At 37.4% G+C, this 538375-nt stretch overlaps 3 protein-coding genes across 8 annotated transcripts; 1 reads left to right on the top strand and 2 right to left on the bottom strand.

Annotated features, from left to right (window-relative positions):
• Nucleotides 1-47768: 47768 nt before the first annotated feature.
• ncapg2 (non-SMC condensin II complex, subunit G2) lies at nucleotides 47769-129845 on the bottom strand. Its single transcript, XM_039753608.1, has 28 exons — nucleotides 129237-129845; nucleotides 125934-126040; nucleotides 122304-122495; nucleotides 119947-120061; nucleotides 119642-119799; nucleotides 118575-118709; nucleotides 117613-117707; nucleotides 117032-117101; nucleotides 116753-116839; nucleotides 116546-116638; nucleotides 115985-116110; nucleotides 107801-107980; nucleotides 95731-95883; nucleotides 92691-92913; nucleotides 87941-88044; nucleotides 82657-82830; nucleotides 77108-77178; nucleotides 76867-77020; nucleotides 74635-74808; nucleotides 73865-73981; nucleotides 72149-72295; nucleotides 68549-68648; nucleotides 68150-68340; nucleotides 67556-67699; nucleotides 65467-65570; nucleotides 63206-63306; nucleotides 49653-49755; nucleotides 47769-48438 (listed from the first exon to the last, which is right to left on the bottom strand). Exons 2-28 carry the CDS (start codon nucleotides 126009-126011, stop codon nucleotides 48387-48389), a joined length of 3441 nt encoding a protein of 1146 aa, XP_039609542.1. The 5' UTR covers nucleotides 126012-126040; nucleotides 129237-129845; the 3' UTR covers nucleotides 47769-48386.
• A 25499-nt stretch (nucleotides 129846-155344) lies between these two features.
• On the bottom strand, nucleotides 155345-423062 carry esyt2b (extended synaptotagmin-like protein 2b). Of its 5 annotated transcripts, none has more exons than XM_039753603.1 (23): nucleotides 422231-423059; nucleotides 321966-322007; nucleotides 320158-320292; nucleotides 303324-303400; nucleotides 296749-296821; nucleotides 291847-291936; nucleotides 255507-255562; nucleotides 217974-218094; nucleotides 210197-210373; nucleotides 209181-209263; nucleotides 204362-204410; nucleotides 202700-202789; nucleotides 199720-199815; nucleotides 197186-197287; nucleotides 183170-183244; nucleotides 180507-180593; nucleotides 175684-175833; nucleotides 174103-174524; nucleotides 171419-171517; nucleotides 168646-168777; nucleotides 165689-165794; nucleotides 158090-158139; nucleotides 155345-155592 (listed from the first exon to the last, which is right to left on the bottom strand). In XM_039753603.1, the coding sequence occupies exons 1-23, from the start codon at nucleotides 422615-422617 to the stop codon at nucleotides 155547-155549; spliced, it is 2745 nt and encodes a 914-aa protein (XP_039609537.1). In that variant the 5' UTR covers nucleotides 422618-423059; the 3' UTR covers nucleotides 155345-155546. The 5 variants fall into 5 exon arrangements, with proteins under 5 accessions (XP_039609537.1, XP_039609538.1, XP_039609540.1 ...); XM_039753604.1 differs by lacking the exon at nucleotides 197186-197287 and adding an exon at nucleotides 187660-187722 and having other exon boundaries at nucleotides 422231-423058; XM_039753606.1 differs by lacking the exon at nucleotides 197186-197287 and having other exon boundaries at nucleotides 422231-423057.
• A 5421-nt stretch (nucleotides 423063-428483) lies between these two features.
• dync2i1 (dynein 2 intermediate chain 1) lies at nucleotides 428484-497620 on the top strand. Of its 2 annotated transcripts, none has more exons than XM_039753600.1 (23): nucleotides 428484-428604; nucleotides 435084-435137; nucleotides 435418-436369; nucleotides 440641-440702; nucleotides 441808-441924; nucleotides 444614-444682; nucleotides 445243-445317; nucleotides 447284-447479; nucleotides 451139-451241; nucleotides 451766-451895; nucleotides 459683-459794; nucleotides 462868-462962; nucleotides 463505-463634; nucleotides 466336-466505; nucleotides 467373-467535; nucleotides 468820-468933; nucleotides 477479-477540; nucleotides 484805-484856; nucleotides 487730-487787; nucleotides 490436-490529; nucleotides 491848-491976; nucleotides 493806-494029; nucleotides 496889-497620. In XM_039753600.1, exons 1-23 carry the CDS (start codon nucleotides 428590-428592, stop codon nucleotides 497058-497060), a joined length of 3348 nt encoding a protein of 1115 aa, XP_039609534.1. In that variant the 5' UTR covers nucleotides 428484-428589; the 3' UTR covers nucleotides 497061-497620. The 2 variants fall into 2 exon arrangements, with proteins under 2 accessions (XP_039609534.1, XP_039609533.1); XM_039753599.1 differs by having other exon boundaries at nucleotides 440638-440702.
• Nucleotides 497621-538375: the final 40755 nt, after the last annotated feature.

The raw sequence follows: 538375 nt of genomic DNA, 5'->3' as shown, positions 1-538375 counted from the left end.
CACCTCAGAATTAATTTGGCTGCTTCTGTCCTGTGTCACATCATCAATAAACACTAGTGTCCCAGTGCCACTGGCAGCCATGCACGCCCAAGCCATCACACTGCCTCCACCGTGTTTTACAGATGATGTGGTATGCTTTGGATAATGAGCTATTCCACACCTTCTCCATACTTTTTTCTTGCCATCATTCTGGTAGAGGCTGATCTTGGTTTCGTCTGTCCAAAGAATGTTTTTCCAGAACTGTGCTGGCTTTTTTAGATGTTCTTTAGCAAAGTCCAATCTAGCCTTTCTATTCTTGAGGCTTATGAGTGGCTTGCACCTTGCAGTGCATCAGGGGCCTCATGTATAACGCCGTGCGTAGAACTCGCACTATAACATGGCGTAAGCACAAAAGCCGAAATGTGCTTACGCACAGAAAAATCCAGATGCAGAAATCTGTGCGTACTCCAACTTCCACGTCCTTCCATTACATAAATCCCGATCAGCGTGAAAACTAACGCTCGTGCACGCGCATTATGTAACGCCCCAAATCCTCCCAGAATTACGCCTATTTGAATATGCAAATCAATATAAATCGCCCTTAAGCGCAGCCTTTTGTGAAAAGACAATGGGAAAAGCACGGGGAAAATATAAGAATTTCAGCGAATACCAAGTGGAGGCAAAGGAAAAACATACTATTTGTTCAAATAAACCGTGGTATAATCAACAAAATGAAGTTGATCGAGTGACATAGCGTGTTGGAGAAACTTGAAAGCTCACATTCACAAAATCGCACAGTGCCGGAAATAAAGAAGTCACATATCAAAGTTGCCGTGAAAAGAAGAGTTGTAAGCTCACTGTCTGAGTGTCATATGAAAGTTTATTAGGGTACAGAGAAAAAAGGCACACGGTGGGAAAAAAGCACGAAATGTCAACTTTAATCTCGAATTTTCCACTTTAATCACGTAGTTTATTTTGTCATTTAGTAGAACATTATAAACTTCATATTAAAATCGTTTAATTAACCAGTTTCTCAAAATTACATCGTAATTAAAGTAGCGCGTTAAATGCTTTGTTTTGTATTTGATCTTCTACTCGTATGTGATCTATGTGTGTGAATCACTACTTGCTTCTTAAACTGGCTCTCTTCCTCCAACTGGACACAGAGTCCATTACATTTGTGATATTACAGCTCTCCGAATAACTAAAATACTGAGATGTATACGTGATGTCATTTTCATGATGATAGGAGCTAAAGCACATTATTTAACATGTGTATGAGCCTCGTGCTCATGACAAGCATTTATCTTTTGTCGAAATTTGTCGCTGCGTTTTTAGCTGTGTTGTTATTTTCTCTTTCTGTTTTATATTCAATATATATTGGCGTAGCCGTCACTGCAGTCAGTGCTTTTCTTTCCCCAAGTAACCGATCGCCATACAATCAGCTCTGTAATAGACGTTAAGCCATCTGTAAGCTTAGCGCCGATTCTTCAAAACGTTTAAAGAACATTGAAATATCTTCGTAGTACATGTTTAATTATTCTATCCTTCACGACACTCCCAGCTAAGAATATAGATTATTTAAATGAAGTTAAAGTTTTATGTGTATAATTTAACAAACATATTTTGCTGTATTTCACCTTTAAAATTTTGTTTGTTGTGAGATATTATAACTGTAGTGCAAGTTTACAGTGGGGTGATTGTACTTATAAGTAAAAACCGTTCTACAAGGAGCAATTGATTGAGTGCATTTAAAGTTCTTGGGATTAAACTGTTTCTGAACCGCGAGGTCCGTACAGGAAAGGCTTTAAAACATTTTGCAGTGGCAGAGACAGCGTGTGCTTAATGCCGTATACCGATAATTCTCTTTCCGATCAGCTGCTGCTGTGATTCACACTCAGATACAGTGATATAAATACTCCGAGTCGTGCAGTGAGAGAAATATGGAAAAAGATGATCCGCTGTGGCAACTCCTAACGGGAGGAGCTGAAAGAAGAAGAAGAAATAGAAGTGAGAGTAACAACGCTAAAGCAGTTATGGTATTTGGAATACTATGGCTGTTCCCTGGACCATTATATTGTTACGAGTTAATTACAATCAGATGCATTACACTAATAAACAATATGAGGTTAGTTTCTGTGTATTTATAAAGCCGCGTCATGAAAATAATGAGTAATCACACAAGAACAGTAGCACTGCTTTGACGCTGGGTACCGCCAGTCTGCAAAACCGAGCGGAAAACTTGCGTACGACAAGGCATGAGGTACCGTGGAAAAGTGCGTGGCTTTACGGCAAGTGTAGGTTTTATACATCGCGATTTGAACGTGAAAAAGTTCTTACGCAACATTTCTGTGCGTACGCACCGTTTATACATGAGGCCCCTGGATTTTTCTGTGCGTAAGCACATTTCGGCTTTTGTGCTTACGCCATGTTATAGTGCGAGTTCTACGCACGGCGTTATACATGAGCCCCCAGGTCTTTTTGCGTTGCTGAGTTTACCAGTGCTTGCTTTCTTTCTCAGGATGTACCAAACTGTAGATTCTGCCACACGTAATATTGTAGCAATTTTTTAGATGGATTTTTTCTGTTTTCACAGCTTAAGGATGGCTTCTTTCACCTGCATGGAGAGCTCCTTTGACTGCATGTTGTCTGTTCACAGCAAAATCATCCACATGCAAGTACCACACCTCAAATCAACTCCAGGCCTTTTATCTGCTTAACTGATAATGACATAACGACGGACTTGCCCACACCTGCTCATGAAATAGCCTTTGAGTCAATTGTCCAATTACTTTTGAGCCCCTGAAATGAAGGGATTGTGTTAAAAAATTCTTTAGTTGCCTCACATTTTTATGCAATCTTTTTGTTCAACCCACTGAATTAAAGCTGAAAGTCTGCACTTCAACTGCATCTGAGTTGTTTCATTTAAAATTCATTGTGGTAATGTACAGAACCAAAATTAGAAAAAAGTTGTCTCTGTCCAAATATTTATGGACCTAACTGTAACTATAGCTAAGACATTGCTACTGTTTCTAATGACTATTACTGCTTGAAATGACTGTTACTTCATTTATTTTCACATATGGCTGAAAACCCCCATTTTCAGTAGCCATTCCTTCAGTGTCCTAATGATCAAATCTCTTAGCTTATACTTAATTTGTCATGTTTAAATGTTAATTTGTTATACTGTAATTGCATTAGCACTTCTGATACCTGTTATTCTGTTCACTTGTAGTGAATAAATTCAATTCTGTGTTTTAATTAATAAAAGAAAAATGAGAAAAATTAAACCACACATACCCATCAATTTTGAAAGTTATTTGCCAATGGTCTACATCAGCAGGGTGGCTTTAAAGTCACAGCAGTGGCATAGCGTGGGTGTCAGCTGCCCGGGGCAGAGGAAAATTTCGCTGCCCCCTTATTTAGGTATTTCAATTTAAAAGACTAAAATATACAATAATTCTTTGCCGCACCCTAAAAGTGCCGCCCGCCCCGGCCACCCCCACTACGCTATGCCACTGGGTCACAGAGTGATGTAAATCTATTCTATTGGGAGGCTCACATTACAATTTCAGCAAATTTTAACATTGGTTTTAAAGTGTTAGTGGTCCTTACAACTCCATTAGAACAGATATACAAGCAGGCCAGTAACAGAAAGGAGTGTCCCTGCTTTCCCTGGTAGTGCAAAGCTATTTCCCAAGGTAATCTGGTTTTACTCCAACTACTTAAACATGTTGCAGGTTAGGTTTACTGAAATTAAATTCTCCCACCATGAATGCTTTTGTGTATGCAAGTATAATATGCGATGCTGTTTCCTGCTGTGTGCCCTGCACTGCTGGGATAGTTCCCTGCTCCCTACAATCCATAATTTAGTTTATGCTGGTTTAGTAAATGATGGATGGCTTTAGTGTCAACATGTAACATGAATCTATTTGAATGGTGTTGTAAACGTTTTTGAGGATTTAGTGTAGACACATCACATCCTAATTGGGCGATACTTGAGTCTTCACTCAAGTATCTTTCCATTTTATGTAGCAGACCTAAATTCTTACACCAGTACATGATGTTTTACAAAGCAAACAAGAATACATTATCCATGTACTGTAAATTTTTCATTTTTAGTCCAATCTCTCTACTATAATAAAAAAATCTTGGGACGAGAAGTAACTTTCTCAGAGAGACACTTTCATTTCCCGTGAAACAAGACTTTGTGCCAAAAGATTTAACCACGCCTGGGGCTGGAAATTAAAGACAGAGTAGATGACAAAGTAGAACGTCAAACCGAATTCAAAAATGTTGGTGCAATAGATAATGATAGTATGAAAATTCAAAAGTCTCAAAAAAAATGATAGTAAAGATCACATTAGCGCAAACAAACAGAAATTATTACTCGGTGAAATAACGGAACAGCGAAAAGAGATTGAATATATTGTTTGGATTTAAACTTTAAGTCGGAGACTTGTAGATCGTCTAATTAATGCTGCCATTAGGGAAAAGTAGTGTTTCTTCCCAAGGATGAGGCCTATCTGCAAGAATTTAAAGTTTTGTTGTTTGGTGAGCAAAACGAGCCCCCTAATTTTTCTAATTTTCTGCTTTCCATCCTCTGATATTAACTTGCTTCTTCTTGAAATCTTTCTCATATATGAGCTATCTGTGCTTAATCTCTCTTTAATCCAGCAGAGCTCATTTGCCTGAGGGACAATTGGTGCAATGGTAGCTCTAGCCACTTACTGGATATGTGCAGATTTTCTCTCTCTGTTTGGAAGTTTTCTGCTTTTAGTTTGACTCCACAGATGATTTCTGTGGAAAGGACCAATGGTATATATGGCTCCTGTGATGGAAAAAGGGACTAAACAGTATGGTTAATTTAGATTCATATGTCCTCTGGTCATTGCCACAATCTTATATCCTAACTGCTTTATCTATAGCAAGCTATAGTGGCTATAGTGTGGCTTCCCTTTTCACCAGGCTGTTCAGGTCTTTCCTTTGAAAATACAACCTTGCAATTAATGAATATACAGAGCTGGATTTATATTTGGGGGCAGGTGTGCCAGTTTGTGTCAATCGGGAGAGATGTTGTTTTACTTTTATGTTAAAATTGGTGAAAATGTCATTCCCCTCTGTTTTTTACCTTTATGTGATTTCAACATAAACTTGAATACAACAATTAGATGTGTTCAATGTAAAAAAAATAAAAAATAAATGAGAGCTACTTTTTTGAAGCCTAAGGTAATACACACAGATTATTAAGAAATACAATTTCTATTATGTCATTTTGTCCTGGAAAGGTAATTTTGTTGACAAAATGACAGGAAATGTGCAGAATCTAAACATTTTGACACCAAAACTATTTGATTTTTGTTTTTAAATTATTGAAGTATCCTGGTAAGTAAATTCTTTTGTAATACAGGTAGACTGATTTTGAAGCTATAATTAAAATAAATATTTACATTGGTTTACATGATATTTTTTCCTTCTTTAAGTTTGATGTTTAAGGATCTTTGGGCAAAATGGTAAACTTGTCAAGGAAATGTGCACTGCAAAGACAAAATTCTAATTGTGTGGACTAGATAACTATTTTTTGGGTAAAGTGTAAATTTTGTTTTGAAGTTTGCATTTTCCATAGAAACTGAGGATTACATGGAAAAACATGTTTCAAATGTTTTTGACATTGATGTTGCAATATCACATGGTTCTAGGTTTCACTCCACTTATTTTCTTCATATACTGTATACCATATGTATATACTGTATATTTAAGGAAACTATAGTGACAAAATTTCATCTTCAAGTTTACAATTGAGTTACCTAAAGTTGGCATCCCTGAGCACAACTGATCACGTTTGAATGAAACTTGGCACATTTATTAGTATAGCAAAATGCTAGAAGAATACTGATTTTAAACAAAATCACTATACTAGATTTTGCTCTACAGAAATCATGATTGTGATGTTTTTACTTACATTTAAATCTCCAGTACAGCAGAATTTGGAAAGACAATGTTAATTTCTTCAACAAACTATACAACATGCACTTCAGAAGTTGTCATCTGGGTGAGGCTAAGCATATTTGGGCCCAGCTAGTATTTGGATTTGAGACCATCTATGAAAAGCTTGGGTTTCTGCTGGAACAGTTGTTGGTGAGGCAAGCGGGGGTGCTTACTCTGTGGTCTGAATGTGGACTCCTATGCCCCAGTGCAGTGATGGGGACACCATGCTGTAATAATGGTGCCGTTCTTTGAATGAAACATAAAACCAAGGTCTTGACTTTTTGTGGTCATAAAAGATTCCTGGGCATCCTACATAAAGGGCAGTGTATTTTATGATATCCAGCCTAAATTGCCCTCCTTGGCCCTCCATTCTGGCTATCTCTGTCCCTCACCACTTTACCACCTTATAGCTAACTAGCCAACCCGCGGTGTACCATACGCCGCATAATCAGGCCGTTTTTTTAATGATTTTTAAGCACAGCGAGAAAATTAACATTTGAAAAATTGGTAATGTAATAAATCAGCAAGAAAAGCAACATTGTAACAATGCACGGAACAAACCAACACACAATCGTCCGTGCGGCGCTCAGGCGCGGAGGGTGGAACGCGAAGAGAGGAGAAGGACATCCACCCCGCTCCCTCCATCATGCTAGTCTGCTCATTTCTCGTCCAGTATGCACTGCCCGCTCATTGTCTTTGTACAGTCCAGATGCACCTGTGACTCACATAGACTTTTCATTGCTCTGTGCGGTTTTGGCTGCCTTTCTATATATAATCCACAAAGACACCCGACCATGGTAGTAGCGAGGTGGGAGGGGGGTGTGTACAAAGTGCAGGAGCATCTAAGAAGACGCGTGTTTGTCGTGGATACGAATTGCTGTATGTAGCGTGTAAAACAGTTTGCTATGGTCACACGCTCGTGCGCCGTAACCGGAAACTCGGTTTTTAAAGACTGCTTACTTCATTGTGTATACGACTGTAGGTGAATGAAAAGATATAACTCTGGAGACGGTAACATACAATACAGCGTTGTACATGCGGCACACAGCGATTCACATCCGTGACAAATGTGGTCATGTGCCCACTCGCAAGAGCAACTAACAGAGACTCGCCCACCAACTGTAAGACAATGGAATACCCCTCACAAACTGCTCTACACGAAGCATACAACGATTCACATCTGCGACAAAGTGTTTTACACACTGCATTCAGTGATTCACAGCTGCGACATGATTTTTCTTCGATGGGTCTAAGACCATGGGAAACCCCTCGGAAACTGTTTCACACGCTGCATACAACGATTCATATCCGCGACAAACATGCCTCTTCTTAGATAGTCCTGCCGCGTCGTGTGGTGCCTATGTGTGAACCGGTTGGGCACAGAGATGTTCAGCTGCTGAGAGAGCATCTCGACTGTTGCAGGGCCTGCATTGGTGAAGCAGGTGAGACGGTAATGAAACAGAGGCACAGGTAGCGAGGTGGGTGTGTACAAAGTGCAGGAGCATCTAAGAAGACGCATGTTTGTCGCGGATGCGAATTGTTGCATGTAGCGTGTAAAACACTTTTCTATGCTGCATGCGGTCGTGTGTCATAACCGAAAACTCGTTTTTTAAAGACTGGTCACTTCATTGTGTTTTAACATGAGTCGTAAAGGAATGTTTTAAGGATCCCATGGGATACCCCTCGCAAACAGTTTTACACGCTGCATATGGCGATTCACCTCCGCGAGAAACATGCCTCTATCAACAGTCAACGTGTGGGAGGGGGGTGTGTACAAAGGGTAGGGACAAAAACAGTGGGAGCGTATAAGTCACACTTAGTGGGAATTCCACAGTTTGCAGCCCGAATGGGGTTCAACGGCTTACCCACGCTCGATCTCATGCATAATTATTTATTGAATGGTAAACACTTCTGGAAAGACACGGTTGTCTAAAACGGGTTGGTGTGAGAATACAACAGTAAGTGAATGAAAAGATGGAACTCCGGAGAGAGCAAAATACAAGACAATAGTGAACCCGCGTCATAACAAACGCCGCATAATTATTTATTGATGGTTGAACACTTCTGGAAAGACACAGGGACACCCCTCGAAAACTGTTGTAGGCTACACGCCGCATACAGCGATTCTGCGACAAACAAACTGTTTTACACACTGCATACAGCGAATCACATCCGGAACATGATTTTTCCTAGATGGTCCTGTTGCGTCCACCCTCGCACTCGAAGCATACACACCGCCTGGTCATGTGCCCGCTCGCAAGAGAAACTCACGGAGAGCTGCCCACCAGCTGCCTGTGTGTGTGTGCCTCTGTCTGTCTCTGGCGCGGCTTTCTCTTGCGCTGCCGCTGTGTGAACCGGTCAGGCACAGCGAAGGTCAGCTGCTGACAGAGCGTATCGACTGTTGCAGGGCCTGTATTGGAGAAGTAGGTGAGACGGTAATGAAACAGAGGCACAGGGCGTATTGGTTTTTAAAGACTGATTCCTTCATTGTGCTTTAACCTCAGTTTTAAAGGATTGTTTTAAGGATCCCATAGGATACCCCTCGCAAACCGTTTCACACGCTGCATATGGCGATTCACCGCCGCGAGAAACATGCCTCTATGAACAGTCAACGTAGCTCGGAGGTACATGACATTAACCTGACCAGCACTGCATGTGGCGTCTACGACAGACGAACATAAATGACGCCATTTTTTCTGTGGCGTCGCATCCAAGTTGGTGGCCGTGGCCCTGCGAGTTGTCGTCGTATCCAATGGTCTTGGAGTTGGTGGGCGTGGCTCCTTCCTGCGTGCGCCATAGGTGTCTCACTTGTCGGCGGCTTAGTGAATCCACGCCCCTTCCGGCATGCTTTCCATGGTCGTCTTGCCTTAGTGAATTATATATATAGATGGGTGGTGAGAGTACTGGTGCAGAAATGGTTGCCATTGCATCATCCAGGTGGATGCTACACATTAGTGGTGGCTGAAGTGGCTCCCCACTCATTATGAAAAACACTTTGAGTAGTGAGAAAAGCGCTATATAAAGGCATGGGTTCAAGCAAGAATTTAGCCTGTCCAATACATCCTCAGAGATTTCTGCAGGAATACTCTGGGAAACTCTTAAGGCCTTCTTAAGAGGACAGATTATCTCATATCTTTCCCACAGAAATAAATTAGAAACCAAGAAAGTAGCAGAGCTAAAAAGCGGAATTACTAGATGAAGAACATTCCAGGCTTCCAAGCGAGGCTCTACATAGGAAAAGGCAGGCTCTGCATTCAGAACTAAACCTCTTGACAACTAAAGAAACTGAACAACTAATTTATAAATCCAGACATCATTACTATGAACACGGAGAGAAAGCTAATAAGCTTTTAGCTCAACAAATTCACAAGCAAGAAGTTTGCAACGCAATCCCAGTAATCACCAACATGAACGGAGACAAAATCATCGACCACAAAAATATAATGCACACATTTAGAGACTACTATAAATCCTTATATTCTACTGAGTTTAAAGAAGACAATACACAATCTAATGCATTTCTGGATACATTACAGATACCACAAATAGACACTTTTAGTGCGGAGGAACTCGATAAACCTCTGGCGTTATCAGAATTACTAGATGCTATAAAGTCACTTCAAGGCGAGAAAGCAGCAGGCCCTGATGGCTACCCTGCAGAATTTTATAAGAAATTCTCCGCTCAGCTAGCTCCCCTCCTATTAGCAACATTTACAGAAGCCAGAGACAATCAAACTCTTCCTCAAACTTTTCGCCAAGCATTAATCACCGTTTTTCCTAAACAAAATAAGGACTTATTACAATGTGCATCATACAGACCAATTTCACTTTTGAATAATGACGTTAAAATACTCTCAAAAATCATAGCTAGAAGGATGGAGAAAGTGCTCCTTCGGTAATATCACAAGATCAAACTGGATTTATCAAGGTCGACACTTATCTTCAAATCTTCACTGTTTAATGTAATATACTCACCAACTAAGTCAAACACCCCAGAAATATTATTATCATTGGATGCTGAAAAAGCATTTGACATGATTGAATGGAAATACCTTTTTACTACATTGGAGAAATTTGGGCTTGGCCCAAACATTTGTGCATGGATCAAACTACTGTATACCAATCCAGAAGCTTCAGTTTGTATCAACAACATTTGTTCAGACTACTTTAAACTAGAACGTGGTACCAGACAAGGATGCCCCTTGTCACCGCTACTGTTTGCAATCGCCATTGAACCACTGGCAATACACTGTCGAAATGCTGATCAGATAAAGAGGATTATCAGAGAAGGACTGGAACAGAAAAGTTCTCTAAATGCAGATGATATGGTACTGTATATATCAGGCCCTAAAATTCTGTGCCTGCAGTCTTAACAGCACTCACAGAATTTCAAAAGATCTCTGGTCTCAGAATTAATCTGAATAAAAGTGTACTCTTTCCAGTGAATTCTCAAGCATATAATATTAGATTAGACACCCTACCTTTTATCATTGCAGAACAGTTTAAATACCTAGGGTAAACATCACAAGTAAACATAAAGCTCTTTATCAACAAAATTTGCGCTGCATGGAAAAATTAAGCAAGACTTGCATAGATGGTCAACCCTTCATCTCACTCTAGCTGGAAGAATTAACACTGTTAAGATGAATATTCTTCCTAAGCTCCTTTTTATTTCAAAACATTCCAATATACATCAATAAATAATTTTTAAGCAATTAGATTCAACAATAACCTCATTTATTTGGAACTCAAAACATCCACGTATCAAAAGAGCGACCCTACAAAGACAAAAGGCAGAAGGTGGCATGGCTCTACCTAACTTCCAGTTTTATTACTGGGCAGCAAACATACAAGCTATAAAACCTGGACACAAATAGATGAACATACACAGGCTTGGTCTGCAATAGAAGTAAAATCCTGCAGTACTTCTTTATATTCCCTGCTCCGTGCCCCAATAAATGCAAGCTATCGGCAATATACTAATAACCCGATTGTGCTTCACTCACTCAGAATATGGAACCAATGTAGAAAGCATTTTAAGATGGAGAAGCTTTTATCTGTGGCACCTCTGCAAAAGAACCACCTCTTTCAACCTTCACAAGCATATGCAGTTTTTAATATTTGAAAAAAATTTGGGATTAATTTGCTTAGAGATCTTTATATAGACAACGTCTTTGCATCCTATGAACAACTACATTCCAAATTTAACATTCCAGCTACACATTTCTTTCACTATCTTCAAATTAGGAACTTTGTTAAACAGAACCTTCCCGATTTTCCTCATCTTGCACCCTCATCCATGCTGGAAAAGATATTGCTCAATTTCAAGGACTCAGACACCATCTCTGCAATATATAAAATTATTTTTTCTTATGCCAGTGTTTTCTAGTCTAATGCAAACGAGGAGGGGTTTGTAAGTAGGAGAGGATGCAATTGGAAAAGGGGAAGAGAAAGTCCAACAATACATTTTTGATTATGGATGTTATAACATCTTACTCAATTGTGTGGAATTAAACATGTTTAAACACAATACATGAAACTCTCTCAGACCACAGAACAGAGTAACCAATGTTAATATGCAAGAGACAAGAGAGATAATATATATTATGACACATTTTTATTGAATAAATAGGACATAGAGGTGAATGATCAAAAGGAACAGGATTTTGAAAAAAGATTTCCTTTAAGCTTGTATACTCTACAGGCTACTCAAATGAAGCATTTACCTTGGGCTATTGTAGCCTAATTTTTATTTGTGCCTCTTAGCACCCATTATTTTCTGTTCTGTAGATAAATTAAATGGGGTTTTCACCCAGTTGGTGTCCCAATATACTCCTACTTAGTGGTTTGTGTCCTCTGTTACACAATTATAAACTTTAAACTATGCTTTGTGCTCTTGCCTCTACTTGACAAAACTGAATTCATTTCCTGTTCACTTTACTTTCCATAATTATTGTATTGGAGGAGACAGATTTGCATTGTAGATGGATCAATTTTCTACTGTGTATTAAAGGTTTGTCTAGAAAATGTTGGCACTGTGGGAAGTTCCTCATATATTTCCTCATGTTCAAAGCAATCTGGCGCAGCAATTATGTGAATTGCAAAAAATTCATTCTGCACAAAAGGTGAATCATTATTGTGCTAAGGGGGATGTCTGCCGCACATCAGAAATGTATGAATAAAGTATTTCTGATACTTTTGGATTCTCTATCCATCCTCCTACAAACAATGTCATTAGTTAAAGCACCATGTGGACTCCTTAAAAGACCATCTGTATGCAAATTATGATTCCCAGCTATAAAAAATAGAAACAGCCAAAGTAGAAAGTACAGCTAACTTCCTATGACCATCAGTATCTAACCTTCCTGAAGTATAATTTTTGAGTTATTTCTATACATTAAACTTCATATTTTTTGCTCATGTTTACACCTCACTTAAGAATCAAATTTCACTCTTTGAAAATAATTGGTTAACATCTGCTTTCTTCCTAGTACAAGGCAGCTTCTCATCTGGAAGAATGTGCATGAATATTGATAATGAATATATACTGCTCAAACAAATTAAATGAATATTTTTTAATCAGAGTATAGCATCAAGTTAATGAAACTTCTGGGATATTGATATGGTCAGTTAAGTAGCAGAGGGGGTTGTTAATCAGTTTCAGCTGGTTTGGTGTTAATGAAATTAACAACAGATGCACTAGAGGGCAACAATGAGACGACCCCCAGAACAGAAATGGTTTTAACAGGTGGACGCCACTGACATTTTTCCCTCCTCATCTTTTCAGACTGTATTTTCACTAGTTTTGCATTTGGCAACAGTCAGTGTCACTACTAGTAGCATGAGGCGATACCTGGACCCTACAGAGGCTGCACAGGTAGTCCAACTTCTCCAAGATCGCACATCAATATGTGCCATTGCCAGAAGGATTGCTGTGTCTCCCAGCACAGTCTTAGGGGCATGGAGGAGATTCCGGAAGACAGGCAGTTACTCTAGGAGAGTTGGACAGGGCCGTAGAAGGTCCTTAACCTATCACCAGGACTGGTATCTGCTCCTTTGGGCATGGAAGAACAGGATGAGCACTGCCAGAGCCCTACAAAATGACCTCCAGCAGGCCACTGCTGTGAATGTCTCTGACCATACAATCAGAAACAGACTTCATGAGGGTGGCCTGAGGGTCCAATGTCCTCTAGTGGGCCTTGTGCTCACTGCCCGGCACCGTGGAGCTTGATTGGCATTTGCCATAAAATACCACAGTTGGCAGATCCACCACTGGCACCCTGGGCTTTTCACAGATGAGAGCAGGTTCACCCTGAGCACATGTGACAGACGTGAAAGGACGTAAATGGTGTTACTGCCAAATATCAAGTCCAACTACTAAAATTGTTAATTATAAAATGATGCGTTTGTTTTATAAATCCATCCACCTCAATCTGTTTCAGTGCATTACTTTTTATGTGATTTTTTTCTATAAATGTTTTTCAGAAAATTTTATAACATTTTCATTGATTCAGAATAAATTTTAAATAATTATGCAACTTTTCAACACTTTAGTAAATTACATTTAACAGGCATCCATTATAATTAAGTAGTTATGTGCACTCTTGTTAATTCAAGTACTGTGTTAGCATCCTGCCATTTCTTTTAAATCAAACCATTTTGTTTATTCAGACAGTCTCCTCCCTTTAAGTTAAGAAATTTATGCAAATAACAACTGTGCTACCTGAATATATTACACTTGTTAAAAAAATTACATGATAGACAAAATTGTGCCTAATATTGTTGGGCTATTATTAAAAGGATTTTTTTTTGATGAATCCATGTTTTTGTCACTCTTTTCAATCGCTTTGTTTGAATTATTTTAATTTGGTTTTGTAACTGTTCATATTTTTTATATTCACAACAAAGATTAACTTTTTGAGACCACCTTGAGGCCTTTATTCTTCCATGAACACTGTGATTTTATGTGGTTTACAGTTATGCTGCATTCATATGCTATCGGACAAATGATAAAAACAAGTCAGAAATTCCATGTGAATATTATACAGACTTGGAGCTATGAGTATGCCAGTTTAGAAAAAATAAAGCTACTCAAGTTCTCTAGGTTGTGATGACTGACCTTACACCTTAGTCAATTGTATAAAATTAAAAAGATTACCTGCTAAACCTGAAATGCATGTTTTGTAGTCAAAATGCATTTGGACAGAAATGATGCACATTTAGCAGATTTAGTTTGCTGTTTAATTTTTACAAAACAAATACAGTTTATCTTTAAATTACTTTTTTGCAGACCAAGTAACAAATCAAGAGTGACCTTGCATTTCTCTAAAAAGTCTCACAATAAATTCACATAAAAACACTGATGTGGAAAGTCAGAGCTCCGAAAACTCAGATAGCATGACATGTTTTGTGATTAGCCCCTGTAAGAAAATGGTGGCATACAACATCTGACTTTAGTGTATCGGATGTCATGTCATTTTCTAACTCACTTAATCCAGATCAAGTCAGATTTTGGGGATTCAGGGCTGGAGCCTATCTCAGCAGGCATAGGGAACAAGGCAGGAACAAAACCTGGTCAGGGTGCTTGTATAGGATATACTTTAAAAGTCAATATCTGTTTTAGAGGTAGTTGGGGAAATATAAGAGTTCTTTGACACATATACACACACCCACTTCAATTCTGGTTGACAGATGTGATTTGATTATTCAAATCTTTCTCCTATTGGCATTTGACCCATTTGCTTTTTGCCATATCCTATGTTGGTTCTTGATCGCTACCTTCCATTTGCTTCCACTCAATCTCACAACAATTTCACCATCAAAGCAGCCATTCAGTTTTCAGAATAACCAAACCAATATTTTACATTGTGCATAATAACTATGAAGACTTTTCTGGTCTTAAACAGTTGTGTGCTTGTCTTACTTTTATTCCTGAAAGGGAGTGATTGGTTGATTTTTATAAAGCACATATCATTGAATGCTTCCACCTGGTGACTTGAAGTAAATACAAAATAACAGATGCATTGACTGGTTTCTCAATTATGATTCTGATTTTATTTTATATAGTGCCTTTCATGCCACACCATCTGTAATCACTTTTAGAGCAAACAAGAGCTCATTGTGAACAGACACAACATATCAGATATGCCATCCTTTTAAAATGAGTTTGTCTTTTGTACAACAATTCACCATGCATTTTTTAAGACAGATGTAAAGATGTTTCTTTAACTGAACACAGCAAACACATGTTCCATGCTGCAATCATAGAATGTTTAAAATAATATTCAAGATTGCAAACACTTTTAGTCTTTGTACATTCCTTGGAGTTTTCGCCAAGCTTTACTTATAATTATTAAACTTACATCTTCCCAAGCAGCCTGGCCACGACTCTAAGCAAAGGTAATACATTAATACTTTAGGGACGAAACTGAGACATTCTGTGAACTTTTCTTATTTGAAATTTTCGAAAAGAAACCACAGGTTATTAAATAAAAATCAAGGAGTCCATATCTTGTGCATTTTTTTTTGCCTTTCAGCACTTTCCAAAAATATAAAGCAATACCACAAAATTTAGTTTCCCCATACTGAATTTTTGAAACACACCAATCTTTTTACAGATATTACAAACTGAACTCATCAATAACCACTTGAAAAAGATTTCTTGTTCTTTCACTCAGATGAGCTCTAGTTGGTTATTACAGACAATATTTAATTAATTTATAACAATATATTGCCAACATTTATAGATGTTAGTATCCCATGCCAATTAAACAAATAATATAATCAAGGTTCAGACATAATTTTGAAGTATGCTTTTTGTTGTCTTGAATTGATTTTGCACTTCATTTCTGTATCTCTTGCATCTTGGGCAAACAAACTCCTAGAGATTTGTTTCCAAAGGCTGAAAATTTCTATAGTGTTTGCCATTCTTAATTTTGTCACTTACATGTACAAACATGTTCTTACTTTCTGCTAGCATTACATCAATGCTGTCAGTTTCAGCTCAATTTATGAATTTGTAATGGTTTAAAATAATAGGTTTAACTCTTATCTGATTTACTTAATATGATTTACTCAATAGCTTTATTCTGTTTTTATAATTTGTTTTCATTCTTTGTTAATTTTTTATTATCTCTAAATTTGCCACAATTCTGTAGCTGCAACTCTTAAATTATTCTCATTTATTATTAAGTTCTGTTTTCCTATTTTATTAAGTACCCTGTTTACTGTAGCAGCTGAAATTTTACTTGTGCTGGTCATTGTCAACTTACTTTACTTATCTATGCCTTAATTTAAAACTTAGCCCTTCTATTTCATATCTACCTGTAAGTAGTGCATGCATGCCATTGGCCTGATTTGTCTACCATACATCTCTGCTTGCATGGACCTGAGGTCTCCTAGTTTTGTCTAAAGCCAACCACAGTTTTCAATATGAAGACTTGAGATCTGCATCACACTGCAGTGCCTTTCTCACTTTCTGGAATACCACTTTTCACTGACACCCGCATCAATGCTCTCACTAGGGTTGTTATCTGAATTATGGTGGAGTTGGTCACCTCTCAGCACCTTGTGCCGAGTGCCCTCTCAATTTGTGATTGACTCTTTTATGATTTCCAGTGTTTGGTAGGTTATAATGTAAAACATTTAGTCAGTCCCACAAACTGGAACTATACTAAGCAAAACAGTCACCCCCACTATAAATGTAGAAACTCTGCAAGGTAAAATACATAAATGCATGCAATCAACTGATGTTGGCATATTCACAACAAACCTTAGTGAGTGAATACTTTATTTCAATGGATACACACCTGGATAAAACATTAATGCAAAGCAGAACTAAAGACCCTATCACATAAGATCACATAAACAAATCAGTACAGCCTGATGTTTTTCTAAGGAAAGCAAAGACATTGCTGCAAATACTTTATTTAGTAATATATTTGTGAAATTCCTTAAAGAAAATATACACACACACAACCACACACTTCAGTGGTCTATGAAATTAGTAATACTATTGCAGTAATGGTAAAAGGTGAAAATTACATTATGGGAAATACAGCACAATTATTATGAATGCTGCACACTGGGGGAGCAGAAGAATAATCCCATTAAAGAAAATTACTTAAATATGCATTAAATCAAAATTAAGAATACTATGTTCAAGGCAATCAAATTTTATGCATGCATTTTTAAGAACCTCTATAAAATGTTGTGTTACAATAAGTATTGTGCTCCTTGAAATAATCTAGACTTTGTAATATTTAATTCACCTCAATTTAATCCTCTTTTACAAGCTGTACATCTGTACACTGCTTCAAACATATGAACATAAGATGTCTGACAAATGTGAACAGACCACTCAGTCCATTAAACTCAATTGGTTGGCTAATAGCAAAGTTCTCCAAATATCACTTCCATATATTTATTAAATTTTAAATGGTTTTATCTTAACTATTTGCAGTATTGTAGCTAAGTAAATATACTTAGTTACTGTACTTGAGCATACTTTGAAAATATATCTACTTTACTTGAGTATGCTGCCATGTTCAGATACAGTCCTGAAAGAAGTCTGCAGAATGGGGTGGGGCTGATCTTCAGTCTTCTTCAAAGTGTACTTCTCAGTTCACATACTGCGCTTCACTCATCCTATCACGTTCTGCTTACATGTTTTCTTACAATATCCTGGATGCATCCTCCCACAGGCACACTAACTCTGAGTACTTCCAGCCAACATATTGCTAGGGACATAAACTTACCTAAGTTTACCTAACATAACAGATACAGCAATTTACTTCAAAATGAATACTTACGAATGTTTTAACATGAACAAAACTCACATTTCCATTCGCAAGATTTCTTTACACAGTTCACAAAATGTTCCCTGGGGTGAACCTGACATTAGGATGGCACAGGAAAATGGAGGACCCTATACAAGACCGTTATAAAGTAAACTCCCCTGGCAATGATTTTATTTCAGTTTGCTAGTATGGAAAGAAGTGTGTTATGGGGGTAGTAAGCTCTGGACTTGAGTGCCCCTGAGGTAATATATCTAATGCCAACAGACAGTGGCTTTGAATGTAACAGCCGTAGTTGGCTCAATAAATAAACAAATGAAAGTATAAAAAAGTGCCATAGAGCATTACAAGATGTTAGTAAGAAGACAAAAGAAAAAAAAAAACACACACATTATGTAAAAAAAAATCTTCAAGCCTGAACCTCTGTCTCAGAATGATGAAACTGAAAATGTGGATCCACAAAGGCTTATTTTACCCACCTTATCCAAACCTTAGAGATCTGGAATAAGGTACCAAGTAGTATGTTAGACAGTAAAACTTTAAGGACCTAGACTTGATGTTTTTTATTACAATTAAGTGGATAGGACTGGCGAGCTTTGTTGGGCTGAATGGCCTGTTCTCGTCTAGATTGTTCTAATTTTCTAATAACATGTTTGACATGATTGCCTACCTTCATTTATAATGCTTAATGAGCACAAAAACATCAAAGTTCATAAGCAAAAGGAACAAATTATAGGCAATAATTGTCAAAACAGAAAAAGTACAAAGAAAGCAGGCTTTCAGCATTATAATAACAAAAAAATGTTAAAAATAATTGAGTGTGGCTGGTCCAAAGTGGACAATTGCAATATTTGAATCAGTTATCTTTTAACAGGGAAAATGAGTACCAAGATACAACATGCAGAGCCACTGTTGTGTGATACAACCATATCAGTTGTTTTATATCACAATGTTGTTGACATCTACGATTTGGGTAATAAAGGTAGATCTCCAAGCAAAGAAAACGTCAAGAAAAACAAAATAAAACCAAGTAAAATGTCTGCAAGCAAAGACAGAATACCCTTATGTGACAATGGAACCAGACAGTGAATGGTTGGGAGTGAGTCAGAGCACTTTCTGGTCAAAAAGAGGAAACAAAGTTGAGACAATGTTGTGAATTTAAGGACGAGATACAGAAACACTGTCCATTAGTGAGAAACATGGAAGCAGGTTGTCCATTTAAGATCATCAGGTGAGAAATGGCTTAACAGGCCTGATTCTTTAAGGGCTACATATGACTCAGGAGTGCCTTGCATCCCTGCCTCTTCAGAGGGCTACCCGACCTCAGAAGTCTATGGAATGAAGTTTAATATCACCAAAAGCCACAGATTATATTGAGTCTGGAATCAAGAGGAGAGCTTCAGACAAAGGCATATTCACTTGACTCAAAATCCATAGACTCTAGTCTGTTTAGGTAATCCCACTGCATATGTTTCCAAGGTTTTATATGTTTTCTTACCTTCTGTGTCTTATTTATATTATTTCATTTTAATAAATTTTTAACCTTTATTAGGAGAGATGTGACCCTCTTTTTCTGTTACGGCATACAGTAGACAACAGTTCCAAAATAATTTTTTTAGGAGTTACTTTGCAATTGGATACTGTGAATGCATATTCACTACCACTGGGGAACTCAGCTGAAGTCTGTTTTGTGAATAACACAAAATCAAATATATTTAATGCCTTCCTTTTTCATTTATTTATTTATTTACTTATTTATTTTAATTAAATGTGCTCTACCAAAGTCATAGCCAATCCCTGTTAGTTTTTAATCGGCATAGAGGTACATCTAACAATAGCTGATACGAAGATCTTAAATAGCTCGTAGTGGAGTGAGAACAAAGCAAGTAAACAATAAAAGGTGGGGTCAATCTATTCAAAGTTTTAAAAACAAAGAGCAATACTTTAAAATAAATCCTGCGATGACAGACAGCCAATGATGGTAAGCTAAAAGAGTAGTAATGCAACATCCTTTCTTAGCACCAGTCAATAATCTCACTGCAGCATTCTGTAGCAATTGCAGGTATAGCAAAGGCAATTGACTGATACCCATATACAAAGAATTTCAATAATCTAAATTAGATTAGATAAACTTTATTAATCACAATGAGAAATTTAGATGGATGGAGCAGCACAAACATAAAAAGGACAAATAGCCAATCAATGAAATAAATAAATGTGTGGAACACTCGCAGTAAATCAGTAAATGATAATATTGCCTTCATCTTAGAGATCATTCTGAGCTCAAAAAACCTACTCTTGACAAGTAAGTTGTCTTATTTATGAAATTTGAAGTCTGGATCAAAAATAACCCCTAGATTTATAACCTGTGATTTCACTTTAGTTGACAGGTGCTCTAGGCGTTCAGAGATTCTCACAGTACTTTTAGGCAGACCAGACAAGATCACCTCAGATTTACTTTCATTCAGTTGCAAGAAATTATTGTTCAACCAGCCTTTAATCTCCCCAAAGCAGTCATAAAAGACCTTCAAAGAACAGGCATTGTGAAGTTTCACAGACCATTAAAGCAGTATATCATCAGAATAAGTGAAAAGAAATATTGCATTTTCTAATCTACCCCAATAGTGGCATATAATTTGAAAAGAGAACAAGCCCAAATATAGAGCCCTCTGGAATTCCACAAGACAACAATAGATAAGAACTGTTCTCCAATATTGGCAGGTATGTGCAGTTACAAATCAACTTTTATTGTGCAAATAAAAAAAATAATAAAAACAATCCAAAGTGTACTTTGAATCAAAGTGAATAATAAAACGTGATGAGAAAACGTAATAAAGTGAAAAATAAACACATCAATAAAGAATGCACAGTTTCTCTCAAATATTATTGCATTCATGGGCCCTTAAAAAATGAGTGTAGCCCCACTTTAACAGGTCTCTCTGTCTCCATGATTATCTAGGCAGTGATTCCCAAACTCAGTCCTGGGGACCAATTGTGGTTTTTGTTACAACCAGAGTTACAATTAGTGGTAATAATTGATCTCATATATTTAGCTGGTCTTTCTTTCTCTTCTATTATTCTTCATTCAGAACTGGGCACAGCAATGTGATTTTTACATTTGTAAGACATTTAGAAACATTTCTGGTTTTGTTATAGTTTTACATTTTTATCTCTCTATTCCTAAGATTTTGCCTTTTTTTCTGTGTAGCGTTGCCCTTTCATTGTATCCTAATAATAAGAATTACAAACAAGCAAAACAGACACCTGAATGAAAAATCAGGGCGAAAGTATTGTTAAAAAGATCAGTTTCAGCCACCTGCAGAGCATACACAACTACAGTACATTATCCTCATGTGACTGCTTAGTACATTTTAATAAAACAGTTTTGTAATTTCGGTATTGACTCCAAAACACAGAAACTAGGAAATAACAGCATATTGACACTTAATTCGAATTGGATTCTAATTTAAAACAAAAATTGGCTGGAACAAAAAACCCACGGCCACACTGAGTCCCCATGACTCACAAACAGCTCACCTCAAACTATGAAGTCTTTGCAGCCCAAATGCTCATCGTTTACTAAGCAAAGGCATAAAACGGACCACCCGAGATCTGATTTGATTTAATTTAAGTGAATATACATTGCGCTCAAATAAAACTGCGAACTCCTTCACAGGCGCGCGTTGGTGGCTTCAGCGCCAAGAGGCCGAGTCACGTGCCCGCCCACTCCTTGAAAAAGGCGCGCGCGGCTGTGCACACACCGTCATTAGCGCCACTCAATGCGAAGGCAAACACATCGTAGGTACCTGCCACTGTCCAGTGCTTCTCACTAGTAGAGGCGGTCCCAAACATGCACCGGGAACCGACAAGAAGTTAATGCCAATTGCACATGATCTGCTTGTTTGCACGCTGCGTGCGTCCGAACCAGGTGCACCTGCCGATACCGACTTCCATCTCTTTGTTCGACACCGCATCCTCACCAGCGAGTCGGTGAGTAAAATCTGTTGTTTTTGAAATGATAAAGGAAAATAAGGAACTTAAAGAAGCAAATTATGGTGGATATTAACTATATAGCAGCATAACACTGACTCTGCCAAATTAGTGAATTTGAATGTCATACATTACCTCTTTGGCAAGAGTTAGAGAGTGGAAGGGAAAGAAAATGAAATTCAGTATAGGACCGACAAGTATGATGCCCCTTTTGCGTTTTTCTCCGATTATAATGTTGAGTCTACTAACACCATCTAACTTCAGTTATGGGATTTTAATGGGCTCTTTTAGTATTCCAAGCAGGCTAAATTAAACACTGTGCCGCAAAATTACGGAAGTGAATCCAAGTCTCTGTCAAATATTGAACTCTGTCAGTTCCTTGACATCTTATCGATCTCTTGGCTCACACTGCTTGTTGACATTTCATATAGTAGATTCAGCATTTTATACTCAAGTCTGCTTTAACAATACATGAAGCTACTCTAGAAGCTGAACCTTTCATTACATTTTAGATTTAATTCTACCTGTTAAGAAAATTTCACTTAGCATTCCTATATTTTCATGTGAGAGCACAACACCCTTGCTAGTCTAGAGAAAATGTTGGATTTTGACCTTGATTCGATCATTTTATTTTTTCCTACATTTTATTAGATTGTTTATAGTTTTAAGTAAAATATGGTTATTTGTGACCTTTGAAATCTCAGACCAGTCACTTCAGGCAAAAGTTGTGCTGAAATGTAATGAAAAAAAGAAAGACTTGTAGGTGAGGAGATTTTTAATAACAGTTCTTCAGTCCAGTTGTCGGCTTTGGTCACTATTGAAAAGGTGACTTTATGTTCACTAATAGTATGATAAATTCTCAACATGCTATTATTCAGTTTGAGTCATGTCAGACTAGGAGAAAAATTACAAAGGACCAAAATTATGTGGCCTCAAGTTGTTTGTTTTTTGCAATAGGAATCTTATGGAAATAATAGGAATTATCCTCCTGAAAAATAAGTCTGTTAATCATGACACCTGCATGAATAATATGTATTAAGTGATGTCAATGATATTTTTTGCTTTGATATATTTAAAAGATTGGAAATGTCTTCAGAAAGTTGAAGGGAATACTAGACAGCACCCATTTAGGCTGATCAAACCACATAGATCCTCATATCGGCGAAAATGTTATAGTAGCCAACTGGGTGCTGGTTCAGTGATGTGCCTTTACTAGATATATAATATGATATACTAACTAAAAGTAGTCACTCTTTACCCAGTATGCATCCAATAAACAATTCAATGCCAATTGTGCAACTCCCACTACTTATATTTTATTGAATCCAACAACAATAGCATTTAATGTAATTCTATAATACATTTTCATACAACACATGTCACTTAAATTGCTTTATACAATGCTAAAGAAATATACAATGCAAGTAAAAAGAAAATTAACAAATTAGAACTAGGTAAGTAGATGAACAAATAAATAAATAAATGCCAAAAATAATAAATAACAATACATCAATACATATTTACATAAAACAGATAAACAAGTAACAGATCAAATATAGTCCTTAATTATGGATTAAATTACTAAATTCATTTTTTAAATCTCTAACAATTATAACAATAAATCCGTGCTTATGGTCAGATGGCCAGTAAGGACAGAAAAATAAAAACTCCAGTTGGCAAGATGCTGGAGAAAAAAACCTGCAGGGTTGTGAGGTTGAATGGCAGCCCAGCTCTAACCAGACTGTCCGCCTAGCAAAAACATGCTTAAGCAAAATAATTTATTGTATTTATGCTTTGTTGTAGAAGATTCAATGTGGTGGGTCGCATTGACAGTTGGAGTAACAACATTCCTAACAACCTCACAGACAGCTTCAGAGTACTTTGATTGGATGGTGGAGCAAAAAAGCTGCTGCAAAATAATGGAAAAGAAAACAGAGAACGGAGGTTATTAATGTTTGAAAATCCAAGAAGTGTATGATATTCCAATAAACATATAGGGCCTCATGTATAAATGGTGCGTACACATAAAAATGTTGCATATGCCCGTTTCCACGCTCACATTGCAATATATAAAAACATTCTCACAGCAGCCTCCCCATTGCGTACGCACTTTTCTGCTCGGTTTTGTAAACTGGTGGTACCCAGTACTGTTTCTATGCGGTCTCAATCTTTTCAGATTCACATTAGTGACATGGGACTTAGCAAATACACCAAAATTAATTGCATATCGTTTACAAATTTCATTTAGTTGATTGTAATCATTCTGTAACAATATAATGGTGCACTGAATGAACAAACTATTCCAAATACCACAGCTGCTTTAGTGTTGAGACTCTCAGTGCACCACTGAGAGTTTTTTAGCCCATTGTATGTGTTTGTGGTATCATAGTTGCACAGCAGCTGATCAGAAAGCTCTGCAGCAGGTTGTGTAGAGAACAAAGAGGATTATTTGGATACAGTTTCCAGCCCTGGAAGATATTTATAGCACACACTGCCTAAGGAAAGCTACCAACACCTTCATGGATTCCACTCGGTCATGTCGCATTCTATTTGAACTTCTCCAATCCGGCAAACACTTCAGAGCCTTTCTTGCAACATACCTTGAGGCTCAGAAACAGTTTCATCCCAAGAGTTATAAATGCAGTTAATCACTCCATCAAGTGCGCCCAGTAGAACTGCTTGTACTTATAATTACAATTACCTCACTGTAAACTTGCACAACAACTGTGCAACATTGCACAACCTGAGGGACTTTATGAACCATTGGCACTATCTGCACCATATATACATGTTTATTATACTTATGATTTCATATTGTGTATTTTTAATTGTTTTTATTGTATTATTATTATTCCTCTTCTCATTATTATTGTTATTTTATCATTTTATTTGAAGATAAGTTTATGGAGGATTTGCATATTGAATCTCATTGTACCATACAATGACAATAAAGGAATTAAGTTCAATTCAATAGAAGAGAGTGCGTATTTACTGGCTTCTAAGTCGATTTAGATTTCCAAGAGCTATCTTCTTGGAGATGTGTGCTGTTAGAATACTAGGATGTATAATTGATATCCATTAAATTATGCATATTACATTTTACAGATAAATCATTAAGTTCATTTAAATAACGTATACTGTTAACAATGAAACATGAGGGCATGGTGGCTCAATGGTAGCGATGAGCTGGCGCCCCATCCAGGGATTGTTCCTGCCTCACACTTGATGCTTGATGGGATTGGTGTGACCCTGGATGGATGGAATAATTAAACATGTACAACAAAGATTTTGCAATGTTCCATAAACGTTGTGACAGCTCATTTTACATTTATTACGGAGCTCATTGTGTGAGGATTGGTTGTGTGGAGAAAGGAAATGGAAGGATAGGAACTGGGGGTTAGTACATTTGACAGAGACAGTACTGCTGTGTTAAATTATGCCATTCAGGGTCGCACATGTCCTAGCATGCATCTTGCGTTAGGTAAGAATAATCCCTGAACGAGGGTGCCAGCTCATCACTACCACTGCACCACCATGCCGCCACATATTTAATGCATTTAACCACGAAAATGATATCAAGTATACATATTACTATTCTAAAATGTTCAGAGAGCTGTAATATCATGAATGTAATGTATTCTGTGAACACTGCCTGCTCGCTCCTATTTACGAGAGAGAAAGCCTGTTTAAAAAGCATGTAGCAATTAATGACTGGGTTGGGGAACACATGCTACTTTAATTGTGTTTGGAGAAACTCTAGTAAATTAAACATAGATTTAAAGATGACATTTTCAACTTCTACTTTAATGGTAAAATAAACTATAAGATTAAAGTAGGAATTTTGAGATTAAAGTCTACATTTCAACCTTTTTTTCTTCACTGTGTCCCTAATTTTATTTTATGTCTTTTCTCTATGCTCTAATACATTTCCATATGACACTGTGATGGTGGGCTATGACTCACCTTTTCACCTCAACTTTGACATCTAACCACCACTTTTTTATTTCGAGTGCTTTGCGATTTTCTGAAGTTGAAATTTTTAGTGTCTCCACCACGTTGTATCACTCAGTCACTTTCCTTTTGTTGCTTATGACACTGCTTAAGCCAACAAGTAGCACGTTTTTCTTCTACTTTGCATTCGCTGATTTTTTTTTTTTTATTTCCATGCTTTTACCGTTGTCTTTTCACAAACCACTGAACTTAACAGGCTATTTATATTTGATTTGTTCTGTTCTGTGTATTGCATTATATTGACCTCCTTCATTTCCACACCCACTGCATGCCCAACCTACCTGGAAAGGGGTCTCTTTTTGAACTGCCTTTCCCAAGGTTTCCTCCATTTTTTCCCTACAAGGGTCTTCTTAGAGAGTCAAGGCTGAGGGTCTGTCAAGAGGCAGGTCCTGTTAAAGCCCATTGCGGCACTTTTTGTGTGATTTTGGGCTATAAAAAAATAAATTGTATTGTATTTCCATATTCAAAGGGGTGTAATTCTAGGAGTAGTCAGGGTGGGGCAGCATGCGTGTGCATGTGCTTTACTTTTCACACTGATTTATGCAGCTGAAGTGCATGGACGTTAGCTTACGCAAGGTTTTCTAAGTCTGAATTTTTTTGTTCATACACTGTGTTTTAGTGTGAATTCTACACACAGCGTTACATATGAGGCCCATATGGTTTTAGAAGTGACAGTAAAAAAACATATGAAAAGGCAAGTGGGTTTTTAGTGCTTTTTTTATTTTGTTCCAGCTATATTAGCCTGGCGTATCTCTCTTGGTAAGGCATTCCAGATTTTTGGGACATAATGGCAAAAATCACCTCATCATTTTTTTATGCTTAGCTCTAGGAATAAGCAAACCAGTGTTCAAGGATCTAAGAATATGGCTGGGAATAGATGGGGACTTATTCTAAGTTATCATAATAATACTACACCATCCTCATAACATACCCCACTTGGACACCATAATTTATAACATAAATTTAACCTAGAAAATTGAAATATTGCATATAACTTAATTCTTTCGCTTGCTTTCTCTTTCTATTTTTTCCTGGTCAGTGCACTGCAATACAGAAACTCATTTCTGTTTAAAAAACATTAACACATTTATATAATCTCTGAAAAACTTCATTCAAGTTAACTGCACACTGAAACCAACAAATAAAGATACATTTTGGCAGTTGAATCTTCTACCAGTTGTTGGCCTGGTGTGCAGTGTGCACAGAAGAGTTTAAAGGTGAAAATGGGGTGGTAAAAGCAATATGAAAAAAATAAATGGAAGAGAAAACATTGAAGGAAATTAAATGTGCTATAGTATGCTTACTGAGGTCATAACTCTCCCTATATAAGAGATTTTTCCCCATTTCCCTTTATATGTGGAGGATAAAGTGATTTAGTGATGTACTTGTATGTTACTGTTATTTTACATGTTCCACAAAGTGGTCTGTTTTATTTCTTTTATTTCATTCTTGCGCAGTGCGGTTAAGAATGTCTTTGGATGCCTCCATGTTGTTTATAGTTGCCAATCACATAACCAGAAGTCAAAGGATATATTTTGTCTTCAGGGGCCATGTAAAAAGATGGCACTGTGCTTCATCTTGTATTTCAAATATAAAAATAAATCTTTCCAGCAATTACTTTAATTATCAATAAGATTTCTAGTTATGTTAGGGACTCTTCTTTCATTATTTTGGCTTACCATTTGTGTATTTAATTTTTCAAGTTTTGACCATGGCACTGATTTATGGATTACTCTAAGGTGGCCTCCAAGGGTAAAACTCAAAAGCAAAAAATTTAATACAAAAACATGCAACCGTATCGTGCTGGCTCAATATATTTGACCCCACCTTCTCATGATATCGGCGCCATTAAAGGCTGATTCAACATGAATGCTTATTAAAACAAATATCTTCTACATCTAATTTGCTGCTGGTGCACTAATTCACTAATGAAATAAGTGAGTTCTGAAAATGGTTGGATGGAGACAGTCTCTACTCATCTTAAGCTTAAATGGTTTATATTTAGAATAGCTCATTGTTTGATTAATATAAACTTGAAGTGTAACATCTACAAGAGATCCTTATGAGGCTCTTTAAAGGTTTCTTAAATGAATAAAGTTGCAAAAATGATGGTATTTGAACATTAGAACATTAGAACACTTTAGACAAGAACAGGTCATTCAGCCCAAGAAAGATCGCCAGTCCTATCCACTTATTTCTTCCAAAAAAACATCAAGTCGAGTTTTGAAAGTCCCTAAAGTCTTACTGTCTACCACACTATTTGGTAATTTATTCCAAGTGTCTATTGTTCTTTGTGTAAAGAAAAACTTCCTAATGTTAGTGCGAAATTTACCCTTAACAAGTTTCCAACCGTGTCCCCTTGTTCTTGATGAACTCATTTAAAAATAACAGCTTCAATCCACTGTACTAATTCCCTTCATAATTTTAAACACCTCAATCATGTCACCTCTTAATCTTCTTTTGTTTAAACTATATAGGCTCAGTTCTTTTAATATTTCCTCATAATCCAACCCCAGTAGCCCTGGAATTAGCCTAGTTGCTCTTCACTGGACCTTTTCAAGCGCTGCTATGTCCTTTTTGTAGCCTGGAGACCAAAACTGCACACAGTACTCAAGATGAGGCCTCACCAGTGCATTGTAAAGATTGAGCCTCAACCTCCTTGGACTTGTACTCCACACATCGTGCTATATCCTGACATTCTGTTTGCCTTCTTAATGGCTCCTGAACACTGTCGGGAAGTCAATAGCTTACACATTTTTTAACTTCCTATGTGTAATACTTTACATTTACTGACATTAAATTTCATCTGCCACAAGTCTGCCCAAGCCTGTATGCTTTCTAAGTCTCTCTGTAATGATATAACGGATTCCAAATTATCTGCTAATCCACCTATCTTGGTATCATCTGCAGACTTAACCAGCTTGTTACTTATATTCCTATCTAAATCACCCCTGTCGAACACCACTCTTAACATTGGCCAATTCTGAAGAGGTTCCTCGCACCATCACCCTCTTCTTCCTGTGTCTGAGCCAATTCTGCACCCATCTAAAAACATCTCCCTGAACTCCCATCTTCTTTTTGGTTTGATGCCCAACCTCTCATGTGGCACCTTATCAAATGCTTTCTGAAAGTCAAGATAAATAATATCATAAGCTTCACTTTGATTGTATGCTTTTATTACCTCCTCATAGAATTTCAGCATGTTAGTAAAACACAACCTCCCTCTTCTGAACCCATGCTGACTGTTCAGAATAACTCCTGTCCTTGCCAGGTGTTCCTCAATCATATCCTTAACAATTCCTTCTATTAATTTACCTGTGGTGCATGTTAAGCTTACTGGGCTATACAGGTAGTTTCTTGGATCTGCCCTGTCACCCTTTTTACATAATGGAATAATATTTGCCATTTCCAGTCCTTCAGAATCTCTCCAATGCGCAGTGACTTCCTAAAAATATGCGTCAAGGGTTTATGTATGTGCTCACTAGCCTCCTTAAGAACTTGAAGGTAAATATTATCTAGTCCTGGTGATTTGTTTGATTTTTTACATTACATTACATTACAGTTTATTTTTGTATAGCCCAAAATCACACAGGAAGTGCCGCAATGGGCTTTCATCTTATTTAATCTGAGCAGCGCTTCTCCCACTACAATTTCCCAATCCATCATTACCTCCTTAGTAGTCGCGTTTACCTCTAGGAGGTTATCCACTTGCTCACATGTGAACACCTCAGAAAAATGTAAGTTTAGGGCATCTGCTATTTCACTGTCTGTATCTTTTAATTCCCCTTTACTATTTCTGATGCACTTTACCTCCTCCTTGACTGTTCTTTTACTACTAAAATACTGAAAGAATCTCTTAGGGTCTTCTTTCACCTTATCTGCTATATTCATCTCCAACTGTCTTTTAGCCTCCCTTATATCCTTCTTAATGGTTGCCCTCATGTTCTCATACGCTCTACGATTCACTTTGCAGTCATTAGTTTTATATGCCTTATAAACCAGCTTTTTCCTTTGCAGCTTCTTTTTTAAATCTTTATTAATCCACTATGGAGTTTTTTTTTAATTTCCTATTAATTCCAAATTTAAGTATGTATCTGTCCTGCATTACATTTAAAACATTTTAACCTGTTCCACTGCTCCTCCTTTGTTGCATCTGGTCAAAGTTAACCCTACCAAAGTTCAGCTTAACAATTTTAGTCTTTGCATCTACACTCTTACAAAATACTGAGAATTGTATTACATTATGGTCACTTGACCCTAGTGGTTCAATCACCTCTACACCCTCAATTCTATCCTGATTATTACAAAATACTAAATCCAGACAGACTTCACCCTGTGTTGGTGCTTTAACATGCATATTCTAGAGCTAGCACATAGTTCACTTGGGAGATAAAGAGATTCTTGCTAGAAATTTGGAATATAAAATAAGGAACAGAATATTGGGTTAATATTTTGCACAATGAAATTTGTTTTTTTCTTCTTTTTAAGTGGTTTAGGGGAAATTGTGACATTTAATACATCTTTGTGGTGGCTTCAATAGAATCAATTGGTTTCATTTTTAGAATTATTGTTTTTTTCATCACTGCTTATTAATTTTATCATTCTTATGATGATATTTTATGTTTTGTTTTTATATGGTCCCCTTCTTTTTCTGGCTATTGTTCCATGGGGACAGCCATTTCGTATAGGTGTGTGTCACATGACACAAAGATTACAAAATGCACTATGTCTTCATGCTCCACTTATAAAAGATAGCAGATCACAGTAGCTTGTTATATTAATGTTAGATCTTAGAAAAGTAAATATATATTGTTTGAGTTAGTGAGCGCTAAGGAATTCATGTTTGTGGTATTTTTATATTTGCAGGTTTAATTTTGACTATTCTTGGTTTTGACATTTGATTTCAGACTTTAGCTAGTTTAATTACATGAGCCACATCTGTTACTCTTCATCTCCTTATCACTCTGTCCTTTAAAATACAAATGCTAAGACATTTTTAGTCACTTAAATAGTATATTTCTATTTTGTTTTGTTCTTTTTCTTAAGCCATTCTATTTCTAAAGACATTTAGCAAATGTTTTAACTCTTGAAGTTTTTATTCACCTTTCTGTATTGGCTTAAGGGTTTTCTCTCTTACTGTTTATAATCTGTGGTATAAAATGAATCAACGCTGTGTGAAGGATCTTTTCTAAATCCATTCCAGTAATCCTCAACTGACTTCAAATCTAGATAAATGGTTTTGCCTGTTTCCTACAGGCTCTGCTACTGCGTGTCTACTCATAAATCATTTTTTAAATTTATAATAATGTTTTTTGTTCCATTATATTATAAAAATCTCAAACTTGTATAAAGGCCTAAAAACCCCATGCATCATACACATTTTGTTTTGATTATAATTGTGAGTCAGGAGAGGTTTTTCCTTCTGTAGATGGTCTAAAACTGCCAAAAAAAATTAAAAGTAAATAACCACATTAATATGCTGATCTATATAAAGTCCCATTGTTCTATTCTATATAAACTTTGTGAAGGGCAATGTACACATCCTTTTAAACTGGCTACACTAAACATGAATTGTGATAAGAAGGTCGAAAAGATGTATCATCTTGTCAACCTGCAGATCCAAAACAGAATATATTGGGGAACTGGTCAGCATGAAGCACAAGGCACCATTGCATTTTATATATTCAGCAAAATGAAGGATGTATGACTGTTCTCAGTGTATTGTTGTTTGACTTAGATCTACCATTATCATTGTTGTGAAAATGAGTTCTGGACAGGACAAAAGATTGTGAGACCCACACAAATCTCTACAAAGCAGGCCAGGAACTTTACTATCCGATCCAGAAGAGGCTTATGCCATGATAGCCAGCCCCCAGCTGCTACCTACAGACCATGGCCTACATGAGCCTAAAATGAGGAGCTGGTTTTAAAAGTTAAAAATACATAAAAATGCTTTATGAGAACAGGAAGCATTAAAACATCTTGCCCAATGAGACAAGTCGAGAAAGAAATCTTTATAAACAAACTAGCAGACCTGGCACGCTTCGCTGCACGTTTAACTGGCTAGTTTTGGCAGCGGATCGTGGTTTTTCCAATCTAGACGCCCTGTCTTTTTCAGATTCTTTTAACCGCCTGACTTCGGCAGCCAATCGTCCTTTTCCCAATCTAGAAATCCTGTCTTCTTTAGATTTGTTTAACCGCCTGATATTGGCAGCGAATCGTTTTTTTTCTAACGTAGAAGTCATTTCTTGTTGAGATTTGTTTAATCGCCTGGAAGACCTCTCTTGAGATCCGTTTAATGGGCCCGTTGATTGCATCTCTTCCAAGGTAGTTTCAATACCCATTTCTTGCACGGAGTCTTCTCCCTTTTATGAGTGACTGTGTAAGTACAGCGTGTACTAAACAGTAAATTAGTTAAGGAGAAAGGACTAAACACTAAGAAAAAAGAATGGCAAGACTGCGTCAGCTGCGGAGCACAGCTCGGAGCGAAATTAAGTGAATGAAATGACGTGAATGGGAGGGGAGATGACCACGTGACTCCCCCACCCGCCTTAACTCTCAATCCCTCCACAAACACAGTCTCTCGGATCCCAACTCTTCTTTATATATATACTAGCAAAATACCCGCAGCGGAGAAGTAGTGTGTTAAAGAAGCAATGAAAAAGAAAAGGAAACATTTTGAAAATAACGTAACATGATTGTCAATGTAATTGTTTTGTCACTGTTGTGAGTGATGAGTGTTGTTGTCATATATATATATATATATATATATATATTTACACACACACACATAAACATATATATATATGTACATATCTACACATATATACATACATACACACACATATACACACAAATACATATATATATACATACATACACACACACATATATAAACATATATATACATATACATACATATCTACATATATACACACACAGCTATTTCATTATCAGTGCAATACGCTGCTTGTTAAAACGGATGACTCCGCTCTTACGTGCAAGTCTGCGTGGATATTATGAACTATCGTATTTGTTCAAGTTCTATTTAAATTTTAAATAGAAGGAATTTTTATTTAGTCGACAGAAATATCTTTGGTAGGAATGGTAAAACAGACAGGAATATTATTAGTGAATAAATCAACTCAAACCTTAAACAACTTATAATATTTTGCTCTCCATAAAAATATATCCTGTCTAAATTATACAAGTTAGAAATAAAGTAAACGTTAAAAGAACAAACATTCAAATTTCTTTACTCTTATGTAATTTTATATGAAAAATAAACTTAGATTTTAAATATCCCAAAAGATTTTGCTCTCCATAAAAATATATCCTGTCAAAATTATACAAATTCAAATATGAACATGCTGCATAACAAAACCTGGAAATATAAATAAAATGTGTTCCTTTCAGCAATAACAAATCAAATCATTCAGTTGTCTTTGCTCATATGTCATTTTAGAGCTGGTCACCTGGCATCTTTTTTTGGCCACAGGTTCGTTTCTGTTTGGTGTGAGGTTCTGTGTTGTGGAGATTCTCAGGATGGAGTGCAGGTGCTCATCAGTGAGGCGACTCCTGTGTGCTGTTTTGTTAGTCTTTATCACTGAGAAGAGCTTCTCACACAGATATGTGCTACCAAACATGCACAAGGTTCGAGCCGCATGTAGACGGACTTTTTGCTCTTCAAAGTCACCAAAGCGCCGTGCAAACTCAGTGCGCAGTGCGCTCAGTTTATCAGCAAAGTGCGTATTTGGGAACACCGTAGTGACGACTTGGTTTAACATTACTTGGCAACAGGGAAAGTGGGGCAAGGTGAACTGGTGCATTTGTGTCTCCCATAAAAGCAGCTTCACTTGAAATCACTTTGTGATTGTGCACGGGTTAAAACGTCCGCTGAAGTGTCAGATTCTTATTTAATTATGCTGCTTTCTGTATCTTCTGCATTGCATTCAGGTTACCGTGATGTTTTGTCTCATAGTGCCGTCTTAGATTAAATTCTGTAATTACAGCCACATTAGCTCCACAAATGAGACACACGGGTTCAGTAAACATATACTCAGCCTCCCATCGGTTTTTAAAGGCTCTATTTTCAGAATCAACTTTTCTCTTCAGCATCGTGTGAGCTAGCTTCGCAATAACTTGCAGCATCATAAGGTAGACTTGATTAATGCGGTAAGTGTTCGGCAAGGCAGCTGAAGCGCTGCATTATGGGATCTGTAGTTTATTGTGTTACCAGCGCTTCATATACCCGGGCTTTAATAACAATAATACAGTATATAAAATGATCGCGGGCGGATATAATTACGCCGGGCGGATGTGGCCGCTGCCCTTGAGTTTGACACATATGAACTAAATAGAACTTGAAAAGATATATTTTTTCAAATGTGATCGCAATTCAGATAGAGTTGACGCGCACTACAGCCTGCATGCCTCAATAAGTCATCCTCCCCTCGCTCTTACTTTTTTACCGTTCATCTAATGAATACACTGAGTACTCGCTTCTTATTGTTTCGCTGCCTTCTCAATTATATAATGCATGTTTTCTTCAGCGCTTTTTTGAGGTCTTCCTGGTTTTCTATGTACTGCGTGATTACGTGGGAGGCGTGATGATGTCACACGAAACTCCGCCCCACGGCGTTCAAGCTCATCTCCATTACAGTAAATGGAGAAAAACTGCTTCCAGTTATGACCATTACGCTTAGAATTTCGATATAAAACCTGCCCAACTTTTGTAAGGAAGCTGTAAGGAATGAACCTGCCAAATTTCACCCTTCCACCCACACGGGAAGTTGGAGAATTAGTGATGAGTCAGTGAGTCAGTGAGTGAGTGAGTGAGTGAGTGAGGGCTTTGCCTTTTATTAGTATAGATATAGATATATTTACTATGTAAATGAAAAGAAAACAAAAAAATGACTGAAAGCTGAAAATGAGGCAAAAAGATGTGCCTCAAAAGGGAATTCGAGACAGCCAAGTCCAAATACATAATCTAGTAAAGCAGAATCCCCAAACAGTACGTAATAAATCCTAAAACTAGAATAAAACTAACAAGAAAGGCAATATCTACAGATTCCTACTATGATCCACTATGGGAATACCTCTCAAGTGGGTTATAAACATTGGTGATTCAAACTACCCTTGCTGTAATGATGTATAAAGTTTTCAGGTATTGTGTTCTGTTTTTGATGTCCCAGAGAAAAATTCATATCAACCGGTAGGCTATTGAACCTCAAACAGGGCAAAACATCAATAGGAAAATCTATACTAATAAAAGGCAAAGCCCTCACTCACTCACTCACTCACTCACTGACTCATTACTAATTCTCCAACTTCCCTTGTGGGTGGAAGGCTGAAATTTGGCAGGTTCATTCCTTACAGCTTCCTTACAAAAGTTGGGCAGGTTTTATATCGAAATTCTACGCGTAATGGTCATAACTGGAAGCTGTTTTTCTCCATTTACTGTAATGGAGATGAGCTTGAACGCCGTGGGGCGGAGTTTCGTGTGACATCATCACGCCTCCCGTAATCACGCAGTACATAAAAACCAGGAAGACCTCCAAAAAGCGCTGAAGAAAACATGCATTATATAATAGAGAAGGCAGCGAAACAATAAGAAGCGAGTGAGTGACATATACAACCATATTCATGAGTTCTGCTACTTCGGAAACAAAGCACGATGTAAACCTACACTTTAAATTAAGTTCATAGACAGGCTGCCGCTGGCGTTTGTAATTTAGTGCCTGCCCATATAAGGCTGTCCGTCAGCGGCAATCCAATAGCAAACTCCCACTAAATATTCACGGGTGAAGGACTGTGTTTATGGAGAGGAAGATGAGATGGTCAGGGTGGTGTTTGACACAAACTCAGCGAAACTGCGAGAGAAACTTTTAAGTGCCATGGCTAAGGTAACATTAAATACAGCCATGGACATAGCACGAGATGGCACCAGCACAGCTGGGAACCTTCGATGCATGTACACTGAGCGGCTCACGTGAACTGACGCAGTGCACAGACAAAAAGCAACAGTTCCAAAGAGCGCTGAACAAAAACCGAATTACACAATTGAAAAGGCAGCAAAAATATGAAGCGTCTAATACATACAAGCATATTCATAAATCCAGCTACTGCGGAAACAAAGCACACGTTGGAAAAAGTCAATGTCCCGCTAAAGGAAGACAGTGTAAAAAAAAAAAAAAAACCTGTGCATGCAGTGTGTCAGGTCTCAGATAAAGAAGAAGACGAGCTGTTTATTGATGTAGTAAGAAACGAATCAATGAAAGAAACCTGTCATCTTTTCAACGATTGACAAACACGGAATGTAACTTGAACACAACACATCCTACAAATACGAACCTGATTGAAAGAAATAATGATAATCAAATCCTTGATGACACCAACACTCAGTAAAATCACAAAACAATTACTGTATATTGACAGTCATGTTACGTTATTTTTAAAATGTTCCCTTTTCTTTTTCTAGCTTTTTTAACACACTACTTCTCCGCTGCGATACGGGTATATATATATGTATATATATATCCTGATCTACATACTCGAATAATGGATACTTTATTCGCCATCAATGATTGTTTTGGTAAAAACCATACTCAGTTCTATTTAGTTCATATGTGTCAAACTCAAGGGCAGCGGGCCACATCCGGCCCGGCGTGTAATTATATCCGGCCCGCGAGATCATTTTATATACTGTATTATTGTTATTAAAGCCCGGGTATATGAAGCGCTGGTAACACAATAAACTACAGATCCCATAATGCAGCGCTTCAGCTGCCTTGCCGAACACTTACCGCGTTAATCAAGTCTACCTTATGATGCTGCAAGTTATTGCGAAGCTAGCTCACACGATGCTGAAGAGAAAAGTTGATTCTGAAAATAGAGCCTTTAAAAACCGATGGGAGGCTGAGTATATGTTTACTGAACCCGTGTGTCTCATTTGTGGAGCTAATGTGGCTGTAATTACAGAATTTAATCTAAGACGGCACTATGAGACAAAACATCACGGTAACCTGAATGCAATGCAGAAGATACAGAAAGCAGCATAATTAAATAAGAATCCAACACTTCAGCGGACGTTTTAACCCGTGCACAATCACAAAGTGATTTCAAGTGAAGCTGCTTTTATGGGAGACACAAATGCACCAGTGCACCTTGCCAAGTAATGTTGAACCAAGTCGTTACTACGGTGTTCCCAAATACGCACTTTGCTGATAAACTGAGCGCAGTGCGCACTGAGTTTGCACGGCGCTTTGGTGACTTTGAAGAACAAAAAAAGTCTGTCTACATGCGGCTCGAACCTTGTGCATGTTTGGTAGCACATATCTGTGTGAGAAGCTCTTCTCAGTGATGAAAACTAACAAAACAGCACACAGGAGTCGCCTCACTGATGAGCACCTGCAGTCCATCCTGACAATCTCCACAACACAGAACCTCACACCAAATATAAACAAACTTCTTGCCAAAAAAAGATGCCAGGCGTCCAGCTCTGATAAAATGACATAAGAGCAAAGACAACTGAATGATTTGATTTGTTATTGCTGAAAAGAACAAATTTTATTTATATTTCCAGGTTTTGTTATGCAGCATGTTCATATTTGAATTTGTGTAATTTTGACAGGATATATTTTTATGGAGAGCAAAATCTTTTGGGATATTTAAAATCTAAGTTTATTTTTTATATAAAATTAGATAAGAGTAAAGAAATTTGAATGTTTGTTCTTTTAACGTTTACTTTATTTCTAACTTGTATAATTTAGACAGGATATATTTTTATGGAGAGCAAAATATTATAAGTTGTTTAAGGTTTGAGTTGATTTATTCACGAATAATATTCCTGTCTGTTTTTACCATTCCTACCAAAGATATTTCTGTCGACTAAATAAAAATTCCTTCTATTTAAAATTTAAATAGAACTTGAACAAATCGATAGTTCATAATATCACGCAGACTTGCGTAAGAGCGGGAGTCATCCGTTTTAACAAGCAGCGTATTGCACTGATACGAAATAGCTGTGTGTGTATATATGTAGATATGTATGTATATGTATATATATGTTTATATATGTGTGTGTGTATGTATGTATATATATATGTATTTGTGTGTATATGTGTGTGTATGTATGTATGTGTGTATGTATTTATGTGTGTGTGTATATGTATGTGTATATATGTAGATATATATGTATGTATATATGTGTATATGTATAGATATGTACATATATATATATATGTTTATGTGTGTGTGTGTAAATATATATATATATATATATATATATATGACAAAAACACTCATCACTCACAACAGTGACAAAACAATTACATTGACAATCATGTTATGTTATTTTCAAAATGTTTCCTTTTCTTTTTCATTGCTTCTTTAACACACTACTTCTCCGCTGCGAAGCGCGGGTATTTTGTTAGTATTTTATAAATTTCAACACATTAGTGACTGAAATGAACTTGAATGGCACCACGTTAATTTCAATCAGATCCATGCAAGGTTCAACACATGATGATTATAAGAACTTTATCATCAAGGAACTGGCACATAATTTTCACATTACAGATACTTCTGAATGCAAAATTCACCCATATGCAGCCTTAAAGACCTTTATATATTGAATAGCCTTGCTTTTATAAGTTGTGAAGCTACATCACTATTGGCCAAAATGGGTAGTTACCTGCCACTTGGTATGGGGAAGTATTAAAAAGACTTGTAGGCTTTATTTCCTCTATAAATTTGTATTTCATACATGGTTACTCACCTTCACAGAAACAAGTAAAAGCAGCTGGCCTACGTCTTCCAGTTATATTTATGTAGTAGGCTCTGTTTAATTTCATGTTTGTTCTAGCTGCATTACACAATTAAAAAAAAAGACTGCGGTTGACAGCTCAGACCTCCACATCCCCTGTTGGTCCTTCATTCTAAGATTTTGTCAATGGCACATAAGCTGTTGCACTTTTCACATTACTGTACAGATCAGAGTTAAGAATTGGCCCGTCAAATACAGAACTGTAAGTCAATATTACAATTTCATTAGGTAGTAAATACCCTCAACTTGTCAGAGGCCTTGTGATGAAGATGTCACAAAAATTTACTCCGGTGAGAGTACACTTTTTCAGAATTAAACATCTAACATAATATAACCTGCATAGTAAACAAATGTAATGGATATCAGCTCAGAACAAGCTCTTCTGCCATATAGAATTAAAGGTTTGGTGCTCAACTGGTTTCAACATTGTGAAAAGCGATGATTGATCTTATTAATTTAGGGAAAGTTTAGTCTAGGAGGGCTAGACATGATACTTGAATAAGAACACGTGTTTAGGACCAACTCCCTAAAAATGAATACAGTGATCCCCTGCTGTATCGCAGTTCAGCTATCATGACGCTGCAATATCGCAGAAAAATTCAATAAGTACATCCTACCTGCAGTGTACTTTGCAGCTAATTCATAACAAAGCATACGGTTTTCAGCAGTCACTACGATAGATAAAGAATTTTGCGTTGCAGTACCCAGATGATTTCTTACAAGGCTCGTTATTGGCTGAAAGAGGAGACAACCAATCAGAGCAGGATTTTCATTCTGTTGGGCTCTGATTAGCTGCTGCTAACGTGGTGTAATCTCGCAAGAACAGCGAGCATGGGTCCCCAACGCATATCAGTTCTCTGTGTATCACGCACCTTACTTGTGGTCCAATTGTTGTGAGTAAACTTTTTGTGAACATTTTGTTTTCTTTTAAGTCCTACGATGGCTCCCAAGCATCCTACTTCTTCTAAGAAGGGAAGGAAAGCGTTATGCGGACATTGCTCACCATTACGGCTTGAATGAATTGACAGTACACTACATTATTATTATTATGTTACTCATATCCTTAGCCCGACATTCACATATCACATATGTTAACAAAGTGTGTTTTAATAAGTTTACATGTGTTTAAAGCATGTGGGAGGGGTATTTTAAGGCTTAAACTATAAAAATGTTTATTTATATGGTCTTTCTATATCCCAGACTTTCACCTATCGCTGAAGGGCGATAAGCGGGAGATCACTGTAGTGGTGAAATCTGCTGCTGAAAAGGCTCCATCCACAGGGTTTCTTACTAAAAACCCACCCCAATTTCCTCCAATCTGTGCACTTTAAACGTTCAGGGTTGCCGTGTTCCATTTCTTCTCATATACAGTGAATATACTGTACACTACAGGTAGGATGTACTTATTGAATTTTTCCACGATATAGCGGGGGCACGATAGCTGAACAGTGGGGGATCAGTGTATTAGAAATATATGTAATTTTCGAACGCTGAGATGACACCACATATGTTGCCTCTAATTTTTTTTTTTTGCTGAGCAGATGTGACCTACATATATACAGATTCCAAAAGAATATATTAATTCTAAGTCTAGGTCTCCTGCTAGTGAGTGTGGGTTGTTATGGTTGTTCCCTATGAGGCACCATAAAGCTGGGACACACGATCGGCACCCAGAGTTGGGTTTCTCAGTTAAACAAGTGAGCACCACAAAGCACCATTTACCTGATCGGCTATCAGGAAGGGGTTGGGGGAGATTCAACTTTCAATATCTCATGCTTGTAGTGTGAAACAATTATTCCTGCATGGCAGAAAATTCTACAGCAGGAGGCTCATTTATAAAATTATAAAAAATGTAAAAATATATCTGTGCCAAAAAAAATGTGATTTATAAAACCTAGTGTATGCAAATTTCTACTCAACATAGCTTGATAAATCACAATTACATTGTAGATGTGAAAACGTGAACGCACTTCAAAATTAATATTGACATATACTGTACATTAAAGAAATGTTACTGCTTACAGTTAACAAAAGCAGCTTCACTCTCACTAGGTGCCCTTATTACAATATGAGAGCAGAAAATTACTTTGATTACGTTGGAAAAACTGGACACTGCTGCAAATTGCCTTTTAATGTTGGCAATAATGTTATTTTTTTATATATGTACATCCACACCATACGAAAACAATGTAGTGCCTCGTCAGTTGGTTAATAGCTTCCAGAACTGCAGATATAATGGAGGTATAGTTCCCTGAGAAGTGACAACAGGTAGACTGTGTAAACTAACAAAAAAGAACAAAAAAGTTCCTTAGTACAAATATACAGCATTGATCCTCTTAAAAATGAATTACAATAGTCTGTATATCACATTCATCACTTTTGAGGTTAAATATGTTTGTCATGTCAATGCACATAATAATGGCACAGTGATATGAATTATTATGTGTGAGTTGTCATTAAGAAGGTTTGGTTGCCTGTTTGATCACGTGTGTCCCCATGATATTTCATTATACATATGTAAACATTTCAAAATCTGAAAATATCCAAAATGCTTCTGATGCCAGGCATTTCGGATCAGGGATACTCAACCTGCTCTGATATTTATAGAGTCGTTAATCATAGTGATGACTAAAACAGTCAAATTTATATTTGTATAGAGTTTTGCGATACTGCCACTAAAATTAGTTTTGCATGTGATTTCTCAATTGTGAAAAGTGAATCCATTAATTTGCTTTTTGGAATTTTTAAAGTTTTATATTTTTGCCTCTTGTTTACATCATGTAGGAGTGAAGACAATTTTTTTTTTATGTGATGCAAATTTTCCACATGAATATTCACTAAAATACACCATCTTGCACACTACTGTGTTTTCTACACAGAAGAATTCATATGGAAAATCACAGCTGCCCATCCTACACCCTCTGCTCTTTTTCCTAGCAACCACCTTGTCCTTGTTGAGGATATGCATACTTACAGGGATTTTTTTGTTTTTAAACTAGAGGTCTTAATTTAAATAAGAAGTGACATGGCAGATGCATGCAGAGTTAATTGATAAAAAACACTTCCAGTCAGGCACTAAAGTAAAAGCTAAAATGCTAAAAGCAATTTTCTTTTGTGAATGGCATGAACTCCACTGGAAGCAAAACAATTTATTTTGTGTTTTTTTGTGAAACACTAATTTTGTTGCAAATTCAATTTTGTACAACTCATTTCATTTATCAGTTATTATAGGCTTATAAGGCTATTAATATATGTGCAGAGTACAGTGAAGTTCTTACTTACATATACTAATCAGCTGGCAATACATGACAGGGACCCTCTGGGAGCTGTAGTTGGACTTGATAGAAATTTAAATATATTTGATGAAAAATGATAAATTTAAGAATAACATTAGGTGTACAGCAATTCAATAAAGCTAATGAAAAAAGAATGACAAGGATAATTTTCAAAACGTTGCAACCTTTTGGAAAGTACTGTAAATATACTTCACTGTACTCCAAGCTATAAGACTATCCTGGACATTATATACGTAGTACAAGAATAGCCTCTGCACTCTGTACATCAGGCAGTTTTTATACAAATCCTATTAGCTTTACAAGTTGCTACTGTACACTAAGAATTTGCCTGAGAGTCCACTTCATCACATGGCAATTGTAAGTAACATATTTATATCCTTTGTATAAATTATTCAATAATAAACATTAAAAAGGGCACTTTTTACCTCATTGATGAATGTAATTCACAAGAAATTCCATTTACTATAAATTTAGATACTAAACAAGGAAACTAAGGAAGATGCGTATCTTTGATGATCTACTGAAAAAGTGTACATAAATATACCCTTCTTGTTTTAATGCTTAACTGTAAGAATAAAGGTGTTTGTCAGAAGGACCAAACATATGGTGGTTTGTTTATAGACAGAATACATTTTCAAATTATTGTGCCAGTTTATTAAAATATTAAATATTTTGTATGATTATCTTTTCAATTTGATCCTAGCTGTACAACCATGAGAAAAATACAACTTTCTGGTAGCAGTTTATAAATAAGAAAAAACCCACTTGAGGCCAATAACAATTTCAATGAATCAATTGTATGGTATTGCCTCCAGTAGATATCCTGTACTTATAAATAATTAAAAATAATGAAAATCTGGTAATTTCATGCTATCTTTATACAGAAGATGAAGTGGGTAACATAAAAGCAGAAATGTTTTGTATTTTAGATTGTGGCCCGAAGGCTCCTAATTCTGTCCCTAACAGACTTGTACTTGCCAGTTATGTAACTGTAGGACAGAATGGAGACAACTGTGCTTATAGATTTGTAAGTTGCTTTGGTTAAAAACCATCTTAATCAGAGCAAACATTTTTTATACATGATGATAATCTTTCCATATATATATAAAAGATAATAATGAGAAAAGGTATTTTCCATTTCCTGATTTCTCTATTATCACATGTCTTTGACACTGAATTTTTAGATATTCAAACAAAACCAGTATTAGATTAAAGGCATCAGTAACAAATACTTTTTTAAAATTATATATAATTTATCTTTAATGAAAAAAGGTATCCAACACCAATTGGCACTGAGAGAGAAAAGTATTAATCACCAACTTAACTCAAATAAAAAGACAGACTCAGCTGAGTGAATAAACCAGGCTTGATTACAGCCAGCCTTATTCATGACAGAATTTATTTTGGCCCTTAACATCCGAGTCAAATTATCTGCATAAAGAGTCAACAACCAGTAGAGGGGAAGCTGGTGCACGCATGTTGCTGCCGCTCCTACTATACCTGTAAATAACACTATTCTTTAAAATTCATGTTAACCTTGTACTTTTTGCACTTCTTTCACCTTCTCTTACTGTTTGTAATGGTTCATGGATGCAATTGATTAGTTTTTTAATTAAATTTATATATTTTTTTTGTGGACTTTGCCTTGATGGAGCTTCAGGGACAACAGAATCTTTTTGTGGTTCACTGGGCTTGATGCCTAATTTATGAAGATTATTTCTTTGCATCATGGAGGTCTAACAGCTGTGAATTTACCGTCCCCTTGATTATAACAGATGTGCCAGATTGCTGTCGATTACTTCTATATGTGCTTCAACTGGAGTAATGACATGCTATCTACCTGGCTTGCAGCACTGGGACAATCCCATAATATGTATGTGGTTGAATGTTGGAATCTGAATTCTTCTAGTTATCTCCCTGTGCATCTTATAATATCTCTCAGTATGTTTCTTCTGAACTTTTTGCTGCTTTATCTACGCTCATCTGTGCCACCCAATCCTGCAAGTCTCACCTACACTGCTGAAATGTGCTCCACTACTGTCAGATAAGTATTCGTTCTCTATTATGCTGATAAACTCCTGCATATTAAACAGTTTGTCCAGAGTAAAAGAGACTTGAATGTCCTAAAAGATACTGGTATTGTGTTGAGCCGATACATTTACATCACAGGTATGGTCACTACTACTGCTGGGCTGAGAATGGAAAGTTCACTAGCAGCATTTTCTGAGGAATATGCCGTCTTACTCATGGCTATGGAAATAAGAGTGTCAGTGTGCCAAATTTTCAATATGATAAAACAAAATCTGGTTATGGATCTGTGCACAACAAAGCCTCACTAGCTAATATAGCATTGTTTAACACAAGATCTTTTCATGGGAAAGAAATGGTGCATGTGAATTAATTACAGATTCCAACCTTGATATGCTATGCTTAACAGAAACTTGGCAAAGTGCCAAAAAATTTAAGACTGTAAGCAGAATTGACACCACCTGGATACATTTACTCCACAGAGCAAGACAAGGAGGTGGGGTCGCAGTAATTGCTATAACCAACTAACATCAAAAGAATCCCAATTGGCTGTCCACCATCTTTTAAGTATAAAACTAATAAGTAAATCTGGTCTCTAAATCATCTCCCAAAATACAATGGGTCTTTCCTATCTGATTTTACTGAATTATTAACCCTCTTAAGTTCCCTTTTCCAGATAGTCATTCTTTTTGGTGATTTCCACATCCATGTTTACATTCCTATATGTAAACCAAGAAATGAATTCCTGTCCTTGCTGGACTGCATTGACATGTTGATTTCCCTACCCATTCTGGAGGGTCATATATTAGACCTGATCTGCACTTCTGGCTTATCTGGCGACAACGCTTATAGCAGTAATTTGGAATATGGGAGAGACTGATCATAAAACAGCACTTTTTATCATCTCATTACCTCTCCCTCCTTTTACCTGTAAATTTAAAATTTCTAAAAATATCTGTCCCTCTATCCTTCCCAGATCCTTTTTGGATCTTTTTCAGTCTTTCCCTATTCCATCAACTCTAGATAGTCTTGTTGTCTACTATAACTCCGTGCCCTTCATTTAACACTAGATAAAACAGCTCCTTTAAAACATAAGGAGGTTTCCTTTAAGAGTTCAGATCCATAATACAATTTAGAATAACAGTCTATGAAAGCAGCTGGCCAACACTGCAAGAGAATATCGCATAAAACTGACCTTACCGTGCACACCCAGGCTTTCTCTAAGCATCAAAGGAATTACAGAGATGCACTGAATGCAACCAAGAACAATCATCATGGCAGAATAATAGAAAGTGGTCATGACAACCGAGGGTTTTGTTCTCTGTGGTTAATAAACTGTTTCAACCTGCATCTGGCTCAATTATCTCCTCTACTGAAGTTTGTGAAACATTCCTCCACCTTTTCCATAAAAAATTAATCTAATTAATTCAAATAACATAAATCCATCATCCATGTACATTTTTCCCTGTCTTTCCATTTCTGTTTTTAGGGTAAGTAATTATTTGCTTATGGCAGCAGACTGGACACCCAGCATATTAATTCTGTTAGACTTCAGTGCACCATTTGACACTGTCAAAAATTACATTCTATTGTCCATACTGGAGAACATGCTGGGAATCTCGTACAGTGCCCTTCAGTGGTATAAGACTGATAGGCAGGAGTTTGTTAGTCTTTACCACAGCAGATCCAACACAGCACCAGTCACACTAAGAGTTCCTCAGGGCTCTGTCCTCAGCCCTCTACTTTTCTGTATGTACATGCTTCTGCTTTGCTATATTATTCATAGCTTTGGACTGGGTTATCATTTTTATGCAGATGACATTCAACTCCATTTCAATTTAAAAGCGAAATTTCATCAGAGCTTTCTCAGCTCACAACTTGTTTCAGTGAACATAAAACCTGGATAGAGCATAATTCTTTAAAATTAAATTGCAACAAAACTAACGCTGAGAAACTCATCCATGTTTTTATCACATCCCACATTGATTACTGAAACTCACTACTGGCATCATAGCTCCAGTTGATTCAAAACTTCTGCAAGAATGCTTAACGAACCAGCAACATTGAGTATATTACACCTATCCTAGTTCACCATTACTGGCTCCTGATGTCTTACAGGATTGAATATAAAATTCTATTAATAACATACAAAGCTTTAAATGGCCTGGCCCCAGACTATATCAGTGACCTTCTTCATCACCATGCTCCTATTTGCCTCAGGTCCTCTGAGTCTGGCAAACTTGCTGTGCCCCATACTAACCTGCACTTTTTGGGTGACAGGGCCTTCAGCTATAGTGCACCCAGACTTTGGAATGACTTCCTGAAATTAAATAGATCAGCTGACTCAATCCATTCTTTAAAAAAAAAAAAATGTAAAAGGCTTTTAACTTAACATTCTGACCCTTCTTTCAGTTTACCTCTTTGCCTGTATATAGCAAACATGGTATTCTACAGTAAAACCACCTTGGCAAAAATCAAACTTGGTGGTTGTAGTGTGACATTAAGGTGATTCTTTGCTGCTTTAAGACTTAAAGTAGTCTGCTCTATATCAGATAATTCTTTACTGGATCATTTGGTCATCCATCTGAGAGCTGAAGCTTATTTAGGTTATTTAGTAAGGCAATAACCCAAAATATAAAAGCAATAGAAAAAAAGGTTTTAGATTCACCTAGTCAAAGTCCAGAACTAAAGCCTTTAGAGACGATGCAAAAGGATATGAAACAGGCTGTTCATAACTGAAAACCTACCAGGGATTCTGAAAATAAATCACTTCTACAAGAAAGAGTAAAATAAAATTCCTCCAAAGTGATGTGAAAGACCAATACTGAATTAAAGGAAGAATTTGGCTGCATTGGTGCAACCAGTTAAGTGTAGGGAGAAATACTTTTTCACACAGTACCAGTAATTTATTTACTCAACAGGGATTGTGGAAGAGGGGAGAAAAAGAGTGCAGGCAGTGTGGAATGGGTGGAGAAGAGTGTCAGGAGTAATTTGTGACAGACGGGTATCAACAAAAGTGAAAGGAAAGGTCTACAGGACGGGAATGAGACCAGCTATGTTATATGGGTTGGTGACAGTGGCACTGACCAAAAAACAGGAGACAGAGCTGGAGGTGGCAGAGTTAAAGATGTTAAGATTTGCATTGGGTGTGATGAGGATGGACAGGATTAGGAATAAGTACATTAGAGGGTCAACTCAGGTTGGACGGTTTGGAGACAAAGCCAGAGAGGCGAGATTGCGCTGGTTTAGACATGTGCAGGAGAGAGATGCTGGCTATATTGGGAAAAGGATGGTAAGGACAGAGCTGCCAGCCAAGTGGAAAGCTTAAGAGAAGGTTTGTGGATGTGGTGAGAGAGGACATGAAGATGATGGGTATAACAGAGCAAGATGCAGAGGACAGAAACATATGGAAGAATATTATCTGCTGTAGCAACCGCTAACTGGAACAGCCAAAAGAAGAAGATGACCAGTAATTTATTTATTCAGATGCCCTTTATCTAATATTAGAATGTTTTATTGAAGACCTGAAAAAAATTGCAAAGTGTCAAAAATTTGCAGGAACGGAGCAATTTAAGAAGTTGGCAAATACTTTTCTAACAGCACTGTTGTAATCAAAGAATAAGTGCAATAATGAAAACGCAAATCATAGTTTGTTTGTCATGTCCTCCTGCACATTGCCTGAGTGAATAATGTTTGGCCACTGGTGTTAACTTTCTTTTCCTTAAAAAGATTACTAAATGGGGCTACACAGTTTGTAACCCAATCCTTTGCATGTCTGTTCCTTATGTGAGAAGTGAAAGTGGCTTTATTGCTGGTTAAAATAAGTAAATACATAAATAAACACGATCAAACAAATACATTTAAAGACTTGCTTTTATTTAACTGTATATGTTGAAAAGACAGTTACAATTTCCAGCTGCATGCTATTGCTAACAATCCATTTTGGTTTCATGAACAAAAACTATGAAATGGCAATAGTTCATTGGTATTGGAAAGTTATCTTGAAGGGGGTGAAATAACACAAACAGCTGGTCTTGTATAATAAAAATATTTCAGATATAAAATATACAGAATAAATATATTTTTTTAAATTTTCCACCAACATTACAATCTCCTTCAAATTTTTCAGTAATTGAAGTAAAAAGCTTGTAGTACTTTACAATACTTTGCAACTGTTCATATTAATTACATGAAAAGTAATAAAGTGAAACACAAAACAGCAAATTTATAAATATCCTACATGTTATAACATTAAAAATGAAACAGTAACACTGTACATATACTTCACCAAAAAAAGGCAAGTAACACAGTTACATTTTTTTGTTGCTATCAACACAAGACCACCTTTTACTTCTACACTCGACCACCTTTTACTTCTACACTCTACTAAATGTGACATAATTACAATTATTTAAAAATATTTATTAGCTGTGGTCATGCACATACAAACAAAGCAAGAAAATAAGTAATATATCATAACTGCAGAATCTCATTCACCAGCTGGACAGATAGTTGATACACTTTCCTAAAAAAAAAACAAACAAAAAAAAAAAATATATATATATATATATTTTGTACACTTGAACAAAACATCAGGTATGGTCTTGCAAGTTAAAGAAAATGTTAATCAATTAGAATTATAATTGAAAGAGCCTAGTAAAATAAAAACACACAAAAATGGCATTCCACTGATAATAGCTTTAATTAACTTATTTTTTTTTAACCTAGAAAGCAGCCCTATGGTTTATTTAATATGTTTTCTAAATTCACAATAAGCATATGCTGCAAAACAACAAAACACACTTCTTCTCAATGAATATGAGATGTTTGTCTCACACAGGACTGAAAAAAACAATGTGTAAAAGTGTGCTCAACTAGTAAGAGGTTGCCAGAGGAGAGGCACCATAGGATGGCACTGGGCAAGACTAAGTTCTACAGGATACCAGCAGGTAAAAGAGAGAGGAGGAGAGGGGGGGAAAGAGAGACAAATGGCAGGCAAGTTCCTGGGGAAACTTGGGGCAGTGTGCCTTACTGTGTTCTGTTTATCCTATAAGACACAGGCACCAGATAGAGTGTCTATGTGATAGAAAAAGAAACAGTGCAAATGGAACATGCCATCTTTCAAAATGATGCTGCAGAGCATATCCTTTAACTAAAACAAGAGTGGGGCCTGGAAAAAAAATGCCAAAAGTAGTAACATTTTGTGATCAATGGAAGGGCGAATCATTCAAAGGAAAGAACGTATGAGACAGAGCAAGCAGTGGGCGAAATGCAATCAGACTTTAAGAGGAAAAGATGGCTTACAGTTCCACGACCAGGGTTCACAAGGAAGAGCTTGGAGTCCCTGTTGCAAAAAATGACTGAAAGTAATGTTTGAACTTGACTGGGAGTGACATTTTTTCATAGCTAAGTACAGAGGTCTGCATCTGGAGGCATTAAGAGGGGGACTGTAGTTGTGCAAAGGGGGACTTTACTTTAATGGTAGATGGTAGATGGTATGGTAGATACATGGCTCAGCACAACATTAGACAGACAGGGGTTCAATATCTGCTTAGAAAGACTCAGATGGCAGCAGGATTCTATTTATGTTCTGTTTATACATACTTTCAAGATATTATTTTGTGGTTGCCACAATTAACCATTTTTGTTTAATAAAACACTCTCTTACATCCTTTGGGTTATTTCTCATTGCCACAGGCTATGAGGGTCCCATTCTATTAAACCTGATTTTAAATTTACCTTTCGAAAGAAAGATCATCTTCATTTAAAAGTTCACAGTGTGACTGCAGTCTCCTTTGAACACAGGCAGTGGAAATCTTGATGCTAGTGTCTTTACATTTATCTGTTAAAAAATGAAAGCATTTTCATGATTTAATAAAATTTGGGATAGGAACAAACAATGGATTTCAATGTGAACAGAAAAGGTCTAAATCCTACTTTTCACAAGCAACTGCTGTTTAAATAAAATATCTGTCTTAAAAGATTAAAAAGATATAATCTTCCAATTATAGTATAAATAGTGCCAAACATTCTTTAAGAACCATCCATGGAAAACTCAACTGAGTCATTAAGAAAAAATTGCTCTACATTCAATTTTACTTGTTTGTTCATTATTCTTTACTAGAGAAGACAGCAGAGGAAAGCTTAACATTAGCACTAGCCATTAGAAGACAACATAAGCAGCTTAACTTATTTTTGTTTGGTTCACTGTTACAGTGAATCAACAGCAGAATGGTTTTAAAGGTTCAACGACATTTGGGAGTGCAAACCACCCTGTACTTTTCTTTGAGGTAAATGCCTCTGAGCAACACCCAGGTGCCAGGAGTTCAGCGAGTATACTAATTCACACATTTAATTTCCTAAAGCAGCCAAGTTTGAATTACTAGGAAATCAGAACTTTAGTGTATTACACAGAGTTATATTTCCAAAAAACTGAAATATGGGACAGTCTAAACAAAACAATGTAATTTTTTTCAAATTGGAGTTTAATTTCAGTCATTCCATCAGTCAGTCAGCCTGCTATATCCAAACACAGGGTCACAGGGGGGTCTGCTGGAGCCAATCCCAGACAACACAAAGCGCGAGGCATGAATAAATCCCAGGCTGGGTGCCAGCCCACCGCAGGGCGCACACACACACACGCCAAGCACACAATAGCATGTGAACAGAATTCCTCAACACATTTTAATCACATTATTTTATAGGAGTAGATGGAGCTCTGATGTACATTCTCCACAGAGCTTTTTACATCTGGACAAACCTGGCACTAAAGGCTTGTCAGCTCTTTAATTGCACCATTGTCCTTAACATGTTCCTGTGTATCAGCTAGGGGAATAGTTTAGGACAATGCAGATATATTATCCCAGTCATTAGACTGTAGAATATCTTACAGAAGAGAGACTGTTCGTGGTAAATTGTGGTCAGCAACAAAGGGGCACCCCAGGGAACTCTGCTGACTCCCTATTGTTCACCCTCTCCACCAATGATTTTATCTGCAAGTTAATTTTATGTCATTGAGGGAAGTTTGCAGCCATCATAGGCTGAATAGAAGGTATACAGAAAGGTGGTGGAAGACTTTGTGCTGAGAATCACTCGAAATTGACCACTGCAAAGACAAAAGTTGGTGGTAGACTTCCTGCATGCAAAGGAGTTTTAAAGATCTGTCACCATAAGGGTAGAAGAGGGAGAGCTATACATAAGTACCTGTAAATCTATCTGAATTATTGGACTGGATTGGGACGATAAAACAAACTTGCTGTAAAAAAATCAGCATTTTTTTCTGAAGGTAAACAGGTCGTTTCAAGTGTGTGACAAGCAGCTAGGATTGTTCTGCCTGACCACTGGGGTCAATGTTGTTTTATATGGAATAGTCTGCAAGAAATCAAATGAATTTATCAAGAAATCAAATGACTAAATAAACTGATCAGGTATGAGAGATGCATTAAAGAACAGATCCTGGACTCACTGGAGAAAATGGCAGAGTCTGGTTCATCTGCAGCCCGAAGCCTCCAAGTACCAGGTGTTCACTTAATGGACAATTGTTACTATCTGAGTCAGATAACTCTATTCACATCCAAAGCGGATGAAGCTCTAGAGGTCTGCAGCTAGACTCTATTGGCATCGACTTGAGTCAGCTGCACTTATTTGGAGCTACAGAGTGGATTCTCTGGGCTCGTATATACTTGGAAAAATGGCCAATGACGAAATTACAGACAGTCATGACTAATGCTATCAATGAAGCACCAATAACACACCATGGTGGACTAAAGCCCATGCTGCATTAGAGACTTTTCCTCAGATTTTCATAATCTTAGGTAGTTGGAGGCAAGTTTGCATGAAGTAGATTGCCTAATGCAACAAACATAACCACGGAGACCAACTAGTCTGCTACTGACTATAATATCAGAAAGGTTTGATTTTTTCATTAGTTGGAGGTGTAGTATAGCGGGTCCGTGCCTTAAAAAAAAAAATAAGTGCCAGGTTTTAAATCCGAATAGCTGTGTCATTCTCCGTGGGCGCAATTGCATGACTGTGGGGAGTTAATGAGGTAGTTGGAGCGAGTCGCACCTGCACGTGTGGGTGCGATCGTTCTTGATTGCTTCATTGGCTTTCTTCGGCGTGTGATTGAGGCGCTGTGCCCACGAAGGCACCGGCGGAAGTGTATATATACGGTTCAGCACCAGGAAGGGATGGATGGATAGATCGATTTAAGGTGAAGAAAAGGAAAAAGGTTAAATAAAGTGAAAGAAACGGAAAGGCAGTCTTAGCAGGAGGATCTGGCCACCTGAAAGGAGGAGACAGCATGACCCGGGGCCCCTCGAAGGAGCATTTGGTTGTGGCGCTCTTGGTGCTAGTTTGCCCCACTGAATGTTCAGTCAGAGTGGGGTGAGCAAAGCAGGTGTCCTCACGAGGGATCTGAGGAGCGACTACGTGAGCGCGAAAGAAGGGAGGAGAGCCGACCTCGGACAGTCTGGCAGTGATGTCTGTAAGGAAGCCAAGATGGAGGTCAGCCGAATGGAGCTCATTGTTGTTGGGGGTCTCCGCCGGTTACAAGAGTTATGGGTGAGCCAAAGAGAAAGAGAGAAGGAGGTGTGCTAATATCGTAGAAGACTGAGACTGCATTTTTAACCTCGGATTTTAAAGGATTTATTTATTGTTTTTATCCCCACTGAACACTTACATGGATTACTAGCAAAGTACCCCCGCTTCGCAGCGGCGAAGTACTGCCTTAAAATTTTTATTAAGAAAATTAAACCTTTTTAAACTGAGGGAAAATATACCAATAATTATTTGTTAAGGATCTCTTTGTATACCACATTGTGAGTTCGGCCCTCCGGTTGTAATATGACCAAGCTGTGCACTGAGCTTACTCTTGAGCATGCAATGTACAGTTGGCCATGTGAACAGCAATCTTGTTTCAAATCTCACAGCTTGGATTGCTGCTGTCATAATCGGTTTGAGTTTCATGGTTTGTTTCAATTACGCTGTATTTGTAGGACTTGTGTTGAAGAGACATTCGGCATCTGTCAAGCGTTGTAAAATCGTCACCCGTCAATCTAAGATGTTTAAGAGGCATTGGCAGTTGTCGAAAGGTGTAAAATATTTGGCCATTTCAGTACACTTGAAAGCAACAACCGAACAATTCATCGGCAGCTGCCATCAACTCACATGCAGATGCATAGCTAAAGGGCTTAAGCATTTCACTCTTCTAGTGCTCCTGTGTAGAATAATTATCTCCTGTACCGTCAAAAGTCCACACCTTGAACCTGTCCCAGTCATTCAATACATAAGACACAATGTTCCTCCGGATATCAAGAGTGAGCCTGATATGGCAGTGCAATATGTAACAAAGAGAATGGAAAAGGTAGGTGCCATCTCCGGGCATGGAAACCACTTGGTAAGTGACAGTTCTTTGATCGATGGTGATCACCTCGATAGACATGTTAATGGGGGTACGGTTGGAATGATAAAGAAAATAGGTACCTGAACAATGTAAAGTAAGTCTAAAATACCTACACAATAACTATAATCGGAATAAATGAACAATAAAACAGTGGAGAAGCCGTGGATTAAATAAAAAGGCTGTAGTTATCAGCAGGGAGACGTGAATCCCGTGGTGAAGCAAGGAAGGAAATGTAGAGACTGGAGCGACGGAAGGCCTTATATAGGTAGGCAGGCAGCCAGCAACGTGGGATGGGTTGGGATCGGGGTCCCAACGCCACCTCACATGGTGACCGAGCTGCAGGCTATGGACGTATATATGTACGTAAGTAGGATTCAGGTAGCGTTGGGAACCTGCGTACCAAATTTCTTGAAGATGGGCCCATAAGTAACAAAGACCGTTGAAAAGTTCAATATGGCGGCCGACAGTGGAATCATACCACCGAAATAAGTGCCAAATTTCAGCCTTCTACCTACACGGGAAGTTGGAGAATTAGTGACGTTGGAGTTGGGGCCATGAATAAGAAAGTTCAACATGGCGGACGTTGTTGACCGTTACGCATAGAATTTTGAAATGAAACCTGCTTAACCTTTGTAAGTAAGCTGTAAGGAATGAGCCTTCCAAATTTCAGCCTTCTACCTACACGGGAAGTTGGAGAATTAGTGATGTTGGAAAGTTCAATATGGCGGCTGACAGTGGCGTCATACCACTGAAATAAGTATGTACATCCGTTTCGGTTAGCGCAGGGAAGCCGCCTACCAAATTTCGTGAAGATGGGGTCAGCCTTCTACCTACATGGGAAGTTGGAAAATTAGTGACGTTGGAAAATTCAATATGGCGACCGACAGTGGCGTCATACCATCGAAATAAGTACGTACTGTACATCGGTTTCGGTTAGCGCAGGGAAGCCACCTACCAAATTTCGTGAAGATGGGGCCATAAATAAGAAAGTTCAACATGGCGGACGTCGTCGACCATTATGACCATTCATTTCGAAATGAAACCTGCTTACCTTTTGTAAGTAAGATGTAATGAATAAGCTTGCCAAATTTCAGCCTTCTACCTACACGGGAAGTTGGGAGAATTAGTGATGAGTGAGTGAGTCAGTGAGGGCTTTGCCTTTTATTAGTATAGATTTATGGAAACTGTGGAGCACTGCGCTTTGGACACGGTTTTGTTGGTTTTAAAATAAAAGCACTTTTGCACTATCCCCTGGCTTCATTAGAGAATTGTCTTCATTTGTCAGCTGATCTCGGTGACATACTGACTGTGTTGGGTTTTAGAGCTCCCAGCAGATGGATGGGAGCTTGAAGCAAACCCACATCGTCACAGGAGGGGCTGGTTGTGTGCCCAGGAAAACTTAAATGGACGTTTATTCCTAAGTAAAATGTTATAAGGCAGCAACAGGAAATAAGGAACAGGCATGTTTTGAACCTCGCAAAAAAAAAAAAAAATTTTCTGATGTCTCATGGTGTATATACTAAAACTGAATGGGAAAAAGAAAAAATGTTTGAGACTGCAGCTTAGCTCATCATAGCTGTGAACCCTTCACACAGAGCTAGCTAGCTTTTTTATGCAGGAACACAGGGCTTTGGACCTCACAAAAACAAGACAGGCTTAACTGTCTGATGTATCAGGATTTAACTACCATAACAATATGGAAAATAGAAAACAAATGGGCCGAAATTGCTGCTGCACTCCCTTTAGTCGTTAACCCTTCATACAGTGCTGTCTCTGTTAGGCAGCACACTGTCAGACAAAAAGGGCGAGCATATTGGTACTACAACATTGTTGTTTAGCTGGTAAATGTGACATTGGCTCTGATTTTCAGTTGTGTAAGCTGACATGGTGTAGTGAGGAGACCAGTGACTGTGGTCGACAAATGTGACATATCCCATAACAAAAAGTTGCATAATATGACAGAAGACAGTAGTACTTAAGGGCTCTACTGTGACTGTATATTTCAGCTGCCATTAAATTATGCAATACCTTCTTCCATCCCATCTGTCTACACTGAAGCCAGACATATTGGCATAGAAACAGTATTTCTTTATATTATTATAATATTGTGAGTATAGTTCTTGATCCTGCACTTATGTAATAGTTTATCCCTTGTACCATGTTTTATATTGGTGTTTTCAGCACTGGAATTTTTCTTTGGGAACATAGATAAACAGATTGACTTGCTGGTTGGCGACCCATCTATCTATATTTAAGCAAGACGAAAATAATAATTATTGTTCACATTAATCTTTCTTTGAATACATGGTGATTTTTTCAAATAGCATGTGTCTATGTTAAAATAGTGCATGGTGAAAACAAGCTTTTAGAGGCCTTCAAACATCAAAGGTGGCAGACTAGCTGAAAACAATTAGGGGGCTATTTAAACTGTATAGGTAATACAAGAAATGAATTCAGTGAATGGCTGAGTTTTTTTATTAATGGGATTACATTAAGACTACAACTTTCCAAGTCTCAAACAAGTAAATGACTAATTTTAAAGGAATTTTCTTCAAAGAGATTAATCCTCATTTAAAAAAATGCAGTGCTATTAGGTGTCATATTAAGGCATCTATAAACAAACCCTAAATAAATAAACATTATAATTTGTAACATACAGCAGAGAAGCAAGTCAGGGTGTTACAGGAATAAAGCAGCTGCCTGAAATATTTATCTGGAGGAGATTTTGAGCTGAGTGGAAATGGACCTGACAATACATGACTACTGTGTGGCCCTCTATCATATTTTGAATATTTGCCTAATGATGTGTTTCCATCCCTAAACTATACATTATATTTTATCTTTCAATATTAAAATAAAACTTATTACCCAACATTTAGTCTGTCTGTTAAACACCCACATTTCATAAATCTAGTTTCATTACATCTCTACAAAACCAAAATTAACCAATAGTGCTGATAGAAATGCTTTGTGGTTAACTAGCTAATTTTATAACTTTTGACTAATATACCAATAACCAAATAATTTCAAGGAAATTATGTACATGCTGTAAATGTAAGTGGTCACTACATTGTATTACTATGCATTATTTAAGAAACACATTCTTAGATTTTCTAAATGGCTTAAAAGACCTTAGAAAAACTGTCTCGTGTTTATTATCTGGTCATACAAGTAGTTTTGGATTTCACCCTGCTGTCATATATTCTTGCTTACAATATTGATGTGTTGTAGGCTGAATGGACAATAAGGATTTCATTGTACTCTGCACGCATGATACTACTGTACTACTACTACTGCTCATAGTTAATAACTTTCTTTCACTATAAAATATTCAGCTTTATATGACATCTCTAAAGTGGTATGGAAAGAGAGGTAATAAGTTAATAACCGATTTATGTTTTTAATAATGGCATTAGAACATGGAGACGTGTTGCATGTTGGTCAGACATGCAAGAAATAATTTACTGTACTCTGTACATGTAACAATACTACTCTGACTGTTTTGACATTTCTAAAAATATATATTGATTAGTCTTTCCATAGAAGCAACACATTTATCTTGAAGTTCTAGCTGGAGAGTAGTCTGTGTGGACACTAAACAACTCACTTTGTCTTAGAAATACAATAAACTCTCTTGACTCAATTCACTAATAATTGAAAACAGGTGTCCTTTACAGCAAATGTACAGTAATTTACAAAGATAAACTGTACGTTACTGTACTCTCACAGATGATACTTCTACAGCGTCCTGGAAGGGCTAAGGGGTATATGGAGTGTCCATCTGAGATTCTGGAAAACGGTTATATCTCTTTACTTTTAATGCAGTTTAACATATGTTTGGCACAACATTTACATAAACAAATCATGATAAAATAATAGTTATAATAATAACTGTGTTCATGTACATAAATGTTGTATGGATTAGCATTCAGATATTGTGGATTAAGTTGTGATTTGTGCAAATGCTCCAAATCTGTATGCAATGAAGATCACTGCACAAAAATAAACTGATGAAAAATGTGAATCAAAACAATAGTCGACTATTGAAAGGAATTTTAAATTCTCAATTACAGCATCTCACATGAGAATGCAGATAGTATTTTTTTTTTTTTACTATATTACCAATATATAGAAAAGAGTCACACTATGCACACTACTTGATTTAAACTGAATATCCATAGTATTTAATCGCTTAAATTATTTGTTAAAATTTAGCAGTTGTAGTTAGTTTTTTTTTTTTTCCTTTTACAAAGGTGGACCCAAAATTCATGGGAACTGCCATACTACTTACAGCAATTCCTTTTTAGTCACTGTCACAAAATCATGAGATGCGGTACAGTTCTCCCAGTGCTTCTATACCTTGAAAAATTTTCTTTACTCATCTTTTGTTATCATGTCAAAACCTTTTGTCCGATAACACAGTGTGTGCACTCATGGTGCAAAATCCAATTCTGGACATGCCACTGCTCCTGACATTTTTTTCCAGATGCTTTCCTTCAGGTGCCTCAGCAGTTTGGTATAATGTTGCGGCTTAACAGACTGTTTGCAATCAACAAACTCTTTTAAAAATATAAATAAATAAAATCGCTGGTTTCAATCACATAACTGTAGAATGTGTATCTCAACACACTGCTGCTCAGTGGACAAATGAAAAAAAAACTGTAGGCATATGTAGGGGTGTGCGATATTGGAAAAAAAAATCTCGATATTTTCTGGGACTTTGACAATAATGATAATTCCAAGATAATGTAATGTATTATTTGAAATTATATTGAATTATATTTTTGTCATTATTAGCTTTATTTATCAGGTCTTTTTTGTATTTTTAAATGTCATAATAAATAAGATCAATTTAAACTAAACTGCATTTTATAGAGGAACCCCAAATTACTCACCAATCGCAATATGAAGCCTATGCCCAAAACAAGGTAGCCTCTTCCAGTTATTAATCCGTAGTGCACTGACAACGTTAGCCCCGCTATCTGTTGTCATGCAAACCATGCTGTCCTTCTTGCAGTGACCATGATGCCAGCGCATCTTTCAGACCTTGCGCAATGATGTCGCCAGTGTGATCTTGTGGGAAATAGGATGTTTGCAAACAGAAGCTTTGCAGCTGCCAGTTTTTGTCAATGAAATGCATCGTCAAGGAGAGGTATGGCTCGAATGTTCGGCTTGACCGTAAATCCGTTGTTGTGGCAAAATGTGAAACCTTTTGCAGTTTATGTGTCAGGGTTTGGTGACACAAATCATACAACTTAGGCAGAGCTGTTTGACTGAAATATTTTAGGCAAGGCAGTGTGTACCTTGGGTCTAAAGTATTCAGAAGTTGTTTAAAACCATCTCTCTCAAACACTTGAATTGGCACCATATCTTTTGAGATGTAATTGGTGACGGCGTTTATGTCATGCCATCTGTTGCTTTTCTTGTCGTAAGGCACTTTTTTACAGAATGAGTCTGCTAAGGTTTGCTGAGTGTGTTTTTGTGCTTGTACCTTGGTTACTTTAGACTTGTGCTGGACAGTTGACTCCTTAAGCTTCTTGTATTCTTTGCGGTGGTTAGTTCGCAAATCGTGAAACAAGTTAGTTGTCGGGCTGTCTTTAACGGGAACTGATTTATCACATAACTAGCAAAATACCCGTGCTTCGCAGCGGAGAAGTAGTGTGTTAAAGAAGTAATGAAAAATTAAAGGAAACATTTTGAAAATAGCGTAACATGATTGTCAATGTAATTGTTTTGTCACTGTTATGAGTGTTGCTCTCATATATATATATATATATATATATATATATATATATATATATATATATATATATATATATATACACACACACACATACATACACAGTATATACATCTATATCTATATATATCTATATATATCTATATCTCTCTATATATATATATATATATATACACACACACACACACACATTATATTTATATCTACAGTGTATATATATATATATATATATATATATATATATATATACACATATACAAATATAGACATATATATATATATATATATACACAGTGGTGTGAAAAACTATTTGCCCCTTCCTGATTTCTTATTCTTTTGCATGTTTGTCACACAAAATGTTTCTGATCATCAAACACATTTAACCATTAGTCAAATATAACACAAGTAAACACAAAATGCAGTTTTTAAATGATGGTTTTATTATTTAGGGAGAAAAAATCCAAACCTACATGGCCCTGTGTGAAAAAGTAATTGCCCCTTGTTAAAAATAACCTAACTGTGGTATATCACACCTGAGTTCAATTTCGTAGCCACCCCAGGCCTGATTACTGCCACACCTGTTTCAATCAAGAAATCACTTAAATAGGAGCTGCCCGACACAGAGAAGTAGACCAAAAGCACCTCAAAAGCTAGACATCATGCCAAGATCCAAAGAAATTCAGGAACAAATGAGAACAGAAGTAATTGAGATCTATCAGTCTGGTAAAGGTTATAAAGCCATTTCTAAAGCTTTGGGACTCCAGCGAACCACAGTGAGAGCCATTATCCACAAATGGCAAAGACATGGAACAGTGGTGAACCTTCCCAGGAGTGGCCGGCCGACCAAAATTACCCCAAGAGTGCAGAGACGACTCATCCGAGAGGTCACAAAAGACCCCAGGACAACGTCTAAAAAACTGCAGGTCTCAGTTGCCTCAATTAAGGTCAGTGTTCACGACTCCACCATAAGAAAGAGACTGGGCAAAAACGGCCTGCATGGCAGATTTCCAAGACACAAACCACTGTTAAGTAAAAAGAACATTAGGGCTCCTCTCAATTTTGCTAAGAAACATCTCAATGATTGCCAAGACTTTTGGGAAAATACCTTGTGGACTGATGAGACAAAAGTTGAACTTTTGGAAGGCAAATGTCCGTTACATCTGGCGTAAAAGGAACACAGCATTTCAGAAAAAGAACATCCTACCAACAGTCAAATATGGTGGTGGTAGTGTGATGGTCTGGGGTTGTTTTGCTGCTTCAGGACCTGGAAGGCTTGCTGTGATAGATGGAACCATGAATTCTACTGTCTACCAAAAAATCCTGAAGGAGAATGTCCGCCTTCTGTTCGTCAACTCAAGCTGAAGCGATCTTGGGTGCTGCAACAGGACAATGACCCAAAACACACCAGCAAATCCACCTCTGAATGGCTGAAGAAAAACAAAATGAAGACTTTGGAGTGGCCTAGTCAAAGTCCTGACCTGAATCCAATTGAGATGCTATGGCATGACCTTAAAAAGGCGGTTCATGCTAGAAAACCCTCAAATAAAGCTGAATTACAACAATTCTGCAAAGATGAGTGGGCCAAAATTCCTCCAGAGTGCTGTAAAAGACTCATTGCAAGTTATCGCAAACGCTTGATTGCAGTTATTGCTGCTAAATTTGGCCCAACCTGTTATTAGGTTCAGGGGGCAATTACTTTTTCACACAGGGCCATGTAGGTTTGGATAATAAAAACCATCATTTAAAAACTGCATTTTGTGTTTACTTGTGTTATATTTGACTAATGGTTAAATGTGTTTGATGATCAGAAACATTTTGTGTGACAAACATGCAAAAGAATAAGAAATCAGGAAGGGGCAAATAGTTTTCACACCACTGTATATATATATATATATATATATATATATATATATATATATATATATATATATATATAAATACCAGCCATGGCAAGTACTGCCTTAAAAGTTTTATTAAGAAGAAAATTAAACCTTTTTAAACTGAGGGAAAATATACCAATAATTATTTGTTAAGGATCTCTTTGTATACCACATTGTGTGTTCGGCCCTCCGGTTGTAATATGATCAAGCTGTGCGCTGATCTTACTCTTAAGCATGCAATGTACAGTTGGCCATGTGAACAGTAATCTTGTTTCAAATCTCACAGCTTGGATTGCTGCTGTCATAATCGGTTTGAGTTTCATGGTTTGTTTCAATTACGACAGTATTTGTAGGACTTGTGTTTAAGTGACATTCGGCATCTGTCAAGCGTTGTAAGTATACAACCAGTTTCATCGATAACTTCACATCCAGCTTTTGAGAGTTTAAACATCCATAAACATCACAGTGTCCACTACTGAAATTGTCACCTGTGAATCTAAGATGTTTAAGAGGCATTGGCGGTTGTCCAAAGGTGTAAAATACTTGGCCATATCGGTACACTTGAAAGAGACAACCGAACAATTCAGCGGCAGCCATCAACTCACATGCAGAACCATAGGTGAAGGGCTTAAGCATTTTACTCTTCTAGTGCTCCTGTGTAGTATAATTATCTCCTGTACCGTCATCAGTCCAATCCTTGAACCTGTCCCAGTCATTCAGTACATAAGACACAATGTTTCTCCAGATATCAAGAGTGAGCCTGATATGGGCGTGCAAAATGTAACACAGAGAATGGAAAAGATAGGTGCCATCTCTGGGCATGGAAACCACTCGGTAAGTGACAGTTCTTTGATCGATGGTGATCACCTCGATAGACATGTTAATGCGGGTATGGTTGGAATGATAAAGGAAATGGGTACCTGAACAATGTAAAGTAAGTCGAAAATACCTACACAATAACTATAATTGTAATAAATGAACAATAAAACAGTGGAGAAGCGGTGGATTAAATAAAAAGGCTGTAGTTATCAGCAGGGAGACATGAATCCCGTGGCGAAGCAAGGAAGGGAATGAAGAGACTGCAGCGACGGACGGCCTTATATAGGCAGGCAGCCAACAATGTGGGAGGCGTTGGGATGGGGGACCCAACGCCACCTCACACGGTGACTGAACGGCAGGCTATGGACATATATATGTATGTAAGTAGGATTCAGTTAGTGTTGGGAACCCGCGTACCAAATTTCTTGAAGATGGGCCCATAAGTAACAAAGACTGTTGAAAAGTTCAATATGGCGGCCGGCAGTGGCATCATACCACCGAAATAAGTACCAAATTTCAGCCTTCTACCTACACGGGAATTTGGAGAATTAGTGACGTTGGAAAGTTCAATATGGCGGCTGACAGTGGCGTCATACCACCGAAATAAGTACGTACACTGGTTTCGGTTAGCGCAGGGAAGCCGCCTACCAAATTTCGTGAAGATGGAGCCATAAATAAGAAAGTTCAACATGGCGGACGTTGTTGACCGTTACGCGTAGAATTTCGAAATAAAACGTGCTTAACTTTTGTAAGTAAGCTGTAAGGAATAAGCCTGCCAAATTTCAGCCTTCTACCTACATGGGAAATTGGAGAATTAGTGATGAGTCAGTGAGTGAGTGAGTGAGTGAGCGAGTCAGTCAGTGAGGGCTTTGCCTTTTATTAGTATAGATTTGCAGATTGCCGCCTTTTGAGCAAAATCAGTCTTTTCAAAACCAAACCACTGCCATGCGAGTGAGAATGAACCACGTCTGGCAATTAACTCTGACGACGTAGATGGCGAGGCTGTTTTATCATCTGGCACTGTTTGTTCACTCATTTTGAGGCAGGGAGCGATGCTAACTTACGGCTTGCTGGACGTGCACGCCCACGTAACTCGCTTTGAGCACGCGCAGTGATCTATACTGTTGCATTAGTTAATGAACTCTGTTTCTTTTTTTCTTTGCAAAGCGAGTTACATACTCAATAATTTAATCTCGCACATCATTAAAACAGCAATTAAGATATAATCGTAAACGATGTATATCGCACACTCCTATACTCCTATGCTACTGACTGATTCAGTACCCTTCTACCTAAGACCAAATGAGTCTTTAAAAAAGTAATGCGTTATAAACCGAGTTATAGATGATGGAACACTCAAGTTTGTTTTTCAATCTACTAAAGAATACGGATACAAATTAACTGTCATTTTCAAGCATGATATTCAGATGTAACACATGAATAAACTTACTCAGCACGAGTACTTTTAATATGAAAAGGACAACAGCTAATGAATGAAGACCTTCAACTGCTTCAGATTCAACAGATTCAATCAACTCCATTAGAAGTGATCTGTAATGACAAAAAGGTATATTGAAACAATGACTAATACAAAAAGGACATGGTCAGTAATTCAATTTGTGTTTTTCACAATCGTGGCATACATTTATCTGTCCAGGAAATCTGAATTGTTAACATTAACATTAAATATAAATAAATACACCCAGTGTCCGATCCTTCTGTTTTATCTGGTAGCTCAAAATTCTTATCTATTCTTAAAATGATATGCAAAACTTATTTTACAGACTTTTATTCTTGATGATCATTACAGCTTGTATTTAAAAGGAGAAGAATGCATTAAATGCACAACAAATCTTGTGCTCTTGGTCCCTATCTTACAGATGAAACTAAACAGTATACTTGAGGCAGCTTTTGGCAATGCTTTGTAATGGTTTCAACTTTCTTCCTCTTGACACTGACAACAGTTTTAAAATGATAAGCTTGACCTTCAAGTTATTTAATTAGACTTGCTGCTACATGCTTTTTTGGCAATTATAAATTTGGAGCATATTCATACTGTTATTCTAATGGAGAGTGTGCAAGCAATAAAATTGTCCTGGACAAATAGCACTTTTTTATATACCCAATTAATCAAAATTGTCGTATTTTCATCTGTGTCATTAGCATAACCTTGTTGTTGCACTGCAGCGTTTGTTGCAGACAGGACTTTTGTAGTAAGGTGCGTGCAATCGGTGAAAAAGATTAAAAGTGCACGTATGCACCATCCAGTGGGTGTGGTTGAGTGTGAGCAGAGTGGACTGTTCCATACACACACGTCTTTCGTTTATATATTTCTAATGTTTAGCATGTGAACTAGGATAAGCAAGAGCTTGCCTGATTAAAATATTAATTGAAGTCAGGTGGCTTAGTGGTTTACGATTTTGCCTCACAGCTCCAGGAATCTAGTCCAGATGCTGGTGTAAAACACTCATTTTCAATTGAAAATATTTGACTACAACCCATTGAAACTTCTAATCAGTACAGAGTAATATAATATATACAGTACTTTACTGTACCTGCCTAACTCTGCATTATCTTGACATCAAAATGCCCAGATAGATAGATAGATAGATACTTTATATAATGTAGTTATACAAGAAGGATCAGTAACATCTACTTGTTCTAACAAAATTCTATTATCTTTCAGTACCCGTTGGATTAATGGATCTACTGTATATATTAACTGAGAGGAATTAGTATGGTTAAATCCACAATTATAACTAGTATTTTCAGTTCTCAGAATATATGACATTTCACCAAAGCAACTAAGTTTTTAATTGAAAACATTTTTATTCAATGTAAAAACAACACTTATATACTTGGACACAAGCAGTGCTTGTTATCAATTAGGTTCATACAAATTATGAACCATGAATATGTCCCTTCTGTCATACTAATAAATTTCTTTGATAAATAAAGAGTTACAAAGACTTTGCAAATTATGAAAGATACCAATTAGTAATACTTATTGATCTGACTCGGCATCTGTTGCTATACACAAAATGAATAGGTAAAAATATGCATTGCATAAAAATGAGTACAATTAACTTTTCTATTTATTTTTTAGATATATTTTTCTGGTTACCTTAAGCTTTAAGAAAACTGAAAAGTATTTGTCTTAACCCATCTATGCCATATACCCTATATACATGAATTAGTATTTTTTCAGGTATTTATGTCAGTAATTTATGCCCAGTAAAAGAAGCTTATATATTAATATTTCAATGTAAAGATGCATATGACTTTTAAGGTTCACTTGTAAAAAATATAATACTTTAATATCTTCAAGATAGACTTAAAGTACAGTTTAGATTACACTGTTAAATGTGAATTACAGAGCACTGTTCTTTACACTATTTACTTAGTGTCTCTTGTAATCCCTGGAATCAATTAAACCCCATTAACAGCTGGCTTGCAATGTGGAGAAAAGACAGGAAACCTACAACAATCTAAAACTGAGTACAACTAGTACACATTAGTAAAAATATATTGTGGTTTCAACTATGAAGGCAAGATTTGTTCATGCTTTTAAAAGGCATGCTTCCTGAAATATGTAGATTTTTCTGCCAACAATACAGGAAGCTTTAATGATACAAAAATGATTGCATAACCTAAAGTACACCTGTGCAATTACTGATTGTTCAATGAATCATTTTCAGCAGTAATTCTTACCTGATTAGTTTTGGCAATTTAAGAATGATTTTCAGCAACAAGCAGGATAAAGGAGGCAAGTCTTCAACAGAATTTGGAGGATTTAATTCTTCAGGACAGGAAATCTGAAATATTTGATCAATTTGTAAAACATTGTTTGATACATTTAAGCTCTTTAATTTTATAAAAAGAACACATCAAACAGTCAAGCAGAGCTCCTGATCCATTGCTGTTAACATGTGCAATAAACGCATTAAAAAGTTCTGCAATTACATTTTTGAATGCAGCTCCTAAATGAGTTAATTTAATTCAGTCAATTTGACTTTTTACACTTAATGAAACAGTGCGAAATGAATAAAAGTCCATTAATAGTGTTTCACTGTTTCCTGTGTTGTTTTTTGATAATGGTCTTCGACTAGACACACCAGTAGTGTTGCCACTTGTCCCATGAGGTATCGGATTGTCCCATATTGGAACACAGAATACAGCTTATCGTACTGAATCAGCACGGGACACAATTTAATCTGTATTTTCAAGCACATCATTTCATATATATGTTACCTCTTCAAAGTGGAGAGAATAACATGAGAACAATTAAAATCAAACCAGTTACACAAGTGTAGTGAATAAGTTTCATATTCGTATCTCGTTAATGTTGCAGTTGGACAGGAACTGTGTGCTTAATGAGACTGCCCAACAGCAACATCCTCACTATTATGCCGAGTTTATATACTGAAAAGTTGCATCACAAAGTATAGTGAAACATTGAGAAGACGACGCTACATGCAGTGATGTCTGCTAATGCTAGTTCGCTCTTGAAATGTAAGAGGCTGTCAAGGTTTAGGTCTAAGTGTGAGAGAGAATGTCAGTGGGACAGCCCTGTGCCTGGTGACAAATACGTTTGCCATGGAGCTTGCCCGGTTGCAAGGTTATCAGAACTGAAAAGGCACTATGCAGGTGCTACCCATGCTCGAGCACCTAAACAGGAGATGACACAGTGTTATTACTCAAATCCTTATACCTCACCCACTCCTTCCCCAACACAAACATGGTATGCTGTTAAATTGATTGTATTTTACCTACTCTATAGTCTACATTATAACCTACGGTGGCCAATATTATACTGGAATCAATAAAACTAAGCAATAATCAGTACTAATTGATTGTGGTAATATTTCCATCATTTTGGGCTGAAGGTTAAGAGAGTCAGACTTATTTTAAAACTCAAAAATTATGCAGTCTACGTTAATTTGCAACTTAAAACATTTAAATAAATAACCCTAACATTTACATATTTTTACATACTATTTATATATACAGTATTTTTTTCAGCCTATTTTTTTGCTATTTAAAGGCATAACTTATACTCATTTTAAATATAATTAATGACTTCTCCTCTCCAAGTAAAAGCTGAGGAGTTGACTCATGTGTATCATGCAGTTAATCACAACCCGAGCTATTGCAGTGCTAATTGTTCACTAATGCTGAACTAGGATTTTATGTTTCTGGTTTTTAAATTGTTTGTGCAACTGTCAGTGGTTTTGGTATGTTGTCTTTCAATACAGCAGTTCAAACCATATATACTGGTTTCCCGAAATATTATAGCAACACCTAGGTGGCAGGGGTAGGGTGTTTGATGGTCGTTGGGCATTGTTTGTTACACAAAACTGTTCAATAAACTAAATGAAACAATTTATTATGCATAGAAAGTGATTATTAAAACTGATTCTTATTAGAAATTAATTAGTTATTTTTACTTAATAGAAAATATTAATGTTTGAAGGAAATGTGATTAACTGCAATTAATTCCAGTCAAAAATTTTAATTATTTAATTAATCATGATTACATTTTTCAATCGAACATCATCCCTACAAACAAATAAAGGTTTAGCAAGACACTAGGTCATAACTCTGTGCTGCACATTCCTTGATTTATTACACACGTTAAGTTTTTTGTGCTTTTTTATTTCATAAAAGCAATCAGGATATTCCAATTTATTATGTTAAATCATTAAATTGATAAACACATGGTGAACTACAATGCATTTTCTGTCAGAGAATGAATGGATACAACTTCAACTGTATCATCTTAATTCTCATGTCAACTTGCCTTTTGCAAAGTACGGGCCATTTCCACCAACATTGCAGCTAGTATACTGGAGAGAACACCACGAAGAACAGAGGTATTCGGGTAATGCCAGTCTTGAGTTACACAAATTAATTCTCCGAGACCCATTTGAATAGAATTAAGCATCTGAAATATGCATAGGGTAAAAAAGAGACAAGTTAAGAAATGTAAAATGAATGCATTTTAAACCTAGACTGGCTAAAAATCCCCAGTGATCTAGAAAGAGATAACTGCTTAAAGAGTGGTTTCTGTATGAATATTTAAAAAACAATCTAATTTCTCATCATACTTCTTCATTGCTAGTATATACTGTATAGTGTTTATGCTGTGAACCCAATGAAGTATAATTAATGTTTTTTGTTTTAATCAGACCTAATTGGAACAACATATGATTTAATTGACAAGACTTTCTATACAAATTAGAAACTTGACTATTTATACAGAAAAAATAGTCAATCAGTCATTTAGTTTTTAATATTAAATTTCTGGATACTAGTAGTCATATCCAGACATCTTACACCGTGGGCAAAAATGTATTTTCTCATAAACACATTTTAAGGACACAGATCAACATACCAGCAATGCTTCTTCTCGATCTTTGCGCAGTCTGCTTGCGATACTTTCTAGAATTTTTTGGAAAACATTCTGGATAACCACTAAAAGTAATGAGAGCTCTTCGCTTTCACTATGGCGAGACTGTGCCAGAGCACTCAAAGTAATTTCTTTCAGAACAGGGATGATTACAGGTATGCACACATATCCTCCACCTGAAGAAGATCAAAGAAGTAAACATTAGATCCAAGCATGCTATTACATAAAAGAAATTATGTTTATTATCCTTTTTTGTGAATGTTATCTTTAACTATCACAGCAATTAAAGAAAATATTTTAAATAAAATGTCTGCCAACTTCAGAACAGATCTGTTTTGCATTTTGCCAAAAAACATTTTATCTGGTTAAGTAATATATACTTGCCAGTTTGAAGAACATCAAGGCAGAGTTGCAGGCTTTGTCCTTGTAAGTCAATGTCAGCAAAACCTATCATTATCACATCCTTCAATACTGAGAGGAATGCCTACGAAAAACACACATGCACGCACAAATAAATGAATGTTAATGAATAGATGGAGAAAAATTCCAACATTACATATAATAACCTCAAATCAGCAAGACGTACTCATGCAAAAACATCCTGATCAAAAGTTATTCATTATATCATACATAAAAAAATATTAGCTGTGCAAATAATGTGATTTTTGTAAAATATAACAAAAAGATACTATATTTGCCTTGTTGATAATGCATATCAGATATATCTATAGATTTGTAATTGTTTTATATTATTATACTATTGCTGAAGCCAGTGGTTCTGAACCTTAAGATTACAAGCAGCTTAGTGAATGTGGGGTCTGATGCTGGTAACTGTTCTGAGTCATTGTCAGCATGAACATGACCTAATAACAAATTTTATATGCTTAACTATTTAAAAAGATGAAAATACTAAAGTGACATCAAAAAGATGAGAAAGCAAATGACAGAGTGAGCCGAAAAGGCATGCTCTTCCACTTATTCAGAACCTGTTACAAGCATGCATCCCAACACATTGTTCATACATTTATTCAAGAGGCTGTACTCAAACTGTACATTGTGGCTTATATATATCAGTATATCAGTATATTTTGAACTTGTCCTTTTTTGAAAGTTTTGCTGTAGATATTATATCCGAGTATGTGTGCACAGGAGTGTTTGTGTGATATTATTTGTTAGAGATATTATTTCTACCAAGTTGAAAACTCTATACTATACTCCATATTGAAACTCTATACTACCATTTTTCTTTGTGTTCTTTTCTATTGAAATCACTTACGGGAAAGGAAAGCGAGGTTTTCACTATCAGTTGGGGTAATTTCATTATAAATGTTGAACCCCTCTGCTACCAGTTTGGATTACTTTTTTCACGGGTATGTTTCATTTTTAGCTTCATGGAATCCTTTTGGGAATCAAGTGTAGAATATAGCAAATATAGTATTGTTTTTCGTTTAAAAAGGGGTTACTTTTTTTCCCCCCCAAACACTGTAAAACAGTCTGAAAACCACTGGCACTGCAGTGTCCATCCTGGGAAGCACAGCATGCTAAGTGCACCAATGTTTTCATGTCATCATATTTTTTAGTTTTAAACTGTACTCTGTAATTACATTATATGTCTTGTAACTATTGAACAGGCAAGTAGTCTTTTCAGTTTTACTGATTTTTTAAAGTGTTTACAGTACTTACTAGTATGTTTATCAAACTGATTCAATAAAGACGGCCGTGTACATATATGCATTCTACAGTGAAGTATTTTTTTTTTTTAATACCAATCCTGTTTTTAAATGGAAGTCCTGGGGCAGGGTTCGACACATAATAACAAAAACCTTAAAAGTTACCGAATATGTCCACTTTGAAGTGGCAAGGGTTTCACGCTTCTGCGTATCTGAGGGATGTTTGTGACAATAAAGTAAACTGTAAGGAATGAATTTTATCACAGATTCTTGGTACTATTTTCTTGAGGCAAGGATACATTTTGTGTTCGCTTGTCTACTCACATCATGGATGGAGTTTTGATATTTTCAACTTATGCATAAACAATTGGCACTTTTGCTGTAACTTCAAGCAGTATATTTTCCTTCTTTAGCCTACACAGTTCTATTTCATCAACAGTTATATTCTGCCATGACTTGTAACAAATGATGCTCTGCACAAAAATGTGCTAAGTGTCTGATATAGCGGTAGAGGAGTCAGTATGCCATGAAAATGTCTGATGTGATTCAGATGTTTTGCCAGCCCCAATGGCACATGCATACTCAAATAACAGTTTGTTTCTTATGCCATGTGCAATCAAATAATTTTTTAATATGCAAGGCTATTACACATATTGAATCACGTATAGAAACGTAGTTTAATAGCAGATGCACAATTGAGTCATATGATTAATTTTTGTAACCAGCTACATCATTGGATCAATCTCAGATATGTGTCCACATCAAGCAAAGAATGGCGATTATTTATTGTCACATGTTCATGTTGTCAGTTCTGCTGTGTCTGTGAGTGTGCCACCTTGCAACATTGTACAATTAGCCTGTGGCTTGCTCCTTCAATTTGTGGTATATTCTCTTTTCTACAATAGATGCTACTGCAAGCTGTGTGCTAATTATTCCAAGCTGCATGAACAACACTGTAATGCAATTCTGTGACTTTATATATGACTATACCTAACTGAAATGATGAACCATGGCAAAGTTGATTTTTAACTTTACATTCTGTGTTACCCTATTTTACATAGCCTTCGGAGAGAATTTCATGTTGTATGAAACAGCAGTGGCTACCAGTCAAGCATGCATACAAGACTTCAATTGCTCTTCGTACACATGACAAATAACTAAAACTGAATACATTACATTTTTTTTTTTTTTAAATAAAAACCTTAGATTTTCAAAGTCACCTGCTTGCCAATACTAGGTTCACAATGCCAATCAGCACAAGTGTTATGTACTTTCTGTGACATGCTGTGCACACCATAACAGATATGTACTGGGGAAATAAAAAGGCAGGTTATATGACAGAACTAAATCACAATGAAACAAACTGAAGAGCCAGACACTAATTATTACATTTTATTGCGCATGCTGATTCTCTTTTGCTGATGATGCGGTAATAACATAACAGCTTAGGACATTTTTGAATTAGTAAAATTAATTTGCAACTTAGACAGTTTCTTTTCGGTAGACATTTATTCAAGCCCATATTTTTGTGGACCTTGACTGGGGAGGTGAAAAAAAAGGGAACTCCAGTAGGTTTTTCAGATTTGTCAACGATCTTCATCACGCATAGTCAAAGACAGTGTTGTTATTTAAAATGTGACACTTTGTTCTGTGATTATTGTCTACATGTTGACAGAACAGTAACAGCAGTATGCTCTGACAGCAGTACTCTTAATTTTAATCATAATAAAGGTGAAATGGATATGCTTGAGGAAACCACACCATTGGAAATAAAAGGAGAATGAGGAAGAAGACAAGCAGCGAGATGAAGCACACAACCAGTATGTTTGTATTTTTCCCCTCTTTCTTCCTAAAATGACAAGCATAAGCTAATTTACAAAATGTATTCAACAGTAAGATGTGATTCAATATTCAATAACACTTTTGGCTAGAAAAAACTGATAAATTACGTAACCTTTAAGGCATTTGTTTATAGGTTTGGATCCCAGCCCACAACTTAAATTTGGCAAATTAATACATACTATTATTGTGAAGAAATAAGCTGATGTAACAATTATTGAATTTATCGTTTAATAATCCCTTGTTTAATATGGACGTCATCATCTTTTAATTGGGAAGACTGAAATGTCACATAACAAAAACAATGTGTAACCCCCTTAATTATTCTAAAAATATTGCACTGTCAACAGTTAGTGAAAATCTAAACAGTTGTAGAAAGTTTATGCATTTACTATTCACATATAGTAAATTGTTCCTTAAGATCAACATGTAAATATCACTATTATTAAAACTTGCATTACTTTGATGTACTCACTTCAATAACCTCTTTTGCTATTGCAGTCTGGTTCTTTATGGACTGATCCTCACTTCCTGGCCCTCTCAAAAAAGGCAGGACTTTTTCAACTAGCTCCTCAGAAGTGTTCTCCAGAAATGACAGATAGTTTTTTTCACTTGTATTGAACTGAAAAGACAAACATAATCAGCAGTTTGTGCTTTAAGCAAGATTTTTGAGAATTTGTGAATCACATTCTTTTTAATTTATCTGTTAACTTACTGTGATATTCATGGGTACTTATGCTTAAATGATATAAAAGGATCAATAAAGTGATCCCTCTACTCATATTCACATTTTATACATTTATATTATTTTGCCAAATACAAGTGCCACCTGGCAGCATTTAGAACGAGAATCAAACTTGAGTTAGATGCTTGTAAATATATCTTGAATATCCTATGTACAGAACCAGACAATGAGCATAGGGGAGCAAGGAAACATATACGGTGGCATTTACTCACTATTTAAAGTGCCTTTCAGCCATTTAACTTTCTCCTTCCTTTTAATTCCCTAATGTTTTGTGTCTGTCTGCTTTGTTGTTGATGTGAGAAAAACAATCTCACTCCCATTAACAACCAAAAAACACCCATGCAACCGATACATTTTGAGACATTGAAGTCCTTTCAATTTTGTAGTATGTTAAAGGATGGAAAAATAAAATTTAAAGACCTATTTAGAAAAGCTTTACATGTAGCTTTGCACACATTTTTAATCAGAAAGACAGTTAAGGGTAGTTGGATTTTCCAGAAGCCAAATGTACACTTCTGATAGGGAAAATATTAATCAATTTTCTTACTCAAATTCATCCGAAGCAGGACTGAGGCAAGACCTAGCCTATTCTAGCTGCAGACAACCTTCACCAGAAATTAGTCACAAAACACTCATATACAGTTAAGTTCATAAGTATTTGGACATTGATGCAATTTTTGTAATTTTCTCTCTGTAGAGCACCAAAATGGATCTGAAATGAAGCAATCAAGTTGTGACAGAAATACAGATTTACGGTGTTTAACATTTATTGCATTAAGCTTTCAGAAATTATAGCCATTCTTCACAGAGTCCTTCCAGTTTCAAAAGTAACTGAACAAAGTAATATAATATAAAATATATGTATTGTTTTAATACTTAGAAAATCCCTTGTAGTCAATGGCTGCTTGAGGACTGGAACCTATGAACATAACCAAATGGAGAGTTTCCTCACTTGAGATGCTTTGCCAGGCCTTTAATGCTGCCACCTTCAGTTGCTGCTTGTTTGATAGTCTTTCTGCCTTCAATTTTGTCCTCAGTAACTGTACACATGTATGCAGGGCTGATTTAACAGCTACCAATTAAGTTAACATGCACCACTCTTGTATGTGAAAGATAAATGAAAGGGGGCTATGTGTTTGGGGTCTGGAGAAAACCAACAAGGACATGATGAGAGTGTAAAACTGCACACAGTGACCAGGCAAGGAGTCAAACCATTATCTGAGCTGATAGTTTTAATAAGTAATGTAGTATTTTTTACCTAATTCTGTTACAATTTGCAAATAATTTAGTTGCAGTCTGTAACACTATTTGACAACTGAAAATTGCGAAAACCACTGACTGACTGACATGTAATATGATGAATGTAGAAATAAGTAACATAATCCAACAATGTAAAGAAGAGTGAACAGAATATGGATATATGTTACAGAATAGATCTTCACAAACTTTGTGATGAAGATGGACACTTAGACGACAGTGAACCACAAATCCTCTGAGTGCAGTCTGTGTGTCAGACTCGCTGGTTTCAGCCTCAGATGAGCTTATACTTGAAAAGAGCATCTCCTAAAAGGAAACAACATTTGTTAATTTATAGCATATTCAACTAAAATGTTGATACATGCATCACTAATCTACATTAATATTTTTATTATAGAATTTTTGATTTATTTTTTTTTTCTAAATTCTAATTCTTGTCCTAAGTAACATTTTTGTGCATGAAGATTGTGGTTTACACAAAAATAAAATGCAAAGATACTTGCTAACAACAGAAACCATTTGCATCTCTTGACTGATGCTAAACATTTATCAGTATACTGCACGAAAAGATCAGCTCATCTAATTTTAAACAGAAGTAAACCTGGTATACAGTGATGTCTAAAGCCTTGTTTTGGAAGGCCTAGAATACAGTATTTACTGTATCTCCTCTAGTCTTTGGTTTCTCCTGAATATCTTGCCAACAGGCCATTTAATTTTTCATGGAGACTCTACTGACTTGTGTTGGGTTTATGTACATTTACAAACATAACCAAGACGTTTAGCAGACAGCCTAGCTGGATTACAAATCCAAATATTTAGCTGTACCCAGGAAAAGTTAAACATATTAAAATTAAACACAGAGAAATAAAGCCTTACGTTGTTAGTGTGACTTAAGAATATTTTGATCAATATATGCTAAGAGGAGTATTCTATAATACAAATACATAAAAATCACATACCTTTAATGACAAAAGTGATTTTAGAAGTTGATTTAATTTATTCTGAGGCATAGCCACCAAACATTCACGATTGATGGTGTGTGTCAATATGTACTCTAAATAGTCTATTGCCAGGTCTGGCTTGGATTCCATTACTTCCTGAATGCGGACTCTTCGCTGAGAATCTCTTTTACTCTAACAGTGGAAAACAACAAAACATTAAAGATATATAAAAACAAAAAGCAAAATTACTTGGATCATTCTCCCTTAAACGATTAATTTGATATTTTTCAAGCCAGTTATTTCTTCACAGTCACAGTATGTAGTAATTTGTCACATGAAATTACATTCCAGAGTAAAGCATATTTTATACATTTTCAGACATAACTAGCCTGCTCTTGCGTTTATAGTGGGAATGGGTACCAAGGTCCAAATGTGGAAAAAAGCAGTACCTTACTCCATTCACTCATTTTTCAAGCAAAAAATGTTATAGCACTATTCCACATCTTGATATTGTACACATATTGCAAAACACTGTATCCAGGTTGTTTTTAAAAGGCAAAATGAAAAACACTTTTTTGAGATTTAGCCATTTTAATAGGAAACTGGCTGTGCACTTCACTTCACTTCACTGGTTGTCTTCCTTCATTGGAACCTTTCAGAGTCTGGGGAATGGATTCAGCTCCTAAAACAATTACCAAGCACCATTTTTGACATTATTGAATGTTGTTGCACACATGTGAATTGCTATCTTGGTTCTGTAGGCAACTAGACAGTAATAACTAAAAAAGGTCACTTAGGATTGTACACATTCTTTCACTACAGAAGCTTACTTGTCACCAATATGATAATGCATGCATATACTTTAGTGGTCTAACAAGAGAAAGATTGAGCATTCATGTAGCAACCAATAAAGTGACACAAACTGAACTGAATTTATAGGTATATATTAAGTTTTAATCAGTTTGAAATTTAGTATAGATGTTTTAGCACAGACAGAGTGGCAGCACAATGCTGTCCTTAACACTAAACAGTGCCAGGTTCTGCCTGGAGGTTACACTTTTCCCCCTAAATATTTATGTATTGATTGGTATCAATGAGTGCAAGTGAGTTAACACACTCAATAATGTTACATGTAGGTCCTTTATTACCATGTCTTCAGCAAGAGCAACACATCACGCCTTTAAAAAAATGGATAACTATTTTGTGGAGCTTCAATCTTTTTTTATTGTGGTTGGGCTCTATCGCACTTTTCCCTTTTCATTTTCTGTGTATATTTTTTTTGTTATGTATGTACAGTACATTAAATACCATGGAATGTGCAACATCTAAGAGATTTAGCTCTTTCAAAAATCTAAGACTTACTTAAAAAAATGTATGCCAGTGTAATCAGTTAAGATGTACTGTTAGGTGTTTAAATTACAATAAAACTTTTGCATATGATGTTCACAACAGCATTGCCACTCATAGCGAATCTTGCTCATTTGGGCTGTGTGAAATAATAGCTTAGAATGCAATTAGTGAAAAGTGATTTGAGTGCAGATCTTGCTTTTTGTTACAAGCCATGGCAGAACATAACAGTGGATAAAACAGAATTACAGAAGTAAAAGCAAGATAATTAATTGTAGCATAAAGCTTGACAAATTGTTGGGAGATTATCATAACTCCACCCATGACGCCTGCTGCAAGCTGACAAGAAAGAAAGAAAAAAATTAACTTAAAACTCTAAAAAATAGCATCAAGAATCTGCAATAACATTTATTATTTCCTGTTTACTTCTGTTGTCACATGCATTCCTCAGAAACACAGAAGACATGTTTTCTTAAATCAAACTCTTTTCTACTTAAAAGTGAACATATTCAGTAAGTTTTAAGGCTTTTTTCACATTGGGATGCTGATATCCACTAGCTCTATTATAAAACACAAAAACAGGCTAGTTCATTTTTGGAATTAATAAAATATGGTTCACCTTAGAATGCAATTTCATGTTGCAAATGAATATATACAATGGCTGTGTAGAAAAAACTTTGACTTCAAAAATACCAGACCTGTCCTTTAAAAATAAAATCAACTATTACAATTATTTTAACACATCTAAAGTAATCCAGTCATTAATAAAAAATAATTTTAATATAGCCAAGAAATTGTTTTCACGGAAAAGAAACTGTCTACATTTTCTTTTTAAATCACAATTTAAATAAGATATATAAATTGTGTGGGATCTGAAAATACTAGCCTACAAACAAAATATACCTTTTTCTGGGACACTACTTCAGTAAGCCAATCTGTGATAAGCTCTGTAAGATGACCGACTTGACCCCACTGACAAAGACAATCAATAAGCGGAGAGTACTTGCTTTCTGGGGCACCTTTCTCCAGATTTCTCAGTTTTGACAGAACTCCACAACTGCAGTAGAAAAAATATATCTTAAAATCATACTTTAGTGTTAAAACTGAACAGAAAAAAAGAAAACAGAATAAAAGTAAACCCTACCTGAAGGTTGGAATAGTTGCAGGGGGCATAAATGAAGCTAGTATTATTAATGGAGCTATACATCGGTCATCCTGGGAAGGAAAAAAAGTAATTATGACCAAATTACTAAATTTTGCCTTTTGTTGACCTTAGTATCACTACTAAGTTTACAAATTGTTAACTATTGTGCCTCCTTTAGTAGAGGAGAGACAACATCAACCTTTATTTATTTTCAATTATTACATGATTTAACAAGAAAAACCATACTGAGGCACTTCACACACAACTATTAACATAGAGTGCGGCTTGAATGTTTGTGAACCAGTATTTGTGAAGGTGTTACATATATCTTATCAAATTCTTGTTTTATGCTAATGTATTATATAACCACATATCATGCGAATGCAAATGAGTGGAGTCCCCACCCTGCTTCCTCTGTTACCAACCATAGTCCCATTTCTTATATTATATATTGAGCCAATAAGATATGATTTCTGGTTTATAGTTTACCGTGATATGAATGTTCATGTATGTAAATATCGTAAGATTAAGAAAATTACACAAACAGCATTATATTGGTGAATTTATTTAAACACTCTTAGCCTGCACACAGCGGCTAAACATGCGCATTTATCAAACTGAATATTACTTAAATGAACTGATGAATGCAACAGATGACAATAGGTAAATCTCAATAAGGAAAAAAAAACAGGTAGCAACTTAAGCAACCAAAAAGGAAAATTTTCACAAACCCTTTATTATATAATAAGAAATCTAGTCATATTGGTCTCATCCACAGAGATCACGGAAACAAATTAGGTGATAATCTAAATGAACATCAGATGACTCGAACAGGAAAGCTGAAAATGCTTTTCACAACCAAATATTTAAAATATATTAGTCCACTGTAAAATAAACAGCTTAACCTTGGTGTGATCAGCTCTTATATTAACCCAAATAGCAACAAGAAAGATCATGTATGATCTCCAAAATACCTCAGGACAACATCCAGTGATCATCAGTGCAGCTGACACTTATGTTCCCAAGTCAGCAATACAAGCTAAACAAGAAATGACATTTTAAAGAGTATTAGCAGTTGCTTGAATAATCTTGAATTTATTTAGAAGAATGCTCTCTGGAAAAATTAGACTTATCCCCACTAACAAAAACAGTAGCAACCGTGTCTAATGTTTTTCTGCCTGGGAATCTTTATGACTTGCGATGATCAACAAAGAAAATATGAATACACTGTCATATCATCTTATTTGCACAGAAAAATAAGCTATCCATACAAGAATTAATGCTAAAAAGTAATCATAAATATTCAAGCAAAACTAAAAAAAGAATGGCTTTTCAAGAAGAAAACGTGCGTTTTAAAATGTCTGATTCAATATGCAGATCTCAACCCAATACAAATGTTGTTGAATCACCTGAAGTGGGCCATTTATCCAAGAGAGCCAACCAATTTTAAGTAGTTTAAACAGTTTTGAAATGAACAATGGTCAAATGCACTTACTACTTTATGTTTACAGAGGACCTTAATAAATAATGTAATGTAAATGTATGAAAAGTGGTAGAGATAGTAGAAATATTAGATTTAAATGTATAATGGGAGACCTATAACTTGAAAGTATACCATAGTAGAAGGAACTAGGATTCATACTGAACTCATCACTGTCTGCATCAAGATAGTGTACAGAAGCAATCAAGGAGGCTAAAAGGATTTTAGGTTATGTACTACATACATCATGATATAAGTTTAAGGGCATTACACTTAAGCTTATATAGTGCAATAGTGAGGCCTCACTTGGAGTACTGTGTACAGTTTTGGTCTCCTTATTGAAAGACATAGCAGCATTAGAAAACATCCAGAGAAGAATAATTAGGCTGATTCAGGGACTAAGAAGTATGAGCTATGAGGAGAGGTTGAAGGAGATTAAAAGATGACATGCTCTAAGTGTTTGAAATTAAGAAGGGAATTAGTACAGTGGATCTAAGCTGTTACTTTAAAATATATTCTGCAACAAGAACATAGACACATGGTTAGAAACTTAAGGCAGATTTTGCAATTTAATGGAAAGCTTTGCTACATTCAAAGAACTATAAACACATGGAATAAATTACCAAGTAGTGTGGTGAAGTGGAGGACTTTAGGGATCTTTCAATTCGTGACATATTTTTGAAACACCAAGTAAATAGAATGGACGTACCTGTCAGTCTGAATGACCCATTCTTAACACAATTGTCCTAATGTTCTAAGCACAGTATATTAACAGTTAGTCTCAGAATAAATTTTGTCTTAGAAGTCCTAATCACTTGTTAGACCACCAAGCTTATATATCCCTGGCAATAACCACAACCCATTTTACCAATGAAAATATTTTGGTCCGCTATTTCTACTAATTAGGCCTCTACACATAAATCTCCTTAGTATACCCACACAAAGGCTGCAATCCCATGTTGGTGTAATGTCACAGACCAGTTACAAGTGATGATTAATCACAAACCAGGTGCGGTGTGCAGAGATCTTCCAACTTGGCCATTATTGTTTTTGCCGGCAATTACAGAATGCTTGTAGAACACAAAAAATAAGCATGTTTTACAAGAAAAAAAAAAGGCAAAGAACAGAATTTATTAAGGGAAGCTTCACAATATTGTACTGTTAGTGGCTTCAAGAAACCGATGGCTGGATGCAGGGAATCTTAGTGAAAGAAAAAAAACTTTATGCACAACCCCCCTATCTGTGTTTCGGAATTCACAAGGCTTTTCATGATTTGGCAGTTACTGAATTAGTATATGAATCTTTAAATGGTTTTGTATGATTGTTTAAAGTATTGAATTTCAATTGCTTAGCCCGATTATTCACTGAGACACTAACAGATGTCAGACTGCCTTGAAATAAGGAAACTGGACAAAAAAATTGATTATTTTTTTCTTAATTGAAAATTATGGCTTGCTCATTTATCAAAACCCATTATACATACATACAAACATGCAGGTACAGTTTTACAGTTTTCTACAATGATGTTTAATGCCCTCAACATGAAAATCAATATACATGTGTACTTTCAGATACAGCTTATTAAGATTAATGTTGATAAAAGATGATAAATTTCGTTTATTTGGAAAATTAACAATATTTCTGAGCACGGCAAGGCAAACCTGGCTTTTTCCGTGGCAATACTGTGCTGTAGAGAGAGCAGGAAGCAACCACTGAGGGAAACGCGGTTTGGGATGGTGAAAATAGCCAATCCGAGAGCGTTATTCCTTTCTCCTTGCTGCTGATTGACTGCTGCCCTGTGACACGTCTTCAGCTGAGTGTCGTCGTGTTTTCCACTTTGTTATTGTATTCATTTTGTTATTCCTAAACGCACAAGATATTGCCGAAACGCCCTGCACCTTCTAAGGCTTCTGGCACTGAGCCTAAGCACCAGAAGAAGTTTAAAACACTTCAGGAGAAAGTTGAACTACTGGATTTGCTCCAGGAACTAAAAAGTTATGCTGTAGTAGCACACCACTATGGCATTAAAGAAAGCACCGTACGCTACATAAAGAAGAATGAAGCAGCGATCTGGAGTACTGTATCTGTAAGTTTCTGTGATAGTGCCAAAAAATTAAAGACCGTAAGGAATAAAAATATCATCAGGATGGAATCTTCCTTGGCATTGTGGATCACCGGCAGCAGGAAGAACAACATCCCCTTGGACGGTAACATCATCCGTGAGAAAACACGGAAATTGTACTAGCAATTCGCTTCAGGAGACAATGTAGCAACTTTCCATTACAACATTCTTAAAACCTATAAAGAAAAGCCAGCACGAAACCCCACCAGAAGACGACCCGTCCAAAGATACGACTCCTCCTGAAGCACCTGAAGAAGAGGCGCCACCCAAGAAGTTTTAAATCCTCTGCATTGTACTGCACAGCTACATCATCATCATCAGTATCATTCATCATTGGCGAGTACCCGTACATTTTACTGTATTTTAATTAATTGAAATTATTATGTATTTACTCTACTTATAACAAAGAAAAAGACAGCACATATCAAAGAAAACACGCTTGCATGAATTATAACATTGGTATTTTACATTCTAGCACCACGGGAGACATAGCAGTACAGTACTGTACAGTATATGGGTTTACCTTTACATTGTTTTTAGGAAATGTAATAAGGTAATTTTTTAAGGTAATGTATTAATGTATTAAGCTGAGTTTGCAACGAAATTAAAGTGCTTTGGGGGCATACTGTATTTAGGATTTAAACTATAAAAATAAGCATTTAAAAGGCATTTTTTAACCACATCCAAGTCGTAGTTTTTCACAATTCACGGGTGCTCTAGGAACATAACCCCTGTGAATTTTGGGGTTGTACTGTATATACATATACACTAGGGGGCTTCGCTCCCCCACCCCCAGGTTTTGTTTACCAGATATACAATTTAAAGAGATTGTTTTTATTCCATGGGAATTGTTACATATGCATTATTTTCACTTTTACCTTAAAACTTATGTAAAAACAATACTTGTCCTTTATTTCTGGCTCCGGGAGTGGTTAAACCACTTTCTCGCATGACGCATAATGCTGCTTGTATTGCGAACGGGGTTGTTGGGTGGGCGGTATGAACACACGCTAAGGAGAAGCAGTCGGATCATCTGCTGGCGCACTGAGCATTGATCATTTAAAAGCCTGTACAGCAGCTGTCCTTTTGCCACATCACGTTTCTCGGCCGCTCACACTGTGAAAGGGCAGTGGGTTTGTTCAACACATACTAAGGAGAAGCGGTCGGATCATCTGCAGGATTGCTAGCGAGCTGCATGTTCTGCTTGCCGCTTGTCATTGTTTTAACAGCTGGGAGCACATGAAGTGTGTCTGCCAAATGCATTACAACAACTGCTAGGTAAGATGTCCGTGAACTTGTTTTAAATGATGTCTCACTACCTTGTCTTCCGAGAAGATCACCTCTCGTCTCCCTCCCAAGATTTTTATAATAGATATATATATATATATATATATATATATATATATATATATATATATGTGTGTGTGTGTGTGTGTGTGTGTATATATGTGTGTGTGTGTGTGTAAGTAAATAAATAAAAAAATAAATACATAAAGAAGTAAAACTTCTAGCCGTGCTAAAACAAGGGGAGGGTTTGACTGTGTGAAAAGCTGTTTACCTTATTTTTTATTTTTTTTTAAACTTTCCACAGTCTACAGGATTATGAACTGCTGTTTAACTGTCATTTCTTATCTAAGCCTATATATTAAGCTTATTTAGAACTTTTTGCACATAGCCACTGATGGCTGTGTAGTTAATATAAAATATACACAGTACCCCCACACAATAAATCATATCCACCATCCTGAATGAAGAATAATTATTGCCAAAAAAAAAAAACAAAAACAAATGACAGCTCAAATGTGTATTTTCTCTCAAAGCTAATTTACATTATGCCACAATGTATTTGCAAAATAAATGTTCAAATTAAACTACATTGTATGATATTAGCATATTTAAACTTTGATAGTGAAAGTATCATAACTGATCAAACAATGAATAACATACCTGAAATAATTTCAAGTACTCCGGCATCACAGAAGCAAATTTAGCAACAGTAAAATTGAAAGCATCTTTGTTAATTTGTAAAGATTTGTGAATTGTTCTCCACAGAATAACAATTACTTCCAAAAGTCCAGCTACACTGGCAGTGTCATGAACAGACAAAACATCTTCCAAAACCTGAAATATTCAAGATAAAAATATTTGACTCTATAGATGTTAAAATAATCTTATTAGAATATCATTAATTACATTACTAACAAATGAGCAATCAAAAATATTAATCTAATTCAAATACACTTGGCTACATGGACAGTACACAAAACTAAATTCTGAAAGAGTAAAGACTCGTCAAATAAATAAATACTAAAAGTAATCAAAAAAATTGGAACACCTGTGCAAATTATTTGCTTCAACTTGCAAGTCTTAATTTACTTTAATTGCTACAGAACATCTGTAGGTTGTAACTTGTTAGTTGCTCCCTAAAGAAGGCCCATTTGCAACACGCCGAATTTTTTTTTCCAGTTTTTGCTAACCTAAAGTTTAAATTTAAAACTCTGGCAATTTACTGCTTATCTTGTCACCATTTTAGGCCATTTATTGCATTTCAACTGATTAAATGTGAAGTAAAACTGAGTTGTTCTAAAAATTTTGACTGGTAAAATGTGTGTGTGTGTACACTCACCTAAAGGATTATCAGGAACACCATACTAATACGGTGTTTGACCCCCTTTCGCCTTCAGAACTGCCTTAATTCTACGTGGCATTGATTCAACAAGGTGCTGAAAGCATTCTTTAGAAATGTTGGCCCATATTGACAGGATAGCATCTTGCAGTTGATGGAGATTTGTGGGATGCACATCCAGGGCACGAAGCTCCCGTTCCACCACATCCCAAAGATGCTCTATTGGGTTGAGATCTGGCGACTGTGGGGGCCATTTTAGTACAGTGAACTCATGGTCATGTTCAAGAAACCAATTTGAAATGATTCGAGCTTTGTGACATGGTGCATTATCCTGCTGGAAGTAGCCATCAGAGGATGGGTACATGGTGGTCGTGAAGGGATGGACATGGTCAGAAATAATGCTCTGGTAGCCCGTGGCATTTAAACGATGCCCAATTGGCACTAAGGGGCCTAAAGTATGCCAAGAAAACATCCCCCACACCATTACACCACCAGTCTGCACAGTGGTAACAAGGCATGATGGATCCATGTTCTCATTCTGTTTACACCAAATTCTGACTCTACCATTTGAATGTCTCAACAGAAATTGAGACTCATCAGACCAGGCAACATTATTCCAGTCTTCAACTGTCCAATTTTGGTGAGCTCGTGCAAATTGTAGCCTCTTTTTCCTATTTGTAGTGGAGATGAGTGGTACCCAGTGGGGTCTTCTGCTGTTGTAGCCCATCCGCCTCAAGGTTGTGCGTGTTGTGGCTTCACAAATGCTTTGCTGCATACCTCGGTTGTAACGAGTGGTTATTTCAGTCAAAGTTGCTCTTCTATCAGCTTGAATCACTCGGCCCATTCTCCTCTGACCTCTAGCATCAACAAGGCATTTTTGCCCACAGGACTGCCGCATACTGGAGGTTTTTCCCTTTTCTTGGTGCGAGTTAAAGAGAGATGTCCATGCTCGGAAGCCATCAAACCTGAATGAACTAGAGATGTTTTGTAAAGAGAAATGGTCCAAAATACCTTCAACCACAATCCAGACTCTCATTGGAACCTACAGGAAGCGTTTAGAGGCTGTAATTTCTGCAAAAGGCGGACCTACTAAATATTGATTTCATTTCTTTTTTGTGGTGCCCAAATTTATGCACCTGCCTGATTTTGTTTGAACAATTATTGCACACTTTCTGTAAATCCAATAAACTTCATTTCACTTCTCAAATATCACTGTGTGTGTCTCCTATATGATATAAAAACTGACATTTTTTATCGTAACAACCAACAATTTATACAGGAATATAATGACTATTAACAAGGTTGCCCAAACTTTTGCATCCCACTGTATATTTTGTCCTTGCGACTCCAAGATATTTGAACTGTTATGACACAATAAGAAAAACAGGAAAGCTGAAAATATTGGCAATAGGTTAAGTAAGATGGAAAGGGGGGAAAAAAGTGAGTGGACAAGCGCAAAAAAAAAACCAGAAAAAAGAAACATACACCTTAACATCTCTTAATGTAATTAATTTTGTTTTCTTGCTTCTTTTACCCAGTATTTTTTCTTGCAATTCAAAAAATCCATTCATATTTTCTATATTTGTGTAATTTATCAATTCCTTTGTCTTTAACTCCTTTCTTCCCTCCGTAACTGTTATAGATTGGTATGAAATAAAGCAGGCAGGGGTATCTAAATGACTTTGGGCATATCATGTCTATACAGAACCTAAAACAGCCTCTTTCTGTTTATCTGATGCGTCCAACCAATGCTTAATATTATCATAGGTAGTTCTATTTAAACCATAGTGTTAAATAAAATCCTAAACAAATCATGTTAAATCATTCTCATATAGACTTTCTATCTTTTCTCTTTACAGCAGTGCAATAAATTTCCTTTGTTCTAGAAACTTACAGATTTAACATCTAAGGCCTCAAATGAACTCCAACATTAACTTACTGGAAAAGACAGAATACATTTCACATTACTGAGCTGGGTACCACTCTCCTTCATTTTACATTACATATTGGTCTTTTCAGATTATTATACTCCATTGTGGCCATTCCTCTTTTTATGCATATATCTAAGCTTTTTTTCCACAGACAATAAAAGACAGTCCAACAATACTATCTCTTAGATCCTTTGATTTAAGAATATTCCACACTGTCACATTCAAAAATTTCAATTTTTTCCATAGCTGCTTAACACAGGTAAGCCACAGCACTTCAGTCAAATCATCTCTATTTTATTGTTATCACTCTCATCACCACAGAGAACTGCAGTGTTTTGTATTTCTTAAAATGTGATACTGCCTAATTTCCATAAAAAGATATAACAAAATGCACCATCGTGCACACCCCGTACATTAGGTTTTCCTGTAGTCCCTCAGTGAAATCTCTTCCCCTGGCTGCTACCTAGCAACTGTCTTTTCCCTTTACATGATTTCTTCAGATAAGGGTGAGAATATCCATATGTGTTATGAAGCTTTGAGTTTTGTTTCTGTAACAACACATCTTTAGGATTGGGATTGCCAAGATTGTCTTTAAACTATCAATGTGGACATCATACTAACAGAACCACAAAACACCTCAAAAATGTCTGCATGTGATAGGAAATGAGTGCTGTGACTATACAAACTGCTCAAAAAAATTAAAGGAACACTCTGAAAACACATCAGATCTCAATGGGAAAAACAAATTATGCTGGATATCTATACTGATTTGGACTGGGTAATGTGTTAGGAACGAAAGGATGCCAACATCATTTGATGGAAATGAAAATTATCAATCTACAGAGGGCTGAATTCAAAGACACCCTGAAAATCAAAGTGAAAAAATGATACAGCAGGCTAGTCCATTTTGCTGGAATTTCATTGCAGCAACTCCAAATCATACTCAGTAGTTTATATGGCCCCCAAGTGCTTGTGTGCATGTCTGTCAACATCAGGGCATGCTCCTAATGAGAAGACGGATGGTATCACTGAGCTCCTGGAGAGTCTGAGGTGCAACCTGGCGGTATCAGATGAACTAAAACAATGTTCCAGAGGTGTTCTATTGGATTTAGGTCAGGTGAGCCTGGGGGCGAGTCAATGTTATCAATTCCTTCATCCTCCAGGAACTCACTGCATATTCTTGCCACATGAGGTAGGGCATTGTTGTGCACCAGGAGGAACTCAGGATCGACTGCACCAGCATAGGGGCTCGCAAAATGGGTCCAAGGATTTCATCCCGAGAACTAATGGCAGTCAAGGTGTTATTGTCTAGCCTGTAGAGGTCTGTGTGTCCCTCCATGGATATGCCTCCCCAGATCATCAATGACCCACCACCAAACCGGTCATGCTGAACAATGTTACAGGCAGCATAACATTCCACACTTCTCCAGACCCTTTCACGTCTGTCACATGTGCTCAGGGTGAACCTGCTCTCAACTGTGAAGAGCACAGGGTTCTAGTGGTGGACCTGCCAATTCTGGTATTCTATGGCAAATGCCAATTGAGCTCCACGGTTCCAGGCAGTGAGTAATGGGCCCACTAGAGGATGCCGGGCCCTCAAGCCACCATCATGAAGTCTTCTGATTGTTTGGTCAGAAACATTCACACCACTGGCATGCTGGAGGTCATTTTGTAGGGCTCTGGCAGTGCTCATTCTGTTCCTCCTTGCCCAAACCAGCAGATACCGGTCCTGCTGATAAGTTAAGGACCTTCTACGGCCCTGATTAGCTCTCCTAGAGTAACTGCTTGTCTCCGGGAATCTCCTCCATGCCCTTGAGATTGTCCTGAGAGACAAAGCAAACCGTCAGGCAAAGGCAGAGCAGTTGGACTAGCTGTGCAACCTCTGTAGAGTCCAGTATCGCCTCATGCAACCAGTAGTGACACTGACCGCAGCCAAATGCAAAACTAGTAAAAAAAAAAAACAGATGAAGAGAGAAAAATGTCAGTGGCCTCCACCTGTTAAACCATTCCAGTTTTGGGGGTCGTCCCACTGTTCCCTCTCTAGTGCTCCTGTTGTTAATTTCACCAAAGCAGCTAAAACTGATTAACAACCCCCACTGTTACTTAACTGACCAGGTCAATATTTCAGACATTTTACTGACTTGTTGCTATACTCTGATTAAATAAATGTTCCTTTAATTTTTTTGAGCAGTATAGGTAAATATGTAGAAAGAAAGGTATCTGTATATTTTAATAGAGAACTTTATTTAAATACTAAATGACAGGTAGACACATGCATGAAATTTGGTGGTAGGAAAACACCATCTATTTTGCTTTTGAGCTTCACTGTGAATTAAAGTTGGTGTCAACTTCACTCATCGCTCTATGTAGAACAGTTACCCTGGTAGTGCAGCTGACAGCAGCATCTCACAGACTGTTTAATCTCAACATGGGTTTAAACAAAATAGACAAAAAGAAACCAATAAGGTATACTGGGCTAAAGGGCATGTTTTTAGATTTTATGGGAAAAAATGTCAATGATTTGTGCAGATTAAATTTGTGTCAGCTGTATAATAACAAAAACTGGTTCAAACAAAACAATTAAGAAAAAAAAACAGACAAAATGACTATATATTTAAAAAAAACAAAAAACAATACATTTACAGTGCTCTGAAAGGAAAATTATTTTACTTACACTTGAATTTTCCTTGTTGCTTTCCAAAGCTTCATCTTGTTCTTCATTCATTGATTTCTGAATTAGTGTATTTAAGCATCGACGAATAGTCAGCATAAGTTTTGCTGAAATAAGTTTAATAAACAAATTACATCACTACAATGAAGACAAAAAGACAAAATAATTTCTAAAAAATTTAAATATTTATGCAACAAAGATATAAAACAACAGTGCTCTTCATATAAACAAGGATAAAACTGCTATTGTTACCATGTGCTCAATAAATTTGAGGTAAAAAGTTGGGGCAAATATGGGGCAAAAATGTCCCATTTCTACCAAAATAAGCTGTTGCATTTGAGAGTACCATAATTTTTTGCTCCATCATCCCATTTTACGCAAAAATTTACACTATAGCAGTTAGCTGCTGTGTGCTCCTTTCCTTATTGATCAAGAATTTCCTGGTGCTTTAGTTGTACACCATTAAAAAGGTTTCAATAAGTAGCACTGGATTTAGTTTTACGTTTTCCAACATTAGAAATTAGTTCTCTCCCCAGTAATAAAATCAAACAGTTTGGGTTCTGACAGAAAACAAGAAGACATAACCATAACACATAATATGAGTACAGTAGACGCCCGCAAAGTCGCAGTTCAGAGTTCGTAGCCTCAGTCGTTCTCAGATTTTTCTTTAGAACCTAATTAATAATTGTTAGTGGAACCGTAAATATCATCCGCAATTTTTTATGGCTTTTTTCGTGGCAATACTGTACTGTAGAGATAACAGGAAGCAACCGTAGAGGAAAACGTGGCTTGGGATGGTGAAAGTAGCCAATCCGAGAGCGTTATTCATTTCTCCTTACTGCAATGTGATGCAGTTCAAGCTGAGTGTTCTCATGTTTTACGTTTTGTTCTTTTTAAAGCTGCAAAATGCCCAGCGCTTTCTAAGGCTTCTGGTAATCAGCCTAAGTGCTAGAAGAGGTTTAAGACACTTCAGGAGAAGGTAAAACTATTGGATTTGTTCCGGGAACTAAAAAGTATGCCGCAGTAGTGCGCCATTATGGCATCAATGAAAGTACTGTACACTACATAAAGAAGAACGAGGCAGCGATCAGGAGTACAGTATCAGTAAGTTTCTGTGATAGTGCCAAAAAGGTATCGATCGTAACAAATAAGAATATCATCAGGATGGAATCTGCCTTGGCATTGTGGATCACCGACTGCAGGAAGAAGAACATCTCCTTGGACAGTAACATCATCCATGAGATAGCACAGAAACTGTACCAGCAGTTCGCTACAGGAGACAATGTAGAAGATACCAAAGAACCGCAATCAGGACCATCAACAGCACCGTAGCCCAAAGAATTTCAAGCCAGTAAGAGATGGTTTGATCATTTTCAGAAACGATTCAATATTAAAAGTATTTCTCTACATGGAGAGGCACATCTGCTGACAAAGAAGCCGCAGAGAAGTACCCGAGACCTTTAGGAACATCATAGAAACAGAGGCATCACCTGAGCAGCTGTACATCCACTGCATCATACTGCACAGCTAATTCATCATCATGATCAATATCATTCATTATTAGCGAGTACCCGTACATTTTACTGTATACCAAAGAAAATGTGCTTGCATGAATTAAAGTACATATAGCGGTAACATCTGTATTTTACATTCTAGCACTGCGGGAGACATAGCAGTACAGTACTGTACAGTATATGGGTTTACCTTTACAATCTTTTTATAGGTAATGTATTAAGCCGAGTTTGATATGAAGTTTATGTGTTCTGGGGGCATATTTAGGGTTGAATGCACAAAAATAGGCATTTTTTTTTAACCACATCCAAAATTCACAGTTTTTCCACAATTCTCGGGCGTGCTAGGAACGTAACCCCCGCAAATTTCAGGTATGCCAGCCTCAATTTCCTAGAAATTTTGTGCTTATTTCAGCCAGTTTCATTTCCAAAGAGAAACAGGGTGAGTCACGCTCGGTCACCAAGGCAGCTAAGTGTCATTGTCTTAGTGGAGTGTTTTGAAATGACAGTACATGAAATTCCCATTTAAAGAGAAACAAAACCTCTGAACAGCTCCTGGTTTTTCTTTGTAGCATATCTAATGTTGCTGAATTCACATTTAAATTAATCTTACATATTCATTACAAAATGGTGAAACATTTAAAGAATTACATATATTAATAGCTTAAAATGCATACCTCAATAATTAAATGCATTTGACCTATTATTATTTTATAATGATCCATGTGTTTTTCCCCCACTAGTAAAATATTAAAAATACAAAATGTTCTATCCTTGGGGATATTCCAATAAAACACATACACTCATTATAAAGTTCGCCAAGTCTGGTCAATAAGTAAGCTCTGAACAGCACAGTGAAACAATTTATAGGGTAACCCTTATCTCGTATGCAAGTACGTGAAAGTATCTTGTACGAATGTGAAAAAATCTCGTATGTACATAGAGGTATCCTGTATTTACGTGAAAACATCTTGTATGCACGCAAAAGTATCCTTGCAAGTTCAGTGCGTTTTTTTTTTTTTGTTGTTGCTTTTGTCTTACGTTTCACATCTGGAATAAACTATATACATAAATACTTTTTCATACCGGCTTGTACATGGTATAATCTGCCCCCTCACTTTTCCCCAGTGACGCCACCTAAAGGATGGATAGAACCTTGCAAGCCTTTTTATCCCATTTCTTAACATGCTGCCTGAAGACTGCAGACCAACCACATGCGTTACCTGGTATGTAACTACCCATACAATCAGATCGAGACTCGGAGTATGGATGCTATGATCATATATATATATATATATATATATATATATATATATATATATATATATATATATAAAATACATATACTTATATATACACATATACATATATATATATATATATATATACACACACATATATATATATATATATATATATATATATATATATATATATAATTATAATATATTGTTTGCTATGATGAATGCTTATATAAATAAGCCAGCAAATCAGGGATCTTGCGTTTACAGGATCAGGAGCAAAGTTATGCATTTTGGGTAATAGAGAAATGTTTAAAAGCTGTTGTTAATATGCCCATTAACCAAAAGGCATAACACTGTGGTAGAAAAATTTCTCCACTTTATAACTGATAATGCAAACTAACAAATAAACTATCAAAATCCATGGAAGTGATGTGAAACAACAGAAGTATTGCAGCATAACGTGTCAGGAGTAAAAAGATACTGAAATTAGTGCAAGGTTTTAATTAAAAAAAAAAAAATCTTACAGTCGAATGTCCGTGTTTGCCTTCGAATAAGAATAATTTTAAAACAGATTATAATTCTATTTGAGTAGTAATATCCAGTGCGACAGCTCTAGTCCATATAGGTGTTCTTCTCAAATACACAAAATGTGTACGTACACTGAATTAAAGCGTTACTAAATCGCAAAATCTGTATAGTGCTATTGTGAATGACTGTTAAAAAGTTTAACTATAACTCGTATATATTGTGGCTTCTATTAAAGCAGCAATGTGGGATTAAATATAGGTGTTAGGGTGCGGAGGCAAGTGAAAAAGATGGCCGTCATGTGTGTGTGACTTGTGAACAGCTGCCTTTGTGAAATATTAGTTTAGTTGAAGTTAGTGTGCATTAATAAAAATATGACAAAATTAAAACATTTTATGTAGCTATACGAGGGTGAGTCAAAAATCATCTGCACTCCGGTTATATTAAAATTATTTATATTAAAAGGAATACGAAAGCTTGCTGGCAAATGGACAAAGTGTAATGAAAGCACGGAGATTATGTCAAAAAATGATTTTTTGATGTATTTGTCTTTTCTGAAAGTTGATTAAAATAAATTCTACAGCCCCAGTGCGGATAATTTTTGGCTCACCCTTGCAGTAAGCATCTTAAAGAGCTTCTTCATTTTTACAGTATGTCTCATACAGAATTGAATTCTGCAATGCTTTATGGTCAAGTTGCTCAAATCAAATCACTTCATATTCTACAGTTAACTCAAAGGCAAAATATAACATTACTGCTTAAATGTCTTCACTGCTTTCGGAGTGCAGTAAGTTAAGGGTCAATTTTAAAATTTTCTCTCTGACATATAAAGTCACAAGACGTTTTTCTCCACCAATTCAAAAAAGTCTTACATTATAATAAAAAGGCTTACAAAATTCTCATAGGGATCAACAATGTTAACATTGCAAAATTTTTGCAGCTAATTTTAAAAATTCATCTTTAACAGTACAATTGGAAAGTACGAATAATAAGCTGCATTGAAAACAGAATTCAGGACGAAGTTTTTCCAAACACAATTGAAACAAACTGTCAAATCATTTAGTCGTTGTTAGTCTTCCTTTGTTGTTTTAAGAACATAAAGAAATAAATTAATTCAATAATTTACCCAGCAAATGAAATAAACCAGACCTATACGGTGCTCTCTCTCTCTTTTATAAAACATCAATACTCTAATAGTTATAAAAATATAATAATTACAATACTACTGTTAAAAATGCTTGGAATTAATCCATTTTACTTTAAAAATGCATTCAAAAAGTAATTTATTTCCATTTAACAAAATTTTAAAAAAAAATCTTGATTGTTTGTTGCTATTTAAATACTGCATCATTTATAATTTCACAAAAAATAATACTGCAGTATTACAGACTGTTTATCATCATCATCATGTATAACTTCACCATGGTCTCATTAAGAATGCTTGTTTTTGATCACAATCTAATGAAATCTTACCTATATTTGTGGGGGCCGTATAAACATATGCATACTGATAGAACTTTCTTGCAGCCATTGGATTCATCTGAATTAGTGTAACACATCGCTCACACCAGACTATTTCAGATTCATTAACAGGGAAGAAGGAGTTAAAAAGAAGGTTCACAATTCGCTTGGAAACAGGTGGAGAGTCAATTTCAAGTCTGACCAAGAGATGTTCCATTGAGCACACTTTCCAAAACTAAAGCAAAATAATTAAACACATAGGTAACTAATTTAAAATAAATGATAATCTGAAAATTCTTTTTATTAAAGCATGAAGGACTACCACATATTCCATTTATCATAATGTACTTTGTTACATTTAGATCCTTAGAAAACTGAACAATAATTGAACAAACAATACAGAATCACATTTTGAAATGGTTACAACAGAATGAACTAAAACAAACTTTATGTTTATTTTCATTGACAGTAAGATAGAACAGATGAGAAGGACAATGATAATGACCACAAATATACTGATCAGAGATTTCAAATATTTAAATGAATGGTGTCTTCAAACAGCATTTGAAAGCTTCATCTATTCACTGTGCTGTTAATCCCATTACATTATAAAGGAAAGCTGTGACGGCCAACAGAAGGTTGCATAATTCAACCTAGTTTTTAATGTTTTTTCTGCTTATTTACTACTTAATTTATCTATTCAGATTTGCTTGTTTAGAAAATTCATAAAAGTACATAATGGTAAATAAGGAAACCATTACTATAAAGACATACATCTTTTCACGAACTTCAGTCACAAAACAATGCAAACATGTTTTTCACACGTTTGACATTAACCAGTTTTCCATCCAAGGAGTTTTTGCGAAAAAATATTTAGCGCTTCAAATTTTAGCTGATGGAAATGCTAATTATCGATAAAATGTTGTACATGTCAACATAATATTTTTCCGTTTAACTTTAGCACATAAATTCCAATTCGATACTTCAGATGTCGCAAAAACTACATTGGAAACACTTTTTGTCGGAAAAAAAGGGCTTTAACGCAAATAAATGTGTCACATGATACATTTTCATCACGTGCAATCAAATAGCGGAGCGGTTCACATGGTCTGATGAAGAGACTCGTTATTTCTCGTGATGAGCCAATGCAGTAGCGGATAGGCTGGGTCTCCTGCTACTAAAAGGGGTACCTGAACTCCCTCCACAACATCTGTAGCCTGGGGGTGTCTCTCAGGATGTCTAAATAATACAAAAACCGCAAAGGTAATTTACTGTGCCAGTCAAAATATTTAATAAACCATGTGTTTCATTATCTAAACATTTTTTTCTTATTATTAAATGGCAGATGTTTTAGCATATATGAGAAATTCTCTCATTAATATTAACTTTAGTTTTTTTTGATTAAACGTCGTTATTTTGTATTAATTCAAATTTCAGTTTTAATTAAAAACCTTAAGGGAAGCAGGTTACAGTACTAATTCAGTTGTTATTGCACTGAGAAGGGATGTTGAAAGGTAGGCTCACCTGTACAGATCCGATGCTGCAAACACAGCTGCATCATGGGCACTTCCAGGAGTGCCAACGCAAATGTCTCGTATCATGCACCTGTCATCAACAAGGGCCTGGAGAACAATAGATGGCCACCCTCTGCGATTAATGTAATCGCTGTAGCCTTCCGTCGGGGGAAGAATAGGCACATGCGTGCCATCTAGCGCACCGTAAATCTGTGGCACAAGATGCACCAAGGAATTGCGGTATGCAATTTCATTGGCCTCCGCTACAGTCGGAAGTCTGATATAAGGCCGCATTAATTTTTCTTTAATAGCGGTGCACACAGCATATACACATCAACGGATGGTAGTTTTACTAACCCCGAAAGTTTCTCCAACTACTCTATACTCAGCGCATTTTGCCAGCTTGTAAAGGGTGATGGCAATCCGCTTTTGGTTTGGAACCGGTGGTCGGTGGCAACCTGTGATGGGCGAAACATCAGGACTGATGAATCCACACAACATCTCAAACGTCGGCCGTGTCATTCTAAAATGTTGCAGCCAGAGATTTTCTGTAAAGTGTCTCTCCACCACCTCCTCCCAGAAGGTCTTATTCCGTCGTCTCTCCCATACCCGTGGGTTTTGTCGCACTGGGGTACTTTCTTCGAGCTCTAGGGCTATCGGACAAGCAACTGCTTCATTCTGCTGTCGTCTTCGGATATTATGTATAATTCTAATTATTTCTGAAACTGAAATAACAGTAAGCTGGCAAAAAAAAAAAACTGTCTGAATAATCTCTCCATTTCTTTGTTCCTTTCTTTAGTGGAGGGGGTGTAACGTGGAAAACAAAAGGTAGATAATTTGTGACATACACAAAATAATGTATGGAAACTGCTCAAGGGCAGATTTTTTTTCGCAATACAACAAAACTTATGCGACAGTTCGTTTTTGGGGGATGACGTCATCACGCACGCCATTTTATCGCTAAAAAGCCAGTTAGATGGAAACAGGCTGGAGACAGCAAATTTCGCAAATTTTTTTTTACGTATATTCTGTTTGTTGATAACAAAACGTCGCAAAAAACTGGATGGAAACTTGGCTATTGTTAATTCTTTTCCATTTTTCTCTTGTTGACTACAGTGAATTGGAGAAAAAACAACACACAAACTAAGCATGCTGTGAAAGAAGATTGTGAATAATAATTCATAAAAAAGTGAGATATTTTACAAGCCAGAACATAGAGCTTGTTTCAAACTAATTTGCTCATGTTTTCACATCTGGAAAGAACAAGAAATTGATGCATATTTTAAAAAATAAGAGACATGTATCTTCTACCACTTTAGTTAAAAAATAAATTTAAATTCACTTACTAACAGTATGTTGATCAACTTCTGTCCATTTCCTCAACTTTTTAATATTAGAGAACTGTTTTATCTTGCATTTAATGAAATATCCTATCAAACTTTTTTCAGGACTACCAGCACCAAACCATAATTATTTATTTCTACATTAACAAAAGGTATCCAATGTCTGCAGGTACTTAGATAGATAAAGATGCTTACCTTAGCTGCTTTGACAGCTTTAATTTTTTGCAAAAGATCCACAAAAGCCACTCTGACTTTCTCGGAATGATCGTGCAAGCTGTTTTTAAGAACTGGTAATAGCTGTTCAAGAAGAGGGTGGCTTAGTTTGTTGTCCAAAATTACTGTCATGCACTGAAGGGAAAAAAACACCTTTACTATGTTAATAAAATAAATTCAAGTTAAAATCCTTCATCAATCACATTGAAATTACTCTAAATGCACCCAAGGCAAGATCTAGCTTGCAAAGTTGTGATTTAACACTAGCATCCCTAAGCTGTATGATTTGGAAAGGCAGGAAATTAACAGGATTTTGGACAAAAATCGTTACATACTTATCGAATCACTTTGATGCCCCAATCACTCCTAATTCACTAACATATTTGCAATATTCTTTATATCCCCAGAGGGGATCAATGTGTGGTGGGAAAATTTGTCATAATATCCTATACAACACAAAAACCATACTTTGCTTAACTTGAAGAACCTGAATCCACCTTTTATAAAAGTTAGTGGTAAAGTGATATTAGGCATGCTGGGCATGTGGTTAAATCCCATATCCTATCATTTTTTGTATTATATATAAAAATCTATACATTATTTCTGCTCATGTTTTTCCCTTTTTTGTTTCTTTTCTCTTGGATAGGATTTAAATCTTGTTTTGTTATTTTGGTTTCTTTGCATTTTTAATTTCTGTGAATTGATTTTAACGTATATTGTTATTTGTGTTATATTATTGTTGAGTGAGTAGTATGCTGTTGTAATACTTTGATTTCTGTGTATATTAGTACAATTATGGGAGCTGCGACAAATATCTAAATAAATACACACACATATACATATATGTGAGGGATGGCAGAGTCTTTATCTGGCCACAATGACTCATTAAAGGAAGGACATGGGGAGATGGCTTTTGAAGGGCGCTATCTCCCCAGAACAACTACTTGGCAGCCCCACTGGGTTGTAATGGTCCCAAGAATTCCCACAGGGCTGTATGGGAATTGGTACTTGGCGGCTCAGCCCTGATGGGTTCTGTTCTGTGGATAACCCCCCTGGAGCTATGGAAGCTGCAGAGCCCAACTTTGGGTTTTCACCACACCTGACAAAGAGACTTGCTAACCAACCACCTGAAGCACTCCAAGGTGCAACATAAAGGTAGGGATAGACAACACTTTCCGGAAGAGGAGAGGAGGCAGAAAGGACAAAGAATAAGAAAGAGAAAAGACCAATTGCTGTATTGGGCTTATGGACTGTGGTTCTTGGTACGTTGGTGCAGGAAATGAGTAAAAAGCGTTTTCTACACAGAATAACTGTAGATGCTGGCATACGCAATTTTTTTTTTTGCCCTGACGGTTAATAGGACACTGGTGGTTAATTGATTGATGGAAATTTAAGTTTTTACTTTAAGTATATAATGCTGGATTAAGCTTTACCCAGGTAAGCTAGGTTCCCCAATTTCTGGCTTTACCCGTAACACACACACACACACACACACACAGAAACTCTTATGATTTTCTTTCATGAGTGGCTCTTTAGTCTTACGGCCGATAGATAGATATATATCTAACGGGTGTCCCAAAATCCACACAAGATTTGAATTTGGCGCCATTTGTGCGGTAAAGTGTTCCCAATGAAAAAAAAAAAAGACAGCGTGACAGCTCACAGTTCAGGGTTATTAAAAATGGAGCGCTACATGAAAGAACATGTTTTCATCGTTGAGGAATTTTAAAAATAATGAAGGTTTGGCAGCTACAGTTCGCAATTTTCAAACAAAATATGGTCGGAATAGTGATTTAACTTCATCAATTTTTTTTCTAACAAAATCATCTTCAGCGATGAGGCTCATTTTCATCTTGATGGCTTCGTTAATCGTCAAAATTGTCGCATTTGGGGTTCAGAAAATCCAAGAGTGATTATTGAGAAACAAATACATCCACAATGTGTCACTGTTTGGTGCGGATTTTGGGCTGGAGGCATCAATGGACCATTCTTCTTCGAAAATGTGGCTGGTCAGGCAATAACAGTTAATGGTGCTCGCTATCGTGACATGATAATCCAGCTTTTTGTGCCTAAATTGCAAGATATGGATGTGGACGACATGTGGTTTCAACAAGACAGTGCCACATACAATACAGCCTGAGAAACAATTCAATTACTGCATGAGTCATTTCCTGGTCGTGTAATTTCCCGTTTTGGTGATCAGAATTGGCCGTCCAGATCATGCGATTTAAAGCCATTGGACTTTTTTTCTTTGGGGTTTTATAAAAAGTCTAAGGTTTATGCCATCAAGCCCACGACCAACCACATTTTGAAGGAGGAAATTGAGCGCTGTATCAACGAAACTCAGCAACATTTATGCAAAATGGTCATGGAAAATTTGGACAAAAGAGTGCGTATGTACCAGCAAAGCCATGGAGGCCATTTACCCGATATGCTATTACGTACATAACCCTATACTGTATATTTTATGAATCAATTAAAAATTTACAATTTTTAATTAAAATCCTGTGTTGTCTATCAAAATTAATTCTTGCGTGAATTTTGGGACACCCTAATATATATATACTAGCAAAATACCCGCGCTTCCCAGCGGCGAAGTACTGCCTTAAAATTTTTATTAAGAAGAAAATTAAACCTTTTTAAACTGAGGGAAAATATACCAATAATTATTTGTTAAGGATCTCTTTGTATACCACATTGTGAGTTTGGCCCTCCGGTTATAATATGACCAAGCTGTGCGCTAAACTTACTCTTGAGCATGCAACGTACAGTTGGCCATGTGAAGAGTAATCTTGTTTCAAATCTCACAGCTTGGATTGCTGCTGTCATAATCAGTTTGAGTTTCATGGTTTGTTTCAATTCCGACAGTATTTGTAGGACTTGTGTTGAAGAGACATTCGGCATCTGTCAAGCATTGTAAGTATACAACCGGTTTCATCAATAACTTCACATCCAGCTTTTGAGAGTTTAAACATTTATAAACATCAAAGTGTCCACTACTGAAATCGTCACCTGTGAATCTAAAATGTTTAAGAGGCATTGGCGGTTGTCGAAAGGTGTAAAATATTTGGCCATTTCGGTACACTTGAAAGCGACAACTGAACAATTCAGCGGCAGCCATCAACTCACATGCAGAACCATAGGTGAAGGGCCTAAGCATTTCACTCTTATAGTGCTCCTGTGTAGTATAATTATCTCCTGTACCATCATCAGTCCACACCTTGAACCTGTCCCAGTCATTCAATACATAAGACACAATGTTCCTCCGGATATCAACAGTGAGCCTAATATGGCCGGGTAATATGTAACAAAGAGAATGGAAAAGGTAGGTGCCATCTCCAGGCATAGAAACCACTCGGTAAGTGACAGTTCTTTGATCGATGGTGATCACCTCGATAGACATGTTAATGGGGGTACGATTGGAATGATAAAGGAAATGGGTACCTGAACAATGTAAAGTAAGTCTAAAATACCTACACAATAACTATAATCGTAATAAATGAACAATAAAACAGTGGAGAAGCCGTGGATTAAATTAAAAGGCTGTAGTTATCAGCAGGGAGACGTGAATCCCGTGGCGTAGCAAGGAAGGGAATGTAGAGACTGGAGCGCCGGGCGACCTTATATAGGCAGGCAGCCAACAACGTGGGAGGCGTTGGGATGGGGCACCCAACGCCACCTCACACGGTAACCGAGCTGCAGACTATGGATGTATATATGTACGTAAGTAGGATTCAGTTAGCGTTGGGAACCCGCGTACCAAATTTCTTGAAGATGGGCCCATAAGTAACAAAGACCATTGAAAAGTTCAATATGGTGGCCGACAGTGGCGTCATACCATCGAAATAAGTACGTACATCGGTTTTGGTTAGCGCAGGGAAGCTGCCTACCAAATTTCCTGAAGATGGGGCCATAAATAAGAAAGTTCAACATGGCGGACGTTGTCGACCGTTATGACCGTTACGTGTAGAATTTCGAAAAGAAACCTACTTAACTCTTGTAAGTAAGCTGTAAGGAATGAACCTGGCAAATTTCAGTCTTCTACCTACACGGGAAGTTGGGGAATTAGTGATGAGTGAGGGCTTTGCCTTTTATTAGTACAGATTATACAAAGATTATATATATATATATATATATATATATATATATATAGATAGTGGAACCTCGAGATATGAGTTTAATTTGTTCCAGCACTGAGCTTGTATAGCTTAATTTCGTATCTAGAACAAACTTCCCCATTGAAAATAATGGAAATCCAGTTAATCCATTCCGCACCCCCAAAAATATCAACATAAAAATCAATTTTCCTAACAAATAACACTGATCTATACTAATAAAAGGCAAAGCCCTCACTCACTCACTCATCACTAATTCTCCAACTTCCCGTGTGGGTGGAAGGCTGAAATTTGGCAGGTTCATTCCTTACAGCTTCCTTACAAAAGTTGGGCAGGTTTTATATCGAAATTCTACGCGTAATGGTCATAACTGGAAGCAGTTTTCTCCATTTACTGTAATGGAGATGAGCTTCAACGCCGTGGGGGAGTTTAGTGTGACATCATCACGCCTCCCACGTAATCACGCAGTACATAGAAAACCAGGAAGACCTCAAAAAGCGCTGAAGAAAACATGCATTATATAATTGAGAAGGCAGCGAAACAATAAGAAGCGGCGAGTGACATATACAACCATATTCATGAGTTCTGCTACTTCGGAAACAAAGCACGATGTACATCTACACTTTGAATTAAGTTCATAGACAGGCTTCGCTGGCGTTTGTAATTTAGTGCCTGCCCATATAAGGCCGTCCGTCAGCGGCAATCCAATAGCAAACTGCCACGGGTGAAGGACTGTGCTTATGGAGAGGAAGATGAGATGGTCAGGGTGGTGTTTGACACAAACTCAGCGAAACTGCGAGAGAAAGTTTTAAGTGCCAGGACTAAGGTAACATTAAATACAGCCATGGACATAGCACGAGATGGCACCAGCACAGCTGGGAACCTTCGATGCATGTACACCGAGTGGCTCACGTGAACTGACGCAGTGCACAGATAAAAGCAACAGTTCCAAAGAGCTGAACAAAACCGAATTACACAATTGAAAAGGCAGCAAAAATATGAAGCGTCTCATACATACAAGCATATTCATAAATCCAACTACTGCGGAAACAAAGCACACGTTGGAAAAAGTCAATGTCCCGCTAAAGGAAGACAGTGTAAAAAAAACCCGTGCATGCAGTGTGTCAGGTCTCAGATAAAGAAGAAGACGAGCTGTTTATTGATGCAGTAAGAAACGAATCGATGAATGAAACCTGTCATCTTTACAGCGATTGACAAACACGGAATGTAACTTGAACACAACACATCCTACAAATACGAACCTGATTGAAAGAAATAATGATAATCAAATCCTTGATGACAGCAACACTCAGTAACACTCACAAAACAAATACTGTATATTGACAGTCATGTTACGTTATTTTTAAAATGTTCCCTTTTCTTTTCTAGCTTTTTAACACACTACTTCTCGCTGCGACGCTGGTATATATATATATATATATATATATATATCCCGATCTACATACTCGAATAATGGATACTTTATTTGCCATCAATGATTGTTTTGGTAAAGCCATACTCAGTGTATTCATTAGATGAGCGGTAAAAAGTAAGAGCGAGGGAGGATGACTTATTGAGGCATGCAGGCTGTAGTCTTGCGTCAACTCTATCTGAATTGCGCGATCACATTTGAAAAATATATCTTTTCAAGTTCTATTTAGTCCATATGTGTCAAACTCAAGGGCAGCGGGCCACATCCGGCCGGCATGTAATTATATCCGGCGAGATCATTTTATATACTGTATTATTGTTATTAAAGCCGGGTATATGAAGCGCTGGTAACACAATAAACTACAGATCCCATAATGCAGCGCTTCAGCTGCCTTGCGAACACTTACGCGTTAATCAAGTCTACCTTATGATGCTGCAAGTTATTGTGAAGCTAGCTCACACGATGCTGAAGAGAAAAGTTGATTCTGAAAATAGAGCCTTTAAAACCGATGGGAGGCTGAGTATATGTTTACTGAACCCGTGTGTCTCATTTGTGGAGCTAATGTGGCTGTAATTACAGAATTTAATCTAAGGCGGCACTATGAGACAAAACATCAGGGTAACCTGAATGCAATGCAGAAGATACAGAAAGCAGCATAATTAAATAAGAATCTGACACTTCAGCGGACGTTTTAACCCGTGCACAATCACAAAGTGATTTCAAGTGAAGCTGCTTTTATGGGAGACACAAATGCACCAGTTCACCTTGCCCCACTTTCCCTGTTGCCAAGTAATGTTAAACCAAGTCGTCACTACGGTGTTCCCAAATACGCACTTTGCTGATAAACTGAGCGCACTGAGTTTGCACGGCGCTTTGGTGACTTTGAAGAACAAAAAAGTCCGTCTACATGCGGCTCGAACCTTGTGCATGTTTGGTAGCACATATCTGTGTGAGAAGCTCTTCTCAGTGATAAAGACTAACAAAACAGCACACAGGAGTCGCCTCACTGATGAGCACCTGCAATCCATCCTGAGAATCTCCACAACACAGAACCTCACACCAAACAGAAACGAACCTGTGGCCAAAAAAAGATGCCAGGCGTCCAGCTCTAAAATGACATATGAGCAAAGACAACTGAATGATTTGATTTGTTATTGCTGAAAGGAACACATTTTATTTATATTTCTAGGTTTTGTTATGCAGCATGTTCATATTTGAATTTGTATAATTTTGACAGGATATATTTTTATGGAGAGCAAAATATTATAAGTTGTTTAAGGTTTGAGTTGATTTATTCACAAATAATATTCCTGTCTGTTTTTACCATTCCTACCAAAGATATTTCTGTCGACTAAATAAAAATTCCTTCTATTTAAAATTTAAATAGAACTTGAACAAATACGATAGTTCATAATATCCACGCAGACTTGCACGTAAGAGCAGGAGTCATCCGTTTTAACAAGCAGCGTATTGCACTGATACAAAATAGCTGTGTGTGTATATATGTAGATATGTATATATATGTTTATATATGTGTGTGTATATGTATGTATATATATATATGTATTTGTGTGTATATATGTGTGTGTATGTATTTATGTATGTGTGTATGTATTTATGTGTGTGTGTATATGTATGTGTATATATTTAGATATATATATATATGACAACACTCATCACTCACAACAGTGACAAAACAATTACATTGACAATCATGTTACGTTATTTTCAAAATGTTTCCTTTTCTTTTTCATTGCTTCTTTAACACACTACTTCTCCGCTGCGAAGCGCGGGTATTTTGCTAGTAAATAATATATACAAGTGGAACCTCGGTTTACGAGTGTTTTGCAAGACGAGCTAAATTTTTAAATTAATTTTGACTTGATAAAACGAGCGATGTCTTGCAATACAAGTAGTATGGATACACTTTGTCTGCTGAGCGTCATGTGAGCATAACTGAGCTGATGGTTCTTCTCTCTCTTGCTCGCAATCGTCTCCTATTCTCCGACTCCATGTCCACGATATTTTTGGATACGCTAATATAGCGAACTGCTACAGCGAAACAATGAAATCACAAGCGCACAAACGCGTAGATCCTCACGCTAAGGGAGAACAAGGAACACTGAGTGAGCTGACAGGCTGGCAGCGTCAGCTTGGGTGAATCCCCGAGTCAAGGCGGATCGGGAAACGTGTCACACATAACCACAGCCTGGCTCGTGGCTCGTTACTCGAGCCAATGCTCGTATGTTAGATACAAATTTTTCGCTCATACTTTCCTCTTATCTTCAATTTCTCGTATACAGAGGTGATCGTATCTAGAGGTTCCACTGTGTGTGTGGATATATATATATATACAGTGCATCCGGAAAGTATTCACAGCGCATCACTTTTTCCACATTTTGTTATGTTACAGCCTTATTCCAAAATCAATTAAATTCATTTTTTTCCTCAGAATTCTACACACAACACCCCATAATGACAACGTGAAAAAAGTTTACTTGAGGTTTTTGCAAATTTATTAAAAATTAAAAAACTGAGAAATCACATGTACATAAGTATTCACAGCCTTTGCTCAATACTTTGTCGATGCACCTTCAGCAGCAATTACAGCCTCAAGTCTTTTTGAATATGATGCCACAAGCTTTGCACACCTATCCTTGGCCAGTTTTGCCCATTCCTCTTTGCAGCACCTCTCAAGCTCCATCAGGTTGGATGGGAAGTGTCGGTGCACAGCCATTTTAAGATCTCTCCAGAGATGTTCAAAAGGATTCAAGTCTGGGATCTGGCTGGGCCACTCAAGGACATTCACAGAGTTGTCCTGAAACCACTCCTTTGAAACCTGTGCCGTGTGCTTAGGATCGTTGTCCTGCTGAAAGATGAACCGTCGCCCCAGTCTGAGGTCAAGAGCGCTCTGGAGCAGGTTTTCATCCAGGATGTCTCTGTACATTGCTGCAGTCATCTTTCCCTTTATGCTGACTAGTCTCCCAGTTCCTGCCACTGAAAAACATCCCCACATCATGATGCTGCCACCACCATGCTTCACTGTAGGGACGGTATTGTCCTGGTGACGAGTGGTGCCTGGTTTCCTCCAAACGTGACACCTGGCATTCACACCAAAGAGTTCAATCTTTGTCTCAACAGACCAGAGAATTTTGTTTCTCATGGTCTGAGAGTCCTTCAGGTGCCTTTTGGCAAACTCCAGGCGGGCTGCCATGTGCCTTTTACTAAGAAGTGGCTTCCGTCTGGTCACTTTACTATACAGGCCTGATTGGTGGATTGCTGCAGAGATGGTTGTCCTTCAGGAAGGTTCTTCTCTCTCCACAGAGGACCTCTGGAACTCTGAAAGAGTGACCATCGGGTTCTTGGTCGCCTCCTTGACGAAGGCCCTTCTCCCCGTATTGCTCAGTTTAGATGGCCGGCCAGCTGTAGGAAGAGTCCTGGTGGTTTCGAACTTCTTCCACTTATGGATGATGGAGGCCACTGTGCTCATTGGGTCCTTCAAAGCAGCAGAAATTTTTTGTAACCTTCCCCATATTTGTGACTTGAGAAAATCCTGTCTCGAAGGTCTACAGACAATTCCTTTGACTTCATGCTTGGTTTGTGCTCTGACATGAACTGTCAACTGTGGGACCTTATATAGACAGGTGTGTGCCTTTCCAAATCATGTTCAATCAACTGAATTTACCACAGGTGGACTCCAATTAAGCTGCAGAAATATCTCAAGGATGATCAGGGGAAACAGGATGCACCTGAGCTCAATTTTGAGCTTCATGGCTAAGGCTGTGAACATATGTACATGAGATTACTCAGTTTTTTTTATTTTTAATAAATTTGCAAAAACCTCATGTAAACTTTTTTGGGGTGTTGTGTGTAGAATTCTGAGGAAAAAAATGAATTTAATCCATTTTGGAATAAGGCTGTAACATAAAATGTGGAAAAAGTGATGCGCTGTGAATACTTTCTGGATGCACTATATATATATATATATATATATATATATATATGGTGAAACCTCAAGATACGAACAGCTCTGTATACGAGAAATTCAAGATACGAGGAAAGTATGAGCGAAAAATTCGGATCTAAATACGAGCCATGAGCTAGACTGTGGGTATGGGTGACGCGTTTCCCGATCCGCCTCGACTCGGGGATTCACCCAAGCTGACGCTGCCAGCCCATCAGCTCACTCAGTGTTCCTTGTTCTCCCGTAGCATGAGGATCTACGCGTTTGTGCGCTTGTGATTTCATTGTTTCGCTGTAGCAGTTCGCCTTATAAGCGTATCCAAAAATACTGAATAAAAGTGTACTTTTTCCAGTGAATTCTTAAGCATATAATATTAGATTAGAAACCCTACCCTTTATCATTGCAGAACAGTTTAAATACCTAGTGGTAAACATCAGAAGTAAACATAAAGCTCTTTATCAACAAAATTTTGTCGGCTGCATAGAAAAAATTAAGCAAGACTTGCATAGATGGTCAACCCTTTATCTCACTCTAGCTGGAAGAATCAACACTGTCAAGATGAATATTCTTCCTAAGCTCCATTTTTTATTTCAAAACATTCCAATATACATCAATAAATAATTTTATAAGCAATTAGATTCAACAATAACCTCATTTATTTGGAACTCAAAACATCCACGCATCCAAAGAGTGACCCTACAAAGACAAAAGGCAGAAGGTGGCATGGCTCTACCTAACTTCCAGTTTTATTACTGGGCAGCAAACATACAAGCTTTAAAAACCTGGGCACAAATAGAAGAACAAACACAGGCTTGGTCCGCAATAGAAGTAAAATCCTGCAGTACTTCTTTATATTCCCTGCTCTGTGCCCCAATAAATACAAGTTATCGGCAATATACTAATAACCCAATTGTGCTTTACTCACTTAGAATGTGGAACCAAAGTACAAAGCATTTTAAGATGGAGAAGGTTTTATCTGTGGCACCTCTGCAGGAGAACCACCTCTTTCAACCCTCGCGAACATATGCAGTTTTTAATATCTGGAAAAAACGGGATTAACTTGCATAGAGATCTTTATATAGACAACGTCTTTGCATCCTATGAACAATTACATTCCAACATTCCAGTTACACATTTCTTTCACTATCTTCAAATTAGGAACTTTGTTAAACAGAACCTTCCCGATTTTCCTCATCTTGTACACTCATCTATGCTGGAAAAAATATTGCTCAATCTCAAGGACTTAGACACCATCGCTGCAATATATAAAATCATTTACAGTCCCTCCCTTTCAAGGATCCAAGAGGACACTGGGAAAAAGATCTCTCAATTAATAGATCAGAAAAGGAGTGGAAAGTAGCAATGCAGAGAATTCACTCAAGCTCCATATGTGCAAAGCATACAAGTATACAACTCAAAATTATATATCGAGCACATTTGCCTCGTCTAAAACTCTTGAAAAATGTTTCCAGGGCATGATCCAACCTGCGAACGCTGCAATCAAGTCCCAGCCTCACTGGGTCACATGTTCTGGGCTTGCACCAAATTAACATCATTCTGGACCAAGATTTTTAATTACCTTTTAGACAGCCTTGGTCTCACAATCCCTCCCAACCAATTAACAGTTGTGTTTGGGGTTCTCCCAGATGGTTTTAAAGTGGAGAAAGACAAACAAATTGTGATTGAATTCACTAAACTTTTGGAACGCAGACTTATTCTGATAAACTGGAAGAACCCAAACTCTCCTCTTTTCAGTCAGTGGGAAACTGATGTGTTATACTATTTGAAATTGGAAAAAATCAAATACTCAGAGGATCTGTATAGACTTTTTTCAAAATATGGCAGGATCTAATCAGTAATATTTTAAAATAAGCTCTTAAAGCACAGAGGAAGCAACTATTTCCATATGTCTTTGTCTTCCGCATTCATCTCTATTGATTTATCAAACTTATTATTTTAGGTATGTTTACAAGCCTTAAATTTTACGCCGTCTGCCTTGCTCTCTCTCTCTTAGGGGTGGGGGTCGATTTGGTCTTAACTCAGTTTTACTTTTTGTAAAAACTGATTATTTGAATGGAATGACTGCAATAAAATTAATAGAAAAATAAATAAATAAATAATTCACCTTGGTGAAATGCTATATTAAATTTTTCTTTGGGCAGTTCCAGTCAACATATCTAGACAAGGTCTTTTGGTGCTGCCACTAAATCTTATTTATGAAAAGGTTAATTTCTTACTGCTCAGTAAGCATTGCAGATTTGAAACAAAACACTACCTTCAAAAAAAAAAAAAAATAAACACACACACACAGAGTATATCACAATATTGCATTTAGTCTCAAGTGTGAATACAACTAGTAGTCACATAGCTGCAATTTTATACTGAATGTTCTAATCAAAAGCATAGTTTAAAAGAAATACCCAAAATAAATTAAATGAGCAGCAATTAAAATGAGTGGTGGTAAGTTAATATACATCATATTCCAGTTACAAGTTAACTGCATTGAGGCATTTATCAAAAATAGTAAGAAAATAGAATTACCTTAAAAACGGAACAACGAACTTCAGCAGAACTCATATCTGCAGACAGATCCACTAAAAGCTTTTTTATTAGGTCTGTAATGATGGCAGGAGGTATCATTTCCCAGTACTTGGCAACTATTGTGCACACACCAAGTACACCTGATGAGCGGACAATTGGTTGAGGGTCTTCCAAGAGTTTCTGTAAAACAGAAACAAATGAAGATTAATAAAAGGTACAAAACAAAAAATAAATTATTTATTTAAACGGATGAGAGCTTTTAGACTAGGATATCAACAATTAATTTTAACCCATCTGCTGTTGTTTACGTTCTTAACTCTGAAACTTGCAATGGTAGGAAAGCAGTCAGTACAAAAAGCAGGTATTATTTAATACAATCTCAGTGTTACCTTTTAATAGTGCAGAAGAAAAACCTGGAACAAGGATGAGGTCTACCTGCGCCGACATTTTTGTGTACTGCGTACAAACATGTTTTCTTTGTTCCTACCCAATGTGGAAGAAAAATAACCCGCCACATTAACTGAACAAAGGGGTGGCATTTATTAATTACAAGGAAACAGCAACATTCCTTAATTCAACTGTTCAATAATATTTAGAATACAAACCATGAATTGAAAATTTAGGAGGTGACTCAAAGCCTACATTATAAACTTTCCATCTCTGAAAAAGGACAATAGCAGCTAAATACTGATTCAATGTAATATTTATACTGTATTCTATTTTCCACTTTGTTAAACAATAGATACCATTCAAGACTTCTCACTAGAACTAAGACAAGCAGACCGTTTTCCAGTTTTTCACATGAACTTTGTATTCTTAAAAATGTTCTTTAACAAAATTTCACCATTAGTACAAATAGCAATGTAAATGTTCATAAGACATTTCTATTCAACTAAGCTTTTATCTGCCCCATGCAAAACAGAAGTCAGCCTCAGGAATTCTTTAATTATTTTACCAGTTTCCATCCATCTTTCAGGCTCACAGCCAATATATCTGCCATAATTCCACTATTTCCCAACAGTACTCTCTGAGTCTATAAGATCAAACACCTTTCAAAGTCTATTGTTAAATACTCAGATCAAACACCTTTCAAAGTCTGTTGTTGAATATTTCTGCCATGCTATCCTCTGTTTGTGGTCTTTAATAGGGCTTCAGATATTTCACTCAAAGAAAAAAAACTGAAGCAGCTCAGCTCATGCTCAGACTTGGATCATACATTTCTTCTCCTCTAAATGGCCAACTAACGTTTTAAGCATGTGTTTCATGTTCTTGAACGGCTGATTCTTGCATACACTTTTGTCTTTCCCTCTCTCCATTTCTCCAAGCTTTGTTTCTGCCTACTGTATATATGTAACTAGGAATGTCACTAGAACCAATACTTCGGTATCAAGTCAATACCATAATTCCAAAAATGTAACAGTGTTAGCTTTTTTACATTTGTATTGATGAATGAAATTCGGCACTGCACTTTTGCATAACTGCAAGAAGACAAATTACTTCAGAAGGAACAACTGTCTGTCACACTAACAGCACTTTCAGCAAACAAATTATTCAGCAAAAGTGTGTCAAGAAACACTACTGGAGCTCCTGTATACCAAACAGCAATACACCTGTACAATACCTCACTATTACTGCCAAGTCAGAAGTTTACTTTTCTTTGTTTCTAATTTTTCTTTTTTTAGTAATTTTAGTACACAATTTTGCTTGTTACTACAAGTTCACATAGTTAAAAGAAGCACTTGTGCCTGATTTAAAAGTGCAATGATGAGAACTATCAGATGTGAGTTGTAATCGTTTAACTTGTATAGTCACAAATTTGTAAGAGGAGATGAAATAACACCGAGATTAATCACTTTTTAACACAGTGACCACACAGTCCCAGTAGAGGTACAGAGGCTTCGCTTTCATTCACCAATTGCAATGAGCATGTCTATAGTACTCATTCATTTTCTAACTGGTGTTTACAGTTAGGGTCATGAGTGAACCTCATATGCATTCACAATTATGACTGTATAATGTGGGAGGAAAACTGCACACTGGCTGTACTAACTATTGTTGTAGCACGTTTCAATCAAAGTGCTCATTTGGTTTGTTTATGCCAGCGATGAAATGGTCCACTACATTTGTTAATACTGTGGAAGATGAATGTTCTCTTCGTTCCCTTGTACTAATTCATGTCTGAGAAGTAAGCTTTACAAAACCATGTAATAGCATGCTTTGTTTTAGCAAACAGTAAAATGTTTGTGCAAAGGACTCAAGGTCTGAGCATTCAACACATGAGTCTGCCTTATCACGTTTTCCCTTAGCTTACATCTGAACGCCATAACAAAAGGAGCCAAGAAATCAAGTTGCACAAGGGGCGTTGAAGGGGCTAAAGGTTTGTGTATAATAAATGTGTTGACTGTTACATTTTATAATGATATTAAATTACGCATTCTAGGGTATAAAACTGGACGCCACCCAACAGACGGGGTTCAGAAGAGCCCTGACGCTGTCATGTATATTTGATTGTCTGCTTTTCTGAAACTCTTCTCACCGTGACTCTGAAAATAAAGCTGCTTTATAACCGCACCTGCTGTCGGGTCTGAGATTTCGTCCACAATACCAAAATAGAAATTACAGTAATTTAATGTTTCACTGCTGTAAAGCACATCTCTCTATTAACGAGAAGTGTACTGTGTTAAAAGAAATACATAATTAAATATTATTAAATATTACTCAAGTAGGTTTTTTAACCAGACAATGTAAATATAAACCTTACAATAGCAAATGTTATAAACCTAAGATTGGTTCTCTGACAAACCATATCTTAAAAGTATATTAGAAAAACAGCTGTAAAAAGTTTGTTTAAATGAAAATGGTCAGAATAATCTTAGACAATCTTAGACACTGCTTTCTTAGAAGGTGAGCAGAGAGCTGAGGAGACTTCGTGCCAGCAAAGCAGTGGGTCCAGATGGAGTATCACCACGACTGCTGAAGGCCTGTGCATTGGAACTGGGGAGTCCTCTACAGCGCATCTTCAACCTGAGCCTGGAACAGGGGAGAGTCCCGAGGCTTTGGAAAGCATCTTATCACCCCAGTCCCAAAGGTATCACGTCTTAGTGAGCTGAATGACTTCCGGCCTATTGCTCCGACATCACATGTGATGAAGACCATGGAGCGGCTGCTGGTCCACCACCTGAGGCCACAGGTCCGCCACGCCCTCGGCCCTCTGCAGTTCGCATACCAGGAGAAGGTGGGAGCAGAGGATGCCATCATCAATATGCTACACCGATCCCTCTCCCACTTGGACAGAGGCAGTGGTGCTGTTAGAATTATGTTTTTGTACTTCTCTAGCGCCTTCAACACCACCCAGCCTCTGCTCCTTAGGGACAAGCTAACAGAGATGGGAGTAGATTCACACCTGGTGGCATGGATCGTGGACTGTCTTACAGACAGACCTCAGTATGTGCGTCTCGGGAACTGCAGGTCTGACATTGTGGTCAGCAACACAGTAGCACCGCAAGGAACTGTACTTTCTCCGGTCCTGTTCAGCCTATATACATCAGACTTCCAATATGACTCGGAGTCCTGCCATGTGCAAAAGTTCGTTGATGACAATGCTATTGTGGGCTGCATCAGGAGTGGGCAGTAAGAGGAGTATAGGAAGCTAATCAAAGACTTTGTTAAATGGTGTGACTCAAACCACTTACACCTGAACACCAGCAAGACCAGGGAACTGGTAGTGGATTTTAGGAGGCCCAGGCCCCATGGGACCCCATGATCATCAGAGGAGACTGTGTGCAGAGGGTGCAAACCTATAAATACTTGGGAGTGCAGCTGGATAATAAATTGGACTGGACTGGACTGCCAATACTGATGCTCTGTGTAAGAAAGGTCAGAGCTGACTATAAGATAATAAGATGCTGCAGATGGTCTACCACATGGTTGTGGCGAGTGCCCTCTTCTAAGTGGTAGTGTGCTGGGAAGGCAGCATAAAGATAAAGGATGCCTCACACCTGGACAAAACTGTTAGGAAGGTAGGCTCTATTGTAGGAATGAAACTGGACAATTTAACATCTGTGGCAAAGTGACGGGCACTGAGCAGGCTTATGTCAATCATGGAGAATCCACTGCATCCACTGAACAGTGCCATCTCCAGGCAGAGGAGTAGCTTCAGTCACAGACTGCTGTCACTTTCCTGCTCCACTGACAGACAGAGGAGATCGTTCCTCCCTCACACTCCTCAATTCCACCCCCGGGCGGGGGTAAATGCTAACATTATTCAAAGTTATTGTCTGTTTTTACATGCATTTTTTTATAACTCTTTAATTAATTTTTTTTTTTTTTGTATCGGTATACTGCTGCTGGATTATGTGAATTTCCCCTTGGGATTAATAAAGTATCTATCTAGCTAAAATTGGCCAATTCAGCAGCACAAATAAAATAAAGATCAAATTTTTATTTCTAGCATTAATGTTAAGTATTTTTCAGTTACTGGAAAAACCCAGCCACAGGGGATGCACAAACCAGTGTGTTTCTTCATGCCGGTCCCAAGCCTGGATAAATGGGGAGGGTTACGTCAGTAGGGGCATCCGGTGTAAAATTTTGCCAAATCAATATGCGGACAACAATACAAATTTCTATAAAGGATCAGTCAAGCCCCGGGTTAACAACGACCGCCACCAGTACTGTTAGTCAACAGGATGCTCGCGGGAAATTGGGCTACTGTTGGCCGAAGAAGAAAAAGAAGGAGAAGAAGAGAGGGGAAGACATGTCCGGAGGCAGGAGGAGAGGAGGAAAGTAAAGAGAGTGGAACTGAGGGTAGGAACTTTGCATGTTGGCAGTATGACTGGTAAGGGGAGAGAGTTAGCAGATATGATGGAGAGAAGGAAGGTTGATATATTTTGTGTGCAAGAGACTACATGGAAGGAGAGTAAGGCCAGGTTGATCGGAGGTGGATTCAAATTGTTCTATCATGGTGTGGATGGGAGGAGAAATGGGGTAGGGGTTATTCTGAAGGAACAGTATGTCGAGTTTTTTGGACGGGAAAAAGAGTGTCAGACAGAGTAGTGATTATGAAGCTGGAAATTGGAGGTGTGATGATGAATGTTGTTAGTGCATATGCCCTGCATGTTGGGTGTACAATGGAGGAGAAAGAAGATTTCTGGAGTGAGTTGGATGAAGTGATGAACACTGTATCTAAGGGACAGAAAGTAGTAATTGGAGCGGATTTAAATGGACATGTTGGTGAAGGGAACAGAGGAGACGAGGAAGTGATGGGTAGGTATGGTGTCAAGGAGAGGAATGAAGGTCAGAGGATAGTGGATTTTGCCAAAAAGATGGAATTATTTTAAGAAGAGGGAGGACATAGTTATACGTACTAGAGAGAAGGAAGATCCACACAGGTAGATTACATCCTATGCAGAAGAGTCAATCTGAAGGAGACTGAAGACTGCAAAATGGTGGCAGGGGAAAGTGTAGTTAAGCAGCATAGGATGGTGGTCTGTAGGATGATGCTGGAGATTATGAATAGGAAGAGAGTGAGGGCAAAGCCAAGGATCAAATGGAATTTGAAAAAGGAAGACTGCAAGGTTGAGTTTAGGGAAAAGGTGAGACAGGCACTGGGTGGTAGTGAAGAGTTACCAGACAGTTGGGCAACTACAGCAGAAACAGTAAGGGTGACAGCAAGAAGAGTGCTTGGCATGACATCTAGACAAGATGAGAGAAAGGAGAAAAAGGAAATCTGGTGGTGGAATGGGGAGGTACAGGAGAGTATACAGAGGAAGAGGATGGTAAAGAAGAAGTGGGATAGTCAGAGAGATGCAGAAAGTAGACAAGAGTACAAGGAGATAAGGCACAAGGTGAAGAGAGAGGTGGCGAAGGCTAAAGAAAAGGCGTATGATGAGTTGTATGAGAAGTTGGACACTAAGGAGGGAGAAAAGGACCTGTACCGGTTGGCTAGACAGACGGACTGAGCTGGGAAAGATGTGCAGCAGATTAGGGTGATAAAGTATAAAGATGGAAACATACTCACAAGCGAGGAGAGTGTGTTAACCAGATGGAAAAAGTACTTTGAGAGGCTGATGAATTAAGAGACGAGAGAGAAAGAAGGTTGGATGATGTGGAAATAGTGAATCAGGAAGTGCAACGGATTAGCAAGGAGGAAGTAAAGACAGCTATGAAGAGGATGAAAAATGGAAGGGCCATTGGTCCAGATGACATACCTGTGGAAGCATGGAGGTGTTTAGGAGAGATGGCAGTGGAGTTATTAACCAGATTGTTTAATGGAATCTTGGAAAGTGAGATGCCTGAGGAGTGGAGAAGTGTACTGGTGCCGATATTTAAGAATAAGGGGGACGTGCAGGACTGTAATAGCTACAAGGGGATAAATTTGATGAGAACAGCATGAGGTTATGGGAAAGAGTAGTGGAGCTAGGTTAAGAAGTGGGGTGATTATTAGTGAGCAACAGTATGGTTTCATGTCAAGAAAGAGCACCACAGATGCGTTGTTTGCTTTGAGGATGTTGATGAAGAAGTATAGAAAAGGCCAGAAGGAGTTGCATTGCGTCTTTGTGGACCTGGAGAAAGCATACGACAGGGTGCCTCGAGAAGAGTTGTGGTATGAGGAAGTCGGGAGTGGCAGAGAAGTACGTATGAGTTGTACAGGATATGTACGAGGGGAGTATGACAGTGGCAAGGTCTGCAGTAGGAGTGACGGATGCATTCAATGCGGAGGTGGGATTACATCAGGGATTGGATCTGAGCCCTTTCTTATTTGCAGTGGTGATGGGCAGGTTGACAGACAAGATCAGACAGGAGTCCCCGTGGACTATGATGTTTGCTGATGACATTGTGATCTGTAGTGACAGTAGGGAGCAGGTTGAGGAGATCCTGGAGAGGTGGAGATATGCTCTAGAGAGGAGAGGAATGAAGGTCAGTAGTAACAAGACAGAATACATGTGTGCAAATGAGAGGGAGGTCAGTGGAATGGTGAGGATGCAAGGAGTAGAGTTGGCAGAGATGGAGGAGTTTAAATACTTGGGATCAAAAGTACAGAGTAACAGGGATTGTGGAATAGAGGTGAAAAAGAGAGTGCAGGCAGGGTGAAATGGGTGGAGAAGAGTGACAGGAGTAATTTGTGACAGACTGGAATCAGCAAGAGTGAAAGGGAAGGTCAACAGGACAGTAGTGAGACCAGCTATGTTATATGGGCTGGAGACAGTGGCACTAAACCAGAAAGCAGGAGACAGAGCTGGAGGTGGCAGAGTTAAAAGATGCTAAGATTTGCACTGGGTGTGACAAGGATGGATAGGATTAGAAATGAGTATTAAGGATAGAGCTGCCAGGTAAGAGGAAAAGTGAAAGGCCTAAAAGAAGGTTTATGGATGTGGTGAGAGGACATGCAGGTAGTGGGTGTAAAAGAACAAGATCCAGAGGACAGAAATATATGGAAGAAGATGATCTGCAGTGGCAACCCCTAGCGGGAGCAGCCGAAAGAAAATTTTTCAGTTACTGGAGAGAAAGTGTCAAAGAATAAACTTAGAAAAGGCTCATACTAAGATAAATCAGGTAGTTCATTTTGATATCATTTTTGATAAACTCTATGCTGAGATCACCCCCCAACCCAAAGATTGCAACCATCCCTTCTCCTTGTTGTTACACTAGTGGAATCCCCATGTCTATCACACATTAAAATTCAAGCCCTGTATTGCATTTTTATATTTATGAATGTCAATAGTAGTTTACTTGATGGGTATTTTAATATTTAAAAGCTTTACTTATCGTTGACTTTTACTTAAAATTGATTTGTTTTTGCCAGGTATTGAGTATAATAAAATTTAATTGGTACTGGCATAAGATATAAAATTTCTGGTATCATGTCTTCCCTATATGCTAACCATTTTGCTCTTCATTCATAAACCTGATGAAATGTATATAACAGAATGTTGAATCTGTAACCTTTTTGTTATTGTATGATTCAAATTTACCTATTCTGTTCCCTTAAATAAAAAATGTAAAATGTGCTGTTCACATATTACCAAATAAATGTAAAGACAAATGTTTAAAAAAAAAAAAAATGATGCTAATTTAGAACAGGTGCTAAACGGTGGAATTAAGTGTTAAACAGTTCAACATATTAAACTGAAAGTTAATATATAGAATAGCTCAAACTTAATAAAAAAAAAAAAAAAGATTACTTACAAACAAAGTTTCAAACTGCTTTTGAATTTCATTATCCATGGTCTCGTTGTTAAAACTGGGATCCCGAACTGGGAAGACCTCTGTAAACAGCAAAGCAGCATTTGCACGAACATCTGAATTTCTTGCCTGTGTGTTATGACAAAGTTATAGGTGTTAAGAAAACAAACAAAAACAAATAAATATTTAAATGTGAGTTAAGCATTATGAAGACAAACATTTTGATATAAATGTCTATCCTTCTGAATCCACTTTCCATTGCAGTGTCTTTGGAAGCTGTGTAAGTCATAATTACCTAATGAACTAGAGCTTTAACTAGACTGCTTATCTGTATAATGTTTAATAAATATGAAAGTCCAGATAACATTTTGCTTAAATAAGCTGTAAAAATCACTTTCACAAAAGTTATACTTAAAACTCTGCTTAAAAGGCAGCAGAAAAAAATATAACGAATTCCTGCAAGAGTTAAATAAGCCACTGGAGCAAATAAATATGAAACTTGTCAATGAAAGATAATGATACATATGATAAAATTAAACCAAGAACGGTTAGAATAATATTTACCTTCAAACCTCTCCAAAGAATAGGCTGATATAGTCTATAAAGCATTTCTTCTACGCCTTGCCGATGTTTCTGGTTGTGAAAGAATCTCAATACCTGCAAAAGAGAGTCAGTCTTTACAATGCAATATTAACTTTTATGTCACTGAAATCAATCAATGCTCAAGAAGCCACAAATATTAATCAACGTTTAAAAATATGCCAGTACTACCTGACGAACTTTGGAATGTACAGGAGAACTTCTATATAGATGAACACCATGGTGCATTAAATCCTGGATGCATACATTTTCAATTTCCTGAAATTTAAAGGAATAAATTAACTCACTAAGAGTATCACATCAATTTCTTACTTTTGCCTAAAGACATGCTCAAGACATGAACTTGACCCTCTACATTGGTTTGATGAAAATCAAAATGAATCTACACATGAATATGTCTGATATATATTTATACAACAAATCTCTGTCAGCACAAAGTTAAATGTCTACCTTTAAAAAATCTCCTGATGCTTTCTTCCAGGCTCTAAAGTATAACTCTGCAACATTTTCTACAACAGACCTGAAACACAAAGATGTCACAGTTGGAACCAAGCAAATACACTCCACATTTTAAAAATATCAATATAATGTGGACCCAGTACATCTGGATGAGTGCAGACAAGAACAAGGAAGAGAGAGGAGGAAGAAATGACAAAATGCCAAACCATAACCCTGCCATAAACCAGTGCCCTTTTCAGGGTAGTCAGTACAGGTTAACTGCAACCAAGACTGAATTATACAGGCTTGAGAATGTTAATTGTCATACTGTATTTGTTTCTTTTTTCAGTAAATGACAAAAGAGGAAAACAAGTGTAATTTGTTCACTCGGGTGCTGTTTATCTAAAATTAGATTTTGGTTTAGAGCCTTAAAACTTGCAATGTAGAAAATATGCAGTAACTGACAAAAATCAGGATGGGGCAAATACATACTGTATATAAAATGCCATAAAAAACATGCATACCGTATATATACACAGATGAGCATAATAGAAGAGGAAATATTTTGAAAGAAATACTTTTAAAGCACTTACTTTGGAAAATACTGCAGCTTACTTTTAATAGCTTCATGAATTAACTTGATAAAATTTGCATTCCAGCTAAAAACAAAACTCAGGAAACGCCGTCCCTGGATAACAAGAAAAAAAAATTAAACCTTGAAGATAAAATTAACTAATTCTGCAGGTGTACTAAACAACAACTACAAAGTGAAAACAAGTTTAATTAGGAGTCATAAAGATTAATATGACATAACGAATTAACATACGTTATTACAGTTAATATGAAAAATTACCCACAGTAAAACATTAATCTAAATCTGTGCATACATCTTAACTGTACAGTACATACAAAAGAAAAATAGCATTACAAATGTTACATTTAAGATTTAATACAAGTAATTCAGCATCTACTGCCAAAACCTCTGGGCAATGTTAGACTGGGGTAATAAGTATCTTTGAATAATATATAATAAAAAAAAGTCAGATTATAGGACTATTAATTCATGGCTCCCCTTACACAGATGATCACGTCTAAACAAAAAAAAAAAAACATGAAATGGAAAAGAATTGTCATACTTAAATAAATTGCCATTTATAAAATTAGCCTTAAAAGCTCGATTTTTAATCATGTTAGTTATGTATTAAATTCAAAGTGGTTCACATTACAGAATATTAAATTTTATTTTCTGATTTTCTCTCTCCTCACAGATCACCACCTAAACATTTTTTAAAAAGATCAAAATATATATTTCAACAAAGGGTGCATTTAACTCATTCATTACTAGATTCACTTTGAAGAAATAAACAGCTATTTTATACTTCTGTTTAAAGTCTACATTAAATTTGGCAGAATGAAGCATCGTAACAAATTATAGCTTTGATTCAAGTGTTAGCAGGAAACTGACAGCTCATTCAGAATTAATGATCAAATGTCAAATCACTTGACAATGTAAGGACAAAGCAACAATCACATACACTATAGAAAATCAATATACCTCTTCCCGCTTTATATGGTTAACACTTAAAAAACACTGCAACAGCATGTTCTTCAGCTCATCATTTTCATGAGAGTTGTAATCAAAGCTTAGAAGAACAGGGTGAAGCTTCCATAAGCGCTGTATGTCTCCAACCTTTTAAATTAAAAGGCAAAAAACTATTAAAAAATGTTTTAAAATACTAAAAAAAATCAACTGCTTATACAAATGATTATAGTTTAGCTCACAGATCTGTAATAAAAATGTGCAGTCTACAGCTGTGATTTACTTTTTATATTTTAATCATCCAGTTTGCATCTGTATGTCCAAAAGGCGTCTCAGCTCATTACAAAAACAGGCCATAAAAATTTGTGAACAACAAGTTTAAACTACAATTCACTTGAATGAAGAAGAGTTTTGCAAAGTCTAAATATCAACTACTGATAATCCATGCATAGCGAATTAAAAGACATAGGGTCACTAAAGTATTTATATTACTTTCATATTGCAGTTTAATAAAGTTATCATTCATGTTGATCTCAAACTGTAATTGGAATTCTTTGGGATAACTACTTATAATTTTAAATAAAATCAGAGCACATTTATGCTAGCACTGGTAACACAGTGGTGGCTATATTACACCACAAGTTTAGCAGTTTAAAAATCTATATTTATATTTTCTTTCAAAATATTTCGATATGCTGTCAGAATAAACAATTTTTATTTTAGCCCTAATATTTCTGATACAATTACAGAAAATTCTTAAAATGATGAATATTTGTTATTTAAATAAGAAATACTGTGGGTTTTAAATCAATATATAACTTGTATGATCTTGCTTGCGCCGTTTTTCCACAGTAGATTTCATTTTATAGCAAGTCACTGTTGCAACAGCTCCACTATGTGGACCTATTAGGTCTTGAAATATTGCAACAGTCAAAGCCCATAGTATAATGAACAATAAAGGAAAAATGCACCAACAGTATGTTTCACAGTATACATTATAAAGTCTAATTCAGTGGTGAAAAATACTTGTACATGACATATTGTAATAATATATAGATGTTTTAGATATAGAAATAAGATACCAAGTTATTTAAAAGCAAACTTTTCTCCAAAACCATAATGAATGCAGTTTTTCCAAGCTCATCTTTGCCATCAAGTCCACTTTTCCACCAAGCTTCACAAAGTTTCTGTATTGAATTTCTAATGATTATCTGTGATTGAGGTAAAGCATTCACAATGCCTGTAGAAAAAAGAAAAAGGAGTCAAATTGTACTTGGATAATCAGAATTTTCAACAAAAACATCTTTCAACTGAAAGCGTTTTTCCTTCATCAATTTGAGAATAAACAGTTCCAAATTTGCAAGAAGACAAGAACATTAAAACGTACCGTTTAATATAACTGCACATTCTGTAAGGGCTCCATAATCAATGTCCTTTTCTATTACAGGAATTGATGCCTCCGTTATCAGGATAATCCCATCAATTACATTAAAAGTATGTTTCTGGGGGGGGAAAAAGTAATTATCAAGCAAAATCTGAAAACAAAAAAGCCACAATTTTGCAAGGCCTTACAGGGTCCATATAAAACACTAAAACTTAAAACAGTGTCATACTGATGTCCAACTTCAATTTAATTCATGGCAACATTTTTTTACATGCAATTATTTAAATTTATCTTTATGCATATCATTTCTATTTTGTTGATAGCTTACTTGCCAGATCAACATACTGGGTAGAGAGAACATTGTGTTTCTTTCAGACAGCAGTGTCACACTCGGAAAATGAATCAACACTGTTTCCAAGCAAACACTTGAAAGCTAAAGTCAAGAAATTATTGCATCACCTTGAAACAACTCATATCCAGTAGCTCTACCAAGTTTTAATTTATGCAATCCCAGTCCCAAAACAAATAACTTACTCAGTCTTATACAGAGTGTGCCTATGTAAAGAAAAGATTTAAATGTGGTTCATTATATTTTTGAATAGCATTTCAAAAATAACAAAAAAAAAATATTAAACCAGCATAGATGTAAAAATTACATAATGTAGCAACATAAATAACTCTCTCTCTCTCTAAGGAAAGCTGATACCTTTTTTATTTGCTTTCACATAACAAGGGTCAATAAGACCATGAGATCTCACCGACACTGGAACCCTCGAGTCTGTCTTCTTCAGTTAACCAGGTACTTTTACGGGCAGTCAGGCTCACTCTAGTGTTGCACTATTTGGGTTCGTAAGAATCCACAGCAATATCTCGTGTCAACAACATAAGATATTGGTTGCACAATATACAACTTGCAGTTTCAAGATATTGCTTGTGCCCATAAAATCTTGTATGCACAAGACACTGCTTTTTGGAACTTCAGGGGGTCCATATAAGATAGCTTAATAAGAAAAAAATTACTTCAATATGCTTCTTTTAATTTGAAGGTGAATTCTTGAAAGCAGGTATTATTTTCAAACAAAATTTTGGGGAAACTGCACATTCAGTTCCCATGTCTCAACAGAAAGCAGGAAGTGTTGGAACAACTTACCAGATTAGCAGGGAAAGGTGCGCTATTATTTTTGAATAATATATGGCATTCTATTGGCTGTGTATGAGCAATGCTGAACTATAACCTAAGTAGACAACACCACTGATAGGTGTCTTTAATCAATTTTTAATAGTTTGGTCTGTGTGAAAAGTAAGGACGACTTGCTGGAAAAATGTAAGTATGCCATTTGACCTAAAATTTAGTAGTGTGTAAATGAAATTCATTTAAGTACAGACAGCTGAAAAATGCACTTAAGTAATAAAGTAGTACTTCATTTTTCATCTCTAGAAACCATCATTAAAAAAACACACTATCCATGCATTTTGATTAGTAAGTAGTAAGTAATGCATATGTTTTTGCTTAGAAGTCTACAGGAAATTTTTCTTATATGATAACAATAAGGTATAATCACCATGCTAATAATGTTCAAAGCTGGCTGTGTAGCCATTTTTTCCCCACTGGTGACCCCAAGTGTTCCTGTATTCATTTCCCTAAATTTACATAAAGGGACAGATTTTCTAGTCTCTGTATTAAGCAGCAAGGTTCCAGCAGTCCTTCTGCTGCCTTTTACCAGAAAACAGGACTACTCAATCATTATGGTACAATATTAGTACATACTTCTGAGAAATTTATTTAAACACATCACAACTTACAACAACACCTGCCTACCCACATTAAACACTTGGACTATCAGAGTGTCCATTTAAATTCCCTTCTAAAGTATCTTTGTCACTTGAAATACAGATTCATACAGATTTGTTCCTGTCTGCCATTTTCCAGCTGTGCAACACTGTACAATATTATATTTTTGTTACTTAATTAACTGATTTAAAACAATAACTTACCTGTACATAAGATCAACATTTTTTCTGCAGGAAAAAATGACACTTTTGTCATGTTATTTTATTATTACAGAATTTCGACAAAGGGTTGCTATAACATTTTTAGTATTTGTTTCATTGTCTAAAATCCTTTAATCTAATAAAACCATTGTGCACATCCATTCCAACGATAATGTATGGAAGTCACAGACAAAGCCTAGACAAGCTGCTAGTATGTCAGACAGCATGATCGATCATATAGCCTCATTCACTCACACATGACTCTAAACCCTTAGCTTAGAGTCTCCAGGTAATTTATCATACATAGAAACCAAGGTAGACACAGGAAGAAATGCAAAGCTCATTTCCTAGGGATGAAAGAACCTCACCAAGTCATCAGAGACCTCTACTTCCATTTCATCACCACTGTCCTGTTCTAGATCACAATTCCATCTTTCCATGGGATGCTCCGTTAGAATATCTACCAGGAGTTGTAATAATTTATTCCATAATTCCTCCTTCTGTTTTCTTGGCAGCTCTTGGAGCAGCTCATCCAGGTCAAACTGATCTGAGCTGTCCTTCTGTGAATAAGAGGACAATAAATAAATAGTTATCAAACACTTTCATAACATGCACATTTGTAATAAAATATTGTATCCATCAAATTAAAACCAAGAAAAATTAATCAGCCCAATTGAGGAAAAAAAAATGGACAAATTTGAATTCCACCAAACAAATTAATATTTTATAATCCTTTTGCTAGAACTGGCTTTAGTTATCTATAAAGATTATTCTTTACTGGAATGCAGAATAAAAATGTAATTTGCTCTCCTTAATTTATAGTAGCATACAGTAAACTTAACCCAGAAATGTCTTTTGAAGCAAAATGATAACGAGTGGAACTGCAACATTCCTTATTCCCCAAATCAGCAAATTCATGAATGTACCACTTTTGGACTGCTTTAGTAAATTCATAATCTGATGATAACTGAAGTCAATAAGATATTTACAATGTTGTTCAGTAATATATATTAAGAAATAATGAGAATAAAATGTCAACGCTGGGTACTACTGATAAAATTAATAAAGAAAAAAAACCATGAGAAACTGCTTTGAACTTTAATTTTTCTGGTTATTATCTATGCTTTGTTATTTTTTTTTTACATGAAAATCACATGCATTTCTTGTAATGAGACAAATTCTATAATAAATGGAAATACTTTCAACTGATCTTCCTTTACAGTACTTCCAATTATTGTATCTTAATTAATGAAAACCTCATTAAGTTTTACAATTTCAGTCTCTTGTATAAAGAATCAAAAAGGCATTAATTAAAAGTAATTTGATCTATGATTGATTCAGGAAAATACAAATCTGTTAATAAAGTACAGTACTAGAAGACAGAATAATGTACTGTATATAGGATAATTATCAGTCTGAGTCTTCAGGGTGGATGCAACATACTTTTAAATTAAAAAGTGTAGCAGAGGGCTGGGTAATACAGAAAAAAAATATATATCATGATAGTTTTTTTTCTTATCGGTCGATATCATGTTATAAATCAAACCACTATTTCTGTCAAGCTTAAAGGTTCCTTTTTACTCTTAAGTGAGATGTGAAGAGATCATAAGATTTCGTTTAAATTAAATATTATTTATTTGCCGTCAGAAGTTGAACTTGCCAAATGTACTGTAGAACATTATACAATTGTATCAGGGCGGCATGGTGGCACAGTGGTAGCGCTACTGCCTCGCAGTAAGGAGACCCGGGTTTGCATGTTCTGCCCGTAGCTGCGTGGGTTTCCAAAGACATGTAGATTAGGTGCATTGGCAATTTTGTTCCTAGTGTGTACTTGGTGTGTGTGTGCCCTGCGGTGGGCTGGCACCCTGCCCGGTGTTTTTTCCTGCCTTGCGCCCTGTGTTGGCTGGGATTGGCTCCAGAAGACCCCCGTGACCCTGTAGTTAGGATATAGCAGGTTGGATAATGGATGGATGGATGGATGGATTTCAAATAAATAAAATAGGTATTTATAATAAAATAAAATGTTAATTTTGTCCAATCAAAAGCTTCAAGTGTTAAAGGAGAACACACTAAATTTCTTGGTCAAATCCAAATAAAAAATAGTTAAATCTTAATTCTAAAATTCACTCAATTGTGGTCAACTTATGCTCCAAGGCAAAAAAACAAAGGCACACGAAATCCCCATTACTGCAGCACTGGCATGGGTCTGGGACTGTAAAGTCTTGCATTGTGTGTGCTCAGAAGGATGTCACTGCTCCAGATAGTTCAAAAGATGAATAGCATTACCTGTCTTTGTGGGAGCATGTTTTCTGACACAATTTCCAAAGCACACCACACCATGTTGGACTTTAAATAGCCAAAATATCTCCACACAACCAAATTCCTCTTTTCTTTTCAACAATGTCCTCGTCTTTTGAGCCTCGGGCTGTGCCTGTTGGGGTGTCTTCTTCAGTAACGCGGACTTTATTTTTTTTTTGAGTTTTCATTAACATCCCCCGTTATTTTCTTTTTTACCTCGCTCCCATTCCTGACGTGCTGGCATGTGTGGCTGTTGCAGCCCAAACATTAGCACGTGTGTTGTTGCCAGCTGTTACAGTCCATGCTGTGTGCATCAACCTAACTTGAAGTGGCTGTAACACTGTTTTATTATTTAGGGCATTTGTGTTATTTTTACCTTACATTATGTGTATTTTTGGCGTTTAAGTTTATCAAAATGAATATCGTTTAGGGTCTAGAAACAGACTGATTCACTTTCCATTATTTGTAATGGGGAAAACTGATTCAGACTTCGAACAATTCAGAGTTCAAATGGTCTCCTGAAACGAATTAAATTCAAAGTATGTGTCACCACTGTAATTTAAAACTTTTGTACACGTGTTATTGAGACAACTATTGCAAGTTCAAAGATGCTGGACAATTCATATAGTCATCACTTAAAAAGACTTTCTATTCAACTTTAAAAGGCTCCATTTCTAAACTAAACTAGGCTTTGTAATGAACATAAATAAAGCTTTGAGTTAAACTTTAAATATTGTGGGAACAGACTTCATGAGTCCTGTAGTTTAACAGTGTATTTAAGCTTAAAAAAATAAATAAAAATTGGTAATGGTTTAGGGGTGAAAACGAAAATCAAAGAATCAGGGATCAGTGTAAAGAAGAAAGCTTGAAACTGAGAATTAATGATGTGGGGCATGCATCACACATTTTCTCATAAAGCAAACAGTTTTGCCCTCGTCAGAGTGCAGTGGATGTACAGCCATACAGAGTAAAAACTGAGACAAATGTCAAATTAAATGGCTGTCTCCCTACCTATAGTTAATCTAAAATACTAATAAAATTAGCTCCTCTATTTATTTATTTATCCATTCTGTAACTGAATTCATAAGTCGTTGTTCCAAAACTCAAAACATCACCTTGGCCAGAAAATACAGCATCTAAAGTGTGTTGAAAGTAGAGAAAAAACATATTGTAGATATTTGAATATCATGTTAGTGACCAAGATGATGTCTTCAAATATAAGTAGTTTGATAAATGACTAGTTCATAACTCTCTTGTTCTATGGCAAATTCAGAATGAGTGCAGACATAAGCAGTAGCAAGTCTTTACCTCTTACATGAGATACTATGAAAACAAAATAAATTATTTTGAAATAATAATCTCTCAGCAGCAAATGACTGATAGCTGGCAATAAGACTTCTTGAAAAATCTTTTTAATATAAAACTATGTAAAGTCATGCTTTATATAAAAGTATTATTGATAATTTCAAATACTACGTGTTCATTTGTCATTGATATTGAGATGTTCATATTTTGGTTTACATAATTTGAATTAAACATTGTTTGTTTTTGATGTAACAAGTTTAGATAAATTAAGTAACTTATGATGATCATATAATACTCTTCCTAAAATAAACACTGAATAACATCCCATTCTATAACCTATTTTCATCAGGTTCTTTCCGTACTGAAAATATCTGAGATAAAACCTGAAAACTTACATTGCGCTTTGTGAAGTACAAAAAGGAATCCACATTCTTCTTGCTGATTGCCTGTAGAAAAGCTTCTCGCTTTGCCATTCTGGTAGAAATATTCTTCAATAGGTTTACTGAAAGAGACATTTTACATACAAATGGACTTTATATACAAGTAAAAAATGAACTTTTTTCATGAAATGTACTTAATATCACAGATAAATCTATTTCTTTAGCTTTCTAAACCTAGTAAAAGGTATACACTAACAGTAATGGATGGAAGACTGAAACCAACTCCAAACACAATGGCAATCCATTATAAGGCACATACAAACACCTGGGTATATATGATTCAATATTAGCTTAAATGTCTTTTGTTGGACCTTGACAGGCAATCAGAATCCATAAATGAAACACACACTGAAAAGTACAGTCTCCACAAAGGCAGCACTCATGAAAGAAGCCACAACAATGTCCATCTGCTGTGAACCAGTGCTACATTGTAAATATTTAAGAAATCAAGTCAAGCTTAAATATTAATTTCAATATACATTAATAAAGCAAACCACAAGATTATAACAGCCAGTCTTATATTATGGTGCATAACAGAAAAGATCATAGATGACTTGGGAATGCAGTAAAGTTAACCTGGAATGTTCTATTTAAAAGTACAATCAATATCTCAGATGTGCAGGTCTTAAACATAGCATTTAATAAATGGATTTGTTTAATGCAAAAATGAACTTTCCTAAATGATTTGCAGTCAATAATTTAATTCCTACAAACCAATTATTTTTGATAAAATTTAAGAAGCCATTTGTTGCACATACCTCATGTAAGATATACAGTATATACTCTACCATAACTCATGTTCTCACTATAATAAAAGTTAAATGTGAATAACACTTACATAATACGAAATTTATTGAGTTTACAGCATGCTTAACACAGTTTCCATAAGCAACAACAACACAAAAAAGTTAATCATTTTTACAATACAAGATCCTGATTATTAACTACAAGAAAAAACAAAGATTAGAGTACATGTGAGTGGCATACTCTTAACTGAAATGCATGATCTGCAGCATATGCGTACTTGCAGGAAAAATTAAGCCTTTATCTACACTATAAATTATTTGTTGTTATGTATACATTGTACAATTAAATTCTTACTTGGGTAAGTACAGTATATACTGTATGTATGTTATAATATTTGTTGTTATGATTGTCTGTTCAGTAACCTTAAATCCTCAAATGGAAAATGTTCCTGAATCTATTGTTGTGTGTGCCAATGGCTGTACTGTACTGTTTGCCAAAAGGAGTAAGAATAGTAACTGCAGATTTGCCCATGTAAAATTCTTTCCTAAAAAGGTATTTTTAACATGAAACATCTAAAAGCTTTGTGTTTTTTTTTTGTTTTTGTTTTTTTTTTAATTATTTAAATTGATTATGGCTAGTATGTAATTTGTGTTACTATTTCATGTGAATTTTGTAATCTTACTTTTTCAATTGTATCAGTATGCATTTCATTGTTCAAGGGGCATGTTTGACAATGACAATTTGACTCAGAAGTGCAGAGATTTTAGTAGCTGGTTTAAGTAAACACCTGGAACATTATTGGTTTTTTATCTTTAACTATGCAATTTTGAGAGCAAATATTCAACCGACTGCTTTTTTTAGGTTCTTTTAGTGTTGTCCCAGACCATATCCCACTAAAAAAGTAAGGCTGGTACATTTGTCTTTTGTAACCCTTCTTGCAAGGTGTCTCATTTTAAGATGCTGGAAGCAGGCAGCTCCACCCTCGCACATGCATTGGGCTAGGGACATAATACTCTTCGTTAAGCCAGAGAAAATAAAATGTTCTACTCTTGGCAAAGCGGATACATTTTATTCAACCTGGCAGCACTTTCAAGATCTTTTTTCAACAATTATTACTCCCTCATAATTTTTAGGTGTACTCCTCTGCAAATATTTTTTCTATCATTATATATACAGAAATGGATAATACTCAGCTGCACTTTCCCTCTGCCCTTTTTTCCTTTACACTTCTCTATAATGGGAGGTAACTCCTGCAGTCACTTCTATGTTGTGATTTATATTAATATTATTGTTCTCTCAGATATCACTTTACAATTTAGGTAGTAAAAATTTCCCCGTTATCCTCTTTTACTTTTTGAGCTGTGTTTTGGTAATGTGCAGAATGTATAAAATTGAAAAAAAAAAAAAGATTTAAAGTATACATCTTTCTATTTACTGGTGGCAACTATTGCAATATTTAAGCATATTCTATTTAAACAGGTCAACACGTGACAAAATAACATCTTTAAGTATCCAAGCACATACCATAATAAACAATAATATCACGTATGCAGTAATTGTATGAACTTCAAATAACTTCTTAAATAAAAGCTGTGGCAGTAGGTGCCTTCTACAAAAAAGTACACTTACTCTGTACCGGAACAAACGACAGTAAACATCACTGCATTTATTGTAATATTTTTATGTTGACATTCAGAATATGTCATGACGCCCTGTGACAGTCAGTTGGTTTGAAAAATAGATGGATAAATAAGTTGCATGCATTTTTAAAAATTAAAGTGAGGTCGGAAAATGCATCCTTTAGAAACGGAGGACTGAAAGCATACCGCTAACGCAAAAAAACTGTCCTTAAAGTAGTTTCACGTTGACACCCATGTACCATAGTTGCTGACATACAGTTGATATAATCTTTATTGCTGTTATTGAGGAAAATACATTGCAGTGTTTCACAGAATTGTGAATGGAAAAGGGTTCGTTAATTAAGCAGACCTCATTTTGCAGCATTCTTCTTAGCGGGGAGAAGAAAAGCCATACGAGAAACAAAATTCAGCTTCGTTTAACTTTCAGGAATGTTCTGAATGGGAGACAAGTATTTTCATTTAAGGCCGCATTTCTGATCGCTGTGTGCCACACTCTCAAAAAGCCTATTCCGATAAAGATAAACAAGGCAGTGTGTGCTGGGCGCCCCGAAAAGATAGATAGATTGATACTTTATTAATCCCAAGGGGCAATTCACATAAATATCAACACCAGTGACTTGAACCAAAATACAACCGTTATCAAAACGACTGCATGAACTCACCCTCTCCTGTGTAATAAGTGGCACATTAAGAAGCATTTGTTTACTCCAATGCTTAAAGCACACTGTTTATAGACAATACTAGAAATATAGATTCACACTCGCTAAATGATCGCTGTGGAACTAAAGAACCGAATAACATTTAACCCTCTTTTCAAATTACCTTCCAAATGTAAAAGAATAATTTAAATAAAACAGAAGCGTACACTTACAATATAAGAAACTTTATCCAACTGTCCCAACCCCGCCGTCGGTTTTTCTTCTTGCAGCGCGCGTAAATTTCAATTTACATTAAACTTCCGGGTACGAAGCCTACACCCGAGAGAAACTTCCGGTACACGCAACTTCTAAGTGCGCGCACGTAGAGTTAGCTCGGGATTATGAAATGGACATGCGCTCGGTGATTTTTGTTATTAGATAAGTAAGTTTTAAAAACTTGTGCTACCTACTTCAAATTTTGAGACCCTATCAATGCAGCGTACCGCTATAGGCAAAAAATCATCTGTGCATGGACACTAAGGTTAAAGTCGCCATGTGTGAGGAAACCCTACGTGACCGGAGAAGGATACTTTGTAATGACGGTTACACCGTGAAACTCCATAAAGAACGACTGCTGTTCGAACCTACTGTATATATGGAGAATTCCAAAGAAATATAAATGTGTGTTCTGAAATGTAGCCCGACAAGTGCATTTGTTATCACTGACGTTGTAAAAAAAATGTGTGTGTTTACCATGCGATGGACTGGTACCCTGTTACTGCAAGCACGGATATTGTGCTCTGCCATATGTGTTCCACCAGTCTAAACGGATAATAGGAACCTTCGTAAATCTGTGTCACAATTATTGACTTGTTCTTACTAAAATACAGTTTGGATGATTTTTTAGTGTGGTATTATTTGAACATTAGAACACTCTAGACAAGAACAGGCCTTTCAGCCAACAAAGCTCGCCAGTCCTATCTACTTATTTCTTCCTAAAAACCATCAAGTCGAGTTTTGAAAGTCCCTAAAGTGTTACTGCCTACCACACTACTTGGTAGCTTATTCCAAGTGTCTATGGTTCTCTGTGTAATGTTTGTGCGAAATTAACTTTAACAAATTTCCAACTGTGTCCCTGTGTTCTTGATGAACTAATTTTAAAATAACAGTCTGGATCCACTTTACTAATTCCCTTCTTAATTTTAAACACTTCAATCATGTCACCTCTTAATCTCCTTTTGCTTAAACTGTAAAGGCTCAACTCTTTTACTCTTTCCTTATAATTCAACCCCAGTAGCCCTGGAATCAGCCTAGTCGCTCTTCTCTGGACCTTTTCTAGCGCTGCTATGTCATTTTTGCAGCCTGGAGACCAAAACTGCACACAGTCCTCCAAGATGTGGCCTCACCAGTGCATTATAAGGGTTGAGCTTAACCTCCTTGGACTTGTACTCCACACATCGTGCTATATAACCTAACATTCTGTGAGCCTTCTTAATGGCTTCTGAACACTGTCTGGCAGTCGATAGCATAGAGTCCACTATGACTCCTAAATCCTTCTCATAAGGTGTATTCTCGATTTTCCGACCGCCTATTGTGTATTCAGACCTAACATTTTTACTTCCTATGTGTAATACATTTACTGACATTAAATCTCATCTGCTGCAAGTCTGCCCATGCCTATATGCTATACAAGTATCATGTGTTATGTACAGGCTCTTAATGCATGGCCATTGTAGCAACCAAATGCAATCCAACATGGGGGCACTTGCACCAAGAGAGGAGGTTGGGAGCATGCGCTGACAACGTGTTGCCGCACCCTACACACAACCTTGGATTAGGACCCGAGTGCAGCAGGTGACACCTCAGCACCACACTGAAACAGTGTGAATTTCTTTTTTTTTTTTTTTTTTTTTTTTTTTACAGAACATGGAGTGGCAATCCTGCCCCCAACCCCCAGGTTTTTCTTGTAAGCTTGAGGACCTGCTTGCAGGGCTGGAAGTAGATTAATGTCATACCCATGACAAAGCAATTACAGGTTAAGGGTCTTGCTCAAGGGCACAATGGAGAAAGGTTACTTCTGGCATTTACTGGATTCAAATGACAATCTTTCGATTGCTGCTGCATATCCCAGCCTCAGAGCCACCACTCTACCCCCTGTACCAAGATGAAGGTAAAAAAAAAAAGGAATGCAGTGCATAGGCTGTTTCTTCGAGTGCAATTGAAATAGGACAAAGTGAAAAAATTTGAAAATGAAATTCTCGGAATACAAAATGTGGATCAATTTCCACTCATGCTGTGTAATAAGTACTTCAACAATTTCCCAGTCATGTGTCAACCTTTTACGTGGTTCCGGCCTTCCTTTATACAGTATGCCTTCCTCCTCTACTACCCCCTGGGACTTCCAGATGATTCTCTTTGTGTCCCAAGCCCCTCCGCCTCTCACTGGACCTTAACTTTGATTGGTTTGTTCCTATTTATAGCAGCAGATTCTCTCAGAGAAAGAGAATGAGATTAGGAGCATGCACTGATACAGCACATTGCTGCACCCACCACTTGACAAACCACCTCAGGATCCCAGATTAGGACCCGAGTGCAGCCATATAATGGTTGACACCTCAGCACCACACTAGTTAAGATGGAATGGAAAAGTGTGAGGTTTTTTTTTATTGTGGCTGGAGTGCCAATCCTGCCACCAACACCCAAATTTCCACTGCAGGTTGGAGGGCCTATTTGCAGGGAATAGATAAATGGATAGCAATTTATTTGTCCCTAGAGGAAATCTGGCTTTATACAGAAGCTCAATAAATAAATATTATTTTGTTATGATAAATGCCAAACACATACCAGAATGACTTAAGAATGAAAACAAAAAAGAAAAAAATCCTGACTTGACTAAAGAACAGTCACAGTGATTTGTTGTATAGTTGTATTGCTATTGGTATTAAGGAGTCCCAAAATGCTTCTTGACACACTTCTGCTGAATAATTTGTTGACTGAAAGTACTTGGTTTTAGTGTTTTAGAGCGAGGATGTGCCGCGTTGTTAATATTCATAATGGCACTCAGTTTTGTTTCCAATCTCTACTGTACTTTGCTACTACCTCCAGGGGATTCAGAGTGCGTCCCATAAATGAGCCTCCTTGTTTAATCGGCATGTTGATTTGGTGGGCCTTTCTTGATGTGATGTTACTGGCCCAGCACACCACAGCATAGAAAACTGCACTGGCCATCACAGAGTTATAGAAGAAGTGAAGGACAGCACTACACACATTAAAGGAATGTAGTCTCCTAAGGAAAAAGAATCTGCTCTGCCTTTTCTTCTATAGTTCTTCTGTGTTACTAAACCAGTCCAGTTTGTCATTGATATGGACCCCCAAATACTTGCAGCAGTGCACAACTTCTACATCCTCTGTCTGAATAGTGATCAGACATAGAGGCTCTGTGTTCCCTTGATAGTCAATGACCACTTCCTTGGGTTTGATGATGTTAAGTTGCAAACAATTCTTTCTGCACAAAGATACAACATTCTTCACTTGACTCCTATACTCCGTCATATCTCCTTTGTTAATACGCCCCACTAGTGCAAAATTATCTGAAAATTTCTGTAAGTAACATAACCATATTTATAGTCTGATGTGTACACTACCGAGACACCTGTATGTTGCTGAGTCATTTAAGTTCCAGTACTTAAATCTGAAAAAAATATCTTAAGCTATAATATACTTGTGTTTGTAGAACTCCTTTTGATGGTTTTCTATACAAAAGTGTGCTAAAAGAAACAATTAAATTGTTGACCTAGTTTCCCAAAAACATCTCACAGCAAGCATGAATCTTGACTTTTAACACTGAACCTCTTGATAGATAGATAGATAGATAGATAGATAGATAGATAGATAGATAGATAGATAGATAGATAGATAGATATACTTTATTTGTCACCAGGGGAAAATTAGAACATTAAAGACGCTCGAGAGAGATAAAGAGAATTATATAAATAATAAAACAAACAGCAACTTCCTAAACACACATAAGATCGTCTGGCTTGGGTACTGGAGAACTGCTGCAATCAATAACAAGGGCTATAGGTAGCAATAAGATGGTCAGTACTGTCCAGATGTCATTTGAAGGTGTTAACATTTGAATAAAGTACATCCAGCTTGTTGTGTCCGAAAAAGGAACATTCTGTTAGACATTGGTTCAGAATTACTAATTGTTCTGTTGCCAAGTTTAAAAATAAACATCAACTGCTCCTAGGCAGTAATGTGGACAAATATAGCCAGCAGAGTAGCACTTTAATAATAGTAAAAATATGTAAATGAATAAAAATAGAATAGAAAAAGAGGGAGAGAATCCACTTCCTAAATTTAAAGGCTTATTCTAAAATGTTATTTTGTCAGATCTTGCCAGGTTTTGAAAACGTTTTGCACAGATGCTCTAAGTGAGTATTTAATTTTTTCCAATTTCAAATAATATATAACATCAGTTACCCACTGACTTAAAAGTGATGAGTTATGATTTTTCCAGCTGAGCAAGATAAGTCTGTGTGCCAGTAGTGTAGTAAAGGCAATTACAATTTGTCTGTCCTTCTCCACTTTAAGTCCATCTGGAAGTACACCAAACACAGCTGTTAGTGGATTAGGAGGGACTGTGATGCCCAGGATGTCTGAGAGGCATTTAAAAATCTTTGTCCAAAATGATGTTAATTTGGTGCACACCCAAAGCATATGGCCCAAAGAGGCTAGAATTTGATGAAATTCGCAGGTTGGATCTTGCCCAGGAAACATTTTGGACAATTTTAAATGAGACAGGAGCACTCGATATATTATTTTAAGTTGAATAATTGTATGGTTTGTGCATATGGAGCTGAAGTGAATTCTGTGCATTGCTGCCTTCCACTCCTTTTCTTATTTGTTGAGTGAAAGATCCTTTTCCCAATGTACTCTGGGATCTTTGAAATGTTTTTTTCATATATTACAGAAATGAGTCTTCAAGACTGATCAATATTTCTTCCAGTATAGAGGTAGGTGGGAGGTAAAGGAAGTTGAGTAGGTTTTGTTTAACAAAGTTTCTAATTTGAAGTTAGTGAAAGAAATGTGTTGCTGGAAAGTTACATTTGGAGTGTAACCGTTTGTAGGATGCGAAGACATTGTCTGTGTACAGATTTCTAAGTGATTTTAATCCTGGATGTTTTCCAGACATTAAAAACCGAGTATGTTTGAGAGGGTGGAAAAAGGTGGATCTCATGCAGAGGTGCCATACTTCCTACATTGGTTCCATATTCTGAGTGAGTGAAGCACTATTGGGTTGTTAATATATTGGTGTTGACTTGTACTTATTGGGGTACAAAGCAAGGAATATAAAGAAGTAATGTAGGATTTTATTTTTTATTGCGGACCAAGCCTGTGTCTGCTCACCTATTTGTGTCAATGTCCAGGTTTTTATAGCTTGTACAGTATATTTGCCACCCAGTAATAAAATTGAAAGTTAGGTAGATCCATCCCACCTTCCTCTGGTCTTTGTAGGGTCGCCTTTTGGATATGTGAATGTTTTGATTTCCAAATAAATGAGGTTATGGTTAAATCTAATTTCTTAAAAAAAATGATTTATTGACGTATATTGGAATGTTTTGAAATAGAAAGAGAAGCTTAGGTAGGATATTCATCTTGACAATGTTAATTCTTTCAGCTAAAGTTAGATGAAGAGTAGACGATCTATGCAAGTTTTGTTTAATTTTCTCCATGCAGTGAAATTTTGTTGGTTTTAATTGTAATGTGCTTGCATTTCCATTATAAGTCTCCAGACCTTGTCCTGCTTTTACAACTCTGTCTGATCATATCAAATGAAAACTGTCCTGCATTAACTGGCATCCGAAATACACTGAAGCTGCTTCTCATCAATAAACGAATATACAATTGCTACAGTAACAGAAACATTCTGTGACTTGCCATAACACATTAAATTTCATCCCACTCTACATTTATGTAGACAGACCAGTTCTGAATATTTTCCACTTTTATCTTTGCTCTGTATTTTTTCCATCTTTGGATGAGCTGCTGCTGTCATAAGGTGCAACAGTCATCAGTGATCACAGAGATACCAACTAATTAGGGGAACATTTGATATTTTCCTCTTTACGTGCTCAGAGTTTCCTATATTCTCCAATGTTGCAGACATAACCATCAGATTCTTTGAAACCTGTTTGTTCTCACTGTGGTATCTTTCAAGTTCCCAGCTTGTCCAAAAAGCAGTTGAAACGAACTGACCACTCAGGTCTGGATGCAAAAATGCTCCATGTTATTTTTGTTGTCTGAGTATTTCTACATTGGCAGGCTGCATGCTGCTGGGACTAATTTTAATCCCACTCCCTACAAGGGCTGAACCTGTACACCTTGACAATGGCTAAGACCAAAGTTGTTCTCAGTTTCCCCCACTACAAGGATGAACACATCTAGCAGGGGATGGCTACCCTGAAAGGATTGCACTAAATACACTAACAAAAAACAGGAGTCAGCTCCTGCAGGGATTACAGACCACCATTTGCTCCCAGTTTGCTTCCTTCCAAAGGATTTAACCTGTACTAGCATAACTTGTTATACTGCTGAACCTCTCAACCTAGGTTAATATCCTTCAGAAACTGGATTAGTATCTCAGTCACTCATCCTATAGAACCACTGACCCTCTGGTGATTGCTGGCATCAGTAAACAACAAGGAAGATTAAGGCCTAGTGTACTTTTCCCTTGTTTTGCTCAATTTTGGGAATCTACTCTTATAACATTTGTTTCAAAACAGACACCTAACTAATGTTTGCTTGATAATGTTGGCCCCATGTTCAAGTCAGTTTGAACAAAAGCATCTGCTTAAAGAATAAAGGGATGAGTGTAAATGTAAATATAACAACACCGTGGGTTTTGTGAGATATTTTAACCAGTTGTGTAATAGTATACTCCCAATTACCAATGGTATGCTGGTAGAGTGCAATATTAACCAATCTTCTGCAAGCTGCTGTCTGTGAGTTGCGGTGAGTACATTGTGAGAACGATTCAAAGTGAATGTTTAAGATGGAATCAAAATTGGTTAAGGCTGGAGAAGACACAAAGGTAACAGATTGAGGTGTTTAACATTTGGGATTAAACATTTATCAGATTTGAAAATGAAAACCACTTAGGAAATTACAAAACTGTTAGCTCCTAAGCCCCTCCCCATATCATAATGCACTTTACAAAGGAAACAAGATTTTGATATAGCCTCCTTGTCAAATTGCATACTGATAACATAAATCAAAATTGTGTAACTGAACCAAGTCAAGTATTATAAATAGCAAAGATATTTAGCATTAGCATTGCAACTTCTCCTCAACCTCCTTGACTGTTGATGATTTTGCAACCTTTTTTCAGGAAATGGTGGCTGTCATCAGTATTCAATTAACATCACTCCCTCTGGCCAGTCTGCTCCATCCTGAGCACACCACAACATTCTTATCTTTCTCTCCTGTTTCGACTACTGATGTTTCCAACCTCCTCTCTAGTCGATCCACCCAGGCGCTCTCTCTCACTCATTTCAGCAATTACACACGTTGTCAACACCTAACTTAGCACAGGCACTTTTGCTACATTGTTCAAACAGGCCCTAATAGCTCCTCTTCTTAAGAAGCCCACTCTTGACCAGTCTCAAATAAGTAAGTACAGTGCACTCCTCTCCTTTCTATTCAAAACACTGAAACATATGTCTTTAACACTAGAATTACCAGAGCCTACAAGAAAAAAAGAAAGAGACAAATATATGGGACATTGGGTATAAATTTATGGTACTTGTAAAAGTTAACTTTTTTCAGTTTTATTCTCTCAATCACGATCATGCTCTAACACCAAATTCCCCCCCCCGATGTAACTCTAAGTAACAGTGCCAGCATAAATTCACACCCGATCTGACAATGTCCGTTTTCAAATAATATTGCATTAGTGCAATGATGTTTTCTGATAGGTACTATTCAGGTCATAAAATGATTTCTTTAAAACGTCACATATATTGTCTCTTTCCTTCAGGTGTGTAATAGAAACCACAGCATAGAGAGAAGTGTGCGGATTGCAACAGGTACACTAGTCGTAAATGTAGGAAAGACGGTCCTTGCGTGTCTGTAAACTGTTAACATTTGAATTTGATGATTGCATATAGTGTTGAACTGACCTCATAAAATGTCATAAAATGAATAATTTCAAATATCATATATACCTACGTCTCTGTTTTGTTTTGTTTTGACATCATAAACCATAAGGCGAATACTAATTCTGCATGAGCAGAAACACTCAATAAAACTGAATAAATAAAAGATAAAGTGACGGTGAGATACAAAGAAGGCAGATTCACCAGTGTTTTTGTGTCAGCTTTTATCCCTCCAGATCAGAGAATGTCCAGTTTCATTGCCTCAAAACACCACTCACATCTACAGTTACTCCCAGTTTCAAATAAAAACTAACAGAGTCAGATCCCTAGGGCGGTAGTATGTATCGTGATTGTGAAGTGAAGTGAAAAAAAAAAGGTAACTTTTACAAGTACAGTACTATAAATGTACACAGTCTGTCACAGTACTGTATAATACTGTATAATATTAACAATAAGAGCAGCTCACTACTGAAAACGGCAAATTTTGGAGGCAGTGGGGGTCAAACCAGGGACTCTTGATTACAAGTCAGCAAATCTTACCACTACACCACAGAAGCTGTTGTATCATCCTTGAACCTTTTGTGAATGTGTTTATTTGATCTTTGGACTTCAGGCTTCACACATTCTATAGTTTATGCCTACATTTTGTAACATTTATTACTAAAATATATAAAAGTTTCTGTTTTAACAAAGTGTTTACAGAGATTACTGTAGAAACGGAACACACATGAAATGCATGTGTTCCAAATAACAATCTATTATTTCCACTCTAAAACTCCAGCAGTTCACTCCCAGATAATCAAACAAGGCATGAGCTGGGAGAACTTTGTGAACTTTCTGTGATGGTGGGGGGATGGAATAGCAGGCTGCTTGCTGCTTGTCTTAATCTGCACATTTATAGGACAAAAGACACTGACGGAGAGGTGCGAACAGATTTAAATTGGGCCGGATTTACGAGTTTTCTCGTAGGCTCTGGTAATTCTAGTGTTAACCAAGTTTCCTCCTTATATCTACAGAACAGACTGCATGATCCTCATCAATCAGGCTTCAAGAAGGGCCATTCCACCAATACGGCCCTACTGACCGTTGTCAACATGTTACAGTAGGTTTAGTGTGTAAGCGTTTAGCAAATGGTCCCCCTTATTTACAGTTCCCTTTTCATTGTGATATTTTTTTACATATGAAATAAGCAAATCTTGCATTTGGGGACTGTAAATTCTTTCTACCTGTGCAATAGCCTTGAAGTGTTAAATATTTTTAAGAGTAGCTCTAGCACATGTGTCTAGAGTGGAAAGCAGTGCACTCTGTATTGCATAAATTAGCCTTATCTAGGTAAATAACACTTACCCTAAACCATCATTCAAGCTTCTTTCTACCTGATTCCCTTTTTGATTTTTTTAAAACTTTTACTGAATTTATTTAAAGCATGTAACATTCCATACAATCAAGTCAAACTTAATAAAACTAAATTCAATTCGACCTCCACCTATGAGAAAGAGAGGTAGGCCAACAGCCAGAGTAAAACTTCTGAGAGTAGTATAGAGGGAAAGGAGTCTTTCACCCCAATATAAGTAATTATTCTAAAATATTATCAATTAGATCCTGCCAGGTTATAAAAATGTTTTGAACAGATCCTCTAAGAGAGAATTCGATTTTTTTCCAATTTCATATAGTATATAACATCAGTTACCTACTGATTTAACAGAGGCGGGTTAGGATTCTTCCAGATGAGCAAGAGAAGTCTATATGCTAATAGTGAAGTAAAGGCAATTACAGTTTGTTTGTCCTTCTCCACTTTATGTCCATCTGGGAGTACACCAAACACAGCTGTTAATGGATTAGATGTGATTGTGACACCAAGGCTGTCTGATAGGCATTTTAAAATCTTTGTCCAGGATGGTGTTAATTTGGTACACACCCAAAACATGTGACCTAGTGAAGCTGGAGCTTGATAGCAACATTCACAGGTTGGATCTTTCCCTGGAAAACTTGAAATTCTTTTTAACAACCAGAAACCGGAATAATCTGCTAGTAAGGCACAAGCTGCCCCCTTTGTGCTTACTGTGCTACCATCTTTTGACACAGAGTGAGAAAGTAAGACAGAGATCAGGAATAGTAAAAAGAGAAAGACACCCTAAAAACAAAGAAGAGAACGCAGGTGGCACATCTGAAATCCCACCTCCCAACTTATAAGCATCAACCAGCTGCATACACATAAAGCCCAAAATAACAAGCAAAGCCCTCCAGTGCTCTAGTATAATACACAAAACCATGCTGAAAATGAAACATTTTTTTAAGAATTTTGTGTAAACATTTTCACATTTCTGATTCTTTATATTAAATGTTTACCACATTTCTTGGTAACTCTTTTATTTTGGGCAGATGCACAGATAGCCAGTTGTGTACTGCCTCACTGGAGCTGTACAGCGTGTGATGATTCTTCCTACCCATACACATGAGGATTCCATTACATTTCAAAAGCACTTCAACTGAATTTTATACAATTCTCTTCTTTAAAGAATCTACATTCTGAGTGAGTTCAGATTTTCTGGAAGTAGTGGGGTATAGCAGTTGTATTAAGGCCTTTCTTGCTATTTAACCCTGAACTTTATTTGATTTAAAAATGTTTTAAAGAGTGATACAATTACTAATCTATAGTGGTGGTTGCTAACACTGGGAAGTATAAAGCAGTGTATGAAGACTAAGTTAAACCAAGCTCCATTTCCATCTGATGGGGATATCAGCACAGGAATCCATACTATGCTTCACTCATTTACTAGGTCTTGGCCACATGTGATGGAAAGCAGAAACGAAAACAAGAGGAAAGCTGTGGCATGACTGGGAACAAGATGGCTTATTCACAAATAAGCAGAAACATCCTCACAAGAAAAAAGGAAAATTATTCTTGGTAAAAGAGAACAGAAAAACAAACTGAAAAAATTGCAGGCCCTAGAAATTAATTCATTGTTAGAGAATGCCCTTGAATAGCTTCTTAGCAAGACATGATATGCATGTAAAAGTAGGATAATAACATGTTACCAAGTAACCAAGCAAGCTGCCTGCTTAATTATAGTAAAAGTTTTCAGGACAATAAGCTTGAACTCTGGGGCCAAAAACCTCCTAATTATAAATGAGACAAACATTTCCATATTGGCAATGTTTCCAATTAGACATTGTTGCATAAACAGCTCTGAAAATACATAGCACATTCTTCACTAAGAACAGAATCGTATAGGGCAGCATTTATCCCATCTGTATGTGTATATAGTTTTAGGACGTGCACCATTAGAAACCTTCTGAACAAATGTAAATGGCCATTCTTTTTAGTAGAAAATCACAAATATTTTTGACAAATTCATACATTAGCAAAATAAAACTGAACCAAAAATATTTTTAGAATGTATTCTGAATAGTTACACGAGTAAGGCTAATTAAGGAAGGAATTCATTTAAGTGCAGAAATTTTAACTGCATCTGTTTTAATTCATTAATCCAAAAAATGCAAAACACTTGGAAATTTTCTGTGATTTATTTAAATAAGTTGGAATTGAAACCTAGCAACACTGTAGGAATCTATACTAATAAAAGGCAAAGCCCTCACTGACTCACTCACTCACTCACTCACTGACTGATCACTAATTCTCCAAGTTCCCGTGTAGGTAGAAGGCTGAAATTTGGCAGGCTCATTTCTTACAGCTTCCTTACAAAAGTTGGGCAGGTTTCATTTCGAAATTCTACGTGTAATGGTCATAACTGGAAGCTATTTTTCTCCACATACTGTAATGGAGTTGTGCTCGAAAGCCGTGGGGGCGGAGTTTCGTGTGACATCATCACGTGAACTGACTGTCAACGCAGTACGTAGAAAACCAGGAAGAGATCCAAAAAGCGCTGAAGAAAACATACATTATATAATTGAGAAGGCAGCAAAACAATAAGAAGCGAGCGAGTGACATATACAACCATATTCATGAGTGCTGCTACTTCGGAAACAAAACACGGTGTAAACCTAACGTTTAAATTAAGTTCATAGACAGGCTGCCGCTGGCGTTTGTCATGCCCACGGGTAATCACGGGATACAAGTTTAATGAGAGGACGAGGATATAAGCGAGTTTTGATCACTTTGTAACTAAGTTAAAATTGCAGGTGAAGGGCTGTGCTTATGCAAATTCTGAGAGACTGTGTTTGTGGGGGATTGACAGTTAAGGCGGGTGGGGGAGTCACGTCATCATCTCCCCTCCCATTTACCTCATTTCGCTCTTAGCTGAGCTCCACAGCTAATGCAGTATTACTGAAGCGACTTTGTGACGCTGCCACCAAATACTCACAGAAAAATCCACAAGTTAATACACACGCTGTCTCTACAGTTTCTCCACACTGAATCCTCCAGGCACTACTTACAAAAGGTTACGTTGACAATTGTGTTACGTTATTTTTAAAATGTTTCCTTTACTTAGCACAAGCACAGCTGAGAAGCTTCGATTCATGTGCTCCATAACGCGTTAAAAAATCCCGCATTTAATCACACTTTGCATTACAAGCAAATGGGAACTTCTGTCAATGCATGATTTCCTGGTACACCGATTACATTGATCAGCGCTTCCCGATTCATTTTACCCTCCCATCCCCTTGGTTTGAGAAGAAGTATGAAAAAAATATGAGGTTAACACAGAAAAACAGATCACCAATTGAAGCTTTATGAATAATCGATTCGCCATCAATAATTATTTTGGTAAAGCCATACTCAGTGTAATCCTCCTTCCATTTTATAATTTTTCTGCCACTAGCCATGATTAAATGAACGGTAAAAAAGTAAGAGAACGAGTGTGACTTATTCAGGCAGGCAGGCGACAGCTCAATAGCTTGAATTTGGATATAAGTAGGTTCTATTTAGTCGCCAGAAATATCTTTGTTAGGAATGGAAGTTGAATTTAGTCTTTAAATTTCTATGGTAAAGAAAAAGGTATGCAATGATGACTAAATTTAACTATATAAAGTCAAAACTTGAATATATAAAGTCAGCGTCAGAATATACAAAGTCAGCGCTGGAATATCCATCCATTTCCCAACCCGTTGAATCCAACCACAGGGTCACGGGGGTCTGCTGGAGCCAATCCCAGCCAACACTGGGAGCATGGCAGGAACCAATCCTGGGCAGGGCACATGCATCATTTTCAAAACATTAACCGAACAGTGTTTTTTTAATCTATTTTTCTGAATACGTTTTTGTTAACTTAGTTCAGTTCAGAGTCGTTTCAATCAATAGATTTTGACTTTCACTTTATATATTCAGGAGTGAGTTTATATACTCCGATGTTGACTTTATATAACAGAAAAAAGTTTTGACTTTATGTATACCGATGCTGACTTTATATATTCCGACAGTGACTTTATATATTCAAGTTTTGACGTTATATATTCCGACAGTGACTTTATATATTCAAGCTTTGACTTTATATATTCTGACGCCGATTTTATATATTCACAAAATCAATGTATTTGCCTGTTTGGCACACAAAAGTATATATGTGTGTGTATATATGTACACATGTATGTATATATATATATATGCCAACAACACTCATGACAATGACAAAACAATTACATTGTCAATCATGTTACGTTATTATTAAAATGTTTTCTTTTCTTTTTATTTCTCCGCTGCCAAGCGCGGGTATTTTGAGATATATATATATATATATATATATATATATATATATATATATATATAGATATAGATATAGATATAGATATGACAACAACACTCATATCAATGACAAAACAATTACATTAACAATCATGTTACGTTATTTTTAAAAATTTTCATTTTCTTTTTCATAACTTCTTTAACACACTACTTCTCCGCTGCGAAGCGCGGGTATTCTGCTAGTGGTATATAAAATATTAAACTAATAAAGTGAATAGAGTCAGATATCTCATAGCAAAAAAAGAAATCAAATAAATTCACTGCTATTCACTATTGGTTTACATACAAAACACCTTTAAAACTATCATCAATATGCTTTGTCTTCAGAATTCTACTTTATAGGCCCACAGAGGTATCATTGGCATATCCCGAGACTTCTAACAGCTTAGAAAATAATCACCCTTTTTGCTAAGAATAATTAGGGTTACTTCTTTGCTGCCAATTTACTCTTTTCCAAGACTGCAGCAATGTCAGGACACCTTGTTGCCTAAGGTGACAGGAGTGCTTATATGGTTGCCATGACTTGTGTAGAATTCACACTAAAACATGGCATACGGGCAGAAACAGAAATGTGTTTATGCACAAAAAAATTCAGATGCATAAAATTGTGCATAAGCAAATTTCCAGACACTTTGCCTGTATAAATCCCAATCATCATGAATTTTAACACACATTTCTACAGCCCCACCATGCCTCCTCCCAGAATTTTGGTTATCTGAATATGCAAATCAATATAAATCATCTGTTCCGTTCAGTGTTTTGTTAAAAGACAATGGTAAGAGCATGTGAAAAAAAGAAAAATTTCACCGAATGCAAAGTGGAGGTCCTATTCAGTGAAGTGGAGGCATGGAAAAACATACAATTTGACGGCTTAGGCAATGGCATGGGAAACAGATCGAAACTGATGAAGTAGTACTCAAAAGTTCAAGTTCAGAAAGTCACAGAGTGCCCAAAATATAAAAGAAGAGGTCAGAAGTCAAAGCTCATGTGAAAAGGTGAGTGTCTGAGTGTTATACAGAAGTGTATTAGGGCCACTGAGAAGAAAAGAAAAAGACACAGTGAAAGAAAAAAGGTTTATGTCAAGATTAAAGTCGAAATGTCAACTTTAATCCCGAAATTAACACTTTAATCTCGTAGTTTAGTTTGTCATTCAAGTAAAACGTCAAAAACTTCATCTTAAAATTGATGTTTAATTTACTAGAGTTTCTCAAATCCCATCATAACTAAAGTAGCACATTAAATGCTTCGTATTCCATGTGTTCCCTGACTCAGTAATTAATCGCTACGTGCTTCTTCTCTTATACCGACAGGAGTGTGCCGGCAGTGATCACCACACAGAATAAATTACATTCATGATATTACAGCTGTCTGAACATTTTAGAATACTAAGACGTATACTTGATATCATTTTCATGATGAAATGTATTAAAGCATGCATTAAACAAGTGGGGGCACAGTGGTGCAGCGGTAGTGATGAGCAACTAGGGATAATGGAATAATTTATTGCAGCAGTACTGTCTCTGTCAAACATACCAACCCCCAATTCCTTACTCCACGTAACCTATTGCCACACAATAAGCGTCTGTAATAAATGTAAAACCAGCTGTATGCTTAGAATACTGATTCTTCAAAACTTTTAAGGAACACTGAAAAATCTTCATTTTACATATTTCATTATTCCATCCATCCATCCGTCTAGGGTCATGCCAGTCCCAGCAGGAACAAAGCGTGAGGCAGAAACAATCCTTGGACAGGGCACCAGGTAATTGCTATTGCTGCGCCACTGTGCCCCCACCTGTTTAATTATTAAGAGTATACATTATTTAAATGATGTTAACAATTTATATGTAAAATGTAATTATACATACTTTAATGCATTTCATCATAAAAATGATATCAAGCATACATCCTAGTATTGTAACAGCACACAGCTCCAACAGGATAGGTCTTGCAAATCTAAAATGACTTACAAGCTAATCATCATCACTGTAAATACACACTCTCTTCTAAATCTTCCATTTGCGCTGCCTTCTAACAACACTAAAGCTGCTATGGTATTTGGAATAGTTTGGCCATTCCATGCACCATTATATTGTTACAGAGTGATTACAATCAAGTGCCTTAAATTTGTAAACAATATGCAATTATTTTAAAGTATTCGATAAAGCCAGTGTCAAGGTTGTGAATCTAAAAAGAAAGGGAGACCACACAGAAACAGTAGCACTGCTTTGACGCTTTGTACCACCAGTTTGCAAAGCCGAGCAGAAACGTGTGTACGCATGATGTGAGGCTGCCGTGAAAACATGCGTGGATTTATGGCAAGTTTAATTTTTATACATCTCAAAGTGAATGTGGAAACAGGCATACACAACATATTTGTGCATATGCACTGTTTATACATGAGCCCATGGTCTGAGGGAACTATTTTCCTCCTTCTATTTGAAGAAGCCCTGATACAATTTTAAGATCACCAGTTCTTTGGATACATGTTGAACATTTAAAGATTATGTCCTTTAACGTCAAGTTATCTACTGTATATACTCACGTATAAGTTGAGTCTTGAAACCCAAAAAATCGATCATAAAATCAGACCCTGACTTGTACACCCTTTCAAAAATAAAACACTTAATTTTTTTTACATCTTCTTGCTTCCTCCAATCTCGCAGCAATTTCTCAGACACATCGAATTTTGTTGCTACAGCGCAGTTACTAATTTCTTTCGCCACTTCAACGACTTTTAATTTAAAACCAGCTTCCTGTTTTCTTCTGGTCGAATGCTCCATCATAGATAAGGGATGCTCTTACGATACAGGTGTATGAGGGTGTGAGACACACAAAACAGTGCAAACATTGCTTCGGAATAGTTTGGGTATTACTGTGTGGTTATGTAGGTGGGCATTAGCATATCATAATCTTTTGGAGCAATAGTGTGAGTTTTCCATATTCGATTTATACGACTGATGTTATAAAATACCAGAAATTATACAGTAAAATCAAGTTCCGACTTATCCGCAGGAGAAGTTAAATGCAAGCATATACAGTACATTTTTAGCACTTTATTCGTGTGTGCCAGTGGATTTTGTATTTTTATTTATTTTCTTTTTTATGATTTTTTGTGTTTGTTGGCTTAGCTTTGTTTGCCGTTATACCGTCCTCTCTTTATTGCTTTTTTATTTTGCCATCTGGTAACTATACTTGTAAGCATTCAGGCCTTAGAATAAATCAGCTCCTTGTAGAATCATCTATAAGGTCTTCTTGCTTAGATTGTAACTTTATGTTTATTAATGGGGTGTCAGGCATATGATTTTTATTTATTTATTTTTCCAACTGCTCCTTGGCTTTAAAAAATGATTTATGTATAGTTCAGAGGGTCAAAGAATCTGTTAGTAATATTTATTTTTTGTTCTTGAGTGTATTTACCAGTATTAAATATGATTCATATTCTGCCATGATACTATTTTGTTTCTTATGGGTGACAATATTCTGGGATTTTTTTGCTGATGGTTGCTATGGTGTTACTAGGCTCGATGACCATGAGTGTGTGATGCACAACATCATTACAAAGATGACATACAGGTCAGTATATTTCTGTCATAACTGGTTATTTTACAGTGTTATTTTATCATGAGTTCTTAAAAATTACTTTTCTGTATACATTTTTAGGACGCTTAAGCCCATTCTGATAACAGTTTATTTTTATAAGCCTTTTGAAAATATTTAATATTTATTCACATTCTTCCAGGGTGCCATTTTGCTTTGGTGTGGCAGTTACCTTTTTTTTTTGACTATTGCCAAGTAGTTGCCATGTGCCGAGTGACACAGAGGTCACAGGGTATAAAGGTCAGCCCCTGGGGTGACCGCCTTATCCAAGATTGCGGATATTTCAAAGAAGTTCAAAAAGTGTGTTCATATGTTTAAAAACTTACAGGTTTTTGTTGATGGCTGTCTACAGGACATAGATATTTACTTGTCTTGCAAAAAAATCACCTACTTTGAAGATCAGACTGCTTTGATTGGTATCTCGTCAATGTACAATATTGTAATACAGAAACGCCTACTTCCTTTGAAAAATGGTATGTGTACTTCTTGATAGCTAACAGCAATGCTATTGTTTAATCAAAGAAAACATATTTACACAGTTGCTTGATTGATCATCATTTGATGTAGGCAGAGATGGACGCAGTTATATTACCTCTGGGTAAATCAGAATGAAGTATGGTGAGAGATTCCTGACTGCTGACTGCTGCCTGCTTCTTTTATGCTTTTGCACCACATCGCTGTGGCTACACCCTGTAACCAACAGTGGTTTGTACCTGCCCCAGGTTACACTATCCCTGACTCTGAACAGAGTCCCCTTTTCTACAGGGAAGGCAGTGCGCTAGGGAACAACATCTGGTGATGCAACCTCTGCATTGTATCAAGTCTCAGTCCAGACTCTTCTACTGTGTAGCTCCTAGTTGGTGGAACAAGCTGCTCAACTCCATCTGAACTGCTGACTCCCTCAATGTATTCCAGAAGCACATTGAAAACCCACCTGTTCTGTGAATATCTGTCCAACTGAAGAAAAAAAAAACAACACTCTGCTATTTTATACTGTTGGTCAATTTGTTAGATTAAGTTGTGGCAATAAACTTTTGTTACCTGGCTTACTGCACTTTCTGAACAAACAGGCCCTAGCCTAATGTTACTTGATAATGTTACCTCTTTTATAAGTTGCTTTGGATAAAAGCGTCTGCCAAACAAATAAATGTAAATGCTATTTTTTTCTCCAAAATTATGTCAATAGAGGCCTAGCCCACACTAATATGTTTTCATTTAAAAACACAGACATTTGTCTACATTTTTGCCTTTTGTCCACATCACTCCAGGGTTTTTAACACCGAAAGCAAACACTTCCAAAAACGCTCTGTGGCGAGTGGCTGAGGGTGGTTCCTAGCCAGGAAGCCCAGGAGGACTGGAAGAGGGCTTATACTTCCTCCAGACCATGAGGGGGCGACTGCCCTGGTGGCTTTGAGGACCACGGGAATAGAGCTTAGAAGCTCAATCCTATATGGGCCTGTGGTCACCGCCAGGGGGCACCCCAATGCCTATGGAGCCCTTGCCCTCAGCACTTCTGCCACACCCGGAAGTGCTGGGGGAAGAAGACCAGGGACACCCGGAGTGCTTCCAGGTGCGCAATCAGTACGTCCGCCACACCAGGAAGGGGCGGCGGAGGCTCATCAGGAAGCACCTGGAGCACGTACAGGCGACGATAAAAGGGGCTGCCTCCCTCCATTTGATGGCTGGAGTCGGGAGAGGAGAAGGACAGAGCTTGGTGGAGAGGAGTGGAGGCGGTGAAGAAGGCAGTGTGAGAAAGGCCTGGATTTTGGGGGAGTGTGCACCTTGTAAATAGTAATATATTGTAAATAAATGTGTGTTGGGTGATTTAAAACCATGTCTGCCTGTCTGTGTCCGGGCCGAGCTCCACAGCTCCCAAGAGCCATAAACTTCAGAAAACAAACAGGGTGGATAGAGAAAAACCAAAGAGTTTTGTAAACACTGGCCCCATCATGCTCTAGTTGGTTCATGTTTATTGGATGGCCCTTCCTTGACTGAGTCCTGCTCATTACGACGTCTCATTCCCCGACTGGTCACCCTTCATGAAGGAAAAATGTACTCCTGAACATAGCGGGCATAGAAGAGTTGCATAAATTGAATGCTGCTTACATGAGCAAAAGGCTAATAATTAACTGGTCACTACAGTCTTGTGATAATTCTTGTTGTCATTCAATAAGGAGGGACACTTTCAGCTACAAAATGAATAACAAGTCGCTTAACAAACTGGGTTTAAATGCAGCTAAGCTCACAATATTACAGGACAGAGAGGGGCACAAAAGTACAATGCAGTAAAGAAAAGAAATAGACACACGCAGGTATGCATTTATTTTTTTTATCACAGTATCACGGGACACTTTTAATGCTGTGAACACGCTATCAGAGTCATCCACATGCTGACACCTTTGAAAGTACAGAAAGCAAAAGGGAATCAGAGCTGCATGGGGCAAAGGTTTTCACTGTACAGTCCTTTCTCAGAGTTTGCTGCTGAAGTGTCTGTATGCCCACTGTATGCGAAGGTCTATGTCATATACCTGTTTAAGGTGTTTCAGTATGGAAATGGATACTTTTGTAAATGATGTGAAAACTCCAGTGTGGACAGAGATTGTTTTTATTAAAAACTCAGTTTTTGTTTTTAAATCAAAATGTAGTAGTGTGGACATAGCCTCAGTCTGTGCCTCACCCCCGGCAGCACAGAGTGCCCATGCTAGCATTTGTCCAGAATAAAAAAAAAAATCACAACATTGAATGTATGTCCACCAAATTGTGCACAACTGTCTCATTTGTACAGTAGAAAACCATTTTCTTTAATTCATTCTGAAGTTTAGTTGATGCCCCCAATCCAGACATTACCGGATGGTGCAAAACAAAAAAAAAAAAAACTTGGTTAGTGGCATACTGCAGGATCAACAAGTTTGAACAAGCAGATCACAACCTTTACCTGTCTATAGTATGGCAGCTTCTCTTGCCAAACTGAAAGTCTCTTCTTTGCAATTGGTTACATGACATTTCGTCCTTCTAGGTTGGGGAGCATGAACTGCTGCACCCACCACAAAACGAAACAGCTCAGACCCCTGGTTGGCATTATCCCCCAAAAAAAAGAATCTTACGAGCCCCATCACTCTTGGGCAGTTGCACCACATGGCTGTAGTGTCTTAACTGACGCTCCCTCACAATGCAGGTAATGTGCTCAATTCAGGACTCCATGAGCAACCGCTCATTCAACACAAAGTCAAACCAGCGGTACCCAAGGATTCTCGGAAGACACACAGTTCCGAAGGAGTCAAGTATTCATCTCAGGTCACTGGATAGCATCCATGTCTCACAATCATATAGTAAAACAAAAAGCACCAGGACTTTAAAGACCTGGACCTTTGTCCATTTGCATAGATATTGGGAGTGCCACACACTCGTTTCCAGTAACATCATGACTCCCCGTGCTCTCCCAATCCATCTACTGACTTCATAGGAAGTGACTTCATGTATGTCACTGCTGAGGTAAGTAAACCTCTCAACAAGGTCGACATTATCTTTGCAGATAGACACACTGCAGATGGCTTTGCCCAACAGGTCATTAAAGGCCTGGATCTTGGTTTTTATTCAGGACTCTCACAAAACCAGGCACTCAGACTCCTCGCTCAGTCTCTCGAGAACCCCAATCGGAGCCTCCATTGCTCCGTGAAGACCACAGCATCATCAGCAAAGTCAAGATCAGTGAATCTTTCTTCACCAATAGATGCCAAACAGCTCCTGGACCCAAGACCTTGCCAAACTCCCAGTCCATTGCAAGCATTGAACATATTAGGGGCAAGAACACACCCCTGATGAACCCCAGAATTAAATGGGAAAAACGCAGGGGTTCTGTCTCCACTCTGCACGGCACTCACAGTACCAGTGTACAGGCTGGCCATGATATCCAGCAACCTTGAGGAGATCCCACGAAGTTTCACAATGTCAGGGCAGCGCGATAAACTGAGTCGAACGCTTTATAAAAACCAAAAAAAGGCTGCAAAGAAACTCTGCCAATATTGATGTTTGCGCTCCATGAGAACCCTCAGTGCCAGGACACAGTCGAGGGTAGACTTCTTAGACATAAAACCAGACTGCTCCAGTCGCTGGTAGGTGAGCAAGTGAGCATGGATCTGTTGAGGGTGACCTTAGCAAGGACCTTACCTAACACCGAGAGCAGTGTTATCCCCCTGTAGATGCCGCAGTCCAGGCGATCACCCTTCCCTTTCCAGATAGAGACGACAAGTCCCGTTTTCCAGTAAGTTGGGATGACGCCCATCTCACAAATGGAAGCAAAGATTCCTTGCACTGTCAGGAGGAGAGGCTTACCACCAGCCTGGAGAAGTTCCTGGATACCACAGATCCCTGCAGCCTTTCGTTCCCCTCAGTTGGTACACCACATGTGCAATCTTAGTGAGACTGGATGGTTCACAGCAAACTGGAAGATCAGCCTTAAGAACCGTGAACCCAGAGAAATCCATCATCCTAGCTGGAGCATCAGCTTCAAAAAGCTGCTCAAAGTAGCCATCCCAGCAGGTCACAACTGTAGTGTTATCCGTAAGGACCGTTCCATTAGCTGTCCTGACTGCGACTCTCTGAGGAACAGATTCGGATGTGTGTAATGCTTCGGTTCCTCTGTAAGCATGACGTGGGTCACTAGACCACAGATGATGTGTCACTTGCTCACAGATTCCTCTAACAAATGCCTCCATATCTGCCCTCACATCCCCTCACAGCTGTCCTTCTCAGTTCCCAGTACAGACTGGAGTTGCCATTAAGCTGTGTGCTGCGACTTCTCTTGATGATATCCAGAGTGCCCAGGAAGATGAAACACCTCCTTCTGGGAACACTGGCAACACCAACACAACCCTCAGCAACCTTCTGGGTTCTTGTCACGGAAGGTGTCCCACATCACATTAGGATAGGCAGTTGCACCCAAGTCCTTAAGTTCTTCACAGGAACTGCGTGCAGACTCGTCAGAAACAGCCTGATCTTGGAGCCTAGCCAGGTCCACCCTCATTTTCCTAGTAGGTGGTAACCTACTGGACCTAAGCTGGATCTTCAGAGTAGCAACAAGTCTGTGGTCAGAATTTGCAAACTGGGCATCGATGTCCTTCACTGCACCACCACTGTTGAAATACCAAGTCCAATGATGCAGCTCAAGGCACTGGAAGTAGGATCTAGCGATCCGCAGGCCCTGACCTTTTGAAAGTCAAGGAACATGGAGCCACTTTCAACATGGTAAAAATATTACAATGTTGTAGCACCTCTGGAAAGCTGACACACCACTGAACTTTTCATTTCTTTGTCAGTGCTTCAGTTTAAAGCAATCCATTCATTCAAAAGCAAATTTTTTTTATTGAAAGAATTTTTAAGGGACAAGGGTACTTATTCAATTGTGATTCTTCAGTTTTAGAATACATCAACCATAATTCTTTACATTTAGGTTGTAATGTTTCATTTAATTTTTTATCACAGTTCAAGTAGGACTCAGGGAAGTTCAAACTGTATAGTTCTTGTTACTTTAGCTGTCACACATGGGAGCATGATAAGTTTATTATGGGGACCATGTACAAGGTTACCCTGGGGAAGCATTAAAGGGGCAACACCATCAATAATTTATTGTCCACATAATCTCTAATCCCTGAATAGTCCTCAAAGGGTCTTTACAAAGTCAGTGACGTCACCCTCAACCCACTTTCAATTTCTCTCCTGCCAGTGTCAGCGTCGATGATAAACAGGAATCGGTTGGCAGTTCCAAACAGTGACACTGAAAACTTTATGTGCTCTTTTTTGTCCCTGGATTTATTCACTAATTTACTTAGTAATTTATTGCCAGATGTACAGTTTGACTCATAAAAGCCTTTCAAAGCTTCCAATTGTAGTCTATTTTGATTGGACAACCCCTTGCCTGGTCATGCACCTTGGAAGGCAGGCCAGACATAAACTAAACAACATACTTAAGAAGATACTTCTTTAAGCATTAAGTTGCTTGTTGTAGCTTAACTTGCATTTCTGAGGTAATCTACCATGCATCTTGTCAATCTGGGGCTTGCTAGATAGCATGAAGCATGTTGCTTTATTTCTGTTAACAGTGTAGACTAGTGGAAATGGAACATGCCCGAAAAGCAGAAATCTAATATACCAGTGCCCACCACAAATTCAAATTGAACCACGTGGAACCCCCTTAAACAGCCACCTGTGTAGCTGTAGAAATACATAATCAGTTGCACTATGCTCCTGCATTAGATGTTTGCCTTGAATAAAACAACCAGCTAAGTAAGCAAATGCATTGTTTTCTGAGATGCACATTCACTGCTTTCAGAGGAATGAGATCAATTACGAAATCAGCTATTAATGTGTGTGACAGGAAACACAGAAGGACATCACTGCCTTTATGTTTTTGCATCACTTTAATCAGATACATGGCACTGTACTTTATTTTCTTGTTTTTTTGAAAGACGAAATGATACAGTTTATAACACATACAGGTAACAGAAAGGGTTACCAGACCAGACCAGTATTTGCCGGCCAATTTTAGTGTCCAAATTATTATTATTTTTTTTATTATCCTTATTTGCTCCATATTTTAAACATAATTCAGTTCATCGACAGAGCAGTATGTAAGCTGTGGTAGAAAGGGAACTTTTGAGTTTTCATTCTTGAAAGCACTAAAAACCAGCAGTCATAGCAACTCTTTTCAAAACATGTGATATCAGACCAATCAGATTTTCTGTACTTACAAAGCGAAACTTATGAACTGGGAACTGCGTAAGTATGATATCAAAGTGATTCGTTCTGAGACGGTTTGCTTTAACCTCGCTCTTAATCTGTCACTGTGTCTGCACGTTTGTTTAACAAAGAACTTCGGAGAGAATTTAAATTTCTAAATTCCAAGAACAGCAAACTGATATGCCAAACATATGGGGGTAGATGATCTATTTCCCGAGGAGGAGGTAGAGATATTAATAAGTCTATCCATACCAAAAAAAACAGAAAGATGCTGAAAAGAGTAAGTACAGCAGATAGGCCAGATACAATTTATGCAAGCAAGGGGCTCTTCACATATCATTCAGTGTAAATAAAACAAGATCCGAGTGGCTGTATCGGTAATTTAATTCAATTTGAATATCGTATGTTCTACCAGTGTCAAAGTGGTTGTATATAGCAGTGAATAAGGTGTTGTTTAAAGTATACAGGTAATAAGCTGACTTACTATACAAGTAGTATTGAAGGCTGTATTTGTTTGGTTTCTTTCTTTAGCGTTGCCCTGTATATGAACAGAGTAAAAGTGTTTGTATGCAGCATTGTAAAACTGCCGTACCCACATTCCCCACTCCCCAATAATCCTCTAGCTTCCCCAGAGGGACCATCCTGTGTTCTTTCAGGAAGAATCTGGTGCTTGTAGTAACAGGTACGTCATTTGTGAAGTCTGGATATTTATGCAAATCCAAAGGCACTCAAATTTATGCACAGAACAACAGAAGACAGGTAAACGTTAAAAACTTCTTTATGCCAAGAGGGATGATTTTTTTAAATATATATGATCCCTACGTTACATACTTTTTTATTAAGGCACATGATACATACAGAAGGGAAGTGTGGTGTATTTAGCATACATGAAAACTGACATTTTGAAGCTAAAAGTTTATTGTATGGTTCTTATGGGTTTTATGTTCAATATACAGCACAGCAATCTACTGAAATTTTGGAATTCAGCAGTATAAAAATAAATATTGCAAGATACAAAAAAGTAAAATACAAAAAAGTACTCCTTTTGTTACATTCATGGAAAATAAAACCATCGTCTTTCCATCCCTCCTCACATATTTTAAAAAATACTCTGAGATTAATTCCTCAAATTACAGTGCCAGTCCGATTTCTGTTTGTTGAAGTGAATTAAATACTACTTTGAAATATTAAATATTGATTGGTAAACATTGATTGGCACACTGCACAGATTTCTGGGATATTAAACATGTGTGTGTATGTATATATATATTCCTAGTGATAAAAAAAAACTATAGACATAACCGTTGTTTTTTAAATGAAGTTTAAAATAACTTGTGCACAAACATATATTATCAGTTGAATAATGACACAAGTACACGTCATTTACTGAACAGGACCAGCTTGTAAAACGAGTCGTTCTGTCTGCTCACAATAAAGTGGAGTGCACTTGCCTCAAGAGCAGATCCATGGAAAGTTAACCAAACCAGGTGTCTTTAGTTCAGACTGCTCGCTGCTTTGTCTGAAAGTTTCGATTTGATAGCTAGGCGACTCTAGAATCTGGACAGCAACTGGAATGCAAAAGACATACTGTGAGTGTTGAGAAAACCCGGCACTGCATTTTAAGTTATTTGTTGCTAGAACCCATAAGGACCAAATCTTCAAGGCTTAGAAACAGTAACAAAAGACCAAATTATCAGTGACTTTATCCAATAAAGATTCAATTAGTGTTTTTCATTAAAAAAAAATCAAGTACATTAAAACAAACAAAATGTAAATAATATGCACACGTTTGTGATTTGGCCTGGAAACCCAAAAGGACCAACAATAAATTCTTTTGTCTCCAGCAGCAACTTTTCTTTTCAATCAAAAAAATAAACCTGCCAGTGCTGTGCTGAGTATGTGCTTAGCAATTAATCACTGACAAAGCAACTGCCACACTTAACAACTGTCTGTTAAAAATAAAGAATCCTCCTCCTCCCTTTGCATCCTTCACTTTTTCTTAACAGTGTTATGTCAATGAACATATTTACATATAATGGAGGAGTAATGTACAAAATAAGGCAAAAAACACATTGACATAAAATGTAATATGACACATATTTGTTTGCCCTGTTGGGTAAAATAATCATAAAAGGAAAAAATAAAAGTAAAACTGGCATTAAAATACATTTACAAATGTATTGTGGACATCTTAAAAAAAAAAATAAAACAAACACCTATATGATGTGGACATTGGCTTAAATATAAAGCTATAAAAACAATGCTGGTAATGTGTCAGGTGAATTATTATAGAGTTCATGATAAAAGCAGGTAAAAAGGTGCTATTTATGCTTTTCACGTGAGGGCTAGGCGTGTGCATTTTGCTGTGAACCATCTTCTGTCATGTCATACCTGAAAACAGAGAAAGAAAACAAAATGCATATCAGATTTAAAAAATGAGCTAAAATATTTATCTTTAGCAATAACGACACAATCTTTTTACACAAAAGGTAAAATTAAAGGAACAGGAGTGCATTCTGTTTTTTTAACTTATTTGGCCTTGGGTCACAGGTTTATCTGTTGTGGATCATATTCAGCATATAAATACATTGTACAAAATAGAACAAAATATCAGCGGTACTCATCCAAAAACAACTCGACGCATGCGTGTTTAATACTTGATCAAATTTAGTGTGCATTTGTCTTTTTAACAGGGAACCTGGCCTTATCGGATTTTTACAAGTTTGTCAAAATCAGGTTTACTGTAAGTGAAGTTAGTCCAGAGAAGAATATGTTTTAGGATGCTGACGGCTGACTCGTCCAGAATTTCTGTGTACTTACCTTCTGTACAAGGTAAGATGAGATGCCCTGCAACTGTCTTAACTTTCTTCCAAATCAATTTAAATACAATTTTTCATATACAAATTACACACATATCTGGCAACTCAATGTGCAATGACACAACACCCGAGTGTCTTCTGATGTTGTGCAAACACGCTAGAATGTTTTTAGTGAAGCCTCAAGATTTTCATTTTGAAAAGTTAAGCTACTTATTTTTGTAAGTAGTATACTTTGTTTCCAAATGTCTCTATGGCTAAATGGTTTATGATTTCATTTGGTAGCACCACAATGCAGATAAAATGCACAACAGCCATTGTAAATCTGGCCTGTGTGTTCTTTTACCATTCCTGTTCAATTCCGGTTTATGGGATCAATCTTATGAAGACTGAAAAGGAATTGGATGAGTATGGAGTAGGTGATGCATTTGAGGAACATGTCCTTGTTCACTGGCTTTCTTAATGAAGTATTTGGTGCATAACAGGTTGTCATCTGTTCATAAATGGACTTGCGTCACTTGTTTCAATTCCTCAGTATGCCAGAGTAAAATGTCTCTTTGGCAGGGTAAAGAACTGAAATCTGCAGACAGTACCCTTCTAAAGCATTAAAGTGAGGGCTGATTTATTTATTTTGTCTTTTAAACTTAAACTGAAAACTCATTTACGGGTATGCAGCGACTCACACTGCCCTGGCCAATAGGAAGCAATGAGTTATCTAACTTGAATCTCATGGCAACTGGAGTGACTTCTGTCCACTCAATATGAACACAGAAAGAACATAATACATCTCTGCTTTGAACTAATAGCACACTCACTCTGTGTATCATTATTATTATAATTATAAGTAGTGGTAGTATTTTATTCAGTAAAAAAACATACAATATATTAAAACCTAAGATATCTAGAAATATTAGGATTGAGCAGGTTCCAAATGTCAAAATCAGATGGACGTCATTCCTGTCTATGATATTATTTAGTCTGCACAACTTAATACATTGGATCTGACTTATGCAAGCAGGCAAGGACATATTGGCAATGATGGCAAACAGTAAAAAGGCAGGCCATGTGCTCTAGAAAAACAATACCACTCTCAGAAAAGCTCTTGCTCGTAGAACCTACTGTACTAGTATGCATTTTCAGAAATGTTGCTTTTAAAAGTGAAAGGCCCTTTCAAGCACAGATTAAAGATACAAGTGGTGTAGGTACTGTATCTGGCAGCTAAGCAAAAGCCACAAGTATAGTGCAGATTAGCATGAGTCAGTGGACGAAGGAGCAAATGAAACAAGCTGTAAAGTCAAAACAAAAATGACATATTAAAAAAGTTAGCAACAAGTCAAAAACAAAGGAAATAGAACAAGAGATCAGAATAAACACTGCGAACAAGTTCTAAAACCAAAAGGCATTCAGATTAAATAAGACAACAGCCTGAGATGTTGGTAGCCTAAACAAAATACCAAATATACTGTATGCAAGTCACATTACAATATCAGCATGTAAATATCTGACTAACATTAACATCAGTTAATGAATCTTGCCATTTTTATTATGTGTCTGATATTAGAGAAAAAGAGAATGAAACAGACATTGAAGTGTTCTAATTATCAAAATGTCAAGTTATTAATAATGCTTATCAATTGTTAGAAATTACCTATGTACTGTAATGGTTAGATGAACCCCATTTAAGTTTTATATATTTCTTCCAAGCAACCACCTGTCAACTTCTTGAACCCGACTGATAGAAACTGAGGAAGCCAAAGGCTATCCCAACATGACTGGCTGCAATGCCTAAATCAGCCCTGCCTCGTGTGCCCGTCAATCACAAGGCACACTCACTCGTGTGAACACACAGCCAGTTCAGAGTTACCAGTTAATGTAACACAGATCTAGGAGATGTGGGATAAAAACTAGAGTAGCCACAGAAAAACTAAACAAAACCACTTGCATCATTTTTGTACTGTGGGTTAGCTCAAATTTCAGAAACCAATTTTATCATTTTCTTTAAATAGCCAAGACATTAATTACAGCTAAAGAAAAACTTAAATTAATGAATATTAACTTTTTTGTGTTCTTACCACAGAGTCCAGCCTTTGCTTACATCTTCAGAAGACAAACTCACAAGTACCTGCAATAATTAAGAAGATTCAAGACAGGAAACATCACATTAAACAGCAACTCAATGAGCACAATTTATGAAAAATCAACACACAAAATTACAACTGTTTAACTGCAGCAGGAAAGCATATAATAAAATATATTGTAAACGTTGGCCCGGACACAGACAGACGGACATTGTAAGTTCACCCAACACACTTTTATTCACACTATTTACAATTGCCGTGCTCTCAAAACCCCAGTGCCTCTTGCACCAATTCCCCAAAGTCCAGGGCTCACAGTCTCTATGCCTTTCTTTCCTGGCCGCCTCCAGTCCTCTCTCCAGCTCTGTCTTGCTTCCTCCCGACATCCACCAATGACTGGAGGGAGGCTGCCCCTTTTATGGTAACCCGGATGGGCTCCAGCTGCTTCCCGGCAATTAGTCCTGGCCACACCCCAGTGTGGCGGAAGTGCCGGCTGCGCACCCGGAAGCCGTCTGGGTGTCCCTTGTCGTCTTCCCCCCGGCACTTCCTGGTGTGGCGGAAGAGCCGGGCTCCCGGGATAATAAGGCACTGGGGCGCTGCCTGGCGGTGGCCCCGGGTCCCTACAGGGCTGGGCTTCCAAGCCCTCTACCCGAGGCCTCCAGCATAACCAGGACGGACGCCCCCTCTCGGTCTGGAGGAGACACAAGCCCTCCTCTGGTCCTCCTGGGCGCGGGGACCACACGGGATATACCGGCATCGGGGCGCCGCCTGGCGGTGGCCACGGGTCCCTACAGGGCTGGGCTTCCAAGCCCTTTACCCGAGGCCCCTAACATAACCAGGACGGACGCCCTCGCGGTCTGAAGGAGGCACAAGCCCTCCTCTCGTCCTCCTGGGCGTCCCGGCCGGGGACCACAATATATATATATACACATATATAAAAACACACACACACACGTATATATATATATATATATATATATATATATATATATATATACACACACACATATATAAATATATAAATATTAATATAAATAGACACATACATATATATAAATACACACACATACATATATATATATATAAATATAAATACACACACAGACATATTATATATATATATATATATATATATATATATATATATATACTAGCAAAATACCCGCGCTTCACAGCGGAGAAGTAGCGCGTTAAAGAAGTAATGAAAAAGAAAAGGAAACATTTTAAAAATAACGTAACATGATTGACAATGTAATTGTTTTGTCATATATATAACCAGGCACTGCTCATCACTTGTCCAATACAGTCCCCAGAGTGAAGCATGGCGGTGGCAGCATCATGCTGTGGGGGTGTTTTTCAGCTGCAGGGACAGGACGACTGGTTGCAATCGAGGGAAAGATGAATGCGGCCAAGTACAGGGATATCCTGGACAAAAACCTTCTCCAGAGTGCTAAGGACCTCAGACTGGGCCGAAGGTTTACCTTCTAACAAGACAATGACCCTAAGCACACATCTAAAATAACGAAGGAGTGGCTTCACAACAACTCCGTGACTGTTCTTGAATGGCCCAGCCAGAGCCCTGACTTAAACCCAATTGAGCATTTCTGGAGAGACTTAAAATGGCTGTCCACCAACGTTTACCATCCAACCTGACAGAACTGGAGAGGATCTGCAAGGAGAAATGGCAGAGGATCCCCAAATCCAGGTGTGAAAAACTTGTTGCATCTTTCCCAAGAAGACTCATGGCTGTATTAACTCAAAAGGGTGCTTCTACTAAATACTGAGCAAAGGGTCTGAATACTTAGGACCATCAATATGGGGTGCTGTGTGTACATTAATAAGGAAAAAAATTAACTTAAATGATTTTAGCAAATGGCTGCAATATAACAAAGAGTGAAAAATTGAAGGGGGTCTGAATACTTTCCGTACCCACTGTATATACACGTATATATATTTGTTTTTTGAGACCCCAACAACCCCCCAGCTGCATTGTGTGTCAAAACTCTGTTAACACACACAGTGATTACCGTAGTTGTTTGCCACGGTGCGACTACAAGTATGCAGGTTCACTGCATCAAACGTCTGTTGCTTGATGGTTCATGTGGGGAACATTTAAAACTGGCCACTGTCCCAGCCTTGTGCTTTTTGTTCTGTCTTTTATCTTGCAGAATGAGCTGGACCTACCTGATGAGGGAGGTTATCTGTTCCTAAACTGAAGTAGGGCACTAGTGTAGGGCTATCGATAAAGTCACTGTGTGATTTTTGCGTTTGGCAGCTCCCATTTAAATAAATGCCAAGACTGTTCCTGTTTTCACTGATTTTCTCAGAAACCTTAACTCACCTACTTCTATCTTGTGCAAGTTGGTGACTCATACATCACTATATATATATATATATATATATATATATATATATATATATGTATATACAGTACAGGCCAAAAGTTTGGACACACCTCCTCATTCAATGTGTTTTCTTTATTTTCATGACCATTTACAGCACTCCATCACTCTCCTTCTTGGTCAAATAGCCCTTTAACAGCCTGGAGGTGTGTTTGAGGTCATTGTCCTGTTGAAAAATAAATGATCGTCCAACTAACCTGACTTCTGCACAACACAACTGCTGGTCCCAACCCCATTGATAAAGCAAGAAATTCCACTAAATAACCTTGATAAGGCATACCTGTGAAGTGAAAACCATTTCAGGTGACTACCTGTTGAAGCTCATCGAGAGAATGCCAAGAGTGTGCAAGACAGTAATCAGAGCAAAGGGTGGCTATTTTGAAGAAACTGGAATATAAAACATGTTTTCAGTTATTTCACCGTTTTTTGTTAAGTACATAACTCCACATGTGTTCATTCATAGTTTTGATGCCTTCAGTGAGAATCTACCAATGTAAATGGTCATGAATATAAAGAAAACACATTGAATGAGGTGGTGTGTCCAAACTTTTGGCCTGTACTGTATATATAGTCGTATTAGTCCCAAAGCAAGACGGTTCGGTTGGGTTCTGTATCGATTTCAGACGCTTGAATAAGGTCTCTAAATTCGATGCTTATCCCATGCCCCGTGTCGATGAACTGTTGGAAAAACTGGGTCTGGCGAGCTATATCTCCACGCTAGATCTCACGAAAGGCTATTGGCAGGTGCCTTTAGAGGCTAGCAGTTGTGAGAAAACGGCATTTGCGACTCCTGACGGACTCTATGAATTTACAAGACTCCCGTTTGGTCTTCACGAGGCACCTCTAACTTTTCAGCGTATGATGGATCAGATCCTACGTCTTCATTCTGAATATTCCGGGGCATACCTTGACGATGTTGTGATTTTTAGCAATGATTGGAAAACACACTTAGAGCGGCTTCAAGCTGTTCTTGAAAGCTTGAGACAGGCTGGCCTTACTGCTAACCCTAAGAAATGTAAACTAGGCATGTCCGAGACTCATTACTTAGGCTATTCTATGGGCAAGGGTTTACTTAGACCACAGTTAAGGAAAATAGAAGAAATGCTTGTTTACACGAGACCTGAGACACAGAAACATGTACGCGCTTTTCTGGGGCTCGCTGGTTACTACAGAAAATTTATTCCAAATTTTGCACATAGAGCTGCTCCTCTTACAGAACTCACTAGAGGCAGAAAAAACCGTCCTATCTTGTGGACAGAAAATTGCGAACTTTCTTTCAACGATTTAAAAAAAGCATTGTCTTCTTACCCAGTTCTAAGGAACCCAGATTTCACAAAAGATTTTATCTTGCAAACAGACGCAAGTGCATTTGGTGTGGGCACAGTCCTGTCACAAATTTTTGATGGAGAAGAACATCCAATCACATATTTGAGTAGGAAATTACTTCCTAGGGAACACAATTATTCTACAATTGAGAAAGAATGCTTGGCAATTAGGTGGGCTGTGGAAGCGCTTCGCTATTACTTGTGGGGACGAAACTTCACTTGGGTAACTGATCATGCTCCACTTCAGTGGTTGTACCGACAGAAAGATACAAACTCTCGTCTAATGAGATGGTTTCTGGGTTTACAACCTTACAGTTTCACAGTAAAGCACCGACCAGGTTCTGAACACGTCAACGCAGACGTATTATCCTGACTACATGAACTTGGTACAGAAAGTCGCTTGATTCACAGGAATGTGAATAAAGCTGAGGGGGAGGGTGTGAGCTGGAGGGCTGATCGCACCCCAAATAGATACAGACGCCCCTGGGAAAACCACAAACCCTGAAACACTGACTACCCTCACATTGCTCCTTATCCTTGCACTATAACGCGTAATACAAGCCTCGTGCGGTTCTCCGCCGACTTATAAGCCTTGCGCAACGCCTGTCAGTTTTGGAATTGATTGTTTTGCTTTTATCTCTCTCTGCTCCTAGCGGAACTGTCATCTCTGACTTGTCATGGAGCACGTTTAAGCTCATGTGTTTGCAGTGTTTGAATAAAAATCCTTCTTGTTTCTACGACCTCCTGTGTCTCTGTGCAAATCTGTGTCCCAAGCGTGACATATATATATATATATATATATATATATATATATATATACTGTCAGGGATGCCGGGGCGACGACCAGGCCGGGACGCCTTGAGGGACCGGAAGAGGGCGTGCGCCCATCTGGGATCACGTGGGGGCTGCCACCCTGGTTGCTTTTGGGACCACGGGTTGGGGGTTTGGAAGCCCAACCCTGTAGGGGCCCATGGTCACTGCCAGGGGGCGCCCCGATGCCTTGTGAACCCTGGACTTCAATACTTCCGCCACACCAGGAAGCGCTGGGGGAAGAGGAGCAGGGACACCCGAAATGCTTCCGGGAGTACAGCCGGCACTTCCGCCACAGAGGGGCATGTCGGCGGGTGATTGCTGGGGAGCACCTGGAGCATATCCGGGTGAGGATAAAAGGGGCCGCCTCCCTTCATTCGAAGCTGGAGTCGGGTGGAAGGAGGACTTAAGCAGAGGAGAGTGGAGGCGCCTGAAGAGTGAAGGCATTGAGTGTTCACCAGGACTTTGTGGGGTTTGTGTGTGCACTGATTTTGACTTTGTATATATTGTAAATAAACGTGTGGTGGTGGAAAAAAAACATGTCTGCCTGTCTGTGCCCGGGTAACGTTCACTATATATATATATATATATAGTGATAGATGGCCAGCCATTCATTCCGGCCAATACCCCCACACCGCCAGGTGGAGCCCTCCCTGCAGCATGGAGGTGCCCCGAATGCCAGCCGGGAATCCTGGACATTGGAGTTTTTATACATAGCCCTGCTGGATACCATGGGAGCCACTAGGAGACGCTGCAGGGAGGAAAGATGGTTATTTGCCTTACGCCCCGGAAGTATGTCCGAGTCACATGGACAAGGGGAATGACGTGCTTCCGTGGTGAAGAAAAGGACTTTTTATCTGACCCGGAAGTGATAGGTGATCACATGGACTGGGAATTGGAACACTTCCGGTCAGGGAATATAAAAGTACTATGGGAGCTCCCAGACGGCGAGCTGAGCTTGGTGGAAGGGTGGCAACGCATCTGGGAGTGTGGAGAATTGTTTATTGTAGTGTATTGAGTATTTGTATGAGTATTGTGGAGAGGAGGGTGCATTGGGCGCTGTTGTTTAATGAAAAGTCAACTATTTGGACTTGGACAAGGGTTCAAGGGAGAGATAGCGCCCCCTATCTGTCACTATATATATATATATATATATATATATATATATACACACAGACACACCCAAACACACAAGGGGGTTCTCAGAATGGTTTAAAAAAAACTTTCATTATAAAACTTACAGCAATTCCATTTAAGTCACCTTAAAAATACTCTCCTTGAGATGCAACACACTTGTCTGAGTGTTTCTCACATTCCTGGAAACATTCCCTATACTTATCTTTTGTTATGGTGTCTACAACCTCTGACATATATTTCCTGAATTTCTTCCACAGTAGCAAATTTTCTTTACTTCACTCTCAATTTTAATTTCAAGAGCAAAAAGAAGTCATAGACGGTGAGATTGGAGAATATGGGACTGCAAAGCAATGACAATGTTGTGTTTATCTAAAATCTTTGACTGATAATGTGGTGTGTACAGGTGTAAAATCCAAATTTGTGTGTGTCATTGCTCCGGATGTTCTTTATCCTGATGCTTTCCCATAAGTGCATCACCAGTTCACTGTAATGTCAGTGCTGAAAAATGCAATCATCGTTGTCTCTTGAAAACCTGCCCTGCTGACTTGGAGAAAAAAAGCGGCAATGTCACCTGCGCAATTGTAGCATAAACTTCACAAATATACACTTTATTGACTAACCACAAACACATTTGTGAAATGATTAACCACACTTGTAGGCACATGATACCTAGCAGCACACTCTACTCCTGTTTTTTTGGTTGATTTTTTGATCCCGCCACATGTGTCTGTATAAGGCATGTATGTATGTATTTATGGACATAGGGAAACTGGCGCAAAACAGGGGACAATAAACCAATTAGCAGTCAAGAAGAAAATCAACATACAAGTCTAGAAGTAAGGGCACCACCAGGAAGCGATAAACCATTAGTGAGAACGACAATGAGCAGAGACAGTGTTACAACAGAAAGAAAGACGGAAAGATGGAAAGACCTGTAACCTTTGAAGACACATAAATCCACAAGGTGGCTAACAGCAGGCAACCCAGGGAGCCAGGGCTTGCCTGAATGCCCATGTAAAGATAAGGAAAAGCCCCAGACGTTTGACAGGAGGACAAAATGTCTGGAGTTGTGACTTTGGGGCTAAGGATGGTAGCTGGTTGGCTGTGGGTTCTAATTCCATTACTACCAGAAGAGATCCTACTCCATTGGTCCCTTGAGCAAAGCTCTTAACTTGACAATTACTCCAGAGGCACTGTACAATGGCTGGCCCCGCACTCTGTGAAAAGACAATTTTCCCTTGGGAATTAATGAGGTATATAAATCAAAAAATTAAATCAAAACACCCTTCTGATTACTAAAGGGGGCACATTGTCCTGACCCAATTGTTGAAGCATGTTGTCATAATAAAAGTAGGGGCGGAAAGACTGAACAAAAGAAGTGTGACTGAGTGTTCCTTTAAACAAAAATCAGAAGTGCAGCAGTTCTAGCAGCTGCCAAACGGACCAGTGAATTGCTGGCACACTCACTTTAAAGACCCAGCACTCCTCCTGGAAGTAGTTCTTGGTCTGGCAGAAAGTAAGTTGGAAGGAAGTTAAATACAGCCTCAAGACTGAAACTCCATGAATCTACACCCAGTAAGTGAGCTGGGACAAAGGATATGGTAAGAGAGGCCTGGGTAGAAAGATGGGAAGTGAACAGAGAAATATTAAAAGTTGGCAAAATGGGTGAGTCTCTTCACTATGTAGACTATGTAGGTTCACGTTAGTTTATGTTTACACTCTGTGTTCTTCCCATTGTTCATTCTTCACCTGTGTGTTTTCAATAAATGTTCAATTCTTTAGAAATCTGGCCTCATTGATGTTATTCTGGAATCATCATTTAACCTAACAAATACACATACAACTTTGGTATGAGGAAGAAGTTGTTTCAGATGTAGGGATAATGTATAAAATCCATACTAACAGTGTTCAGGCTTAAATACCTTTCCAAGGAGCCCTTTGTCTTTGGACAGGAATCCTCCACTATTTTTGACAGCAACATCCAGAGTTCTCCGTTGTATGTCACTCAAAGGAACACTAAATTCAAAACTGCAAAGAGAAAGACATACAGTGTTCAATAGTTGCCAAGACAGATACACCAGATCTTACAAAGCTTTGACAAGTGAATGAAATGCCAAGGACAAAGGTTCATTTAATCTCATTCTCAAACACATATAAATCTAATTCTGGTTTGCGGGTGGCTGGAGCCAATCTGGTAGCTGCTGGGCGTAAGGCAGGAAACAGCTATGGACAGGGCAGCAGTACAGTGCAGGGCCCACTGACACAAGGGTCAATTTTGATACTGATAATTAAACTAATCTGCACATGTTGGGGGATGTGAGTGGAAAATTTGGATACTGTACTTGGACAATTCCCACACAAACAGGATGGTGGATCTGTGACCCGACTCTGCGTGAAACTATCACATGGCCTGTAGTGGCTGTTATCAATAAACATGTTATGCAAATTAACACTTTCAAAGTTGTTAAGATACATTTTTATAGTTACACGAAAACACTAATCGCATTTGCTACTTAACAGGTATTTGTTGGCAGAATACTGAAAATGTTTGACCAACATCCACATTTCCTACCAGCAATTTACAACAAGGTGAATGCTTTTGAAATTGCGTAACTTAAAAGGAGAAAACTGCGAATAAACAGACTTTCTTTCAAAAATTCAACTCTGAAGTATATAAATGATTGAATTTATATATACCAATACAGCTTGCAAATGTAATTTACTTCTGATTAACACTTGCAGCAATCTACCATGTGTACCTACACACCTAGTCAAGTCTTATAAAACAGATATTGTAAATCTTCTGTTTATTTGTATAAATTACTTCAATGTTTTTAGTCACATTATAAGAATTAAGCTGTATAAGGGCTGCCCACCTCCATCCATATTGCTGACTCCCTCAATTTATTTAAGAAGCAATTGAGAACCCACCTGTTCTGTGAATATCTAATTGATTGAAAAAAAAAACTTTGCTCTGTGATCTTTCATATTTTTGAATGATTTCTTCTTGATTGATTGATAATCTATGATTTTAAATTTATTAGTTATTACATTTTTTCTCTTGTGGCAAACATCTTTTGTTAACTGTCTTACTACTCTTGCTGAACAAACAGCGCCTAGCCTAGTTTTATTTGATTATGTTTATTTCTTTTTTAAGTTACTTTGGATAAAAGCGTCTGCCAAGCAAATAAATGTAAATCTAAATAAATATACACAGCCCTTAGTTCCTATAGTTCAATGAAATCCTTATTTGCCATTCATTCGTTTATTCATTATTTGTTTTCCAGCCTGCTTATCTCTGCAGAGGATCACATGGAGTGACAGCCCACCCCAGCCAGTCCATCGCAGAGCACAATTATGCACACATTAACCAATGAGTTAATGAGTCCAACTAACATCTTTGGGATATAGAAGGAAAATGAAGTGCCTGTTAGAAAAAAAACTGGAAGGATGTGGAAACCCCCCACAGGCAAATGACAAGACCATCATTTTTGTGTTTCATGCTTTCAGATTCAGTGTAGTTTTAATAGTTAAACTTCAAAAAGCTACTGGAAGATGTGCTTTATTTTATGTGGATTGACATGGTAGTGCAGAAGATGATGCTTTTCATCTCAATGGACACACCAGCCTATTCACTTTTTGTGCTGCTTTTGATGTCATTTTTGACATCAACTTACCTGCCACTTCTCAAGTAAGTAATGAGAAATCCTTTTTGAAAATGAAATCCTTCTCTACACTTTACACACCTGAGCAAAATATTGCTGTTGCTAAACCCCAAACTGGGCCTTGTACAGTTACTCAGATGGCCTATTTCTATATACTGAACAAAATGCCATGTTTACAGGTAGATGGACAAAAGTGCCCAGAGTAAAACCTAATGATGTAGTTTAAATTTTATTTTATAAATTTATTTTTTTATCTATTTTTTCCTTTTCTTAGCATATTTTTTCTTAGTTTTACCTCAACAGCTAAAAATACCTGATATTGTGAAAATAACTAAGGGCCAAAATAATGTTTTGAAATACTTGTCATGCCTGTCTCCTTCTCCAACTCTCTCTCTCTAAATATAGATATTAAACGGATCAGACTATGTTTGTTTTTAATATTTGGTATGGTGTGCTGTTCAGATGGTAAATCGAAATTGTTGTGTCAGAATTACAACTTAGATAAACTTCAGACAAAACAAAGCTAACCAAATTGTCTATGTTGTGATGTAACACTGACCTTTCACCTTGTCAATTGTTTAAATTAAAATGTATAATCTGATCAGCCCAAAATGACATTTTTTGATTGAAATGCATTTGGAGCAAAGTGTTACATATTCAAAATGTTTATTTTGCTTTTTATTTCCACAAAAAAATGTAATTTATCTTTAATTGCTTTTATTTTGGAAACCAAGTAAAAATCCAAAAGGGATACTGCATTTTTCTGAATAGTCCGACCAGAAGCCCACATGAACACACTGAAGTGGGAAGGTGAAACGTCACAACTCGGGGCTGTACAAAGTTCAAGAGCACGTGAATGCAGCATTAGACCAGAATTAGATTTACATATGTTTGAGAATAAGATGAAATGAGTCAAACTCCTGAGTATACCAGCTTTAAAAATCAACACTTTTAAGACATCTCAGAATTGTTGTACATTATTAGCATATTCCCTTGTAGTCCAATTCCAAACTTTTGCCAAGTAGTTGTTTAGGTCATTAAAAAACTGGCATGTATTACATATATGTATGTATTTAAATGCTCCACCATGCAGTTGTTTAATGGATTAACTACATCAAATTATTTATTTAGCAAGTACTCAGGTACATCAATCATTACCCATCTATGTAGTTTTCATTAATATAATGAGCTTTTCAATATCAGAAAACACTGACGTTTCATCATAAACTGGATTCTGTGTCCTCTTCACTACTTGCGTTTTCCTTCTTCCAGATCTCCTTTTGTCGGGTAATAAATACATTCGTACGTAGGGGTCTGAACCGTCTTCATTAAATGCTATTAGATTGCTGGAAGAGAAATACAAAATGGCATTACTAGTGGGCAAAATTAAGGCACATACTGTAAGTGGGATCTGGCTGTACATAACACTGAGAACTAATGTCCCCAGAATAAGAAATCTGGGTTCAAATAATGGCTGAATCATTCATTTCCTACACAATGTCATCATGTCTATTTTTATGTTTTTGACCACTCTGAATTGGACTAGGTGGGTCTGAAAATGAATGGATGGAGCAGACAAACATAAACTGAGACCAGAAAGAACTGCTCATGCAACAACAAGAACAGTAACTAATTAAACCTAATAGACTATGCAATTATTTTTATAATAACATTTTATAATAATTTATTTTTCAGTACAAAAAAAAATTGACTTTGTGAAATGTTATCAATTTTTAAACTCAACATTTAGTTATTTTCAGTCATGTCTTAGACACAGCCTTTTAATTTATGATGACTTCTAAATTAATGAACAAATGTATCTACAAACTACAAAACAATGAAAATGTCAAAAGTTTTTACCAGTCTAAGACATAAAGTAAATATTGTTTATTACTTTAAATAAGCTTTTCCTTCTTCCAAGAAGTCAGACTTTGGCATACATTTAGTCATAATCAGTCTTACTTTGTGACCCACGCACATCACATGGTTACTTAAGTACAAGTTACTTAATCCACCTGGGTCCCTACTATGGAAATGTGTTCGCTTCTATAACGCATGTAAGCATCTCTTGTCAGTGATGGCTACACTTCAGAGCTGTTCTAACACAAAATTAATTTTTCACTCTCCTTCCTCAACTGTATTGTCAGAAAGTCTTGTCATATTGAGTTTGATGCACCTGTGCAACACTATAAAAAAGCAAAATAATGTGCATCCCATATCAAACCCACTTAATTCTTTTGAGGGTAGTATGATAAGGGCCTGTCCCTCCTGCATTTTGCACGAGGTGGGAAGCAAAGTTGATTAACTGGGAGAAGACAAAGAATGCAGATAAGAGGTGAATGAAGCGAGGTCATCAGTGGAGTCTCTCAGGGGTCTGTTCTGGGACCATTACTTTTTCTGATGTACCATATATACCCACGTTTAAGTTCTCCCATGGATAATTCAGGGCTTGATTTTACCATATAATTTCTGGTATTTTATGGTGGTCGTATAAGTCGAATGCAGAAAACTCGCGCTATTGTTCCAATAGATTATGATATGCTAACATCCACCTGAGAGAGTAACCATGGAGCACACTGCCTTTTTTTTCTGTGTATTGTGCCTACGTGACCACACGGTAATACCCAAACTATTCCAAAGCGACGTTTACACTTATTTGTGTTTTTTGTATCTCACACCCTCATACACCTTTATCGTAACAGCATCCCTTATCTGCGATGAAACGTTCAATTGGAAGAAAATATGAAGCTGGTTTTAAATTAAAAGTAGTTGAAGTGGTGAAAGAATTTGGCAACTGCACTGCTGCAACAAAATTCAATGTGTCAGAGATACTGGTGCAAGATTGGAGAAAGCAAAAATATTTTATTATTGATTATTTGGGTTTCAAGACCCCGACTTTTATGCAAGTATATACAGTATATTAATGATATGGATTACAATGAAGTTACTAAATTTGCAAATAAGCAAATAATACTAAAATTGGAGGAACAGCAGACACTGAAGAAGCAGCAAAAACAATTCAAGAAGACTTGGAATAGCTTCAGAACTTGGCAAACAATTGGAAAATACAATTTAACATAGAAAAGTGTGAAGTGCTGCACATGGGTACAAGGAACATCAATTATAAATACAAAATGGGAAGCAAAGTCCTAAAGAAAGCAACCTCTGAAAAGGATTTAGGGGTTTATGTTGACAGAACATTTTCATCATCTAAACAATGCACAGAAATTATTAAAAAGGCAAGTAAAATATTAGGTAATATCATAAGAACTGTTGAATATATATTAAGGGACATTATGGTCAGATGATATAATATACTAGTGAGACTGTAGATGTGCAGAGGAGAGTAACCAGATGTATCTCAGGACTAAAGGACGCGTCATACTCTGACAGACTCTTAGGATTAAACCTGTTTAGTCTTGAGCAGAGGAGACTGCATGGGAACCTAATACTGCTCTTCAAAAATTCTCAAAGGCACTGATAAAGTAGATCAACTTAACAGTGAATCACGTACTTGAGGACACCAGTGGGGAAAAGGGGAAAGGGCAGTTAGGTCTGAAGTCAGAAAGTACTTCTTTATTCAAAGGGTAGGAATCTGGGACAAACTACAGAGACATGCAGCTGACGCAGAAACCTTGGCAACCTTTAAGAAGAATCTGGATTTGATATTGGGACAGCTTAGCTACTAACTAAACAAACAAGCCTGATGGATTCAATCGTAGATGAGGCACCTGTCTAAATAAGACCACACTTATGATGAAACACATATTAATACACATACTGGTAATTTCAGAATTGCTAATTAACCTACAATACACGCCTTTGGATTGTGGGAGAAAAAGGGAATACCCTGAGAAAAAGCAACAAAGAGACAAGAAAAACATGCAAAATCCACTAAGACTGCTTCTATGAAGGAATATAATCAGACAGCTTTGCTCCTCAGCTCAACAGAATTCAAAGAAAAGCAGGAAAATGAGTTTTACTCACCGACAAGCATGTACCACCACAATGAGCTTATTTCTTTGGGAACTATGTCGAATGGTCAGCTGGATTTGGCCCAGAGGAAACTGGCTGGAAGCTGCTCCACTGTAAATATACATAAGTTGTGTGAGATAACAAAATACACATTTCATGTTTTTAATTTTACTTCTTTCATAAATAGTGTCAATATTGCAAGTAAAAAATAAAGAAAATAATAAAGGCAAAAGCATCTTCCAGTCAAGACAAGAAAAACTCATATCACTCACAATATTTTTTCACATCACCAGCTTTCCAACCAACCACTAAAAGCACACCAATAATTCGAAATGAAGACTTTCACTATCTAAAATTGATCTGCGGGAAAAATAATTACCAAAAGGCTTCAGACACAATGGAATTTTCTATTGAATGGTCACCAAAACAGAGCATAAATTACTGACACTGGACACATTTTTTTTCCTTTCATCTTGTTTAATTATCTCTGACTGTGCTGTATTTGAGAAGGGGGGAAGAAATAAAGCAAAACAAAAAAAAAAAACTGTCTTATTCCCTGAATGCTGGCTCTTTACAATTTTCAATTAAGCAGAAATCTCTGAACATTGGACTCCTGCTAGCAAAAACGTTTGTTGTAAATAACCCCCATTTGAGAATACTGAGAAGAAAATATTTGTTTATAGTTTAATCAGAATTCCCTAAAGCTGTGACGTTCATTCTGTTAACTTTAATCAAAGTATTTATTCTTGCCCAGAACAAGAAGTACTTGGTTGAAATACCTATTAGGTTTAAGTTTACCTAATATGAACTGCAGTTTTGAATGCACTGTTTGTATAATTATACTATCAGTCAAAAGTATGGACACAACCAGAAATGCTCATGTTTTTTTTTTATAGAAAAAGACACTTTTTTTTATCAAGATACTATTAAATTCATTTAAAAATACAGCCAAGACATTACTAGTGTTACTAAGGGCTATCAGTGCTTGAAGTGACTGAATTTTAATCTATTACTTGCATATGAATGCAAAGCCCCATTTTCGGCAGCCATTCCTTCAGTATCCTAATGGTCAACTTTATTAGCTAATCCGTAATAGTCATTTTAAAAACTAATGCATTATTAGAAATATTGGGTAACTACATCCAAGAATTTAAGAAAAAAAAAACACATTACAGGTCCTCAGTTGTCATCATTTCATTTCTTTGTTGCAGATGACACTGGTATTTGGCATGTATCTGAGGAAAAAGCCAGTTGAGGACCTGAAGGGCACTTGCTAAATTCATTACTGGATGCATAAATAGATGATAACAGATTTGTGAAATGGCAACGAGTTCCTGATTTTTTTAATGACTCTTGCTGTATACAATAACCGGCTAAGTTAAATTTTTCATACTATGTGAGTATCCTGCTAAGTAGTCTACAGCACATTAAAGATTTTTATTTTATCCACATACCTGTATTAGGAACCTTTCCAAAGCACAAAGAACCAATTGCATATGTGAAGAACCCTTTATGGAATGAAATGGTTCCTTATTAAGCAATAGTTCTACATGGAACCAAACAGACTAGTACAAAAGTATTTTAAGAGCATCATATATTACTTATAAAGTAATGCGGAAAATATCTGATTCAAGCGTTCACAGATGTCTCATTATAAGGACCTTAACTGAGATCTCAATATGAATGAGAATTACCAACTCTGTTTCAATCTTTCTCATATAACAAAGTCTGAAAACTGATGACTCTTAAATCTCCTAGCTTACCTTCTGTTCAAAAGAAATGCTTTACAATTACTTGAAACTAATAGATTCTTTGTAGTTTTTGTGCATTTCTGATTGAACCATTTAAGTAATTCCTTATCATTTCTAAACATTTATGAATTATTGGGAACATCTTTGTGTTTTTCAAAGATATTGATAAAAACAAATGCTGTAATAGTATAGCAGACATTGATCTTATTAATAGCCAACAGGACAGTTCAAGTCCCTGGTTTAATCAAGGCAGAGAGGAACTCCTGTTAGTATGTAAGGAATTCCCCAAGTTGATAGTGGACAGAGTCTTATTCCACTTCAGTGTGTCTGGGTTTCCATATGTCATTCAAGGAATACATCTTGTCTGCGCCCCATCTGTTGCCATCAAAAGCCATTTATGAAAGTGTGTCTGCTAGAGAGAACTCTGAGTATGCTCCAAGGGCTATATAGCATGTGGGACTTCAGATGGAAAATCCCAGTTACTGTCCCTTACAACCAGTAAGATTAAGCTTGCTGCCAGAAGATGAGTTAATGGCATGGACTCAGATGGTAGAAAAGGCAGGTCAGTATGCTGAGGAGCAGTGCAGTTGAGAGGTAAACAGTGACTGTAATTTTGTAATTGTGGGAAGTGAATCAGTCTCTCAATATGGTAGTCAGAGACTAACACACGCACACTGAGGCCTGTCCAGTGGGGCATTAGACCTTACTCATTCTTTTCTTTTGTTTGTTACTCTTTTACCTTTTCCCTGCGATATAAACAAGCCCTGTTTTGTAATAAATCAACTTTTGTTTTTTATTATGGACTTACTGACCTTCATTTGGCTTTAAGGATAGCCTGAGAGTGAGAGTATTGCAACAGGCCACAGTATCTCTATGAAATTTATATAGATATATTGTTTGTAATAGTCTGGCTAGTTTGTTTATTAAAAAAAGAAACAGGTTTACTTCTGTAGTTGTCGCATCCTGTGACGAAGTTCCTGAGTAGCAAAAGGAAGGGAGACGTCGGATGCAATGCTAGGAGTAGGCTCCTTTGCCAACAGATGGGTGGGGGAGCCAGCAAAGCTAGAGGTGGTCAGGTTTGAGGAACTTCTGTTGACATCTGTCAGCTTCTGAGGTGTTACAGGGGAGGCACTGGGTTTTTGATCCAGAACTGTCTTTTCAGGTTTTGCATTTGAGTCTGCAGTCAAAGATATTTGTGGGACCGGCTGAGTGGAGCTTTCAGCTACTTGGGTAGGCAGCGGAGATTTCTGAGGCTGGGGTTTTTTGACATCCTGGGGTTTTTTGACATCCTTGCTGTAGCTGACAGGCTTCTTCACCTGAACGGATGAGGGGTGATCAGACTTCTGCAGCTTCTCAAGACAAAGAATCTGAAGGAATAAAGCAAAAAACAAAGCTTACTTTAAGAAAAGTTATTTCCCTTCAATCCTCTGGTAAAGCCAAATAAGTGAGGATCAGAATCACATTTATGTACTTGGAAATTATTGTGTATGCTTAAAAGAATAACCCAACCAAAAATGATATTTTTTTTATACAGTAAATTACTTACCCCATGTAGTTTTTAGAGATAGCTGAGAAAAAATTGTAATTTCATGGTTTCATGTAGAGTGAGAGAAAAAAAGTTTACGATATAAGAGACCCTGATAGTGACCCCTGTTGTACAACTGCAATTGATGTGAAAAATGCCCGCAGAAAAGACAAACAATTCTCACAATAATTGTAATTTTTTGCTAAAATATTATTAACACTTACTTCTGGGAAAGGCAGCGTTCATAGTAAACAGGAAAGACACATTCCCATAATACTGTCTTTCAGAATTGAAGACCTGCCTCTACCCCTAATTCATGCCTGCCACCATTACAATGAATTTGCTTGCATTTTTACTTAAAACCTTTGACTGCTTCTGGCCTGAAGCAAAGGAACAATCAGAATGATTCAAAATAACCAGGTACTTTGACAATTTGGATTAGTGCTTTACAAGCTTTGAAGTTTTATTTTTCTTGTTCACACATTAACCAAAAGTCTGCATACAAACACCAGTTTTTAGTTCGTGCTGTATTAGTGTACTATTGGAGCAGGCTTTTAGACCACAACAATATTTTTGATTACCGTATATAAACTAAGCTGTACCCAGTATTTGTAAAGCTTTTAACATTTAAACTGCTAAGGCAGTATAATAAACCACTGCCAGGGACTCACCTGTAATTCTTTAAACTGATTTTGCTTTTGGTAATAACAAACTAGCATTACCGTTAATCATGTGAAGCTCCACTGACATGTATCATCAAACACTTTACCTGTCCGCCTTTAGCTTTAGGCACCTGCTGGAGACTAGCTTGGAAAAAAAATGTGTTTGAGATGGACAAAATTGATAGATTAAATAAACTACTCTGTATGCTTCGATTTTATCAATTATTCTAGTTGCTTATTTATCATTGTTAATAAAAAGGCATATGTGCAATTTGTGCCCTTAGTATGACAGACAGACGAATGTGTTTGTTCAGACATAAACCACTGTCTTTTCCTTACCCTTAGTGCAATTTTCATCTTGAGAGTGCTGCTTGGACCTGAGTTTTGCAGCTGGAAACGCTGGTTCAGAGTCATCTCTTCTGCTGCTAGCAATTTACTCAGAGGAAGTTTCACGTTCCCTAGAGAGCACTGGTGTTTATCATCTTTTACCTATAGAAATGCACCACACATTTACATTTAAAAAAACGAAAATAAGAAAAATCAGAGAAAAAACATGTTCATTCAAGAATAGGCAGATGAGGAAAATCATGGGATGCGTATACGATGATGCAGGGTCATGGAGTCAACATTCAACTGCTGGATGAATTGTCTATGTAATGGCTCTGGCATTCATCTAGTCACCACCAATTCATTATTTTTCACTTTTCATAAAATTTCTATTAAGTAAGGTCAGGTCCTGTATAGAGTAAAAGTGTCTTCTTAACAAATTGATTTACTTTCTGTATATACTACAAAATTCTTACTTTCCCTCAGTTAAAATGAGTAACAAATCAATAAAAAATAAAACAAAAAAGAAACATAATACACACCGTGTTCAGAATGCATTGTTTGTATACAATAATGAGGGAAATTTACATTATACAGTCAGTATACTCATTATGTGTAAAAGGTACATAAGCGTTAGAGAAATTACTGATTGGTCGATTTATAGTGTCCCTAAAGAAATACTGTCACTATGCCATTGTGTGTCATAATATATACAATATAATGAACTGTACAGTATAATCAATTATAATAGACACCGACATGATAGGAGGAGGCATTATATATTGGTTGCTAGTAACAAAGTGCCCCAGTAGAACCACTTACTGTATAAAAAAGGAAGCGGTTGGTCAGTTGTTGGCAGTTGTAATCTTATATTACTGCAGATCATTTAAAGAAGGTGCCAAAAGTAGACAGCCATCTCTGTCAATGTAGGCCATTCTACAAGTCAAGAGGATTTGGTAGAATGTACACACTAACTGCCAAAGCAATATAATGGGTCACATCTCAAGAAATAGAGCAATTGAGGCTGCGGGGCAATAAAGACAGGTAGACATGAAGCTAGTGAGACTTAAGAGACAAACAGCACATGTCCTGGGTGGCTCCACTATACCAAAAACAACCCACACCCTGGGAAGGGATGCAACATCATCTCGTTTAGCTCATTTGTTGCTGTATAAACAATTGCCTATAAATGCAATAAAGGACCATTGCATGAAAATGACAAAAAAAAAAAAAAAAAACTGACTGTCTAGTGATGTGAAAATATTTTATACTGCAAACGAAGGTTTTCCATAATAGAATACTGTTGCAGTGATAACTTTATGGGACGTGACTTCCACTGGGGAAATCCCAGGGAAACAGCAAGAACTATTCCATTCTATAGAAAGGGTGATTGGGCAGATTCAAGTAACTATAGAACAGTAAGGTTGATGTGAAAATTAATAGAAGTAATTATTAAAGAGAAGACTGAGCAGAACATGGCAGGTACAGGCGTTTTAAGGGAATAGTCAGCATGGGTTGAGGTGAGGAGGTCATGTTTTATTATGCAGGAGTTCTCTAAGAAAGTAACAAAAAGATATAATCAGAATTAGATTAGATATACTTTATTTGTCCCCAGTAGGAAAATAAAAAAAATGTATATATACTGCTCAAAAGAATTAAAGGAACACTTTTTAATCAGAGTATAGCATCAAGTCAATGAAACTTATGGGATATTAATCTGGTCAGTTAAGTAGCAGAAAGGGTTGTTAATCAGTTTCAGCTGCTGTGGTGTTAATGAAATTAACAACAGATGCACTAGAGGGGCAACAATGAGATGACCCCAAAACAGGAATGGTTTAACAGGTGGAGGCCACTGACATTTTCCCCTCCTCATCTTTTCTGACTGTTTCTTCACTAGTTTTGCATTTGGCTACAATAAGTGTCACTACTGATAGCATGAGGCGATACCTGGACCCTACAGAGGTTGCACAGGTAGTCCAACTTCTCCAGGATGGCACATCAATACGTGTCATTGCCAGAAGGTTTGCTGTGTCTCCCTGCACAGTCTCAAGGGCATGGAGGAGATTCTAGGAGACAAGCAGATACTCTAGGAGAGCTGGAGAGGGCCATAGAAGGTCCATAACCCATCAGCAGGACCAGTATCTGCTCCTTTGGGCAAGGAGGAACAGGATGAGCACTGCCAGAGCCCTACAAAATGACCTCCAGCAGGCCACTGGTGTGAATGTCTCTGACCAAACAACCAGAAAGAGTTCATGAGGGTGACCCAAGGGCCCCATGTCCTCTAATGGGCCCTGAGCTCACTGCCCATCAGCATGCAGCTCGATTGGCATTCGCCATAGAATACCAGAATTGGCAGATGCACCACTGGTGCCCTGTGCTTTTTACAGATGAGAGCAGGTTCACCCTGAGCACGTGACAGAAGTGAAAGGGTCTGGAGAAGCCATGGAGAACATTATGCTGCCTGTAACATCATTCAGCATGAGCAGTTTGGTGGTGGGTTAATGATTGTCTGGGGAGGCATATCCATGGAGGGTCACACAGACCGCTACAGGCTTGACAAAGGCACCTTGGCTGCCATTAGGTATCAAGATGAAATCCTTGGACCCATTGTCAGACCCTATGCTGGTACAGTGGCTCCTGGTGCACGACAATTCCTGGCCTCATGTGGTGAGAGTATGCAGGCAGTTCCTGGAGGATGAAGGAATTGATACCATTGACTGGCCACCACACTTTCCTGACCTAAATCCAATAGAACACCTCTGGGACATTATGTTTTGGTCCATCCAATGCCACCAGGTTGCACCTCAGACTGTCCAGGAGCTCAGTGATGCCCTGGTCCAGATCTGGGAGGAGATCCCCACAACACCATCTGTCATCTCATTAGAAGCATGCACCGATGTTGTCAGGCATGTATACAAGAACACAGGGGCCATACAAAGTGCTGCGTACAATTTTGAGTTGCTGCAATTAAATGTTGGCAAAATGGACTAGCCTGCCACATAGGTTTTTCACTCTGATTTTTGGGGCGACAGGGCTCTGTAGGTTGATCATTTTCATTTCCATCAAACGATGTGGCATCCTTTCGTTCCTAACACATTACCCAGTCTATATCAGTATAGATATCCAGGAGGATTTCTTTTTCCCATTGAGATCTGATGTGTTTTCAAAGTGTTCCTTTAATTTTTTTGAGCAGTTTATATATGACCTTTCCCAAATGTACCACAAGTTAACATTTGAATACAGCAGGTCCAGCTTAATATACATACATGATTGGGATAGGAATAAAAGTAACAAGCTGGTTAAATCTGCAGATGATACCACGTCAGGTGGTTTCGCAGATAAGCTAGAATCTGTTGAATCATTACAGTGGGACTTGGGACAGCATCCAGGCTTAGGCAGATTTGTGCGGAATTAAATGTAATCTAAGTAAATGTAAGGTATTACACATAGGAAGTAAAAATGTTAGCTTTGAATGGGAGGTCTGAAACTTGAACGTAGCACTTATGAGTAAAGCCTAGGAGTCATTGTGGACTCATCACTATTTACAAGGTAATGACGCAGAAGCATTATAACACACTGGTGAGGCCTCACCTGGAGTACTGTGTACAATTTTGGTTTTCAGGCTACAAAAAAGACATTGAAGTGCTGGACTAAAAAGTCCAGAAAAGCATGACTAGGCTGATTCCAGGATTGCAGGGGATGAGTTATGAGAAAAGTTTGAAGGAGTTGGTCCTTTTTAGTTTAAGCAAATGGAGATTAAGATGTGACTTGATTAAAGTTTTTTTTTTAAATTATGAATGGGGTTAATACAGTGGATCAAGACTGTTAGATTAAAATTAATTCAACAGGAATACAGGGACACAGTTAGAAACTTGTTAAGAGTGAATTTCGCACAAAGTTAGTAAGTTTTTCTTTACATAATGAACTCTAGACACATGGAATAAGTTACAAATATTCAAAATTGAAGTTGATGTTGTTTTTGGGGAATTTTGTAGATATTAATTGGACAGCTTAGATGGGCTGAATGGCCTGCTCGCATCAAGCCTGTCTAATGCTTTTAATGTTTCAATTATCACAAGGTGGCGACAGAACACTGCTGTCAACAACAACATGGGGAAGAAAAAAATAAATAAATAACACACACACAGACCAGTGGCTAACAAAACACAAAAACAACAAACATAATTGGTGTGACATCAATAAAAATAAGAACATAAGTAAAATGAAGATAATATTACAAAATAAGTGCAGAAATTAATTCTTTGACAGTCAAAAACCTCTAATTTACAGTGATACAACTGTTCATTTTAACCGTATAAAAAGTTAGAATTTTAGAAATATGCATTTCATATTTATGGGTAAAATTTATTGAGAAGTTAATTTGCCAATTATGCTTTATTTTTCACTTTAGGTTAATTTAAAACTGGATTGATCAGCTATCTGCTAATGCAGATCTCTAAACATTTCAAGGCTATTATTTATAACAGATGAACGTTAATTTTTTTCTTTGTTTCAGAAATCTAATACTGATGACAGTTCATAATATATAATTCATTCAATGAGTCATACTCATTTATATGCTTCAATCTGCCTAAATGAAAATCAGATATGAGGAGATAAATTCTGGATTGTACAAATACACCAGAGACTTTTATTTGTTAAATTAGCATCCCCTCTCTGTGGCAACACTAAAGATGTCTATAAGCCTGTCTCTCAGGGCTGCAACAATAGAGGAACCACAGCAGGCTAATCCATATGCATATTTCAAAGATGCATGCATACAGCCATTTTTATATTGGCTTTCATCAAAAGAAATGTAAAGTTAAAGTGCATACCTCAATGTCGAGATCCTGTCTCTTTGGATTGTGGATGAGAAAAGTAAAAGCTTCCTCCCAAACTGGCTCATTTGTCTTAAACCGAACCTATTTAAACAATAGATACAATGAAACATTTTTAGCTGATTTGTAAAAGTACAAGAGGAAATACATGTCTGGTTCAATAAAACACTGCAGTAATAACAATACATACATTGTAAAACAATTCTGCCTGTCTTATATTATCAACATTATACATTAAGAAAATATCAATTACATTCCTATAATGTTAGTGATTTACAAAAAGGTGTTGTGTGTCCTTATTAAAATACACAATATAAAGCACAGGTAAGAGAGAAAACTGCTATTTTTAAAATTGAACACAGTTTTGACAGTTTTATTTGTATTTACCATTTTGTGGAAATAGCTTGTAGTGTTATTTTATATGCACACCACAGTCCAACAAAAAAAACTTTTGGATATAACTGCATTTTCTCACCTGTGCAGCAGTTGCTATCAATATCTGAGTAAGTACTAGTATGTGTTACTATGATTATTTAATAAAAACAAAAAAAGTACATTTCTTCTTTACTTTATCTTAGTTGGCAAATGCAGAGGTTAAGCCAAGGCCAATGATCATTTTAAGGTGCACTTTTCTCTAGTTACTTATTTATTTGACTATGTTTCCTTACATATCACCTGACAACTGCACTCGCAATGAGTGCGTTCACATGCACACACACACAAGTGAAGTAAGGTGAATAACCTGATTTCTTAAAAATCTGCACTGTCAAACTGCTCCTATGTCATTAAACTGCATAAAAAAAAGAGTTAAATGCCATCATCGGACTCTGTGAATCAAAAAACAAGCATGAAGCCAGTGATCATTTTTTTGTTTTATAAATATGTTTAGTCCTTAATGGACTGTGAAGTAAACAGAAAGAATAATGCAATTGCTCAAACATTTTCTTAGGAAATATATCCTGTGGGCACTTCTAACTGTGGCTGCTTAAAACGTGTGCGAAGGTTACACATGCACAGGCAACCACAGTACAACAGACATGCACAGACTACTTCAACATCCTTAACTGTAACCTGGTTAAAGGTTTACTGTGCAAAAAAAAAAATTTAACATCATCATTGGTCACCATGAATCTGAAAATAAGTGTGATGCCTGTGATAATTTTTATTGTGTTTTATAAATATTTTTAGTCAAATTGACATTTTATTTACAGGTTTCTATTACTAGGCTTCTTGGAGGCCATTAAACTGATTCCTCTAACCAGAATAAGGGTTTACATGGCTTTTTAGAAATTAGGTTTCTGTAAATAACCGGGTTATTGAAGCATATGTAAGCACACTGAATACCTTGATAAATACTGGAGTAGTTTTAAGCAAAAACTAAAGAACATTTTGAACACTTTCAAGGCAGTTTAAAAATAGTATTTAAGATTGGAATTATTATTTTTTTTTAAGAACTTCAACCTCACCAGTACTGCTATAGCCACCAATTTGACAACCACCAAGCTAATGCACTGATGGGGAAACCTGGCAGTCTGTAGGACAGTCTCTCTAGCTCAATGCACTCTAAGGTTGCACTTGAAAAAGGGACTTCAAATTTTGACACAGAGAGGCATCCATTTTTGCTAATGATACTTTATCACCACTCAGCCTCAGCCACCTACCATGTCAGACAACAATAAACATGAGCGCAGATTAGTGGAATTTTAAAACAATGGAAAGACAAGAAAGATTCCAAAGAGACGGACGGCTACATTCACACTGCTACTTTAAGACCTTAGGCTGGGTTTATACTTTACGTGATGTGATGCGTGCTATTACAGACGCTACTGCTATACAAGCAGTGTACTGTTTATACTTGTGCATATATTTTAAATAAATCAGAACAATTCCATCAGGTGGCAGTGCGAGATACCATCACGGTGAGAAAACAACGTTCTGCTTTGTTGTGTCATGAGTTGCCCAAAACATCCATTAAATTCCCTGGACACCTTGGCACAATATCTCTGAAAAGGATGAATGTTTAATGATTATATCCATATATCCAGGGAGCTCGTTATTGACTGTGCTGGAAAGTTGGCATGTAGTCGTTAAATCAGATACACCTTGTGATTTTTAGTCATTTAAACTGACATGGTTCGGGGATGAGATCAGCAACTGCAATTTGCAAGTCTGACATGCCCCATGACTAAAATTTGTGCAATATGACATTGACTTTAGGGGAAATAATCAAGATTGTTGACAATATATATTAGCCAGATTAAATGTAAAAACATCTACTGTAATATGAGGAAATGCAACTGAACTGCAGATGAATTTCCTTTTTTTTCTATTATGGCCTGGTTGTGTTTGTGGTGAAAATGATGCCAGTCTATTTATAAGTGCTAAAAATATTTACTTAAAGTACGAGTATAAAAAATAGCTTTTAGGACTAACAAAAACAGTGTTTGTACATTATTTTATTTCAAGACAGTGACATTATTATTTTTGATTAGCAAGAGTGATGTCAGTGGTATGTCTGCCATCACCTAATAATGCACAGCCACCAAGGTCTCCATAATGCACTCTGCTGGTCTGATTGTACCCACTTACCTGATAAAAATACTTTCCAACAGACAAAAACATAGAAGTTCAGTATAGGCAAAAAATACATTTTAACTCACCTTGCTGTCCTTTGTAATGTAACCAACAGTCAATTGAACAAACGGATTAGGGTCACTGTTTGTTTTCTTCCCTGACTAAAAACAAAGCAAATAAAAAATAATCAAAAAATGCAATTAGGGTTTATATACTGTAATCCTGATTAGTTTACCTGGTCACTACCTAAACTGTTGCAAGCCCCTGACGACCCCAAGATTTTTACATATGCCTCCCTGAAATGCCTGTCCTTAGTAAAATGTATTAGAAATGACAAAGATTGGCACATTAACATATTAGAAAGGCAAACATGTGAATATGTTCTGCCCTATTATTTAAAATCATATATTAGCATACAGTCAAAGGCAAACGCTAAGAAGCACTCTGGGTACACAGATACAACAGGTTCACTTTGGTATTGGTGGCAGAAAGGGTTACACCAAGTGATAAAGTACTCAATTCTGTCCCAAGTAACAACTACCATGAATGCATGCAAATCAAATAGTGGGGTTTACAGACAGAGGTGCGTTTTGATAGATGCAGATTTTGTAAGGGCAATAGGGGCCTTTCCATTTCTTTAAAACCCGTCTATAGTCAAAACATCTAAACCATATTAGATGGTCAGCAGGGTGCAGTAATGACATCCAGCCAGGGTACAGCTTATTTACTACTAAGGTTTGTGGTGCTCAGTATTTTCAGATAATTCTGGGTTTTTATGAAAGACCATGCTATGACAATCCAAAGGGTACTGAATGGTCTGTTGTTTCATAAGTTTATAGGGTCATTACTGTCACGTGTACAGAGTACATTGAAATTCTTACTTGCATGTGTTAATCAACATGCAACATGTCACCATTCTCCAATGCCATGATTATGAAGTCAAACTACCATACCTCAAAACTACTTAAATGATTAAAATGTGCATTCCTTCTACGCTCAAAACAAATACAGCAAAATATTTCTACAACATCAAGGGTTGATTTTGTGTTCGAACGTTTAACTTGTTCCAATGGTGTTTAGCATTTTCATTATTATTTTAATTGCAAAAACCTTGCAGAGATATCCATATGACCTGGGGTTAAAATACGGTAACGATGTGTCATAAAATGCAACTAAAGAAAGTTGGTGTCAGGAAGGGCATCCAGCCATAAAACCATCTGCTATAATCTCCAAAATTTGGGGGTCAACGGGCCAAATGGGTGAACACTGAAAATGGCTGTTAAACATGGAGAGACAGAGAGAGAATCTTGTTATAGCTGATGTTGAGGTAGTGCATATTACTTTTTTTTTTTTAACAATGGCTTATAATGCTTTTCCTCTTTCTTCTTGGTGTATGCAGTGGTATTTTATGTGTCTTATTGTGGATGTGTCAACAAAAATGATGGACTTGTTTCTAGATTGCACTCAAATTAAATTGTTGATGTTGCAATGCAAAATTATCAAAATTAAGCCTTAGATGTATACTGTATTGATATTTTTAATATATATATTGCACAGTGCATCTCCATTTATGTTTAACATTAGGTGTTGAGTTTCTGCTGCATTTCTTTTTTCTCACTCTATCTGTGATTAGCTTTAGTGTTTTGGACTCATAAGTGGAGATCCGGCATCTTGTAATTCTACAGCTGGTTTTTGTCTGTGTAGAGCTGGCACATTCACTCGCTGGTTGTATGGATTGTCCTTCTTGTACTCCAGTTTTTCTCTACAATTCCCAGATGTGCAGGTTAAGTGACCTGACAATTCCAAATTGACCACGTGCGTGTCTGAGTGGCTCTGGCAGTAGAATGGCTCTCAGCCCAGGGCTGTTGTGCTCAGTGCTCCTGGGTTAGGCTACAGCCCCTCACAACCCAGAACTGAATTAAGTGAAACTGAAAATGTCATGTCACTGTGTGTTATCAGTGATGTTCAATTTCAAATTTGAAATGGCTCCACGCAACAATGTCTTTTCTTTAAAGGAACACTCCACCCCAAAAAAGATGTTTTTTTGAAAATGTTATTTATTATTTTGTATTTTCTTCATTTTAACAGTAAAGTTGAAATGTAGACGACTAGGCAGTTAAACAAAATAACATCAAGTTTATTTATTTGCTTTACTTTACACAAAAGTTACACTTCCATGAAAGCACAAAAATGGTGATTGTGTTGTTCAGCTTTATGGCAAATGAACAATTATTTAAAAGTCTGTGATACTATAAGCACTGGGTATGCTGAACTACAAATAAGCCCAACTCTGCAGAACAAGATAATTTTGAAACATGTTTTTTTTTAACTTTCTGGCTAAAATAATCAAGAAAAAACAGCCACCAGTCTAAGCATCCTTGGTGGATGGATTTCTTATTAAAGTAAGCTATGATGATGGACATTGATGAAACAGAGGTACTTCAGGCGGGCAATGGTGGGTTTCCAGACAGACCCAGTACAGCATGTGCAATTAGAATCAAAGGAGTAAACTGATATTTGGTTAGGGGATTTATGGTTAAACGTATGTTCTTTTTGGGGGATTAGCTGATCCCACTTAACAGATCTTTAGGCCTCTCCAGCCTATCATCTTAGCTAAGACACTTGAAAAACACAGAGCTGCTGTGTCAGCTGTTGCCTTGGGCTCATACAGCCTATGGTCAGCCACTGCTCTTCCTCAGATAACCCAATTCTAAACATATGGCTTTCTTTAAATTCCTCCAACGAGAGCAGAAGATCATATTTATTGGGTGTTAACAGAAGAGTGCAGTAAAATGATTAGAAGCTTAAAAGAATACCTTGTAATTTTCAAATTAAAAAAAGAAATGATAAATAATGTGTAACGTATTTTACAGTAATGTGTTCACAACTTGAACATGTTTAAAAAAAATCTCACTTTATTTATTTTTACACTTAATAATGTATTCATTATAAGAACCCTTTTCAGTTCACATACTTACATTGATACTAAGAACTTCCATGAGGGCGCGGATGATGAAGGGATGCCTTGCTACATTTTTCTGAACTCAAGAAATTCCTTCTGCTGATGTGACAGCCTAGTGCTATAGTGTTTATTATGATTTTATTTTATAATTCCACAGTATTTGTTCAAGTGAAAATCTAAACAAGTGGTATATTATAAAGTACTGTAAACTATTTTCATGTAACATCTGGTGTGGTGTGGTGAAGTGCCTAAGGCACTGGACTTTATTTCACAAGGTTGTTGATTCAATTTCCACCACTGGCCCACTGTGTGAACCTGAACATGTCCTTTATCCTGTTTGTGCTTCAATGGTAAGAAATGGATGTTAGTAATTAGATTTTATCCTGCATCTTCAATTAAAATAACCAAATATGCAATAAAATAGTAACAGTCTATGTGGTGTTGCTTCGGTAATATCAGTTGATGTCTAAACTTGTGTAAAATCCTTCAAAGGCCGTAAAATAATACGATTAATTGATAATGTTACAAGTGAGCAAACAATAGCTTTTGTGTAATGAACGTCAGTTGTTTTTCATCTATGCTGTTATGTGCTGGGCTGGTAACATCACTCCAAAAGCGGTCCAGTGAATCAACATGATAATTAAAAGAGTAGAGTCAGCTATAGGACACGCTCTGGACCCCCTGGGGGTAGTAGCAAAGAAGGAAATTAAAACAAAACTGAGTGCCATTATGAACAATTCTGCACATCCTCTTTCTGACAGACTAACATTGACGACTTTCAGCCAACGAATTATTCAGCAGAAATGTGTCAGGAAACAACTGGGGGTCCTTTATACCCACAGCCTGCATTGATGGCAGGCACAGTCACAGTGAGGCAAGTCAGATGTTTTCTTTCTTTTTAGTTATTCTGATGTGTGTTCAGACTATAATGTGTGTGTATATATATTTATCTATCTATGTACATATAGATTTATTTATTAATTCTGTAAAAAAGCCATATTTCACCTGTGGGGACAAATAACATTTGCTTGTTTGTTCATTCCTTCATTCATTCTTTGTGCTGGTAACTTGAGTGGTGCCCATTGCTGACAGCATCGGCTCTGGCCCAATGTGATCCTTAACTGGATTAAGTATGTTTGAGAATATTATTTTATCTTATGATTTTTGTAGTATTTTATTACAGACCAGAGGTTACCCCAGCAGCACTGGGTGAAAAACAGAAAATAGCCTTGTATACAATGATCATTACAATATTATTCACTTTCTGTTAAGATAAAACTGATGAATGAGAAAATTGCAGGAAAAAATAAAAATCCACAACTGGAATGGGATGTGCATGGGATGTGTGTGATGAGGAAGAGCTACATGCGGTATTATGAATGTTCTAGCACAGAGGCTTCTTCTTAAAACCAAACATTCTGGGGCCCTAACATTTATTATAAATGAAAGTTCTACAATAATCATTCATGTCTTTCTTTGAGAAATTTTTAATAATGTGAAATTAAAAATTCTTATATTAATAACAAAGAGAGAGTGAACAGGAAATCCCCACAAACACAAGAACATAAAGACTGGCACACAGGACCCTCCGGTCTCTCTCCCCTGTTACTTTACCTTCAATGCCTTATGCACAGCAGCTTTCTTCAAGCCATCACGGTAAAACTCTAATGGATTGTGCTTTTGAGGCAGGAGAGAATGAATACAAAGTGGGTTAATACATCATGCAGCGATGAGTTTGGTTAATTTATGGTAAGTTGGTAAGCAAGACAGGAAACAAATGACAAAGATGCTGCCACAAATGAAGAAATGTTCATACTAAATAGTAAACTGCAGTTGACACTTTTTTCCTATGCAAGCAGAATGAAATGAATTTTGCAAAATAAATAAATAGACAGATAAATAAGTAGCTAAGATAGAGGCAATCAACACAAAGCTTGATACGCAGCCACATGACATTTTGAAATGATCCCATTAATCCCAAATGCATGAATTGTTAAAGGTTAATAAAAAAAGATACCTGGTTAACAAACAAATGTTATTTCAATTATATAAAGCAACTGCAAAGGTTTCAAGAATCAGAGTAATAAAACATAAAATAAGTACTGCAGATTAGGTAAACATTTTAAATAAAACAGCAACATTATTTACTGATTTTGTGCTTTTTTTTTGAAGAAAACTGCCTGTGGCAAATGGTGAAGACTGATTTAAGTGAGGCAATCAGTTTCCAGAAGGTCCTGTGGAGAAATCAAGGAGTGTCCTCAAAGATTGTGGGCCAGGTGATGGTATCAATTTATTCAACTCGGGAGGAGAAATTGCCACGCCATTCATAACTAAAAACTCTGTCATAAGCACTTGTTGAAGATGCAGGTTAGAATGTTTTAATCTCATTAATTATTTCAAATGCTGCACATTTTAATGGACTGAGGAAATGAAGGTTGTATTTACTGTGTTCTGGTCAAGATGTTTGCTTGAAATCCATTGTAACAGTTAAAGTTATTGTGACCACAAAGACCTCTGTGCACCAACATTGCTGGAACAAAATGCTAAAAGAAACCTCTTTATCAAAATCAATAGGTCTGTTCTTCAAATTAACCACAGGTAAAGGATAAGCAATTGTCAAATCTAAAAAATCAAAACAACAGACAGAGAAAAACAGCTGCTGCCTCTCTGGGCCTCACTATGCAGGCATTTTAATCCCCATGTACCCAGTGAAATTTCTAGTCCACTTGTCTACTGACAAATTCTAGTGCCTTGAGGAGATAGTCAAAGTAACTAGCAAATATTAGAACAATCAGCCCAAAATCTAACCATCCATGATAACCATTTGTATACCCATTTAATCCAATTCAATGTCATGGAGATGTCCTTCTTGAGCCTATCATAGCAACATCAGCAATAATGCATAAAACGACTCTGTACCCACAAAAGGGCACACCAGCCCACAAAGTCACATGGACTCAACTTACAGACACATACATCTTTGTAAATCTGTGGAAAACCCCACATATCAGTATTTAGGGAGTACATGCTAACAGTCACTGAGCACAGGATCCAAACCCAGAAAGCTGAGGCTGTGTGCAGCACTATCAACTCTGCCACCTAAATCAACTCCAAAAGTAATGTCTTCAGTTCATCCTTCCATCCATATTGCCCCCTTCTTGTCCTGTCCAGTCCACTGTCATGGTATCACTAGGCAATGCATGAATCAGCCCATGGTGGACTGCCAGTTCATACCAAGCTATAAAACAAGAGATGCTGAAAGGGTATCTTGGCACAAAAAAGGGTAAAAGAAGTGTCAGAAATTTGGAATGCTGGCCTTACAAAAATCAAGAGAAATGGCATATATAGTATTATCAGCTCTTTACACCATTCATCAGTGTTAAATGTACGCCTTCAAGTCTGAAATAAATAAATCAGAGATATTATTGGTGTGCCAAGCTAAAATTCTTGGTTGTACAGTATTAGCATTTTCTTCCATTGGCTGTAAGAAGTAAACCTTTTTAAAAAATATTTGAATAGGCACAAAATGCTTAAAATCTACTGGATCTCCCCAACCTTTTAAATACAGCATGTTGTGAGTGAAATAGTGCACAGGTGGACCTCGGGTTATGGCAGTTGTGACTTAAGGCAATGCCATAGACACAAATGAGCACATTAAGTGCAATAATTTTTCCACTAGTAAATTAAATTTTTTTACGTATGAACAAAGCAAACAAGTTTTGATAGAATGTATATGTATTAGTCATCAGAAACACTAAGGCACAGTATAGTACCATATGTACTTTTTGTCTGCTTTTTCAGTCATTTTGTGCTTTTGACCACATATGTCACCACACTTAACTGGCACATGTAACTGACAGCGTGTACAGCCACGTAGTAAATCAGTAAACACAGGTAAACATCAGGATCTGCAGCTGGCCGCTTAACTGAGCAGCAGACTCTGCTAGTTGTAACTTCAGGCATCCTATGAATGTGCCCTGGCCATGCAGCCTCAGCGAGTATAGCCGCTAGCCGCTGGGAATAGGAAGAACACTCTGAACAAATCCTCAACCGAAACAGCACACGTCTCCCAATTGTCAACTAGTTGTGGATTTTTGTGCCATCATTATTCTTTGTCCAAATCCACAAGGTACTGTATCATTGTCAGAAATGGTGGGGATGTTAAGTTATAATGTTAACATGCATATACCTGTGGTTCCATTTACTCTATAAATTCATTTAAAAAATTATTTGTGTTTTAGGATTTAAGTACAATAAAATTGCTTTCTTCTCAGTTTACTGATAAAATTCAAATTTTCATTGGGTCATAAATGCCTGTATGAACAGAACTTGTTTAAGACCTTCGATGGAACCATAAATCATTTAGCCCTTGACTGAATAGAAAATACAAAATGGCATGGGACTACAATACTGAACCAGTCTTAGAAAACAGTGCAACTTTATACAATATACGAAACTGTTAAATTATTCCAGAGTTATGATTAGATAACTGCACATAGGCAGTAATAAGCAGTTGGAACAACAGAGGCAAAACCCCTGCCAATCATGTTCATCCAAAAGTGAAGAATGCAGTAAGCAGTGTTTAGCTTTACACGTATAAAATTACTGTAGCCAGGCCTCATTTCACTAATATTATTTTAAATAGAAACTGAAGGTGCAAACAGAATCCATCAGATGGCAGCAGAGTGCCAAAAATAGATAAGACAGCTGCAGGATAGTAGAATCCTAAAGTACACACAAATTCAGAATACGCTACCTTGCCCAAGTCAACTTGCCTCTTCTTTTCTCAGTGCCTTAGAAGTGGGCCTAACTACAATGTATATGCTTTGAACAAGATTTTGTATTTATCATTTAAAAGCAGCACCCTACGGAACACAACTGACCTGGGAAATCTTTGCCATCATGTAGTCTCACACTGTATTCCCACAAGAAGTCTCCTCAAACATGGATCTAAACATAACCTGTTTCTATAAATACAATGTATAATATTTACAGTTTATAAAACTGTACCCAAATGCAATAATTCCTTATAAAAATGACAATGATTTATATTGATTGCAAGAATGGATTACGAAATTCTAGATTTCTCTCTGTGAGGATGACGTGAGCTTTTTACTCTGGATCCTGCTTCTCCTATCTGTCTAAAAAGGGGTCATCATGGCCAAGTCTGGAGGAAGGTGAAGGTTCTGAATGTTTCTTGAAAAATGATATAATGCCCAGGTGGATCCTCTGACATAAAAATCATGGAAAAATTTGATTAAGTTACAGGATTAAAATGTTTAACAACAACAGGGTTAAACTTAAGTTGTATGTTAGATTTTGCACATTAAGTCTCAGCACACAGCCACCAATGTCAGGGACATGCAAGGGCAATGACATAACAATGGCATAATTAAAACATAATTATTTTTACAGAACTTATCTCTGTCAAGTTATCACAAGTATGCATAAAACATATTACCTATAATCCTATTGGAACAAATGTTTCTATTACTTTGAGAGCTATTTATTTGGATTGTAATGATATTAGAATCAAGTAACTACTAGGAGTTTTCATGTGGTGTTGCTCAAACCTTATAACTCACGAAGGTTCCTAAGTGATGCTGATCATCTTTAATGTCAATGTCAATTTATTTATATAGCACATTTAAAACAACATAGGAATGTTGCGGCCAAAGTGCTTTACAATAATTTAAAAAAAAAAAACCCATACAATTAACAAAACAGAAATAAAATAAATGAACATAAATAAAATTAATAAATAGAAGTAAGATTACATAATCACAATGAGGAAATCATCAGTATTACTGAAGGTCATGGAATGCAAGTGAATAGCAATGAGTCTTTAATCTTGTTTTGAACAGTTCGATTGTAGACGACTCCTTTATGTGATGAGGTATTCAGTTCCACAGGTGAGGGGCAGCAGCTGCAAAAGCCCTGTTCCCCGTAGTTTTACACTTGGTACGAGGGACAACAAGAGACAACTGACCAGAAGATCCAAGCACTCTAGATGGCTGATGTAAAACACACAGTTCAGATAAATAGGCAGGAGCAAGCCCATGTTAAGATTTAAAAACTAGCAACAAGATTTTAAAATCAATTCGAAAACTGACAGGCAGCCAGTGTAAAGAAGCTAAATTAGGAGAAACAGAGTCATACTTTCTTTCCCCAATCAGGAAGCGAGCGGCAGCATTCTGGACCGACTGTAACCTGCGTATCAGGGATGTGCTAACCGAGGAATACAGTGAGTTGCAGTAATCGAGGCGAGAAAAGATAAAAGCATGAGTAGCTTTCTCAAGATCCCTAGAAAATAAAAAAGGCTTGATCTTACCTAATAGACGAAGCTGGAAAAAGCAACTCTTGACTACAGAATTAATCTGTTTCTTAAAAGAGAAGTTACTGTCAAAGATAACACCAGGATTGCGGACTTGATGAGGTTTGCAAGAGACAGAGAAAGAGCCGAGAAGTCCAAGACCAATTTGGGCTTTAGCTGATGGACCCACTATAAGCACCTCCGTTTTATTTTGATTCAGATCAAGACAATTATTAGCCATCCAGGATCTTAGTTCTAAAAGACAGTTGTGCAGTTGATTCATTGCAGAGTTGCAGATGGGAATATAAACCTGTGTATCATCAGCATAGCAGTGAAAAGAAATGTTAAATTTCCTGAAAATAGGTGAAGGTATATAGAGAATAAAATAGGACCCAAAATGGATCCTTAAGGAACCCCACATTTAAGAGGAGCAGCAGACGAAAAAGAGGAATTTAAAGTCACTGAAAAGTGTCTACCAATTAGATATGACCTGAACCAGTTAAAAGCAGCCCCTTTAAGCACAACAAGATGTTCAAGCCGCAACAGCAATGTCTCATGGTCAATAGTGTCAAAGGCAACGGACAGATCAAGTAGGACAAGGGCTGCAGCGCCACCTGAGTCAGTAATAAGAGAGATGTCATTGAATACTTTTACACCATGGTAACGCCTAAAGCCAGATTGGTAGATCTCAAATAAATTATTGGAGTTAAGGTGATCAACCAATTGATTATAAATAATTCTTTCTTTCGTCTCCAACTGCAATTTTTGTTTTCTTCACAGCTATTATAGAAAATAATTCCTTGGGTTGGGATTAATTAATTCACTTTTTAAATCTGATCTTTCATTTTTTTAAATGGAAAACGAGCAAAATAATTCTAGTGAACCCTTGTCATATTAAATTGTATTTTGCACAATAAAATAAAATTTTCTTTTGACTCATATAGTAAAGGACTAGGCAAGTGTCTGAATATACTGACACTTTTAACTCCGCAATCCATCTAAGTATAGATAATGAAAGAATATTTTTTTTTTATCTTTTTGAGCACAATTAAAAGACACATTCAGTACTTTTCAAGTCCAGGTTATTTGTTCACCATCATGGCATATATTAATAGTTTAACATGAAGATGTCTTCTAAAGTGAAGTTTTTTTTTTATTATTACAGATTTAAAACAACATCATGCCTGTTTTTGGACTTTAAAATGGGTTTCAAGGAGCATGAACTACAGCTATGGACAACTGACCATAGGTGGTACAATTGTGGAAAACGTAAAAATTTTGCACATGAATGCCTCTTTGATCAAATAAGTGAACAGGAAACATACCGTTAAATTATGAAAACTCCCAAGAATCAGTGATAAAATGTATTACTTCCAGATTAATTTTGTTGTTACAAGCATTCTTCAGAAATGCAGAATGCACATTTACTTCAATAAAAACTTTTGCAGCCTCAAAGTATTTGGTAAGTTGTAAGGATTTTGTTTTCATATTTTGATGCATGCCCCTGCAGCTCTACTTTAAAATTTATATATATATAATGTGGCAAATTAATCTAAACCATAACTTGGACTTGAAAAATATTAAACTATCATTTATTTCCAAATAAACACAGGCTTCATGTTTCGTCACATGGGTCTGAATAGATTAAAATTTATTTCCATCCATTTTCCAGAAATGGCTTTTACTTTAGAGGGTCACAAGCCAGTGTAGCCTATCCTGACACCACTAAAAGGCAGGAAAAACCCTGGAAGGAATGTCAATTCATAACTGGGCAATCTCATACAGAGGCATTTTATAATTACTTTAAAGTGAATTAAATAGATAATTCAGTTAATCCTAAATATGACACACTAATGATGCATTTTTCTTAGGCAGGACTTTCCTCCTTCAGTGTAATGTACTGGAACTGTCATTTTTCCAATTAGTTTCCTAAATGTTGAAAGTTAAGTGAATGAATATCTACTTCACATTCTGGATGTGTCTATACAAGTACTTGTATTTAGAATTCCTGAATTGAAGTGACACATAGGATTTACTAGGAAAATGTAAGTTGCCACTTTATAAGGGCTGGCACATAGTGACCATTAGGAGAAACAGGCTTTAATCAGTAAAGAACAAAATAAAAGCAGGCCAGAGCTATTTACACCAAGTATGTTTAGAACAATCAACAAGACAGCAGCAGAAATGGGCAAGGGAAGACATGTAAAGATAGGCTGGGCATAAATTAGCCAGGATAAATTTCTAGTCTCAGTCACACTAATTGGTATCTCACGCCAGAATTACTGGAGTCGAAGAATCAGAAAGGTGTAAAATAAAAAGACAGTTTAAATGTAACAAACTGCATTAGATCTCCTGTACACAGTTGATAAGAATTCTATAGAATAGCATATTTGGTAAACCATAAACTATCCAATCCTCTTCTTTACCCACTTATTAAAATGCATGTCACTAGGGGCTGCTGCCTGTAGGCGTAAACAAGTGCTTTTAAAAGCATAAAGGTGGACTTTCCTTTGTATAATTTAAGAAACCAATGTACATTAAGAGACAGCGTTACTGTATTGTAAATAAAATGAATGAGAAGAACTGATAAAGAAGAAAACAAGTAGGGATTTCAGAGAATGCAGACTACATTATACTGTATTTTAATTCTGTTTTAAATTTCTTTCAGAATAGAAAGGAATTTATATGAATTAGTATTAATTTAAAGGCTATACTGTTAGCATGCAATGACAGGCCGTCTTTGCCAAACCAGTTAGTGCAGAATACAATTTCAAATACAATAAAGGAGAGATTGGCGTCAAGTGGAAGAAGACAGGAATGTATGAAGTGGTACAAAGAATAAAAAGAAACTATCAGCCCTCAAGTAATCTAAGAAAGCTACTGTACACAATCATTTTAATATCAAAACTCTCATTACATTTGCTAGGCTTTACTATTACAGTAACAGAATGTGTGAAAAACAATTGAAATTTAAAACTGTGTAAGGCTGATGCCATGTCTATATTTTTTGAATATTCTATTGTGTCATAATCTTGATATTTTGAGATCTAAATGTCTGAGTAAAAATAACAAATATCTCAAAACTGGCCAGATCTGTTATGGTTTGGCCACAGTTTCCTTCCTGTGATTTTTTTTTCTTTTTATTGATTTATTTCAGCTCTGTGACCCTTCTCAAAATAAAGTAGGTTTGGATGATGAACATTTGTTGCTTTTGTGACTTATATTATTAAAAATGTTTTTATTTTCTCTATTTTTAATTTGTATCATTCTTTAATTATTTTTGACTCTTTCAATTATTATTTTGTAATCTATGTTAATCCTGTTATTTATTATCCTTGCTACCTGTTTATTAAGCCTAAGGGGGCGGGGCCAGGGGCTCGCAGATCGCCCTCATCCTTTTATAAGGCCTGTTTTATCTAAGTATCTTGGCTGAGGCATTAATGTTCCACGACTTTAACATTGGCTCCCTTAGTGTTCCCTTTCTTTTAAGTTATTTTGAATTTCCTGGCTTATTACCACTTGCTTTTGTTTCAGGGATTACATTTTATGGTTTATGGACATACAGTCTTTTCGAAGATAATGACAATTTTGCTCTTTGTCTCAACTTATCGCTTTGCTTTTTCCTTTTTGGACATTTATTTTGTATTCTTGATATTTATAGGATATTTTTGATTCCTTTTTTTAGATTTAACTTTATAAATTTAAAAATACAGTATCTTTTCAAGGCTTTTCTTATTTTGGGCATCAAGCTTTATGGTTCCTGACAGTTTGGTGGGCCTCATGCCTTTCTTGAAATATTTAGACTACAGTTGTTTTTTAGCCCTAAATCATAACAGGATAACAGTTTTTATTTTTACTCTAGCAGAAAAAATGAATCTCAATTAATTGGCTGCTAAAGTAGAAAAACTGAGTATGATATGATTGTGAATGTTTATTTTTAAAGATAAGCACTTTTGAAAATTATTTTATACAATTGTAAGGGGGGCACGGTGGCGCAATGGGTAGCGCTGCTGCCTCACAGTTAGGAGACCCGGGTTCATTTTCCGGGTCCTCCCTGCGTGGAGTTTGCATGTTCTCCCTGTGTCTGCATGGGTTTCCTCCTACAGTCCAGAGACATGCAGGTTAGGTGCATTGGCAATCCTAAAATTGTCCCTAGTGTGTGCTTGGTGTATGGGTGTTTGTGTGCGCCCTGCGGCTAACCAAGGTAGCATAATACAACACACTGCAGTATTTAATTCCAGGATGTGCTTGTAGGACTTGTTACATGCCTGTCAAGGTAGCTGCACCGTTATGTTCTAGTGAGAGTCATGTCCTTGCCAGTTCTCTATGTACAGTAGCTTATTATGGGTTATGTCTGAATGCCTGGTGGCATTTCAATATCTGCCACTCCATGTTTGTTCTCATCACAAGTCACATTTTGTCCTATACAGGTTTTAGTGCCAACCAAGTTACTTAACAGTTTGTTTCTAAGTTCAAAATCTTCTGGGCTACATGATTACAAGCAATACTTGGCTAACATCATTCTTCATCTGTTATGACTCTGCAGAAATCATTTTAACATTTTTTGAAAAATTCTCTGCATTTTTATTTGACACAAATAAAAAATTAAAAGCACACAAGTTTAAAGGTACTAAAAAAAAAAAAAAAAACCTGCTGCACTCTTTGGGTTAAAATGGAGAAAACATCAGGAAGAGATAAACTGCAACCATGCATTTTAAAACAACCAGCATGCTTTCTTGCATACAAGTGGCGCCTTCAGCTGCTCAAGTGCAGCAAGACCCGATTATACAGCAACGGCACTTGAATGCAGAACTCTGTAGGACTCACATATAATGCTCTATAGAGAGAGGAAGTATTTTCACAAAAGACTAGGCCCGAAGCTCTCCGTTCTTTTAAGTATCCACACCCAAAGTTTCCTTCGAAGATGCTCTTAAGAAAGAAAGAAAGAAAGAAAAAAGCCAAATGGAGAGAAGAAAGCAGAGAATGGTGGGAAACAAAGCTTTATTCAAAGAGGAAAGAAAGGAGGCCCCCTCATGTATTGGTATACTATATTGTAGTTTTCAGATGCTATACAACAAGGCCATTGCATTTTTAATATTATTATCCTCTTTTATACCTTAAATACAAACTGAAAGGCTTTATTTCTATAGAAAATAAATCCTTGTTGTTTTTACTTACTCTCTGTGGATGAAAGCAGAATGAAAGGCAGAGCAGAGTCAGAAATGATTGAAATTGTCAACCTGCTCAAACATTTTTTTTCTATTCATCCACCCTAGATGTGGATAAAAGCTTCCTGTAAGTGGACATTTATGGTGGCCTGGGCCTTCTCAATCATGCTAGACATCTTACAGTAGCACAACAAAATCACACATGAGGTGACAACACTGATGCTTGCAGGCTCCATTTTGTACTGCAGTCATCCCTGGCTTTTCACTCACTGGCTTTCTAGAATTTTACAAATGACATATTTACATTTTAGGGATTTGGTTAAAATGAAGATGCCGTTGAATTTGTGCTTAAGAATGAAAGAGAACTGAAGTTGCTGCCTGAAGGGTGATCTGATTTTATCTTTATTATATCTGTTTTAATGCAGCCTCATGAATGACTTAATGACTATCAGTTACAGAAAATGTTAAAGTTGTCATCAATATATATTTGTGTTCTACAACTGACACATAATACTGTACACAGAAAGGAAGGGGGGCTCACATGAGACCTCACAAGGTGCTTCTTGATAGTGCTGGCTAATCCTACTTCAGTTTCAATTTCAAATTATCACATAATGAAGGCAACACAGTTGAAACATTATGTCTTTCACCGACTTTGTTCAGCAAGGAAATAACATTTAAACCTCTTTTTTTCCTTTGCAGATGCATGCTGACACAGCCCTTCACTATCTGTTCTACATATCGTGAGGGTTCTTCCTAAGTACTGTATCAACTATTTATCCATCCTCTTTATTCCAGGTCAGGATCACGTGGGGTTTCAGCCTATCCTGAGAAAAACAGTCCTGGACAGGGCAACAGTTATATGTGAACAATTAGTTTAGTGATGGAGTCAGGTTCTCCATCACTAGACATGCAGGTTCTGAGGCAGAGCCATGCAAAAGCCAAATTACTCCTTTTGGATCTAGGAAAAGGGTTTTAATATTTAACTTTAAAATGTCACATTCTGGATTATCCCCATGACCCTGCTTAGGATAAAGCCCATTTAGAAAATGGATGGATGAAAGTATGGCACTCCGGAGGATCACTAATGTACAGGTACACAGGGCTTGCAAGGACTAACTGTCTAATGTTTTCATTTTTGGTAACCATGAGATGAAGCAGCAAACATAAACTTTTCATTCTCAGATTGTCTTTTGAGTTTCGTTTTTAGCAGTCACTCTTCCTTTCATCTTAAAAATGATCCTAGATACTCCTCCATTTCTACTGTCACCCTTCACAGTACACAAATTGAGATCTAGCTGAAAATGTTAAGGTTGTGACTTGTGAGACAAAGCATTGTGTGAGATTAATGAGAAAAATCGAGTTCCTATGTAAATTATGAAAATTCTGTAGAACAGCAGCTCTGCAAAAGTTTTGAGTGCAGCAAAATGAACAAACACATTCAGACTGATACAAAAGTAGACTGGAGGTGTTCAGAAACTTTTGGCTGGCTCCCCCATGAAAAACTGAACAAAACTGGCAATTCCATGCTTGATAGCTACTCTGTTCTTTAAAGAATTATAGAATTAAACTAATACAATCTTAAATAGGAGATTGGAAAAAAAATCCATCCTTCACATAAATGTTGCATGCTACTAAGGAATATCCAAGAAGCAGTGAAGATGTGAAAATAAACTAAGCGACTCAAACAAGGAATATAACATTAAACAAATGGTTTAACTACAAGAAAACCTAAGATAATGACAAAGTCTTTAAATTAAGAGAGAAAGCTTCATATAAAAATTATGATGGTTACTGTATTTCATCTGGATTGAGGCCACTATACTAGACAAGATGTTCACTGTTGAACAAACCAGAACAGAAGAGGATTCCCTGAAAATGAAAGCTTTATAAGCAAGTTGGTTGGGTGGCTCAGAAGAGGCTAAGCACTTAAACTAATAGTGGGGGTAAAGCAACCAGCTATAAAACACTGAAAAAAAATGGACACAAGTATCACACCCCTAAGGAAGGACAGGTTAACATTTACTGTTTTATATTCAGCCTGGTAAAATGTATTAAAGTTTGAGTTTTCAAAAATAGGCGAATTTGTCAAAGAAAATAATGTAATAAATAAAACAGAAATCATATAAGATATATTTAAACTGAAGACTAAAACAATTGCACCCAGATGTCATTGACTGCAGTTTTACTTACCGGGAGCTGTCTGGCAGAATCAAGGTAGACCACAAGCAGTGCAGATGAAAGGCCGTCATTGGCCTGGCCTTTATCTGCTCGAATTCCTGCCAGGACCTAGAATGGGGGCATATACACAAACGTTATCCTTGTATTAGTAATTTATTCAATTGCTAATGAGTCATCTTTGCATTCACAAGTTCAAAATCCATTCCTGGCTTACTATATGACCTGACACAGGTTAGTCTCTTAATTGTAACAGCATATAACTTGTGTTGAGATGTATCTGAGGCATAACTATGGAAGAAAAGCAATATAATTGAGAAACTTTCTACAACATCAAAAATCGCTAAATCACTATAATCACTATATAAAGCATAAGTTTGTCTGGGTTCTGTTTCTGTTACCAATCCATTTTGTAACCATAAGCAACAGAGAGAAAGCAGAAAGAAACCGATAGGGAGCAGTGTTCACCGTAAAAGAAAAATACAAGATGAAAGTTTTGAGACAAACAGGCCACTTTGCACAACGTAGCTAATCAATTTCTATTTGTCCAGGTTTTACAAAATAGCATCATGTTGATATTTCCAGATACCCTTAGTTTGCCAAATTATTTTATGAAGTTATGGTCCTCTGTGTGCTGGAAAATGATCTAATGTTCGCATGGAATTTACCCTTAAATGGCTTCCATACAAGCCTCAATGAAGAACTCAGCTCACCCAACTAATTCCCTTCACTATTAAGACTAGAATTACCAGAGCCAACGAAAAAACTCGTAAATCCGGGCCACCTTAAGCTCCTTCGCACCTCTCCGTCAGCGTCTTTTGTCTTCTAAATGTATCAATAAGCTCAAGCAGCAAGCAGCCTGCTCATCCCCCTCCCACCGCCTCGTGTCATTCCACCTTAGGTATTAACATTAACCAGGGTGGTCTTGACTCTTTGGGAAGGGCTGTCAGAACGTGCATAAGGTGTAGGCAAAGATGTATCTATACATAAATAAATTAATCCAGATTATTAGGGTATGCTTCCAGTTTTTAGTGCGCTTCAGGAAAATGTAGACAGACTTAACTTCCTCAGACAGGTTTCATGCACTATTGGAATGTAATGGTTATGAAAGGGAAAGAATTCAAACTATAGGAATTAAATGTGTCAGACTGGACAATTTGGTTAGGTATGGCCAAAGATCTCAAAGGAATTGAAAAAGGATTTCAAAATATTTGAAACCTATTGGGCTATATAAAGCAATTTAATTTAGAAGGGCTGGGTGGTATACTTAATTATGTTGGTTGTGTGTGTGTTTAAATTTTAGGTACTGGATTCAATATCCTGATTCCTCTTCACAATGCAGTTCAGCAGGTAGTGGCAATGCACCTTCACAGTTGGTTTCACCTGCTGCCAATAAAAAAAGTCATCCTATTTGGTTCTTTTGGATCTACTTGTTGTAGATGTGCGATTATTGCAGTTTTTTTTTTTTTGGCTATGTTTCTGATCTTTTGCTTCAGTTTATAGCATTATTCTTCTGAATTTTGTATTGGGACTTGTTGGTTTTGGATTGCCTTTTAGACAACTTTTCTCCATTTTTTGAGCCTTTTGAAATTTTTTTTCAATAAATATCTTTATCTTTTAAAGATTCCTTATGGGACTTGTTTCTTCATGCCAAAGTTTTAAGGTTCTCTCTCCACGAGTCAAATGTGCAGATATATACATTTTCATATTCTTGATATATTTTGGGATATTACTGTTTTATTTGCTGGTTCTCCTTGTCTGGGGCCTTCTAGGCCAAAGCCTCACAGTTTCCTAAGTTCGGGCTCCCCTGGGGTGAGACCTATTTTTAGGCAGGCCAATATGGATTCAGCCATGTTTTTTTGTGGATTATTTTTTAGTGTTAGAATACAGTAATTGCTGTGTATGTTTGATTATTTGAACCTTTAAAACCCTGAGCTTGATTTTGAGCCTGTGTACATAAGGCTGTATGGGGTGAAGCCTGTTTCTACGGCAGAACATTGGAGCCATGGTCTGGTTTTGCTTATTTTGAGGCCTGTTCTCCTTTTGATCATTTTGTGCTGCAGTATCACAAAAGAATGAAGGACTTCTAGCAATGAAAGGGATTTTTGCTTTGAGCCCCTCCCCCCACCATAACCTATCGTCTATGGGGGAGGAGCAAAAGCTTCAGAATCGTCCAATATTTCTATCTCTGGTTTTCGACAGATCTTGATGTGTTAGGGTCTCCTGATACTGAAAACACATATCTCAATGATGGGTGTGTGTCTGTCTGTGTGTCACAGTTTCTTGTGGACGGACCACAGACAAAAACTGCTGGACAGAAAAATACCAAACTTGAAACTTAATCCGGTTATGAGATGACGATGTGCTAATTAGTTTTCGAGCCAAATCGTGGAAGAGAAAGAACAACACAAAGGAACCCTCAAATACCTTAATTCTGCAATGAATTATGAATTCCCCTCATCAATTGCTATTGTAATTACCTATTTCATGATCAGAAAGATCAGCATCAGAGTGGTAAATAATTACTGAAATGTTATAAAATAGTTTGGGTAACTTGGTTCCTAGGGAACAAAGCCTACTAACACTCACTTCCAAATTCTTTTCTTAAAATTCTGAATCTAAACAAAGGGACTAAAAAATCTGTACAAGGAGTTTAAAATGTGCATTCTTAACTCAGCACTAATTCAGTCATTTCCACTAACAACAAAAGCATGCTTTAGTGAAATTCACTGACATTGTTAGCAGCTATTGCTCTTATTGAAGGAGACATGAAAAAAATAAAAGTTGACACTACTCATTTGTTTTAGAAGACAAATGCAATGATCTGATCGTAGATGAAAACTCAAGGGACACCAGATGAATTCTTATTCCTGCCAACTGATTTAAACAGCCAGGCAGTATTGCCTGCCAATAATAATCACTTAAAGCTGGAATCTGTTTTTTAGAGCTAAACATAAAAGCTGTAATGCACTTTGAAATATTCGCTTTTTCATACCTGATCAAGTTTTTCAGGAGTTGGCAGTAGTGTCAGCCACTCTAGCTTCAAGTGCAATTTTCCTGAGGCCACTTCCTCCAGAGGGAACCACTGCAAGCAATGACAGGAATAGTTTACAAGTGCTGAAGGAAACTTCATGCCTTATCTGCATAACTGGCACAATTAAAACGTAAAGAAATGTAAGAAGTGTTGATCAAAAAAAAAAAAAAAAAAGAGCAATATGGAGAATGCCTGAATACTAAACGAAAAGCTTTACAGCATAGTATAGATACTGCAGCATAATTATTTAATTTAGCTCATTTTAATAATAGATGTCTTTGGTGGTACAGAGTATTGGTGCAGACTCCAGAACTACACCTATACTCTGTGAAGGCAGTATATTTTTGCTATGTCTACTTAAACGCTTTTTCTTTCAACTTTATGACATGCAGATTAGGATTAACTGGCAAGTATACTGTAAAACCACCCTTTATAAAGGACTGTGTGTGCCTCGCAATGGACCAGCATCCAGCCTAGGGCTGGTTACTGGTTTGCACCCAATGCTGTGTGATCTGTTCCTGGCACCCCACAACTTGTGTCAAGTTCTACTGCCAGCAGAACACATTTTGTCAGGTTATTACCTTTTATCATTTACTTCATTTTTTTTTTTTTATTTGTAACACTTGGCTGGAAATCTTATTATTCTATTATCCAAAATGTCTGGTATGCAATGACATTATGTGGCCGTGACCCTGTGTGCCAGATGGTGATGTAATTTTCCCTCACTATAAAGGTGGATCTTCACAATAGTAAGACTGTCAATTCTTCTGAATTGTCCTTTAACATTAAATTCTGCTACTATTTTGAAGTGTGCTCACTTGCATTACCTGTTTTCTGCACAATACATTTTTTGAAAGCTTGTTGTTTTTTTGTGCTCATATTACATTATTTTGTTCCAGTATATTTTGCAATTCCCTGTTTCTGTTGTTTGTAGTTTTTTTTTTGCTCTTCAGGAGCTAGTTAGTTATGTCTATTCATATAAAGAAAGGCGAGTGAAACAGTAAATTTCTAGTTTGACCACAAGTGTCTACATATTTAAAGCTTTAGTAGAGTCAGTACACAGCATTTGCCATTAATCTTATTTCATATTATTAGGATGAAAACACTGACGAAACAGGAGTCAAAACTAGAAAGCCCTTCAGTAAATGACTGTTTTTGTATTGATTGCCATTTACTCAAAAAGTCTTTCCTTTAGACACGTTTGTCTTTTTTTAGTGCAATCGCATCAATGGTATGTACCATACAAGAGTATGCCATCCTTATTGGTCATAGCCACAAATGTGTGATACCCATTGTAAAACACAGAGAACGGCAAAAAATCAAAGCAATAAGAAAATGGGTATATGAAAAAATAATTATTAACAACGATATAAGTATAATATCAATAAAAAATAACAAAATTGAAATTTAAAAATTAGACATTGTCACAAATGTAAACAAAATAACTTTCATGTAAAGTGAAAGAAAAAGATCACCATAAAAAACATTTCATATAAAGTTTGGCTTTCATTTTCACATTTTCTCATGTTTTCTGAAAGGAGGACATGTAATATGTGAATTCCTTGCTTGTAAAGGTTAAAATAACAAATGAAGGCAAAGTAAATAGAAATTTAAAGCATTTACCTCATCAACTTTTTGCTCTTTATAAACTTCATCCAAATCAATAATTAAGCTAAAAACAAAAAAAAAAAAACAAATTTTAAAGGAAGTCACTATTTTCACAACTTTGTTCAATTAGTCTATTCAAAAAAGGCACAGAACAATAATTGTAAAATTACAAATGATTTGGACCATCTCCAGTTTGCTTTCTGTCACAACTGATGGGCAGTGTATGCCATATCCCTTGCACCTCATACAGTCTTTGGCACATGTGGATAATATGATCTCTTATGCCAGCAATTCAGCATTTAACATCTTTTTACCATCAAAGCTGATCTCCAAGATCCCACACTTGGGACTTAGTCCCAACCTCTGCACCTAGACTTTAGACACTCAAATTGGTAGACCACTTCCTCCTACGTCACAGGATAATTTGGGGGATTTCTGCTGTACTTGTTTTTTGACACTGAAAATTTCAACATACAAATCTCCCTTGATGACAGAAAAAATATGGAGCTTTCATAGACTTTAGGAAGCTGACTCCACTCCAGTTTTAAGTCAAAGGTACACTGTAGAGGGGGGTCGGCAGCTTTATATTTCTTTTTGTGAGTCACTGATGCCCATACATAGCCACAATGCCATTCAGCTATAGTCAGAAAGGCTTATAATGTTTTTACTTTGAAGAATGTCTAAATCTAAGCCCACCAACTTCTATAGCTGCAGATTCTGACTGGCAGCATATCATCTTGGTACAGCTCAGGACTGCAAAGCACTGCACGTGACGATGAGATCAGATAAAGCATTGTTAGCACACAACTGCAGTCTTCTAAGCAGCACATAAACAGCATAAGCTACTTTCAGACCAGGTCACATTTGACAACTTTTTCACCGATCTTAGTGTGTTCGAGGCAGTGAAGACTATGAAGGCCAGTCGCATAGTCTGATATATCCAGCCATTCACTCCAACTAGTCCAAACTCGCACCGGTTTTATCTTTAGTCATAGGGGTGGGCTCTGTGTGTATGACAGCTGACAACCAATGAATACTCATCCGGAAGTACAATGCATATAATGCAGTGAAGAGGGAAAAGGATCACAGGTGTTACAGAACTCACACATACAAAAGAATCCTGTCTGTCTGATGATTTGTGTTTTAGGTAACATGACAGATTGGAAACAAGGAAAAAAAAGGGCAGAGATTGCAGCTGAAGTCACCATACCTGTTAACCCTTAGTAGAGCACCAGCTCCCTAAGGCAGGAGACTATTGACTGTCGCAACATGACCGGAAAGTAGTCACACAGTCGCTAAATTTGACATGCCCAGTGATATTCAGTTGTAAATTGTAAGATGTAAAGTGGAAACAGACATAGTCCAGAGAAGAGATCAGCAACTGCAAATGCCAAATTTGACATGTGGTACAATTAGAAGCTGTATAATGTGACATTGGCTTTACAAAGTTAAACCATATTATGATAGGCCTAGAATGATGCACTGAGCTGCTTTACAGTTATGTGTGTACAATGAAATTCCTACTTCCATGTCTCCTCAGAACAGTAGACAATAATACAATACAAACAAAAAACAACATTCTAATTGTTGAAATAATCTGTCTTGATATTTCAGTAATCGTTACATTTATGTTGATGAGCTGAACGCACAATCTCCAGAGCAGTCTTGGGGGTCGGGGGTCACACATTAAAAGTAATCTGCATTAAGTAGTCTGATTACTTTTTAAAGTAACAAGTAACCTAATGCACTACTTATTTTATTAACCTCCTCAGTGCGACATTTTTTCTCAAAAAAAAAAACATGTAAAAAGAGTTGCATTTTGTGGCTTGAAAAATTACATTTTTATTAAATCTCCTCTTTCTACTGTAAAATGTGCAAAACACTAAAAGCACAAAATCAGAAGTGTCGGGAGCATAATAATAAAACAAATAGTAATAATGATGCTGAAGATAGTAATAATAACATTATAAACAGCATACTTCACATGTGCGAGTGACACAAGCGTCACTTTCAGATTCCCAGAACCACTTTTGGTTTCACTGACCTTTTCAAATTCACTCCCTGAAGACACATTCACCTCGTCATCACTGCTGATGAGAGGTGTTTCTTGTGAGACACAATTATGAGGCTAGGATACGACGCATTTACATCATTGCTCTGTTAATGAGTTTCAGAGTGTGAAGAGAGGGATGGTGTATTCTGAGGAAAGAATCATTCACATAAACAACAGACATTAAGCAGCTGAAAATAGTCCACTGAGACAACGTCATTGTGCATTATGTTTAGAGGGCTTGGAGCATGCCATAACAGCATATAAACCTCAAACAGTCACATCAGAGAGGGGAGAGAGAGGGGAAAAAGAATACCTGGATGAATGTACAGTAATTTTACAAGTTTAAGAGCTGATGTAAAAAGGGAATATCTTACCAGTTTTACAGATATATAATGTAAAGCAGACCACTGTGATTTTACAAAGATAACAGAAGTATTTTCTGTTTTAGCTCTTTGCTGGAGACTTTCTCATTTTAATAACTTGTTCTCAATAATAATTGTTTTCCATGCATTTTTCAGTTGTAAACTCTGGTTTCTGTCATACACCTTATATGCTTGTATAGATAGTTTGATTAGAAATGTTAGCCTTTAAAATTAAAATGACCACTTGTGCAGCAGGGGTGGTGCAGTGCTCACTGCATAATCGGTTTGAATTCTGTACCTAGTTATTATCTGTGTAGAGTTTGTTAACATGCATACATTCTCTAACCCACTTATGACAATTCAGGGGGCTGGAGACTATCAAGGCAGAATACAGCCATGGATTGGGGTTATAATACCATCACAGGGCAACTATGCTCTGTTCCACTTGTTTGAAAATTAATAAAATAAGTCCATATTTCTTTCGTAGTTTGCTCTTCATCCCAAACATTACAAATGAACTGATGCAAACAGACAACCTTTCGTCTTCTAGCCAAGTCTGCTTTGGGCTGCCTGCCAACCTTTTAGTCAGTGTACAGAGCAAAATACGCCTTTCCTTCACCCCAGGCAGGTTCAGTTTCAGCAGAAGTGACTGAAGGATGATACCGGTGTAGTTCATTATAGCAAATCAAAGAGAAGAGAAAGAGATTAATGAACTTTTAAATCATGTTTTTTTTCAGGACTAGATAAGCATATATACCATTATTTAATGTATGTTTGAGATGTATTGCTAATTTGACAACACTGAAATTTGACTGCACTTAATCCATCAAGGTGAATGGCAGCCTTGGCTAGTAAGCACAGCTTCGTGTGTAGGGCTAAAAGCAGAGTGAAATTTCAGAACACAGAGGAACAGCTAATCTAAGAAGACTGTGTGCTCATCAGTAGAATAAAGACAACATGGTGGAGCACAGGGAGACATGCATTAGTCTAACTATCCAACTATGTGCAATTACAACTGAGGGCAGGGTGACTACTGAATTAAGAACTGCACAGGGTTACTCAGGCTCTGTAGTTCTAGTGTTTTTTTGGCACAGCCATCCATATAAAATGCACTGCAATTCTACTGGTGTTTTAATAGTTAAAGCAGAGTTAAAATTATATCCCAGTTTGGCCGGTATTCTTGCCACATTTGGAACGTGTCAAGGCACGATGTCAGAAGGCTGGTGAACTTTAGCTGGTACAGTACGTGAGTGAAGCTATCCACTGACAGAGAAGATAATGCCAAACTCAAGTGCACGTTGCTATGTTTCAGCCAGGGTTTATTCCCTGGCTCCGGTGTATTTTCTGTTTTATTATCGCTTTTGTTGTTTTTGAATGATTGTTTTTCAAGACTTGATGGATAATTTATCATTTCTTACTTGTTAATTGTGTACTATGTCTTAAAATGCTCCAGTAGTACTAGGGTGTTGTACCGTGTTAGCCATTATGAATGTAGAGATAAGACAAGCAAAATGACACCTTTTATTGGCTAACTAAAAAGATTACAATATGGAAGCTTTCGAGGCAACTCAGGCCCCTTCTTCGGGCAAGATGTATGTTCCATAATTCCTTGTGTTTTATGGGTGGAACCCCAGGAGGCAGGGCCACCCTGACATTACTGCTGCTGGGTGCTCCCACAGCCTTTATATTGAGATCAGGGAGATGGTCCTAGCAGTGGATCATCATGAACTGTTTGGAGATTACTGTAAACATTGTTTTTCTAAAAGATTTCTTTTTTTTATGGGTTACTGCTTATGTTTCTGGATTCTTCTATTTAGATTATGTTTTGGGATTTGACTGCCCTTTTTTGGTGATTCTAAATTGGCCCTCGTGTGTGCTTGGTGTGTGTGTGTGTGTCCTGCGGTGGGTTGGCACCCTGCCCAGGATTGGTTCCTGCCTTGTGCCCTGTGTTGGCTGGGATTGGCTCCAGCAGACCCCCGTGACCCTGTGTTCGGATTCAGCGGGTTGGAAAATGGATGGATGGACTGTCCTTTTGCTGTTTTTTCCTTTTTTATTTATTCGATACATTTTAAATTTATAAAGATACTTTGTTTTTTGGTCTGTCTCAACAAGCCAGGGATTTATGGTTATCCTCTCCTTTGTAAAGCTTTTTTTTGGAGTATAAAGCCAGCTTGTCATTTTGGGCTTGGGCAGTCCAAAGCCTGTTGGTAGTAGTTGGTTGGCAGCATGGGATAAGGGCATTTCTGGGCAGGTCTATGAAGATCTGGGCCTGCCTTTGGAGCTTTTAGAGACCTCAAATCACTTTTGTCATATTCGAATGCCCAGTTTACAACACTGGCCTTATGTGTAAGCAATAAAATGATTCAAGCCATCTATTACAAAGGACCTGTAGAGTTTCCAAGTTATTTGCTTTAGTTACCTTCCAAGAAAATCATCCTTATCTGGGTCTTCATCAAACAGTTCAATTTCCAGCTGCTGCCCTGGGTTTTCATAAATCAAAGCCTTAAAATGAAACACAGGAAAAAAAACAAGATAAGTAAAAGCAATCTGCTGTAAATTTGAAGAAAGAAGAGGCCTGTTATGACCCATCAGATACAAATCATAATCGATCTCAGTTTGAAAGTCAAGGTATTTTAGTTTAGCTACAGTTTAAAAGAAATATTTCTGGATGACAGTACAATAATTATCATTAAATCATCAACATCTATGTACATGAGAGGCCGATAAGCAATGTTCTTCCACATAAAATGAATTGCTAATGAAGAAAACAGATACGATGTTAGTAAATTCGTGTTTCTAACAGTTCTCATCAGAACACAAAAGCTGCCACTGTGATCAAGCAAGTTCTTTTAGGCTTGGGTTTTGGGTTCACTATTATTCTGTTTATTTGACATAGCCAAGACTTCCCTCAAACAATATAATACAACATTATAAGAACAAATGTCACATATTGCATTTATTCTATGGTGCCTTCAGACTTTGGGAACAATACAGTGGCATCAATAAACTGAATCATCCTCCCTGGTTCAGTCTTTGGCTCACTGGATGTTATTGTGGTGGTCTATACAAAGACCACAGTGTAGTAAACTATGAGAGTTTAGTTTTGCAGACTACAGGGGATGCAGAACATAAGAAAAAAGGAAATAAAAAATCAAGTTAAAAAAAATTGAAGTTTTAGTCATCAGGCATAACATAGCTGGATTAGAGACTTGGTGCAATGAGGACTGTGTGAAGTGTATCTAGATACTGCCTGTCAGCTCTAAAGTGTCCTTGTATGAGTGAATGTACATGAGTGAGCAGTTGTGCCTTGCAATGAACTAGCAACCCGTCCAGAGTTGGATTCTGTCTTGTTCCAATTGCTGCTAGGATGGTCACCAGCTCCCTGTAGCCATGAACTGAATGTGCAGGTTAGTAAAAGAAAGGATGACTGCTTACCTCATATACTTCTCCCCACTTGGGATTCAGGTTTTCCTTAATGGTTTTACTCTGAAACATCTGGTTGCCAAGCTGTATGACTCCATATGGGTCTGATTTCCCTTTGATTATCCCTTTCATAAATGAATCTTTGCCAATCAGATCTTGTGCTTCTGTGAAATGTATTCGGAGAACTCCCTGCAAACCAAAAATAAGAGATCAGGGATGAGATCAAGAGAGTCAATAGGCAATTCAGATTTGCAGGTGTAGTAGATTGTGATGATCCAATGCTCTGCCCTTGATGCTGATAGGATATGCTCTGTCCCAATACTGAATCAGATGAAACAGATTTGATAGTGTTATGTTATGCAGTTGTTGTAGTACACAGTAGCTTGGGTCCTTGGCCAGATTATGCACTACACTCACTGAACACAAGTCCCAGTTTGCCTGACTCCAGGGACTCAGAGGTTTTCAGAGTTCCTCATCCAAGTACAATCCATCCATCCATTAACCAACCCGCTATATCCTAACTACAGGGTCACGGGGGTCCGCTGGAGTCAATCCCAGCCAACACAGGCGCAAGGCAGGAAACAAATCCTGGGCAGGGCGCCAGCTCACTGCAGGGCACACTCACACACACACCCACACACCAAGCACACACTGGGGACAATTTAGGATCGCCAATGCATCTAACCTACATGTCTTTGGACTGTGGGAGGAATCCGGAGCACCCAGAGGAAACCCACACAGACATGGGGAGAACATGCAAACTCCATGCAGGGAGGACACGGGAAGCAAACCTGGGTCTCCTAACTGCGAGGCAGAAGCGCTACCCACTGTGCCGCCCTCCAAGTACAATGTTAACACTAATTTAAGTGATGGTCTAAAGGAATGTCTGTCTTTTAGGATCTACTGTCCATTAAGTAAAGTACTGTAAGTAAACACAAATAATTTAATGCCATAGGGAAAAATAAAAGCTTTTGGCAACACTTTTGAGATGATTGGCAGCAGCATTTAGACAATTGTGCCAAGAGGCCCTTAGGGGACATGATTATGATGCACAGCAATTTTCCAAACAAGAAGATGACTTTGTCATCTTATTTACACATCCCTTGGCTATCCACCATATAAGGAGGAAGATATCAGTTTAGTTTGCTTCCAGGTCTATGAATAAAAAGTAAAGCCCTGTTCTACTGTGGCATTTCTCAGATGCATGGGTTTGCACTATGTTTAGTAACATTCATAGTCGAACCACGACTCCAGTCATACTGCACTGCTTAAATGATCCTGATAAATATTCATCCGCAGTCCAAACACTGCCTCCATTGTGAAGCTATTTTTGGGAGGGAGAACATCAGCTACTTGAGCTAAAGCTTACTGTCCACACAAACACAACCTAACATTATTTTCTCTGCTTGCATTATAGTCCCTAAATTTGCTTACTTATAATCATTTCATCTTCACTACTCCAAGTCTTTATATTTAGACCCCTTCACTAATAGCCTAATGCTAAACAACACTCAATACCCCTAAATGATGAAGCAAAAATAGGAGTTTAGGAATTTTTGCAAATGTATTAAAATAAAAATCGGGAGTGGACTCCCCTAGATTTTCTCGTATACTCAGATATAGGGATGGATATTTGAGGAACAAACCGTAAGTCAATGATTATTTTTTTTATATTATGTACATCAACAACAAATCAAAGAATTAAGACTCTGCAACCAAAATGAAGAAAAGGAAAAGTACCACTTCTGGTTAACGGAAATAGCCCAACAGTTGATAGAAATCAATGTTTTGTACCCAATACTTGTATGCAAAATTTGGTTGACATAAGTGAAAGTGTACTCAAGTTACCATGTTTATATATATATATATATATATATAGATTCATCAAAAGCTCGACATTGAATCTTTGGATGATTACAATGCTTTCCAATACTTTGTATACGAGAAAGTAAAAACATGAACTATCACATTGACACAAGGATTCAGACCATTTACTCAGTACTTAGTTGAAGCACCTTTAGCAGCAATTACAGCCTCCAGTGTTCTTGGGTATGACACCACAAGCCCTGCACACCTGGATCAGCGGACAGCTATTTTCAGGTCTCTTCAGTGATGTTCAAATGGGTTCAAGTCCAGGCTCTCACTGGCAACTCAAGACCATTCACAGAGTTGACCTCAGGCCACTCCCGTGTTGTCTTTGATTTGTGCTTAGGGTCACTGCCATGTTGGAACGTGAACCTTTGGCCCTGTGGAGCAGATTTTAATTAAGGGTATCTCTGTACTTTGCAGAGGAAGCTCTAGGAAGAGTCATGGTTTTTCCAAACTTCTTCCGTTTAAGAATTATGACAGCCACTGCGCTCTTGGGATCCCTCAATGCTGCAGATTTTCTTTGGTGCCTTTCCTTGATCTGTACCCTAACACAATCCTGTCTCTAAGCTCTGCAGGCAAATCCTTCGACCTCATGGTTTGGTTGTTGCTCTGATACAAATTGTCACCTGTGGGACTGTTCAAAGACAAGTGTTTGCCTTTCCTAATCATATCCAGTACATTGAATTGTCCACAGTTGGACTCTAAAGAAGGTATAGAAACATCTCCATGATGATAAACAGGATGGGATGCACCTGAGCCAAATTTTTAGTCTCATAGCAAAGGGTCTGAATACTTGTGTCAATGTGATATTTCAGATTTTGTTTTATAACACAGTTTTAAAAATTCCGAAAATCCTGTTTTCACCTAATTAATTTAAATGATTTTAGCATAAGGCTGCAACATAACCAAATGTGTCAAAAGTGAAGAAGTTTGAAGACTTTCTGAAGCCACTGTATATATATTGCTATTAAGGAGGTTATGTGGAAGAACCAGACTTGACTTTGGGCTACCTCCATTCTAGCTGTGTTCTTACCCTGAGATTGACTTTACAACTGCTGCTGAGATAAACTGGTCTGTGCCGAGAATTCATTCCACTTTCTTAGGATGGATATGTTTAGCAGACTGCACAAAGAGACTGACCATATGTTTACACTAATCAAAAGTGTCTACGTGATGCTTTTAAAAAGATGGTGAGGAGATGTCCACGATGTCCCTAAAGTTAACTGCAGGTATAACTGGGACTGGCAATTGCAGCCTACAGTGTCCTACACTAATATTGGAACTCTTGGTAAATAAAAGGAAAATGGACTGTGAAAAAATGTCTTTGTCTTTCATCCTCTTGATCTTTCATTTAAGATATTAACAAAAATCAAATCTTTAACTAAAGAAAAATATTTGAATGGAAAAAAATTCACCATAAAAGAGCCATTTTGCTTTTATCTATATTAGTGGAGACACTATAAATGATTAAGTGACAATGTGGGTTCATAGACAATTTGTGCTTTGCCTTTACTAGCTGAAATGTCAACGTTTGCATTTAAAGCTGTACTTCTGCACCATATTTCCTTTGTGTGACTATTAATCAATACATCTAGCCATTAGGTCAGTGCTTTCTGAAGTTTCGTCCACTTTAATGTTACTGTCTTTGATTTGACATTCAAATTTTCTTTGATCTGAACTGTGCTTTATTCACAGACATCCTCAAGTTTACCAGCATACTGTATTTTATTGGTAACATTTTAGTTTATGTATTACAGAGATGTGCCTATTACTCATTTACTCGTATGTAATGAGATCTTAGAAAAGGCCTCTTTTGGCGTTCGTAATACTTATAAAGCATCAGTAAAGTGGTTATTCAGCTGTGCAATGTGGACTAGTAAAATAACTTCACTTTAGAAGAAGTGGCTTAACTGAGACGCTTTTCTCTTAATATTGTAAATTTCAACAGGAGAGCTGTGAATCCCTCATATTTTTCCAGTGTATCAAAGACTCCTAATATGCCAAACTGCACAGAGATGAATAACCTTATTTATGCTTTATAAGTGCAATCAAGATCAAAAGAAGCCTCTGTTAAGGTCTTATTACGTAAGAATAAATGAGCAATTGGCATTTTTTTGTAGTACCTAAAGTGTTGCCATTTTATTTTTAAGCAATGATTGCAGCTTTTTGTTTTTCTTAGTGATCTTCACAAAAGTGCTGGTCATGGTTAAATGAATATTTTTCTGTGTCAGTAAATATTCCGACTATACCAGGGAAGAATACATATTTGTGTTGGGCATATGCCAATTACAAAGGGCATGAGAATTTGAATGTTACAAATTATGTGGGTAGCAGGCAATAACTCTTCTGTATGAAAAGAACATGGCATGTTTGTCAAGGTCAGAAAACCAATGTTTACTCAAGAGGAAAAGTCCCATGAGAGTTTGACATAACAGCCTAAGAAAATGTCCTAGATGAAAGTAGGGAGTTACATAGTATGACTGGTATGGATATAACAATTTGTTTGAGCTATGATTCATTGGCCACAATCAAAATAATAAAAAGATGCATGTACTTAATAGTGGGGAGCCTTTCTCATGCTCACATGGTCTCATAAATACACACCTATATTACAGCTGTGTATTTTTTACTGCCGGTGCAGCAGCAGGTTGGGTGACTTGCTCAGGGTCACTCAGGGAGTCACAGGTCACAGGGACTGAATCAGCAGTCCTGCAGTTTAGGAACGGGGGCACTGTGGTCAAGGATTATTTTTAGACCAAGAGAAAGAAAAAGCACACAGGTTTTATGATGGTGAATTCTGCTCTTGGTAAACACATAGGTCACGTAGGCACGACTCAGCCTTTTTGCATTGCATGCTCTATTCTAAATTTAAGAAGAATTTTCACAAATGTGTCTCATTTTTTGGTATGTCTCAGCCTGGATTCCTCTACCAGTTGCGGTTCAAATTCATGTTTTATGTCTCTTCTGTTAATTTTTGATTCATTTATGTCGATTAGATGCATTTTTCTTTATTTTTAGTTTTGTCTATGTATATGGGCTGTCTTTGTTATGTTCCATGTGTTTTGTGGGATGTCCCACAAGAGGTGGAGCTACCTGCCAATCACTGCCCTCCGTCCTATAAATCTGAGGGTCTTCCACAGTTCCGGGTGGTTCTTTGTGAATGCGCTGTGGAGTTGGTGATTTAACTGTGTTTTTGCTGTTCCTTTGGGATATTTTGGATTTCTGACCTTCATGCTCTGTGTTTGACAACATTTCTGGATTACTGTATTGGGATGTTGTTTGCATTGAATTGTCTTAATTGTTTTTCGGCAATTCCTTTGGCTTCTTGTGCTCCTCGGCGCTTCGCTGCTATTAAAGAGCATCTTGTGAGAATAAACCTTTTATTTTAAGAAGATTTGGTGCTGTCACTTATTACTAGCCGGGGTTTGATGGTGATACTCTCCTAGTAAGCATTTTTTGGATGTGTTTATTGGGACTCCTAGACCATGACAGTTTTGTTATTCTTACATTACTGCATGCTATGCCTATCCTCTTTTAGAATTTCACAGTCACCCAACTACTGGCTTGATAGCCAATCTCACATTCTAAGGACAACAAGTATGGGAGATGAACAGCTACTGTAATGTTACTTGAAAATGGACGGAGAAGGCATAGCAGAATAAACAAAGGTCAAGATAATAATTTAGTATAACTGGAAGTAAAATACAAAATAGGCGAGCAGATATTCAACTGGCCAAAAAAACAAAACAAAAAAAAAAAAAACAACAAGTTACAAAAGTAAAAAGTACAAATTGAAAAAAAACATTGTGGAGGACCCCAGAGAGAGCTAGGATTCCAAGGGACTCTAGTTATTCTAGTTGCCACAGGACAGAAGTCAGGTCGAAAGATGTCCTGTTAAAGATTATACTGGAAACAGACATTCAGGCAGTCATGTGCATTGCACTGATTTTATTACAGGACAGTACAGTAAGTAGCAGCACAGAGACACCCACTATCCATTATGTACAGGCAGCTATGGGGGTGCCATGTTGTTTTGGTACTTTAAGGCCAAGGTCAGATCTGGTGTTGCAGCATTGCCTTGCACCACTAAGTGGAGCTCTAACCTGGTGTCCACGATCCAAATGGGCACCAGCCACTGACTCCGCTTTTTGTAGGAGAATAGAGTTTAACTCTGCTGTTACATTAGAAATTAAATCAAATCAAATAGCCTTTTATTGTCAATTCACTATATGTACAGAACATACAGAAGAATCAAAATACTGTTTCTCTCTTAACTAGTACAATAAAATATAAAATATAAAAAGTATATAAGTATAACATATAAGATAAATAAAATGAGAACTTGCAAAGTAAACCTAAGTACAATGTGCAATAATCAGTAGTGTAAAAGCCACTTATAGTTAAAAATAAGAAGGTGCATTATAGAGTAGCTTATGAGATGTACAAAAGACAGACAGTTAGCAGCAGATGTAACATTGAGTCTTTATATAACACCAGCTGAAATAGGGTACTTGGTAGATAATGACTCTTGTTACGGTCCAAGGGCAGGGAGTAAGATAGTGGACAGAGTTCAGCATCCTGACAGCTTGGTGGATGAAGATGTTTGACAGTCTTGTGGAGCAGGCCCGGAGGCTCCGGTACCTTTTCCCTGAGGTGAGGGGGCTGAACAGGGAATGTAAGGGGTGGGACGAGTCCCCAGCAATGCTAATGGCTCTACAGGTGAGGCGGGTGTGGAAAATGTCCTTGAGGGAGGGCAGTGGGGCACCAATGATCTTACTGGCCGCATCCACTATGCGTTGCAGGGACTTCCTACAGGAGGCAGTGCAGCCTCCATGCCACACAGGGATGCAGCTAATGAGGATGCTCTCTCCCAGTAGAAAGAGCACATGATGGAGGGAAGAACTTGTGCTCTCTTCAGTTTGCGTAGGAAGTAGAGGCGGGTTTGAGCTTTCCTGGTCAGTGATTTGGAGTTATCTGACCAGAAGAGGTCCTCGGAGATGTACGTCCCCAGGAACTTGGTGCTACTCACCCTTTCCACATCTACACCATCGATGGTCAGTCGGGGGTGCTGTGAATGACCTCTTCTGAAATCGGCCGCAATCTCTTTGGTCTTACCCATGTTCAGAAAGAGATTGTTGTCTTAACACCACTGGACCAATTGGCTCAGCTCGTTTCTATAGTTGGCTTCGTCATTATTGGTGAAGAGTCATAATCAGGATTAAACATGTAGGGACGGGCATTCTCCAAAGCAGTGAGCTGAGATTCCAAGTCACAAATTTTTTGTCTGTGGGACCTTGCCAGTCCAGAAGCATAGCTAATAGTAAAACCATATTTCCCCTTTAACTGCTAGCCAGGCATAGGCAGGGTCTTACACAGAGCCAGAGTTAATACTGATGAACTCTTCAAAAGTACTTGATAACTTCTGACAGTAAATATGATCACAGAACAGTGATGAGTTAAACCGCCAACAGGTTGCATAGGACGGGGCTGTTGAAAAATAAAACTGAAAAAGAACAGACTTATGGTCAGAGAGTGATGCTGATGCAAGCCAGACGTTTGAAAGAGATGGTGTGAGCGAATGCAAGATAAAACTATAATCAACTCTAGATTGGGAATAGTGTCTGCCAGGGCAAAAAGAAAACTTCTTTGCAGAGGGGTTGAGCAGTTGGAAAAAAGTCAATTAAATGTATGCCAGCCACAAATTCGATGGGAACATTTTGAAAGTGAAAAGAACTATTATGTAAGCATGTTTCAGGGTAAGGGGGAACAACTTCATTTAAGTTATCAATTTACTAAAACCTGGAAAATCTAAGGTTTGGGTGTTTAATGTATACATTAGCTGGCAAGATGAATGGTCACATCTACTTGTTGCTCATCACAATTTAAGGAATGGGTGCAAATTTTCAGATTTTTCACCTACCTTGGGCATAGGGAAGCGAAGCTGTGAGAGCTGAAGGTCATCCACCAGAGGTACAGTTATACGATTGGGAAGGACCAAATAGTTACAAATGATATCTAAGATCATGCCGTCAGACAGGCCACTGTAAAGAAGAAAAATAAAAAGCATCACATTAGTTTTTTAATTGTAAAGAGTGATTTGATAAGTTGCCGCTTTGTGCCAGAGTTTCCCAGGACTGGCTTTGTCGTTTTGTGGCCCTGTATAGGAATAAGAGAGTGAATGAATTATTATTATTATTATAATTTTGAGAGGTACAGAGGCAAAATAGTTCATATGCTAGTGCTTTGCAGTAAATTCCAGTTTAGTCCTTTAAATTTATGATTTGCACATTTTAAATTTAATCCAAATAAAATTACGCATTCTGCTAAACATACTCTGGCTATTTGCTAAATGGTTTAACTGTCTTGTAGAAAAAAATAAGAACTAAGACCATCCAAGAACCGGTTTAAAAGGCCAGGAGAGGACAGTAGAGATGCAGTCAGAGAACAGGCAAGAGGTGTAAATACCAGAAAGACATAAAGAAAAACAACATGTTAAATAACAATCATAGTCAAAATAACTAGGCAGACATTCAAGAACTATTTAAGCAGTCTACATCAATAAGTACCGAGTTTAAGAGTTGGGATTTAAAGAGACGTATCTATAAATATGGACATCAATGATACTGAGCTGCCATCTTAAATACTGAGAGAGCGATGACGCAACATGCAGCGACACTGTGATCACACAACTAGCTATGGACCTGAAATTGGAGACAACACGGAAGTGGCCATTAAATAATTCTAAATGGTGGCTTGCACCTAATGCTGCCAGGATAGGTTTTGGCCTCTATAACTTTGATCTGGACAAACAGGATACAGACAATGGAGAGATTAATAAAATGATGTAATCATAAACTTAGTATATAGTATGGCAAGCCTTGTATTTACTGTATACCCAAAAGCAATGCTTCTTATCAAGACCATGCAGCACAACTCCTGGTCCAGGCTTTAGTCTTGTCACGTCAGGACTTCTGCAACTCTCTGCTGTTAGGATCACTAGTATGTGACACCAAAACGCTGCAGATGATTCAAAATGCAGTGGCACGTCTGGTGTTCAACCAGCCAAGGAGGGCACATGTCACTCCTCTTTTCAGATCAGTGAGCAATGTCAGTCCTAGGGGGCCATAGTTTCTTTTTGCTGATAAAGCACTATTTGCTCAAGTGAAATTTTTCTGCTTCATTTTAACCATCTCGCTTGCCAAGACTTCAAACTCTTAATTGCTTACTTTAGTCATAAACAGCTGCATTCACAGTTTTTACTTGCTCCTTATTAGTGATAAGATGCACATGACAAAGGAACTGTCAGTTATCATTTAGCCCGTTTCCATTCACACCTGTGTGTATTCATTCTGCACTGTAAAACTGAAGAGAATTACTCATCTATTACTAAAACGTATAAGGGTGATATCCTTAGAGAGAGAAAGAGAGAGGTTGGGAGGTTTTACTGATGACAGGGTGTTGCCGCACCCACCACACGACGAACTGCCTGGATTAGGACCACAGTGCAGTTGCAGTGGGTGACACCTCAGCACCACACTGGTACAGTGTGAGGGTTTTTACGGTGGCTAGAGTGCCAATCCTGCCACCAGCCCACAGGTTTTCCCTGTAATTTGGAGGGAGGACCTGCTTGCAGGGCTGGATGCAGATTAACGTCCTACCCAGGAGGAAGCAATTTCAGCTTAAGGGTTTTGCTCAAGGGCCCACCAGAGTACAGTCACTTCTGACATTTTATGGGATTCGAACTGGCCGGCACAGGTCCTTAGCCTCAGAGCCACCACTCCACCCATATACTCAGAAAGGGTGTGGGGAGAGAAAGAAAAAAAAAATAATATACAGTAAGAATAAAATAACATTGCACAGTTGAAACACTAATAAGCCATGAAACTAAATATGATCTGTTACACGTGAGGACTGGTTTCTAATTAAACAATTGGATTGGAACAAAAATCTGCATCCAATGCGGCCCTCCAGGACCAAGGATGCCCACACCTGCTACTGATCACTACATTAGTTCCCTGTAGCAGCATGTATAAAGTTCATATTTGGAGACACTTTTAAGGTCCTATGCTCCTTTTCAACCACTCAGGACCACTCTTATGATCATTTACTTCAAAACTGATACACAGAAAACAAAAGAAACAGAAATAAAGAGGAAAAAACAAACAAAACAAGATTCAACCTCCACCCCCAGGAGAAAGAGAACAAGGAGGTGAAATAGAAAAACGACATAAGCAAAAAAAAAAAAAAACCCACCATCTAACTTTTTAAATATCACAGAACAATTAATAGCATGACAGAGTCAAGCACAGGCACAGCATGCTGATTACAACAAATTATTAATGAGTTCTTGCTATGTTTTAAAAAAAATAGCTTTGGACATGCTCTCTAAGAGAGAATCTGATCACATTGAACATTGCTTTTCTACTGAGTAATAGAAGGTGGGTTGTGATTATTCCCGTTAAACAAGATAAGGTTGCATGCTAGTAGTGTGGCACAGGATATTACAATCGATTTCTCACTATGCATTTTAACCCCATCCGAGAGTACACCAAATATCACCATTAATGGATTTGGAGTGATTGTGACACGAAAGCTAGCTGAGAAGTATGTAAAGATTTTTCTACAAAATGATGTTAAATTAGCGCATTCCCAAAAGATATAGCCTACTGATACTGGAACTGGGTTACAACACTCGCAGACTGGCTCTTGCCCTTGGTACATTTTGGACAACTTTAAATGAGATAAATGTGACTGATGGAAGACCTTTAGTTGAAATAGAGAATGCCTGGCACATATCGAACTAGAGTGTATTCTGTGTGTCACCGAGTTCCAAAGGATCATTGAAGGGTAGATTATTGAATTATTTTGTTATGTTATTGAAATGCTGTCTGAGTCTTCATCAAGGTTAACCAGTATGGCCTCCTGGATTGATTTGGTGAGAAGTGGAAAATTGGATAGGTGTCTTTAAACAAAATATCTAATTTGTATATAGGAAACAGTCACATACAACTTAAACATTCAGGCTGGTTTCAGAATCAAATGATGATTCTATAAAAATTTAAATTTCAATGCTCTAGAATAGTCCATTTTTGTGATCGATGAGTTTATAGCAAGAAATGATTAATAATCAGTATGTGATACGACTCTAAACACTAGATGGCAGCAGTGACTAGAAAAACAGAAATCCTCCAGTTGACAGAATACACTAAGGCACTAACAGCCGGCTGATTTTTCTTACAGCTTGCTGAGTTTATGCTTGTAATTCAAGGTTGGCGCATAATAGTGACAAGATATCTTCAATGTGAACACCAAAAAGTGTAAGAATGTCTCTGCTGCTAAGCAGTAGTCAGCAACACCATTGTCAGAAGATTGGGCCTCAACACGCAATATGGATTGCTGTGCCTTCTGCCTCATTCACTAAGTAGACTCCGACATCAAGTAGCATCCAGTTCTTTTTCACATTCGGTAAATAGCACAAATGTGTCTGCTGGAAGGATTGAAAGATAATGATGTTACATACAGTAGTGCCTTTGATGATAAAGACCATCACCAAAAACATCACATGTACTTTGTAGAAATGGACAACATTTTACATAAATACATATTTTAACCATCTTATTTCATCATTAAGTTGGTCAGGGTCACACCGTGAGCAGGGCTGGGACTTGAGTGAGTGTGGCCTTGTCACCAAATTAAAATAAAATCCGTATGTCCTCACTGAATGGCCCTTATTACACCTGGGCACCTAACAGCCATCGTTTGCACTTTTTTCTGTGTTCTCATCACCTCTCATGATTTTCTTCTGTGCTCTTTGTATACAGGAGGACTCACATGTCATAAAGTGACAGTAACCTCCAGTTGGGCAGAGTCAAATGCTGGGTAAGGCTGCTCTCACAGTCTACAACTCCAGGCCAGAGTATCTTAAACTGCCTTTGCTACATGTGAATAAGCAAGCAAACACCCGCACTCAAAACAGGGTGTTCACTTATACACAGGGCAATTTCAAATTAAATATTTGCTTGTTTAGCAGTCTGCCTCAAAGCGCCAGAGACTAAGTCCTGTCCTGGGACTGTCTACCCTCAGTGCAGTTTAATAATCCTCTACATGTTTGTTTTTTTTCTTCCGGGTACCCCACTTTCTTCCCATATCTCAATGAGTACAGACTGGAGTCCTGTGCAGGGCTGCCTCCCACCACCTCACAAAGGAAAACATTAAAAATGAAAAAATGCATGTTTATTGATTTTAATGAGAGAAATTGTATCACCTTTTGCTGCCTCTTTAGAACTTCTAGTAGCACTAGTCTCTATCCAGTACTATCTAAATACAAATTAGATGGACTCTTCCTAATGACACACCGCCCATCTCTCTTCTGCTAACTAACTAAAGAGTGTCATCATTCATTTTCTGTCACTAAGCACCTCCTAACACATCTGGACTACTGCAGCCCTCTGCTAGCAGGAGCACCGGCGTGTGTCACCATGCCTCCACAGATGATTCAAAAAGCAGCGGCATGTCTGGCACATGTCACTCCTCTATTCAGATCATTACCGTATGTTGGCTCCCTGTAGTGGCTCGTATTAAGTTCAAACCTTTGATGCTTTCCTGTAGAGTGGTCAATGGGTCAGCACCTTCTGTATATACAACATGGAGACACTTCTAAGGCCCTGCGCTCTTTCTTGACCACCCGTCAGCTGATGACCAGTGTCTGGTGATCAAATCCTAGTCCAGACTCTTTTCATATGTAGCTCCTAGATGGTGGGTCAAGCTGCCAACCCCCACTTGAAATTCTGACCCCGTCAATGAGTTTCAGAAGTCTTGATGAATTTCTGTCTAACTGAGCTGCTAGCTTTTGTAACCTTGGAATTGTAACTCACTTGAATTTTGTTCTGAGCTTATTACTGGGAGTCATCAATTTGGTACGCTTGTCCTGTAAGCTCCCATAGTAATGTTTACTTGATGATGTTGACCTATTGTGTAAGTCACTTTGGATAAAAGTGTCTGCTAATCAAATAAATATAAATGTAACACTGCTAGAAGTTCAGTGAAATGTTCAGCTTGCTTGCTCCCTAGCATAGCATCACTTGCTCAGACACACTTAATCCAATTCAGGGTTGTGGGGGTACCAGAGCCAATCCGGGAAGCACTGGGTGAAAGGCAGGATAAAACCCTGAACTGGACACCAGTCCACTGAAGTCTGGAGATGTCCATTAACGTAAAATGTGTTTTTGAGATGTGGGAGGAAAACCTGAGCATCCACAACATGTCAACTCTACACAGACAATGGCTGGGCAGGGGCTTTGTACCATGGACATTAAATCCTTGAGGCAGCTGAACTAACTACTGCTCCAGACTGCTGCCCTACTGTATCCCCAGCCTTTGCCAATTTCAATATTCAAGCACTGCCTGCTAGTGCTGTTTGAAAACTTTAGCATTAGCGCGTCATTTTTTGTTTGGCGTTGATGTATTTTGCTTTAGGGAAGCACAGTGGCACAGCAGTTAGTAACACTGCCTCATTGATCTAGCAGCCTGTGATTGAATATCCTTCAATTTCAATGCAAGCCAATGCAGGTTCTCCTCCCACACACCCAATGATGTGTGTATTATATTAATAGGCTCATTCCAAATCAGTGTGCAGAGTGGGGGTATGTGCCGCACCCCCAATACCCAGAAACAACCTCACTGATGCATGTCCCAGTTTAAATATCTTTCAAACAGGCTTCAAAAGTGGCATAAGCACAACACGATTCTTTGTCCATCCTCCAGTCCCAACTCCAGCTCGCCTCAAAGGTCAAGTGGTTTCTTTTATCTTGGACCCAAGAGTACTTCCAGTGCTAGGGCATAGCCCATTAGAATCACTTCCAGGTCAGATGGAAGACCCACAAAGTAGGGATCATGTACCCCTGCACCACCTACTGCATTACGGGAGCATGTGGCCTTAGCAGGTTGTCTCCCACTGTCCTTGTAGCCTTGAAAGGGATCAGAACCCATCCTGATGGTGACGTCAGCCTATGCGTGTCATTCATCACAGCGTTTAGAAAAAAAAAAAATGTGATTACCAAGATAATTGTCTAGAGTGGAGCTAAAAAACATTAAAACAAAATGCCACTTACAACCACCAAGAGGTGCAGTCAGGCTACCCTACGTAAGATGTTTATTTGATTGGAATGAACCTCAGTGGCTTTTAATCTGACAGGGTACCAATCAAATTTATGAAGCAATTATGTTTGAATAAGTGTTTTTATTCACTTGTTACATTTCTTAAAAAAATAACCTTTAATAGGCCATTAAAACTTGAACAGCATTTGTCAAAATATTAAATCTTATTAGTAAGCTTGAATACAACAATCACCTGTCAAACAAAATGACGGTCTTGCTTCAGCCTAATACAATGGCAAGTCAGATTTGGGTTAGATGGACAGGCCATGTATCTGAGCCTACATTAAGTGTTCTTACATAGAAAAGGAGCAGATCTACCATTTATAGCTTCAAAGTATAAGTTTGGTATTTTTCAAAGTTACTTTTTCACAAACATGGTATACTATATATGTAAAATTATCTAAAGTCTAATGTTTTCAATAAATTTAAAAAAATATTTTGCCCTCACTGGTACTTTACAATGGAGGCAATGGGGCATGGACGATCCAGGAAGGTAAAAGCCTAAAGCTAACTGAATATTTCAAGTCAGATCAATTTATAAAGCACATTTAAGACACCATATAAAATAAACACAATGCAAACAACAGTGTAAGAAGAGATTACTAAAACAATCGATTAACACAATCACCCACACCCTTACACATGGTGAAAGGCAGAAGAGAAGAAGCGGGTCTGAAGCAGAGTTTTAAAACCTTTGATAGAGGAAGAAGAGCCGATGTGAAGAGGCAGATCATTACAAAGCCTAGGAGCAACAACTAAGAAAGCTCTGTATCCCCTGGACTTCAGCCGAGATCTAGGAACTATGAGGTATGGTTGTCCAGATGACCTCAAGCCCTTGGTGCTGAGTGGGGATGAAGGAGATCGCAGATGTATTTTGGGGTGAGACCATGCAAGGTTTTAAAAACAAACAAAAACATTTTAAAATCAATATGAAATCTCACTGGTAGCCAGTGGAGACAGGCTAGTACAGGAGAGATATGATCCTCTTTTCTAGTACTAGTTAAACTTTTAGCTACTGTTATGAATCAGTTGAAGAAACAACAGAGCAGATTTGGGCAATCCCACATATAAGGAGATACAATAGTCAAGCCGAGATGTGATAAAAGCATGAATGACTGGTTCCAAGTCCTTCTGTGGGACAAAAGATTTTAGTTTCGAGATTTGTCTCAGTTGATAAAAAAATGGACTTTACTACCATGGAAATTTGTTTATCAAAACCTAGAGACAACTCGGAGGTGATACCCATCATTGACCTCTGCTTTTGATAAAAGAAAAGACGGTTTAGATAAAAGACAGCATGCCTTCTGTGTTTACGACACATGTTTGTGACAGCAAAGGGGATCTGGAAATAATCATTTTATTGCATATACAGTACCTGGTACTATTTATCTTGCAGTAAGTACATGTTTTCTTTTCACTTGTGTGAGTTTGCACATAAATACTGAAGTAAATCAAAACAAAACCAACCAACATGGCACAAAACATTTACTGTGGTTTCATCATCCAAAGGAGTCCACTCCTTGAAAGGTTATTGTGGAAGACTACACACACACACATAGCTGTTTTTTGTTTAAAATGACCAAATTTCATAATATTGGTGTTTTTTATTTTGCTCAGAAATAACATGTATAAGCTACTTTACAATGTGTGTGTAATCATGAGATGTGGATCAGTACTTGACTATCTTGACTTGAAAAATGGACAGACCAAGTAAATTCTGAGGCTTTTGTTTTTCAGTTATATTCGTGCCCTGTTAACTCCAATGTAAAATGCCAATGTGGGCAAGATATTTTTGAAGTGCTGGACTTTGGCACACAATTTTGCATTGGAAATAAATATTACCATCTTTGTGAAGAAATTACTTTGACATGAAAAATACTGAAGTTATCCTTTAAAAGAGATCAATAGGGGGTTACAATGTTACCTGCTGTACTGAATGGTCTTTCAGATGCAATGCCAGTAACACTCGCTCAGGTATTTCTGCACAAGTTTAGCCATAAAAAGGAAACGCCTCTCGTGTGTTTTCCTCCAAAGGACTGGATTGACCGCCTAGTCAGTGGTAGTTTTGTGCATGTAGTATTCTAAATTCTGCCATGATTTTCTCCTTGATTTTCCTGTCATTGCTCTGGCACAGCACATAGAGTCATAATGAGGTTGTGCCAGATGGGCTACATCATTTTTTAGATAAAAGGGGCAAACACTGTTCTGTAACATAATCAGAGGCATTGTGCTTGGACAAAATCATCTCCAGATGTTAAAATCAACACATTGAACACGACTAATGAGTAGGCCCTGCGACTGACTTGCTCCTTGTCCAGTGCTGGTTCTCTCCGTGCACCCAGTGCTGTTGTGAGAGGCACTAGCACCCTGAACTGGATAAGGCAGATTTGAGAATGTTACTGGGATTGGCTCCAGCAGACCACCGTGACCCTGTGTTAGGATATAGCAGGTTGGAAAATGGCTGACTGACTGACTTATTTTTCCTTTGTCCATTTAATAAACATTTAGCCACCATATGTATAAAGTGAGACTAATAATAAACAGGGCTTTGTTCAGTTTTTAGGACCGTCAGAGGCACTGGTTTAAGTCTGAAAAGCACAAAGAGAAGCTGGCCAACAGCTGTGGCAGCAGAGTGGATGACAAGCTGGTTGATACACACTTCAAGGTTAACCACTAAGTTGTGCTTCCTGCACACTTGCCAAACCAGAGCAACTACATTTCTGATGTTAGGCGTGCTGAACTTTTTTTTTTTTTTCTTTTTTAAAAAAAAGGGCGTTGGCAGCTGAAGCAATGATTAAAAAAACTGAGGAAATGGCAGGCAGGTCAGTTGTCTGAGGGAGCAGAGCTATTTAGAAAGCGGTCCCCATGCTGCTGATTTCAGTACAAGGTATGTTAAGTCTCCTACCACTAGCAAGCGGATTCATAACTACTGTAAGTTCTCTACACACAAACACGTGCACCAGCTAACAAAGAACAGTCAACTGAGGCTTGGCTTATGGCACCTCTATTCATTTTCCTGCAAGGATTGATTTGACACCAATGTCAAAGGTGACAGAATTTCCCCTTTCTTGGATTGCAGAGTGACATGTATCCCATTCATTCATGTCCAAACCCATTTACTCCAGTTCAGAGGCATGACAAGCGAGAGCCTATCACAGCAACATCAAGCCCTAGGCAGAATCCAAATCTAGACATTGCCAGAGCTGGACAAGGTTCACTCATGCCCCCTTTAAAATTGCCACTTAATTTAATGTGCACAATTTGCAACTTTGGATGAAAGCCAAAGTGCCAGGCAGACATGGCCAGCGACAAGGGTGCCAGTAATACAGATGGAGGATTTTTTTTTGTTTTTGAGATTTGCCCTGTAATTCACACTAACTATAGATATTAGAATGTCTTCATTAAAGTGTTCACAAATCTGTTTAAATTTATTAGACTATACATACGGTGCCCTCCATAATGCTCAACACAATTACACATTTTTCCTTGATTTCCCACTCTGCTCCACAATTTAAAATTACAAATCAAACCACTCAGACGTGATTAAAGGGCACGTCACAGACTTTCATCTAAGGGTATTTGCATACATTTCGGTCACACTGTGTTTCTCCCCCCCATTTCAGGGCACCATAATGTTTGGGACACAGTAATGGCAGGTCTATTAAAGCGTCAAATTTAGATCTTTGTTGCATAACCCTGTTTGAAGTCTGCAATTCACAGACACCACCAGGTGCCGAGTATCTTCTCTGGTGATGCTCCACCGAGCCACTAATGCAACCAACCATCTTCAGCTCCTGCTTGTCCCCTTAAGTTCTCTCTTCTGCATGTTGAAGGCCTGCTCAAATGGATTTCAATTGGGTGACTGGCTTTGCCATTTGAGAGTTTTCTGTTTTTTGACACTGAAGAACTAACTCCTGTGTTGCCTAAGCTGTATAATCAGATCATTATCTTATTGTTAGGATGTTGTGCCGTGTAATGAGTTTGCAAGCATTTACTGAACCTTGAGCAGATCAAAGGTTTTCATTAATGAGGATGTGGGTGCCAGTACCTGAGGTGGCCATACATGCCCAAGCCATCGCACCCCTAACTCTGTGTTTAACAGATGAGGTGGTCTGCTTTGGGCCTTTTCTTTTAGTCTCGACATTTCAACCTTCACTCTGATGCAGGCTCATCTTTGTCTCTTCTGTCCACAAAACGTTTTTCCAGAGTTCTGCAAGCTCTTTTAAGTCCTTTTTTCACAAACTGGCCATCCTGTTTTTGTGGCTAACGAGTGGTTTGCATCTTGTAGTGTGGCTGTTCATGAGGTCTTGTGCGGATAGTCATTTCTGTCACACACACATCGGTCTGCCTCTTGACGACTGTTTCTGATCTGTCGGACTGGTGTTTGGGGCTTTTTCTTTACCAGAGCGAGGATTCTTCTGTCATCTGCCCAGTCAGACCAGTCCCTTTGTGATTACTGAGCTCACCAGTTTTGTTTTTTCTTCTTAATGATATTCCAGACTGGTGATTTAGGTAATCCTAAGGCTTTACCGATGTCTCTAATGGTTTTGTTCTTGTTTTCTGGCCTTCTAGTGGCTTCTTCGACTTTCACTGATTCAGGTTTTCTCCTCATGTTGAACAATAACCACTATGGGCTCCAATGGGTAGAAGCACAGCCAGGTACCTTATGGCCGCACTAATGAAGCAATAAAAACACCTGTGACCCCCAAACATTACGGTGCCCTGACATGTGGGGTGTGTGTGGGGTGTGTCAGGGTGGGTTTGGGGCGGGTGGTCTGTGTATGAAATTGAATTGAATTGTTTGATTTGTAATTCTAAAGGGTGGGGCAGAGGGGTAAATCAAGGAAAAACGTGTCTCTGCCTCAACAGTCATGGCGGGCGCTATACATACATGATGAATAAAATACACAGCCACAAACATTCTATTTATTCTCTTACTTGACTACAAGGTGATGACTGCATCAGGCGCATGGCAGGAAACCAACTCATCACAGGACACACATCCAGTTAATTCACAGTTGCCACTCAGCCCTGAAACACAACTGTTTATAATGTGAAAGGAAAGCCAGCTGTCTGCAGGAAACTCACATCAGGAAAACATGCAGATTCCACACACTGAGCTGTGAGGCAGTGATGCGAAGTGCTACGAACATCATGTGGCTGCTCATTTTAAAATGATGATGGAGTCACCAGCTGATTAAAATACAGCGGAAAACATTAACACTTCTGAGCAGTGACAAAATAGTGGAACAATATAAAAATATCACGGAAGGATGCAAAAACTTTACCAACAGCAGTTGCATGGAGTCTGATTTAGCAACACTCATGCAAATAATATATTAACAGAGACAACATTAGATCAATAGCAACCATCATTTCCCAGAGCAGGAATTTAACAAAAGCCCCCACTTAGAAGTTGGTCAAATTTTAAGGCTGAGGTAGTAACTTTATCTCTTGATGGAGTGTGGATAAGCACCATCGTGACATCGCCAAGTCCTGGTCTTCATTGACCCAAGTCATTTACCAGCCCAAGGAGAGTGAATAGAGGGTGAGTGGAGAGCGACAAGTTGGAAAAGATTTTAGTGACTTTAATATGTTAGCTTGCAGCAGCAGAGTAACATACAGTGGGGAAGTGACAACCAGTGGTTTTAGAAGTGGTGCACGCCATTCTCTCCAGCTACATCCTGGGCATGGCAGAGGGAGTGCTATATCAAGAAGATTAAAACACTTCAAATAACGGTAAGTGCGTCCTCTGGCACTCTGAAATTCATTAACTGTCTCACAAAGAACAGCCTCTGCTCGGCTTGCTTGACCATAACAGCTTTGTTGGCTGGCCATGTTTGAGTGCTGGAGGTGGTCGGTCTATATGTGTTATTGTACACCATATCCATTTTTTGATTAATACCATGCATAATTAGTAAAAAAAAAAGTATTCAACATAACACTTCTTATTACATTTTGCTGATTCCAAGTCTGAACAGGGAATGGATGAATTAGAAAATAAGATAGGCAGGTGTTGCGGGATTTTTATTCTCAGCCACATACAAAGCCTTATGTGCAAGTTTGTCAAAAAACATTCTGTTTATTCATAAAGTAGGTGTGTGTGTGAGTAAAAAAGCACTGTTGCAAGCACATGGCAGTGATCTGTTGTTATGCTGACATAAAAAGCCCAAAGGTGTGACTCCATGACAGTTAAAAAAAAGAACAATGTACAGTTACAGTACACAAAATAACTTATTAACAAGGTGTGGGCTGCTGTTCAAAATGTCAGGTCGATATTGACCTCCATCAAATTCACTGGCGCCTTTAAGGATGCAGTCATCTTGCTGCTAAGGCATAAAGCCAAAAAAACTTTGTTCCAATCTCGAGATTGCAGTGAGTAAAGAGGAATATGATATGATATGATTTAACAATAACGGAGAGGGGTGAGTGCAGGCAGCTGCCGGCTGGACACCAGTTGACAAGAATGCCATGTTAGGATTGTTCCGCAAACACAAGGCAAATGGGAATGGTTGACTGATAAAGACAGCTGAGAAGTCACATGGGATTACGGCACGCAGCACAGCCATAGAAAGAGTGCATGCTGGACGCAAGCCAAATTAAACAGGGAAAAAGCAACTATCAAATATATCCCAGCAGTTCATAACCCAGCACACTTCTGGTAGATGACAGCGATTCCCCATACTGTATCGTGTGACTTGGATTAAGAAGACATGCTAGCAAAATGGGAGTAGAACACTGCCATTTTTATGTGTCTCAGAACACTCTACAGGTCCATTTGGTACCAAGGTTTTAAAATAAAATCCACAATATTACATTGGCTTTGATTCACAGGCGGCTATGGGGGAATCCCTTTTTACTGAATGTTAAGGTGTTCTTGTCATTTAATTTGTACTGCTCTGGGCAGCAGGATGGTGTAACAGTTAGCTCTATTATCTGACAACTCCGGAGTCCAGGCATGGTCATTTTAATGGGGAAGCATGGGACTAGATTTGGGGTTCATTTCCATCTTGCTCCTCTGTTCCTTGTATTGTAAGAGGCTCGAGTTACGCCTCAGCTCTCTTCCACACTTGAGTCTCTTGTGCTCAGAATGCAGCGCAGCATTAACCCAACTCAGCACTCCTACAACAATAGTAATAATATTAGTAATTCAGTTAGCTATGTCCTGGGTACAATCTAAACACAAAACAATCTTCAGTCCCTGCCTTTTAAACCCCAGTTACTCCATTGCACAGCTCCAGGAGCCTATTTCCACAGTACTGAGTTCACAGCCAATCCAGAATGGGATGCCATTTCATCATAGGAGTGACTTAAGTTATCATGGGGTTTAGAACACATTTAGACCCATTCACTTTGTGTACACTTTACAGGTATTGTGTTGTAGAAACTTAGCAGCAACCCCACAACATGCGACTGCCACCATCATGTATCACCGTAGGAAGGGTAGTAGGCAGGTGATGAGCAGTGCCTTGTCTTCACCAGATATACTGCTTGAAGATCTGCCCAAAGAGTTACATTTTTGTCTCATCTACCAAAGAATCCTTATGTTCTGTAGCCACTTCAGCATTATAATTAACTCTAGAAAACAAATCAAAAAATAAATGTAAATACTAGGTTAATGTGTTAATGTTTGCGATTAATGTGGCCAGTTTAATGTGTTAAAAATATTGTCGCATCCTGGGCTGGCAACGAGGCAAACGCGTCAGGCAGTGTTTTGGTCAGAGTGACATTTTCATCTCATTTTTTTTTTTAACATTACGAAACAATAATACAAAAAAGTAAGTGTGTACCTAAGAAATTACATACACATCCAGTACTGTATGTATATACTACCTTTAAAAATTGTATAAAATAAAATTTTCATTTAAAGTTTTACAATTTTGTATCACGCCATTTACAATGATATGTCACATGGCAGTACACAGCACTGGTGTACACTTTCTTGATTTATACATACTGACAAAGGTGCAGGGGGGTGGGAGGAAAGGGGGTCGGGAGGTGGATTTATGGCAGTGCTGGCACAATGAGAGAAACGTTGCGAAGATAAAAATTACGCTCCTTTTTTTCATTTCATGTTTCTGTAAGAAGATCGATTCAATGTCATATCACATAAGTGCTAAATAAGTCATCTTTGAGTGGCACTAAAACCAAAATAAGTCTCTAGTACCTCTGTGCTTAACTCACCGGTCTGCTAGCTAGCTTACAGTGTTGACTGCCCTAATATAATGATAGAATTCTACAAAATAGAAGTGCAATAATTATCCCTACCCATTATTTCACTTCGCAGTATTTTTGCTAATTTATGCGAAGAATGCAACAAAATCCAAGTAATGCACGGTGTCAGTTTTTGAGCAAGATATCAGCAATATAACGTGTCAAGAGCAAAGGTATATGTAGAACAGTGCTTTCCAGCCGTTTTCTCAACCCAAAAAATCCCCAGGCACACCACAATTCTGCCAACCACAAAATCATTAAATCTCTTAGATGTAAAACTGTCCAATGGAGTGGGACAGGGGGCAGCAAGAAAGCAGCTTGGAGATTGCCATTCGTAGACAACAGCACTTGTGTAGAGTATAATTTTTCAATCGTTGATGGTGATGAACAATTGAGGGTAGTATTTGTGGAGTTTTAACAGAAGTTTTAATATATGTCCACTTAATACTTAAGATACTTATTCTTTCAATTAAATCGGTCTTAGCAGTGTATTCAAAGTCAACAGTTGTTTTTACTTTCACCAATCTGTGTCTCATATGCTATGCCAATTTGAGACTTAATACATTGGCCTCATTTTCTGATTGCCTTCTTTTCAACATGCCTTTCCTTGGTGCTGATTCTACATTAAATTTCTGACTCAGCATGTATTTACTTCATGACATATATTAATTTTATAATAACATCTTTTAATGTTAGATATGATTAATCAACATTAATTTCAAACATTGATGTGATTAATTAGTTAATTTTTTAAATAGATTCCCAACCCCAATCAATACTAAAATGTCAGCATAAACACAGCAAGCATGTCTAGTGTCAACTGTTGTACTGATGCAGATTTAGTACAGTACATGTCCTATGTGTGACATATTTTGAAATGGTCACCAACACACAGCCTGACGTTGCAATGAGGACAGTAGAAGTGTGTTTCTTTGCACGCTTTTCTTAGGATCATTTTTCTGTTGCTTGAGAGGGTAGAATGTCATTGTCTGATCCGTACTCCTTGTGTTATTGTAGCCTGCCACCTCACAAGACTTCCACATTTCCCCTATACAAACCTTTTCAGTTGCTGCATTGTGAACAGTGATTGAGGGCAAACTGCTCTCTTGTCCTTCTACTTGATGACAATCATTTTTGCCACATAGATATTTCAGCTCGCTGCAAGTTTATGTGACTTCAGTCACCAGTCATACCATGGCCTTTCAGTCGTACAGTGCTGCATGCATCATTTTTACTGTCTGTGTCAATGACTGATGATCAATTCACATAGTTATCACTGTCGCTTGATTCAACTAATGGTTGTTTCAGTTTGTTATAAAACTGACTTTATAGTCTCTCATTTACGCACCATTGTGTTTTGGTTAAAGGCCCCACCCCACTCATGAATATTGATGAGTTAACTTAGAGTGGCTTCTTTTCATGTTTTTGACATGATGCTATTTTATCCAGTAGAACGTCCTGAGTGGTTGGGTTCAAAAATGTAAAGCAGATCATTAAACATCACCCTGTGTCTGTAGAACTCCAAGCGTAAGTCACACTCAGGGTTAACATCAAGGAGGTTAAATGCCATTTGGCAAAGGTGGCTTCCATCTAGCCTCTCTACCATAACTGCTTGATTGATTGGACATCCTTCCGGCAGGTTCTCCCTTGCTCTGTTAGAGTGACCACTTGACCTTGCTTGCCTGGTTACACAGTTTGGCCAGATGGTCAAATCTATGAAGAGTTCTGGTGATTCCAAACTTCCTCCATTTCACAATTATAAAGGCCAACATGCTCCTGGGAACACCAAATACTTTAGAAATGCTTGCATCCCCATGCCCTGATCTATACCGCAGCACAAGTTGATCACGAAGGTCTGCAGAAAGATCCTTATACTGTACCTCATGGCTTGGTTTTTGTCCTGACAAGAAGTGTTAAATGTCCAATCAATTCAACTTGCCCCCGGTGGGCAGGGGCAATTAAAGCAAACAGGATACACCTGACTACAATCTGGAGTGTTGCGGCACATTTATAAATGGGAATTTTCAGTTTTTGATTTTTAATAAATTTGCAAAACTTTTTCAAAACATGTTTTTACTTTGTCATTCTCAATTATCATGTGTACACTAATGGGCAAAAAAGGCCAATTTTTCAATTTAAAATTAAAGCTACAACTGAACAGAGTAAGCAGAAAGTTGGTGGAAGATATCTGAATACTTTCTGAATCAACTATACACCATCGATTCTGAAGCTGTGACACAGCAAAGGTAACCATTTTGCCACCATTGCTTCTCCTCCAGGAATAAAATACAAAACATGAAAAGTAAGAAAATTCAGGTTCCCTTGAGGACTTTAACTGCTTTGAAAGTTGGATCATTTTTAACTTTTGTTTAGTTACTGCATCAGTCAATTATCACACTTTTGTTCATTGAATATTTTTGTAAAATGTATAATACCAAAAAATAACAGTGATCACACAATGTAACTACATATCATGGTAGAGAACATAAAATACATATTTTTCATAGATTTTTACAATATCATGCAGTAAAACTGTGCCCAAATTGGTTTTTGGTAGCTGAAACAGCATTCAGAGGTAGTAGATTACAATTCAATGAAGTTAAAATTGCCTCGATTGATGTCCTAAAGTTAACTGTTGGTTGTGGCGTGAGTCAAATATCGAATTGAGGGGCTTGTTTCTTCTTCCATTTATTTCTAGAAAAGTTAAATTTACTTGCATTTTTTTTACTTTGACAGTTACAGTCATCATGTATGCTTCCTCGTGACATTTCAACCATCCTAAGAAGTGAGCTGGTGTGACTGAGGTTCACGAAAGGTGCTGGCACCACTTCCACAGGCAGCTTCAAGAACAGACTGCTGCAGATATTTTACTGGTTGGTCGTAAGGAGCAGCATTTGGGTGAGTAAAAAAGGAAAAATACGGAAGTTGAAGTAACTTCTCTCAGGATAAACTTGAAACAGTAAATTAATCCGTACTTGAAGTCAAACAGAATGCTTCTCTGTTTAAGAAGTCTGACAGTGAACCAGTGCAACTCCATGGATGTTTTTGAAATTTCAAAAAGGCATACAGTGTACTTTATTTAAGATTTCTTAGTGAGAATTTAACTTTCAAAACAATATTCTCTAAATGAAAATGTCTGTGAAATTACAACAATATCAGACCACCCAAAATTTAGTTGTTTAATGCAGAAAGAAAAAAATAATGACAACAGTAGCTGTTTTTTATATTACATGTGAATGACCCTAAAAAGCAGTATTTGTGAGGACCTTTGACATTAAACTGTCGCTGGTTGCAAGCTATACTGTAAAATAAATTCGATAGGTGAAAGAGTACCAATAAAAATGAAGACCATGCTAGCTGCTTTTTTCACCCCGTCTATATTGCACCAGATCCTGACCTATAGAATCACACAGTGCACTTTTCATGGAAGTGTTTACTTCAATGAGCAGAGTGAAGGAAAAAAAGAAAAGGCCACTGAGACCTTCACCTGCCCATGCAGTGACAGCTGATAAAGCTTTGCTGGATGAGCAGCAAGATAAGATCAAAAGTGGAGCGGTTGGTGCACGTCACATGCTTACTTTGTACTGCTATTTAATGAGTTCTGGGCTTAGCTACTTCATGTAATACTTTAACAAGAAAGATATTATATAAAGTCAACTTATAGATATGCGTACATTACTCCATCAAATAGCATGTAATTCCTCTAAATCGTCTAACAATCATTTCCCAGCAGGTACTGCAGAGGCCCTAGAGGACCTCATTTTGATTTATTTTACTTGTGGGGTGGACTGCTGAGCAAGTCAGCATTTTCTTTTCAATCACTGCAATGAGGGCAGTGGAAGGGAACATCTTTCTTATCCTAGTTAAAATGATTTAATAGCAGGTTTATAAATGTAATGTTCCTCCTTGTTTTATTTCTTAGGTAGAGTGTGCTGATTTTTTATTATATCTTGTCCAATGTGTTTTTTTTTGTGCATGTTCTGGTAATTAATGCCTCAGTTTGTACCAATGAAATGTAAAAATACCAGTTTATTGAGTTCTTCTCTGGGTATGGCGGCATTACTCTCACATTCCAAAGACCTGCAGGTCAAGCTAACTGACAACTCTAAATTGTCTGTACATTCAGGGATGGTTTCTGCATAATTTTGCTGGGTTGAGCTCCAGGGATCTTAAAAGTGGATAAAGTACGTTTTAATAAATTGATGCAGTAAATGAAAACAGATTGCATTAATTTATTTTAAACTAAAAGATTCATTTTGAAAATATGAGCAGCTTGCCATGTTGTTTCATTGCACATTTCTAAATACATACTAAGCATAGAAGACCCTTAAAATTAATGATTTCATTTTAAAAGAGCAGAACACTACTAAGAGTGATACAACAGTCAGCACTTCCTCACAACTCCAGAGTTGAGGGTTCAAATCCTGGATTTTTTCCAGGTTGTCCGATGTATTCCTGCATCTTACAGATGCACTGGTTAGTTTGGCTGAAGACTCTAAATCAGCTTTGAGTGAGTGAATATGTAAGAGAGTGTGACCTGCAATAAACTGGCTCCCTGTCCACTTATGGTTCCTGGTTTGTACCTGATGTCTTTTGTGTTTTACATGCTGCTTGAGGGACTCTGGTGTACTCCATTTAATTATGGATTTGTTTGTGGTGAAAGTGGACATAGAGGACTTTGCTTTTGTAGGTCAGCCTTAAATTGCAGTTCCATATAAGAACAGCCTACTTCTAAAGATCAGGGACCTCATGTATAAACGGTGCGTATGCACAAAAATGTTGCGTAAGAACGTTTCCATGTTCAAATCGCGATGTAAAAAACCTAAACTTGGCATAAAGCCACACACATTTCCAAGGTAGCTCATACCCTGTCGTACGCAAGTCCCGCGGCTTTATAAATACACTGAAATTAACCGCATATTGTTTATTAGTTTAATGCATCTGATTGTAATTATCCTGTAACAATATAATGGTCCACAGAATGGTCAAACTATTCCAAATACCATAACTGTTTTAGCGTTGTTACTCTCGCTGCACCTTCTTCTTCTTCTTCTTCTTTCAGCTGCTCCCGTCAGGGGTTGCCACAGAAGATCATATTTTTCCATATTACTCTTACTGCACCACTCAGAGTATTTATATCACTGTATCTGAGTGGGGAATCACAGCTGTACAGCAGCTGATCGGAAAGAGAATTATCGGTATACAGCATCAAGCACATGCTGCCTCAGCCATGCTGTCTATTGAACTGCTCTCACATGGCAAACGCTTCAGAGCCTTTCCTGTACTGACCTCGCGGTTCAGAAACAGTTTCATCCCAAGAACTCTAAACACACTCAATCAGTCCAAAATGTGCTCCTTGTAGAATGCTTTGTACTTATTAGTACAATCACCTCACTGTAAACTTGAGATACAGTTATAATATTGCACAACCTGAGCCACTTTATAAAGTGCGTATTTACATATGACAATATCATTTCTAAGATGAAATGCAGCAAAAATGTTTATTATATTATACAGATAAAACTTTAACTTCATTTAAATAATCTATATTGTTAATAATTAAACATGTGAGGACACGGTGCCACAGTGCTAGCGAGGCGCTGGCGCTCCATTCACGGATTGTTCCTGCCTCGCGCTGTATTCTTGCTGGTGTGTCACTGGAAGGATACATGGATAGAATAATTAAACTCGTACTTTGAAGATATTTCACTGTTTCTTAAAGGTTTTGAAGAATTTGCATTCTAAGCTTACAGGTGGCTTAATGTCTATTACAGAACTGATTGTGTGGCGATAGGGTATTTGGAGAAAGAAAAGTAAGGACAGGAATTGGGACTCTGCGGAGATAGGACATCGCAACGCTCTTTGGCGTGTCATCCAATTAGGGGAGGTCCCAAGGGAGTTTACAAACCTCACATTTTCTTGAATGAGTGCCACATTAATAGGAATGTTTCTTGAACAAGCATCTCTGAACTACATAAAACTGCTTTTCGATGTCTTCAAACGCAGCAGTTCACATACGTTTGCAACCCAAGATTTGTTTTCTTTATTTACTCAGTCTTTAAAGAAAATTGACAGTGTCGATGGCGAAATTCCGAATTCACTGGCAACGTCTTTTTTTTAACCACAATCGAGAGCTACAAAAATGTAAAGTTTTTTTTTCTAATATGAACTGATGATTTTTTCGTGTCTGCCATTTCTATAGGAGGGTGAGAATGAGTTAAATTCCAATGGATGTTTTTTAAATGTTGATGTGCAATAAGCAAAAGGTATCACTGAAAACTGCAGGAAACAAAAAGGGCAAAAGAAAAGAAAAAAAAAAACGGTACGAGGAAAGGAAAAAAATGACAATGTTTCTGTTTGGGGATCATTGTGCACAACTGTGCTGCAGCCACAGAACTAGCTGCTCTGCGGATAATTCATTCAGGCATTTCAAGGTGTTTTGGGTACTTCGTTATAATGAAAGTATCTGCTGAATGTACTTCATAATAATGAGATTTCTATATACTTGCGTCAAATGGGGAAACAGTCGGGATCATAAAAATACTTTGTTGTAATGAAAATTTCGTTATAAAGATATTCGTTATAACGGAATTTGACCTGTATATAGTGTCTGGGAAGGGCAAATTTAAAATGTGATCTAGTCTTTAGCGTCACTGGTCTGCAATTTAGAGGACAAGTAGGAGTATTTTACCTGGATTTGCAGGGGTCTTGATTTTGGTGATCAGGGAATGGCACTGAGTAATGGGTGCATCTGTTGCTTATCCTGACACCCAATGGCTCACATCTACATAGCACATTTAATGAACCTAAAAGTCATTAAGACAGAGTGGGAGAGATATTATATAATGAGGCCAAGCAGCATTGAGAATTAGCGCATTAATATTTGGCTGTTTAAATATTTATGTACATTAAATCTGTACAATATGAGAAAACAGTGGTTTCTTGCTGTTCTGACAGAGAGACTAAAATACAAATAGTCACACATTTTATGATATAGCATTATTTTTAATGCATTGTTAAAAAAAATTCCAACATGTTCAGATTTAATGTCTTAAATAAAACATTGATGCATTTCATCCACAGCCCCTTTGGAGTCGTATATTTCAGGAGCCGAGGTTTAAAACCCTAGCAGCATCTCCCTAATGTGTACTTCTGTGCCTGTGAAAGAAACATGCTTTTGAAATTTGCTAACTACTTTCTGGTGTGTGCTGTGTGCGTTTCGCGTCTTGTCAGCAGCGAAGAGTGACTGTAGACAGAGACAACTGGTCAGGCATTCTGGACACAAGGCATGGTTTAAAACACTTTCAATTAAACCAATATTGGATGCCTGTGATCTTTGGCCCCTCAGGTGACTCTGCATTAAAAACAGGCATGACTTTGTTATGGAAATCACAGCATGGGCACAGGAACACTTCCAGAGATCGTTGTCTGTGAACACAGTTCGCCGTGCCATCCACAAATGCAGGTTGAAGCTCTATTGTGCAAAAAAGAAGCCATATGTTAACATATGGGCCAAACCTCATTTAAAATGGAATGAGGCAAAGTGGAAAACTGTTCTGAGGTTAGACAAATTGAAATTTGAAATTCTTTTTGGACACCACATCCTCTGGACTAAAGGGCAGAGGGGCCATCCAGTTTGTAATCAGCGCTCAGTTCAAAAGCTGTCATTTCTGATGGTAGGGGAGTGCATTAGTGCCTACAGAAATGGTATTTTGCACATCTGGAAAGGCACCATCAATGATGAAAGGTATATACAGTTTTTAGAGCTCCCATAAAGACGACGTCTTTTTCAGGGAAGGCTTTGCATATTTCAGCAAGACGATGATAAACCACATACTGCATCTATTACAACAGCATGTCTTCACATTAGAAGATTCCAAGTGCTGAACTGGCGTGCCTGCTGTCCAAACCTTTCACCAATTGAAAACATTTGGTACATCATGAAATGAAAAATATGACAAAGGCGGCCCAGGACTGTTGAGCAGTTAGAATCCGATATCAGACGAGAATGGGACAACGTTCCTCTCCCAAAAGTTCATCGACTGGTCTCCTCAGTTCCCAGACATTTACGGACTATTATTAAAAGAAGAGAGGATGCTACACAGTGTTCAACATGGCCCTGTCCCAACTGTTTTGAGGCATGTTGCTGCCATCAAATTCAAAATGACCTTACTCTGTTCTTAAATGGTACATTTCTCAGTTTAAATATTTGATATACAGTATGCTCTATTGTGAATTAAATATGGGTTTATGAGATTTGCAAATGATTGCATTCTGTTTTTGTTTACATTTTACACAACGTCCCAACTTTTTTGGAACTGGGGTTGTAAATAATGCACTAGTGAGACTGCATCTGAAGTATTATGTGCAGTTCTGGTTACCACACTACTAAAAAGACACAGCAGCACTTGAAGCCATGCAGAGGACAACAACCAGGTGTATTCCAGGAGTTAAGGACACGTCATACGCTGACAGACTCTGAGAATTAAACCTGCTTAGTCTCAAGTTGGGGAGACTGTGAGTGGACCTACTCCAGGTCTTCAAAATTCTCAGGGGATGAGAAAGTAGATCCAGCTGAATTCTTTCAACTTAACGGTGAATCACGTACTCGAGGACACCAGTGGACATTAAGGAGAAGTGTATTGTGGACTGTGCCCGGCAGTTTATCCTGGCCAAGTCCCCCAAGCCGCCAGATGGAGCCCTCCCTGCAGTATGGAGGTGCCCCTAAGACCAGCAGGGAGTCATGGACTATGTAGTTTTTATCCTCAGCCCTGCTGGATACCACAGGGGCCGCAAGAGGGAGCTGCAGGGAGGACCAAAGACTTATTTGTGCACTATGACACGGAAGTTCGTCATAGGAAGAGCGATGAACTTCTGGGATGAAGAAAAGTACTTTTTACCTGACCCGGAAGTGATACAAGATCACATGGACTGGGGAATGGGAGTGGAGGATTGTTGATTGTTGATTTATTATTGTGGTTTATGAATAGTGTGGAGTGGAGGGTGCTTAGTGCACATTGTTATAATAAAAAGAATAATTGTAGCACTTTTACCAGGTGTTTGGCGTGGTACCTGAGGGTTCAAGGGAGCACTACTGCCCCCTACTGTGACAGTATTTATAACCGAAGGCAGGAAGCACTTCTTTACTAAAGGTGTTGTGGGAATCTGAAACAAACTATCGAGAAATTCAGTTTAAACAATAGTCAGGACAAACTTTAAGAAGTATCTGGATGAGATACTGGAACAGTTTAGCTATTAGCTAAACAACCAAGTCTGATGGACTAAATGGCTCCTCTTGTTTGTCAAATTTCTAGTGTTCTTATATGCCATTAACAAGACAGAAATACCTGGAAGAATTAATCGGGTTATTTTATTTTACAGAAATTATAATAAGCAAGACACTAAGATTACTAAATTGTAACAACAATATTTGATTGCTTATTGCAAATTTATAAAAAATTATTGAATTTGCTTTGCTTGACACTACATGCTATTAAATCCACTGACTGGGTCTTAAGAGAAAGCAGCAATGAAATCTTTACATTTCAAGAGCTGCCAATCATATGAAGAAGAAGGAGCATGAGCAATTTGTTTGAGTTAGTGGGCTGCATTTTCGCACAAGCTGGATAGAACACCATATAACGGACATGTTTGTAAAACAAGCAGGGCCTGATTACACAACAGGCAAGGTGTGCAGTGGGCATTAAACAGGGATGTTGACGGCCCGCATGTGCTTATTACAGGTGCTATATACAGAATACTGTATCAACCATTTTACAGTATAACCTAACAAAACACCAAATAATTTAATGAGTACCTATTTTCATAAAGTCAGTGAATCTGCTGCCAACTAGGATATTAAACATGCAGTGTGCACAAATTACAGCCAACTCTGATAGCTCCACTTTATAAAGTGAACATTCTGTTTTCGTAGACAGATTTTGGAGCAGAGATTCACTTGTATGAAGCTGAAACCCTCACTGGTGAATAGCAGCGTTCATAAATGAGGAATATAACTGATAAGTGTCCTTTTTCAGTCAACTAAGTACTTAAACTAAAGCAACAATTTATTTCCAATTTGTAGAAAAACATTCTAATTTCCTTATGACCTGAGCAAAGAAAAAGAGACTTCTGGGTTACTTTATATTTTTATAGAGAGAGAAGTCTGCATAGTAATATGCTCCTGTTATTGACATGTGCTTTGTTTGTTTGCCTGATAGTTTCTATATCAGTAAAGCTTTTGTTTCAGCCTTTGTAATTTATTATAACATTCTCAAAAACACTTAATTCAATTCTGGGACATGAAAGTTGGAGTTTATCTCAGCATCATGAGTAAGGCAGGAACCAAACATACATGGGATGGCAGTACTTCACAGGGGGCCTGCTTTAAGTGCACAAACCGACACAGTGCTGATTTAGAGCTGACAAGACAGACAACCTGTATGTCTTTAAGGAGGTGGGAGGACAGCCATACCACCACAGACAGAAGAACATGCAGACTCCACACAGAAAACAAGCAGATGTGGGATTCAGTTCCGGCACACTGGACCGTGAAGCAATACCATTTACTGTGTCAACATTCAGCCGTTACGGCCACACCCACAATACCATGTTTTCATTTAAAAAAGGCATTTTTAAATGAAATCTATCTCCGTTCATACAAGTGTTTCCACATTGTTTACAAGTGCACCTACATCAACACTAAAACAACTGAAAACGCATATGAAATAGATATTTGCTTAAACTGGGCATGCATGCATTAGCAGAAAAATTCTTGAAAGTGTGGTAAAGCCACTGGTCACAGGATTTATCATAAAACTTTGGTGACCAGTACATTTTTTTCCTTTTGCAAATGTATGTAGCATTCAAACTGTAAAAAACTAATTTAGGTGGATGGAAACACAATGGAAACAACTCTCTATACCTCTCTATGGGGGCGGAGTGGTGGCTCTGAGGCTAAGGATCTGTGCAGGAATCCAGAAGGTTCGAATCCCCGTCACTGCCAAAAGAGATCCTACTCTGCTGGGCCGTTGAGCAAGACCCTTAACCTGTAATTAACCTGAACAATGGCTGATCCTGCGCTCTGACCTTAAGGGGTATGCGAAAATTAACAAATTCCTAATATAAAAAATTGTATAAAAAAAAAAAAAGTTGGAATATGGTTTCATCCATGAAGGGAGATCAATTAGGGAACGAGGCATTGTAATGAGCAGGATTCAATCAGGGAAGGGCCATATAATAAGCATAAACCTATCAGTGCGATTAGAGTCTCTGTTTTCAAAAATCTGTGTTTTGCCTTTCCACATTACAACGCTGAGGTTGCATTTGCAGAAATATTTGGCTCCGGAGAACATTTCCAAATGTTTCAGTTTTCAGGGATTGAAAATGCTAGGGAAGTGTGAAAGGCAAAAATGGAGACTAATGTCTGCATTTTTAAATGAAAATGTAGCAGTGTGGACGGGACCTAACAGATCCAGGAATAAATAAAGCTATTGTGGGGGCCCCCGACACTGTTGGATGATCTGTCTGCTCGAGTATGAGATGCTCTATCAGTCTCAACATTTAAATGCAGGCCAAAAATGTATTACTTTAGTCTAGCAAACCCCGACTGAGCTACTAGTTATCTTGTTCATATTCTAATTATGTTTGTGAATTATTTGTTCAAAAACAAAAGCCTGACAATCTTTATGAACTGTTACTGATGTTCTTCTATTCGATTTCTTTTCTGAGTATCCTGCTGTGGAACGTGATACAACTGCTCCTTTGCCAAGTGCTGTATCTCTAGCTCATGAGATGTCAGAGTGAGCAGAACATTGAGGTTTAATAGTAACTGATATAGCTGCATATTTATTTTCTTCAGTTTATACACTCAGAAATTTTAGAACAAGCTTATAATATTGTACAATGCTTAGAAAGGGAGGGGAGCCAAAATGCCCTGGGTCAACAAAATTGTTTTACATGGCCACAGAGCCTTGTCACGCTTCCCAGTCACCACTCAAGTGAAGCAGGTACACTTTTTCAAACCTGGATTAGTTCTTTAAGAGTCAGGAGTAGCTCTCACTAATGGCGTTTTCTGACAGACCAATCACACAAACATGCCTTCTATGTGACAAGTTGGTGGTAGAACAAGAAACCATAGGGGTTACATGATAGGTGGCATGTTGAATCTTGTCAAAAAGAAACCTGCAGTTTTTTGTATTTTTGTGAACTTTGCTCAGATGTATTTGTCTAAAGCCAAGAATTCTAGGCAGCTTTTCCTGGCACACCAAATTATAGTTTCTAAAAAGGTGCACATTCTTGCCCATTGTTGAGAAGTTCCGCCTAAGGGAGGCACTGTCATGTGATGACGGCCACAGAATAAGCACTTTTATAGATTGGTGGTCCACTGCCCAACTAAAAATAAGTAATAAACTATACAAAAATACATAACTGGCACAACAGAGAGAACTGGCACTCAACTCTGCATGAAGGCAAATCCAGCTGGGGTCAAAATCACTATCTGATATCATTGCACTGATGGCTTCTAACTTTCAAATGCTGAACGGTAAGAAACCGAAACTGGTTCGATTATTCAGGCATTACAAAATCATCTCAAATATTGTGCTACTGACTTAGAAAACGGTAAATTCAAATACCCCAGAATACCTGCTGTCCCTGCGAGCCACCTGACATTTTCTGTGTCTGGCCCTTTTGTGAGGCCTTCTTTTGCAACTTGGCGAATGTTCATTTATCTATGAGGCTGCTGTTATTTGAAAGACTCTCCTTACTACTATGGTGAGGCTGCCTTAGTTACAAAGTTGATGTTTTAACTAAAAAGATCCACCTTTCCTAACCCTGAAATCCTTATATTGATTTCTTGGAACAGAATTTGATGTTGTCTCTGCTCAGCAGTTTATCAGTTTCCTTTGTCTGTTCCGCCATTGTTTTCAGGGCATATGTAGGGATTCCCTATGTTTTTGAGTTTCTATTTATTTTCTTTATTTGAATTACTACTATGCTGTTTTTTTTCTATTCTGTCGTACTTTTGTGGGGTCTATAAAGGACCATGTGGCAGTATACTTGGTGAAAAGTGATCCAGTATATGCATTTTTTTATTTTGAATTGATTTGATATGCAGTATTAATCCCCTTGAGGACATTGTCTTTTCTCATGACAATATAAGTGCAGGGTCGAATAAATAGGTTGTTGATGATTTTGTATCATATCTGATCCATTTTAAGTTAGGTATTCAGGACTGGTGTTGTAAAAGTTCAAGTTAAAATTGACACAGGCTAATTCTGCTCTTTACTACTGGATTTTCTCCAAACCTGAGCTTCATTTACTGTACTGCCTAATCAGCAGAATACATGAAGTGTATTGTGAAAATAGTACAGTATTTGATCATATGTGTGTATAATTTGTATATTTAAGCAAGCAAGCACAAATAACTTAGGAGACTATATTTCCACCAGTGTCTGCAGCTTGGCATGCTGTCCTTTGTATTCATTTGGCACCCGTCTGAGAATGAATATTTGCATCCTTAAGAGGTCTGTGCTATTATAACATTTATCACGGTCGTAAAATACTTTACTTTTAAATTTAAACTATAAATGATATATTTATATAATCAGGTTTATTCAAAAGAAAACTGTAACAGAGATTTGAAGTACTGCAAATTGCTGGTAGGCAGTGGTAAAAAGCTTGGTTTTATACTCATCTACTGATGGACTGGAATCCAGATCTTGCTTTTTTCCTCATAAATTACATGGGAAGGTAGCAGCCATGTGTTGTTTCATGTTGTGCGATTGAAAAACATCATGAAATTGTTGCTCGACTAAAGGTTACATGACATAAGCCTGTTTATTATTTTGATTTGGTGCTGGTGGTTTTGTCCTTTGGTATTTTGGCCTCCAATCTGTCTAGTTCATTCTGTTTTTTGCTCTAAAGTACCTCCATCTCAATAATTTATAATAACCTTTAAAGAGTCTAACCTTTAAGGGAGAATGAAACTGTTATGACAGCTCCATTTTTATACATGCATTTCAGTTGGTGGACTTCCTTTGTTCTGTACAATACTAACAAATGTACTGGGCTGAACACAAAGTGCCAGTATTATCTAAAAGCATTAAAAGCAACAAGAAAATTTTGATCCACAATTGAGCACCACATTTAGGCAAACATCAGAAGGCTGGAAAAAATGGATTCCCTCAAAAAAAAAAACAAACTCATAAAAGAGCATAAAATACAACCAAAATAAACAATCATTTTGTCTGTGTCTACTATATGGGTAAGTACATGTTAACACAATCAATGCACAACCTCATTTTTGCAATTCTAGCTCTGGTGCATATCAATTTTCAAAAAAAAAAAAAAAGCCCAAAACTGTCAATGGTGACCCAGCTGATACCAAAATGTGACCAACACACTCTTTAATGGATGATTAATCTGGCTGGCAAATCACATAGTAAGCAGTCAGGTGTTTTTGTTGTTATTTAAAAATATTGGAATATTTTCTTTTGGAAAGTTTTATCAACTGTGGTGGGTTGGCGCCCTGCCCGAGACTGGTTCCTGCCTTGCGCCCTGTGTTGGCTGGGATTGGCTCCAGCAGACCCCTGTAACCCTGTGTTCGGATTCAGTGGGTTGGAACATGGATGGATGGAAGTTTTATGAAGATTTCCCATCTTCGAATAAAAAAACCTACCCATTCCCAAACAAACGTTTCAAAGGACACTAAATGTTAGGTAGGACACTGCCCATGGTTATGTCTGTACATTGCTTTGTCACAGGAAGATAGAAAGATCAGCCAGATTTGTGAGATTTGTACTGGACACATACAGTGGAAACCAGAACAAAGCCATTAATGGACATGTGAGAATAATTCACGAAACCACTTTATTATTTAAGCGTTAACCTTGGATACCAAAAAAGATTTACTGCATGTGTTCAAAACTCCACGAACAATTTGTTGAACTTTAGTTATGCATGAATTTAAAGAAACACCACAGACACAATGACAGTCATATCAATATACTTTACAATGGTTTATAAGATACAAAGTCATGGTATTCTATTGCAAATTTCATGTAATAATTTGTGTTAAATGGTGAAATTTGACAAATCTTTCCTGCAAATAGCAGAAGTATTTGCTAGTCACCTTGTTTGCGGAATATTTTTCTGGAAATTCACAGGGCAGCTAGCTTAGATATATTTTTCCAGCACCCAACAATGCTTGGCAAAGCCAGTGTGACATCACAGAGCTGTAGCCGTCATACACTGAAGTTTCACGACTGTATATTGTAAGTGTACTCTACCTCAGATTTTATGTTGCTGCCTGATCTGCGTCATGCATGCATAATGTTGCTATCCAATCAGTCCCCACACAGATTTGTACCAAAACCACATGCACAAAAAAAAAGTAGTATTTTCATTTGAGGAGTAAATTAGCTGATCACACTGAGAAAATTAGGAGTTCTGCTGTCGAATATATAATACTGATATCATTGTGCCACATGACTAATTTTGTATACCAGCTGAATGTATGCACAATTAGCCACAAGGTGCAGTGATGAGTCAAAAATAAAAAGCTTAAAGAAGTGAGTAAGAAAATACTTGAGACCCTATGAAATAATAATAATGAAAGATTTATTATCATTCACAAGGGGTTTCTATCTTCTTAATGGAAGAAAAAGCGTGAAGCATCTGAACAGATAGAATGGAAACAAAAAAGATGTTCCAGCTGCATGCAGCCATTGACTTCAAACAATGGAACAAGCCTATCCCATGCTGTTGCTTCTTGGCACGGCCAATTGGTGCCCAGAAGATTGGAACTCTGTGAGTGCAAATATATATATATTGTCACGCACACGCAATTAGGAGACAGTCAACAAAACCCGCGGCAAGTAGATGGTCGAAAAATGGAGAGTTAAAAAAGAGTACTGACCTTTCTCTTTCTTTCTCCGCAGAAGTAAGAGGAAAAGTAAACCCGACGTATCGCAGAGCCAAAATGGCCGAAGTGTATTTCCGGCCCTCATTGATGATGCAACAAAGAAGTTTGAATCAAGACGTCACTTCCCCTCTTTAATTTCCTGTAGCCATTTCTGTTTGTCTATAAATACCCCCCGTTTTACCTTATTTACCTTATTATACTTATTGTTTGCTTGTGGCCATGTATGGTTTATTGTTCCATCTGCTTTTTTTGTTGTTTGAGACAAAAACAGGATTCTATCAAATGAATTATAATACAAACTGTAAAGGCTTCAAGTGACATCTGCAGCAGATGAAGTCATAAATTGTCCAAAGAAGATTGAAAATGAAGGCACTGAACATACTGTAGGTTGTGACCTGCAGTCAGGCTTACGTGAACCCATACAGTACCCTTTATTGGTACTAGGATAGTGAAGCCAAATACTTATTTTAAAACATGAAATGAAATATGTACAGAAATACCCATAAACTATACTTTTCATCTGCAAGCCAAACTTCTGGCGTATTATACCAAAAATAGAAACTTTGACTTCACTTGACCAGTACTGATGAAGGACATTGTAGGTTATGAAAGATTCTTCCTGAAACAGAACCAAAAGTAGAAAATAAACTTCCAAAGAACAATAGGTTTCCTATGTGCTGTTTTTGGAAGCTATTAGAACAACTCAAGGTCGACTGGCAGCTGGACAGATTGAGTGTCTTTTTTAAAACGCAACTCCAGTGCTTATATGAGGGTTTTTCTCTCATAGTCCAAAGATAATGCTGATGGGCTAATGTCAATTTTTTATTATTTTGGAAAAGAACACACAACAGCATTACTTTGTGTTAGGAAAGAGAAAGAAATGAAGAACAAAAGCATCAAAAGCCCTTTCCCTCAACCCATCCCAACCCAACTCTGAGTTAACAACAAAATACAAAAACATAGCATGAGCAACATTGCACTGGACAGAGGACTAGGAAAAGAATGACTCAAAATTGAATAAAAGAGGCAAAGAGAAACACTAAAAGAAAGATTTAATGGAACTTCTGTGCTAATGACCAGCAGCCACCTGGTCAGTAGCAAGTTCAGTTACATTTACTTACATTCACTTACTTGGCCGACTCCTTTATCCAAGGCAACTTACAACATTTATGATACAACTAGGCCGACCCGCCTTTTAAGGCGACCAACTTTTAAGTTGACCACTTCTTAAGGCAATGCAATATGTAGATCAATTTGATATTTTATACAAACTCATTAATTTGGTTATATTGCATTTGAGCGGTATTACTTTAATACTCGTAGTTTCTGTTATTTTTGTGATGAAATTTAAACTTTTTTCTATATTGAGGTCGCCTTTTGAACCCCCCTGATATTTACTATGCGGTGAGGCATTTGTACTCCATCAACATTAATTATTTCCAGAGACATAATTTTGTCTATTTTTCCAGCGCATCGCGCACAAAAGCAAGGGAACGACGGGAGCACCAGAACTCTGCTCACATCATGTCGCTTCGTACTGCAAGCTGCAAGTAGTAAGTCTGTGATAAGCGGAATACCGCTACGCCTTCCACTCATGGGACGGAAGGACAATCTCGACCGCTTTTATATAGAAGGATTGGTTACATTTCTTTTTGGTTTTCCAATTGGAGCACATGCAGGTCAAGTGACTTGCTCATGGTCACACAGTGTCAGTAGTGGGATTTGAACCCACAACCTCAGGGTTTGCAGTCCAAAGACTTAACACCACACTACCTACAAGGCCACACCAGCCTCCAGGTCACCTATTCGAGGTGAGTTATCAGCACAAAAACTTTACATTATAAACAGAGACTGTCACATAAGTACCAAGTGGTACCTGGTTGGATTAGGCCATGTGGGAATTTTGGCACTGGATGCTCTACTGAGTCGCAGCACAGACAGTTCCAGTAGGAGGATGTCAGAAAATGTAGTCCTCCAATGAGTAGGAGAGACTTCCCCCAGGGAGGCCAACAGAAGTTTAACTGGCCAGGAAAGCCACAAAGCAGGTGGAAATGTCTTATCCTTAGTTGTAAGATTACTTAGACCTCTTCTGTCTTTATCAGGCAAATTGCTCACCATATTCTCCTTCCATAAAACATCTCATGGGTTAATCATCTATATCTATCTATCTATATAAATATAAAATTAAATGTATGTATGTATGTATGTTCCAGTATCACGTCCGAACGGCTGGAGCGATTTTCATGAAACTTGGTACACATGTTCCTCATTGGTCGACTAAAAATACTGTAGGGTGAAATCAGCCATAATCCACCCCCTTCTGGGTAGGGTGGGGGTGATCTTGCAGTCTTGTATGCATGTTATCATCCAGTTGACACTCGGAATGACCACCAGAGGGCGAACTGGAGGTGACTGCCAGCATTCTTTATGTTTGAGAGCCACGACGCCCCTGTTGCTTTTGAAATTGAGTTCTACGCGTGGAAGTGTGTGTGTCTGTCCAGCCCGGAAGTGAGACGTAGAGTTGGGGTGAGGGCTCCAGCTCTGAGGATACGCAAGCGAGGCCAGCACACCGGCAAAAGGAAACCTCCTAGGAAAGACAGTCACTTAGCTGCTAATGCACAAACGATGTGAGCACTTCGGCAACATGAGTCCTTCTAGCAGAGAGATGCCCAGAGTAGTTCTGACAATTTAAATACTTTCTAGGATCCCATGCTTTTAACAGCACAGGCTTACATAGTTAGTATATTCCAGGTGACTGCTAGCATTCTTTATTCTTGAGTAGCACTGCGCTAGTTGAGTTGGCCGGTTCCGAGCGTCAACTAGATAATAACATACATACAATACTGCAAGACAAGGACATTAGTGAGTCTTTGTTTCTTAATTTATTTTTATTTTTAACGTTGTGTTTTTTTAATTATGTTTTTCTTGGACAATTAAAAAAAACACAAGGGCGAACTGGACGTGACTGCCAACATTCTTTATGTTTGAGCACCACCGCGCCTCTGTTGCTTTTCAAATTACATACAGTTTGCCAGTTCCGAGCGTCAACTGGATGATAACTAACATACATACAACAACACAAGACAAACACATTAGTGAGTCTTTATCCATCCATCCATCCATTATCCAACCCGCTATATCCTAACTACAGGGTCACGGGGGTCTGCTGGAGCCAATCCAAGCCAACACAGGGCGCAAGGCAGGAAACAAACCCCGGGCAGGGCGCCAGCCCACTGCAGAAAACCCACACAGATATGGGGAGAACATGGAAACTCCACGAAGGGAGGACCAGGGAAGTGAGCCCAGGTTTATTGTTCGTCAATTTATTTATTTATTTTTTTTTTATTTATTTAAGATGTGCTTTTTTAATTATGTTTTTCTCGAACAATTAAAAAAAAACAAAAAACTTTATTTTCCTCCTGGGCAACACTGAGTATTTCAGCTAGTTGACTATAAATTTGCCCAGGGTGAATGAGAGAGTGTGGTTGTATGTGAGAGTTTGTCCTCCTATTTCCTGGTATCTTATTATAGACTTGTTGTTCACCCTTAAGACCTTTACCACCACAATAAGATCCATGTCACCTTATACTGGAAAAAAGCAGGTACTTAAAACTGATGATTTACCGGATGGACAAACCAAAACGTTTTGGAATGACCAGGACTGTTAGTTGGGCCACTGCTTTTTTTGTTCTCATTAGGGTAGTAAAATTTGCGATTATCATGTTAATCTCTCCCGTTCTGTTTAATTGCATCACCTGACCTCAACTGTTCTTAAACACGCCATCCTAGACAGAAATATACACAAATCTCACTTCCTTCAAACCACTAGCAAGAGTGAATTTAAAAGCTATCTATAATCATGTCCATTTATCTGTCCTTGGATGATCTAAACTTACTATTGTAGCACAGGATCATGGAAAACTGGAGCTGAATAAAGCAGGAACCAAGTCTAGATGGGATGCATTCACAAGATATATACATCTTCATCCATTCACACTAGGCCACATCAGAATAAATATGTAGCCTAAAAACATGTCTATGGACTGTTAGAGGAAACGTGAAGAACATATAAACCAATCCAGTCAAATCAAGCACTACCTGACAACAATAAAAACAAAGTCCATTGATCCAAGTTATTAGCATAACTACAATTTTCCTGCTTAGTTTACAAGGTAGTTAAGCTAAGCCTGGAAGCAATGGGCACAAGCCACACCGTCACCGTACATACTTAAAAGAAAAACATAAAAATGACACTGGATTAAACTGAACACCAGTTATTTAAGTCCTGCACAGTTCAGTAATCAATGAATTTATTTTAATTTCACTGGGAGGGGAAATCAGACTAGCTGCTTCTCTGTGCTCACAAAAAATCTGTCACCGCCACATCCTCCTTTCCTATAGAGGCTCCCCTAATAGGGATCTCCATCATTCATTTCCATCTCACTCAAAGTTCATCTATCCCTGGCACAGTGTGCCCTTTTCAACCCTCTACTCACATTACATTTGTTAGGTCTTTACTTCCAAAGCTCCAGTTTCCTCCTAGCTGTGCTACCATCTGATGTCCCGTACTGAGGATTATTCCTAGGCTGTCTGCCCTTGCATACATTTAGCAGAGTCTCTACAGTCACTTTACAAGCCCCTCATTTGTTACAGATCAAGAAAAACACTGAGTAGTGACTCCTCTGAAAGTTTCAGGAATTCTTCCCATACTAATAGACTCATAGTGAAAAAGATGAGAGAGTTGCACCATTAACCCTGCACTTTCAACCATACATCAGCCACCTGTGCATGTTTCGAAGTCTTACTGCATTCCTAAAATGTGTTGCAGAGTTCTTTCTGTATATATGCCGGATACTGCAACCACCTCTCTAGTTTAAGATATTCCATCAAAATGCACAACACCATACTATCTGAGCACATTCCTGGCTCCAAGTGTAGAAATCTAAGAACTTCCCTTCTGCGCCTCAGCTGTGTGCTTCCTTTTTTTTTTTTTTAAAAAAAAGTTAGGGCAATAGCACGGGACAGGATACTCTACAATGCTGGAAACTTTAACATGGAACACAAATTCAGTACCTCGCAGTTGCAGGTGTTAAAAAAAAACAAAAACAAAAAAAAAACCCACAAACCTTGGGGCAGAGATTCACTGCCAGTCAACAGCTTAAAAATAACCCCATCATTTTCAGTTCTTTATTGAAATGTATGCAATTCAAGTCCAGTGAACAACCTTAAATAGGGCAAATGTAAAAGGTAAACTGCCATAGATTAAAAAAAAGAAAAATAATGTAATTTTCATTCATGTAAAAAGACCATTTTCTTTGAACGTTTTCTTTCTGTAGCAGTGGAAGTTAAAAAGCCTTGAAAGTTGATGCAAACAATTCCTACAGGTGTCCCAACTTTGTTGATTACTTACAAACCGTCTGTCTGTATAAAAGCCGTGCTGAAACAAATTGTGTTGCTACGGCCTCTGAAGCATTAGTTGGACAAGCTGCACTGTATATGGCTATAATAAGAGGGAGAAAAAGACAATTAACAAACGCCATAATACAAGATTGGCATTGCAGCACTTGAGGCTGTACAAGGGAGAGCAATAGGACTTAAGGACATGTCATACTCTGACAGGCTCAGGGAATTAAATCTATTTAGTCTCACGTAGAGGAGACTGTGTGAGGACCTGATCCAGGTTTTAAAAGGCATTGCTGAAGTGTATCTAGGATAATTGTGGGAATCAGGAACAAACTACCGAGGCATGTAGTTGAAGCAGAAACCTTGACAACCCTCAAGAAGCAACTAAATGAAATAAATGGGCAGCTTGGCAATTACCTAAACAAAAAACCTGATGGACTGAATGGTCTCTTCTTGTTTGTCAGATTTCTTATGTTCCAAGGAAGACAGACAGGCCATTATAATCCTTAAAAGTGTAGGTTATTCCTTTAGTGAAATTACAATGAAAGCCAAGGTGTCAGTGAGTACAGATTCCTATACAATCAAAAGAAATTTAGGAACTGGAGGAATCTCTGAAAAGAACAGGTCTGGCAAAGCCAATGCCACCACAGACTAAGAGGACAAGTTTCTGAGAGTCAACAGCTGTGCAGTATTCACATTTCTAAATGTTTACTTGTCCTATGTGTTAATATCAGACTACATTGACACTAAAAGTGGTTCCTGACCTAGGCAAACCTCTTTTTCCTATTTTACAATTTTAACAATGTTTTTCTTACCACCACTTGTCATGTCAAACCTGCAATTGAAAATCTTCACTTCACAGCTGACAAATGACACTTGCCTACTGTGACCACTGTCCTGTGAGGCTCCTGTCCCCCAAGCTGTTGACTCTCAGATACTTGTCTTCAGATTCTGTTGTGGCTTTGGGTCTTCCAGACCTGTTCCTGTCAGAGTTTCCTCTTGATGGTGTAGGACAATGTACTGACTAACACCTTGGCTTTCTTTGGTATTTCTCTTAAGGAAGGACCTAAACTTTTAAGGGTTAAATACCCATCTGGTTTCCTTTGTTTATTGGCTTATCATTATGACAGCAATATACAGTGCAATATGGTCCAACTAATGTTTTGGACGGCGTGGAAACACAGTTTGTTCCAGCACTATGTTTATACAGACAGAGGGTTTATAAGTAATCAACAAAGTTGGGACACCTGTAGGAACTGTTTGCATCAACTTTAAGGGCTTGATTAACACCCATTGCTACATTAAAGCTATATGTTGTTAACTTATTACTTACTCCCTGAAATGGAGTTTTTTATATAACACTAAAAAAACCTAAACTGTTTTAATCTCTGACATTTTATTGCCCACTTTTGTACCATTTCAGGTTATTCACTGGGCTTGGAATGCTTGAAATTTCAATGAAAATTGAAAAAATGGCGTTTTTCTAAAACATTTCACAAGTAGTGTGTGTTTTGTGTTTTTTGTATTTTTAGAGCATCATTCTCAATTCAAATTGTACTATACTTTGGTTTTATTGTGTTGAACATGTCTTTCCATGTTATTTGGCAGTTACATTTTCAAAATAACAAGGAAACCTTATGGAATTTAACAAGCAGTACTATTTAATCTGATATAACCCTCGATCATCTCTTGCAAGTGATCCTTTAATCTTGGACAGTAAGAATTCAACATTTTTGTTTTATTGTTAATACTTACTTAAGTCCTGGAATGTCCAAAATATTTGTAAGGCCTGTCCAGTTTATGTCCAGCAACTGCAAAAAACCAAAACAAAAACACATGTCATTTTACCTTATTATTTTACCTTTTTATGAATGATGAGTGAAGATAACATATCTTATATATTTTAATCAAAACCAATACAACAAGCAAGAACTTAAAAGTCAAAACAAAAATGTTCTTAATTAAATACTCTTTAGTGACCATGCAGCATAATAGTGACAAGACAGACAAAATGGGGGCTCTCATTAAAACAACCACACAAAATGGTGCAAACCATAGGAAAACAAAAAGAAAAAATGGTGATACCATGATGCCCGATAGTGGTAAGACTATTTAAAGAAAGAAAACAAAAAAATGCATAACGTTTCAAAAATGAGACAAAAATAGTCAGGCCACTGTTCGATGCAAACCTTAAAAGAATTAGTGTTAGAAAATGTAATTTCCTTGCTGGAAGGAAATGCCTGAAAAAAAAATGCATAACTGAACAGATTGTTTAATTAAATAGACAGATAAGGGTGGTATTTAATCTACAAGTCAGATCAATTTACATGAAGAAGCAGAATAGACATGCTAAGCCTTGCTCAGTTTGGGATCATTTTGGAGAAAGAGGTGACAAGGTTTGCTGTAATGCTGATGCTCAAATGCATTACAACATACAAAAAAAGCCCATTTGCAAAGCAGGACTGCAGCAACCCACCACATCATACCATAAAATGAACATCATGTTACGTGGCATGCATGTACAACTTTACAGAACAAGACATGCTACTAATGTGCTTGGTGGAAAAGGCTCTTCTGCAGCTAATAAATTAACAGCTAGAGTTTCACATGTCACCTCAAAGACATGTGCCCACCATATGGATAAAGATTTTACAGTGAAGATGCAGGTATTGAAAACCAGGCTTCAGTCAATGCTCAAGTACTTACAACGGACTTTTGCACTGGGCTAACAACTAAATATTATGCTGATTATATATCACTAAAAAGATGAAGACAGGAAGGATACATCAGCTTTGTTACTGATAACAACATTTTCCAGAAAGACTTAAAGCTGATGGCCTTGATAAAAATCTAACTGGTGCTGTTTGAGGCATGGGGGACTTGCAGGCAAAGTGGCTGTATGTGTTCAAGGTAAAGCATGAAATGTGGCTCCTAATCCTCCCACCCATAACAGCAGGGCCTCGGTGGCATGCTTCACTCGTCCACTACAATTCACAGTGAAATAAGGCAAGTGCAAAATGTACACTCTTAAAAATAATGCTTCTTTAATGACACTTTATGGTTCTTTCTTCTTCTTCTTCTTCTTCTTTCAGCTTCTCCTGTTAGGGGTTGCCACAGCGGATCATATTATTCCATATCTTTCTGTTCTCTGCATCTTGTTCTGTTAACACCCACCACCTGCATGTCCTCTCTCACCACATCCATGAACCTTCTCTTAGGCCTTCCTCTTTTTCTCTTCCCTGACAGCTCTATCTTTAACATCCTTCTCCCGATATACTCCACATCTCTCCTCTGCACATGTCTAAACCAACACAATCTCGCCTCTCTGACTTTGTCTCCCAACCGTCCAACTTGAGCTGACCCTCCAATGTCCACATTTCTAATCCTGTCCATCCTCGTCACACCCGACGCAAATCTTACCATCTTTAACTCTGCCACACCCAGCTCTGTCTCCTGCTTTCTGGTCAGTGCCACCGTCTACAACCCATATAATAAAGCAGGTCTCACTACCATCCTGTAGACTTTCCCTTTCACTCTTGCTGATACCAGCCTGTCTCAAATCACTCTTGATGCTCTTCTCTATCCATTCCACCCTGCCTGCACTCTCTTCTTCACCTCTCTTCCACAATCCCCGTTAATCTGAATTGTTGATCCCAAGTACTTCAACTCATCCACCTTCGCCAACTCTACTTTATGGTTCTTTACTGGGTTATATGGTTCTGCATTGAGCCACTACTTGACCAAGCACCATTTAATTCTGGGAAGGGTACTTTGTGCTTTGAAAAATGTACTAATATGTAGGGAAAGTAAAACTTTCATGCATAGTATGGTGTAGAATACTAACAGGTTTAGAACACCTGGACTTAGCCTGTGTTATTAGACATATTTAGGAAGAGTCCTTTTTAAATTATGAGCCACTGGGATTTCACACATCTGTTGCCATCTATTCATAGTTGTTCACTGTATGAAGCCTGTTACAGATCAAAAGAAATAAGTGACTCTTTCTGGAACCATCATATGGATGGTTGTTTTGGGAGCCAAAAACGGTTCCCCTATGACATTGCCTTTATTTTTTAAGAGTTGGAAAGCTGTGAAACACTGGAAGAAGTGAACATCTTCCCTTGGTTACAGCTACTGGCAATCATGGATGTCAGTAACTTCCCATAGTAGCATGACTACCAAGCTTTTTTATCAATGGACCTCACCGTTTTCAGGGCACAGAAGCATTTTCTATTTTACTCTTAGCTGAGGTCCTACTTGATACTCGGGTACTTCCAAAATGACATGGAATGTTTGTAAATGCAGGGTTTAAATATACTCTAAAACTCTTTCATAAGAACTTTTTATAATATATTTTATTTGCCAACATTAAAAAGCATAACCAACTTTCTGTTACATACATCAATTTTACATGTATCAAGGATAAAAAAATTATTTTAAAGGTTAAACTCAGCAAAGATCACATGATATAATGAGAAATGACAGCCAAGAAACATTTTACAGCCAAGACATGTGATTAGCAAACTGCTGCAGAACAACCAGATGGGGGGAAAATGCATGTAGTGCAACATTTTTTTTCCAATTTACAGAAAACATTCCAATGTCCTTATGATATGAGTGAAGAAAATGAGAATTCTGGGTTATATTTTAATAAAGACAGAAGCCTGCATAGTAATGCGCCCCTGTTATTGAGATGAGCTGTGTTTGTTTGCTTGCCAGTTTCTCTATCTATAAAGCTTTTGTTTCAGCCTTTGTAATATATCCATCCATCCATTTTCCAACCCGCTATATCCTAACACAGGGTTACGGGGGTCTGCTGGAGCCAATCCCTGCCAACACATGGCGCAAGGCAGGAACCAATCCCGGGCAGGAAGCCAACCCACTGCAGCCTTTGTAATATAACATTCTCAATTCTGCTTAATTCAGTTCTGGGCCATGCAGGATGGAGACTACGCCAGCATTATCTGTAAGGCAGGAACAAACCCTACAAGGGTCGCCAGTACATCTGAAGGCCTGCTCAGATTTTACACACCTACACTAACACTGTGCCGATTTAGAGTCGCCAATTAAGACAACCTGTATGTCTTCAGGGATGTGGGAGGACAGCAATACCAACACAGGTAGGACATGCAAACTCCACACAGAAAACAACCAGATGTGGAATTCAATCCCTGCACACTGGATCTGTAAAGCAACACGAGTTACTGTGTCAACACACAGCCTTGGTTTCAATCTTCTTACTATAGCAAGTGGTGGCTGGAGACCATTTTTAACTGCTACCTCCTGTTTTATTTAGTTTGGCACCTTATAGGAAATGGGCATTTTCTTGTTATGTCGGTTACATGTATTTAGACAACACTGAAACGCCATCACGATTAAATGAACTGCTTCCAACCATCACTTTCAGTAACCTTGTTTATCCAGAACAGTGCTGATGGTTTATGTCATTTTAACACGAATATATTTACATTCAGTAGAAAACTGATTAATGAGCCCCTTTCACTTTGCCAGTCATTTAATACTTCCACTCAGGAAGCGTACTTCTACTTGTTTCATATCGTCTTTAACCAAGACCACTGGACAAGACAGCAAAGAAACACATGACTTTTAAGATTCTATTTAACAATGCTGGAAAATAACTGAAAGAAGTGCATCACCATCTACAGAAAAGCAGTGAAATTAAACAAAGCCCATACATTCATTACATGTAGCCTCCAAGCAGAACTAAAAGATAAATAATTTAAGATAATAAGAATACAGTGGGCTTCTACTGCATGCTTTATTCTTCTACCAGAGGCAGTGGTGTCACCAGCAGAATGCGGACTGCTCCAGGTGACGCCCAAATGACTGTCTAGAAACTTTTTGTGCAGTGTTTTGGGCTGAAATCACCAAGGGCCCCCAACAACCTCCCTCGGTGTCAATGAAATGATCATGTTAACAATGGGAATCATCACACGGTATTAAAGGGCCAGGTGTCCGCACGCTGCATTGTTTAAAGTATAATCAACTCGCTGTTAAGGAGCTCTATTCATCAAGTCACCCAGGGGCCAAGTGGGGGACTTAACCTGGCCTTGGTTAAAGCACGGGGTGACACCAAGCCTAGTGATGCCACTGACCAGATGTTAAGCATGTACGTTCTTCTCTTTTAAAGGAGCTATACTTGAGAAGAAAAATCAGGATCACTTCTGGGCAGCACGGTGGCACAGTGGTAGCACTGCTGCCTCGCAGTAAGGAGTCCTGGATTCGCTTCCCGGGTCCTCCCTGCATGGAGTTTGCATGTTCTCCCCGTGTCTGCGTGGGTTTCCTCCCACAGTCCAAAGACATGCAGGTTAGGTGGATTGGCGATTCTAAATTGGCCCTAGTGTGTGGTGGGTGTGTTTGTGTGTGTCCTGCGGTGGGTTGGCACCCTGCCTGGGATTGGTTCCTGCCTTATGCCCTGTGTTGGCTGGGATTGGCTCCAGCAGACCCCCGTGACCCTGTGTTTGGATTCAGCGGGTTGTAAAATGGATGGATGGATGGATGGATCACTTCTTTCAATGCATGGTGATGTAAATAAATTTAAAAAAAGGAAACTATATTACTGTGATTACATTTTCACCTAGACACACTAAAGTGAGGAGATTTGGGCCTCAATAATCTGTTAGAAAATGGACAGCTAAAGGTTTAGAAGCAATACTCTGGGCAATTAATTTCTCATTTGTCAGATCCTAATACAGTATTTTTTATATCTGCAGACGTGAAGACTCCAGAAAGTGCTATGACGTTAACAAGCTCAACTAGTCACTCTCGACCTTGAGCCATAAGCAAAATCATCAGCGGCTGTGACCAGTCTATTTAAAAACTTCTGGACACTATATTCTGTATTTTAGGCCTAATGGTAGTTAAATGTCATTAACATAGCTGTCTGTTTATACAGGTGCATTAAATGCTATAACAAACACATACTGTATAACAGTGTTTCTCAACCTGTGGGTCACAGCCCACTGGTAGACCATGGCAGCATTGCAGGTGGGCAATGGCCAACCCCAGACAAATAATCTCACCAATCCGACGACTGCACTTAACTCACAGAGGTAGCATTACAGGATGATCGCGGGCAACCTCAGATGAAACCCCATCCACTGGTTTGATGATCGCTCTTAATTCACAGCGGCAGCATCGTAGGTGGATTGCGGCTGGTCCTGGATGACCTCTGCAACCCCCAAGTCTGACGATTGTGCTCATTTCACCAACGCGGAAAGGCACTGACAACCGTGCTAATGTTCTGAGGCTCTGGTAATCACACTCGACTCTCCGAGGGGCGTCTCAGTAAAAATCACTGGTGGGTCACAAACACACTGGCATATGAAAAAGTGGTTCATGACACCAGAAAGGTTGTTGGGGAACACTGCTGTACAACAATGGCTCAATGTTTGAAGAAGGAAAGATATGGTGATGTTCACAAAGATGTCAATCTCAGCTTTACACTGATGGTCCAAGGATCTTGGCCATAAAAGCCTTTCTTTGTAGGACACATTTCTTTTTTGTTTCTAAAAATGCCTTGAGCTCCAAAAACTCTATTACTAGAGACAAATGTTTTTAACTTGTGTAGAAGATGTATTTGATGTGCTCCACAATCAATTTGTCATAATACTGTCAAGTTTCTCCGTGATGATATTTGAAAAGGCAGTCAGATTTGTTTGGACTCAGCATTTCAAGCTAATTTCAAAAGACACTGAAATATTTAGTTTTATGATGCACTGCTGTATTCCACAATAAACTGGGAGAAATGCACAGTTAGAGGTCAAGCCTCCAAATCTGATACAAATTCAGTAACTAAACAGTGGATACTTGCCTTGCCAAATATAGCTATGGTGCACAAGAGAAAAAGGCTTTGCTCTTCAAGATAGGCTGCTCATGAGGCTGACCTTTAACATCATTCACGCCATTAATCAGACACCCACACTAACAAATCAAGGACACCAACACTCCAGTACACAAATATTAGATTGTGATCTTTGAGCAGTGCCGAGTTTTCTTCACATGTTAGTTTTAAAATCCATTTATTTTATATGGAAAGAAAACATTATAAAAAAAACACAACTCAGTCCAACAAATGAAAAACAGCATGGCGGGTAGAATAGTATGCTTTGGAAGCAATCCATGAAATTCAGCATTCAGTCCTAACCCGAACAAGACAGCTTTGTAACTAGAGAGTCCCATCTAAAATGGTTCTTTATACTGGAAAAAGCAGCAAGTAACATAAAACATTGGAGCACTGGCTCATCAGGCTTACTTTAAAATTATAGTATAAGAGGATCTGAACAGATCCTTGTAAAAAAAAATGCGGCAGAGTTTTTTAAATTTGAGATAAGATGAAGCATCACTTTTCCACTAAGTCAGCAATGGCTGATTTGGATTTTTCCAGTTGGGCAAAATATTGTGTGGTATTGGATATTATAATTTTCTAAACGCAAGTTATACATTTTGGAAATTAGTATGACATATCAACAGAAAAACAACTGAGTAACAGCAGAAAAAGGGAATCTGTAAAAGTAAAAATTCAAGAATTATCTCTGAACAAACACTAATATATACAGTAATTAAATCATAAAAAAGTGATGATACTGAGTTAAAAAGCAGCAGAAAGAAGAAAATGGGCAAAAGGGAGCACATTATAAGAGTAGAAAAATGTTTAGAGAAGACAGTCATAAATTTACAGGATAAAATGGGAGTGAGGAAGGTTGGATTGCTGGAAAATAATCCAGAAATGGCTGCCCGGTGGATTAAAATGCATCAGTTCAGAGAAGAGTAGAAAATCGGGCCTTCTCAGGCTTAAGCAGTACATCCCAGGTCCAATGGAAGAGCGAAGATGGAGCAGCTTGATTCCAACACTTCTCACGAGAAGGGTTGCAAAACTTTACGCACCAGCCTGCCAAGTGTTTAGTGGGACATAATCTTGGAAAATGCCTGAAAGAAGTTGGTTCATTACTTATTTGCAAAATAGCAGATAGTGAGTTAAAAGTAAAAGACCAGAATGTGGTCATGCTAGGGGAGAGCCAAAATAAATTCTTTCCCTGGGTACATTTTAGGAGAGATATGCATAACTGATGAACTGTTATTTGAATTAGGATGTGACTGGCATAGACATAATGCAGAATGTATCTTTATGAAGGCTAAACTCATACTTTTTCTAAAATGTTAATTGAGAGATCCATTTCCCACTGTTCCCTAAAATCATTAATGATTACTGTTCCAGTAGACATGACAAGAGACCTTTATAATGGAAGGTCAGGAATGAATAGGCTGTCTGGTCAGGTTGGAAGGACAGAAGGGAAGAGTCCTCTGTGGACAGATAACCTCATCGGTTTTCCATTAAGTTATTTTTGTTAATTATAGTAAATGATCACGGGGACCAACTCTTTTTTGCACAAATATGTGAGGCATCATAGGATGTTGTCAATCCTGTCTACAAGTGATTTGTTGATTTATGACGGCATACCCCATGCTGCCCCTACAAGAGCATGAGAAGCTTAAGCTGCAGCTGCTTGTGGCATTCGGTCCTTGTATAGGAAAAGTGAGAGTTGTGTTTGCATACTTTGCAGGTACATTCAAAATAGGCACGAGACACCATTAAGGGGGCAATCTTGTCCTCTACTGTTCAGGATTTTTATTGACAGGTTATCAAGGTGCAGCATCCTAACGGTTACACTTCTACATTCTCTTGGCGTCACCAGATTGTGATCTCCGGTGTGTACCAGAGTGGTGTGCGGCTGAGTATGATGCAGTCAGGAGGAGAAACAGCACCTCTAAATCTGAGACTAATTCACTGCTTATTAATTAGTCTCTCTCGAGTTCCCTCTCCTCCATGTGCATTGAAGTACAAACGTAAGACAAAGAAGCATTTTATGAATTTTACTCTACTTATGATATTCTTGTGGGGTTTTTTTTTTTGGTGTTATCATAACACACTCCAAGCATACCATACAGTATGTACAGAATCAATGATGGGCACATACAAATACGGAGGTGCTGGACATGCCATTTTAATACTAAATGTTCTGGCAGGTGCTAGTTTGAGATTTGTTTTTTCTTCTGCAAACCTTTGTGCACAATCCAAAGACAGCAACTGTGGTAGATGACCTTCCAGAGGTCAGTCTTTGCAGTATGAGGCAACAGGAAATATAATACACGGGCCAACATTATAACAAAACTGTCATTTACTCTGGGATCCCTGCCTTTCAAAGTTTCTTTTGTTAAGCTAGTGGGGGGTCTTCAATCTTTAAAACAAAAATAAGGACACCACAATTTTTTAAAACATATTCAATCACTTTCAAAGTATCAGTAGTATGCACTGAAATACTTTGAAATGTAAGCAAATACGATTATTGGTTTAATAAGTACAATTATAGGTTTCATTTATTATACAGTACATACTTTCAAGTTTCTCTTCCACAGCAAAAGGCAAGAGAAAAAGGAAAAAAGAAGGATAAAGAAGAGAAAGGTAAAGAGAAGACAAACATCTCAAGCTTAAAAAAAAGGCTGTTAAAATGGTTGGAAAGTCTTCAATGCTTTTGTGTGGTAAACAGTTAAAAATGTGCAGGTTCAGGAGGATTTTAACAAAGAACTGCCATGTGTCACAACATTTCTGAAGTGTTCTTCAGTAAGTGAAGTTATTGGATGTGATATGACATATTTCTTTTCTATTTTACTGGTATTAGCCAATCAGGATATATACAAATAAAAAAGAGATGGCAAGCTGGGAGTGTAGTAAAGGTGACCATAATAAATCCCCCAATAAACTGAAGTACCCTCTTAAAAATAAAAGGTGCCAGAGTAGTTCTTCAGAGTGATGCCGTAGGGGAACCATTTTTAGTTCCCAAATGACCCATCCACATGAAGGGTCCAGGAATAACCATTTATTTATTGAGGTCCATAACAGGGTCCATGCAGTAAATAGTAACCTTGAATAGATGGTAACAGATTTGTGAAGTACTAGGGGATCATGATTTTACAAGGACCTTTACTACATTCAATAACATAGGCTATATTCATGTATTCTTAGCCTGTTAATGTCACACCAGGTAGCCTACCAAACATTAAAAATTTCTTTTTTGTGCCACATATTAGGAAATTTTTCAGAGCGCAACGAACCAACTTCATATGCAAAGTACCTGTCCCAGAATGAAATGGTGCTTTGTCAAGTAATAGTTCTACAAGGTACCATACCACCCAGTAAAGAACCACATAATGCCATTAAAGAATCATTTTTAAGAAAGTACCCTATCTGGTATTTCTCCAAAAAGTGTAAACATCTGTAGAGATTCCAAAACAGCTTGAAAAGTAAGCAAAACCTTGTAGGTCAATAGAAAACGGGTAAAAACATAAGGAAGAACATGTGGCCAGAGGGAGTACACTCTACAGTATCTCTGAAGGAAAGTCAGTTCCAGGGTATATGACAACATAAGACATTCGACAAACGAGATGAGACCATTCAGTCCATCAAGCTCATTGTTTAGCTAATAGCTAAACTGTCCCAATATCTCATCCAGATTCTTTTTAGAAACTGTCAAGGTCAAAAGAGAGAGATGAATGTTATGTACAGTTACGAAAGGAGTTAGTTCATGCTTTAAGGAAGAATGTATTTAATCTAAGGGTGACTAAAAGTCATATTATGTCACAGACTGAAATGGTAAGGCACAGGAGCTAATGTAAATAAACAACCAGGTGATAAAATCTTAAAAGCAAAAGCAGGGGTCAAGACCAGGAATCAGACGATCAAGCAACAAAGCCCAAAACACACACCAAAATCAGAGACTCAAAGAACTATGGCAAAATTCAAAAGTTGGACAGAGAGAGACACGTAGTACTGACTTAAATATCGTTCTGCAAAAATGATCACATTGTGTGAATTGCAGGCCCGTTACATTGTGTCATGGCAATAACATAAAGATAAAATAAAATAACACATCTAAAATCAAAATGTGGAAAGTGAGAGTGGAACTGAATTCAATACATTTTGAAGCCCCAGTAAAAAAGTGAGCTGGTCTCAAAAAAAAAAAAAAATTATATACATACAAAATATATATATATATATATATATATATATATATATACATACTATATATCCATCCATCATCCATCCATCCTCTTCCACTTATCCGTCGGGTCGCGGGGGCAGCAGCTTAAGCAGAGAGGCCCAGACTTCCCTCTCCCCAGCCACTTCTTCCAGCTCTTCCGGGAGAATCCCAAGGCGTTCCCAGGCCAGCCGAGAGACATAGTCCCTCCAGCGTGTCCTGGGTCTTCCCGGGGACTCCTCCCGGTTGGGACGTGCCCAGAACACCTCACCAGGGAGGCGTCCAGGAGGCATCCTGATCAGATGCCCGAGCCACCTCATCTGACTCCTCTCAATGCGGAGGAGCAGCGGATCTACTCTGAGCCCCTCCTGGATAACTGAGCTTCTCACCCTATCTTTAAGGGAAAGCCCAGACACCCTGCGGAGGAAACTCATTTCAGCCGCTTGTATTCGCGATCTCGTTCTTTCGGTCACTACCCATAGCTCATGACCATAGGTGAGGGTAGGAACGAAGATCCACTGGTAAAGTGAGAGCTTTGCCTTACGGCTCAGCTCCTTTTTCACCACGACAGACCGATGCAGAGCCCGCATCATATATATATATATATATGCCAAATAGTGTACAAAAAATTTACTGTTTAAGAATCCTATTGCAGTGGTCTGTTTCTATTGCTGTCTTGGCTTGTTTAAGGTGTGTTGTTTCAAAATCACTGACACTGTGCGGACGCTTGGGGTCGCTGTTGCCGCGGTGAACCCTTCAGACAGACAGACATCCCAGACACACATATAAAAACACCAAGAAGATTTTATTAATATTTTCTTCAATAATAGTGCCCAAAGCACCACACTCTCCACAATTCTCAATAATAAACAATAATAATCCAATTCTTCACTCCCAGCAGCTCTATCACACAACCTCCAAACTCCGGCTCGGTCTGCTGGGGTTTCCCATAGTCCTTTTATACTTCATGACCCGGAAGTATTTCTTCTCCAGGTCAACATCACATCTTCCTTCATCAACCGTCCTGGAAGTACTGCGGGCTTCCGTCCTCATGACCCCTAAGTACTTCCAGGTTGACGTCATCATAATATCCCCCTGGTTCTTGGTGAGCTCATCCTGGTGGCACCCATGGCACCCAACAGGGCTGAGGATACGGACTCCATGTCCCATGCTGCCCTGTGGGAATCCGAGAAGCCATTTCCATCCAGGGGAGCTGCCATCTAGTGTTCCGGGGAATGTAGTGCCCTGAAAAGGCTGTTTTCTTCCTTGGAGGAACGTCCCGACTGGACTGAAATGCGGGCCGTTCACCACAACTGTTATAGCACATTTGGCGATTATTGTAGTGATGTTTTGTAACAAAGTCAGCAAAGGGGAGAAAATGTAGCTATGTTGCTAATATCAAAGCTTAGGACATGAATGTGCTGAAATGAATATTTTTATGAGGGGTTGGCATTTGATTAAAGTTGCTCAGAAAACATACTGTATATGTTTTTAAATGTTCACCAGTCTTGAACAAGATTAAATGGGTTTGAAAACTGACAGATGGATGGGTGAATACGTCTAAAGGTCTTGATGCTTTATGTGTATTAACAGACATACATTTTCTGCTAAGACAAAACAACCCCTGCAGATTCAGACATGCTGACCAGACATGCTAAACCCGTGTTCAGTTTGTGCTTCAGGCATGTCTTTGCTTTCTAGTTTCAAAAGAAAGATGAGAAAAAAAGGCTGAAATGTTATGGTTAAGTGATAAAAACTTTAAATTAGCAGCACCTTGGGGTCAAGAGCCAATACAAGTTTGTATTGAAAAGGTTTAATAAACATAGACAGTTCTGAAACACTGAAGTGCTTTTAAAAAGGTCTGGCTTCAGTAGGATGTTGGTGCGGTTCCAACTCCAAACAAATATCCTGAATAGGAAGATCAAGGAGCAAATTGAAAGAAAGAAAAAAAAAACATCAGTTTGAGAGAAAAGAAAGGCTGCTTCTTTGTAAAACAGCAATAACTCACAACTTAAGTCTAAAATAAAAACCATCATGACCAAGATTGGACCTTACCTAGATCAGCTTCATTCACCAGCATAAAAACAGGAAAAAGTATCAACTGTCAATTCATTTATAGGAGCTAGAATACTACAACTGTAAGGAACATAAATCCCTTTTGCAAAATATTCAACTCCGCTCTTTGAACGTTTCTTTCATGAAATACATAACCAATCCATCTACTGCTTTCCTATCCCATTTATACCAATGTCACATTTTACAACTTCTACTTGTGCAGTATGTCAAACTTGCTGAGTTTAGTTGCTGGACGATGTCAGTTTGCATGACTGACAAAACGCTGGGCACATCAAATTTAGCGACTGTGCCTTTTTCTGCTGCCTGATGAACCCAGTGCTGTATAAAGGGTTAACAGCAACAATCTCACTCCCTTTTTTTTTCTTTTTTCCATTCTGTCGTGGTATATAAAAAAACGAGACATCAAACAAACAAGCTTCCTTCTGTTTGTCCAAAGCACCTTCGTTCCTTACTTTTTTTTGTGCATTATAAACAATGTACTTCCACATGAGCATTCATTGGTTGTCAGCTCTCAAACACGCAGAAACCATCCCTACAACTAAAAACAAACTGATTTTGTAGAATTGAGTTGTGGACTAGTTGGAGTGAGTCACTAAGTATGTCAGACTCGGTGGCTGCCATTCACGGGAGTGCATCTCAGACTCACTAAGATTAAGTAAATCACTGGAAAAGCTGTCTAATGTGGCATGGCCTTTATCAAGAGTCTCAGGATGATGGTGCCTGTCCTGCCAGTAATGGGTGCAAATCATGATGGTGGTGCAGTCCATTGCAAGGCACACACACTTATACTTCTATAGGGCCAATTTAGAGGTGCCACTTAATTTAACACACACACACAACTATGAGATTTTGGGGGAAAACTGGAACATCAGGAGAGACACAATGTGAATATGCAAACCCCACACAGGAGAAAGCAATAAAGGATGGAAAAAACATTCTTCTGTTTATAAAAAATTTGATTTGCAAAAAAATGTTTACTTCTAGGCTGGTGTGACTACTGTATTGGCTTTGCTTGTTCTTTCATTTTCTCATGGGTATCATGTGATTTCTTTCATTAAGTCAGAAAAATACCATTAAGCAGACTCCATACTGGCCTGGTGTGTGGTAGGTGTGCATATCAGTGTGTGTAATGGTGCCCTGGCACCCTCATTACAGTTTATTTCTGTTTTGCACTTATTGCTACAAGTTCTATAAGATTTCCCATACCCTTGATCACCTATACGCTTTAACAATATTTTCCTTAGTTACAGGCACATCATCTAAAGACATATCTCTTACAGCAGATATCAGCTAGAGGTCTATTGGAAAATTGTGCAAGAGTATATAACAATTTGATGGAATCCTGAGACATCCTCGAAGATCAAGTCAGGAGTTACCAGTTTCAATCACCACACAATATGTCTGTCATGAAATGGAGTCTCTATGAAAACAAAAATGTCAGAAGCCTCAATAAAGATCCTCAAGAACTTCACATGGCAAGACCAGGCCTTCACTGCCTAACTGGAAAAAAACTCACTCTGCTGCACCCATCCCTACTCAAGTGGCCTGTGTAAAGGATGTACAACTGTAATAATAATGTTTTTAAATATCTTAAAAAGCCCCACAAGAGAAGGGCAACTGTAAACCTTGGCTTGTGCACAGATATGCTAACAAAAGAATATTTATAAAAAGAAAAATTATTTGAAAAATACAAAAAATGCAACAAAAGCCCCACAAAGCAAACAGAAACAGGACTTGCCAAAAAAGGTAATTCTCAGCTATCAAGTCCCAATTCAGGTATCTAAAGCAAAGCACGATAATATCAAAAAAGGTACAGTAAATCCAGAAACAATACTCACAATTCAAATAGACTTCACAATAATGAATGATTCCAACTGAACTGCCTGTCTCCACAGTCTTTATAGGAATGGAGGCAATTCTTAGCTGGTGATTGACAATGACCCCGCCTCTTGACATTCCATCCACAAAGAACATGGAACATGCTCACATTTAAAAAGACAGTACATCAATACGTAATTAAATATGAAACCAACAATAATAACATAAAGACATGAAACCTAATAACTCGAACAAAAACAATAAAACACATAAAATACAAAACACTTCATCTCAGAACATAACAATGTCACATGTCTGTCCACTTGCTGTTTTTGCCAAGTCAGTCAAATGTCATAATTTTGTAAACTTTTATGTCTATAATCTATGCGGACAGGAGAAACAAGCACTTACTGAACATTTTCATCAGCTACAGAGGAATCATTATGCTACGGCACCGCAGCTCTTATGTTAGCTATATACGTTCAGCTGGACATTCTGAAATGGCTATGCTAGTTCATATGTCAGTTTTCCAATTTTAATAATAGTATTAGACCTGCTGAACAGTCCATATTATAGGGGTTATAGAAAGAAGCCACCCTGGGCTGACCCAATAACAAAAAAAAAAAATCTTCACCATAATAATTTTAACCTCCGTGAAAAGGACATGGGGCATGTACGCTTTGGGCTCACAAATTAATGAATGTGCAGAGTCTTTTCTTTTGGGGATTTGGGCGGTGGCTCTCCTGTTTAGAGCAATGATTTGGTTCACTTCACGGTCATCTAAAATTTAAAGTTATTAAAGTGATCTTTCCCTCTTCCTGTTTTAATTTTTCTTAAACATCTTTAAACAATATAAAAGATCCAGAGTTATTCATGGAGCAGTTGACAAAGGATCTTTGCTTAAAAGACAAAAACCAAATTTGTTATGCTATATAGTGAATTTATTAAGTACACTTGCACTTTCTACGCACTCATATGTGCAGACAATGCAATTGAAACCGAGACTGACAGCTACCAAAACATTGTGTTAGTGTGCAAGTTAGAGAAACAACGAGCAAACCGAGAGATTTAAGTAGCACTGAATGTGGTATGGAAAGGCCGTTCATCAACAGCAACAAATCCTGAACATGTTGTGAAGGTATAATCAAAGGGTTTTCACACGGACTGTGTGCTCCCTGTGTAATACAGCTATCACCCCAAATATCATCCAGCCAGTAGTAGTCTTGTGGTTACAAACCAAAAGTTGCTGATCAAAGGGGCTGATGAAGTGAAAGTGACAATTTGCAGTTATCCAGCTACAACCGGAGTGTTAAGAGAGTCAAGTTATGTCATACAAATTCAACCTTGTCATGACCAACTATGGTGCTTGATGACCCCAAAAAATAAAAAGTTGTTAATTGCTATGGGCAAAGGAAGACAAACACTACACTCAAGAGAAAGAATTCCAGTGTGATGTAATGCTTGTGAAAAGAGCAATCAATGCATGAATGTCATGTGGCATCAGGACATCACTGTCAAACAGGAGCAATCCATCAACAGAATAACACTTCATGCCACATGGCCAGCCTAGTCAGCTCTTCACAGTCTAATCAATCTTCTTTGGTATGACATTGAAAAGGCTATTTGCAGTAGAAATCAACCACCAGCTAATCAGCAATAATTATGGGACACACAATATAGGCCAGCATTCCTGTCTGCATGTTTGACATCTTGTTGAATCCACGTATTGATGAATTCAACTGTTCAGAAACCACATAAGTGACCAATCTACTGTTAGGTAGTGTTTATAAATCAAATAAAATAAATGAATGAATGAAAGCCAAATAAAACTCAAAATAAAAAATTAGTCAACATTTTCTTGTATTTTATAATTCTTGTATGGTTTTGAGGGGGTTGTTGTTTTTTGTTATAAAATTGTTGCACTTCTGTAAAAAGCTAAAATTCTCCTTGGAATAATTAAAGGTTGTTAGTTCATGTGTGTTAACTGTGAATCTTCATCATAATGCAATTGTCTATCTGCATCACAAGGTTTCTTGATTTCTCCAATACCTTCAATACCAGCTAGTCATCTCAGTTAAGGGGTAAGCTCAGAGACATACACCTGGATGAGCCTATAGTGCCTTGGATAATGGACTATCTGTTGGGCAGACCACAATGTGTGAGGTTCAGGTATTGTATTTCTGACATGGATGTGGACTGGAGCACCAAAAGGAACAGTTCTTTTATTTTTGGGCAACAAATATAACACCAGGTAATGTCACTTCCAGGCATTTTCTGACGATTCTGAACTTACTGGGTGTATTGATGAGGGGGATCGGGGATTTCTTGGTGCAGACATAACTGTCTGCAACTTAACATTAGCAACACTAAAGAACTCATTATTCATATTCATCATACCAAAGAGGCTCAATGCCAGGTCATTATTTAGAAGACAGGCACAGTTATGGGATGCACTCTGGAACCCCTGTAGGTAGTAAGGTAGTAAGGAGAAACAGAAGACAAAACTGAGTGCCATCATGAACAATGCTGCACATCCTCTGTCTAATACACTAGACAAAATTGTTGATTTGAGCAGAACAGAAATTTTTCATGAAAAATGTATTAGTATTCACAGGTTGAACATTAAAACATGTCTGGCTTTACTGGTGTTCCTGTTAACAGGTTAAGTTTAAAACTTTTCAATCATACCTCATATATAATAGGACATACCAAAACAGCAATAAATAGAAGTAACATTTGAAGTACACATGGTAACTTGCTCCTCAATGTCATTATCAAGTCTATTCTTTAAAGGGCTTTGGTGATCCAAACCCTACATGGCAAACGGACTGCAAAATAATGCACTGCACTTTAGAACAAATGCCTGGGATCCACTGTAAGCGTTGGCTTTTCACCATCTACATTCACTAAACTTTGCAAACATAATGAACAATTGCTCCTCCTGGCTTTTCTCTCTTAAGTCTGTACCTACGCAATTTGTAAGTAAGCAGTCTGAATTGTTTTTTTCCTTGGGCAAAAATGAAATACAGTACTATTAAACTTTTTAAATATTATTTGTTTGTTTTGCATGTTTTTCCTTACAAATGTTATTGTTTATTAATTTTATACTGTCTTATACTGACTATATACTGTATATATGTTTGTCACGAGCCTCCTAATTTAAGATGAGCTTGCGTGTTAGAAGCTGGGGCGTCTATCACTGCAGCTGTTAAATAACCCCAGGATATATAATCCCACAAAAGCCACAGGGCTAATGCTGTAGGATTAGTTCCGACCTCTGCATTTCGGCTCCAATTTGCGTTTTTCTTGGCCTTTGTAACCATCTTGTTCTGGTTTTCTAGTTTTTGGAGTTTGGTTTATTTTAGGATTATGATTAGGATTTGTGGACTGGTTTTGTTCTCTTTGTTTTGCCTCATTTAGACATACCTTTTTTAACTTATTTTTGTTCTTGTTTTGTTCTGTTAAAAGTTATATAAATGTAATGAATAATTGGTATTGTTAATGAGGGCCAGGGGTTTTAACAAGTCCTCTCAAGATCTTGTCTCAAGATTTTGGGGTAAGGCTCACCTTTCAGGCATAACCTACTGAAGACTTGATGTTATAATGTTATCCATCCATCCATTTTCTAACCCGCTGAATCCGAATACAGGGTCACGGGGGTCTGCTGGAGCCAATCCCAGCCAACACAGGGCACAAGGCAGGAACCAATCCTGGGCAGGGTGCCAACCCACCGCAGGACACACACAAACACACTCACACACCAAGCACACACTAGGGCCAATTTAGAATCGCCAATCCACCTAACCTGCATGTCTTTGGATTGTGGGAGGAAACCGGAGCGCCCGGAGGAAACCCACGCAGACACGGGAGAACATGCAAACTCCACGAGGGAGGACCCGGGAAGCGAACCCGGGTCTCCTAACTGCGAGGCAGCAGCACTACCACTGCGCCACCGTGCTGCCCTTATAATGTTATATTTTATGTAATTTTTCGTGCATGTCACGCATGAAACATGTGGTTTTAGACCCCAAAGATTATACATTTTAAATCAATTTCTTTCATTATGTAATATTTACAATGTTTAATTTTCAAAACGTCTTATTGCAATGCCACACTGTCTTTAGTAACTTGTCGACTATTTTCACAGTGATCTATCCCAGTTTTCCTGGGAGTATGTGATGTCATTCAGTGTGCCAGCATAAAGACCAACATTTTCTGCTCCAGAGTGTTAGATATTAGAATTCCTGTGTTGGAGTGCATTGTGTTATTTTGATTTGGAAATTCCTATTTACGAATTATTTTGTGGTTAAAACACGTTAATTATTTGCTTAGCTATTTACACTTGACAATGAGTTAAGATATCTTTTCATTCTGACTGCCTGTTTTCTTGACCATGTCTCATCTTCCGATTCTTTTTCATTAAAATCATTTATTGTCTTGTCTTGAGTCAGTACACATGAGGCTTGTATTTGTGAGATAAGCCTTGGTTTTGATTTTGTCAACCTCATCATATCATGACAGCTATGTTCCTACTTATAGGATCTGATAAAATGATCTGGCAAACAGCTAATACCTGGCCCATAGCAACTGGGAATATTTTTTAATTGGTTAATTACATGAAAAAAGTGTAACCATAACAAGATTTTAATTTACATTTCTCAACTATTTGCAGGGTTCAGTTTTGCCATATAAAGTCACTAAACAGACAGTTGTTGGTTTTGGCCATCATATTGCTTTTAGGCCAGTTGCCCTGGCAATAAACTACTTTAAGGAAAACATCGCACACTGATGATATAAACATTCAGATAAAAATTCACATCTAACATTATCAGAGATGACTCAAACAGAAGATATTATCAATTTTAAACGCAACAAGTGTGTTGGACTCTTTGAATGCATGCTGACAAGAGCTGTAAAAAGTACTCAGAAGTGATATTTGAGTAAAAGTAGAAGTACTACATGAAATTTTTACTCAGTTACTAATATTTCACTGGAACAAACTAGATACCTGTTTTCAAAAACACTTAAATGCCAAAATCGTAAAATTATGTAATAATGAGAAGATGCAAGGCTTTGTCTAGAGAACATGTCACATTTATTTTACTTTTGAACAACACTCAAACAATATTTTTGCTACAGAACTACAATATAGACAAATGCATCAGACAAATTGATCAGAACATAACTGCAGTCAGTATGAAGGTGATGATCTGAAGTGTGCTATTAGTGAGTGGGGATTTGATGTACACCGTGCCTCCCTTATTGGGATACCCGGAGGCAGTAGATGAGGCGCCCTTTCCCAAGAGAGAAGAAGAAGAAGAAATTAAAATACAAAAATAAGAATAAGTATGTGAACAGCTTGCAACCTTACAACTTGAATTGGTGTGAAAATCAACACAGATTGGGTTTGCCATACTTCACTGAAGTAGATGGCTTTTAGAAGGGCAAACATTCCATTAAATAGTAATTCAACAATTTTAGAATTGTAGCTTATCTTTTACAAGAACACTCTTAAGAATGCTGCAGTTTCCTTTGCTCAATTTGCCACCAAATTTTACCTTTGAATTACTTGCTCGAGCATTCCTGTAAACCATAAAAGGAATATTGTTAACTCTCTGACATAACCAGATGTATAGCAGTTGTCTCATAATATGTGTATTTTTAATGCATTCCAATAGGCAAATTCTACACAGTGATATTTTCCCACAAATATAGGCATTTACCAAACTTGCATTAACATTATCTATACTAATAAAAGGCAAAGGACGGACGGACGGACTGACTGACTGACTCACTCACTAATTCTCCAACTTCCCGTGTAGGTAGAAGGCTGAAATTTGGCAGGCTCATTCTTTACAGCTTACGTACAAAAGTTAAGCAGGTTTCGTTTCGAAATTCTACGCGTAACGGTCATAACTGGAACCTACTTACGTACATATATACGGCCATAGCCTGCAGCTCGGTCGCCGTGAGAGGCAGAGTTGCGTCACCCGTCATCACACCTCCCACGTAATTGAGTGCCTGCCCATATAAGTCTGTCCATCAGCGGCAATCCAATAGACACGCTGCCGCTAAATATTCGCGGGTGAAGGACTGTGCTTATGCAAACGAAGATGAGATGGTCAGGGATAGACTAGTGTTTGGCACAAACTCAGCGAAAGTGTGAGAGAAACTTTTAAGTGCCAGGTCTTAGCTAACATTAAATAAAGCCGTGGACATCGCAAAATCGCACGAGAGAACACAAGCACAGCTGAGAACCTTCGATGCATGTACCCCGAGTGGCCCAAATGAACTGACTGTGAATGCAGTACGCAGAGAACAAGCAAGAGCTCCAAAGAGCGCTGAACAAAAAACGCAATACACAATTGAGAAGGCAGCAAAAGAATATGAAGCGAGTAATGCATACAAGCATATTCATAAGTGCAGCTACTGCGGAAACAAAGCATGGTGTAAACCTTAAGTTTAAATTAAGTTCATAGACAGGCTGCCGCTGGAATTTGTCATGCCTACAACGAATACGACATTCGCGAGATACAAGTTTAATGAGAAGATGAAGGGAATAAACGAGACTTTTGATCACTTTGTAACGGAGTTAAAATTGCTGGTGAAGGACTGTGCTTATACAAACGAAGATGAGATGGTCAGGGGTAGAATAGTGTTTGGCACAAACTCAGCAAAAGTGCGAGATAAACTTTTAAGTGCCGGGGCTGAGCTAACATTAAATAAAGCTGTGGACATCGCAAGATCGCACGAGATAGCACAAGCATAGCTGAGAACCTTCTATACATGTACTCTGAGCGGCTCACGTGAACTGACTTTGCAGGACTGGGAATGGTAAACCTGTGCATGCAGTGTGTGATGTCTCAGATAAAGAGGAAGACGAGCTGCTTATTGATGCAGTAGGAAAGGAACATCCCTCTGACACTGAACAAGCCTTTGTAGACATATCAATAGGAAAGCAAGGTGTAAAGCTGAAGTTTAAAATACGTTCATAGACATGCTGCCACTAAATATTCGCAGGCAAATCCACAACTTAATACCGGGAATGCCTGTTAAACATCTTAGATTCACGAGTACCGATTTGGGTAGTGATCACTTCGATGAATGAAACCTGTTATCTTTACAATGGTTGACAACGAAGATGAGATGGTCAGGGATAGACTAGACAAACATGGAATGTAACTTGAACACAACACATCGTACAAATACGACCCTGATTGAAAGAAATAATGATAATCAAATACTTGATGACAGCAACACTCAAAACAGTCACAAAACAATTACATTGACAATCATGTTACGTTATTTTTAAAATGTTTCCTTTTCTTTTTCATAACTTCTTTAATACACTACTTCTCCTCTGTGAAGCATGGGTATTTTGCTAGTACTTCAATAATTCATCTTTAATACATCATATTAAAATGGCAATTACACACCTGAGAGTCAATGTTCTATTTAAAAATGCTCTGGACATGGGTCCAGTTTGTTAAATGTAAGCGTTCTCTCCTGAATCATGTATAAAACTAATAATTAGAGCTTGCACATGGTATAAGACACACACTTAGTGGAAGATAGAATGCAGTAAGTCTCCAGTAATTTACCAAGACAACACATACCGCTTCTCAAAGTTCACCTTAGCACACAAAACTATAATTTATTAAGCCATCTGTACTTTCCTTAGTTATTGCAGCTCCAGGGTATATACAGTGTTTTCCGTAAGCTTTCCTAGAGGAAACATTCCATAAGATAGCATAAAAAATACTTATCTATGCTTGAAGGAAAGCTGACACTCCTTTAATTAGCAAATACATAACAAGGGAAAGTAAGACCTTGACGTCACTTTCTTCGGCCTTCCAGGCATATGAGCTCTCCATTTACCAGCTTCGAGATCTCGACTGAACCCTGAGTCTACCTTCTTGTATGGTTCACTCCAGCATTTTAGTAATTGGGCTCATAAGAATCCACTGCAATACCTTGTGCATGCTAACATACTACATAACCTATGGTCTTGAATGATATATGGCATTCTATTGGCTGTATCTGAACAACGCTGAATTATAACTTAAGTTGCCAACACACCTGATAGGACTCTTTTATGAATTTATATTAGTTTGGTCTGTGTAACGCCTAACAAGAACTATTGCAAAATGTAGTGAAGTAAAAAGTATGCTATTTGAAAGTAAATGTAGCCCTGAATAAAAATTACTCAAGTGAAGTACAAAAAACTTAAACTGATACTTTATTAATTTAAACCTCTGCAAACAGGTAACCAGTTGAACACACTGCTCCTAATGGCAAAATGTTGTCTCAGAGTGACTTTATAGCATTTATTTTATAATTTTGCATCTGTTACAGAGAACTGCACCATAGACTTCTGGACATCTCTCTAATAACAGAAAGAAGTGTGTGTGATTCCAAGGATATTGTCAGTGAAAATGTTCTTGAAACTGTCTGCCTGTTTAACTAGGACTTGACTTAATATGTACCAGTGCATTCAGATTTGAAAATTAGTTCATATATACCATTGTGATGGATGTCCGGCAAGAGTTGCCGGCCCTCACCCCCAGGCCGCCAGGAGGAGCTCTCCCGACAGCATGGACGTGCCCCGAGTTCCAGCAGGGCCTCATGGACTTTGTAGTTTGTATACACAGCCCTGCTGGATACCTTGTGGACCACAAGGAGTCGCTGTAGCGAGGCTCGGAGACTCATATGTGCCCTATAACCTGGAAGTGCGTCCTGGTCACGTGAACGGGAGGAATGACGTACTTCCAGGTTGAAGAAAAGAAGTTTTTACCTGACCCGGAAGTGATAGAAAGTCACATGGACTGAGGGACACACAATTCCAGGTCAAGGACTATAAAGGACTGTGGGAAATCCCAGACGGACGAGCTAAGTTGGGAGGCAGGGTGGCTAAGCGTCTGGGATTGGAGGATTGGTTTATTGATTATTGTGTATTTGTTTATTGAGTATTGTGGAGAGGAGCGTGCTTTGTGCACATTATTATTATAATAAATAATAATTGGACCTTTTATCTGGTGTCTGACGTGTGGTCTGAGGGTACGGGGGTGCGAGGAAACCCTAAACTGTCACAAACATTTAATATTTTGTTCACTGATAACACTTTATATTTTATATATTTTATTTTTTTTTTACTCAAGTATTACCCATGATTCTTAATGATTAACTATTTTGGGACCTTACATAATACTTAATAGCAAAGGTGTTTTTCTGGATTGTACCATTTATCTGTATGCTGATTGGTGTGTTTGAAATAGTTCATAGTCAATATATAAACTGTAAATTAACCTAGTTGATTAAATGAAGCTTTCCATTAAGATTTATTTGGTCTGCCATGCTGTATTAACAAAAGTATATGGGACTCCAGCAGCTGTAAGAAAGGACATCCATGTTTGGAGTTTGTATATAATAATGGCTCAAGACCTTTTTTATTGGTTTGAGACATCATGCTGAATGTATTGCCAGCTTGAGACTCTTTAAAAATGGCAGAGGCACAGCCACCATGCTCACAATGGAGTTACCTCTACAGTAGCTACAATTCAGGTAATTGTGTGCCTTCTACTGCCCCCCTGGGTAAATGACTCAAAGTTAATAAGACAGTCCAAAAGTAGTAAAGAGGGGACACAAAAGGATCAAGAGAAAGCAAACAAATAATGCCTGCAAGAGGAAGAAGTGAATAAATAGTAATCCATAATAAATATAAAAAAACAAAAATGACAGATGTTAAATATACCAAACTCACATACATACTGTGAATGACAGCACCCATGGGCTGGCACTGACCCCTGCTGATCACCACTCTTAACATCGGCCAATTCTGAAGAGGTTCCTTGCACCTCATTCAAGATGGGGGCTGGTGCGATATCTGGTCAGGAGGCCAGGATGAAGTAGGATGAAGATGCCAACAATATAAAGAGTGTTTTGGCATCCTGGCTGATAGAGACCAGGGACATTTACGCGGCCAGGAGGCCAGTAGAATACAAAGACAGAAGGAGACAAAGGGATGTGGCTATGGTCTACCCCGATACACTAGATGACAGCATTTCTGGGTTAGCATTTCCACACAGACACGCACAATCCTAATGCCGGGACCTGGAGTCCCATGTGGCATGCCCTGTTGGGTTCCATGTGGGTTGCCAGAATGGCAACTACATGGATTTCAAGTCCTACTTTTGGGACGTCCAATGAAGGGACCAGACCCTGGGTGTTGTCCACCGCAATACAAACAGCAGGTGCTAGCATTAGTTGGAAATTCAATGTTAAAAATGCATAAAATCAGGCTTAATTTTTGAATCCAGCCCAAAGTCATGATGCAACAAGTCACAGATTTGTGTTATTCATGTCAATCTTCCAAGAAATCATTCTCCTCTTAAATTTTAGCCCATGGCTTCTTACTTGACACTAGATAAATGGAGTGGTAAATAAGTGACAACATGTGCTAAGACACACCTCTGTTCAGCAGGTAGTAGGTGTGGAAAGGTTGACAATTATTTGTAATATTATCTCCTGGATTGAATAATAATACATGAAACAAAATAAATACTTAAATAACATCTTATATAATACCAAAAAATATTGTGACTCAAATTGAAGTGACACCCAGCACCTTTCTACACCTTTCTACCATTGATTGAACCCTGACTGGAGACCAGAAAGAAAAGCTTAAAAGATGGGCAGCTAGCATGTGTTAGTACACTAACTGTAAATGAGATTGTGAAGATTTTTAAAGAACAGCATCAGGAGATGCAACATAGTCAAAAGAGTAAGCTAAGGTCGCTCCCAAAAATCTGCCATCTAGTTCAAAACACTAGTCAACGGTCAAAGTTACTGCTTCAAAAGCAAGCTTGTTTATCTAGAAAGGTTTTATTCAGATAAAAGCACAATCCAAAATGGTTTTGCTCCTAATCTCAGTTACTTAAGGGTTGCAAGCGTCAGCTTTTATATGGTCACTCCACTGCACTCTGGGTAAGACTGGAAATCATGAGACTGCAATGCAGAAATTGTCAGCACCCCAAATAATACCAAATAGTGTCATGATATAACGATTAAAAATTACAACTTTTTCCAGCATCCTCCTGATATCAAAAATGAACTATTTAGATGAAAAAATTAATATATTCCTCTGAATTCATTTGAAATAAGAAAAGACAACTGATTTCACAAGTTTTCATTACACTGGTGTCTGTCTAAGGCCGATGTAGGTAGTATTTATCTGAAAATCAGGATGACCCTTATTTATTATTACACTCCAAAGTTACAGAGAAGACTCGGGCAGGAGTCAGAGCACATGAACTAAAAATCTTGCAATGCGATTAAGTAGGGAAACACTAAATTCAAAGCTTTAATTCATTTTTAGTTGGATACCTGTAATTTTTAGACACATTTTCTTTGGAAAACACAAAAGTCATCAATTTTCTAAGCAAATTTGACATTAACACTGCTTGTGAAGTCACCTTTTTGAAAAGGTATGATGTCCCAGCAGGAATCTGTGCCTCCTCCACTGTAACAGCAACTGATACCCTCACAGTCAACAATACATAATAAACAAACAGTACTAAAAAATTAACAACTAAATAAGAATTAAATGCACATTAACAACAGCCACAGGAAAACACTGCTATATATCTGCAAGACCTGACTGGCTGATCTGAAATGAGACAGTGACGTTTTTAATGAAAGGGATCAAGACTGAGACATAATCAAAGTTGAGCCAAGGTCATTACCAAATATCTAAATCTAGTCTGTCGAGAAGTATAAAACGTAGACAAAAATCGTAGAAACAAAAACAAGTTTATATAACAGAAAAGATATAATCAAAAACAGAATCACACATCAACACTGTTTTCATCCTAATCTCAGGGAAGTATGCGCTGACCTAGAAATGGCAGTTATATCACACACCAAGTGTAAGAAACAGTGGCACTCGCAATAATCCAAAATAGTGTCATGAAATAACAATTAGGGCCTTGCACCCTGTGTTGGCTGGGATTGGCTCCAGCAGACCCCGTGACCCTGTGTTCGGATTCAACGGGTTGGAAAATGGATGGATGGATGGAAATAACATTTAAAAAATGATACCTCTTTCCAGACACGTTCTTTGAAAAAAATGTAAAATGAAAAATTAATTCTCTGAGTGGAAAAACCCCAAATGAATTCATTAAACACAAAAAACATCAAAAAGGGCTTTAGAATGTCTACAAAAAAATGAAAGTAAATCCCAGATCATAACACTGTCCAAGTCAGGAAAAGGTCTGACGAGGCTATTATTCCTCATAACATTTTGTTGTCTCCACCATACTTCTCTGTAAGTGCTGTGCTGATGACCTACTGGCTGGCGTTGTGGCACTGGATGAGGAGGCCATGAACGCACCACACATTCTCCATCCACTTGATCTCAGCCTCTCCAACATGCACTCAAGGATGCTGCAGACTTATTTTAAGGACTTCACTTGCCTTTCCCTATAAAGTTCAGATTAATAAATACTCTAGTAATTGTTATACCTATGCTGAGTGAGGGAATTTACTGGACTATTTATTTTCCTATTTTTCCATTTCCACATTAAGTAATTGTTTTCTTTTAGACAGACTGTCTGCTTGCAGAGTTTTTATTACAATCTGAACAAAATTCATGACTCTCTCTGTTACGGATAACATAACAGATAACTGCTAATGTGTGTAACATTAAGGGCACATAAAAGTTTCTGTCACTTTGGAGGATGTAAATCTATTTAAGTGCACTGAGCCTGTCTTCAGTAAAGATCAACGCATAACGGTAAGCCAAACTGAATTTGCGTATCTTCTATGATTTTACTTAGAATTTGTACTTAAGTTTGTAGTTCCTTACAGGCTGCCAGTGGTTTTCTGACTGCTGTCCTTCTTCTTCCTGATAGTTATGTTTTGGAGAATATACAGGTAAACAGAAATACCATATTTTCTTCAAAATTGTCCTGGGGTGGAATAAGCAACACTCTTCCCTAACTGGTGGCTCTGAATAATCTCAGGTTTGTACTTGTGAACTCTAGGAAATCCCAGAGATGCTGTATGTGTTATGTATGTTCATCGCAGAACTCCATATCAGAGCACACTTTACTTGCCTGTTAATGTGTGTCACAGGAAAACTACTTATGGAAACAGGCATTTCAATCCATTTATTCACAGAACCCGCTTATTTCAATAGAAGCATCGCAGAATGGTTGAGCCCATTGTTTTAGCACTAGGCATAAAACAGACAGATTTCTAGAGGGGCACCAAATCCATGTACTCCTAGGGAGAGCCAGTTAATACCTTTTATAGTCCATTTTCTCTTGTCCAGACTTTTTCTTATAAGAGGTTAGAAGGACAGTAACCAGATCCTATTTTCACGTCAACATTAATCAGGCCTGTTTACTCAGAAATGTAAGATCAAGATGACTTTGTCAAGTTTTCAGAAGATGGCATGGTGAGTCTTTCCAGATAAGATGTTGCAAGTGGAAGCCGTGCGTCAATGGATTCTCTTGGCTCTCAGTGCTAAAAGAAGAGAGTCTGAATTAGCATTAGCCCCCCTAATTCATGGACTTCATAAATGTTATATCTTAGCCTGGGTTACTACCCTGACTGGAGTTTGGGTTCAAGCTCACGTTTTACATCTCTTTTGTTCATTCTTGATTCTTATACTTATGTTAATTATGTGCATCACTCTTTATCTTTTTTTTTATTTTGTCTAGGTATATACGCTGCCTTTGTTATGTTCCATGTGTTTTGTCGGCCCTCACTCAAGAGGCGTGGTCACCTGTCAATCACCCCCAGGAGCCGCCCACTGCCATGTAAATAGAGTGGGCCTCCCACAGTTCTTGGCAGTTCATTTCGAATGCACTTGGGACGTTTGTGAGTTTTTGAGTTTCTTCTGTGCTTATTGTTAACTATTTACTTTTCAACCTGTTTACTCTGTCTTTTAATCACTCTTTGGATTCTAGTTTTGGGACTTTGTTTACAATGGATTTTCTTATTATTTTAGGCAACTCTATTTTGCATCTTTGAACTCAACCTGGTATTGAAGAGCTTTTTTTTGTAAAGAATAAATGTTTTATTTTGTAAAGGTTCTACAAAGCAGGTGTTTTTGACGGAGTTTCCTCTTTTAGTGGCCATTTTCAGAAGTGATTTTACAAGCTTTGGAACTACTAGTCATAACAATATGAAATGTAATGATTTACTTCACGAAGTAGAAGTATATAATAAACAAGAATAGCCTTGTTAAATATTTAGAATATTCAAATTTGTGCTTCAATTTAAACTTTTAAAGTCTAAATATTCTCAATTGTATCAGAACTTTGTCATTTTTAACCTTCTGGGTGTGGCTTTTAGAATAGCTAGGACTACCAGTTAATAAAAAATATGATGGCAGTTGTGACCAGAAACCTTCAAATAGCAAAAAATGACACTCCAGATGCCTTTATTACCAATTTCCATTTTTATAAAGTTCTGGGAAAAGGAGTGACTTTGACCCTTCGTGTCCAATTAAGAGGTGAACCCCTGGGGTCAGCTGATGTGGTCTGCACAACTTCAAGTCCTGTTGATCGTTTTTGTTGAGGACACCCATTGGTTTACTCTTTATCATATGGGGATAAATTTACTTCACAAACACGATCCAAAAACTGCCTAAAAGTATTTTTTTCATCTCTATATGGTCTAAGATATTTGATATCTTGCATGACTAGACACCAGGATGAGTCAAACAGGATATCATAGGTGGGATTGTCCTCATACTGGTGAGTCAGGAGGCACTGGACAAAAAAAAAGTGATTTCAAAGTGGTCATAATGAACACAAAAATCTATGAAGTGCAAATAAAGAGTAACAAAGTGTGCAGAGTTGACATTTACTGAAGAGTGAAAAATCCATTTAATTCTCAGAATTAAAACAAAGTTAAAATATTTACAAAGGCAGTACAATACATTTAGCAGCACGCAGCCTAGCAGTTTCAGAAGCATGAGAATTATCAGGAGTGCTCACCAGAGAGCAAAGCCCTAAATAACTGGGTCAAGTACAGCCATTCAATTCTTAAATTAAAAGAAATAATAAGTAAAAGGATGCCGAACAACCCATTCCACTTAAAACTAAAATGTTCACTGGCAGGAAACACACATTTTACTTTAGGCCCAGTTTCCGCTGAGTGTTACCCAACTTGATGACCAGCATCACAATTCCTTTGTGGTTTTTACAGTGTATGTATGTATTTTTAGACTTCAGCAGTTTGAAAGTAGAGCAGCACATTTCAGGGGATTTTATTTTTGATGCATGACCAATGGGTCTTGCCTCATTTGTTCAAGCCAATACTCTCAGATATGGCACTGTGTCAGATGGTTGAAAATACTGACAACACTGAAACAATAAGCTGACAAAATATTTAAACAAGAGCACAAGCTTATAAAACAAAATCTTTTTACAAGCACTTTAATGAATCCCCAGTTGTAAATATGGGTTGTTAAAGGTCACCATGGTTGATAATCACTACTATTTTCCTTTCTATTTTATCAATAAAATCACGGGAAGCCCTACCATAAAGAACAGATGTGGACAGAAGATTGCCGCTTTGGCATACAGTGAGGCCAAGTCCCTATGGATAGTCTATTTAATATGCAGTAACAGTTGTGGCCCAGGAGGACCGGAGGAGGGCCTGTACCTCCACCAGACCACAAGGGGGTGTTCACCCTGGTTATGTTGGTGGCCTCGAGAAAGGGGCATGGAAGCCCAGCCCTGTAGGGGCCCGTGGCCACCGCCAGGCGGCGCCCCGCTGCCTGAACAGCCCTGGAGCCCAGCACTTCTGCCACACCAGGAAGTGCTGGGGGGAAGATGACAGGGGACACCCGGACGGCTTCCGGGTGCGCAGCCGGCACTTCCGCCACACAAGGGCGTGTCTGCAGAGGAGTGCCGGGAAGCAGCTGGAGCCCATCCGGGTTCCCATAAAAGGGGCCGCCTCCCAGCAGTTGAGGCGAGAGTCGGGAGGAAGGAAGACGGAGCTAGAGCGAGGACGGGAGGCGGCCAGGAGAAAGGCACAAAGACTGGAAGAGTGTGACCTGGACATTGGGGAATCGGTGCTGGAAGCACTGGGGTGTGTGATTGCACGGTAGAGACTTGTAAATACTGTAAATAAACGGTGTGTTGGGTGATGAACAAGATGTCCGTCTGTCTGTGTCCGGGCCAGCGTTCACACAGTTTACCCATCAATCCATCAAACTTGCTTATGCCAGTTCAGGGTCACACGTATAGAAGTCAATCCCAGCAGCACCGGGCATGAGGCAGAAATCTAAGCCTGAAACAGAGGTCAGGAGCACGCTCACACACCCATACTGCATCAGGGCAAGTTTAAAGTCACTGAAAACTGAAGCATTTAGGAAAAGGAAGGAAAAAATCAACCCCGTTCAGATAGACAATGACCAGACTGGGATTTGAATGCATGCCTCTGTTTCAACATGCCACTTTAAAATGTTCAGTATTTTCTGTAAATCATTGTACTTAACAGATCGATAAGAAACAGTATCAAAACATGCATTGGTATATTATGAAAACTGATTAACTGTAAACAGTGAAGAATGGGACTTGAGACAAGGCCTTGCATAAAGAAATGAAAGCGTCGATAACATAATAGTATGGCCTTTACTTTACATTTTACTTTACAATGTTTATACAGAGATGACACACAAATGAAATGAATGCCATCATCCAGAGACTGCATCTTTTCTACAAGTCTCTAAGACTTAATGCTTGCTTTCATGAAATTGAATCTCTCATCTCTTTCTTCTTCTTCTTCTTCCTGCCTTGCCAGCTGAACCTTTTCTTTACTCACATCCTAAATTAAAGTGGCACAGTAACAGAAAAAAAGCAGTTGTGACCAAAAGGGTAAGAAATCTCTCTGCTGGCATGGCGTGGGCTTTAATCTGCTTGAATATTAAATGTTAAAACAAGAACATTTTTATCTTTGTGAAGACGCGACTGTATGTGGTGCAGGCCGACACACTAATCTACCCGCCTTGGTCACCTTGGGTAGCTGCAGCATTCCACCCTGTTTAATCTGAAAGACTCGCCTCCCACATCCTGCTCTGCCTGTAACCAAGCTGGCTGCTAAAGAATTAACTAATCATAGCTTTGAGTTGCATGTTAATTAGACTATGCAAGGAAGAATTTCATTGCACTCTATAAATCCAAGCCCTCACATTATAAATGTAGTTTAGAATGGTCTGTCGAAGTCTTAAAACTTCTGCTTTCTTTATTTACTCTGTATACAGTGTTGTGAAAAAGTATTTGTCTGCTACATGAAATCCTCTATTTTGGTTTGTCACAATAAACGGTTTCAGAGCTTTTCAAAATGTAATATTACATGAAGGGATCCAGAATAAACGTACAACACCATTTCTGTAATTCTATATTTAAGTAATAAAGGTATCCAACACCTGAATTGTGAAAAGGTAATTGCCCCCTTAAGGCCCTGTCACATTAGATGACTTTCCAACAGTTTTCAGTAGTAGTCTTCATTTACTTAATCTTAGCAAGTTGTAGTAAGTTGCCGGGGCACACCAGTGAAGCTAGTCGTATAATATTACATACCCAGTGCAAATGGGGTAACAGGTCGGGATGGACTGGCATCCTGACTGGGATGGAGAGCAATACCTAACCTGGCCTGAACACAGCCAGCCCTGTGGAATTTAAACCGCATCTTATATTGTCCCTTACTATGACAGCAAATTAGTCATCATACCGCTTCTTAGAAGAAAACTATGTCTCAATCAAAGGAAACTCCAGAAGGGAATAGCGGGAAAAAATGCTGAAATGTACCAATCAGGAAAGGTTAGACAAAATCATTTCTAAGCTTCTGAGACTCAGTACATCACAGTGAGAGCAATTACCTCCAAATGGAGAGCTTCTGGGACAATTGTAAATCTTCCTATTTAAGGCCAGCCTGTGAAAAATTACTCCAAGGGTACAGTGTTACTGAACTGCAGGTCTCTCTAGCCTCTGCTAACATCAGTTTTCATAACTTCATGATAAGAAAGAGATGGATTAAAAATTGGATTCATGTGAGACTAGCAAGGCACAAACATCTGCTAACAAAAAGTATCAATAGTGCTTGTCTTGCATTTGAAAACAAAACACCTGGATGATCCCCACGCATGTTGGAATAATGGTCCATAGACGGATAAGTCAAAAGTAGAACTCTGTGAACGACATAAGTCCAATTATGTCTGGCATAAAGGTAATACAGCATTCAACGTTAAGAACATCATACCTACAATAAAACACGGGGTTGGTAGCTTTATGATGAGGGGATGCTTTGCTGCCTTGGGATCTGGAAGACTGGCCATTATTGAAGGAACCATAAATTCTGCATGAATATTTTTAAGAGGAACGTCCAGTCATCTACCTGTGACCTGAAGCTGAAACGTAACTGGGCTGTGCAGCAGTACAATAACCCAACACACACAAGCAAGTCTACAACTGAATGGTTCATAAGTAACGAAATATGTTTTGGTGGGAGCCTAGTCAAAGTCCTAACTTGAACTCAGAAGAGATGCTCTAGTAGCACCTCAAACAAAAATGTTAGGGTTAAAGCAGTTCTGCATAGAACAGTGGGACAAAATTCCTGAACAAAAATGTGAAAGACTAAAATCAAATTATAGGAATCACTAGCTGTGATTATTGTTACTAAAAGTGCTACAAGCAATATTTGAACTATGGGGAACTTTGTTCCTTAAATAATTTCAAAGCTGTACTATGTGTTCTGCCAGGTTTTCCTTCTATATAATACTGCATTTTGTTCAAGGTCAGAGGTCATTCATTAGGAAGGGGGCAAATATTTTTTCACAAACCTATACCTGACAATTTATGTCATTATTAAGGAAAATAAATCAGGCAATATTAGATTGTTCTTACTTTATAGCAAGAGAAGAATACCCACTCACTTGAGAAAGCAGAAATGAATGACTCCATGAAATAATACACTCCGTCTCAATCATTCTTACTCTGTCACCTAATAACAACATATCACCAACTTCCCAGCTACCCATGGACTTAAACATTCAGTCTGTAAAACTGTACATTTCTATTAAAGTTCAGCCTTTCATTGATAACCGTACAACAGCCAAGTCCCTAGACAATTGCCTAAAATTAAAACAAACAAATCAAATGACAGAAGTAATGGTTTAATGATTTTATACACATTAAAAATATATTTACATGCATAAATATGCATGTCTACCTAAATCCACCAATTTAAAATAAGTTATATATTCTGTGTACCCAGTGACAGAGAGCCAGGAGGGGACCACAGGTACAAGTTATTTAATACTAGCCAACCCGCGGCATACCATACGCCGCATAATCAGGCCGATTTTTTAATAATTTTTAAGCACAGGGAGAAAATTTAATATTTGCAAAATCGGTAATGTAATAAATCAGCAAGAAAAGCAACATTGTAACAATGCACGGAACGAACCAACACACAATCGTCCATGAAGCGTAGTGAGGTGGGAGGTGGGTGTGTACAAAGTGCAGGAGCATCTAAGAAGACGCATGTTTGTCGTGGATGCGAATTGCTGTATGTAGCGTGTACAACACTTTGCTAGGCTGCACGCGGTTGTGCGTCGTAACCGAAAACTCGTTTTTTAAAGACTGCTCACTTCATTGTGTTTTAACCTCAGTTGTAAAGGAATGTTTTAATGATCCCATGGGATACCCCTCGCAAACAGTTTTACACGCTGCATATGGCGATTCACCTCCGCGAGAAACATGCCTCTATTAACAGTCAACGTGTGGGAGGGGGGTGTGTACAAAGGGTAGGGACGAAAACAGTGGGAGCGTATGAGTCGCACTTAGTGGCAAGTCCACGGTTTGCAGACCGAATGGGGTTAAACGGCTTACCCACGCTCAATCTCATGCATAATTATTTATTGAATGGTAAACACTTCTGGAAAGACACGGTTGTCTAAAACAGGTTAGTGTGAGAATACAACAGTAAGTGAATGAAAAGATGGACTCTGGAGAGAGCAAAATACAACACAATAGTGAACCTGCGGCATAACAAACGCCGCATAATTATTTATTGATGGTTGAACACTTCTGGAAAGACACAGGGACACCCCTCAAACTGTTCTACACGCCGCATACAGCGATTCACATCTGTGACAAACAAACTGTTTTACACACTGCATACAGCGAATCACATCCGCGACATGACTTTTCCTAGATGGTCCTGTCGCGTCCACCCTCGCACTCGAAGCATACATACTGCCTGCTCATGTGCCCGGTCGCAAGCTGCGTCCAGCCTCGTTCTCGAAGCATACACACCGCCTGGTAGGGTTGCCACCCGTCCTTTAAAATACGGAATCGTCCCATATTTGAGAATGAAATTGCGCGTCCCGTTTTGAATCAATACGGGACGGGTTTTGTCCCGTATTTTTTGTTATCATTTTTTTTAAAGCAGCGTCTCATGCAAATCATCCCACACGCATTTTATGAAAATGCCTCCTTTTGATTGGGTAATACTTGATGTCATCGTTAGTTTGATTGGTCTTTTTAACTGTCCAGTGAGGAGGGCGGGTCTTTTAAGTAGAGTCTGCAAAGTGTTGGCAGAGAGTAATATTAAAAAAATGGCAGATGCTTCTCCAGGTAACCCCCTGCGTCTTAAAGTTTCAGAGCTTAAACGCAAGCGGCTGCAAAAATACCGCAGAGAGTGGGAGGAAACAAATACTTGGCTGCAGAGTGTTAGCGGAAATTGTTATCAAGCCAACTGCACAATTTGTCGGAGAGCGTTCTGTAGGGTTGCCACCTTTAAAATACGGAATCGTCCCGTATTTGAGAACGAGATTGCACGTCCCTTATTTTTTTGTATTAAAAGTGGTAACCCTACCGCCTGGTCATGTGTCCACTTGCGAGAGAAACTAACGGAGAGCCGCCCACCAGCTGCCTGTGTGTGTGCCTCTGTCTGTCTCTGGCGCGGCTTTCTCTTGCGCTGCCTCTGTGTGAACCGGTCAGGCACAGAGAAGGTCAGCTGCTGACAGAGCGTCTCGACTGTTGCAGGGCCTGCACTGGTGAAGCAGGTGAGACGGTAATGAAACAGAGGCACAGGGCTTATTGGTTTTTAAAGACTGATTCCTTCATTGTGCTTTAACCTCAGTTGTAAAGGATTGTTTTAAGGATCCCATGGGATACCCCTTGCAAACCGTTTCACACGCTGCATATGGCGATTCACCTCCGCGAGAAACATGCCTCTATGACCAGTCAACATAGCTCGGAGGTACATGACATTAACCTGACCTGCACTGCATGTGGCCTCTACGACAGACGAACATAAATGACGCCATTTTTTCTGTGTCATTGCGTCCAAGTTGGTGGGCGTGGCCCTGCGAGTTGTCGTCGTATCCAATGGTCTTGGAGTTGGTGGGCGTGGCTCCTTCCTGTGTGCGCCATGTGAATTCACGCCCCTTCCGGCGTGCTTTTCATGGTTGTCTTGCCTTAGTGAATTATATATATAGATGGTGCAGAACAGGGCATTAGATGCCTTAGTGGGTTGTGCACCGAGAGAAACACAATTACCATTGTCATCACTGAATTTATTGCATTTGAATTACCCCATAGGATTAGCAAACTTTATCTAATTTAACCAGAGCACTGACAACAAGAAGTGGCATGCACCAGCATAACTAATGCTGTCCTGGAGTTAACTACTCTTGGCGTATAAATGTGGATGAAAGCAAGCAAGGAATGACAGGAATTAGATTAGGAGTCTCCCAGGCTGACAAGCCTCTATGTGGCTTCCTGCTCCTCCTTTTAATGGTCAGATGACCTGAGGTTGGCCTGGCTCTTTCAAAAATAATTAAAGTCTAGGATTGCTTGGATTAGCTCTAAGATGGCATCCGCAGGCCTCTTTCAGAAGCAGTTCCTGGCCGGGATGTTAAAGCCCCCTCTGGTCCCCAGGCCAGTAAGCTTAGAGCTGGGAGAAGAGATGTTGGCAAGAGCTTGATCAGTGGGAAGAAAACATAAGCAGAGGTAGTGGGAAACATATGGAATGTGTGAGAAAGCTAAAATATGAAAAGTAGAAGTTAAAACCTCCTAGTCAAGCTAGTGCTGAAATGAGGTAAATTCACATTCTTTACTCACAGGTTTTCTTAGGAAAGAAATGGTCAATGCTCCAACCAAGGGGACATTTCCAATCAGAGGTTCCAGGATGACACGCATGGTACCATGGAGCTGTAAAAAAAAAAAAAAGGTTTAAAATGGTTGCTATTTCCAAACACCTTTAAGTAAACTTGCTGAAATGTAATCAAATATACATTGCCAGATTTACTATACACCTTCCAGTTCTTAATGCTCAACTGTTCCTTGTAATGCAATATACTTTGTACATTTATATGTCATATTCTCATCTTCATTTGTCAATGTCATCAAGTTTGCCAGTCCGATCGGACAATTATTAAGAGAGGCTATTTAATCCAATATGACACTTGTGACTTTCTGAGCCCTAATTTCACTGCCCTCTCTGGTAATTTGGCTTCTTCTTTCTCTACAACTTCTCTCCTGAACTGATGATGCATTCATTCTAAATCTGGGAGATTCTTCTTTGTTATTGTCACCTTTGTTTACTGCTATCATAATTCCAGGTATCCATTTTCTGAACGTGTGCAATCTGAATTCAAAGTAGGAACCAATCCTGAATGTGGTAGAAATTCACAGCAGAACACACTTGGCCCGATGTAAAGTTGTGACTTCTAGTCATTGGGCATGTCAGACTTTCTGACTGCAGTTGCTAATCTTATTGTTGGATCATGTCAATACATGAATGAAATCGTTGGGTATGTCACTCTTAGCAAATGTTTGCTGACTTTTGAGCACAATCATAGTTGCCCCTTTTTGTGACAGAAAATAACATGCTATCCGACAGAGCTGGCTCTGAACGAAGAGTTAACAGGTTCAGCTTCAGTCTTGCCTTTTTTCCATTGTGTTGTGGTATATAGAACACAAGAAATCAAACTGATGGGCTTCTCTTCTATTTATGAAGTCCTACAAATCCATTCCTGATTTCTCATCACTATGAGCTGTAGTTCCAGATGAGCATCCATTGGTTGTCAGCTGTCATGCATGTCAAGTCTGCCCCTTTGACTAAAGAGACAAATCAAACCTGTTTCATTCATTGCACAATCTATTTATCCTTTTCCTTATCTTTGCATTCAATTCAGGATTGTGGTGGATGAAATCTGTCATAACAACCAATACTGAACACAGTGCTGGGGCAAACTCAAATACACACAAGCAAGCTCTCCCATGGGACTCATTTAGATTCACCAATTAGTTTAACAGTGTGTCTTTTGAGTGGGTGAAGAAAACTGAAATACATAGATGAACATCCACAAAGACACAGGAACTCCACAGAAGAAGTGCTCAGATGTAGGACTTTGGAGGCATCTAAGTAGCCAACATTACATGCTATTCCTTGTAAAATTATACTTACTGCTTTTTCACTAGTCTAGCATGGTGAGGATTCATCTATAGCTTCCATTGAGTCAGGTAACTATATAATGTAGCTGAGAGTATTTTTCTTGAGATATGACTGAAGTGGTCTAATTAGTGCTGGGAACAGGAATCTCTGGGGAATAACTGACCAGCATGAACTTCATTTGGGTCTTTTATTTTCTTTTTACAACTGTCTCTGCCCAAGGCACAGCTTTGAGTATGGCTACTCTGGCAGAAGAGGAGATTATTTTCTGAAGAATTATTTTTTCTTCATTATTGTTATAATGTTAAACAAGTTGTTAAGATAGTATAAAGGCGTTTCTTGCTTCTTTCTACTACTATAAATAAGCTGCTGATAGTGTAATAATAAATAATAATAATTTTTATTATTATTATTATATTTATTATTATTATAATAAATATACATAAATAATACACATACTGTATACAATACATATACACAAATATATAATCATCTCTCCTTTAAGAACATTTTTTTTGCTTTACTAACTAAAATTAGCATGCCTTAAAAATGGGCAGCAAAAAATAGTATTGAACTCAGCTGATTAGACAAATGCAGCAAATCTGGTAAGGACGCTGGAACATGAAGAGCATTCGAAAGGCATCGGGTGTGCAGACATTCCCTCCAGCTCCATAGTTTTGATTCCACTGACTTAAAATGTAAAGCATCCGCTGCCCTCGGCTTTTACAGTTAGAAGGACAAATGCGCTGTATGAAAATGAGTATTTCTAATGTAATGAAAAAATGGAAACCTTGTTTTTTACTTGTACTGAATTACAACTGATCACTTCACCACTTCTACTGGGGAAACATTCTCAACTAAGCCCCAAGCTAGTAAGGGTGACAAAAGTAGACACGTCAATTTTTTTTTCATTGGACAGAAAATGGTGCCAAACAAAATCTCAAGGCCAGCTATAAATGAAAACAGTCACTATGTATTATATATTTTTCAAAAGGTAACAAACACATTTCATATTCCTTGAATTTATAAAGTGTTTTAGACACTTGGGTGGGAGTACCCAACCATATTGTTAAAAGGTTATCCATTAACAATCAAAAGATATATCGTATTCCATGTTGTCTGTAGTGATGGCTGAGAAAAATGTAATCTCACATTTTCAGGAGGAAGACAGGTAACAAAATTTCTGATATAATAGGCATCTATAATGATCAATGGTGAACAGCAGCAAAAAATATCAAAATCATCTACAGAAAAATCTCACATTCCTTGTGCTGCATAATCCACATGTTAAGTCATCCAGTCATATACTCATAGTTAATCTGACACTATATTTGTGTTCAGCTATCATAATCATCAAAAACTTTCAGGAAACAAATTGTGGTGCAGTGTTACCTGACAGCCATTTTGAAGACACCTCCTCTATCACAGCTACTCTGCTGTGACACTTGCTAGCCCTAGATTTGTGCTCACGTGGCATTTTTGCTTTTGAATTACTAGGCTTTTTCACTTCTAATTTTAATTTCTTGATTATTACTGAATTTATATCTTTTTTAATTTTATTGATTTTATTGTAATCATTCCATATAAACAGATCAATTTCTACAAAAAATAGGATTGAAAACAAATCATCCCCCACCCCTGAGAATGAGAGCATGGCCAACGGAATAAAACTTAAAGCTAGTAGAAATAAATAAATTGATGAATTTAATAGGCGGATAAAGATAAATGGAGAAGAAAAAGAAATGGGAAGAGTGCTTTAAGAGCTTATTCTAAAATATTACTGATTAGATCCTGCCAGGTTTTGAAAAAGTTCTGCACAGATCCTCTAACTGAATTTATATCTCGCTTGTTTGTTAATCTTGGTTCTTTTGCTCTTTTGTTTGGTGTTTAAAATTGTTTTGTATATTTTGTTTAATTTTTAAAGTTTGCTTTTGAAATATTTAGTTGTTTGTATTGTGATTTTTGTGAACTTTGGATTCTTTAATTATTAATTAATTTAAGGAAATAATTGAATTTTGTGTGGCTAGGTTTCTTTGACAGCTTGGCCACCCTGTCATTGAGAAAAACACAGAATCTATCTATTGACTCATATAGCGACCTTTGTAAAAGTCCACAACTCTCCTTCTGTAAGGCCTCTCAAGACAGACCTAAATTGATCACTTGTATTTTAAACTATCTAACAGGACATACTGTTTGTCCTATTTCACCATGACAAATATGCCCTCACGGGGAATGCTTAACTGACCTCAGTTCATCCATATACTCACTTAGCAGCCATTAAAATACTTACAGAATGTGAAAGAAACAACTGAGCAAAATGTGAACACTACAGTTAGGAAATGAATCATGTCCTGTGAGTAAAACAGAAAAATCTTATCTGAACTCCACAGAAAAGTAAAATAAACTCAGCAGGGACGTTCTGTCTGACCAACATAAATGTAGAAATAAAAAAAATAACAACAGTCAATTCAATTGGAAGTCTATTGAACTGGCCAGCATTAATCCAATGGTGGGTAGTACAGTGACGCAGTAGTTAGTGCTACTGCCTCACAGTATCCGAGCACTGGGTTTAAATCCCAGCTCAATCAATCATGAAGTTTACAGATTCTCTCCACTGACTATATGGCTTTTTCTTTGTGTACTCCATTTTCCTCTCTCTCCACATCTGACAGACTTTTTGTTAGTTTTAGTTCATTTTTGACATAAAACTGGCCTTGCAACAGACTGCCATCTTATCTAGGGACTGTTTCTGTATTTTTGACTGATGTTCCAGTAATAGGCTTTGTGACAGATTGGGTCCACTATCGCTCCCTTGAACCCTTGTCCAAGACGCCAGACATGTGCTAAAAGTCCAGTAATTGATTTTATTAATACAGCACAGTGCACAAAGCACCCTCCTATCCACAATACTCATTCACAATACAATTCTCAATAATCAATAATAATTCCTCCACTCCCAGACGCGTTGCCACCGTTCCACCCAGCTCAGCTTGCCGCCTGGGGATTTCTCATAGTCCTTTATAGTCCCTGACCTGGAAGTGTTTCCAATCCCCAGTCCATGTGATCTCCTATCACTTTTGGGTCAGATCAAAAGTCCTTTTCTTCACCCCGGAAGCACGTCATTCCCCTTGTCCATGCAACTCGGACGTACTTCCAGGGCGTAAGGCAAATAATCATTGTTCCTCCCTGCAGCGTCTCCTAGCGGCCTCCATGGTATCCAGCACGGCTGTGAATTAAGACTCCAATGTCCATGATGCCCTGCTGGCCTTCGGGGCACTTCCCTGCTGTAGGGAGGGCTCCACCTGGCGGCGTGGGGGTATTGGCCGGGATGAACGGCCGGTCATATATCACAGCTTCTACTTCCTGGAATCTCAGTTTTATTATGTGTGTGTGTATAATGAAGGATGAATAATAAACTACTGTATTTGGAGCAAAGAGATGGCACATTGGTACTCCATGAAATGCTGCTGGAAGTCACAGCACGTATGAAATGGACAGAGTGCATCATTCTGCCAACTTATACTAGTAATTTTTTTAGATATAAAGTAAAATAAAATAAAAGTGCTTACCTGTACACTCTTAACGCCAGCTCTGCAAAAGTATCTCTTTACTTCAATGTCTATTTCACAATTGGCTACATAGCTGTTAATAAGATAAAAATGAAAACAGCACATCAGTATTTAAAATACCGTGCCACTGAAGGAAGTGTGGCCTATCTGCTAAAACACTGGACTGTATATCACAACAATACAGATTGAAAATTCACTACAAGCTCAATACAAAACTAAGTTAAACACTCAACATACACAGCCTTAGCTAAGTAAATAAAAGCAATGTACAATGTAGGTAAATATAATGTTAAGTGCAAACCCTAAAAAACAAAACATGTGGGATCAAAATAAATCAAGGGAAAGGAAAACTGTACATGCTACTGACTAACATTGAAGAGTTAGTAAAAATGATTTCAAGGCTTCCAAAATGAAAAGTTCAATTTATCACTTTTTAGAAAATCCTACAAGTGAATGTCATACCTTCATAGGTCTTGATATGACTATCATTGTAGTTATACAAATGGCAGCAAAGTAAGATACATCTTGAGGAAAGCAGAACACGTGGTTGGCGGAGGACTCGACTGGTCTGCCTACAATCTTTCTGGTGTATTCTCTGGTAATTTTTAATGTACCAAAGTTTCTTCGATGAGCAAAAGAATCACATCAGCATTTTGTAGATAATATCAATATGTGTGTGCAAATCATGACGCTCTCCAAGGCATTGCCTCAATTGGGACACTTTTATATTGTGTTAATACAAATATTGGTATTAATATACTAACAACTGAAATCCCAGAATTCTTATTCTTATAATTAGCCTAATAAAGAACAAAGCTAAGGAAAAAATCTGGTAACACTAGACTGAACTGAAAGAGGTTTTGATTGTCAGAAGATCTATTCCTCTTTTCTTATAAGCTGAACATTGAATGCATCCTGATTCAGCATCCTTGTACTTATTTTGTCTATTAAAATAAAGAAAGTTATTCTGCATATCTGAAAGCTGAAGTAATTAAGGGAAAGCAGCAGATCAAAGATCCTTTAGATTATAATTAATTATATATATTAGCTATTAGAAAGATGGCTCCTGTTGGTGGATAACTTCAAAAGCCATGAGGTTTCTAGTTGTGCTTGACGGTAAATGAGATTAAATATCACCACTGCTACTGATAACAAGTGTGCAGTCCATGGACAGTTTTTATTTGAACCGCAAATTCTCTGTAGTTAAAAGTTGTGAAAAGGGTGATTCATGTTTTTCTCTATAGGGTCACTTTGTAAGATGAAAGCTAATTCAAGACATGGACTTGAGCTGAAGTGAACTGCTGAAGAAAATAGCTTCTAGCCTACTGGCAAGACAAAAGTCATGACATCAGCAGGGAAAGCATTTTTATAGAAATAGGTGATAGACTAAATCAGAAAAAATGTTGTTCTGCCTCAACCAAAATGGAGAGTTAGTGATCTAGCAGTGCTAGAAAAGGTCCAGAGAAGAGCGACTAGGCTGATTCCAGGGCTGCAGGGGTTGAGTTATGAGGAACGATTTAAAGAGCTGAGCCTTTACAGTTTAAACAAAAGAAGATTAAGAGGTGACATGTTTGAAGTGTTTAAAATTCTGAAGGGAATTAGTACAGCGGATCGAGACTTATATTTTAAAATGAGTTCATCAAGAACACGGGGACACAGTTGGAAACTTAAGGGTAAATTTCGCACAAACATTAGGAAGTTTTTCCTTACACAAAGAACGATAGACACTTGGAATAAGCTACCAAGTAGTGTGGTAGACAGTAAAACGTTAGGGACTTTCAAAACTCGACTTGATGTTTTTTGGAAGAAATAAATGGATAGGACTGGCAATCTTTGTTGGGCTGAATGGCCTGTCCTCGTCTAGAGTGTTCTAATGTTTTAAAGAAACATGCAGGTTTTGATTTGCTTACGGTTTTCTGAAACTGACACTAAAATTAGTTTTGCAAGCTATGTTGGAATTGCAAAATTTGGGATTTTAAAGGATTTTCTGGGAGTAGAAAACAAACAATATTGCTTCCTGAAGACTTGTTCACTCTTCCACGTTTAATAGTGTTCTTTTCTGCAGTGATGTAACACGTAATTCTCTTTATGCTTCTCGTTCACATCACAGTGGTAGAGTGCAGCACACTTTTTAGATTTGATATACTGGGTATTTTCTACACCAAAACACACCATCATACACATTGCTGTGTTTTCTTCGACAGCAAAATGTTACTACATGGAAAGCCACCCTGCTGTTACCCAGCAAATAATTATCCTAGTTGAGGATATGCACATTTTGGTGACTTTTCTTCCATTAGAAAACGATAAATAAATGATAAATAACAAGCAGATTTAATGAATGAAACCGCTTCCAGACAGGAGCTTAAATTAATTTTGTTGGATGTGAAACACAATTTATTTAGCAATTTTTTTTTTGCACCGAGTTTTGTTGTGAATTGAATTTTTCCAAGCAGAGAAATGCAATCCCAGATATTCAAACAAAACAGAGACACAAAACATTAAGTGTACTTTTGAATTTTCAACAGGATTTGATTCTGAAACCCGTATTTTAATTTGTAAAAAATACAAGAAATATAACACACTGTACTGTTAATCTGCTCTATTTTTGGACCAATCATTACTGCTGTTGTCCATGATGAACTTTAAGCTGTCTCCATTTCCACTAACCCCCCTTTACAGATGCAGTGCTGGGGTGGGATGTCATGCACAGTGGTTACAATTCTTTTCTGAAAGACACCAACAAATGGCTTCCAGGGAAGGAATATAATTCCATTTATTATTATACAAGCTACTTCCAACAAACACGTGTAAACTGTTGTACTCTTTAACAATATTAGTAAAATAATGTTTAAAATAACACAAAAGACTATGTGATAACATACACAACAAACATTTTAATTGGACTATTAGGACTCATAACACTGATTATATAAGTAACTGGTAATGTATAGTAAATTAAAGTGAAGCCAGATAGCAAAAGATGAAGCTAGCAAATTTAACAATTTCTTAATAAAATTATTTTCTGCACGAGATCGGGTGAGCAGCAGCAGCAGCACAATTCTGTTGTTTTCCTTGCAGTAAATGATCACGGGGAGCACAGTGCTAAGCACACACTCAGTAACCAAGTTATGTCACAGATCAGACGGGAATACAATAATGTCAAGGAGGCCTGCAGCCATTCAAGAGAGACCCAAACCACCTGCTGCTACATGAGCAGTGAACAAAGCTTAAATTGTACAGATCTTTATGAATTCACCCTGCAAACACTACTGTAAAAACTGTATGTGAAAGTTCAAATATAAAAGTCAATTTAAAATTAGCTAGAAAAAAATGAGAAAGAGCTAAAAAATCAGCACCATTCCATGTTTTTGAGAGGAAGGTGCCTGAAGAAGCCTATTCCATAGCATTTTCTGCACTTCACAGAACTTAATAACAATAATGAGGTATACTGCACTTTACATTTGCCATATTCTTTGGACCAGCACAAATATTAAACTTCAAAACATAACTTTGTCTCCTTTTTTAAAATTTGAATGTAAGTAAATTATATTTTGCAACTTTAACAAATTTGCAATATACCTACTGGTATATTTCTCGATAACATTTAGGCTAAAACTAAATCCACCCATCCCATGACATTTCAGTACAGGATCATCTGGTGTTGGTGCCTATTCTGTTGGCACTGGGCACAAGGTGGGAACCAACTCTGGGCAGGAGACCATTTAAACAGTAAACCCTACATTAGTATCTTTTTAAAAAAAATAGTTTATTCATAATAATCATCATAATTCCACATGTAATTCCTATTCCTTTGACACGTACACACATACCTAACTATGTCTTGTCAGGTTTTTATATTCTAAGTTCTGGGGTATGTTGCTTTGAACTCCTCACAGTTAATAACGGATTTGCTTTTTGGCCTGTTCTACAAGTTGCTAAACACAAGATTTCAATTTTATCATAGCCTGGATCAAACATTTTTAAATGGCGTGTTAAGTCCTGACAAGAACAAGCACAATTGTTTGTGTGATGTGACAGTATATCATTGAGAAGTCTTGACAATTATCTCACATTGTTATGAGTAATTAATTGAAAATCTAGATAATCATAAAGAGTTTACAAACCTTTCCATGCAAAAATGGTCAAGAAATTTAGTTTTTGTTCAATCAAACATTAGAATGACCAGGATACATGATCTGAATTATGTTGACTGTGGTATGAGGCAGATGTGCTGTTTAAGCCATCTTAGAAACAGATGCTATTCTTGGATTTTCAAACACTTGAGTTTCCAGAGTTTACAAAGAATGGTGTGATGAACAAAACTTCCAGTGAAATTCTGTGGAATTTTAATGAGTTCAGAAGAGAATGGCCAGACTTGTTCAAGCTAAAAGGAAACCAACAAGTTCTAAAATAGCATCTCTTTAAATTTGTTGTGTGCGGTATGACTGAAGTAGGCCATCAAGCAGATGAGCCACAGCAGCAGAAGATCATGCCTGTCCTGCTCCTTTCAGATATGGCAACAGTGAAAGAAATCGCAAAAACTGGACAATTGCAGATTGGGAAAATGTTGACTGGTGTTAACTAATCTGATTTCTTTTAAGAAATGCACATAAGCAGGATATCATAATTTGACGTAAACTGCATGAATCCATAAATCACTCCTGTGTGAACAGCAAAGGTCTGTTGTAGTAGTAGTAGTGTAATGGCATGGAAGTTGTTTTCCTGGCATACATTACGTCATTTAATCCTACAGGAGTGTCAGTTGAAAGCACTGCTGCCTACAATTAGCATGCATTTAAAGCCACATTCAAACTTTTTTTTCTTTTTTTAATGAATACTTTTAGCACAGGGCAGCACAGTGACGCAGTGGTAGCGCTGCTGCCTTGCAATAAGGAGACCTGGGTTCGCTGTCCGGATCCTTCCTGCGTGGAGTTTGCATGTTCTCCCCATGTCTGCGTGGGTTTCCTCCGGGTGCTCCGGTTTCCTCCAACAGACCACAGACGTGCAGTTTAGGTGGATTGGCAATTCTAAATTGTCCTTAGTGTGTAATTGGTGTGTGTGTGTGTGTGTGTGCCCTGTGGTGAGCTAGAACCCTGCCCGGGATTTGTTCCTGCCTTGCGCCCTGTGCTGGCTGGGATTGGCTCCAGCAGACCCCCGTGACGCTGTGTTAGGATATAGCGGGTTGGACAATGACTGACTGATGACTGACTTTTAACACAATAGTTATCAAGCAGAATGAACATGTGGCTGAAAAATCTGCAGAAACTATGTGATGCTTTCTAATCCATGTGGACTTAGGAACATACATTTCCATCACTTTGTTGAATCCGTTCTGGACTCAAATGGTGTTACTTGCCAAATATCAAGTCCAACTAATATTGTGATACCTGTGCATTCTGGCAACACAAATATTAGAAGACACCACTAATACATTAAATGTCCAGTTTGTCAGGAAGGTGCTGTTGATTAACTTGTTAATTAAGTTATTAGGTTTATATCTCCATTTCGTTATCACTTTTCAAAACAGTGATATAGACTTAATTAGCATTTGATTTCTGATATATTTCTAAGCTTTCTTTTAGTACTTTGATTTTTATTGTTCAGTGTGTTTTTCCAATGGGCCGTACTGTTTTGTGGTCACAAACATGGCACTTTACACCATACAAGAATGAACAGCGAAGTGCCGAAACATTGACTCAATAAAACAAAGACCAGCACTCAAACAAATGAAACAGAAAAAGGGTTTAAGGTTTTCGCTCAGGTTTCATTCCATAGCTTTGGTTCTGGTTTCATACTAGGGCTGTGAAGACACGTTAACAACAAATCTGAAGTACAGACCCAACTCTGCTAATGTTCTCATTTATTCAAATCATTTTCAAATCTCTGCCATAACGTCTTTCCTTCGGACATTCAGCTCACCCTGCCAAACAATGCTATAGGTGTGTTAGGATGTTGTACATTAATGAAATTCCTGATATAATTAGAAGGCAAGTAGCTAACCTATCCTAAAAGATTTATTCTTAGTCAACTTTTGAACAATTCTTATCCTTGTGGGTTACTAAATGAAATGTCCATTGATTACAATCGCCTCAGCAACAGGTCTTAGTCAACACAAGCACTTTGCTGCCCGTTTAAAGAAAGTGCAGTTATTTTCCTTTTTAAATGACTCATTGCTACTGTAGTGTGAGAAAAAACAAAATGACAGTAGAAAGAAACTCACTTGATTATGTGACTTTATTGCTTTGACCGATTTCTGTGTTTTTGGGTAAGGGGGAAGTTGCTATTTTCTAATAATAGTACAGTATTGCTTTCTAAGTATAGTTTCAAGAAGTTTATTAACTGAAAAAAAATCGTTTAAATTATCATGTAGCTGTCTTAATGTGAATAGAAAAAGTAAAAAACGTAAAGAAACAATTAACGGCTGAAGCTCACATTTATAAAATCCCTAGGTATGCCAAAGGAAGTCTGGACTACTGAGTACATTTTTTCCTAATATTGGGCCAAGAACAACGTACTTGCTGTTAGACAATAAGAGCTTTCTTTGGCCAAAGAAAGTTTTACCAATTATTTACCTGATTTGGAGGTCCAGAATGATCTGCCTTTTGTCCACATTTTCAGTGTATACTTTCACGCCATCTATTCTGAGTGGCTAAAATCATAAAAAGAGATACAAAAATAATTAAGAAAAAAATTAAACACAAAAATAAAGCAAATAAAACAATCAAATGCATTATGTTGACCCTATAGCAAATAGTGTTAGGGTAACTTCCAACACTCCTCCCTTTAAGCTCCATCAGTGCTCAAAACCAAACCAGAACCCTTCAATTGTCCAACTTTATGTTGGTCAGATGATCAGAATTGAAAGACACACCTTACGTGATCGACCACAAGTCAGGCTAAAACAGGACATTATTTTACTTTCTTTTACTAAATCCAGAAATCAAAAATCTGAAAATACTCAGAAGGATGGACAAGTGAACAGGTGAAGATATGCAACTGAAATTAATTCAGCTGTCTCACATTCACGCCCTGATCTCATGAAGACATATTCTGTGCAGTTTCAGCATGTGTGTTTCATATCATGAAGGGAAAAAGCTGACAATTCTGGGAGGATCATCACTCCTGTAAAAGTCATCTGGGTTTGTTCCTCCCTCTCTCTCTTACTGGATGATGTTTTCAGATGTATACACTGGCTGTTTTAATCCAATAATAATAATAATAATAATAATGTACAGAATGGGAACAGTCAAACATTGAAAAGACAACAGCATTTGTCAGGTTTGTAACTGTGATGTTTACTCCATTAGACAGTTATAGCTCTCAAAGTGTAAGGTGTTTTGTACTTTTGATTTATTGGTTTTGTCAATCTTGTCATTTCTGCCTCCCCACCCAGCTCCATCTGTTCTGCATTTACATTTTGTATGTTGTTGGTAGTTATACTCAAGTCCCTTTCCACCCTTCAGCTCTGGCCTTACTAGTGTTTTACTGTACATTCCACCTGACTGCCTCAGCTCCTTACTGATGCGTGGCGTTGCCCCGTTTTTGTTGTTTGGCTCTCCTTTATGGGCTCCCCTTGTTTGTCATGTTGGGGTCCTTGAGTGGCTCTATTCCCCTAAAAAAATCCTCAAAAACGACTGTTAGCTTCATTCAGTTTATATCGGTAACCCAAGAGAAACGTTACACATTTATTAATGTAGTATAGATGATATTTTAAATCTTCAAATATTGTAACTAGTGCTATAAACAAAAAAACAAACAGAATGTGACTTTGTGAACTATAAAAACTGACAGTGCTAGTTTCAGACAGTGCATAAACTTGTATTTACACTCGATTCTCTTCTTTGTCAGCTCATCGTCTGCATTGGGTCAGACAGACATTTGGTCACCAAGACAGACTTGGTCTTATCCTCCATAGATGGAGAAATGTCAAAGAGAGAAAATGCCTTTGCAAGCCACTTATTATTGTACTCTGATGCCCCAGACTCGCCCATTTAACAGCTCAAACACGCCACCATCCCTCAAGTCCAGTTCTGATTTTTTCCCATAGAATCAATGCTGGAGTACCTGTGATTTCCATATCCGTGGGGTTTTTCAGGAATGTAACCCCAGTGGATAATGAAATCTAATTGTGGATACTTAGACAATTGTTTTAACATTTACATTGTGGGAAAAGAATATTAAAAATATTGCCCAGAGGGGACTGGGCGGTCTCATGGTCTGGAATCCCTGCAGATTGTATTTTTTTCTCCAGCCGTCTGGAGTTTTTTTTTTTGTTTTTTCTGTCTTCCCTGGCCATCGGACCTTACATATTCTATGTTAACTAATGTTGACTTATTTTATTTTCTTACTGTGTCTCACTTTGAGCTACATTTTTTTGTATGAAAATGTGCTATATAAATAAATGTTGTTGTTGTTGTAAAAACAATGTTATCAACATATATCCTAAATATTATTGCCTGACACACCCTGTCCTCTCTTTAAGTTTCTTGGTATTTTTTTGGTTTTGGATGCTTTGGTCTTCTTGGACTTTGGCTATTGCCTTTTGGCTTAGACGTTTGGTAGGTGTATTTGGTTTAGTCATTTTGGATTCCCTTTTGCTTTTTTTGTATTTAACATTTTAATTATTTACTTTTGTTACTACTGTATTTTTATTTAATGTTTGTTTTGCAGTTTTTGTGTATTTTTGAATTTGTTTAGAAATTGTGGGGTTCCTCTAGTTTTGTAACATATTTTTGAATTCTAGAAAATGTTCTGGTTACTTTTGAACACTGTACTTTTTTGATTTAATAAAGTAAATGAAATAATTTAAATATATCATTCAAGTTGATGTAATTTTAAGAGTTTTTAATACTTTCTTGTAAGTATTCAGTCCTTTTTGAATTTCTTAGGTCAAAATCATAACAAAGCATTTCATGAGATCTATAAAGACAACAAGAACGTTCAATATGCTCAATTCTCTATACACGGTTACGTTGTGGGCTCTGAGTTGAGCAAAATAAATTAATAAATAGCTCTTTACAAAAGCATGCTTTATTCTTAAAGTATCAGAAAGATTTAGAGTCTTTGAGCAAAAAATATAACAAAAGTAATATAACTTGATTTCTCTCAGACTTCACAAACTTCAAAGGCATCTTCTTAGATTCTATGTTCAGGACAAATGCCCCATAGCCGAGGAAAGTCGATTGCATTAGTGAGACAAGCACATTTAAAGATTTTTATTACAGTAAAATCTGAGAGTTGTCAAGGCAATTAGCAAGCAGAAAGGTTCTGTATCTCTCTGAGTAGTGTTTAAACTAAATCCTGCCTACAAAGGAAAAGCACAGCATTTTCCACCCTATACAGTATGTATTTATATAAAATTGAAAGGTGAATCTTACAGTAAATCCAATCCTAAACATCCGGTAGACCTGAGAGGTTCTTATGTATTAATAAAGGATTGTCAAGAAAAAAACCTGACAATATTTTTTAAAAAGTTACTTAGATAACATTTAGAATATGTAAAATGTAAAACTATAGCTTAACAGTTCCGGGTAACTTGCTTGTTTTCTTTATAAACCGTTACATTACTACCTGCATTTTTGTGGGGTGTGAAAGACATGTCAAGCAGCACAGCCCTAAACAAGCAAAAAGCCCTCCAGAAATCACATAAATCCAAAGCACAACAGGGATGTTCACAAGCTACATGATATTGTAATTGCCAAAAAAATAATCAATGAGAGATCAGTTCACCTCTCTACCCAGCCATGGCACAGAGTCATCCAAATTCACACCTATTTAAAATGCCACAGACAATAGAAAGAAAAAAGTGGGGTGGGTGCACATTGACTGTTGGCAGAGCCAAGGGTCAAATGGTGGAAGTTGAAAAAGGAAGACTGCAAGGTTGAGTTTATGGAGGAGGTGAGACAGGCACTGAGTGGCAGTGAAGAGTTACCAGACAACTGGGAAACTACAGCAGATGTAGTAAGGGTAACAGCAAGAAGGGTGCTTGGTGTGACATCTGGAAAGAGGAAGGAGGAAAAGGAAACCTGGTGGTGGAATGAGGAAATACAGGAGAGTATACAGAGGAAGAGGATGGCAAAGAAGAAGTGGGATAGTCAGAGTGATGCAGAAAGTAGACAAGAGTACAAGGAGATAAGGTGGAAAATGAAGAGAGAGGTGGTGAAGGCTAAAGAAAAGTTGTATGATGAGTTGTATGAAAGGTTGGACATTAAGAAGGGAGAAAAGGACATGTACCGATTGGCTAGACAGAATGACCAAGCTGGGAAAGATGTGCAGCAGGTTAGGGTGATAAAGGATAAAGATGGGAACATACTCACAAGCGAGGAGAGTGTGTTGAGCAGATGGAAAGAGTACTTTGAGTGGCTGATGAATGAAGAGAACGAGAGAGAGAGAAGACGTTGGATGATGTGGAGATAGTGAACCAGGAAGTGCAACGGATTACCAAGGAGGAAGTAAGGACAGCTATGAAGAGGATAAAAAATGGAAAGGCCGTTGGTTCAGATGACATACCTATGGAATCATGACGGTGTTTAGGAGAGATGGCAGTGGAGTTTTTAACCACATTGTTCAATGAAATCTTGGAAATTGACAGGATGCCTGAGGACTGAAGGAGAAGTGTACTGGTGCCGATATTTAAGAATAAGGGGGATGTGCAGGACTGTAATAACTACAGGAGGATAAAATTGATGAGCCACAGCATGAAGGTATGGGAAAGAGTAGTGGAAGTTAGGTTAAGAAGTGAGGTGATGATTAGTGAGCAGCAGTATGGTTTCATGCCAAGAAAGAGCACCACAGATGCAATGTTTGCTCTAAGGATGTTGATGGAGAAGTTTAGAGAAGGCCAGAAGGAGTTGCATTGCGTCTTTGTGGACCTGGAGAAAGCATATGACAGGGTGCCTCGAGTGGAGCTGTGGCATTGTATGAGGAAGTCGGGAGTGGCAGATAAGTACGTAAAAGTTTACAGGATATTTACAAGGGAAGTGTGACCATGGCGAGGTCTGTGGTAGGAGCGACAGATGCATTCAACGTAGAGGTGGAATTACATCAGAGATCAGCTCTGAGCCCTTTCTTATTTTCAATGGTGATGGACAGGTTGACAGATGAGATTAGACAGGAGTCCCCGTGGACTATGATGTTTGCTGATGACACTGATCTGTAGTGATAGTAGGGAGCAGGTCGAGGAAACCCTGGAGAGGTGGAGATATGCTCTAGAGAGGAGAAGAATGAAGGTCAGTAGGAACAAGACAGAATACATGTGTGTAAATGAGGGGGAGGTCAGTGGAATGGTGAGGATGCAGGGAGTAGAGTTGGCGAAGATCGATGGGTGTAAATACTTGGGATCAACAGTACAGAGTAATGGGGATTGTGGAAGAGAGGTGAAAAAGAGAGTGCAGGCAGGGTGGAATGGGTGGAGAAGAGTGTCAGGAGTAATTTGTGACAGACGGTTATCAGCAAGAGTAATAGGAAAGGTCTACACGATGGTAGTGAAACCAGCTATGTTATATGGGTTGGAGACAGTGGCACTGACCAGAAAGCAGGAGACAGAGCTGGAGGTGGCAGAGTTAAAGATGCTAAGATTTGCATTGGGTTTGACAAGGATGGATAGGATTAGAAATTAGTACATTAAAGGGTCAGCTCAAGTTGGACGGTTGGGAGACAAAGTCAGAGAAACGAGATTGTGTTGGTTTGGACACGTGCAGAGAAGAGATGCTGGATATATTGGGAGAAGGATGCTAAGGATAGAGCTGCCAGGCAAGAGAAAAAGAGGAAGGCTTAAGCAAAGGTTTATGGATGTGGTGAGAGAGGCCATGCAGGTGATGGGTGTAACAGAACAAGATGCAGAGGGACAGGAAGATATGGAAGAAGATGATCCGCTGTGGCAACCCCTAACGGGACCAGCCGAAAAAAGAAGAAGTGATTACAAAAGAGTGCATTGGCAGCATGAACGGATAATACAGCAGAGTCAGGATCACTGGAGGATTAAAAATAAAATCTAATTACAGGTATAGCCAATAAAAACTGTAATCTGAATGTGACTGATGATGGAGCTTCATTAACTGACCCAGGGAATATTCCAGATGGTAGGGTAGCACAGCTATTCTAAAATCTGAGTAAACATTTGTTTTGTTTTGTATTTAAATTCTGGACATATTTTTACGTAGCAAAGTACATAACAATATAAAGAGTTTAAGGTAATATTTCAGTCACACTTAAAAACAGTGCCGTGAAAAAGTGATTGCCCCTTCATGATTTCTTCTATTTTTGCTTATTCATAACACATGGCTGTATGACTGCCAAACAAATTTAGTATAATACAAAGACAACTCAAGTATACACAATAGAGTTTTTAAATGATTATTTGATTTAATGAAGGAAAAAACTTCATCAACACCCATATCACCCATGTGAAAAAATAACTGCCTCCATAGTCACTCAATCAACCAATAAACCAAATTTAAATGATAACAGGCTCAATTAGACTAGACACACCCAAAGCTTGATTGTTGAATCTCACCAACACTTAAATAAGACCTTTCCAGTAATGTGAAGTTGACTCAAAGGTCTTAACAAGCAGCACTGCATGCCTTGATTAAAAGAAAACCTGACAAAAGAAAGTTACTGAAATATATCAGGGTTACAAAGCAATCTCAAAAATGTCGGGACTCCAGTGAACCAACATAAGCGTCATCATCTCAAAATGCAGAAAACTTGTTACAGAGGTAAATGTGTGCAGGAGTGGCCATCCTAGCCCAATTACTCCAAGAGCTTTGAAAACTCTTTTGGGAAGTCATGGAAGAACCCAGATGAATATCTAAGGAACTGTAGGCTTTTTTCATTCAGGAATCCACTATTAGAAAGACACTAATGGTTTCCTTGGGAGAGTTGCAAGGTAAAAAACACTGCTAACCAGTGGCTCCCGTTACATCTGACATAAAGGTAACATAAGCTTTTCCATTTTCTGTCAGAAATGTCAAACAAGGTGGTGGCAGTGTGATGGTGTGAGGATGCTTTGCTGCTTCAAAGTCTGGGTGACTCGCTGTAACTGAAGGAACTATGAATGCAGCTCTCAACCAGAAAATGATATACGATTGATATATTTAAGTAACTTTCTTTCTGCGGTCTTCTGGAATTTCTTTTGATTGAGGGATGTTGTGCTGTTTGTTGAGACCTTTTAGCCAATTCACATTGATGGAAAGGTTCTATTTAAGTAATGTTCAGGTAGGTTCAGTTAAGCAGGTAGCAACCAAGCATGGGCACGTCTAATCTAATTTAACTGATTATTTAAATATGGTTCACTGACTCACTGAATGACTAAGGGTAAAATTCCCTTTTCATATGATTGATGTACTCTAAGTTAATGAACATTTTTCCTTTAATAAATCAAATTATAATTTAGAAACTGTGCATTGTTGTTACTCAAGATTGTCATTTATATTACACTAAGATTGTTTGGGAATCAGAATCAATCAGGTCTAATGAAAAGCAAAAAAAGAGGAAATAAGGAAGGGGTCAAATACATTTTCATGGTAGTGTATCACTCAATGGTAGTCAGATCTTCGTCTGGTTGTTTATGTGACCCCTCTGTGGTTATCACCGTAATAAATAAGGTTAATGTTAAGCAAAACACATGAGCACTGCAGCCCTGAACCTTGCTGCTCCTTGACATGAGTACTCATATACTAGTGAACCAAATGCTTCTAACAAAAGATAATTAGACAAATTCAGATTTGCCTTACAAACCTGGCTCCACGGTAAACAGATTTCATGCTGGTGTTCTACTTGATTACATCTAAAAACAAAAAATACTGTACTTGATGCTTGAAACCCTGCCCTACAAATCTCAAACACAGGGAGAAAATATTAAAAATGTATAATGGAAAACTCAACCATTTAAAATAACTGCACATAGGCATCTTGTAATATATATATATATATATATATATATATATATATATATATATATATATATATATATATATATATATATATACAGTGGAACCTCGGTTTACGAGTGTTTTGCAAGACGAGCAAAAATTTTTAATAAATTTTGACTTGATAAACGAGCGATGTCTTACAATACAAGTAGTATGGATACACTTTGTCTGCTGAGCGTCATGTGATCACAACTGAGCTGATGGTTCTTCTCTCTCTCGCCCAGCGCGTCTCTCTCTCTCTCTCCTTATCTCGCTTGCTCGCTTGCCCAGCCCGTCTCTCTCTCTCTCTCCTTATCTCGCTCGCCCAGCGCGTCTTTCTCTCTCTCTCTGGCAATCGTCTCCTATTCTCCGTCTGAATCTGTGTGCCTCACTCATATAGTCAACATCCATACGAGTGTATACTGTTTACTACAGCATTGTGACTGTGTGTGTGTGCGCTGTGAAGTGCGTGTCCCCATCTTGCTCCCCAAAACACGAAGCTGAGTCTCAGTACTTTAACACCAGCTTTATTCAGCTTGAAACAGCAACAGCGCTGTTATTTATTGTAGCGGGATCTTTATAATGTTCCTTGTATGACCCATTGACGACAGGCGCTTATAGCATGTCTGCGACCTTTTTGGATGCTCTTATACGGCGAACTGCTACAGCGCTGGGAAACTGCGATTGCTTTGGGACGCTCTTCTGCGTGTCGTCCCGTTGGGTGGAATCCCACATGAGTTTAGAAACTCACCCCAGCCATGATTCTTTTTAAAGGTAAAGTGAAGGTTAATTTGTATTATGTATTTTACTTTTACTTTATATTTTGTATTAATCATTTTTATATGAATAGTTTTAGGTTGTGGAACGAATCATCTGAGTTTCCATTATTTCTTATGGGGAAATTCGCTTTGATATACGAGTGCTTTGGATTGCCAGTACGTTTCTGGAACGAATTATGCTCGCAAACCGAGGTTCCACTGTATATATATATATATATATATATATATATATATATAAAATGCTAATGTCTCAGTTCAGTTCTACTTTATTAGTACCATGGGTAAAACTGTGTTGCAGTACAAGAGATTGGCTGTCCAATTAACAACAAATGAAAAACACACACACACACATTGAATTCCATTGAAATACAATTAAAACACATGTTAAAATAAAAGGTTTCATGAAAAACACAAAATAATAAAAAAAATATATATATAAATATATATAAATCCTGAATCCAAGATTTATTGAGATGTATGATTGGTGCTGGAACAAAGCTATTTTTATATATTTTTGTTCTGCTTTTGGAAACAGTAAACCTTTTTCCAGAGGGAAGTAACTTAAAAGATGGGAGACATTACTTAAGATAGAACTTGTCATGCACTTTAACTGCCTAGAGTACAGAAATGAGGAGCTGAGTTGTGATTCCCCAATGAGCCTACTTGACCATTTAACAATTTGATCCATTTTACTTCTACGTATGTTTAAAACAAAGACTTCCAAACCCAGATACCAGAGAAAAAGATAAAACAGATTCAATAAAAGCATGGTAAAATAGTCTTAATAGGGTTTTATCAATCTGGAAACATAACAATTTCCTTAAACAGAATAAATGCTGATATGCCTTTTTGCATACAGCTTCACAATTTGCCTCAAAATTTAGTTTAGAATCAATTATCGTCCTCAAATTTTTGTACGATGTCACAAGCTCTACAATTTGACCATAAATGCTTACATCTTTATGATTACTACTATTTTTTTCCTAAAATCAATGATTACATCCTAACACATAATCATCTGCAATCTTTAAAATAATTCTGTTCTCCCATTTCCATTTTTGTACAGGATAAAGTAATAGGGTGTTGTACCGTGTTAGCCATTATGAATGTAGAGAAAACCAAGCAAAATGACACCTTTTATTGGCTAACTAAAAAGATTACAATATGCAAGCTTTCGAGGCAACTCAGGCCCCTTCTTCAGGCAAAGATTTAATCAATAAAAGGTGTCATTTTGCTTGGCTTTTCTGTACAGGATAAATGAATGAAAGAAAGCACACATCCTTGATAAGTGCCAGCTGAAGAGCAGACTTGGTTGGACAAAATGCCATTTCCCCTACTTTCTATGTCTTGTTTGTCAAAAAATAAAAAACAGCATTCAGCCCATAATGTTATCCCCCAAGTTAAGTTGTCCTAAGAGCCTTCTAATTAAAAGGTGTGGTTCAATTCTATTAAAATCAAGTGAAAAGGCCACAAATAAAAGTCTAGTGTGTAACCCTTTACCGTCAAAATGTTTGAGAACAGAATTTAGCAATGTAACAGTGGCATCTTCAACTCCTCTATTTGGCCTGTAAGCAAAGTACATAAGATGCAGTGCATGTTCAGTTTTCTTTAAAATGTATCAGCTTTTCAAATGATGTCATTAAGGATTGATGTAAGAGAAACTGACCTAAAATCATTAAGAGTTTTGGGGAGCTGAGTTTGGGAACAGGGAGCACCATAGCATTCTTCCAGACCTTTGGTACATGTTATTCATATAAAGACTGATTAAAAAGGTAATGAAATGTAGGGCTTACTTCTTTTGTGCAAAATGTAATGCAATTTTTTTTGTACAAAAAGCGCAGCTGCAAATGTTGTCAGGAACCTAACTCTTTCTTAACCTTAAACCCTTGCCACATTTTTTTGTTCTATTTTAAAATGCTGACCATCTACCAGCTTCACACTCAATTCTTGAATATCATTACTAAAAATCATGATATTAAAACTGTTGTAAAAGCAATTTAGAGCATTAGCAAGTTCTCTATCTGAATTAAAACCCTCCAATGTAATATGGGAATTATTTTTGTTCCTTGATCCTGCTATGGTTCACATAGTGTCCCAAGCTGATCTAAGTTTATTTGCAGCCATCATATTCTCTAGCTTAGATTTATAGCTTTGTTTTCTACTTTTAGCTCTTTTGTAGCTATTTGCAGATCAGGTGTTTTACCTTGTTTAAAAGCATGTTTCTTTTTCTGTAAACTGAATTTAACAGATTTGGTCACCCATGGTTTGTTATTTGGATATATTCTGACTTGCTTACAAGGAATGATCATGCCTCTACAAAAAAGCAACGTATGAACATGTTACATCGGCAGGATCATCACAATTGTCCCCACAAGATTCTTTAAAAATGTCCCAATCAGTGCAATCATAGCATTCCCGAAGGCATGCCACAGATTCATCTGACCAGATATTGATGTTTCTTAATTGTACCTTTTTTCATTTTAAAACAGTTTCATATGTGCCATGGGTCTGATGAGCCCAATGGAAGCAGAGGAAGGGCCTGGTATGCATACTTTACTGACCCATAGCAGAAATCCAGTGTCTTATCCTGTCTGGTTGGAGAGAATACGTACTGGTAAAAGTTTTATGATATCTTTTTAAGTGAAACATGATTGAAATCCCCCAATACAAACACTGGTGCGTTAGGTGAAACTGATCGAAGTTTCTATACTTTGTTACAAATAATGTTATAAGTAGAAACAACATTGTCGTGGAATTACTCATAAAATATTGCAGTTAGAACTTTGGTCTTGGTCTTAATCCAAAAACCGTAACCTGATACATTCTAGAAATGCCATAAATTTGAGGTAGCATCAAAGAGACTTGTACTTGTGTGTTTCTTACAACAAAGTGATTGAGAAAGTAATATGGCAGAAAGAAAATTAATAGCAGCAAAATCTGCTAAGCATAAAGCAAATCTAAGAAGGCAATTAACTGATGAAGCCCAAGAAAGAATATGCAGACAAGACAATGACACACATAATTAAGCAAGACGTAATTCTGAATATAGTCTGATATGTTTTGGAAATTCAAAAAACTTTAGGTCACTGCAATCTGGTTGTCACTTTACTGGTGGGCAGAAACGTTTATTATAATAAAAGCATGGTCATCATAAGCCTATTTATTGATAATCCCCCAGAACACAGTACTTATATATATATAGAATTCTAAATAAAGTGAAAGTATTGTATTTATTGATCAGCATTTGTGACAAATAACTTCATAATAGGAAGAAGGAAAAAGACAAGTGGTGACATCTCCTGAGCGTCAAAGTACATCACAGAACGCGCTTTAGACTGAGCAACTGAACAGTAGACAGACAAAAAGGCTTACAGTTATGCAAGATAAAACCCAGAACACAAATTAAAAGAATGAGAAAGAGAGAGAAATACATGTTGACAAACAAAGACTACTTATGAAAGTTACCTCACCAATGTGATCACTGCGAAGCTGTATTTTTTCATGGTCAAAACAAAAAGGTATTGCCAAATGGAAAAGTTCAGCTTGCTCTGTATAAACTACCTTTATATTAGAACTGTAGACAGACAGCTGCTTACAGACCTACATACTTGGCTTTTCACAGAAGCTCTTTAAATAAATAAATACATACATAGGTATGTGCATGTGTTTTACTAATATAGAAAAGTATCAGAAGGAGAGTTGAAAAAAACAAAAATTTCAAATGGGAAAAAAAACAAATTAATCCAAAGAATTGCCAACCAAAAACAGTATTTTCCTTAAGGAAGTAAAAAAAAAATATTAAAAAGTTCAAAATCAGGAATTGAAATAGAAAATGAGAAATACAGCTTTGCTTGCAATACCTGCTGTAGCCAGAATCCTAAATGCATAATTAGGTGGCTGCATTCTTAGGCTCTATATTAAGGAGACAGGGCAGGGAACACATAAAACTACTTCAGATTTTTCTCTTGCAAAATAATCCATAAACACAATACAAATAATAATACTGCATAGATACAAAAAAGACAAAACAAAACCAAGTAACAATGTATAATATAATATGATAAATATTAGTTGAAAAACAACACAAAGATATTATTTATGCTAGGGAAAAGATCTTACCTGAAACATAACACACTTCACATCTGAGCAAACACACTCTAATGCTTTACTACATCTCACCTCCTCTCCCAGCAGTATACAGATTATCTTCTGTTGGCAGTCTGCCATCAGATGTTAGGAATAGATTACTGTCATCCAACTTGCCAAGCTGCCATTTTACTTAGTCAACAGGTGGCATTGCTGCAACAGAGCTCTACATCCATTATAAGCCAGGAACTGCAGCAAAGAACACAGGTGATTTCCAATCTGTCTCAGGGGAAGGAGAAGAGTGGGAGCAGTCCATCTTGAATGCCACAGCATATTCAATTCAAAGGTGAGGTGAAGGGTGGACAGACTGTGCAGCCTTTCAACTAAGTGTTGTCATGATTTTACTACTTTGGACATTAAAGAATACTTTTGCATGCACAATTTTCATATAAATTTCATTTTAATATAATGATTTTTTTTTTTATTTTGCTTATAACAATATCTTATCACCATTGCTGTCATGCGTTTGCAGCACACAAGAAAGCTTTGATATAATTTACTGACAATATGTAGAACTGTGGCTGCAATCATTGTCCAAATTTCATGATTCTAACAATTAAACAAGTGATTTGATAAGAATGTAATTTTGGTCACTCAGGATTCTTGCTTTGCCCAACAGATTCAAAAGTTTTTTATCTGATTACTCAGTTCTGTCACTGTGGTTTCTGGTCTTTCTGGTTTTGTCAGTTTATTTGACTGCTCTCTTGTCCTGTCCTCAGGGTGCTTTCATTTCCTGAACTTTCTGTTTGCACTTTCCAGTGAGTAGTTAATCACAACAAGGGTAGAGTCAGGAGTAGTAACTACTGCCACCACACTGAGAGCAGACAACTGCATCTGTCCAGACAAACGCACAACACATCCAGAATCAATCCCAATACCAGCTGCAAGGCAGAAGACATCCCTGAGTTGAGCACTACTCCACTGCAAGAGATCTCTCTCTCTCTATTATATATATATATCCAACATCTGTCTGTCTGTCCACTTTTCACAAGAGAAGTACTTAACAGATTTAGATTGGGTTCTTTTCTTTAATTTGCTTGAACATTCCGGTTGGTTTTGCGACTTCTGACATCGCCCCAAATATCATAGTTCCCTTGCAGGAGTGATAAATTCGCACTAATTCAAGAGAGAGGCTGCGGGCCAAGGGTAGGGGGAAGTGCGACGTCAGGAGTAGGGAGCCGGGCAGGGCCCTCCTCACTTACTCGGCAGGCTCTGTTTGCATCAGTCTTCCTCTGGCCACATTTTGGAGTGTATCTTGCCTCTGCTTAGCGAGCAATAACTGTTTGTTTATTGATTTTTAAAGTCTGTCCGGTTTCATTACTACACAGGCAGAGTCGCAGGGGACAGCTAGTAGTATATATTATACACACACACACAAGTAGAAGTTGAGATTTTAAATTTACTTATTATAACACTCCTTATAAATATTAAAGACTAATTTTGCCTAAGTGATTGCATTCCAGTGATTTGAAACTAGGATCTTAATATTAATAAAAATAATATATTACTATTATTATTATATTTGCACACCCAATACTGATCAAATATGCAGCTACATAACATGTACATCACTGCCAGGCACACAAGTCATATGTTGACCTTCAACCTCTCTAATTATTCATTCATTCATTCATTTTTCACCACTTATCCAAACCCAAGTCACGGGACCAACAGTTTTAGCACAGAGGTCCATGCATTCTTTTCTCCAGGCACACTTGGCAGTTCATACTGTGAAATCAAAAGGTGTTCCCAGGGCAATGGGGAGATATAATCCTTTCAGCGAGCCCTGGGTCTCCTTGTTGCTGGTCGTGCCCAAAAAGTCTCCACAGGATGGTCAGGCTACATATTTAACTTGTAGGTGTACACAATAAACTTGCCATAGAGTTTATACAGTACATTAACAGAAAAAGTAAATAAATAGCTTAAGCATTGAAAGTGTTCTAACTACTGTATACATTTTCAGCAACTACACAAAGAATAACAATGTGTGTTAAACATTTGTTTAAATAATATAATAACAACCAGTACGATTTCTCCTCTGGTGTTGCTAAGCACTGCCTCAGAAACTGAGGTTGTGCATCACAAACTTGATAATCACTTAAATACTCATTAAAATTATATTTGCACAAGCCATTAACAGTTCTTGGGGCTTCATTTTCAGTATTATTTCAGTAGACTTTCAGCCTGTCTGAATGCACAGGGGAATTCTAATTTTCAAATCATGCCTAAATTAATTAATTTCATTTTTATCTCTGTCCTAATTTGTGTTGTTAATGATCTCCGCACATACCAATCACAGTCCACTCACTTGCATCTTTTTTAAACTTGTTTTCCATCTCCTAATAGTGGCTTATATTTTGAAATCAAACCACTGTTTTCTCTAATTGATCCTCTTATTTAATTTAAAAATGACTCATTAGACTGTCCCCAAGAATCAACCAACAGTATCTTATGGATGCACTTAGTAGAAAAATCCATCTCCAGAGGAGTCTACCGCGATTCCTAATCTTCGTAACATTGATAAACTAGATGCAGACTGCTTATTGTAATATTACTTCTTCATTTCCAATAATGGCACTTTACAGTTTGTATTATGCGAACGCCTCTGGTGTATCAAAGTCACGACACCTCTCCTGCTGTTCTTCTTTTTTCTGTTTATTTAACCTTTTTGTTGTTTTTCAACTATTTTGAATATTTTGTTTTTAATTCTTCTTTTGGAATCATTTCATCTTTATTTTGTTTATGTAATATTGTGATATTTATTATTTACTGTGTAATTGTGTATTTTAATGATGTTGTTATCTGCCCTGTCTTCTTTATCTAGAGCCATAGAAGGCGAGGTCACCCGATTCCTGACTTGTGAGATTGTGTTTTTCTTCTTGGATTTCTGGTTTTGACCCCCTGCTTTGGCGTGAAGGTACTGTTTCTAGTTTTTGTAATTCTTGGGTAGGTTTTCATTAGGTTTTGTCCTTTTTAACCTGCCTTTTGTGTTATCTTTTACATTCTTTAAATATTAAGATACTTTTTTTTTTATTTGTCCTTTGGATCAGAGGTTTTTTTTTATACTTTTACCTCTCTCTTTAAAAGGGCATTTCTGAACTTTAAAAGCCTTAGCCTCAATTGAATATGGGATCAGGTTTCCTGAGATGGTTAGACCTACTTTTCTGATATAGACCTGTACTGAGAACAGTTTGTTTTTTGAAGCCTACATCTATTTTTGGGCTTTTTAAGTTGCAGGATGATAACATCTGCAGCATCATTGGTGGTAAGAGAGACACAAAAATACCAGGAGATGGTATCAAAGTCGGAGGCAAAAAACGGGTCAAAACCACAAGATCAAAAAAATAAGGAAAAGACTTTACTCACAAGTTGTAGTAAAAAATACCAAAAAAAAAACCTACTGCTAGAACCTATTTGAAAAACAAACGAACTATGCTACATAAAACAAGACAGTGTTTATTTAATAAGGCATAATGAAAACTGACACTCATGCATATTAATAGTGTAAAATCATGATGTCACAAATGCGACTATGAGGTCACATGACACGAGTCAACAGCATCACTTAACCTCGGAGTCACAAGTGGCTGTCAATAGGTTACTATCTAGAAAAAAAAAGTTTCTGTGCCGAGTAGCTTATGCATTCAATCCCACCTCACTCCCACTGCTGTATTAGCATGTTGCTAACATTATAATATACACTTGTCACTGCGCTTGTTAGACCAAGGGGTGGCAGCCCACCCAGCTCCTTGATGTTATATTAAATTTGTCACTGCGAATGTTACACCAATGTAGAAATGCTCTTAAAAGTGTTATTCATTTTCCAATGTGCTTGTTACAGCCCATTCTTTGATATTATATTTTATTTATGATCTCACTTGTTATACCAACTAGGAAGATCTTAAACAATTAAAACTAAAAAGGTTACTAAATTTAACATTTAAAAATGTGATCAAAATGAAAATTAGAAATCAAAACCAAAATCTACATGCCAAAAATACACCAATTTGTACAAAATGAGTCTATTATTATAAGTTGCAGGAGATTTGCAGACATTTCTTCACCCACCCATGACACATATCCCCGGCCTTCCTCCATCCCTCAAACAAGGACAATTTGGAATTTCCAAGTAACCTGAAGTACTAGGGTGTTGTACTGTGTTAGCCATTATGAATGCAGAGAAAAGCCAAGCAAAATGACACCTTTTATTGGCTAACTAAAAATATTACAATATGCAAGCTTTCGAGGCAACTCAGGCCCCTTCTTCAGGCAAAGATTTAATTACATCTTGCCTGAAGAAGGGGCCTGAGTGGCCTCTAGAGCTTGTATGTTGTAATCTTTTTAGTTAACAAATAAAAGGTGTCATTTTGCTTGGGTTTTCTCTACAAGTAACCTGAAATCGACAAAACCCTACAGAGACATCTGGAGAACATACTACCAGGATCTGAATCAAGGCCTTTGAAGCTTTACACCAGCAACCCTATCCAATGCACCTCCATGCTTCTCCAAGTTATTTTCATCATTCATTCATAAAATGACAGGGAGGCTTTGTTGTTACAAATTCTTACCTGGTTACCCATGTCAATCTTCGTGAAGCTGAAGGTATTCAAGTGTTGGTGTGCTCCTTTCACAGCAGGTTCAATGGTCTCACGGAAGAGCTTGTCGATAAACTGACAGATATAAGGCCACATGTGCCTTACAGTCTACAAGTGGAAAAGCAGAGAAAAAGGAGATTCAAATTTTACTTCGGTTTCCTCAAAAAGGAAAACAAATTAAACAATCCTACAATTTTAAATTTAATTTTCTTAGTGATAATTTGTTATTTAAAGTAAAAAAATATTTTCTATTTAAGAGAACTCTCTGTTCTTATTTCACCATAAAAGATTCCAACATATTTTCTTCAAGTACAAAACTATGCAATTCTTTCATTATGGTTATATTCATATGAAATATATAAAACAATAGATTTTCTAAGATACTGCATTGCCCCATGGTCTCTTACAATATCTCCTTTGTTCTGTGATCTTGTGATACTGTCATATTCAGCATGGATAAAAAACACCGTAAAGAATCAATATTATGGAAAAGAGAAAATCGTAATGGCCGTGTTAACTAGACAGCTGTGGTTTGATGTAATTCTGGAAAGAGCAAGGAGTGAAACGAAAGGAAATATCTGCAGATATGTGAAATGTGCATACTGTGGTGTCTGCAACAAAACCAGCAGCAAGAGTACCAAAAATGGTCTCTTATGTGTTTAAAAACCCAATGTGTCCCTTAACAGAAAGAATGCTCAACTGTTTGGTCACGTCAATTTGCACATTCAATTAGCTCTTTCTTTTATCCTCATACACTTTAGTCTTGCACTTTCCATCTGTTTTATTTGGATGTTAAACTATTTTATTTTAGTATTCTGGTCGCTAAAGGCTACTGGATCACTTTTAGTGAGCTGCATAATTGTATTCTTTTGAGGTGCTTTGCAATTTGATATTTAATCATTTAATCTGCATTATCTTCCTTGTTTTCAGACTATATTAATTGGAGCTGCTGTATATTTCAACAATGTAACAAAACTAGCGCTTTATTTTGTAGTCACTAATAATATGTCAGGAAATGGAGACACTCACTCCTGAAATGTTAAAGCTGGAATTAGGAAGGGCACAACACCATGGGGTGGCACAATAACAAATTGGCAGAAAATGCAAAATTACCTCATAAACATTGTGCCTCCCTAAATGTACCACTCCAAACTGTCCCTGGTGATGGTTACTACTGTGACATCATGTGAAATTACTTCTTACTGCCATCAGCAACGAATCAAGAAAGGCAAAGCCGTACATATTGTAGTGGTCATCGATACAATAATTAAGGGCAGATTTAGTTAGTCACTTTCTGCTATTAAAAAAGGTATAAAGATAGAGGCATCTATTAAATAAATAAATAATAATACCTTCATAATTAGTTTTATTACCATCCTGATCTTCCCTATAATCTTCATTATGATAGAGCTGTTTACATATTACATATTTACTTCATTATTTGATATTTTTTTTATTGTATAGTTATATAGTACAACACAGTACTGTTTGAAAATATTAATAAAGCACCTAATGTGAATATTACGATTCTTCTGTTATTTTCATATCTTTTCACTATACACACAACTTCAATTAAATTTATACTCAGTGCATAAAGAAAAGCTCAAAGGACTTTACTACAGCAAACATGTACCGGGTTAAAGAACAGAGGAAGGACTCTTCATCAACCAACACCCACTGATCAATATCGTACAGATTTTTACAGCCAACAAAATAGGATAACAAAAATATGTAGAAAAAATGTATTATTTAGCTCATATAAGATAATGCGTTTGATTTACCTTGTTTAACCATTCTGCTCTTTCAACATCAGGAAAATGAATCTGAAAAAAAAATAATAAATAAATAAATAATGCTTATTCCCATCCTATCATCACACATGTTTTGGCTTACTCCATTTTAAGGCACGAAATGTAATTATCTAATGCACATCTCCTTTTTGTTTTTTTTTTCTTGTTTTAACTCTTTAGTTTTCCTTTGCATGATTACATACAAGCTGCTTGTGCTGCATCCTTTAAACATAGAGCCATGGCTAGGCTATTACCAAAATAAAATGCTCAGTGAAATGCTTTATGTTCTGTGGACTCTGTATATTACCATTTTAGCCCATGATCTTGTAATGCAGGTATGCATTGCACTGCATAAGGATCACGCTATGCAATTTAAGCTTTTTAGTATTTCAAAAACTGCCAAGTAAGCTAAGCGAAAGGTTTTTACAAATTAGAAGATGATTTGAATAGCCTCTGCTCGTCTTTGACATGCATTATGTATGTCATTATATAGCACTACTAAAACACTGAAAGTAGTTTAATGAAGTACATCTATTTGTTACCTTAGCCCTAATTGGTTAGTATAGTGTAAGATACTGCTTGATGCCAGAGACAATCTGTATGTAGACTGCAGTATACAGCTGTGTTAGATTGCAGGTAGTGTCACACAGCTACATTTAGCTAGGGTTTGTCATTTATAATCTATGGCATTACAGTTTACATGTTAGTTGTAAGTGGCATCCGGTCCAGGATGGGTATGGGACCCAAACCTGAAGGACAATGAAGACAAAAGAGCAGTTGTAGAAGATTCCTATTTTGGAATAATATTACCATGTGGACACCAGCAGGTCATAATGGGAGTTATAGTGCCAGGAGTCAGCCCAGGGGGAGCTGCTAGGATTCATGATCCCTACTTTTTGGGACTTTGGTTTAACCTGGAAATGCTCCCATCGGGCTATGTCCTGACACTGAAAGTACTACTGGGTCCAACATGAAAGGAAGCCATCCAGCCTCCCCCAGAAGAGTCAGAGTCAGGAGGTAGGAATGAGAGGGAAGAGAAGGGAAGAAGAATTATTTGATTGGAGTTGTGTTTGTGCAACCTTTCAAGAAATCTTTGTGAGGTACTGGTATAATAAAAACCTCTGTTTTCAACCAGTGACTGCACTTGTGTTGTTTGTGTCCAGGGTTTGGGGCTTGGTGGCACCACTTCTATTTACTATAATCCTGGCATAAACAAAGCAGTATACTATAACCATGCTTTTATTTTACCATAAACTAGCTACATCGCATACTTGTATTCTTTCTTTTATCCTCCACATCACAGACCTTGCTACTTAGTAAATGGGAGGAAATTAAATTCCTTGATAAGATCTAGTAGATGGTCTTTGGCCACTCAATCCTGAATCTGTACTCCCTGTGATGGGCAGGTGTTTCATTCTGGGATGATTGTTTTATGCTCACTGCTGTCAGGAAAGTCCTGACTTCCCAAAACATAGTACTAGAAAGAAATCATGATTAAATATCTTATTTTAAACCAAGGTTTCTAATATTTTACCCCCTTTACTGAAACTATATTAAAATTAAATGAGTTTAAAATTCCAGCTTGCATCATTTTGACTATTTTGTTTAAAAAAACAATTGAGGCTGAAACAAGAGTTGCTGGAATTAAAACAGGAATGGCAGCAAGCAAACGAAACACAACGGCTGATGCTGCAACAGGCAAATGAAAGGCTGCGACAAGAAATGCAAGTGGAAATGCGACAGGTGCTCGGTAAAATTGAAACGCTTCTGATCAATTGGAGGATCTCAAGGAGACATTCACGACTAGGATTGAATTAGCCGAAAATTTAGCTACCAGTGCTGAAGAAAAAGCAGATAATGTCAGCTCCGAATGCAAAAAACTCGGAGACAGACTGGCTGCTTTGGAAGATGGAAGTAGAAGATATAACGTCAGAATCAAGAAAGTTCAAACCCGGTGAAATTCGCTGCTGAACTTTTTTCTAAAATAATCGGGGACGACTTTAAAGCAGAATCTGAGATAGCAGCAGCTTACCGCGTACGTGGATCAAACACCGTTAGACCCTGACCAAGGTCTTTTATAGTTCGTTCTGAACGATTATTATTTAAGCTAGAGGTGATGGCACTCCTCAGAAACAAGGAAGATATTATATATGAAAATAACCATATTCGTATCTTCCTTGACTTCTCTCCAGCAACAGCTACTAAACGCGCAGCCTTCTACAACATCAAGCGGTGGTTACGGCAAGCCAGCGTCAAATACAGCCTCTTATATCCGGCAAAACTTAAAGTGGAACAGCAAGGTCATTTCTATGTCTTCGCTAGCAAGGAAGAAGCAGAAAAGGAATTAAGAAAGCTGATCCCGGGACTATTCTGATACATAATAGTGAGTCATGGCGGTAAATGTTAAAGCAAGGATTAATAATCTACTGACTGATCTATTCGTTTTAAAATACGGGTTTTTTATCAGCATATATTCTCATTATTACTTAGTATTACTAGGGCGCTATCTGTTTATGTTTTATTGTGCTTAATTACTTTTTCTTTCCTTTTTTTTTTCTTTCTAATTACTTCATCTCTACCCTAAACGAGACTGTTCAGTATCATACCCTTGGTTTATTGTTATTGCTATTACTGCATTAAGACTTGTTCTGCTTATTTTGGACACATCTTTAACACCATCACCCGGGTTTATTATCTGGGTGTATCATCTTAATGCACTAAAATTGCTGAAGCCTAAATATATATTTTAAGTGCAAAATTCTTTTTTTTTTCTTTTTTTTTTAAAGACTATATTGGTAACAGATATTTCTATCTTTTAACCCTAAAGCGCCGCTGCATTGGGGCTTGATTTGCTTTGGATGTGCTCTGTCTCTGGGTATGTCAGAGGACTGGGACTGCGTGAAGTGGGTTTTAGCCTCACTTGGGGAGGCACAACAACAAATTGGCAGAAAATGCAAAAGTACCTCATAAACATTGTGTCTCCCTAAATGTACCACTGCAAGGTATCGCTGCACTCATGTTTACCACTCCAAACTGTCCCTGGTGATGGTTACTACTGTGACATCATGTGAAATTACTTCTTACTGCCATCAGCAATGAATCAAGAAAGGCAAAGCCGTACATATTGTAGTGGTCATCAATACAATAATTAAGGGCAGATTTAGTTAGTCACTTTCTGCTATTAAAAAAGGTATAAAGATAGAGGCATCTATTAAATAAATAAATAATAATACCTTCATAATTAGTTTTACTACCATCCTGATCTTCCCTATAATCTTCATTATGATACAGCTGTTTACATATTACATATTTACTTCATTATTTGATATTTTTTTTATTGTATAGTTAAAATATAAAATGACTTCAAAAGCTCAGAATCAGTGTCTCCATGTTGGGATAGTTAACTTCGTAAGCTGGAATGTTAAAGGCCTGAATCACAAATTAAAGAGAAAGAAAGTACTTTCTCACCTAACAGGTCTAAATGCTAAAATAGTATTTTTACAGGAAACCCACTTACTAAGTAAGGATCAGTTCCGGCTGCAAAAAGACTGGACTGGCCAAATGTTCCATTCTAGTTTTACGAAGAAAACTAGAGGTGTGGGAATTCTCATACATAGAACAGTACCATTTGTAGCATCAGATGTAGTATTGGATCCTGAAGGGAGATATGTAATGGTCATGGGAGACTTATCTAACTGTAAAATGATTTTGATAAATGTTTATGCACCTAATGTTGATGATAAGGAATTTATACAAAATTTATTTGCATCCATTCCCATTCTGAACACTCAAAGTTATAATGGCTGGGGACTTTAATTGTGTTTTAAATCCACTTTTAGATAGGACTTCCTCCACAGGGGAACGGCATCTAACACTGCAAAGATAATTACAAAGTTTATAACTGATCACAACTTATCAGATCCCTGGAGGTTTTTAAACCCAAATTCAAGAACATATTCTTTCTACTCACCAGTACATCATTGCTACTCAAGGATTGATTACTTCTTTATAGACAATAACTTCTTGCCTAAGATTAAATCTTGTAAATACGATGCTATTGTTATTTCAGACCATGCACCTATGATCTTGGAGCTGAAATTACTAAGCCCCATACACTCACCCGCAGATGGCTCAACCGCTTCTATTAGCTGACGAGAATTGTACTGAATTTATATCCAAACAAATCAAATTCTTTCTAGAGACAAATACATCCCCTGAGATCTCTGCAGGAATACTCTGGGAAACTCTTAAGGCCTTCTTAAGAGGACAGATTATCTCATATCTTTCCCACAGAAATAAATCCGAAGCGAAGAAAGTAGCAGAGATAAAAAGAGAAATTACTAAAATAGATGAAGAACACGCCAGACTACCAAGCGAGACTCTACATAGAGGAGGCAGGCTCTACATTCAGAATTAAACCTCTTGACAACTAAAGAAACTGAACAACTAATTTACAAATCCAGACATCATTATTATGAACATGGAGAGAAAGCTAATAAGCTTTTAGCTCAACAAATTCACAAGCAAGAAGTGCAACGCAATCTCTGTAATCACTAACACGAATGGAGATAAAATCATTGAACACAAAAATATAATGCACACTTTCAGAGACTACTATAAATCCCTATATACTACTGAGTTTAAAGAAGACAATATACAATCTAATGCATTTCTGGATACATTACAGATACCACAAATAGACGCTTTTAGTGTGGAGGAACTTGATAAAACTCTGCATTATCAGAATTACTAGATGCTATAAAGTCACTCCAAGGTGGAAAAGCAGCAGGCCCTGATGGCTACCCTGCAGAGTTTTACAAGAAATTCTCCGCTCAGCTAGCTCCCTCCTATTAGCAACATTTACAGAAGCCAGAGATAACCAATCTCTTCCACAAACCTTTCGCCAAGCACTAATCACTGTCTTTCCAAAACAAAATAAGGACTTATTACAATGTGCATCATACAGACCAATTTCACTTCTGAATAACGACGTTAAAATACTCTCTAAAATCATAGCTAGAAGGATGGAGAAAGTGCTCCCTCGTAATATCACAAGACCAAACTGGATTTATTAGGGGCCGACACTTATCTTCAAATCTTCGAGCCTGTTTAATGTAATATACTCACCAACTAAATCAAACACCCCAGAAATATTATTATCATTGGATGCAGAAAAGCATTCACATGATTGAATGGAAATACCTTTTACTACATTGGAGAAGTTTGGGTTTGGCCCAACATTTGTGCATGGATTAAATTACTGTATACTAACCCAGAAGCTTCAGTTTGCATCAATAACATTTGCTCAGACTACTTTAAACTAGAACGTGGCACTAGACAAGGATGCCCCTTGTCACCACTGCTGTTTGCATTGCCATTGAACCACTGGCAATACATTGTCGAAATACTGATCAGATAAAGGGGATTAGCAGAGAAGGACTGGAACAGAAAATCTCATTATATGCAGATGACATGGTACTGTATATATCGGACCCAGAAAATTCTGTGCCTGCAGTCTTAGCAGCACTCACAGAATTTCAAAAGCTCTCTGGTCTCAGAATTAATCTGAATAAAAGTGTACTCTTTCCAGTGAATTCTCAAGCATATAATATTAGATTAGACACCCTACCTTTTATCATTGCAGAACAGTTTAAATACCTCGGGGTAAACATCACAAGTAAACATAAAGCTCTTATCAACAAAATTTAGCGCCTGCATGGAAAAAATTAAACAAGACTTGCATAGATGGTCAACCCTTCATCTCACACTAGCTGGAAGAATTAACACTGTTAAGATGAATATTCTTCCTAAGCTCCTTTTTATTTCAAAACATCCAATATACATTAATAAATCATTCTTTAAGCAATTAGATTCAACAATAACCTCATTTATTTGGAATTCAAAACATCCACGCATCAAAAGAGCGACCCTACAAAGACAAAAGGCAGAAGGTGGCATGGCTCTACCTAACTTCCAGTTTTATTACTGGGCAGCAAATATACAGGCGATAAGAACCTGGACACAAATAGAAGAACATACACAGGCTTGGACCGCAATAGAAGTAAAATCCTGCAGTACTTCTTTGTATTCCTTGCTCTGTGCTCCAATAAACACACGTTATCGGCAATACACTAATAACCCAATTGTGCTCCACTCACTTAGAATCTGGAACCAATGTAGAAAGCATTTTAAGACGGAGAAGCTTCTATCTGTGGCACCCTGCAAGAGAACCACCTCTTTCAACCTTCACAAACATATGCAGTTTTAATATCTGGAAAAATTTGGAATTAACTTGCTTAGAGATCTTTATATAGACAACGTCTTTGCATCCTATGAACAATTACATTCCAAATTTAACATTCCAGCTACACATTTCTTTCACTATCTTCAAATCAGGAACTTTGTTAAACAGAACCTTCCAGATTTTCCTCATCTTGCACCCTCATCCATGCTGGAAAAAATATTGCTCAATCTCAAGGACTTAGACTCCATCTCTACAATATATAAAATCATTTTACAATCCCTTCCTTTCAAAGATCCAAGAGGACACTGGGAAAAGATCTCTCAATTAATATATCAGAAAAGGAGTGGAAAGTAGCAATGCAGAGAATTCACTCGAGCTCCATATGCGCAAAGCATACAATTATACAACTCAAAATTATATATCGAGCACATCTGTCTCGACTAAAACTCTCCAAAATGTTTCCAGGGCATGATCCAACCTGCGAGCGTTGCAACCAAGCCCCAGCCTCACTGGGTCACATGTTCTGGGCCTGCACCAAATTAACATTATTCTGGACAAACATTTTTAATTACCTCTCAGACAGCCTTGGACTCACAATCCCTCCTAACCCATTAACACCTGTGTTTGGTGTTCTTCCAGATGGGCTTAAAGTGGAGAAAGACAAACAAATTGTGATGGCATTCACTACACTGTTGGCACGCAGACTCATTCTGATAAACTGGAAGAACCCAAACTCTCCTCTTTTAAGTCAGTGGGAAACTGATGTGTTATATTATTTGAAATTGGAAAAATCAAATACTCAGTTAGAGGATCGTACAGACTTTTTCAAAACATGGCAGGATCTAATCAGTAATATTTTAAAATAAGTTCATAAAGCACAGAGAATTTATTAATTTAGGTATGTTTACCTAAATTAGTGGCACCTTGAGCCCCTACATTTTGAACAACACAAAATAAACTTCTCTCTCACACCTTCTGTACCTTTCTTAGCACAACTTTGGGCTCTCTTCCTCTGACCAGTTGAACTTTTGCCCTACTTAACGCACAACTTCAAGTACATGGGCTTAATGGCAGGTCTCATTGGCTGGCCTTACTATCTAATAAATGGCCACTGGCACAACTACACAAAAGAATATTGTCAATGTAATCAAGAACTTATTACGGCACAATGTTTGTTCTGTGCTGACTGAAATTTCTTTTGCAATCCCAGCCCAGACTAGGGCCTCTGCCAATGTCTTTTATTGTGTTCCTAAGAACTGACGCTTTGAAATCTCTTCAGTTTTTTTTGGTCTGGCACCTTCTGATTCACCAGTATGAGAAAACCCCCACAAATGATATACAGTTTGATTCATTTTAAATTTTAGTTATGCAAGACATCAAGCATTTAGGGGCTCATCCCTATTTGTGGCCAAAAGGACACAAAAATCCCTCATTTTTAGGCTATTTTTGGAACATATTTTGTGCACAAGATTACAGCCTTATGATCAAGAGTATATTAATAGGTGTCTTCAGCAAAAACAATCAGAAGGACTTGGAGTTGTGCATGGCACATCAACCAACCCCAGGGGTTAATCACTCAATGTAAACAGATTTAACTTCCTTTGTCTCCAGGGGGAAATTTGGCTTTTTCGACAGCCAGTCTTTGAATAAATAATTATAGAAACATGTTAATAGACAGAGAGATACATAAATAAATAAACACACAGACTTTGGTCTGAACATACACCAGAATGGATATAAAGCAAGAAAATTAAAAAGAAAGAAAAGTTCTGACTTGGCTGTCAGAGACAATGGTGAGGCACTATACAGATAAATTGCTGTTGGTATAAAGGAGCCTCAGATGCGTTTCTTAACACACTTCTGCTGATTAACTTGTTTGCTACAAGTTCTCCTTGTAAGTGTGTCAGAGAGAGGATGTGCAGCATTGTTCATAATTGTAGCCATTTTTATTTTAATTCTTGCCTTTGCTAATACTGCCAGGGGCTCCAGAGTGTGTCCTATAACTGAGCCTTCCCTTCTAATTAACCTGTTGGTGCAGTGGGCCTCTCTTGAAGTGATGCCATCATAACAGCACACCACAGCCTAGAAAATCACACTGGCAATCACAGAGTTATAGAAGATGTGAAGGATGTCATTACTCAGATAAAGGAGCACAGTCCTTAAAGGACTCTGTTCTGTCTGATATACAGTAGGTCACCTGTGTTCTGAGATCAATCCAACCCATCATTAATGTGGACCCTTAAGTCCTTGTAGGAGTGGACCACCTATACATCTACTTCTTGAACAGTGACCAGACATACAGGCTATTTGGTGCAGTGAAAGTGCATAACCAGTAACTTGGTTTTGAGAAGAAGTTAAGGTGCAGACAATTCTCTTTGCACTAAGATACCAACTTCTCCACCTGACTACTATACTCCGTCTCATCTCCTATATCAATACACCCCCCATAAGTGCTGATTCATCTGAGAATTTCTGTAAGTGACACGAAAAAGTGAACAAAAAGGGAGACAGGGCTGTTCCTAGTGGTACTCCGAGTGGTCAAACTTGCTCCTTTTTAACAAACTTCAAAAAAATGGAGATAGGTAATATAGGCATGTGGAGTGTCGTTTTATATTATTTTGAGACTTCCAATAACAAATACAATATTTTTGATATATGATTCCTCCTAGAAAGTTAAAAATGACTAATTTCAAGCATAGGCCTGTAGGGTATGTTTTTAGACGATTTGAAGGTCACTGATTATGAATATGAGGTTATTTTTATTTTTGGATCCTTTACTGGGGAATTAGCTCTCCGTTATCCTCTATCACAGAGTGAAAAATGACAACTTTCGATTGCAATCAAGAATATTTAGACTTTAAATGTTTAAATTGGAACACACATTTTAATATTTCAAACATTTAGCACAATTATTCTTGATTATTGAGTACTTCTGCCTCAATAATTAAATCATTAAATTTCTTATAAACTCCTTGAATGAAGGTGACTTACACTAATTCAGTCTTTGATATTTATTGAATTTTTACCAGAGTTATGTTATTTTTTAAAGAAATAATTAATCAAAACATAGCAAACAAAAAAAAAAATTGTACAATGGTGAAAAAAACTTTGTTATGGATGTAAGAAATCTTTAAATGACACAAGATCCTTCAGTCTTGCTAGCTGTACTGGCAGGCAGATAGCTAAGCTGTGCCCATATTGTCTTGTGCCTGTTTTGAGCTGAGTGTGCTTGTACTTCATTTAAGGATGGTTGTGACAGAGAGAGGGCAGAAATACATCAAAATGCAGTGACTTGAAACACAGACACTACTTTTAAGCAAGGCAACATGAGTTGTGAGCGGTGGAGCAGAAATGGAAGGCCAGTTGTACTTCTAAATATGGAAGGCCCTTTGAAAACTGCTTCCATATAAATTCACTCCTTCAGCTATGTCACATTAGAATAAACTACCCATCTATATTAAGGTACAACATTTATGAAAATGTTTCATGAATAATAGTGACCATTTTGACAAGTCAAAGGTTAGAATGCTGTAAGAACATAAAGAATGAAAATAAAAATATTTGACTTATCCTCTTGATATAGTAGTGACAAACAAGTTACAAAAATAGCTAAAAGCCCATGATGTGTAAAACTGTACAAATTCTATTGTACTACACTATTTTTAATTGAGGTAACTTATTTTAACGCACAATGGTAACACTTCCTGTTAAATGACTGAACAAGTTATTTATTCTGGCTGTACTCAAATTGTGAAAAGTATACAAGTTTAAAAAAAAACAACACTTGCACCCTGATTTCACCAAGAGCTTTGAGGCTGCATTAATCTAGTAACCGGAAGTGACAGATCAGGTAAGAAATAAAACTGATACTGAGGTGTCACGCATTGCATGGCTGCACTCGGGTCCTAACTTGGGATCCTGAGTTGCTTTGTCATATGGTGTGTGCGGCAATGCGCTGTATCAGCGTGTGCTCCTAACCTCTCTCTCTAGTCACTTTAGAGAAGTTCTTTTGTTGCCATATGTCACAGCAGGAAACAAAATTTCTAGTTATTCACTCTAATCACCAATAAAGAAAGCAAGCTATAACAGCCTCTTCATCAAAAGCATTGTTTTTTACAACAAAGCAACAACATAAGTGATTTTGTACAATAATGAGTACAGAGGTTCTTGTGATGCTCCATACCCACCACATACCCTGCAACAGATTGACCTTTGGGCATCTAGTAGTCGCACTGAGGATAAATCAGGGTGAGTAAGAGAGACACAGACAAGGTGGTGCAAAAATAGACAGTTCTTGGTTAAAAGCAAGGTGATATCAAAAATATATAGATATCAAAAGCTCAATAAAATGTAAAAAACTCACAAGTCATTCTCAAAAATCATAGTTCAAGAGTATAAGAATAAAGATGATGAAATAAAGAAACCATTTCAAAAATAGACAAAAAGACAATGATCCCAGTTCTTTTCCTTTTTCTCCGGCTGCACAAAGGGAACCAAGGACTTTCTAAATCAAAAAAAATAAAACAATCATTTCAATCCTTTACCTTCCTCCCATTTCGCAGGTTATTCAATGGAACAAAAACGTTCTTACCAAAAAGAAAAATAACACAAATGAAGCTTAATATCCCAGCTTACCACATTATCCCCACTTCTCATGGTAAAACAGACACTCCTCCTATCCTTGTTCAGGTAGATCAGGAATACTGCAGTGTACCTTTTACTAAGGTGAAACTCAGTGTCGACAATTAGGACAATCTCCGACGTCCATCTTCCCATTTTATACACCCTTGGGATCTCTTCCTCCAATTCCAACAGACGCATCACCCAGCCACTTTCAATTACCTAGCGTGCCTTTAAGTAGGTTGCTCTACGTGCCATAACCCAGAAGGAAATCTTCAAATCCATTGCTTGTGCTTGCTCACACAGCCAAACACTACAACCTCAACAAAGTAAGCAAGTATGTAAGTAAGTAATCCTATTTCTCTCTGTTGGGCCCTTTACTAATACTGAAACGGCTTTACTACCTTTTATTCTCTACCTTGCGGCTCAGTACCTCACACCAGGATGCCTCTTTACGTCCAAGCCTGGAAGACTCTTGTGGCTCTGCACGAACTACACTACACTGCCTTGGGAGTGCGCACACCAGTGCAAATGCCCTGTCGCTTCTTCCTCCATGAAGTTCTCATCAGCACCACCTTCCAACATTCAAGATAAGCACCCTTCATAGCTATTTACACAAAAAGAAAATGTCTATAAATAGTTACATCTTGCCTGAAGAAGGGGCCTGAGTTGCCTTGAAAGCTTGCATATTGTAATCTTTTTAGTTAGCCAATAAAAGGTGTCATTTTGCTTGGCCTTTCTCTATAAATAGTTAAAAACACAAAATCTGAAGCAAAGCCGACACCATAACGCAAGTTGCCACAGTCGTCCTGCTTTGAGCAAAAGTAACAAGGCATATCTGAGTGCAGGTTGTTGAGTTTTTCATGAGGATCAGAGAGAGGTTATGCAGCCTGTGTAAAGTAAACTCCTTAAGTGAATCTAATTGCACCTAACCTGCATGTCTTTGGATTGTAGGGGCAAAATAAAATGGAAAATACAGGCCACAACAGTTAAACACAACTGGAGCACAGTTGTCATCATTTAGACACTGCAACTCTGAATTGTTCACGTATGTTTCTGGTCACGTGAAGAAGCCAATGCGTGATTAAAACGCAAATATAAGCTAGATGGTGTGCAAGCACCATAGATGAGTCAAATTTTAAGGACAAAGAATGGATGCCAACAGTTAGAGAGCCAGAGGAAGAGTGTGTATAAGAGGTGGTAGAGGAGGAAGAAGAGTAAGACGAAGAAGGAAAAAGATGAAATATGGGCAACAGTTTTACACTGTGTTCTTCTTCATGGAATAAATATGAGGGAAGCAGAACAAAGAGTTCAACCCAATTTGAGCAGATACTCAGTGACCTAAAATCAGCACAACATTTGAAGAAAAATATACACAATTGTCTTTTTGGTGGTTGAAAGATTAGGATGTTTCAGCCTTATCAGCATGTTAATGGAAAACAGACAGTAAAAAAATCAAGACTTAAAATGCAGAAAAGTTGACTGATTATACTGTAAACAAAATCTTCCTTTTTAGAATTGGAAGATGGCCATCTGCAGGTTAAAGGCGCTGTATGTTCTCCCAACTGCCACTGTAGATATGGTTCATCAAAACAATGTGATTTGACTGTGCGAGAGACAGACAGACAGAAAGAAGTCACTATAAGATAGGCAGATAGGCAGATAGATAGGCAGATAGATAGACAGACAGATAGATAGATAGATAGATAGATAGATAGATAGATAGATAGATAGATAGATAGATAGATAGATAGATAGATAGATAGATAGATAGATAGATAGATAGATAGATAGATAGATAGATAGATAGATATTCTAGGTATATAGGTTTTATGTTTAGAGTTTTGAGAAAAGGTTTAAAAAGTTTTGAGAAATATGTATTAGCAATTGTGAAGTACTTCAAAATTTGGATAATAAAAATAAAAAATTAGTAATTCCACTCCAAACCATAGGTTGGCTCTATCACTGTTTCTGCCCCTCCTGTCCTCAGGTCTGAAGACAGAAGACCTAAGCAAAACATTAAAGACACAAAGAAATTAAATATGTTAATAATAATTGCAAAGAAGCTCTTTTTTGCTGGTTTATTTTGAAGAGCTCATCTTGTTATTGGAAGAATTAAAAGACAGAAAATATCACTGGCAAAATTTGAATTCATTACAGAATCTGGCAAAATAGAGAAAAGGCCACTTTGTCTTGTGTTAAAGCTCATCTGGTGTTAGTAACTTAACATCATTCACTAGATAACAGTTTTCATCTGGATTCATGATCCCCTGGGCATGCTCACTCACATGTCTAGGGTTTTTCACTTTGCTCTTCTTATATCTATTAAGCGGCTGACAGGTGGGAGATGCTGCATTACAAAGCTGAATTGTTTAGACTGCCTGAAGGAAGGCTGTGTCCAAATTTTGACACCTGTTTTATGTTTAATAAGAAATTCATTAAACATTTAAAAACAGAGAGAGAAGTGCGTCACTGTAAGGCATAGAACAAAGCAGTACCACTTATTCCACTAAACACATATTCCTCTGAGAACCAAAACATCAAATACTGTACATTACGCTTAAGACTCTACTGACTCACTCATGAATTTCACATTCAGTTTAAAGGTCTATATTCAAGATCCCCTACAAGTCACTGCTTTCAGCTTTTACTTTTACTCTACCACTTTTTTCATATTAAATACTAGAAACAATTATATCATGTTGAACCTTGATCAAAACTTACAAAATCACAAACAATGGTGTTTAAACTATAACCTAATTCACACACACACCCTGCTCAACCTAATGATCTGACATATGCACTGTTATACAGTCACTGCATATTTGGGAAAGGAGCCTGGGCAGGGCAGGGCAGGGCAGGGCAGTTCAAAGAATGTAAAAATGACCCTGCAGGGCCTGAACCTGACATAAGCTCAAGATGTGTAAACAGAATAAATCCTGATGATTTCTAATTGTACATTAATTAAAAAAAATTAAGTTGCTGCCATGCCAGGTTTCAAATTTGCGTGTTTATTTTTGACTGTTTTGAATGTACAAACCCCAAACAATAAAGAGTTATTTATTTTACAAAATCTACTTCAGAGGGTAAAAGTTGGTCCAGCACCGTATAATATTCAAAATAGCAGCTTTGTCTCTTTCTACTTCTTTTCTGCAAATGTTGCTCACCGACTCCAAACTCTGACTCAGCTGCAGAGGAGTCAGCATCTTTAATGTCAGACCCAGAAGTACACAGCACTGCACTTCTGGACAAGATGGAAGCCCACCAAAGCAGTGGTAGTGTTTCAGTTCCCTCTGACAGACCCAAGTATCCCAACAAGGCTGTCCATCAGGACTACAGCTCCTAATGTGCCCAGCGGGTGTACAAAAGGGAGTTCCGCCAGAGGGATGCTGTCACCCTATGTACTGGGGGACAAAATGGCCAAGGGATGCAGTCTCCCACTGCTCTTACATAATGGCCTCCCAAATGGGAAAATTACCAATAACCAACCATGGCTGAAAAGAGGTTCCTTTCACATCCTTCCATTATGGAATTCAATCCAGGCAAGGAATCACCATCGATCTGCATTGGGATGCCAGCCCTCCATTATGGTATTCACAATACATAGTTTGTAATTTCATTTTTACTTTGGCCAAGTCATTATTCTTTATCATTAATTTGTTATTATTTTTAGTTCACCATTTTGCATCATATTTTTATTGCAGTCACCACTATTCTGTATATTTTCAAGCAGCTGAACCCATGTTGTGGATAGCAATTGACGACGATTATTGCTATCACTTCAACACCAATAAGTAATGTCAATAACCCAAAAATATTTAATATGACATCATGCTATTGGTAACATCCAAGATTTTGGGTTTTTGAAAAATAAATGTGTGATTAGTTCATGTTTTAATCCGTACAGCAGGCTAGAACCTTGAGTGCTTTTATGACTTTGATTTTAGGTATTTGTTTCAGAATTTGGTACAATTAACTTTCTGACTTTTTCAACATGGCATTGCCCATGTGGCCAGCCAATTTCCAGCACTGGTAGACCAGCAGGTTTTATTTTGCACAGCTGGGAAATCTGGCTCAGATTGCCTCCCTCCAGCTTCCAAAATTGGGCCAGTCCCTATGCCTACAAAAATGTGTCCATTTGTAACAGAATAACAAGAAACACAAGCTAAAAAAGATAGCAAATAAGAAGACTAACCGGATATAGCAAACGAGGAGTTATGTGATTGATCCACATAAGAAAGTTCAACTTAATATATCTATTCAGAAGAGAATAGAAGAGGAACATGGCTTTCATACTCAAATAAAAACACTTGTGGGAAGCCAGTGGAACAGCACAATGTCACAGTGGGAGATTCTGGCATTCACCTGTGTCATTCTTACAAGAGTAGGATTCAATATGCTAATGAATAAGTTTTTGTTTTAAATAGATACATAATATAGGGTGGTCCAGATATAATTATGCAACTTTTAATGCAATGCAGAAAAACAATGCAAGACAAAAGAATTGTTCGAAATATCTTGTAATAAACAAAAATGGACTTGCATTGAATTAATTCACTGATTTTCCATGTAATGTCCCAGTTGTCCTCCATTCAGTTGTGACTTCTCTATGTAATAAACTTATGTAATAAAAGTTATAGCGTAATGAAAATTGCATAACTAGATCCGGACCACCCTGTACTTTTGTTAATAACAGCTGACTGGAAAACAGGACTTACAGTCACTATCTGGAAAGGGATGGGTAATTACCTAGATTGCAGCAACTACAGGGGGATAACACTACCTTTGGTGCCAGGTAAGGTCCTTGCTAGGGTCAACCTCAATAGGATCCGTGATCACCTGCTTACCTACCAGCGACCTAAGCAGTCTGGTTTTACGCCTAAGAAGTCTACCATCGACTGCATCATGGCACTAAGGGTTCTCAAGTTTCTTTGTAGCTTTTGTCGATTTTCATAAACGGTTCGAATCAGCTGATGGAGCAGCCCTGTGGGGCATCCTGAGACTTCGCGGGATACCCTCAAAGTTGCTGGATATCATGGCCGGCCTGTACACTGGTACTGTGAATACTGTGCAGAGTGGAAGGAGAACCTCTGTGTTTTTCCTAGTTGAATCTGGGGTTTGTAAGGGGTGTTTTCTTGCTCCTACTCTGTTCAATACTTGCATGGATTGGACTGGGTGTTGGGCAAGGTCGTGGGCTCCAGAGGCTGTGGGCCATCTGTTGGTGAAGAAAGATTCACTGATCTTGACTTTGCTGACAATGCTGTGATCTTCACAGAATCAATGGAGGCTCTGACTGAGGCACTCAATAGACTGAGCAAAGAGTCTGAGTGTCTGGGCTTATGAGAGTCCTGGATAAAAAGCCAAGACTGAGGTCTTCAGCACTGTGTCTGTCTACAGAGGGAGTGTCGACCTTGTCGAGAGGTTTACTTACCACAGGAGCGACGTTAATGTCTCTGGTAACTCTTTTGAGATGAGGTCTGGACTTCTTCGGTACTGTGTCTCTTCGGAGAATCCTCGGGTACCGCTGGTTTAACTTTGTGTCGAATGAGCAGCTGCTCATAGAGTCCCAAATGAGGCACATTACCTGCATTGTGAGGAAGCGGCAGCTATGGCACTATGGCCATGAGATGTGATTCCCCGAGGGTGACCTGGCTCACAGGATCCTCACTGTTGAGGACCCGAGTGGCTGGACCAGGCCAGGGGGACACCCACATAACGCCTAGCTGTGGCAGACAGATGGTCATTTCCAGAGGGTGGGACTGGACCATGTGTCTGCCGGGGCGTTGCCAGCCGGGATCCCGACCAGTGCATGCTTCCAAGCTGACCTTACCTGATTATTGTTTTTGTTGTTGAATCATTATTTCCTATTATGTCTATGTGTCATCATTTTTTTTTAGTTTTTCTGTAGGTGTCCAAATTTTAGGAATTGGTTACTTAAACATTGTCATATTGTTTGTAATAATGACCCCTTGTTGCTAATCATGTGGTATGTGACCTGTGATGTTATCACACTTCTCCTATTTAAAAAAAAACAGAAATTGCAGAGCGCTCAAGAATTTCTCTAAACTTTAACAAAAACCTAGGAAAAGACAGTTACACGGCTAGCCAATTCAGCATTTCAAACATTTAAGAATAATTATAGTTTTGCTTGGCAATGACTACATATTAGTCTTCTGACTATGGGTTTTGGTTTAATGATGACTCTTGATTGATGCGTTTTTATCCTTGTCTGTATTTCTGATGATCATTTTGAATTGTTCCTTTCAAACAATGCATATCCTCTGAGGCTCAAGTCTATATAAAGGCTGTTGGAATAAAAATTTGTTTACCACCTCTATAAACTTTGCATGCCGAGACATTTTAGTGCCTGTGTTTCTGGAACGTCTCTGCTTCCTTGTTTTAGGTTTAACCACATTGTGCCTTCATTGTGTGTGGTGTTTGGTACTAACTGATAGATTTTTATTTCAACAGCAGGATAAATCTATACATCCGTACGTCACACATACTGTATGTGTATATAAAGCAACTGGGTTCACGGGTGACAGTGATGAACTGGTTATTGATTAAGTCTTCGTCACTTAAAACCACAAGTCAATTAATTCTCAAAAAATTAGGTTTCTTTCCAAAAATCACTAGCATGTATACATACTGCAGCAAATTCAATGAAGTACTACTGCAGTGGATATTTTTATGTTTTAATGAAGAAACACATGGAAGCTCTGGGAGTTTACTGGGTGTGTTGGACCAGGATTATGCTGTCTTTGCTACATTACATTTCAACATAGCTCTCTGAAATAAAACATTTCCAAACAATTCACTAATACATCTCAAGTCATTTAAGAAAAGATCTTGGATGTTTCATCTAAATGCCCTTTGTACATATCTCACATATACTGCTCTCTCACTTTTCTATGTACAAACAAATAGAGTGGTCACTTTTTTGATGGAAGATTTACAAGGAGGTAGCCAGGTGAATACAAGTCATTTGTACTAATAACAGAAAGAAGGGGCAAGATTTATGTGATGTGTAAAATGATATGGTAGAAGGAATCAGATGCATCAGTGGAAGGGTATGAGGAATAGTGTGTCGAGGTCATGTCTGTATATAATTGACCACCTCTCAATATGTTCGCCAACAGTAGTGTCCCATTGACTAAAGGAGATGGAAGTTTGCACGAGATCCTAGTACAATAAGGATGACCAAAGAAGCATATCTGAATATAGCACTCATCTTACATTATTAAACATTTTCCTTGTGGCAGTGGCACAACCAATTCTCTGTTCTGACAGCAAATGCCATATCTGGTAAAAACTCAATGAGCCATGGACCACCATATGTACAAAATGAAGACTGGTATTGATATAAAGGAATGGGCTACATTTTTGTGGCACATTCAGGGTTTCCTGATACATATAGATTGCTAGTAATTTAGACAGCCGAAACTAATTCTGTTACATGTCTTATGTAGAGTACAAACTGAACACCAAGTTTACTTTGCTTTTGTGGAACAGGTAGCTTAGGTGGCTATTTGAGAGACACAAAGTAACTAAACCTGCTAAATTTAAAGCTGAGTGCATTAGCCATTCTCTGCGTCAATTTAAAACACAGATCATCTTAAACATAAATTACACTCCTCACATTGATAAAAAAAATGTTACTGAATGTCTAGCATAAACTTTGTAGCAAAGGTCGCTGGCACAGTAAGTTTTTACTTACTTACTTACTTACTTAAATTGAAGGATGCCATTTGTGCTTCACATTTACAAATACTGGGCTAGCCTCTGGAATATTAGTAATGATTGTTAATGGTGGAGACTCACGCCTCTATGAGGCACTTCTTTAACAATCATTACTAATATTCCAGAGGCTAGCCCAGTATTTGTAAATGTGAAGCACAAATGGCATCCTTCAATTTAAATATTGATAATGAGCACATGCCATCAATGTGTATTTATTTTTTAATGAACTTGGAAACCCAAACTACTACTGTGTCGAATGCCACCTGTCGTTGGAGGCATTAGGCAACAGCAACTGTCAGCTAGAAGGTTTGACATAGCTTTGCATCACAAATTTCACAAAATACCCGCTCAGCACTTTCGGCAACAGGACATCAGCAAAATGTGGAAACATGCAGTATAACAAAGAGACTCTAAGGTTCCACCCAATGACAGGATTCCCAATTTGTATTTTTGCTTTTGAGAACACTGACAATGGCACCATTCTTAAATCAAAAATGGTGAAAAACGGGATGAGAAAATAGAGGATTTCTGACACAAATGACCTTCTTAAAAAGCATTATGGTAATTGAAATCATTTAAATAAATAAATATTCAAACAAAATGAGGTACAGTGATTTTCTGTTTAAAACTCAGGCCACGGTTTGTGAGACTCAAGTACTGTGTTTTTGATATGGAAGTGAGCAACACTGGAGCACCACAAGTAAAAATTGCCGTCTCCTTTTCACTTCACTCTGTACAACTTCCACTATAAATATAACGTAAGCTCATGTCACTTGCAGAAATTCTCAGATGATGCTGCACTTATGGGGTGTATTTATGGGGAAAGGGGGGTGAGACAGAGTAGAGGTTTCAAGTGAAGAACTTTGTTTCTTGGTCCAGAAAGAATTATCTGCACCTTAACATTAGCAAACCCAAGGAATTAGAGCCTCTGTTGCCTGTAACTATTCACAAAGTGGATACAGAGGTAGTCCACTACTACAAGTACTCGAGGGTCCACAACAATGACAAATTGGACTGGTCTCAGAACACAGAGGAACTATATAAGAATGGGGAACACAGATGAGTTTTCTTTTGGAAGACTGACTTCCTCTAATGTGAGTAGTGACACCCTTCATATCTTCTATATGATGGCCAGTGCAATTTTCTATGCTGTGGTGTGCTGGACAGGTGACATCAGTTCAACAGAAGTCCACTGAATCAGCAAGCTAACTAAAAGGGCAAGCTCAGCTATGGGAAACAGACTGGCCACAATGGAGGACATGGTGAAGGAGAGAATTAATACAAAAATGAATGCCATTATGAACAATGTGGCACATCCACTCTCTGACATACTAACACGGAGGACTTTCAGACAAAAAGTTAATCAGCAGAAGTATGTCAAGAATGCTACTGGGGCTCCTTTAGACCAACACCAGTATGTCTGCATAATGCCTCACTGTGACTGCCAAGCCAGAAATATCTGGTGCTTCTGTCCGGACCATTGTGTGTGTGCGTGTGTGTGTATGTTAATGTATTTATTTAAAGAGCTGCTCCCAAAAAGCCAAATTTCTCCCTGGGGACAAATAAAGTTTGTTTGTGCATTTGTTCTATATATTTTGAACAATGTTTTCATTTACTGTGAGAAAAAAAAACATTTTCATTCAGTACCACATACATGTAACATATTGTTCTCTAATTATACAATTCTTTCAAAAAACTCATCAGATTTGTAGGTCCCCAAATTGTTACAGTCTACTGCACCACGTGGAAATTTACATGTTTACAAAGAACATAGGAAAATATTTGACAAGAATGGGTGATCGTTTTCTTGCATTGCCTTTCACGTATTTGTGTCCACTTTGTAAAAAGATGGTACTAAACCTAAAAAGGCTCTATATAAAGACTGCATTTGCAGCATATAAGAGCAGATCTTTACGGAATTTGAGGTAGTATGAACATAAGAGACTCATCTATACTATCTGAACATTTGGCATATTGTATGCATACATACGTCACAATGCATGTGAGCCAACATCTGAAATGGGGGACCCTAACAGCATGGATATATTAGAACAATGGTGCACTGCACACTAATAAGAATCAATTTACTGTAAAGCTGGACTGTCATGACCTTTTTCTTTTATAACATAAAGTACTGTATGTAATTCAACTGCTAAGGACAGTTGCACCTGAACTCCACTACACCATGAAGCACTGCTTTTATGCATTCTCAGTGATGTAATGAGTCCAGAATGTCACTAGCTAATGTCTACTGTATTAGTAATCGCCCCATGCTCATTTACACATTCTTGGCAACCTAAGGCGTATGAAGAGAGAACAAACACAGAAAACACTAAGCAGCACATGAAGCGCAAATAAGGGGCACAGTGACTTGACGGGCTTTGACTCTCAAGACTGCAAGTTACTAAGTTGGATGCAATATAAGGAACTAAAAGAAAATGATTAGAGAAGAGTCTTCTCCCAGTTTTTTGAAGAAAACTGAGTAAATCCACGATTTGCACATTCTGCTGCCATCATTTGGTCATAGATTCCTTTGATGTAAAAGTATTTGATGTCTCTGAAAATGTTATTTCATCTCTACTTTTAGAACAGAAAGGCTTTCCTCTGGTTTGTGCAGGAAGGCAGCCAACTATGAGTCATATTTAACTTCCTGCCACCAACAGTCTTCAGAAGGGCTGTTCTGTGTCATGATACGGCAGGCTGCACCTGGCACATGGTGTCAGATCTTCCACTATTCCACAAAAATACTTTATTTACCTAATAGGAACAAGTTTGCCTTATGTATTTTGAACTCGGCCATGGACTGAACTTCTGAGTACTGCATACAGCTGATGACTTGCAGAAACACAAACAGCTTAATTGAAATGATCCATTTCTCTGCATATTGTCGATGCCCACTTCTTCCAATTCAAAGGTACAAGAGAGGAGCAGCCAACACTAAGCACAGCACAGTTCAGCTCTGCTGTAGATGAGAGGCAAGTCTAACACAGAGAATACTGATGCATATACAATCAATTTTGACTCGCCTTAAACCTGGCAGGCTAATCTTTGATATGTGGGACTCAATTAGCTTACACTGTGGTGGACTGGCGCCCTGCCCAGGATTTGTTCCTGCCTTGTGTCCTGTGTTGGCTGGGATTGGCTCCAGCAGACCCCCCGTGACCCTGTGTTAGGATATAGCAGGTTGTAAAATGACTGACTGACTGAATTAGCTTACAACCTATGTAGTCGCATCTTTTTAGTTTAATTAGCTGCTTAACCACAGCTTTCACAAAACGGCAATAGAAGAGTGCAGAATTAAAGAGGAGGAACCTGGAACAAATGCAGGCAAAGATAAAAAGTCACATATCATATCAGATCTAAACTGACTGCAAACTGCTTCCATTTATAGTCCGAACTCTATTTATTTTTACCAGACCCTCCCTTTCTTTGTGACTCATGGGGCTGAAATTTGCAGTATAACCATACTAAGCAAAAGGCCCAGAAATGAGCACTTCTTTAAGGACTTGTATGGATGTAGACAACAAGGAGGTAATGAGCAGATGTGAACTTGCCCTTCAAAACAGATATGTGTAGAGTAGCATTTAAATAGCAGTTCCTTTAAAAATTGACTGGGGGGTTAAATGTAAAAATCACTGGACACAAAATGAATTTAAATAGGGTTTAATTCTTTCATCCATCTTATGAACTTCTATAATGCAATGCAGGGTTTTGACCAGCTGTAGGTTAACCCAGTAGCACTGAAAACACACTCCAGACTGGATGCCAGTACATCACAGTGTTATGACTGAGCCAAACTAGTGGAAGAGGCTCTGAGGCGAGGGATCTCCACTGGCAATCAGAAGGTTGCCGGTTCAAATCCCGTAAATACCAAAAGGGACTCTGTTCTGTTGGGCCCTTGAGCAAGGCCCTTAACCTGCAAATGCTGAGCACTTTGAGTAGTGGGAAAAGTGCTATATAAATGCAAAGAATTATTATTATTAAAGAGGAAAGTATGTAGGACCAGGAAATGAAAGCAGGTCAGAAAACACTTGAAAAGCCAAAAACGGTAGAGCACAGAGAAATCAGAAGACAAAAAGGACATGCCTACTCTCTCTTCTGTTTCTGTTTCCGGTTTCTTTGTGGTGGTGGCCTCCGCCACCTCCACCTACTTAAAGCATCATGATGCTCCAACAATGATGGATGGATTAAAAGGCAGAAGTCTACATGACCATCATTATCAAGTCCTTCCGTGAGAACCATAAATCCAAGAAGGACTGTTTCATTTATGTTAGGTAGAATGCCCAGAGGGGACTGGGCGGTCTCATGGTCTGGAATCCCTACAGATTTTATTTTTCTCCAGCCGTCTGGAGTTTTTTTGTTTTTTCTGTCCCCCCTGGCCATTGGACCTTACTCTTATTCTATGTTAATTAATGTTGACTTATTTTCTTTTCTTATTGTGTCTTTTATTTTTCTATTCTTTATTACGTAAAGCACTTTGAACTACTGTTTGTATGAAAATGTGCTATATAAATAAATGTTGTTGTTGTTGTTGAAAGCAGAGAATCAGAGTAAAGAAGCACCATATAAATACAGCAAGGTTAGTTTTTTGCTAATCCAAACATGGACAGCAAGCTGGGCATAATGTCATGTTTATGACGTCACCCGCTGCAGTACATGAAGGCCCAAACCCCTGCAACCGACAGTATCTTAACGACCATCAAATAATGGTGTGACATGTTACTTAACTAAACCGCAGTGCAAACCAACCAACAAAAAAAATAAAAAAATGGCAATGCTAAAAATAAGGCCAATTCACAGCACACAGAATATACTCACATTCAGTAACTGATTTTCTAACGTGGTAAATCCAGCTCAGAGTAGCTGGGGGATACAACCTCTGCTGGCAATATTTTAAGCTAGGAAAAATCCCTGGACAAGACGTCAGTCCATCTCACAACATACTCATGTAGACACTCACACTCACTTTCCGGTTTAGAGTTGCTAATGAACCAAACACACATGTTTAGGATGTGGAAATAAAACTGGAATAGCCCGAAAAAATAAAAACTGTGCTTTTTTATGTCCAATCCAGAATTCAGACTCAAGACTCTGAAGCTGTTAAAAACAGTGTTTACCACCAGGCTGCAACAAATATTAGAAAAGTCCATTTTGATTTTGCTGTATTCTCAAATAAGAGTAACATAGCAAATTGCCAAACACACTCATGCCCATACAATTCATCATTCTGGGCCAATTTGAAGATACCAATGAACCTGATTAACATGTTTGCCACATGCATCTGGAAAAGGCCTAGTAACTTAGACTAACTTAACTTAGAAAAAAACAACACAAATCCAATAATATTTCACCTTCTGAAATAAAAATAAGAGGAATAAGAATTCACATTACTTTCCAGCTGTGCACTGAGTTCTTATAACTAATGCACTAATGTCAGGATGGATGGATTCCAGCTGGACTGTTTCATGAGCATGGGCAACAATATGGATACTTGAAGACACCACCTACACCTCTGTAACAAATTCCATTTAACATCTCCCTTAATCCTGCTACAGTTTTATAATTAGTCTCAAACATCTCAATAAATTATAAGCAAAACTGCCCGCTGCTGGTCTTTAATAAGTAATTTAGGTCGAACAACCATGTTGTTCTAACTACCACTGATGAAAGTCATCTGAATGAACAAGGCTAAATATGGTCCAACAACACATTATAACTGTATGCTAATTAACCAGATAATCCAGCTGCAAACAAAGATATGAATATGTAGCCAGTGTTTCTTTGTTGTAAAATCCAGCTAAAGTGAAGCAGTAAAATGGAAGGCAGAAAAGGTGAGACCAGCCTTGCTTCAGGTCTGTGCCCACGCCACATGTAGTCAAGCTCCAAATACAATACTGAGTCTCCAGGCCTGTCTAGCCTGGAGCTATAATAGTCTCCAAATGTTGACAAAAATTGAGAAAGGGAAGAGGCATGAAATATCTGAAAAAACATAAAACAAAGTAAGATCTTTATATTTAAAGATTGCTTCAAAAAAATAATTCTACAGTTTAAACAAGAAAAGTACGACAGGAACAAACAGGGGCAAACACAGATTTTACATAAAAGACAAAGCCTAAAAGCAGACTACAGTATTTAAAAAAAAAACATCAAGCACAAACAGTATAAATGCAAGGGTCAGAAGCCAGAGAATCCATCTCAAGCGGACCAAAAACAAACCACAATAATTAGTACAATTATACGAAAGCAGCCTACACATCCTAAAACTTCAGCTAAGTACTGCTGGTGCCAGAACTCCAGCTGTATGATTAGGTGGACCCACCTCCTTAGGCTCAACATACAGGCTATCTACAGACAAGTAGTGTGGCTTGAGGACTATGTTCAATGTTAAGAAACAGATTCATAATTAGAAAAATTAATAAAAGTAGAATCTGTTTTCAGATGTCCTTGCATGCATAATTTTCATGGCATGATTTTTGAAAAGTGCTAAGCAGCAGGTGCCATTAAATTTTCTATGTGTGGAAAACATTAGTTAAGCTTATAAAAGAAACATTTTTTGGTTCCAGCCATCTACTGTCATGCACGAGCACTTAGGAAGAGGCCATCAAGCCTAAAGGTAAGTGATACTACAAGGGATACAGGGTCGATTGTGGTTACTAATGCCTCTCTTTCTCTAGCAGCAGAACGAAACAAGACAAATAATAATCCACCTCCTGTATTTTCGTTTATTCACAACAACGATACTGAATCACTCCTGGCTCCAAGACGACATCAATCCCGACGCTCCAAGATGACGTCACCACCAGTCCTCGTTTGATGACGTCTCTTCCGTACTTCCGCAGCTGTTGTCATTTACCACCTATCTCATTTCCTGCCTTCATTTTTTTCTATAAAGATGCCATGTTTGCCACAATCAGTTGTCAAATGCCTTATTTTTGATCACTTTATAATTCTCTTTGTCCCAAACGCACTGACATTATACGGGGCTCGTCCCCAAACCTTCATCGAGTATTTTTGATTCATTTATATATCACACTACAGAAATATTTCTGAAGGTTTCATAAAATGAGTGTCTCTTGTTCTTTATAGCAGTATCTATCTGTTCAAGAAACAGGCGGATTAGTTTTTAATCTTCAAATCAAATACTTAATAGCACCTTATTAAGGCAAGTAATTCACAAAATCAGCTAGACCGTCCTAATTCAAAAAAAAGTTGTACTTATGCACTCTTTTAGAATTTGATCAACTGAGGTGATATGGCAGGAAACCTCTGTAGATATGAAGTAAATGATTTCTGACCACAGCTATTAACTTTAGTTTCTTTGATTGATTTATTTTTTCCAGTATGTCATGGTCCTCAACCTTTTTGTAAACATCTTAGTGATGTTTAGTGAAGTACATTTAAAGCACTTTAAATGTATTTTTAAATGTATTGCCTTCTTGCATATCAGGAGCTGACACACCCTTACTGAAATTTTGCTGAAGAGTATATAAAATTAAAACAAAATAAATCGTGTCAGACCTCTTTTCACCTTTTAAAGAATCTTGTCACAAACAACATTGATGAAAAAAGTGGATGAAGCGGAGTTTTTGGCATCTAAAGGTCCTGCTACATCAGAGGTAGAGGTGACATGCTCCTGTGAGTGTCACTTGTGTCATGCTATCACGACCACCCGTTGTGTAGTCTGACATTCACTGACTCGGTCCAAATAGTCTGCTTCTCAGCCTCACAAACTTGTTTGATTTTGTCTTAAGTCATATTGGTGGGCTCCGTGTGTGCCAGAGTTGAGAACCAATGCATAATGCAGCTATGAGGATTAAGGAGCATGGATATCTTGGAGCTCACAAACAGAAGACAGGCTTGTCTATGTGATTTTTCATGATTTTCATCATGGCAGAATGGAAAAAAGAAAAAAGAGCAAAGAATGCTGCTGATCTCCCTGTACAGTACCTGGAAAGCAAATGTACAGTCACAGGGAGGTCAAACACATATTATTGGCTATCAGAAAAGGGGGTTAGCTTGCTATTTTATGGAAATGTGAAAAGTGTGCTTGAAAGTCACCATGGAGTCATGCAGTTTGTCATGTCCTGAAGTTTCTAGTCATATAACCCGACATCCTCAGGTGATAAGGTCTGCAACTGTATATATATCAAGTTTGACATCCTCTTCGACTAGAAGTCATGGCATTTCATTTCTGTACTTTAACAATTTGTTTTTCATGCTAATATTTTTTTGCTATTACTTTGGTGACACCGTTGTTTCCATGCCTTGGTGTGGTTGCTAATATTCTACGTTGCTCCTTCCATGCAATATTAACGTATGGCCATACTGTTTATGGTTGCTATGCTTGTTGCTGGTCATGTATGTATGATGTCAAAGAGTCATGCCTATATAAGATGACGGCAAACATCTGACATCACTAGCATTGGATTATTTTCTTAAAACAAACAATGCAAACGATAAACATTAGAGTCAGTTACTTAGGAACAATTAAGAAATGTGAGACCTTCACAGCAAATTATTTTTGACTACAAATTTTTGGTTTAATATATTGACTATCACTTTTGATGATATGTATATTTTTATGACTCTGTTTGTACCTAGACAATAATTCTACTGGTTCCCATTTCTTTCTTCCATCTTCTGGTTGTTTTTTTTAAGCCTACATTTGCCATAATTCCTTGAATGTGACTCATAAATTATATAATATACACACATATAAATATTACACACTGTATAAATATTTAATATATAGTATATCTACTTCTTAAATAATAATAAAAAAGCATGGCCGTAAAAGCAAGCAGACTGGGACACATCTAATATTATATGACTAAACAGGTATTTACACTATTGTACCAGGTATTTGCATCAAAGGTAAAATTAGATTGGAAGTTGAAATAATATGGGCAAACAGGTAGAATGTAGTGGGACGAAGTCTTTGTTAACTAAAACGTGAGCAGTTAAAAGCTGGATATTTTTGGGGTATACTGTATGTATATAATGTTACCAACCCCCCCATTCATTTCTTTATCCTCTCACTTAACCTACTTGATTCAATGGTTGTACACCCTATCTGTGCAGCATCAGACACAATGCAGGAAACAACCCTTGGGTAGTCAGTGCAGCATGCAGATGTTATTAGGTGCACTCGTTTTTCTTTCAATAGGAACAGTTAAATCTCTACCACTGCGGTGGGCTGGCGCTCTGCCTGGGGTTTGTTTCCTGCCTTGCGCCCTGTGTTGGCTGGGATTGGCTCCAGCAGACCCTCATGACCCTGTAGCTAGGATATAGCGGGTTGGATAATGGATGGATAGATATCTCTACCATATGTCAGCTATACTATAAAAGTATGTAAAGCTAAGCCAGATCATAACAGCAGTGTTTGAGATTTTCAAACCTGATTTAACTCATTTTACAACTAGCTCAGTCAACTTAAGAATGCCAGCAAACAAAAGCATTACTTAAAAACTATTGAAACTGGGCGCAGACTCACCACGGATTGGACATCAGCAGTCAGCAGAACACACTGGGGTAAATGAAGCTCAAACAAGGCTAAGCAATTTCGACATATGTCACCAACTGTCCGATTTTATTTAAGGATAACACAGGGAAGTCAGCAGTTGCATGCTCAGATTAATATTTGGAGGGAGCACCACCTAAGAAAACAAGAGTTTTTCCTATGATCACTCTCGGTACACTTCGATACCCCAAAGACATTGAAATCAACAACATGAATCATGCATAGAAACACTATCATACATTCAAGCAAGTCATATCTACAGTAACCCATCACCTGCATGTCCTCTCTCATCACATCCATAATCTTCTCTTAGGCCTTCCTCTTTTCCTCTTGCCTGACAGCTCTATATTTAACATCCTTTTCCCAATACTGTATACCCAGTATCTCTCCTCTGCACATGTCCAAACCAATGCAATCTGACCTCTCTGACTTTGTCTCCGAACCATCCAACTTGAGTTGAACCTCTAAAGTACTCATTTCTAATCCTATCCATCCTCGTCACACCCAATGCAAATCTTAGCATCTTTAACTCTGCTACCTCCAACTCTGTCTCCTGCTTTCTGGTCAGTGCCACCGTCTCTAACCCATACACATAGCTGGTCTCGCTACCGTCCTGTAGATCTTCCTTTTCACTCTTGCTGAAAACCGTCTGTCACAAATCACTCCTGACACTCTTCTCCACCCATTCCACCATACTTGCACTCTCTTTTTCACCTCTCTTCCACAATCTCTGTTACTCTGTACTATTGATCCTAAGTATTTAAACTCATCCACCTTTGCCAACTCTGCTGTCTGCATCCTCACCATTCCACTGACCTCCCTCTCATTTACACACATGTATTCTGTCTTGTTCCTACTGACCTTCATTTCTCTCCTCTCTTGAGCATTTCTCCGCCTCTCCAGTGTCTCCTCAAACTACTCCCTACTCTCGATACAGATCACAATGTCATCAGCAAACATCATAGTCCAAGGGGACTCCTGTCTAATCTCGTCTGTCAACCTGTCCATCACCATTGCAAATAAAAAAGGGCCCAGAGCCGATCCCTGGTGTAATCTCACCTCCATGTTGACTGCATCCATCTCTCCTTCCGCATACCTCACCACTGTCACACTTCCCTCATACATATCCTGTACAACTGTTACGTACTTCTCTACCACTCCCAACTTCTTCATACAATACCACAACTCTTCTCGAGGCACCCTGCCATATGCTTTCTCCAGGTCCACAAAGGTGCAATGCAACTCCTTCTGGCCTTCTCTATACTTCTCCATCAACACCCTCAGAGCAAATATTGCATCTGTTGTGCTCTTTCTTGGCATGAAACCATACTGCTGCTCACTAATCATCAATAAATAGGAATACAAAGATGTGGCATCAAAATCTTAGCTTCAATGAAATATCAAGCATGTGACCCAAAAGAAAGAAAACACTGAATTTCAATGTTATTACTCCAAAGTACAAGATAAACCTCATATGCCGAAGCATTAAATTATTGATAATTGTAAGATGTACTTAATTAGCCAGTATTTAGCCATTTTTTTTAAATCCACTTATTGCCATATAGTATAAAGGGTTACTGAAGCCTATCCCAGCAGCACTGGGTCAAAAGTAGCAGCCAGTAGTCACTTTGTGCCTGAGAATAGTGGAAAGGAATGGGAAAAGGATGGAAATTACAAGACATGAATGAATGCTTACAGAGGAAACTGCATGCGTTTAAAGATAAGTGGGTACTTGTGCCACACTGTGATGTCAAGAATCATGAGCTAAGTCATGCAAGAATCGAAGCCAGAATTTCTGTAAACTAGTCTCTTCTTTCGAAAGCTTAGATATTTGATAATGCCGCCAGATTGGTTTAAATACCAACGCATTTGCTGACATCATGTGGACACTACTTCCTATCAGGACCCATGGTGCCAACATTCAAAATGGTGGTGTGAATATCACAATAAACATGGCATTGCAGCAACCGATTAATGCTAATGACAATTCTAAATGTGATACATAATCTATTACTTCAACAAAGGTAAACAAATAGACATTGTAATGCAAAAAATACATAAAAAATTAAAATATCCATGAGACAATTTATTGCCTGGGAAGCAAATTTAATTAATAAACCAGATAATGGCAGTGCCAATTAAAAGTTCATGATTAATGTAAAACACATGTATTTGTGATGTGGTCGCAGCACTGAAGATAAAATTAATGCAGACACTGGAAGAACACGCTCTGTCCACACAGACAGTAACTAGAGCACAATTTGACAGCAGGCTGATGGATTAGTGAAGTAAAAGTGCAAACCAGACCACCTCTCATCTTTAGTTAATAACACATGTATTGCTTTGTTTCTGGCCTGTCTGTGTGAATTTGTATACTAACAAGAAAAATAAAACATCCTTTGCTATTAAATCCAATAAACAATCTTTGCCCATATTTTATAATTTTCTTTTTTTATTTTCTTTTTTTTTACATTTTGTTGTATTTGATACCATTGACCATCTTTTTTTTTTTTTTTACACAGACTGAAAAATTACTTTAGGCTCACAGGCACCGTGTTCGCCTTGTTTAGTTCAATTTTATCAAATTGATTCCAAAAATGTGTAGACAGCACTCAAAAATTAAACATGGTGTCCAGCAGGGCTTAGTACATGGACCATTATTGTTTTTGTTCTACATGCTTCCAATGGATGCTGTCATTAGAAAACATAACATTAATTTTGACACCTATGCAGATTAACACCCACTTATACCTTTCTTTTAGAACAAATAACATTTCTCCAATGCCGTCCTTATTTAGTTGCATCATTAAAGTAGCCTCCTTAGTGATATGTTTATCCCCGGTAAAACAAGCCAAAAGTGATTATTGTTTTTCAACATTATTAAACTATTATTATGTGTAACAGAAAAATGTAAATAGCAAAATATCAGCACATGTAAATACAGTAGAAAAGGTATGTCTATTGTACAATGTTGGACTGATACAGATTTCAGACACATTCTTTATGTGATATGTTTTGAAACAGTCGCCAACACAGAGCCCAGCATTGCAATCAGGATATTAAAACTGTGTTTCTTTGCGCACTTTACTTAAAATATTTTTGTTGCTTGTGCATATGATGGTAGAACACCAGGTGACTGATCCACATGATCATCGTACCCATTGTATTATTACAGGCTACCATAGTGCAAGAATTAGTGACTTTCACATTTCCCCTGATATGAACATTGACAATTGCTGTATTGTGAACCATGCTTGGGGGACTAATGTCTTGCTTGTCCTTGTACTTGATCAAAAATTATTTTGCCTTTTTACCACACAGCTACTGTCTTATATAGTAAAGCTTAATGTGACCAACGTCACCAGATATATCATGGCGGTTCACACCATCATCACTATCTCTCAATCTGAGCAATGATTCAGTTTCAGGTTGCACTAAAACTGGCTTCATGTCTTTTGCCATTGTTTTTGGTTGAAGGCTCCTCCTCACTCATAAATATTGATGAGTTACCACAAAGTGGGAGAAAGCAAAGAAATACTGATATATTTCACACCATGATGTTAGTATCTGCTAAACTGTAGCAAAATACTGTCCTGAGTTTCAACCGGGCTTAACACTGTAAATCATTACACTCAACCCCAGGTCTGACTCGGACTTTACCGTAACAACAAAGAATTCCAAGCCTGAGTCATGCTTGGGTTTAATACTAAAGAGGTTAAAGGAGTGGATGAATGAGAACTACGTGTACCTGAATACAGAATAAAACATTATCATTATCTTTGAAACTAGCATGTCATTTAACAGACACTTTACAAAACTATCCACAATATGTTTTTTCAGTCTTAAAACTGTTGGAACATTAAGACGTATTCTAAATATGCAGGATACTGACAAATTATGTGAAGCACTTATTTCTAGTAAGATTATTTACTGCAATGTGGCTGTTCAGATCATTCTTTATGCATCTTTTAGTTAATTCAAAATGTTTCTGGAAAAATTATTATGAGAGCTACCTGTAGAACGCATGAGCATGGAACTCCGAGTCTCAAGTCTTGGCACTGGCTTCCAGTTAAGCTTGGGGCCGATTTCAAAGTCCTCGTTTAAACTTATTAAGCCTTAAATGGCCAAGGCCCTGTTTACTCTTCTGGACCTAACATTACTAAAAAACCACAGGGCATATTGAGATCAAAAGATGCAAGATACCAGCCTTTTTAAAATTCCAAGGATTAATAATATAACAGTGGAAGGTTAAGCTTTTAGTTACAGGGCCCTGAAACTGTGGAATGATCTGCCTGCTACTATAAGAGATGCCTCTTAAGTATCAGCTTTTAAATCCAAGGTGAAAACTCACTACTTTAGTCTAGCATACCCTGAGTAGAGCTCCTGATTAGCTGTGCATACTGCATCACTGTTTGCTAGTTATCTGTACAGAAATATATGTAATAAAATATTTACAAACATTACTAATCCTTCTCTGTATGTTGATGTGGTACTTGGTGCAGCTGCTCTATTGCCTGTCCTGACTCGGCTGGAAAAACAGATAACTAGTTTCTTGAGTAATCCAGGAGAGGCGAGCAAAAGGCAAAACAAATGAAAACAAAATAAACCGAAACACCCAAAACCCAGATGAAAGGCAAAATTCAAAGTCAAATAACACGCAATAAGTTGAAACCAAACAATACAAGAAAAGTAATCGCATGAAAGGTCAGAAATGTAAATAAGGATTTTATCCACAGATCGAATAAGGATCAGAGCAAATGTCTGACATTGTATGTCATTTGCTGATTAAGTTAAGGTCACGACCGCTGAAACCATGCCCCAAGAAACACAGGATGTGACCATGACAACGGTACACAATATGGCTTCTCTAAAAGGGAAAGACTACAAAATATCAGTCTGCAGCCTAATTCATTCCACTGCCAGGCTGCTCTCCTGCATATAAAGATGTCATCTCAGATAAAAGAGCATTGGAATCATCGGATGGAAAGATTCTCTTATTAGACTGGACGGTCAGCATCGATTCCACTACAGAAAGACCAAGAGAGGGTAATGTGGCTAGTTGGCAGAGAGCTCCAGGACTGTGACTGTGTCTGACTTTGTCTTTTAGTTTCTCTTTTTAATTTTCATCTCCTCAGTTGTCAAATGATCATAGTTAATCAACAGATATTGTTGGCTTCAATTTACATTAATCAGTTTCTACATTGTTTCCTGGGTGTTGAATTTCTTCACAGTAATCTTCGCCTTCACTCAGTGAAAAGCAGTATACAAAAATAAGTTGTACTGTATTGTACGTTTCAAAAACACAATTACTCTGTCGACAAAGGAAGAATAAGCAAATCCCACAAATGCATTTGAACCCAGGACTTTGGAACTGTGAGGCAGCCACACTAATGACTAAACCACAATACAACTCAAAATGAACTATGGGTTAGAAGGAATTCTAATTTTAAGATTATGACATGAGACAGGGAGAAAATTTTGCATAACCTGCTTGTAACTGGAAGGCATACTGCAGCACAAGAAAAAGGATGCCATTAATCTGAACTGAATTATGTATCAATGAAAAAAACTTAAGCACAGAATAAGTAACAAGTATAATTTATGTATCGTTTATACAAACTGGAACATACGCAATAGGAAGAAAAATATTATAATGATGATAGCAACTGGAAGATACATGATAGTGGAGCAAATATATTTTCATGTTGAGATCATTATTCTCACTTTTAACGTTCTGTCATATCTCCTAACATGGATAATCTCATCTTTTTTATCTTCCAGTGACAACAGGCCATATGTTATTTAGCCTATTGTAAATCTTAAATTGTGTTTTTTGCCCTCAGCAATAATTTCCCAAGTTGCTAGATCACAATCAGCCAGCCATGGCTCTGACTGGGTCCACACTGTCTGCAGACTTTTATTAAAACAAATGTCTTAATCACAGACTAGTGGTTTAATTACCTGAGTTCCTTTGTAGAGTGAATTATTGTTTTCAAATTTCTGCAAGCTATTCTTCAGGTTTAAAAAAAGATCCTGCAGATTATGCTTGGTTTTTCTAAGCATGTCACACATTAGGTGACTTTTCCAGAAGAATTTGGTTGCAGCCTCCTTCATTTACAGTACATAAGACAGTCAGTGGCACACTCCCTTGAAGCCAGTCACAATATCCAGTGACTCAATTCAACTAGTCCACAACTCACCCCATTCTGTCTTTAGTCATTGGGTTTCACTGACAACTGATGAATGCTAATCTGGAAGTATAACTCACATAAAGCAGCAACAAGGTATAGAAAACACAAGTGTTTTCAATCTGTTTGATGTCTTGTGTTTTATGTACCATGGCAGAATGGAAAAAACAAAAACAAATATTGGCCAAGGTTGCAGTTGAACTCACCATGTTAACACGTTGTACAGTATCAGCTCTGTCAGGAAGCACGATATTGGCAGCCACAAAAAGAGGCAAGCACAACTATTATGGAAGGGCAGCACACATTTGTTAAATTTCATGTGCCCAGCGGTTTTCATTCTTGTACTGACATGGGCCAGCAATGAGATCAGCTACTGTAGTCAGTAAGTCCGACATGCCCAATTAATAAAAGTCATGTAAAATGACATTGGCTTAAGGCATTTGACATCTGAGTGAAGTTCACCTTTAGTCTAAAGAAGTGGATGCATCTTTAGTGTTTTTATTAAGATTTTTCATATGGTGTTAGTATTCACCTAGCACAGATCAGGATGGAGAGGATGCCAGTCTGCCACTGTGCTTATTCAAACACTGACACAGGGCTAATTTAGAATTGCCATTTAACTAAACAGGCACATCTTTTTAATGTGAGAGGAAAAGAAGAGTGCCTAGACAAAACCCCATGTAGACACAAGGAGAACACAGAAACTACAAACATGCATGGGATCTGAATTTAGGACAATGGTACCAATGAAACACAAATTTGTCTCTTGTAGACATCCACATGTACCTACCTCTCTGCCAGTTTAAGAACCGGATTAGCTCAGATGTTTTATACAAGTATGCTTTCTAGATAATGTACAGAGCAAGAACTGTCACAGTTATTGAACATTAATATGTAGCACAACAGGGAAAAACATACCTCAAATTTAGAACTGTGAATCAGAAGAGCCTGCAATAGTCCTGTATGATTGTCAAGCTGATTACATGTACTATAGAATCAGGGCAGTATAATACTGTAGATGTACACCCATGTGGTAGTAAAGCAGGACAGCCAGCAAATACATATATGAAGTACAGACCTTAACAACTTCTCAAAGTCATATCACTATTATCACCATCATTCCTATTCAGAGATTTAAGAACCAAATACAATTATATGCATACTGCACTGTAAATGTAGATATTTATTTGCTAGAAAGTGAAGGTTGTAAGATAACTTAAACTCCCACATGCAAAGTACTAGATGAACCAGAGACTATAGCATCTAAAAATCTGGATACAAAAGAGCTGCTGCTGGACTTCTAGCATTCCAATGAGTCTCTGAGACCAGTCACCATTCAGGAGGAGGATGTGGAAGTGGTTCAGAGCTCCATGTACCTGGAGGTCCACATAATCAACAAACTGGACTGGTCTGACAACACAATTTCCCTGTACAAGAAGTACCAGAGGAAACTATTCTTTCTAAGGAGGCTGACGTCTTTTGATATATGCAGTGAGCCGCTCAAAATGTTCTATCAGTCCGTAGCAGCCAGTGCATTGTTCTACGCTGTTATCTCTTGGGGAAGCAACTTGAGCTCAGAAGAAGCACAATGTCGGAACAAATCCTGGACCTGCTGGAAGCTGGAAGCTGTTGTGGAAAAGAAGATGGTGGCAAAATTGGATGCCAGCATGTAAAATTCCCTCCCCCCCCACCAGGAGGTGCTCTCTTGGAGCACTTTTAACCACAGGCTTATTCCACCAGTCTTTTCTGCCCACTTCTATCAGGCAATTTACATGTATTGATTGATTGACTGGATGTATTATTTGTAATGTGAGTCTGCATCCTTGTTTTTATGTTTCTGCTGCTGTATACATCTGAATTTCCCCATTGGATTAATAAAGTTTATCTAATGTAATATAATACGAGGATGCATTTAAAAGACATTCCTTATTAATTTAAGAAGCATATGTTTAAAGCTATACACTACAAACTGTAGCAAATTTATTCTAAGATTGCTACAACGTCATAATAATTGTAATGATTCTATATCTTACTATGTCAATTACAGAGTTGTATGTAATCACCATTTTGATCAATAAAATGCATACCACATTCTCTGACAATTACTGTACACAGAAACAGCTCTGCCAAGTAAATGTACCATCCTTATAGTAATAGACAAACAGAAAGAAAAAGGCTCTCTGATTGAAAGAAATAAATTGCACAGTGACCAGTTTGTTGAGCTTGCAAAAATGTGTAAGCATTTTGCCTTTAACAATTTCCTTTCAATGCACATGTTACAGATCAATAAAGCCAACAGTGTAAAAACTTAACATGTGTCTTATACTTTGGGGCAAATAGATCCTGCCATTAATACTGCATAATTTTCACCTATAATATGCTTACATGGGTGAGGACAACTTCATAATCTCCTACTGTGTCTACTTTTAAATACACCACCCAGCACACTGTAATATATTATTAATGGGGCAGGTCTTGGAGGATTATGCTCTTCTGGGATCCATTTTGCATTTTTTTGTAATCAAATTTATATTACTACAATCAAAGAATAAACAACAATTGTATACCTACATAATAAACAGCAAACTCACACAGCACCTGGCACCCAATTCTCATTCTCCTCTGCCCCCAAGTTCTGTGCCATACCACCTTCTGACAGTTTAGCTTTCTGTAACATCTGGCTGAGCTATGAATCACACTATTAAAAGCCTGAGTCATGTGATCAGGACGTTACAAAACAGAGGAAAAAAAGGTTAAAAGAAGCTGTGAAGGGTGAGGTTAAGTAGTGTTAGGCGTCATCTACAACTCATTTCTGCATTTAACAATAATTTGATACACTAACTAAAGCGAGCATGTGACAGTGGGTTAGCTGATAGTCTTGCTTTTCAAACAGATGTCATGTCATCCTTCTGAGACAGAGATGAAGGACGGATGGCTCTAAGGATTCAAAAAGGCACTCCTGAATCTAGAAGTTAATGTTGCTGTATTCCCAGAAGTAGCATCTGACTGGGACTTACAGGCTCCTGGTTTTATTTCAGGTGACTATCTGTTGAAGCACATTGAGAGAATGCCAAGAGTGTGCAAAGCAGTAATCAGAGCAAAGGGTGGCTATTTTGAAGAAACTGGAATATAAAACATGTTTTCAGTTATTTCACCTTTTTTTGTTAAGTACATAACTCCACATGTGTTCATTCATAGTTTTGATGCCTTCAGTGAGAATCTACCAATGTAAATGGTCATGAAAATAAAGAAAACACATTGAATGAGGAGGTGTGTCCAAACTTTTGGCCTGTACTGTATATTAGTTAATTATTTTAGCAATATTACTGTGCATTTGGCTAACCCATTTATCCGAGGTGACTTATAAGATTCAGATACAGTACAACTGATTATCAACAATTATTTTTTTAAATATTTTTCAGCACAGGCTGGTTCAGTGTCACACAGTGAGGCAGATTTGCGAACTGATCCTGCAATCATGCTATACACCTAAATGTTCAGGTTGGTATCTTTGTTATTCTCTGCAACCAAGCATGCACAAATCCACTATGCCCGGAAGCTATCTTTGTGGTAAAATTGAACCCAAATTCGATCCATACTGTAACCAGATGAACTACACAGACGAAGTAAAACAAGTGTTTAAATTGAAGAACTGAGCCAGCAAACATCTTAACCCTTGTCCAATAAATACACTTCTACATGCTGATGGCTGCTTAAAATAACAGATACATAACAGAGAACCAGATGATAATGCATTTGATAAGGTGCACACAAATATTTTTTACAATCACTCCTGGAATATATCTAGCCTATGTATTCCTGAATTTGGAATAAAACTGCCCTCTTTTGTAAAAATACAATGACAGTGTGCTTAAAGGGTATATTTCTCTATACAACGGGAAAAGGATTTCCATTACAAAATGAATAGGCAGCCCCTGTGAGAGGCGTATGAAAGACAGAAACAAAATGACTACATTTGTTAGCATTGGTAGCATGCAGCAGATGGCTTCCAAACAAAATGAGTGTTATTTCAGACACCTCCCATACGTTTTACTGTTAGGTAACACACAGAAATACTCAATTTGTACATTAAAATGTATACACATGCATCAGTTTAGAATTTAATTTTAAAATTCAGCTCCTGGAACTCAGATTCTATTTCTTGGCATGTACAAAGTATGCAGTTTCATATTATGTCTGTGTCTATGTGAGCTTTCTCTGGTCTGTGCCAACATCTTAAATATATGCACATTAGATCAAGGTGGGGCTCAAAACTTGCCCAATGTAGGTTTCAGCATACCTGTGTGCTTCAGTGAGCCAAATTAGGGACTGGCACGCTGTACAAGGTGTGCGCCTGTCTTATGACTGATGCTTCCTAGAATCCCACTGCTGACACTGTCTAACCATAAGCAAGTCATTTCATCTGCCTGTGTTCCAGTTGGAAAAAAAAAATTAAATGTAACCAATTGTATCTCAAATGTTTTAAGTTAGGGCGTCCCGGGTCCTCCCTGCACCCACAGTCAAAGACATGCCGGTTAGGTGGATTGGTGATTCTAAATTGGCTGTAGTGTGTGCTTGGTGTGTTTGTGTGTGTCCTGCGGTGGGTTGGCACCCTGCCCTGGATTGGTTCCTGTGTTGGCTGGGATTGGCTCCAGCATACCCTCGTGACCCTGTGTTCGGATTCAGCGGGTTGGAAAATGGATGGATGGATGTTTTAAGTTGCCTTGGATAAAGCCGTCAGCCAAATAAGTAAATGCAATGTAAAATATATTCTGGTGATGTTGTGAAAGAGGCAGGTTGCGATAAAGCACTGATAAATGCATTTCAACCGTGTTTTTTTATTTTATATACCAATTTTTTTTTTTCTTTCTAAGGTTTCAAAGTAGTTAAGGTCAGGCATTCAAAACTACTCCCTACTTCAGAATAAGAATATTATCACTATAGTTTATTATTTTAAAAATCATCAAAAACTGATGCAGTTGAACAGGTAATACAGAGAAAAGGACAAAAGAATCAGAAGCATAGCAGTAAATATCTTTGGTTAGTCTGTTAATATCACGTGTCACACAAAAATCAGCTGTAAGCTTAAAACGCGGATTCTAATCATTTTTAAGGAACATTGAAAAGTTTTCATTATACATGTTTAATTATTCCATCCAGAGTCACGCCAGATCCAGCAAGCATACAGCGTTAGGCAGTAACAATCACTGGACAGGCCGCCAGTTTATTGATACCACTGCGCCACCATGCCCCCACGTTTAATTATTAAGAGTATACATTATTTAAATGAAGTTAACAATTTACATGTAAAATGTAATATTCATATGTGTATTTCATCATAACAATGATATCAAGTATACATCCTAGTACTGTTAGGCGGGGTTTATATTTCACGCAACGCGATGCATGCTGCAGCGGACGCTCCTCCTACGCAAGTGCTTTACTGTTTATACTTGCACACATACTTTACATAAATCTGGAAGAATCCACCAGGTGGCAGTGTGAGATATTATCAAGGTGAGAACAGGTTCGGCTTCTCTGTGTTATGAATTGTCTGGAACACCCATTAAATTCTGATGACACCTTACCGCAATATCTCTGAAAAGGATGTTTAATGATTAAATCCATCAATCCAGGGAGGTGCCCATTCCAGCTAGCATTGGGCACGAAGCAGAAACAATCCCTAGACATGGCATCAGCTCATCGCAAGGTGAACACAAGCACTCACATACACTCACGTCATTTTAATGTCACCAAATCTGCATATCTTTGGAAGGAAACCGAAGCACAGTGCGGAAACCCACCAGGAAAACATGTAAACTCCAGGCAGGGAATACCAGCGACGTGACTCCCTGCAAGAAAGCAGCGTTACCTCTCCACCACCATGTCACCCCCATGTGTGTAACCATTAGCAGTATTCATTATTTAAACAAAATTAACGATTTATCTGTAAAATATAACATACATACTTTAATGCATTTCATCATGAAAATAATATCAAATATAAATCTAAGGATTCTAAATGTGCAGAGAGTTGGAATATCATACGTTTAATGTGTTCTGTGTGGTGATCTATTGCTGTTTGCCGTTGCTGTCAGGTCAGGAGGAAGTCCCAGAAGCTCTTAGCAATTAATAACTGGGATGACGTTTACGACTGTCTGCTTTAATGATAATGTAAACTACGAGGTTAAAGTGGACATTTCGAGATTAAAGCCAAAATTTCCACTTTAATCACAAAATACACCTTTTCACCACGTCTGGAATTTTTTTTTCTGTATGGCTGTACATTATTTTGCAAAAAAAAAAAAAAGACGGCACAAAAGATGGTATGTGAGACTTTTAAAATATATCATGTCATTACAATGGAGAATATGCGACACTTAAATATAAAAGCACCACGAATGCATCTGTATGTCGGCATTTTGCTTCACCACATTGAACCATTCATCAAACATCGAAGTGCGCACATCAATCCTGTAGGATCCTCATACCAACTTTCTGTCACATGTAGATAGTAAACAGAGACTCTGACGTCTGAGGACCTGCTCATAGGATGCTTCAAATAAACGCTGGAAACGCATGGCAGCCATGATGCGTGCGCGTACGTGTTCTGAGTGTGAAGTATAAACGAGCCCTAACAGTGCACAGCTCCAAGAGAATAACTCTTGGAAAGCTAAGTCAATTTCGAAGCCAGCCATCATCATCTGTAAACACACCCTCTCTTCTATTGAATTGAAATTAATTTCTTTATTGTCATTGTATGGTACAATGAGATTCAATATGCAACTCCTCCATAAAGTAATTTTCCTATAAAATTATAAATAATAATAATACAATAAAAAAACAATGAAAAATGTACACTATGAAAGCATATGTACAATATACACTTACATATAGTGCAGATAGTACAAATGGTTCATAAAGTGGCTCAGGCTTTGCAATATCATGGTTGTAGTGCAAGAGTCTTCTTCTTTTTCCTCTTTCAGCTGCTCCTGTTAGGGGTTGCCACAGCGGATCATCTTCTACCATATTGTCCTGTCTTCTGCATCCCGCTCTGTCACACCCATCACCTGCATGTCGTCTCTCACCATATCATGAACTTTCTCTTAGGCCTTCCTCCTTTTCTCATGCCTGGCAGTTCCATATTTAACATTCTTCTCCTAATATACCCAGCATCTTTCCTCTGCACATGTCCAAACCAATGCAATCTCGTCTCTCTGACTTTGTTTCCCAACCATCCAAACTGAGTCGACCCACTAATGTAACTCATTTCTAAATCTGTCCATCCTCGTCACACCCAGTGCAAACCTTAACATCTTTAACTCTGCCACCTCCAGCTCTGTCACCTAAATTCTCGTCAGGTTGTAGTGCAAGAGTACAGTGTGGTAACTGTAAGTTTAAGTACAAATAGTTCTACCGGGAGCACTTGATAAACTGATTGAGTGCATTTATAGCTCTTGGGATGAAACTGTTCCTGAGCCTCTGAAGCATTTGCCAAATGGGAGAAGTTCAAATAGACGGTGGCATTGGTGAGTGGAATCCATGCAGATGCTGGTAGCTTTCCTGAGGCAGCGTGTGCTATAAATGTTCCAGGGCTGGAAACCATTTTTCGATAATCCTCTGAGCTCTCGACACAACCTGCTGTAGGGCTTTCAGATCACCTGTTGTGCAACTGTGATACCACAAACAGATACAGATGGATTAAAATAATCTCAGTACTGCACTGAGAGTAACAACGCTAAAGCATCTATAGTATTCAGAATAGTTTGGCCATTCCGCGCACCATTATACTGTTACAGAATGAGTACAATCATGTGCCTTAAATTTGTAAACAAAATGCAATTAATTTCAGTGTATCTGATAAAGCCCATATCATGGATGTGAATCTAAAAAAGAAAGGGATCACACAGAAATAGCAGCACTGCTTTGACGCTGGGTGCCACCTGTTGCAAAACCAAGCAGAAAAGTTTCGTTTTTATAAATCCCGAAGTGAGCATAGAAATGGGCATATGCAACATTTTCCTGCTTACACACCATTTATAGATGAGGCCCCCTGTTTTCTCCTTTAAGAATGGCTTCCCCTACTGCCACTCGCCCAGTCAAACCTGCAGCACAAACTGAGACTTGTTTTTTTTCGACCACTGTTAAGCTGTACTTGAAGCTGTTATGCTGTGTGATGCCTATCACGCAAGCTGGTGTTTCTTCCAGTTTCCAATTGCTTTTGGACTGTGCAGGACACACTTACTGACACTTTGATTTTGTTTTGCTATTTCTCTGAATGAATGGTCTACACTTCTAAAAGTAATAATGATTCCTCTCATTTCATTTGTTAGTCTCCATTTTCTTGCCATTATCACTGAAATTGACAACTTTCTACAAGGTAATATGCCTCAGTCGCCATGACCAGTACACTTTGTGACTGACATACGGCCAATCAGATGGCTCCAAATGCAACTGTACGTCTGCGCGTGACTCTGTGTGTGTATATTTATTTATTTATTTGTTTTATATATATATATAAAAACCAATCTGACTTGTTGTATATGGACAGACACTGCTTAGAATGTATGTACATATATCACTTTGAAAAGAAAGACATGGTAAAATTTTAACTTTGCATTTGTCACTGCACTTTGTGAAAATGAACCATGGTTGTTGTTCAGAGTAAAGAAAGATTCTACAAGTTGGTGAATGATTAAGAATTGAGGAAATATTATGGAAAACTGAATTTTTCAGTTCCAAAAATAAATTAATTTTAATTTACAACTGACGTATTGAAAAAAAATAATAACTTACTTTTTAAAAATGTAATACATATGTGCCTGTTTTAATTGACCTTAGACTTGGCAGACAGACAAACTGAATAATAAAAAATTTGAAAAACCTGCAAAAATTAAAAACAAACAAGGGAACATAATGATTTGTATTTTAACCACAACCTTTTGATTTGTTTGCATGTCAATTGTACTTTTTCCTAGGCCTCCAGTCACTGGCACTTATTATAAACTGTAGCTATGGCAAATCATCCAGTTGACTGATGACCTGGCTGAGGTTACGTAGTCAGGGACAGACATGGTTAAAAATGTAAAAATGTGTATGTCAATTCGATTGAGACACCCTGAAACAACATACCAACGGCACATAGTGTACCATAGGATTCATGTTGCTAACCATGCAAGTTGCATTTAGAGCACATGCAGAGGATTACAGGTTTTTATGCTTATAAATTTGAGATAGATATATAAAAGGACATGGAGGCAAAAAACTAAAGGTAAAGAGTAATTACACAATGTTCTATTTTGAGTCACTAATCAGTGTAATTAATCCTTTTGAAATAGTATGGCCAATCGTTACTTTTCTTTAAAAGTCATTTGATAAACGGAAGTGCAAATCCTTCATTGTTTCATTGCAGCAAGAACTATTCACTTCATACTGCTGACTTAACATAAAAAGAAATTGATGAAGTGATCCAAACACCTGGCAGCAAGTCTGTTAACATTGACATTTTATTTGTCTTGCAAGGACAACCAATTATGGGTCATTTAACAGACTTTCTAGCAGGCAATTCAAGATTCATCGATTTTCATTTATGACTTGTAGACAGTAAGCGCAAGCTCAGCAACTGTTAGTAATTTCATAGAAACTTGGTAAGGAAAAAGATGCGATTTCAGAAATAAATACATATTTGAAAATGTATAGACAATTTACCAAAATTAATGCAATGGAAGAATTGGAGAAAGATATCAGGAATATTGTGTGATAAAATAATTAAGGTGAGGGTTAAACGTAAGGATTTTAAGACAGTGGTAAGACCAGAATGGTGTACAGAACTGAGACATGAGCAGTAAAGGAAGCACAGCAGAAGAAGTTAGGTATGGCAGGAATGATAATGTTTCCATGGATTTGAGGAGTTACAAAAAGGGACAGAGCAAAGTGGGAGAAAGCAAACATTCACCAAAAAAACCTGCAAGCTGGTATGGACAGAGATATCCGTATGTACTTGTTCAAATACAAAAGTCATCTCATGTCCTCATGGTTGATTTGTGGATTTGTTGCATAAGACAAAATGTCAATTAATCAGATATATCCAAATCTGACACTTCATTGTTTTTTTTGTTTTTTTTTCTATCTTTTACTAAAGCTAGCACGGCAATTCAGTGTCAGAGGGCATCTGGAATGTCACACGTAGCCTGGGTATGGGCTAAACAAGCAAACGGTAAATTACTTCCACTTCTTAAATCTGATGTAATGAAGTACCTCCCACCTTAGCATTGCAAGAGAAGTATAATTCAGATGTACTGGAAAAAAGTATCTTTCCATAGTAAAAGGGAAAACAAGCAAAACAAATTAAGGGAGTTTGATTATCAGTTGGCTAACTTAAGATGCAGTTCCACTATTATAGAAATTGTCAAACTTAACATGATCAAAAGTGAGATACCACATTTTGTGACGTTTCCTTTTGTGTTTTCTTGGGTATTTCTTTTTCTACCACATCCTGAAGACATAGAGGTTAGGTTATTTGGTTTTGAGTTTATATAGACGTGTAAGTAAATGCATTCACTTGTGCCCTGTTCAGGGTTGGTTCCTAACTGATGTTGTCAGCAGGCTCTGGCATCTCACATCTCATATCCCAGTATTTAAATAACAGGTTTGTATAACAAATGAATGAACAAATTATAGAAGTCTTTTGTCTTTCCTCCTTCAATTTAGTAGATGTCATATGTCATGTTATAAGCTTAACAATTTCAACTTTTTTTGGACATAAACTTTGTTAGTAGTGGTGGCGATTATTTGGCATGAATATTTTGTGTATTTCATATAGGCCGGCCATCCCATCTGGACTTTAAGATTAAAACTGCACACTGGATAGCTTATTGGATAAATCCTAAAGGAAATAATCCCTTGCACTGTAAAAATCATGCAAAGCTGGCTGCAGCATGGTAAGATTTAAAGAACTCAGCAAGCAAATGTTACACATGAAATGGTCAAAAAGTCTTAAATAATTCATTACACCAGCAGACACCGTAAAGAGAAAAGTATGATCTGAAACAGAAGGCCACTTGTTTTAACAGCACTGACATGAGGAATGGTTTCTTTACACAATCGGAGAGTGTAAGTCAAGCCATACAGGCCCGGGGGGTCTGGGGGTGGATGCAAATGACATGCTGCAGATCCAAATACCTCTGAGGTCAATATTCTCTCCTTTGGAGCCCTTTTGCAGAAAATCTGTGCCACAGGAACAGCAGCTCCCTTCTAAAAAATGGGCTATCATATTTCTAATCCTGCAAGAGGGATAACTAATTTGGCTAAAATATACTCTGCAAGTTTTATTGTTTTCTCTGTAATGTACAAAATTCAGCCTTCATCCTATTGGTTAATAACTAACTCTATTGTGATTACTAGTGAATGTCAAATTTGAATTCTAAAAAGACTTGAAGCTGAATCTGGATCAATATTTTCTTGTGGTATATTGTCAAACTCTATTTTACTTTTTAAACTCAAGATTTAAGACCAGTTTTTAAATAATTCATCATAAACAAATACATAACTGCGGACAGATCAGAATCTGAAATAGGGTGTGTTTGTGAGTTTTCACTATGAAGAATGCATGGATAAAACATTCTTCCAGCTTGTTTAATTGTGCAGGTTGATCACTGTCTGGGGAAAAATAAAGATCTATCCCTCCAAAGGGAACATGACAAACTGCAACATATTATCCAGCACAAACCTCGCTAATGTAATCTGATGAATTTTAAGTAGGAAGTATTAATATATGGTGTCCTCAATTAGTTCTGGGTCACTGAAGGCATATTTGCATTTTTTTTATAAATATAAATAAGAAGTAATGCAGATTTAAGATGAAGAGATAAGCATGAAGGAGAATTACAGAATTTTGCTTTTTATTTCTGTGCTTTTATTCTCTTAAATGTTTCAATATTTTAAAATAATACCACTCTCTATATACTCTCCCAAACATATGAGCAGAAGTAATTTACAGTCGTATAAACTATTAGAATTTAGGTTTAATCTTTTGTACCCTGCCGGTGACCTAATGCTATCATCAATCTTGCTCTGCTCTTTTGATAAGATTTGGCAAGCTTTTGTTACATGCACGCACACAGAGGCGAACACTCACATACCTTTTTAGATGCTGATTATACTGGAGAGGACTTTACCTTCCTAGTCAGGATATGTACTGCATATACTGTAAAAGGGGTCAAGGGATGGAATGCAATTGCAACAATACTGCTATAGTGCATGCCACAAATCAGGGCATCAGATGCCTAGGTGTCAGGTACCGTCATTGTAAATGACATGGGCCACCATCAATGGGGAGCATTATTCCCCAATATTGTGTTTGGAGTATGGGAGCAACTGAATGTACTAATGTTAGTTTAGGATATAAGGAGAGGACAGGAAGCATTTCTGAACTCCCCCATATCATAAATACATGTCTCCCTGCTCCCTAGTATGATGGCCAAGAGTCTGGAGGGTGGCTTATCCCTTTACTGGAAGGCCGAGGCCCCAGAAATGCAACAACATTATGGCCTCTGTGGGAATTCACTCAGTCGCATAAACTTAAAAAGCCCTCCTGGCCATTAGTTGGACCCATGATCAGGGGCACCATAGTGGTGGGAGAATTAGGATTCCAAGGGGCCTTACAAAAATTTGGAAGTTAATTTTTTCAGATTTTATTAGCCAATAATTGAAAATACATTTAAAAGAAGAACTTTTGCCAGAATACAAACAAGCAATCCACACTCCGAGTACATTGTATTTAACCTCCCTCTTTTACCCAGAATGGCTCAGGCCATTCCTCACAAACTTGAATTGGAGCGCCATTCCACACACTTGATAGCCGACATTAGATATGTGTCTTTTTGCTTAATTGAAATGTTTAATTTAAATTCTGGGTTAGAGAAAAGAAAAGAATGGCAAGGAAAGCTTGAAAGAGAGAAGGAAGGGTGACAGTTGGTCACTCCATTTTTTCTCAAAGAAAGGTCAGTTTATTATCTAACATTAGTCCATTCTCCGTAAGTGATACAAATGAAATGGTACACGGGATTGTCCAAACAAAACCCAGGAATGAAAAGATGAAAAACCAACTAGAAGCCAATTCGAATAAGCCATGCAGCCTTATGCTTATTATTAAGTAATCCACAAGGAATATGCTGTTTCTGTTGCAAATGATTTTAATGCTAGGCAGCTTTTTAATAAGAGTATTTGTGAGCTGTTCACCCACCTCAATAAATTGGTTCTACCCTTATATTGGATAGTAAGGATTGGGGTTGTCAGATCAAATTCCAGTATTCAAATTATTTGAAACAGGATTTGAAGGCAAAGGCTGATGTTCGATTACAAAAGAACAGATGTGTGTTTTACTTCGCACTAATTTTAGCATTGTGTTTTTACAGGCATGCTATTTAATGCTGCAGTATTTTGTTGATTTGGCTTTGCGCTTTACTTCCACTTTCAGCCTTGTTTATTGAGTGATTAGATTATTATCTTTATTAGCTAAACCCGATTCTGTTCAGATACACTCCTATACCTGTGATTCTTACTGTTTTATGGTAAGACATTCTTGTTAATGCAAATGGCAAATAACTGGCATAATTTTGATTTTTGTTTTATTTTTGTCAATATTTAAAATTCCCTCTTTAAAGAGCCTCTTCAGTGTCAGTAATAGATATTTAGTTTAGCTACCTTCACCAACATGCAGTGTCACAGATTTAGTCTCTGCCTTATATGACTGCTGGCTTAACACATAATGTCTAAAACAGTGAAGCATAAATAAAATATTCATAATACCTTTATTAAAATTTTGCTGCATTTGTAAAGGAGAAAAAAAAAAAGACTCTATTTAATTCCATCCATCCATTATCCAACCTGCTATATCCTAACTACAGGGTCACAGAGGTCTGCTGGAGCCAATCCCAGCCAACACAAGGCACAAGGCAGGAAACAAACCCCCGGCAGGGTACACACACTAGGGACAAATTAGGATCACCAATGCACCTAACCTGCATGTCTTTGGACTGTGGGAGGAAACCCACGCAGACACGGGGAGAACATCCAAACTCCACGCAGGGAGGACCCGGGAAGCGAACCCAGGGCTCCTTGCTGCGAGGCAGCAGCGCTACCACTGCGCCACCACTATTTAATTACAGCTGTTCTTTATAACCACTGGCTCTACCTGCAGCTCCCAACTGTTTCTGCAAACTTATCAAGTTGTTATTCGCACAGCATGTCAACTTTGCACCAGCTACATTTTTATAGCTAACTACAACCTACACAACTTGAGATTTTCTTCAAAATTTTGCTCCATATTCCTTGTTAACTTACACTTTTCTCATTGCGCAGTATTTAACTTGATTTGAAAACGCCAGCTAAATAAAAAAAGAAAGATGATTAAACATTTAAAAATCATTACCATGCAACATTTAAGTTGGATCTCTGGCTGGGCCACTGAGGTTTATTCACCTTCCTGTTTTTCAGCCATTGTACAGCACATTTGATGGTGTGTATTGGGTGATCATCACTACTGAAGGCACCAAGTTTTCTTTAAAAATATGCCTCGACTGTGTATCTTTCCCTATAACCGGAGAGGTGCTTCAGTTCCAATGGAAGACAACGACTGCCACAACAAGATGTCTTAACCATTCCCAATTACTGCAGGAAAACTAAATGTGAATGTACCTGAAAATTCAAGTATATCAATTAATAAACTTAAACTACCCCATCAAGAGAAGTAAATGTTCATAGGAAACTGTTCTGCATGACTGAATGGATTGTAATAGTTCTTGTTTCTCTTCTTTTTATTGTGGCTCATTGGTGATAATAAAAAACAACATTAGACATGTAAAAATAGTCTAAAGATTTTATTAATTAGTTAATTAGCCACAGAAATGTAAACAACCAAAATTAAACAAAAGGATGAAAAGAAAAGAAATAAACTTGCACCAACAACCTCAAAATGCTTTTCAAACTAATATACTACATTAATACATAAAGAAGGAAGAACGCCAGACACCAAGTACCTTCTCCCTTTTTCTCTTTGACTACAATTGCTCTGTCTGATTTTAAATTTTGTATTTTAGTTTTGTTGATAATGTTTGTTTTATCTATTGTTCAGTGTCCTTGAGTGTTTAGAAAGGCACCTACGAATAAATAAATGTATTATTAAATCCAGATCCTCATACTGGGCAAAACTTCTTTAAACAAACAGAACTTAAAATTCATGCATAAGATGGGGAACTTCTATATAAAAAAAAAAAAAGAGCAAGAATCAAATCATCACAATGAAAAAATATGATGCATAACTTAAACAGAGAAACTGAAACTATAACAAGTTCTAATGATATACTGTACTTACATCCAGTCCAGGAGAACCACAGGCAAATAGAATGGGACCTAATGGCTGAGGGATTAGGCTTGGACTGGAGAAGTCCTAAACCAGGTGCACAAGGTGGCTGCCCTGACAGAAGCACACCTGCATGATCGGGTCACCCTGCTGCTACTTTTGAAACATAGGAAAGCAAACATGATACAAAATAACATAAGAATAAATAAACCATAATTAACTAGTAAATAAATATACAAAACAGATAATTATATTGAACAAATGGTGATGCCAACACTTTGATAATTACAAAATGAGGAGTAGTAAAAACAAAACTAAACAAAGGACAGGAATGAAGCCCCAGTAAAGTCCTGACACTTGTATTCGGTGCTGTTAATACTGGGCTTGTCTCCCAGTAGCTCAATACTTGATAAAGGAGGTTTGAAAAATGGAAAGGTGGATAATTACTTTTGTAATCACTTGGGTGTCTTTAACAATATTTAAATACAAATATTTTATCCCCTGCAGTGTTCATTATGAACACATTATACATTAGGAAATAATTGCATTTATAATTGGTTGCATGAGGTTTAATTTTCAGCAAACCTTCAGACATTTAGTCAAATCATTCAAATAAACTAGTCACATTTCTCACCTTCTCAAATATCCAAAACTTAAAATTCATTCTAAATTTTACTGACAGTAGCTTCTGTTTATTGGCCTATAAAGAGTCAAACTTTTTTTTTTTTAATAAGCAAAGGGTCAATGAATTGGCTTTTCGTTTTATTTTAAATGGAAGCACTCAAAAGCTATAGACAAACACATCAAGGCAGCAAAAAAGGCTGCGGGGAAAAGAGCAACTGAGTAGGAACACAAAACTAATTCAATTAAATAATGAGTTTATACTCAGAGTCAAGGTGGAAATGATCATTAAGTGCATCCAAGAAGAAATCCAGGACACAGTTCTTTACACAAAGGGTCATGGAAATCTGAAACAACCACTGAGTCATGTTGTTTAAGTAGAAACTGTGACAATGTCTCTATATATGGGGATAACTTAGTTAATGGCAAATCAAACAGTTCCATTCCTGCCTGCTATATATATGTTAATAAATAGTTATGATTTATTTGATGAATTGAAAAAATGTCAAAAAAGAAAAGGAAAGGAGCACCATTTGAAGAAATTAACACCTTGGCAAATGTAAGGATGGGAAAAGGTTTATTATGCTTTGGAGTCATGTGCAGGATAGTGGAACCAGGAAACACTGAGAAAGTACATGGAAGAATCGATTCCCCTAAATATCAAAAAAGTCTTGGGGAGAACGTCAGACACTAAGTTGGGAAACTGAATCTGAGAAAAGGATGGCTTCTATAAGAAGCTAACGATCCATAACAAACGTTAAAATCTACTATGAAATTACTCAGTTTTGGAATGGATCTCGCAAGCCCCAGACTTGAATATCATTGAAAATCTGTGGGTAGATCTTAAAAATGCTGTGCATGCAAGACAGCCTGAGGAATATCTCACAGCAAGAAGTGATCTGCAAGGATGAATCACAACAAAATTCCAAAACACAAATTCAAAGACTCAAAGCAGACTACAAATAATAACTGCAAGCTGTGATTTTTGCCAAAGAGGGTGGTACTCAGTACTGTCTTAGTAGGGTGACTAAACTTTTGCAAATGATATTTTACTCTTTTATCTTTTTACATGTGTTTAGTTCATGAAATACAAACTGTAACTGTACATTAACATCTTAATACAAATGGCACTGTTTCTATTTATTTGTTGTTGGAGTTGTATTTTGTATTTGTCAACACATTGTAAGTTGGTCAGAGGAGTTCAAATATATACTGTATATACACACACACACCAACACACAGATATACACAATATAGTTTTCATTATATGATAAAATTTAGTAAGCATGCTATTTGTGTTTGTTTTCCTCTTTATTCACAGACATGGAGCAAGCCTAAACTATGCTTAGCATTTTTGGCATTGAAAGAAATGATTATCAGCTCAGTTATTTGTAATATACAAAGGAAACAACCCATTTAGTATTACATGTATATCAAATTAGCTTAGTCACACAATGAAGGAATTTCAGTTCTCCTGTTGTTTCACATAAGGCACTAAATAGATTACTGATGAGAGATGATTAATGCTAAAAGGTTGAAATCTTTAAGATTAAATTCCAAATTTAATATTTAGCTGGGAATATTTAGATTAAAGTGGCTAATACACAAGCTCCACTGAATGAATTGTACCACTGTAGTTTGTTTCCTCAAACTGAATACATTTTTGTGAATTAATATTCCTGCTAATTTTTGCTAAAAATTTATTTTGCATTCTACTAACATGGGCTCATGGATGTCAAAATTAACTTAAAATGAGAAAATGATCACTCCTCTAGGGGACCACACCCAAGCAAAAGGAAGCTTTGAGAGGAACAGAAGTTGTAAGGTGCATCGACTCAAAACCCACCTAAATGAAACATTCATTTTGATTTGAAATACTTCAAGTGAAAGTTCTTGGGTGAATAAGTCTATAGACATGTGCCTTGTGATGGACTAGAGCCTCAAGTGTAGGGGGGTTTAATCTTGCACTTGGATAGGTTCTGGTCCCTGAAGCCCCCTGCAACCAAGATCCTGAACTGACTTAAACAGGTCTGAAAATGGATAGTTAGAAACTGGATTAGTTCAACATGTGCACAGTGAGTCTAATAAACGTCCATCTATTTCTTTTTTTGTTATCCTGGCAATAACAGCTACCAGGCAGCATCACCACCCACTATCAACATAGAAAATGAAACATTTTGTTAATTTTTACTTTTTGAGATTATATACAAAAAGGTATATATATATATATATATATATATATATATATATATATATATATATATATATATATATATATATATATATATATATATATATAATATCTAAACAGAAAATTGTGTGCAACAGGAAGACATTGGTGTTATTTCAGGAAAATGAAAGTAAGATCATTAGACAAAATTGTGCCAAACAGGAAACTATTCCACTCTTGAGTTATTGTTGTTATGAAAAGGCCACCACCTGTACTGTTTAGTAGCTTATAATCTGAGCAGGACAATGCTAATTTTCTTTTTTTTTTTCATTTGAGTTACAAATAAATAGATCAGTGGGTGGACAAGGAAAAAGCGACATTATGAGAGGTCACAACAGGCAACTAAGTAGATACTTTTCCATGTGTTTCAGTAAAAATGCCAGTCTACATATTTCCCACACCTAAACTGTGCATTTGAATAATCCTTCCTAAATTCTCTTAAGATGATGATAATGATGATGATGATGATAACCTGTACAATAAAGTAATAAAAAAGTCAAATAAAATACATCTTGTAAAACTAGTACAGTAATAAAAACAAATAAGGAGGATATAACCTAAGACAATGAAAAGGCAACTCTGAAAAGGTGAGTTTTAAGATGCTTTTTTTAAAAAAGAAACAGAATCAAGAGTTCAAATATAGTGAGAGAGGGAGGGAGTTCCAGAGCTGAGTTGCAGCTCAATTAAAAGCCCAACCTCCCATGAAAGACAAGTGGCCTGAAGGGAAATCTTGAACTGAGGATGAGAATATTAAAGTCAATACAGTACTTAACTGGGAGACAATAAAATTTATATGGAATAGGGGAAAAGTCGCCTTTTTTGTGCAAAAGATGGTAAAAAAGAGAACAAATGAGGATTCCATGTTTGAGTGAGTACAAGTAATTAGTAACTATATTGTACTCTCAAAGCATGAATATATTGCATATTTGTATTTCTAATTTTATAATGGCATACAGTAAAAGGGGCAATAATGACAGCCATTTTTTGGCTTGGAAGAATAAGAAGTTAAACCGTGTGGGATTTTTAAGTAATAGACACTTGCAATCTCACGCTGAAACTGAAATCCTGGATGCCCTTCTTGGCATGTAACTGCAGCCAAGACAACTTCTCCCTCTTTCTTTTGCACAGTGGGCATCTCTCGCTCTGCTGCTTTAGACATTTTTGTTCTGCTTCCTCCCGTACCACCCAGCAATTCTTCACCTACCACCATTGGCATGTATACTATAGGCTGGGAACTACTGTACTAAAGTGTTCTTTTGTAAAATAATCTTTACTGGTTTTCTAATTTGTAATACAATGAATAACAAATTTGTTAGACATACTGTACAATATTATGTCTTACTTCAAATCTAAAATCCTTGCAGCGTATTCCAGTATGCCACCTGTCTTTCAGCTGAAGTTGAAATAAAAGATCAAGTATTAGGACAACAATCCAAAACACATAAGAAAGTCTGTATCAGAATGGCCAAGTTAAAGTTCTGGCCTAATTCCCCAGAGTGGTGTGAGACCTAAAGAGAGCCATGCAAACCTGTAAAATTTATGTAAGGCTGTTACTGATAAAGATGGAAATTAGAACTTAGAGGTTGCAATTAATTTCTAAATTGTCGCTAGTGTGTGCTTGGTGTGTGGGTGTGTGTGCCCTACGGTGGGCTGGCACTCTGCCGGGGTTTGTTTACTGCCTTGCGGCCTGTGATGGCTGAGATTGGCTCCAGCAGACCCCCGTGACCTTGTAGTTAGATATAGCGGATGGATGGATATAGGTAAAGGGTAAGGGTCATGATGAGTCGATTATAAAATGGTCTGCAGTCTGTTGCTGCTCCGGTTATTCCTTCAGCATAAAAAAATGCATATAAATTTAATCATTAGGTCTGCCATCTCTGTGGGTGTAATGAAAGCAACTTCACCCTCAGCTTGTACCATCCACAATGTGCAACCTCATGTATTGTCCTTTTCTCATGTCAGATTTATGCTGGTGGTATATTTTGTATTCCAAGTAGTGTGCAAAAACATTTCAATGCAATTTCAGGTGAGTTTATATGTTTTTTTTATCCAACTGAAATAACCGGAACACAGATTAGCCTTTGATGGTTTATTACAGGTACCTCAAAATATAAGTGATATTTTTTCTTTGATTTTGTTGTCTGAAGGGGAGATAGATAGCAATTCATATTTGTGCAGCAACTTTCAATAACTTCAATAAAGGTGCCTTGACTGGAATTCTCCACGTGAAAAAATATGTAAATGCAGTCATGTGTGCGCCAGAGGAGAGAGTAAGTGATTCACATCTGGGTACCAATGTTCAACAGTGTTACTTGTGATGGTAATAGAGAGTCCTTTGTGGGAGGAAAAAATATCACATCATCAATCATGTTTTCTGAATAGAATTTCAGAGATACTAAAACATAGGCACTGCTGGGCAGCACATTTGAAAAATGTTAAGGAGGAACAGCATAGCACACATATTCAGTAAATAAAGATTTTAAAACACGATAACACAATGTGAGTTGTCATTGGCCATGGGACTAGTGTTAAATGAGTGGCTATGGAAGGTAAAAAATATACTGGCTGATTTTGACCATTTTAACTTCCTGTGTATTTTCTAAAAAGATTTACTTTTCTAATGACTGAAAAGTTTGCACTGCATAACTAAGAAGACACTGTCTTCAGATCTACTACTTATAGAAGATGATCTTCTCTTCCTCCTCCTCCTATAAATACCAAGGATAGGTATTGCAAAGAAATAGTCCAAAAGGGAAAAATATTAAATAAGAAAGCATTGTGTGCAAGACACAAACACACCATCTGGGTGCAGTTCGACACACAGTATGTTCATACACACACCACACTCAATCATACAAGGCCAATTTACAGCCTCATAACAACCCTAAAAAGAATGTGATTGGGATATGTATAAATAAAAGAGGGAAAGCAGGTATGGCACGGAAGACGTGTATCACTGAAAAGAGTAAAATGGTCTACAAATTGTGACAAGAATTGAAGTAAATTTAACTCCAAGCCTTTCAGGTTGCCAGTGATTGCTCTGATGATCAGAATGTACATTGACAACAAAACAAAGTGAAAAGGTTTTAAGGCATTTTGCAATGGTACAGTCAGTGTCTGCAGCACTCTCAGGTTGTGGCTCCCACTGCTTTTTTTTAAGCATTATGTTTCTCAGCTGTGTTTTAAGTGTCCCCAGGGGAATGTGCTGTAACCACAGTGAACTGTGCTGAAAGCTAATAGAATTTATCTAAGTTTCTTTTTATAAATATGCTCCAGGGGATAATACAGCAGAATTAATCTAAAGTAGCCAATGATTTCATCACAAAAAATAAGCAGGAATGGCACATAAGACATTAGGTTTCTATAACTAAAATCAAGAAGCATGAGCCATGCTGCTTTAAAAGTAATGACATTTTGATGACTCATGGATGCTGTTTAAGGGGTGAAAGTACATTAAAAACAGAATTCACCAAAAACACAATTAGTACACCCTTTTGAGTTTATAAAACCTCATGTTAGACAAAGTGTTAGGTTATCTGTGCTTAAAAAAAAAAAAAAGTCATAATAACACTAGCAGTACCCCTCACCATTTTTTTGACATACAGATCCCAAAACAAGGCTACTGGCACCTTCCACCAACAGTGGGGATCTACTAGTCAAAGCCCCCCAGGTAAGGAACTACATCCAGGAAACAAACTGGGAAGATTATATCTCTTCTTTCTGATCTGGGAAGATCTGTAAATTCCCCCCAAAATACTTGTTTTGGTCTGTCTAGCTGAGCATGCTGTCACCCTGATCTTCACCAGGACAAGCAGATATAGACTGAGAGCAAGTTAGTGTCATGTGTCAACCTGGGTGTGTTAAGTGGATTATACTTTTTTTTTTTTGCATGTGTCTTTTTTTGTCTTTTTTCTTATTGTAAAACATAATTTTCAACTTTTGTTGTTTGTTTCTGTTTCTTATTATTTACTATCCATGTACTTAATGGTATTCTCATACATTCATTATATGCTACAGGAGCATATTGACACCTTAGCTATATGGGTTTGCTGTTGAGATTATTAACACTCAGACAGGAAATGTTAAAGTGACTTCTAGATCAGCATATTGTTCAACATCATGTTGACATGATCTACCCTTATGTCACTGCTAAGGGATGACCTCCTTCCTAAAAGGCAGAGAAGGAAGTGAGTCTGTTTGTGGTTCATTGATGTTTTCCCTACGTTTAAACATAAGTATCTCATTTTTTTGTTGGTTTCTGATTTTTGCTTCTGTTCTTGTGGGTTTTGATATTTCAATTGCATTTTGTAACTTGGTTGCTCTGGTTAAATTTTGAGCATATCCTTTTTGCCTTTTCATGCATTTTTTTTTTAATATTTCTGCACTTGTTAGTACTTTACTCTCATTATAAAAATTTTGCTTGATCTTTAGCCAAAAAATTTATGGTTCTTTTCATTAAAAGTGAATTCTGCTGTATTTTGGGACATTTTAGAGAACTTTTTTTTTAAATATTAACAACTCGGACCATTTAGGTCTGTGTAGGCCGAATCCAATTATTTGAATTCAGGAATCAGGCTGAATTATTTTTTGAGATTTTTGTGAGGCCTATACCAATTTCACTGTAGAGGACACTCAAGTTCACAACATCATGAGCCACCCACTAGGAAAAGGAAAAAAAAAAAACTTAAATAAATGTAGCTGCATATTCTACGGAAGGTTCTGGTGGATACAGAAGCGATTTTTTTTAGCAATATTATGCATCTCTGAATAAGAAGTTACATTGAGAAGTTCTTTTTTGACACATTCAACTATTTGAAGGATGTGGTGAAAAAATGTCTGCAGCATCATCTTTTTAGGCAGTCTTCTTGATCTAAATGTAGATGATAATTTATATTATGTTGATGATGTTAGACAAGTCAAAATTCAGAAACTTTTGGACCACTGAGAACCATTGTTCAAGTCAATTCACATTGCCCACAAAATACAAAGAATGCAGGAGAACATTAATAAGAACATGAACAATAAAAAAAATGGAACAATGAAAACAAATACTACATAAATAATTGGTAAGTTACACTTTACAATGAACAAAAACGGCAGATAAAAGTTAGCTTTCTCCAAAATAATGAAACTTGTCTTTCAGTGTTATCCCATCCAAAGAGGACCCTTGATTGTAAACTCTGAAGTGTCTCAGTGTATGAGTATAAGTGTGTGACCAGTTTTCACCTTGGGTATGACTCATGTCTTGTATCCACTGCAGCCAACTTCAACAAGTTCAAGTTTGTTGTCATGTGTACATAGGACAATAAAATTCTTACCTCCATGCCTGAGGTGACATACACATACACACACGTAATATGTGATGGGATGCAAAATTAGTTATGACTGGTTGTTCAATTACCTTTGGGTGTGTGAAAAGAAACTGTCCCTGAATCTACTGGTGTGAGTGTTAATTGTTCTTTATTATTTGCCAGAAGGAACAAATGAGAAAAGTGACGGTGCAAGATATCTAGTGAAGATAGACTTCACTGTGTAGCTGTACAACAGTTGGAAAAATCTGAGGTTTGCTCAGACATTTGAAGAAGCAAAGCCATTGGTGACCCTTCTTCACAATTTCTGAAAAGAACCGTGCTCCCTTTAGTTTACTGATGACAGTTTTTGTCCTGGGAGCACTGAGTCAGAAGGTCCACCTCTGCTCTGAAAGCTGTCTCATCATTGTCTGTGGTCAGACCTATGCTGGTACTGTCACTTGCAAATTTAATGACTGAGTTGGATCTGTATCTGTTTACACAGTCCAGTTGATTAAGTGGACTCAGCACACTACCCTGTGGAGCACTTCTGTCATAGGTCGATGTGACGACTATGATGCTGCTAATCCACACATGTCGAAGTCTGTTGATAACGAAGGCCAATATCTAAGCCCTAAATTCAAGGGTTTCATAGTACAACAGTTTTAAATGCTGTGCTGTAGCCAATAAACAGGACTCTGTCATAATAGGTTTTATCATCCTGATGTGCCAGGATGTTATGAAGTGCAAGGGAAGTGGCACCTCTGTAGACTGGGTGTGATGTTATGCTTATGTATATGTAGGACAAATGGATGATAGTTTAGGTTTCACAAATTTAAATGTCAAAAAGCTATAAAGCTATACAATATCTGAAAACTAATGCAGTGTGCAACATGCAGAAATACTATTATGATACCCGATACCCATTATGATACTCATCCAGATCTGATTACGAATGTCTAAACACTTCCAAGTTCACACAATTAAAACAGCTTTTCAGCTTTTTTAGGCTCTGCTTCAGTAGGACTCTGACCAGGACAACAATAAAATACATGTGAGCAACCAAACTTAAGTTATTCCTAGACGGTGCAGTAGACACAAATGTCATCTCATTAGCCTTAACAAGTTCAGCCATCAGAACATGCACATACCAACCAACAAGGATCTTCATTTCAGCATCATGAAGTGAGAAGTCAAGCGAAACTACACCTTTTATTGACTAACTGAAAAGATTACAATATGCAAGCTTTTGAGGCAACTCAGGCCCCTTTCTTCATTCAATAATAACACTAATTGACATCTTGTACCCATTCAGCACCAGTCAATTTTTGACCAATCAGCCGATTGCAGAGACTTCATCAAAACACCTTAAAAAAGTTGAATGTCATAGATCGTGCTGCCCTTTGTTCCTTCATGGAGTTGTGAGTGACCACAATCATCGAGTGTCAAAGCAAAAAAACAGCAGTCAGGTATTTGCAAACCAATTTAACCTGAAGTATAATGCTGTGCAAATATAGAAATATACTGAATGGGTGACGAGGTTTCTCACACTGTGATGTGAAAATAAAAACTTTACATACAAATATCTCTCTGCAGCACCTTCAAATTTGACCTCTGTAGTAGTGAGGAAAATGGTTCCAATAATGTGGAAAAATTAGACATATCCAGCCAAAACTGCCAGTTCAGACAAAAGAGGAAATTTAAATTGATGTGAATGGAGTGTAGAAGACCCAAATTCCAGTCAGCACTTAAGCAAATTTGTCACAAAGTAGAACATTATTCTGTAAGTCTGCTACTGTCATAACATTTTACCATAAATGTGATTATTAGAACACTTAGCAGAAGCTGATGTGGCAAAAACTACAACAGAGGTGCCAGCATTATCAATATTCTTATATAATGATTATACTGTCTTCATAATATCATTAAAAGCCTTTTTTATTAAGCCTGCTTTAAAAATGACATACAACGTCTTGTGGAGAAGAACAAAGGAGAACTCTATACTATAAAAAAAAAAGAAAAACACTCCATTGACTTTACTCCAGGAATAAATGATTACCAGTCCTGAAATTAGGTAAATGTGGCATATTTAAGAGTTAAGCATACTTGGAAAGTACAGTCTCATTATAAATTATTCTTTTACAGTTTAAAAAGAATTTCTTGTTTCCAGAGCTCAGCACCAAGAGAATAGCCAGACTGTGTTGTCATTAGTTAGTGATCTGAAACAGATCTTTACAAACAACTGAGGAAGGAAGAAAGACAAAGAAAAAAGCTGCAGAGCTGAATCATTCATTAGTATGGCTTAGACAGTAGTGAAAATGTGGATCCTTAAAGACGTGTGGGGCTAATGTCTGATGGCACTGACCACTACTTTCCATTACAGTGTCCCTTGCTAAATCAAAAGGGTAGAATTTCTTCATGCCAACAACATTTTCCTTTTGTCAAGCAAAACACAGAAAACCAGCAGTGATAAAGTGGAGGTGGAAAATAAAGACACTTTTCAAATTATTAAACTAAAGTAAAAATATCTGACTTCACAGGTAACCTACTAAGATGTCATATATGAAATGGCATAAATATGTAAGTCAATAATAGATTTTACTGCTACAAATAATTTATTTTTTCCAAAATTAAGGCTTATGTGTGATCTTCTATTTAAGATAACCCTTTCTACACACATAAGGATAAACATAGCTTTCATTCCCTGCAATATATCCTATGATTAAAAACTTATGTTTGAATGGATTTTCCCCTGCAAAAGAAAGATGGATGCCAAAAGGCATCTGCTTTGTTCATCAATTCACACTTACTATATATTCCATCTTTGAAAATTGTACTTTAAGCAGTCCCTAAAAGAAGCTTAAATCAATTCTTTCAGAAACAAGAGAAACTGCATTTAGATCTCATAGACATGGAGCAATACGGTCCCTTGGGCACAAAAGAAAAGCAAATTAAAGCACCTTTTTCATCTAGTAGCTGCAAAATATTTAATGGATCTGACTGTTACTTTTTTGTTTATGAAATCTATAACAAAACTTTTGAGATGCTGAACAAACTTATGTTAATGGCTAAACTATAGGTCAACTATACAGTAGATCAATTCTATTTTCTGTATCAACATGAAAAAAGAAAAAAAAAATATATATATATATATATATATATATATATACAAACCAGATTCCAAAAAGTTGGGACACTAAACAAATTGTGAATAAAAACTGAATGCAATGATGTGGAGATGGCAAATGTCAATATTTTATTTGTAACAGAACGTAGATGACAGATCAAGCGTTTAATCCGAGTAAATGTATCATTTTAAAGGAAAAATATGTTGATTCAAAATTTCACGGTGTCAACAAATCCCAAAAAGTTGGGACAAGTAGCAATAAGAGGCTGGAAAAAGTAAATTTGAGCATAACGAAGAGCTGGAAGACCAATAAACACTAATTAGGTCAATTGGCAACATGATTGGGTATAAAAAGAGCTTCTCAGAGTGGCAGTGTCTCTCAGAAGCCAAGATGGGTTGAGGATCACCAATTCCCACAATGTTGCGCAGAAAGATAGTGGAGCAATATCAGAAAGGTGTTACCCAGCGAAAAATTGCAAAGACTTTGCATCTATCATCATCAACTGTGCATAACATCATCCAAAGATTCAGAGAATCTGGAACAATCTCTGTCGCGTAAGGGTCAAGGCGTAAAACCATACTGGATGCCCGTGATCTCCGGGCCCTTAGACGACACTGCACCACAAACGGAATGCTACTGTAAAGGAAATCACAGAATGGGCTCAGGAATACTTCCAGAAACCATTGTCAGTGAACACAATCCACTGTGCCATCCGCCGTTGCCAGCTGAAACTCTACAGTGCAAAGAAGTAATTTCTAAGCAAGATCCACAAGCTCGGGCGTTGTCACTGGGCCAGGGATCATTTAAAATGGAGTGTGGCAAAATGGAAGACTGTTCTGTGGTCAGACGAGTCACGATTCGAAGTTCTTTTTGGAAATCTGGGACGCCATGTTATCTGGACCAAAGAGGACAAGGACAACCCAAGTTGTTATCAACGCTCAGTTCAGAAGCCTGCATCTCTGATGGTATAGGGTTGCATGAGTGTGTGTGGCATGGGCAGCTTGCATGTCTGGAAAGGCACCATCAATGCAGAAAAATATATTCAGGTTCTAGAACAACATATGCTCCCATCCAGACGTCATCTCTTTCAGGGAAGAACCTGCATTTTTTAACAAGATAATGCCAGACCACATTCTGCATCAATCACAACATCATGGCTGCGTAGGAGAAGGATCCGGGTACTGAAATGGCCAGTCTGCAGTCCAGATCTTTCACCTATAGAGAACATTTGGCGCATCATAAAGAGGAAGGTGCGACAAAGAAGGCCCAAGACGATTGAACAGTTAGAGGCCTGTATTAGACAAGAATGGGATGCCACACAGTGGTGAAAATGGCCTTGTCCCAACTTTTTTGGGATTTGTTGACACCATGAAATTCTGAATCAACATATTTTTCCCTTAAAATGATACATTTTCTCAGTTTCAACTTTTGTTCCGTGATTTAAGTTTTATTCTGAATAAAATATTAGAAGTTGGCACCTCCACATCATTGCATTCAGTTTTTATTCACGATTTGTATAGTGTCCCAACTTTTTTGGAATCTGGTTTGTGTATATATATATATATATAACTAAACTGCTCAAAAAAATTAAAGGAACACTTTGAAAACACATCAGATCTCAATGGGAAAAAGAAATCCTCCTGGATATCTATACTGATATAGACTGGGTAATGTGTTAGGAACGAAAGGATGCCACATCGTTTGATGGAAATGAAAATGATCAACCTACAGAGCCCTGAATTCAAAGACGCCCCAAAAATCAGAGTGAAAAAATTATGTGGCAGGCTAGTCCATTTTGCCAAAATTTAATTGCAGCAACTCAAAATTGCACGCAGCACTTTGTATGGCCCCTGTGTTCTTGTATACATGCCTGACAACATCGGTGCATGCTTCTAATGAGATGACAGATGGTGTTGTGGGGGATCACCTCCCAGATCTAGACCAGGGCATCACTGAGCTCCTGGACAGTCTGAGGTGCAACCTGGTGGCATTGGATGGACCAAAACATAATGTCCCAGAGGTGTTCTATTGGATTTAGGTCAGGAAAGTGTGGTGGCCAGTCAATGGTATCAATTCCTTCATCCTCCAGGAACTGCCTGCATACTCTCACCACATGAGGCCAGGAATTGTCGTGCACCAGGAGCCACTGTACCAGCATAGGGTCTGACAATGGGTCCAAGGATTTCATCCTGATACCTAATGGCAGCCAAGGTGCCTTTGTCAAGCCTGTAGCGGTCTGTGTGACCCTCCATGGATATGCCTCCCAGACAATCATTAACCCACCACCAAACTGCTCATGCTGAATGATGTTACAGGCAGCATAATGTTCTCCATGGCTTCTCCAGACCCTTTCACTTCTGTCACGTGCTCAGGGTGAACCTGCTCTCATCTGTAAAAGCACAGGGCACCAGTGGTGCATCTGCCAATTCTGGTATTCTATGGCGAATGCCAATCGAGCTGCATGCTGCTGGGCAGTGAGCTCAGGGCCCATTAGAGGACATGGGGCCCTTGGGTCACCCTCATGAAGTCTTTCTGGTTGTTTGGTCAGAGACATTCACACCAGTGGCCTGCTGGAGGTCATTTTGTAGGGCTCTGGCAGTGCTCATCCTGTTCCTCCTTGCCCAAAGGAGCAGATACTGGTCCTGCTGATGGGTTATGGACCTTCTATGGCCCTCTCCAGCTCTCCTAGAGTAACTGCTTGTCTCCTAGAATCTCCTCCATGCCCTTGAGACTGTGCAGGAGACACAGCAAACCTTCTGGCAATGACACGTGTTGATGTGCCATCCTGGAGAAGTTGGACTACCTGTGCAACCTCTGTAGGGTCCAGGTATCGCCTCATGCTACCAGTAGTGACACTGACTGTAGCCAAATGCAAAACTAGTGAAGAAACAGTCAGAAAAGATGAGGAGGGAAAAATGTCAGTGGCCTCCACCTGTTAAACCATTCCTGTTTTGGGGGTCATCTCATTGTTGCCCCTCTAGTGCATCTGTTGTTAATTTCATTAACACCACAGCAGCTGAAACTGATTAACAACCCCGTCTGCTACTTAACTGACCAGATTAATATCCCATAAGTTTCATTGACTTTATGCTATAATCTGATTAAAAGTGTTCCTTTAATTCTTTTGAGCAGTATATATATATATATATATATATATATATATATATATATATATATATATATATATATTAGTATAAATATATATCAGTATATACAGGTATATATATATATACAGTGTATATATATACAGTATATACAGTGGTGTGAAAAACTATTTGCCCCCTTCCTGATTTCTTATTCTTTTGCATGTTTGTCACACAAAATGTTTCTGATCATCAAACACATTTAACCATTAGTCAAATATAACACAAGTAAACACAAAATGCAGTTTTTAAATGATGTTTTTTATTATTTAGGGAGAAAAAAAATCCAAACCTACATGGCCCTGTGTGAAAAAGTAAAAGTAGTATATACACACACACAGTGGATCCACGGGTCACGACCGTAATTCGTTCCAAAACTCTGGTCGTAACCCGATTTGGTCGTGACCCGAAGTAATTTCCCCCCATAGGATTGTATTTGAATACAATTAATCCATTCCAGACCCTACAAACTGTATTTAAATATATCTTTTTAAAGATTTTTAAGCACAAAAAAAGTTAATTATACCACAGAATGCACAGCGTAATAGTAAACTAAATGTAAAAACATTGAATAACACTGAGAAAACCTTGAACAGAGAAAAGTAACACTGCAAGAATTCACGATATAGCCTTATGAACCGCTCGCTGTAAACACTTTTTTTAAATAAGTTTTAAACACAGGAAAAAAAAAATAGCATTTGAAAAATCTGTAATTTAATAAACAACCAAGAAAAGTAACATTGCAACAATTCACTCTACGAACTGAAAAATGAACATTTGAAAAATCCGTAATACAAAAACTAACTATAAACTAACCTTGCATGAGTCGAGTTCTGGAATGAAGGAAGTGAGGAGGAACTGGGTGGAGAGGAAATTACAGTTTTGAGGTAAAGTCTGTGACGATGCGGGTTCGCTGCATGCTCCTATCTCACTTTCGGGAGCCTTTAAACCCGTCACCGTCGGTAATGTTACCGATGAGCATGACAGTGAGGCACTACAATGGAGCAATCGGATGGCGCAAAAAGAGCCAAGTGCTTCTATTAAAATCAACAAAACAACAATCAAAAACAATGTCCAAATTAAATAAAGTGCAGTGCTTTCAGAATCCTTCAATAAATAACAATCCCATAAAAATAGAAGTGAAGTGGAGGTTAAAATCCAATAGAAAAAAAGTCTTCATTTAATACAACGAGGTCAAAACAATGCTCGAAGCAGTCTCTTTAAAAACAATCCCGGTGCATTCTTTAACTGCCTTATGTGGCCAGCCGTCCTTCCTCTGGTTAAATAAAGCTTCTCAGCCACCCGGCAATAGTGTCCATTGTATGAAATCAACTGGGCAAACCAACTGAGGAAGCATGTACCAGAAGTAAAAAGACCCACTGTCCAAGCAGAAACCCGCGAAGCAGCAACAAATCTGTGTTATATATTTAGATATGCTTACTTTTAAAATCCGCAATAGAGTGAAGCCGCGAAAGTGGAAGCGTGATATAGCGAGGGATTACTGTATTCCAGAGTAACAGAGAGAGGGAAGGGACTCTGGGTGACATCCAGAACTCTCCATAATGTTTCCAGGTGTCTCTATAGTCCTGAGCTCTAGCCCACATTTAAAGGCGCTGGCAACCTCACAAGGGGCTGGTAGCCTAAATACCATAATTCATAGCAGGGGTGTCAATCACAATGCAATGTAAAGCCTCCCTGTTGCCAGCTAATGAAATAGGGTTCTTCCCACAACAAATCAGAATTTCTCAAGAGTTTTGTTCCCTCCTCTGTAACTCTACAGTAACAGGCAATTCGGCCCAACAAGCTTGTCCATCCTATTCAACTAGAGTGCTCAAAATAACATGAAGTTGAGATCTGAAGGTCCCTAACGTCAGTCAGTTACATTCAGAGGCACTCTAGTTCACAAATTATGAATGAATGACTACACAGTAATGTAACGTATTAAGCTAAAGAAACATTTTAAAAAAATTAAAACTGAAACACCTAATCTTTCAAGTTAACATTAACCCAGTTGGTCACATATTTAAGCTTTAAAATATGAAAGAAAAACTTTAGGCATGAGTCAATGGTTCTTAAATTAGATGCTTGTGTCTTTCGAGCAGAGCTATTTAGATGTGGCTTACCCTTGTGGCACTGCTGTAGACAGCTGTACAAAAGGCCACCATTTGTTCATCATGCATGCTGATCCAGAGAACCGAAGAGGGCAAGACGGCTTTTCAGTTTCTGATAATAGCAGTAGCATGAGGTGCATGGTACGTCTTCTGAGAAATAGGGTTATGTGCTACACCTTTTTATAATACACTTCTTTTAATTCCCACCTGCCAAGCTCATTCACTAAGCAGGGATGCCCTCTTCCCATGTTCTGTTATGCCAAGCCTTTAAAACAGAAATAACCAGAGTGGAAAGATTAGACATTCCTTGGCAAAATATCAGAGAGCAACTGTCAGATTAACACAATGCCAAAAAAAAATTTCCACATTCTCCACATGAAAATTCAAACCACAATAACTAAAAGTGTACATCCTCAGAAACATGACAGAACACTTGTAGAAGGTCACACCAATCATTTTCTTAAACTAATCCGCTTCTTTGTATGCTTTCACCTGACACTGAATGTACTACTTTATCTTTAATAGCTGAAGAGCCTTTCATTGACAGCATTCTGTATTAACATACATATATTTTTAGAATGATTTAAAGTATTCCTGAGAAAACATTACACAGGAATTAAAAAAAAAAATGTTGAATATACAATGCATTGTCACATGTACTGTATAGTATGTAAAATAAATAGGTTCCATTTGCCTTCCAAACAGCATAAATTCTTCAGGACACAAACTCTGTAACAAAGTGTTGACAGACAACTGCATTAAGCTGAGTTCACTGTGGAATATTTTAAGACTTTGCTAGCCTTATGGCACGGAGCCTAATCCTTCTGATGAAGCACATTTTCAAATGGCTACACTGTTGCCATGAAGGGATGTAAATTATCACATATGATGTTAAAGTATCCTGTGTCTTCAAAAGGTTGCTCTAATTGTATCAATGGAACCAATGCATACCACAAACATGCACCATACACGATTAAAGCATCACCAATACTATTAAAACCAAACAGAATGGATGCTTTATTGATCAGGCACTTTTGTCATTTCCTGGTTTTGCTATTTGACGGATTCAACAGAAAACCAGAATTCATCATAGAAACTGTTTTTTCCAGGGCTGCAGTGTTAAGTGTTCAGAAAATGTAGTATTATTATTATTATGTTTGTCAACCCACTGCCACCTGCCCGTTTTATGTTTCACTGACAGGAGTGGGACTTGGTTGGTCATTTGCTGTTGTGCCCATTCAGCACCACAAGTTGTGAGTTCTAATATAAACATTTTTTTTTGGAAAATGACTCCTTATTAATTTACCAATCTAGGTGGAAGAGTAGATAATGTAGAATCAACTAAACTGCTTGATTAGGACTTGAACAGCGTACAGACTTGGGCAGATTTGTAGGAGAGGAAGTTTAAGTAAATGTAAAAGGACCTAGGAGTCATAGTGGACATGTCACTGTCTACATCCACAAAGTGTACAAAAGGAATCAAGAAGGCTACAAGGATGTCATGAAGTGTGCACTACAAGTCATAAACTAAGACATTGTCATATTATGTGTCTTTTGGTTGTAGAATATATAATATTTTCCAGCATTTAGTTGTTGATCTCATTGCCCAAACCAAGTCAATTTACACAACTAAAAATCACTGGGCATGTTAAAATTTGCAGCTATGTACTGACTTTCCAGCATAGTTATGCTCTCCATTTTTTGACACCCAATAGCATGCTGTCTGACAGAGCTGGTGTTGTAAGAAGGGTGAAACGGTAAGGCATGTTCAGCCATAATCGCTGCCCTTTTTTCCATAAAACATGAGACATCAGACAGATAGGCTTTGTTTGTGAGGTCCAAAACACTTGCATTCCTTATTCCGTATTACTGCATTATATGCTTTGTAGTTCCAGATGATCATTCATTGGTTATCAGCTCTCATGCACAATGAACCCACTCTAATGACTAAAGAAAAAAAAAAAATCAAACCTTTATGATTCTGTCGAGTGAAGTCGCAAACTAGCTAGAGTGAGTCACTGGGTATGCCAGGCTATGTAACAGGCCTTCATGGAAGAATGACATCAAATGCCTTTGACTGGCTAAGATTATATAAACAAAGGCTATAACTGAAAATTGCTGGAAAAATAATCTAATGTAATTTAGCTGTAGTAATATGTACAGTTCTGGGGCCTCATGTATAAACGGTGCATACGCACAGAAATGTTGCGTAAGAACTTTTCCACGTTCAAATCGCGATGTATAAAACCTACACTTGGCGTAAAGCCACGCACTTTTCCACGGTACCTCATGCCTTGTCGTACGCAAGTTGTCCGCTTGGTTTTGCAAACTGGCGGCACCCAGCGTCAAAGCAATGGTACTGTTCTTGTGTGATTACTCATTATTTTCATGACGCGGCTTTATAAATACACAGAAACTAACCGCATATTGTTTATTAGTGTAATGCATCTGATTGTAATTAACTCGTAACAATATAATGGTCCAGGGAACAGCCATAGTATTCCAAATACCATAACTGCTTTAGCGTTGCTACTCTCACTTCTCCTTCTTCTTCTTCTTCTTCTTTCAGCTCCTCCCGTTAGGAGTTGCCACAGCGGATCATCTTTTTCCATATTACTCTCACTGCACCACTCGGAGTATTTATATCACTGTATCTGAGTGTGAATCACAGCAGCAGCTGATCGGAAAGAGAATTATCGGTATACAGCTTTAAGGACACGCTGTCTCAGCCACTGCAAAACGTTTTAAAGCCTTTCCTGTACAGACCTCGCGGTTCAGAAACAGTTTAATCCCAAGAACTTTAAATGCACTCAATCAATTGCTCCTTGTAGAACTGTTTGTACTTATAAGTACAATCACCCCACTGTAAACTTGCACTACAGTTATAATATCTCACAACCTGAGCCACTTTATAAAGCGTATTTACATATGATGACGATATCATTTTAAGGTGAAATGCAGCAAAATATGTTTGTTAAATTATACACATAAAACTTTAACTTCATTTAAATAATCTATATTCTTCACTGGGAGTGTCGTGAAGGATAGAATAATTAAACATGTACTACGAAGATATTTCAATGTTCTTTAAACGTTTTGAAGAATCGGCGCTAAGCTTACAGATGGCTTAACGTCTATTACAGAGCTGATTGTGTGGCGATCGGTTACTTGGGGAAAGAAAAGCACTGACTGCAGTGACGGCTACGCCAATATATATTGAATATAAAACAGAAAGAGAAAATAACAACACAGCTAAAAACGCAGCAACAAATTTCGACAAAAGATAAATGCTTGTGTCATGAGCACGAGGCTGCTATGCAGTGTCCGCAACGGACGTGGCCATCCACCGTGATAAGATACCTTACTGACATTGGCGCGAAGGAGCCACCGATTCTTCCTCTGCCCAGTGCCACCACAAGCCTAGAGAGCCCCCGAGTACTGCTGCAATAAATTATTTCATCGAAGTGAAACACATGTTTAATAATGTGCTTTAACTCCTATCATCATGAAAATGATCTCACATATACATTCTCAGTATTTTAGTTATTCAGAGAGCTGTAATATCACGAATGTAATGGACTCTGTGTCCAGTTGGAGGAAGAGAGCCAGTTTAAGAAGCAAGTAGTGATTCACACACATAGAGCACATAGTAGAAGATCAAATACAAAACAAAGCATTTAATGTGCTACTTTAATTACGATGTGATTTGAGAAACTGGTTAATTAAACGATTTTAAGATGAAGTTTATAATGTTCTACTAAATGACAAAATAAACTACGTGATTAAAGTGGAAATGTCGAGATTGAAGTTGACATTTTGTGCTTTTTCCCACCGTGTGCCTTTTTTCTCTGTACCCTAATAAACTTTCATATGACACTCAGACAGTGGGCTTACAACTCTTCTTTTCACGGCAACTTTGATATGTGACTTCTTTTTTATTTCCGGCACTGTGCGATTTTGTGAATGTGAGCTTTCAAGTTTCTCCAACACGCTATGTCACTCGATCAACTTCATTTTGTTGATTATACCACGGTTTATTTGAACAAATAGTATGTTTTTCCTTTGCCTCCACTTGGTATTCGCTGAAATTCTTATATTTTCCCCGTGCTTTTCCCTTTGTCTTTTCACAGGCTGCGCTTAAGGGCGATTTATATTGATTTGCATATTCAAATAGGCGTAATTCTGGGAGGATTTGGGGCGTTACATAATGCGCGTGCACGAGCGTTAGTTTTCATGCTGATCGGGATTTATGTAACGGTAGAATGTGGAAGTTGGAATACGCACAGATTCCTGCATCTGGATTTTTCTGTGCGTAAGCACATTTCGGCTTTTGTGCTTACGCCATGTTATAGTGCGAGTTCTACGCACGGCGTTATACATGAGGCCCCTGGTCTCCATATTATAAAAAAACAGCAGTATAAAAAGTCCAGAGGAAGGCAACAAGGCTAATTTTGTGACTGAGAGATATTAAGAGAGATTAAAGGAGCTGAACCTTTTCATTTAAGCAAACAAAGTTTAAGAGGTAAAATAATTGAAGCTTTTAATGAAATAAATTACTATGGTGGATCCCAGCTGTTACTTTAAAATAAATTCTTTAACAAGAACACAGGGACACGGTTGAAAACTTTTTAATGGCAGATTTCAATCAAATATCACAAAGTTTTTCTTTCCACAAAGAACCACAGACACACAGAATTAATTAACAAGCAGTGAGGTGGAGAGTTGGACTTTGGGTAAATTAGGTGGGTCACCTTTGTCCCAGTGGTCTATTAATATTACATATAATGTAGTTCACTTGCAGAGGTACAACAAACATGAAACAAAGCCAGGTTTTGTACTCTCTGTCCATGCATTCAAAATAAAAAGAATATGACCTCTTGTACTTGTTCAATGCCAAAGCCTGCCATGACTGAGTTACACTTGATAATGTCTAAAGTAAGGTAACAACAAACAACAAAACCATAAGAATAATTGAAAATACTTGATAAATTGAATGGAAATGACGCTATTTACTAATGCTAGAGTCTAAACAGGGCCGTTTTTTCTCATTATTAAAATGACGCTAAAAGGGACATTACTTTATTCACCAAAATAAAAAGTGGCTAATATTTGCATATTTATGATATGAATGAACTCTGCATAGTGTTACTTGTTCATTTTGCTGTTTTATTATACCTTTGTTTCAGATTTTTCTTCTCAGTTCAGTTTTGCAGTTTACTGGGGATGCACAGAATGAAGACACCACATAAAAAGGAATTAAATTTAAAGTAACTAAAGCATAATTACAAATGAAATTGTAAAGGTGAGTTATTTTAGGCTGATTGCCAATTGCCAGTATGTGTTCGGTTTATGACAGGTCAGAAAATTAGCACTTGCATAAGTGAGTTTTCAAAACAACATCAGGCTAACAGAGACCCAAAAGCCCCATATGGTCGGTATTCAAGTTGGAGGTGCATCAGTCACATAAAAGATTTTATACATGAGAACGATGATAAAGATCTAAAGGAGTCTTGTACAGAGTCCAAGAAATGATGTACTCATTGTAATGGACTGACAGAGAGGTAGTCGATTTGGCATGGGCAGTATTATATAGAGAGCCTGAGAGGATCAATTTGTTTAGCAATCACTGTGTGCCTGTATATTATTGCTTTGCCAATTACATATTGCTCTTGAAGCATTTTCAAAATCCTTTATGGCAGTGTTCATGATGAAAAGTGCTGTAAAATAATTATTGATTTATCTTAGCATTAAAAGTTAATGAGCAATGATGAACAGAATTTGAGCTGAAGAAACAGCCTGCAATAAACAAAGCTGTCTGATGGTGCGGCTGATCAATATTTCAGAGAGTGAGTTCAGTATTTTCCCTCTCTACTGCTGAAAGTAGTAAAAGTTCTTGCCTTAGAGCTTTACTTAGTAGAACTGGAGTTATCTGATGTACGGTTATGAAAAATAAGGAATATATCAGGTATTCTTAACTACCAAACTACAGCCTCTTCACATCTGTCGAATAACAATTATTAATCCCTTTATGAAAGGGACAGCCATCACCTGCCCTCTATGGCCGAAGGGTACATAGTAACAGCATCCACCCTGCTTTGTTTGGGGTTATCAACTTACTCATTGAAAGCTTTAGGTCTTAACTAGGCAAAGCCCTTCAAAGCATTCACACAAACATTAACCAGATTGTGGGATTCAGAAAACAAAATTACACATTTTAAACACTGTAATAATAATAAACTTTTTGGCATGGCTGGGTGAGGTTAAGAGCCTCAAGGCGTGACCTGAAATTGCAACACAGATTTCTCAATGTTAACTCTCATATCATTAATTATTTCTTTAGATTACATATATGGATCTCAGTTCAGTGACTTCATTTCTGCACTGAAATTACCCTTCATCTTGCCTCATATTCATCCATTTATTTAAAAGGCTTGGTCTATTATAGTGTTGCAGGATGGGTTTATCCAATCCCAGTGGCACAACATCAGAAAGAAAACACAAGTCTCAAAGAGGAAGTCACTTTATCACAGCGCACACTCTTTATCACAGGGCACACTCTTTGGGACTTTCTCAACCTGCTAGCTATCCTAACCTAAACATTTCTGAGATATTCGAAGAAACTGGCATATCCAAAAATAGCCCAAGTGGACATGGAGAGAAAGTGTCAAATGGAGTTCCTAGGGCTGTGACACAGGACTAACCAGTATGCCACAATGGCAGCCCGCTACTCATTTGTAACAGGGGTTTGCTTCCCAAATTGAAAGAAAATATTTTTTACTGTTTCAATATTTAAGAGTTTCATATATACATGAGCAAATTTCCAACCAAAATCTCAAAACAATTGTGGAAATTACAAAATTTTATAAAGCAAAAAAGAGGAAAAGCAACAGGAAAACAATATTACAAATGTCTATCTCTCTTACAAAGCAAGAGTTTCAAATGTGGGTTGGCTCATCCACTTGTACACTTTCAAAAACAAAGACACAGGTTGAGATAAATGCCCCAATGGTGACCACCAAGCTTTCATGATGCCTTTTTGATAATCAAAACTTTTGAAAATGCAGCTTTGCTATCACCTCATACTGAATCAAAGTAACATAAAATTCAAGAAATCAAAATGTGGGTTTATACTATGCTATTCAATTGTTAGAAAATAAATAGTTAACGAAAAAGCAATTTTTAATATTATGGCTGCATGTCTAAAAAACAAAAATTCAATTTCTGAGAATTAAAAAAGTAAAGTGTATGGTAATAGTGCATGGTGCAGCAATGGTTACACTGCTACATTCAAAATCCAAAGACAGTCACTGTTTGAGAGGTATCTGTATATTCTCTCCATACCTGTGTGGGTTTTCTTTGTCTATGTCCTCTCAAATTCTACACAAGTACACAACCTTTCCAACAATGTTTAGTCATACACTTCATAATCTTTGGAAAACTGCAGTGAATTGTTGTAAGTAGCAGCATGGTTGTATAATGTGACACACCCAGCATCTCCGTCAAGGCTCTCTGCAGCTCGCTATACAATACAGGTAAGTCCCCAGGTTACGGACACATACGAACCTGACCGCAGCTGCGACGCATGCGCCTCAGTAACTGCCTCTCCGTCATCTTCAGCCTAGGGACGCTGCAACCGGTGGCTGGATGGAGGCTGGAGGGGGGCGATTTCGCTGCTCACGCAGTGTAGCGTCATCCCGGGTGGCTCCCGGCGGCAAGCAGTTTCACTGCCGACCTACCACACAAGGCTGCCTGTTCATTCCAGGTGGGCGGCTGGTAATGCTGCAAGCGGTGACCTGGTTGTGGCTGAACGGAGGCCATTGAGGGTGAACGGGGTGGTGGGGGGTAGCATTGTAGTGTGCCTCGGATGGCTGCGTGTTGAATGGGGGCTGTGGTGCAGCGGACATTTCTAGCACCATACTATAGTTGAGGTGACTGTGAGGTGGGCTGGTGAACCGCCCCTCGCTGCCCCCATTCATTCTCAATAGCAAGCCTGCTTGTACTGTTACGCAAATAGCAGGAAGTTGTCTCTTGTCAGTATAGGGTGGCCCAGATCTAACTTTGCGGATCCAGGTCGTCTGGATGACTTTGATTTATGCACGGACAATTCCAGTTCGGCACGAAGATGATTCTTCATGTTGTCAGTTCGTACAGTTCTCGATGGTACGGGATTATTTCGGGTGATTTTCTATGTAATTCCCCTTGGGATTAATAAAGTATCTATCTATCTATCTAATAAACCGAATAAGTTATAGCGTAATGAAAATTGTATAATTAGATCTGGACCACCCTATACATCAGACGTGTTGACGTCTGGTGCCTTCCTGCTGTGATAACGTGTACAGTGCTGTGCAGAAGAGCTCATCTTAACCTTTTGTCTTCACCCTTCAAGAATGTCTCTGAAACACAATTCTGATGATACAGTAAAGAAGAGAAAAACCATCACCATTGAAAATAATTTAGAAATAATAAAATGGTCAGGGAGAGGTGAAACTCCATCATTCATTGGCAGAGCACTTGGTTACAGTTGGTCAACAATAGCATTTATTAAAATAATCTACCTGTTCCGACTTACATACAAATTCAACTTAAGTACAAACCTACAGTCCCTATCTCATGCGTAACCTGGGGACTGCCTGTATAACAAAATCAAACTGGTTTGTTTTTATAGTGCAGAGTCACTAGTTATGGATTTGGAATATTGTTTATGTTAGGTTTACAGACCCTCGAGTGTTCCGCTGGAAGTATAAAGCAGACAATGCCCACAAACAGTGAGCATTAGTGGCTGCAGGAAAAGAAGAAAGTCAGTGTTTTGGAATTATTCAATGTCAATGTCAGTTTATTTATATAGCACATTTAAAACAACATAGGAATGCTGTGACCAAAGTGCTTTACAATAATAGAATAGAAGAAAACAAACAACATAAATACTGTAACATAAATAGAAATAAAATATATGAACATAAAATAAAATACATAGTAAACAAAAGTAATGTTATATAATCACAAAGAGGAAAACATCAGTATTACTGAAGGTCATGGAATGCAAGTGAATAGATATGAATCTTTAATCTTGTTTTGAACAGTTCAATTTTAGACGACTCCTTTATGTGATGAGGTAAAGAGTTCCACAGGTGAGGGGCAGCAGCTGCAAAAGCCCTGTTCCCCATAGTTTTACACTTGGTACGAGGGACAACAAGAGACAACTGACCAGAAGATCAAGCACTCTAGATGGCTGGTGTAAAACACACAATTCAGATAAATAGGCAGGAGCAAGCCCATGTAAAAATTTAAAGACTAGCAACAAGATTTTAAAATCAATTCGAAAACTGACAGGCAGCCAGTGTAAAGAAGCTAAAATAGGAGAAACAGAGTCATACTTTCTTGCCCCAACCAGAAAGCGAGCAGCAGCATTCTGGACCAACTGTAACATGTGTATCCGGGATTTGTTAATCCCAGAATACAGCGAGTTGCAGTAATCGAGGCGGGAAAAAATAAAAGCACGAGTAGCTTTCTCAAGATCCCTAGAAGATAAAAAAAGACGATCTTACCTAACAGACAAAGCTGGAAAAAGCAGCTCTTGACTACAGAATTTACTTGTTTCTCAAAAGAGAGGTTTGCTGAACTTCAGAGCTAGCACAGATGTCTACAAAATGTTTCATGTTAGCAACACCACAACAGACTTGAAAAAGAAATACAGTGGGCTGTGACTGTGGCTTATTCCTGTGTGCTATCCACTTTGTCAGCCAAAAGGATGTAACACTGCAAAACTTTCATGATGCAACACTATCTTTGGAATTGTGATGAAAAGTCATGAGGGAATTGTAAAATTATGAAACCCCTTCGATTCTTAGTCATATAATTTTACATGCTCACAGGCAGCAAACCTCAGCAACTACAGTTATAAAATTTGAAATGCTCTCCAAATTGAAGTTATATCGAGAATGTAGTTTGACTCCAGCCTTACACAGATGCATTTCTGATGCGAGAGGAAAACCAGAGTACCTGAAGAAAAACTCAAAGCGACACAGTAAAAATGTGCAAATGCCACATGGACAATGACTAGACATTGAATCAAAGATGCTGGTTTTATGAAGCAGCAGTGTTAACCAGTAACTGACTGTAAGTTATGAAAATAAACTGAACTGAGAAGATATGGACTAGTGTAATCAGAATTTTAAAAGTTGGCATTTTCAAGGTGCCACTACAAGCTCATTAAAATTAACACAGCTCCACAAATGAGGTAAAACAAACAAACACACTTTATTTTACACACCATCTTTTCATAATGAACACCATCTCAAGAAACTTAACAACAAGTATATAGCCATGTTGCAACTGATTACTTTCATCTGTTACTGTTGGGAAAATGGCAAGTTCAGAAATCTTCTCAAGAGTGCACAGCCTGTCAGTGGCAGGGTATAGTCCGGCGGCCTGGTACTGCAACTTCTTACCTACTAAACCACTCTATCCTGTTAGAGACTACCTGTATGAAACATACTAATTGTTACGTAGGCACACACACACACACAAATAAAAACATGACCATGAATGAATTAATTTACTGAGTAGTCAAGGGGTCACAAACTATGGATACGAGGGCTCTTATGAGGTCCTATTCTCCTTTTCGCACACTCTGCTCTGCCAATGAATGGCATCTAGTGATACTACCTCTACATGGCATCAACTCTCAATCCAGACTCTTTTCTCATGTAGCTGGTGGAACAAGCTGCTCATCTTTATCCAAACTGTGTTAAGAAGTGTTTGAAGACTCTCTTATTCCATGAATATCTGTAAATTATAATAGTTTTGATGCTAAGTTAATGGTTGTTAACTAGTCTTGTGTTGTTCTGTTTGGTTTAGAGCTCTTTACTTTTAACTGTCAATTGCATCACCGTGTTCTGTAACATTTGTTTCAAAACAGTCCCCAGACTGTTATTTACTCATTTATGTTGAACTCATTTTGTATAAAAATGTCCAATGAGTAAACAAAAATATAAACTTTGTTACTTGATTCACTTAAAAAAAAAAACTAAGATATATTATGTTGTATGTGTCGTTGCATATTTCAGAGACTCACTAGAGACAATTTCCAAATAGGATGTGTATAATACTGAATACTTACATATCATTCACATGAAAAGTTGCCGTAATACATTATTTTTAATCAAAACAAAACAGGCATTTGGCATAAGTCACTTTATAAGTTCTTAAAATAAAATATGAGAGAATCACACCCAAAGGGTCAAAGCAGAGCAGTATTTTTGAATGGCCTGTTACCTCTTGGACAAAGTAAAATTAACATTTTTCATTGGTAGTTATATACTCAAAAATTTTAACATGTAGTTTATAATATTTATCATCATTATTTTCTGTATTATTTTATGTTTTGCTCTTCTAGTATTGCTCCATCATTTCAGATTTTTGGTGTCAAGTGGCCACATACTATATATATCATAATTAGGTACAAGCCATGTGCTGCCCTGTTGTTGTCTGAACTGTATTTCAAAGGAAGATGTCTGGTTTAGCTTGATAAAAGTAGTACTTAACTTTTTATTTTTACTCTTACTTGTGCTGACTATAAACTGGTGTTTTCTCATTATTTTAGTCACTTATTTCTTAGACCTTTATGTATTGCTCCCTAGTCCGTACTGACTTCTCATTTGCTTTGCCCATTGAAGACGTCCCACCTTACTCTAAGAAAAAGAAAAAAATTTATGGTTCACTTTTATAAAAGATCAAATCAGTCACAATAGACATCCTTCATTATTTTTAGTTTACATGGTTTTTCTCAAGCCATTCAAAATAATGCAGTCAATGTGACTTACACCATGAGGGTGCCCTGGTGAGCCATGTTACAGACCGGCATTGTAATGTGAGCCGACTGACACTTCTAAATGCTCCCATTGCTATGTAAAAAGCCTCAAACTCCTGTACAACCTAGCCTAAGGCAAAACATAAAATTAATGGCTGAATGTGAATAAAGCGAAAATAACTACATGTATATGACATTTTCTATGAACATGCCGTACTGCACATAGAGTAACCGCCAACACTCATCACTGCTTCTAATCACAAGCTTAATTTAAAAGTCTATCAATCATTTCTAAAACCGTCTGTCTGATTCTGGATTGCAGGGAGTTTCAGACTACAGCTACACCAAGCAGTAACCAGTCCTTCATCTCCTTTCCTAATATCAAACATGGAGACCTACTTTTATTCCCAGATATGAAAGCTTCAAAGTGCTGCTTAACGTTTTATGAAAGAAACTAAGACAATTATGCAAAAAAAAAAAAACGTCATCTCTCATATCAAATGTACTATATAAAGGGAAGAAACCTAAAAGAATGATGTAGAAAAGCATGAAGTGGTTTTTTTTTGTCCTTTAAAACCTGTTAGTTGAATTCAGTTCACCCTGAAACATCATAAAATCAGCAAGACATACCTGGAGTAGGTACTCTTAAAGGCCTAAATAATAACACCAGCCAGAGAATCTAAATTTGGTTTAATTTGGGGAAAAAAGGATGTGTGTTATAATTGACATTAAAAAAATAATGGGACTCACAAACTTCTAATTTTTGTCTTAAGAATACTCTGGTTTCCTACCTCCACCAAGACATCGTCAGAACAGCTTAATTCAGTTCAGGGCAGCAGGGATCCAATTCTGTCCATGTCATGGGCAGGGTAGGAACCAACTTCCAGCAAACTTCATGGCACACCCATTTATAGTGGGCGAATTTAGAGTTACCAACAAAACTAACATGAACATCTTTGAGATGTGAGAGAAAACTGTGAGAAAAAATATGTGGTTAAGGGGAACAATGTGCAAGGATTAAAATCTAGGACTCTGGGGGTAACTACAACACTACATCATGTAACTCTATTAGCTCAGTCGGGGGGATGATATGTGCATCCTGCCTGATACCTAATGCTGCAAAGATCAAGATACAGTTTTGACACCCCTATCACGTAATGGAATGAGCACAATGAGAATAATGGATGGATGGATGGGAATACAACATAAGAATAGGTAGCTGTGTAAATACATAACAGAATTGCAATCTGTTACAGTGACATCTACACATTAATAAAGTGTGAGTGCATCTCACTTTTAACATGTCCTTGGACTTTTTCACATCATTTGCTGTTGTAAAGCATTGGTCACCATTGGCTTGTGTTATATCATAACCTTTTAATTTCTGATGTTCATTAACACAAAGATTTAATTTTTTGTAAGCCACCACTACAGTAAGTAACATTAAAAAATATATAATTTTTGTTATTTCTACGTAGTCAAATCACAACATACATGGATAATATATTTTAGAAACAAAATGGTGCCTTGTACCTACTCCAAAATCCCACTTTTCATGAGCCAAGCACATTTTTTTTTTGAAATTTTATTAATTTTATTGCAATCATTCCATATAAATCAATCAATTTTTACAAAAAGTAGGACTGAGAACAAGTCGACCCCCACCCCTGAGAGAGAGAGCAAGGCCAACGGAGTAAAACTTAAGGCTTGTAAACATACCGAAATTGATAAGATTGATAAGCCAATAAAGATGAATGGAGAAGAAAAAGAAATACAGAAATAATTGCTTCCTCTGTGTTTTAAGAGCTTATTCTAAAATATTACTGATTAGATCCTGCCATGTTTTGAAAAAAATCTGTACAGATCCTCTGAGTATTTGATTTTTTCCAATTTCAAATAGTATAAAACATTGGTTTCCCACTGACTTAAAAGAGGAGAGTTAGGATTCTTAAAGTTTAGCAAAATAAGTCTGCATGCCAAAATTGTAGAGAATGCAATCACAGTTTGTTTGTCCTTCTCCACTTTAAGCCCTTCTGGAAGAACCCCAAACACAGCTGTTAATGGGTTAGGAGGGATTGTGAGTTCAAGGCTGTCTGAGAGGTAATTAAAAATGTTTGTCCAGAATAAAGTTAATTTGGTGCAGGCCCAAAACATGTGACCCAGTGAGGCTAGGACTTGATTGCAGCGTTCGCAGGTTGCATCTTGACCTGGAAACATTTTGGAGAGTTTTAGGCGAGACAGGCGAGCTCGATATATAATTTTGAGTTGAATAATTGTATGCTTTGCGCATATGGAGCTCGAGTGAATTCTCTGCATTGCTATTTTCCACTCCTTTTCTGATATATTGATTGAGAGATCTTTTTCCCAGTATCCTCTTGGATCTTTGAAAGGGAGGGACTGTAAAATAATTTAATATATTGCAGAGATGGTGTCCGAGTCCTTGAAATTGAGCAATATTTTTTCCAGCATGGATCAGGGTGCAAGATGAGGAAAATCAGGAAGGTTCTGTTTAACAAAGTTCCAAATTTGAAGATAGTGAAAAAAATGTGTAGCTGGAATGTTAAATTTGGAATGTAATTGTTCATAGGAAGCAAAGGCGTTATCTATATAAAGATCTCTAAGCAAGTTAATCCCAAATTTTTTTCCAGATATTAAAAACTGCATATGTTTGCAAAGGTTGAAAGAGGTGGTTCTCTTGCAGAGGTGCCACAGATAAAAGCTTCTCCATCTTAAAATGCTTTCTACATTGGTTCCATATTCTAAGTGAGTGAAGCACAATTGGGTTATTTGTATATTGCCGATAACTTGCATTTATTGGGGCACAGAGCAGGGAATATAAAGAAGAACTGCAGGATTTTACTTCTATTGCGGACCAAGCCTGTGTATGTTCTTCTATTTGTGTCCAGGTTCTTATCGCCTGTATGTTTGCTGCCCAGTAATAAAACTGGAAGTTAGGCAGAGCCATGCCACCTTCTGCCTTTTGTCTTTGTAAGGTCGCTCTTTAGAAACGTGGATGCTTTGAGTTCCAAACAAATGAGGTTATTGTTGAATCTAATTGCTTAAAAATTATTTATTGATGTATATTGGCATGTTTTGAAATAAAAAGGAGCTTAGGAAGAATATTCATCTTAACAGTGTTAATTCTTTCAACTAGAGTGAGATGAAGGGTTGACCATCTATGTAAGCCTTGCTTAATTTTTTCCATGCAGACGGCAAACTTTTGTTGATAAAGAGCTTTATGTTTACTTGTGATGTTTACGCCGAGGTATTTAAACTGTTCTGCAATGATAAATGGTAGGGTATCTAATCTAATAAGCGCATTTAAGATGCTGTGCGTGAAATGCTAAAATGGTAATTTCATTTGATGGATTGATTAAGGTAACTGCTTATTTGCCACCCCAGTATGATTCAGCATTTGTATTTTTTTTTCTTGGACTTAATGAATTTACTTTATATTTTTTATTTAGAGTTATGAAGCATGTAGTGTAGTGTTTCATTTTGAATTTTCAAACTTAATTTTGACTAGTTTCATTTGTTTTATCATCTGGATTTACTTAACAGCAACGTCATTTTGTGCACTGCTGTTCTGAATAACTTTGCTATTCCTTGGTGGCTATCACATGTTCACAATCATTACATTAGTGACATAATCACACCTTCCAGCAAAAATATGGCAGCAATAGACATGATCAGTATCCCACTGTGGATAAATCTCTGTCAAAATACTTAACAATAGTTAGAATTTCAAAAGCAGCACAAAAAGTTTAGTATTAAGATTTATTTCTGTTTTGACTTTCCTTTCATCCACGACTTGCTTTCTTTTGCTTTGTGCTCCTCTGACTATCTTTCTGCCTCACCTTTTGTTTACCATCTCCTGATCATTTTAACCTTGTGCTCACAATAACCTTTAGGCATTTCATTTGTGGCCATAAAACAGACCATCTCCTCAGCTCAGGTAAGTTAAAGGCATAGAAGTCAGATGCAGGTTATTTTTTAGGGTAAATCAATGATCCACTGCAACACGAACACTGTTAGGATCACTGTATTAGCAATCTTTATCACTTTCTGCTCTCCACTATCACAGTCTCCAGCACCACTGACACCAAAACAAGTTTTTCATCCTTTTTTCTCAAATCCTCTACATGCTTGTCAAAGATGAGCTCCACTTCGTTGATGCTAATGCATCTTGCCCTGTTCAGCCTATAACAGGTTTGTAGACTGCTGCCTTCCTACCTAACTGTGACGAGCTGTCTGCCAGCTGCTATAATACTTTCTCACAATCCTGTAATTGGGCACGGAGTCATTTATAACATAATGTGTTCTGTAAATTTATTTTCAGGGATACTCTTATTTTTGACATTAAGGGATCCAAAGGGTTCATTGAAAGATTTTGAACCTTGATTAAGATCCAATGCATATTAATTCTCTTTAAAATATTTTTGATTGTGTTTGAAATATTATATAGTGATCTTTACAGTGGAGTGTATGTCTGACTGTTCTGTTTTATTTAACTCAGTGTAGTAGTGTAACTAGGTATAGGAAGCAGAATATTGAAATGCAGCTTATAAAGCCAACAAAATATAACTTTCATTATTAAAAAAAATCAGATGTCCTATATACCATAAAACAAACCTTTTCTTACCTCACTCTCCTGCAAATAACAACTTAAGGTGAATTTGTATATCCCCAACACACTAAAGTTTTGCCAGTATACCTAACATGCACAATACAAGCGACTCTGATGTGTTCTGTGATGCACTCGTTCCTCAACCAGGATGGGCTACTACCACATTTCGGGTGCTGCTGTGATAAGCACCAGTTCTTGGTGAGTCTGCACTAGAAAAATAAGTTCAAGAAGTGGATAGATTGATAATATTATGTAACTGGACCAGGAAGCACAGAGCTTGTTGAGAGTTTGCACTGTTTTGTCTTCAATGTGGTAAGACATGATATTAGGGAATCTCAGATTAATGGCTCAAATTCTGATTATGGCTGTACATGCATGACATCAATGGGAATGAGAAAATAAGTAGATTAGATTAAACCAACAAATTTTTGTTTTAGATTTAAATAACCTGACCATATTAGGATACACTGAAGGAAAATAATTTTAATGGGTCCAATCAAGCAGACACTATTTTTTAGAGTAATAGCTGTAAGGAATAACCTACATTCCCTTCGTCAGCTGCTAACTCTGAGACACAAGCTTACAGAAGACCACATATGGTCAGTCTGAGGGCTGACTTATATATTTGAGAAGCTGGCATATTAGGTCATCCCCCAGCAATGATAAAACCATGTTAAAAAATGAATCAATGAGTTTATAATTCCTTTATATTTTTACTTTTACATCTTTTTGCTGTGTCCATCATTTTGCTTTAGAAAGTATAAAAGACACAAAGTGAACAGTAAGTGGACAAGTTGTGAGAATATTAAAAAAGTGCACAAAGCTGGGATCTCTTTATACAGTTGTGCTTGAAAGTTTGTGAACCTTTTAGAATTTTCTATATTTCTGCATAAATATGACCTAAAACACCATCAGATTTTCACTCAAGTCCTAAAAGTAGATAAATAGAAACCAGTTAAACAAGTGAGATAAAATTATTATACTTGGTCATTTATTTATTGAGGAAAATGATCGAATATTAGATATTTGTGAGTGGCAAAAGTATGTGAACCTCTAGGATTAGCAGTTAGTTTGAAGGCGAAATTCGAGTCAGGTGTTTTCAATCAATGGGATGACAATCAGGTGTGAGTAGGCACCATGTGTTATTTAAAGAACAGGGATCTACCAAAGTCTGCTCTTCACAACACATGTTTGTGGAAGTGTATCATGGCACGAACAAAGGAGGTTTCTGAGGACCTCAGAAAAAGAGTTGCTGATGCTCATCAGGCTGGAAAAGGTTACAAAGCCATCTCTAAAGAGTTTGGACTCCACCAATCCACAGTCAGACAGACTGTGTACAAATGGAGGAAATTCAAGACCACTGTTACCCTCCCTAGGAGTGGTCGACCAACAAAGATCACTCCAAGAGCAAGGCGTGTAATAGTCGGCAAGGTCACAAAGGACCCCAGGGTAATTTCTAAGCAACAGAAGGCCTCTCTCACATTGGCTAATGTTCATGTTCATGAGTCCACCATCAGAAGAACAATGAACAACAATGGTGTGCATGGCAGGGTTGCAAGGAGAAAGCCACTGCTCTCCAAAAAAAACATTGCTACTGATCTGCAGTTTGCTAAAGAATGTTTTGTGGACGGATGAGACCAAAATAGAACTTTTTGGTTTAAATGAAAAGCGTTATGTTTGGAGAAAGGAAAACACTACATTTCAGCATAAGAACCTTATCCCATCTGTGAAACATGGTGGTGGTAGTATCATGGTTTGGGCCTGTGTTGCTGCATCTGGGCCAGGACGGCTTGCCTTCATTGATGAAACAATAAATTCTGAATTATATCAGAGAATTCTAAAAGAAACTGTCAAGACATCTGTCCATGAACTGAATCTCAAGAGATGGTGGGTCATGCAGCAAGACAACGACCCTAAGCACACAAGTCGTTCTACCTAAGAATGGTTAAAGAAGAATAAAGTTAATGTTTTGGAATGGCCAAGTCAAAGTCCTGACCTTAATCCAATCGAAACGTTGTGGAAGGACCTGAAGTGAGCAGTTAATGTGAGGAAACCCACCAACATCCCAGAGTTGAAGCTGTTCTGTAAGGAGGAATGGGCTAAAATTCCTTCAAGCTGGTGTGCAGGAATGATCAAAAGTTACCGGAAACGTTTAGTTGCAATTATTTGGGGGTTTGGGGGAAGTTGGGGGTTTCACACCAGATACTGAAAGCAAAGGTTCACATACTTTTGCCACTCATAAACATGTAATATTCTATCATTTTTCCTTAATAAATAAATGACCAAGTATAATATTTTTGTCTTATTTGTTAAACTGGTTTCTCTTTATCTACTTTTAGGACTTGAGTGACAATCTGATGATGTTTTAGGTCATATTTATTCAGAAATATAGAACATTCTAAAGGGTTCACAAACTTTCAAGCACAACTGTACAGTATGTGGTCTTCTGTCAGAAGACTCATAAATATTCTAAACATACAACCCATAAGTCATTAAATGGCAAACAGCCAGCAATATTTTACAAAATAAAACACATAAATCACAGTTGGTTGGAAAAAGCGATCAAGGCATGTTATGGGAACAACATTTGATTTACTTTTTTCTTTAAACATTTCTACTATTCATAGCACAGATCAAGTTGTGGGAAGCACTGCTGTGCACTCACGAATGACACAAATTTCGTAGCAACTGCCGTGCATACGTAAACACTTTTTTATCTTTTGGTTGTAATTACATGCTCTGCAATTGGGTTTGTTATTTCATATTGTACATTCTGAGGCGTGATGCTATAGAATATGTAAACTGAAATGAAGGCTGCATTCTCACTTTAGCAGACAGGGCCTTTAACAATGATGAAGTCACATAAATTAAAAAACAGTAATATTCCATAAGCAAATGATTTAAAAAGTGCTGGCACATAAAAATTCTAAAAAACAGGACCAATAAAAGCCTTAAGAGAAGCACACAAAATTGGTCTTCAATCAACTTTTACTTTATGTGGTGCCACTAGAAGCATATAGGAGATAACACTCAGAAACAAAACAATAATTTTCATTTGTACACGGATGACACTTGTTGGTATTTATCATTAAACCAAAAATACTTTTTCAATTACATCATTAATTAATTACTTTATTTATATAATACAATGTATAAATTATAATTATCTGTGCTTATTAAAAAACCACAGACATTCTTTTAGCAGACTAGGGGGCTTCGCCCCCTGCTCACTTCGCTCGCCAACCCCTGTGTTTGGTTAATCGGATATACAACTTTAATTTTTTTTTCTTTGCAATTGTTTCAATTTCATTACTTGCACTTTTACTTTAAAGCTTCATTAAAAATAATATTTTTTGGAGACACATTGTGACAACGCAACGTATAACTGCCCGTTAGTGAATATTGTTTCTGTTTCTCTATAAATAATCCGACTTTTTCTAATGTCTGTCCCTGTGATTTATTTATTGTCATAGCAAAAGCTATTCTCACAGTAAATTGTATACATTTTAATACGAACAGCATATCACGATCTCCTATGATGTGTAATGTTATTCCCAGAATATATACTGTACATTACCTTTCTTTTTGCCTGTTAAAATTTGCATCACTTCTCCGTGATCATAAATATACACCTGACCGAATTGTGTATTCTTTAAAATTCAACTTGTCGTTGCTTTAACTGTTGCGGGACCACAGATTCTCATAGCGTATGGTCTATTATTGTGTAAATCCACGTTTTGTGCATAAGAATGATGCGAATGCGAAAAGACTTTGTTGTCTACTCTTTGCCTTTTAATTCTGACCTTGATTTGTCCTGTTCTTTTTTCAATTACACCTGGTTTTGATGATTAATCACCTTTTGTTTTGCGGTAATGCGATCTTTTCGATCTTTTCTTTGATACTGTAGCGACTGACATGATAAAGTGTAACAAAAGTATTACTTAAACAATTGCTGACTTCGTAACCCCAAACACAACCCCCCCCCCTTTACTGCATCAATTAATACCCCGCTATCAGTCTTCCGTGCTGTACTCCACCCTCCCTCAATCGAACCGAACAGTCACTTAAAACCAAAAAGGCCGCAACCTGGCTGGGACGCTACAATACTTTCAAATTTTACTGGTTTCATAATCTCTTATCTGCCTTTTGTTCTCTCCATCGCCTTTGGGTGTCTATTCTCCGTATTGTCCTTACACACTTTATATGTGTTGAGAGCACAGGATCTGTGTGCACTACGTGTTTTTACACGACTGACTATTTTTTGATGGATGTGCTCTTATATGATATCTGTTGTAAGTAGGGCCTGTCTTGCAAGAATCTCATGTTCCACGTCCCCGCGATACGGCCCTGGGACAGTCTCTTGGCACCAAGTCTCATGTTTACAGTCCCCGCGAGACGCTCCGTGGCAAGTCTCTTTTGTCTTGTGGGTCTTTTAAATGTCTTTCGAGAACTTCCGAGAAGATCCTGCTTTTGCTTTTCAGGATTTCTTTTTATAATAGAGAGATGATAACTTAAACTGATTGAATCAAAATGAAGGCGTTACTTCTGACATGAATTATTCTTCAGTTGTCACATTGCTGCACTTTCCAAGGCCTGCTTTCCCCAGTTCAGAAATACTGCAAAAGTTCATTTGAGCTAAAGGAAAACTGACTGTTGTAATGCTTTATGGCAAGTCTGTTCCAATTGATCACTTACTACTCTACTGTACAGACAACTCAAAACACGGCAGGAAGGATCCTTGTTAGAATTATGAAGTATGACTACATGACTGCAATTCTTTAATCACTTCACTGGTTTCAAATGAAGCTTGGAGCAGAATTTAAAATCCATCCCATATTTAAAGTTGTAAATGTTTTAGCTCTCCCCTTAAAACAGAGAACATTGTGATGTCAATATGCAGGCCTTCTTAAAATTTTGAAAATAAATAAAACTAGTGTAGGAAGCACAGTGTTTATCTATAGGGCACCCTACCAAAGGTCTCGGCATTTAAATCAAGCCGAAAATTCATTAGATTAGTATTGCTTACTAATTAAGTGTTAAGAGTTGAGACTGAATTTGTTTCAAATTTTTCTCACAGCAATACACAAACACTTACACAATTACATACACTGTGCATACTGTGATGGACGAACTGCAGTCCCAGCCAATATGGACACCACTCCGTTACCTGGGTAGGAGGCTTTGATAACGGATGGTCAGAGAGGGAGTGATAATACCTCCTTTTTCAAGCCAGTACCCAAAGGTGGAAAGATGTTACAGTGGCTGCAGCAGGAGTTGCGTCCTAACAACCACCGAGCCCCAGGACAGACTCAGGAACTGGGAAGGTCAGCACTATTGAGTTAAAACAGAGCCCTCCATTCGACTCAGGGCAGTTGGAGCCTGGTGTGTAGGAAGGACAAAGCGTGCCTAAGAACAGTGGAGGTGGAGTAAAAGAAAAGGAAGAAAAAAGAAGAGAAAGAATTCTGCTGTATTTTGATCAAAAGGAGCCTGCATGATGGTACTGTTTAAACTAAAAGCATTTCAGTTGAAATGGTGACTATAGTAGTGCAATTGTATCTGAGGGTTTATGGCTCAGTGGCACCCAAGACAGGCCACAATGCATACAATCATATATATATATATATATATATATATATATATATACACATATACATATACACACATAGATACTGTATATATATATATATATATATATATATATATATATACAGTGGTGTGAAAAACTATTTGCCCCTTCCTGATTTCTTATTCTTTTGCATGTTTGTCACACAAAATGTTTCTGATCATCAAACACATTTAACCATTAGTCAAATATAACACAAGTAAACACAAAATGCAGTTTTAAATGATGGTTTTATTATTTAGGGAGAAAAAATCCAAACCTACATGGCCCTGTGTGAAAAAGTAATTGCCCCTGAACCTAATAACTGGTTGGCCCACCCTTAGCAGCAATACCTGCAATCAAGCGTTTGATAACTTGCAATGAGTCTTTACAGCTCTGGAGGAATTTTGGCCAACTCATCTTTGCAGAATTGTTGTAATTCAGCTTTATTTGAGGGTTTTCTAGCATGAACCGCCTTTTAAGGTCATGCCATAGCATCTCAATTGGATTCAGGTCAGGACTTTGACTAGGCCACTCCAAAGTCTTCATTTTGTTTTCTTCAGCCATTCAGAGGTGGACTTGCTGGTGTGTTTTGGGTCATTGTCCTGTTGCAGCACCCAAGATCGCTTCAGCTTGAGTTGACAAACAGATGGCGGACATTCTCCTTCAGGATTTTTGGTAGACAGTAGAATTCATGGTTCCATCTATCACAGCAAGCCTTCCAGGTCCTGAAGCAGCAAAACAACCCCAGACCATCACACTACCACCACCATATTTTACTGTTGGTATGATGTTCTTTTCTGAAATGCTGTGTTCCTTTTATGCCAGATGTAATGGGACATTTGCCTTCCAAAAAGTTCAACTTTTGTCTCATCAGTCCACAAGGCATTTTCCCAAAAGTCTTGGCAATCATTGAGATGTTTCTTAGAAAAATTGAGACGAGCCCTAATGTTCTTTTGCTTAACAGTGGTTTGCGTCTTGGAAATCTGCCATGCAGGCGGTTTTGCCCAGTCTCTTTCTTATGGTGGAGTCGTGAACACTGACCTTAATTGAGGCAAGTGAGGCCTGCAGTTCTTTAGACGTTGTCCTGGGGTCTTTGTGACCTCTCAGATGAGTCGTCTCTGCGCTTTGGGGTAATTTTGGTCGACCGCCACTCCTGGGAAGGTTCACCACTGTTCCATGTTTTTGCCATTTGTGGATAATGGCTCTCACTGTGGTTCGCTGGAGTCCCAAAGCTTTAGAAACGGCTTTATAACCTTTACCAGACTGATAGATCTCAATTACTTCTGTTCTCATTTGTTCCTGAATTTCTTTGGATCTTGGCATGATGTCTAGCTTTTGAGGTGCTTTTGGTCTACTTCTCTGTGTCAGGCAGCTCCTATTGAAGTGATTTCTTGATTGAAACAGGTGTGGCAGTAATCAGGCCTGGGGTGGCTACGGAAATTGAACTCAGGTGTGATACACCACAGTTAGGTTCTTTTTTAACAAGGGGGCAATTACTTTTTCACACAGGGCCATGTAGGTTTGGATTTTTTTTCTCCCTAAATAATAAAACCATCATTTAAAAACTGCATTTTGTGTTTACTTGTGTTATATTTGACTAATGGTTAAATGTGTTTGATGATCAGAAACATTTTGTGTGACAAACATGCAAAAGAATAAGAAATCAGGAAGGGGGCAAATAGTTTTTCACACCACTGTATATATATATATATATATATATATATCAGAATTTGTGTTTATGATGAACCCTATGTTTCATGCTATATTTGTAATTATTGCATAGCATGCTTGTTTTTTTAAGTGGAAACACAACTCTAATTGGATATGTCATCACAAGGTGGATTATAAGATGAACAAGTTAATAATCCTGTATATAATAATAAACGCAGATGCTTCTACTCTCTGGTTTTGAATGTTCAGCCTGAAGGAGCTTGTTTTCAGCAAGAGGTGCACAGTTCCTTATAAATGTGTCCAATTATGTTGGTAAATTCAGCAAAGCCAGAATCTTTATCCAGATACCCACAGAAAAGCAAGCATATGGCACTAAAAAATGTGCTTACTTTACTCATTATTTTAATGCTGGTATCATTCACAAATACAAACAGGTGAAGAAAGCCTAGCAAAACCATGTCATGTCATAGCAAGGCTCATGTGTACTAGCTGTTCCTGTTTAGCAAATAATGGGGTAGCAAGGCAGACGGGCAAGAATGACATGTCAATAAGGAGGCTGTTCTTTTTGTATCTGCTGGCAAGCTCAACAACCTTGACTTTACAGGGTGTGGCAGTTATTGTTTATCTGTGCAGTTCTTTGCTTTCAATAGTCCTTTCAATCAAGTAAAAACTATTTTTTATAGAAATTACATGGTACTAGGGTGTTGTACTGTGTTAGCCAATATGAATGTAGAGAAAAGCCAAGCAAAATGACACCTTTTATTGGCTAACTAAAAACGTTACAATATTCAAGCTTTCGAGGTAACTCAGGCCCCTTCTTCAGGCAAGATGTAATACAGAAACTGAAGTTCCCTGTTTATATCCACACACTAGGACAAGAAACAACATTTGTAAATCTTTAAATGAAAAATCTTAAATGTAAAAAATGAATAGGTTAATTCAGGCTAAGATTAATTTAACAAGAGGGAGAAGAAGAGAAGCCTTTGATGTGTTGGGCCCATCTTTACTAGCCATTATAAATGATTTTATTAGTTCGGGGGTTGTGCCCTCATTTTTTAAACATGCTGCAGTCCGTCCCCATCTAAAAAAGGCAGGATTAGATCCTGGAGTTTTAACTAACTTTCGTCCAATTTCCCAGCTGCCATTTCTGGCTAAAATTCTAGAAAAAATTATTTATCATCAATTGGTCAATCACCTTAACTCCAATAATTTATTTGAGATCTACCAATCTGGTTTTAGGCGTTATCATGGTGTTGAAACAGCATTCCTGAAAGTGTTCAACGACATCTCTCTTATTACTGACTCAGGTGATGTGGCAGTCCTTGTCCTCCTTGACCTGTCCGCTGCCTTTGACACCACTGACCATGAAATATTGTTGATGTGGCTCAAACATCTTGTTGGGCTTAAAGGGGCTGCTCTTAACTGGTTCAGGTCATATTTAACCGGAAGACACTTTTCAGTGACTTTAAAATCCTTTTTTTCATCTACTGCTCCTCTCAAATATGGCGTTCCTCAGGGATCCATTTTGGGACCTACTTTATTCTCTATATACGTTCACCCTATTGGAGCGATTTTTAGGAAATTTAACATTTCTTTTCACTGCTATGCTGATGATACTCAGGTTTATATTTCCCGTCTGCAACTCTGCAACAAATCAACTCCACAACTGTCTGTCTGAACTAAGATCCTGGATGGCTAATAATTTTCTTGATCTAAATCAAAATAAAACAGAGGTGCTTATAGTGGGTCCACCAATTGGTCTTGGACTTCTCGGCTCTCTCTGTCTTTTCCAAACCTCAAGTCCGCAATCTTGGTGTTACCTTTGATAGTAACGTCTCTTTTGAGAAACAAGTAAATTCTGTAGTCAAGAGTTGTTTTTTCCAACTTCGTCTATTAGGTAAGATAAAGCCTTTTTTATCTTCAAAAGATCTTGAGAAAGATACTCATGCCTTTATTTTTTCTCACCTCGCTTAGTGCAATTCGCTGTATTCTGGGATTAACAAATCTCTGATACACAGGTTACAGCTGGTCCAAAATGCTGCCACTCGCTTCCTGATTGGGGCAAGGAAGTATGACTCTGTTTCTCCTGTTTTAGCTTCTTTACACTGGCTGCCTGTCAGTTTTCGAATTGATTTTAAAATCTTGCTGCTAGTTTTTATATCTTTACATGGGCTTGCTCCTGCCTATTTATCTGAACTGTGTGTTTTACACCAGCCATCTAAAGTGCTTAGATCTTCTGGTCAGTTGTCTCTTGTTGCCCCTCGTACCAAATGTAAAACCAGGGGGGACAGGGCCTTTGCAGCTGCTGCCCCTCGCCTGTGGAACTCTTTACCTCATCACATAAAGGAGTCATCTACAATTGAACTGTTCAAAACAAGATTAAAAACTCACTTCTTTTCACTTGCTTTCAGTGACCTTCAGTAATACTGATGGTTTCCATCTTTGTGATCTTATTTTATGTTCATATATTTTATTACTATTAATGTTTTATTGGTTTTGTTTTTTCTTTTATTCTATTATTGTAAAGCACTTTGGCCGCAGCATTACTATGTTGTTTTAAATGTGCTATATAAATAAATTGACATTGACTTTGACAAGAACAATGTATGGTCAAGATCTTTGGATAAGATAACTGTCCAACAAAGTCCTTTGAAGTTTGTGATGAGTTTTTCAAAACAATATGGGTCTGTAGACAGGTTATCTGTGTCAGTCCGAGAGATGCAAACAGTCCTCATACCTGGCTATAAAACTCTTGTCTCTATTCAAGCCATTTTGTAATGTAATAAATTTTAACATGAGTTTAACTTTCCATTCTTTTCTCTCTTGCTGTGTTTTGAAGTTGCCCATAAGCACTGTGACTTTAAAGTCTCTCTTACAGTGTCCATGGCTGTTGAAGTGGGCCGCTACAGGAACATCTGTGTTGCCATGTTTAATGTGGAATCTGTGTAAATTCATTCTCTGGCTGAGTGTCTGTCCAGTTTCTCCCACATAGAGTGCAGTGTCAGGACATTTTGCTTGGCTTTTCTCTAGAAATTACATACAAATCTAATGAGACACTTCTTTTATTTTCTCTACTTTCTTACCTGTTACCAGCAGACATATGTCAGGTCTGCCTTTTTGCATATGTAGCACCTGTTATAACTAACTGTCTGCCCACAGCATTTCTGTAAAGGTCCCTACCTTGTCACTTTCCTATTGTTGAACTGCTTTATCTATAGCATCTAGATTAAAAACCCAAACCTATTTCTAAAGTAAGCTAAATGAATATGTATATGAGCATAAGGCAGTTATGTTCACAGATCACAACAAAATTGTTTATTACTTATGATTGACTATTCACACCTCTACATACCTGGCATACAACAAAATGTATATAAAAAGTCTGCTCATAGCCTAAAGAACATGGATAAAGTGAATGTGCAGGAGAAGGATTCCTCTTCGAGAGGTGGACCTTATAAAAGAATCAAACTATAGTACCAATTAAAAAATGAAATACTGTCTTAAATAGCAATAAACAATTAAATAATGAACAAAAAAGTCACACTTATTCACTCTAAATTGAATCACATTCACAAATGGCACGGTATGTTACTATTTTTATATAAATAAATTCTTGCATTGAAGGTGTAAAGATTACTAGTTGGAATTGTCTTATCAAGCCAGAGGTTTATAGTTCCTCTCCCTTGTAAGGTCTTTCTTGTAGTTATTTGGACTGTCAGTCAGTCATTTTCCAACAAACTTAGTCCTGACCAGTAACTCTGAAACATTAAAAGCCAGGGCTCATGATGGTTAGGGGCTGGGGCAAGTGAAGGCCCTGGCTTTATACCCCTTCAACATGTTTTTGTTTTCCTTCCAATGTATTTAAACTATCATGGTAATATTATCTTGTTTTTCTCGACTATAGTATAAATACTATATATTAAATAAATATAATTAATTAATGGTGGGCACTTTCAATGATTACAATGAAGTCCTCTATCCACTATACAGGTATATAGATGCTTCATTCAATTCAGAGTTGCAACAATCAGGGCCTATTCCAACAGCACTGATCACATATCAGAAAACAACCCTGGATGGACTGACTGCTCATCACAGGTTAAAATGTTATAAACACCATTACTAGTGCACAGCAGGACAATTTTGAGTCACTGACTACCCTAAACACCCATTTTTCAGTATGAGTAAAGCAGAAGAGAAATTCAATCAAACACGAAGAAAACATGCAGATTTCACACAGACAATGACCAAACTGAGAATCAACAACAACATCTATTTATATAGCACATTTTCATACAAATAATGTAGCTCAAAGTGCTTTACATGATGAAGAAAGAGAAAAAAAGACAAAGTAAGAATTGATATGACAACATTAATTAACATAGAATAAGAGTAAGGTCCGATGGTCAGGGAGGACAGAAAAAACAAAATCTGCAGGGGTTCCAGACTATGAGACTGCCCAGCCACCTCTGGGCATTCTACCCAACATAAATCAAACCCAAGACTCTGGAACGTTAAGGCAGCAGAATTAACCATTGTGCCACTCTAATGAAAACAACCCAAAACATAATTAAATTCCTAACTGTGAACAGATCAGGGCCCATTTCATCTTACCAGTTCCAATGTAAGATGTAATGTAAGTTGTAATAGAACATTCTTCAACATTACCCATAACACACAGATCTGCATAACTCTTTACTTTTGATATAAATACAGCTTTAAGCACACATACGTAATCATTCCTTAAACCATTGCTAAGCATACCATTAAAAGTGTTCAATTGCCTCTGAAAAAATCTAATCAGAATTAGGAAACAGAATTAGCACAATGCATTTTTCCCCAGTTCTGATTTATAGTAGCATTAAAATAGAAATAGCTTTAAATGTAGCAGATTGATACTACTTTACTTCTCAGCTCTCCAAATTGTGCTTTTCCCATAAAAATAAAATGGATCCAATTAGTTTTGGTAGACACTAGAACATCCTTAGGTGGAGATGGGTGCTTTTTAGCAGACTAAACTATAGAACATGTAGCATTAAGTTAAAAGAAACACGAAATATACCATGACAATGCCAAGGAAGTAATAAAAGTTAGTAAGAAAAGTTCCACATAATACTTTTAGCAGCAGTATTATAAAACAAATAAATTAACTAATTGATGGAGTACTATGGTGAACTGTTAGGTGGGCAGATTGGTTTATAATGAAAAAAAGGGAATCTAGGGGGTACATCATAAAGGGAAGCTACTTTCATAATAACACTAACACGTGGTAGGTGGGATGCACTGTGGTCAAGTGATTTTAAAACAAAGTGATACATGTGTTACTACAGCTAATAATTTGGGAGTAGGCAAAAGACAATCAAAAGAAAGTAGACAATTGACTTTGCCCTGAAAAGAAGTATTAGGGATTGGGTTGTTTGGTCTGTAAAGAACTGTTTTGATTCAGGAAAAAGGCAAATAGAAAAACAGCTTGAATCAGAGCACACACCCTTAAATAGTTCTTGATGGAAACACCTATTACTTAAATTACAGCTATTAATTCTGTTGGTACATGTCTACATTATTCCTTTATTCAGCAGACAACTTTACCAATGGCAACTTGGGAGTTTTTTTGACAAAGTAACTACAGTATATCATTCCTATATAGTAGAGCTCTTAATGCTTTTTACCTTAACTTTCAAAACTCTTTGTGAGTTACATAGTGAACGGCTAATAATCAAACTATAAAAAAGCAAGGACTCATGATACATAAAAACATCCACTGCAGGCAATCACAAAATATGCAGTGGACCATCAGAGGACATAATGGGAGTATATTCCATCCATCCCTCCACATACAAATCTCCTTTAAAAAATAATCTGAGGTCAAATGAAAGGCAGGAACCAACCCAGCACAAGTCACCAGTCCAACGCAGGATATATTTGTAGATAAATCCACATTTACACATATAGGGTCAGTTAACCTAGCCTGCATGTTCTTGGGATGTGTGGGTAGAAACAAAGCATGTAGAGAAAATTCAGGGATAATGTAATGTCTCTGCATGCTCTGCACAGACAGTGACTAGGCTGGGATTTAAATTCAGTTTCCTGGAGCTTTGAGGCAGCAGTACTAACACTGCAGCACTCTAGTACCCTGCCAGAAAATTGTTTGAATCTGGCTTAATCGTGTTTGATAATGTTATGATAATAACAGTTATACAACCTGAAATTATGTAGTAAGAGTATCTATTCTCCCAGAGCAAGTGAATTGGCTCATTGCATAAAAAACAATTACGGATTGCACTCCATAAAGGAGAGATTAGTAGCTGGATTCAAGAACAGATATACTAGCACTGTTTTGAAACACTCATCAGTAAGTGCGCTTTTCAGGTTCTAAGTTGATCCAAGAGTTACACAATCACATTGTTTCTTTCTGAACAGTCAAGGTGAGGGTGAAAAATAACAACAACAACAACATTTATTTATATAGCACATTTTCATACAAACAGTAGCTCAAAGTGCTTTACATAATAAAGAATAGAAAAATAAAAGACACAATAAGAAAACAAAATAAATCAACATTAATTAACATCGAATAAGAGTAAGGTTCAATGGCCAGGGGGGACAGAAACAAACAAATAAGACACAAAAGTTTTCTTAACAGTTACTGATAATCGATATCAAAGTAAAAATTGTGATAACTGAGAACAGATTTGTAATTAGCACACGGAAAGGCTATCCTAAGCAATCCTAAGCTGTCATGCACAAAGATCCATCACATAGTGAACACACAATTGATAAGATCGACTAAAGAAGAAAATGTGTTTAGCCTTGGTAGCAAGAATCATAACTGCACCATGAAGAGATTCATACTTTGAACAAACTTATTAAAGTATACTGTAGGATTACTAGTGGAAATGGATTCAAAGCTCTGTGAGGATGCTACCATTCAGAAACAAAGCCATGCATGTGATAGAAATTTCTAACTTTTTATTATCTTAAATACTGTGCCTTATAATATGTAAAATAAAAGCAAAATGAAACAGATTCATTAACTTCTAATGTGAGAATTTAAAAAGGGAATGTAAATTTAAATAGGCAATGTTCATAGTATTTTATTATTCTTCCTTATTTGCTTTCCAGGTATAAGGTAGCCGTGACCTATAAAAGGACTGTAATTTTAAAACCAGCACAAGGTATGCCTACAACAAAATATGTGAAGGTGAAATGACTGCCTTTAAGTTTTATTGTGTATTTAAACTGCCACTTTCTATCAGCCAAAGCAGCCACTAACCTTAAGAGAAGGTTCTCTACACCATGATACCTGTTGTAGTGACAATGTTCAGTTCAAGAATGCTTTCTTCTTTATACCAAAATATAACACCCATCTGTATCAAGGGAGCAAAGAAGGCTTCATTTGCTACTGATGACTAGATGTTTGTCTACAGCACTGCTGGTTGCTTGAGTCCAACTCTTGTGCAGACACAGTCAGAAAAGATGACAAATTGTCAATAGCAGACATTACTTTTTTGGTCCCGTCAAGGTCAACACATTACTTGGACAGTCTAACATGTTTGTAGATTGTGTAAAGCATCAATGTAGGAAGTACTACAGTCTGATTTATGATTTGAGGGTCGTGAGATAGTGTTGTTTCTCTGGGCTTCCAACATCCTTCCCACCATGTGTAAGAGCTTCCCTGCAAAAAAACAATGCCTCACCCTTAAAAATTCATTACCCTGTCTCTCTAAAATTAGCAGTTTGGTCCTCTCACTTGGTAACACAAGTGGAGAATACACTGTCAAGGAATTCTTGGTGAGTTGGAGATTGAGCACCAGCATTCCAAGGTGAGCGTGACCTGACCCTGTCCAGTTGCTGCCTTTTTATGGGAAACCTAATGAATGGTTTTCTTTAAAAGGTTATAAGTGTAATGAACAGGAGAACCTAATAATTTGCAAAATTGACCAGGCTGATGCACAATACTGATTTTCATGTAAACTAGACCAATGATTGTGTGTGCAAGTATTTTTTCAGAGCATGTTAAGAAAAACGTTTTAAGTAACATTAATGATTATCTATATTAACTTGAATTTTATTACTTTATTTCTCAAGTTTAGTATGCCAATGTAGATACATCTATGTATGAAAATACTATACCGAACATTACTAACATTAATATAAAAAGTAATGTGAGGCATTCAATGCAATATTTTCCCTAAGGATTCACAGTACAAAAAACATCTGCCAAGGCATTGCTGGGATTCAGGTACTTCTTTCAAGGTATCTACACAGAAGTGTTAAGTGGTGCAAAGGAATTGCCAAAGTGAATTATTTATTGTAAGACTAGCCAGGGTACCTGAATCATAGTAGTAGAAAAATTAAACAATATTTGCAAGCTCTTGTTCTCCCTGTAGTTTCAGTGCCTTTGCTCCTCTGTATTTGTATGTGTAAACATCTCTTTACCAGAGCTCCCCCTCTCAAGCATGTTCCCATAAAGACTACTTCTCAGACACTCATTATGTTAGAGGTGCCTTTGTTGCCTCTTATCCAGTTTTACATTTTTAGTCTTTGAAAGTGACACTGTCAGAGTGCATCTAAATGCCTTTACTAACGTCTCTTCACCAGCACTCCCTCTCTCGAGTGTGTTGCTGTAAAGCCTACTGCAGTCTCTCATTATTTTCGATTTCCCTTTCTTACCTCCTGTCTGGATTTATACTTGACCGTCTTTGAAGACCGACACTCTCAGTGTACTTTGTACTCCTTTATTCCTCCTCAAGCATCTCATACTCGCCAAAGTCAAACTGACCAATCAGATTCATCAGAGGGACTGGAAACACAGACCTTAGTGTTTTATTATATAGTAGATAGATTGTTCAGTCATTGTAAATGTAAAATTGACAGCTTATTTAACATATTTTGTAAACTTGTTTGGGTTTTATAACAGTCAGAAACCTACCCTAAATGGCATGCCAACCCATCCCTGTGCACACTAAATCACACAAAACTAATTAGGAGTTATCAGTAAACTTAACCCAGCTTTAGGATGTCAGAGAATGTTGGATTACTCACAGAAAACCAACTTGGTCATAGAGAGATTGTGCAAACTTATTGACAACATCCCAATCATGATCTAAACCCAAGTTAGTTTATTGCCTTGTTTTTTTTTTTTGTTTTTTTTTTTTACTAAGGGGCAATGAGTGAAGTAACCCTGCAAGATTACTCATATTTCAACATTTCTGTATCCAAAAACTAATATCTCCAGAAATTTGGTATAGTTGTTGATTGAAAGGATCTGTCCAAAGTTATAACTTTATAGGGGATTTCAACAACAGACAAAGGGCATTCTACTTATGTCATCTTCCACCACTTCTTGAAAGGCAGCCCTTCTTTGCATCAAATATCCCATCACGATCACTCAGCAATATTTTTTCCTTTTCAATGTGTTTAAAGCACCTCAACCTATTTTTCTTCAAATAGATAGATAGATAGATAGAATTTTATTTGTCCCCAAGGGAAATGAGGCTTTTGACAGCAGATCAATAAATAAATATTATTATGACAAACAACAGCCCACCTCTCACATTAACACCAGAATGGCTAAAAAGAAATAGAACAAGCAAGAAAGAAAACTTCTGACTTGTCTAAAGATAAGAGAGCAATCACAGTCACACTCTAAACATGTATCTCAAATCTTTATTACTCTTCCTCAGTGGAATTTTCGGTCGTCATCCTCCAACTTTGACCTACTCAACTATCAATAATCTTTTTCTTCGATACCGCAAGCGTTCTGAATATGAAAACTCAACACCACATAGAAAGTGCTTTGATGTTATCTTCCACATAAAGCATTCAATACAAAACAAATTAACAATACTGTAAAATGCTGTGTCGTCGAGTTACTTTGACAATTATCCATATATATATGCCCAGCCTTTTTTTCCAGAAGCTGCTGATTCACTTTCAGACTTTGATTGTCATCTCCTCGGGTCCGTATGAAGATGTTTTAAATCTGATTACGAAGGCATAACGACAAGCGGTGCAACATAATTCACTACAGGGCTCGGTTTTAAAGAAGAGTGAAATAAGAGGGCGGAACGACGCCTTGCGCCTGTGAACTCCCACTAAGTTCCGCCCGGCCAACCGTCCTTTGACAATCCTAAACGACAGCGGAACCTGTAAGTCACCCAGCCGCTTATCGTTCTCTGTTGGAATATTATTATATCAGAAAGGGGTGTGTCCCCATGAAAGGGCGTACCGTACAGTAACAAAGTGACTGCACTGCTTTGACACGCCCATCTCTCGTTCACTCCGGCGGTTTCTTTTTTCTTTGCTTTTACTTTTCAACACTCCGCTACGGTCGATTTTACTTACCCAAGCTGGGAGGTCTGCAAGGCACACAGCCTGACGCACGCTTCGCTCTTCTTGATCCAAAAACGCAAGGGCCCGGTACAGCCGAAAGCTCTTGTTGCCCCGGTTCCTTCTCCACCAGAAAAACAGCACCAGTCCGATGAGCACCCAACTGAAACTCAACCCAAAGTAGCCCAAAGCGTAGACGGGAAAGATGATCACGAAGGTTTTGGCAAACTGAACCAACGCAGCAGTCACCTCCGCCGCTCGACTTGGTTGCTCCTCTCCGTCACTAGCGATCGGTTCCTCTGGATGGGGTGCGGATATGCTTTTGCCTTTCGGGTCGACACCATCCTTTGCGTTTACTCTTGAGTCTGTCTCCTGTTTTGAGGGTTTCCCGTCTGAATTCATAGCCTTAGAACTCTACTGAAAAGTTGCTAAAAATAAACTGAATGTGTGTATGGCAACATTAAAAACATCCAGAGGTACGCTTTCTCCTTCAGTTTGCAGTCTACGTCATTCCACTTTTTTCTATTAAATCAACATGAACATTCCCATAGTTGCGAGTTTAGGAGATAAACTTCCTATGAACCGTACCTCTCGTCAGTCTTTCTTACTTTCCCAGGAGCCAAGGTCTTGCGTGTGCCGTGCTCTCTTCTTCAGGCAGCTGACTGGCTGCAAGCCCCGTCTTACTACTTTGCGGCTGCACACAAGAGCGTCAGACGCTGTTACGTACCATTAAAAATCGCGGCGTACTGTCGCTCCTTCACAGCGCCGCTCGGCCAAGCCAGAAGAAAACAGACCCTGCCTCCGTGCCTTGCCACATCCTGATCGCGCAAAACACACATATCCTGCAGGTTCAGGGTTCACCCTGCCCTTCAGGAAACTGCCACTGACGAAACGGGTCATAGTGCCCTCTGTAAAGAACGCGGCGCCACCTGGCGGACCTGGCACTGCACAGAGTGCCCGAACCTGGCAGAGGGCAAGGTTGGAGCAGACCCAGTCAGCTTGAAACCGATCCACAAGGGGGCTTTTACTAAGTACAAAAAATAGTGGCTGGATTTTGGATCTCTTTTCAGACTGAAACTCTTATTTTAACGTAGATACGTTTTCTGACTTACTTCTTGAATATACTGCCTGTTGAATTTGATTGATTTTTTACTGCATCTTCTATGTACTATCCTTTCTCCTTTTGTACAATGAAATGTACAATATTACTTTGAACAACGCTATGATAATGTAAAGTATATAGACTAATGATTAAACTAAGTAGACTTGTCTTCTCTATGATTATTATACCTTTCAGTTGTATCCTTGTGTGATCTGTAAACACTATGAGATAGGTCATGGTATGAAATATCCATCCATTTACATGCATTATCCAGTCAAGTGTGTTGGGGTTCTAAAACTATTATTGTATCATCTGGAAAAGTCCACACAGATAATAGGAGGATATATAAAGTCTATAAAGAAGGTGACAGTGCCAGGTGGAATTCAAATACAGTCTCGCACACCTTGGAGAGATCAGTGTGAACCTGTATATTTCATACCACCTGCAATTCAGAACATGTTTGAGCCCAGCCACTGCTTAGTCTGGTTTGCTGTTGGAAGAGGTGTTGGTGGTCTGTGTGTGGACTCCAAAGCCCCAGTGCAGTGATGGGGACAATCTTTTAGATGAGATATAAATCCGAGGTTCTCAGCTTGTGGCATCTTTTGAAAAGAATACAAGATACCCCAATGTCCTGGCTAAATTGTCAATGATGGACTTGTACATTCCCTAAGTTTGTCTCTAATTAGCTTTCTCTCTCACCCCTTCACCACCTAATGGCTAATGTGTGATGAGTGTACAGGTGCAAAATGGCTGTTGTCAGATCATTCTGTTGAATGCTACACATTAGTGGTGGATGAAGTGCCTCCCCTACCGTCTATGTAAAGCACTTTAAGCAGCTAGAAAAGTGTTATTTAAATGTAATTAACTAACTAAATATGTTAAATGAAGATTTATTAACAGATTGAAAAAAACATAAATGTATGTGTAAAATATTTAATTGAAAGGGTATTTGAAATATCAGTTTTTACTCATACAACAAAGTTCACACACAGTGCTTTTATAGAGTGCTTTAAAGATCAAATAAGGTACAGTACATTATCAAACTGACAAACTCACAAGTAGAATAAAAGTCAAATAGCATTAGCAGAAACAAACATAGGAGCCTGAAAATAACTACATGTCAGGAACAGAACAGTTGGAACTGTTTAAACAGTGTGAACGTTACCCAGGCACAGACAGGCAGACATGTTGCAATTCCACCACCACACGTTTTATTTACAATATTTACAGTTCCAAAAGTGCACACAAACCCCAACAAGTTCCCCAAAGTCCAGGCCTCTCACACTCTCTGCCTCTCTTCAGGCCGCCTCCACTCTCGCTTCTCCTGCTTAGTCCTTCTTCCACCCGACTCCAACCTCGAATGAAGGGAGGCGGCCCCTTTTATCCTCACCCGGATATGCTCCAGGTGCTCCCTGGCAATCACCCGCCGACACACCCCTGTGTGGCGGAAGTGCTGGCTGTACTCAGGGTTGGGCTTCCATGCCCTCAACCAGTGGCCCCCAAAGCAACCAGGGTGGTGGCCCCTACGTGATCCAAGGCGGGCGCACGTCCTCTTCCGGTCCTTCATGGCGTCCCGGCCGGGTCGTCGCCCCTGGCATCCCTGACAACAGACAAATCAATTGATAGTAGCCATAGCACAGAATATTATCATTTAGTCCCTTTCAAAAATTTACTGTGAGAAGGACCGTTAAACTAGAAAGCAAAAAGATAAGTGGGGTTTTAGCTTCAGTATAAATCTTTAATAATGAATGAATTAATGAATCCATACAAAGGCACTGCAGTATACATACATTATAATTAATCTGTAATTATCTAACTAATTACAAGGTAACCATGCATTGTTTTAATTATAAATATTGTGCAACTGGAGTAACCATATAGATATACTGTATGCATTGTCTCATCATTCTTAGATACCTGATTGTGTACGTGCTGTACCTATACTTACAACTGCTCTATAACAACACATGTAAGTCAAACCTATTAACAGATTAGCTACTATGTGATTACTCTTTCATTATGGCTGCCACAACTAAACTGTAATTGGAAATATTTTGCACATATTAGTTACCTTTACCCGATCAAAGTACTGTGCAGCCACCTGTGATGATGAAACCTAAGCAGACACTTCAACTGTTGACGAGGTCCACTGCATGAAATCTCCTAGGACAAAGCTTAAAAAACAATAAGGAACTACTTAAGTACATTTATGTTATGCCCAGTGGGAGCTGATTGGTCTTTTAGTATTGGAACCCCTGCAGATTTTCTTATTTTCTCCAGCATTGTGCCCCTGAATTTTTTAATTTTTATTTTTTCTGTTGTACATTGGCCATCCAACCATACCATAAGATTTTAATCTATAGAGCAATAAATATATATATATATGTACGCTACTTTTTCTATTGATTGTATATCTATGCTGTGTAAGTATGTATTGGTTTATTCCTATGTATTGTTTTTGGTATTTATTCACTCATATTTGCGTCTATTTCTAATTTGTTTTTCCTTTCTTGTAACTTTTTCTTTGATATCTTGTAATGAAGTTTCTACCAACATCCTATATATATATATATATATATATATATATATATATATATATGTGTGTGGTAGAGAAATAAATGTTGTTGTTATCTGTAACTCTAATCCAAGAATTCAAAGAAGACTGAACATATGTTGAAATTCTCTATTTAATACCATACTATGGTGTATATAAAAGGTACTCAACTATTGCAACTGTAGCTGTGAAACACTTTACAGTTTGTGGCCACCAGGAGGCACTCAAGCTCCCTAAACTCAACACAGATTGACACAGGCACAAGTCCAACAACACACAAGTCTTTTGTTAAAGCCTGGGAAAAGCATTTATTTCATACCCCACCAATGCACAGTATACTGCATAGTATTGAGCACTGAGATATGTTTTCTTCTTCTCTTCTCCTTCCTTCTGGCTCCACTCCTCCTCAGGTAAGCATCCTCCTCTCCCTGCTGACTATGGCTCTAGGAATGAAGGCAGCCAGCTCCTTTTAAATGATCCCTGGAAGTATTTCCAGTGTAATGAAAGCTTGGTCCGGGAGTACTTCCAGGTAAGGCTGGAGCCCAAGTAAGTAGGGTTCCCCAGTTCCTGCAGCACTCCCTGGCAGCACCCATAGCATCCAAAAGGGCTGAGTCACCAAACTCCAATTCCCATGAAGCCCTGTGGGAAACCATGGCACTGCTGCAACCCTGGTGGACTGCCATCTATTGCTCTGGGGGAGAAAATCACCTATAAGGAGAAAATCACCTATAAATATTCTCTCTCCCAGCCCTTCCAGTGTGGAGGCATCCCAGCCAGGTAACTGCCACGGCCATCTGCCACAAGTCTTTATTATTACTTTTAAAATTGTAAGACAAGTTCTTGAAAACTTCATTTAAGAAGGGAGGAAAGACATCAACGTGTGACTTGGAGATAACAAACTAACAATGAAAACAGGCTTTGCAAAAATAAATAAATAAATAAATATAGAAAATTTATTTGATTTTTTTTCAGAATATAATACCTTTCAATTTGTTTGATAAGAAAAAATGTTAATATAATTTACTAGTCATTCAACTAACCGCTAAACATGTTAAGCATTCAATACATTTTTACTGAAGAGGATCTATCTATCTATTGTAAAAGATAGCCCGACCACAGACAGACATGGCAACGCAGTGTCCACCACGCACACGTTTATTTACAGAAATATTTACAAATTTTATTTACCGTATGCAGTCCTTGGTTCTTCTGGCTGCCTCCACTCCTGTCTCTGGAACTTCGTCCTGCTCCAGCTCCCAACTAGCGCTCTGATTGGAGTGAGGCAGCCCCTTTTATATTGTCCCAGATGTGTTCCAGGTGCCTGATGATGTACTTCCGGCAGCACTTCCCAGTGTGTGCTCAGTGCTGCCCTTGCACCCGGAAGCACTCCAGGCATAAGCCATCCTTGGTCTGTCAGCAGTTCCTGGCATCCCAGAAGTGCTGTCCACCAGGGATCAAGGACCGGCTGAGTGCCCAGGGAAAACTGCCACTCTCCTGGCTTCTTCTTCCTCCAGGCATCCCAGCGGGGCAGGGTTCCTGGCTATCTATCTATCTATCTATCTATCTATCTATCTATCTATCTATCATTAATTTGTTTGTGCTGGTAACTCTAAATTGGCACCTTTTAGTGGGCCCAGTGAATGAATGGTGCCTATTGCTGATAGCAACAGCTTTGGCCCCTTAATCCTGGATTAAGATTCTTGGTGTTCTCTATAGAAAGGCACTATAAAAACAAGACAAAGTACTAAATCCTGCTCTGTAAAGTCACTTTATTTTTTAAATACTGGAATAATATGTTCAAATGTAAACAAATTATATTTTTACTTTTAGAAGTGTAGGAAAATTCTGAATAACTAAGTGGAAACAAAAGTAGAGAAAGTACAGTACAGTATATCTGAACATAATATCTCAGTTAAGTTTTTTGTTTAATTAGAGGAATGAATTAAACAATAATTGTGTTAAGTCAGTGAAAGATTTTCTTTTATTTACTATGGTATCTTCTGGTTTATATATTAAGATATTTTAACAAATTAAAAAACATGAAACAAAAATTTAAATACCCAGTTTACATTCTGAGAGTACTTTGAAACATAAAAAATCTCTCTTTGTAATATTTGTTGAATTCCTATTAATATAGTATATACTCCAATCTAAAGGATATTTTCTTAAAGAAAAATGAATGTAATCACTGTTCATTTTAGAATTATTTTTATGATGATGGCTATGATGATGATGATGACATAATATCATATAAATATCTTAGTAAAACAGTTGGGAAAATGGTAAATCTGATTAAAGCTGTAGGAAATTCACAGAATAAAAACTTATTTTCTGTAAAACCGGACTGATTCAGGTGTCCATAAAATACTGAGAAGTAGTTGAAATAAGGAGGCGAAAAAAAGTTAAAAATATAACTTTATTTACGAAAGGATATAGTATAAAGAATACCCAAAAGTTGTATGCAGTAATTTAAACAGGAGCTGTTCCTCAGCAATGTATATCTGGTATTGATTAAGTTTTGCTTGCGATCACTGTTCCGTGTCATTCTGTACTCGACTATTTCTTCCTGGTCGTTAAGATAACATGGTACTATTGCCATGGTTTTTGGAAGCGTGGCGCATGCGCATTAGTATGTTTTCTGTCTATTATGGCCGTCGTGTAATGAAACAGAGCTTAGCCAAAAGCTGGACTTGGTTTTGAAAGACACGACATTCAGTTATGCAAACGGAAAAGGTAAAATAATTGGCTTTTGTTGCATAAAGTTTATAATACGGTGGCATTTAAGTTGCAGTTTTGAAACATTACACTTTGATGTCCAGGGAGCCATCCATTTCTTATACGGCATATTACATAAACTGCTGAGGCAGAATATGAAAGATAATTACTGTCATACAGAGCTCACTTGAAAAAGTTTCTGCTTAACAGCGTTTACTTTGCGAGGTCTCTTTATATCATTGCGAAGCACAGATCGTAGACTGAACGAAGGCAGTTCCGTGCATTTTTAAGATCAATGAAGTTGAACAATATATTATACGATGTGTTTTACTCATTTTTATATTTTAGAAATGTATTCAGACGGGTTTTCTTTTTCATAAACACGTTACGTTAGTATGTTCATAAAGAAAAATATATTTTAGTTAAAACTAAACCTTTCAGCCGATATTTTCCTGTACTTGCTTTATTTTTGAAAAGCTTGTCTATGCCAGCAATAATGGGCGCAAAACTGGAACCTACTCTGAGAATATGTGTGCACATTTGTCCAATTTAGGTTTTCCAGACTATTCAAAATGTGTTCTGAGAATAGGAAAATGCCCACATGAATTGTGAATAAGCATGCTCCATGCCAGTGGCACTCCAGTTTAGAATCAAGCCAGGTTTAATTTTTGCGAGGTGGCACACTTCTCCCCACTGATACAATGTTGTCCGTTTAACTAAAAGCCATCTAATTTCAGACCTTGATCTGTAAAGAAAGGAATTGTCTCTTCAGCAGTGGGCTCAAGGCAGTTTTCCTGAAAGCTTACTCACACACATGAACAACCTCTGTTATTGCCAGTCAAACAAAAAGGATGCCTTCAGGCTGTGAAAGGAAACCATCATCTGTGAATGCAGTAGTCTGCCTCTGTTCTATCCCAGCTTTTTGTTAGTCATGGCTATGGGTAGGTGAAGCTTTACTGAGCAGCATAGGCTGTAAGACAGAAAGTAGAATACGCACCTACACATATTCACAGTTCCTCACAGTTATTTAAATTTAAAGATGCCAAACAACCACAGAACATTCTTTTTATGACCATGTTTTTCTGTTCATACGTTTAGAAACTGACCAGCTTCCTCATACTTGAATGTAGACTAGAGATTGACAGACTTTGAAGGGTATGTTCAGAGTCATTCCACTAACTGGGTTCATTTATTTGATTCACTAGCAAAGCTACCTGTCTAAGATGGGTTTGAAATCTGAGTAATCAACATTGACCTCAGTGTTAATGTTTGCAGTGGGCCATGCAATACATATGTCTCAGTTATATGGCATTTGGTATGGTATTCATAAAAGAAGTGTTAATGTTTGTGCTGCGCTGTCTATTGAAATGACAAATACAACGCATTTTATTACTAAAAAACTATTTGTGATGTGACACCTTTTGGAATGACAGAAACATAGCGACCGGATGGTTACTTAGACAGACAGACACACAGACACTTATTCTTTTATTAAGGTGGATAATTATGGCTTGAATAAAACCTAATTCCATTAGTGGGTCTGCAATTTTTGGTCAAATATGTAGTGATAACAGGGAATCCTGGAATCATTTATTCGACTGCAGTCTTGGGACTCAAGGCAACTGGTATACAGTATGTCTCTTTACTTGATGGTAAACCATTGAAATATTTTGGTAGTTTATGTTGCTGAACATGTTAGATTTTTCCAGTGTACTCACTCTGTTGTTATTCTTATGTAAACTAGATTATTTTGATTTTAACTGCATTTTTAAATATTTTATATTTCTCTTGCATGGTGCTCAGTATTTCAAAGTCAAATCTGGGTTTTTAGAATTGTGAGTGCTCTGAATAAATTGAATAATTTCAACTGTGAAGAATGACTAAAGCAGAAAGCATGCACTAAACACATGAGGGATTGTTAAACACAATAAACTATTTGTCAAAAACAAATACTGTATAGTAATTGTGTGTATGTATAATTTTTTCTCTTCTTTGTTTTTGACATCTTATCTTGCAACTTGTGTTTAAAGAAAGCTTAATCAAATTAAAAAATAATAATTTCAATGCTCATGTGAGTGAATGAGGTTTTTTTCTGTGGCCTAAATTTTGTTTTTCACTCTCTCTGGTAGATTTTGTCATTTACTTTATTATTATCAAGGATGCAAAACACAAAAGGTTAAAGCACAATTCAGTGAATGACACAACCAGTACATTAAGGAAGCCAGTTTAGGAAGCTATATGTCATGACAGCCCAGTCTTAGCAAGGACCTCATTAAGGGTACATTAAAAAATGGTTTATCAGAGACCAGGCTTGCTAATTTTATTAGAACAGTTTAATGAATTTTTGGCAAATTGAAAAAAGAAAACAATCTCAAATTGTCCCTTACAAACAGAATACATTTTCTTCCAATTTTCTGTATAAGGTTATCTCATCAGTTGCAATATTGCTGTTAGAGAATAGGGGGAGGCAGTTATTTTAGGTCCAAAATTGTCTGAGAGGTAGGCAGATATTTTAACTTGCTGAGCGTTGAGAATTCCCAAAACACATGGCATAACAAGGCATGGTCATTTACTGCTATTTAACATCATCAAACAAAGCCAGGGCAAATGAAAAGAGAAAAGGTGAAAATAGGTGTGAAAACAGTAGCATTAGAGAAGGTAAAGGGAGAGACTACAAAGTTAGTCCAATTTTCTGGAGATGTTCATGACATAAGCTAGCTTTAGTAAAAATTGGACCAATTTTAAAATATAGGTTTTTTTCGCTATTCAATGTTTAATATTATAATCACATGGTAATTTTTCACTTTGGAGATAGCATAGCATTTATGCAAAATATAGATTTGGAAAGTAGCTTTATAACAAAACATTGACCTTTTTTTGTGCAATTTATATTTAGAGAGATATAGCCAGTCAAACTCATCACCAAAAAAAAACAAGTTCAAACTTTGATAGCTTAAATCTCCCCTTAATATTGATTCAAGACACATGCAATTTCAGTTCTATGGGTTACTCATATGACCAAATCAGTATGCCAAGTTTCATTAAAATCTGTGATGAAAAGGCCCAAAAGTGTGATAATTTGACATGGCATTACTCTCATTCAGTGCGTTTACATGCGCTTTAATAATCCAGTTATTTACAGAAGCCCGTTTTTTAAAATGCCATGTAAAGCGTTAGAAAAACAGGGGTATTGGTCTCTGAAAAAACAGTTTAACACACATAGATTTCTTTGTGAGAAATTGGGTCACAGTTAAGGATTTTGTTGTCTGTGTATGTTCGTAGTCACCAGTATTTGCTTCACCTATGTATTCAGCAGCCATAAGGATGCAGGTTTTTTTTTAAAGGCAAATGCTCGGTTCATCGCATTGTTTTTTCTCCTGGTGGAAATAATCTTTCAGAATATTTAAGAAATTGCTAAATTAATGTTGCTCAGCTAAATGTACAGTGCTAAGCTCAACAGCATAATCTTGGGAGAAGTGTAGTACATTAAAAGTAACATGCTTTATGTAGTCTGATTACTTTTTAAAGTAAAGAGTAACCTAGTGCAATACTTATTTTACTGAAGTAAAAATAGCTGCGTCGGTATTATCCCAGCAGCACTGGGTTTAAGGCAAAACGTACACGCAGTGGTACGCCACTCCTTTGCAGGGCTCAATTGCACAGTCAAGCTGTGTGCTGCATATAATCCAGTAAAAGAAACCTATAAATAAAGTGCCAGTTTAGTTTTATTCCAGATGTTTGCTATAGATATATTGAAACGGTGTGACCAGATGACACAGTAGCCAGTGTCCTTACATTAAATCTTCAGGGGGCCAAGTCAGGGATGTAAAAGCGGAATGGATGTTATTTACTTTGCAGCACATGAAGCACTAAACATATTTATAAAGCAAAAGAAAATTATCAAGTTTAAATTGTATTTCAGGTCAGTTTCATAAAGTGTTATATCCAGGGCTTGAAATTTGGTGTGGGGTTTCTGGTCTCCCACACAAATTAGTTAGTTTCTGCAAATTCTTGCTTTTAAAGCACACATTTTCCACACATATCTATTTGATAAGCAATCTTTTTTTGTTGTTGCAAGAATATTCATCCATCCATCCATTTTCCAACCCGCTGAATCCGAATACAGGGTCACGGGGGTCTGCTGGAGCCAATCCCAGCCAACACAGGGCACAAGGCAGGAACCAATCCTGGGCAGGGTGCCAACCCACTGCAGGACACACACAAACACACACTAGGGCCAATTTAGAATCGCCAATCCACCTAACCTGCATGTCTTTGGATTGTGGGAGGAAACCGGAGCGCCCGGAGGAAACCCACGCAGACACGGGGAGAACAGGCAAACTCCACGCAGGGAGGACCTGGGAAGCGAACCCAGGTCCCCTAACTGCGAGGCAGCAGCGCTACCACTGCGCCACCGTGCCGCCCTAAGAATATTCAGCGCCTACTATTTTATAAATGTGTTTACTTTGTTTCTTATGAATTAATATATTATTTATTGTGTATATCGTGCTCAGTAGAGTTGTGCAAATGCGAAGCAGGAGTTAAAGACGGTGCACGGTGCCCTTTGCTTAAACTAAGATGTAGAAGAAACTCAACTAAGCTTTGCTAAATTGAAGGCTAACAACATGTTTAAGTATATTCTTGTCCTAAAATCAGAACAATAATTCCAGAAGTAGACTTGGATTGTTTAGTGAATTCGTGTTTAGTTTTTCTCCTTTTTTATTTGACAAAGCGATTGCTGCCTTTAAACCAAAATCTGAAAAGTAAATTCAGTGACACATACACACAAATAAGAAAGAATGCACAAGCATAATTTTCAAGAAATCAGCAGCCATCTAACTCTGAAAAGGAGGACAGTTCAGCAGAAAAATAAGTATTTTGTAGACTGCCTTTCCCTATGATAAAAAAATTCACCTTTATTTTTTTCTTATGGTCTTTTAGAAACATGCTTTGATTTTGGCAGGAGTTCATGATAATATCAGAGTAAATGTGTTATGTTCACTGGCAAACTAATAATTGTCCTAGTCATTCTCAAACCTGCTTATTCTAATTCATGGAGCAGGAAATGAGCCTATACTGGCAGCACTGGGCACAATGCAGAAGAATTCATGAACAGTCCACCAGTTTATCACAAAGTCCATTAACGCATATACTCAGACTTGCACTGGATCATTTATCCAAACATGCATGACTTCAAAATGTAGGAGGATAACTGGAATACCCAGAAGAACAGCACAGAGACACATGGAGAAAATGCAGACTCCATGCAGACATTCAGATTCTGGATTTTTACGTCGTATGCTAGATCTGTAAAGGGGCAGTTTAATCACTGTTCTCTACTTTGTCACCTAATCTATGAATATGTTGAACAATATTTCAACTAAGTGTCTCAAATTTCTTAAATTAACTACATTCATACTTATAGTCTTATATCTGCTCATCTGTGTTAAAGCCACATAAAATTATACTTGGAAAAGAAAAACAATATGGTAGAGGATGAAAAAAAATTTTATGTGTATTATTAGCATTTTTTATTTTACATTCTGTAGATTGTTTTCTATTATTCTACTGATGTTTTTTCCCCATGGCAGGTCTGGCTTTTTGGATAAATATGAGTGGAAATTTCTACATATAAAATAAAACAATTATTTATATAGAGTTAAATAGAAGAAATAAATTATTTGCAAAACTGGATGATAACTTTGTTTATTCAAAATGTTATAAACTGCTGTAAACATCAGAAAAAATAAGTTATATTGCAGAAAATCCTGAAATATTAATATTAAATTACTTTTTAAATTGTGTATTTTTGACCCTCACAGAGCCTGAAATCTTTCCTTGTGTTAAATTTAAGGGGGATTTCTCATACAATTTAATAGAACAATTTCAAGCCCTGATATATAGGCTTAAGATTAAAAACAGATGGTTGACAGTCTAATATGCATTTTCATCCAAAAGAAAAAAGCAGTAATGTGCTGCTTTGTAACACATTTCATTTAGCAATATGTAACTCTATAACAAATTACTTTTTTTTCTAAATAATGGGTAATGTAACTAAATTAAAAGTAATGTTTCCCACACTGCTTGGGAGTCATAGACAGTTGATGATGTGTTTTTTTTTTGTGCAATTTTATTACATTGGAGCATTTTCCCAAAGTAGAACTCCAGAAATGGACGGGAATATGCAAGTTTCTGCCTTAACCGGGTTACTTACCTTGTCCTGGTTTTGTGTATACATGTAAATGCACTCTTTGAAACCCGGAAAAATATTGAATCCCAGGGTTAGAATGAGCTTAGCTTTTTCTGTTTTTCTTTGAAAAGTGTCTTTGATGCCCTGTGAAAGAACACAGATGGAAAGATCAGTGTGGAAATGATCGACAAATATGAAATGTTCTACAATAGGCTTTGTAAGGTCTTTGATTTTAATGGCTTGAACATGCTCCCAAAAATGGTCTGCTAGCTGCAAATAAATCTTTTCATTTAATTTTTTTCTTTAGAGACGAACCAAAGAAGACACATGGAGGCCAGACGAATTAAAGAAGCACATTAGAGTAAGATGTGTTTTTCACTGATATCTCTTTGACTTTGCCATCTCTCTCATTCTAATGGAATTGTGTATGGGCATATAAAGCTTTCAGATGGGAACAGGTGCCTATTAACAGGGCAAGTCTTTTTGGCATTCTGTATGATCATTCTAGAATTTCAGGTAGATTCAGACACATTGTCGTTATTCCATTGTGATTTTCAAGTCAGTCAGTATGTATTTACTACAGTTACACTTGTTGGTACGTTTTGGTTGTCACACTATTATACTATTTGTTTATTTTTTAGGTAGCACAGGATGACTCTGATGTACTGAAAACAAGCAAACCAAGGAGAAATGAAGAAGGAATAAATGATAATGGCATGGATGCACGAGAGCTTAGATACAAAGAGAAGGTGGAAGTAGAAAAGGGAAGACATAGAAGCAGAGAGAGGACAACACAGAAGGATGAGGATAAAGAAAAGCATCGTAGAAAGGAAGAGAGACACAGGGAAAGGGAAATGGAAAGGGAAGCCAAGCATAGGAGCAAAACAAAGGACATTGAGGAAAATTTACTAAGAGAGAGGGAACGAGAAAAGGACAAGAGAAGAGAGGGAGACAGAGAGCGAAGGAAGGAGAGAGATGGAGACAGAGGTGATGGGGAAAGAGAGCAAAGAACAGACAGAGAGAGGGCTAGGAGAAAAGAGGGGGAAAGAGATCAGAGGAAACATAGAGAGGACCGAGAAAGAAGAAAAGAGGAGGAGAAGGAACAAAGGAGAGACAGGGAGAGAGAGAGAAGCCATGATAGGGAGAGAAAAAAAGATCGTGATAGAGAGCAAAAGAAGGAGAGGGATTATGAGAAACACCGGGGAAAGGAAGGAGAAGGGGGACAACATAAAGAGACTGGGGATATAAGAAAAGAGGGTGAGAAGTCTCATAGAAAGGAGAGAGATGGAGAGAAAGATCAATATAGAGAAAGAAGAAATGACCGTGATAGGGAAGCACGAAAAGAGCAAGACATGGACCGAGAAAGAAGAAAAACCGAAGGAAGAGAGGCTGAAAGAGATACTGATAAAGAAGAGAGACACAGGGAGAAAGAGAAAGATCTTGAACGGGAAAGGAGAAAGGAGAGGCGCAGAGAAAGAGAACACAATTATAGAGATCGCATAAAAGAGACGGATAAAGATGACAAAGACATGGAAAAGGACAGAAAAAAAAGAGATGGAAGATCTAGAGACCGTTCCAAATATTCAGAAAAAGGTATTAATATTTTTTTTCTTAAACATTGCAATTTTACAGCTAAAGGTTACAAATTAAGACAATATACAACAGGGCTTAAAAAAAGAACCACTTAAGGACCCTGTGATGTGCTACTGGCCAGTCTAGTGCTTGTCCCTGCTTTATGGTCAGACTCCAAATTTCCTTAATCCCATAGTGGATAAGCATGTTCAGAAAATGGATAAATGTATACATTATTCAATTTGACATTTTGCTGTTTACAGTTTATAATTTATTGTTTCCAGTTATTTCTTAAAACCATTCACACTCAACGAACAAATTATTACGAACACCTGTACACTTTCTTCTCAATGCAGTTATCTAATCAGCCAATCATGTGGTAGCTGTGCAATGCATAAAATCATACAGATGCAGGTCAGGATCTTCGGTGAATGTTCACATCAAACACCAAAATGGGAAAAAATGTGCTCTCAGTGATTTAGACCATGGCATGATTGTTGATGTCAGACGGGCTGGTTTAAGTATTTACTTTTGAGTTTACTCAAAATGGTGCAAAGACCATCCAGTGAGCGACAGTTCAGTGGGTGGAAATGCCTTGTTGATGAGAACATTCAGAGGAAAATGGCCAGAATGGTTTGAACAGACAAAAAGGCTACAGTAACTCAGATAAGCACTGTGTACAATTGTGGTTAGCAGAAGAGCATCTTGGAATGCATAACACCTCGAAACCGTGAGGCTGATGGGCTACAACAAAAGAAGACCACATTCTACTTCTGTTAACTAAGAACACAAAGCTGCCAAAACTGGAGAGTTGAAGACTGGAAAAACTTAGTCTGATGAATTTCGATTTTCACTGTGGCACACAGATGGTAAGGTCAGAATTTGGCACCAACAGCATGAATCCATGCACCAAACCTGCCTTGTGTCTACAGTAGTAGTAGTGTAATGGAGTGGGGAATGTTTTCTTGGCACACTTTGACCCATTAATATGAATCAACTATTGATTGAATGCCATGGCCTTTATGAGCATTGTTGCTGACTATGTGCGTCCCTTCATGGCCATAGTTTCCCATGTCACAAGGCAAAAGTCTTCAAACTGGTTTCATAAACATGATATTGAGTTCACTTTGCTTCAGTGGCCTTCTCAGTCACCTGATCTGAATCCAATAGGACGCGTTTGATATATGGTAGAATGGGAGATTTGCAGTATAAACGTGCAGCTGACAAATCTGCGGAAATTGTGTGATTCAATCTTGCCAACATGCACCATAATCTTAAAGGAATGTTTCCAGCATTGCATCAAATCATGCCCTGAAGAACTGATGCTGTTTTGAGAGCCAAAGAAGGCCCTACCCAGCATTAGTATAGTATGCTTAATAATTTGCTTAGTAACTGCATTTTTTTTCTGAATGCTTACAGATATTCTGATTTCAGTAAGAGCACTGTGGTCATAATATTTCCTATGGATTGAAATTGGTGCAAAACATCATTTGTGCAGGATTGCCTGCTAAGAGATCTTGTTCTTTCAGTGATATCTTAAAATAATGTTGCCAGGCATGAGAATACACAAAGGTCTACGATAACACTTAAGTTTGCACTTCTTTATCAATACATTACTTGTTTAATGTTATTGAATTTCATTATTTGTAGTCTACACACTTTACTTTACAGATGTACACCTTAAGCTAGTTATTAAGGAGACATTTGACCAGTTTCCAGACTGTAATGGAACTATTTGATTTTAATGGTTGTTTTTGCTTTTTAGTGCATGGTTCCATGGTTTAAAACTAAGTAATACAGGCACACGTGTCTATTCTTAAATAGTGAGTAATTCGAAACCTGACAGCCTCTTGTTAGTAAGTAATTTCTAGGTGTTGTAGCAGGTATTAGTGTTCCATTCTCACCGTCATTGTTTTAAACAGTAAATGCTGTCCGATGGTGTAGATTTGTGGTCAGAATATTTATAGTTTTATTTCTAATCGGAGAAATAATGACAGTGCTGGATTTGCACTAAACAAATATTTTGGAGACTGTAGTTAGGAGTGATGGTCGTGGTAATTTAAATTTTCCTGAAGTAAAAGCATTTCTCAACTATTTAAAAAAATTAACAAACTCTGGTTATCTTGTGACATATTATTGGCTAAACATTTCTTCTAAAACACAAGCTAACAGAGGAAGAGATCAATTCTTATTTCAGTGCGGACATCATAGAACCCCTTTAACTTTCTTCATTGTAATTATTAAGTTAAAGTTTCCACTTAAAGATAAGTTAAGTATTCTTGAAACAGAAGTTTTTTCCTCGCATCCTCGCAATCAATACATGCTACCATGCACTTCACTTGCTCTGTTAAGTGAAAGTGTATTTAGTAATGTCATAAAACATGCTTCTTCCTGAGAGCAGCTTGCAGTCGCAGGCAATGTAACAGACTTGAAGCATAAAATCTGAAACTTAAGAATATGTTAGCAGTCCTTTCACAAAATATTAAAGTCGGAGGTTTGTTTATGAAAATAAATTAAAGTAGGAAATAATGTCACCTCAGTGTTTTTGAACTTTTTTTGTTTACTAGAGATGTACTGTTAATAAGGACAAACATCAGCACCAATTTTCACATAAGCAATATCACCTTGTAATATAATATTGTCTGCCTCATTAATTCAGTTCAGCATTGCTGGATCGTAAAGACTTTCTTGACAGAACTGGTCACAAGGATGGAAACAGTTGCGGACAGGGCACCAATTCATTGCAGGGCCCACATCCATGCTCACACAGGACCAATCTAGAACGTAAAAGTCATGTCCTGGAGAATGAGGGAGGGATAACTGAATGACTCTGAGAAAAATATGTGTAAACACAGGAAGAACATGCAAAATTCACATCAGCAATCACTAGGCTAATTAAAAGTGCACTGAAGCATGAAATTGCAAATGAATAAATAAAAAATCTGGAAATAATGTGAAATTGAAAATTACAAATTCAAAAAATCTTGAAATGAAAGGTGAATCTATTTAGTGCAAAATGATGATATAGCCAAAACAGTGTAAATGAACAATGTGATCAAAAAAATCAATAAGAATTGTGTCCTTATACCTTCTATTGAACTTTTCAGTAATCCCAACATTTTTGTAGGGTTTAAATTGATTATCAACAGTCTAGTAGATCATATAGCAGTAAAGCAATATATTTTAGAATATGAATGGTGAAACCAGAGAGAGAACTTATTCCTGTCAGGATATTCTAACAAGTTCTTAGCCAGTTAGTGGTGCCACAGCTAAACCAAGTTAATAATCAAACCTACCCTAATCAGGGGTGGACATATTGTAAATGCATATGGGAGTCTGCAGGTCTGTGAAAGTAATCAAGAGGGTATAAGAGAGAAGAAGAGAACACCCACATTTCTTTCTTAAATGGTAAGAGTCTCATGGTTGAACTAATGCTGTATTGGCTTTAATAATAAGCTGTTCAGGGAATTAGTGCTTTTATCAAATCAGATTGTAAAATACAGTTTCACTTAAGAAAGCAAGTGTCTAGGGAAAATGAGTGCACACTGTAATTGTAAAACAAAAAACATTAAATAGTGAACATATCCTTCAAGTGTGCATTTATCATACTTGAATTTCATTTAGCAACATCTGGTATCAGTGTGCATTTTTCTTTGTAGCCATGGGTTTGTAATAGGTTTCTGTAATAGCACAATTCTAAAATACTTTTCTATAATTTTAATTAATTAATAGAAAAAACACCGCATTATTCTAAATTTTAATTATTGTACTGAAAATCAAATTAATTGAAGCTTAATTCAGGTTGCTGATCAGATATGATGTATTTTATTGTCATTTTTTCACTAATCAAGGTTTACATTTATTTTGTGACCTCTTGAAATGTCCTCAATGCTAAGATTTAGTAAAGGACAAATACTGAACAAGTTTACTGATAAAAATGTACTATAATATTTTGTAACATTATTAAATATTATAGATTAAATTAATATTATTCTGGAAGTATTGCTGGAAACAGTAGAAGAAGTTTAAGGTCAAAGTTAGCTTTAGATTGGTGATGGCCAGAGTAATAGTGATACAGTACAATAAGTTTTGTTTAATTACTTCACAACATGTTTTGTTTTCTTTACAAAGTTAAATAAATAAAATTTGAGTTAATAACATGGCTACCTTATTCCATCACCGTGAAGATCTGTGTTTATATGAATATTCTTTTTGGTTTGTAAGTATCACAGCATACTACGAATAGTTCTACATAACTAACACACAATTTTATTTTGTTTCATGTAAAGTAGAAAATGAAGAAACAGGGAAGAGACAAAAAGATAAAAGGAATAAAGGTGAAAAAAGTTCGGAGGTAAGTATAATAATAGCAGTACATTTCAATGAAGCAGCAGTATATTTTTAAGACATTTTGTTTAGCATTTGTTTTGCTATTAAACTATGATTAATTCATATTAATTCAAACTAAATTTAGGACAAATTTTTAATGTTGACAAAGGCCAGCAATTGGTGACTTGATTGAAAGTATTAGAACTCACCAGGCCATGAATTGCCATATTGCCTGATATAATAAAAAATCACAATGAACAATTCATGTTCAATTAACTGGAAGGTTTTTTATTGAGTTAAGATTTTCTGGGCTTCTTCACGAATTACCCACATGCTTCTTTTTTTGTTTTAATCCATTAAGGTGAAGAAAAGATAATTTGATGCTTTGATGCATGGAATATTTATATTTTCCACAAATTGCTCTCATTTTTTAATTTTTTTTTCCAAAAGCATATTATTTCATGTGGCATATTATTGGATAAAATTTAATTGACAATTAAGGCCACAGAAATGACTCTTTGTTGGTTATATAATTATTGCAAATAATTTTGTGCAGATATTTGAACTTTGTTTTATTAATGGTCTGCTTCTGTTACAACAATGAATTACTTTAATTTACTATGAAAAACTATATTAAAATTAAGAAAAAAATAAAGGGGCGGCATGGTGGCGCCGTGTCTGTGTGGGTTTCCTCCGGGTACTCCGGTTTCCTCCCACAGTCCAAAGACATGCAGGTTAGGTGCATTGGCGATTCTAAATTGTCCCTAGTGTGTGTGTTTGTGTGTGTGTGCGCGCGCCCTTCTCAGGGTTTGTTTCCTGCATTGCACCCTGTGTTGGCTGGGATTGGCTCCAGCATACCCCTGTGACCCTGTAGTTAGGATATAGCAGATTGGATAATGGATGGATGGAAAAAAAATAAAGGTACTGTAGCTGCTCATCTGTACTAAACCTCTACATTTCCTGCAAAGATAAATCATATACTGTTGTGTATTACTAAATGCATACAACAGTTCCAGAAGCAAGCTGTATAGTGCAAGCTATAACTAATGGCTTAGTTGAAAAGCAGTATGCTGGATTGGGATTAGATACCTTATTAATAAACTGTAGGGTGTATGTCTTTTGCCTCATAGGATGAAGAACACGACAGAAATAATCATAGAAGAGAGAGGAAGCACAGGCAGAAAAAGAGTTCTGAACAAGAAGTTTCAGAAGAACCCCCTTCAAAGGCTGAAGTAAATAGTCCCAAGGTAACACATCGAAGATGCAGAGGTCAAAGAAATAACAGTTTAACAAGAGTGGTTGTTTAGAATGAAATGATAAATTTGAACATTTTTACAGTTATCTTTAAAATCCACTGCAGAATCCTTTAGCAATGTTAATAATTAGCTATAGCAACTTTAATTATAAAACAAATAAGTAAGGAAACATTATTAGGACAAATGTATACTCCATATTTTATCAAAGGGAGTAGGTTTTGTTATCTGTTTCTGGCAGTATGGGGGGTGCAGAATAAATACATTTGTAATATCACCGTCGGTTGATGTATATTTGTGGCAAAAAATTCTGGAAACAGTCAATAACACAGGAGTAAGATGTATTTATCAACTATGCTGCTAAGTATTGCGTGTCTGTGGTCGTTCTAATCAGTCTGCCAAGTGGAATTATGCTAAGTTGATTAAGACATATATTTCTGACATTTATTCTATAACTGTGTGCATGCCTTCTGCAATTATTTATTTATTTATTGACAAGTTGAAAAAAGCATGCCAGGTCATATTGGGCATCATGAGAACAATGATCGTGTTTTTCGACATTTACAGACTTGTTAATAAAGAGAATCAATATGACCAGACTGGCCTGTTAGTAAGGAACATTACACTGACTACCAAGGGTGTCTGTGGGAAAGTGTTCAGAAAAAAAAGGTCTGGAGAAGTGGCACATTGCACCTGCAAACACCACTCTTGAGTTTTATCCTTTATGTTTTATGGACAATATACCGTGATTGCACTTTGCATCGTGAGAAGCACTTCCTTTATGCATTGGTCAATGGCTGGGACTTAAATATGAGCAGGTTATAAAAATAAATGCAGTAAAAATAAACAAGTAGGAATGACTTGCCAGTGTTTGCAAGTTCATCCCAACAGATGATGCTGCAACCAATACCTCCAAAACAGTAGTGGCAAATTGGTGCGCTGACTTGGGAAATTATAAAGTATGTCCAGATTAGCTGTGTAACCAGGTTACTGGTTGGTGGATTAGTGATGGTCGACCTAATATATATTAATTCAGTTTTTAAAATGGAAGGCTATCATTCTTGCTCCATCATTAATGGAAAAAAAAACCATGTCGTTAAATCTTTGCAGCAGTTAAATTGATGTGAATTGTTCTTGAGTTTTGAAATATGAAACAGTAATTTGATAAAACTTGCTTTTAAACAGCATAATAATAGTTGTGCAATGTGAAATGTTTATAAGCAGCACAGTGCTCCACAGCCAAAATTCTGTCTGTGCACTGTCTGGATGGTATTTGTATGTTTTTCAGACGTTAGGATGAGTTGTACTTTGGGTACTCAGTTTTTTTTTCTCTATACCTGAAGATGTGCTTGTTGCATTTTTAGTCCAAATTGGAAGTGTGTGTCTCAAGTGTAGGTGTGTGCCTGAATGTGCCCTACAAATAGACTTGTGTCTTATCCAGATTTGGTTCTCTTTCTTGTACAGTACTCTTTTTAGCCCTGGATCAGCTGGTGAAAATATAGGTGGATGGATAAATTTAGTGCCTCTTCATAATTTCTGAGACAAAGACACGTATTTCTTGACTTACCTCTGCTCCACAGTTTAAATTTACAAATCAAACAATTCAGACATGATTAAACTGCACAAAGCAGACTTTGCTTTTAAGGTATTTGCATACATTTTTGTCACAATATGTAGAAACGACAACACTTTTATACATGGTTCTCCCATTTCAAGGAACAATAATATTTAGGAGAGAGTAATGGTAGGTGTATTAAAGCAGTCATATTTAGTACTTTGTTGCATATCCCCTGAATGCAATGACTGTTTGAAGTCTGCAATTTGTAGACATTACCATGTGGTGAGTGTCTTTTCTGATGGTGCTCTGCCAAGCCTCTAATACAGCCATCTTCAGCTTGTGCTTTGTGTAATTTTAAATTGTGGAGCAGAGGGATAAATTAAGGAGAAGTGTGACTTTCTTCCAAACATTATGGAGGGCACCATACCCAAGAAAATTACATAGAAGTCCAGAACAGAAACAAGTAATAGAACCAAGCAAGAGATCTGATAAAACCAAACTGGATAATAAGTTAAGAAAGTTTGTCTCTTACTTGAAGAGGTCTAAGAGAAACTAATGGCAATGGTTATGCTCTTTTTTGTTTGTGGTTTTACGATTTGGCTTTATTCTGTATATTTTTCGGTAATATAAAAATATAAATATGCTTCATTACTTATCTGTGTTTTTTAAATTATTTTTCACAGAATAATTGAGGTCACTTTGTCTGAGAGGTTTGCCTCTTCTTCATTGTACATGAGTTTTAATCCTCTCTCATTCGTGAGATACAGTATGCATGCATGATTAGGTGGCAACTAAAAGTTTGTCCCTTTATAAGTGAGTCTTGATATATATGGATGAGTGTGCCCTATGATAGATAGATACTTTATTAATCCCATGGGGAAATTCACATAATCCAGCAGCATTGTACTGATACAAAAAACAATATTAAATTAAAGAGTAATAAAAATGCATGTAAAAAGCAGACAATAACTTTGAATAATGTTAGCATTTACTCCCCTGGGTGGAATTGAAGAGTCGCATAGTGTGGACTGGTATGCACCTAATATTTAATCCTACAAGGATAAACTCCACTCCCTCATGAATGTAAAGATAATGTTTTCTGTTTTTCTTTCTGTAACTGCACAGCTAAGTTCACAAAGGCAGCTGTCAATGTGGAGATCAAATGAGAAGGGTTTGAGTGATACAGAAGAACCAGTGAGTACCGTATTCTGTGCAATATTAAACTTCCTAATACTTGTAAAATTATACATTTAAGACCAGGTTTGATTTTTTTCCTCTGCAGAGATATTTTTCTCTTTTTGGCCGAGTCAAGAAAAATTATACAATTTTATGAAATAATTACATTACTATTAGAAAAATAGATAGTATTTCAGGGTGTTGTCATTTTTCCTGTGAGGCAAGTACAATATTATTGCATTAGTAAAACAAACTGTAAATATAAATTGGGCATTGCATTTCCACCATTTAACAGTGTTATTAGTCATCACTTTATTATTTAAAAAGTGTGGATGCTGTTGACGCTTTTGATGTTTTTTATTTTCACGGAGTGATCCTGTAGTGGGTGAGACAAATTCATGAAATTGTTGAATGGATGAATAGTTGTCTTTTGACAATATATAACAATATTTACTTTGTATGTGGAAAAAACAGATTATAGTTTCCACCAGATCTTACCGGTAGTTAAAAAATTCACCTAAAACCTTTTTGCAAGCGAGAGCTGTTTTGATATATTTTAATGACTTTTTTTTTCTTAGATGGAAGAAAAAGAAGACATTACTGTGGAGAAAGATTATGAAGAATCAAATGATAATTATGAAGATGATTTTGAAGTAAGCAGACACAAACATTTTCTTTGCTGTTAAATTTTATTCTTTTTTTTTTTGTTTCATTACTTTAATACTGGCAACAAACGTAACTTTTAGTGCGCAGAGCTGCCTTGATAGTTATTTTATGCCTAACACTTAGAATAACCAGCAAACCACCATTAGAAAACTTAGAAAAACATTAGAAAAGACACTCAAAAATATAAGAAGGAGAAAAATTTTAAATAAGTTCAAAAAGGACACTGGCAACAGTGTAACATTAAAAAAAACAAAACAATGAAATGTGCTTTGGTTTTCTTTTTTGAGTGGTTGCTATTCTTGATGATGCATTTTGAACTACCTACAGTCGATCTTATACCTTTCTGAGGTAGCCCTTTTAAGAGTGTATTAATGTAATGTTTTAATTATTCACGATCTTGAATTGTTATAACATATCTAACTTTTGCAATCTTTTGTGAAGGAATACTCCACCCCAAAATAATATTTTTATATGTTACTTACCTCATTAATTTGTAATGATGGCCAAGAAAAAAAATCAAATCTTATATTTTCAAGCAGAATGGAGAGAAAAACGTTTAAAACATAATAAAAGCCAAAAGTGCCTAATGCTGACCAGTGGTAAACAATGTGAAAAATTTTCCTGGAATAAAGGGGAAAACAGCATCAACTTTTTTTTTTGTGTAGCGTTCTTCATTGAGTGCAGGCTCGAGATTGCTGTGAACAATTCCCAGTTAAAATAAAAGTACAGATTTTAGTGATTATTAAATACAGTACTGGTACACATATAAGTACAGATTTAATAAAATACACAGAGAGTAAGACATAAACTGATTAAACATAAATGGAGACCAACAATACGTGTGCATTAATTAATTGATGAAGTATAGTCAGTTAACAACTGAGGAGATTAAAATTGTAAAAGAGAAAGTCTAAGCCAAAGTCACAGTCCTGAGGACCTTTCAAAACCACCAACCCCAAGTTTACTAGAGTGGGGTCTTTGGTGGCCATCAGATCTGATGAGAGGGTTGGTGATTCCAACAGTCCTTTATCTGAGATCACTTTTCCATGCACTGGAGTTTAGCCTAGCAGTAGAGCATTGGCACCAAGTGTCTCATGCAGACACTGAGAAGAGAATATAGAAGGGTTAGTAGCCACTTACAAAATGAAATAATCAGCTCTTGTCACAGTAGACTAGCCTAAAGTAAAAATGAGTCTTCAGCCTGGATTTAAAAGCTGAGACTGAATGGGGCATTGCTTATATTAGTAGGCAGATCATTCCACAGCTTCGGAACCCTGTAACTACAAGCTTGACCTCCCACTATTATTTTATTAATCTTTGAAATCTGAAGTAAGCTGTCATCTTGATGTGTGTTCTGATTCATAAGTAATGATTAAGTTTATATAAGTATGCAGGGCCATGGATATTTTAGGCGTTATAAGTCAAAAGGAGGATTTTGAAATCAGCCTTAAGCTTAACTCGGAGGACTTGAGAATGGGAGTTATGGGGTCATATTTTCTGGTTTGTGTAATAATTCTTGCACCAGTGTTTTAAATTTGTTGGTCGAGTGTCCTGTCTTCAAGTAACTATTTAACAATATTTTAGCAAAAAAGCATGCGTTCTGCATGTTTTGTGCATATGACTAAATAATTGACATGGGTTATGTGACACAAGTAACAAGATTTTTTTTTCTTCTTTTTTTAACATGGATACTTTTCACATTGTTTGCCATTTTACAGCATTGGCCACTTTTAACTTCTGGTATTCATAAACCTTTTTCTCTCTTTTCTGAATGAAAACATGAGATTAAAATTTTTTCTTAGTCACCACTACAAAGTACATGGGAAAGTAACAAAAAAAATATAATCTATCTATCTAATCTTGGATAATGGATTGTGGATAATTGCTTTAAATGAAAGAATGGATGAGATAATGTGGCATTATTTTATTGTATATTTTTCAATTATAATGAAGGATTATGATGATGACTTTGAAGATATGGATGACAACGATGAAGATTTTGAAGATCCACCACCAGAGGCAGAAGCCAATTTTCCTGTCAAAAATGCAGAAATTGAAGACATCCAAAGAGCAATAAATGCTGAAAATGAACGGGTTATAATAGGACAGCAAGGACGTAAACTGGAAGAAAGTGATGTTGTACAACAAGGTATGGAAATTGTTAAAATCTGAGTATTTTCCATGTTTACTTGTTGCTTTGCAATAAAACACACTGTTAGACATAATCTTTTACAGGTTAATTTAGACAGTCTTTATTTAAATAACTTAATTCGACATACTGCCAGGATTATACCTCTACATGTCTTTATTTTGCAGCTCTACTTATATTGGAGGCTACCCTGTCTCCTCCTCCCTTTGGTGTCAGTCTGTGAGATACACTTTATGGCCAAACATATGTGGACACCTCTCCAAATTATTGAGTTCAGGTGTTCAAGCCACAACGATTACTAATGGGTGCCTAGCCATAGCCATGCAGTCTCCATTGACAAACACTGTCAGCAGAATAGGGCATAGTGAAGAGCTCAGTTTCTTTAGGCTGACCTGATATTGAAGTGTGGCACTGTTATAGGATACTGCCTTTGCACAAATCAGTACTTGACATTTTTGCTCTGCTAGATCTGTCCCAGTCAACAGTAAGTGCTATTATTGTGAAGTGGAAGCATGTAGCAACAACAGCTCTGCCACAAAGTGGTAGGCGAACATCAGCACAAGATCTGTGTGTCAGGAACTTCATGAAATGGGGTTCCATGGCTGAGCAGCTGCACACAAACCTAAGTAAAATGAGAATATGTCATAGGATTGTAATATTTGTTTATTAATATATAGTATCACCTCATATTCTGAAACCCATATAATCCCATTCAGGATGCCTGAGTCTGCCATTAACACATTAAACATTTCTTGATTAATTTTTTTAAATGCAGCCCTTAAAATACGTTGATTTAATTTGGTCAATTTAACCATGCTTCATACTTAATTAAACAGCACCAGATGAATCCAAGTCTATTAACAGCACTTGGTTGTTTCTTGTGTTGCTTATTGGTAGTGGTTTTCACCTACACACACCACTCATCCCTTCTAATATGGGATTGTTCTGTATTAGAGCATAGAATACAGTGTACTGTACTGAATCCATAAGGAACACTATTTGACCCATACGTCATTTTATATATACACTACCTCTTCAAGGTGCAGAAGATAACTTGAGGACAATTAAAATCAAACCAGTTTTACAGGCAGAGTAAATGAGTGTCATTTTCATGGCGTGTTAAATAAGAACTTCTTGCCAGTTATGGAATAGCGGACCACCCAGAACAAGATGCTACATGTAGTCATGTCTGCTAATGCAAGCTTGCACATAAAACTCAAGTGACTGTTGAGGTATTGATCTGCGTGGGAGACAGAATGTCAGTGGGTCAGCCCTGTCCCCATTTGCCTTTTTTGGATGTCCACGGAGGGATACCTGTCCTAAAGTAGCATGGTACAGGTGCTACCAATGTCTGAATACCTAAAGAGTAGATGATACCGTGTGGAATTGCTTGATTCCTTACACCTCACTCACGCTTATGAAATGTTATAGCAACCCACAAAGGGTGGGTGTTATGGTGGTCGTTGGGAATTGTTTCTGTTACACAAAACTGTTCAGTAAACTAACTGTAATAAATAGTTACACTTAGGCCAGTGATTATTAACATTTTTTTATTAGAATTAATCATTGAGTTATTCATTGATTAATCGCAGTAACATTTTTTAATTGAACTAAGCATTTTTCTAGCATTTTTGCGCTGGACCAGAACAAGTATTTCAGATTATTTTCCTTGACACCATTCACATCTTAAGGCTGATCTGTACTTCTGCATCAAGCCAATGTTGTAGCTATGTGTGTAAGCTTTTCCATAGGCTACACTGTTGAAAGCCATTTATACTTGTGTGTTGTTTTGTACTGCAGGCACATGCCTGAAAGCTAGTTGCCAGTAGTTGCCTTCCAAGATCACTGCTCCTCATGCTGCACGTTTTCATCCATAGGCAAACATATTTGACCCTCACATTTTTCACTTTTTCATACATTCACCGACTTCCAAATCAGAATTTAAATAAAAATGCTTTTGAAGAAATACATAGCTACCAAACTGGCCGATTGGTGTCATTGGGGTCTCTGTAGGGTTTGTGTTGATGTGATGTGTAGGCTACATGGGTGACAGTGTAGCTACAGCCGAGGATTAATGCGGAAATATAAATCAGCCTCAAGCATTTTCGAAGCAAGTGGTTTTGAAAACTTCTGTATGCAGCAGTTTTCAGCCAAACACTTGTTCCTTTGAAATCAATGTTAACGCTCATAAAATGCTGGTAAAAGAAAACAAAGGGCATTTTTAAAACAATTCTACAAGAAGTCACTGCTTTTTCCTGGATGAGCCAGGAACGAAATCGCTCACTGAAACTAAACAAAAAAATATATTTGTCAGTGTAGCTGGTATTTATTTACAATCAAATGACAAGAATACAAGAAAAGTTATACAGTATATACATTTAGTTTTAGTCCGGTTAAAGTTCAGTACAGAGGTTTTAACATATACAAGGAGGGGTAGCGCAGAACTCTCATGCCTTCATTATAGCACCAATGGTATGGGGTTTGCATGATCTGCCTGTGCATTTCTAGATTGATCAGTATTAGTGAGTATGTTTCACTGAGTATTATTACCTGTTTTAATATTGAATAATGCAAATAATGTCAGTAATACTTTTCAATTAAGAAAATACATTTAGTCTTTCATGAATAACCTCCTTCTCATTTTTCACCTCCAGTTTGAGCCCCCACTGAACATTGGTTGCTACATCATCAGATCACACAGTTTCAAAATATCTTTAGCAAATATCTAAATTAAAACTAAACAGATTATTTAATAATAGGTTTTTGTTACTGAATTGCATGGAGCACACTCTCTCTGTGACTCTAAACTGGGTTGGTTAAATTTATCCCTAAGCCCATGTAGGGTTAAATGTACATGAATATCACATATGTTTAATTCCTTTGAGTTGATTACCAATGAAATCGTTTTTTTTAAGTGGTTGTCAATACACTTGTGTAATCCAGGAATTTTTCAGGATGCTTTCTGCTTCATAAAGAGTCCATAATTATCCTCTTGACTCTCTTTGCAAACAGATGAACTCAACATGTGTAATCATGCTTAAAATATACCTGCAAAAAGGAATTAAAAAGCTTTAAAAATGGAAAACAAATGTCTGAAAGTTAAAATGCTCAAGTGTGAATGGGTCCTTAAAGAAGCCAATTATGTACTTTTATTTTCCTTCAAGTCCATCTAATAAATTAGAATATGAATATGCTTCGGAATCCTGTTTTTAACATTCTGCCTTTTGAAGAAAATGGTTTTTTTGCAGGAGAGGTGTTATTTCTGACTGTACATAAAATAGATTTATCCATATTTTAGTTAGAAGGATAGATGTATTTTTATAGACACAGATATTAATCCAGTATCGCTGGGCTAAATGTGAGGAAAAGTTGATTTTTTTACATTACAGCCATTCCTTTATAGTCTTGTAAAGTTTGCTGTTAGTACAGCATACAGGTTGAGAGCATGTCCTAATTCCACAGAATGTAGTTAATGTCCTTTTGCAAGGTAGTTTTTTTGTTAGTCCATCTGTACTGAGGAAAATTAAGAACTTTAAAGGCATTATAACATTAGTTTTGTGGCAGAGATAAAGCAGTCTGTTTTAATGATTTTAAAATTTGAACTAAAAAGCTTTTGTACTGTTTTGTTTCTTCTACATTTAAATTTGTTTTTCCCTCAGGGCGATCAGATACTCAAGGTAGAGGTAGTCACCGTGGAAAATTCATTGACTTTGTTGCAGCAAAACGTCGTGAAGTCAACCAAAAAGCTGCTAGTAAACAAAAGTAAGTATATGTTTAGGTCATAGAGCTTTCAAAAAATAAGGTTTATTGATCCTTTAAAATGAAAATATACCCTTGCAATAATATTAAAGAGTGTCTAGTCATTTACACACATTTGTTAAATAATTTTTCAAAACTACTTGCTCCAACTAAGTGTTCCCAGAGGCTAGAATCTATTCTGGCTGCATTGAGTGCAAAACAGAAGCCAACCCTAGACACAGCATCAGTCTAATATATGATAATTTAAAAAATGTACCCACACTTGCTCTCACAAGGCTAATGTAGAGTCATCTGTCAATCTAAACTGTTCTATTTTCAGAATTTTCTTACCATAAAAATGAATGTTCAGATGTTAACTGTTGTAGTGTTTAATGTAACAGAATAAATAATTTTACATAATGTGTAAACTTATAGCTAAAAGGTATAATTTAGGTATATAAAATATGTACAGTATTCATAAAAGGTTTTCTAAATACTTATTAATATGTATGATTGTGAAATTTACCTTTACAAATTCTGTTTTTCAGAAAACGTACAACTGAGTTACTTCGCCTGATTGATCTTGACTTTTCAGTGAATTTTTCTTTGCTGGATTTGCCACCTTTAAATGAATATGACATGTACATAAGAAACTTTGGCACAACAAACACAAAGCAGGTTAACATGGTTTCTTTGTTATTTTAATTTCTACTATTGCAATGTCTGAAAGCCAATTTAAGCATTTGTTTCAGAATGGCCTGTGTACAGTTGCATGCTGTATTTATTCGATATCTAGCTGTTGCACAAGAATTGTCTGATTAGTCCAAACAGTATACAGTGGACATATGTGCCTTTTGATGGTCTGATATCCTGTCTATAGTATTATGCTGCTAGAGTCATATTGTTTAGTATATAGATGAGAAGCACTAGGCATTTTGTAGTATAATAATATCAATCTTTGATTTACATTTTAAAATGTTAAGTTAAATTGGCAGTAAGCATTCAAATTTTTAAAGATGCTGTCAATTATCGATTCATGTACAGTCATGGCTGAAATTATCGGCACCCCTGGAATATTCCCAGAAAATGCACCATTTTTCCTAGAAAATTGTTGCAATTACAAATGTTTTGGTATACACATGTTTATTTCATTTATGTGCATTGAAACAACACAAAAAACAGAGGAAAAAAGCCAAATCTGACAGCATGTCACACAGAACTCCAAAAATGGGCCGGACAAAGTTATTGGCACCTTTTCAAAATTGTGGGTAAATTGTTTTATTTCAAGCATATGATGCTCGTTTGAACTCACCTGTGGCAAGAAACAGGTGCTGGCAATATAGCAATCACACCTGAAGCCAGTTAAAATGGAGAAAAGTTGACTCAAGCTTTCTGTTGTGTGTCTTGAGTGTGCCACACTAAGCATGGAGAACAGAAAGAAGAGCAGAGAATTGTCTGAGGACTTGAGAACAAAAATTGTGTAAAAATATCAACAATCTCAAGGCTACAAATCCATCTCCAGAGATCTTCATGTTCCTTTGTCCATTGTGCGCAACATAATCAAGAAGTTCACAACACATGGCACTGTAGCTAATCTCCCTGGACGTGGATGGAAGAGAAAAATTGATAAAAGACTGTAATGAAGGATAGTCCCAATGGTGGATAAACAGCCCCAATCAACTTCAAAACATATTCAAGCTGTTCTGCAGACTAAGGGTGCAACAGTGTCAGCTCGGACTATCCATCAACATCTGAATGAAATGAAACGCTATGGCAAGAGAGCCAGGAGGACCCCACTGCTGACACAGAAACATAAAAAGCCAGACTGGAGTTTGCCAAAATGTACTTGAGGAAGCCAAAATCCTTCTGGGCGAATGTCTTGTGGACAGATGAAACCAAGGTAGAACTTTTTGGTAAAGCTCATCATTCTACTGTTTACAGAAAACGAACACAGTACCTACAGTCAAACATAGTGGAGGTTCTAAGATGTTTTGTGGATGTTTTGCTGCCTCTGGCACTGGATGCCTTGACTGTGCGCAAGGCATCATGAAATCTGAAGACTAGCAAAAGATATTGGGGTGCAATGTAGGGCCCAGTGTCAGAAAGCTGGGTCTGCGTCAGAGGTCATGGGTGTTCCAGCTGGACAATGACCCCGAACATACCTCTAAAAGCACCCAGAAATGGTTGAAGACAAAGTGCTGGAGAGTTGGCCAGCAATGAGTCTGGATCTAAATCCGGTTGAACACATACAGAGAGATCTCAAAATTGCTGTTGGGAGAAGGCGCCCTTCAAATCTGAGAGACCTTGAGCAGTTTGCAAAAGAAGAGTGGTCGGAAATTCCAGTTGTGAGGTGTAACAGGTTTGTTGATTGTTATAGGAAGCGCTTGATTTCAGTTATTTTTTCCAAAGGGCGTGCAACCAAATATTAAGTTGAGGGTGCCAATAATTTTGTCCGGCCCATTTTTGGAGTTTTGTGTGACATGATGTCAGATTTGGCTTTTTTCTCTGTTTTTTATGTTGTTCCAATGCACATAAAGGAAATAAACGTGTATACCAAAACATTTGTAATTGCAACAATTTTCTGGGAGAAATGGTGCATTTTCTGGGAAAATTCCAGGGGTGCTGATAATTTCAGCCATGACTGTGCATACATCTCCGTGAGCTAATCCTGCTATTCTATTATGATTAGTATTGGTTGTGGAAATATAATATATCACATGGTTGTAATGAAGTTATTAATTCAAAACAAGTATCTGTTTTTTTTTGGTTTAGGGAAAAGTATTATATTGTTTAAAAAGTCAATAATAACATAAAAATGCATGAAAACTAACGCAAAATTTAATTTATAGGCTAATACTTATGTTTTCTGCTTCATAAGTATCTAGCACTGTAGTCAAAAATCTGAAAAACATTTAAAATGAATATAAACTGCTTATTCAAATGCTAAACTCGAATGCAATAAAGGGTTCAAAGGTTGGAGCTGGTGGCTGGGACATATTTTTGTTGATTGGCATAAGTATTTCACTGTGCTAAGCATGAGCTTTCATTCTCCTTGGCAATAGACATTCATTCATCATTAAACTTACAATTTAAATTTGCCTTTGGCTTTTACTCATACTTTGGCATTAGAACATACTAGCCAACCCGCACGCCGCATAATCAGGCTGGTTTTTTAATGGTTTTTAAGCACAGAGAGAAAATTAACATTTGAAAAATCGGAAATGTAATAAATCAGCAAGAAAAGCAACATTGTAACAATGTACGGAACGAACCAACACACAATCGCCGGTGTGGCGCTCTGGCACGGAGGGTGGAGCGGGAGGAGAGGAGAAGGACATCCACTCGCTCCCTCCGTCATGCCAGTCTGCTGATTTTTCGTCCAGTATGCACTGCCTGCTCATGTGCCCACCTCCAACTCGTCACTCGAGTCTTTGTCGTCTTTGTACTGTCCAGATGCAGCTGTGACTCACGTAGACTTTTCATTGCTCTGTGCGGAATTGGCTGCCTTTCTATATATAATCCACCAAGACACCCGACCACGGTGATAGCGAGGTGGGAGGGCGGTGTGTACAAAGTGCAGGAGCATGTAAGAAGACACATGTTTGTCGCGGATGCGAATTGGTGTATGTAGCGTGTAAAACAGTTTGCTATGGTGCACGCGGTCATGCGTTGTAACCGAAAACTCGGTTTTTAAAGACTGGTTACTTCATTGTATATACGACTGTAGGTAAATGAAAAGATGTAACTCTGGAGAGGGCAACATACAATACAGCGTTTTATACGCTGCATACAGCGATTTACATCCGTGACAAATATGAATCTTCTTAGATGGTGCTGTCGCGTCCACCCACGCTCTCGAAGCACACACACTGCCTGGTCATGTGCCCACTCGCAAGAGCAACTAACAGAGACTTGTCCACCAACTGTAAGACCATGGGATACCCCTCGCGAACTGCTCTACACGCCGCATACAGCGATTCACATCTGCGACAAACAAACTGTTTTACACACTGCATACAGCGATTCACAGCCGCGACATGATTTTTCTTAGATGGTCCTGTCGCGTCCACCCTCGCACTCGAAGCATACACACTGCCTGGTCATGTGCCCGGTCGCAAGAGCATCTGACAGAGACCCGGCCACCGAGTCTAAGACCATGGGAAACCACTCGGAAACTGTTTTACACGCTGCATACAATGATTCACATCCGCGACAGCAAACTGTTTTACATGCCGCATACAGCGATTTACATCCGTGACAAACATGCCTCCTCTTAGATAGTCCTGCCGCGTTGTGTGGTGCCTCTGTGTGAACCGGTCAGGCACAGAGAAGGTCAGCTGTTGAGAGAGCGTCTCGACTTTTGCAGGCCCTGCATTGGTGAAGCAGGTGAGACGGTAATGAAACAGAGGCACAGGGCTTATTGGTTTTTAAAGACTGCTTCCTTCATTGTGTTTTAACCTCCGTTTTAAAGGATTGTTTTAAGGATCCCATGGGATACCCCTCGCAAACTGTTTTATACGCTGCATGTAGCGATCTACTTCCGCGAGAAACATGCCTCTGTGAACAGTCAACGTGGCTCAGAGCTACATGTGGACTCTACGATAGACGAACATAAATGACGCCGTTTTTCCTGTGTCGTCGCGTCCGAGTTGGTGGGCGTGGTTCTGTGAGTTGTCGTCGTATCCAATGGTCTTAGAGTTGGTGGGCGTGGCTGCTTCCTGCGAGCACCATGGGCGTCTCACTTGTAGGTGGCTTAGTCAATCCACGGCCCTTCCGGCGTGCTTTCCATGGTTGTCTTGCCTTAGTGAATTATATATATAGATTTCTACAGTCTTGAATCAATCAGGTTTTCTATAGTTTGCTTGCATCTTTTGTCCCTGGTCTCTGGCTTTGTTATATAGATGTTGCTTTAGTCTAGCTTCTTAAGTTTGTTTGTAAATTAAGGCATCAAATACATTCACTTGTTTCCACAAACATTTTTTTTTAATTTTACTGTAGATACCATTTATCAACATATATAAATAAGGTAGATTTTTTGATGGCATGTGTATGTGCCATTAAGTATTATGGATCTCTATGGATTTTTTTCTTTTCAAATTTAATGAAATAATGTTAAATATACAGTGCATCCGGAAAGTATTCAGAGTGCATCACTTTTTCCACATTTTGTTATGTTACAGCCTTATTCCAAAATGGATTAAAGTCATTTTTTCCTTAGAATTCTACACACAACATCCCATAATGACAACATGAAAAAAGTTTACTTGAGATTTTTGCAAATTTATTAAAAATAAAAAAATTGAGAAAGTACATGTATATAAGTATTCACAGCCTTTGCCATGAAGCTCAAAATTGAGCTCAGGTGCATCCTGTTTCCCCTGATCATCCTTGAGATGTTTCTGCAGCTTAATTGGAGTCCACCTGTGGTAAATTCAGTTGATTGGACATAGTTTGGAAAGACACACACCTGTCTATATAAGGTCCCACAGTTGACAGTTCATGTCAGAGCACAAACCAAGCATGAAGTCAAAGGAATTGTCTGTAGACCTCTGAGACAGGATTGTCTCGAGGCGCAAATCTGGGGAAGGTTACAGAAAAATTTCTGCTGCTTTGAAGGTCCCAATGAGCACAGTGGCCTCCATCATCTGTAAGTGAAAGAAGTTCGAAACCACCAGGACTCTTTCTAGAGCTGGCCGGCCATCTAAACTGAGTGATCGGGAGAGAAGGGCCTCAGTCAGGGAGGTGACCAAGAGCCCGATGGTCACTCTGTCAGAGCTCCAGTGGTCCTCTGTGGAGAGAGGAGAACCTTCCAGAAGGACAACCATCTCTGCAGCAATCCACCAATCAGGCCTGTATGGTAGAGTGGCCAGACGGAAGCCACTCCTTAGTAAAAGGCACATGTCAGCCCGCTTGGAGTTTGCCAAAAGGCACCTGAAGGACTCTCAGACCATGAAAAACAAAATTCTCTGGTCTGATGAGACAAAGATTGAACTCTTTGGTGTGAATGCCAGGCATCACGTTTGGAGGAAACCAGGCACTGCTCATCACCGGGCCAATACCATCCCTACAGTGAAGCATAGTGTTGGCAGCATCATGCTGTGGGGATATTTTTCAGCGGCAGGAACTGGGAGACTAGTCAGGATAAAGGGAAAGATGACTGCAGCAATGTACAGAGACATTCTGGATGAAAACCTGCTCCAGAGCACTCTTGACCTCAGACTGGGGCGATGATTCATCTTTCAGCAGGACAACGACCCTAAGCACACAGCCAAGATATCAAAGGAGTGGCTTTAGGACAACTCTGTGAATGTCCTTGAGTGGCCCAGCCAGAGCCCAGACTTGAATCCGATTGAACATCTCTGGAGAGATCTTAAAATGGCTGTGCACAGAAGCTTCCCATCCAACCTGATGGAGCTTGAGAGGTGCTGTAAAGAGGAATGGACTAAACTGGCCAAGGATAGGTGTGCCAAGCTTGTGGCATCATATTCAAAAATACTTGAGGCTGCAATTGCTGCCAAAGGTGCATCGATGAAGTATTGAGCAAAGGCTGTGAATACTTATGTACATGTGATTTCTCAGTTTTTTTATTTTTAATAAATTTGCAAAAACCTTCAAGTAAACTTTTTTCACATTGTCATTATGGGGTGTTGTGTGTAGAATTCTGAGGAAAAAAATGAATTTAATCAATTTTGGAATAAGGCTGTAACATAACAAAATGTGGAAAAAGTCATGCACTGTGAATACTTTCCGGATGCACTGTACTTGTGTGATTTTCCTGTAGGAACCATTTCTGGGCAGTTGTAACAAAATATTTTTATGTCAGTTTACTAAATAATTCTTTGAGTAAAACAAGAAAATAATATGGAAATTTCTTATTTCTTAAAAGTATTTACCAGTTTGTGGGCAGGCATTGAGATGCATCAAAGAGCTAAATGAAATGAAGTGCTGAAGTATCAGTAATCTAAATGGTTAATCTAAAGTAGTCTGAATGGTTATCTGTATTTTTTCTGATCATACATACAGTTTGTTTTGGTTTCTTCAAAACCAAAAGAATGAAGCATATAAATTAATTTCTAGAATTATTCCCCCAGACAATTCCATTGTTTTCACTTTATTTATCAAAACCTTATACCTTTCTGGTTGCTCATTCTATATTACCCTATGAGAACATTTTCAGACAAAATACTTTCTTCCCACAGGTTGTCATCTATTTCATTAAACCAAAGTGAGAATTAATTCATTCATTTTTCTCATATCTAAGTCTGAGGTCACATGCCAGTATGGAAAACCGATCAAAATACACATTATATGACATTCAGGTATCTAATGCTGTGTCTGTTTTAGTTTAATTTTGTAAAGTAAAAAGGGGTATTCACACTTTCCATATTTTGAAACCATTTAATCCTTTTCTGTTTTATTTTCTTTCATGGTTACCATAGCAATAAAACTTTATAAAGTACATAATATTACAATATAAATATAGATTGATAAATAGAAACTTTATTAATCCCAAAGGAATTTGCAGGGTTACAGCAGCAGACAAAAAATGAGCAAATATACATATAACAAGAATTATAATAATCTTTAAGTGTGCTAACGAGGTAAATCTCATATAGTGTTATTGTCTGTTACAATGTCTGCCAGATCAGTTCAGTATCATTCAGCAGACTGGGAAAAATACCACCTTGCCCGAGGGGAGGCTCATCATAGAACTAGAGGGCTGATGGTGGAAATGACCTTACATAGCACTCCTTGGAGCAATGCAGTTATCTGTTACTAAATGTCAAAACTTCATACAGGAAGTATGCTTACGACCTGCACATCTTCACAATCAATGAGAATTAAAGATGAAGATAAATTGCTGCACATTCCACTGACAAAGTTATGTTTCATCTCAAGGCATTTGTTAATTTATTTCAGGTATAATTGTGTTAAACACTGATATTGGTATTACATTGTTAATTTAAAAAAGCATAGATTTTGCATTGGCTTGAGGGCATGGTGATTGATACTATAACAAAAGATACAATTTAAGGAGAATAATTGTGCAATAAGCAATAATAAAAATACACTGCATATGGTGGAGTAGCTCCTAAAATTGTTCAAACTTATTTAATTATGATAAGAAGTATGTCAGAGTTAAATGGGTTCAGAAATTATGACTCCTCAACTGTTTAAAATCTTCTTGTATATTTACTGGTAACACTATCAACCATTTAATCTTTACAACTGCCTTTAATTATGTAGAATATAGTCAGATGGAATTGTGTTAGTACCATTATTTGTTGTACATAATAGTCATTATCCTAAGCTGAACACTTTAGCTGAATCACTTAAAATTGACACCCTCATAAATAGGTGTATTTAAAAAAATATCAATTTTGTCTGTTATTGGCTTGACAAGTGAAGTCACTCTGAAAATGAGAACATATTTTTATATACAAGATGTGTATTTTTACTTTTAGGCATATGTGCAATGTAATGAAGACAATGTTGACAGAGATATTCAGACAGAAATTACTGAAACAACTGAGAAATGGACTCAGCATCCTGGCGAAAGCAGTATTGTGTGTGGTGGTAAGATTTGAATGTCTGCACCAGAGGTGTTATAAAACTGCTGATTTTTCTAATGCCTTTTTCTATTTTTATTACATAATTTATATATACCTATTTTGGTAACTGGTAAATTTGTTTTCTTTAAATCAATGATTTTAAAAATGTGACTTTGTAATGCTGATAAATACTTCCTAAGGGGAATCACACAGATCATGTGGTAGATGTTTACTTTAAAATTTATCAAATTTCTTTAACATTATAACTGAAGTGTTTGGCCAGTCAGTCAGAAACTGCTGACATCTAATGTGTGCACATTTTACCAAATTTCTTCATGACTTATGCCTCAGTACCAATACCAGTTAATCAATTATTCTTAGAAAATCATAATTAGCATTATTGTTGGCTGTGGAGATGTGCCAGGTCATTCAATGTTATTTGTGTCAGTTTTCATTATTTTCTCTTAAGTTTTCCAACTAGTGACAATGATGGTGATGATGGAACATGTGTACACACCTGGACCTACATCTGCTGGAACAATTTAGTTTCTCCAAGTCAATTAATTTCCATGTATTCTGATATTGTATGTGTTATATTTCTGCTAGGGTTCCTACCCTGTCTGGGGTTAATATCCATGTGTTGTGTTCTTTTTGTTCATTGTTGAGCATTTTTTATGTTTATGGTACTTTTGTTAACTATTGTATTTTCTTAGCCTGTGTTACATTCCATGTGTTTTGTGGGTGGTCCCACAAGAGGTAGGGCTATTCTTTATATAACTGGAAGTTCTCCCACAGTTCCTGGTGGTTAATTTTAAATGCTCTGTGAAGTCACTGAGTTTCTTCTGGTTTTGATGCGCTAGTTCTATTTTTGATTTTCTATATTTTTTGACCTTATTGCTCAATCTTTTAGCCTCTCTTTGGATGCTTTATTAGTACTTTGTTTTTTTGGATTTGCCTTTAACAGGCATTGCATACCTGTTGTGCTTTTCAGAGCCTTACAGTATTACATAGCATTTCTCTTGTGTAGAATAAATAGTTTTTATATAAAGAGTCTTTGCTTGCCCTTGTTACTAGCTGGGTATGACAGTTTTTGCTTTGGCAATCTTTAGTGCTTGGGACCTAGTCATAACAGTATGGTTCTATTAAGAGGTCCATGGAACTGTACAAATGTTTAATTTTAGCATACCTAAAAAGAAAGCATATAGCATACATGAAAACACCAAAAACACTGTGCAATATGTGAATAGAAACATACTAATATACAGTACATAACTTTAAAGTTATTCTTTATATGTTAGGTCCTTGAGGCATGCAAAGATTAATAGTGAAATAGAGGAAATATTGAATGAATTGGCAAAGAAAAGAGAAAAACAATATTCAAGTGTACAAAGAATTCATCTGCCTCTGACTAACTGGTCTTGTCTTGTGCATTCCACAAGTGCATCCAAATGTCAATTGCTGCAACAGAAGATAAAGATGTTTTGATGTGAAGGCTATATTGGTGATGGCATATTGATTCGAATGTCTTGTTTCAGTGTAGAGAAGAAAACCTTAATCAAATGGCAGTGACATGGAATGCCTTTGTAGGACAAATGAAAGAATAAGAAAGAAAAAAAAAAATAAGAAATGCTCATTCAGAGCCAATAGCAAAGGCTAATGTTTTTTAAATAAATAGTTATCATAACTTTCATACTCAAAATGTTTTTAAATGAATTTCTACAAGATACATTATATTTAATATTTGAGATATTTACCTTTTTACCACAAGGTGTCACTGTTTTCCTGAAACAAAAGCATAGTTACTTTCTGTAATCTTTTAAATTCATAATGATGAATTTTCTACACAGATATTTAATAGTGCACATTGTGTATTTTGTGGAGGATAAAACTAGTAGTTTATTTTTAGTTCTTCAAACCGCAGCATTGCAGGCTTACATTTCCCCCAATCTTTATGTATTGTGGCTTAATACAAGGTTATTGGCTGGTAAACCATAAGGTTGTCAATTTTAATAAAGCACTTAATGGCAATAATGATTCCAGATTACAGAACAGTAGAATCCGCAAGGTTTTTATTTTTTTCTCATATAAACAGACAGCAAAAAACTGAGTTACATTCTGAATCAACTGGAGGCTTCAATTTTAATGCCACCTACTTCTAATCTCTAAAATATTTACATTATGAACATCCAAAAAATTAAGATTTTTAAAGCAATACTGATTGCTTCTCTCACGGCGGTATGCTCATGGTTGCAGATTAACATAATTTGCTTATTGCACAACTAATCCCTATACTAATATATAGCCATAAGTAATAGTGGTCACTTAAATCTTAGATCAGTGGCACATTACATGAGTTCTAGCCAGAGGGGATGCCAAACTTAATAACTGCAGATGCTAGATCTTGTTATCTTGACGATATCAGATTGGATGCAGAGGGATTATAAGGGACGACAAACTATTTTCTTATGTTCAGACATTTCAGCACAGGTTCACATTTCTAAAATATTGCAAGTTTGCTGTAATCAGAGAACTAATAACATGCAGCCTGATAGCACTGGTGCCTGTATGAAGGCTTTCCAGGTATGGAGAATTCAGCTGCAATTGCAGCCCTTTTGTTTTCCTTTTTCAGTACAGTATTTGCATGGAACAATACATATGAGGCATCAGGCAGATGCACCTCTTTCTTTCTTTCTTTCTTTGAGAAGCATTGTGGTTTTCCCACCACGTTCTGGTAATTCTAGCCCCTTAATAATCCCCTCTCTCTAATTGGCTAGCTCTCTCATCACCACATAACAGCTAATATGTGTTGAGAGTACTGGCACAGAAATGGCTGCCGTTGCATCATCTAGGTGGGTGCTACACTATTGGAGGCTCCTCACTCACTGTGTAAAGTGGTTTGCGTAAAAAAAAAAAAAAAGTGCAATATAAATGTAATGAATTATTATTATTAAATTGTCAAAACACATTGGGTGCCTTATTTTACTTGGAAAACATATTGACCCTGCCTGTTACTATCAAGTTGGCCAACCACCATTACTACCTGCAGGTATATTTAATTTTGAATCAGTGTTGTGTTTATTTTTTCCTGTTTTTAACAGGGCCTAGTATTAATGGTGAATCTTCACTCAAGTCCCAAAACAAAATGAACATTGATTCCCAAAGACTGTCAAACTTTTTGTGGTCTGCCTCTCAGGTAATTAATTGCTTTTACTTCTTTGCCATTAATTTAGAATGTACATTGTACTCAAAATATTTACATTTACTGTATTCTGAATTATTTTGTACAGTAATTTTAATTAATTACTTATAGTTATTTGTCTCCTAATTTTCACCTAGAGATTTAAAATAAAACACAGGATTATTCTAAGAACTGCTGTAATTTTAAAAACAAATGAGCTCATTGTCTGACAGTCTTCTGTCTTTTACACCAGAAGGTTAGGTGATAAATGTGCATGCAGAAAATATCTGACACCCAATCTTACCAATCTCATATCTTTTGAATGTATAGAATACACATTTTGCAACATAATTTATAATTGTATCTTACTCTACCGTATAAAACCAACCATAATGTAATTTAAAAGTAGAACGTGGTATATTACTATAATTTTACTGCCTTATAGAAACATGAAAACATTAAGAATCCTTAGTAGTTGTAAGCTGTCATCTTTTCATTGTTTTATGTACTGTATTTAAGAAATAGACAAATAAATTGTGTTCTCTTTCACTTTATAGGTGATTGCCATTTTATTAGAAGAAGACAGAGCAGGGAAGCAATCTGAACAGAATTTATTATCTCAGCCAGCTAGTTTGTCTTTTGGTGATGGCTGTTTGAATTTAAATGTTCACCTTCCATTGTTGAATGGTATGCATAATAATATATTTAACTGCTAAAATGAAGGTTCCTATGTATTCAGTTTTGTGTGTTTATATATAAAATTAAAAATTTTAATTTGGATCAATTACAAAATGTCACTTAATTATTCATGTATAATTGCATGTTTAATCAAGATGGTTTAGCTTCTTAGTTGCTCAAACTCTAAACACTGGTGTCTTTCCTATAAATTCTTCATATGTAACATGTTGGTTCCTTGTGAAGGTAAGGTGTAAGAATTGTCGGACCTTGCTGAATGATGTCTTTCAACCCCTGCATCTTTATTATTATTAATAATAATAATAATAATAATACATTTTATTTATTTGTCACCTTTCCCATGTATTTAAACGTCTGCAGTCTGATGTGATCCATTTTGCAATAAATAGTGGTATTTAGTTCTTTACATTTTGTTTCATTCATGGAAATAATCCAAATTTTTCATGTATGGATTGTAGCCAGATGCAGATTTTGCTGTCTAGCGTTATAGATTTTAAAAGCAGCTTATGCATGTATTTCTCTTAAGACAAGAACATTGTTCTTATGTGATAGTTAAATTTGCCTGCAGTAAGTTTATATGTATCAACAATTTTGTCATTTGGATCATCTGGGAAAATTTTAAATCTAAAGCAAGCATCATGACTTTCCTCATAAACAGAATAGTTTAGATCAGGGGTTCGTAAACTATAGGTCAAGCGCCCCCAAATGTGCTATCATCTTGTCAGGGATTCCACTCACATAAAGTCAATGCTGGGAAGCGGAGCATGATCTTAGATCTCAGTTACTGTTAACAATAGTCACAAGGCATGATCTAACAGTATATAATTGTAGATCTATTAAAGCAAATGCTTAACTACAGCAGACTATTGACACATATACAGTATTATCAAAAGTCACACAATATCTCTATGGGTTTTAAACTTTTTTCTTGGAATACAGATTCTTAAAATATTTTGAATTACCACCTTTGTTATTTTTAATTGTTATATACTGAACTCTTACTAGGTACATCTAAAGACAATATTTCTTTAAACCCCCCCCTAATATTCTGTTTTGGGATTTTAAAAAGTCATTACAAATAGTATTTTCTGTGGTTGTCTGTGCCTTTGGGTCTTTCCTTATGTACATGAAATACTTTTTAAGGAAATAATGTTAGGAGCATGATTTGATAAGGAAATAAAAATTAGCCTAAAATTTCTACGGCACAGTTACATATGTCTTCAGTGTTATATAGGACTTAAGTTCAATAAAAGAGGAAGATGACTTAAAGTCATTTGTAAAAGTTGAGTGATATGTTTCATAGGATCATTGTTGTCAATGACGAGTTCCAAATTTGATAACTTTGCACACAGTTCTGCTTCTAACTTCAACCTAATCCTGTATTTATTTAAAAAAAAAAACAAAAAAAAACTTTGGCACTCTGTCTGAAACAGTAGCCATTGATGATTAATATTAATAATACTAAAATGTAAAGTTAGATATGTGTAATTTATTAATAATAAATTGTCAAAGACATAAAGTGGACCCCACACCTACAGTGTGGTCAGTTTAATTTTCTTTATTGGTGCCATCATGGGCTATACAGGAAATGGGTGCCTAGCAAGCCTTTGTGTGTGTCCTGCAGTGGGTTGGCACCCTGCCCGGGATTGGTTCCTGCCTTGTGCCCCGTGTTGGCTGGGATTGTCTCCAGCAGACCCCCGTGACCCTGTGTTCAGATTCAGCGGGTTGGAAAATGGATGGATGGATGGATTTTTTTTTATTTTGTTCAATTTAATTTTTTTGTTTTGTGATACCACTGGCAAATGAGAGTGGAACCAAAGTCGCTTGATACATGTCTTCCTCATTCATATGTTTGGTCAAACAGTAACTAAATCTTTTGACTATACCTTCATGCTTTACATTTTAAGCTGTATCCACCTGACTAGGTGTTTGGAATCACTTGCTTGCTATTTTATATTAAATTAAAATATACATGTGTATAAATATTTGTTTTGTGTATGCACCATATGTGTATATACAATGGATTCAAAAGCATTTAGACCCCTACCCTTCTCAATTTGGGTTGTAAATTTAATTTTAAGTGGATAATTTTCCATTTTTACCCATCTATACTTATTATCCCATCATGACAAAGTGAAGGCATATATTTATAAAAGTAAAAAGGGATATAGATGGGACTTGAATTTCTGTTTTTTTGAATTACTGTCATGTTGTACATCCTGCAGTATTTTGCAACAACACTAAGATTGCCCTTTTCAAATATTAAATCCATAACATCATCACAGTTTTCAACAGTTTTTTTTTCACAATTAAAACAAACTTTTTGATGCTTTTTCTTAAGTTTTCTGTATATAGGCAATAATTTCTTGTTAGTCAGTAAGTCATTCAGGGACATGTAGGTTTATATTTATTTTATAAACTATATATTGTAATTCATAGTAAAAAAATCATGATGCCAAAGAGAGTGGATTATTAGCACATGCATGTAAGAATTACACTGTACTCTGTACATGTGACAATAATGACCCTTTAAACCTTTAGAAATATATATATATATATATATATATATATATATATATATATATATATATATATATATATATATATATATATATATATATAAATAAAGCCTGTTTGTATATATTGTACATATTATACTTTGTTTTATAAACTTTATTTACTTGCTTTTTAGGCAGGAACATATCAATATTGAAGTTCTCACCTGTACAAAAAAATACAATACTTTCTGTTCATAGTCCTCTAAGAACATGCAGTACACATTTGGACACTATGAGTATAGTTTGTGTCTGGAATATTTGGGAGCCATCAAGTCCACAAAAGATTCTTGTTTGTGAATCAGAGGTATGCCTTTTTATTTTTGTGGCAAAATGCAGTAGTTTCTTAAAATTAATTTGAGAATTTAAATGAATTAAAGACTTTACTGAATTCTGACACATTGTCATTTTGTTTATATGTTATTTTGTTTAAATTTGATTTGTTAAAATATCCATTTATTCTGGTAATGGAAAAATAATGACCTTTGCAATGATATGCTAATGTTAATTTTTAATCCCAACAGCATGTAGCATTAATGCAACATTAATGCAGCTACTGTTTACACTATATTCAGTCATTAATTAGCATTAACGTAAACATATTCATCTTTATTTAAATGTACAGTATATTCATTCACCTGTTTTGCTAATTTAGCTTATGTTTGAGAAAGGAGATGACTGTGTAGTTTAAAAAAAAGTAGTATGATTTGCCTCATTGCTCATTTCTTATCAATAGTGATTATGCAAGTCTGAAACTGTTTTATATAGTGATTAGACAATCAGGAAAATATTTATCAGATAGTACTAAACTATAACATTTTAGTAGAAAGAAAAAATTCAGAGCTCAATCCTATATGGACCATCTTTAAATTTTAAGTGCAAGATATATCAGGCTTGCCTAAAGCTATTTGTTTTCTCCCCCTTTTCACTCTTTATATTTATATTTATTTATACTTTATATTTGTCTCCATGTGTGCACTCTTACTTAAAGTTAATTCATCCATCTTAGAACACTGTAATTTGAATTTAACTTCCCCTTACTACCAGAATTTAGAAATTAGGCTAATTAGGCAAATTAAATTAATTTAAAATGTTATATAGCAATAGCTTTAATAGTTGTACCCTAGCTCAGTTTTGTGATTTATTTATAAGCAAATGTATTTTATTCTTACAGATAACTTGCTGCTGCTTCAGTCCAGTTAAGGCTGCTCTTATATTTGCTGGGACTTCAGATGGTTCTGTATTGTTGTGGGATCTTCGAGAGCATTTTAGCTTACATTATACAACAAAAATAGGAGATCAAGACTGGACTCTTCGATATCCTACTTTTTCAACCAGTAGGCTCAATAATATATTTTTATTGCACATCACTTTCTTTTCATGTTTTTACAGTAATCTTAAAAAGACATACATTGTGAATACTTTTCTTTATCCAGTATAACTACTTATATAACATATTTACACTATGGTCTGTAAAGAAGGTATATAATGAATCTAGGAGATAGAGGATATGGCCCAAATGTTCAGTATGCTGTACAGTATAGATCCATGTCATTTTAAACATGCAGAGTTCCTGTTCCTTTCTCCATAGCCAGTAATACAGTAGTGATATACAATGGAGGTGAAGTGAGAGCCATGTTCATGTGATATTTTGTGCAATTCTAAAATAGGAGCAATTGTGCATTGGAACTACTGTAATGCAACACTTCTAAGCAACCTCTGGCCTTCCTGTTCAACACCTAACACCAGAAGTAATTTTGGAATGAATGGTCAGGGAGCTTTAAATGTTGGTTTAAATATGATTTAACATATTTTCATATTTTTCTGGAATGTTGTACTGATTGAATTTTGCATTTGTTTGTGTTTTCCATATTGAGTTCTATCAAGAAAACCTAGCAATTAATAATTATTTCTTTATTTTTAAATTCTAAGTTCAATTTTAAATTGAAATAGCAGCTTCCTACCTGAAACAAGGTTAATAGGAGACATAGCTCAGCCATTGTCTGTTGGAATTAGCATTTTCAGTTGCCAGATACTGTATTTTTTTCCACGTCAGTCTTTTAAGATGCACAAGCCATTCATGCTTACTTAGAAACACCTGACAAGGTGGAAGGATTAGGAAACCGCATTTAATTTGTTTAAAATTGAATAGTTTATTTTATATCATTTATTTATTATTGCATAATTAAAAAAAAAATGTTGTGGGTGACTTTTGTAGGTCATCTTATATTTACTGTGTTTTTATATGCTACTGGATATATAAGAAGATTATGATATTGATTTTTAATTTTGTTTTGTAAAAGTGCTCTATTTTTCACCCAACTACTGTAGTCTCATTATATATAAAAAGAGATGCTTGGCAGTATACACAGTACACTGTTTTCCATAGCCCATGTCACTCAGGCAAGTGCATAACACAACACATCTAAGTGACTATGGACAATCCAGATTCATATCACAAAGGGAGTAAATGGGAAAGCAAGCACAGCAGCTATTGCCTGAGCAATATTGTGGTACAACATATAAATAAAAGAGAATGGTGTGGGATTATTTGTTTATTTTTATTAATTACTGTTACTGGTTAGAACTGATTATACTAATTAAACATTCAATATCTGCAGATGCCATCTTTCCAACATCAAGTCATTCATATCCTATTAGAGCAGCTGAAGCAGTATCAACAAACCTAGAAGACGAAAACAGCAAAGGATTTTCTCTTCTTTCCTCCCCAGAAGGTAACATTCTTTACATACTCTTGTTCAGCTTATGTAGAAAAAGATGTATTGAACCATAGGTTCATTATCAACCTTTGTGTTTTGCATATTTTCCCTGGCTACCTGTGGGATTTCTACATTTATAATTATATTATAAATACAGATAAAATTCCGTTACAACGAACTCCCAGGAACCTAAAAAATATTTTGCTGTAATGAAAATTTCATTGTAATGAGATTCTGTATTTTTTACTATAGTGTTTTCTTTAACTTGCGTCCAGGCGTTTGCAATCATTTCAATAGCTTCTTTCGCATTAATTTTAATCTCCTCCTGCATACAATTATTTCCTTGCCATAATACACTTTTCAGGGTGCGAATGATGCCCCCTCAAATCCAGTCAAATCCAATGACTGAAACACTGCTGTGTAATTGGGTAGGAGGAATTGAACGCGAAACATTATCTAAATGTGGAAGCAGGTTGTGTGCAGCACAGTTATCAATCAGAAGCTGAATCATCCTTTTCTTCTTCTTTATATTGTGAGGTTTCTGAACTCTTTTGGGAATCCCCACCACTCCCCACCCAATGGGAACGACACGCTGAAGTCTGTCCCAAAGCAAGATTGCAGCGTTTGTGGCAGATTTTTGTGCATTGCTGGGGCAGGGCAATAGCAGGCTCACAGCGGTGCAGTGAAGCGCCACAGAAGCAAATCATAAAAGATCAGGGTAGCGCTATAAGTCCCTGTCTTGCACCCCAAAACACGAGGCTTAGTCTCAGTACTTTAGCAAAATCAGCTTTATTCAGCTTGAAACAGGAACGGCACAGTTATTTATTGTAGCGTGATCTGCCACTCTGCTCTACACAGACACCGCAGTCAGGCAGGGCCGTGACCAGGTCAGTGACCAAGTAATCCTGTTATCTGCATTTACAATGTACGTGCTCCTAACCTTGCATCACCCATCGAGATCCTTTCTGTTTACTCTGGCGGAGAGACACAGCATAGCTGTGAGCCTGCCTTTGCCCCATACATACAAGGAGATCACACTTCGAGAGCACTTGCGTACTGTCTAGTTGTGGGAGGTCCCAAGAGGGTTTACAAACCTCACATTTTCTTGAATGAGTGCCGCATTAATGTTTCTTAAACGAGCATCACTGAACCATATAAAAACTGCTTTTTCGACGTCTTCAAATGCAGCAGTTCGCATACATTTGCAACCCGAGATTTTTCTTCTTTTTTTGCTCTGTCTTTCATGAAAGTTGACAGTGTCGATGGCGGAATTCCGAATTCACTGGCAACGTTTTTTTTTCTTTTTTCCGCAATCGAGAGCTGCAAAAAGGTTTTTTTCTCTAATATGAACTGATATCGTTTTTTCATGTCTGCCATTTCTATAGGAGGGTGACAATAAGTTAAATTCCAATCGATGTTTTTCAAATGTTGACGAGCAATATGCAAAAAGTATCACTGAAAACCACAGGAAACAAAAAAGGCAAAAAATTAAAACACCACAAGGAAAGTTCGAAGAAAGAAAAACTAATTTCAGTGTTTCTGTTTGGGGATCATTGTGCACAACTGAGCTGCAGCCACAGAACTAACTGCTCTGTGGATGATTCTTTTCAGACATTTCAAGGTCTTTTGTGCACTTCGTTGTAATGAAAGTATCTGCTGAATGTAGTTCGTAGTAACGAGATTTCTATAGACTCGTGTCATATGGGGAAGCTGTTGGGACCATAAAAATACATTCATTCACTGTAATGAAAATTTTGTTGTAAAGATATTCGTTGTAACGGAGTTTTGCCTGTATTTGTGTGTGTGTGTGTGTGTGTGTGTGTATGTATATATACACACACACACAGTAGACCACCGCAAAGTCTCGGTTCAGGGTTTGCGGATTTTATTAATTGTAAATAGTAATAAACTATTTAATTGTTACCTAAAAGCGCAAATATCCTCCTTCATTTCTCCTTGCTGCTGATTGATTGCTGCCCTGTGATGCATCTCCAGGTGAGTGGGTTTACCACCGCTGAGGGAAATGCAGTTTGGGATGGTGAAAGTAGCCAATCCGAGAGCGTTATTCATTTCTCCTTGCTGCTGATTGATTGCTGCCCTGTGACGCAACTCCAGCTGAGTGTCCTCGTGTTTTCCATTTTGTTATTCTTAAATGCACAAGATGTCACCGCATCCCGCTGCACCTTCTAAGGCTTCTGGCACTGAGCCTACGCACCAGAAGAAGTTTAAAACACTCCAGGAGAAGGTTGAACTACTGGATTTGCTCCGGGAATTAAAAAGTTATGCTGCAGTAGCATGCCACTATGGCATTAATGAAAGCACCACACCCTACATAAAGAAGAACGAAGAGAGGATCTGGAGTACCATCTCTAAGTTTCTCTGATAGTGCCAAAAAGGTAACAACCGTAAGGAATAAAACTATCGTCAGGATGGAATCTACCTTGGATCACCAACTGCAGGAAGAAGAACATCCCTTTGGATGGTAACATCATCAATTGTACCAGCAGTTTGCTACAGGAGACAATGTAGCAACTTCCCATCACAATGTTGCTGAAACCTAGAAAGAAAAGCTAGCACGAAACCCCACCAGAAGAAGACCCATCCAAAGATACGACTCCTCCTGAAGTGCCTGAAGAAGAGGCGCCACCCGAGGAGTTTTAAATCCTCCTCATCTTACTGCAAAGCTACTTCATCATCATCATCATCATCAATATCATTCAACATTGTTGAGTACCCGTACATTTTACTGTATTTTAATTAAATTATTATGTATTTACTTTACGTATACCAAAGAAAACGACAGCACGTACCAAAGAAAACGCGCTTGCATGAATTACAGTACGTATAGCGGTAACATCTGTATTTTACGTTCTAACACTGCGGGAGACATAGCAGTACTGTACAGTAGACGGGGTTACCTTTACAATATGTTTTTAGGTAATGTATTAAGGTAATTTTTTAGGTAATGTATTAAGCTGAGTTTACAACGAAATTAAAGTGCTTTGGGGCATACTATATTTAGGGTTTAAACTATAAAAATATAGTTTTTCACAATTCGCGGGTGTTCTAGGAATGTAAACACTGCGAATTTTGGGGGTGTACTGTTTATATATAAATATAGTCACACACGCTCAGGAGACAGTCAACAAGCCCAGAGGTGAGCGATTTAATAACAGATGAAGGGTTATTTGATGGCATTGATGCCTCTCTCTCTAATTTTCCAGAACCAAAGAAGAGAAATAATCACTCGCCTACAACAGTCCGTATTCCACAAAATGGCTTCCCATGCACTTTCTTATCTGCTATGTCACTTCTGGCTCCCAATGATGACATCACTTTTGGTCCTCCAATGATAATGTCATGTCCGGCTTCCAATGATGACATCACTTCCTGTATAATCATTCCAGCGGCCATTTTGCGTATAAAAGCATCCCTCATCCCTCTGTATTTTGTCGAATGTTTGGATTTTTTTTACTTTTGACCACACCAAAGCAATATACGGGGCCAATCCCCAAATCTTTGAAGTTGTCTTTGTGTTTGACTTATCACTATATATATACACTCTATAGTATACTATTAGTATATATACTAATAAAAGGCAAAGCCCTCACTGACTGATTCACTCACTCACTCACTCACTCACTCAATCACTGACTGACTCACGCATCACTAATTCTCCAACTTCCCGTCTAGGTAGCAGGCTGAAATTTGGCAGGCTCATTCCTTACAGCTTACTTACAAAAGTTGGGCAGGTTTCATTTCGAAATTCTACGCGTAATGGTCATAACTGGAACCTATTTTTTCGTCCATATACTGTAGTAGACTGCAACTCAATAGCCGTGGGAGGCGGAGTGGCGTCTCGCATAGTCACGCCTCCCATGTAATTGAGTGCCTGCCCATATAAGGTAAATATTCACGGGTGAAGGACTGAGCTTAGCATATTCATAAGTAAAAATATCTGAATCACAAACTGATGTTAATTATATTTTGTCCATGGATACTTATTAAATAATTCCAAATAGTGTGTCCGCTTCCTTTCATAGCTTTTCCGATGGTTGTGCTGCTTCCAGGCATGTATTTTCGTATTAAAGCATTTAACCAATCACATTTCTGACATCATTTTTTGCTAGGCAGAGAGGCCTTCACAATCCGTTGTGCAGGCACTCTAACACAGAATAAATGTTGATTAACCTGTTGCTTCAACCAATCAGATTTTGAGTTGGTGTCAGTACGGCCCTCTAGCAGGCGTACGGCGACGTCACCGTATTCAGACCCATTGATTGGATAGAAGCCACAGGTTCGACTTTTAGCATTAGCTTCGATGGTGATAGAAAGGGACTTTTTGATGGAACTGAGGCACACGGATAATCCGTACGACAGAGTGATTGAACTGTTTTTGAGGAAAGAGAGGAGAATGGATTTTGTTTAAAAATAATCCGAATTTTTGGTGTGTAAAATGTTGCGATTTTCCTAAATAATATTGCAAGTTTATGAGTTATTATTGATGTTTTTTATGTGTGTCGCGGCTATGGCTGCAGTAGAAAGGAACTTGTTCACCCCTGGTTTATCTGTTTAATAAAGGCATTTATTGTGGCTACAGGAGTTATCTATCTGCGATTCAGCTGCTCTTTATACTGTATTTCTGCATATTAAGATGGTTTTTATAACCATAAATTAGTTTTTAAGGGGCGGGTTGATTCAGACGGAGCAGTACTGAAGGCCTAGGTGTGAGATGCACGGTCCACCAATGGACCAGATGATACGTAAATTTAATGAACATTACAACTCGAAAATAAACAAAACTGTAGAGAGGCCCATGATTAAATGAACGGTAAAAAAGTAAGAGCGAAGCGACAGTGACTTTTTGAGGCAGGCAGACGAGAGCACAATAGCACGGGGTTTGATGTAGTGCGTGTTAAGTTGATCTAAAATGCGCGCTCAGATTCAAAAAAATATATCTTTTCAAGTTCTATTTGGATATAAGTAGGTTCTATTTAGTCGACAGAAATATCTTTGGTAGGAATGTAAGTTGAATTTAGTCTTTACATTTCTATGGTGAAGAAAAATTTATGCAATGATGACTAAATTTAACTTACATTCCTACCAAAGATATTTCTGTCAACTGAATAAAAATTACTTATATTTAAAATTTAAATAGAACTTGGACAGATACGATAGTTCATAATGCCCACGCAGCACTACGTGCACGCAAGAGCGGAAGTCATTCGTTTTAACAAGGAGCATATTGCACTGATACGAGGCTACGATACAGGCTAGCCTGCCCATTTAATTATTTAGGAATGGATAGATAAATTAAGATTTTGTACAAATAATGTTTTTCATTTTATTTCCTCGATTCTGGCACGCCCACCAACAGCTGCTCGCACCCCAAAGGGGGTATATATATATATATATATATATATATATATGTGTGTGTGTGTGTGTGTGTGTATATGTTGAAAAATCCGTAATTTGTACAAAAACTAACCATAAACAACTAAGAAAACTAACCTTGCATGAGTTGAGTTCTGGCATGAAGGAAGTGAGGAGGAACTGGGTGGAGAGGAGATTACAGTTTTGAGGTAAAGTCTGCAGCGCTTTCAGAATCCTTCAATAAATACATAAATAAAAACAGAAGTGAAGTGGAGGTTAAAATCCAATAGAAAAAAGACTTCATTAAATACAACAAGATTAAAACAATGCTTGAAGCAGTCTTTTTAAAAACAAGCCCGGTGCATTCTTTAACTGCCTTCTTTAACTGCCTTCTTGCGCGCTCTCTCTCTTTCTCTCACTCGCTTGCTGTCTTGCACTCTCTCTCTCTCTCTCCCTCACTCGCACTGAACACATGCGGAAATCATCGGCACATACAAACCAGAAGGGAAGCTGGCTTGTTTGTCACCCGAGTGTGTGGTCGTGAACAGATGCAAAAGTTTATATATGGAGAATCTCAGTGGTTGCAGGGTTATTGCTGCTAATTAAGGAAAAAAAGAAACAAGGGGTATGAGTCTTTAAAAGAAGGATAATTAAAATTAACATAAAAGAAATATGTTTCATTCTAGGATTGGAATTGGACACACCTAGTTGAGTGTTTATATGTTTTTTTTAAAGCCAAATTCTTATGTATAGTTAACATTTGCCTTAAAAAGTGAATTTCTGTATAATTAGGCAGCATTGTTCTTAACTTATTAGGTGCATTTAAACATAATGTTCTTTTTCTTGCATAACCTTGGAACAGCTATTCTATTATTTCAAATCTTTAATGTTTTCGTTCTGGCCAATATTTGAATTACTTTTTCTCATTTCTTTTAATGTGCAGTGTTGGAAAAATAAGCTATTCGATATCCAGTTAAGAAAATCAAAAAACAAATGATGTTTTCCTTGTCACTGAGGAATGAGTCAGTTCCTGTGAATTTATTCCTAATCTTCATCCCTTTCTCACGCTTGTCTGTAACCATTACATTTAAATGCTTTGGTTTATTTATTTATTTATTTATTTATTTTTTTAACTACAATGTATGTGTGATCTTCGGAATAAACTAGTAACATTTATCAACAAAAACCTAGACAGCATTTACTGCACATAGCATTTCAGTTGTCTTTTTAGTAACATAAAATGATGTACAGATAGAGAATGCATAAGTCAAGATGGAGTCATTATGCTTTTTACATGACAGGATATTTGGAATTCTATTCTTGAATATGTTCAGCATGTTGCAGAAATATTAGTTTAGACATCCAAAAACAGGACAAATGCACAGATTAACATTTGGATTCTGAATGCTGAAATATAGTTCAACTTTAATATGTTAAACATATGGTTTTAGTTAAAACAAATAATGTATTCAGTTTAGAGTGCTGAGCATGCTCTGGGTCAGTTTTTAACAATGGGAAATGATGTTCAAATACTGTAATAACTACAAGCTGAATAGCATAGGTTGCTTTTTGATTCAAGTGTTTTTCTTTTTTACACCATGCAATTGAGCTTTGTAATAAAAGTATATAAATTTGTAGGACTAGAATGTTACATAAAGATAGTATACACATGCATTCTGAAAGAACCACAATTTTTACATACTGGTGTGGTTAAGAATTTTTAATCTTTTATTAGCAAAATATATTGCCTATTATAGTATTTCTACTAGTATCTTGGGAGCCAGAACACATGTCAGATCAGAGATGCTGGCTCCTTTATATCTGTTTAGTGCCAAGACACTATTCAAATTTATGTGTAATGACTGCTGAATAGAAGTGGGATCTATGCTATTTTTCCCCTGTATGTTCTAAAAAATGTATATGTAAAGGCAAGTACAGGAGTATATATGCAGAAAACATTTCTTTAACCAAATACACCTTAGAATGAAAAAATGTTGAGGCTCATAATTTGATGTGAAGTTCAGTTGTTTTCCAGTAGATTGTGTGTACAATAAAAAATGTATATGGAAGCTGCAAATGTTGCATGTAATTTTAAGGTGTAGGTGGTGTAAGGTGATGGATGGCTTCCAAAATTGATGTTAACACTGTTTTTTTTTTAAATGTTTGATAACCAAAATCCTTACCATGTAACCAACAGTATACATAATTAATACAATTCAAATACTGTATATGCTTCATTTTATGGCTTGGAAATTAGTTAAACCATTATTTTACCAAATCATTTTGTGATGTGGCAAAACAAGTATATGGATGTGTGAGGAGAAGATCAAATTCTACACAAAGCAACCCTTTAAGGGATTGGTTCCCGCTTTGTATCCAATGTTGCCATGATTGTCTTTATGCCCACAGTCCTGAACTGAAGAAGAAAATTAGGAATTGGATGAATGGGTGGAGGGATAAGCAGTAGTCAGTAGAATAAAGGCATTTTTAAAATATTGTTTACAAGTTTTTCTTTTTCTTTTTTTTATTTATTTCAGTGTTTAAAATTAATGTTCATCAGAGGTCTCCTAGCTGATAACTTGCCTTGGAGAATTTAAATATTGGATGGAGCATCACTTTTTAAAATTAAACTGCAACAAAACAGAACTTTTTTTTAATTGAGATTAAAACTGTATAAAATAACTAATACTGATACACAATTAATTAGTATTTTATTATTATTCTGTGTTCTGGTTTGATTGTAAACTTTAATGATTTAGCTAAGCTTTACCATTACACATACATTGAAATGACAGCTTGACCGGAGATAGACAATGGTAGTTTTGGCCTCTGCATTCCAAAAATACTTAATTTATCATTTTTATAGTCTGCTGTTAGGCTTGGGTTTGATTAAGTGAAGTCCTGTTTTACCACACCACATTACATTTGCAAAAATACAATAATGTCAGATCTAAACATACTGCTTGTGTTAGACAAAATGGTAACAAAACAAAATGTTAGAACTGAATCGCTTCTGTAAACTGATTAGTAGTGCAGGTGTTTTCATAACAGATTATTGGTCATAAACTATTTGATAGACTGGAGAGTCTGAATTCTTGCTGAATAATGGGAGGATAAAGAGTTTGGGATGTGCAGGGTTTGTAACAACAAAGTGAAATAAGAACATATTTTTTTTTTTTTTTTACAGAAACATTAGGATTATCTTTCCTAATAGCTTCTCTTGATGAAAATGGGGTCTTAAATCTCTGGGTAAGTTTTTGTAATTTTTGAATTCCTTTCCTTCTTTGGGGTTATTGTTCATTATAACAAAGAAAATACTGAAGTCAAGTAAGTATCTTGCTTCCAGCGGTTGCTCAGGTACTTTCATAAAGGCAGATGCCTTTTCTAGTAGAAGTGAAGACTGTTGACCTGCAGCACTGGAGGTGAAACAGACACTTTATTACATCCTCTCTAAAGATGTTGAGAATCTGCTTTTCAAAGCACAAGCTCTAGTAATTTTTTTTTTTTATCATTCTTAATGTGCTTAGTGTTTAATCATTCTTTGTGTGTATGTGTGTAAAGGCCATTTTTTCAGTGATCCTTATTTTAAACACTTTATTCTTAAAAAAAACCTCTCAGCTGGTATAATCATTTATTTTTCATTTTATTGTACTGAGTGTAATGCGAAGCCTGTATTACTGGCATCTTTTATCAAAGTCAGTGGTTTCATTTTGGGCTGCCTTCTAATTTTTATGGTTTTGTACTCCACGTTGCCCCACAAACTTTATGAAAGTAGTGCCTTTGCTGCATTTGTTGTTGTGCCAACTACTCATTTTATGTTTAATTTTGTGCTACAATGTGCAAGATATCTGTTGATGCATTTGGATAATGAGTATATGTCAGTAACTGTACTAGGAGTTAGAGTTTTGATCACTATTATATACAAATACCAGGACTCTAATTTTTAAGCCACAATAATTAAGATGGGAAGCATGCACTTTTTAACTTTATGTAAAGAGTGAAGAGTTTCGCTAAGAATCAAGTGAATAATCATGTTCTATAATAATAATAATATAATATAATATCAATAATAATAATCTATAATATAATATTGTGGTTAGTAGAGGACAACAGTTTATCCCAAGTGCCATATTAAAGACCTGCTGAGCTATTGAACAGCAATTAAAGTTTTTTAATTTGAAGTCGCAATACTACCTCTTGGGTATCAGCATAGTTTATGACAGACAGATATGAAGGAGCGAGGGTTTTATACACATTGTATATATGAAAGTTATTGTATGATTTGAGTAATCCATTTTTTGTGTGTCTTTTGTTTTATTATCCACATTAATAAAAGGAAAAGTATGACTGTGTATCTGTGTTTCCATCCAATTGCTATATCTATGTCATACCAATAGATGGCACATCATCAACATTTGTAGAAATATAATACAATACAGTTTATTTTTGTATAGCCCAAAATCACACAAGAAGTGTTGCAATGGGCTTTAACAGGCCCTGCCTTTTGACAGCCCCCAGCCTTGACTCTCTAAGAAGACAAGGAAAAACTCCCCAAAAAAACCCTTGTAGGGAACAAAAAAATGGAAGAAACCTTGGGAAAGGCAGTTCAAAGACCCTTTCCAGGTAGGTTGGGTGTGCAGTGGGTTGCAAAAAAAGGGGGTAAATACAACACAATACACAGAACAGAACAGAAGTAATCTTCAATACAATACAATAGTGTAATAGAAATATTAGAAGTACAGAGCAGAATTCAGCAGTAGATGATATTATATAATACGATTTGGATTTGTTCAGAGTCCTGGGGCCTCATGCATAACGCCATACATAGAATTCACACTAAAATATGGCATAAGGACAAAAGCAGAAATGTGCGTACACAAAAAAAATCCAAATGCATAAATCTGTGTGTTCACCAACTTCCACGTTTTTCCGTTCCATAAATCCTGGTCAGCGTGAAAAGTAACGCATGTGCACGCACCTGCTGCCCAACCCAAACTCCTCCCAGAATTATGTCTCTTTGAATATGCAAATCAATATATATAGCCCTTAAGCTCAGCATTCTGTAAAAAGGCAATGGCAAACGCACAGAGGAAAATAGAAGAATCTCAGCGAATACCAAGTGGAGGCAAGGAAAAACGTACTATTTGTTGGTTTAAACAGTGGTATAAACAACAAAAGGAAGCTGATCAAGTGACATAGAGTGCCGGAGAAACTCAAAAGCTCAAGTACATAAAGTCGCACTTTGCCCGAAATAAAAAAGAAGTTGTCAGATATCAAAGTCGCCATGAAAAGGCGAGTCATAGCCCACCGTCTGAGTGTCATATGAAAGCTTATTAGGGTACAGAGAAAAGGAAAAAAAAATAGAGACTAAGTTAGAAAAAGCTTGAAATTTCAACTTTAATCTCTAAATTTCCACTTTAATCACGTATTTTATTTTGTCATTAAAGTAGAACATCATAAACTTCATCTTTAAATTGTTTAATTTACTAGTTTCTTAAATCCCATCGTGACTAAAGTAGCACATTAAATGCTTTGTTTTGTATATGCTTTTGTACGTGCGTCCGGGCTTTCTCTTCCTCAGGCTGGACACAGAATCCATTACATTTGTGATATTACAGCTCTCTGAATGATTAAAATACTGAGATGTATACTTAAAATCATTTTCATGATGATAGGAGGTAAAGCATGTTATTAAACATGGGAACCCCGTGGTGCAGTGATAGTGACGAGCTGGCGTCTCGTCCAGAGATAGTTCCTGCCCCCCTGCAAGATGCTTGCTGCGCCATGCATGACCTTCGATTTAAATACATTATTGCAGCAGTACTGTCTCTTTCAAACGTACTAACCTCCAATTCCTGTCCATACTTTTCTTTCTCCAAGTAACCAATCGTCACACAATCAGCTCTGTAATAGATGTTAAGCCATCTGTAAGCTTAGAACGCCAATTCTTCAAAACTTTTAAGGAACATTGAAATATCTTCATAGTACATGTTTAATTATTTCATCCATCTGTCCTTCCAGTGTCACGCCAACCAGCAAGAATAAAGTGCGAGGCAGGAACAATCCATGAAAAGGGCACCAGATCGTTGCTAGCGCTACAGCACCGCGTCCTCACATGTTTAAATATTAACAATATAGATTATTTAAATGATGTTAACATTTTATCTGTATAATGTAATAAACATATTTTGCTGCATTTCATCTTAAAAATGATATTTTCATCATTTGTAAATATGCATTTTATATAGTGGCGCAGGTTGTGCAATATTATTACTGTATCGCACGTTTACAGTGAGGTAATTGTACTAATAAGTACAATTAGTTCTACAAGGAGCACTTGATGGACTGATTGAGTGCGTTTATAATTCTTGGGATGAAACTGTTTCTGAACTGCGATGTCCCTACAGGAAAGGCTCTGAAGTGCTTGCCGTATGAGAGCAGTTCAATAAACAGCATGACTGAGGCAGCGTGTGCTTGATGCTGTATACCGATAATTCACTTTCCAATCAAATGCTACAGAGCTGTGATTCCCCACTCAGATACAGTGATATAAATGCTCAGAGTGGTGCAGTGAGAATAATATGGATAAAGATGATCCGCTGTGGTAACCCCTAAAGGGAGCAGCTGGAAGAAGAAGGTGCAGTGAGAGGAACAACGCTGAAGCAGCTATGGTATTTGGAATAGTTTGGCCATTCCGTGGACTATTATATTGTTACAGGTTAATTACAATCAGATGCCTTAAACTAATAAACAATATGCGGTTAATTTCAGTATATTTATAAAGCCGCATCAGGTATGTGCATCTAAAAAAGAAAGGGAAACCACACTGGAACAGTAGCACTGCTTTGACACTGGGGACGCTGGACAGTTTGCAAAACTGAGAGGAGAACTTACATACACCAGGGTTTGAGCTACCGTGAAAATGTGCATGGCTTTACACCAACTTTAGGTTTTATGCATCGCAATTTGAGTGTGAAAATGGGCTTACACAACTTTTTTGTGTGTATGCACCGTTTATACATGAGGCCCCAGCAGACTTCGACTATCGAGCTGCCTCCCCCTATTGGCCATTCCACAGCTGAGTCAGTGCTGGGCCAGCCAATCTGATGAAAAGACCCCTCCACCCGAAGATTCCAGTGATCCTCCATCAGAGATGACTCTAGCTTCGGCAGGCAAAACAACAAACTTGAATTTTTTTTTTTTATATTACAAATGTTTGTGATGTGCCATCTGTTGGAATGACAAATATTATGAAAAAAACATTAACTGATTACTTGATCTCTTGATTTTATTATACAAACTAATGTCATAATGGAGACCATTTGAATATTAGTTTAGCTGTGCTTTCATAACTTCAACTTTTAAAATCAACTGGAAAATTTATATGTATATTATCTCTATGATTTTTAACTTTTTTCCCCCAAAATGTAATATTTCATTTATACATAAAGTACTAATGTAATCTAATACTGTCTTTATATATAACTGTTTTAGCATTGATTTAATTTATACCAGCCAATGTGCTGTCCTACTGTAATCTATATGAATTATTTGAAAAATGAAGCAACATGGACTAAAGTTTATTAGTAGAATTGCAGTTCATATTTTCTTTCACATTTGCATTCTGATCATTGTATAAGTCGCCACACATCTCAGAAATTAATGAAGATGGAAAATGTCAATGGTTTCAAAAGTAACTGAAGAAAACAAGTATAGACATCTAGAGAACAGCTGAAATTTAAGCTACCAGTTTTCAAAATTATACAATACATCTTCAAAGTGTGTAGAAAATGTTGCTATGAACTTAAAGGTGGACTATGCAAGGGTTTGAAAGAGGGTACTTGCCTTTGCTAAAGCTTTAAAATGGGTTTGCCTAGAATATTACTCAGTTTCTGAAATATATAGTGTGGTGGTTTGGTTCTTTTTCAAGAAGTTTGTGACCCATTGTATTCTGTGCATAACAGAATCCTATTACACAGAAGCACCCTATTCATATAGATGAAATAATTTAGTATGCTGTGTAATCGATGTGCAAGCTAGCAGATTTACTCACAAGCGCGTTTCTTCCTGAATGAGTGGAATTTTCCAAAACAGTCATCTTTCCATCCACTACTCTTATTTACATTTATTTTCCAGAACAGGTAATCACAGACTACATAAACTAAAATACCAGACAACTAGACCATGGGAGGAGCATATAGAACCATATCACAAATAAAAAGTTTATAAACAAATGCTCATATTGTATATCTCATACTGTACAAACTACTGTTACTTCATTTGTTCTTTTAGTGAAAATAAAATTCTACTTTGTTCCTCTATTGCAGTTTTCTGTGGTTTACTGTCTGTATTTCTGTTCTGTTTTAATCTTTTGGAATGTAAAATATGTAGAATATTTTACAGAATGTGCCCTTTCACAGCTTGTCCTTTTGCCATTGTTTATGTATATATCTTTTAACATGACTTTCATTTTTCTTGCTAATGAACATATCAAAAAATAAAACAATTCAAATATAACATCAGCAATATGTTAGCATTATATTAAATAACACAGAAATACTCAATTTGTACATTAAAATTTATACACATGCATCAGGTTAGAATTTAATTTTAAAATTCAGCTCCTGGAACTCAGATTCTATTTCTTGGCATGTACAAAGTATGCAGTTTCATATTATGTCTGTGTCTATGTGAGCTTTCTCTGGTCTGTGCCAACATCTTAAATATATGCACATTAGATCAAGGTGGGGGCTCAAAACTTGCCCATTGTAGGTTTCAGCATACCTTTGTGCTTCAGTGTGCCAAATTAGGGACTGGCACGCTGTACAAGGTGTGCGCCTGTCTTATGACTGATGCTTCCTAGAATCCCACTGCTGACACTGTCTAACCATAAGCAAGTGTTCCAGTTGGAAAAAAAAATTAAATGTAACCAATTGTATCTCAAATGTTTTAAGTTAGGGCGGCACGGTGGCACAGTGGTAGCGCTGCTGCCTCGCAGTTAGGAGACCCGAGTTCGCTTCCCGGGTCCTCCCTGCGGAGTTTGCATGTTCTCCCGTGTCTGCGTGGGTTTCCTCCGGGCGCTCCGGTTTCCTCCCACAATCCAAAGACATGCAGGTTAGGTGGATTGGCGATTCTAAATTGGCCCTAGTGTGTGCTTGGTGTGTGGGTGTGTTTGTGTGTGTCCTGTGGTGGGTTGGCACCCTGCCCAGGATTGGTTCCTGCCTTGTGCCCTGTGTTGGCTGGGTTTGGCTCCAGCAGACCCCCGTGACCCTGTATTTGGATTCAGCGGGTTAGAAAATGGATGGATAGTTTTCTTAAGCAGAGCATGCAAATTTTAGGAAAGAAGAATTGTGCATTACTAGTATTGCCGAGCCTGTCTGTTTATCTGATTGTCCCAGCACAATTCAAATATAAAAGTTTAAAATAGTGCAGATGGGTAGTAGAGGAGGGAGAGAGATACTAAGGAAGTAAAAGAGGATATGCTTAATTTACAGGAGTCCCATTTCTTGAATTTTAATATAACTTAATTTGAAAAGCATACTTTTCCCAGATTAAACATTGCTACTGGTGTGGAAGGTCCAAAAACAATTAAGAAGTGTTAACCCCACTGTTAAAGTGTTTTGTACATTTTGAAGAAAATTCATTTTCCTCCTCCTATTTCAATTTCCACATCCTTGTTTTCATTTTTAACATAGTAAAATTGTAAAAAGTAAAATTATATTGGTAAAGGCATCGGCTGTAGTGTTAATGACTAGTGAAATCGCATAGCAGATTGATTGTACACAGTTAGTTCATGGCTTATTTATTTATTTATTTATTTTGTTTTATTTTATCTTTTAAGAATACTTTTTTATATTTTTTTAAATTGAAAAATATACAGTGTTAACTGTGACCTTTGTGTAATGGGGTATATTTGTATGAGAAGTCTGTTTCATACAATGCACATATATTTAAAAGCACTAAATACAAATTTAGATAAAATGTGAATTTGGAAGAGTTTTTTTCTTTTTGGTCATTGAATTCACTAACAGTTCAAGACTCACATTGCTGTTTTGTTTTTTATTGTTTCATCTTGCATCTTATGTTTTATGCTTAAAGCCTGTAGAAATTTAGATTTGTTTTCTTTGTAAATTTTGATCCTTTGCTACATATAAGCTACAAACTTTCACTCATGAATGTCCAGCTTTTGGATGCTTCTTGTCTCTTTATATTTTTCATCCATACACTTTACTCATTTGCTGGAATACCTATCAGTTGTGTCCCATTTTTGCTTGCTGCTAAAATACACATGTTTACCAATCATGTAGAGGATTATTGCTTCTTTTCAGTTTATTTTAGGTGATTTTCATTTGTATACAAAATCATACAGTGTTGTGCATATTATCTCATTCCTTAATTATTAGTTCTGTTTTCACATGATGTGCTTTGTTTTACCATTTCTGCTGTTGTATTTTTCATTAAAACTACATGGATTATGCATTTAGATTTTCTTTGTGTGTGCCTTCTTAAACAGGTTGTGGTGGAGTTGCCCAAAGCTGATCAGGCTGGTTCACTGACAGATTTAGGTAAAAAAATAAAAATTGATTTTCTTTATTGATTCATATTTAAACTACATGTAGGCTACAGTGACAATGTAACATAAAAAATGATTAATAGCATTTTTTTTTAATTTTTGAAAGTGTTTTAAAGTTAATAGTTATTTATATTGTGTATATATTTGTCAAGTGAGCAGTAATGGTTTTAGTTCAAACTGTGGGGCATTGGTATGATACTAGTTAGAGTGATCTGAATATAGACAAAGTGGATTTGGGGTTTTTTCTGAACAAATCATTTGCATTTTCTTAAATATTAATCAGAGGGGCAACTACTAAAGGAGCATATGCTTATGATGTAACACAGATTGTCACAGGATCAGGCTGGTTTTATCCTGCTTTACGTATGTGTGTGCAGAAAAATATTCAGTATGTTGAATTTGTGTGGCTGCTTGTTAATTGTAAAAACCTGGTGGACAGAGATCCCTTGAAACTGTCCAAGTAGCAGCTCTAACTATTGCACTACTAAGTCAACATTTTGATACTAATATGCTTTTGTTAAATGTAATGATTCATTAAAAATGATTGAGGATAGGGCTGGGATGAGGTTAAATGGTTTGTGTTCCTGTGTTTGAAGAATGTAGTGCATCCTGAGTACAAAGTATGTGCTGTATGTACTGTACTGTACTGTACTATTTGTGTCTTATGTAATTTTAAATCAAGCTCTGCATAGGAATATCTTTTTTTTTTTCCTGTGTGGGGAAAATTTTTGGACTTTATTCACATGTTGCTGCCTCTACCTCTAAATATTTATGTTGCTAATCTCTAGTTATAGTATTGAAAATTTAAACATTAAATCTATACTAGGAGGCTTTATCCCCTGCTCCCTTTGCTCTCTCTTCAAAAGATCACATCCCCGTTGCAGGAAAACGTCTTGTATCGTCGCAAGATTTTTTTTTATAATAGAGAGATGTAGTCCATACAGGTATTAAGTAGTGTGTACAATGAGATGGCTGTTGTGTATACGCACACACACACGTACGCACGCACACACATACACATTATGGATAGTGCTGCTTAGGGATATCCCACAGTGGACAGTAACAATAAATAAACATTTGTTTATATAGCCCCTTTCATGTTTAAGAAAATTAGAAAATGTTATCATTTACATTAATCAAAATACCATTAAATAACTAAATGAGCAAAAAATATGTTACACCACAGATAACATAATTTTATTTATTGTCATTGTTAAAAAAGGAGAAATCCAACAGGTATATGTGCTGTGATGGTTTAGTGAATTTGTATTATATAATGTGAATTACAATATACTTTGGGTTATTCTTAAAATACAAGATGCTACATGAAGTAAATGTTAACTATAAATCATAAGTCAAAGAAATAAAAGCATAAATGACAGTCAGCACAAGCATATGGATATGAATAACACAAGTATTATAAGTTCATCTTTGGTTATAGCTGTAATCGTAGCATCATTTCAGGCTCTGATATCTGTTATATTACATTAGAGTTAAATTTGAGGATGCATTTAAAGACACCTAAGACAGGTTCAAACATTGTATGTATAAGTAAAGGTGAAATATTAGCCATGCTGCTCCTGGAGTTGCCCTGTTCTAAATTACTTTAATGATTAACAAAATACATGAAGGATTAGAATCAATTTTTAAGTTTAAAAGGAAATTTTCAATTATAAAGTACATTGACAATAACCTTGACTGCCATATTAATGCACAACAAATATAAAATCCTTTTTTTTTTTTTTTTACATTTTACAGTAACATTCTCGATATGTGTGTGTATGTGTATATATATATATATATATATATATATATATATATACACATACACATACACATACACACAGTACAGGCCAAAAGTTTGGACACACCTCCTCATTCAATGTGTTTTCTTTATTTTCATGACCATTTACAGCACTCCATCACTCTCCTTCTTGGTCAAATAGCCCTTACACAGCCTGGAGGTGTGTTTGGGGTCATTGTCCTGTTGAAAAATAAATGATCGTCCAACTAACCTGACGTCTGCACAACACAACTGCTGGTCCCAACCCCATTGATAAAGCAAGAAATTCCACTAAATAACCCTGATAAGGCATACCTGTGAAGTGAAAACCATTTCAGGTGACTACCTGTTGAAGCTCATCGAGAGAATGCCAAGAGTGTGCAAAGCAGTAATCAGAGCAAAGGGTGGCTATTTTGAAGAAGCTAGAATAAAAAACATGTTTTCAGTTATTTCACAGTTTTTTGTTAAGTACATAACTCCACATGTGTTCATTCATAGTTTTGATGCCTTCAGTGAGAATCTACCAATGTAAATGGTCATGAAAATAAAGAAAACACATTGAATGAGGAGGTGTGTCCAAACTTTTGGCCTGTACTGTATATATATATATATATATATATATATATATATATATATACACATCTCAATCATCTTGTATACCACAACAGTTATTGTAGTAAGTATTTAGGTCACTACAACAAGTGCACTTGTGGTTAAATTTTAAATAAAGGGCTACAGACATATCTTTCTGACCTTGATTAACTAATAGCATATCAATTTCAGTGTGGAATAAACTCAGGCCTTAGGTTTAAAAAAAAAAAGCATAAAGAATATTTTTTATTAACATGATTTATGATGAAGTTCTTTCATATAAGACAAAACAAAAAACACACTAGAAAACTGATAAAAAAAACAATCTAAAGCTGTCTAATATTATGATTGCAAACTAGAATATTTTTTTATTTTTGTGTTTTATTTAATGCATATTTTTTCATTTGTACACCACTCTAGACTTGTAAATCAAAATTGCACTATATAAATATAAATTGAAAAAGTTCTAATAATAAGTTCCTTTTTTATAGGCCTGAGACCAGGTGGCAAGATAAAGCTTCTCCACAGTTCCTCCATCTTAATAAACAGGCAGGTTTATACCCTTTATATCCATGCACTGGTTTTTTGCAAAACCCTTAATATCCTTTTGAAAAATGGTAAAAAGAAATGTATGTTTGCTTAATATCACAGTGTACTATTATTTATTTTGGCACCTAAATACAATACAATTTTTTTTAAGCTTAATTATATAAGTAATATAGAAATGTAATTTGGATTTTCTGTTTCAGGAGTTATAAAATGTATCTATTACCTCTGTATAGATGTCTAGCAGTATATTTCAGACCGTTTGGACTATTAAGTATTATTATATGTTCAGATATAGTGCATATGTCTTAGCATTCATAATCAAACAGAATTTCAAAATAGTGCATTTATTTTGAATAATAAAACTACAGAGTACCAAATAAAGAGACAACCAGTCAAAAGCATTGCTGCCTCATTATACCTACCTATTTTATAGAGGTTTGTCCAGTAGAGTGAATTTCCCACCAAAGAATCACACTTTTAATTTCATCCACCAGTATTCTCTTTTTGTATCTCCCATTATTTATTAATTACTGCTAGTGAGCCTTCATTCTAGATCCATTTGTGTCTGTAATTTTAATTTTTTCACTGTCAGAGCTGGACCTTTACATCTTTACATGAGTCAATTCTAATTCTACAGTATATAAATGAACTGATTATAAAATATTTGCTGTTTGACATCATTGTGGTGTAAATTCTGCAGACAACTTTCAAAAACCAGAAAAAATGACAATGACAGAGCACTCTTTTGAGTCACAGCCGTGAGATGAGAGCAAATCTAGTTGATGCTAAAGGACAACTAATGTATCCAGGATATTGGTATACACACTGCTTGCAGATATAGAGAGTTCCGGCAAGAGACAGCACCTGACTCAAATTGCATTCTTAAATGATATAGAAGCAAGATGGATGTACTTACTTTTTCATATATAAAAAGGCATTTTGGCTTATTTTTAATATACAAAAAAATGATTAATTTTTTTGTCACCTGGGTTTAGGTTTATCTAATTTTAGTGCGTGAAGGTTATTGGGTGATTGTTAGGTGCCTCCTAATATGTAAAACCATAAAAATGAAAGAGAGTGTACATTCTTTTTAACACCAATGTACACTATATGTTTGTATGCTGATATTCAAATGTTTTGAATTGCCCAGATATTTTCATGTTTTTGACAGATATTGATACTTTTTTATCAAGGTATAATATATGATTTTATAATATAGACAACACTTTACTACTTGACTGAAATTATTATTTCAATATGATTACAGCAGCCATTACTTTAATGTCCTAATGGTAAACTGTCATAGGTCATCCTGAATTAATCATATTCAAATGCTAATTGGTTATTATTAAAATCTCCAGCACCACTGAAACCTGTTACTTTGTTCTATAAAGCAAGTATATTGTCTTTCCTTGGGTTGCAAGGGACTAGCATTTCTAAGTTTAATTTTGGGTTCAAAAATGGCCACAACTCAAGAAATATGTAAGACTGTTGTTGTTTTGTGAAATGAAGTTTATTTTATGTGGTAAATTGCCACAAAACTGAACTGTCTTGAGAGAAGAGGAAAGACTGGATCAAACCAAGACATAAAAAGAAGTGGAAGGCCCATATGCACAAGAGGATAAGGGCATCAGAACCTGTAGAGTGACAAAAAGGTCCTGGGTTAGCTGCTTCTTTAAATAGTACACACCAAATACCAGTGTCATCTGCAAAAGCGAAAAGAAACCGTTGAAATGGACAACATAGGCATTGAACTGTAAATTTCTGTGTGATTTCCAAACTTTTGTTTACTTTAACCTTTTCTTTTTTATTTGCCAGTTTTATACTGTATATTGCTTTTTCTTTGAAATTTTGCCTGTAAGGCCAGCATCACAGAGCCGTCTTTTCAGTTTTGGAGATGACACCGGTATTTGGTATGTACAATTTAAAGAAGCAGCCGACTGAGAACCAGTAAGGAACCTGTGTTCCAAACTATAGACTCTGATGTATTTACTTGAGAAAGCTGTTATTGAGCCCTGAACTGAACTTTAGGATTGCAAGTACATTACGATCCAATAAAAGACAATGTACTTGCTTTATTGAACAGAATAACAGGTGTTAGCTGTGCTAACACAATTACAAAGGTTTCTCTAGCAACTAGCATTTAAACATGTTTGATTATGGATGAGCTACGAAAGTTTACCATTATTACATTGGAATAATGGCTGCTGAAAATGGGGCTTTCCCATCGTACACATATAAAAAATAGATTACTTCAAGCAGTAAGGCCCCATCTACAATATTAATAATGTGTTGGTTGTATTTTGAAATCAATTCAATTGTACATAGACACAAAAAAGAAAGAATTTCCATTAAATTGTATTGTATGTAGGTATGTATGCCTTTTTGTTTTATTTGTAGCAAAGTTAAAGTATATAATTTAGTTATTTTGCATAAGATTAACCATGTACTGTCACTTCAAACATGTCGTACTCTGGTTATATCTAGCTAATAGAGCTTAGTGCAGTCTTTTAAGAAAGCACTTGTTAGTGTTATTTTTGTTAACATCAGCCTTATAACAGCAAACCTATCTTTTCATGAAATTCTTTCTTATCAGGTAAAAAGAAGCTCGTTGTAATTCTACCATTCTTTATTTTTAATTTAACCAGCTCTCTCCAGAGAAAATCACTGCAGCTCTCCCAGGCAGTTACTCTTAAATTTCTACCTTCTGATAATAATCAATTTCTTATCGGAACTGAGATGGTAAGTAAAGCGTAAATCAGTTATGCTTACATTATATACTGTATGTTTTGTAATGGTGTTATTTTAAGGGGTTAACCAATACTACTCATGGTAACTGCTATTTCCTTAGCCTCTAAAATGTGTACTCTTTTCTGCATGAAGGAAATGTAGTATGGCGTTTTAGAACTGCATGAAAATGAATGTTAATTTTAAAATTTTAGAATGAGGAAATCACAGCCTCTGTTACATGTAAATATTTATGAAAACTGCAGATGTTCTTGTAAAGAGTAGCATAAATAATGACATATCCATTCAACCCATGATGATCGAACAATCGTGCAATTCTGTTATGGATGTTAAAATAATAACTATCAGACAAGCTGCAAAGGGAAATACTCAAGACTGTTTTAGAACCACCAACCCTAGTGCATAATTTTGAACTTTTATGTTTTTATAGCAAATATATTTTATGGCAGATACGTTGTACTATTTACTACTGTCATGTTTTTTGTGTGATTTGTAAACATATCTAATTAGAATTTAATTACATCATATTAATAACTTGGGAGGCACAGTGTCCTAGTGGTTAAAAGCTGCTGCCACCAGTTCCAGGGACCTATGTTCAGCTGATAGTCTCATCACTGTCTGAAGTCATGTAGGTTTTTTCTGAGTACTTTTAGTTTATCTAGTGAATCCCAAAGATATGTGTTGGAGTAAGTTTTACAATGGATGGATATCCCATCCAGGATTAGTACCTGCCATACATCCTATTTTGCCAAGGTAAGTTCTGCCTCCCTTCTACCCTGTAATGTCAACCATGGTTAACAGTGGATGGAATTTGAGGACACTTGTAAATGAAAGGAAATTTATGTCAAGTCAGCATCTCAGAGGAAGTGAATTTCATCAGATTTAAATGTAGCAGCTTCTAAAGTGGCCAAGGTAGAAATTGTAGAATCACTGTATGAGCTCCTTTGCCTGGTAGGCTTCTATGAAAAGGAATTATAAATTATATAAATTAATTTTATCTATCTTTTTATTTCAAGTGCACTTAGTTCAGCTTAGGGGTCCCAGGGAAGTTGTAGTCTCTTCGGGGAAGGTTCTGGCACAAGGCAGGAACCAAACCTGGACAGAACTGCAGGCCATCACAGGCCACACTAAGTTGCTCTAACCAGGCAAATTTAAATTCATTGATGAACGTAACATGTCATTGAAATGTAATAATGACCAATAACAAAAGATTTGAACTCACTTCTTGAACTACAATGCTGACTACTACACAGTAATGTCATCCAATTTCATAATTTCTTTGAAAATAATTAAAAGTATTATTTGTTTGCAGAGTTTAGTAAATCATGGTTCAAGGCATGGATTACATGTACCTCAGAGGTTTTACAAGTCTCAGTCTGGAGCGAAGCCAGCCTCAGTTACTTCACTTGAATTCTCTTCTTTTGAAGAAACTATATTTTTGGTAAGTTAAAATATTCTGTATTGATACTTGTATAATACCTATTTGCATTTGTTATGATCAATGTTATATCTTCCAAGGTTTTACTTATCAAGAAAATAAGAACAATACAGACAAGGAACTTGTTGTTATTGAGGAAATGCTTTCCGTATTGGTAAAAGTTTGGTGGGGAAATAGGGGACAGAAGAAGCCTCTGTTTTCATTGTTCTTGATTACATAATTCATCAAGTCGTCAGTCTGTAAAACATATTAAACATTGTATATATTTAGACTGAACATCAGATTAAGATTTTCATTAGAGGTTTTGGCCAAGTTTGAATGTTTTCAATGTGCAATGTTCAGCTTCTAGTTAAAGATAGACATGTTAGTTAGGTGGAACAGCCTTCCTTGGCACTCTGTCTTGAATGTACATGACATGAAACTAGCATCATTTAACAAAGTCAACATTAAGTGTTTTTGTAAATCATACCCACATATTTAGATCTTACAATGAAACTGTTTGAAGTTTTAGAAAACCTGAGAAGTTTTAATCATTTTGAATGCCATGGATATACAATATTTCATAAAATACAGTCTGTGATTTTACTAAATGTATAATTTAACACTACATGTTGAGAAATGACCTGCAGAACGTGTGATAGTTACCCCTTTGGGATGGGATCCTAATTCAGGTACAAACAGAGTGATTCATAATAAACATAAGCTGAAGCCTGGCCATTGAGAGTTGCAGTGACTAGACTGAGCAGAAGAGTCCTGGAAGCACAGTCTGTACTGACATTCCTCCAGCACAGGAAAGCAGATGGCCATAAAATGTCTTAATGGGTCTATTACTGGTGGCAATGATCCTTTACTTTATAATAAATACCCTATAGCTTGGAAGTTAGGTAGGTAATACACAGTGGAGAACATTTAGAGAACATTTAGCATATTTAGAAGCTCCATGGAAGCCAAACTAATTTCACAAGCTACTATATTCCCAAACCCAATTGTCTACACATTTAGTGGGATCCCAGGGCAAAGAGATAGAGGAACATCTTAGACCACCACAAGGTCCTATGACCTTTTAGCTTCATGAGTTTGGAGTTGGTAACGAAAACAATTTTTCGGATATTCATTTGTTACATTGTATGTGTTACACTTTTGCATACACCCCATGTGTCCCTTTTCCTTTGTGGTTTATACACAGAAAATGGTTTTCCTTATTTTTACTTCTCTCTGGTTCATGTTGAAGTTTAAAGAGACTATACTCCAGAAAATCACTTTCTTATGCTTTCACAATTAGTTTTTTTTCCCAATTGAAAAGCTGAGGCACTTAAAACAAGCTCATGATCCAGCAGCTTTTCTTGTCATTTGTTTAACTGCACTGAATGACTTCTCCGGTTCTTTTTTTCCCCCTATGTTTATTACTCCACTTTCTTTAATGTAAAGGCTAATATTCCAGTCATCTCTTGGTCTTTTGTGAAACAAGCTTTTACTTGCTTTGTTTACACTACAGGAAATTCGCTGCAAAAAAAAAACCTGTGCTGGCTCAATTACTGTATTACTTCGAATAAAGAAACATGGCAACCAAATGACCATAAAAACCTAGAAAAGCAGCAGCTGAAAAGATTGTTTTTTTGTGATTGGACAATTTACCGATTAACTCTTTTGTTTTGTGAAAAACTATTATTTCTATAAGCAAATAATAATTTATCACTTTACAAACCTCATGTTGATGTTGAAATTAATGCACATAACTGTTAAATGTGACATTTACATGATTTTCATGGTTCTGCTGAGTGCTGCTATTTAATATAAAATATGGTGACATGGTTTTCTTTTTCTCTTTTAAGGTAGGCTGCTCAGATGGCAGTATAAGACTGCATTCAGTGATGACTGAGATGCCCATCATGGAATGGAACTACAGTACAAATGGGAAATCAGTAGTTTGTATTCAATGGGCACCCACAAGACCAGCAGTGTTCTTTGTTCTGGATTCTGCTTCATATATCTATATATGGGATTTGCTAGTCAAGGATTATGAGCCAATAGTTAGGGAAAAAAATCACTCTGACAAGTAGGTATTGAAAGTGATATCAGGATACATTGGTGAAAATAAGGTTTCTGTTGCATGAACAGTTAACATTCTGAGCTGTCTTTGCAACTGTGGCAGCTTAACCTATTGCATAACAATCAGTCATAATGTAATGTGAGGAATTGGTTTCTCTTTTTAGATATCCCTGTGCCATTACACTGTGTGTTTTTGATTATATGGCCATATGTTCATGTAAATCAATGCAAAAGTAGATAGTTGTTCATTAGTTTGATGATTATTAGATTGTACATCAACATTAAAATAGTATTCGGCATGGCAGTTTCTGGTTGTGACATAATTATTGCATCAAGCACATGGAGTAACAGATTGAGTGTTTAGATAAACTGATGAACTGAAATTATTTTCATGGAGCACTGCTCTAATATATTGTCATTTGTTTTGAAAAGGCAGCATGGTGACTCGGTGGTTAGTGCATTTTGCAAGATGCTTCAGAGAACATGACTTGATGCTTGGCCTAGTCACCTTCTGCATACAGTTCACATATTCTGTCAATGTTCGTATTTTTGTTTCTCCAGTTGTTTACTTTCTATAATGAAGGGTACAATGTGTGATGACTAGACAGATATTTCTAGACCGATTAAAAAAGCAATAGATGAAAAGTACAGATGACATTTTTGATATGTGCTTTCTAAAGTTATCTGTTATCTAAACAAGTGTCCTGCCAGACTAGAGAATTCACTATAAATGGTAGTGCTTCATTATGTAATATCAGGCATCAGATAATGAGTGCATTGATGTCAAGTTAAAGTTTTTGCTTTGCTTGATATCCTGTCACTGCCTTTTTATTTGTGTGTATGCAGCAAAACAGTAATATAGACCTGAACTTAAGTGAAAATAAATACTTCTGTAAAATTCATAATGTGGTAAAATCAGTGATTACCTGACCTTTTGAATTGCTCTCTTCTATCAAATCAAAACAGTACATATACATTTACCATTTTTAATAAGTCATTTTAGTTGTAACCTAACCAAAGAATGCTGTGTTATCAATGAACCAATGAGTGACAGTCCTTATGTACAGAATGTATATGAAGTTTATGTGTATGGCTTTAAACATAATTTTTTTATTGTGATCTTATTAATTAGTTCCAACTGTTGGTAAATAATCTCAATATAAATGTGTGATGGTTTTCCATCTGACATGTAAATGTATGCCCATCAGATAAAAATATGTGTCCATTTTAAAAAAAAAGCTACAAATGGTAACTGATCAAAAATCTCTATGAAAAACTGCACTGTCATTGATATCTTCTCAAACCACAAATTAAATGACTTCCACTTTCCTCATGGCTTTTCAATGATAAATTACTTAAAAGGTTTAGATGAGGAATGACCAAAAACATTTCTGTCAGTGAATTGAGAAGTACTGTATTGCTAGCACATGTAAAAATATTTAAATTGACTATTGAGTTCACCAGTTATTTTAAAGGTGGTTGATAGACAATAAGAACAAAAAAAAGCATGCATCCAAACAACATTATCACTGCCATATTTAAAATTGGCAAACCAAGAATCAGCATATCATAACAGTAAGATGTTGCTTATTATAAAAATGTCTGAAATAACCATAGGCATGCACTGACAAACGGTGGAATTGCAAACTGCTTAGTGAAGAATTAATTATATGGCCACTGGGAGAAAACAAATACAATCAACCACCAGTCAGATGTTTTATTGTAGTGCCAGATTTCAGTTTAAAATGTAAATATAGTAGAAAAATAAAAAATAATCAAAGAAGTAGGTGTAATTAATACTTTATAAGGAAAACTGACCTGCACCCTTGGTGCTTGGCTCTTAATAAGTAATGAGCTTTTTAAAGGATACGCTCCTGCTGTCCTTTCGCTTGAGCTATTCACAAGCCTGACCAGGATACTTGTGTTCAGTTGATGACAGTACATCTTTGTAAATGGCTAGGTCATTTTATTAGTTTTACACCCATGAATTTTAAGATTTGAAATGAAACTGTATTAGTCTCATAAGCTGCACACACCAGTTCAACATATACACTCAACAAAACTGAAACCAACTTTTTTAAAAGAATAATATGTGTGAATGTTATGAGTATACAATATTATAACCCCTAATACTGTCAATACGCATTTTTTTCCTTAACTAAGCACATTGTCCATGTAGATGAACCGTTTTTAAACATAAACTAACCTATTTTTTCTTTGTATACATTAGTTTTATTTAAACAAAAGATTACATTTTTATATAAACCATTTCTAAAAACTGCCTTGGAGAAAATAAAACTTTCTTGGTAAAAATGTAATGAACTATATGACCTATATATGATATATTGGGTTTTTTTTTGAAGAAGAATCAGTACATCACTTTGATTTTTGGTTATTCGTCCAAAAATAGTAAGGACAATAACATTGTGATAATCCACTCCAAAAACTTCTTTGCTAAGCATAATTTGTCATGTTGCAGGATTCACCCAGGACACGAACCACCCAGCATCAAAGCTAGACAGATATGTTTAACAATAGCTTACATTTCTTAGTGATATCTGCCATGAATAAAATAAAATGTTTAGATTAAATAACTAACTTTTGTCCTACATGTTGCACTTTGTTCAATACTGTTTTATGATAAAAAATTGAATACGTTGCAGTGTGAATTACCCATTTAATAAAGTGAATGAATTAATTTATTGCAGTTTACTACTGTTTCACCAAATCAATCTTTCTAAAAATCTGTATTTTTAATTTAAACTATTTGCCACTCAACAAATTTATCAAACAATTTTTCTTTCCATCATCATTTAATAAGTTATTTATCATATTTATTTCTTTTTTCTGTTTTTTTCTATTGCAGAATTACAGCTATGGCTGTATTTGGGGATCCAAATAAACAAAATGCACTTTCTGGAATATCACTTGCCAAGGAATCTGGAAAAATAGAAATTCAGTACCTAACCAAAGAATGGTCTGTGCCAGAACATCAGGAAGCAAAAAAGTTTCATGAAGCTTTAATTGAGGAATGCTGAGGAGTTCTGTAAATGGTTTTGATTTCTTGCACAGCTTTTTCTATTTTTATAGCTAGGTTTTTATTTTATAAAAATAAATTGTCTTTTGTATACAATATCTTAATTTATAAATGGTATTCAACTGTTCTTTGTTGATATTGTATAGCTCATTTAACTTTCCTGATTACTCCCAATGCAGTATTAAAAATACTAAACAAAACATGATCAGCATTATTAGTGACACAGCGTTTTTATTGTCAATTATATTGATGGCAAACCAAGTGGCAAATATTTCTGTTTTGTTCAGTCAACATACTAGTGGAAAACAAGTTTTATTTCTCCCAGAATAATCTCTATATTTGCAAAGTAAAACATAGTAATTGTCACATTTGTATAATTCATTCCTATGACTTCATTTATGTATAATTGTTTCAGATTTTACATCATTGATCACTACTGTGCATAATTGTCTTTATTTACTTGTCACTGTCGTCAGTTGTAATATTTCTTGTTTTAAAACAATTGTAATCATCACCTTTGATCGGCCAATACCATTAAATATGTGCATTATTTTTTTCTAAGTTCTTTTTAACTTTAATAACTGTCAATCAATCTTTATTTTAAAAAAGGCCATTCAAAGAGTCAGAAGGTGCCTTAAACAGCAAACATGGATACATTTAAAAAATTAAAACTAGCCTTTTCCCAGAGACTTAAATCATGCTTCCACTAGTTTTTACAGAATGCTGTCAACTTTCTAAATATTTTATTTGGATTTTTTTTTTGTTCTTTATTTCACCTTATACAATTTCTTGTATTAGGAATTTGTTAGTTTTCGCATACCCCTTGGGGTCAGAGCGCAGGGTTAGCCATTGCTTAGCGCCCCTGGAGCAATTGAAGGTTAAGGGCCTTGCTCAAGGGCCCAGCAGAGTAGGATCTCTTTTGGTGGGGATTCGAACCGGCAACCTTTGGGATACCAGCGCAGATCCTTAGCCTCAGAGCCATCACTCTGCTCTTTATAATTTATAAGCAACTCTGCATATTAGGTGGTACATGTAGTAACAACACTAGTCTAATGACATTAAATCCTCTTGTGAAGAACACTAAAATTTTGTGTTTGTGCATAGAGAGCTGAGCAACTATACCTGAACCTGGGACTGAACTGGGTATTGGAGAGAAGCACAGAAATTACACATCTTTCTAATAAGATTTTTATCGGTCAGTCATCATCCAACCCGCTATATCCTAACACAGGATCACAGGGGTCTGCTGGAGCCAATCACAGCCAACACAGGGCACAAGGCAGGAACAAATATCCCTGGGCAGAGCGCCAGCCCACTGCAGGGCACACACACACGCACACACACCCACACACACCAGGGACAGTTTAGGATTGCCAATGCACCTAACCTGCATGTCTTTGGATTGTGGGAGGTAACCGGAGCACCCAGAGGAAACCCACGCAGGCACGGGGAGAACATGCAAACTCGAACGCGAACCCAGGTCTCCTTACTGCAAGGCAGCAGCGCTACCACTCCGCCACCCCTTTGTTATCGGTACCTTTCCTAAAAGTAAAGCTGCAATACAATAATCATTTAAAGGAATACTCCACCAAAATTGTTTATTTTCCTCTTTTTGTGGATAAATTTACATATTAAAAGATTCAAACTCAAAGGGGCTCTGCAGTGACTAATTCTAAACAAAGGCAAATAATGGGAAAAATGTCCATGGAAAAAGAAAAAAAAATTCTCATGTAAATTGTGTCACATAATTCACATTGCTGATATCCATTTGCCATTAGAATATTCTTAACAGTTACTTCCTGGAACAATGGTGTTCACAGGTAAACAGGAAAGATGTCATTCTCACAATGCTGTGTGTTTGAATTGAAGACTGGAGTCTTGACCATCGAATGAGGAGGGAGAGGTAGATCTTCATTTCAAGTGCCCAGTTCCACAAGCCCATTCCCTAAACTCTTGTTATTTTGCCCTTGAGGTTAATTATTCCCTAAACACAGAAGGAAAAATATTCATAATTCACATTGCCTTACAGCAGAAATCCCCCAGCTGTGGAAAATTCACCATATAATTATAAATCTACGGTGGCTTTGATGATTTTTTTCTTGTTTATCATAATGGTGGTGATAAGTTACATCAGTCTGGGGAATGAGTTGTCAGCATTATCGGTTGGCATTCCATCATACAAATAAGCAGCTTTAGGAGAGCCTAGAAAAATTGCAAGCCTGCTAAAGTCTCAAATTAATTAAAACCAGTGTGGCAGCAAGCGGTCCTTCTAAGGATAGTGAGCTAATTAAAAGAGCAATCGTCCATTGACGAACAGTTCAGAAGAGCCCTGATATGGTGCTACAGCATTAATAATGGCAACAAATTACATCTTTAGGACTGATGACAACATGATTATCATAAGATCAAAATGAACACAGTGTTCTTGAATTTGTAGTGTTTTAGTGTTCCTGTCCCGATTGTAACTATGTGACCAACAGGAATTCTTGAGCTGTGTCACTATTTTTAAGCTTTGATGCTTCAGATCTTTTTACAGCACAATCAGGAAGAAGCTTCAAGGGGCTTTGTTCGCCTATCACTATGTGCACTGGTTTGTGCTACATTCACAGTTAATCACTTATATACACCAATCAGCCACAACAATAAAACAACCTGACTAATATTGTGTGGGGCCCTCTCAACCTGGCAAAACTGTTCTCATCCCTGAAATGCATGGGCTCCACAAGACCTTTGAAGGTGTCCTGTAGTATCAGATATCAAGATGTTAACATCGGATCCTTTAAATCCTGTAAGTTCCATTAATTGGAATTTGGAGGCTAAGTTAACACCTTCAAAATCCTGAACATTTTTTTTCACTGTGGCAGGGTGAAAGAGGCCACTGCCATCAGGGAATACCATTAACATGAAGGGGTGTATGTGGTCTGCAACAATCTGTATATAAAATGTCAAAATAACATTCACCCGAATGCCAGGACTCATGGTTTCCCAGCAGAACACTACCCAAAGCATCATACTGCCTCCACTAGCTTGCCTTCTTTTTATAGTGCATCCAGCTGCCATATCTTCCCTAGGTAAACAATGCTTTCACACCCAACTATCCATATCCTCAGACCAGGCCACCTCCACTTCCATTGTTTCACAGTCTAGTTTTGACACTCACATGCCCATTGTAGGTGTTTTTGCCAGTGGACAGCTGTCAACATAGTGTCTCTGAAAGGTCTGCAGATACGCAGCCCATACATAGCAAACTATGGTTCACTGTGCTTCCTGCCACCTTTCTCTCATGGCCTCAAGTTTATCAGTAATTTCTGCTACAGTTGGTCTTCTGTGATATTGAAACAGATGGCCTAACCTTTGCTTGCCACAACTTGGGTGTGCCAAACCATGTCGCTGATTCATCAGTTGTCCTTCCTTGGACCACTTTTGGTAGGTATTTGAACATCCTACAAGATCTGCTGTTTTGGAGATGCAGTGTACCAAGTCATCTAACCATCACAATCGGCCCTTGTCAGAGTTGCTCAGATCCTTATGCTTGCCCATTTTTTCCTGCTTCCAACACATCTGCTTCAAGAGCTGACTGTTCATTTGCTGCCTAGTATATCCCACCCTTGACAGGTGCCACTGTGACAAGATGATCAATGTGAATATTCACTTGTATGGTCAGTGGTCTTAATGTTGTGGCTTCAATAGCTTAATTCTGCAAAGCAGGTACTGTACTTAACTTAGAAATGTATTTAAAAATAGGCACAAAATTAGGCAGCATTGCACATGGAATGTTCATGTGAACATTTTTAAAGATGTAATCATTTGGTATGTTTTAATAATGATCCTAAATGTTATTACCTTCTAAATTTGAATGCAATCTTTAACTCCACAATGCCTTTGTGTTATTCTGCATTAAGGTTGGGTAACAGAATGTAAATAAATGTTTTCTTTAATTAGTAGATGCAATCATATGTTTAGACCCCCCCCCCCCCTTCTAAATTTGTGAACATTATCATCATGATAAAACAGATGAAATGGGAAACAGATGTGGTACTATTATTGGCAGTCATCATTCTTCAAATAGCAAAACTTGTTTATAAAGCAAAAATAATGACGTGTTTGTACACGGTCTTTGTTCAAAGCTAATCACCACTCCACAATCTTCAGAATTATACGTCCTGGAATGCTTTCATCCTACCTTAAATAGATGTGTTGTGTGGTCTGGATGAAGAGCCAGCCTTGGGTTTCACATTAAAATAAATGTATGACTTTGTCTCCCCGCTGACGGGGTGTATTTGTGGGCTTTTTATGGCTTATGTGTTGCAGTGTAGTTTGAGAATTATATGTGATAACTGCTGCTGTGAGGTGATAAGCATTGTGTCCATGTAGAACCCTCATGCTGCTGGACCTTTAGCACGATCTGGGATTCTGAGTTCCTAGTTGTCCTTAACCAAAAACAAACCAGTAGTGAATGAGAAATGCACACACACATACACACTCTCACACACAAAAGAGATGCATAGTAAAAAGAAATCAATAAAAATGACTATAGGCAAATCTTTATACATAATACGCTACCGTGGGTGTCCGTTTGTCCGTCCACGATTTTAAATCACCTGTAGCTCACAAAATGTTTGATCTATTGACCTGAAATTTGGTACACATATACTACATGATGTCTACTATCTGCTTTCGGGGTGATGATTGACCTCCAAACATACAGAGAAAGAGTATGAAAACTATGAATGCTCAAGTCAAGTGTATCCGCGCCTTTACTGGTAAATAAATAAAATGGTGGCCAAAAGTAAAAGATTATTTACAAGTACTATACTGTATGTTCTGCAGTCAAAAATAAATAGCAATAAAAAAAGAAAAGGTTTCTTTCTTGTACATATAACTCAGTCCAGGAAGCTCTTTTTTTAAGGAATAAAAAATTATACCTACAGTATAAACTATTTAAAATTAAAATGATTTATCGGTACTCCTCCCTTCAGCTCACTGCCCCTTCCTTTCCTTAAAGCCTCCACATTGGGATAAATCAGGGTTTCTCTCCAACACCTACTTTCTGTCAGAATTACACCTTTAAATAATCTGTAGTCTGGATCGCCCGAAGACAACAACATTTTATATCGCCGCCCAGTTCCGGGCAACCAAACTCTGCAGACGCTATGTGTGCGTCTCCAATCCCTAGCCTGCGTAGCAACGTTAGCCCTATCATCCTATGGCAACTTACTGTTACAAGTTTCTCCGAAGTTTCCACATGCACGCTCGCGAGCTTTCAAGCCCTCCGCAGCCGTGTCTGACGACGCCACTCATCACGCATTACATGCGCCTTCCTTCCATCGCGGCACTTCGGTGGGATAATGGCCGTGTGGTTGCTTGTTGGGATAGGCTTTGCCCGTCGCCCTTTATGTTGTCGCTCTGTGTGATGCTGCCTTGAATGCACTCCCTGTGCTGCAAAAAAAAAAAACAACATACAAAAGGTAAGTGTACCTTTAAACCATTTACAAAAGTGTATGCTATCATTACGTGTATATAAAACCTTTAGTTTCGGTGATAGTATGGTGAAGTGCTAAGGAGCTACGCCACATTGTACACAAGATTTGTCACTCCAAAGGAGCCATATCTCTTAGAAACCGAATTTGTAGCAGGAGCCATTCTGCTTAACTTGCTACAATTTGGAGTTTCAGGGAATGTAGGCTATTGGTATTTCATTGAAACAAAGACTGAATTTTGTTAGCATTAATTACACTTTTTTTTTTGAGTGACTGTTGAAAGAACAGCAGACATTTTGATCCATGGACCTCAGACAGTCAAAGGTGTACATGTTTTTCCTCCACCTCAACTCAGAATACAGGAGTGCAGCAAGAATGTGTGCCCAGTCCCCTCCTCGATGCCCCCATGACTGTGTGCCCACTTACGCTTCAAACACCATCATCAAGTCTGTGGATGACACAACTGTGGTTGGTCTGATCATCAATAACAATGAAACAGCCTATAGGACAGAGGTGTAGAAGTTGGTGGTTTGGTGTGAGGAAAATAATTTGTATCTTAACACAAAAAGGATAAAAGAAATCATAAATTTTAGGAAAACTTGAATGGCAGAACATGCATTAATTATGATCAGGAATGAACCTGTGAAAAGAGGGTTCAGTTTTAAATTTTTTGGGGTTAGTATCACAGGAGATCTCTCTTGGTCTACTAACACCTCCATTATAGTAGGAAAAGGATGGAAATGACTATACTATTTGAGGTGGCTGAGAAGTATAAATCTGCTCCAGAAAATACTGGTCACCTTCTACAGGAAAGTTTAAGAACCTGCCAGATCAGATCAGTGTGGTACCAAAGCTCTTCTGCAGGTTATTAAAACAGCCCAGGAAGTCACAGGAACACAGCAGCCAGCAACGGAAGACATGCATTGATGACGCTGCTTGAAAAGGGCGTTTAATATTATTAAAGAACTATTTCATCCGGGAAACTATCTGTTTGATCTTCTGCCATTTAACAGTTAATGAACTATTAAATACAATACGTTTAATAACATAATATGATGCAATGATAATATACATGGGATATGTGGACAATATTTGATTACGAATTATACAGTGTGGCACAATTTTTGTAATATTGTGTTACTGTGTATTATATTTTCCTGATATATTTTATTATATTTTTGGTATTGAATTGAGTAGTTACTGATGTAACTTTGTTGTGAAAACAGAATGATATTAAACCTTTGACTTGATTTGACTGAGACAAGGAACACTTGGAATTACCTTGGCTGGAACAGGAGTGGCCATCACCATTGTGGTTCCTTTTTTCCTACTCATTTGCCATTAAAGGTTTCCTTAAGGTCCTCCTTTTTATAGCTTGAAGCATCCCATCTTTCAGTTATGTGAAATTGTTTTGTCCAAGTTTTAAAACTTTACAGGGTCAAGTTGTGTTATCTTAAATGATAGTCGCCAGAGCTGTGAATTCTTTTAATGCCACCCTTATTTGGTTAAAACAATTTATTTTATTTAAGGTTGTGCTGACTATTATGGAATACCATCCATCTATCCATCCATTTATTATCCAACCCACTACATCTCAACTACAGGGTCACGGAAGTCTGCTGGAGCCAATCCCAGCCAACACAGGGTGCAAGGCAGGAAACAAACTCCGGGCAGGGCACCAGCCCACCGCAATTATGGAATACCATCTGTGCCAAAATGAAGTAAATAAAATGGAAATTATGAAATAAATAATTGCATCCAAAAATACAATGATCTTTATAATTTAGTTGAAGAATTGTGGAAAAAATGTTGATTAATATCTATGCACATAACCTGGATGCTAGAGATTTCTTCTAAAATATACTTGCATCTATCCCTAATGAGAACAGTCAAAATTATAATCGCCAGAGACTTCATTGTGTTTTAAATCCAGAGCTGGATAGATCCTCATCTACAGTACATTTGCAATAACATCTGATACTACAAAGATAATTACACATTTTGTAATGGATCACACTTATCAGACCCATGGAAGTTTTTAAATCCTAGCCTCAGAGCATACTCCTTCTTCTCACCCATACATCATTGTTATTCAAGAATTGATTATTTCCTCATTGGCAATAATTTTTTACCCACTATCATATTTTGTAAGTACGACACTATTGTTATCTCTAATCATGCCCCTCTGATCATGGAGCTTAACTTAGTATGTCCTACACGCTTATCTCGTAGATGGCGTCATAACCACCTGTCAATAACTGATGATCAATATACAGAATTCATATCCAGGCAGACTAATTATTTTCTTGAAACAAATGCATTCTCAGCAGGTACTCTCTGGGCATTTTTAAGGGGACAGATTATTTCATATCTTTCTACCAAAAATACATTTGAAACCAATAAAGCATCTGAGTTAATCAGTGAAATTACTGGAATTATCTAAAATAGTCCAGGTTTCCAAATGAGGCACTTTATAGGAAAAGACAGCTTTTGTAATCAGAATTTAACCTTCTGACAACTAAAGAAATGGAACAGCTCATCTTTAAATTGTGATGTCATTATTATGAAAATGGAGGCCAATAAGGTCTTAGCCCAACAAATCCACAAGCAGGGAGTCCACAATGCAATAACAGCAATTACCAACACACATGGAGATAAAATCATAGACCATACAAATATAACCCACACATTTAGAGAGTACTACAAGTCCTTATATTCTACTCAGTCTAACGACGATAAGACACAATCTACTGAGTTTTTTTCTTCATTACAGATACCACAGCTAGATACTCTTAGTGGTGTAGAACTGGATAAACCTGTGACACTTTCAGAATTACTAGACACAATAAACTCACTTCAAAGTGGGAACAAATGTAATAAGACATGGATAGATGGTCACTCCTCCATCTTACATTAGTGGGGAGAATCATCATTGTTAAGATGACCATCCTTTCCAAGCTTCTTTTCCTATTTGAAAGCATCTCCATATACATGTGACCTTATAGTTTCATCACTTGTCAATCAAAACAAAGACCACCTGGCTTAGCATGTTACTAATAGTTAATCCTTTGCTGTCGATTACTTTTCCCTGGTTATGTATCCTAGTCTCCCAGAGGTCTTTTAGAGGCTCTCCTTGTATTCAAATAGGCAAACACTCTGAGACAGTTTAGTGTTGGGATGGTTATCTTGAATAGAAAGAGATCACACACAACGCTACCTTGAGACATATTGGAAATGCTCAGACATAGAAGTACTTTTCAAAACTTGACATTGATGAATATATTGTGAGCAATTTAAGACTGACTGGACACTGTGTTTGCAAGAAAAAGCACAAAAAGAAATCACAAAGGCACATATTAATGCTAAACATCAGAGGCTGGGAATTCCACATGGCATACTTCCAGTTGACCAATGCAGACACTCCACTCAAGTGGTTTTAAATTACCCATAATCTCTTCATCAACGTGGATATTTTGAAGATCACTTATCTGTCCAAGCAGTCATAATGTATAAATTTCTCTTAAAACAGCATCATGTTTTTTCCATCATACTGCTCTTCAGATTGGCGGCAGTCCACTGCAAGTCTAAATGTTTGACTGATAGTATACCATTAGAAGCGAACAGAGAAGGAGCACCTGCATTCCACAAGCCTTGAGATAATTTAAAAGGATGGATGGTGACTTTCAGATAGGGCATAGTGGGTTGTTCTTGCTGAACTGGAGAGAATGAAAGAGAGGTAGAGATGGAACGACAGTGAAAGGGCTATCACAGCTACACCAACAGTGTCACATTAAGGAAGAGAACAGTGCACAATTAGCAGTGGGCCTTCTTTTACCAGGCGTTTCCCATGGACAGTAACAGTGAGAACATTGAGTTCATTGCTGTTCATTTTATTTTTGTCACACCCATTGCATGGTACAGTAATAATATCTTACACTGAATACACAGTATATCATATATATATATATATATATATATATATATATATATATATATATATACTGCTCAAAAGAATTAAAGGAACACTTTTTAATCAGAGTATAGCATAAAGTCAATGAAACTTATGGGATATTAATCTGGTCAGTTAAGTAGCAGAGGGGTTGTTAATCAGTTTCAGCTGCTGTGGTGTTAATGAAATTAACAACAGATGCACTAGAGGGGCAACAATGAGATGACCCCAAAACAGGAATGGTTTAACAGGTGGAGGCCACTGACATTTTTCCCTCCTCATCTTTTCTGACTGTTTCTTCACTAGTTTTGCATTTGGCTACAGTCAGTGTCACTACTGGTAGCATGAGGCGATACCTGGACCCTACAGAGGTTGCACAGGTAGTCCAACTTCTCCAGGATGGCACATCAATGCGTGTCATTGCCAGAAGGTTTGCTGTGTCTCCCTGCACAGTCTCAAGGGCATGGAGGAGATTCTAGGAGACAAGCAGTTACTCTAGGAGAGCTGGAGAGGGCCATAGAAGGTCCATAACCCATCAGCAGGACCAGTATCTGCTCCTTTGGGCAAGGAGGAACAGGATGAGCACTGCCAGAGCCCTACAAAATGACCTCCAGCAGGCCACTGGTGTGAATGTCTCTGACCAAACAATCAGAAACAGACTTCATGAGGGTTGCCTGAGGGCCCAAATGTCTACTGCCCTGTGCTCACTGCACAGCACCGGGGAGCTCAATTGGCATTTGCCATAGAATACCAGAATTGGCAGGTCCACCACTGGCGTCCTGTGCTTTTCACAGATGAGAGCAGGTTCACCCTGAGTATATGTGAAAGACGTGAAAGGGTCAGGAGAAGCCGTGGAGAATATTATGCTGCCTGTAACATCGTTTAGCATGACTGGTTTGGTGGTGGGTCAGTGATGATCTTGGAGGCATATCCATGGAGCGACTCACAGACCTCTACAGGCTAGACAACGGCATCTTGACTGCCATTAGGTATCAGGATGAAATCCTTGGACCCATTGTCAGACCCTACGCTGGTGCAGTAGGTCCTGGTTTCCTCCAATGCCCGGCCTCATGTGGCAAGAGTATGCAGGCTGTACCTGGAGGATGAAGGAATTGAAACAATTGAATGGCCTTCACGATCCCCTGACTTAAACCCAATAGAACATCTGTGGGACATTATGTTTCGGTCCATTAGGCTCCGCCAGGTTGCTCCTCAGACTGTACAACAGCTCAGGGATGCCCTCATACAGATCTGGGAGGAAATGCCACAAGACACCATCCGTCGTCTCATTAGGAGCATGCCCGACGTTGTCAAGCATGCATACAAGCTCATGGGGGCCACACAAGATACTGAAAAGCATTTTGAGTAGCAGAAATTAAGTTTTTGAAAAAATGGACTAGCCTGCCACATCTTCATTTCACTCTGATTTTAGGGTGTCTACACAATTGAGCCCTCTGTAGGCAGAAAACTTTTATTTCCATTAAAAGACTTGGCATCCTTTTGTTCCTAAGACATTGCCCTGTTGTTATTTGTATAGATATCCAACTTCATATTGAGATCTGATGTATCTAATGTGTTTCTTTAAAGTGTTCCTTTAATTTTTGTGAGCAGTGTATATATATATATATATATATATATATATATAGTATACATAGTAATACTGAATTATACAGAAGGAGTTGCATTGCGTCTTTGCGGAGAAGTATGTAAGAGTTGTACAGGATATGTACGAGGGAAGTGTGACTGTGGTAAGGTCTGCAGTAGGAATGACGGATGCATTCAATGTGGAGGTAGGATTACATCAGGGATTGGCACTGAGCTCTTTCTTATTAGCAAAGGTGATGGACAGATTAGACAGGCGTCTCCGTGGACTATGATGTTTGCTGATGACATTGTGAGCTATAGCAATAGTAGAGAGCAGGTTAAGGAGACCCTGGAGAGGTGGTGTTATGTTCTAAAGAGGAGAGGAGTGAAGGTCAGTAGTAACAAGACAGAATACATGTCTATAAATGAGAGGGAGGTCAGTGGAATGGTGAGGATGCAAGGATTAGAGCTGGTGAAGGTGGATGCATTTAAATACTTGGGATCAATAGTACAGAGTAATGGGGATTGTGGAAGAGAGATGAAAATGAGAGTGCAGGCAGGGTGGAATGGGTGGAGAAGAACGTCAGGAGTGATTTGTGACAGACAAATATCAGCAAGAGTGAAAGGGAGGGTCTACAGGACAGTAGTGAGACCAGCTATTATATGGGTTGGAGATGGTGGCACTGACCAGAAAACAGGAGACAGAGCTGGAGGTTTGCATTGGATATGACTAGTGCTGGGCGGTATACCGGTTCATGCCGAAAACCATTTATTATTTTAGTTATGATATGGATTTTTCTTTTACCACAACACCAGTTTAAATCGCCTAAACAACGTTCGGAACGTGGCGCAGCGAGAAACTGTTTAAGGGGGACCTTTTTCACTGCTACACCGCTAACACCTGTAATGGAGTACATGCGGTAGTGGAGGTATTGCGTGGTGAAAATGGACAGAGAACATTCCAAAACTGAAGCTGTAGCAGATGATAAAGTTGAACATGATGACACAGAAGAACTTTTGCTGGTGAAAGTCTATTGTCTGGTGATACTTTGGATTTAAAAGGTTGGATGTGAACCATTATGTTCAAATGTGTGAATACTGTTTCTATACTACTGGATAATACTGCAAGCCAAGTTGTCCTTGTTTTATTTTTTTCAATACTGTGTAAAGTACCTGGGTACTGTGTAATGTGACGACGTTGACTTAATTCTCGACATTTATACTTTAATCGTGACGTTTATGACGAGAATAAAGTCGACATTTTGACTTTATTCTCGACATTTCTACTTTGTTCTCGCCGTTTGTCGAGATTAAAGTCGACATGTTGACTTTATTCTCGTAATTTGTTATTAAAGTACATCATAGACTAAACTTCATCTTAAAATAAATATTTAATTTACTAGATTTTCTCAAACCCTGTCATAAGTTATGTAGCACATTAAATGCTTTGTGTTAAGTGTTCCCCGAGCCATGTTAATCACTAAGTGCCTCTTAAACTAACTTCCTCTTGCATTAAGAGGAGGCGCAGGCAGCACACAGAATACATTAATTTCATGATATTCCTGCTCCCTGAACATTTAGAATGCTAAGATAAATACTTGATATAATTTTCATGATGAAATGCATTAAAGCATGTATTAATCATGTGGAGGCACAGTGGTGTGGAGGGTGCACTGCTGCCTCGCAGCAATGGGGTCCCAGGTATTCCCTGTATTGAATTTGCATGTTTTTCTGGTGGGTTTACTCGGCGTGCTTCAGTTTCCTTTCAAAGTCATGTAGGATGTGAGGTTTTGTCATGCTATGTTGACCCTTCTAGTGTATGTGTTGCTCGTATTCACCCTGCAATGTACTGGCGCCCCGTTCCGGATTTCCTCCTGCCTTGCACACAATGCTTGCTGGGATGGGCGTACCCATGAATGGATGGCATAATTAAGCATGTATAACAAAGATTTTTTTTTAAAGTTCTGAACACTCTGTAGTCTAAAGTTTATAACTAGTTTTAATTTCACAAAGACGCTTATCGTGTGGTGACTGGTTATGTGGAGAAAGAAAAAGGAAGGATAGGAGCTGAGGGTTTGGTACGTCCAACACAGCCTGTTGGTTTTAACTGACAAGTGGTGAAACCAGCATTACTGTAAAAGAGGTATTAAAAATATAGTATGCTGTTCAGAAAAGGCACCTTGGCAAATTAAAGGTCTTTAAAAATTGTAAAATAAAACCTGTAATAATAATAAAATAACTAAATTTTATTTCATACTAATTATATGACTATTATTTAATTATACATTTTTACAATTCATTGACTAATCTACTTTTTCATGCAATTACTTATTTTATAATTGCCATTTTATTTATTTCATTTTGGCACAAATGGTATTATATAGGACTGTAAGTACAGATCTGTTTTGCAGTAGAAATCTGACTCAGTTCTTCATCTAGTAATCTTTCTTTTATAACAAACTTAAGGAGATATGTGGTTTTATTAGTGTTGTTTTGCTTCCTTAGTGTTATTTATTTTATTATTATTAAGTTTACAACTCGATAAGCTGAGTAACATTTTAAACATGACTGTTAGCCCGGATTATCTGTGAATCAGCACTCCATCGCTTACTGGCATCTTTTTATCTGGAACATTGTATAAAAGTTTCTCATATAACCTCCTGAATCAGTTCAAGCAGCATTTTGCGATTTTTATATTTCTGCTCAGACAGTATATTAAAGTGGAATAAATTCTGACAGCGTTAACTTCAGTGATAGGTGAGCACATAAAATTACTAATATGGCATGAAACAAAGATACAGTCAGTTTATTTCAGATGAACTCCTCCTCAGCAGTCCCCTCTCTGCAAAGTGAAGCTGTAGTCTTATTTTATGGCAATAAATCATGTTACTTTTATTATTTTCTTTCATGGAAGAATATAACTGTGATCTATTTATCTAGCTTTCATTGCAAACCATATCACTCACCTAAGAAGGGAAACATTGGATGCAGGATGTCAAATGAGCATATTTGTTAATATAAACTGAACACAATATTTAACTATAGTTGGAATAATTCAATTATACTCCATGAGCAACCGCTCATTCGGCACAGTACAGAAGAAATTCAGTCTTTGTCTCAAGTTACCGGATAACGTCTATGTCTCGTAACCATATAGCAAGACAGGAAGCACTAGGACTCTTAAGACCTGGACCTTTGTCCTATTGCATAGCTATCGGGAGCACCGCACACACCTTTCCAGCAACCTCAATTGCTCTCCTAATCCGTCTACTGACTTCATGGGAAGAGTCACCAGAGACATGAATGTCAGGTAGGTAAACTTCTCAACAAGGTCAACACTGTCTTCGCAGACAGACACAATGCTGATGGCTGTGCCTAAGAGGTCATTAAAAACCTGGATCTTGGTTTTATCCAGGACCTTCACAAGCCCAGATACTCAACACTCCTCACTCAGTCACTCGACAGAGAGGTAGAGACAGAACGATAGTGAAAGGCCTATCACAGCTACACCAGCAGTGTTACATTAAGGAAGAGAACAGTGCACAATTAGCAGCGGGTCTTCTTTTACCAGGCATTTCCCATGGACAGTAACAGTGAGAACATTGAGTTCATTGCTGTTCATTTTATTTTTGTCACACCCATTGCATGATACAGTAATAATATCTTACACTGAAAACACAGTATATAATATATATAGTAATACTGAATTACACAGTAAATACTCAAAACTCCTCACTCAGTCACTCGATAGACCCTCCTTTGAGATCACAGCATCATCAGCAAAGTCAAGATCAGTGAATCTTTCTTCATCAACAGATGCCCCTCAGCCACTGGACCCCATGACTTTGCTCAACACACCATCCATGCAAGCATAGAGCAGAGTAGGAGCAACCCCAAAATCAACTGGGAAAAACACAAAGGTTCTGCCTCCACTCTGCACAGCACTCACAGTACCAGTGTACAGACATGATATCCAGCAACTTTGAGGGAATTCCGGGAAGTATCAGGATGTCCCACAGGGCAGCTCAATCATATGAGTTGATTGTGTTACAAAAACTGGTAAAGGCTGCAAAGACACTCTGGTGATATTTACGTTTCTGCTCCATGAGAACCCTTAGTGCCAGCATGTGGTTGATGGTAGACTTCTTAGGCGTAAAACCAGACTGCTCCAATCACTGGTAGGTGAGCAAGTGAGCATGGATCCTATTGATGATGACCCTAGTGAGGACCTTACCTATCACCAAGAGCAGTGTTATCCCCCTGTAGTTTCCACAATCCAGGTGATCATCCTTCCCTTTCCAGATAGGGTCCACAAGTCCCATTTTCCAGTCAGTTGGGATGATGCCCCTTTCCCAAATGGAAGCAAAGATTACTTGCAAAGCCAGGAGGACAGCTTTACCACCAGCCTGCAGAAGTTCACTCCGGATACCACAGATCCCTGCCTTCTTCTCTACTCTTAGCTGGTTCTCCACCTGTGCAATCTCGCTAATTGGAAGATCAGCCTCAAGAACCAGAGATATCCAACATCTTAGTAGGAGGATCAGCTTTAAACAGATGCTCAATGTAGCCAGCTCAGTGGGTCACAACCTCAGTGTCATCTGTAAGGACCATTCCATCAGCTGCTCTGACTGAGACTATCCAAGGAACAGATTTGGATGTGCATAATGCGTCAGTTCCCGGTAAGCAGGATGTGAGTCGCAATGGGATATTTCAGTTTTTGTTGTCTGTTTTTATACATTTACAAACATTTCTAAAATCTTACTTTCATGCTGCCACTGTGGGGTATTGAGTGCTGCTGGATGAAGAAAAAATAAGTTTAAATGATTTTAGCATAAGGCTGCAACATAGCAAAATGTAATAAAAGTGATGAAATCTGAATATTTTTTTGAATGTTCTAATATGTATCCCTTTTCTAAAAAGAGCAAAGCAAATGTAGAACACTTATCAATAAACCTAACAATCCTTGTAAAGTAACCACTGCCTCAAACTACATTCTTTTAAAGAAAAGTATTGAACTTGACAGGGAAAGTAGTGAATACATTCTAGTGGACCCGGCGATGACATTAATGATATTATGCTTCCAAGGGCAGATTGAAAACAAGATTACTTTGAAAGAGAAAAAGAAGTGTTGTGATAAAGGGTGGCAATGTTAATTTTGGAATGTAGTAGAAATGAGACGGATCATCACATGTGGGATTTAAGATGAATGAACTTCTCCCAAGCTATCATGAATGAAGCAAAGGAAACTCCCAGCATATTCTTCCTATAGGAAACACCTGCTTAGTTGTGTTAAGTCATTAAGACTTTAAAGCAAGTCCTTTCCTTATAAATAATAAATACATGGAAATGAGAGACAAAAGGGAAAAAAACAGCAGCTCATCTCTAGAGGAGTTGCTATGAGAGGACTGAACATTAACTTCTGGTACCTGGTATTAGGAGAAACTAAGAGCAGAGGGTCGTCTGCTTTTACATGAGTAGAATTTTAATGATTTAGACCGAAAATCAGGCATTTCACCCTGAAACACAGACAATCACTTGGGAGGAATTGACTTTGCCCCAAACAAAAAGTTCCCCTTGATGTGTTGGATTTCAGTAGAACAAAGATGTTGTGTTAAGTGTTTTTCAGAATATGAAGTGGACTTTGATAACAGCAGTAATTCATGACTATTGTTTAATGTAAAAATTGGTTGTTTGAAATTTCTAATTTAATTCTTTTGCGTTTCTTTAAAATTTAAAAAGTGAAACCTGTCTTCCGATAATGGTACATTAGAAACGGAAGCCTGCTGGAGCACTGGACTCTGCTGACATCATTTCAGTGATCCTCTCGTTAACACAGGTGAGAGTGTTGATAAGGACAAGGCTGGAGATCACTCTGTCATTCTATTGAGTTACAATAAAGAGGTTCAATTCTTGGGAAGAAGGCTTCAGGGCGCCCAAGAAAGTCCAGCAAGCACCAGGACCGTCTCCTAAAGTTGATTCAGCTGCGGGATTGGGGCAGCACCAGTGCAGAGCTTGTTTAGGAATGGCAGCAAGCAGGTGTCAGTGCATCTTCATGCACAGTGAGGCAAAGACTTTTGGAGGATGGCCTGGTGTCAAGAAGGGCAGCAAAGACGCCACTACTCTCCAAGCAAAACATCAGGGACCGACTGTTATTCTGCAAAATGTACAGGAATTGGACTGCTGAGCACTGGTGTAAAGTCATTTTCTCTGATGAATCCCCTTTCCAATTGTTTGATGCATCCTGAAAAAAGACTGTCTGGAGAAAAAAAGGTGAACACTGCCACCAGTCCTGTGTCATGATAACAGTAAAGCATCCTGACACCATTCATATGTGGGGTTGCTTCTCAGCCAAAAGACTGGGCTTACTCATTGTTTTGCCTAAAAACACAGCCATGAATAAAGCAATAAAACATCTTCCAAGAGCAACTTCTTCCATCCATCCAAGAACAGTTTGGTGATGAACAATGCCTTCTCCAGCATGACAGAGCCTTGTGCCATAAGACAAAAGTGATAACTAAGTGGCTTGGGGAGCAAAACATTGAAATTTTGGGTCCATAGCCAGGAAACTCCCCTGATCTTAATCCCATTGAGAACTTCTGGTCAATCCTCAAGAGACGGATGGACAAGCAAAATCCCACAAGTTCTGACAAACTCCAAGCATTAATTATGAAAGAATGGACTGCCATCAGTCAGGATTAGGCCCAGAAGTTGATTGACAGCATGCCAGGATGAATTTCAGAGATCTTGAAAAAGCAGGGCCAACACTACAAATATTGACTCTTTGCATAAACTTAATGTAACTTAATGTAATTGTCAATAAAATTCTTTGAAACATACAAAATGCTTATAATTATACTTCAGTATACCATAGAAACATCTGACAAAAAGATCTAAAAACACCAAAGCAGCAAACTTTGTGACAACATACTTTTGTCATTTTCAAAGCTTTTGGCCACGACTGTAATATATTTCAAAATAGGATGAAACAAACTATTGCAAGTATAATAAGGTTCTGACAAGTGAGTTCCATTTATTGCATATTTATTTGTGACATCCCACTAGAATAGTCAAATATATTTACGTTTGTTTCAATGCACTGGAATTAATCTACTTTAATGGAAGTAATGGGCATTCTCTTATCATCCCTGTTATCTTGTTGAGCTGTGTGTATTTATTCATTAAAACTGATCACTCAACAAAGAATGATATTCTGTCACCTTTTACAAGTATTGTAAATAAAACTCCAAACCAACACTAGCAAATGAATGATGAATACAAATGATTTCTACAGACATTATGCAGAGTGAAGTAGACCCAGACAAAAGCAGCGGGTACTTCAGGTGAAGATAAGTTAAAGGCAAGGAGTTCAGAAAAACTAAATATGGATTCAAATTGAATTTTGACAGTTATTGTTGCATGGTATAAAAGAAGACGTGGACATGTAGGGAGACAGCACAAAAAATCTTTTTAAAATAGTATATCATTACCGGGCTGGCAGGTTCATCATAAGATCACTCTCTGTCTGGTCTCTCCCCTTAGACCAGTTTTCCAAGTGTATTTCCCCAAAGAGAAGAAATCTCCCGACAACTCAGCTCCAGGGATCTGTAGGGTATATTCGCCCATCGGACACACCAAGGTCAGAATCTGTACGTCTACAGCATGTCCGCTTTATTTTACTTATTTAACACACTTGCCAAGTGGAACTGTGAAAAAATGAGAATGCCGTTGAGATATTCAGTGCAATTTTCTTGTCTGAAGTTAAACATGAGAAGAATTAAAAAAATTTCTGACTACAAAAAAAATATTTTTTATAAACGATACATTTAGCTAAAAAACGGAGGAAATTTGCATTGGAAAGTTCCTTAGAGGCTCATTTATCCATCATATCAACCCCATGCAGTTTCTTCTCTGGACTGTTGTTCAGCTGATAAAGCCCTCTTTATAATGGAATTCAACTGATATGAAAAAGTCCTGAATTATTTCACATCGAGTATCCATTAATGTAAGCTTATCAGTTTGTAATGTCGGATTGAGGCTTTCTGAAAGAGGTAGGAGGAATTGCAGAGTGGCACCCATGGCACAAGCTCTCCATAAGGCAAGAGCAGAATAGGGAAACATTGAGTAACAAAATGCTCTGTAAACAGCTGACTATGCACACCCAAGTAATAATAATACATCCCCATGGGAAAAGTTTACTTCTCAAAGGCTGATCTTTGATGGCTCACAAAACTTAAAAGAGATTGTCATTTATGTTTCATTTAAAAATGTTTCTCCTAAAATTCCTTGGAAAAAACACCTTTAGATAAAAAGGAGACATGAGATACAACTGAGGTAAAAGAAGTCAAAATTAAGAATGTGGTTTGAAAAGCATGTTATATTTTGTGAGATCTCTTTCTAGTCTTGTTTTAATCTTTTGCAAGCTTCATGTTTTTACTTATTATTGGACTGATGCCTTTATCCAAGTGACTTGTAACATTTAAGATAGGAATGGTTAAATGTATTTTGCTAATTGGAGCACAGGCAGATGAAGTGACTTGCTCATGGTTACATACTGGTGTCAGTACTGGGATTTGAACCCACAAAGCCCAAAGTTTTATCTATTATGCCACATTTCCTGCCTTGTCTTCCAGAATGATTGTGATCTAATTGGAGCACAGCAATACAAGTTAGAGTAGCCAATAGTATTATTCAGAAGCAAGGATTAGAGTTTTTTAATCAGAATGAAATGTTTTATTACTACCGTTCATACATTTCACTGTGCATTACTGAGAATACAATGCAAATCCTTTCAAATTGCAAGTAAAAATGTCAAGACACTACTTGGAAAATCTAAGGCCATTATATGACTTTGCTGAGATCTCTGCTGAAACTCAAGAGGAGACACTCCTGAGAATACCAGGGTGTTTCATCTCAAAAGTATGAGCCAAAAGACAATGTCATTCATTTTCCAACCCACTATATCCAAACACAGGGTCACGGGGGTCTGCTGGAGCCAATCCTAGCCAGCACAGGGCACTCACACACTCACACAGCACAATTTTGGATTGCCAACGCACCTAATCGGCATGTCTTTGGACTGTGGGAGGAAACCCATGCAGACATGGGGAGAACTTGCGAACTCCACACAGGGAGGACCCGGGAAGCGAACCCGGGTCACCTAAGGGCTCATTTATACTTCACGCGATGCGACGCGACGCATGCTGCAAAGGACGCTCCTGCTACGCAAGCGTTGAAGTGTTTATACTTGCGCGCGTACTTTACGTAAATCTGGAGGAGTCCACCAGGTGGCAGTGTGAGATATCATCACGGTGAGAACATGTTTGGCTTCTCTGTGTTGTGAATTGCCTAAAACACCTATTAAATTCCGATAACACCTTACCGCAATATCTGTGAAAAGGATGTTTATTGATTAAATCCATCAATCCAGGGATGTGTCCATTCCAACAAGCATTGGGCACGACTGAGAAACAATCCCTGGACGAGGTCTCCGCTCATTGCAAGGTGAATACAAGCACACATACACTAGCGTCATTTTAGCGGCACCAAATCCCCAAATCTGCTTATCTTTGGAAGGAAACTGGGGCAGAGTGTGGAATACAAGCAGGAAATACCAGCAACGTAACTCCCTGCGAGACAGCAGTGCTATTGCTCCGCCACCGTGTCACCCCCATGTGTGTAATTATTAACAGTATTCATTATTTAAAAGAAATTATATGTAAAATGTAACATACACACTTTAATGCATTTCATCATGAAAGTGATATCAAGTATGAATCTAAAGATTCTAAATTTGCAGAGAGTTGGAATATCATACATTTAATGTGTTCTGTGGGGTGATCTATTGCTGCTTGCCGCTGCTGCTTTATAGGTCCAAGAAGCTCATAGTGATTAAAAGCTGGGATGACATTTACGATGGTCTGCTTTAATAATAAAGTAAACTACGAGGTTAAAGTGGACAATTCGAGATTAAAGCCGAAATTTCCACTTTAATCACAAAATACACGTTTTCACCGTGTCCTTTTTTTTTTTTTCTCAGTGGTTCAAATATAACGCTATACTGTATATACATTATGTTGCTGTTGTTAAGTTGCAAAAATAAAAAAATTAAAAAAGACGACACAAAAGATGGTATGTGAGACTTTTAAAATGTATCGTGTCATTACGATCGGGAATATGCGACGCTTGAATATAAAAGCACCACGAATGCATCTGTATGTCGGCATTTTGCTTCAACACTTTGAACCATTCATCAAACAGCAAAGTGCGCACATCGATCCCCAAAGGATCTCCATAGAGGCTTGCTGTCACATGTAGATAGTAAACAGAGACTCTGACGTCACGTTCCGACTTTTAGCACACTGCGCCCCCCGACTTTTTGCTGGTATTGCAACTCGCGCACGCGTCGCGTTAATTTCTGAGGACCTGCTCAGAGGACGCGTGAAATGAACGCTGTGAACGCGTGGCAGCCATGATGCGGACGCGTACGCGTTCTGAGCGTGAAGTATAAATGAGCCCTTACTGTGTGGCAGCAGCGCTACCACTGCGCCACCCCAAAAGACAATGTCTCCATTTTATTTTTTTCTGATCTCATTGTTCTCAAGATAAACCATTGGGAAGATCTCTTTTTTGATTTTTCATTCCTACAAGTATTGCTGTTGGTATGAAGCAGTCCCGGTAGCATTTCTTGACACACTTCTGCTGAATGATTTGTTGGCTAAAAATCCTCAGTGTTAGTCTGTCAAACAGTGTCCTGTCTGGCACTCATTTTTGTTTTAATTCTCTCCTTAGCTGCTACCTTCAGGGGGTCCAGAGTGTGTCCCATAACTGAGCCTGCCCTTTTAATTAGCTTGTTGATTTGGTGGGCCAACCAGCTCAACACACCATAGTGTAGGAAATTGCACTTGCCATCAGAGAGTTGTAGAAGAGGTGAAGGATGTCTTTACCCAAGATTTCTAAGTATACATATACAGTACAATAACTACAACTGTAACTTCTGTGGTAATCGAAAAGTAGAGGCTCAGATTTACCAAGTGCTCTTGTTTCATTTGCGATTGGGACAGCCTGGCTAAAAAGTCTCATTACTTTGAACAGAACTGGTCGACAATAAATAATTGTTGCCAAGGAAGAAAAGTGTGGCATGTAAACCACTTGTCAATTAAAAAAAGGCATTTTCCCTCCTCTTCGTATAAAACTTGAGCTGAATAAAAATTTTGTCATTGTGATGAACAAGAAAGGTGAAAGATTTTGATATTTAAGACAGCTGTTTCCATGAGTAACTGATGTCAAGTGGTTCATAGATCTTCTAGTGGGGCTGGAGAAAATCATATAGAATGCATTCAAGGATGCTGTTAAGAATTTTCTTGGTAATTTCAGAGCACCAAACTATGTGCAGCTGGTTGACAACATGCATCAATCATACAAAACACCGAATCACAACATGTCGCTAAAGATTCATTTTCTGCACTCATAGTTGGAATTCTTCACCGCTAATCTTGGTCCAATCAGCGATGGGCTTGGTGGAAGGTTTCATCAGGATACCACAAATATGGAAATGTGGTATCAGGGCAGAAGGAATCCATCAGTGCTGGCTGACACGGAAAGAAGAAGCATCCGATGCTGTGTACAAACAAAAGTCTTTTATAAGTGCAGCCGCTCTGACGTGTCTACTGCACAAAAATGTTTCTGTGTGACACATCCAGGCAGGAGTGGCTTGGGGCCAAAGACAAGTAACATTAAACACTGGAGTAGAATTTGGCTTCCTCTTTGACAGAATTATCTTCAGTTTTTTGTACAAAACTCTTCTGCTCATACAGGACATTCCATTCCAACTTCCCATTTGACCAGCCATCATTGCTTAATACTAGTGGCACACTACATGACTGTGAGTTACACAGTGTGTCTAATTTAACGGCTGCACTTTCTGGATCTTTTTGCCTTGAGTATGTCACATTACATGATTGGTAATTGCAGGGAGGACAAATTCCAACTCACTCATGACATTTCAAGCAGTTTCAAATTTCCAAAGTATAGCAAGCTCACTACATTTTGACAGCCAATCAACAACAATATATTTTAGTTATATAGCGCCTTTCCCATGGTTAAACAATGTACTGTATGATGGTGCTTGTGGCTCTACTAATGTTTTCTAGGTATGGCGAGTTCACTTGTAGTCTTGGCCCTTCTGTTTTGCTTTTTTCATTCTGTCATGGTACAAGACATCAGATAGATGAGTTTCTCCTTTGCTTTTGTGTACTCTAAAATCCTGATTTTTCTTCTTTATGGATTGTATTTCTACTTCATATTGGCTATCATCTGTCACACAAAACAACTTATGTCTGAAAGAAACCTGTTTGATTTTGTTGTACTGAGCTGCAGATGGCTATTACCGAGGTCACACTACACGAGTGGTGGTCATGAGCAAGCACAAGCACGGCAACTGTTCGCAGCTCCTTAAGATCATGTAAGTGAAGGATACAGCTGAAAATCATGGATAAAGTTGCATAGTGTGATGCTGGACTAACTCATATAAACGTATCACATAACTGAGATCTTCTATTATAAACCTTTGCACTCCAGTGATTCTTAAACAATTCTGCACGGTTTGTAGAAGGACAGATAATGCAGAATAAGTTGAATTGTTACTAAAGAACTTGGACAGAATATGGGCTTGGGCAGATTTTTATCAGATGAAATTTAATGTAGTGCAAGCAAATGTAAAGTATTACACAAAGGAAGTAGAAATATTTGATTTGAATATAGAGTTGAGGGTTTGAAACTTAATAGGATGTTAGGGTATTTAACACGATGTGAGAAGAACAAGTCAAGGGAGGTTATGATAAAGTTATATAACACACTTCTGAGGCATCGTTTGGATTTCATGTGTACAGGTTTGGTCTCCATATTACAAAAAAAGAAAATAAAAAAGCATAGCTGTGCTATAAAAAGTCTGGAGGAGATCACCTAGTCTGATTCGGGGATGGAGATGTGAGTATGAGGAGAGATTGAAGTTAAAGTTTCAGTTTAAGTAAATGGAGAATAAAAGATGAATTGATTGAAGTGTTTAACATTATGAAGGGAATTAGTAAATTCAATTCCAGCTCTTACACATCAAAAACTCTGGGACATGGTTGGAAACTTGTTAAGAGCAAATTTCATACAAAGTTTAGGAATTTGCTTCTTCACACAAAGAACCACGGAAGACACATGGAATAAATGACCAAGTATTATGGTGGAGAGCAGAACTTTAGGGGCCTTCACATCTCGACTCAATGTTATTTTGCAGGATCTATGAGAATAATCATGCAAAAAGATGTCATCAAAACTGACCTAATTTTCTAACGTTGTTTACCTGTCATATTATCCATCCATCCATCCATCCATCCATTTTCTAACCCGCTGAATCCGAACATAGGGTCACGGGGGTTTGCTGGAGATAATCCCAGCCAACACAGGGCACAAGGCAGGAATCCAATCCCGGGCAGGGTGCCAGTCCACCACAGGACACACACAAACCCACCCACACACCAAGCACACACTAGGGCCAATTTAGAATCGCCAATCCACTTAACCTGCATGTCTTTGGACTGTGGGAGGAAACCCACGCAGACACAGGGAGAACAAGCAAACTCCACGCAGGGAGGACCTGGGAGGCAAACCCAGGTCTCCTAACTGCGAGGCAGCAGCGCTACCACTGCGCCACCGTGCCGCCCCTGTCATATTATTACCACCATTAATGAATTCTCACTGTAAATATACTGTATCAGAGTGGGGCTGAAAGTAACAGACATGGTGAATTTATTAAGTAATATCTGATAGTCCTGAAAAATATGATATTGTGATTAGAATTTTCATCTAGTGACTCAAACCTTCTCACCCTATCTTCTTTCCTTCTTAAAGATAGGGTAAGAAGCTCAGTCATCCGGGAGGGACTCAGAGTAGAGCCGCTACTCCTCCGCATCGAGAGGAGTCAGAGGAGGTGGCTTGAGCATCTGATCAGGATGCCTCCTGGACGCCTCCCTGGTGAAGTATTCCGGGCATGTCCAACCGGGAGGAGGCCCCGGGGAAGACCCAGTACTATGTCTGCTGGCTGGCCTGGGAACGCCTTGGGATTCTCCCGGAAGAGCTGGAAGAAGTGGCTGGGGAGAGGGAAGTCTGGGGATCTCTGCTCAAGCTGCTGCCCCCGCAACCCGACCCCGGATAAGCGGAAAAGGATGGATGGATGACTCAAACCCGATTGAAAAATGACATCACCTACTTCAGTCACATCTTGATACATCATTATGAGAAAATGGCCATAAGCAACATGCTGTTGCAAAAATATGTGGTGGTCAAGTTTATTGTGAAGGAAGAAATCACTTTGGTAGGACTTTTATATTCACATGGAGATGCCTGCTTAAGCACTAGCAGTGTCAGGCAGTGGGCAAAACACTGCAGAGCTGAGAACACAGAGATTTCAGATAAGCCCTGTAGAAGCAACCTGTCTACAAAATGTCTCTACTTAGAGCAACAAAGAAAGAATTAATAAATTTGAATTACCATCTGACCATCAGGAAAATCTCAGAGGAAATTTCAGTAGGGCCTATGGTCTAGGAGATGGTGAAAGTTTTAATATTTTTGGTATTGATTACTAAACACATATTTTGTTGAAAATTTGCCACAATGCTATTCTATCAAAGAAGATGACCTGATGTCTGCCACAGTGAGATCTTTAAATAGTGGAAAAATGCATAAATTAGGAATAAAACAAAGGTTATGTAGGTTTGATTTACTTGAAGTTATGTATTTGCTCTAAAATCCTTATTACTTTTATCATTTTTGGTAATATGTGTTTTTTCCAACTCTTTTATTTTTGCCATAATGTTTCTTTCACTTAAAGTATGTGGCTGATTTTCCAGTTGACATTTTCATACTGCTCCAGTGCTATTGAGAAAATGGGGAAAGCCTTTGGATTGGAAAATTGGATAACTCTCCAAGGCACAGACACTTTTATACATTTGTCCCCACTTCACTTTGTGTTCTTTGTTTCTTATTTCTGACCTACTGTGGTGTTTCCGAGATCTTCTTTGCCTCCCCTCGACTGGGTTCAGAAAATGTATAGAAAGCTTGTATTAATTTCATGAATTTTACTTTTGTAGGTTATTGACTCCTGTGGCTCTTTTGTTAATTATGTGCTAAAAGTACTTAGTTGAAAATTTTATAAGATGTTTTTTATCTAGACACTATTTTGGCTTTCATTTTGGATATAAGAAACAGGGTCTTGTGGGCAACATGTTTCTGTTTTAATCATCGTCTCTCCAATTTCAGTTCTAATTCAGTTGTAATTACTGCTTTTTTTGTATTACTGTCATTTGTTTAATACAATCAATATTTGGTGACAAAAATGTTATTTTTGTCCCATTTTTAAACCATAACATTATAATGAGAATGGAATGGTAATGTATTTATTTTATAATAAATTGTTTTAGCAATTGTTTCCCCAAAATTGAATGGCTTGGACACTCCCTGTTATTTGACAAATGAGAGATTGCATTTCCTCTGTCTAACAGTAGATGGCACTGTGTACAGTAAATACCTTTCTGAAGTAAGTTTGTCTTTGCAGGCATATTCATTACAGTAATAAGCAAAAGAAAAGGGAAAAGGAAGCACTTGCTTCACTCTGCCATCCCCTTTACTTACACCTCTGCCTGGTACAAGTATTCACTCCTTTTAAGTCAGTATTCTGCTCAGGCTCTGTCATGCATGGGGATAATAATAATAATAATACTAATAATAATAATAATAATACTAATAATAATAATAATAATTCTTTGCATTTATATAGGATAGTCAATGAACAGCCTCTTCAAGTCCAGCCACATCTTTGGCTTTATGCTTGGGATTGTTGTCTTGTTGGAAAACCAGTCTTCCCCCAAGGTGCAGGGTTCTTGCTAACCACATCATGTTTTCCTCCAGGATTTCTCTGTATTTTGTTTCATGGTGTTTCTAACAATGTGCAGTGTTCAAACACGGTGTTTAGTTTGATGGCCACAAAGACCAATTGTGGTCATATCAGACCATAGAACCTTCTTTCAGTTGGGTTTAAAGTCTCTCATGTGCTTTCTGAAAAACTCTAGCTGAAATATAAGGTGCGGTTGACTCACCACAAGTTGGACCATCCACATACAGGGGCATTTAGATTACAGTCAGCGGAAACCCCTTGACTACAGACAGATGATCTCAACTGAACTAACTATGGGAATCTAAAAAAAAAAAAAACTGACCGCACCATTGATGATTTAGTAGCGGAACATTACTTATGTGATCAGTTATTCTGTGTTTTATATTTGTAATTAATTTAGACAACTTTGCTGAGATCTGATTTCACTTTGAAGTTAAAGAATCTTTTTCTGTTGATCAGTATCAAAAAAGCAAAATTAAATCCAAAGTGATTCAATGTTGTATAACAATAAAATCTGAAAACTTACGAGGGGTGGCTACACCCCAACATATACATATACAATATAAATATATCTGGCTGAACCTGTTAAAGTGCTTGTTAACTTTTGGATCATTGGCACTGCCTGATAACTTCACCTTCATCTAATGCTGATACTCTGTATATTCAATTCATTATAATAACTATTCATGGTGGCTCTAAAATCTGTATTGACCCCTACTGTTTCTTCTGTTTCTTTTCCTGGTTTTCTGTGGTGGCGATCTGCAGTGTGTGGAAAGCCTAATGAGGTGAAGAGGACAACATTGTTGTCAAATAGTAGATGTTCAACCCTTAGGTTCTGAAACTGGAGACCTTATAGGCCTTGGCTGTACTTCGACATCTTGTCCTTGAAAATCAGAAGCAGACAGGAGAGGAGAGGTTTAGATAAGAAACAGGTCCTGCTGGAGTGTTTAGGACATAATGAAAAGACTGCAAACAAAACTCATTCCATTAATACATGAGGGAAGGACACACATCATACTTGTGTACTACCATATACATAATGGCAAACTACTTTAAAAGTTGTCAGATATCAATCTCACACAAACACATATGCTGTATAATAGGCGCAAGGTTCATTTAAATTGCAAAATGCACCAAAAGTAATCCTGACTGTCCAGACAAAATTGATCTGAATGTGAAGATAATAAGGAAAACTCATTGAACTCAAATTTGAAAATCTGCCTACCCTGCTATCAACTTCAGCATAATGAAAGACGATTTGAAGCGGTATTTCAAACATGATGTGTAAAATGCTGTACACATCTGTAAATGTCCTGTGATGGAAGTGCATTTTCTTAGTGGAGAAGCCCTGTGTTGTGCCATTTGCTATATGATTAATCTCAAGTGCCTGCTTGAAAAGTAGAAGCATTACATTGCTTGGTCAACCCATAGTAGAACAACTACTTTAAATCAAATTATAGATTCAGAGTTTGCATTAAGGTGTAACATTTACTGGAGCAACTGTTTCGACATATGTCTTAAAAACAGCATAAGGTAATTAAAACCAAATGACCTTGTTTGCTAAGCATATCAGTAACAATTGCATTAAAACTTACAGCTTCATCAGCATTTAACCATCCCATCTCTCCAGTATTAGATCAAAGCTGCAGATATCCCCCCTTCCTTATATCCTTCCTGATTTAAACACGTCTCATCACAGATCAAAAATCAGAGTCCTGTAAGGCTTCTTTCCTGTTTTGTACTTTAAGAGCTAAGCTGCCACTTAGAAATAAGAAAGGCATTGCTTTGGACTTGCCTACAGTATGTAACATGAAGTATTACACAAACATAGAACCTTCTGCACTTGTAGGAGCTCCGCCTGGCTGCCATTACCATGGATTCCACTCCCTATGCATTATTTTTGTGCTAATTTCCTGTAATGGTGCTGTAATTGGACTGCTCACTACAATGAATTTAATCCATCCATTCTTTCCTTTTCAAACCCGATTCACAGTTGTGACTTTTTTTTTTTTTTTTACCAAATATCAACAGAGTTTATAAAGTAAAGAAAAGCTAAATGAAATTCTACACCCTACTGGACCTGCTAGCTGGCGTTTGTGCCCCAGTTCCCCCGGGTGATTCACTTCCACAGTTTTGTTATGATGTTTAGTTGGCTTTGTGATTTTGTTCTCTGTATAATGGAGGTGACCTTGAGAAAAGGCTTCAAAAATATAAGCCAAAATGTCATAACCAATAATCTGTCCTATCTGTAGTCAATCTCAAAACTAAATCAAAAATCAAAGTTGAAGCCAAAAAAGTACTAACAATGAATAATAATAACAATCATGCAGCAAATTCTTTAGGTTTATCTGGGAAGTACACAGTGCCAACCTTTTATCTTGTTGTGGTGATATATCAGCGCCATTGAGGGTTGTTGCATAGCAATGCCAAAGCAATTGATGCCCCAAATGGTGGCACCCAATATGTAACTATTATAAAATTACTGCCAATCAGAAAAAAGAAGGTCAAAAATATATATTTAGATAAAAAAATGAAACTAACAGAGCTCAAGAAAATTATAAAATAATTTAAAATGAAACCAAAGCATAACACTCTGAAAGTTGGAAATTATTATTTTCTTCCTCGTTGGTGGTTTTCTTTTGTTTTAGAAGTTTACTTTATGCCGTGATGCATTTCGTGGTTTGGTCACTAGACTCAGTCATCCATTGCTAGGATGCAGCATCCTGGAAGATGTGATGAGTGATGTCATCTCCACAGCAATAAAAAGCCGGGATTTTGCTATAATGTGTACACTGAAAAAAGTATCACCTCCATTCAACTTAAAATAATTAAGGTAATGATTCACACGTAATATGTTTAATCTGAACCCAATATAATTCTTTTTATCTTATTGAACCCACAATTTTTATGTTGAGGCAAATCATTTAGAGTGCTTGCGTGCAATTCACTTGTTTTATACTGAAGTAAATCTATTTTTTAAGTTGTTACAATTTAAAATGGTTTATTGGTTGTAACCTGTTTTTATGTTATTAGAAATATTATGAACATAACACATTCCAATGCTGTACTTTTTACATTTATTTAAAAATCTAGTGCAAATACACAAGCATTTTGCAATGTAAATCTTAAACATACAACGACAAATTATTAAACGTTTCTACAGCTTTCTTGAAAGGAGGTTTTATTATGAGTTCTTATACTTAAAATTAACAGTTGAGAAACAGGGTTACTTACCAGAAATCCTCCATTATAAAAGTTTGTTGCTGAAAATGACCAGACATAGACACATGACCAGATAGATAGATAGATAGATAGATAGATAGATAGATAGATAGATAGATAGATAGATAGATAGCATTTTCTTTGATTCCTGGGGAACATTTAGCTTTTAAAAGAAACTCAATAATTAAATAAATATTATAACAAAACAACAACCCCCCTCAGATACCCTCCAGAATTTCTAAAATGAAAGAAAACATCTGACTTGGCCAAACATAAAACAGCAGTCCCAATCACAGTGAGGCATTATAAAGGCGTATTGTCTTCGGTATGACGGAGACCCACTAGGGTGTTTTGACACACTTCTGTTGAATGCTAGACTACACTAATAAATTTCAATCCATCAGTACTTAAATCTATCCATTCATCTTTTTTATTTTCTGAATGATTTATTTTTGTGTATTTGCTGGTGCTAAAATAGATTCTCTTAAAGACAGTTTCATGATAGTCATGTCCTTCATATTCTGTACACAACTAAAAAGGCCCTTGTTCTCGGCACCAAATGAATAAACGTTTTCTAGTCTGAGTGGTGATGTTATTGTTACTCATCTGATGCTTCAATTTAGAAAAAAGGAATATTGACCCTAATACCAAGGAGGAGGAAATCATTTTAGGATTCCTCCTTTTTGATGTTTCACATCAGCTGTGTGTCTCATATTATTTACTGTACTCTAGTTAAACTCGTTTCCACTGAGTCATATAATCATTTTCTGTTCTTATAAAACGTTTGACTTTATCCATCCTAAACACTACTAGTGTAAAGTATCACAGTTCACTAGTCTTCTCTTCACACAGGGAGTTCTACTGGGAAGGGGTTTAAGAACTCTAAATATCTCAAACACTGGATTAGACTTTTTAAAGAAATGACCAAGGGGCATGTCACCCATGATATGCCCCTAAGGGTCACAGAACCTCCCCAAGAAAGTCAGAAGTCCAAATTAGAAATCCTCCATACCATTTACACCCCCAAGTAGAGAGCAATAAAGGAAGATGTGAAAGGAAGTTGGCAAGTTTAATGTTGACCACTAAAGAGTCAAGGATTCTGATGTAGTGAGATACAGTTACTGTTTTTCTGTTGTCAGCTGAAGGCCTGCCCCCACACCGAAAATAAGAAAAGACCCAAAGAGGCCAAAGATAAATTTGCATAAGAACACAGAACAGAAGAAATTTGACAAACAAGAGGAGACCAATCAGTTCATCAAGCCCTATATGTTTAGCTAATAGCTAAGCTGTCCCAATATCTCATCCAGACTCTTCTTAAAGTTCGTCAAGATTTCTGCCTCTAATACATGTCTTGGTATTTTGTTCCAGAGTCCCACAACTTTTTTTGTAAAGAAGTGCTTCCTGACTTCAGTTTTAAATGCACTTCCCTTTTAATTTCCATTGATGTCCTCGCGTATGTGATTCTCCCTTAAGCTAAAAGAATGTCGTTGGATCTACTTTATCATTCATCGCCTTTGAGGATATTAAATGCCTGGATTAAGTCTCCACGCAGTCGGCTCTGCTAAAGACTAAACAGGTTTAATTCTCTTAGTTTGTTAGAGAGAAGAACTGAATAGGGAGAGTACAAATCCAGGTGTCCTGTATTGTACATGGTATGGCCATCCACTTTTTTCTTAAACACTCATTACAACAGTCTACTGCTTACCTTCCTTTAACTCAAGATCAAGACCAAACATCTTCACACTCTTTCTTTCTTTCTTTCTTTCTTTCTTTCTTTCTTTCTTTCTTTCTTTCTTTCTTTCTTTCTTTCTTTCTTTCCACTCCCTGATTAACATCACCTACTGATTCCCATGTTCAGTGGTGAAATGGTTCATTCTTCACATTCTCATTGTAAAACCTCCATCAATTATACCTTACAACTCTCCACTTGTAAGTCATACACTGACCTGTAGGCCTTTGGTCAGATGTGTGTCTCCAGGGTTCAAAACAGCTCGATTCCGAGGTGGTCATTAGTTGATACAAGAAGTAAAAGGTACAGAGCATTTATTGGAATCTTTGGCATATACACACATACTGTGTTTTATAATAGAGTAAATAAAGTTCACAGAATAGCATCATAGTTGTGACAAGCAACAGACATGTGTGAGGAATGGATGCATGTGTGCAAGAACAGTGAGGGAAGATATAAAGAACTTACACCTGATCAGAAAATGATGCACAGTACACATATTCCCAAGAAGACCTGTGTGAAGATCGGTCTGGAGGAAAAGGCTGACCATATACTTGTAAAACTGCAGCCTAAACCACTAGGGGTTGCCTTTTGACTGGTCTTCAGGCTACTATGTATTTTGAGCCTCTGAGCATTCAGTGCAGTGGGGAAAACAGTGCCTTCTGTTGTATAGAGTAGTATAGTCAGATACACTGTACCTCTGTTTGTATATATATTTTTTGAAAGTAATCTGTGGTTTGGGTTGTGTTGTTTTTGACTGCATTGTTTTCGTGCTGATTTTTAATTTGTAATTCTGTACGTCCTTTGAGAACTAGGGTAGTGGAATGAGGAAGAAGATACTATTTGTGCGTATTTCTTTTCCATCCCTTTTGACTTGGAGCCTCTATAATTAATTATAATTAATTAATTAATTATAAACAACCTGCACTTGTTTTTGCTTATTTTTGTTAATGTTCTTGCAGTGAACTGTGTATGTAATTGCAAGACATATTCTTGTAAATATTTTTGCCGTTTCTGGCATAAAACCAGAATCTCTGTTTTTGAACAACAATTTTGTATGTCTCAATCTCTCACCAACTGGTCACTTAGTTATGATACCAGATGGCTGGAGTCTGAATCTCTCCAAAGGTGCCATTACCTGGGGCATTACAGTTCCAATCATGATTTTAGTTTATTCTCTTTTATTCGCAGCTTTATTAACAGAAACCTTCATGAAATTTTTTTCTTCTGTCCACAAGGGAGAATTACCAACTTGGGGCTCCCAGCAGTCCCTTAGAATACAGAGCCCTTTGGGGTTGGGGGGGCTTCACCATATGACAATGGACAGATCAATGTAATCAACTACCACTTCAATTAACAGAGTGATCTAAGGTAATTATTCTTCAATACACAACTCATTATCCATCCATTTATTCATAACTGAACTTCCTAATCTTCTCCAGGGCTGTGATGATAGCCATTGACAAGCAGAGTATTGAATGTCATGTCATTTTCTAACATGCTTAATGGAGACTAGGGTTGCAGGCAGTGCTGGAGCCCATCCTAGCCAGCATTGGGCACAAGACAGGAACAAACCCAGTAAATCACAGGGCAAATACACACGTACTCATACACCAGGGCCAATTCAGTGTCGCCAGTCCACCTAACCTGCATTCCTTTGGACTGTGGGAGGAAACCAGAGGACATGGCCCATGGGGAGAACATGCAAACTCCATGCAGGGAGGATCTGGGATGTGAACCCAGGTCTCCTTACTGCGAGGCAGTAACGCTATCACTATGCCACTGTGCCACTCATGACTATTGAATGTATTCAATAATTTAATATTTTCCTGCCTTGAAATGCATTCTGGTCTTCTTTGTAAAATGACTTATGATGGAGCACTTTGTAAAAGGTGATATTTAAAGCAAAGGCAATAAAGATTATGTATAAAGGAGTAGAAAAGCTTCTCAACAACCTGATCAGCAAAGCTTATAGCATGTGTGTAGACTACATGTCCAGTGCTTGCTCCTGACATGTTCTGCACCTAAGGAGCTTCCTCGTGGTGCAGGTACTTACTGATTTGACCAAGCAAAGCATACCACCACTGTTTTCTTCAGTATTTGCAGGTTTCCCCCCACATATCTTAATCAACTAGTTTACATTTCCCCTGGCACTTTCATTATTCTGCTACCTCTTTCAGTTGGGCTGAATTAGAATTTGGCACCTCTGTTGTTTATGTTGCTGTTGCTTAATGTCCCATTAGCACTGGGACTATGAGAAGAAAAGTAAATAAATAAAAAATGAACTGTTTGGTTTTGTATTCCACTCAGTTCATTTAGCTGGCATTTGTATATAAGTTCTGAAAGATCATATAAATAAGGCACATCTCAGTGCAAATACTTGATTAAAAACCAGAGCTAAATCCAAGTTCTCCACTTGGAAGAAGTGCAGATTTTGATTTTCTCAATCAGATATGTAAATATGAAACAGATATACAAGGCCCTGAAACTTGAATTTAAGGAAGGAAACCACATGTTTAACTAATCAATTAGCTGTTGGCATGCTGATGTGGGGGTCCCAGGTTTGATTCTAGGCTGAGATACGTTACTTTGTGTATGCAGTTTTCATCAACTTTCTGTTCTGGACTTTGTAATCAATGGATTCCATCTACCCATCTTCTAAATCAAATTTATGTAATACAGGATCCTGAGGTTTTGGTGTTTTTTTATATTTCATTTTATACCACTCCACATGAAATTTTGCTTTTTAGTTTTATTTTGTGATTATTAATATATTTTTTGTCATTATTCTTGTGGTGTCATTTTGTTTTTGGCTTTGGTGAGATGCCACCATTCTGTGTCAGTCTTTGCATGGTGTCAAAATTCTGGGTTTTTGTTTGTAATTATAATTATGATTTGTGTATCTTTTTGAACCCATTTCTAGAAAATTCAGATTGTATTAATTTTTATCATTATTTTTGTTTATTTTAATGTTACCACTTTGTTTCTCATGATCAAATGGCTCTATCCCTGGTCTTTGTTTTCTTGTTATGTGTTGGTAATTTTATATAATTTTTCTAATGTAATGGTGTATTTTGTTTTTTTTAATTTTGTGGTTTTCAAATTGTGCTTTCTCGTGTTCAAATTATTGTGCATTTGTTAAGAATGTTGGTTTCATTTGTTTTGTTAGTTTGTCATTTTCCTCTTTTGTATATTGAGTCCAAGGGGCCCATTGACATGGCAGCTGTAGGACAACCTACTGCAGGGCATTCAATTACGGTCCTGGAGGTCCACAGTGGTTGCAGGTTTTTGCTTTAATCACTTTCTCAATTAGAACCCACATATTTATTAATAAAGCAAAATTCATCCATCCATCCATTATCCAACCCGCTACATCCTAACTACAGGGTCACGGGGGTCCGCTGGCGCCAATCTCAGCCAACACAGGGTGCAAGGCAGGAAACAAATCCCAGGCAGGGCGTCAGCCCACCGCAGGGCACACACACCCACACACCAAGCACACACTAGGGACAATTTAGAATCGTCAATGCACCTAACCTGCATGTCTTTGGATTGTGGGAGGAAACCAGAGCACCCAGAGGAAACCCACGCAGACACGGGGAGAACATGCAAACTCCACACAGGGAGGACCCGGGGTGCAAACCCGGGTCTCCTAACTGCGAGGCAGCAGTGCTACCCACTGCGTCACTGTGCCACCCCTGAAGCAAATTTTTTGGAGAAATTAGTTTTAGTAATTGTTGCACTTTACTGCACCCATATTGCAATTTGGGCATCTATTGAGAATGAAGCTGCTTTTGTTAACCATGAGCAGTAATGTTGCATTAGCATGCATGACATCTATGATGCCGAGATGAGATTGACAAACGTTATTCATTTATTTCAAGGAAAACTAGATTTGACAGTTGTGATTGTGCTGTACGTGGTGCCTGTCTTGTTGGTAAGGTAATTGGTTGAACCCCCCATTTTTCATATGGCCTGTACTAATTATTTTAACAGCAATCGTGTCATTAATTGTGTCAGGTGATAGTGGCTACCCGCTCAGACACTGGCAGCTTATGCCTTTCTTTGATCCTCAAAACACAGAGGAGAAATACCATAATGCCACACATGATTTCGCACTCTTGGTTTGTCAAATGCAGCCAAATATCTTGAAGGCAGGTGGCGAGGTGTCAGGTGGGAGGCTGCTTTACTAGCCAATGTTCTGCAAAATTGTTGATTGCATATGTTAAAGGTTGATTAGCATGCTACATATATAGATATTTTAGGACAGCATTCAAAGTGCATTTATGTTCGTATATTTAAAAGGTGATTGTAATTTATAAAAGCTAAATTGCATAGAAATTTGTGTATGCCAGGTTTTATAAATCTGGATTTTTTTTTTTTTGCCGTGTGCATATTTTTATACCCTAATCCACGCAAAGTTTTATAAATGAGGCCCCAGATCTGCAGAGAAGTAGCCTTGCAGGGTCAGACGTATACTATATATTGTATGTCTGGAGACAACTGTGAATGAATTTGGCTTAAATGTGGGTGGAAACAATTGGATGATTCATTGAGTGTGACATTAATGTACAAATCTAACATATTATATATATAATATACACTGGAACCTTGGGTCACAAACGTCTTGGAACACATACAAATCGGGTTATGACCAAAAAGTTTGCCAAACTTTTGCATCGGTTCACGACCACACACTCAGGTGACGAACAAGCAAGTTTCCCTTCCAGTTCGCACGTGTTCAGTCTCTCCCTGTGCATTCGCTGTGAACTCTTTGTGCTCTATTTCGTTTCCCTTCCGGTTCATATGTGCCGGTGATTTACACACGTGTTCAGTCTCTCCCTGTAAAGTACATTGTTCTCGGTCAGACGTGCATCGTGCAGTGGGACTTTGTGGTATAACAGGTCCACAGCTCACGTTAAGAGGCCAGTTTTAAATAAATAATCGCCGCGATTGCAGCTTAGCGAGGGGTGTGGTGGTTGTTTGCTACAGCTGCTCTTCATAAATAGAAGTACGAGTCGGCTAAAGGCAGGACTAAGAAAAGAAAAACACAGGTTTCGGAGTGAGGAAGTAAGCAGGAAGCAGTGTGGAAAGAACCAGTTTGAGCGAGCGAGTAAGCGCGCGCGTGCTCGCAGGCAGGCAGTTGGACAGTGAGCCCAAGCAGGGATGGGGCAGAAGGAAGAGGTCACTCCAGCTGAGCAATCAAGGAGCTGGAGTGACCAGAAGAAGGACAGCTGGCCACGTAAGGTCAAGAAGGCAGTTAAAGAATGCACCGGGCTTGTTTTTAAAGAGACTGCGTTCAGCATTGTTTTAACCTTGTATTAAATTAAGACTTTTTTCTACTGGATTTTGACCTCCACTTCACTTCTGTTTTTATGGGATTTTTTATTTATTGAAGAATTCTGAAAGCACTGCACTTAATTTAATTTGGACTTTGTTTTTGATTGTTGTTTTGTTGATTTTAATAAAAGCACTTGGCACTTTTTGCACCACCAATTGCTCTATTGTAGTGCCTCACTGTCATGCTCATCGGTAACATTACCGACGGTGACGGGTTTAAGGGCTCCTGGAAGTGAGATGGGAGCATGAAGCGAACCCGCATTGTCACAGACATATATATATAAATCTACATATATATATCTACATATATATATTAGGTGGGACTCGATGAAAAAATGTATATAATTAATTAGAGGCTGTGTAATAATTAATCTTGATTAATCGTATGTAATCACATCGAAAATTTGCCCCAAATCGCAAATGTTTTTTTTTAATTTAAAAGGGTTTTAGTGGGCAACAGAATCAAATAATGGACATGAATATTGTAAACTCAAGCTCTTTTAATTTCTGAAAAAAAAAATGCTTTTAAACTGCATTTCAATTCAAAACAGAAACAAAAATATCATCCCTGGTTAAAATTGGGCAGACTTAAAAATAAAGTGGTAGTTTAAGTACTTTAAGTACATTTTCAGAATGGTATTGTCTTTAAATAATAATAACCAAAATTTCAACATAAAGTGCAGTTTTCTTCTTAAAAAATAAGTCAGAAACATAAAAGGTAATTTGACCAGCTTACTCTTTAAACTCTGAGTAACATTAGCCAAAATTATTTTGTACATTAGGCTAAAACAGTGTGATCATAATTTTGCTTGCTTTTCAGTGTGCACAAAACCATGCTTTTATCAAGGCTTACGTCGGGTAGTCGAAATGATCAGTAAACGCGCTTTATTCCGACTCTAACAGTTCCTCCTCACTTCCTTCATGCCAGAGCTCGACTCATGCAAGGTTAGTTTTCTTGGTTGTTTATGGTTAGTTTTAGTATAAATTAAGGATTTTTCAAATTTCCATTTTTCCTGTGCTTAAAACTCTTTAAAAAAAGTGTTTACAGCGATCGGTTTGAGAGTATGTATATCGGGGTATATATATACATATATATATACCCGTGTTTCGCAGCGGAGAAGTAGTGTGTTAAAGAAGTTATGAAAAAGAAAAGGGAACATTTTAAAAATAACGTAACATGATTGTCAATATACAGTGATTGTTTTGTGAGTGCTATGAGTGTTGCTGTCATCAAGGATTTGATTATTATTATTTCTTTCAATCAGGGTCGTATTTGTACGATGTGTTGTGTTCAAGTTACATTCCGTGTTTGTCAATCGTTGTAAAGATAACAGGTTTCATTCATCGATTTGTTTCTTACTGCATCAATAAACAGCTCGTCTTCCTCTTTATCTGAGACGTGACACACTGCATGCACAGGTTTTTTTACACTGTCTTCCTTTAGCGGGACATTGACTTTTTCCACCGTGTGCTTTGTTTCCGCAGTAGCTGCACTTATGAATATGCTTGTTTGTATCACACGCTTCATATTTTTTTGCTGCCTTCTCAATTGTGTAATTTGGTTTTTGTTCAACACTCTTTGGAACTGTTGCTTTTTGTCTGTGCACTGCGTCATTTCACGTGAGCCGCTCGGTGTAAATGCATTGAAGGTTCCCAGCTGTGCTGGTGCCATCTCGTGTGATGTCCACGGCTGTATGTAATGTTAGCTAAGACCCGGCACTTAAAAATTTCTCTCGCAGTTTCGCCGAGTTTGTGCCAAACACCACCCTGACCATCTCATCTTCCTCTGCATAAGCACAGTCCTTCACCTGTGAATATTTAGCAGCAGTGTTTCTATTGGATTGCCGCTGATGGACGACCATATATGGGCAGGCACTAAATTACATGGGAGGCATAACTCCGCCTCCCACGGGCATCGAGCGGAAGTCTATTATAGTATATGGACAAAAAAATAGGTTCCAGTTATGACCATTACGTGTAGAATTTCGAAATGAAACCTGCCCAACTTTTGTAAGTAAGCTGTAAGGAATCTACCTGCCAAATTTCAGCCTTCCACCCACACGGGAAGTTGGAGAATTAGTGATGAGTCAGTGAGTGAGTGAGTGAGTGAGTGAGTGAATGAGTGAGTGAGTCAGTGAGTGAGTGAGTGAGTGAGGGCTTTGCCTTTTATTGGTATAGATATATATATATATATACATACAAACATTGTGGCAAACGGTAGAAGCTCAACCCTGTTGGGGCCAGGGGGTGCCCAGAGAATCAGGGAACCTTGGAATGCAGCACTTCCGCCACAACCAGAATTGCTGCCAGAGGAGGTTCCAAATATACCCAGAGTGCTTCCGGGTGCTCACGTGGCACTTCTGCTATCCGAGGAAGTGCCGTTGGAAGATCATCACTGAGCACATGGAGCACATCCAGGGCATTATAAAAGGGGCCGCATCACTCCATGGTAGGAGCCGCAGTCGGGAGGGAGAAGATGGAGCTTGAGAGAAGAGGAGTAGAGGCGCCTGAAGTATTGGAAGAGTAAAGGAAAGAAGGGACTGAGATTGGTTGGAAGGACTTTGTGAGGTGTTGTGTATAAAGAAGAAAACAATAGTGTGTGTTTTGGACATTTGGTGTCTGTCTGTGTACGGAGGGGCTGTCTTTCCACAACATAAATATATATACATACATACATACATATATATATAACTTTTTCTTCTCTTTTATATTAAAAGAAATTTTCCATCATGCCCACGTTATTCAGCCATGACCACTCCCCTCCAAACCACTCGCCCAATCACTACTCCTACTGCGCACATCCTCACTCCGTACCACCCTGTTACACTCTCAGTGCTGCTAACTCAGTGCTGCTAAGTTGGTTATAATGGTAAGTCAGGGAAGCAAATTACCTCTGCAAGAATATCGAATTTTAGATTGTGATAGAAAAACAGAAGAGCTGATAATGAACATCGAAGAAAGGAAAATGAACAGAGCTACATATAATAAAAATCAAGAATACAGAGAATAGTCCAAAACAAGAAAGAGAAAAATTTCCTGAACAATATGCTAACAAAAATGCAAAAAAGTAACCTTTATTGAATGTAAGTTAGACAGGATAAAGTAATTCATAATATTGTTTTTGACAAGGCATTAATGTAATGTAATTTTTTATTTACTTTTTATTATGTTTTGCAGCTACTTTTTAACTTTTACTTTTAACTGCATTTTACTATTCAATGGTGTTTAAAATAGACAGTTGTATTGAAATACTAGTAATTGATTTTCTATCTACAATAACTTAGGACCAAACCGTCTTCCTCCTGCACCCCACATACTCATCTATATAGCGTCTCTTTAAATACAATCGCTTTCTCTAACAGAGGGGCACTCAATGCCCTTCGAGTGGCTTAACTGCGAGATTGCAGGCGCCCAGTGCCCGCCCCCAGGGGTTGGTAAGCAAATTATTATCCTTTTTTTCAACCTTAGTATTAGAACATAAGAACATAAGAAATTTGACAAATGAAAAGAGACCATTCAGTCCATCAAGTCAGTTTGTTTAGCTAATAGCTAAGCTGTCCCAGTATCAAATACAAAAACAACAACATTTTCACACAAATGATGTAGCTCAAATTGCTTTACAAAATGAAGAAAAATTAAATAAAGATTAAAAATATGATTACATATTACTAAATAACGAAGAATAAAGTAAGGTCCAATGGCTGGGAGGACAAAAACTCCAGAGAGCTGGAGGAAAAAAAACCCAAATCTTCAGAGGTTTCAAGGCCATAAGACCGCTCAGCCCCTACAGTGGGCTCTTCAGATCTCTCTCCTTCAGATTCTTCTTAAAGGTTGACAACAATTTGTGAAATTAGAGAAAATGATACAAAACTCCCAGTCATGCAATGTAGCCTTCATGTGTGTCCTTTTCAGTTACACATATTATTATTTCCTTTTTAAACCTGGGATTCTGTTTGTAAAATGGAACTATAATCAATAAATTAACCTAGCCATTATATTTTTAGATTTAAATTTTATTTGCATTTACACATTATGTAAATAACATATACTCTGTTGTTAAAATTCTAAGTCAAAT

This window comes from Polypterus senegalus, chromosome 5, assembly GCF_016835505.1.
Source record: "Polypterus senegalus isolate Bchr_013 chromosome 5, ASM1683550v1, whole genome shotgun sequence".
NCBI lineage: Eukaryota > Metazoa > Chordata > Cladistia > Polypteriformes > Polypteridae > Polypterus > Polypterus senegalus.
This window is presented reverse-complemented; position numbering and strand designations above follow the sequence as displayed.

Excerpts from the sequence above, each read along its gene's own strand:
- dync2i1 (XM_039753599.1), top strand. Across the intron at positions 451,896-459,682 it reads GCACAACAAACACAAAGCAG|GCATATGTGCAATGTAATGA; the intron begins GTTAACATGGTT and ends TTTTACTTTTAG. Across the intron at positions 459,795-462,867 it reads AAGCAGTATTGTGTGTGGTG|GGCCTAGTATTAATGGTGAA; the intron begins GTAAGATTTGAA and ends TGTTTTTAACAG.
- ncapg2 (XM_039753608.1), bottom strand. The coding sequence starts at position 126,011 with ATGGCAAAGCGAGAAGCTTTTCTACAGGCAATCAGCAAGAAGAATGTG. Across the intron at positions 120,062-122,303 it reads TAGAGGTCTCTGATGACTTG|AAACATACTTTTAATGTAAT; the intron begins GTGAGGTTCTTT and ends TTCCCCCCCCAG. Across the intron at positions 65,571-67,555 it reads TGGCCCGTACTTTGCAAAAG|ATTTCCTGTCCTGAAGAATT; the intron begins GCAAGTTGACAT and ends CAAATATTTCAG.
- esyt2b (XM_039753603.1), bottom strand. The coding sequence starts at position 422,617 with ATGAATTCAGACGGGAAACCCTCAAAACAGGAGACAGACTCAAGAGTA. Across the intron at positions 209,264-210,196 it reads AGTGGGGAGAAGTATATGAG|GCTTTGATTTATGAAAACCC; the intron begins GTAAGCAGTCAT and ends TTTCATTTTAAG. Across the intron at positions 175,834-180,506 it reads GACAGGATCTCGACATTGAG|GTAAAAGATGATAAACACCA; the intron begins GTATGCACTTTA and ends GCATTTCTATAG.